At 45.8% G+C, this 576,716-nt stretch overlaps 6 protein-coding genes and 1 pseudogene across 29 annotated transcripts; 3 read left to right on the top strand and 4 right to left on the bottom strand.

Annotated features, from left to right (window-relative positions):
• Nucleotides 1-18,362: 18,362 nt before the first annotated feature.
• On the bottom strand, nucleotides 18,363-20,261 carry CCT8L2 (chaperonin containing TCP1 subunit 8 like 2). Its single transcript, XM_041001943.1, has one exon. The coding sequence runs from the start codon at nucleotides 20,259-20,261 to the stop codon at nucleotides 18,603-18,605; it is 1,659 nt and encodes a 552-aa protein (XP_040857877.1). The 3' UTR covers nucleotides 18,363-18,602.
• Nucleotides 20,262-25,555: 5,294 nt separating this feature from the next.
• On the bottom strand, nucleotides 25,556-26,961 carry LOC121170704 (basic proline-rich protein-like). The gene is made up of 2 exons (XM_041001944.1): nucleotides 26,807-26,961; nucleotides 25,556-26,141 (listed from the first exon to the last, which is right to left on the bottom strand). Exons 1-2 carry the CDS (start codon nucleotides 26,959-26,961, stop codon nucleotides 25,556-25,558), a joined length of 741 nt encoding a protein of 246 aa, XP_040857878.1.
• On the top strand, nucleotides 25,999-229,592 carry KMT2C (lysine methyltransferase 2C). 15 transcript variants are annotated; one of them, XM_041002313.1, is made up of 63 exons: nucleotides 25,999-26,022; nucleotides 26,982-27,143; nucleotides 72,492-72,512; nucleotides 75,468-75,556; nucleotides 81,531-81,669; nucleotides 87,646-87,834; nucleotides 91,084-91,232; nucleotides 93,683-93,792; nucleotides 112,411-112,573; nucleotides 122,361-122,532; nucleotides 124,367-124,481; nucleotides 134,292-134,461; nucleotides 134,832-134,983; nucleotides 135,978-136,091; nucleotides 137,196-137,270; nucleotides 138,435-139,132; nucleotides 144,910-145,029; nucleotides 146,974-147,090; nucleotides 152,368-152,469; nucleotides 152,635-152,739; nucleotides 156,395-156,576; nucleotides 156,807-156,971; nucleotides 157,903-158,012; nucleotides 158,429-158,494; nucleotides 159,336-159,548; nucleotides 162,345-162,473; nucleotides 163,298-163,417; nucleotides 164,838-164,968; nucleotides 168,405-168,585; nucleotides 172,084-172,188; nucleotides 172,470-172,517; nucleotides 173,429-173,557; nucleotides 173,742-173,774; nucleotides 173,876-173,995; nucleotides 176,664-176,796; nucleotides 177,067-177,281; nucleotides 180,222-180,295; nucleotides 180,843-181,022; nucleotides 181,563-183,431; nucleotides 184,070-184,362; nucleotides 187,301-189,105; nucleotides 190,112-190,223; nucleotides 192,951-193,029; nucleotides 194,450-194,513; nucleotides 196,230-196,462; nucleotides 198,542-200,248; nucleotides 203,484-203,696; nucleotides 204,722-204,886; nucleotides 206,172-206,313; nucleotides 206,449-206,593; nucleotides 208,309-208,487; nucleotides 208,605-208,741; nucleotides 210,051-210,300; nucleotides 211,623-211,747; nucleotides 212,903-213,010; nucleotides 214,504-215,623; nucleotides 216,121-216,257; nucleotides 218,461-218,603; nucleotides 218,904-219,072; nucleotides 223,536-223,652; nucleotides 224,063-224,136; nucleotides 224,403-224,511; nucleotides 226,228-229,592. In XM_041002313.1, the coding sequence occupies exons 2-63, from the start codon at nucleotides 26,983-26,985 to the stop codon at nucleotides 226,318-226,320; spliced, it is 14,883 nt and encodes a 4,960-aa protein (XP_040858247.1). In that variant the 5' UTR covers nucleotides 25,999-26,022; nucleotide 26,982; the 3' UTR covers nucleotides 226,321-229,592. The 15 variants fall into 15 exon arrangements, with proteins under 15 accessions (XP_040858247.1, XP_040858255.1, XP_040858262.1 ...); XM_041002319.1 differs by lacking the exon at nucleotides 25,999-26,022 and having other exon boundaries at nucleotides 26,782-27,143; nucleotides 218,461-218,591; XM_041002316.1 differs by lacking the exon at nucleotides 25,999-26,022 and having other exon boundaries at nucleotides 26,782-27,143; nucleotides 206,175-206,313.
• A 5,918-nt stretch (nucleotides 229,593-235,510) lies between these two features.
• On the bottom strand, nucleotides 235,511-286,580 carry GALNT11 (polypeptide N-acetylgalactosaminyltransferase 11). 5 transcript variants are annotated; one of them, XM_041002525.1, is made up of 12 exons: nucleotides 286,454-286,577; nucleotides 266,052-266,384; nucleotides 258,575-258,698; nucleotides 257,168-257,334; nucleotides 254,483-254,677; nucleotides 250,741-250,990; nucleotides 246,045-246,162; nucleotides 244,370-244,522; nucleotides 239,960-240,178; nucleotides 238,584-238,688; nucleotides 236,720-236,857; nucleotides 235,511-236,194 (listed from the first exon to the last, which is right to left on the bottom strand). In XM_041002525.1, exons 2-12 carry the CDS (start codon nucleotides 266,344-266,346, stop codon nucleotides 236,063-236,065), a joined length of 1,896 nt encoding a protein of 631 aa, XP_040858459.1. In that variant the 5' UTR covers nucleotides 266,347-266,384; nucleotides 286,454-286,577; the 3' UTR covers nucleotides 235,511-236,062. The 5 variants fall into 5 exon arrangements, with proteins under 5 accessions (XP_040858459.1, XP_040858462.1, XP_040858461.1 ...); XM_041002528.1 differs by lacking the exon at nucleotides 238,584-238,688 and having other exon boundaries at nucleotides 286,454-286,578; XM_041002527.1 differs by lacking the exon at nucleotides 286,454-286,577 and having other exon boundaries at nucleotides 250,741-250,987; nucleotides 254,552-254,677; nucleotides 266,052-267,173.
• A 2,999-nt stretch (nucleotides 286,581-289,579) lies between these two features.
• On the bottom strand, nucleotides 289,580-311,836 carry GALNTL5 (polypeptide N-acetylgalactosaminyltransferase like 5). Its single transcript, XM_041002152.1, has 9 exons — nucleotides 311,701-311,836; nucleotides 308,327-308,609; nucleotides 307,368-307,488; nucleotides 305,301-305,467; nucleotides 303,617-303,739; nucleotides 298,854-299,103; nucleotides 296,719-296,836; nucleotides 293,610-293,759; nucleotides 289,580-289,767 (listed from the first exon to the last, which is right to left on the bottom strand). Exons 2-9 carry the CDS (start codon nucleotides 308,568-308,570, stop codon nucleotides 289,594-289,596), a joined length of 1,347 nt encoding a protein of 448 aa, XP_040858086.1. The 5' UTR covers nucleotides 308,571-308,609; nucleotides 311,701-311,836; the 3' UTR covers nucleotides 289,580-289,593.
• LOC121170663 lies at nucleotides 300,539-301,016 on the top strand (annotated as a pseudogene).
• Nucleotides 311,837-357,793: 45,957 nt separating the features above from the next.
• On the top strand, nucleotides 357,794-573,656 carry PRKAG2 (protein kinase AMP-activated non-catalytic subunit gamma 2). Of its 6 annotated transcripts, none has more exons than XM_041002353.1 (16): nucleotides 357,794-358,396; nucleotides 416,857-416,928; nucleotides 421,189-421,468; nucleotides 484,053-484,267; nucleotides 521,777-521,846; nucleotides 546,376-546,479; nucleotides 555,322-555,403; nucleotides 556,244-556,302; nucleotides 558,341-558,386; nucleotides 560,417-560,471; nucleotides 561,375-561,501; nucleotides 564,225-564,390; nucleotides 564,703-564,740; nucleotides 565,914-566,060; nucleotides 569,969-570,062; nucleotides 572,934-573,656. In XM_041002353.1, exons 1-16 carry the CDS (start codon nucleotides 358,283-358,285, stop codon nucleotides 572,963-572,965), a joined length of 1,701 nt encoding a protein of 566 aa, XP_040858287.1. In that variant the 5' UTR covers nucleotides 357,794-358,282; the 3' UTR covers nucleotides 572,966-573,656. The 6 variants fall into 6 exon arrangements, with proteins under 6 accessions (XP_040858287.1, XP_040858285.1, XP_040858286.1 ...); XM_041002351.1 differs by having other exon boundaries at nucleotides 357,796-358,396; nucleotides 546,370-546,479; XM_041002352.1 differs by having other exon boundaries at nucleotides 357,799-358,396; nucleotides 546,373-546,479.
• The last annotated feature ends 3,060 nt before the right edge of the window (nucleotides 573,657-576,716 follow it).

Raw genomic sequence — 576,716 nt, forward strand, 5'->3', positions numbered from 1 at the left:
GGAGCAGGATGGGAAGCAGAGCTCCTGGGATCAGCACTGGCGCCAATATGTGATCCCAGCATGAATAAAGCAAGGACTTTAGCTGCTAAGCTATCGTCCCGGCCCAAGAAGAAATAAATCTTTCAAAAAAAAAAAGGAAGAGAAAGAAGTAGAAGAAGTACAGTATCAGAGAAAATGGACTCAATGTCATTTGCTTATACTGATTGGTTTCCTCTGAACTTGTGGCTAGCCGGTATGGATACCAAGCAGGGGTTTGTTTTACTTTTTTTTTTTTAAAGTTTTTTTTTTTTTTAATTTTTATTGGAAAGGCAGATATACAGAGAGGAGAGACAGAGAGGAAGATCTTCCGTCCGATGATTCACTCCCTAAGTGAGCGCGACGGCCGATGCTATGCCGATCCTGAAGCCAGGAACTTCTTCCGGGTATCCCACATGGGTGCAGGGTCCCAAAGCGTTGGGCAGTCCCCGGGCCACAGGCAGGGAGCTGGAAAGGAAGCGGGGCCGCCGGGATTAGAACCGGCGCCCATATGGGATCCCAGGCGTGCAAGGCGAGGACCTTAACCACTGTGCCACCGCACTAGGCCCAGTTTGTTTTGCTTTTAAAGATTTGCTTTAGTCCAAGTAACCAATTTAATATTGAAACAACGAAAATACTGTTGCTTGCACATGTGGTTTTTTTTTTTCTACTGTGGCAAAATATAATGATATTATTTACTCATTATATGTTCTCTCACCTCTTCCAAAGAAACTGGAGCATGCTACAAATGAAATGGGTAATTCCTTAGCTCAAATTCTGAATTCTCTAGCTGCAGAAAGTCAAGGCCAGTTGCAATTTGTTTTGTTGTTGCTATGCTCATCCCCATTTTTTTATTTTGTCTTCTTGAGACTCTACTTCAAATTTCTTTCTTTCTTTCCTTCTTTTTTTTTAACCAGTGCCCTGATATGGGTGGGATGCTGGCATTGTACCTATGATACAAATGTTCTAAAGCTTTCTGAAGTTGATTCATTTTTGTTGAAATGGCAGATTCACAGAGAGAAGGACAGAGAAGGCAAGATCTTCCACTGACTGACTCACTCCCCAAGCGGCCACAATGGCTGGTGCTGAGCCAATCTGAAGCCAAAGAAGCCAGCATCTTCTTTTAGGTCTCCCATGCAGGTACAGGGTCCCAAATCTTTAGTTCATCATTGGCTTCCTTTCCCAGGCCACAAGCAGGGAACTAAATGGGAGAAGCAGCAGCCAAGATACAAACTACTGCCAATATGGAATGCTGGTGCTTGGAGGATCAGCCAGATGAACCATCGCACCAGCCTCTCATATTTTAATGTAGGCAATGCAAGAAATTTCACAGGATTCATAGTTTTAATTTGCATTTAGGCATACAGACATTAGCTCTTCAAACGCAGTTGTTGGCTGGTGGGCTAAATTTATTTTCTAGTAGATCCTCAGCTGGGTATAATCTAATTTATATATATTTTTTCTTGAATAAACTTTATTTCTGATAATTTTTACATGTTTGATTAGGGTGCAAAGAGTCAAGGGCTAGAAGAAAGTGGGTGAGACCACTGTTTTCACAGTCTCTTCTTTCCTTCTTGTATCTGGGGGAAAGGGAGAGATAAGAGAAGCCACGCCCAGCCACCCAATCATCCCAGAGTCCAGGGACTCCAGGGGTCCCGGTCAAATGGTTTTGATAGTTCAGCAGTTCTGTATGGTCGCCAATCTTGCCACTCCAATCAGGATGAAATCTCTCCAGACTCCACTGGCTGACATAGTCCACCTTAGAAACTCTGCTTGACAGGGTATTCACTGGCTGGGGTAGTTGATACCATACCATACCATATTTTGTATATTTTAAATAGGAGAAAATATAAATGCTCATGGAAGATATCAATTGAGCTGCTGTCTTATTTTTCCCAGTTGTAATAATCTTTTCAGTGAATTTTCATATTGTTGGAAAGATCTGTCCAGAAATAAGTCTAAAAAGGGTTTGGGTAGCCAGTGTTATACACAGATCAGCCACTGCTTGAAATACTGCACCTCATATGGAAGTGCCAGTACAAGTCCCAGCTACTCCCCTTCCAGTCCAGCTTCCTGCTCATGGGAAGGCAGTGTGTGAAGGTCTGAGTGCTTGAGTCCCTGCTGTTCATGAAGAAGACCTGGATGGAATTCCTGACCCCTGGCTTCTGCCTAACACAGACCCAAGGTCACAGGCATCATCAATTGGAAAATCTGCCTCTCCCTCCCTTCTGCTGGTCACTGTGACGTCCAAATAAATTTTTGGGCCCATACCATGGCACAGTGGGCTAATCCTCCATGTGCAAGTGCTGGAACTTTATATAGTGCCAGTTCATATCCTGACTGCTCCACTTCCCATTCAGTTCCCTGCTTGTGGCCTGGGAAGGCAACAGAGGATGGCCCAAAGTCTTGGGACCCTAGTCCCTTGTAGCAGATCTTGAGGAAGCTCCTGGCTCCTGGCTTGGGATTGGCTTAGCTCTGGCCATCACAGCCAATTGTGGAGTGAATCATTGTATGGAAGATCTTTCTTTTTGTCTCCTCTCTGTAAATCTGTCTTTACAATAAAAATAATTGAATCTTTAGAAATAAGTATTCACACACTGAAGTCCTCATAGTCAGAACGTGAATGGTTTTGGAGATAAGGCATGTAAAGAGATAACGGAGTTAAATGATGTCATTGTGAGGATGGGAGTACTTGCGCAAAGAGGGCATTATGGTACAGACATGAACAGAGGGAAGATCATGACAGAAAACAGCAAAATTACAACCATCTGCAGGTGAGGAAAAAGGTCTCCGAAGGAAGAAACCCGCAAGTGACACCTCAGTCCTCATCTTCTGGCCTCTGATAGAGAGGAAAGAAATTTCTGCTGTTTAAGCCATCTGGTCCTTAATAACTTGTTATAGCAGCTTTTGCACACTAATACACTTACTTTCTTGGGTGCTCTGAGGCAAAGCTTTACCTTCCCCAGAGGAAGCTGGGACGTCAACAGATATCCTTCTCTGCGCAAAACTGATTACAGGCACATCAGTGTGGCATGTAGTTGTCTTTCTAGCATTGCGAGCAGGTTATTTTCAACTATTTGTTCTCTCTGGCCTAGTCCCCTTGAGATAGTCAGAAAGTATTTCTTTTTTTTTTTTTTTTTAAGATTTATTTATTTATCTTTATTGTAAAGTCAGGTATTCAGAGAGAAGGAGAGACACAAGGAAAGATCTTCCATCTGATGATTCACTCCCTAAGTGGCCGCAATGGCTCGTGCTGTGCCAATCCAAAGCCAGGAGCCAGGAGCTCTTCCAGGTCTCCCACGCAGGTGCAGGGTGCCAAGGCTCTGGATCGTTCTTGACTACTTTCCCAGGCTACAAGCAGGGGGCTGGATGGGAAGCGGGGCCACCGGGATTAGAACCAGCACCCATATGGGTTCCTGGCGTGTTCAAAGTGAGGACTTTAGCCGCTAGGCCACCACACTGGGTCCAGAAAATATTTCTGAAATGAGGAGACAGTAACATCTACAGTTGTGGTATAATGTTTTAGCTTCTTTTATAGAACTAACTTAGTAAGTACATTTTCAATTTGAATTTCCTCTTTTGGTTATAGTTGTATCACAGGATCACTAGAAAAATGTCTGTAAGTCAACACACACTAAGATTTTGCCCTAGTCTATTTTAAAAATAAGACAATCTAACTCTTGAATGTTTTTAAATATGATTTTAGTTTCTTGCTTTACTTCACCACCTGGCATACAGTAATGGGTCATTTTGATTGCAACTTTTTCATATACAATCTGTTATATGAAAGTTCACATTTTACCTGAAGAGTCCCCTGTTCCCTGGAACGTGAAGAAGCAGCATGTTTGAATTAACCCTATGGGAGACCTGAGGGAGGAGCAGCACTCACCCAAACTTTTCTACTCTGCTATAAGCCCTATTACTGGTTCATGTAGGATACCTCATTAACATATGCCTTGACCAATCAGAAGAACTTCCTCCTTTAGAAATGCATAAAAACTCTACATAGACAATCTTGAGCAGCAGTTTCCATAAGTAATCCAACTGAGGTCGATTCCTCCTGGTTACCAGAGAACTTTCTCTGCTTTTCTCCATAAAAGAGAGAGAGAGATTCCCCTATAGATACATCTGGACCCTGACCACATCTGACCTCACAGAGTTCATCTACTTTTTTACATATCTCATTATCATCAAAATGTACACTACACGGCAGGTGTTGGCGAACAGTTAAGTCAGGCACATATGGGAAGCCCGCATCCCTCATGTAAGTGCCAAAGTACAAGTCCCAGCTATGCTCTCAATCCCAGTTTCTGCCGAATGTACATCCCAGGAGGTCCAGTGATCATTTAAGTAGCTTAGTCCCTGCTACTCACGTGAAAAGCATGGATCAAGTTCCTAGCTGCCAACTATAGCCTGGCCCAGTCCTGGCTGTTGCAGGCATTACAAAGTGAACCTACAGATAGCTCTGTTTTTCTCCCAGTTCCCCACCCTACTCCATCCTCTGCCTTTCAAATAAATGAAATATATTTTGGGAAATGCAAAGTCCACCTGGACAATCTTGGATTCTTCTGAGATGCAGCTCTTTGAATTGGATTCTGATGTTTTCTCATGTTGATGGTAGTGGTGGGGGAAAGTATTGGCTGTTTGAGATTTATTTATTTTTATTGGAAAGGCAGATTTATAGAGACAAGGAAGGAGAAAGGTCTTCCATCTGATGCTATGCTCTCAATATGGCTGTAACAGCCAGAGCTGAGCCAATCCGCCAGTCCGAAGTCAAGAGCTAAGAGCTTTGTCTGGCTCTTCCGCACGGGTGTAGGGACCCAAGGCCTTGGCCCACCCGCCTCTGCTTCCCAGGCCACAAGCAGAGTGTTGATGGCAAGTAGAACAGCCTGAACATGAACTATTGCCCATGTAGGATCCCAGCACGTGGAAGCCAAGTATTTAGCCATTGAGCCACCTGGCCGGGCCCAGTGTTGGCTATTTCTAAGTGGTGTCTTAACTCCATTTATTGGCCCTTAGTGCTCTGGTTTCTATCATTTGTCATTTTTCTCCTTTTTGTTGCCTTAGTCTTATTCAAGTCTGATGCCAATAGAAAAAGTCATACCAACCATAACTGGAGAGTCATGGGAGGGTACACCTAGGGAAGGAGAACAAAGGGACAGCCAGCGGAACAGCCTACATCTAGGGAAGGCAGGACAGAAGGCACAGCAGCATTTAATAGAACCACTGCAGGTGAAAAGTGAATGGCATCACTAAGTCATAGCAGTCACAGCACTCATTTGAAGCCTGGATTTAGAAGGGTTCAAGACAAGACTGCAGATAGGAAGTTTACTATAATGGTAACATGAGAAAGTTCTTGTTTTTTGTTTTGTTTTGAACATTAACTTTTTGAAAGGCAGAGTTCCAGAGAGAGAGAGAGAGAAAATCTTCCATCCATTGATTCACTCCCCAAATGACCAAAAAGGCCAACACTCTAGGTCTGCTACATGAGTGCAGGGGCCCAGGCACTTGGGCTATTTTCTGCTGCTTTCCAAAGCCATTGGCAGGAAACTGGATCAGAGGTGAGGCAACCAGGACTTGAACTGTTGCCTATATGAGGTTGTGGCACTGCAGGTGGCAGCTTAAGCCACAGTGGTGGCCCGGACAGAATTTTTTTTTTTTAAACTTATTTATTTTTATTGGAAAGTCAGATTTACAAAGAGGAGACACGGAAAGAGCATCCATCCACTGGTATGCTCCCAAGTGGCCGCAATGGTAGGAGCTGAGCTGATCCAAAGCCAGGAATCAGGAGCTTCTTCCAGGCCTCCCATGCAGGTGCAGGGGCCCAAGGCTTTAGGCCATCTTCAACTGCTTGCCCAGGCCACAAGCAGGGAGCTGAAGGGGAAGTGGAGCAACCAGGCCAGGAACCAGCACCCATATGGGATTCTGGAGAGTATAAGGCAAGAATTTTAGCCACTGAACTATTCTGCCAGCCCCCAAAACAGAATTCTTCTAAAGTATCTAGGGCAATGTCCAGCACATTGCTCAAGAATGTAGAGACATCATTATCATCATCACCATCATTATAATTTCTGCATCCTTTTAGGAAATTCTTAGCTATATAATCCTTCATGTTTAATTCTAGTCATCAATATTTCCAATGATGTTCATTTGAATTGAGAAGGATTTTTGCTGTTGTTGTTTTAAAGATTTATTTGTATTGGAAAGTCAGATTTACAGAGAGAAGGAGACATAAAAAGATCTTCCATCTACTCGTTCACTTCCCAAGGGGCTGCAATGGCCAGAGCGGAGCCCATCTGAAACAAGGAGGCAAGAGCTTCTTCCAGGTCTTCCACACGGGTGCATGATCCCCAGGTTTTGAGCCATCCTTGACTGCCTTCCCAGGCCACAAGCAGGGAACTGGAAGCAGAACTGCTAGGATATGAACCAGCAACCATATGGATCCCAGTGCATGCAAGGTGAGAACTTTAGCCACTAAACTACCAGGCTGGACTTGAGATGGACTTTCTACATGGAAAGTAAAATGCAAAACTATTATTTCCACTTTTTCTTTCTTAAAAATTTCACCTTGTGATGCAACTGGCCTTTTCCCTGAGCATGACTGGTAAAGAAAATGATGGTATACATCCGGTTGCCATATTCAATCCCAATGAGTTACCATTTCTGTTCATTGTAGTTACCTAGAACAAAACCCTGGCATCATCTTTTCTTCTTCAGTTCACTTTTTCTTTGTGACAAAGTCTTTCACAATGTTATATAAACTAAGATGGATACTCCAGTACAGATTTCTACAGTAACCAGGTGGCTTAAATCAATCCCACTCTGCCTGATGTACTTAGAGCACTGTGTATAGCAGGCAGGACAGCAGCCACATCTACAAGGCGAGCCACAACTGTGTACTTTTACCTGAGAACTTCCTCTGCCGGAGTCCAGCTCCAGCTGAGTTCGGAACTCGCGAAGGGTGCGTGGATGAGGCGCAAAGAAAGAAAGAGACGGACCACTAGGAACTCTTGATCATCATAATGGACTAAGCACAAAAGCTGTCTGCTTTATTTATACAAAATCAGTCAAACTCTGGCTCAGGCTTTTTACATCACGCTCAAGTGGGGGTTTCTAAAGATAACTCTGCCATTAGTTTCACCTAAGGCTAGGATGTTAACCACCTGTGCCTGGCACCTGGCTCCTGGCTAGGAAAAAGTTCTCAATAGATGATGCATATCAATCACTAACACATTCCTACCACAATTACTCTACAGCTTGGTCTTGAGACAGTCAAGGAAGGAAGGGGCCTAAAAGATCAAAGAAAGAGGGAAAGAATAGATTCCACTACACCTTAAGACAGAACACCCTTGATTAGCATAGGATCAAAAGGGGAGTTAGCACCCTTGATTAGCATATTGCCACAGGATGCAGCCCTAACAGCAATAACAGCTTTTTGGCTAAAAAATGCAACAGCAACATCAGCTTCTAAGCTCCCATTGATATTTAACAGTAACTCCACAGAGGCAGACAATGCCTAAATAGATTACAGAATTCTCAGCGGGGTTGTCCGGTGTCCTTGAAAAGGGAGGCAGAGCTGCATTCAGGTGTTGTAGAGACATCCGCTGGGCCTTACCACACAGCGGGAAGTTCCTTGTGGCCTTGTCTGCAAAGGAACATACTCTTCACACTTTCCTGTCTTCCACACCCATCACACGGACCCCAGCACTTCCGTTTGTAATCTTAGGAACTAAAAGGCTTTTAAGCATTGTGAGAGACAATAACAACAGCACACACACATTAAAAAACAAAACAAACAAACAAACAGAGATCTGCAGACCCGGGTCTGTACCCTCCACGTACAGACACCCTTCCTGCTGTGTGGTGTCCGAACCCGGTCCAGCATGCACAGCCCTGAGACCATCTTTACCCTGGAGTAAAGTCACACTCTTCCCTTCTCGTGCTGGAAATTCACTACCAAGTGTGAAATGAAACCATGCCAACACATTTTGGTCGGGAATTATAAAAATCCTTCTTACTGAAGGGGATTAGACATGAAGTGTTTAGGCAATACAGTAACTCCATTTAAAAAGGGAATTAATTTCCCAAGTCTATTCCAAAAGAATTTGCTAGCAAGGGATACAAAAGAAATACTTGAGGTAGAATGTCTGTGAGTGGAATGGAAGCACTTGGCTTTCACATTACACTTTCTACCCTCTGATAAAGGCATGAAATTTTTAAAGATTTATTTACTTTTATTGGAAATGCAGATTTACAGAGAAAGGAGAGACAAAGATCTTCCATTTGCTGGTTCACTCCTCAAGTGGCTGCAATGGCCGGAACTGAGCCAATCCAGATCCAGGAGCCAGGAGCCAGGAGCCAGGAGCCAGGAACTTCCTCCAGATCTCCCACGCAGGAGCAGGGTCCCAAGGCTTTGGCCTGTCCTCCACTGCTTTCCCAGGCCACCAGCAGGGAGCTGGATGGGAAGTGGAGCAGCCGGAATTAGAACTAGCACCCATATGGGATCCCGGCATGTGCAAGGCAAGGACTTTAGCTACTGGGCTACAGGGCCAGGACCTGCAATATTCTTAAATGTAGTGACGTGATTGTTTTAGTATTGCATTTTGTTTAAGTTGTAAAATATTTTTACTGTTCCTCCTTATATAGGATATCTAGTGGTTAACTGCAGCATTCAGGTTTTTGAACACTGATTTGCAATTCTCTCTTCTGTCAATACTGATTTTATTTACTGATAATATCCTGGTGGGCTTGTTGAAGAAAAATAGGTTGTTTTATTTCTTAAGCCAATTAACATTAAAAGAGTGACAAAAACCAACAACCATTAGTAGGAATGCACTTAAAAAAAGTCTCAAAACAAGAAAAGATACCTGTTTCTCTTTGTTTCTTCCTAGTTTAATAAGGACTAGGAGTTTTTAAATTGCTAGTTTGCCAATCGGTGAGAATCCAGAGCGAATACTTCACACAGGTCTGAGTGATGAGAAGGTATTACCAATGAAAGGTGTTCTGTGCTTGAATAGACTTCCATTTTATTTAAGACTGGACTTCTACTCCAACCTAATCCTGTTAACATTGTATTACAAAATAATATGTTCTTCAAGTCTAATAATGATAGGACTAGTTAATGAATAATTTCATTTTAGATTGAATTTAAATGTTTCACTTAATGCATAATTTTATTTTTTGAGTCCATGTAAATGTTAATTTACATCTGTACCCTCTGTACTCACACACTATAATATACTGTCTCTTTCCAATGTAACTACAGTGGATTTAAATAAAAGTTGAAATTTAAAACAAAATAACTTGTAATACAATAGCCATTTGGTAAAGTAAAAACGTTTTGAGCACATTGTATATAAACATTCAAGAAATATGTTGGGTACAGAAACGTTTGAAAGAAAACGTCTCATTTCATTGTATTATTGCACAAGAAACAGTTTCTAATAATTACTACGTTAAATACTAAATTTGTAGCGTTTTTCCACATTTGAGCTCCAGTTTTCTACAATTTGGAAGAGGTGAGGTGGTCGTCGTTACTTAAACAATGCATCTGCCACCTTGTTCTTCGGGAAAGGAACTCCGTTTAAATGGCTCGGAGTGAAAAATTAAAGCATCGCATTTACTGTCCACTCAGGGCTAAAGTTCTACGCCAACGTGCTGGGTAACAAAGTACTGCTTGACCAGGGATCCTGCAATAACATCCATGTTGAAGACGTTCAAAAGACCGTAGCGGCTTGATCACGAATCCATATTGAAGAAAAATGGACGTACAGTTTAAGCGGAATCACAAATCCCCACCTCCACTCCCCACCCCCCTACGGTTATGCTATAGAAATGCGAAACCGGGAACTGGGATTCATGCTTTAAACTGTTTTATTCTTTTCGCCTGGGAGCAATTGAAGGAACGACGTGGACGGCCCTGACGAGAGGGATCTACAGTACAGCAGTGCTGGAAGGACGGAGCGCCAGGAAAGACGCGGAAAGCCCACGCGTCAGCCGTCCCTCCCGGCACCACGTCGGGCACAAAGCGCCGCCCCAAGCACCGCCAGGCTCCCGTCACGGCCGGCGGAGAACACAGGTGACGAGCGAGAGGGCGGCCGGAGGGCAGCGGGGCGCACGCCGCCACCCCGGGGTCCCCGGCCGCCCCCTCAGGGCCCTCAGCCGCCCCCGGCCGCCGCGCCGCGGATCCCTCCGCGCCAAGTAGTGCGCCGCTTCCGCGGGGACGGCGCCTAGGCCCCCTGCGCGACCGTGAGCGGCCCGGCCTGAGGGGAGCGAGACCGCCTGGCTCGCCTTCTCCCCGGCGACGCCGCCGGCGGGCCCCTCGGCTCCTCGAGGCCTACACCGGGCACGAGGATGCCAGAGACGCCGGCGCCGCCGCCGCCGGGGCAGGTGTCCCCGCGGCCGCCCCGCCCCCACGGCCGCCGGCAGGAAGAGGAAGGAGCCGCCCGCGGGGCCGCGCGGGGCGGGGGCGCCCCGGCTCCCGCAGGCGCGTGACCTAGTTCGTCCTCCGATGGATTTGACAGGTTGTCGGCTCGGGGCTCCCCGCCCCCACCCGCTTCCGGGTCTCTCCCCCTCCCCCCGCGCAGGGCTGCCCACCGCCCGAGTTTCCCGGCCCGGCCCCTCACTGGCCCTCGCGCCGCCAGGCGTTCCACCCCCTCCGCCTCGCCTTCCCATTGGTCTTCGCGACGCCCGGAGCCCCGCCCCCTAGGCACCGCGCATCGCCATTGGTTTGGCGCCGGCCCGCGCCCCGCCCCCTTGCCCGCGGCCGAAGCGCTGGGTTCCTGCGGGTCACCCGCCGCGTCTCCGGCCGGGCCTGGTGCTCTCTCCGCCGCCCTGCATCTCCGGCCTGCTGCCCCGTCGTCGGGCTGGAGCGCGTAGCCGAGCGGGGCTCTCGGCTGGGTCGCTCGGCACCTGGCCGTCACCCTTCCTCCCCTCCCGCGCTCTGCTCCGCATCCCACCATCCTGTCTTGTCTGCAATAAGAGAATCCCTTCTTCAGGCTATGGCTTCGAGCTGTTTCTCTGTCCCTCTTCGCCGCCTTCCACTCCGGCACCCAAAATTCAGCCTTACCAGGAGAAAGGGCACGGATAAAAGTGATAAATGTCAATACCAATGTTTTTATTGCTTCTGGGTTTTGAAACCGAAACTCAGCTGGAATGCCCTCCGAACCTAGGACAAACATTGGCTTCTTAACCGGATGAGCTGTAACAGCAAAACTGAATAGCGAAGTGGCGGGAGGGGAGGCTGTGCTCGGCGCCGTTGGGGAATATTGAACTCGGGTGTCTTGGAAAGTTTGCCGGAGGTTGTAAATGGCTGTTCTTACGTATAATGGTAAACTGATAGGGCTGAGGATTCAGTCTAATGCCAGTGCAAGTCATAGGCTGTCAGACGCCAAGTCCTTAATTATTTAAATGAGGGAGTGAAGTGGGAGGGTTCCCAGGTGAAGCCTGCTCCCTGCCTGCTGCCTCCCGCCTCTGGAGGCGCTCAGGGCCGGGTGCTGGGCCTGTGGCCGCAGGCTTCCCCCTGAGCTTCCTTCACTCCATGGCCAGCCCATTTTACCACAGGGCCTTTGCACCCGGCGTCTTCTGGCCGTATTTCCTCAGAGTTCTCACGTGGAGAATTCAAGTTCATCCTCTGAGCTGGGCATTTGTGGTGCTGTCTAAATAGGCGATGGTTCTGCCCCTTATTTCCTTTCAAAGCACTTAACAGCAATGTCTGAGATCCCCTCGTCTGCTTTGCATGAGCTGTTCCCCTCCTCCCTCCTGTCAAGGTGTGAACTTCCTGGCCAGTGTGGTATTCCTACAGGGTAAACTCCACTGCTGATGGCGGCGACTGATCCAGGTTCCTGCTTATGCACGGGGAGGAGTAGAGGGAGCAACAGAGGATGGCTCAGGTACCTGGCCCAATGTCACTGACATGAGACACTCAGATGGGATTCCTGGGCTTTGGCCAGGGTAGGCCATTGCTGCTATTTGGGGAGTGAGCCAGCAGGTGCATGATCAGTTCTCTCCTGTCACTGCCTTTGCAGTAGTCTTTAAATACCAGAAAGCAGGCAAAATGGGCTGCTGGAGGCAGGGGGCAAAGCACAAAGCAGGTGCTCAGCGAACCCTCCATGAATAAACAACTAAATTAGCTGGGTTCCAGTGTCCTGATCAAGCTGTAGGAGTCTGCCAAAATCGTATAGACATACCAGAGTCAGGATTGGGAAAACAGCTCTCCTGTTTGTAAATGTTTTGTATTTTTTAAGATTGTGTGCTTTATTTCCTGCTCTTCTTTGACAAGGAGAAGCAAGCCCCAAGGCTACCCTTTTGCCCACTTCCTTTGCAGCTGTGCACAGAATGGGTCATTGACCTTGTCCTCCCAGCTGGCCCCAGGTGGGTTGGTGCCTGGCAGGGAGCGCCTTCCTTCAGTGCAGCCTGGGAGCATTTCTGCTTGGCAAAGGGTCAGAGCAGGGGACAGGCGGGAGTCCTGGTTCTCAGACCATCCCTGGAGCTTAGCAGTTGCACAGGAGTTGCCTAAGTGGCATTCCATCCCTACCACCACCACCACCATTGAGGGCAGGGGAGCAGAGCCAGGAGGAGGGTGCTCCTCCCTCCTCCTCTAGTGCACCGCCCAAGAGGCCAGCCAGACCTGTGTGATCCTGGCCCAGAATGTCTATGGGAAGGTCCTTGTCTTCCTGCTCAGGCAGAGAGCACCTGGTCAGTTGCCGGAGAGTTGGAAGAGGTGGTGTGAGTTTGGCCAAGTCTCCCAAGCGCTCTAAGTCTTAGAGACTTATCCTTCACTGTTTGTCCATAGTTTCAGGGGGTATGCACATATCATGGATTTTAGCTGCTAAAACTGAGTTCCAGGCAAGAATCCTGTGGCCTTCCCCGTGCCCACAGGGCTTTGCCAGGAGCAAGAGAAAGCCAGTGCTAGAGTGAACTTCTCCCTGGCTCAACCCAGTTTGGATCTAACCCAGAAACCAGTGGGTGTGGCCAGGAGAAGGCTGGCTTGAGTGGGTGAAGTGAACTAAAACACACGCTCTGGGTAGAGGTTGAGGTGGAGGGGAGGGGCGGTCACTGAAGTCTCAGTAGTTTCAGGCAGGGAGGTTGCAGAGAAAGCAGCGTGGTGACGGTTCCTCTTTGCTGCTGGCAGCACAAAGAACAAGGTGTGGAAGCTGACTTCAGGGCAGTGAGCTAAGCCCCCTTTTAGGGTGCTCACTTCCCTTATTGGAGTGCCAGCCCACGTCCTGCCTACTCTACTTCCAGTCCCACTTCCTGCTTATGTGTTTGAGGCAGAAGATAACAGCCTACGTTTTAGGTTGCTGCCACCCACGTGGGCAACCCCAGTGGAGTTCCTGGCTTCTCTGTCCACATTCCATTACTGCTAGGCCTCACCTCTCCTGGAACTTTTGAACATACACAAATTAGAAATAAAAAGTCTTTTAGCAATAACATCTTTCCCGTCCCGCCCAAGCAGTGAACAGAGGGTGAGGGATGCAGACATGCAAGGGCCATGCTCAGGGGCTACTCCACATACCCCAGAGTCAGAGTGTTAGAGCGATGGAAGCACAGGACCGAGAGAGAGAAAGCCCCGCCTTATCATGGGCCTTTATGGGGGCTTGCGAGGGGTGTGATGATGCAACAATGCAATCCCACCCTCCTCTGGTTCCAGGTGATGATAGGTGAGCATCATAGGTGGGCAGAAAAGATTCTGTGGATGGGGAAGGCATGTCTTCCAAGCTCAACTAGCTGCCTATCCCACAATAGTCCCTTCCTCTCTGTAACTCAGATACATAAATAATTTGTTTGGTAACTATTTTATTTTGACAATCTTTATATAGTTGATTAGAGCACAAAGGGTCAAGGGCCACAGGAAAGTGGGTAAGACCTTTGTTTCCACGTTATTATTGTGATTTTTCTTTCAAGTATCTGTGGTAAGAGGAAAGAAAAAGGGAGAAGCCCCACCCAGCCTCCCACCCATCCCAGGTCCCCAGTGTGGGTGGGGCATGCTCCAAGGGTCCTGCTCAAGTGGTTTTGATAGTTCAACAGTTCTGAATTGTTGCCAATCTCGCCATTCCAAACATGTTGAAATGTTTCTAGAATCCACTGGCTGACATAGTTCGCTTTAGAGTCTCTGTTAGCCCAGATTTTCACTGCCAACACATGGCTGGGGTAGTTGAATGGTTTGTTCTGTCTTCCATTCTCTGTGGTCCTGGGTATTCTCTGCAGTTTCCTATGGTCTGTCATATCTTCCATGTGCACCTGGATATGCTGTCCACTGCTCCGTCTGAGCCTCTGAGGAGGCTCAGCTAGATATATAAATTTATAAAAGAAAACAAAACAAAACAAAAAGACTAGGTGTCAGCAAGGTTGTCATGCAAGAGATTTATGGGGAGGGGAGAACATGTATAAAGAGCCACCAAGTGTGTGAGCCCTGGGGAAGGGGTGGGGAGGCAGGAAGCTGTCTGGCTGCAGTACAACTTAGAGATGGTCTTAGCTAGGATTACTAACAGTATTTGAATACACGGGAGCCTGGAAGGACCTATCTTAACACTCAGCACTGGCTTGCAGCACCCAGCAGGAAGTTTGCTCTGGTTTTAAGATAGATTCATTCATTGATTTGAAAGGCAGTGCCACAGAGAGACAGAAACTTCCTCTGCTGTTTCACTCCCCAAATGGCTGCAACAAATATCCATTTTAAACTCCCCTGCTAATCTGTCCCTATCACTAGTAAGGTAAGCACAAGAGTGGGTCAGGATGGACAAGGCAGTGGTTGCACCTGCCAGCATACGTGAGAGCCGGGTCTGGGGGCCGATTGGGCCGAGCTAAGCTGCAGCACCCACGGGTGTGAATGAGAGCTAGATGGGATACAGGCTGGGCTGGACTAGGCTGCAGCAAAAATTGGAATGTGCGAAAACTTGGCTGGAAGCAGGCCTAGTAGAAGTTATTGGAGGGTTGCCGCAGCTAGGCTGTGACGCCTTGCCAGTGTGTGTTCTGTGGCAGACTGACTGGCTGGGCTATAACACCTATCACTTCACGTAAGATATGGGCACACTGGGGAAACATGCCCTGACCAGGCCGCTGCGTGCACTGGACTTGGACCCCAGCCACAGGGAAAATCACAGGTTGCGTGGTCTGACCTTGGAGTGCATGTGTAGGGACGGGGCCTCCTGTGCAGCGGATAGAATGCCCAGGTGCGTGCAGGGGACGTGCCAGCCAGCTCATCCAGGCCAGCAGGGGATGTGGAGTCCTAGAGTACTGTCTCAGGGGATGGAAAGCGGAACAGGTTGGACCACTCTGATGGCCAATCTTGACAGCCTGTTCCTGGGGCTGTGGATGTGCTGGGGTGGATTCTGTCAACCTGTAGACTTCAGAAACATTTGCTCAGCCCTGGTGTAACAAAGTTGATGACATCTCAGAACTATCAAAACAACTTGAGTAACGCCCTGGGAATACTCTTCCCCACATCAGGGCCTCCTGCCCTGCAGCACAGGAAAAAAACTGAAATGTGTGTCCCACACACCTCCCTTAATATCTCAGTCCTCCCCACCCTCATCAGAGTCACATGGCATTCATCGCTAACTATGTAAATAATACATATATATATGTATATTTTAATTAAAAAGAAACGAGGCTCATATGGTGGCACAAACAGCTAAACTTCCTGCGGTGCTGGCATCCCATATGGATACTGGTTCAGTTCCTGACTGTTCCACTTCTGATCCAATCCAGCTTCCTACTTATGGCCTGGAAAAAACAGCCGACAATGGCCCAGGTTCCTTGAGCCTCTGTTCCCATGTGGGAGATCCAGAAGAAACTCCTGGCTCCTGGCTCAGGACCAGCCCAACTCCAGCCATTGCAGCCGCTTGGGGAGTGAATCAGCAGATGCTAGATCTCTGTCTCTCCTGCTCTCTGTAAGTCTGACTTTACAATAAAAAATAAATATTTAAGAAAAAATAAGCAAACATAGCTTTATGGGTGCAGATTCCCAAGGCTTTGGGCCATCCTCAACTGCTTTAGCCACTAGGCTACTGCACCAGGCCCTAAAGAGAGATCTTAAATTAAGGCTCACTCCTTAAATGGCTAGGTGCACCTCGGCCAGGCCAGGCCAAAGCAGGAAGGTGGGAGTTGCATCTGGGTCTCCCACATCAGGGAGACATCTAAGCCCTTGGGCCATCTTCTGCTGCTTTCCTGGACTCAATAGTAGGGACCTGGATGGGAAATAGAACAGCCAAGACTCAGCACTTTGGGATGCTAGCCCTGTAGGAGGCAACCTAACTTGCTATGCCACAATGCCAACCCCAACATACCTTTTATGTGATTAAAAAAACACTAATGGTAAAAGTCCAAAGGGCCTCAGCCTTGGTCCTGGTATCCCATATGGGTGCTGGGTCATGTGTAGGATGTTTCACTTCTGACCTGGCTGCTGGCTGATGGCCTAGAAGAACAGCAGAGAACGGCCCAATGGCTTGGACTCACTGCGCCCACGTAGGAGACCTGGAAGAAGTTCCTGGCTCCTGGCTTCAGCATGGCCCAACTCCAGCCATTGTTGCCATTTGGGGCATGAACCAGCAGATGGAAGATCTTTTTGTCTCTTCCTCTCTCTGTAACCTTGCCTTTCAAACAAAAACCCAATAATAATAAAAAAATATTTTTTTAAAAAATTCAAAGGGCAATTTTTAAAAGGATTTATTTATTTTTATTGTGAAGTCAGATATACAGAGAGGAGAGACAAAGAAGAAGATCCTCCATCCGATGTTTCAGTCCCCAAGTGAGCGCAATGGCCGATCTGAAGCCAGGAGCCAGGAACTTCCTCCAGGTCTCCCATGTGGGTGCAGGGTCCCAAAGCTTTGGGCTGTCCTTGACTGCTTTCCCAGGCCACAAGCAGGGAGCTGGATGGGAAGTGGAACAGCTGTGACATGGACTGGTTTGTATATGGGATCCCAGTACATGCAAATCGAAGACTTTAGCTACTATGTTACCACACCAGACTCAGATCCCTGTTTCTTATGGCTTGAGAAAGCAGCAGAGGATGGCCCAAGGCCTTATTGGCCTGCACCCACATGGGAGATGTGGAGGAAGCTTCTGGCTTCAGATCAGCTTAGCTGTGGCTATTGTGGCATTTTGCGGAGTAAACCAGTGGATGGAAGACCTCTGTCTATCTCACCTTCTCTTAGTGTAACTCTGCTTTTCAAATAAAAAGAGTGAATACATTTTAAAGGAAGGAGGGAGGGAAGGAGGAAAAAAAAGAAGGGAGGGAGGGAAGAAAGAAGAAAAAGAAAGAAAAGAAAAAAGAAAGGAAAAAGAAAACCTTTCATTCATTGGTTCAACTCCTCAATTGTCTGAAACAGCTGAGATTGAGCCAGGCTGAAGCTGGAAGCCTGAATCCTACCCACGTCTCCCACATGGGTGGCAGGGCCCAGGTATTTTGACATCTACCTTTGCTTTCCCAGACACTGCAGGGAACTGAATTAAAAGTGAAACATCCAGAACTGGAACTAGCATCCATATGGAATGCCAGCTTGCAGGGAGCAGCTTAACCCACTGTACCAAAACTGTGGCCTCAAAAATACAATTTATAGATGAGTTTGGGGCAGGCATTTGGCTCAGTCGGTTAAGCCACTGCTTGGGACAATAGCATTCCTGCCAGTTCCTGGGAGGCAGTAGATGATGGCCCCCGAATGGAGTTCCAGGTTGCTGCCTCTGGCCTGAGACTGGCTGCTGTGGTCGTTTGAGGAGTGAGCCAGCAGATGGGAAATTGCTCTCTCTGCACTTTAGCTTGCAAATAGCCAAAAAAAAAAAAAAAAAAAAGTAAATCTTCTTAAGGTAAGTTTGTCTTCATACCAAAAAAAAAAAAAAAAAAAAAATTGAAATCCATGGTTAATTTTCCTGATTTTCATTTTCCACGAATTTTTTGAATTTCCACTCATGAGCTAAGCCTACTAAGCCCTGCTCGGATGCCCTGCTCGCTCTGCAGTCCTCCCCTCCCACTCCTCCGTGCTCCCACCCCGCCATGCAGCTCTCCTCTCCAAGGCCCAGAACTGTCATAAAGTGGGAGTTTTTCTGTTACCTATGCCAAGGAAGCCTTTAAAAACTTAGATTGCTTCCAACCAGCAGCTCCTTTATTTATTTATTTAATCTTAAAATGATATTCTCTTTTCTTTTTCAAATAGTCACACCTGAGATGAGTGTAAGCCGGAACTGCTAGTTTTCGGAATGCTAAAGTGACACCTAGACGTAAATTCATATTCTGTTTGAATAGTGTGCAGGAAATGCTCAAAGAGTTGCAAAGCAATTGCTGGAGAGTATGTGTGTGCATCATCAAAGTACAGGTACCCAATTTAAAAATCTTGTTAGAATTGAATCCTGCTCTTATTGTAGGAAAGGAACAAACTCTAATGGAGAGGAACAGGAATTGAAAAAGTCAAAACTTGGAAGGCAGTAAGCCAGTCAAGGAACTGTCCTATTTCTGCATGTGGTTGTATCTGAAGGAACAGACCAACAGTCCTGGAGATGGAGGTTGTATGCAAGGCAAGCATGAACTTCAGAGGAGACTGCCCTGCTTGGTGTGTGCCCCCTTTTATTGAGACTGATGTTCCTTGTACATTTCAAGGATTCTTTTTTTGCATAGAAGATAGGCGTTCCTTTGGCGTCTTCGTGTCAGAATCTGAGCTCCGCTGCTGCGTGGGACTGTGCTTGGCCATTACAATTTGATCTACAGTCACGAGCTGCAGCACCACCTCAGCTACTGCCCGAAGTCCTTGGGCTTTGGCCATGAGGGAGTCCCATATCCCTTCCTGGGCCACATTTATTATCCCCTCAGTTCCCACTCCAATCAGGAAGTTCCCAACTTGGTGAACTCCACTCATTTTAGCCATCACGTCTGAGACAGCCAAGCCGGCGTTCTCAGCCAGGGTTTTGGGAAGAGACCGCAGGGCCTGAGCAAATGCGAGGAATACGGGACCGCTTGGCCCTTCCAAGTGTCTTCCCTTATCTGTGAGCATTTTAGCCAGAGCCATCTCCGTGGCCCCGGCTCCTGGAATCAGTCTGGGATCTTGGCACAGCTGGAAGTAGGCATCAATGCCATGGTAGGCAGCCTGCTGTGCACCTTGGAGCCCCTCTGTTGTGGCCCCCCTGAGGACCAAGGTGAGGGCAGGTGTGCCTGGACTGTCCCATTCAAACACCGCAGCCAAACCTTCTCCCAGCTCCTGTCTGTAAACCTTCTGGCACTTGCCTGGCTTCAAAGGAGGAATCAAACGAGTTTGCAAAGGTGTGTCCAGCACCTCGCTCAGATAAACCATCTCCCTCCGAGACGTGGCTTGAATCACCATGATGCCGTACTTGTCAGCTGTTGTGAGGGTCCTGTCATCAATTTCTCCCCATACCACCACCACGTTAATACCGACAGCGGCCAGCTGAGAAACTTGCTCTTGTATTAGTCGTTCACTTCCGTCACTAAAGTTAACTAGGTCCTCAGAACTGGAAAGCCGGGCAGTTGCTGGGGCATTAGGACTGGCAGGACCAAAGGGGCAAATGAAGAGAGCCACCCTGGCCCCGGTTAACAGCACAGTCATTTGGCCACAGGGTTTCCCAGATATCGCGAGACCCGGGACTAGACAGGAATCCTCCAGTGCCCCTCCATGCAGGACGCATACCCCAACACGCTCGGGCTTGAAGCTGCCGTCCAACTCCTTGCTAGCCCAGCATGCATGGGCCACCAGCTTGGTCAGGAACTCTATGTGGCTCACAGTGTGGGTATTCATTACAGAATAGAGGGCCCAAGAAGGATCTTCCAAGGGCCCCAGAGATCGGATGGCTAGAGAAGGCAGAGAGGCCAAGACCTCTGCTGAGGCTGTGGCGTAGGCCTCCCGGAGCTGGGCGCGAGGCAGGCCAGCCTTGAGCAGGTCTTCAGCCTGCTCCAGCAAGGCTTCTGTCAACAGGACCAGGAAGGCCGTGCCGTCCCCACTGCCCTCTGCCTGGGCCTGGGCTGCATCCCGGAGGAACAGGGCCACCGGGTGTTCCAGCTGTAAAGCCCTGAGGATTGCTGCGGCATAGCCTGTGCACAGTGTCTCTCCGCTGACGGTCACCAGGAACTTCTGCCGGCCACAGGGGCCGTAGCAAGGCCGGATGATCCTGGCCAGGGTCTGGACTGCAGCCGTGCTGCTCAGCTGGTACCGGGCTTCCTCTCGGGCACTTCCTGAGCATTTCTTGGGGCCCAGCTCCAGGCGTTGGGGCAGTTCCAGGGTTGGTGGGGCTCTCTGGTCCATGGCTACCAGAGGGGGAGGGAGTGTGTGGGTTGCCGAGGTGCTCTGGCAGTGGCAACAGGGGGAGTGGTGTCAGCAGAAACAAGGAACCCAGCAGTCTGAAGAAGCCAGTCTGGAGTAGGCACGCTGGCTTAGCTCCAAGGGGCTCCTGAGGAGAGCTCAGGCCCAGAACCAGCCCCCAAGTTGATTCTGCAGAGGAACTGGGCTTCTGGAGCTTCCGAACTTGGTAGCAAGCAAGATCTTTAGCTGATGAAGTCACAAAGTGGCAAATGGAATCCGTGCTGGGGAATGAGGTCACAGAGGATGTTTAGCCATGGGCAGGCCCTGACTGCCAGCAAAAATCAGCTCTGGTTGTCCAGTACGAGGGGGACACTCCTTTAAACTCGGGATGATAAGAAGAAAATTAGGTAGCAATGCCTACGTAGTTAAAGTCGCTGACAGGGGCAGTGCAAACGCAGAATAGGTTAACCCTCTACCTGAGGCCCCAGGTTAGAGTCCTGCCCACTGTACTTCTGATCCAGTTTCCTGCTAATAGCCTGGGGAAAGGACTAGAAGATGGCACATCTGCTGGATGCCTGCCACCCATGCAGAGGACTGGATGGAGCTCCCGGCTTTGGACTGGCCCAGCCTCAGCCATTGCAGCCATTTAAGGAGGGAACCAGTCGGTGGAAGATCTTTCTCTTTCTCTCTGTAACTTTCTTTCTTTTTTAAGATTTATTTATTATTATTACAAAGTCAGATATACAGAGAGGAGGAGAGACAGAGAGGAAGATCTTCCATCTGATGATTCACGCCCTAAGTGACCGCAACGGCTGGCACTGCGCCAATTCGAAGCTGGGAACCCAGATAATCTACTTCCGGGTCTCCAACGCGGATGCAGGGTCCCAAGGCTTTGGGCCGTCCTCAACTGCTTTCCCAGGCCACAAGCAGGGAGCTGGGTGGAAAGTGGCACCCATATGGGATTCTGGCGCTTTCAAGGCAACTACTTTAGCTGCTAGGCCATGGCGCCGGGCCCAGTTCTGACTTTCAAATGAAATAAATAAACCTTTAAAAAAATTCCTTATGAAGTCACCAGGTACTTTTTGTTTTAGGGAAAATTAAGAAAGAATGTCTGTGCTTTGTTTTGTCTTCTTCTTTGCAATGTTTAGTTTAAATGTTTATTTATTTAAAAGGCAGTAGGGGGAGGGAGGAGGAATAGGGTAGAGATGTTGTATCCACTGGCTCAAGTCCCAGTTAGCCTCAAAGGCCAAGTCTCAGCCGGGCTAAAGCCAGCAGCTCCGTCCAGGTCTCCCACGTGGTGGCGGGGCCGGTACTGCTGCCTTCCAGGCACATTAGTAGGGAGCTGGATTGGAAGCAGAGCAGCCAAGGCCTACTCCACACTTCGGATGCCACAAGTGGTGGCTTTATCAAATACCCATGATGCCTACTCTTTGCAGTACACCTCAATATGTTTTGCTATCTTTATTTTTGTGACTGTCTTTAAAAATTGATTATTTTCATTTTATATGAAAGGCAGGGAGAAAGAAAGAGAAAGAAACATTTCATCGGTTTCTTCACTCCCTAATTCCTGCTCAGTTTGGGTCTCTCCCAAGTGGGTGGCAGCAACCCAGGTAGTTCAGCCGTCACTCCTGTCTCCCAGGGTGTAGATGGGCAGGAAGCTGGATCAGAACGCAAGGAGCCAGGACTAGACTTGAACCAGGCATTCCTAATATGGCATGTGGGGATCCCAAATGGTGTCTAAACAGCTGCACCATGCGCCCATGTATTCTAATGAATGTCACTTATGGAAGCAAAGACAATTTGCACACTTACAGAAATGTAAAATGTCACAAACTATACAGAAACGTAAAGTATGCATATACATTGTAAGGATACATTTTTTAAAAACAATTATCCCTGTAAAAGAATTCTTTTATTTATTCATTTATTTTTATTAGAAAGGTGAATATACAGAGAGGGGGAGAGACAGAGAGGAAGATCTTCCGTCCCATGATTCACTCCCTAAGCGGCTGCAATGGCTAGAGCTGAGCCAATCCGAAGCCAGGAGCGTCTTCCTGGTCTCCCACGCGGTTCTCCCAAGGCTTTGGGCCATCCTCGACTGCATTCCCAGGCCACATTCATGCCGGGCACAAATTATTATTTTTTTAAACATCTAATATGTTTTCATGCATATTTCACTTATTGTACAACAATTTATTCAGCTACTGTTGAATAATAGGGTGCCTAGGGGGCTGGCACGATGATTCACCTGGAGAATCATCCACTTGTCAGTGCTGGCATCACATATGGGTGCCAGTCTGTGCTTTGGCTGCTCCACTGCCCATCCAGCTCCCTGATTGTGGCCTGGAAAGCAGCAAAGGACAGCCCAAAGCTTTAGGACCTGCACCGGCATGGGAAACCCAGAAGAAGCTGCTGGCTCCTGGCTTCGAATCAGCTCAACTATAGCTGTTGTGGCCATTTGGGGAGTGAACCAGATGATAGAAGATGTTTGTGTCTCTCCTTCTTTCTGTAAATCTGACTTTCCAATGAAAATACATATATCTTGGGCTAGGCACGATAGCGTAGTGGTTAAAGTCCTCACCTTGAATGTGCCAAGATCCCATATGGTTGCAAGTTCTAAACCTGGCAGTCCTGCTTCCCATTCAGCTCCCTGCCTGTGGTCTGGGAAAGTAGTCAAAGACAGCCCAAAGCTTTGGAACCCTGCACCTGGATGGGAGACCTGGAGGAAGCTCCTGGCTCCTGGCTTTGGATTAGCTCAGCAATGGCTGTGGCAGCCCCTTGGGGAGTGAACCATCGGATGGAAGATCTTCCTCTTTGTCTTTCCTCCTCTCTGTATATCCACCTTTCCAATAAAAAAAAAATCTTAAAAACAAAAAACATACATCTTTAAAAAATAATAATAATAGGGTCCAGCACGGTAGCCTAGGACTAAAGTCCTCACCTTGCATGGGCCAGGATCCCACATAGGTGCCTGTGTGTATTCTCTGCCAGTGGTCTGAGAAAGCAGTAGAGGATGGCCCAAAGCCTTGGGACCCTACACCCGTGCGTGAGTCCTGGAGGAAGTTCCTGGCTCCTGGCTTTGGATAGGCTCAGCAATGGCTGTTGTGGCCACTTGGGGAGTAAACCAGTGGTTGGAAGATCTTTGCCTCTCTCTTTTTCTCTGTGACTCTGACTTTCCAATAATAATAATAATAATAATAATAATAATAATAATAATAATAACCACCATTACTTTCTAAGTTGTAGATGCAACCATTGGGACATATGACCCTCCTCCGCCTGATGATTCACTCCCCAAGTGACTGCAATGGCCAGTGCTGTGCCAATCCGAAATCAGTAACCAGGAACTTCTTCCAGGTCTCCCACATGGGTGCAGGGTTCCAAGGCTTTAGGCCATCCTTGACTGCTTTCCCAGGCCTCAAGCAGGGAGCTGGATGGCAAGCAGGGCTGCTGGGATTAGGACCAGCACCCATATGGTATCCTGGTGCATTCAAGGTGAGGACTTTAGGCGCTAGGCCATGGCGTCGGGCCCAAAAATTGTATATATTTTTGATTATTTTTTTTAGTTGAAAAGTCAGATATACAGAGGAGAGGAGAGACAGCGAGGAAGATCCTCTGTCCAATGATTCATTCCCCAAGAGGCCACAATGGCTGGAGCTGTGCTGATCTGAAGCCAGGAGCTTCTTCTTGGTATCTCATGGGCATGCAGGGTCCAAGGCTTTGGGCTGTCCTCTACTGCTTTCCCAGTCCACAAGAAGTGAGCTAGATGGGAAACAGGGCTGCTGGGATTAGAACTGGCACCCATATGAGATCCCGGCATGCAAGGCAAGGACTTTAGCTGCTAGGCTACCACACCAGGCCCTAAAAATTATATTTGGTCCTTTTTCCACATGCTGATGTCTGATTTCATGATTTTGAGGCCTCTCAGCTACCTATCGCCTGGATCTTTGCCACTGTGGTCTCAGAGCTGTGTGATTTTTGTGATGGAAAAACCTCTGGAAGACTTTCAAATGGAAGAAGTATTCCTTACATCTTTTCTCAGCATCATAGGGTATATTTTTTCCGCCTAGGTTAACTTCACACCAACGAGCAATCACACCAATCCTTGCTCATAGTGGCCAGGCTTGCTGGTCTGTGCCATATTTCTTCTTTCCCAAAACCTGCCTGCACACCGCCGCCACGCCTCCTTTCACCCCACCCACTTTTCTCCTCAGAGTCCCCCCTTTTCTTTTAAATTTCCAACCAGCGTGACTTGCAATTTGCATAGACACACGGACAGATTTCTGGAAGCGCTAAGGAAGTGTATTGAAGTAAGCTGCCTTGGTGTATAAGTTTATACTTATTTGAAACCCCTAGTGCAAAGGAATATTCTAATTTCAGCAATCAACACCAATAAACCTTTGGATCAGCCATCCAATCTGAAATTGTATATATTTAAGGTGTAACAGGCAGAATAAAATGAAGAAAGGTGAGTATTCTTGTTTGTACTTAGGAATAAGCTTCAGTTAGACCCATTCCTATGTGTAGTAGGTTCTTTTCAGTTGGAATTTGCATTTACCATTCCAGCTGCCTGCTCCTCAGTCCCAAACTTCCTTCTGGGTGTGAATTTGATAAACTTGAAAAAGCAGGAATTCACCCCGAAGGAATTCGCGTGGCTATCTGAGTCCTCATTGTAGAAAACCGTGTTTTCAGAAGAGCCTGCAGGAAATCAGATTGTGTCTATGTTGCCCAAATAGGAATGGCAGTTCAAAGTTAACATCCCGGTTGTAGGGCGGGTAGGTGAGCCCCACGAAAATGCGCTGGCATCACCAGGCTGCCCCGTGTAAAGGAGGGTTCGCCCTGCCCCTGCCGGAGGTGGTTTAATACAGCCCTCCGCCCCTCAAGTCTCGGCGTTGCTCACTGCCGTAGTAACGGCGGATAGTAAGCGAGGGTGAGCACAGCACAGCCAGGCTTTTCTGTTGGCGTAAGAAAAGCTTCTGGAATCCCATATTTGTAACTGCTCTTCTGAAAAAAAAAAAAAACCCTGTATTTATTTCTGGCTTATTCTAGCCCCATTTTTCTTTCACTTTTTTTTTAAAGTCCTGTAAGAGGTGGCTGAGAAATACTCGGATTTTTTTTTTTTTGTCTCTTCATCACCACAGGCTGAATTAAAATCTAGTTGTTGGGCTGTCGTGAAGCATTTTATTCCTCAAAATGTCAAGGTTCTTTGTCTTACAGCTTTATATGAAGCCGTCCCGGTTTATGATTACTATTTACAATGACGTTATAATAACGAAACTACAACTGGAATTGGACTATCACGAAGTTGAACTCCATTGCTTTTCCTCCACAGCGCGAGCGGCGTCCTCTGCCCGGGTCTCCACACGCTCGCAGGGAGGGCGGATGGGCGACGGCGGCTGTGCCGGGGCGCCCCGAGGCACGCCGGGCTCGCTCTCGGGGGACGTTTTTGGGGTGTGTGTGTGTGTGTGCGTGTGTGTCTCCACAGCTTCCCCGGGGCCTCCGTCGCCCGGATCCCGATTCCGGATCTCTTTGTCCACAGCTTGCCTCTCTCCCGAGCCGGAGCCGGAGCCGGAGCCGGAGCAGCCGCGGGCTCGGCCGGCCGCCGCGTCAGAGCGGGAGGGGCGGGGGAGGGGCGCGGAGGGAGCCCCGGGCGGGGGGAGGGGCGGTGAGGTCAGCGGCGGCGGCGGCGCGTCCGCGGGCGGAGGGGAGCGGCGCGTGCGCGGAGCGGGCCCCGTGAGTGGCAGCGGCGGCGCGCGAGGGGCGGGTGAGGGGCCGGGGAGCGGGGGGAAGGGGCGGGGGCCGGCGGGGCGGCCGTGCGTGTGTGTGCGTGTGCGTGTGTGTGTGTGTGTGGGGGCGGGCGAGACGGCTGCGAGTTGGAGAGGTCTGTGGTGCGGGTCGCCCCGGGGGAGCCCCGGCGAGGGCCTGGCGCGGGCCGCGGTCGTGTGTGTGTGTGTGTGTGTGGTGTGGGGGTGTACACGACACACAAGCAGAAAACTTCCTCCTCCCCTGCCCCGGGAGAGCGAGTGTGAGAGAGAGAGAGAGAGAGAGAGAGAGAGAGAGAGAGAGAGAGAGAGAGAGGGCCAGGCAGGGAGGGGGCGGAGGGGCCGGCGCTCGCGCAACCCCGGAACCCACAACAACAACTGGAGCAGCTGTCAAAACTTCGCCGCCGCCGCCGGGGCCTGCGGGGGAGGGGCGGGACCCCCACGCCGCCCCGCCGGGCCCCCTCCCTCCCCGCGCCGCCCCGCCGGGCCCCCTCCCTCCCCGCGCCGGCCCCCTCCCTTCCCCCCTCCTCCCGCGGCGGGCGCCCTGGGGGAGGGGCGCGGGCGGGGAGCCCCTCGCGGCCGGCTCAGCCTCCCCGCCCCGCAAGCCGCCGGCGCCCCGCCCGGCCCCGCAGCCGCCCCGCCCCGCCCCGCCCGCCCGCCGGGCCCGGCCGGCCCGCCCCGCCCGCCGCCCCCCGCCGGCCCCTGCGCGCCGAGGTGCGCGCGCCCGCGCCGATGTGTGTGTGAGTGCGTGTCCTGCTCGCTCCATGTTGCCGCCTCGCCCGGTACCTGCCGGTGCCGCCGCCGCCGGTGCCGCCGCCGCTGCCGCCTCCGCCGCCGGCGCTGCGGGCGATGCGAGAGGCTGAGCCGGGGAGGAGGAACCCGAGCAGCAGCAGCTGCGGCGGCGGCGGGAGGCGCCCCCCAGGAGGAGGCCCCGGATCCATGTGTCTTTCCTGGTGACTAGGATGTCGTCGGAGGAGGACCGGAGCGTGCAGCAGCCGCAGCCGCCGCCACCGCCCCCCGAGGAGCCCGGAGTCCCGGCCCCGAGCCCCGCAGCCGCAGACAAAAGACCTCGGGGCCGGCCTCGCAAAGATGGCGCTTCCCCTTTCCAGAGAGCCAGAAAGAAGTAAGTTGAGTGCGGAGGGCGCCAGGCCGGGCCCGAGCTGTCACCGGGCGCCCGGCCCGCGGCCCCCCGCGCCCCGCGGCCCCGGGGGTGGGGGCGGGGCGGCCCGGGCGGCGGCCCCGCACTCTCCACTTTTTACTTTGGCCTTCTCGCTGCTGCTGCTGCTTTTTTTTTTTTTTTTTTTTCCCCCTTCGGGCTTCTCTCTCTCTCTCTCTCTCTCTCTCTCTTTTTTTTTTTGCGGGGTGGGTGGGTGGCGTTGATATTGCCTGGGAGATTCGTCTTGGCCTAACAGGATTAATTTAAAAAACAAACAGCGACGCACGCCCAGGTGTTTTCCCCCTCGGACGAATTTCGTGTAAACTACAAAAGCCGTCCGCGCTCTCGGCAAACTCCGGAGCTGTCAAATCGCCGCGGCCGGGTGGGCTCGGGGGGCGCGGAGGGGAGGCGGCGGCCGGCGAGGGGGCTCGGCAGGCAGGAGAGCGCCTTCCCTTTGTCAGCTGGCGTTCCTGGAACTTTTCGGGATCCCAGCCCTGTGTTTTCTTGTTTAATGATAGATTAGGAAGCCATTTGACTTCTTCCTCCACCCCCTCCCCCCACCCCCGGAGCCGCACTGCCCGGAGCACACAAACCCTGCTGTGCGCTCGTCGCCTCGCGCAGGTGGAAGCCGCGCAAGTTTGGGGGTGCCTTCCGTGGGGCCGACCCTGAAGAGCTGCGGGGGAGCCCTGCCTGGCTGACCCCCCGAACTCGCGGCGGAGGACTAGGCATTTTTTCGTTGGTTTCCCAGCGTACCCCAGTGCCTTAGGTGTCTACAATGGTCTTTTTAAAAAAAAATTTTTTTTAATACCATAGCGGATAAAGGACAACTTTTGCCTGTAAATTAAGAAATTCTTGCTAGCGCCAGGGAGTCCCTGGGCTCTCCCGTGGGCCCTTCCTTTGGCTGTCTCTCCAAGTTGTAGGGTGGCGTTTGCTGCTTACTCATTTCATTGTCGGACCTTCTCATGGAGCTGTCGCCAGTGGAGGGGTTTGCTGGGACGTGGAGGAAGCCAGCACGTTTATGGATGCGCTGTTTCTGTGGCTCGGATGTGTTCTTTTAGTAATCGTGTTGTTACGTTTAGGGATTTGGAGTAAAAAATGGTAGTGTTAACTGAGGCACAGCCAGGGGTGTGGGACCCTTCTAAGCTCCTGACTGCGTGGACTTGACCTTGCCTTGCCTTGACTGTGAAAATGAGTCAGGGCTTTCACCCTGCTCCCATATTTTTTTGCTAGCCCTTTCTCAGCTGTGACAAATCAGGAAGGCAACAAGTGCGAAGTGTGCATTACCTGTAATAGGTTAGGTGGGTTTTTTTGGTGGGGGGAACAAAGTTAGAGTTTGTTTATTATGCAACTTATAATGTGGATGTAAAATGCTATTGCTACTTATGTATGAACTGAAATTTAGAGAAGGTAGGTGGAGTTTTAAGACTTCCCTGCCCTTTTTCAATCACTGGAAGCAGGTGAAATTAGCTTTAACTTGATTGCTTTGTATTTTCACTGTTTGAAAGGCCGTTCTTGCTTTTTCCGAAGGTGTTTTCGAATTTTTACCCTAGAGAGTGAAGCCAAGTGTTGTCCCATCCCTAGCTCGCTCCTCTTGTTGTAATGAGCTCATTTGTATGACTGTGGCTCCTGGCTGCACCAGAAGAGAAGTTGATTTATTAGAGTTTTTACCACCTTATTGTTTAAAATTTTCTCTCATATTGTGAATGAAAAAAGGTGGCCTTTTGAGAAGTTTGAAAATTTCCACAGAGTGCGTATTGTTGGTTAAGCCACCACCTGCTATAGTGCTTGTCTCTGCTGCCCCTGTTGTAATTCAGCTCCTTGGTAGTTCATTTGAGAAGGCCCAAGTACTTGGGCCTCTATGCACATGTGGGAAAACTGGAAGAAGCTGCTAGCTCCTGGCTTCACATCGGCTCAGCTGGGGCCTTTGCCACCACTTAGGCTGCAAACCAGCAGATGGAGGATCTTAGGCTGCAAACCAGCGGATGGAGGATCTCTCTGGTCTTTCCTCTGTAAATCTGCCTTTCCAGTAAAAATAAGTAAATCTTTTTTTTTTTTTTTTTAAAGTGGGCTTCTTCTGAAAGGAATAGAATCACTTGTATTGTTAAAAAAAAAAAAGTTTTCATTTACTTAAATGGCAAAGAGAGTGATAGAGTGAGAGGTTGCCTTCCGTGTGCCTGTTTGCTTCTCAGAGGACCATAACTGCCAGGGCCGGGCCAGGCCAAAGCCAGGAGCCAGCAGCTCCCTCGGGGCTGTCTGAGTGACTGGCAGGAGGACAGGTGCTTGGGCCGCCAGCTGCTGCCTCTCGGTGTGCATTTGCAGGAAGCTGACCCTGAAGTGGAGCAGCCTGGCCGCCAGCTGCTGCCTCTCGGTGTGCATTCACAGGAAGCTGACCCTGAAGTGGAGCAGCCAGAACTGTGCTGCAGAGTGGAGGGGTCCTGCATCAGTTTTAGAAACATGGGATTGGGATCAAGATATCAAATGGAAAGCAGAGACGGTTTTTCACTTGTGCGTCTTTCTGGTATTCGAATTCATGGCGAAAAGACCCTGGAGTTACATGGTGAAGACCCTAAAGTAAAACTGATGTGTCACCAATGTAATGTAGGTTGGCTTATGGAATTGGAAAGAATCCACCAAAGAAACGCAAGCTAATATAGCTTGTGCAGTGGAGCAGAGATAAGGGTTTTTCAATTGCTTGTGTAGTGGCTTGTGTTAAGGTAGACATAATGCTTTATGATGTTTTTGCTATTTTTTTCTTTATTTTTTTGTGACTTTTTGATAGAGTGAATTTTGCATGTCTGTCTTTGGATTTCACAAAAAACATGCTTTGTACATTACACTTTGGATTTTGTTGTTGTTGTTAAAGATTGATTTGGAAGGGCTACCGAGGGGGAGATGAAGGTCTTACCTGCTCACTCACTCCCCAGCACTGGGTCGGGCCGAAGCAGGGAGCCAGGAAGCAGGACCTTCCCTCTGGATTTCCTGTATGGGTGCAGGGGCCAAACATCTGGGCCATTCTCCAGTGCTTTACCCAGGTATGTTAGCAAGGAGCTGCATTGGAAGTGCAGGGCCCAGGACAAGAACTGGCACCTGTGTGGGATGTTGGCGTTACAGGTGGTGGCTTTTCATGCTACGTCACACTACTCGGCCCTGAGCTTGGATTTTTACTAACTAACTAAAATTAATATAGCATTTTCTTCTTTTGTAATGGTAGCTAATTTTTCTTGTAATGTCACGTAAGCTGTGTTTAATATTAACCATGATTACTTGAAAATTGCATGCAGTACCTAAAGTCAAGAATTTTGAATTGAAGCTATTAATATATTAGAGACAGAGTTTGTTAATTTTAATTTTTATCAGACAATGGGCAAGAGGATGCCCACTTGTTCACCCTCCAGATGTCCCAGGTGTCCCAGATGGGTGGCAGGAGCTCAGTTACCTGAGCCATCACCACTGACTACCCGTGGATTCAGGACCAGGAGCTGGCTATCAAACCCAGGCATTCTGACACATGAAACAGGCATTGTTTGGTTAAGATGATTTTTTTGGGAAGTCAGAGATACGGAGAGGGAATGAAAGAGACAGAGATCTTGTCTTTCCTGGTTCCATTTCTCTGCAGTGGACAGGGCTGGGCCAGGTGTCTGTCAGGTTGAAGCCAGGGGCCAAGAGCTTCATCGGGGTCACCAACTTGAGTGACAGGGGCCATCTTCTGCTGCTCTTTGCTAGACCACTGAGCAGGGAACTTGATCTGGAGTACCTAGAACTTGAACTGGGGTCCATTTGGGCTGCTGGTGTTGGCAAGCTGTGGCTTTAGTTACTGTACTGCAACACTGGCCCCAGAGGTAGAGTTTGAAAATTTGGGTATAAGTATAAATAGAAGGGCTGGTATGATGTTACAGTAGGCTAGGGAGCTGTCTTGCAACACTGGCATGGTGGATGGAAGTGCTGATTCAAATCCTGGCTTATCTGTTTCTAGTTGAGCTCCCTGCTAATGAGCTTGGGAAAGAGCTTGAGACCCTGACACCGAAGTGGGAGAACCGGGGGAAGCTAAGGTCTCATGACTATAGCCTTGACCAGCCGTTGTGGCCATGTGGGCATGAACCAACAAATGGAAAATATGTAATTCTCTCGTCCTCTCTTTCTTTCTTTTGAAAACATTTATTTGAGGCCCGGAGCAGTAGCTTAGTGGCTGATGTCCTCACCTTGAACATGCCAGGATCCTATATGGACACTGGTTCTAATCCTGGCAGCCCCGCTTCCCATCCAGCTCCCTGCTTGTGGCCTGGGAAAGCAGTCGAGGACGGCCTATGGCCTTGGACCCCTGCACCCGTGTGGGAGACCCAGAAGAAGCTCCTGGTTCCTGGATTGGCTTGTCTCCAGCCATTGTGGCCTTTTGGAGAGTGAATCATCAGAAAGAGGATCTTCCTCTCTGTCTCTCCTCTGTATATCTGATTAAGTAAATCTTAAAAACTATTTGAAAAGCAGAGTCACAGAGAGGCCAGGCCAAACCAGGAGCCAGGAACGTCTTCTGGGTCTTCATGTGGGTGCCAGGGACCCAAGCCCTGGGCCTCTGCTGTTCTCCCAGATGCACTTGCAGGGAGCTGGATTGGAAGTGAAGCAGCCTGAAGCAGTCCGGATTCCAGTTGGCACCCATATGGGATGTGAACCCTGTAGGAGGCCCTGTAACCCATCAACTACTGCACTGGCCCCCTTTCTTTTCCTTATAAATAAGTAAAATCTTAAAGAGTATAAATAGGAACTTCCTATTGTACATATTGCAGTTGTAAAATTTATGCTTGTCTAGTAAGTTTTCCTTAGTTGCAAAGACCACTTAATTATTGGTTATTTGGAATAGTTCATGAGCTTTGTGTGTATACACACACACACACACACATATATATATATATATTTTTTTAACATTTATTTGCTTTTTTTGTAAAGGCAGATCAGATTTACCAAGAGAAGGAGTGACAAAGATCTTCCATCCCAAATTAGCTTCAAACCCAAATTTGGGTTTACTTTCCAAATGGCCACTACAGCCAGAGCTGAACTGATCCAAAGCCAGGAGCTAGGAGCTTCTTTCAAAGCCAGGAGCTTCCTCCAAGTCTCAACTGGGCGCAGTGGCCCAAGGACTGAGCCATTTTTTGCTACTTTCCCAGTGTTAAACAGGGAGTTCGATTGAAAGTGGAGTAGCTGGAATGAAAACTTGCCCATTTAGGATGTTGGCACTGCATCTTGGAGGATTAGGTTGTTTTACCACCCCACCAGCTGCTGAGTCAACTATCTACATCCTGGACCACTTTCTTTTCTTTTCAGAAAACAGTTACTCTTATTAGAAAGCCACCTGAGCATTATTGTCTTAGAAGAGTTGGACATAGTAGTGATATTATGGGGATCTGTAAACGAAGGCCATGCAGCCGGTTGCTGGTGCTTCTCCATATTTGTGAGAGCCTTCCTCTCATGATCATACTTAGATGAAGTAACACAAGGCTCTACTGCATCAGAGTAGATACATTTAATAAAAGATTTGTAGTATTGATATTGTAATTAGTATTCATACTTTCTAATGTAAATTTGTAGTTTTTATGATAGAAGTTCTTTATGTTTTCAAGAAATAAGATATGTGGAAACTGTGGTTTCAAGTCCCTGGCAGTTAATAGGCACTGAAACGTTCTAAATGAGCTGATACCTGATCCATGACTGTCAGTCTCTCTCTCTCTCTCTTTAAAGATTTATTTTTATTGCAAAGTCAGATACACAGAGAGGAGAGACAGAGAGGAAGATCTCATGTCCACTGATTCACTCCCCAAATGGCTGCAATTGTTGGAGCTGAGCTGATCCCCAGCCAGAAGCTCGGGACCTCTACTAGGTTTCCCACATGGGTGCAGGGTTCCAAGGCTTTGGGCCATCCTCAATTGCTTTCCCAGGCCACAAGCAGGGAGCTGGATGGAAAGTGGAGCTGTCGGGACATGAACCAGTGCCCTTATGTATCCTGGCAGATGCAAGGTGAGGATTTAGCCACTAGGCTGTCATGCTGGGTCCTATATTTAGTTTCTTATAGTTCAGAACAAACTGTTATGTAGAATGATAAATTCTATAATAAAAGATTGCACAAGTGCAAAGGAAATTTAAGGGAATCCTGAAGAGTGCAAACACACTTTAGTGATTCTTCTTAGGATGGAGTTGAGGCTGGGGTGGGTCTTCTCCCTTAATATCCCCCTTTAAACATGAAGGAAACAATATGGAAACAATAGTCTTACCCACTTTCCTATAGCCCTTGAACCTTTTTACCCTAATTAACTATGTAAAGATTGTAAAAAATATAACAAAGAAAGGAAAAAAGAAAAAAGGATAGAGTTGAGGAACCAGATATTGCATTTATGTAATAATCACATGTGGGTCCCACTGGCACGGTAACCTAGTGGTTAAAGTCCTCACCTTGCATATGCCAGGATCCCATATTGATGCTGATTCATATCCCAGCTCCATGTCCCATCCAGCTCCCTGCTTGTGTCCTGGGAAAGCAGTCAGGGATGGCCTGAAGCCTTGGGACCCTGCACCCGTGTTGGAGACCCAGAAGAGGCTCTGGGCTCTTGGCTTTGGATTGGCACAGCTCAGGCCATTGCAGCCCCTTGGGGAGTGAAATAAGCAGATAGATTTTTCTCTCTGTCTCTCCTTCTCTCTATATATTTGACTTTATTTATTTATGTACTTTTAAAGAGTTACTCATTTTTATTGGAAAGGCAGATATACAGAGAGGCTGGAGCTGAGATAATCTGAAGCTGGGAGCCAGGAGCCTCTTCCGGGTCTCCCACGTGGGTGCAGGGTTCTAAAGCTTTGGGCTGTCTTCGACTGCTTTCCTCAGGCAACAGGCAGGGAGCTGGATGGGAAGTGGGGCTGCTGGGATTAGAACCTGCACCCATATGGGATCCCATTGTGCGCAAGGCAAGGACTTTAACCACTACGCTTATTGTGCTGGGCCCTTGATTTATTTGTATTTGAAGGTTTATGGTTACAGAGAGGAGAGAGAGCAGTATCCTCCATCCATTGATTTACTCCCCAGGAGCTGCATTGGTTGGGGGTGAGCTGATAGGAAGCTGAGAATCCCTCCCTCTGGTCTCAAGTGGGTGCAGGGGCCCAAGGACTTGAACCATGCCCATAATGAGGGAGCTGAATTGGAACTAAAGCAGCCCAGAGTCAAACTTGCATTCTGCACTATAGACTTAGACTTAGGCTTAACCTGATACACCATGACACAGGTGTCAGAAATGAGTCTTCGACAATAGATCATTTCTTTTTCTTTTCTTTTTCTTTTTTTTTTATTTTTAGATTTATTTATTTATTGGAAAGTCAGATATACAGAGAGGACGAGAGACAGAGAGGAAGATCTTCCGTCCAATGATTCATTCCCCAAGTGAGCGCAATGGCTGATGCTATGCCGATCCGAAGCCAGGAGACTCGGCTCCCACACAGGAGCAGGGTTCCAAAGCTTTGGGCCGTCCTCCTTAACTGCTTTCCCAGGCCACAAGCAGGGAGCTGGATGGGAAGTGGAGCAGCCGGGATTAGAACCGGCGTCCATATGGGATCCTGGTGTGTTCAAGGTGAGGACTGTAGCTGCTAGGCCACGCAGGCGGGCCCGATCATTTCCTTTTCTAAGAGGTTTAAGGAGAAAGACGTAGTAGAGAAGACGAATATAGGAACTGTTTATGCAAGCAAATAGCCATGTTCCTTTTGAGAAGTTTCACAGTTTTCAGCCAGTTGTGTGATCTGCAGATGCCTTCCTTTGTGCTTTGGTTGCCTTATCTGTTAAGTAGAATTAACAGCTATTTCACAGAGTTGGTGAGGAATTAAATGAATGTGTCTACTACATGGTGTCTGACATACAGAAAGCACCTTATCTCTATTCATTTGGTTAGCATTAAGTAGGTAGGCACTGAGTAGGGGAGAGTTAAGAATCTGCCTTACTGGTCTGAGTCAGATCATCAGTGGTAGGTTCAGTTCAGTCTTGAGTGGTCCTTCATTGTGTTGGACTTGCAGGTCTTTTAGGGTACCCTGTCTTTGCCTGGGAGAATGTATATGCTATAATGAATTTCAGTGTTCAAATTTTCTGAAATTTAAGGGGGCTCGTTGATTCTCCAAAGCACATTGAGAAGTTTTGTAGGGGTTTTTAACCCAGCATAAGAAAACTTTGTCCAAGAATGAAGTGCCCCATAAAGGAAATAATCCCAGATACAGAAGGGATGGAGCATTCTTTCTCTTCAAATTAGGAGCTTTGAAGGGAACAGTGTAGGATATAAGGATATAAGGACAGCATAAATACATTTTCGTTCTAGGAAAACAGGTGATGTTCAAGAAAAGGTGTTCTGTTGTGGATATTCGATTTTCAAAGCCTGCAGCTGAGAGCTGTTAGGCGCAGCAACTTGTCACTTGGGGTGCCTGCATGCAGAGTGTCAGAATCCTGTCTACAAGGCTTTGCATGCAGCTTTCCAGCTGATGTGCACCCTGAGAGTGTCACGTGACAGCACAGAGACTTAGCTTCCTGCCAGCTGGGTGAAAAAGCTGCGTTCACTTTGGGGCTCCTGACTTTGCCCTGACCCAGCCTTTGGGAGAGTGAACCAGTGAATAGAAAATCTCTGTGCCCTGCCTTTCAAATTAAATAAAAATAAATAAAAATTGAAATAAAAAGCAGGTCCTAGCAGTCTGTACCTTGGAACTGCCACAGTGCTTAAGAGGAAGGTCAGATTAACCACAGAGAGGTGATGAAGGGAGATCCCAGGAGGTGAGGGCAAGATGGTTGGTTATCTTGTCACTGCAAAGGTGGAAACAAAGCCCAACAGGGCGACCAGAAAAGATAACATGGCAGACAAAAACGTGCAAAAGGAGAGGAACAGCAAAAGGAAAACTAGAAATGAGGCACAGCCAGGCTGTGATAATGCAGAGGAAAAGCCACAGGCTTGATTACTGTCCAGTGCCATGTCTTCTCTCTCGTCCCTGTCTCTCTTCTCTTATTCTCTAGAAGGCTATTTTTAATCAAGTTTTCCATAAGTATACTTTGTGTAGTAGCTTTAGAAATAATTAAGAACGGGGACCCGGCATGATAGCTTTGTGGCTAAAGTCCTTGCTTTGCTCACACTGTGATCCCATGTGGACGCCAGTTCATGTCCTGGCTGCTCCATTTTCCATCCAGCTCCTTGCTTATGACCTGAAAAAGGGACAGCCTTGGGACCCTGCACCTGTGTGGGAGACCTGGAGGAGGGTACTGGCTCCTGGCTCCTGGCTCCTGGCTTTGTATTGGCTCAGCTCTGTTCATTGTGGCCACTTGGGGAGTGAACTGGCAGATGGGGGATCTTTTTGTCTGTCTGCTCCTCCTCTCTGTAGTTCTGACTTTCCAATAAAAATAAATGGCACCAGCATTCTGTATGGGTGCCAGTTTGTGTCTTAGCTGCTCCCCTTTCAATCCAACCCTTTGCTTTTGGTCTAGTAAAGTAACAGAGAATGGCCCTATTCCCACCTGTGTGGGACCCCTGAAAGAAGCTCCTGGTTGCTGGCTTTGGATTAGCTCAGCTCTGGCCATTGCAGCATTGTAGGGAGTGAACCAGTGGATGGAAAGACCTCTCAGTCTTTGTGCTGTCTATACAATCTGCCTTTCAGATGAGAAGAAATAAATCCTAAAAACACGAAAGAAACATTTACCAAGGAAGAAAGCCCCATCTTGTCTCATTTTAAGTGAAAATGATATTTTCAAAGAGGTGAAACCATTTGCTGGCTGTTTGTTTTTACTGCACTTGATCTTAACCGAAAGACCAAGAAGCGGTGGGTGGTTGTTTTTGTATACCAGAAAATGACATGATACTGAATTATGGGAGGCTGGCTGTGTTAGGTGTTCTAACATTCCATGGTAGGGAGAAGTTTTGCATCTTAGGATGTAACGTGTTACTAAATGGATGCTTGAATAAAAAGTTTTGCATTTAATCTGTTTTGAATATTTTTGGTTCTCCCATGTTTTTCAAGTAGAATTGTTTCCTACAGAAAATTACTCCTTGTTGTTTGGTCAGAATAGTATGCACTTTATAACATGTTGTTTTGTGGTAGTCCGGTTTTGCTAAAGTAATGTTAAAGATTGAAATGGCTCAATTAGCTAATCCTCACTGTGGCAAGTGGCAGGATTCCTTATGGGCACCGGTTCAAGTCCTGGCTGCTCCACTTTCCATCCAGCTCCTTGCTTGTGGCCTGGGAAAGCAGTAAAGGATGGCCCAAAGCCTTGGGACCCTCATGGGAGACCCAAAAGAAGCTCCAGACTCATGGCTTCAGATTGGCTCAGCTCTGGCTGTTCTGATCACTTGGGGAGTGAATTAGCGGATGGAAGTTCTTTCTGTCTCTACTTCTCTCTGTAAATCTGACTTTCCAATTAAAATTTGTGAGATTTATGTGGCAGTTTATGATTTGAGTATATTGGTACTTTCTGAAAGGAAGAGTTAGTTGCCTTCAGGTTTGAGGCTGGAAAATCCATGGAATAACTTTTCTTAAAGATTTACTTAATTTTATGGAAAGATTGGATTTACAGAGAGGAAGATCTTCCGTCTGTTGATTCACACCTCTTCTGGGTCTCCCACGTGGGTGCAGGGTCCCAAGGCTTTGGGCCGTCCTCGACTGCTTTCCCAGGCCACAAGCAGGGAGCTGGATGAAAAGCGGGGCCACTGGTACATAAACCAGTGCCTTTATGGGATCCCGGTACATGCAAGGCGAGGACATTAATCATTAGGCTATTGTACCAGAGCCTGAATATTCTCTGTGTTTATTTGAAAGTCAAAGTTAACAGAGACGACAGTAGACACACACATGCAGAGGTCTTCCATCCAGTGGTTCACTCCCCAAATGGCTGCAGTGGCCATGGGTGGGCCAGGCTGAAGTCAGTGGCCAGGAGCTTCTTCCAGGTCTCCTGTGTAAATGCACGGGCTTCACTCTTCACAGGTGCATTAACAGGAACCTGGATTGGGAAGTGGGGTAGCTGAGCCTTGGATTGGTTGCCATATGGGATGCCATACTGCTAACCCTGTAATCATTTTTTCTTTATTTATTTTTAAGATGTATTTATTTTTACTTGAAAGTTTGTGAGAGTGAGAGAGAGAGATTCATCTTTTTCCATCCACTGGTTCTCTCCCAACATTACTGCAATAGCTTCAGCTGACCTAAGCTGAAGCCAGGGGACAGGTGTTCCTTCTTGGTACCTACATGGGAGACCCAGGCCTTGGGCAATGCTCGCTGCGTTTCCAGTCTCTAACCAGGGAGCTGGATTAGAAGGGGAGCAGCCAGGGCTAATACTGGCACTGATAAGGGCTGCTGGTACGTCAGGTGGAGGATTAGCTTGTGGTACTACCATGCTGTCCCCTGTGATAACTTCTAGAAAGAATGACATTTTATGGCTTTAAAAAAATATATTTATTTCTATTGAAGAGCAGATGTAAGAGAAAAGTAGATACAGAGAGAAAGACCATTTGCTGGTTTGCTCCCCAGGTGGCCTCAGTGGCTGGAGTGAGCTGATCCAAAGCCAGGAGCCAGAGCTCTTCTGGGTCCCCTATGCGGGTGCAGGGTCCCAAGGCTTTGGGCTGTCCTCAGCAGCTTTCCCAGGCTACAAGCAGGGAGCTGGATGGGAAGCAAATCAGCCAGAACATTAACTGGCACCTATATGGGACCCCAGCACATGCAAGGTTAGGATTTAGCCAATAGGCTATCACGCTGGACCTCATTTCGTGGCTTTTTAGGTTTTCAGTTATATATTAAGAATTTTGTACAGATTGAAATGTACAATCTGTACATTGTCAGCTTCAGTAAAATCAAAAATCTCAGTTATAGATAACGAAAGATATAGGTGATGTGCATTTGTAAGAATGTGTTATGATCCACAAAAGCATGGTGTAGTGCAAGTGTGTAGAAGTGAGGTTATTATGGGGATAATGTTCAAGTATTTGTTTTCAAGTAAATTTGCACAAGCTTCAGTACTTTAAATATGATTCATAAGGAAGTGCTTGGTACTTGTGGCAGTCTCTGTGAGACTGGAAACTTGCTCTGCTGGAGGTTTATAAGTCGGGACACAGCTGAGGGAGATTTTGAATTAAAAGCTCCTTGGACATGGTAGCTACAGTGCAATTGTTCTCTGCCTTTCAGATTTTTATTTGAAAGGCAAAGAGAGAGGGAAATGAAGATACAGAAATACAAAGAGAGGGAGAGGGAGAGAAAGAAATCTTTCATGAACTGGCTTACTATTCAACTTGCTTACCTCAGTTAGCTGGGAGGTGACGCCTCAGGCTCAATTTCCTGTGTGTGGTGTGGGTGGCAGGGACCCAGTGCTTGAGCCACCAACCAACGTCCCTCCAGAGAGCAGAGGTGTTGCTGGAACCCAGGCGCTCCAGCATGGGGTCTAGGCATCCCCAAATGGCAGTCTTAACCACAGTTAGAATGCCTGCCCTAATGTGCATTTGTAAAAGAAGATGATATATAAGTGATAGTTTACATCCTGGTCTCCCACTGAGATAATAAGGACCCAAGTTCACGGACTGTGATCTGCTGCTTTCTCAGGTATATTAGCAGGAAGCTGGATTGGAAGCCAAGTAGCTTAGGTTGAACTGGTACTTCTAGAGAGACACACGCTGTGGTTTTGCCTGCTGTGTCACAACACTGGAGTGAGTGTAATGTTTTTATATCTTTATATCTTTAGATTCAAATGTGACTCTTTTTAAGTTGAGGAAAGTATAAGTGAGCCAAATGTGGCTTTCCTCCTCAAAAATGACTGATATTCCTCAGGAGTTAGACTTCCCGGAGATGGTTTATCTCAACAGGTTAGGCCACCACTTGTGACATCAGCATCCTTTATGGGCACCAGTCCAACTCTGGCTGCTCTGTTTCTTATCCAGCTCTTTATTGATGTGCCTGGGAACACTGTGAGGGTGGCATCTTTGTGCTCTAGTGGAAAAAGAAAAATACCAAGAGTGATTAAGTGAGGTAGATTATTAATTGATAATAGAGATTATTTTCTCAAATACAGTATTAAGTCTTAATTGCATCAACCGTGAGTCTTAGTTCTTCAACAAAAATTTTTAAAAAGATTTATTTTTATTGGAATAAATCAGATATACAGAGAGAAGGAGAGACATAGAGGAAGATCTTTTTTCCACTAATACTCTCCAAGCGACTGCAGTGACTGGAGCTATGCTGATCTGAACCCAGGAGCAGTGAGTTTCTTCCAGGTCTCCCACATTGGTGCAGGGTCCCAAGGCTGTGGGCTGTCCTCTACTGCTTTCCCAGGCCACAAGCAGGGAGCTGGATGGGAAGCAGAGCATCTGGGATTAGAACCGGCGCCCATATGGGATCCTGGTGCCTTCAAAGCGAGGACTTTACCTGCGAGGTTACCACGCTGGGCCCAGTTCTTCAACAAATTTAAGCAAAATAAAAAATTTTGAAATCCAAGTTCATATAGAATTTTAATCATGTTTGAACATGTTATGTGCCAATAGATTATAAATTTGCTTTGTCTTCTAAACATTTGTCTTAATTTTAACCTAATTTTAATATTGTTTATATAATTGAGAGGAATGTATGCCCATGTGGGTCTCCAGTTTGAGTGGAGAGTGGGAATGGCTGATGTAGGGAGGAAGTTGGAGGGACAAGCTCTGTTCATTTTTTTCCTTCTGTATCTATCTGCTGGTAAGGAAGGAGAGGGGCCACTGCTTGCTGTTGTACTATAGCAGCCCCCTGAGTTGGGGGACAGGGTGATGACACCTTAGAGATGCTGACGTGGGAACAGTGTTCTGAGGGTGCTGCTGAGACATGGTTGGCTTTGTTGCACTGGTGTTGAGAAGGCTTTCCAGGGTCTGTTGGTTTAGTGCATCCACAGATCCCGACACTGCTGCAAAGCTTGGCCAGGAGTATTGTGTGTGTAGGCATGCTGTCCACTGCACAGGCATCAACAACTGAGGAGGCCTCGTCGTGATACATAGATTCCCAAGGTTGACTTCTGTGCCAGGGTTTGAGTCCCAAGGATGTAATTGAGTAGTCCCCCATACTTGTCTAGGGGACCTCAGGCTTGATTGCGCCAGCCAGTGCAAGGTACAGGGTTGGGTTTGGTCCATCACCTGCACAGCCAACACACATACTGGTACATGTAGTTGCTTAGTCAGTTCTGTCTCTAGCCCCATATGTCATGCAGACCAGTAGGTGCTACAGCCTAGCCCAGCCCAGACTGTCACAGGCCCAGTCCTCATGCACAATAGTGGGTGCTATTGCCTAATTGGGATGACCCCCAGTAACCCCAGCTAGGTCTGTACAACCCTAGTTTTTGTGAGTGCTGTACTGTGCTGTGGCCTTGCTTCGCCTAGCCCACATCCCATCTGGTTCTTTCTGCACACATGGCAGGCAGTCTGCCTTGCACCCAGATTCATCCCACACATATATCAATGCGTGCTGCCATCTTTTCCAGTCTGGTCCACTCCCAGCCGTGGTTCTTGTACTCATCACCAGTGGGAGCTGCAGCCTAGCAGGGAGTGTCCTATAGTTTTCCTGCCAGGCATGCTGCCAGCCCCAGATATTGTGTTTGCCAGGGGATACTGTAGTCTAGCCTGAAATGTTTCATACCCTGTTCTGGTACTTACTGGCTACGGTCTATCATGGTGGCCCACACTCATTGTGATTCTCACGTACCCCAGCAGGTGCAACTGCCTTGCCCCGGCCCATGCTCCTATACACAGGCTACATATTGGCCCCATGGGTGCTACAGCCGGTAGCCTACAGCCTGCCAACAGTCTGAGCTCTCACACTCACCAGTGGAAACAATGGCTGGCAGAGGAGTCCCTGAAGTTCCCTATCCAGACCCATATCTAACCCTGAGTCTTGCTAATGCCTGTGGGTACTGCAGTGCAGTCAGAAATGGCCCACTTCCAGTCTCAGCATTTTGGTAGATGCTGCAGCCCAGCTTAGCCCAGCTTGCCCCCAGTCCCAGGTCTGAATGACAGGTGCTTTATTGTAGTCCATCCTGGTCCTTGCTTGGCACGAGCCCTGGTGAATTGCTGGGTGCTGTGGCCCAGTCTGGCCTGGACTGCACCCCATCCTCGCTCTGGCTAATGCCAGTGTTTGCTGTAGACTGGCCCAGCCCAGCCTGTCCATCTGTATGCAGACAAGTGCTGCAGCCCTGCCTCTAACCCTGGCTGTCGTGCTCACCACTGGGAGCTGCACCCTAGCAGGGGAGTTCTCCAAGTTCTCCTTCCAGGGTTCCTAACCCTGAATCTCATACGTGCTGGTGGGTACTCTGACTCAGCCTGGCATGGCCTGGTCCCACTCCTGGAACTCACCAGTGGATACTGCAGGCTAGCCCATATGGCCCACACCCATTCCTGCTCTTGCTGGCAGGTGCCACAGCCTACTCCAGCCTGGCCCACCCCTATACTCAGCTGTCATATGAACCTTGGGTACTGTAGCCTTGCCCAATACATCATGCACACATTCTAGGTCTTGCAAGTGCCAGCGCATTCTGGGGTCTAGTCCCGTCTGGCTTGCTCCCTGACCCAGCCCATACACATGCCAATGGGTGCTGCAGCCTTGGCCATCCTGGTTCACTCCCAGTCTTGCTCTTACCATAGGGTGCTACAGCCTAGTAAGGGAGTCCCTAAAGTTCCCCTACCAGGCCTGTTTCCAGCACTGGATCTTGCTTGTGCCAACGGGTGCTTTGACTTAGCGTAATGTCAATTCTAGCTGGTAGGTGTTGCAACCTAGACCAGCCTGGTGTGGTCCACATCCTTTTTTGGCTCTCAGACATGTCAGTGGGTGCTGTGCCCTGCTTGGCAAGGTTTGTCTTCAGTCTTGGTGTTTCATGTGTTGGTGGACGCTATAGCCTTCCCCTGACCAGCTATCTCCCAGCCCCACGTTCCTGTGAGTGTTGGTAAGTTCTGTGGTCTAGCCTGGCTTGGCCTGTCACCACCCCTAGCTCTGTTGTAAACTGACAGGTGCTACAGCCCCACAGAAGGAAGCCCACAGATCCCCTACAGAATCTGCCCTGTATCTGATCCTCTCACGTTCTGGCGGGTGCTGTGGCCCAGCCTGACTTGGCTCGTCCCCCTGCCTTGGCACTTACATGTGCAGGTACTGCAGCCTAGCCCAACCCGGCATGTCCCCCAGCTAAGCTTTCGCATGCACCAACAGGCAGTGAGTGATGTTACTTAGCCCAGCCCAGGTCTCTTGTGTGGGCGGGGGCCTTGGCCTGACTCACACATGCCCTCTGGTTTCCCCTCTCTAAACCACCCTGTTTCAGCTCCCTCACCATGAGTACAGTAGTTCAGTCTGTGGAAGCCCTCAGATGTCACTGCTCCCCTGTCAAAAAATAACTTTTGGTGGTTTCCAATCCAGCTCATTCCCAGACCTCCTCCAAGCAATCTGTAACTGCTCCCCTCCTCCCCGGGTCCTGAGGCAGTGTGCCTAGGGCCAGGCTTGCGGGTCCCAGCTGTGTTCCCCATCTTTCATTGTGCTGCACTTCACAGTGGCCATCAGAACTCCCTGTGTATCTTTAAAGAAAAAATAGAATAAGCAACTATGTGGGCACACTGATACAGTTAACACATATTTGACATTAACCAGGCCCAGAATGTCCACTAGCTATTGGCTGCTTTTCTTCCAGTATTGTAACACTTACCTATGTACAAGGCAACCTAGACAGTTGCCTAAAAAACCCCTAAAGCTGGGGTTCTAAACATTTTTTTAAAAAAAAATATTTATTTTGACTTGGAAGAATTTACAGAGATCATCCTCTCGTTCATTCCCCAAATGGCCACAGTGGCCAACCCTGAGCTGACCCAAATTAGGAACCAGGAGCCTCTTCTGGGACCCCCATATGGGTGCAGTGTCTCAAGTTCTTGTGCCATCCCCCACTTATTTCCCAGGCATTAGTGGGTGGAGGGATCTGGAGCTGAGTAACCAGGTCCTGAACCAGCCCTGGTAGATGCCACTCCTGCAGGCTGTGGCAGCAGCAGCTTTACTGTCTGTGCCATGGCACCATATTCTCTAAATATTTTTATTTAAAATAGCTTCATAATTTACTACGGGTGATTCTTTGAAATTATAATGTAGTTTTAAAATAGGAGAGTAGTTTTTGAGTCTTAGTTTGAGCTGGTGACCAAAAAGCCTAGATTTATACTTAGCCTCTGCGATAAAAGCCCTTGCTAGAAGGCCTGCATTCTTGGGTATGTCCTAAATCTTAACTCCTTTTAGTTTTATTATGGATTTTAGAAGAATTATTGCTAGCTGAGCTTTGGAGACCATTGTGTGAAAGGTGATAATCTATAATCAGGATTCTGAGCTGATAAGATTTTATAGAATAGTAGATTTGAAAAAATATTTTCTTGTCTTGGCTTATTTGGAAAGACAATCAGAAGTTGACCCTTAGTTACCTTGCTGTGTCCACCCTACATTAAAAGTCAATACATTTATTTAAAAGACCAAGACCACTGTTAAGTCATTATTTAGGATAGTTTATTAGAATAACTGAAGTAGACTAGTTATATTTCTTTTTCTTTTTGCCTGATTTAGAATATATTTGGTTTAGAAAGTTGAAGTAGGGTTGCTTATTGGGCAGGAAGGTAAATTGTCCATAATTGTAGGTTCTTGTTTTGTGGAAGAGGTGATTTGAAAAAACCTTTTGATTGGGGCTGGGGGTTGGAGTCTGATGTTGGCATTCTGTACTGGCGCCGATTTGAGACCTGGCTCCGCCTTCTGATCCATCGCTCTGCTCATGTTCTGGGCAAGCAGTGGAGGATGGGCCAAGCGCTTGGGCTCCTGTGCTCACGGGGCAGATCCCCAACAAGTTCCAGACTTGTGATTTTGGCCTGGCCCAACTCCGATTGTGTCCATCTGGGAAATGACCTAATAAATGGAAGATTTCTTTCTCTCTCTCTCTTCCTCTTTGTGTAACTCTTTCAAATAAATATATCTTAAAATTTTTTTTTTAAATCATGAGAAAAAATGGATATAAGTTGATTGAAGCATGCTAATTAGACTTATTTAATAAAAAATTTCATTAATTGAAAGAAAAGAGGCTCTGTTTTGGCAGAACGAAGCACAGTTAGGACTTTTTGGGTAAACACTGAATAGTGTTATGATTTTGATCTTATACCAGAGATAGTATATTAGAAAAGATTTTGAGATAACTAACAGGGTGTATGTACTTTTTTTTTTAATGTAATGTTGCTGAATGTATTTCATTTGTGTCATAGACTTAGCTTCTAACCAGACTGTCTTGAGTGTCCCTTAGTTCTACAACCTTGCCTGACCCTGCCCACCACCAGCTGCAGCTCTTGTACATACTGGCAGGTGCTGCAGTTTGACAGGGATGAGCCCACAAACCCTCTGTCCAGTCTGCATCGAGCCCTGGTTCTTCTGCATGCTGGAGGGATGGTGTGACCTAACCGTGCTCTGATTTCATGTGCGCTGACTGGTGATGCTGCCTGGCTTAGCCTGGTCTCCCACATGGGCAGGTGCCTTGAACTGACCCACACATGCCTTCTGAATTTCCTTTTCTAAACCACCCCATCTCAACTTCCTCAGTTACCTGTGAGTGTGGTCTGTGGAAGCTGCCAAAAGTCATTCCACATCGGTCCAACACACCCTTGGGGACCCCAACTGCAATGTGTCTCCACACCCCTTTCTCTGGGTAATCTGCAGCAGCCCTGATACAGTGTGGGCCAGCAGTTTTCAGGGCTGAGGCAATGTGGTCCTCCTCCCTGTCCAATGGGTACCCAATATATTTGTTTAATTGCAGAGGCAGATAGGGAGAGAGAGAGAGACAGAGAGATTGATTGATTGATTGATTTAGATATTTTCTATTCTCTGTTTCACTCCCCAAATGACCATAATGGCTGGAGAGGGGGCTGATACTAAGCCAGGAGGCGGGAGCTACCTCAGGTCTCCCAGATGGGTGCAGGGTTCAAGCACTTGAACCATCCTTTTACTGCTCTTCTGCCAGGACAGCAGCAGAGAGCTGGATTGGAAATGGAACAACCAGAGCTGAACTGGTGCCCACATGGATGCTGGCACTGCGGATGGAGGCCCGGCCTGCCATGCCTCTCCAACCCCACTTAATTCTTCTTCTTCTTCTTTTTAAAAATTTATTTGGTTCTATTTGAAAAGCATATATGTCAGAAAAGGACTTCCAGGTCTGCCTCGTTGGAGTAGTTGTGGCACAAGGATTGGACCATCTTCTGCGGTTTTCTCAGGCACATTAGCAGGGAGCTGGATTGGAAATGGGGCAGTCATATAAGATGCCAGCACTGCAGTTGTTGCCTTAATCACCTGCACCACAGTTTTGACCCTAAACTCATATTTGTACTGTTACTATTCTGAGATATTTATTGCTGGTGTTAATGATGTTAGTTAATTAGTGCATATTTTTTTTTCTTCGTAGTACTGAACATAATAAAATATCTCTAAATACTTTTGACCATAAGTTGAAGCAGCAGGGTTAGTTTATAAGTAGATATTGTATAGAAATGTATATGTCTCTCCCCGTCTCTCTGTGTGTGTGTATATGCTTGTCTGTTTTTCTATGAATAAATTTAAATGTGCTGAAATATATGTTCTGTGCTCTGTAAGGAAGCAATGTATTTGAATGGAAACTTCAGTGTAGTACTTTCCATTCGATAATGTAAGTTTGATAGCTGCAAAGTCGTTATTACTCTAGGTATGTGAATGCTTTGAGCATGTACATTCATTTTTTAGACATAGGCAAAATGTAACCTTTTTAAAGAACACTGAAGGACTTTTTTTGCTTTGACTCAATGTGATGACAGTAAAGATGTAAGGGTATTGGGTAAATTATCTTTAAAATTTCTTAGCTTTTTGTTGTATTTCATGGATCCTGGGAAAGTGAGTCTGTGAGTCGATGTTCTATGATGTGCTTGCTTGTGTAGCTACAATAGACCCTTGGCTCCGTGGCGAGATGGAATTGTGTTCCCTGTGCACTGTCTGCTGAGATCTTTTATTCTTTCTTGAGTTGCTCTGTTCTTTTTTTGTTTGCTTGTTTTGTTTTCAATTGGAAAAGCAGATTAGCAGAAAGAAGGAGACAGAAAGATCTTCCGTCTGTGGGTTCTGTCTCCAAGTGGCCGCCATGGCCAGAGCTGTGCCCATCTGAAGCCAGGAGCTAGGAGTCTCTTCTGGGTCTCCCACGTGGTGTGGGGTTCTTGACTGCTTTCCTAATGCCACAAGCAGGGAGCTGGATGGGAAGTGGAACAGCTGGGACACGAACCAGTGCTCATATGGGGTCCTGCTGTATGCAAGATGGGGATTTTAGCCAGGAGGCTACTGTGCTGGAGCCGTCTTCTTTTCATTTTTAAAAATTAATTAATTAATTTTCCTTTAAAAATTTTTTCCATGTGTTTATTTTTATTTAAAAGTTAGAATTTATGGGGAGGGAGGGAGGAAAGGAGAGAGGAAAAAAGAAAGAGCAAGAGTTCTTCCATCTACTGGTTCACTCCCCAAATGGCCGCAGTTGCCAGGCTGAAGTGATTTGAAGCTGGGAGCCAGGAGCTTCTTCAGGTCCTCCTTCATGGGTCCAGGATTTCAAGGACTGGGTTATTCCCTTCTGTTTTCCCAGACTGTAAGCTGAGTTGGATCTATGAAGTGGAGCAGCTGGGACAGGAATCATGCACCAACATGGACACTGGTGTCAGAGGGCAGAGGATTAATGTACTGTGCCACCATTTTGGGCCCCTGAAATGCCAGCTCTACACTGAGTGCACTAGTTTTCTTTCCTGAGCTTGGAATTTCTTATTTTGTTTTAGAAGTAGTTTCTCTTAAAGCATTAAAAAAATAATTTAAATGACCTATTATTGAAGGAAAATAAGTGTGTGTTTTGACCTATTTGAGCCAGCTTAGAGTTTTCTTTCTATTCTTAAACTGGATTGGGTCAAATCTAGTAATTCAGATATTTACTGTTTTAGATAAGTTACTGTTTATAGTAATTTAAAACAGTGTTTTGAAATTGGAGTTTAAATTATGGATGAAGTGTTTTTTGGTGTTTAGAAGAGTGTTATGCCTTTTATTATCTTATATTAGGAAAGGTGTCACAGGAAAGTTATGAATGTAATACACATTGAGAAAATTTTAAAGAACACAGGAGGCATAAGTTTTTAAAAGTGTAAGGTCTTAAGCTTCAGACCCTCCTCGTCCTGTAGATAATTACTATTTGTGTCCTTGATTTTTGCTATTCATGTACCTTTTGCATTTGTGTGTGTGTATACACACACACACACACACACACATATACACACCAACAACAGTAAGTCCTTTTAGTCTATATTGCTTTGGTCACTTTGCAGTTTTTTTTAGTCTTTCCTCCATTTTTAGCTTACACATACATCTATCTCATGTGTTTCAAAACTCAAGTGACTGCTTATTGCAATCCTTAAACCTTTTTAAGGTTTATTGATTTATTCGTTTTTATTGCTGCTTTCCCAGGCACATTAGCAGGGAGCTGAAGCAGAAATCATATGGCTGGGATGGAGTTGGTGCTCATGTGGGCTGCTAATGTGGTGCCATGAAGCTACCCCCAAATTTATCTCATGATTTTGGCTTCAGTGGCTGCGTGGACTGTGGATCGGACGGTCTGTTTTTTGCGGCATTTGGGGAATGAACCAGTTAATGGAAAGGCTTTGTGTCTCTTTCTGTTTTTCACATCAGACTGTGGCTAGAGAAATTAATCTTTAAACTAGGATGGTGTACTCTAAATAGGTTAGCCATTCTTCTGTCGATAACAATTCGGTTTATTTATAATTTTGTTATGTTTATTGTAAACACCATTTGTATGTGTATACTGTGAGCATATTCTAGAGGATGAATTTGCTGTATGCAGAGTTCTCTCATGAGAGAATACCTTGAAAAATCAGGAGCAGTACCCCTCCCCCCCCGGAGCAGTACCCCTCCCACCAGAGCAGTACCCCCTTCCGCCGGAGCAGGACCCCCTCTCACCCCCGCCGGAGCAGTACCCACCCCAGCCTCCTGAGCTTACCTTCCCCTACAAATGAGGCGATGGCTTGGACTCCTGCGCCAGAGTATGTTCTTTCTTGGAGTCCTTAGCAACAACATGCACTGCTTGGCTTAAATTTCAGAATTCTAGTAGATTTTTATGTATTAAGTCACTTGACTAAGTCCAGAATGCAAGTTCTCTCTCTCTTTGTTCAGAGTTCCTGAAGTCACGGCCTGTCTGTGGCTGTAGTTTTCTTCTGGTTAGCAGTCATACAGCTGCTGGTCAGTCCTTCTGAGTTTCAGTGATATGCAGTTTGTTGTAATAATTATGACAATCATGTTGAAATTATAAGCCAGTGATTTTTAAATGCATGTTTAATTGTAAAGCACTACCTTAAATGCTTTGCATTGACTGATTTAGTTTGTTTGATCCTTCATCTACAAAATGTACACTATTTTATTTTTAGTTGACTGAACTGAGAAAAAGTGCTTCTAGCTTTTAGTTGTCTTTTGTTTTTATTTTTGTGTCAGTGTTTCTGATAAGTTTGTCGTTTGAATACCCTTAGTCATTTGTGATTGGTCAAAATACAAACAATAAATGGCAGAAAAAGATAAGTGGATGAAACAATGTACTGCAGAATACATTCAGTTTGGAAGAGTGATCATTTTGGCTGACAGTGTTTGTAGTGTTTTGGATTCTGGGGGTCAGAACTTGAGCTGGCAGAAGGACTGGCATTTTGCGCAGCAGATGAGGTGCGACTTGGGCTGCCTGCCTCCCTTGTTGCAGAATGTGCAGCTTGACTTTAGTTTCTTACGCGTGGGTACCATGGGAGGCAGCAGTGATGGGGTAAGTGGTTGGGTTGCTGTCATCCATCCACGTGGGACACCTGGATTCCAGAAGGAGCTCCTGTTTCCTAGTGTTGACCTGCCCCAGCCCTAGTAGTGCAGGCATTTGGGAAATGAACCAGCTAGTGGAAGAGCTTGCTTTGTGTTTCGTTTTTTTTTTTTAATAAAATTTAAAAGCTGAGGAGTTTGAATCTTGGCCTTACTACACGGTAGCTATTTGATTTCTAGGTGTCCATCGGAATTTTTTTTTCAAGATTTATTTATTTATTTTTATTGGAAAGGCAGATATACAGAAAGGAGGAGAGACAGAAAAATCTTCCGTCCAATGATTCACTCCCCAAGTGAGCACAATGGCTGGTACTGTACTGGTCTGAAGCCAGGAGCCAGGAGCTCTTCCGGGTCTCCCACGTGGGTGCAGGGGTCCCAAGGCTTTGGGCTGTCCTCTGCTGCTTTCCCAGGCCACAGGCAGGGAGCTGGATGGGAAGCAGGGCCACCGGGATTAGAACCGGCGCCCATATGGGATCCTAGCGTGTGCAAGGTGAAAACTTTAACCATTACGTTATCGCGCGGGCCCCATTGTTACTTTTTTATAGCTCAGTTTTCTCAGCTTAAAAATGGGGTAACAGTAGTACCTATTTGTGTAGTTGTGGACAGTAACTAACATATATAAAAGTCACGGGCTCATGGCTAGGAGGAAGGGAAGCAAGTCAGTCAACTACTTTGATTAAAGCTTTATTTATTAATTTGAAAGCTAAGTGGTGAGAGGGAAAATGGGAGAGGGAAGGAGGGTAGGAAATACACAGATCTTCCATTTGGGTGGTTCACTCTTCAAGTGGCTGCTATGGCCAGAGTTGAGCTGAGCCGAACTCAGGAGCTTCTCCCGGGTCTCCCACACGGGTGCAGGGTCCCAAGGCTTTGGGCCTTCCTCAGCTGCTTTCCCAGGCCACAAGCAGGGAGCTGGGTGGAAAGCGGAACTGCCAGAACATGAACTGGCACCCATATGGGATCCTGGTGGATGCAAGGTGAGGATTTAGCCACTAGGCTACTGGACTGGTAGGTCTATTTTCTAGTAATCTGTAAATAATTGTTACATGTTAAGAAAAAAGAAAATAAGTACTTGTTACAATGGAATCTTCAAACATATATGAGGTACTTTTTGAAAAATAAGGTTTATTTTCATCTACTTCAAAGGCAGAGTGGTGGGACAGGGGAGGAGCTTCCATTTGTCTTCAGCTGCTGATCTGGACCTCCATGAGTCTCCTGTGTGGGTGACAGACTCATACTTACTGGAATAATCATCTGCTGGTTCCTGGGTTCATTAGTAGGAAGCCGGGTTAGAAGCAGAGATGCCCATCCTAGGCACTGCTGGCATCCTAAGCACTGCTTGAGCAGCTGGGTCACAATGCCTCCGGACACGTGTTTTGATGATTTGCTTTACTTTCATTTGAAAGGCAGAGTAATAGAAAAGGAGAGACCGGGAGAAGTGGCTGCATAGACTGCAGCTAGGCCGATTGGGAGCTGGAGCTAGAAGCTTGTTTTGAGTCTTCATGTGGGTTCAGGGAGGGGCTCAAGGGCTTGAGCCATCCTTCTTTGTGTTCCCAGGCTGTAGCCAGGGAGCTGGAATGAAGTGAGTCAACCGGGACATCGGCTGTTGCTAGTATGGTATGCCAGTCCTGCAGTCTCCTCTTAGCCTACTGTACCATGGTGCTGGCTTCCACACTTGCTTTTCAATCTAGGCTTTTAAGTTTTAATTGTATCAAGGTTATTTATTAAGTAATTCTTAAATTTTACTTTTAATGTTGTTTACATAATTGAGAGGGAGGTACATCCATGGATGGTTTCTGATTAGAGTGGGGAAGGTTGAGGGGTGGAGGGTGGAGGTGGAGGTGGGTGGGACAGATGCTTCAGTTTTCTTGTTCTCCTGTGCCTGAAATGAGGATGTAGTTTTGCTCTTTGCTGTCAAACTACATCAGCACCTGTGGATGGGGGATGGTCCTCTGATGAGATCCTGATGTGGGGAAGAGTTTTCCAAGGGTGTTACTTGAATGGTTTTGATAGTTTTGAGATTGTGTTGGCTTCATTACACCAGGGTTGAGAAAATCTTTCCAAGGTTTAGTGGTTGACCAAGTCCACTTTAGTGCGTGGCCAGGCCCAGAAATGTATTGCAAAGCTTGGCGAGCAGAGTGGTCCAACATGTTCTGCTTTCTGACGAGTTGCTGTCTCCTGCTGGCCTAGATGAGCTCATGTCCCCCATGTGTATCTGGGCATGCTGTACCTTGAACAAGCATCAGCAACTGGGGAGGTCTAGTCTCTATACTTGTACTCCAAGGTTGGACCACACATGCAGTGATTTTCCCTTGTGGCTGGGAGTTGAGCCGAGCCATCTTAACTGGTGAGTCTTCCAAGAAACCTTGCCTAGGATGACCTCAGGCTTGACCCTTGTGTACATCAGCTAGTGCAGTGTCAGGTTTGGTCTATCCCCTGCACCTGCCAATGCACATACTGGTGAATGCAGCTTTCTGGTCAGTTCTACCCCTAGCCCCATATCTCATGCACACCAATGGGTGCAGAAGCCTAGCTCAGCCCAGCTCACCACAGGAACAATCTTCATGTACACCAGTGCATGCCATGGCCTAGTTGGGGTGCCCCCAGTAACCCCCACTTGGCTCACCCCCACCGTTGTTTTTACATATGCTGGCCTGTGCTCAGGTCTAGCCTAGTCTGCTTCACATCCCACCTGGCTCTTGTGCACACCCGTGGATGTTGCTCAGCCTGCCTGCCCCCAGACCTGGCCTCACATGTATATGGTGAATGCTGATGCTTTGACCAGCCTGACCCACCTCTGGCCCCAGCTCTCCTGATCACCAGCAGGAGTTGCAGTCCCACAGGGGAGTGTCCAGTTTCCCCACCAGTCTCACTCCCAGCTCCAAATCTTGTGCTTTCCACATAACTCACCCAGTCCTGGTACTTGCCAGCAGGTGCTGTGACTTCACTCACTCTGCCTCTCTTGCACACCCGGTCCAGCCAGACCCCAGGCTGGCCTGCCTCCACTCCCAGGCTTCATGCTCACCAGTGGAATCAGTGGACCAGCAGAGGAGCACTCATAGTTCCCCTACCAGGCCCCTCCCAATCTTGGGTCTTGCACATGCTAGTGGGACCTGTGATCCGGTCTGAGACGGCTTACCTCTGGTTTCAGCATTCTCCAACAGGTGCTATAACCTGACTCAGCATGGCCTGTGCCCAGTTCAACTCTGGCTGGTGGGTACAGCAGAGTAGCCCAACCTGGCCTACCACACAGCCCTTTATGTGAACTGATGGATGTTACAGTCCAATTCAGGCAGCCAATCCAGGCAGGTCTGCACCAGATCCTGGCTCTCTCTTATTAAGCTAGTATGTTCTGTGGACAGGCCCAGCCCTCCCCCACACCTGGCTCACATGTGTGCTGACAGGTGCTACAGCCTAGCAGTAGAGTTCCCTAAGTTACTCTACTAGGCCTGTTCCCAGTCCTGGATCTTGTGTGTGCCTGTAGGCGCTGGCATGGTGCCTGTGGTCAGCCTGGCTTAGCTGGCCACATTTTGGTGTTCATTGGCATATACTGTGGCCCAGTGTGATTGGCCCACACCCATTCCAGCTCTCGCTGGTGGGTGCTACAGCCTAGCCCAGCCTGGCCCACTCCCAGACCCAATTATCATGTGAAACAGTGGGAATCATGCATGCATGTGGGCTAGCTTTAGTGGCAGACCAGACTAGACTAGACTCCAGCACCTGCTGGTGCTTGCAAGAGCCACAATGGCTAGCCCTGACTCTTAGCAGTGGGGGTTGCCACCTACCTTGGGAATCTTCAGAGTTACCCTACCAGGTCTGTTCGCAGCCTCAGACTTGGGTGTGCTGGTGAGTGCATTGATTCAGCCTGGCATGGCCCATCTGCAATCTCAGCTTTTTTGATGGGTTTTGCAACCTAGCCCAGTTGGGCATGGCTCACACCCTGTCCTGGCTTGTATGCATGGCAGTGGGTATTGTGGCCTGGCCCTCGATCCCGAACTGTCCCTAGTCCTGGCCCATACAGGAACTGAGGAGTGCTGCAGCTGGCCTGGCCTGGCCTACTGCAGCTCTGGCTATTATGCTCCCTAGTGGGAGATGTGCCCTAGCAGGGGCATTCCTCAAGCTCCCCTACCAGGTGTGCTCACAGTCCTGGATCCTGTACGTACCAGTGGGTGCTGTGCCTCTCTTGGCGGCATGGTTTGCCCTTAGTCTTAGCCTTGGCATGTGGTGGCGGGTGGTGTAATCTGGTCTGGTCCTGCCCTTCCTCCAGCCCCAGCTCCCACACGTGTCAGATGAGTTCCGTGGTCCAGCCTGACTCGGCCTGTCACCACCCTGAGTTTTCCACACAAACTGGCAGGAGCTGTATTTACATAGAGGCAAGTCCACAGATCCCCTACAGAATCTGTCCCCAGATCTGGTTTTCTCGCACTCTGGTGATTGCCATGGCCTAGCCTGATATGGCCCAAACACTGCTCCTACATAAGCAAGTGGGGACTGCCTCCTAGCACAGTTAGGCATGCTTCTCAGCCCCAGTTGTTGTGTGTGCTAGCAGAGGCAGATGATTCTGTTTGGCCCGGCCCAGGCCTCCCAGGGTGGGTGCCTTGGCTTGATCCAGACAGCGCCCTCTGGTTCCTCCCCTCTAGATTCTCCATCTGGGCTCCCTTGTGCACCTGGGAGTGCAATGGCCCAGTTCGTGGAAGGCCACAGAAGTCATTCCTCCCCGTACATTTCCTCAGCTGTTCGCACTTCAATGTGTCCCCAGGCCCCACCTCCCCAGGCAGTCTGCAGCCCCTGTCGCCTGGGGGCTGGGATGGTTTGTCCTGGCTTGTCTCCCCCACTTTCCCCATATATCTGAAAAAATGGGTTAAGTTGTGGCTTAACTTATAGTTTTGTGGAAAGGAAAACTTCTGAGAATGGGGTAGGAGAAGGAAGATTAAACTTAGAGGACTGGACCCGGCGTGGTGGCACAAGTGGTTAAGGTCCTCGCCTTGCACTTCCGGGATCCCATATAGGCGCCGGTTCTATCCCTGCAGCCCCTCTTCCCTTCCAGCTCCCTGCCTGTGGTCCCAGGAAAGCAGTCGAGGACGGCCCAAAGCTTTGGGACCCTGCACCCACGTGGGAGACCCGGAAGAGGCTCCTGGCTTCAGATTGGCATAGTATCGGCTGTTGCGCTCACTTGGGGAGTGAATCATTGGACGGAAGATCTTCCTCTCTGTCTCTCCTCTCTGTATATATCCGCATTTCCAATAAAAACATAATAAAAAAAATAAATCTTAAAAAAAAAAAACTTAGAGGACTGAGCAGCTGGCATAGCAGTGAGGCTATTTCCTGGGTTATACCCCTCCTAGCAGAATGCCTGGGCTAGTTCCAGTTTGTGCATACTCAGGGTGGGGGTGCTTGAGTCCCTTCCTCCTGTGACAGATTTGGGTTGAGATTTGGATTCCTGGTTTCCATTTGCCCAGTTGTGGGCCATTTGGTGAGTGAACCTTTCAAAATAAATGAATGAATGAATATTTTTAGAAGAAAAAAAATCGAAGGCATTTTGTGCTGAGAGATTGAGGCAGTGTCTGAAGTGCAGGTGGAACGGTAATTCAGGGAGCATAGTTGCCGAGTATGTAAGCATGTGTGAAAATGGGCACCATCATATGATAGTTCTTTGATTAAAATCATTGTGGTGTAGTGAATGTTCTGTTGAATATTATTTCTTTACATTTCTTCTACCAAATGATGCTTTAATTTTGAAAAATTTGTATTAATCTGGCTATCTGTCTATAAATCAGAGAGAATGGGTGAACTATCCACCGGATCACTCCTCAAATTTCATTCCTTGGAGCTGGCCCAGGCTGAAACCAGCAGCTTCTTCCAAGTCTTCTGTGTGGATCCAGGCGCCCAAGGAGTTGAGCCATCTTTCACTACTTTCCCAGGCACATCAGCAGGGAGCTGCATTGGAAGTGGAGCAGCCAGGACTTGAACTGGCACCTATATGGGATGCTGGTGTTGCAGATGGTGGCTCAACCTCGTGTGGCCCCTACCAAATCATTCTCTGTAGTTTTTGAGTGTGAGTAGGAAAGTGTGACAAGAACTACATTAAAAAAAAAAATCTGTTTACACTTACATAGGAAAGGGGTGAATCAACGGAGCTGCTCAACATTGATTCATTTTTCTGGTTACATGAAAAAGTATCTAGCATTCTGAGTCCACCTGTTAAACCCAGAAAATGATGGTTATACACGCTTCCTAGGGCACTGTAACAAAGAACTACAAACAGGGATGCTTAATATAAAAGTAATGTATCTTTTATTAGTTTTGGATACTTAGAAATCTGAAATGAAGGTTGGCAAGGTTGGTTCCTGCTGGAGGTTCTGTGGGGAAATCTGTTCCATGCCACCTTCTGCTGTCCCTGGCTGTGCCTGTGGTTCTGTCTATACCTGCTGTCCCTGGCTGTGCCTGTGGTTCTGGGTCTACACCTGCTGTCCATGGCTGTGCCTGTGGTTCTGGGTCTACATTTCAGTCTTGATAGGATGACTTCCTCTGAAGTTGATACCTAGCTAAAGATCTTTTTCCATATAAGACTGGTTCACACCTGACTCTGGATGCATGTGAGCTTTTGAGGCAAGACACAAGTCATTGCAGCACAGTAGTTTCAGATTGTGAGTGAATTTCAAATATTCAAAGTTGTACAGAAGTTTTAATAATGAAATTACTGAAAGAGACTCAAAAATGCTTTAACCTTCAGGATTTAAGGTTTTGTGATTAAATGTTCTTAATAACTTTTAAAATGATAAATTAAGTCTGATTAAATTAAAATTGTATATTAGGTGAACAGAGATGAAGTACCGTCTATATTCATAAATTTAAATCCTAAATTAAAACGCCTTTTCACCATTTTTAAGCACTATAATGTCGTTGTTACCAAGGAAACATTATTGAAAATAGTCTTCTGAGCAGATGACAAATGTCATTATTGCATTTAGAAAAATGTTTGTTTATTTGAGTGATGGGACAGAGGGACGAGGTCTTCCGCTGCTGGTTGGCTCCCCCAAGGGTCTGTCTGTAACAGGCAGGGCTGGTTCAGTCAGAACCCAGGAGCCTGGAATTCCACTGTGGTTCCTCGTGTGGTTGTCCAGCACCCACGTGATTGAGCTTCACAAGGGGTGTGTTGCAGGAAGCTGGGTGGGAAGAGGAGCACACCCGTATTGGATGCAGGTGTCATGAGCAGGGACCACGGCTGCTGTGCCAAACAGCTGCCCTAATCACTCCAAATGTAAATTTGCAACTTGCAATATTCACATTGACGTTATTTTGAACATTTCTGTGAATCAGTACAACTTATTTCTTGACACGCTTAGTGTTTAGATGGTTTTCTTCCTCCCTCCCTCCCTCCCTAAAACTTGGATCGAAGCAAGATCTTTTCAGTGTAACTGAGTGGAGTGAGCACAGCCAATTCTAATCACAGAGCTTTTCCTTGTGACTTATTTTAAAACCTTAAGCTATCATAGCTGCTGCTTGAGATTAACCATGCGTTGTTTGGGGTGGAAAGTTTCGACAGAGGCAGAAAGGAGCAGATACATTTTCAGATGATTACTGAAAGAAAGGAACACTGAACCAGCCTTTTTTGAAGGAAAAAAATGATCAAATATTGGTTATTTCATGGTATTTAAAGTAGCACTCCTTCCATCACTCAGCTCCATTCACATGAAGCTGTAACTTTAAAACAGGTCAAGTAATAAACAAATTTCATGTAGGGGAACTCAGTCCAGGAGCAGTTATAACAAATGTGATATTGGAGGCAGTCCCATGGCGTAGTGGGCTGAACTTCTGCCAGTGGCACTGACATCTAATATTTTGTGTGCTGGGTTCTCTGCTTTCCTTCCAGCTTCCTGCTTTTGGTCTGGGAGAGCAGCAGAGAAGGACTCAAGTCCTTGAGCACCTGCATGCCTATGGTAGACTTGAAAGAAACTCCTGGCTGTCATCTGGAAAACGGCGCAGTTCTGTCCATGGAGCTATTTGGGGAGTGAATCAGCACATGAAAGATTGTCTTTCCTTCTCTCTGTAACTTGGTCTTTCACATAAAAATCTTTAAAAATGGAATTTTTTTCTAAAGCACTCATTTTTTCATAGTGTGGCTTTATCTATCGACATGCTTGAATTTTCAGATAATCAGTTTCTCGTGTTTAAATTGCATTTTAAAGCCAAACACATACTTGTACCCCTGGGGTACTTATAATACTGACTGAGAATATAAAATGCCATGTGGGTTAGAGCTGGCATGTGGTGCAGTGCCAGCATCCTATATGGTTTCCAGTTTGACTTGCAGCTCTGTTCGATCCAGCTGTGTGCTAATATAAGGAAACAGTGGAAGACAGCCTAAATACAGGGGCCGCTGCCAACTGTGGGGGCCTAGACCTAGGTGGACCCTGCTGACCCTGAGCCCGTGGCCGTGTGCTTGGGATGTCTTTCTGTCTGTCTTTGCTTTTGTGCCTCTCGATAAATCAATAAATGAGTTTGGAGGTCAAAAAGAGACGCACATAAATGTTACACTGTATCATTGAGGGAGAAATAAAGTAAAACTGTACAGGTACAGCCAGTGTAGATCCAGTTAATAGTAATAGTATTCTCTGTCTGTGGTTGGTTGAGACCTACAGATAAGAGGACCAAAGATGTATTTTCTATGTAAGTGGTTCTGCATTATCTTCAGTCTAGTCCTGCTTCTTTTAATATGTGCAATAAGAGTTTTGTTTTATTAAAATTTTTGTTGTTATTATGTTTTGATTTAGTATGAAATTTGATTGTGTTTTGTACCTCTTAAGAAGTACAAAACATTGGCATTGTAGGTGGCTGCTTATTTTTTTTGTGCATGTATGTGTATTTAAATAGATTTATTTATAGTTGTATAAGTAAGTATGCATAGACTCAAGAAATTGATCAAATGATATGTTCATAATAAAGTGTTAAAATGTTTTCTTAACCTAGAGGATTTACTGATTAATATTATATTTTGGGACTTTGATACTTTATATTACTATAATTCATAAATACTTGTATCTCTTTTTCCAGCATTTATTTTTATGTACATGAGAAGCATATCTAGAGAGAGAGAGAGAGAGAAAGAAGAGACAGAGAGATGGACATTTTCCGTCTACTGGTTCTTTGCTCACATGCCCGTAATAGGGGCCAGGCCAGGCTGCAGTGAGGAAACCACGCAGGAGATTCCTGTGTGGATCATACAGACCCCAAGTGTTTGAGTGTTGACCTGCTGCCTCCAGGCCTGTGCAGTAGCAGCATGCTGGATGGTGGGGAGAGCTCAGCTGGGAAGCTGTGCACTCAGATGGAGATGCAGGTGTCCTTCAGTGACACCGTAACTGCTGAGCCAAACCCAGGCCCACAGATACCTTTATTTCAAAGTATTTTTGTTGTTGTTGTTCTAAAGGCATATGTGATTGTTATAAATTCAGACGCTAGCAAAAAAATCACAAATTCAGTGGATGGAAGACCTGACTTTCCAATGAAAATAAATAAGTCTTTAAAAAAAAAAAAAAAGGAGGGTACTTTTGTTTATTTGAAAGCTAAAGCTAGAGAGGCACACAGAAAGACCTTTCATTCACTGGTTCACCCTAAATGGGTGTAATGAGTTGGCCTAAAGCCGAGGGTTTGGAGCTTGTCCCTGGTGTCAGGGCCCCAAGGTTTTGGGCCATTGTCTGCTGCTTTCCCTTACACATTAGCAGGGAGCTGGGTGGGAAGTGGAACAGCTGGGATTTTTACCAGTGTCCATATGAGATGCCAGCTCTGTAGACATAACATGCTCACTTGTGGTACTGATCTCTTCCATTTTCTACCCTGAAATCTTGTTGAATTTTCTTCATAGTCCTTGAAAAATGAATAGATTTGTAATTTTTCATTATAGGGTCTCTCTTTCTCTCTTGCTGTCTGAATGTACACACACACACACACACACACACACACACACACACACACACACACACACACACACACGGGAACGGGTGGAATGGTAACTGATTTTGCATGTTTTGGTTCATTGCCTAACAGCCAAGTCCGGGCTGGGCTGAAACCAAGCTCCAGGATTCTGGTTTTCAAGCAGTGGTTTAAATACAACCCTGTGCCACTCGCCCTTCCCTACCTGAAGCGGTCCTTATAATTTATAAGAAGATGTTTATATGAATTTTGAAGTTGACAGTCATGTCTATTTTGGTGATAAAACATGACGTTTAAAATATGTATACATTGTAACTGTACCAAGCTAATTAATACATCATCTCCATTTTTGGAAGTGAGAATGTTTACAGTGTTTTCTTGAAGCCATTTAAAAATTTGTGATTTGTGCTGGTGCTGTAGTGCAGCAGATTAGGCCATGGTGGGGCTCCAACTGGCCTCGTCCAGTCCTGCTGCTGTGACCATTGGGGAGTACACTATCAGGGGGGAGAGTTTCTAACTCTGCAACTCTGCTATTTTTTTTTTTTTAATTGTAAAGTTGGATTTACAGAGAGGATTTTTTCCTGTCTGTTAGTTCACTCCCCAAGTGGCGGCCATGGCTGGAGCTGAGCCAATCTGAAGCCAGGAGCCAGGAGCTCTTCCAGGTCTCTCATGTGCATGTAGGGTCCCAAGGCTAACTCTGCTCTTCAAATAAAATTTAAAATGACATGTAGTATTAATTATAATCACTGCTGTGCAATAGCTCTGAAAAAACATTTCTGTTGTATAATTGAAATGTGTGCATCTCATAACAATTCTGCTTTGCTAGTGTAAATTTTGCTTCCTTAAAATTTCTGATGAGTAAAATCATGTGTTACTTACCTTTCTCTTCTATCTGATTTAACTTAGCATAGTAGTCTTCATGTTCATTCTCTTTTTAAAGGTTGAGTAGCGTTCCATTGTATAGAAATACCAAATTCAGTTATTTTGCTTATATACCTGCCCAGTTATGGGATAACTGGATCCTATGGTGCTGCTATTTTAAATTTTTATGCAGAGCTCCCAAACTGTTGTTATATTATTTTATATTTTCTGTTCTTCACATCCTGACAATACTTACTGTCTTTCACTTTTTTGGTGAACAGCTACTTTAACAGGTCTGAGTCAGTATCCTTGTGGACTTCTTTTTTGGGGGGGGTGCGCATTTTTCAGGTTGTAATGTTGAACCCTTCTCTAAAACTTTGGACATTTGTACATCTTGTCTTGAAAAATATTTATTTAGATTGTTTTCTTGAGTTGGATGCTTTATATATTTTGGGTGCTAGCCTTTTATTATTTGAATAACTAGCCAGTAATTTCTCCCATTCTGTGGGTTGTCTCTTCACTAAGGTTTTTCTTTGTTATGCAGAGCCTTTTTAACTCAACTTCAGCCCAGTTGGCTTGTTCTGCTCTTGTCTTGTAAAGTGTCTACGAATCATGAATTTGATCTCTTTTCAGTAAACTTATCTAATAACTTGTACTTTTTTTCTTTGTATCTAAAGGATTATTTTGTTTCTTGTGTACATATTGCTTTAAATGACTCTTTTCATGCTTGTATTTTCGTGTATAGATTATTATTGTATACTGTCAGATTTACAGGAGAAATTCATTCATTGATAACAAGTTGAATGAATACGAAGATTTTTTTTTATTATTTCTAAGATCTATGTAATATTTGAAATGCAGAGTTACAGAGAAGGAGAGAGAGCTTTCATTTCCCAGTTTGCTCCCTCAGTGGCCATCTGGTGCTGAGCTTGGCCAGGCTGCCGCCAGGAGCTTCCTTAGGGTCTCCAGTGTGGGTGGCAAGAGATCTGCTTTTCCTAGTCTTTAACAGGGAGCTGGATCCAAAGTGGAACAGCTGAGGCTCTAACCAGTGCCCATGTGGAATGCTTTGCCTACTGCGCCACAACACCAGTTCCCTCAAATTTATTTTTAAAGACATATTCTTCCATTTACAGATTTATTAAAAATATTTATTAGTTTTTTTAAGAGTTTCAGAGAAATAAGAGAGAGAACAAGAGATACTGTGTGAAAGTGCAGTTGTTGTCGGAAGGTTGGGAGCTGGATAGAATAGGCCAAAATCAGGAGCCAGGAGTTCAGTGCAATCTCCCCACCTGGCAGGGACCAGCTGCTTAGAACCATTGCTCACCTCCCCGGATCTGCATTGATAGTAAAGTGGAATTGAGCAGTGTAGCTGGGAGTCAAATCTGGATGCTCATTTGTGGAATTTGGCCATCACACACCATAAACACTTTTTTGTTAAGTAGTTGATTTATTTGATAGGCGAAGTTGAGAGGGGATTGGGCACCAACACTCAAAGCTGGGTCAGGCCATGAATCTGAAATTTCATCCAGGTCTTCAATGTGGGCGACAAAGGCCGAAGTCCCTGGATTATCTTTGTTTTTGCTTTTTTGAGTGCATTAGCAGAGCATTGGAAGCAGAGCAGCCTGGACTCAAACCAGTGCTCCTGTGAAGTGCGGATGTTGCTGGCCATGGCTTAATCCACTCTACTGCACTACAAACCCTAAGGAATGCATTTTAAAAAAAGATTTATTATTATTATTATTATTTTTCATTGGAAAGCTGAATATAGAGAGGAGGAGAGACAGAGAGGAAGATCCTCCATCTGTTGACTCACTCCCTGAATAGTAGCAACGGCCAGAGCTGTGCTGATATGAAGCTAGGAGCCTGGAGCTTCTCCTGGGTCTCCCATGTGGTTGCAGGGTTCCAAAGATTTGGGTTGTCCTTGACTGTTTTCCCAGGCCACAGGCAGGGAGCTGGATGGGAAGTGGAGCTGCCCGGATTAGAGCTGGTGCCCATATAGGATCCTGGTGCAGTTAAGGCAAGGACTTTAGCCGCTAGGCCACTGGGCTCTTTAATTTTGTATTTAATGTTGTTTATTACATAGTTGAGAAGGATGTATGTCCATGTGGGCCGCTGATTAGGGTAGGGGTATGGAGACGGGAGGGTGGGACACATGTTTGCATTTTTTTCTGTTTGTCTTGCATCTGCAGAGGAGGGTGTTTAGGAGGGGTTGCTCTGTGCTGCCAAATGGTCACTCTGCTTTTGACCTTGAATATTTTTAGATAACTAGTAGCAAATTCTAAGTTTCAACTAACGGGTATTTCAGTATGTAAATTGACGTTTTTACATGGTTTCTACAAAATGTTTTCAGAGAACTATGTAACGGAAAGAATAGGAAGCTAAGAAAATGCTTTGAAAAGCATTTCAGTAGTGTTGGGAGTGCCTTGGGTGAGGAATCAGTACAAGATAGGAAAGTGGAGGAAGTCATTGTGTGGCCTGGGGTGAGGAAGGGAGCAGGACCTGCAGGAAGAGGGGAACAGTCCACGGAGGTGCTGCACGTGGGAGCTTTGTGTGCACGTGTGCCTGTGCAAGTATCTAATTTGATTCCATGTAAATAGAGAGAGAAGGGCTTTCATAGTCATTTCAGTGAACCTGAATGTAGAGCACAGGGAAATTCAGATGTGAAACTGCACAGGCCCAGAACTTCTGACAAACAAAAATGTGAGAGAATGTCTGACCTTAGCTGATCTCATAAGCTGAATCAAGCCTGGGTCATACTTGGATGGGGGATATTTCTTTTAGAATAAACATTGGAACTTTGGATTAGTAAGCAGACTGCATATTTTTGACCATTATTAGATGCTAGCTAAAGAAATGGAGACTTGGATGTTAAATAACCAGGTACATGCAGGTATAAATTTGGAACTGGTAGCAAAATCAACTTCTGAGTATTTGTTTTGTGTAAGGAAAGATTCTGACAAGTTTAGGCTGGAAGCTTTAGGGAGTTCACAATTTAGATAGTAAACAAAAAAGAAAATAACAGCTAATTAATAAGTCGTAGTTTATTGAAAGACATCCATAGAGTTATGTACTGGCAGGGGTGGGGTGGGGTGTGATTGGAGCAGTGACATAGTATGTTAATCCTCTCCCCGTGACACTGGCGTGCCATATGGGCATCAGTTTGTGTTGCAGCTGCTTTAATACAGCTCTCTGCTTGTGACCTGGGAAGTCACTGGAGGATGGCCTTGGGCCCTGCACCCATGTGGGAGACCCAGGAAGAGATTCTGGCTCCTGGCTTCAGATCAGTTCAGTTCTCACTGCTGCAGCCATGCGGATGGAAAAGCAGAGTTACAGAGAGTAGAGACAAAGATCTTCCATGTGCTGGTTCAAAGGGCTGCAACTGCCGTTGCTGAGCCTAGTTTAAGCCAGGAGTGAGGAGTTTCTTTGGGTCTCTCACATCAGTGCAGTGGCCCAAATTCTTAGCCCTTTCTCTGCTGCCTTCTCAAGCCATCAGCAGGGAGCTGGATGGGAAGTAGAGCAGTAGAACACACACCGGCATCCGTATGGCAAGATGGTGCGGCAGGCAGAGGAGTAAGCTGCTCTAGGAATTAACAGTCTACATTCAGATCAACTTAATTTGGGGAGATTTTATTTTTTTATTCTAAAGCAGAGTAGGAAGGAGAGTAGGAGCCTCCTATTAGCTGGCTTGCTTTCCCAATGGCTAGAGCTGGGCTAGGCCAGAGGCAGGAGGTAGGAACTTCATCTAGGTGCTTCACATGGTTAGTAGGGGCCTAAACACTTGGGCCTTCTTCCATGGCTTTCCCCAGATCCTTAGCAGGAAGTGGAATTGAGCATCTTGGATACAGAGTAGAGCCCATAGGGGATGATGGTATTATAAATTGTATTTTTACCTGTGAGTACCAACAAGTGCTGGAGTCTAGCCCAGTGGCACACATCAGACCTAGTCCACACCCATGCCAAGGGGTACTTATGCAACCTGCAGTGACATCTCCTTTTCTTGTTTCTAATACTTTTAATTTGTTGTATCCTCATTATTTGTTCACTGTTTCTATAGATCTATTCTATTGATCATTCCAAAGAGTGAGTTTATCTTGTTGACTTTAGAAAAAAATAGTGTAGTAGAAAATGGAACATGTAAAACCTTTACATTCATTGTAAAGTTAAAATACATTAATACATTTAAAATATGTGTTACTGTGACACCACCCATCTCACTAATAATAATAACTTTTCACTTCATACCCCTTTAAACAATCACTTCCTGATACCCCCTCTTACCCCACAACAACCAGATACTGTCATCTTTAATAGTGAATACTGAAGTACCTCAAATCAGTGAAGACCATATACATACCTACCTACATACATATACAGTCACACACATGCTGTCTATATTTTAATGCTTGTCTGTATCATTTTACTTAGAAATTCATCTGTTTTACAATGTAGCATATTTTAGATTATACTGTTTTTGAGGCTGTGTTATTCCATTACTTGCAAAAACCAGTCTGTTTATCTGTTAGTTGATGGTCTCTTGCTTTGTTGCTGCATTTGTAGCTGTTAGGAGTAATGGTACTGTGAGTGTGGGTGTACAGATGTCTGTTAAAGGCGCTGGTGCTGTAGGGTGGTGGTTTAAGCCGCCTCCTGGAGTGGTGCTATCCTTATGAGCACTGAATTGTTTGAGTCTTGGCTGCTGCAGTTCTGACTGAGCACCTTGCTCCCGTTCCTGGGAATGCCGCGGGCGATGGCCAGGATGCTTGGACACCTGCCATGCAGTGGGAGTCATGGAGGAAGCTCCTGGCTTTGGCCTGGCTGTTGCAAGTATTCAGGGGGTTAACCAGCAGATGGACGATCTCTCCCTTTCCCCTGTCTGTTTCTTTCTGCAGTTCTGCCTTTCACAGAAATTCAGTAAACACTTAAAAAAAAAAAAAAAAGAAAGGATATGTGCTTTAAAAAAAACTGTGCTTACGACCTTACTTTTGATTCTTTTGGTATATAAAGCTGTTTCCTTCCTTTTTTTTTTCTTGAGTGATTACCATATTGCTTTCCACATCAGATGCATGATTTTACATTTATTTATTTATTTTTCCAGTGCATAAGGCTTCTAATTTCTCATCATCTTTGCCAGCATTTGTTGTTCTGTTTTTTAATGCTGGTCATCTTAAATGGTGTAAATTTTTCTGCTTTTTTTTTTTGAAGCTTTATTTACTTGAAAAGCAGAAAGACAAAAAGAAAGAGACCTCTGCCTACCAATGTACTTCACAAATGGCCAGAACAGCCAGGGCTGGGCCAGATGAAAGCCAGGGGCTGGAACTCCATCTGAATCTGAATCTCCATGTCAGTGGCAGGGACTCATTCAGTTGAGTCATAACCTACTGGTTTGAAAGCAGAATAGTTGGAACTTGAGCTAGGCATTCCACTATGGGATGTGGTTGTCCCAATGGTGGCTTATCTCACTGCCCACCCATCTTTGTTCCTTTTTTTAAAAACAATATTTGTGGGAGAGAGGACATAGTTTCTATCTTCTGATTGCCTTCTCAAAGGAAGCCAAATACGGACCACAGGAACCAAGAACTGCAGTCACGTCTCCCATGTGGGTGCAGGGTCCCAAGGCTTTGGGCCGTCTTCGACTGCTTTCTGAGGCCACAAATAGGGAGCTGGGTAGGAAACTGGGCAGCTGGGACGCTAACCAGTACCCATTTGTGATCTTGACACGTACAAGGCAAGGACTTTCAGCTACTAGGCCCTTGACCTCAGTTCTTAAAGTGTATACTCAGACCATTGATTTCTTTCTTTTCTGACATGAGTAATTCATTCTGAAACTGCTTTCCAAAACTCTGTTTTAGCTGCATCCAAGAATTTTTTGAATACTGCATTTTAATTTTTGTTTATTCATTATATTTTCTTATTTCCCTGAGAATTTCTTTAAAAGAATATTGCTTTTCCAATTATTTGAATAATTTTTATACCACTTTTATTTATAACCTATCCGTTCAACTGCATTATCATCTGAGTACATGATAATTAACTTTAAAAAAATAATATATTTGAGAGAGAGAGAGAGAGAGAGACAAACAGAGAAGGGGAATGGCAGGAAAAAGAGGGAGATCTACCATTGGTTCGCACTCCAGCTGGCCGCAATATTTGGGGCTGGACCAGGCTGAAGACAGGAGTTAAGAGCTTCTTTAGCATTCCCCTGGGAGTGGCAACGACCCAAGCACTTAGGGCATCTTCTGCTGTTTTTCCCTGGAAGCTGGATCAGAAGTGTAGGCTTAAACTGGTGCCCAGATAGGATGCCAGTGTCACGTGGTGGATTTACCTGTTGTGCTGTAATGCAAGCCTCAGTGATTTCAACTTTGCAACTTTTTTTGCTGCAGATGTGTATTCTGTTGAATGGAGTATTGTGCAAATGTTAATTATGTCCAGTTTGTTGACATTGTTGGTTGATGTTTATTATTATTCTATAGTTGGAGGGAGGAGCAGAATCTTCATGTACTGGTTCAGTCCTACTTCAGAATGCTGGCAGTAGCTAGGATTATGCTAAGTTTGAAGCCTTGTGCCTGGAACTTCATCCAGGTCTCTCTCATAAGGTGGCAGAGACCTATGTACTGGGGCCGTCACCTTCTGTCTGCCAGGATGTGCTTTAGCAAGAAGCTGGGCTTGTAAGGGAAGACCAGGGTTCAGATGCACACAGTTGCGTGTGAGATGTGGGCATTCCACATGACATCTACACTTGTGTACCAAACGCTAGCCCTCCCCTGCTGACACTTGGTCTGTTACTGAGAAAGGAGCAATTTCTACTTTGAACTGTAAAATGTCTTGCTTCATGTGTGTTGAATTTCAGTTGTTTATTGCATACACCTTTCGATTATGTAACTGAGATTTTATCCACAGGCATTGTTTCTCTATACTTAGTAATATTTTTGTATTTGTCTGCTTTGTATATTAACATTAACTCAAGCTGTATCTGTATTTCTTTGAACATGTCATTATATTGGAGACAGCAACCAGTTGGGTCTTTCTATAAGTTTGTTTTGTGCACCTGTGTTTGGGGTTGTGTGTTGAACCCCCTGCTGTGATGCTAGCATCCCATGTGAGCACTGGTTTTGAGTTTGCTCCACTTCTGGGCCAGCTCCCTGCAGGATCCTGTTTCTGGGAAAGTGGCAGAATGGGGCCAAAACTTTGGGCACATGCCGCCCATTTCGAAATCTGTAGAACTGGCTTTGGCTTGGCCCAGTCCTAGCCGTTGTCATCTGGGGTGAATGCAAGACCTCTTTCTCCCTCACTCCCCCTCTCTAATTCTGCATTTTGAATAAGCAAATCTTATAGTAACATACATTCTGACAGTATCTTTTAATTGATTTGCTTGCTTAACATGGTTATTTTTGTTTTTCGTTAAATATGCCATTTATTACTAATTTCACAATTTTGTTAAACTTCACCTGGTTATTTATTTATTTTATATATTGGCGTGCTCTGTTTTAAATTTTATTTTTAAGATGGTTGTGATTGTTTATTTGAATATTTCAGGTTCTGCCTTTTTTTGTTTGTTTGTCATTGATCTTTTCTTCTCTGCTTGAATCTCCCATATGCACTGGCAGGGAACCCAAGCATTTGGTTCCACATCTGCTGACTGCTAGGTTAATTATTGGTATCTGGATTGGAAGTGGAGTTCGGTGCTTTGATATTGGTTGTGGGTGTTCCAAGTGATATTTTAACTGACTTTGCCACATGCCTACTTTGTTCAGATTTTTATTTGTGTAAATCTTTTTTGTTGACTGATTTTATTAACTTGAGACAGAGCTATAGAGAGAGAGACAGAGGGAGTTTTCATGTATTGGTTGACTCCTCAAATGTCCACAATAGCCAGGGTAGGCCTGGACCGTTGCCAGGAGCCTGTAGGTCACTCCAGTTCTCCCTTGGGGGTGGCAGGGACCACAGTACTTGGGCCATCACCTGCTGCCTCCCAAGATGCGCACGCACAGAAAGCTGAAGGGAGAGGTGCAGTCAGGACTTGAATGCAGACACTCCAGTGTTGGAGGTCTGTATCCAAATGGTGTTTAAGTAAACTCTACCACATGTGTAGTGTGAATGTGAAAATGGGCTATTATCTTACTATTATTTTTTGCTTTGTTATGAGAATGACATTATCTTCAGAAATGAAATGGTCCCATTGTTCACATTAATCCTTGGAGCAGGTGTATATTCATGGTAGACACTGTTCTTATTCAATATCCTGGGTTGAATTTACTGTTAGTATATAGCTGATGTCATAGGGATTGGGGAATATTTCTTTTATGTCCTGATAGGTTAATATTTTTTTCTGATTGGCTTAGTATTTTTCTCTTGTGTTTGACACAGTTTTTTTTTTAAATAAAGCCATCTAGGATGGCGCTGTAGGAAGTTTTATGACTATAAATTCTGTGTTTTCTAATGGACACTGAAGACAGTACTTGGGATGCCCAGATTGGAGTCCTGGCTGGTGGGAATTCTGGAGCATTCCCCCCCCCCCCCCTTTTTTTTTAAAGGTTCTAGGGCTATAGGGAAGGGGTAAGATTATTTTTCCATGTTGTTTCCTTCATGTATCTGAGGTAAAGGGGGATATTGAGGGAGAAGCTCCACCCAGTTTCCCACCCACCCAGAGTCCCAGATGTGGGACATGCTCTGACATACTTGCTCAAGTGGTTTTGATAGTTGTGAATCACTGCCAATCTCGCCACTCCAAGCACGATGAGGTCTTTGAAGAATCCACTGATTGACACAGTCCATCATAGTCTCCATTTGCCCAGTATTTCTCTGCCAACATATAGCTGAGGTGGTTGATTGACTTGTTCTGTCTTCTGTCTTTTCTTGGTCAGGGTTCTGAGTCTGGCATTTCGACTGGGGAGATCCCCAAAGAAACTTTGTCTGAGGTGTTCCCAGACCAGATTCTTGTATGTACTAGCAAGTACAGGGCTCAGCACAGTCCATCGCCACAATCAGCTGGTGGTTGCAATCTCTGGGTTGGTTCTGTTTTCAGACCCAACTTCCACTGGAACCAATGGGTGTTGCAGTCCAGCCTGGTTCTGCCCAGCATGTACTCAGCCCTCATATAAACCAGTGGGAGCTGCAGCCTGGTGAGAGCAACCCACAATAACCCTCACCAGGCCTGCCCCCTACCCCGGTTTGCCAGTATGTGCAGCAGACTGGTGCAGTCTGTCCCACATCCCATTTGGCTCTCGTACGTGTCAATGGGCATTGAATCTTAGTTCCATCTAACCAGTTCAACTATCCAGCCCTCATGGATGTTGTTGAGTGCCTCTCTGTCTAGCCACCCCAGCCCCTGTCCTAGTTTTTGTGCCCTCCCGTGGGAGTGGTAACCCAAGAGGGAGGAGCCCACTATTTCCCTCTCCTGGAGTATTCCTGTTGCTGCTCATTTGGAGACCAGCTCTTGACTTCTGCCTGACTCCATCCCAGTTTCTGGAGGGATTTTGGGAAGTGAATCATGAGATGTCATCAGATGAGAAATTTATCTGTCTCTGCCTTTCTAAGAAGTAAAAATTTTTTAAGTTGAAAAGTTTTCTTAGGTCAGTTTTTTAAGATTTATTTTTATTTCAAAGGCAGTTTTACAGAGAGTAGGAAAAAAAGACAGAAGTCCTCCATCTGCTAGTTCACCCCCAATGGCCACAGCAGCCATAGCTGAGCTGATCTGAAGCCAGGAGCTTTCTGAGTTTCCTGTGTGGGCTCAGGGACCCCTGGATTTGAGCCATCCTTCGCTGCTTCTCAAAGCTGTGAACAGAGAGCTGGATTGGAAGTTGAGCAACCAGGATAGGAATTGGTGCCCATATGGGATCCTGATGCCACAAGCCCAGGATGAGCTCACTGTACCATTGTGTTGTTTACCTTAAGCAAATATTTGTATTTTGTGATACTCAAAAAATGTTGCTGTTTCATCTATGTGTGGGTTTTTTTTTAAATTTTTTTATTGGGAAGGCAGATTTATAGAGAGAAATTACAGAGAGAAAGATTTGGTTCACTCTTCAAATGACCAGAACAGGGGAGCCAGGAGCTTCCTCGTTCTGCCATGTGGGTGTAGTGTCCCAAGGCTTTGGGTCATCCACTGCACAAGCAAGGAGCTGTGCCGCAGCTGGGACAGAGTGGTGCCCATATGGATGCCGGAGTCACAGACTGAGGCTTGGCACACTACACCATTATGTTGGTCACCTTAAGTGAATTTTTGTGATTTGTGGTAGTCAAGCTGCAGTGTCAGTGTCCCATATGGGAGCCTGTTCGACTTTTTGTGTTTGTTTTTCCAAAAGTATGTGAAGTAATTATACAATTACATTATATGTTTTAACTCATCAGAGTGCACTGTGAGATAATGTTTTCATTACTTGAAATCAGTAAAATAATTTGTGTACTAATCCATATTAGTATACTTTTCTTCTGAGCTATAAAATATTTTTGCTATACACATATTAACTCCATAATAGTTTTTGCTTTTGAATAGTCATTTCTAAGTAATAATTACCTTTTAACAAACTGCAAAGAGACAAAAATATATGTTTACACATTTCTCCTTGTATCACTTTATCCAGATTTTTAAAAAAAGATTTCCTTATTTACTTGAAAAGCAGTGTTACAGGGAGAGAGAAAGAGAGCTTGCGTCTACTGGTTTACACCCCAAATATCCGTCATGGCTGGAGCCTGGCCAGTACACAGCCAGGAGCCAGGAGGCCAGGAATTTCTTTTTGGGTCTCCCATGTGGGTGCAGGGGCTGAAGCTCTTGGGCTGTCTTCCCCTGTCTTCCAGCTACATTGGCGTGGAGCTGCATGGGAAGTGGAGCAGTCAGGGTTAGCGCTGTGCCCCTGTGGGGTGCTCGTGTCACAGGAGTGTGCTTCACCTGCTGTGCCTCAGTGCCGAGCCCAGATTGCTTGACTTTGAAGAATTCCCTCAACATATCACGTGCTGAAGAATTTCTTCAGTATTTGTTTGAAAGAGTTTTCAGTTTACTTTCTGAAAGTTTTTAAAAAAAATCTTATTAGAGATCCCTCTTGCTGTCCTTTTGTTCAGTTTACAGGGCTGTTTCTTAACTTTTTCTTACATTTTGTTCTCTTCTCTTTTTAAGGTTTATTTGTTTTTATTAGAAAGTCAGATTTACAGAGAGAAGGCGAGACAGAAAGATCCTCCATCCGTTGTTTTACTCCCCAAGTGGCCATGATGGCCAGAGCTGAGTTAATCTGAAGCCAGCAGCCAGGAGCTTCCTCCAGGTCTCCCACGTGGGTGCAGGTCCCAAGGCTTTGGGCCGTCCTCAACTGCCTTCCCAGGCCGCAAGCAGGGAGCTGGATGGGAAGTGGGGCAGCTGGGACTTGAATTGGCTCTCATGGAATACTGGTACCACAGCAGTCTGATGTTGCTACACCATGGTGCAATTTCCTGCTTTTAGGATTTTAAGAAATTCTTTTGCAGCATTTTGGGAAATTGACTATACATTGATATGCTACATTTTGGGGAACTTGCAGCTCAGTTTTGATGAGGTGTATTTTTCTGTCCTTGCCCAACTCACACTTCACACACTTAGTAGATAACTTGCTACAATTGTGTAAGGCATGGGTGCTTTATGTGTATGTCATTTTTCACTCTGTCCTTTCTTTTTAACAGGTTTTCAAAAATGTCTTTAAGGTCAGTGATTTTTTTTTTCCTGTAATTTTCACAGATGTCTTTCATTGTGAAAATTAGTTTGTTTTTGATGCTATTTTTGTAAGTTCAATTGTTTGATTTTGTATTTCTCCAAATATTTGTGTTTCGTTTACATTGTTGATTGTATGAAGCACACTGTAACAGCTCTGTCCTTTCAGTCATCTGGTCCTCAGTCATTTGTTTCTATGAATTTTTTCTTTCGATTGTGGCTTACATAGTCCTCTTTCTGTTTCTTCCTACATATTACACATTTTTTTTTTTGCCTTTAGAAAACTATGTATAACAAAGATAAGGTTTATAAAAGGTAGTTTACAAACCAACAGCAAAGTACATTATGTATAGGCATTCCTAAAACCTCCAAGTGTTTGGGCCCAGTATAATGACTCATGGCTAAATCCTTTCCTTGAAGCGCCGGGATCCCATATTCTGGCTGCTCCACTTCCCATCCAGCTCCCTGCTTATTGTCTGGGAAAGTGATAGAGGATGGCCCAACGCTGTGGGACCCTACACCTGTGTGGGAAACCTGAAAGAGGCTCTTGGCTGCAGATTGGCTGAACTTCAACCGTTGTGGCCACTTGGGGAATGAGCCACCTGTGGATGATCTTTCTGTCGGTATCTCTGTAAAATCTGATCTACTTTTTCAATAAATATAAATACATTAAAAAAAAAAAAAAGCCAAGTGTTCAAATGCAGGCCCAAAGGCTAACAGCCACTGTCCCTAGGCATAGGAAACTAAAGATTCTCTACACATCATAATTCACCCAATCTTCATGATATAGTATTTAGATGCACAAAAATCATACAAAGTGAGTCATACTCAGTGAAAATGATCCAAGAACTTAAAACATGAAGGTAATGAAGGAAAGGCATTCCTGTTGGGTAGTGTGTCTGTGGTGATATGGTGAATTGATAGAACAAGAGGCCGTGTAGTCAATCTCATGTGCTTTGGTTTCCTTTCTCAAGAATGATGTGTATTTGTTTAAGTAATTAATTTTATGTAAGTAATTGTCTTCACTTGATACCCCAACCTTGTTATAGATTCCTCTAGCCATGTCATCTTGCACCTTTTTATTGGACATTGCGCAAGGTGTGTGTTTTTTTAAAATGAGTATTAGACTTCCTGTACAGCAGCTAAGTAGGTTTTGAATCATATTTATCACTTTGAAGTGTGGTCTAGAAACCTTTACTCTAGGATCCATTTAGCTTTACTACCCAGGCACATCAGTAGTGAGCTGGATGAGAACTGAAGCAGCTGGGACTCCAGCTAGCGCCCTCCTGGAGTGTGGGTGCTCAGGTGGCATCCTCACCGGCCACACCATAGTGCTACCTCCTGCTTTATATCCTTGACATATGTGCTCTACTTGTTTCTTGCTGTGTTTCTTCTTACTGAAATGGAGTTTTGTTAAAAGAGTGATTTTGCTTTATTTGTTCAAGCTTTTTATAGTCTTAACGGTTTATGTAATGTGTTTCTGTTGCATTTCATTATTTTGTAAATCAGTCTTTATTGTTAAGCAGTGACAGCAAGAGTATTACTTTTAAAATATGTTTGTATTTAAAATTTTCCATGTTTTTTCTTTTTATCATGTATTTTCTTTTTCTGCTTGCTGTTGACTGTTAATTTGACTACATTTTCCCCTTCCCCTATTTTCCCCCTTCGAATGTTTTCTTTAAATTTATTTGCTTAGAATATCTGTTCTTTTTTAATTTTTGAAAAATTGGGAAAGTTGGAGAAGGGATGAAAAAGGGAGGCTGAGACAGAGGGAGCTGTCATTGATTTACTGCCCGAATATGGCAGCAGCAATGGCTAGGTCAGCTGAAACCAGCAGCCTGGGTATCCCACATGGGTGGCAGGACTAGTGCTGGAGCTGTCATGTGCTGCCTCTCGGGTGCATGTTAGCAGGACGTCCAGATGGGGAGGTGATCCAGAACTCTGAAGGCAGAGATTCCAATATGGGATGCAGGTGTCCTGGGAACACCTTAGTTACTGTGCAAATACCTGTTCTGTACAACTTAAAGCTATTGTACTTAATACATTCTAAAGATAATGATTCCTTCCTCCGTTTTGTAGTTGTTAATTTTTTAAAAGAATATTTATTTTATTTTGGAAGGCAGAGTTAGGTAGAGGGACAGGGAGGAGAGATGGAGGGAGGGAGAGGGAGAAAGAGAGAGAGTGGGAGAAAGAGAGTGAGAGAGAGGGAGATGATCTACTTGGTCCACTTTGTGCGGTTCTTTGCCTTGGCACAGAGCTGGATCGGAAATGAAGGAGCCGGGCCTTGAGCTGGCTCCTGTGTGGGTCACGGTGTTGCAGGCCGTGGCATTGATGTGCCACAGCATGGGTCTTCTGTTTTATTTTTCTTACGTTTTTATTTTTGGTTCACTTTTTTCTACTCTTGAAGATACTTAAAATCTAGTTATTTTAATTTTTAATTCTGTTAATGAATTTCTTGTTACAATTGAGGTAGCTTTGTTTTACTTTCTTCAAGTTTTTACAAGTTTCACTACATCTTTGAGAGCCAGACATGATTAGCTTATGCTTACCTTTTTTTTTTTTTTTTAAGCTTCTTCCCTCTCCCCTGTTTTGTGTCATGTGTACCACAGTGACCAATGTGAGCTTTGGGTGTCACTAGTCAGTGTCACTTAGTGTACAGGTGTAAAGAGCCAGCATAAGGGCCATTGGAAAGTCAGCCACTAGCCCAGTTGGAGAAGTACTTATTAACCGAGTTGTTTGGGCAAAGCTGTATTGATCTGGAGCTGTCCTCGACATTTACATTTACAGGAGCAAATGATGACATAAGACCTTAATGTTTGATATATTTTGAAATATTGGGAAACTACTCAACTTACTTTGTGTGCATTCACATTGTGCTTTATTTTGAGTTTAAACTGAAGCCTTAAAATTTATCATTTAATTATACATACTTATTTCTTTGTCTTAAGGCCCCGGAGTAGAGGAAAAACTGCTGTGGAAGATGAGGACAGCATGGATGGGCTGGAGACAACAGAAACAGAAACTATTGTGGAAACAGGTATTAAAATTTGTGAAGAATTTTTAAAAGCATGTAATAAACTCACTCGTTCCTGTCCTTTGTACATTTTTATGGCTCTGTATTCTGTTAACACTTTCCTATATACTGACCTTTTTTTATTTTTGAGGTTTATTATGTATTTGAAAGGGTGGGGCTGGATGGTGGGCATGGGAGAAGGCTGGGGGAAGCACCAAGTAATCTGTTAGATCACTTCTCAGATAGCCACAAAGGGCAGAGGTGGATCGGACTAAAGCCTGTAGGTGGCAGGGCTCCAAGCCCTTGGACCGCCAGTGGTTGCCTTTCCAACAGAGCTGGATCTGAAGTGGAGCAGAGTGTCAGCATCCCTGTGCCACAGTGCTAGCTCCTGTGTGCTGAACTCTTAATTTACATCTGCAAAACAGAACCAAAAACTCTAGTTCTTCTGTTGTGCATCAATGTTTTATTAAAGCAAAATTAAAATGGGAAGAAACTGTCATTCCTGGCCATTAATAGGATAAGTCAGTATATTTCTGGTTTATGAAGCATTTAGTTTAGAGTAGAAAAAGTGTGTGCCATTACCCTCTCCCCTCTCTCTCCTCTCTCCTCTCTCCTCTCGCTCCCATCTCTCCTCTCTCCCCTCCCCTCTTCCTTCCCCTCTCCCCTCCTCTCCTCTTTTCTTTTCTTTCCTTTCCTTTCCTTTCCTTTCCTTTCCTTTCCTTTCCTTTCCTTTCCTTTCCTTTCCTTTCCTTTTCTTTTCTTTTCTTTTCTTTTCTTTTCTTTTCTTTTCTTTTCTTTTCTTTTCTTTTCTTTTCTTTTTTCTTTTCTTCATATTTACTTTTATTGGAAAGGCAAATATACATGGAGAAGGAGAACAGAGAGAAAGATTTTTTTGGTGCCCAATGGGATCTTGACACTTGAAGGGGGAGGATTTTTAATTGAGCCACTGTGCCGGGCCCTGTTTGTTGAGAGAGAGAGAGACAGACAGACAGACAGAGATGTCTTCCATTGACTCGCTCACTCCACAATAGTTGCAAGGATCATGCCTGAGCCAGGTGTTTCCAGGTCTCTCACATGGTTGCAGGGACCTAAGCAGCTTGGGACTAGAACTGCTGTCCTTACTGGATGTTGATCTTGAAGTGATGGCTGAATTCACCATTCTGAAACATAGGTTCGCACTCATGCTTTTTTTCTAATTTGCTTAGAGAATTTTTTCTGGAATTCAGGCAACTTATCCCTTATCGCATTTGTCTCTGCTCAGTGAATATCTTTTTAGAGACTTTTTTCCTAACCAACTTTTAAAAAATATCTTGTTAGTATCTTTTTCTTTATAGTTTTCTTTCTGTTGTTTAACAGGTGTATGTTATAATCTGTATTTGTTTATGGTGTATTCTCCAAGCTAGAATGCAAGCTTGTTTTGCAAATGATAACTTAATGCATTACACATACTTCTGGTTTAATTCTGTTTTATTGGAAAGGTAGATGTACAGAGAGAAGGAAAGACAGAGAAAGGTCTTCTGTCTGCTGGTTCATTCCCCAAGTGGTTGCAGTGGCTGGAGTTGAGCCTATCTGATCTAATGCCAGGAGCCAGGAGCTTTTTCCATGTGGGTTGCAGGGTTCCAAGTGTTTGGGCAGTCCTCTACTGCTTTTCTAGGCCACAAGCAGGGAGCTGGATGGGAAGTGGAGCAGCTAGGACACACCTGGAGCCCATATGGGATCCTGATGCAGGCAAGGTGCGGACCTTGGCCATTAGGCTAGCACCCCGGGCCCATTTTCTGGTTTTTAGCTTAACTTTTTGCTACTGACTTTTTGAAAATACTTTGATTTATTTGAAAGGCTGAGAGAGAATGAGATATATTCATATATGCATGCATGCACAGAGAGAGACCTGTTTGCTTGTTCACCCTCCAAGTGTCTGCAAAAGCTGCATGTTAGCCAGATCAATTCTGGGAGCCAGGAACTGGTCCCACCTGAGTGCTGCTTTCACACACGTTAGCAGTAATGGGGATGTGAACAACACTCCAATATGGTAAGCTTGTTTTGCAAATGATTGCACAGACTTCTGGTTTAATTTTGTTGTTGCCTGAGCAAATATTGTGTGATTCTTATTCTTTTAAAATTGTTAATAGGTGTTTTATGGCTGGTAATGTGGGTTTGAAAAGAATATGTATACTTTTTCAAGACCCATTTATTTATTTCAAGGGCAGGAGTGACTGAAAGCTGTATGTTTTCACACACGTGGTGGTGGTTAGAACCGGAGCACATGGGCGTGTCTGCTTTAGTGTAACAATGAGAGCATACTTATATTTGCTGGCATGCTGTATGGGCGCAGGTTCCTGTCCCACTGCTGCACATCTGCTCCAGTTCTCTGGTTGTGGCTTGGGAAAGCAGCAGAGGCTGACTCAAGTCCTTGAGCCCCTGCACCAACCTGGGAGACCTGGAAGAAGCTCCTGGCTTTGGACCTGCCCAGTTTCAACTCTTACAGCAATTAAGGAAGTGAACCAGCAAATGGAAGATGTGTCTCTCTGTATCTCTTCCAAATAAAAATAAAACAGACCTTTAAAACTACCAGATTGTATTTTAACATCAAAAAAAGAAATAATCAGAACTGGAACCATATACCTATATTCACTTAAGGTATTAATTATGTGGTCTTACAATGCTTTTTGATCATAGGCAGCTTTATAGTTGATAATACTGTATGTTAAATGGTGAGCAGACTGAAATTGAGGTTAAGTAATTTTGCAAGATCACGTTTAGCTAAATGTCTGAGCTGCGGATGCAAATTTTAACACAGAAAACGGTTTCCGCTATTAATTTTAAGCTTACATCATAGAACCATGTTTTTAGGATTTAATAATATGAGGTGGAAAATTACAGGTTTTGACTAGGATATGTGATGCAATTTTGTAAGGATAGAGGTCAGTATAATTTATCTTTCTATCCCCAAGGATAATGTCTCAAATACATGTGATGTGATTTAATGAACTGTACAGATAATTTCTTTAGTTTTTCCTAGGCAGTAACTTTCTTACTTGTGATCAGGTGCTTCAGTAGTGTAGTTCACACTGCACATGTGCCACCTAGTGGCTAGCAGTCAGCCAAAGTGAGTGACTAAGGCTAAAAATCTGCCCTTCCCTCTTATCCCCGGATTGACGTGGTTTCCACCTTTCCAATTTTAGAGCATTTTATGACCCAGCGCTGTTGCCTTTTTTTTTTTTTTTAAAAAAAAAAGCGGGAACTAGACCGGGATATATCATTCTGGAATTTTTTAAAATGTAAAAATTACCAGCTCCAGTTTCCACAGCTTTGGTCTGTAGGCAATTTGAATGAAATAGAACCCCATGAAAGATAGACCCTCTGCAAAGTGGCCATGTTGCAGATCCTAGACTATTCTTTTGGCCAATGGCTGACTTCTTCCTTTGAGAAAGCATAGACTGGTGTTTGTGCATTTTTGATATCAGGACTGTTCCAGTCAGTTATCACTGGGGTCATTCATTTCATTCTGAGCATATCTTTGACAGATAAGGCACTATCTCGTTTGCTTGTTTTACCAAATGAAGAGTAACAGTTAAAGATAGATTCTGTTCTTATCTGTAGTTACCCATGCATAAAGATACCCATTTTTGTTTCTGTTTTGTGGCTGAAACTGGTGGTCCAAAGAAAGCAGTAATAAAGATGAAATTTGGAGGGGAGAGGTTGAAGGCGAAAAAATCAGAACAGTAAACTCTTAACAAACCAACTGAAAGTCTTGATCACTAATATTTATTAGATTTAGGCTAGAATCATAGGCAAACCCAGTAGAGGTAGTGGCTGAAGGAGAAAATAGAGGAAGTCTTAACCTATCCTGTTTTTATTCTCTTTGTGGATTGGGGCTGCACCTGATCCTGTATCTCAGTTCTGACAGCGGCCAGCATTTTGTAGTGCGGAGGAGCTTGGAGAAACAGGGAATTTTCTCTAAGAACAACATAAAAGGACATGCTGAAGGCTTGTCTTTCTAGAATAAACAAGAGCTCTGATTTAGCAGGTATTAGACTGTTGAATCATCAATAAGATATGGTTTTTTTCATTTCGTAGGTGAGTGAAAGGTAAGCTTTACATGATGTTGAGTAGTTAGTAGGTGGGAGAACGGATTTACAAATAAGATCTTTATGATTCCGAATTTATCCATTGTGACTGCTCAAACTGTATCTGTGTTTCCTTACGTATCAAAAAAAGAACAACATTTCACTAAAAGAAGGTAGTTGGAGCTGGCACTGTGGCTTAGGAGGCTAGGCCTCTCCCTGTCTGTGGTGCCAGCATCCTTTGTGGGCACTGTTCATGTCCCAGCTTATGGCCCAAGTCCTTGGGCTCCTGAACTCACCTTATGACAGGGATGGAACCACCTGAACCGTGACCTGTTGCTCCCCAGGTGTGCATGAAGGGAACCTGGATTTGGGAGCTGGGACTGAATCCAAATGCCTGCTCCCAGGCTCCAACTTAACTCATCTCTTCTTAAAATGAGTTACCCATTTGTAAACTGCTGATTTCTTTAAGGTATTATTCTCTCAACTTTCTGTAAAGTATCAGTATTCTTTACCGTTTTTCCACCAAAACTTTACCATAAAGTTGATGTTTGATCTTAATGTCAATGTTAGCAGAATTCATATTGTTCTAACTTTGGAATTTTTCTTTTTTCTTTTTCTTTTTTTTTTAAGACTTATTTGTTTTTATTACAAAGTCAGATATACAGAGAGGAAGAGAGACAGAGGATCTTCCGTCCGTTGATTCACTCCCCAAGTGACCACAATGGCCGGTGCTGCACCGATCCGAAGCCAGGAACCAGGAATTTCCGGGTCTCCTACGTGGGTGCAGGGCCCCAAAGCTTTGGGCCGTCCTCGACTGCTTTCCCAAGCCACAAGCAGGGAGCTGGATGGGAAGTGGCGCTGCCGGGATTAGAACCAGTGCCCATATGGGATCCCGGCGTGTTCAAGGCGAGGACTTTAGCCGCTAGGCCATGCCACCAGGCCCATAACTTTGGAATTTTTCAAACTGGTATCTTATCCTTGTTAATGCTGCCATGAGATGGTTTGTAGACATGTTATAATAAATTGAAGCTTATGCTTAATTTTTCATAACACACATACTTTGGATGTTTAAGATTCCCCTGTGTTGGTCCTGTAGATCAATTCCTATATATCTGAAAAGTAAGATTAAAAAAAAACATTTATTTGGACCCGGTGCGATGGCTCAGTAGCTAAATCCTCACCATCCAGCTCCCTGCTTGTGGCCTAGGAAAGCAGTACAAAATGGCCCAAAGCCTTGGGACCCTGCACCTGCGTGGGAGACCCAGAAGAAGCTCCTGGTTTTAGATTAGCTCAGCTCCGGCTATGGCGGCCATTTAGGGAGTGAACCAGTTGGAAAATCTTTGTTTCTGTCTCTCCTCTCTGTAATTCTGCTTTTCTAATGAGCAGATTTACAAGAGAAGGAGAGAGACAAAGAGAGAGGTCTTCTATTAGTTGGTCCACTCAAATGGCTTTCCCTGGAGCAGGTTGGGGCTTGGAACTTCTCCAGTTCTGCTACATGGATATAGGGACCCAAGCATTTAGGCTATTCCCACTGATTTCTGAGGCACAATACTGGGAACCTGCGTCACAGGTGGAGCTATTGGGTTTTGAAATGGTACCCATTTGGGATATCAGCATTGCAGGCAGCCGCTTAACTCACAGCACAGTCCCTGAAAATAAGATTCTTAACAGTCATCACCAGGATTAAATTTCAGTTCTAATTTTGACACAAGGAAAAGTCAGTATGTTTTATATTATTTCATTGATCATTTTACAGTAGAGAATAAACATAGTGGAGACTGGACCCACAATGTCTGGTGTAGCTCTATTAATAATACAACCTTTTTCTTTACAGGGAAGTATTGGCATTGGTTGTTTGTATTTTCCCTCTATTATATATGTTATAGGTGATAAATGTAAACACAAAAATAACAGTTTTGTTTTCTGTTCAGCAGAAAACAAAGATCAGTCTGCAGAGGAGGATGCCGAAGAAGTAGATAACAACAAACAGCTGGTTCCAGTTCTTCAGCGATCTGTTTCCGAGGACTCTGCAAACTCCCTGGTCTCTGTTGGTGTGGAAGCCAAAATCAGGTTAGAGAACACACACGGTTCTGCACCAACTAGACAGGAACCAGGACACTGAATTGGGTGTAGAGAAAGCTCAAGGGTATGATTTAAGATGTAAATCTGAGTCTAATTTTACAGTTTGGTGTTTTAAATTTGAAATTGATACAGTTGATGTACTGCTGTGGTACAGTATAACTTGTGGGTTTTGACTAATTTTCCCAGACCAATATAGAATGTACCAGTATGCCGTTGCTAGCTGGAGAAATAACTGTTCACATTTAGCATAAGGACTGTATTTCTGCTTATAGACCCATGTTCTATACCTTCTGCACGTTGTTTAACAAATATTTGAGGTCTTCAGGAGAACAAGAGAAAATATGTGTTATGAAAAACTATGTATGCATTTACATGATTTTTGCAACAAAATTTTTTTGTATTTATTTGTAAAGAACACTGAGAAAGACGACTCCTCAGCTGTTCATATCCACAGTGTCTGGCCCGGGGTGAGGCAGAAGGATGTGGAACCGCTCACTCTGAACCAGGGATGTGAGTGTCTCGGGAAGCATCTGAACTGCTGCCCTCACACCTCCTAACGCCTCATTCTGCTAGCAGGGACATTTTTTGTGGGGGTAGGGATGAGATTAGAAAGTGGGCATCTTTGGTAGGGTCCACAAAGCCTGGGGCTAGATTCAGTCCTAAGCCAGGAGCTGGGAAAAACAGCTCCAGTTTCCCAAGTGGTAGCAAGAACTAGTTATTTGAGTCATCATTGCTGACTGCCAGGGCCTGCATTAACAGCAAGTTGGAGTCAGGAGTTGGAATTGGGAATTGGAGTCTGTTGTGGAGGGGCCAGGAATCTGGCCTACATCCCAAATCAGCTGCTCTGGTGCAGCTGTGGATGTGAGACTGGATACATGCCTCCTTGCTCCACAAAGTTTTGCCCTCATATAGAATAATGTTTCAGTGCATAAACCAGCTTTGACGTCTTTACGTTCTTAGTTTTTTTAAAAAAGATTTATTTATTTTTATTATAAAGTCAGATATACAGAGAGGAAGAGAGACAGAGAGGAAGATCTGTCCGATGATTCACCCCCCAAGTGACCACAATGGCTGGTGCTGCGCCGATCCGAAGCCAGGAACCAGGAACTTCTTCCTGGTCTCCTACACGGGTGCAGGGTCCCAAAGTTCTGGGCCGTCCTTGACTGCTTTCCCAAGCCATAAGCAGGGAGCTGGATGGGAAGTGGCGCTGCCGGGATTAGAACCAGTGCCCATATGGGATCCCGGCGTGTTCAAGGCAAGGACTTTAGCCACTAGGCCACACCACTGGGTCCAGTTCTTAGTTTTTATTTGACAGATAAGGATAAAGTGACGACAATTTTAGTAAGTTGAGTATTTCCATCTTCTTGGCCTTTCTTTGGCTTTGGCACACCTCATCCTCCATTGGTCCTGGACTGGTCCTTCATCGGAGGCTTTCCATCTTTGTAACATTGTGTTCATCCAGCCCAAGTCCTCATTTGTTTGTCTTTCACCTTTGTGCGCTCTCTGCTCTCTGGCACGGCTCATCCAACCTGTGTGCTGTAAATCCGGTGTGCATCGTGACGAGTTCAGCGCTCCTTTCTCTCTTCACTCCAGACTCTAGATCATTTAGTCATTAGGGGCATTTTCACATTAATCTTTCCAATAAATAGACATGACATGTTCTGCCACTTATGTTATTTTCAGTTTCATCGGTATTTTATAGTGTTTGTTTATATAAATTGGCACCTAATGATTTTGTTTTTGTCAATGGGGTTATTCCCTCATTGCCTTTGCAGAGCATTTGTATTCATACATAGAGATAGTGCTGGTTTTGGATGTTGCTTTTTTGTCTTTCTACTTTGTTGAATTTGTTTAACAAAGTCTTAATTGAGGTTTTCTGTGTAAGACCTAGTTATCAGAAAATAGCCACAATTCTATTCCTTTTTGTCTTGCCTCCTGGCAGTGGCCAGGCACTCTAGTTTTATGTGGAAAAGAAATCATGAGAATGGGTGTTATTTTTCTTTGTTCCATGTATAGTTAGTTATTTCCTTCATTTGATTTTTCTTTTTATAGTCGCTTTTACTGATTTCCATTTTTTTCCTTATTCCTTTCTCAGACACTTCTCTCCCAAGTGGTTTAGTTGAATAGCTAGTCATTTATATATAAACTTTTAAGTTTACTGGTTTGTATAAAATTGTGTTGTCACACTAGCTACATCTTTGCATTTAATACTGTCATTATCATTTTGTCCCAAGTACAGAGATTTCTGTTTCAACCAGGGTTTCTTTCGAAATAGTTATTCTAGTTTACAAATACTTTGGAAATCTTGTGTTATTCACTCTGCATTTCTAGTTTTTCTGCCTTATTTTCAGAGAATATTATTTGTATGTTACTGATCATCTGAGGTGATGTATTTTTTCTTTTATGGCTGAATAGGTAGCTTATTTTTGGAATAATTTAAAATGCTTGAAAAATATAAACTTTTGGTTATAGATAGAATTGAATGCAGTGTGTTTTTTATTGAAGAGTTATTTATTTTCATTGGAAAGGCAGATTTACAGAGAAGGAGAGACAGAAAGATCTTCCATCTCTTTGTTTACTTTCCAAATGGCGGCAGCTAGAGCTGAGCCGATCCAAAGCCAGGAGCCAGGAGCTTCTTCGGGGTCTCCTGAGCGGGTTCAGGTCCCAAGGCTTTGGGCCATTCTCTGTTGCTTTCCAGGCTACAAGCAGGGAGCTGTATGGGAAGAATAACTAGTGCCCATATGGAATGTGATGTTTAATAGGAGTGGAGGATTAGCCAGTCAAGCCAATGTGCTGGCACTGAATGTAGTGTATTATACAATTATGAAATACAGGATAATAAAAACACTTAAAATGATTATTTTCGTCTAACTGTCTTTCTGTGAGAAATCATTAAGATATATTATTGGTCAATGAGTAATTTTAAAAAGATAGTTAAAATTTACGTTATTACTTGAAAGGCAGAATTGGAGCAAGAAGGAGAGAGAGGAAGGGAGTAAGACTGGGAAGGGGGAAGAATGAAAGAGAGAGAGTGAGAGAGAGGAGATTGAAATCTTCCATCCTTTGATTTATTTTTTGAGTGACCACGATAGCCATGGGCTGGGCTAGGCCAAAACCAAGAACTGGGAACTTCACCTGGCTTTCCACATGGGTGACCGGAGTCCAGGTCCTTACAGCATCTTCACCCCCTTTTCAAGGTGCATTGTTAGTAGGGAGCTGTATCTGAAAGTAGAGTGGTTGGGGCTTGAACCCATGCTCATGGAGGAGGCCAGTGTTGTAGTTGTCAGCTTAGCGACTGGGTGCTGGTTACACTGACTGTAGGATTTGCTTTCTAGTTTTTCAAGTAGTTATTTGTTTTAATTTGAAGGTTATTGGGAGTTTTGTTTCTTGTACGGTTACTGATAATGTTCTGTAATATATTGTTTCAAGTGTAATTTTTTAAACTTGCATTAGTCAAGCAAACTTTGTTTGGCTTCATATTTGGTTGGTGTCTAACTTCTCGCCCATCAATATTACTTGTTCTTGTGTTATGTGTCTTGTCTTTGTTTTCAATTTTTTTTGTGTGTACCTAATTTTATTGTTGAGTTTAAATATGTGTGGTATTGCTTTTAAGATTTATTTATTGATTTGAAAGGCCGAGTTCCAGAGGGACGAAGAGAGTCAGAATCCACTGGTTTGTTTCCCAGAGGGCTCCATGTGGAGATGTGGAGATGTGGGCCACGATGGGTCTCCTGGATGAGTGAGGAGGTCCTCGTACCTGGGTCCTTAACAGGGTGTTGGGTGCTTGCTTTGGCAGTACATATACTTAATGGGGTGTTGGAAAGAAAGTAAGCAGTCAGGACCTAACCAAGAGCCTAGATAGTATACTGGCTTTGAAAGTCACAGCTTAATCAAGTATGCTATAATGCCTTTTCCTAGAAATTATTTTTTAATTTGTGAATTTTAAGTGTTTGCATTTATTATAATGGCAGTTTTACTGGTATCTAGCTTGCCATCTAAGATCATGTTTTTCACTCGATGCGTGGGTGAACACTTGGAGAAGGGCTCCTGAGTAGGGTAGCACGCTGCAGTCGCAGATGATCCGTGTTCATGTGTTAGTCACACTTCCCATTGAAAAACTTTTAACCTTTTTCATTGAATTCTTCGTATCCTCCTTTTTTGACTTATTGCCACTTTTTCTTCAGAAGATTTTGTGTTTCATTGTTTTGGAAGCATCTTTAATTGACAATTGGTTACCCTCTGATTTCTACCTTCCAGTGAATCCAGTAAAATGAAATGTGATGATTCTCTGATTTTTTTGTATTAGAGATTCATTCTTAATTTTTTCATTTGAAGGGCAGAGGGAAGATGTTGATAAATCTTTCAGGCACTGCTTTCTTCCACAAATGCCTGCAGCAGTCAGTACTGGCCAGACCAGAGCCAGGGACACGTCATGTCATCTGGGATTCTTATAAGTGATGACATTTCTGAGGGCTTGCAAATGTGAGAAAAATTTTGTTATATATTTTTTTTTAAAAAAAGATTTATTTCCTTTGATTTGGAAGGCAGATTTATGAAGAGGAGAGGCAGAGAGGGGAAGATCTTCCACTCATTGGTTCACTTCCAGATGGCTCCAGTAGCCGGATCTGAGCTGATCTGAAGCCAATTGCCAGGAATTTCCTCCAGGACTCCCACATGGGTATAGGATCCCAAGGCTTTGGGCCATTCTCCACTGCTTTTCCAGGCCACAAACAGGAGCTGTGTGGGAAGTGGAGCAGCTGGGACATAAACTGGCACCCATATGCGATCCTGGCACTTGGAGATGGAGGTTAGCCTGTTGAGCCCTCGCAGTGGCTCCTTATTACACTTTGAGTTAGAGGGATGGACATTTGTTTATTTGTTTGAAAGTGACGAGAGGGGAGAAGAGAGAAACTGAGATCTTCTGTCTGCTAGCCATTCCTCCAATTTTGCAGCTGCTGGGGCTGAGCAGCGAAAGCCATGAAGGTCGGGCGGTGCTGAACTAAATGCAGGTCTCCTTGCCCTGTGTGCCTGGCAAGAGTCGGCTACCTGCCAGGGTGCGTGTTGGCAAGAAGCTGAGGTGTAGTTGTGCATTTGATAGCAGTGTAGATATCCTAGCCTCAGCTCTTGTCCTTGAATAAAACATTAAAAAAATTAAAGTCTTTTGGATGGTGTTTCAAAATGTTCAAAATTTCAATTTATTTTATAGGCAGAGAGGCAAAGGGAGGAGACTGAGAACTCTGACTTGATTCAGTCCCCAAGTGCCTGCAGCAGTCATAATTGAGTTGAGTTCAGAAGCAGGAGCTGCGGCCACAGTTAGGGTTCCCTCCTGGCTGGCAGGAAGCGTACTGTCCCTGCCTGTCCCAGGCGGCAGTGTCACGCAGCTGGATCAAGAAGCCGGACTGGGAATCAATCCCACACACTCAAATGTGGAATGCCTAAAATGTCCATAATTCAACATATGTGTGTGATAGATACGAAGAAACATGAACAAAATTCACTGAGTATTAAAAATTAGTTTATTTTGGTGAAATCCTTATAAATCTACTCAATTATTATGGATGACATGTGTTATGGGAAAATTATGCACAGTTAGAAAATGCATAACTTTTCATTTTCTAATGTTAAAGTCCTTATCACAAAGCAGCAGGTATTTAAATACAGTTTTATGACAACATATTAATACCTTGAGTTTTTTTAGATTTTTCAGAAAACTTTCTCTTTAACACAAAAGTGTTTGTTTTGGTATATTTAGTGTTTAAAGATAATGGTGTGGAAAGGTTAAGTTGGAATTGTATCGCTGTTACTAAACACGTATAATCATTGACTAGGGAATAGAAGATACACATTAAAAACTTTGATTTTTTTGGTAGACACATAATCTTAACTTACAAGTATGCGTTGTTTTCACCTAAACAGATGGATAAAGCTACTTCTTTTTGTCTTCCCCACATTTTATTTTACTAGTGAACAGCTCTGTGCTTTTTGTTACTGTGGGGAAAAAAGTTCCTTAGGACAAGGAGATTTAAAGCAGTTTAGAGTCACACCTGGATTGCTCTTGCCATGGAAAAGCCAGCCTTCTAAGCAGAAGGACCTTGATGACAGCAGCAATGGCGCCTGCGAGAGACTGCCGCGAAAACAGAGAGGACAGCGAAAGTAAGCAAGCCTTCCGAATTTACTTTGTTGAAGTCTATATAGTTTCTTTTTATTGTGATATGTACAAGTTTGCAAGTTGGGGCTGTTAATGTAGAGCAACTGTTGGTGCTTTCCGTATTCATAGGATTAAAAAAAATGATTCACTATCAACCCAACAACCGGCCCTTTTCTCAGAAATTTGTACTTTGAAATGTTTGTAATCTTATTTTTTTGTGTGTGACCACAGAAGTAAATTTCTGGAAGTAAATATTTTATAAACTTATAAGAAGTGCAAAGAATTTGCGAAAAGAAAGAAGTTAATGGAACCCTTCTTTCCTGCCTCAGTAATTGTTTCTGTGAACGTAACACTTAGCAAACCAGTGTGTTTTGTTTTGTTTGTGCTTTATGTCATTCATATCCCAATGCATTTAATTTACTGTGTGTGTGTATATATATATATGTTTCAGAGCATGTTGAGCAATCCCTAAATGTGGCATATTCTTGTAACGTAGTGCTTGTTTCTCTCCCTCTGCCTCTCTCCCTGTCTTCCTCTTCCCCTGTCTCCTTTTGTCTCTTTCTCTCTGCCCTCAACACCCTAAGAGACTTTAATAGCTATGTATACCTGTCCATATGGTACACCCTGCCTCAATGTTTTGAAAATTGTTCAGTTGTGTTTAAAAGTCTTCTTAACATGTGAATTAGGCTTCGCTGGTTAAGGAAGTAGAAGTTTTTGCAGTTGATGAGAGAGCCTAAAGATTAATTTAGCTTGGAAAGCTAACCATTTCCGGCCCTTGGGGGTAATATCCGGGTGCTTCTCTGGCTTATGCCCAGGTCTGGGGACCAGTGCATTATTGTGTTGTGCTTTTTTGATTGGCTCCTTTTTGAAATGCTGCCAATGTCTTGATGACCTGAATAAGAAATGAAACAGCAGAATGAAAGAGAATCTTGTAAAAGAATTTAAGGTAGAATAGTTGAGAAGCTTTGATATTTTGAAGGCTGCAGCTGGATCACATGTGAGACTCTTATCTGTTGGCAGTTGAATGATCGATCACGTTGAAAAATATATTTAGAGATATGCACACTTGTAATGTCAGTTGAAAATTAGAAACTTAATAAACTGAACCAGGCTGTATGTTAAAATTTCGTTTTTGCTTTGAATATAAAATACTGCCCTGGAAAATAAAGCTGGGATTAATTTACTTATTTTATAAATGATGTTAGATGTTAGTGAAGAGCTTCATATGTTCATATTAAATACTAAAACTGTGTTGGTTTAATGAAAGTCTGTATGGGTACCTCATATTTATTTAACATGTATGTTCAGTAGTGGCAGCAAGCTCATTAATGAAGCATAGTTTTAAAATTTGCAAATCATTTAGGAGCAGATAATTTAGCTTAGTAATAATTTTTAATATCTATAAAATGTTAATAGTGAAGTGCAAGCTGTTAAATCCTTTTAATTTGACAAAAAAGTTTTAAAAATGATTTTCCCCTCTTTTTTTATAGCAAATATAATAGGATGTGATTTGGAATTCTTGTCCTGTGTCTTTTTTTTTTAATGGCTTAACATTTTGTAGGTACATATTTTGGTTGATTTCTTCATTCCCTTTGTAACACTGAGCTGCTGTCATCTTAGCAATGACATTGGTGATATATGATGTATTCACACAAATTCATCTTCAGACTTGAAGTTTGGATCTGGTGACGGTGTTCACTAGAAGCTGATTAGTAATACACTGGATAGTTGTTCCTTTGGTTTATATTCTTCTTCCCTGTCAAGTCCTAGTGTCCCCCAAATGCTATAGACTGTTAGCTGTTTTTTCATGGTAAAATAATGATGACTAGTAATAGATAAAATAATTAAGGAATGGAGATTGAATTTCTAGAAAATAATTTGTTCTCATTTTACTGTGGGTATTTGTAAAAGTGAGAATTTAAAGTTAGCATAGCATGTTGAATGTTTGAAAAAGCGCATTTCTAATGCTGAACATAAACAAATTGCTGGTTGTATTTGTATAGTTTGATATTTAGTTGTACTTACTGAAATATGTTAATACTTGTTTTCTTTCAATGATTCCAGGTATAAAAATGTTTAGTCCCCTGGTCATTGTGCTGATTTTCTCTTAATAAGAATCTTGCTAAATATCCAGCTTACAGAAGTGCAGTGAGTTGTGATCTATATTCAATAGTGATTATTGCAGAATTATCAGGTTAAATACTACGATATTAGGAGGAGATTTAAGCTTTAGTGATAGTTATCTGATTTCCCATTTTAATGTTAAACACATGATTGCTTTTGTTTATAGGTTATATACCTGACTTAATTTTCAAAAAAACATGTAATACAGCTTTTTGTATCCTTCCTTCCTTAGTCTCCCAGATTCAGTGCTGTTTTGTTTTTGTCTGTGCCTCTTATATCCGAGGTACTTCATTGCGAGTACGTGCAACAACATGCCACAGATCAACTTTTCGGATTTGAAACTTACAGTTACCGTGCTCTACCAACTTCCTTAAAAAAAAAAAAAGATTTATTTACTTATTTATTCGTTTATTTTTTATAAAAATTAGAAACAGGCAGATCTTCCATCCGCTGGTTCACTCCCCAAGTGGCCGCAATGGGCTGGAGAGGAGCCATGAGCTTTTTCCAGGTCTCCCACACAGGTGCAGGGTACCATGCTTTGGGCCGTCCTCTGCTGCTTCCCAGGCCACAAGCAGGGAGCTGGATAGGAAGTGGAGCAGCTGGAACATAAACTGGTGCCCATATAGGACCCTAGTGTGTTCAGGGCAAGGATTTAACTACTAGGCTATTGTGCCGGGCCCCCAACTTTCTCCTTTGCTACATTTTTAAGTTGGTTTTTATTTTCACAGGGAAGTAATCTTTTTTTCTGCCACATAAAATTGCTCCTTGTGGTGTGGCAGTGCTCAATTTAGTTAAAGCAAATGTTAATGTCATAATATGATTTAGTTACATTTTATAAAGGTTTAAAGGGAGGCAATAGGGAATATTCACTTATTTGTTAAATTGTGATTTTTGACATAGAATACAAAGAGAGTGAATTCTTTAAAAATCTTATTTAGAGAGTGGAAAAATACATTTATAAATTAATTTAATGCTTGTGGATTTTTTTAGTTGCTTACATGATGTAGGGTTGAAGTTTAGATTTCTGACTATGAATAATAATGTTGATTTGGCATTGCACTGTGCTTAAATATTTATGATGCAATTTCCTGCTTGTTATCACTTTCACAGATTTTAATTTTTATTTTCAGAGAAAGATCTCCTCTGCCGAATATAGTGTCTTGTGTAAGTGTAAGCACCCAGACATCTTCAGATGACCAGGCTGGTAAATTGTGGGATGAACTCAGTCTGGTTGGCCTTCCAGATGCCATTGATATACAAGCCTTATTTGACCCTACAGGTATGATTTCTCATGTATAACAATTTATTCTTGATTGTGTAAGCTTATACATCTCAGCTCTTCATCAAATTTTTCAATAGGAAGTACATTTTCTAGAATCGATTAGGATATGTTCTTGAAAATTTCATTAAGTATGCCCGATTAGAGAAAGGAAATTATCTAAATTAGAAGTTTCCTAATTTATTCAAGGTCCGCATGGTGCCAGCACTTAACAGGTTAATTTTATAAATATTTGCATTTACTCTTGTGTAGATATTAATGCCAGGGAAATCTAACAGTTGTGGAAAGAAAAGGAAAAAAATTATTTTTTTTTTTTAATTTGAAAAGCAGTGACAGAAGGAGAGACAGAGAGATCTCCATCTACTGGTTCACTCCCCAAAAAACTGCAGTGGTCAGAGATGGCTGGAGAGGGGCTGGGACCTAGGAGCTTCTCTGGGTCTCCTAAATTTGTGTAGGAGCTCAAGGCCTTGGACCATCCTCTGCTGCCTTCCCAAGCAGGGGGCTGGATTGGAAGTGGATCAGTTAGGACAGGAACTAGTGCCCATATGTGAAGCTGGCTCTGCAGGCAGGGAATTAGTGTGCTCTTTCACTGGTCTGGGCCAAGAATTGTAGGTTCTCTAGTTCTCTCTTTTGTAACATTTATTTTAATTTAATTTGAAAGGCAGTTATAGAGAGGAGAGACAGGTACCTTGTATTGATTCATTCCCCTAATCTCAGTGGCCAGAGCTGTGCTGGTCTGAAGCTGGGAACCAGAAGCTTTTTCAGGTCTGCCATGTGGGTACAGGGACCCAGTGCTTTGGGCAATCTTCCATTGCTTTCCTGGGCCATTGACAGAGTGCTGAATTAGGAAATAGAGAAGCCAGGAATAGGACCAGTGCCTGTATCAGATGCCATCATCACTGCAGGTGAAGGATTGCCCTTCCTATAGAAGGTCCTCCATGTAACTCTCATTGTAAATCTCACTCTACAGTTGAGCTACACACTGATAACGGTTCAGTTGTTGTGTGATGGCAAACTTGTTTAAGGCCTGGGCTGATACTGATGAGTGATGTACGCTACTGTCAAATGGCTTAGCAAGAGCAGTAAGTTTTTTCCACACTGTTTAATGAAAAGACTAAATATTATATAAACAAAACAGTAAAATAGAAAAAGGTCTTTTAAAAAAAGATTTATGTATTTGAAATGCAGAACTAGAGATAGTGAGAGAGAGAAAGAAAGAATCAATCTTCTGTCTGCTGGTTCCTCCCCAAATAGATTTAAGCGCTGGAGCTGGGCTGGGTCAGTGTCCTGTGCCAGGAGCTCTTTGGGATCTCCTTCCTGAGTGTTGTAGTGGCCCAAGCACTTGGGTCATCTACCGTAGCTTTTCCAGGCACATTCTCAGGGAGCTGACTCTGAAGTGGAGCAGCCACACCACAGCTTTACCCTGTTGCACCACCATGCTCGCCCGGGTAACAGCAAATTTCTAGGGATGACATAATTACTAATTCAATGATGTATGAAATTTCTTGCACATCTGCATAGTCTGGAAGGCTTGTTCAAATGGATTTCTTGTTCCACTTGTAGTTCTTGCAGGAGGTTTGTTTTAATAATCTGAGCTGCGATCTGAGTTTTGGTATCTTTAATGCCAGATTGACAGTGATACCAGGACTGGACTATAATTTGAGAAGAGTTGCTTTAATGGTGTTTGAAATACAGAATTTCATTGTATATTTTTCAAGTATGAATTGAGATAGAAGTTTTCTGTCTGTTTGGTTAGTATATTTAGAAAGATTTTTTTTTTTTAATTTGAAAGGCAGATTGATTGAGAAAAACACACGGAGAAATTGTCTACATGCTGGTTCACTCCGTGAATATCCAAAACAGCCTTGACTGGGTCAGACAGAAGCTAAGCGCTAGAAAGTCATCCTGCTTCCCACATCCATTGCAAGAAAAACAAGCCTTTTGCCCATCATCAGCTGCCTGCCAGGCACATTAGCTGGAAACTGGACTGAATGTACTTGGAGGCCTAGACTTGAGCTGGTGCTGTAATATGGGATACAGGTGTCTCAAGTGTTGGCTTAAGCTGCTGTACCAAAAAATCTGCTCAGATTGGGTCATTTTAAAAATGTGTATTTGTGTATTTGAAAGACATAGGAATGAATAGGTTGAGGGAAATCTTCCATTATTTGTTCCCTCTCCAACTGCCTCTATCAGCCAGGGCTATGCCAAGCTAAAGCCAAGAACCTGGAATTCAGTTTGGGTCTACCATTTGACTGACAGGGACCCAAGTACTTGAGATATTACCTGCTATCTCCCAGAGTACACACGACCAGGAAATTGGAATCGAAAATGGTGCCAGGTATTGAACCCAGTTACCCTGATATGGAATGCAGGTGCCTCAAGCAGTGTTTTAGTAGCTATACCAAGTTTCTACCTCATGGTTAATGTTTTTAATACTTTTTCCATTTTAGGCACCTGTTGGGCTCATCACCGTTGTGTGGAGTGGTCACTGGGTGTGTGCCAGGTGGAGGAAGCATTGTTAGTGAACGTGGACAAAGCTGTTGTCTCAGGGAGCACAGAAGTAAGTAGTATAAACATATTTAAACAATAGTTTTATAGCTATCAAAGATTTACTTGCAGGAAATTAAGTAAGTAGTAAAAAATCCTCAAAATAGGAGATTATTATTTTATATCGAGTAGTATAAACCAGAAATATATAAATATGTTGCTACTTAATAAACTTTTAATTTTTCATTAAAGATTTGTTATTTTTTAAGATTTTACTTATTTTTATTGGAATGTAAAATTTACAAAGAGAAGGACAGAAAGATCTCTGTCCACTAATTCACTCACCAAATGGCTGCACTGGCTGGAGCTGAGCTGATAGGAAGCCAGGAGCCCAAAGCCTCTTCCAGGTCTCCCACATGGGTAGAGTGTCCCAAGGCTTTGGGCTGTCCTTTGCTGCTTGATGGGAAATTCCTGTAAGAAACGTTGCCCCCAGATGCAGTTCTTTCACTTTCTGGTGGGTGCTTTATCATTCACTAACTCCAGTTGGTACTGGAGTTAGCCTATGCTGGAGAAGGGTGCATGGATGAAGCATAAAGAGGAAAGAAATGGATAATGCAGGAAAGCTGTCCGCGTTATTTATACAGAAACAGTCAAACTGGTCAAGTGGGTGTTTCTAAGGATAACCCTGCCATTTGTTTCACCTAAAAACAGTAGAAGTTCCTACTACAATTCTTATTCTACAAATTAATCTTATATCACAAAGAAAAGGAGAACTTAAAGATCAAGGAAAGAATGAAAGCCTAAATATAGGTCCCTTGATTAGCTTAAGGTCAATGGGAACAGCCAAGACAGTAGAAACAATAGAAGGCCCTTTTGCAAGACATTATTGACATTAACCTCCAAGCTCACATTGAGTAAAAAAGCCAACTCCACAGTAGCAAACAATGCCTGAATGGATTAGAGTTCTTCTGCAGGGTGGTCCAGTGTCCATGCAAAGGAAGGTGGAGCTGCATTCAGGTGGTTGTAGAGACATCTGCTGGACCCTGCCGTGCAGCGGGAAATTCCTTGCAGCCTTGCCTGCAATGGAACAATGCTCTTCGTGACCTTCTCTTTCCCCCACATCCACTGCACGGACCGCAACAAGCCCATCCATGCATGTTCCATCACCCTCCTCATCTCTAGCTTTTGTGTAGGTGGCGCGTGTGATGCTAGTTATCCTAGCCCAGGCCTCCCATGTGGGCCGGTGCCTTGGCCTGACCCAGGTATGCCCTCCCAGTTTTCCCCTAAACCACTCAGTCTCAGCTGCCTCGTCTACCCGTGAGTATAGTGCCCAGTCTGTTGAAGATCCCAGAAGTCATTCCTCTGTTGACACACATTCCTTCAGTTGCTGCCAGACCTTCTTCCCCGGCCATTCTGCAGCCTCGGCCAGCCCTTCCTAGGTTCCAGGGTGGTGTGTCCTGGCCCATCGTTCCTCAGGTTCCCCACTTAGCTTTATAACAACACAGTTTTTTTTTTTTTTTTTTTAAACTGGTATAGTTAACACAGATTTGGCATTAAATAGGCCCAGAATGCCTGCCAGCTATTGGCTCTTTTTCTTTCAACAGTGTAACACTTGCCTAGGTGCACAGCATCCTACATGATTGCCTACAACTGGGGTAAATGTTGATTTAAATACTGCTTCTAAATCCTGTTTGCAGTTGAATTCCTCTTTTGGCATCAGGTAATATTCATACAGCTTGCCATTTTTCAGGATTTTCACTTAATTCTGAAGCAGTTACAAAAAGGCAAGGAAGAAAACTGATGAATTTATGTTTGTTTTTTATAATTTTTTTTTAAAGATTTATTTTTATTATTTTTTCATTGGAAAGGCGGATATACAGAGAGGAGAGACAGAGAGGAAGATCTTCCGTCCGATGATTCACTCCCCAAGTGAGCGCAACGGGCCGATACTATGCCAATCCGAAGCCAGGAGCCTCTTCTGGGTCTCCCACGTGGGTGCAGGTTCCCAAAGCTTTGGGCTGTCCTCGACTGCTTTCCCAGGCCACAGGCAGGGAGCTGGAAGGGAAGTGGGGCTGCCGGGATTAGAACCGGCGCCCATATGGGATCCCGGGCGTGCAAGGCGAGGACCTTTAACCACTTGCGCCACCGCGCCGGGCCCTATAATTTTTTTAAAAAGGATTTATTTATATTGGAAAGTCAGATGTGCAGAGAGGAGGAAGATCTCCTGTCCGTTGGTTCACTTCCCAAGTGGCTGCAATGGCTAGAGCTGCGCTGATCCAAGCTGGGAGCCTGGAGCATCCTCTACTGCTTTCCCAGGCCCCAAGCAGGGAGCTGGATGGGAAGTGGAGCTGCAGGAATTAGAACTGACGCTCATATGGGATCTCAGAGTGTTGAAGGCGAGGGTCTAGCGTTAGGCTACCGCGTCAGGCTCTAATTTTCTTTGTTTTTGACAAGCAATTTGGGAAAAGTGAGACAGCATATTCTTTCAACATATTCTTTGAATATAGGAACTAAATGGCTTTTTTGTAAGATAATGTCTTCAAAAATATATTTAAGAATTTAGAGCCCAGTGATTATTCAATTATTAAAATATTTTTATCTTAGATTATTTAAAATCATAATACTTTGTAAGAATAATCAAGTCACAGCGCTTGCATGTTGTCAAAGTTTGAGTGATCTAGCACATCATAATTTGCCTGTGCTTCTTTGGCCAGACTAAGGCTGTGGTATGTATCCGAGAGCACCAGCTCGTCCATGGAGTACTCCATATGGCTTACTCTGCTAGAATGGACAGTAGCTGAGGGAAGACAGTGATCTGTGGCTTAGGACTCTGTTATGTGGGATTCCTCTGTTACAGAGGAATCTGTGTGAATGCATGATAATTTCATTTATAAAGACAAATGCAGGAATATAGATAGATGATTTGTACAAGTTTTAAAAATTACAGATATTTTCTATTGGCAACAAACAAACAAACAAACAAACAAACAAAAAACAAACAGACTTGAGTGACCTTCATTTCTTCTGGCTTTGTCCAGACATCAGTATTGAGTGACCTGAAGCATGCTGGATGCGCTAGGATATTTGCTTATAGGTACATGGAGAGGAGTTTAGAGCCAGTGGCAGTTTTGTCATGCGTTTATCTCTCTTGAGTAGCTTTAGTCACTCAAAATTTATATTGATGCAAATATTTTCTTATATTTTTTGGGGTTGTTGTTTTCTTCTGTCATTAGATAGGCATAGCTAGTTACAACTTTTACCCCTAAGAATTGAAGACTTGTCTCAATGCTTGAAATTTTACACATGTAACAGCACAATGTTGACAAGACCAGAGAGAAACCTCTGTTCTCTTATTTTGGTGCTGGGGGTGCAGATTGTCCAAATATTGGGAGCATATTTAGTGATATGTAATAAATTGTATTTCCATTATGGTTTTTCTAGGATATCTGTTCTGAATATGTCTCCAGCTATTCATACAAATATTAATTGTTATTGTTTTTTTTTCCTGCAAAACATTGAAAGCAATCTAACTGCCCACATATTTAGATTATTTAAACAATTGAATAAACTATGCTACAGCACCTGAAGGAGTACTGTGCAGTTGCAGACAACCAGTGAGGTAGTGTTGGTTTGGGGATTTAGGGAATTAGTTAGGGTGCTTACTGCCCATGTCAGAGTGCATGACTCCAGTTTTCTGCCCATGTGGACCCTAGGAGACTGGCAGCATTATGGATTGACACAGAGAGAAGGGACTTGCATCCCCAAAGGGCTACATGAGTGGGGCTTGGCCAGACTGTATTCTGGAGATTTTTTTTCAGGTTTTCCATGTTGTTGGAGGTGCCATAACCTTTGGATCATTCTCCTGTCTTCCACCTAGGCGCATTAACAGGCAGTTGGATTATAAGTAGAGCATCTGGGACTCGAACTGGCACCCATAAGCCACAAAGCCAGTCCCTGATGCTATTTTTTGCAGTGAGCATACAATTAAATAAATATTTTGTAGGTACTGACTGTTCAATTGCTCAGTGTTGGAGAATAAAAAGGTTTGTATTAATGGAATGGAATCAGAAATACAAATATAAAACCAATACAAAACTACTTCAAACGTTTGTGGAGATTGGAATGAAAAAATATTTTGGAGAGCAACTCTGTTGATGTAAATAAATATAAGCAATGTGTTGTATCACTCATCTGCTTTGTACTGATAAGTGACCTCCATATTTTATTCAGAAGAAAAGGCCATAGCTCTTAGTGTCCTTCTATGCTGTGTTTTTTTTTGTTTGTCTGTTTTGTTTAAAAATTTATTTATTTATTGAAAAGTCAGATATACAGAGAGGACGAGAGACAGAGAGGAAGATCTTCCGTCCGATGATTCACTCCCCAAGTGAGTGCAATGGCCGATGCTATGCCGATCTGAAGCCAGGATCCAGGAACTTCTTCCGGGTCTCCCGCATGGGTGTGTGATCCCAAGGCTTTGGGCCGTCCTCGACTGCTTTCCCAGGCCACAGGCAGGGAGCTGAATGGGAAGTGGAGCTGCCGGGATTAGAACCGGTGCCCATATGGGATCCTGGTGCTTCCAGGGTGAGGACTTCAGCCGCTAGGCCACGCCGCCAGGCCCGAAGCTATGTTTTATGAATCCCTCCCTGAATGCCCTCAGCAACGAGAACTGTCCCCGGAGAAAGCAGGTCAATGATGCAGTAAATGAGTCCTAGGAACTTTTGCTCTTGCCATTCGTCATGGAGAACTGCATGAAGTTCCTGGCTTCTGGCTCAGGCCTGACATTTGTGACTGTTTAAGGAATGAATTAGCAGATGGAAGATGTATTTCTTTGTGAAATCTCTGTCCCTCCACCCTTCCTGTGTAGGTCATTCCTTTTTTCAGATAAATACTAGATAAAATAAAAGTTTTAAGATTTATTTATTTACGGGAAAGGCAGAGAACAGAGGAAACCAGGTCAAATCCAGGGGCCAGGTAATCCTTTTAGGTCTCCCATGTGCTCTCCCAAGCACATCAGCAGGGAGCTGGATCAGATGTATATCAGTACGAACTGGCTTCCATCCGGATGCCAGCCTTACGGACTTCAGCTTAAGCAGCTGCTCCACAATGTCAGCCCAATAAATAATTCTAACAGACAGCACACTGTAAAAGTCTTCATATTCCCTCACTAGCCAACTATGAGTAGCTTTATGTGAAATCATTTAGCACAGTAGTTTGGTCTTTATGTCTGCTGTTTACATGTGCTTTTATGAGTAGCGTTAAATAATCCTGTTAAAAAAACATTCCTTGTGGGGCTGGTGTGGTGACTCGATCAGCAAATCCTCCAACGTGTAGCAATGCAGACCCTTATGGCTGTAATTCCTTCTGCCCTGCATCTAATCCCGTTGACTTGTTATGGGCCGGGAGGGCAGCAGAGGATGGATTACATCCTTGGGTTCCTGCACCCTCGTGGGACACCTGGAGAAGGCTCTTTGCTCCTGGCTTCAGATAGGCTCAGCTCTGGCTTATATGGCCAATTGGGGAATGAACCAGTGGTTGGAAGATTCTGTTTCTGTTTTCAAATAAATAAATAAATTCAAATAAATTTTCTAAAATATGCATATGTATATTCCTAATGTTTAATAGTAAAAACTAAAATATTATTAAAATATGCCTTCCTCATTGTGGATCTTTTTAAGAGGATAGGTAGGTAAATCTCAATATGGCTGTATTTGTGTCAGGTGTACACAAGGCTCTTTCCAATTGGGGATTTGTTAGAAGGGCTTATGGTACTCAGCTTTGGATCTCTGATGTTGTAGTTCTTTTTTACGGTTAGGAAAATTATGGGGCTGGTGCTGTGGTGTAGCATGTGAGACCACTGCCTGCAGCACTGGCATACCATAAGGATTTGTGTTCTGGCTGCTCTACTTCTGATCCATCTTCTTGCTAATGCCCTGGGAAAGCAATGGAAGATGACTCAAGTGATGGGGCTCCTATGCTCACCCAGGAAACCTGGAGCTAACTCCTCCCTCCTGGCTCCAGACTGGGCCAGCTCCAGCCATTGTGGCTGTTGCAGAGCGAGCCAGCAGGTGGAAGTTCTGCCTCTGTGTTTGTGTGGTTCTACCTTTCAAATGAGTAAGTAAATCTTTTAGAATGCCTAATTTTAATATTTCTTACAAAGGTGATTGGATTACAGACCCATATGGACCTCTGATCAGGACAGAGAAGGTCAGGGAGGTGTGAAGGGAAGAGGGTGAGATAAAAATTTTAGTTTTCTCTCCTGTGTCTTTGTGGGGAGGTGGTGCCGAGAGGAAGGGAAGAAAATGTGCATCCGTCCTTGGTGTCACATTCTGCGAGTGGAGACGGCCCTTTGATGTCAGTTTTGAAATCATAATAGGGGGAACAATGCTCCAAATGTTTTACTTTCTGGGGAAGAATGTTCTGAATGTTTTCCTTGAGTGTCTTGACTGTTTTGAGATCTTGTCTGCTTCATTACACCAGAGGTGAGCAATTCTTTCTAAGCCTGTTGGTTATCCGTGTCTGCCTCAGTGTGCCCGCAGACCTAGTTGCTTGTTGTGGAGCCTGGCATGGAGTGTTGTTCAGCTTGTCCTTCTTTCCATCTTTTGATGAGGTATTCAAAGCCTTGTGTTGGCTGTGTTGTTTCTCTTGTTCATCTGGGTATGCTCTCCATTTTGGCATGAGGATCATCTGCTGAGCTAGCCCAAACCTGTGCCATGTGCTCCAGGGTGCAGCAGTCTGGAATGATCTGTTCCTTGCCCCAGATCACGTGTGTATCAGCAGATGTAGGGACCTAGTTAGACCCCAAGTACCCATACTATTCTGTTCGTCAGAGCCGATCCTCACACGTACTGGTGGTTGCTGCAGCCTAGTCCTGGAGACCCCAAGAACTGCAGCCAGGCTGGGCTCTCATAAACACTGTTCCCAAGAATACCTGTTAGGCTCAACCTAGACCTGGCTCTGCGCTGAGTGCTCCAGCTTGGTCTGGCCTGGCCCACCCTAGACCCAACAATACTGGTTTTTTCTGTTTCTCAAACATTGTTAATAAGCCAAGTGTCATTTTTCTCAAGTCACATTGCTTGTTTATCTGCTGAAGTTTCTTAACCGTCAGAAATTATTTTGCCTTTTTTTTTTTAACTGTAAAATGCAAGGTTACAAGGAACATGGAAAAAATCAATTATGGGTTATTTCATCACAGCGCTAAGTGCTAAGTCTGGTTGTTTGACCTTGGAATGAAGCACTGTACCTTCCAATTTCACCCTGAATTTTTATGTTAAAAAAATTAGAGAAAGCAAAGAAGAAACTAGAAACTTCTGCTTTAGAACATTTAGAATCTTAGGTGCCTGTTTAAAAAAACAGTTTAATTGGTAAATGAAGATGTCCTTGGTCTTAAAATTTTTGAGAAAAAGTCATAACTTATTATCTTTCAGCTTTAATTGATTTAAACAGAGAAGCTTATTTTTATGATAGAGGTGATTAATGTTCTTTGATATTGAAAAGGATCCTTTGTGCAGCATGGGAGGGTATCAGACTCATGGTGTTATATATGAGGTTATTCAAGAAATTCTTGGGAAAATGGAATTAAGATACGTTCATTTTGTTGCAAACAATGTAAAATTCACACATAAAGCCTATTCACTTATGGAAATGAATACTATATAAGATGTGCATTGATTCAATTTTAATTTTTTTTTTGCTCCAGAATAAATGTAAGCTTTTCTTTTTTTTTTAAGATTTATTAATTTTATTGTTTTTATTGTAAAGTTAGAAATACAGAGAGGAGGAGGAGAGACAAAGAGGAAGATCTTTTGTCTGTTGATTCACTCCTTAAATGGCCACAACGGCTAGAGCTGCTCCCATCCAAAGCCAGGATCCTCTTCCTGGTCTCCCACGCGGTGCAGGGTCCCAAGGCTTTAGTCTGTCCTTGACTGCTTTCCCAGGCCACAGGCAGGGAGCTGGATCGGAAGTGGAGCTGCTGGGATTAGAACTGACGCCCATATGAGATCCTGGCAAGTTCAAAGAGAGGACCTTAACCATTACGCTGTAGCACTAGGCCCAGTGAAGTACAGTCTGAAGGAATCAAAATACTGAATTGCTCTTTTTCAAAGTAGCTTGATGATTTTGGTTATTTAAGAGTGGTAAAAGTTTTATTGTAATTTTTTAACTTGAAAATGGATGATGAAATCTAGGTGAGGAGATTAACTTCAGCTATTAAATATGTAATAGCTTTGGAAGTTAGATTTTGCTGCAGAGTTGTTAATATTTATTAACAAATTCAACCGAAAATTAAAATATAAAGCAATTTACATGTGAAACTTACTCTCTGGTGGTGTTTAGCGGTATTTGGATCATGAGTATGGCACACTAGTGTGTAAGGTCAAAAAAACTCATTTCCATTCCCACAAAAATTTACTGCAGAAATGTTTTCTAGCTCAAATCAGAGTTATTTTAGCAGTAATAATTTTTATTGTTTCATCAGTGGTGTTCTTGCAGAATTCTCAGTTGAGAATGTGTTCTGTCAGTGTCTTGTTTCTTGCATAGTAGCACCATCGGTTTTACCCACTGTAGCTGTTGGAATTTGTACAAGTGTGGATGTATTGTAAATGGCAAATAACAAAATTTCAAAATAATTTTAGCTTCATAGCTACTCTCAGAGTGCTTTGTGGCCTGCTTTTCTCAGACACTATGGCTCACTCCTTGAAAACTCCTCAGTATCAAAATGTTTATGTGTGTGATGTATATGCTGTACATGAATATTTAGCATAACAGGTTTTTCTTTTAAGTACAGTTGCAAAGTGGAACCAGTGTGAAGTTTATGGATAATTTGTGAAATAGTTTTTTTTAAAAGATTTATTTTTATTGCAAAGGTAGATTTACAGAGTGAAGGAGAGACAGAAAATCTTTCATTCGCTGGTTTATTCCCCAAGTGGTGCAAGCAGCCAGAGCTCAGCGGATCTGAAACCAGGAACCAGGAGCTGCTTCTTCCAGGTCTCCCACATAGAAGCAGGGTCCCAAGACCCTGGCTGTACTTGACTGCTTTCCCAGGCACAAGCAGGGAGCTGGATGAGAAGTGGAGCATCCATATGGGTTCCCAAGCCTTGCAAGGTGAGGATTTAATCACTGAGCCATCATGTCAGGCCGAAAATATTTTTGAAAGCTGGCTGTATAGCAATTAAAATGAATGACCTAGAGACATTTAAACCAACTGGTTAAAATGAAAAGCATAGTTGTAGGAGCGAAAGAATGTAGATACCATGCTTCAGTTGAAATTCAATTAAAACAGGCAAGACTAAAATAGTTTGGAAATACCTATGTAGCTTGTAAAGAAAAATTATGGTACGTAAACAGTTTTGTGAAAAATAGAATGACATGATACCATTTTATGAACACTTTTCAAAATTCATGTGTAAGTGTGGGATGATGTACATTTTTTTGTGAGCTTTTAAAAGTACTCTTGCACAAGGAAAAGCAAGAGATTAATTGCCACTAAACTGACTGTAGCGATTGCACGTGGGAAGCAGGGAACATGATGACAGTAATCATTTGAAAAGATTTCAAAGCACCATCACCATTTTGTTTTAAGGAATTATTTATCTGTTGAAAGAACTACACAAGCTCAAAGAAGTATCTTCCATCTGCTGTTTCACTCCTGAAGTGGTAGCAATGGTCAGGGCCGGGCTGGGGTCAGCTAGGGTCATCTTTTGGTGCGTAACCAGGCTTATTAGCAGAGAGCTGGTTCATAAATGGAGTAGGTGGGACTTGAACAGTTACCCCAGCGTGTTTTTTTTTTAAAACCTATCCAGATGTTTTCTTGCTAGTTCTTTAAATTGTAAAAATACACTCTTCTGTGTATGTGATATTTCTTAATAAAAGTGTTACAATTATAAAACAGTAATTATTGGTAGAAGATAGAAATGTTTTTGAATTTTATTAGCAAAAAGAAAGTTAATGTGTCTACAAAAATTGTTAAGGAAAATTGAAGGGAACGAGGCTCTTTCACTTGTGAAGGTTGTAACTGTGGCACCGGTTCCTCCGTAAATACAAGACCGCATGGCGACTTCAAAAGATTTGTTGAAAAACACAGCCAGAGCTGGCAATTGGCAGACCAGTTCAGGCACTTGCCATATAGCAGCGTACCGATGTTGGGTTCCTAGCCAGGGCCATTGTAGACCCTGAAAGGCATCTATCTGGTCCTTAGCTCAGCATTTGTTTCAGTCTCCCTTAGTTATGATTTATTGAACATCGCTTAGCTTTCTGCTCCTCTTTGCCTTTGGTTATTCATAAGTGACTTCAAGTAGTTTATATTCATGTTTTATTTTTAAAATTTTATTTATGGACTTTGTTATAAATTTCATAGCAAAATATTTCATATTTTTAATAAATAATTTTAATAAATTTATTTATAGAGTATTTAAATATAAGTATCTTATAAATTCTGTTTTTGGAAATGCTGATGTTACCCATACTGTTGTCATTCAATACATATTTATTTCTGGATAGAATTGTTTTACATACAGTATAATTCACATGTTCTTAGGTGTAGGTTCAATGTATTTTGACAGATGTTTCTATGTACTTTTTGTAACTCTTAACCACAATAAGAATTGAAATGCTTCCATTACTCTGTAGGTTCTCTCGTGATTCGTGTAAGTTCTTTCATGTCAGTTCCCACAACCTTACTCATCTCCTGGTGTGGTTATCAAGCTGCTGTTCTCCATGTTTTAGCTTTTATAGACTGAGAGATGAATGTAGTCATACAGTATATAGTATTTTTTTTAATCTGGCTTTTTAACTTAGCTGATAAATGAACAGATCTCAGAGCTAATGCATTATCAGGGTTTTTTTTTTTAACGTTTGTCTAGTATTTGTATGGATGCTATGAACAACTTTACAACAGTCTTTGGTGTATCTGTTCATGTTGCTTGGATAAATACAGGTTATTGCTAACTACAAATAGATACCTTTTTAAAGTTTTTTTTTTTAATTAGAAAGATTTACAGAGAGGAAAGACAGAAAGATCTTCTGTCTACTGATTGACTCTTCAAGTGACTGTAACAGCCAGAGCTGAGCTGATTTGGTGCCAGGAGCCATGAGCTTTTTACTGGGTCTCCCACACAGGTGCAGGTCCCAAGGCTTTGGGCCATCCTTGACTGCTTTCCCAGGCCACAAGCAGGAAGCTGGATTGGAAGTGGAACAGCCGGGATACAAACTGGTGCCCATATAGGATCCTAGAGCATGCAAAGCAAGGATTTAGCTGCTAGGCTGCCATGCCACACCCTCGAAAATAGATATTTTTGAGTGATGTTTTTCATATTTTTTAAAAAAATATTTACTTATTTTGAAAGAGTTCTGGGGTGTTTAGGGAGAGGGAGGGAGAGAGGAAAGAATGGAAGGAGAGAGAAAGAAAGATAAAGAGAGAGACAGAATAGCCTAGTGGATGGAGCTGCGCTGTTGCAAAGCCAGGAGCCAAGAGCTTTTTTGGGGTTTCCCACATTAGTTTTGGGGGCCCAGTTGGGTCATCTTCGGCTGTCTTCCCAGGCACATTAACAGGGAGCTATATTGGAAGTTTGAACAGTCTGGACTCAAACTGGCACTCATTTGGAATGCCAAGCTTGTGGTGTTACTGGTGAAGCCAGTTCTGCAGTTGGTGGCTTTACCTGCTCACATTCTTTCAGGGTGTCTTTATAAGTACCTGTGTACCTTTCCACTTCCCGTAGCTGGAGCTGAGCATTCCAGTTACTGTACATTTTTGCCAGTAGTGAGTATCCTCAGTATTTCTCTTATTTAGCCATCTGATTGCTTTTGGGTGATTATCTCTGTATGTGTCCCCTTTGCATTTCCTCCGTGATGATAATGATTTTATTTCGCCCTCCTCTTTCATTGTATTATTTTGCGTTGTTATTGAGTTGACAAAAGTATTTCATTGGAGGTGGGGTTGTGATGAAGCAGTTGAAGCTGTCTCCGGCAGCACCGGCATGCCATTGTATGTGCTAGTTTGAGTTCCTGCAGCTCCACTTCTGTTCCAGCTTCTTGCTAACGTGCCAGCAACAGGGGTGTTCCAGATGCATAGGCCCCTGCACTGCATGGGAGTTCCGGAAGAATCGCCTCGCTCCTGCCTCTTGCTTTCCTGCTCCTCGCTTTCTGCCTCATGGCTCTGGAGTGGCCCAGTCCTGGCCGTCGTGGCATTTTGAGGCATGAGCCAGTAGATGAAAGCTCTCTTTCTGATTCTTCTCTAATTCTGCTTTTCAAGTTAAATAAATCTTTAAAAAAAAACACTCCATAGTATATCTAGAAATACTCTGATTCGGGAGATCAGTAATGGAGTTTGATGCTGATCGTTGTTTGCTCTTTTGCATCTACTTTGATGTAATGGGTAAGTGAGTTCGTTGCTGTCTTGTTACTTCATGGTATTTATGGTGTTACTGTTTTTTGTTCATCTTAGTGGCAGGAACAGTAGGAACCTAATGGAAGTCTATAGGATCTCTTCTCTCTGTAAGATGGGCTGAAAGCACAAGGAATTTGGTGGTTAAAATTATATGGAGATGCTTCAGCAAGTTCATTAACATGTACATTTTCTTTTAATTTTTCCAAGAACATTTTGAAGCATCCGTACATATGCTAGATTTTCACATAACTTTTGTTTAAATGGGTTTTTTGTGTGTAGTCTCTAAGAATAGAATTGTTGAATGTTGTCAGAGTAATCTATGATGATGGGGTGCTTTTCCTTCAGTTTTAAGCTTGGGCTAAAGCATCAAGTTTTAGACTACAAATAACAGTATCCAATAACTTAGTGTTTTTATTTCTGCCTCTTTGACCCTTATGTGGTATTTTAAACTTTTTTCCTCTTCAGTTTAGTTGTTCTTTTAATAACTGAAGATTCGTTTATTTGAAAGGCATAATATTAGAGAGGGAGAGGAAATGGGAGAGATTGTGTTTGCTGTTTCACTCTCTCTGCCTGCACGAGCTGGCAGTGTGGGATCCCAGATGAATGCAGGAACCCAAGTTCTTGGACCGTCATCTGCTGATGTCTCCCAAGATGGTCATTAACAAGAAGTTTTAGTAGTAGTGTGTAGTAACTACTAGTTTTAACCATGAGCTCTAATAGTAAATGTGTATTCCCTGGAGCTATTTAACTCACTATGCCACTGTGCCAGAACCTCAAACTGTGGTGTCTTCTATGATATGTGGTGTTGTATGAAAAATCATATGAAATACATCTTCCTTAAAATAACAGTAAATTTTATTGTACATATTTTTCATTGTAAGATTCATTTTGCACTTTTACTGATAATCACTCTAATCAAACTCACAAAAAGATGATTTATATAATAATTGTGTCCCTTAATTCTTTCCTTTCTTCCTTTTTTCTCCATTTTTTCCCCTTTTTTCTCTCATCTCTTTTATTTAGTTTGGCTAAGTATAACTATCTCCATTTTATATTGCTTTTATCTGTTTGAATCACTGAGTTAGCATCATCTTAATAAGTGCAAATTACCTTAGGCACTAGTGTTGAAAATGTATTTATTATGAAATAAAATCCTTACACAGTAAAGAAAAGTTAAAAAAAATATACCTCTTCCAAACCTGCCCTACAAATGATAATTCAAGATGTTCTCTTGACAGAGAAGAGGAATAATGCCCACCAAAACCAAAGGCAAATGGGAACAACATCCCAGTAAAATGACAAAAGAAGACTAAATCAATGAACTATCCATTCCTAAAATTACAGGACCAAAGTACCACCCATACATATTAACTCTGAACGTAAATGGCTTAAACTCAATCAAACGTCATAGATTAGTAGACTGGATTACATATTAACTCTGAACGTAAATGGCTTAAACTCAATCAAACGTCATAGATTAGTAGACTGGATTAAGTAACAAAACCCACCTATTTGTTGCCTACAGGAGACATATCTCACCAACAAAAATCAGCGGAAACTGTATCGTGGATTTTGATGTTTAAAGCCACCTTGTGAGATGGCTTCATACCCTAACATTACATGCTTTTCCTTTGATTAGAAGATCTGCTTACTGTTACAATATTAAATTTTTCTGGTATACAGATTGGGGAATTCATCATTATAATAAAATTTGTAATTCTTAATGTGTTGGACTTGGGAAATGCTTGCTTCTGTTAATTGCTTGATTATCTGTGCCTGTTCGCATGCTGGTGTTCTGCTTTCTTTCATTATGCCGAGCACCTATTCTCTGGTGAAATATTTCAAAATTCTTGTGTGTGTATATATGAATAGAAGTATGAAATATAACTGGGTTACTCTGAGCTAGATTTGATCATTGTGTTGAAGTTTTAAAGTACTTTTTGGTTTGGAATTTATGTTAGTGTAATCCATGCTGTGTTCCTGGAAGACATTTATTAGGTGCATACATGTTAATGACAGTGTGTTCTATCGAGTTCATACTATAATTAAGATCTATGTAGGGCCTGGTGTGATAGTGCAGTTGTTAAAGTCCTCGCCTTGAACACACTGGGATCCCATATGGGCGCCGGTTCTAATCCTGGCAGCCCTGCCTCCCTCCCATCTAGCTCCCTGCTTGTGGCCTGTGAAAGCAGTTGAGGATGGTCCAAAGCTTTTGGACCCTGCACCAGTGTGGAAAACCTGGAAGAGGCTCCTGGTTCCTGGCTTTGGATCAGCTCAGCTCCAGCCATTGCGGCTGTTTGGGGAGTGAGCCATTGGACGGAAGCTCTTCTCTGTCTCTCCTCCTCTCTGTGTTGCTTTTCCAATAAAAATAAACCTTTAAAAAAAAAAAAAAGACCTGTGTAAACTAACTTTATTTGTACTTCATGACTTGTTTGTTGAGATTTAGTTATTACTGTTGTTCTTACACATTTCAGACTTCTGTTGCTGTGCATGGATAGCAGTTGTCTTAATTTTTTTTCTTCTTTAGCCCTTTGCTTTGGAGTTGCAAGTGTTACTGTGTCTAAGTAAGAACATGCTTGTGTATTTACGTGTAAATTATATATATTAAGTATATTACACATGTTTTCAAACATTTTTAAATGTTAATTATTTAAAAGATTGCGGGGAGGGAGAGAGAGAAATAAAGAGATCTTTTATCTACTGGTTTACTGCCCAATTGATTGCAGTGTCTAGAGCCCGGAGCTTAGAGCTCAGAGCCTCCTCAGCGACTCCCAGGTGGATGCGAGGGCCCACGCACTTGGTCATCCTCAGGGTCTCCCAGGTGGATACCAGGGCCCACGTACTTAGACATCCTCGGGGTCTCCCAGGTGGATGCGAGGGCCCACATACTCGGACATCCTCAGGGTCTCCCAGGTGGATACGAGGGCCAATGTACTTGGGTGTCTTCAGTTGCTGCAGCAGAGCTAGATGAGAAGAGTAGCTAGGACTTGAGCAAATGCTGGCATTGTAGGTGATGGCTTTAGTTGCTGTGCCATTGCGCTGGCCTCAGTGGTTTTTGTTTTTAAGTAGAACACCCTATTTATGCTTACCCAGGAGGTTGAAACTTGGCTATTGAAGTATTAACATTTTATAGCTTCCAATTTTTTCATAAGCCTCGAAAGCTTGCTTTCTTTTTTTTTTTTTTTAGTATTCAGTTTTGCTATAGAGAAGTGATTATTGATTTTCCTTTTTTTAGTGAAATATTTTCTTTAGGCCTGCACAATTTTCCCTGTGTCCTTACTATATTAAATTTTTTTCAGTGCCTTTAATTGGGTATTTTGATCAGTATTGTATTTTAAGGAATTTAGGCAAGAATTGTATAAAGGTTAGTACTTTTTTTTAGGTCAGTAGAACAGGGATAGGCTTTGTTTTATTCCCCTCCTCAGTAAATGGAGGTGGTTTAATGAATATTAGTTTTTAATAATGCAGGTTTTGATAAATCTGCTAGCATATTCTTTTGGAATACCCTCTAATTTTTTCTGTGTTCAACTTTTAACTTGTGACTATGAATGACTATTTTTCTTTCTTTCCTTTTTTTTTTTTTTTTTTAAAAACACCTTCTAGTACTCTTACTACTAAATAGATATTGCACCTTCTGGGTCAATTGTTTTTAAATTTCTTTATTTTTGACAATCTGTACATGGTTAATTAGGGCACAAAGGTCAAGGGCTACAGGAAAGTGGGTAACTATTTCCACATTCTCTGTTTTTTCTATATCTGGAGTAAAAGGGGAAGTAGAGAAGCCCCACTCAGTGGGTCAGTTTTGAATGCCATTTTACCTTTCTTTATGTCTGTTGTCTGTCTCGTTTATCGCTCTATTTTAGGAGAATTCTTGCTGTGTAATTATGGAAGAGGGTTGGTGGCTATTTGAAATCACTTAAGAGTGTGAAAATCCAAATATTTGACATCTCCTATAGCTAACCATTACTGTAGTTGATGTATAATAAAGTCGATAATTGAATGAGCTTTGCCACATTAACCTTGATTATTATTTTATAATTCTGAGATTTTGTTGATTTTTGTTTAGTAATATAGTTTATTTTGTGAGACCTTCCTCACTGCAGAATCATTAGATAAGAGTTTTGTTGTTTCTTCTGATTCTTTCTTCTATTTGGTAATATGAGTTCTCTCTGAATTGTTTTACTTTTAGATTTCATTATGTGTCCTTTGGTTAATGTTTAAAGATGAAAAACACATTTTCCTCTTTTCTTCATATTTTCCTACATATGCTTTAATGACTAAAAGTAGAAAATAAAAAATGTTGTGTATAATAGTTTGTGATATTTATTGAGGTAAAGCATTGATAAACTATTGTAAGTATTGTTTAACATATGTACCCTCTCCAATTGCTAATCAGTTTTCAATTTCTCAGTAGTGTTTATGACTTGGGATTTCTGGTGTATAGTAGATAAATATGCTAATGTTACACATGTTCCCCATGGAAATAATTTTGATTTGATTTGGGAAGATGAATTCCAGACTATGAGTGTAGCCTGTATTTCCCTTCAGTGCGAAATGTCTTTTGTTATCTGTTTGAATTTAACTGATGATTTTGATGGCTTAACTTAAATGCATTTAGTTTTTTACTTTCCTTGCTTTATTCCTGAGAGCTTTATATGGCATTTAAAAATTAGTATGTTGAATTATTCCCAGTACTTTCCATAGTAAGTTAGCTAATGTTATAGTGTGTGTGTGTATGTGTGTGTGTGTATAGTAGACACGATTAATAGAACATAGTAGTGTTCTAGGTAGATATGAATATTGAGGAGTAAATCAATTTGATTTTTCCCTTATGACATATAAAATTCATTAGCCAAATATTTATTTTTAAAGGTTGATTTATTTTTATTGGAAAGGCAGATTTACACAGAGAAGGAGAGTTAGGAATATCTCCGCCCCCAGATGTCCACAGTAGCTAGAGCTGAGCTAATCTGGAGGGAAAGCCAGGGGTCTTTGATGAAGGTGCAGGGTCCCAAAGATTTGGGTCATTCTCCATTTGCCTTCCAAGGTCACAGGTAGGGAGCTGATGGGAAGTGGAACAGATGGGATGTGAGCTGGCGTCCATATGTAATACTGGCACTTTGATGTAGAGGATCAGCCAGTTTAGCCATCGTGCTGGGGCCAAAACCAAAAAATTTTTGTGTACAAGGATTCTGCACAGTTTGACTTATAGTATCATGGAGCAGAGTCTGACTGCATGTGAAGTGAAACTTCAGTTGTTTGAACTTGGTTATTTGTAAGCCATACTTAAGATTAGTAATAATGATGTTTGTTTAGTGGATATAGATCTGAACACTTTCTAGGGTAAGCACCATTCTTGTGCTGTGGAGCAAGATAGTTTAATCTTAGGCCTTTTCAAAGATCTTGCACTGGAACATAAAAAGTGAAAGTAGGGGTTTTTGCTGGTGGTCAGTGTGTTAAACTGCTGCCTGTGAGAGAGTAGACTGCAGTTCCTGGCTTCAGCTTAACGCATTCCAGAAGATGGGAGTATTCTTGCTCTCCTTCAGGCTCCTTCTCCCTCCCCTTCTCTGTTACTCTGTTTCAAATGAGAGAATGAATGAACATATCAAAAGGTGCACTACGCAGAAAAGACTGATAACGTAGCACCCCAGAGCAAAGGTTTTGCTGACAGTTGTTGGGAAGAATGAGAAACAGTTCACTAACCATTCTAAGGAAATGGTGAAAAGTAAATATGGACATTATTTTCATTGGAAGATCAGATTTACAGCTATTTAATATTTACATTAAATTTTTGCCACAGTTTCCCTCCACCTATATAGCGCTTATTTCTTTGTTTTCCTTTCCTGAGAGAGAGGAGGCAGTGTGAAGTGGGGTGAAGTGGTACCCAGATGACTTAAGTTGTCTTCACAGTCCCAGCTTTGATAGGTAAATTTGAAACTGGTTGCTACAGCTATGTATTTAGATTTTTCATGTGTACATTGAACCACTAGGCATTGCTCATTTACTTACTTGAATGTTTTGATGAGGTTTAAGTGTTAAAATAGTCCTAAACTAAGATCTTGCCTTAAAATCATAATTATATATTTTTAACTAAGCACATAAAAAATTAAATTCTGACTTTTTAATTTGAATGGAAGCACCAAATACAGAAGTGAGTACCTTAGATTTTATTATGTTTAACCGATACTTTTTATTTGCTATTTTGCAGGCTGAAACTTTTCCTAATAATGTGCCATGATTTTGTTGTCCTTTAGTGGCTTAATATTTGAGTGTTGCTTTATAAAGAGATTCCTCTACCTTGACCTTTTACAGCGATGTGCATTTTGCAAGCATCTTGGAGCCACTATCAAATGCTGTGAAGAGAACTGTACCCAGATGTACCATTACCCATGTGCTGCGGGAGCCGGCACCTTCCAGGATTTCAGGCAGTTCTTCCTTCTCTGTCCAGAACATATAGACCAAGCTCCTCAGAGATGTAAGTTCCTAAAGTAAATGTTAAAAATCACTGAACGTATTATTCTATTTGTAATAAAAGATAGCATAATGAAATCTTAATAATCAGAGGTCTTTGACAGAGATTTGTGTTATGGTTAGGTGTTTATTTATAGGTAGCTTTATTGAAGTTAATTCAGAAAAGTCTGTTTCTTAGAAATTCAAAGCCAGTTGGTGTTTTCTGTTCTGTTAAAGACAGACAACCTCTGTAAGGGGGAGAATATTATACGGTATTCCTGCTGTATAAATGGGCATATAGTATTTCTGATATAAACTCTTAGGAAATTCATTAAAGCCTTAAAAGATATTCAGTATCTTCTTCATTTAAAGCCACCAAGGATGTATATTAATAGTAACATCCACAGCTTCTGAAATTTGTAGTGGTAGAGTCCAGTTAATATTGATAGAAATCTCTGCTACTGCTTCTTTTTTTTTTTTTTTTATTAAGATTTATTTTTATTACAAAGTCAGATATACAGAGGAGGAGAGATAGAGAGGAAGTGGAGTCCCTGGGATTAGAACCACATGGGATCCCGGCACATTCAAGGCCTTAGCCACTATGCCACTCCGCCGGGCCCTGCTACTGCTTCTTAATGATTTAATCTATCTTAATACATTAAATCAGCAGTTATAGTTTTCCTTTATTTGGCATATGATTTTTTTATAATGTGAAAATTTCTAGATGCTTGAATTTCATGTTACATAAAAATTATATTTTATTATATTATTAAATTTATACAAGTATTTTTAGTATACCAATTTCCAGTGGACATGTATGTTTTAGAATCTTTTTTCCTCTGATAAAATTGATTTTTCATTCTCATTACAAAAATCTCAGTTTATTTAGTCATTTTGTATGATCTTTTAATTATATATGATTTTTAACCTTTTCCTGTTTTTTTATGGTATTGGTCAAAACTTTTCCCAAAACAAATATGGCTTACACAGACTTCATTGAAAGTTATTTTAAATACAGTGAGAGTACATGATTGTCGCCTTTTAGCTTTTTTCATTATCGTGATTCATCTTCTTTCATATCCAAACATCTAACCATGTTGTCCTTGTTCTCTATGTATGTAATATCTCTATATATTTATAAAACATTCAGATGGGTGAAACTGAAATTTCAGATTTTACTCAGTTTACTAAAGGCTAGAAATAATCATGAAGGTTATAAATGAAGTTAATGTCTTCATTAATTTCCATATATCCATCAGAGGCATGGTATCATAGATGCTGCCAGCTGACTAAAACACATGTATGAGTGTATGCATCTGAGTTTTGTTTTGCTTTATGTATTCAGTCATGCTTTATTTATTTATTTGAAAGAAAGAGAAAGAAAATCTCTCCCATCCACTGTTCATTTTTCTGATGACTGGGGCCCAGAAGTCAGGAGCTTCCCCCAGGCCTGACAGCTGGGTTGAAACACGTGGGCCATCTTTGGCTTTTCCCATGCAATTGGTATGCAGCTGGATCAGAAGCAGAGCAGCATGGCATTAGCCAGTACTCATAGGGGATGTTGGCATCACAGGCAGTGGCTTTTCTTGCTGTGCCACAATGCCAGCCCTCGGTCATGCTTTAGACCTCATCAAAGAGCATACAAACTTTGATGGGAATGACATTTTGATTTTAGAAATTTTATTGCTCAGTGTGTTACTTCCTACTGACTCTAATCTGGTATGTACCTCCATGTTTATGTCTGCTGTTTTATATCAGTTTGTAAAGTAATGCACTGTGAAAAGTGAGGTAAGGTGATTTATCGTCATTTATTATGCATGCGGTGAAAAATTTATGCTGGGATCCTAAAACTAAAGTATACACTGATAGTTTCGGTATCATGACTTTTAAACTGAATTCATGAAGACTCATAAAAATACATGAACAATAGGATAAAATAAAACTGGAATCGGGCCTGGCAGTATCCTAATGGCTAAAGTCATTGCCTTGCTTGCTCTGGGGTCCCAAGTGGGCGCAGGTTTGTATCCTGGTGGCCCTGTTTCCCATCCAGCTCCTTGCTTGTGGCCTGGGAAAGCAGTAGAGGACGGCCCAAAGCCTTGGGACCCTGCACCGCATGGGAGACCCTGAAGAAGCTCCTGGCTCCTGGCTTTGGATTGGCTCAGCTCTGGCCGTTGCGGCCACTTGGGGAGTGAATCAGCAAACAGAAGATCTTCCTCTCTGTATATCTGCCTTTCCAGTAAAAGTAAATAAAAATTTAAAAGCAAAACTTATAATAAGTAATGAAATATAGCTAAATGAAATATATGTAGGGTAAATTCAAAGTTGTGGTGAAATTGATCCCTAAAGTTCAATGTATCCTTGGCATCAGACCTTTCAGTGCATGGAAGGAAACAGGAATACCTATTGGATTCTTGGGATTTATAAAGAATCTTCGGAGACTTCACAAAAAATGCATATTGTGAGAAGTCCAAACCCTGGTGGAAAACTTTGTTTTGTACTGGGGAAGCACTTAGCCTAGCTGTGAAAATACCATTTAAACTGTCTTCTGCTTCTGATTTCAGCTAGAAATCTTGTTAATGTAGACTTTAGGAATTAGAAGGAATATATTCATGTGTTTTTTAATACCTTCCATGTTAAAGACTTTAAATTGAGTTTCTGGTTGGCTGTTATGGGCATATGTGTTCCTGGGCTGAAGGTGGAATTGGACCATCACTTCCAACTTCCAGAAACTGCATTTCTGGAAAGCTGGCTTCAGGAGCTAGTCCAGGAATTGTACTCAGGCACTCGGATATGGGACTCAGGCACCCTTAACTTCTTGTCTAAATGCCTGATCTGCCATAAACATTTTAAACTGTGCTCAAATAGCAAGAATCCACTTGATGCTGAGACTACAGGATAAGTTGATACTACGTATTAAAGTGAAAAATGATCTTGGGGATGGTGTTGCGGTGTTAAGCTGTCCACCTGTAATGCCGGCCTCCCATGTGGGTGCCAGATGAAGTTCCTGCTGCTCCACTTGTGATCCAGCTCCTGGCTGATGCTCCTGGGAAAATAGCCGCAAGTGACTCGAGTGCTTTGACCCCAAGAAGACTCATATTGCTGGCTTTGGCCTGACCTAGTCATGGCTGTTGTGGCCATTTGAGCAGTGAATCAGCGGATGGAAGAACACTGTTCTCTCAGTCTGCTTTCAAATAAAGAAACCTGTGTAACCAAGAAAAAAGTATTTGCCTTGTAGTATAAAAGGAAATCTTATAAATGCAACCAGCAAATACCCAATGCAGTAGATTCTGTTACAAGGGAATTTTAAATACTGCAATTTAACTACAGAATGTTCTGTCCATCTGTCTTATTCTAAGGACAATTTTGCGTATTGTTACATTGCTACCTTAATAAATCCTTTTGTATATATTTCTGGTTATTGTGACAATGTGTTGTAACAGAAGATACTTAACATTTCTTTTTAAATGAAAACATCTTCAATAAATGTTATGAGAATTAAATAAGAATAGCAGCACTTGTATAACATTGTGCTGTTTGTATTTTGTTTTATCAAAATAATTATTTTAGCTGTTATTAAAGTCCACATTTGTGAGAGTAGCATTAATTTGACTATGCGTCAAGTTACTGAATAATACGTTGTGATAGTTGGTTAAATAAGATCTTTTTGCGAAAAAAAAAAAATCAACCAAAACATGGGTCTTGTTTAAAGAAATGTTAAAAAAGAAATTATGTGTAGACGATGTCAAGATTTCTGTCAGAAAGTAGCTTTAGTGTTCTCTGCCCTTGGTAAGGAGTCATGATTCCAGCATTATTCTCACGATCATGTTGAGAATATGCTAGCCTTATCTGAAACTTGACATTAAATACCCTTCTAGGATATCTAATTATTCATACTTCCTGTCTAGGAAAACTGAGAAGCAAGGAGTTTGCTATGTGAGATTAGAGAACAGAATATTCAAGGCAGAGAGAACAGTTACTATACAGTTGTTGAGATGATTCATGAATGTGTCATTTTAATCCACTGAGTGGATAGAAACATCAGGATGTACAAAGGCTAAATCAGGTAGACCTTGTAAGTAACAGAAGAAGTTTGGTTTTTATTCTGTCTGTAATGCGAAATGTTTGTAGGAACTAAGCATAGCAATTACGTACTTCTGAATATGCCTCCAACACATTTTCATTAGTTGGCTTTAGCTCCAGTCTTTTTTATGGGTTGATTTTGTATCTCCTGACAATAAACCCTGCTGTCTTTCTGTTACACTAACTTCTGTCTGCCTCCTGACTTTTCAGTCTTGTTTTTGTGTCTGTCGCATGGGCTGCCCTTGTGGGTGACACCCATGCTTTTCCTCTTGAGAGATTGCATTTGATCAGCAAGTCACTTAGCTTGGTGTCCTCCCAATAGTGCCCCCTGGGGGCAGGGGGGCAGGTGTTGCTGCGTTGGTGGAAGTTAGAAAGCTGTGCTGACTCAGTCCTTCAAAAATCGATGCTGTGTGGCAGCACTTTGCGTTTGGTTGCTGTTCACTTGTGAATCTATTCTTACATGCTGTCTGAACTTTGTTAAGCAGTTTGAGCAAGGATACCTTGTTCTGCTTTAAGCTCAGTGCTTTTTTCTTTTTCTTTACTCATTCCTTCTTTTTTCACAGCTGTCATTTAGGAAATGACCTCCAAAGATGATGATTCTTTTCTCCTTCCACAAAACCCTTGTTTTTTCATATTCTATTTCATTTATTCATTACTTCATCTGGTACCTTATTTTCTATGTTTCTATGTACATAGACATTCTTAATTTTGTTTGACCGTTAGTGAAGTTTGCTTAGAAATTAATAATATGGTCTATAATAAAACGTATCATCTTTAGGTTCAGATTTACCTAGATTTTACAAATAATTTTTAGTTAACCTTACTTGGTCTCTTCTGCCTTTTTCAAGTACTTTAATAATGTTTTCACTTATTTTATTTTTTCAATTTTAATGTTCTGTGACTTGTAGACATAGATATGTGTGTCTGTATCATGTAGATATATTGTATCTATATATAGCTTTGTATGCTTTGATAAAAGTTAATCATTTACTTATTAGAACAAGGTTATGTCTCCAAATGCTCGAAACATTTGGGGTCTAAGCCTTATCAAAAGCAGGAATTAGAAACTCAGGTCCTGTTCTCTCAGCTTGATTGGCTGGACCCCATTAGTGCTCCCTCCTTGGATGCACATTAGCAAGGAAGCTGGGATTGGGAGCGGAGCTGTGGCTTGACCCTAAGCACTGTAGTGGGATGTAGGCATCGCAGTGGCATCTTAACCTCCACAACAGGCCTGTCCCTGCACACAAGACAGAATTACAGAGAGAGAGTGAGCAAGAGAGATTGATTGATTGATTTCATCCTCTGGTTCACTACCTGCACTGCTGCAGTGGCTGAAGCTTGGACACTAGAGCTTCTTCTGGGTCTCCCTCATGAGTGCGTGGGCCTAAGAATTGGGCCTAAGAATTTAGACCATCCTCCACTGCTTTCCTAGGTCACTAACAAGGAGCTAATGTAGGATGCTGACACTGCAAAGGGCAGATTAAGCTGCTGTGCCACAGCACGGGTCCCAGAATACTTATTTTTAATATGGGATCAAAGCTGCCTAGCATAGCATCTTTCTATACATAACTTCCAAAAAGTGTTTCAGTATTTGAATACTTAATCTGTGATCGGCCAGACAGTTTAATCAAGCTCATTTCCTTGTGTAGTACTTAGTAACAACACTAAAGTATTTTATATAACATCAGTTGTTTTTGGAGTGGATATATCATTCGAGCATTTTTGTTTGGCTTATTTATGATTAGTGATCCACAGAACTAAAACAGTGTGACAAGATCAGCATTAAGGACTTGCTCGATGTTATCACAGAAAAAGGTGATCACTGTAGCAATTGTAGAGACTTGTCTTGTTGCATTTAAAGCGGGCATTGCTTTATAGAAAACGGATGTGAAGTAAGAGCGTAGAATTTTATTTTTTCAGGTAGTCATGGTAAAAGGAGAGAAAACACTAAACTTTTAGTTTTATTTAATTGGCATATGTACAATATTGTTTCAAAGTGTAATCATTATAAAATTTTGGAGATAGTTGTATTTTGCTCGCAGTGACTCTTAGGAATCCAGACTGTACATTTATATTTCTGTGCAATTTAATTTAGCCCAACCTTCCAGTTCCTTGATGGCCAACCAATAAGTAGTAGCTATCTTAGCAAGTTGAAATATCAGAGTAGCAAATTCCAGCATGTTTCACAGAAACATTTTAGATATTGTTCCTGGAAAATTGTATCTGACAACCAGTTGAGTATTTCCCCCAATTTATTAGTTTTCAGGGTGGCTGAAAGCCAATATAGTTTTTTATTTTGAGTTGTAGAAGATCTGATTTTTGAGACTGCCATTGGTTCTCCACCTGCAAGCACCGGCATCTCATACAGGCACTGATTCATTTTCTGGCTGCTCCACTTCCCATCCAGATCCCTGCTTATGGCCTGGGAAGGCAAAAGAGGATGGCCCAAAACCTTGGGACCCTGTACTCACGTGGAAGACCCAGAAGTTCCTGTCTGCTGGGTTTGGATCATCTCCTTGATGATTGTGGCCATTTGAGGAGTGAACCAGAGGGCAGAAGATCTTTCTCCTCGTTTTTCTCCTTCTCTGTGTTAAAATCTAGGTTTCAAATAAAAATTAACATTTTTGTTTGTTTGCTTTAAGAATCTGTTTCTTTGAAAGGCAGAGTGATGGAGAAATGTGGAGCTCGGGATAGGGGGCAGTGGAAGATCGTTTGCCTACTGTTTCACTTCCCAAATACCTGTAACAGCCGTTCTGAACCCAGTCAAAGCCAGTAGCCTGGAACTTAAGCCAGTTCCTCCATATGGTGGCAGGGAAGTCAAGGCCCTTGGTCTGTGATCTGCTGCCTTCCAGGTATTAGCAGGAATTTGTATTGGAAGCAGGGCGTTGCTAGGACACAAATCAGGTTCTTTGTGGACAGCCAGTTTCCCAAGCAAGCAGTTACTTTTGGCTCTGAATTCTCTAACCCACCCCCATTTTAATAGTCTTTTAAAATGTTTATAGCTTTGAGGGAGTAATTATGGCATTCTTAGTATTAGCAAGAAACAACTTAGCGTATTGCGTTCTTACTGTCAAAAAGGAACAATTTGTGACATTTCATTTTTTAAGGTAATGATTTAATTGCTTATCAATTAAAAAGGTATTTAAAAGTAATTTTAGAAGGAAGTCCTTGATTTTTAAATTATGCAACAGGAGTTGATTCACTCTAGGAAGTTTTAGATAATAAGTGGTAAGATTTTAATTCAAGCTTTTCATGGTGTCATAATTGAGTACGTAAGAGAAATTTGTTGGAGGCACGAAGATATTTGGTAACTCACTGAGGTTTTGGTTGTTTTAATGAGTATTCAAGGAATATGTTTGGACATTTTTTTTTAAGATATACTTTTTATTTATTTAAAAGGCAGAGTTACAGAGAAACGAAAAGTGACCCAGAAAGAGGTTTTCTGTCTGCTGTTGGACTCCCCAGCTGGAGCTGAGCTGGGCTGAAGCCAGCTGCTTCCAGGTCTATCTTGTGGCCTCCGGGGCATGTGGGCCATCCTTTGCTGCTTTCCCCTATACTTTAGCAGGGAGCCAGACCTCAAACTGGTGCTGACATCGTGCCTTGCTGATTCCCTGAAGCAGTGTTGTGAAGACCTGTCTGTGTTGGGCACATAATACAACCTGAGGGAACCGAGTTAGATAAAACACCCACCATTGAAGAGCTTGGGCTGTGACACAACCACAGGGAACAGGATGCAACACCCATGCCTTGGGCTGCTGTGACACATAGCAGTTGATTTGCAATGATGAGGAAATAGTGAATATGTTCTAGAATTTACATGGAAAGGAATATATGGTGGCTTTTTGTGTTTTTTAAAAATTTTTTTGCCTCATCCTAGAGATTACCATTTTTAAAAAGACAAAAAAGTGATGTATAATGGAATTTAAAGTAAGCAGAACATAGTAGCTAGATTTACATATTTGAGTTTGCTTTAGATATATAGGTGATTGAAAGGAGATCAAATCATAGATGTCATTTGTAATATGTTAAGATTATCAAGACAAAAATTATTGGAATATACTATAAAAATAGGAGTGATGTATAGAAAATATAAGAAAGAATTATTGTCTGGTCCATTGTTTTGTGTCAGGGAGGAGTTAAAATTTCAACTGTAATATTGAGGTATTTTTTATTACCCATTCTGTTAGGAAAGAGTTTTAGATTTTTAACCAAATTGTATTGGAGAGATGTTGAATTTGAGTGTTTTTTAAACATTTGGCTATTCACTTTTACTAAGACTTGAAAATAAGGTTTTAGGATTGGGCTGTTAAAGCACATTTGGGAATCCTGGAAGCATTTTATGACATGGAAATCAACTTGGTCACAAAAGGGAAATTATTACGATAATTTAAAAAAAAAAAAGGACCAAGGTGAAACATTTAGAGGGATTATGGGAGTTCGACAGCCAAAACAGGACTATCATGAAGGTGTGGGGAAAATAGAGAAGAATCAGAAGAGTTGCGCGGATAGGGAAACTAAATGTGAAAGGGCCCAGGAAGGGTTGTGGTGTGCACATAAAGCAAGTAGAGAAAGAAACCATTGGATTTCCCATGCTCATTGGAACCTGGGACATTGAAGTAGAGTCTAAACTGCTGTCCACATTCCAGAGTCCGTTTTTCTACTGCTTTGTGTTTTTGAAAGATTGTGAATAAAAGACAAAAAGTCTGTATTACAAAGACTGTTGTGACTCACAGGGTTGAAAATATTTACTATCAAGTTCTGTGCAGAAAAATGTTTGCCAGCTGCTAGTTTAAACAAAGGAATAGAGTGTTGCTTTAGTTTTAGGATGCTTGTCTGGGGAAAAGTGAAGGTAAGAAGTACTTTGAGCTAAAGGAGTAGACAGGAGGGTGCAGCCTTAACAAAGCAAAAAAATCAGAAGATTCAGGTATTCCAGAATTTTGTGAGAATAGGTATCTTTGTATTCATTATTAAAGGGGGTATGGTTTTAGAGTATGTTCTTTTCCTTGTGTATTTGGCAAAGCAGATTATTTTCATATAATTTTTTAAGCTCCAAAATCCTCATTTAGGGTTAGAGATAGCATCCCTAACTATATATAAATTTTAAGTTTTTACAACTAGAAATTAATATAAATGAAGTATGAAATTATTATATGAAGTATTGTATTTGTATATGAATATGTAATTTTCACCTTTAGCATTTTCTCATTTAAGACTTTTTTCCTGAGTTACAAAACCCTTTGTTTCATTTGCATAGTGTCTGTATTGATTGCTAGTATTTCTTGGTTTTATCTCTTGATGTAGCTCATTAAATATTTCAGAATATTTAGCTTCAAAATAAGATGTTTATTTTTATATGGCAAAGCACCTTTTCAGTCCATCTTTCCCTTATTTGTTTGTTTTTCAACAAGCATATATTGAGCACTAACTTAATGCCCAGCCTTATTATTGGTATTAAGGATATAGAGATCAGAACTACTTGTCATCTCAAGTAGATACTGCTACAAAAGGTTGTAGAAATAAACAATTTAATTTTGTGAATTTATTCTACATTGAACACAATATAAATGTTTCTATAGAGATCTAATTCTTATTGGATGTCAGTTTAATATGGATAACTTAGGATGTCTGAAACATTTACCATGCAAATTCCCTTCAGGTGATTTTTAAGCTGTAAAGACAGAAAAATATCAGATTCTTACCCAACAATTTCGTTGTTTCACTGTTAATTATAGCAAAGGAAGATGCAAACTGTGCAGTGTGCGACAGCCCTGGAGACCTCTTAGATCAGTTCTTTTGTACTACTTGTGGGCAGCACTATCATGGAATGTGCCTGGATATAGCGGTCACTCCATTAAAACGTGCAGGTTGGCAATGTCCTGAGTGCAAAGTGTGCCAGAACTGCAAGTAAGTTTTAATTTTAAGTCAACGGTGTGTATTGAGAGACCCTATTAATAAGTGCTAAAAGGTTTGTATAATATGATAAAAGTTGTTCATGTTGCAGCTACATTCATCCAAACTGATTTCGTTGTGGCTTAAACAAATCAGTAGATATTTATTTTAAAATATTTTTATTGTTTTTGGGACAAATCCAAATCAAATTTTAATAATTTAAATTCTTCTGATAGTAAAATGCTGCTGATTTCAGTTATTTTGCTAGCTATTTTAAAATGAATTATGTTAACAATTGGACATTAGTATTAGAGAAATAAAGCAGCTTTTTAACAAGTGCTCTGGGGAGGAGATTATTAATAGAAAAAGAAACATTTAACTTTAAAAGCTATACATTTAAATTGAACCCCCCAAGTCAATGATGTGTTTGAATTTCCATTCTGGGTAGGATGCTATCTATTATGACCAGTATTTTAATGAATTTTGTGTACTCATTTGACAGACAGTTCCCTTTGATATATCCTAGTTTCTATAATTCCAATACAAAATATTGAAGTGACATTTAAACAACTCTAATGGAATTATGTTTTACTATTTGTTTTTATCTATTTGGTCATTTCAAGTTGGATCAATATCTTTCTATCAGTGATTTAATTAGCATGATAACTACAGAGAATCACCTTTATTTTTCAGAAGTCTTTAGGATATTTACAAGCTGAGAATTTTTGTAACTTGGTGGAATTATGCTCAGCACTGCTTTGATCAATCTTGGGAGTTAACATGGAATCAATAGGATAATCTACCTTCATATTTTGTTGTAAATTAGATAAAAATATCAGTAAACATTTATTTGATGCTGTATATCTGCACTCTATTTCTTGGGAAGGAATAACAAAACTCAAAGAATGCTTCCCTCCGTGATTTTTTCATGTAGCAGAAGAAATAAAATATTTAACTTTATGTGTGGAACTTGAATAGCTCAAAGCCAATTTGCCCCTTTACCTGTATACTTTTTATTTTCTCCAAGCTTTAATCAGAGAATCCTCTCAACTCTGCTTATATTCTGTTTTTTCCCCCCCTTTCCCTGTCTTTAAAGTCTTAGTATGTTAGAATTATCAGTGTTCTAGAACTGAGAGAGAGAGATCATGTAGGGAGCCGGGCTTTGGAGCAGAAAAGTGTCTAGAGAAACACTTTAGATTTTCTGCTGTAATCATGACAAGATTTCTTAATTTATGTTACTGAACATTAACTACTTCATGGGCAATATCAGCTCTTGAACTAGGATTAGATTTAATTTCACAAGAATCTTTGATTGTTATTTCCTTGTATAACTAAAGTTAAGAGTTTAATTCTACCTTTTTTTTTTTTCCTTTTTTTCTGATTCTGCATCTTTAACAGTCACACAGCTAGGGGACAGTAGTGTGCATAGAAATGCATATCTGGTGCCAGATTTTATCCAGTTTTCAAAGAAGTTTCCAATTCACTGTGCCAATATTTGTTCCTTTCTGCACCATATTACATAGCAGGTAAAAATGCTTCCTCCCAAAAGGATGAGTATCAGATCTTTAAGAAGTAAGGATTAGAGGTTATTCATCTTGCCTTAACTCTTCCTTCTTTACAGGAATCCTAAACTTACTAAAGAAGTTTACTTTAGATGAGCATTAAATAAGGATTGTTCAGGGACTCAGTAGTTAGGGGGAAACCTGTATGATAATCTGTTGAGAAATAAAAAAGATACTGAGGTATTTATAAAGTGTGCATTTTCCAGGACTCATTCTTTTCATGGTTACTTATGTTACAAAACATAAGTTTAAGCATAAGGCATCATTAATGCTATCTTATTTTTTAGACAATCGGGAGAAGATAGCAAGATGCTAGTGTGTGATACGTGTGACAAAGGGTATCATACTTTTTGTCTTCAACCAGTTATGAAATCAGTACCAACCAATGGCTGGAAATGCAAAGTAAGTTGTTTAATTTTTTAAGAAAAATATCCTCTGTATGTTTTATATAGTGAGCAGACATTCAAATCTATACCATCAGCTTTTTAAAAATAGCTTTGTTGACATATAATTGACAAATATTACACTTTATATATTTAAAGACTTTCATTTCATACACACACACATACATATACTTGTGAAACTACACTTATCCCAAGATAATGGATGCCATCCTTCCATCCCCAGATTTCCTGATGTTCTTTGGATCTCTCCCTCATGGCTCTGCCTCCTCCCTTGTTCTGCCAGGCACTGTAGACCATGCTCATGTATTGTATGGGGTCAACATAGATTTTTTTTTTTTTTTTTTGCATCTGGAGCTCTGTGTGGTTGTATAGTTGTACATATCAGTAGTAATCCTTTTGTTACAGGATAGTGACCTGTTAGTGACAATTTGGATTATTTACACTTTGAGACTATTATAAACTATGCTGTCAACTTTTAATAAATAGTTAAATGGTGTTTTGTGACTTAGGAATTGTTTTTGAATTATTTACCAGTCTTCCTAATAACGTTCTTCATTGGATGATATTTTCATAAGAGGAAACTGAAATTTAGACATGTATTTTAAAAATCTGTTAATTTGTAATTCTTGCCTAAAGGCCTTATAAATTGTTTAAATTTGTTTGTAGGAAACGTTATGCTTTGGTCAAATAGTTGTTAGGTGATTTTTTTTTTTTTCCTTCTATGTGCGCCTATATCTATGGACCCCCCCCGCCAAACACACATACACACCCCCCGCCCCACCACACACATACTATGGGTTATGTGTGTTCTTACATTAAGTATTTGGAATAATGTTGTGTATGCAGCTTTCAGGTTTTTCTCCCTTGTTTAAAATCAGCGATTATGGGAAATTATATCTAAATTTCTCTTGGTTTTAGAAGTCAGAACAGGATATATTTTTTACTTTTTTCATTGTTTAAAATCAGACTTTCTACTTGGGTGGGTCATTTTTAACGTCTCTTTTCAGTTACTTTTAATGTTTTCTGGTTATTCTTTTAGGCAGCAATTCTCTTGTTTTCTTCTCTGCTTCTGTTCATTATGACCCTGGATTGTTATATGATGGTAACTTTTACATTTCTTGAGGAATTTACTAAGGCTCTTTGGTGTTACTGGTAAATCCTACATTATCTGTGGACCCCACAGCGGCTGTAGAATGCCTGTAGTGCTAGCTACAACTACAAAGTTTGGAATATTTGTACAAACACTATCTATTTAAAACTATTAAAGTAGAAATGGAAGGCAAGAATGACTCAAGTTTACTTTGAATTCTAAGCTGATTCACTAAAACTAAATTTTCTCTGATTCTTAAAAACAACTTTTACCTATGGTCTTTGTAGACTGAAAGCTTGTAGCTAAAGAAATAGTCAGACATTTGAAAGGCAGAGAGCTAGAGCCAGAGACTTAACATACCCATAGGTTCATTCCCCAGATGTTTGCAACAACTGTGGGATTTGCTGAATCCAGGAGCCTGCAGCACAACCTTAGTCTTCTACCAAATGGCAGGACTCAACTCAGCATTATCAGGAAGCTGGGATTGGTATCAGAGTTGTGACTTGAACCCTGGAACTCCAGTATGAGATGCATATGTCCCCAGTGATATTTCAACTACTTTGCCATCTGTCTACCCAAAGAAATATACCTGGTTTTCCTTTTTTCCCCCTCAGTAATGTGTGGGTTGTAAGAAACCTTGAAACTCTAGATCAGTATGCCATCGTTCCTTTCCCCATGTTAGTTTTTAGATTCTTTTAAATAAGAGTCTAAACAAGTAAGTTTTATTTAAAATAGAGCTGAAAAATAATTATCAGTGCAATGAAGGAAAAAATGTTAGCTTATTGTAACAAATGAATTTGCTTTAAAACTAAAATGCTTGGGCTGGCGCCTCTGTGTGGTAGGTGGCATCCCATATGAGTGCTAGTTTGAGTCCTGCTACTCTACTTCCTATCCCGTTTCTTGATACTGTGCCTTTGAAAGCAGTGGAAAATGGCTTGGGCACCTGTGCTGATGTGGGAGATTAAAGACAGATGGAGAAGCTGCAGGCTCCTGACTCAGGACAACGCAGCCCTGGTCATTGTGGTCATGTTGGGGAATATACCAACAATCTCCTCCTCCTTTTTCTTCTAACTCTTCCTCTCTGTAAATTTTCTTTCAAAGAAAAATAAATGCATCTTTTAAAAAGGCTAAAATACTAATATTTATTTAAAGGAAAGATGCTTTCTGTGCTTTATTCCATTCCAGTTCAGTGCTTAGGACTTTTCTTCAAAGATATTTGGGGTCCAGTTTGAGTCACGGCTGATCTACTTCCACTTAAGTGCATGCTAATGCTCCTTCAGGGCAGCAGGAGACCAACTGAGGAGTGGCCCAGGCGATTGGAGATCTGTCTCTTTGAAACAGTGAAATAGATCTATCTTGTCTCATGCAGAAGAATTTCCAAGGGAACAATGAGAATGGACAAAGCAGAAGTTTTGTTGAAAACAAGGAGCCAGCTGTTGCAGCCGACAAGAGGGAGGGAACGACAAGGGAAGAATTATCAAAGTCTCTTGCAGAACTTTGCTCTTTTGTTGAAGTGGTGTCATAAAAGTGTCTTTAATTGGCTGGTTTAAGGGATTGGAACTGTCCGTTTGACAAGGTACAAGGGCTCTTCGTTCCAGCATTAGTTTATGTGCTGCTGAAGCGAGCACCCAAGGGCTGTTCGAAGTTTACATCCTGAATTGGTCTATGAAGTTAGGGAAAACAAACTGCAGGGAGGCTGGAAGACATCATTACTCAGGCAGAAAGTGGTGACTGTCACTGTTTATCGTTGGTTCTTCGTTATGAAGCCAAGTGCTGTTATCGGAATAAGCTTGCAGGAACTTGACCAAACTATGTAACTCCTCATAGTGTTAAACACTGTTGTGACTTTGTTCACTTGCTCAGGTTAATCAGAACTCAAAGTTTCCAATAAGGGGTCATTGAACAGTAGATTTATTGAAATTACACTTTACTCTAAATTTTTTTTCTTACAGGTTGGCCATTTGTAGCCTACTGAAATCTGTAAGAAATGGGATATTAAATCAGGTGTTTCTAAAACATAAAACAGAAGTTCATTTTAATTTCTAGTATGCTGTGTGCAATTTAATTGAGTTGATCTGTACAAACATAGAGTCCTGTACTTGTAGAATGATTCTGCTGTTGTGCATATTTCTGCCATTAAGTCCTTTTACCATTACTTTAGTATATAAAAATCTTGCTTTAAGATCAGGCAATTTCTGCATTAATTTTTTAGGTTAGCATTTCTAGGAATGATTTCAGGGTCTTAGAAAGCACGAGCGTCTGAGTCTGCAGTGTCTCTTTAACCTGTTCTTGAGTGATTAGCATGGAAACGTGCTCTGTGTAGACCTCCTGCCTGACTAGGGTATTGCATTCAGAAGAGTGTGTGATGTGGGGAGGTTAGAGTCGTGTCTGGAGGCAGAACCCAGGTGACTGATGGGCTACGACATTTAGCACAATCTCATTCATTTATTTGATTATTATTTTTGCTTAGTGTAGTGTCAGAGGGCATGGTGGCATGCAGGGAGAGCGGAGTGCTGAGAAAGACCTTCTATTTTCTCCTTGGAATTGCTTTTTCAAAGGAGGAGGCCAGGGTTCTGGAAAGACGGTGAGCTGGCTGCTGGCCATAGGTGTTGCAAAGTAGAGTGTGGGGCGCGCAGGAGCTGGTAAGGAGTGACACCTGGAGCGGAGGGCCCAGGCCTGCTTGTTAATACGGCACTCAGTGGGTTCTCCTAGGAAGGGTGTGGGGCGCACAGGAGCTGGTAAGGAGTGACACCTGGAGCGGAGGGCCCAGTCCTGCTTGTTAATACGGCACTCAGTGGGTTCTCGCTGTGGATTCTGCTGAGTAGCCTCCAAAGTGGTGGTGGTGTGAGGGGAGGAACTTTCTCACCTGCAGCCAGAAGCTGTGGTAACCTCACTCAGGTGTGTGCAACTGAGAAGGTGGGGCCTGAGGGCTAAGAAAGCTTCCTTTTCCAGGTTGTTCCATTTCCTTCTCCTGCTGAATGATGGGGGTATTCCTTTTCTGTTGGTTATCTGGCTAAGAAAAAGCATTTCTACTGTTTGATGAATTGGTATGTTTATACTTTCTTCTTCATTCGTTTTTACTTTAATAAAACGTGAAGTTTTTATTTCTAATTTTCTTTCTTTAGGAAAAATGAGTATATAGTATTTGGCCTTTATTATGACTTTGCATGCGAGTTTACTGGAGTTGTATCTTTTACATATGTATGCTTCTGATTTTTTTCTAGATTGGTTCAAACATGTCATTCTGTTTTGATTGCATTTAAGAAAATTTGATACTTTATATAACTAAATTGTGTAGATGTGTTTTTATGAATTTCATTGTTAGATGAAATACTTTTACCTTTGATAAGTTGACTCAACAAAATTGGTAATATAGAAAATATAGATGCTACTGTTGATTTCTGCTTGTATTTTGAAACAGTTATTTGAGTAGTTTAGGCCTGTGTTAATGTGGTGTACTTGTTATTGCTATAAAATTTTGTTGTCTTCTTGGTTGTGTGGCCCCTCCACCACCCCTACCCATTTTTGGGTTTGATTATTTACTTTGCTTGTTATTTTTCTTTGCTCCTGTGTATTTTACATGTGTTTGAAAAGTTTGAGTTAACTGTTTGGATATATGGTTGCAACTGGAATGCTTGGCTATTTTAAGAGCAAATATTTTTATTTTCTTGTTGCTTTTTCTGTAATGATTTTGATTTTCAGTTAAGAGTTTTACTTTGCTGATGTTAATGGTGACAAATGCTGAAAATACAAATTTTTCTCTTCCTGACTCCCTGCTGAAAATAGATTTTTCCTTCTGTTCTTCCTTTTGTCTGGATTGTATTAACCTAGATAATAACCCGCTTCACTTTTTTATTACCGCCTGTCTATTTCTTTTGTTAACTCTAATTCCACTTTACCCTCATTTCTTTGGTTATGCTTCTACAATAAAATGTTGCCAGTTTTTCTGAAAGTGCTCACTTCAGATAAACACAAGGATGTGATTGGATAAAATGTTTTGTATTATTATACCTTTTTCTTTTTTATATATTTTAGAAACACTTTTTCAGCTTTTCTAATTTGTGCCAGTACAGGAGAAACATTTTACTTCATTATAGTACTCTTTTTTGTATGAAAATTTTTGTGGTCTTATAATTGTTAGTTCTTGTTATTTGCTTCCAGGATATATCCGTTAGTGGTTCTGTAGTCATTAGTTTTGCTAACAATATGTTGACCACCTTCAGTCTCCAGTCAGGCTGATTTAAAAGTCTGGAGAAGAAGTGTATTGCTTTGCTATTTTCTTTACCTTAACAAGAGTATGCTTTTTATTTTATGGCTTTTAAAAAATGTTTGTTTATTTGAAAGTGACAGTTACAGAATGGAAGCAGAAGAGGGGAAGGGAGAATATGAGAATCTTCAATCTGCTGTTCCATTCTCCAAATGACCACATTAGCCAGGGCCTGGACCCCCAAATTCAGGATCCAGAAGTTACACCCTTAGTCTCCCACATGAGTGCAGGGTCAAAAGGGCCTGGGCTATTGTTTGCTGCTTTCCCTGGCATATTGGCAGGGAGTTGGATCGAAAGAGGAGCAGCTGGGAGTGGAACCAGTGCCATAAGGGATGCTGGCACTGCAGGCGGCAGCTTTTCATGCTTTGCTACAGTGCTGGCCTGTTTTATGCTCTTAATGAAAACATAACAAAGATAATGAATTATTTAGGAACATTTCTGCAGAATTTAAGTGTCTTACTGATGTACTTTTGGTCTCTTTTTACCAATCTGCTTTCTATGATAGTCTCTAGTATTCTCTTTCAGAGTGACATATATTTCTGAGAATAGTAATGGATATTATTCTGTTCCATCAGAACTCTATTACATAATAGCTAAAAACTTAGGCTTAGGGGTCAAAGTCTGGCTATCTTAGTAAATATGTTATTTTTGGTAAGTTATGTGACTTCTTAAATCATTGAAAACAGTTCATGCTTATCTCACAGGAACTTTCATTTATTGAAACTATCTATGAAATGCTTAAAGCAAGGACCTAAATAATCATTGTGCTCTTGTTAAAAAATTATTATTTGTAGGCTTGAGAGAGCGATATGTTCTCTCTGTAGGGTCAGTCCCTAAATGTCTGCCAGTAGGACAGGGCTGTCCATGGCAAAAGGGCGAACTCAGACGAGATCAGGCGCGTTCAGGGTGGTATGACTGCAGACAAAACCGGGAACTCAGAACCAACCCAGGGCCCTGGCATGGGATGCAGAGACCCCAGTACTTACAGTAACAGCTGGTACCCTCCAGATTGTGCATCTCAGGAAGTTGGAGGCATGTGCCAAAGAAGGATTCCAGCATGGCAAAAGTGCTGTACTGCAGCTACGCCCCTGGAAGGCATTCTCTATCTGTTCAAAGAGATCTTTCTCATATTTTAAATTAATTTTTAGTGTTTATATAATATATCACTGTGTATCGAACTATAATTTAACTGAAGTTCTGTGCTTGTATATTTAGGTGGTTTCTGATATTTTGCACAATGAATCACTATATGATCTAAGTATATGTGTTTCTGAGTTACTGGGAATGCAAATACAGGATAGATTCCTGGGAGTGAGATCACCACTATTGTGGATAGGGGTTGTGTATTAGATGCATAGTTAGTTTAAATAAAGATTTGGTTGAACTGTTATCTGTCATTTTTGTTGTTGTATGTTTGTTTGAAAGGAAGAGTTAGAGCGAGCTTTTCCATCTGTTGGTTCAGTCCATAGAGGCTACTATGACCCACACGGTGGAAGGCCAAAGCTATGAGGCAGGCTCTTCATCCACGTCTTCCGAGTGGGTAGCTGGAACCCCAGTCTTATTTTTGACCATGTTTGTGACTTAGAATGATTGCAATCTAGTTTTGTGTCTTTTAGGGCTTGCTAGCTTTATTCTTAAATGTATCATTGGTGCAGTGTGCTAAGTAGAAGTTTCTCATTCATTCTAGTGACTTTAACATGCTACATTTATATATTATTATTTTGTTTAATGCTTATTTGAGTTTGAGTCTTTAAGATCTGTTAGTGTGTTTCTCATCATTTTAAATAGAATTATTTCTTCTTTTCCTGGTCTCATTTGTCACTTGTTTCAGTGTGTGCACTGATTCCAGAAGCAGGTCACAGGGGTATCACTGTGTGTGTTACACTGAGCAGGTCACAGGGATATCACTGTATGTGTTACACTGAGCAGCTCACTGGGGTATCACTGTGTGTGTTACACTGAGCAGCTCACTGGGGTATCACTGTGTGTGTTACACTGAGCAGCTCACTGGGGTATCACTGTGTGTTACACTGAGCAGGTCACAGGGATATCACTGTGTGTGTTACACTGAGCAGCTCACTGGGGTATCACTGTGTGTGTTACACTGAGCAGGTCACAGGAGCATCACTGTGTGTGTTACACTGAGCAGCTCACTGGGGTATCACTGTGTGTGTTACACTGAGCAGCTCACTGGGGTATCACCGTGTGTGTTACACTGAGCAGGTCACAGGGGTATCACTGTGTGTTACACTGAGCAGCTCACTGGGGTATCACTGTGTGTGTTACACTGAGCAGCTCACTGGGGTATCACTGTGTGTGTTACACTGAGCAGCTCACAGGGGTATCACTGTGTGTGTTACACTGAGCAGCTCACTGGGGTATCACCGTGTGTGTTACACTGAGCAGCTCACTGGGGTATCACCGTGTGTGTTACACTGAGCAGCTCACTGGGGTATCACTGTGTGTTACACTGAGCAGCTCACTGGGGTATCACTGTGTGTGTTACACTGAGCAGCTCACTGGGGTATCACTGTGTGTGTTACACTGAGCAGCTCACTGGGGTATCACTGTGTGTGTTACACTGAGCAGCTCACTGGGGTATCACTGTGTGTTACACTGAGCAGCTCACTGGGGTATCACTGTGTGTGTTACACTGAGCAGCTCACAGGGGTATCACTGTGTTTGTTACACTGAGCAGCTCACTGGGGTATCACTGTGTGTGTTACACTGAGCAGCTCACAGGGGTATCACCGTGTGTGTTACACTGAGCAGCTCACTGGGGTATCACCGTGTGTGTTACACTGAGCAGCTCACTGGGGTATCACCGTGTGTGTTACACTGAGCAGCTCACTGGGGTATCACTGTGTGTGTTACACTGAGCAGCTCACAGGGGTATCACTGTGTGTGTTACACTGAGCAGCTCACAGGGGTATCACTGTGTGTGTTACACTGAGCAGCTCACTGGGGTATCACTGTGTGTGTTACACTGAGCAGCTCACTGGGGTATCACTGTGTGTGTTACACTGAGCAGGTCACAGGGGTATCACTGTGTGTGTTACACTGAGCAGGTCACAGGGGTATCACTGTGTGTGTTACACTGAGCAGTCACACTTGGTTCCTGACCTTAGTGGCAAAGCTCTAGGATTTCTGCAGCAAAGATGTGCTTTTGGAATTGAAGTTTCCATCCATTTTTATGGTTTCTCAAAGAGATTTGTTAGGGATGTGTGTTGACTTTTCCTAACACCATTTTTTTTTCTTTTGCATCTGTCAGTATTTTTTCTCAGACTTATTAATTCTTTGGTAGGTTTAAGAAATGTTTACTTGAAAGGCAGAACAATATACAAACAGAGAAAGAAATACCATTCTTTCTTCCACTAATTCAGTCTCTGAATGGCTGCAACAGTTTGGGCACGGCCAAGCCAAAACCTGAAACTTCCTATAGGTTTGTGATGTGGATGAGCACGGGACTCAGTTTATGAGCCATTGTCTGCCACCTGCCAGATACATCAGCAGGAAGCTGTATTGAAAACGTTAATGGAGGCTGGACACAATCTCAGGCATTTTGATAGGGGAGTTTCAAATATCTGCCTGATGGGCTGCATACTACCATGCCTACCCTCATCCTTGCGATTCTTATATTTATTATTATATTAATTTTCATCTACTTGCATGCTGGGAATTGGGGGTGTGTGTGAGGAGAGAGACACGTTCCAACCATTGACTTTCCAAGTACTGGGGCCATCCGGGTTAGAAACATGTTGGAACCAGGAACCTAGAACTCATTCCCTAAAGGCCCTGTCATTGCTGCCTGTCAGGGTGCGTTAGCAGGAAGCTGGACTGGAAGTAGATATTGAGCTGGCACTCTGACATGGGGTGCAGACAACCCAAGTAATGGCTTATCTACTACCCCACACATGCCCACCCCTGGTTAACTGTTAATGATGCTCTGGAGTCTGAGAATGTATTTATGACTTTCATGTTACCTTTTTAAAAAATGCATTTCTTAAAAAAAAAAAGATTGATTTATTTGAAAGACAAACAGAAGGAAAGATAGATCTTCTGTCTACTAGTTTGCTCTGCAAATGACTGCAGCACCCGGGTTGATCTAGTAGCCTGGAGCCCCCTGTGGGTGTTCAACATGGGTGCTGGAGCCTATAACTTTGGACCATCTTCTTTTCTTAAAACATTAACAGGAATCTGGATTGTTAGTGGAGCAGCTGTTCTATGAACAGGTCCCCATATGTGATGCAAGAGGTGGTTTTACCCCCTAAGGTGAAGGTTTTAGTCTAAATATTCTAGTATCACATCAAAATGCTCCTAGGAAATTGCTTTTTCAAAAGTGTATACCTTAAGTTGTTCTAATCTGTAATCCACAAATGAGTCATTTACTTAAAAGAAGGTTTACATCTGGGTATATAATGCCATTGGTTTTTATTTTTCCTGGTGTTTAGAATTGCAGAATATGTGTAGAGTGCGGCACACGCTCTAGCTCTCAGTGGCACCACAACTGCCTGATCTGTGACAGTTGTTACCAACAACAGGAGAACTTGTGTCCTCTCTGTGGGAAGTGGTACCATCCAGAACTGCAGAAAGACATGCTCCACTGTCATCTGTGTGGAAGGTAAGGAGAAGGCTATTCATTCTCTGTCCGCTCTTTAATCCTGTGAGCATCTCTGCTGCCCAATAATCACTCCAGAAATCCCACCAGGACCTAGTGTTGGTTTGGACGGGTTAAGTTATGTTTTTATGAGTTTGAAAGGCATGAAGAAATAAATGGGTAAAAGACCATAACAGAAATGAGTACCAAGAGGAAATGTCAGTTGTTTTTGAAAAACCTGTTCTAGTGTTCCAATCCCTGTAAGCAGTAAGGGTCAGCCTTAACCCTTCTACGCATCCTCAACTGATGTTTCAGGATTTGGTTATCATTTTTTCCTAGATGTTAGCTTGACTGTAAATTAGACATTTTTATTTAAATATACTTATCACTACAGATGGGTTCACTTAGAATGTGACAAACCTACAGATAATGAACTGGATTCTCAGCTCAAAGAAGAATATGTGTGCATGTATTGTAAACACTTAGAAGCTGAAATGGAGCCGTTACATCCAGGGGATGAAGTGGAGATGGCTGAACTTAACACAGGTAGAGGCGAACTGTTTCGTTTTTTTTTTTTTTTTTTTACAAATAAAGCTATAGCAGCCCATCTCAAGCCTATTATGTTAGTCATATTCACAGTGTCCTGTGTATCAGACCCACGTTTTTAGTTTCTCAGTCTTTCAATATATTATATATTGGTAATTTCTGAATTCGGTGGCCAAAATTTAACTTCTTTCAATTCTCTTAGTATTTGGATTTTGGGTCTGGTGTGCTTCCCTTCAGTTGTGTTCTTAATGCCAATGGTTGAGCATCTACCCTACTATGTTTTTCCCAGTTGAATTTCCTTTTTGTAAAAAACAGTTAATTTTGTAATTATTTACTTAAATTTTTTAAAAAATATTTTTATTAGGAAGTCGCATAAGCAGAGAGGAAGATCTTCCATCTGTTGACTCACTCGCTGAGTGACTGCAATGGCCAAAGCTGAGCTGATCTGAAGCCTGGAGCCTCTTTTGGGTCTCCTGCATAGATGGCAGGGTCCCAAGGCTTTGGGACATCATTGACTGCTTTCCCAGGCCACAAGCAGGGAGCTGGATGTTAAGCGGGTCTGCCGGGATTAGAACTAGTGCCCATATGGGATCCTGGCATGTGCAAGGCAAGGAATTTAGCTGCTTGGGTACTGCGCCGGGCCTTCTTTATTTAAATATTATCCATCCCCTCTCGAGGCCAACGTGTTGTTCAGATATAGATTATTTTTTGTTAATATCCTATTGTTGCAAACCTTAATAAAAATGTTCATAGAAGGGATGAATAATCTTACTTTGCTGTTTGCATGGACTTTAAGTAGAAACATCTTAACTAGTAATGTTAGTGTCAGTGCAGGAATAGCCTTCTAATGTATTACACTTAATATACTTATTTAACATAGGAAAATCTGAAAAAAAGGTAGGGCATTTTGTTGATGATTTACAAAAACAGTGATAGTTGTTGCCTAGTTGACAAATTCAGAAAAACTCATCTCTCAAAAATCTTTTTTGTTAAGATTATAGCAATGAAATGGAAGTTGAAGGACCTGAAGATCAAATGGTATTCCTCAAGCAGACAGAGAATAAAGGTGTTGATGGAGATGAATCTACACCTGGAATTGTTCCAGATGGTAAGAACTGTCTGTAATACTCTATTTTTAAGAAGTGAGTATCTACTTAAACTTAAGTATCCTAAATAAAAAGTATCCAGGATACTGATGTTAAGAAAATTGTTTAGAAGAAAGCAGAATTATAGAAGGAAAGCGTGAGAGAGAGACAGAGACAGGCACAGAGACACTGACTTTGTACGTTTTCTGCATACTGGTTTATTCCCCCAGGGTCTCCATTCTGTTTTCAACATTGGTGGTAGGGGCCTGAGGGCATGAACCATCTTCAGCTGCGTACCGGGTTCATTATCAGAGAGTGAGTTGGATTGTAAGTGGAGCAGCTTGGCTTTGAACAGGCGTCCAAATGGAGTGCGTAGAATGCTAGCTGTGGCTTCACCGTCTGTACCACAGCAGCAGCTCCAGAAGACAGCAGTGTAATAAAACAATAGAAATTAGTAGGCGAGAGGGCTTGTATAATTTCTCAGTTATGTTATCAATACAGTTCAGCCATACTGCCTATTTTATTTAGTGATCAAGTGATTTCTTTATTAAAATCAAGTGATTTCTTTATTTATTTATTAAAATTTCTTTATTTGTTATTTTTGTAATTGCAAACTCTTAGCTCTTGCTGATGAGGAGATGCTTCAGCCTGCAATAATGAAAATTTTATTGTATCTGATCATCTCAGCAGCCCGACTGACTGTTAGTTCAGTGATATTCAGTTAAGCTTTTTGCTGTATTGATAACAATAGCATTGTTGTATTTGAGGATCTGGCATTAGTGAAAGACTATTTGAGGAACAGTGCTTAGTAGTTAATCATTAAGTTCACATTTAACAGCTGTAATTAAGAGCTGTAATTCATAAAAATTGAGGGAAATTCATGTGTATAATATATAATATATATGTAAAATATATTGTACATGAACAGATTCCTAGTTCTAAATTTTTTTTACTGTACTGAGAAATAAATAATATATTGCATAAATAGATTCCTAATTTCATTTTCATACTTTACTTACTGACAAATAATAACTATGCTTTATGTTTATATTGGAAATTGGTATTTGGTAGGAGGACAGAAGTTATAGGTCTACTCAGATTGCTAGACTCTGTAAATGTTGTTTTAGCAGTTCAAATCCACACTGAAGAGCAGCAGAATCATGTACCCGAAATTCTTGACAGTAATGGTCATCTTTTTTCTGGTAAGCAGTATTTTCATATTGTTTATCTTGGAGTTACTAGATAATACTTCCCTTTGGCTCCCTGTGGATTTGAGACATTAGTCATTTAATTATCTTCTGAAATTGTCCCTCAAAACATACTTGCAGTTGATGTGTACCCAAATAGTAACTATGTTTAAGCTCTTTTGATTTCTTTTCTTGGAAATAATTGACAGTGTATTTAAAGGAGGTTAATTTCTCTATAATGGCCTTTAAAAAAAAAAGATTTATTTATTTTATTGGAAAGGCAGATGTACAGACAGGAGGAGAGACAGAGAGGAAGATCTTCTGTCCAATGATTCACTCCACAAGTGAGCACTACAGCCGGTGCTGCACCGATCCTAAGCCAGGAGCCAGGAACTTCTTTCTGGGTCTCCCACACGGGTGCAGTGTTTCAAGGCTTTGGGCCGTCCTCAACTGCTTTCCCAGGCCACAGGCAGGGAGCTGGATGGGAAGTGGAGCTGCCGGGATTAGAACCAGCACCCATATGGGATCCCTGTGCGTTCCAGGCTAGGTCCTTAACCATTATGCTATCACAGCAGGCCCTATAGTAGCTTTTTGTTGTTGAAACTATGTGCATCAGACCTGTTATTTGGTGTTTTTTCTTTATCCCCAACTGTAGTAATGCAAGAATGAGATTTGAAATACCATTTTGATACCAGAGTACAGAAAAATTTTAGTTTTTCAATGGTAAATAATAAATGAAAATGTTAGTAACTTTAGTAATGTAATTTAAGAATTACCTTAAAGGTGTTCAAAATAAATGCCACTTATTTTTATCAGTCCCAGTACAGAGAATAACTTAGGTCTGATACCAATTGGACCACTAAATTTTCTTGGTAAAGATTACATTAAATGTTTAATATAGTAGTAGTCTTAGGTGATGTTTACTGGCCAGTGGCCGTGTGTTTCTAATATCTGCATTTACAGACTGTTAGTTTACAGTCAATGAAGAAGTGTAGGGAACAGATTAGAACTGATATGATAACTTGTTGCTACAGCTTAGTCGAAGCTAGTTCAGTGACTCTTTTCTGTTTGTGCTCATTATTTGAATCTATAAAAGGTTTACCGTAACTGAAAATACTGTTACATTTTGTTTTAATTTTTAATTGCACATTAATGTAACAAATATCCTGAATTTTGTAGAATCACCCCAGAATAAAGAGAACACTGAATTGGAAAACCAGATTTCTCATGAAGTTGATAAGGCAAAATTGGAAATGCCTTCTAAAGTGATTAATGCTTGTGATGAAGATCAAAGTAGCAAAATGGAAGTGGCAGAGAATGTTGAAGTCCCTACACACCAGATGGTGGTGCAGCAAGAAGAACTGCAAGTGCTAGAGGAACCTAAAACAGAGGTGTCCAAGGAGGAACCCGGATTTCCGAAATCAATTGTTGAGTCTATCACTGTAGCTTTAGTGTCTCCCAGTGAAGAAAGTACTTTGCTGTCTTGTAAGGAACACTTGGTAACAGAAAGGGTACAGGAAGGAAAGGAACAGAAGGAGTCTGAACTTTCCTGTAGGTCTACAAACTTTGAAATGACGCCTGCCGTTCATAGTTGCGTGAAAGATGGTTCATGTCAAGGAGATAAATCTGTATCATCTGAAGCACTGTCATCATTTTCATCATCGGGAGACCTAAACAAGGCAGTTGTGTCTTCCTCTCCAGCACTTTGCTCAGACTTGCCTCCACAAGATATCCTGCACAGTTTCCCATCAACTCTCAGTTCTGCTGTTGGAAACATCATGCCAACAACTTACATCTCAGTCACTCCCAAAATTGGCATGGGTAAACCAGCTATTTCCAAAAGAAAATTTTCTCCTGGTAGACCTCGGTCTAAACAGGTAGGGTGACGACAGTGACATTGTCGGAAAAATATTTTGGAGCAATTATATATGAAGGTGTATGTATAGTCTTGCTTTGTAGGGCAACCTTTTCCATTCTCGGAGAATTTAAATATCATGTTGATTCATTATTCATTATTCGTTTTTGCCATTATTTTAACAATACTGTTTATGACACATGTTAACTTGGTATTATTTGGTTTTTTTTTTTTTTTTTTAATTGAAAAAGTAGAGAGATAGATGAATGTTCCGTTTGTTGGCTCATTCCCCAGATGCCGGCAAGAACCAGGCTGGACCATCCAAAGCCTAGAGTCAGGATACTCATCCAGGGCTCCTTTATGGGTGTCAGGAACCCTGAGGTGAAACCGAAACCCCTACACTCAGATTTGTAGGATGTGGGCATTGCAAGTAATGTCTTTATACCCAATCCAGGTTCTATTAAGATTTAAGTGAAATTGTTGTGAAATTAACATACTATACATAAGAGTGAATTGATCTGTATAAAGGCACTTCTTTCTAAAGTTGCTTTAAATATGGCAAGGTATCATACAGTAAAGAAGTGTTTGGTCTTAATATTAATTTGTAGTTCTCAGTCTCATGAATCAAATTGCTTGCAGTAATTAAAGTTTTACTTTTTAAGTAAGCATAATATGTTAATCTTATTTTGTGGTTTTACTTTTTTCTCATTTTTTAGCCAATATTTATTATAAGGGTGGGGTGGTTATAGATCCATGTGGCCTCCAGTTGAGATTAGGATTGTGTGGGGGAAGGTGAGTAAGATAAATATTTCCATTTTTCCCTCCTGTGTCCATGGGGAGGAGGGAATGACAGAAAGTGTGCTACTTTTTACTGTCACACTTCATTATGCAAGGGTGATTTTCTTATTCCCTGATGTGGAGAAAAATCTTCCAAGTTTGTTACTCAAGTGGTCTTGGTTATTCTGAGAGGTTGTCAGCTTTGTTACACCAGAAGTGTGACATTCTTTGTAAGACCTGTTGCCTGTCCTTGTCTACATCAGTGTTCCCATAGATCTAGGTGCTTGTTGTAGAACCTCGCCTGAGGTGTTGTTCAAACTGTCCCTCTTTCCAGCTTTTGTTGAAGTCTTTTATTGGTTTAGATGAGCTGGCTGCAGCTGGGCATGCTCTCCATTCTTTTTTTTTTTTTTAAGAGTGAGGTTTGACCTAGCATCTGATATGCGCCTTTTGTATTCGAGTGCCTGGATTTGATGCCTATGAGTTCCGCCTGTAGCTCTCAGTTGTTATTGTTGCTGTTTATTTGAAAGGTGGACTTACAGAAAGTGGGAGAGACCAAGATCTTCCTTTCACTGGCTTATTCCCCTTGTGGCTGCTATAGCTGGGGTTGGGCCAGAGGCAAGTTAGGAGCCAGGAACTTCTCCAGGTCTCCCGCATTTGTGCAGGGGCCCAACATTCTGGCCATCTTCTCTTCCTTTCCCAGTCATGTTAGCAGGGAGTTGGATTAGAAATGGAGCCACCCCGAATGGAACTGTGATGTCCATATGGGATGTAGCATCACAGGAGGGGCAGTTTAACCACATATCTGAAACCACAATGCTATTTTTCTTTTTTAAAGTTTTCTTTTACTTAAAAGAGTTATAAAAAGAGAAGGGGAGAGACAGGGAGATTATCCATCCTCTGGTTCCTTCCCCAAATGGCTGCAGTGGCTGGAGCTGGGCCATTCTGAAGCCAGGAGCCAAGAGCTTCTTCAGGGTCTCCCACATGTATGCATGGACCCAAAGACTTGGGACATCTTTTGCTGCATTCCCAGGCCATTAGCAGGGATCCAAATTACAAATAGAATAGCCAGGACTCAAACTGGCACCCATATTAAATGCTGGCAATGTAAGCTGAAAATTAGTATGTTGTGCCACCCCACCAGCCCCAATATTGCTATTTTTCTGATAACAGTGTTAACAATTAGGGTTTTGTGCTGACAGAGAAAATACTCCAATTTACTGGTTTACTTCCTGGGTACCTGCAACCACCAGGACTAGGCTGAGCTGAAGCCCTAAGCTGGGAACTCAGTCTATTTATCCCCTGCGTGGGGCAGCATGCCAGCTTGGGGGCAAGCTGTCCAACGCAGGGATGTCTTTACCAGTGTGTTAAAGCTAAACGTTTATGCAATTTTAAACTCAAATCTTAATAAGCTGTTTCAGTGCACATTTTGATTGTTTCATATCTAGCTTTTGAGATAAATATGAATTCTGAAACGTTGCTTTTTATTGTGTATTTAAGAAGATTTTATTAAAGCAAAAAAAAAAAACACACAACACTCTGGGTAGTTGTTGTAGTTGCCCTTTCTTGGATCCTTAAAAGGTAGAATCTATGTATTAGAAAATGTATCTTGGGATCTACTAATTATTTTTTTTTTGGCTAATTTCATTTATTTTCCTGTAAGCATTTTGAAGAACTCATGTAAATATCCTGTTCTTTAAGGAAGATTTTCAATTTCAACATAGAATCAACAGTGATTTCTGTATATATTATAGTTTAAATACCATTTCTGCCTTTTAAAAAACAACTTAGAAGTGCTCTGTATTGTTTATAGTGTAATTGCTAAGGTTGAAATTCTTATTGTCTCCCTGTTGGCCTTTAATTATGAATTGTGCCTTACTCTCTAAAACTACTCCTTATGGTTATTATAATTAAATGATAATGTACCTAGTGTAATGATCATGTAGCAAATGCCACCACATTTTTTTTTTAATTTGAAATGTCAGAGAGTTATCAGTCTTCCTCTGTCCGTTGTTTCACTCCCCAGCTGGCCACAATGGCTGGAGCTGAGCTTCTCCTGGGTTGTTTTGGGTGCAGGCTGCCAAGGGTTTGGGCTATCATCTGTTTTGTTGTTGCTGTTGTTTTGTTTTTGTTTTTTAAAGTTATCCTCTGTTGTTTTCCCAGGACATTAGAAGGACATTACACATACAGCAGCCTGGACTTGAACTGGCACCCACATTAGATGCTAGCATAAGTTTAACTTGTTATGCTGCCATGCCAGTCCATGATGAGAATAATGGACATGTTATTTAGAATGGAGAGTTAAGAAGCTGTAATAATCAGGCATTAAATGTTGTACTGTCATAATGGATCTGAAAGCAAATAACTTGCCTTGTAACTTCTGTTCATGAAATATCTCTCCAAAGTAACTGTAGTACTGGACTCTGGAACACTGGTCACAGAAAATGCACTGTGTAGTAGTTCCAAATTCAAAGTCATGTAATTGTTTTAAAGATACTTAGGACTTATGGAAGGAGACCTTTGAACAGGATATGTGGCGATCAGCATCGTGGAATAGGTTGAACGTTTTGTATGTAGGACTTAGGATTCTGTAAATCATAAACATGAGGTGTGTGTTCATCTGATGAATAGACAAGTTTGAAACTTCAGCTATCTATGTTTTTCTTATTTCACGGATTCTCTTTCTGTCTGGTGAGGTGTTTTCACCTTCCCTAACTTAGATTCTTTAATAGCCACATGGCCTTGGGGCCTTACTGGGCAGCTAACCTTTTCTGAATGGTATATGTAAGTTTTTTAAATTAAATCGTAGCTGGGATCTGACCAATGATTTATAATTAGACATTGATAAGTATAGCTGTGTTTTAGTTTTGGTCTAAAGAATATATAAGGTAATTTTTTTTGTCACAACATTTATACATAATCATAATTTTTCTTCAGTGTCTATAAAATTGTACCTCATCTCTTTTCCAGTGTATTATAATATACTTAGTAAGATTCATAATGTAATTATCTAAGCTTTTGTTATATAGATTCTTAATAGCAGTTGAGTGGTTTCCTAATTATCCCTGAAATGACATCCAAATATTTGTTATTTTTTAAATCCCTTCATTGAGTGTGTTCATGTTATATGAAATGTAAATGCTTTTTGAAATGAGGTAACATTCTGACATCACAGCCAACTTATGATGAATAACACATAATCACCAGAAAGTTCATATTTCTGAGTTATTGTTTCATGTAATTTCTGTGTTACAGTATGACTTTTTATGATATGTTTTGAGAACTGTCTCCTGACAGATAACACTGAAAGGAATTTAAGATGTGCACTAACCACATGTGCTCATTGAAAATCAGTGGTAATAGAGAACTGTGTTTGTCTCTCTTGCTCCCACTTCTACCACTGAATAGCAGAACACCACAAATGCTGATTCACAGTGACATGTGAAATGATACCCATAAACTTAAAAAATCAGGAAGGTGATTGATCTGGAGTGCCGAGAAAGGGTTCTCTGATGCGGAAATATTTAAGGCCATCTCTTCAGGAAGCCAGGCAGGTTGTGATCAGAGAAGCAGGGAAGCCAGGCTGGGCCTGGGGCATGCTTACACAGGGTGAGATAGTAGAGGGACTTTGGGAAAAAGTTTCTTTTTTTTTTAAGTGCTCTGAGAAGCAATGAAAGGGATCATAGTGGGATGGTAATTTGCTTGTCCAGCATTTCTAAAACATTCCTCTGGCTACTTTATGGAGAAGGACTTGGCCCTGTGGTAGCAGCATGCTGGGCGAGAGTCGGGGCCACCATTGGACTGCTGGTCCTGAGAATTCAGGATAGAAACTTCTAGAGATTTGATGGTCTGCTTGAAAACCTGCATAATTCTGGAGAAGTTTTAAAAAGAAATGCTAGAGAGAATGAGAGTTGCTTTTGCTGGATTTGCATGTGTGTCGATTGAGTTTATAAATCGAAAGTGAAACTGACCTCTCCTTTCTATAATTACCTTGAAACTGCCCTTCTTGATGGAGTAGTCAGTATCTGGTGTCTGCCCCAACCCCCTCCTTGACAGAGTAGTCAGTGTGTGGTGGTGTCTGTTTGTTTTAATTTTGAGTGGTAGGTTTTTGTACTTACTGGGATATTACTTGCTAGTTTTGTTATATGCTTGAACTGGTAAGTACAGTGTACTTCAAGTTTGGGTTGTTGGTGAAATTGTAGTATGTATTGTTGAATTATATAATTTGATATATTTTATTGTTTGGCATTTGTTTTGTGTTTTTATTTGAAATGTTACTTTGTGGAAATAATTTTTTTAATGCTGTTTAGCATCTTCATCAGGTTAGATTATTGCTAAATGTTGTTATTTGGAAGTAAAAAGCTTTAGTTTTATTTTAATTACTTTAATATACTATTTCCTGTATAATTTATCGGATTTAATTTGTAAATTTGGGACAATTTGCTTTAAAATTTTTCTGCTTTCCAAATTGGGCCCTTGGAGGTAATCTCTTAAAATAAAAAAACACTCATTTCCCTAAATAAAAAAAAAATGAATACTCAAACCTGCAAGTGGCTTTTGCATTTAGATGTTATAAACTAACTCTCAACCATTGAATGTGTATGTGAATTGATTGTGCATGTTTTGGATTAACATTTTTATATTGGTGATTTGATTGTAATCAAGAAAATGTAGGATTCTTTAAGGTTAGCTGTTTATTCCTTTTCAGTGGAATGATACTTCTAGAACAAATTGTCAGATAGTTTCTTCTTCTAATGTTAATTTTTAGGTAGAATGTGATTGATTTTAATTTTGGTGGTAAAATTGCAGTTCATGAAGTCAAGCCTGTGATGGTAGTGCTGTTTCCACAGTGAGAAACCTCTAAGTCCCAGAACAGAAGATTTTTTTCCCTTTCATGAAGCAATTTGTCCTAAATTTCCATACGTTTGCATTTGTTTTTGCTGTTCTAAAATTCCTTAGTTGCTGGCTTTGATCTTTTATGTTGCTGAGTTTTCTACATCTATTTTCTCACCTACCATATCCTAGGGGGCTTGGAGTACCCATAATACAGTGAGCCCACCCTCCTGGTCCCCAGACATTTCAGAAGGTCGGGAAACTTTTAAACCCAGGCAGCTTCCTGGCAGTGCCATTTGGAGCCTCAAAGTGGTAAATAAAATTGCATTTACATTCATGTATCATTTATTGCTGGTCCGCTTTATCCCATTAAATGTTAAGAATTAAGCTTTTCTCTTCTAGATTCAACTTCGAGTCACTTTAGTAAGCTAAAAACGTGAAAAACAACTTGCTTACCTTTGACAGTCTGGATTAGGGTGAAGTTACATTGCAGTTATAATAGTGTATTTGTAATACTTTTTGTGGTTGATTTATTTTGTTGTAATTAGAAGCTTTCTATGAGTGGCAAAATAGGCCAAAAAATAATTAAAGGATTGCTTCTTGATAAATTCATAAAATGCTGTTACTTAGAGTGCATTAATCTCTTTAAGTGCTAGTGGAGAGAAAGTACCACAGTCGCAACATATTTCATTGGGTTAATAACCTCCAAGTTGCTTTAGCTTTTCCCCATGTCTTTGGGGAATGACTGTCCTAGTTCTTGAGGTAGTTTAATGTATCTTGAATGAGAAAAAAGTTTGAGGACGCACTGAATATCTATCAATGAAAATGCTTAATTGAGTAGAGAAAAAATTTCTCTTGATCTCCTTTATTTAATGTAATTCAGGAATAAATCTGATATGGACTAATCAGGATTTTATAGGCAGTTCTAGATTGTATTTATTTTCTGTCATGATTAGACGAACTCTGATCATCTAGACATAAATGTTATAGGAGTATAAAAATGACCACCAATTTTCACCTATTTTTATCTGTATTGCTTGGTATTGGATAGAGAAATAGCTCTAGTCTTCATAATAGTTTCATTCACATTTACATCTGTCGTTCAGAGATGCTGGTGGCCTCTGAAAGTGAAAGAGGAGCATGTGGTGAGGGATGTCCAGGAGAGACAATTGCTGTGTTTATGAAAGTTGATAAAGGAGAAAGATTTGACCCTTTCTTTTGTTCGCATTGTTTTATGCATATAATACTGATAGCCATATATATTTTTTAGCATGGAAAGCATTTTAATTAGGGAATGAATGGATGAACATTTTTAAAACTATGATAAATGATAGTAGTTGAAACTGTAATGTGATACTTAATTGGGCAGGGTGGGTTGGAGGGGGAACCTGAGAGGATTTTTCTGAGTATTTTATTTACTGTAGGTATACACAGTGTAGGGAATAATACTTGAGAATACATGTGTACAAGAGAGCAGTTTCACAAGCCCTGGTGCTTAGGGTTTAAAACGTCAGGGAGTGTAGTATGCTTTCCTGTAGGATTTTCTTCTTGTATTGGGTAAGATTGGATAAATTATTTTTATATCAGGCATTTACTGTCCAAATGGCTTACATCAATATTTTCATCCTTTTGTCAGCCTTACTATAATTTAAATGCTGTGGTGAAATGAGATAGTTCTGTTCTATTCATAGATAGTTATTGATTAGTAATGGAAATGTACTTGATTTTACTGACAAGATTGTTGTACACTAGCAGAATAAATTTTCATACAGTGTGACCTGGAACCATTTTATCCTTTAGTTACACAGGTTTCTAAAGTAGAATAACTGGGGAGGGGCGGGGGGTTGGAAACCTTGAAATAAAGAGATCTTAGATCAGAATGTTACCTGTTACCATCATTGGCGAAAGATCTGTTAGCAAGAGTTCTTCCTTAATTTTCTCAATATTGATTGTGCTTCATTGTGCATTGAAATATCTGAATTATTTTTTAACTTTTTTAAATTATTTTTTTAAAGCTACCTAGAATGTAGGACTAGGAAATGGGAATGGAACAGATTTGATTGTAAGATTATAATAATTTTGTATTTGTATTTTAATTGTGGAATATTTGTACTTATTTAATGATACAAGTAATCTTGTCTCTTACTAGTTACCACCTAAGTCAAAACAAAAGGAACTGTTTGAATAACATTTTATAAAATGTTTTGTCTTACCGCCACGGGATGTTTATGCAATGTCGATGTTCCCGTTCCCTAGGGCCGTGGCTCTGGATTTCCAGGGAAGCGCAGACCTCGTGGGGCAGGGCTGTCGGGACGCGGCGGCAGGGGCAGGTCCAAACTGAAGAGTGGGATCGGAGCTGTTGTATTACCCGGGGTAAGGAGCGCTTTAGTTACTTCTGCTATATTCTGTAAATGTCAATTGACAATAGATTCATTTATAATAAATTAATTAGACCCTGGAAGTCCCATAAGTAGAGTAAAATTTTTATTTTACTTTCTCTTCTAATTTCTGACCAGGTTTTCTGTCATACTTTTTATTTCCTCAACTTTTATCTCTTAATTTTTAAGCATTAGCTTTGACATTGTTTCAGACTTTTAGGAAAAGCCATCAAGTAACACATTTGTTCTTCTATTTGAAAAAAGGAAACAAACCTTTGTTATATTAGTGAATATGTTTGGAAAGTTTAATTAGGTTGGTGTTTTCAGTTTTTGGTTGGAGTTGATGTCAGTGGTTAGAGGACTTGGTGGCACAGTGCATTAAGCTACCGCTTACATGCTGTGTCCTGTGTGGCTTGGATTTTGACTACCCCACTTCCAGTCCAGCTCCCTTCTAAGCCATTTTGAAAACAACAAGATCAAATTGTTGCTGAGTGCTCCCCACAAATGGAAGTCCCAGATGAAGTTCTGGGCTCTTCTCTTCAGCCTGGACCAGTCTAAGGTGGTGTGATCATTTGGGACAACAACCAGCAAAGTATCTCTGTCTTTCAAATAAATACATTTTGGTGAAACAATGAAAATGTCTTAGGTGACAGTGGACTCCAGAAATGTGTAAGATTTTATGGCTAGCTTTGATGATTTATTTTAATATTAATAAATATTTTCTCACTAACATTTCTTATAAAAGATTTATCTACTTTTATTGAAAAGGCAGATTTATAGATTTATACATATTTAGTGTATAAATATTTAATTTATAGATTTATAAATATATTGAAAGCAATATACTATATATTTTATGTATGTATAAATAAGGTATATACATTATATATGTAATATAAATTGTATAGGCACAATATATATTGTATATATTTTATGTAGAAATTGAAAATCCTGTTTCAAATTCTAAATATTTTTCTGTAGGATTTTTCGTGTGCATGTTGAGTAAAAGTGATAAATGATTTATAAGCCAGTTTATTTAAAACAAAACTTTTATCCTTGTGTTCCAGCGTTTCTCTAAAGTTGTAACATCATTTGATATGACTTTTGCACCACAGGCAAATAATACTGGATTCTGTTACTTTGTTTTTGTTTTGTTTAAGGCAGTAACTGCCCCCCTCAAAAAAACCAATTAATTCTTGTATAGTTTAATAGTGGGTAAGCAATGCAGTTTCATGTGTACTTTTTTTTTTTTTAAATATTTATTTGAAAGAGTCACAGAGAAAGAGAAAACATGAACAAGGTTTCAGTCACTGCACTCCCCAAGTGGTCCCACCGCCAGGGCTTTGCCAGGCTGAAGCCAGAAAGGAACTCCATTTAGGTCTCCCAGGTGTATACAAGGGCCAAGCATTTGGGCCATTATTGCTTCTCATGGCTGATTTTCAGGAAGCTGGAAAAAAGTGGAGAGAGAGAGAGAGAGAGTGTTTAATGATTGATTTTGTTTTAAAGGCATAGTTACACAGGAGGAAGAAAGGAAAAGAGATGTCTTTTTGTTTGCTACTTCTCAAATGGCCACAACACCTGGGGCTGGACCAGCTGAAGCCAGGAGCCCAGGGCCTCTTTCTGGTTTCTTATGTCGGTGGAGGCCCAACATTTGAGCCACCTGCCAGTTCCTTTCCCTGGATGCATTAGTAAGGAACGAGCTGGCACAAACGTGGTGGTTTGTAGCTGGAAGCTTTATGTGCTATTCCTTGAAATATCCGCTTGCTTTTTTGTGTAGTTCCCTAAGTTGTCCTGCATCTGTGCATGCCTTCAAGTCATTTCACAGTGAACAGTGAATAGTTCAACCTCAAAATTTCTTCATGCTGACCTGGTGCTATAGCCTAGTGGCGAAAGTCCTCGGCTTCTATGTGCCAGGATCCCATATGGGCACTGGTTCTAATCCTGGCAGCCCTGCTTCCCATCCAGCTCCCTGCTTGTGGCCTGGGAAAGCAATCAAGCAATCAAGGACTACCCAAAGCCTTGGAACTCTGCACGCATGTGGGAGACACAGAAGAGGCTCCAGGCTCCTGGCTTCGAATCAGCTCGGCTCTGGGCATTGCGGCTGCTTGGGGAGTAATCAACGAATGGAAGATTTTTCTCTGTATACCTGACTTTCCAATAAAAATAAATCTTAAACATTTTTTTTTCTTTATGCCTCCTGTGATCCTTCCACTCTTCAGCTGCCACTGGTCTAAGTAGTGTCTGTTCCACTTATTCACTGGCCTTATGTTGGTTTCATTTTTCTAAAACTTGTTAAAAGTGGAATCACATGGAGTATGCTCCTTCGGTATCATTGTTACATTTACTATAATTCAAATTTCATTCATGCTGTTGCATGTATTTATAGTTTGTTGGTGTTAGATGCTAAATGAATAAACTAAAATATAAGAATATTTTTTTTTAATTCATGAGAATTAAGCTTGTTTCTTTTATCAGGACAAAATTTTGGACAAAAATTTGACTATCCATCATTAGTTACTTTTCGAATCTTCAGCCTGTTTGAAATTTGAGTGATGGTACCAAAGTTAGCTTGGAATATTCTAAATATCTTGGACACAAGTCCTTCCCCGTGTGTAAATATTGTCATACATTTTGTGATATCTTTCTACTTTCTTGCACCTGTTATTGTAAGAATAAATGTTTATAATTCATGAAGTTTGGCATCTTAATTTTCTATAATTGTGCTTCTGATGTCTGGAATATATTTGCATAGTTCCTGCTTGGAGACATTGGTTGCTTTAGTTTGCGTCTGTAGGTCCGTGATCCCGGTTGACATAGGTCTGCAGAACAAAGTTCATAACACAGCTTCTCTGAACTGCCTGTGCATTATTCTTGGAAATTGTGTGTGGACCCATTTTTGTAATTTCTGTGTTTTACTTATTGCCTTGTTTCTGTCTATAGGTCAGTACTATATTAACCTAATTATTTCTATTTTACATTAAGTCTTGAAATCAAAGCATTGCTAGTTTTTCTAATTTTCAGTGTTTTGAGATTAGTTGGAATGTATTTGTATCCCTTTGTTTTTCTGTGTGGATGTTAGATTAGCTTGTTCATTTCTATAGTTTCTAGTATCTTGCTTAGATTTATTAAGACTATGTTCATAGCAAACATTATAGAAAAACAGTACATAACGTTAGAATTTTTTTTTTGCAACAATGCACATGTATATCTTACAGTTCTACTCTTGCTTCAACTTTCTGATGTATGCATATATGTTCAAACTGAAGTTCAATTTGGAGAAAAGTATTATTTCTTTAAATTGCATATGTATTTTCTTCTGCATTTCAGTAGGGCTTAGTTACCTCAGTGGTGTGCTGTGACTTTGACCATACATAAGTTTGACCTGTCTTGATTCTATTCTTAGGTGTTCCATTTTATGCTACGTTAATGCACATGCTGTCTTGGGTGCCTTTTATTTTATTTATTTCTTTTTGTGAGGCAAACAGATTTAACTCCTATACAAAGATTCATTTCCCAAATACCTGCCCACTGCCTCCCAACAAAATGTTGGGAGTTGGGAATCCCACCCAGGAACTCCCAATGGAGCTCTGACTTGCCTCTTGGGGTCTATGTGAGGAGGCAGGCTGAGACGTGACTCAAGCGAGTCTGGTGTGGCCCCAGGCCTCCTGACCCGTGTCTTCAGACTAGACCCAATGAGTGCTCCTTCATTTCAGATGCTGAGAATTAGTTTCTTACATATTTAATTGAACTCATTTTTATGTTGATCTTGTGTTCTAGAAGCTTAATACTCAACAGTTACTATTTCTGCTTATGTTTTTAATTAATGTAGAAGACATTGTAAGTTGTGTCAAATACAACTTTATGACTTTGTAGATGTTTATTGTTTCTGTTCATTCTTTGTGGCATTCACCATAACCTTTCAGACAGCGTTAAGTAGAAGTGATTGGATCAGAATAACAATGATACTGTTTTGATGCATCTTTCCCATTCTTGTGTTAGCCCTTGTTTCTGTTGTTGATTTTAATAGACCTGCTGAATTACTCTGACTTTAAGTCCTTCAAAATTTTTTGCTTCAGACTATTGAGATAATTAACAAATTATATGTGTTGAAGGGGTGCAAAATGTTTTGATATAAAAATGATTAGATATTATTAAATGATTACCACTAGTAAGCTAAATAGTGTATTATCATCTTTTTTGGGAATAGTTAGAAAATTTTTGTTATGCAATCCTTTGTTAATATGGTGATTTTCATTTGATATTTTCTATGTTGATTAAGTCTTGAATTTCTGGGTTCAAACTCAACTTGGCTACGGAAGTTTATATTATTTATATGTTGCTGCATTCAGATAGCTGTGTTCATTAGAGATATTTGTTAGTAGTGTGATTTTTTTGGCAATCTCACTGATTTTGGTAATATGCTGGCTTTGTAAACCAAATATAAAAACATTGTTTTTCTTAAAAGTGCAATGTTTGAAATATTTACTAAATTCTCAGAATTAAATTTTGAGTCTATCCTGATGTTGAGTTTTCTTTGAAACAGTTTTGACATGCAGATTCATTGGTTTGGTTAAATATAATGAAGTCAAGAAACAAATTTTGGTTTAGATAATTTTTTGGTTAATTTTGAAAGTTTGATATATTTTTCTAAATAATGATATTGTAAGGAAGTTACATTCATTAGAAACGTAATTTGAGCCACATATGCAGTTTAAAACTTCCTAGTAACTGCATTAGAAAGTTTTTGATGAAAAATGGAATTAACTTTAATGTGTATCGTTTGACTTATATGCATGTTAATATGCCATTTCTACTTATATATGTAGGCATTGAGTCATTTTTACATTTTTTTTTAACTGGTACTATGTCTTTGAAAACCACTGCATGCTTACCTTATGCTTACAGCATGTCTCCTTGTGGATCAACAGTGCAGTTCTTTATTTACACTATGTAGTGCACATTATATCTATACAAAAGTACTACATACTTTTGTAGTTTAGTGTTTGTAGGCATTCAGTGGTTAATGATGGCAGGTCTTGTTTTTCACATTTCTCTGATCTTTAGAAATTATAGAGAGACAATTCGGTGAATTACAGTTGTGACCCATAGTCATTACATGATTCTATGGTAGTATTTTGTCATTAATCTTAGAAGTTGGGATTGCTATTCTAGACCTTGTAAAAAATTATATATTACAAACTTAAATTTGATGGAACTTTCCAGTATAATATAAAGGGAAAATATAATTTCATATTTTGTATACTTTTCATAGGTGTCTACTGCAGATATTTCATCAAATAAGGATGAAGAGGAAAATTCTATGCACAATACTGTTGTGTTGTTTTCAAGTGGTGACAAGTTCACTTTGCATCAGGTTTGAACTTCGTGCTTGTCTTTGTACACTTGCATTGTCCCGTAGACACAGGAATCATCTGATGTTTACCTACAGAGCTGTGTTAGTGAGGATGGTTTTATGAAATGAAAATTTATATAGTCTAGTTTACTTTGAAGTTTGTAATTGATGTGCTCTCTGTTTCAGGATATGTGTGTAGTCTGTGGCAGCTTTGGCCAAGGAGCAGAAGGAAGATTACTTGCCTGTTCTCAGTGTGGTCAGTGTTACCATCCATACTGTGTCAGTATTAAGGTAAACATGCGTCCATGGGTTGGCAGGCATGCCCCTGCTCTGACTTCATCTTCTGAGTACCATAGTGCACCCACAGACAGGAGGGAAGGGTGGAGGAGGGACAGAGAAAAGAAATCGTGAGATCAGAATCAAGGACTTGGACCATCTTCCACTACTTTTCTCAGGCTTATTGGCCAGAAGTTGGATCAGAAGTGAAGCAATCAGGGCATAAAGCCAGTCCTGTATGAGATGCTGGAATTACAGGCACTTTAAGCTCTGACATTACATTACTAAACCTCCAATTTATATAATTATTTTGTTTTGAGTGCTGTGTGCATGTAATAAGTTTTGCTTTTGAAGTGCTTTCTTGCTCAAGAAAGTAACTTTTTTAAACCTAAAGTTTAAAACTGTAGTTGTTAACACTACCATTTTTTGCAAAATGTATGTCAAAAGTGCCTGCATTTAATTTGTAATTATTTTAAAATAATTTATAATGTGTTTGTTAAGGGATTGTGTTTAGTTGGTTTATTTTGACTGTTAAGGACAGAAGTTGAGAACAACTGGCTTAGTTACCACAGATTCATTAACCCTTTCTAATCTTTCTTTCAATCATTCTCCTTACCACCAACCCATATGCAAAACAGAGCTTTGTCCTGAAAGTTGAAAAACGGAAGACAGTTGTCACATTGATGTGTAGTGTGGTTTAGTAATAATCCAGGGTCTGTATTCCTCACTTTGCAATGTTTTATTTTATTCCAGGAGCTGCCAGTCTGGTATCAGTTTACCCTGTCCTTAAGCCCCAGCACTTAGGGGTGTCTGTGGAATTCCATCCTTACTCACCAATGTCGTTATAGTGTTGGCTAATAGGGCTTTACTTGTCTTCCAGGCTCATGGGAGCTGTGATAATTTTTCAGTTTAGAAATTCCCAGGAGTTACTCTTTTGTTTTGATTTGGGTTCTGATTTGGCCTTTTGGACTTGTAACCTGCCATTTACCAGTAGTTTCTGGAGATCTGATTCCTTATTGCTTTTTCCTTGCTAGAAGTACAGTCCTGTACTTTATGATGTCCTATATCTACATTTATCCTGTCTTTTCAGTTTCTTATGAGGCACAAAAAACTTGTGTGCATTATCTCTTCATAGTGGTAGCTGTTAGTCAATATAGAGTATAAAATATGTCTGTTCAAACTTTGAACATGATAACTGTGGGTGGACCCTATACAGAGTGCTATTTGAGCTTTTAAAAGTAGAGCCCTACTAATTAGGCTAAGAGAGAAACTCAAAGGATGAAAAATTATTCAAGTATTGAACTACTGCAGAGAGGGCAAATTACACAAATACTAACATGTTAGATTTGGGTCTCAGATGTTCTTGACTAATTTGAGTAGTTTCATTGGTTATGGATATGTGATATGTTGAAGAATGAATATAAATTGAGTGAACTTGAGAGCTTGAATCTTTAGGACCCCAAACTATGTGTCTGATAAAAGAGAACATAGTAAGAATGAAGGTAAATAGTTTAAAATTGCTAGTGTGGGAACTTTAATTAGGTCTCCCACAGTGCTATTTGGCTTTGTCTGTTGCTGCTTTTTTGCAGGAGTTCTGAATTTGTGACAGACCATGCAGTGTGCTTGTATGAGTTCTCGTCCTCTTTTGGCTCTTGCTCTCTCACTGTTTCTTCTGTAGCTCTGCTCTTGAGATAATAATATCCTATTTGTTTCATAATGAGTTCAGCTGCCACCTTCATCCTGAAATGGAGCACTGGTTCGAGTTCCAGATATGGTGTCTAGGAAATTAGTCAAAGATGGCTCAAGTTCTTGGACCCCTGCCACTTGTGTGAGAGAACTCACAAGTAGCTCAGGTCTTCTGCCTGCTCCATTCAGCAGTTTGGAGAGCGCTCTCTTTCTCTTTGTATCTTCTCTTTTTCTCTGTAATTCTGCCTTTCAAATAAAACTTTTTTTTTGTTGTTAGAGTATTATATTTAAGTATATGCATCAGATCCAAGAAGTGAAGTATGGCTTTCAATGTTTTTCTCTTTTTTAATTTGGAAAAACAGAGAAAGTAGGGGAGGCGGGACATCATTCCCACCCACTGGTAGATTGTCCAGGTGCCCACAGCAGCTAGGGCTGGGGCTAGACCCATGATCCAGAAGGCAATCCGTGATCTCATGGGAACAGCCATCTGCAGCGTTACCCTGCCTATCCGGTTTTGCTTGCTGGGAAGCTGGAGTTATTAACCACAACTGCAAGTCACACCCAGGCACTTCCATGGTGGGATACTGTGTGTCTTACCCGCTACCCTGTGTGTAGAGTGTTGACTTTTGTTTTTAACAACCAGAAGAAAATAATTACTTGTCACCTTTCATTAATTTGTAATTATTCATTTTTACCTAGTATAAAAGAACTGCTATACATATTACAAGGGTGTTTTATAAAGGTAGTGATAAATAGTATTAAAGAGAAGCTTATTTTGCAGCAGTATATATTTTATAATGCACTGTTAGACACTGTACTTGTATCTTACAAGTATGTCCCTGGACTGATGTCCTTTGTTGTGCATCTTGCTTTCTTGATCTAGCATCTACTTTTTGTTCTTCTACAATTTCATTCTGCATTTTATTTCTGTGAGTGACTTAATTAGAGTTGAGTCTGAAAGCTGTTCTTCCCTTGTATGCAATAGTTTGGAATATAGAGATTGTAGTTTGGAAAGTATTGTTACTTGATTGCAATGTTCAGAGCTGTGAAGTTTGATGACGTCCTAGTGGGTGTTCCTTTGAGTTTTTTCCTTTATTTTTCCCTCTGGTAGCCTTTAAATTTTTCTTACTCCTCCTGATCTCAAGTTTTATTTTGTTCTTTGATAGTATGATACCTGTTGGCTTGTAAATTTTTCACTAAAATTTGTTCTGTGACAGGAAAATAGAGAAGTGAGGTGAAACTCAAGAATCCTTAGCTTCATAGCATAAAAATTCCCCAAGACATTAGATGTGTTTTTTTCTCTTTCAATTTTAGTATTTTTATAATATACACAAATGTCAAAAGCAGATGAATTCATTAAAATCAGCTCATGTAGTTGTATATCGATGGAATTTTCATCTGAACCATCACTTGGTTGTACGGAGTAACAAGAGATGTTAGTGTATATTTTCATTGGTGCTATTTTGAAGAACTATTGAAAGTGTTTAAACATACCCAGCCTTGAACAGGGCCACAATAGTTGTTCAGTAAAAGTTATTTTTGGGTCCAGCGCAGTAGTCTAGTTGCTAAAGTACTTGCCTTGCATGATCAGGATCCCATATGGGTTCATGTCCTGGCTGCTCCACTTCCCATCCAGCTCACTGCTTGTGGCCTGGGAAAACAGTAGAGAGGATGGCCCAAGTCCTTGGGACTCTGCACCTGTCTGGGAGACCCTGAAGAGGCTCCTGACTCCTGGCTTTGGATTGGCTCAGTTCCAGCTGTTGGCGGCCACTTGAGGAGTGAACCAGCGGATGGAAGATCTTTCAGTTTCTCCTCTCTGTATATCTACCTTTCCAATAAAAGTAAATCTTTTTTTTTAAAGTTAGTTTTTTCCTTTTTCCTTCTAGCTATATAATCATGATATTAATATATAGTTCCTTATTATATACTCTGATACATGAGTTCTTAGTTATAAATTAATGTGGATTGATTGTTTCTCTTACAGATTTCTAAAGTGGTTCTTAGCAAAGGTTGGAGGTGTCTTGAGTGCACCGTGTGTGAGGCCTGTGGGAAGGCGACTGACCCAGGAAGACTCCTGCTGTGTGATGACTGTGACATAAGTTACCACACCTATTGCCTAGACCCTCCATTGCAGACAGTACCCAAAGGAGGCTGGAAGTGCAAATGGTATTCTGGGATTTGTGTTTTCCTTGGTAGACTTTTGAGTTCAGAACTTTATGATACCACATATATTTTAATCATATTATAAACAATTAGCATGAGAGAGATACTTATCAAAAAAAAATCCTCATTTGTGTAGTTAATCATTTCACCCTATTCTGCTTATATGTAGCTTCCTGAATTACAATAGCCGTATGTCAATAAAATTGAGACTGTTGGGGCAATTTGGATTTCAGGTGTGTTTGGTGCAGACACTGTGGTGCAACATCTGCAGGTCTGAGGTGTGAGTGGCAGAACAACTACACGCAGTGTGCGCCCTGTGCCAGCCTGTCCTCCTGCCCCGTCTGCTGCCGGAACTACCGCGAGGAGGACCTGATTCTGCAGTGCCGACAGTGTGACAGGTATGAAGCTGCTCCTTGTCTTGGCAAGCTTCCCTCTCTGATTTGCTTAAGGAAATTGGAAAGTATTTCCTTAATCATAACTTTAAGGAATAAGATCTTTAGCTTTCCAGATTTTTAGCCAACTAGAAAATTACAGACTTTGTGCTTTGAATTCCAGACTCAAGATTTTTGCCTTTGGGATATTGAGTGTTTGTGAATCTCTTGAAATTTGGTGTAGAATTATTGCCTGCATATATGCATTTTCTTCTTATAGGTTTTTGATTTGTTTTATTAAGCATTAAAAATGACCTCATCCATTGTATTTTCCTTCAGCCTTTTTTCTTAAAGCTGTAGATTCTAGCTATCTAGTCATTTAGATCAAGGTCCTAACCTCTCCAAGTTTAATGTGTACAGCTTCAAAGTCAAGAATGTTTGCTTGGTCTTATGTGTACATTGTTGAGCTCTAATTATCATTACATCAGTCGGTATGCTTAGCAGTTCTCTTTCTGAAGTGTGATAGGTCTGTAACTGTTTCCCAGTCAGTGTTCAACATCACTTTATGTGAGATTAAGCTATTTCAAATTAGATGCATGAATAGAACACTTGCATCTTGGGCTGTTGGCAGTCTTCTAAATCCCTTTACCTGACCTAAGTAACCTACTTGGTTTTTTTTGATATGTTCAATGTATGATTGCATAATAATTAACCCGTATTAATTTAATGTACTTTTGCTTTTTTTCCTTAAGTTTGTTCCTTTTTCTTCTGTGTTCCTGTGAAAATTGTGGCTAGTCATTAGAAATAATTGGAAGAAAAACTTAAAATGTGCTATGTAGTAGGAACAGTGAGGTGCAGGGCTTTTAAGTCTAGAAATCAAACTTCTGTTGTAGATTTAAAAGGAAACAATTGCATGCATAGTCATTTCTTTTCAAATGTACAAATATGGTCTTTTCAGATGGATGCATGCAGTTTGTCAAAACCTGAATACTGAGGAGGAAGTGGAGAATGTAGCAGATATTGGTTTTGATTGTAGCATGTGCCGACCTTATATGCCTGTATCAAATGGTAAGAGATAAAAGTAATAAATCTGTTCTTCAGTAACTAACTTGTACTTTTTTTTCTATAAATAATACATGTATTTATTGTTCTTTTGTCTTTGAAGCTGGTGTTGTAGCCTACTAGCTTGTGAAAATGAGTTTTTAAAAATTGGTAATTTTTGTTATCCTAATTTTCTATACTGAAACAGTTTGCCTAAAGGGAGAAGATGAAACACTTTATTTTTACAGTATAATTTTACTTTCAAGGAAGAGAATCTCTGATAGTTATTAGCAATACATAGAAATGGCTGTGTTTCTTCCCTGAGTGTAATATTTGTTTATCTAGTTCCCTTTATGTTTATTAACTGTTTAGTGAATTGATGCATTTCGATCATGCATATGTTTAAACTTTTTCTGAAAGATCCCCTGCTTTTGTTATTTCAGTGCCTTCCTCAGACTGCTGTGAGTCTTCACTTGTAGCACAAATTGTCACAAAAGTGAAAGAGCTAGGTAAAATTGCAAATGCTATTTTTTGTTTGTTTTGTTTTTCAAAGCATATGCATCCTTAATTTGTGTTTAACTCTCTTGTTCCACGTTATTTAAAACTTGCTTTAATCATGGATACTCTGTCTAATGTTGGTCATGATTTCTGTAATCCATACATACAGTATTCTGCAATTTGAGTGGGAGAGTATCCCTTTAAATTTAAATGGGTAGCAAACATGCCGAAGTTTTAGAAAGAACTATTAATGTCATTATGTATGGTTTATACATTTAGTTAATTGCAGAAAAGAAAATCTAGTTAATAAACAGATTCCTTTATAACCAATTCAGTATGTTACTATTTTTTATATAATAGAGCAGCCTGCTTTGTTGATGAATATGGTATCTTTTATCAATATGATAAGTGTTTGATGTCATCAGATATAAAACTATCTGTCTAGTACAGATTTTGTGCTAATGAATAGTTTTGTTAACCTGTAAATCTACAGCATTTTTACTGCCTGCTTCTGTAAGTGCTTATATTGATGCTTTTATATAAATTGCTCCTACTTTTTGGAAAGTGCTTTGGGAAAAAGAGTCATAATTGAATAGATGATAAATAACATGAAAGGAGATATGCCGGAAGAACTGTTTTCTGAAAGACTGAAGCATTTCTGCCTATAATCCAGTAAGCTTAGACAACTATCCCTAGTTTATGACAATATTATGTACTTGACTTACTTTTGTAGATACTGCCAATTTGAGCTGTAGTCACATTTCCTTGTTCTGGATATTTTGGAAGAATAAGTTTGTGAGACATGTTTAAGATGATGCCTTAAGTTTGTGTTTTTGGGGTTTATAATTGTAGATCCACCTAAAACATACACCCAGGATGGTGTGTGTCTGACTGAGTCAGGGATGACTCAACTACAGAGCCTCACCGTGACAGTCCCAAGAAGAAAACGGTCAAAGCCAAAGTTGAAACTGAAAATTATAAATCAGAATAGTGTGGCTGTCCTGCAGACCCCTCCAGAGATCCAGTCAGAGCACTCAAGGGACGGCGAGATGGACGACAGTCGAGGTGATATTCCTCATTCGTTTTTCATTGAGTACAAATGTAACAATGGCAATGCTAAGATAACTTTTGAAATATGTATGAGTTTTTAAAGGTAAATCACATTAATATAGATGTATCCTTATGTGTCATTTGCCTTAATTGATTTTACTAGATTTTTTTTTTTTTTTTGCCTTCATATATGTATCATCTTAATTGTAGAAATCGTGGGAAGCTCCATGTCATGGAAGATCAAAAGTGCATGAATTTGTTTTTTTAGACTATTAAATAAACTTTCTCAGAGAATGTGTCTGGTTTCAGTTAAAGTATAAGTTGATGTATGTAATTTTGAAATGGCATGTAAATTTATATCCACAGGTGTTCATCACAGGGCACTATTTGTAGATGTTTTTCTTTATTCTTTTCCTATTTTTCAAATATTGAAAATTACTTGTTAGTTCTTCTTCCAGTAGCTTTACTTCAATAGTCAAAGATTGGTTAGGCCAAAGCCCTAAACCTGGGACTGAATTTAAGCACTCCTCATGGGTGTTATTAGGTTGCATCGTCTCCTCAGTGTGTGTGTTGATAGGAAGCTGAAATCAGAAGTGTCAACATTTTTTCTTACAAGTGAATGTCCTAAGAATTTTTAATCTTAATTTTTTAACCTAACAGTAATTTTAGTAGTAATACTAAATTCAGTGTTGGTCGTGTGTGTGTGTGTGTGTGTGTGTGTGTGTGTGTGTGTGTGTGTGTGTGTGTGTGTGTGCGTGCGCGCGCGCACAAATTTTCTTATATGAAAAAAATTTTTAAAGACCTATTTCAAAGTCCATGAAAGAAAGAGTTCTTTTATTCAGTGGTTCACTCCTTAGATAGCCAGATCAGCCAGGACTGAGACAGACAGGAACCAGGAACTTCATCCAGATTTCACAAGGGGTCCATTTTCCAGGGTGCTTTTCCCAGGCCTCTGGCAAGAAGCCGGATTGGAAGTAGGGCCGTGGGGACATGAATCAGCACCATTGCAGATGTAGGCATCCCAGGTGATGGCTTTACTTTCTGTGCCACAACTCTGATGCTGTCTTTGTTCTTTCTGCTGTATTTATTGAATGGCTACTATTGCCAGGGTTTGCAATTTATGTCTTCCATTCATGGAGCTTCCTTTTATTTTCTTCCTCTTATTTTCATTTTAAAGCAGACTTAGAGAGTGAAAGAGATTTTTTGTCAGTTCACTCCTCAGTGGCTGTTAGAGCAGGAAGTGGGTCAGGCCGAAGCCAGGAGCCCAAAGCTCATTTGTTGTCTAGTGTGAGCACAGGTGCCCAAGCACTTGTTCATCTTCTGCTACCCTTGCAGTGTACATCAGCAGAACGTCGGATCAGGAGCACAGAAGCGGGGTATGAACTGTCGCCATCATTGCTGGTGGCAGGCTTACCCATTATGCCACAGCACAAGGCACTCATGGAGTTTGCTTTTAATGTTAGGGCATTGATTAATAAGAAAAAAATGCTAGTTATAAGGTTTTCATTGTAGCAGAATTTTTTTAGTACGTAAACAAGTTTTAGGTTAGTAAGAATTCGGCGTGCAGGAGTCATCTGGTGCACAGGCTTTGCAAAATGGTGTGTAAGCCGTAGGATTACCTCCGTAAGAAGCGTCTGTGATGGCAGGGAAGCCAGTGCGGAGGTTCTGTGAGAGACTGCAGAGTGTGAGTAGGGGATGCTGCTGGGACCACCCTCTCCAGTAGAGTAACAGGACGAGTAGCTGAGTCATCTAGATTAGAAGAAATTTATATTTGTTAGAAGTTGAATAGTAGAGGAAATTGAAGGTTTCTGAAAAGAGTGTCTTGATCCTCTATTTTGAAAGGCGGAATACTGTTCTGGCCAGTAGATCAATCAGAATATTGCAGTAGTCACACTGATACTGGTAGCTTCATTCCCAGAAGTGATCTTCCAAAATGTATCCAAAATGTTTATTGTGAACAAACAAATTATAGGTTTCCATTTCTTAAAAAGATTTCTTTATTTGAGAGAGAGAATGAGAATCCAGTGGCTCTCTCCCCAAATGGTCACAGTGACTGCAGCTGGCTCTATCCAAAGCCAAGAGCCAGATGATTCTTCCTGATCTTCCACATGGGTACAGGTGACCAAGGACTTGGGCCCTCCTCCACTGCCTTCCCACACTATTAGCAGGACGATGGATAGAAGCGAAGTTAACGGGGACTTTAACTGGCACTGTATGGCATCTTGGTGCCACAGGTGGCAGCTTTACCTTCTGTCCCATAGTTACACAGTACTCATGGGTGCGTGGAGTTTTTCCCGATATGTGGCCTCATTAGTGTTATTAATATGATACCCATTAGCAAAAGAGCTTGCTTGCTTGCTTTTTTTTTTAATCCTTGTGCACTCTTACAGTAGGCCCCAAATTTTATGTCATTACTTTTGGGGTTCCCATTGACCTTCATCCTGGGTATCATCTATACTCTGCTGTGCTCATGCATTTTCTATGCTATTATAAATTTGCCTTCCCTGTTTCTACACGTGTTCCCATAGTTTCCTGAGAGATAGTGTATGGAACACAAATGTTGATGATAGTTTTCTCCTGAGAAATGCCTTGTATTATTATTTTTCTCCAGTTTAAAAATATGCCAGCGACTGAGCAGCATTTTCCAAAAACATTTAGACCTGTTTTTATGTCTTTTTTTAAGACTTGGTCTACTCAGATGCCTCATTAGAAAGGATTAGTGATGATTCTGTGTTTGTCATTATGTAGGGATTGTGCATTTGTTGGCTTTTCCTGTTTCATCTGTACACTTGTGTGTGTGTGTCTGTTTAGAAGGAGATCTCATGGACTGTGATGGGAAATCAGAATCTAGTCCTGAACGGGAACCTGTGGATGATGAAGCCAAGGGAGTAGATGGACCGGATGCTATCAAAAAGAGGAAAAGGAAACCATACAGGCCGGGTATAGACCTAAACTACACATTTTAATAGAAAAAAACTCCAGAGTATAATATTCAGGATCTCAAATGTAATTGAATAGCTATCATCAATATGATTCAGCCCAATAAACACAGCATTTTATTAAGCATGCTAAATGTGTGTGTATAAGTTAAATTATTAAACTTAATGTGTTTTCTAGCTGAAATTCTTTGAGCTTAATATCTCAAAATAATGTTTACCTTATTATCCTAAGTTTTAGCTATGTAGCTAAATGTTTTATTAGGTTAGTTTTTGTTCATAATTAAGTTTCTAAGGCAATTATAAAGTAACCTTTTGTGTGTATTTCCATGATTATTTTAATTTTCAAAACTGAATTCCTAGTATCTTTGTTTTGAACATCTTTTTTTTTTTATACTGTATATGCAGTATTCAGTGTGAAGGTGAGAAAGTATGTAACTTCTGTCTAAAAACCTTTATGATGAATAACGTGAGCGGTAATAGTCACAGTCCTCTTGAAGTTATGTTGATCAAAGAATATTTGTCTTTTAGTTTTATTATCATCTAACCTGCTCATGAAAATTATTAGCCAGTTAATTTATCAGTTACTAATATTTGATGAATAAGCTTAATTTAGTATTTTCTCTGGCATTGTCTAAAAGAGGAAGCCCGTGCAAGTCTTTAGCCAATTTTGTGATTTATTTTTTGACAGTGGTGATATTTGATATTTTTCCTTCTGACTTTGGTTTTTATTAAGTAATATGGGATTGTTGGTTCCGATGATCCCAGTTTGAACTTTGAAAAATGTCTTATTTAACATAAGAATTTCTGCCTACTCTCTTTGCATAGGTATTGGTGGGTTTATGGTACGGCAACGAAGCCGAACTGGGCAAGGAAAAGCCAAAAGATCTGTATTCAGAAAAGATTCATCAGGCTCTGTTTGTGAACAGTTGTCTAGTAGAGATGATGGTATGGTACTAATTTATCTTGATTTAACATTTTCATATTCATGTCTCTTCTGTTAAGATGACCTGCATGATTTTGAATTCAGGAGCATTAATAAAGATCAGAAATGATCACACATTTGAACAATGAAGCCCCATGGCTGGATGTTAGGTCTGCTGACTGAAGTAGCTGCATCCTGTCCTAGACTGCCTGTCTCTGGCTCCCGGTGGTGGCTCGCTGGGACGGGACTGAGACGGAGTTCCTGCTGCAGCTTGTGGAAGAGTGGGGTTTGTGTCCTGTACCCTCCCACTCACAACCACTCCTGCCTTTTCCCCCTGCTCTCTTCTTCCCCCTGCTCTGCTCTTCCTCGCTCTCCTCCTCCTCGCTCTCCTCCTCCTCCCCTCTTCCCCTCCTCCTCTCTTCCCCTCCTCCCTTCTCCTTTGACCTCCTCCCCTTCTTTCTCTTCCCTTCTGCTCCCCTTCTCTTCCATCCCCTTTCTTTCACTTCCCTCACTTCCCTCCCCTTCCTGACCCACACACACACTCTTCCACCATCCTTATTTAGGTTCTCAGATATTTTAAATTACTTTATGTTAAAAAGGCTAGTTCAGTTGTAGTCTGACAACAAAAGTACTCATTTTAATTTTCAGTAGAATTGTACACATGGGTACTGTTAGCTTACTTGTCTTTTTCAATAGTATACTTGCTTCTTTGCTAATTTCAGACTCTTAAGATTGTTTTGTTTACATCTTCCTATTTTATGAATGAATGTTTCATAAATGTGCTTATATTACTAATGAATGCTCATGAGCAATTCATAGAAATATGAATGTTTATAGTGCATACACAGGATGTCATAGGTGATAGAATTAGAAAGTAAGTTTATTTTTGTACAAAAAGTTTTACATCTTTTTATAATTTTTCCATAACACTCATTTTCCTTGAATTGTTTCACGACTTTATATAGAGAATTTTAATTTTTTGTGCTAACATAATTTTAATGACATTTTCCGTGAGCTTTTTAAATTATTTTCATATATGCTTCTAACTGCCTCATTTCAGTAAAGTGATGCACTTGAGATTTTAGATTGAAGGATGCATATTAATTTGAAATTTCTTTCGTTGAGTGTTGCCAATACAATCTTCAAAAAACTTTGGTTTAGTAGATTTCTGTTAATTGTATGTGAAAAACTTATGAGCATTTTCATGTTTAAATAGCTTTAACTGGTTATTGTATTTAAAAACAGAAATTTCTTCTTTACGGTGACTGTCAAAGATTAGGCCACAAAATGGAATTTTTAATTACTTAAAACTTAGTAATATGCTTATGATAAAACAGTTTGTTCATTTGAAATTATCTACATTGGTCAACTATAACATTACCTGGAGAAATTTGTCTGAAATTGTCAAATGTCCTGTATTTATAAATGTGATTGTTGTTCTAGGTTGGAGTGAACAATTACCAGATACTCTAGTTGATGAATCTGTTTCTGTTAGTGAAAGCAGTGATAAAATAAAGAAGAGATACCGAAAAAGGAAAAATAAACTTGAAGAAACGTTCCCTGTCTATTTACAAGTAATATTTTTTAACATTATGTTTACTTTGTTAATATAGGAAGTGTAATGTATTTTTGCTTTACAAAAAGATTTGTTGCATTTATTGTTTTCATTTAATTGTAAATGCAGGTATTTAATTTTCAAAAAAAACATCCTGGGGCCCTAATATGTATATAATTTACCCCTAATTGTGGATTGATAAATTAAGTTCTTTTATCCCAGTTGTTTATTTCTAATTATTTTAAAAGCCAAAGCAAGATTGCTCTGGGTAGAGAGTTTTATCCAGGTCTCCCATGTGGATAGAAAGGATTCTATCGTGTGTGGCCTCGTAGACAGCTGGATGGGAAATAGAGTAGCCAGGCCTTGACCCTTCACTCCCATATGGGATGCAGACATTCTAAGCAGCAGGCAGTATGCCACTCCCAAATTACTGCTGCCTCCAAACTAGTTGCACCGCAATCCCAATTGCCAGTGAAATGGCCTTTGTGTAGTAGATGTATTTAGCCCAGTGGTGATGATGATAGTGTTGTATGTTCAAATACCTGAGTTTGATTCCCAGCTCCAGTTCCTAGCTCCAGCTCCTGCTGATGCCGACCCTAGGAAGCAGTGGTAATGATTCATGGGATTCCTGCCACCCAAATACTGATTTTTTTGGTTCCCTTCCCAGCCTGACCATAGCAATTGCAAATATATGAGGAATGAGCCAGGAGATGGAAGTTGTCCTTGTTTTTCTACATCTTATATAAATAAAAATTTTTAAAATTATCTGTTAATAGTGAATATGTGTTTTTAGCAGGCATTTTTAACTTTAATGATAAATTACCACTGTTAGAGGCTGTTTAAGCCAAATAGGAGCACTCCAAGATAAATTATGTGTGATGAGCATCGATTGCAAAACAGAATTCTGTTTCTCCTTTGTAATCCTTTAGTCTCAAAATCGCTATATATTATTTATTGAAGCACTTTTTTATATTAAAGCTGAAGAAGTGATTTTGTCATTTGCTAATTTTCATGTCTGGACATGTTCCATCATTCCTGGGCCTCTTCAAATGAGTTCATTGTAGTGGATCGACAATACTCAGTGTCTGTCCTCACTTCAATGTCTCTATTGATCTAATATGTCTTCCACAGAGCTTGAAATTAAATATTTCTTGATTGCTTAAATTGGAGTTTTTATCTTAATTACAAACTGCTTTTTTTTAAAGATTTATTTTTATTGCTAAGTCAGATAAACAGAGAGGAAGATCTTCCGTCCCATGATTCACTCCCCAAGTGATCTCAATGGCCAGTGCTGCACCTATCTGAAGCCAGGAGCCCGGAACCTCTTCAGGGTCTCCCATGCAAGTGCAGGGTCCCAAGGCTTTGGGCCATCCTTTATTGCTTTCCCAGGCCCCAAGCAGGGAGCTGGATGGGAAGCAGGGCTGCCAGGATTAGAGCTAGCACCCACGTGGGATCCCGGAGCATTCAAGTCAAGGACTTTAGCCACTAGGCCACTGTGCCGACCTTACCAACTGATTTTCACCTTACACAATTTCCTTACTTTCCATTTTTGTAGCTATTTCCCTCTCACCTCCCCACCCCCACATTAATGGCCATGTTACTGCTTTAAAAGTTCAACTATTATCATCATCATCACCATCATCATTATTATTACCTAGACCTTTCTTTTTAAAGATTACAGAGCATTAAGGAGAGACAGAACTCTTCCATCCACTGGTGTATCCTCCAAATGGCTGCAACTGCCGCTGGTAATCAGGAGTACTTTCATGTTTCCTATGAGGGTTCAGAGGCTCTAGGACCTGACTCAGCCTCTTGTTTCTGTGGGCTAGCACTGCAAGCTGAGGCTTAGCTAACTGTACCACCATGCTGCCCCATAAAAAGTTCAGCCTTTAAAATCTGGTGATATTGGTTGCCTTTATTTTTTAAAAGATGTATGTATGTATTTATTTATTTATTTATTTGAAAGAACTTGTGTCAAAGCTTGTATCCACTGGTTCAGTCCCCAAATTGTCACAGTATTCTGGCAGAGCCAGCCCAAAGCCAGGAAGCTTCACCTTGGTCTCATGGGAATGGCAGCAGCCCAGTGCCTTTTCCTGTCATTAGCAGGGAGCTGGAACAGAAGAACAGCTGACACCTTGATGGGATTCTGGTGTTACAAGCAGTGACTTTATACAACGGTGTATCAATGTCCCTTTTTCTCCTCTTGTTGCCCTCAAATTCATTTTCATACTTTTTACATGTTTTCTTGAACATATTCAGCTTGTTTTATTTTAAGGATATATCTAAAGCATTTCACATGGCATGTGCTCTCACTCTACACATACACACACACAGACACACACACTTTAATTAATTTATTTATTTGAAAGACAGAATTGGAGATCTCTCATCCTCTGGTTCACTCTCAGTAGCCCAGGGATGGCTGAGCCTGAGGTTAGGAGCCTGGAGACCCACCCAGTTCTCCCTTGTAGGTTCAGAGGACAAGCATTGTGGTGGCAGGTTCACCAGCGGCAGCTGGGTTCCAAGTAGCCAGAACTCAAACCTGGCACTTCTGTAGGAAGCTGGCATTGCAGTAGGGGCTTAAACCACTACATCACAGTGTTGACTTTCCAAATATTCACTAACAGTTGCTTTATTTCAGAACATTGTGTGTAAATTCGAATGTGCACTAAACATTAATAGTTGTTGAAACATTGTACTTTGCAAAGTCCCTTTTACAGGCAAATCACATTGTGGGACTATCCAGAAGATGTCTTAGATTGAAAATAAAAGGGATATTGAGTGTTTCCTTTTTTTTCTTTAATATTTTGATAAGTTTGGGAGAGATCTTTGCTTTCAACATCAGCCCGCAGAGGAGAGCATTTATTTCGAAATTGAGAAGTGTTAATACAAGTAAAAAAGAGCTCTTAACAACTTAAGTAGCCTCTCTGGCTGCCCTCCTGCCATAGTTAGAGTTGTTGAAAGAGCCCAGTTTCGTAGTTGCAGTCTAAGTTCCTGTATGGCTAGGTGCGTCAGTACGAGATTACTGAATCAACCTTGAAGTATACACGTTAAAGCTGTACATCCAAGTCTTTGTGATATTCTCTGGAAGTAATTTATAAATATGATTCGTGATGCCTTGTTTTTCTGTAGTATCAATTAAAGTGCCAATAATATTTCTGTCAACTTTTAACTTGTAGTTTAATGTGGAAATAAATTGTTGTACTGTAATTTCTGGAAACACATGTGGTGGAAGTTTTATTTGAATACCTTTTTTCTTTGAGGGAAAACTACAAAAATGATGATTTGTATATTGGAATAAAACAATCTATGTGATTATTTTTCTATATTCAATTTTTCTATTGTTGAAGTCTAAGATTTTCTTATTTCTGCTGCATTGTCAGAATGATGTCAGTCTGATCTGTTGTTTGGAATTTGTGGACTTACACTTTTTATATGTGCTTATTTTTATCTAGGAAGCTTTCTTTGGAAAAGATCTTCTAGATACAAGTAGACAAAGCAAGTTGAGTTTGGACAGTCTAGCAGAAGATGCAGTTCAGCTTTCATATAAAACAAACGTGAACACGAGCCTTCTGGAAGCTTCATTAGATCCCGTGCTTAGCTCATCCTCAGTTCCCGCTAAACTTGGATCTCAAGGTAGGGGAACTTTTCTCATGCTTATATTGTCTATATTGTATAACATTGATTTTTAAAATTGTGCATGATGAATTTGATTTTTATTCTTTGAAATGTACCTTTTAATTTTAAACCTTTGAAATGCTTTTGTTAGACTTCCTATGCATTCTTGTAATCATCTTCATTGAGTGGTGTAGTGTGCATTCAGTAATTATAGCTATTTTAGTGAGAAAGTCTGTAACTTACCTTTGTTAGTGCAGCCAAAATTATGAGTTATAAAGGAAAACAGTTAACATCCTGTTCAGTTTGACCATCATTAGTGAGTTACAGGTATAATAATCTTCAAAAAAGGCATACAAATATGTTTGTTTATAATGCAATCTAGAGAAATGCAAAGCAATCCAAAAGGAATGTCACAGCACACGAAGCTGTGTTAGTTATATACCTTGTCCCCAAACATTGTCTGTCATTATTGACAGCTAAATGTTTGCTTTGAGAGGGAGGCTTTCCACTGCCTTCTGGGATGTTCACCAGCATTTTATGCCTCATAATAATCAGAACCTCTAGATGCTGTCTGAGTCTCCTTGCTGTTCAATGTTCCTGGTTGATAACTATTATTCTAGTTGTTAGGAATCAGGAAAGGGTAAGAATTTGTGCTTCTCAAGGAGTAGGAACAAGCTGTCAGAGTTCTGGTTGCATCTGGAAACCTAGTGACTGCAATTGCTTCGATGATATCATACTCTGACAAGCCTTCAGTTTTCCATTGATTCTATTTGTTAATGTATTAAATTTTTTGCACATATTTTGGAAAACAACTGGAGGGATCTTTTCACACAAGAAGGTTTTGTGTGATTTGTTTGAAAGGCAGAGTTACAGAGAGGGTTCAAGTCAGAGAGCAAGCTGCTATCTGTTGCACTCTCCGCATGGCTGTATCAGCCACGTCTGTGCCAGACTCAAGCCTTCGGCCAAGTCTCCACATAGGTGTCAGGTGCCCAAGCACTCAAGCCGTGTTCTATTGCCCTCCAAGGCACATTATTATTTAACTGGCTTAGAAGGAGAGCAGCCATTGCTCCTTAGGGTTGCTGGCATTGCAGGTGGAAGCTTAAGCTGCCTTACCACAGGGTCAGCCCTGAAAAATCAGTTTTTTATCAAGTAGTTAGGTTGTGTTAATTTTGTATTACCTGGGTTGAAATTAATGCACTGTCCACATTAACAGTTCTGTGTCCTTGGATTCCATTGGCTGTTGTTCAAACTGGGGGAGCTTCCCGAGGGGACTTGAATATCGTGGGTTTTGGTGTCTGCGGCTTTCTTGGAATTAACCCCTGTTTTTGCATGTTTTTTTTTTTTTTTTAAAGAGATCTATTGATTTGAATGTGGGAGAGAGATCTTCCATCAGCTGATTCACTCCCCAGTTGGCCACTGTCCCACAGTGCCTGCTCTCTAAGATACATTGTTGTCTACAGAATTCTGTTAATATTTTTAAATTTAAGTTTTAAAATTTAATTTCAAAAAATTCATCTATGTGGGTGACTGAGTTAAGAGATGGGGAGAGGCAGAGAGCTTCCATCTGCTGATTTACTTCCCAAGTGACCCCAGCAGCTGGGATGTCATGCTGAAGTCAGGAGCCAAAATGTTCATTGGAGCCTTTAATGATGAGGGCTAATCATTTGGATGATATTCTGCTGTTTTTCCTGTGAATTGGATTGGAAGCAGAGCAAACAGCACTTGAACCACTGCCCAAATGGGTTGCCTTCCCTGTAGTTGGTGGCTTAACTCTCCCATGCCATAGTTTTGGCCCCTGTTGTGATAATTTGCAGGATATTTGGTATACAAAATTTTCATTAACTTTCTAGTATGAAAATTATGTTGTTGGGCCCGGCATAGTGGCCTAGCAGCTAAAGTCCTTGCCTTGAATGCGCTGGAAACCCATATGGGCGCTGGTTCTAATCCCAGTGGCCCTGCTTCCCATCTAGCTCCCTGCTTGTGTCCTGGAAAAGCAGTCAGGACAGCCCAAAGCTTTGGGACTCTGCATCCAGGTGGGAGACCTGGAAGAGCTCCTGGCTCCTGGATCCGGATAGGCGCAGCACCAGCTGTTGCGGTCACTTGGGGAACGAATCATCGGATGGAAATTATTTCTCTCTCTCTCCCCTCCTCTCCAAATATCCTACTTGGCAATAAAAATAAATTTAAAAAAAAAGAAAATTACGTTGTGTTGGGTGAGTCCTATGTTAGAAAAATATTTAACTACTCCTAGACTGTTTCACAAAGATATTTGATCTGGAGTATTATGTTTAGGCTTATATTATTTTTATGTTATTAAATAAAAATAATGCAATTTTTGGGTATTCTTTGTTTGAGTGACTAAACATAAGTACTGGCCTAGTAAGAGTTCCAATATTTTCGTTTTTTTTATTAGGTCTAAACTCCTCAGAATCCTTTGCACTCAGATTGCTTGTATTATCTATCTACAAATTTGCTTTCACTTTTTAGATTTGTTCCAATCTGACCATTTCTTGTCTTGGCTTTCCCTATCATGAGGTTACACACTGTTGTTACCCCTAAGTACTCTGCAGTGCCCTGTTTGCCTTTGAAGTGGCCAGCAGTCCTTCCCCCACCCCAGTACTCTGAGATTCTATACAAAGCAGCCACTTCCAATCATGTCATCCCCCCATCTTTTTTTACTCTTTGAGCAAGTTCCCATTACACTTGAGAATTAATTCTGTCTTCATGCTTGCTCTCCCTTTGCCTCAGCTGTTCATCTTGGGTGTACTAATTTTACTCCCTCGTTTCCTCTACTTACACTCAGTCATCTTTCACAGGACATCCCTAACAACCTTCTACAGCGTGACTTATGTTTTGGACTTTTTCCTTGTTTGCTTTTATAGCAGTTACAGTTAGTGTTTATTTGCTGTCCAGCTCCATTTAAGAATGCCTCATCTGTGAGGGCGAACACTGTTTTTAGACACTGTTATATTCCAGTGGGTGGATTAGTGCATGGTAGGTTATCTTGAAATACAGCTTTGTAGACACTGAAATTATTTTTTTTACTGAGTGAGTGAATAAGTAACAAGTGTGAGTAGCAAAGTTGGAAGTAGTGTAGTTCCTAAATTTCTAAATAATGGGTTAGATTTGCACATTTTATTTACTTCTGTATGTTTTACTTTCTTGATGTCATTTTAGAGATACTGAATTTTTTGGTTTTCTTTGCGCATTCTTTTTCACTTTTGTTACTTATAGTCCTTCAGTCCAAATTTTACTTTGTTATATTGGTCACAAAGGTCTGAGTTTTTAAATAATAATTTGTTGGAAATTTTAGAGTGCCTTAACCATGAAAAATTCTTTATTTGGAAATTACATATTCATCATTGTAGCACTTGCTTCAGCATCTGTCCAACTCTCAATACTTAGTAAATTTTTGAATGAGTGAGAGTATCTTAGAATTAACATCTTGGAAAATACTGCATAAATATATATATATATATTTTTTTTTTTTACAAAAAATATACTTACTGTATTTAGGTACTGCTGATGACCCATTAGCTGATATTTCTGAAGTCTTAAACACAGATGATGACATTCTTGGAATAATTTCAGATGACCTAGCAAAATCAGTTGATCATTCAGGTACATATAAATACTATTTGCCCAATTTCTGTTTTGTGATGTGAGAGATATATGTGTGGAAGAAGTGTAGTCTTTTGCCTGATTCCTAGTAACTGAAGTGTTTTTTTCCTTGTTGCTTTGTCAAAGAACTCAACATTTTATTTGGCCTACTTCAGCTTTCCTGCTTTAGGACTTACTTAGTTTCTAATTGCATCACATTCAAGGCCTGTTGCCTTAAAGTCTTGCTGTATCTTGTTTCTTCTTATGGTAATCATCCATTTTATTTGGTTTGGGTCTTGTAGGTCTTGATTTATGCACTTTCCAGGTTGAGCGTTCACCTTTTCCATTTGGTAAGAAATTGAGCAGTGGATGACCGCTGACTAGAATTAGTCTTCTTTTTCATAGTGATTTGAGCTGAAACACCCCTAGGTGCATGCATATTTTTTAGTAGTGCTAATGTGTCACTAATCCATACTGTACTTTACTCTTTTTTTGTGTGTGTACAGCTAAAGATTAGTGTGGCCATATTGTCCTTTGGATGACATCCTGTGTGTGTGTGTGTGTGTGTGTGTGTGTGTGTGTGTGGTTTTATATTCATTAACGCATAATTCACATTATCCAAGTATTTAACTCCTATTAAAAGATCACAAAAAATCAGACAATAATCTTTACTTTTAATAGTAATGATATTGAAAAAGAATGAAAGACATCAGTAACAGACTACTTTTATGTTTGTTTCGTAAAATACCAATTGTGAATGAGGTGAAACATGTTATAATGTTATCTATATCTTCAAGCTGTGACAACCAACTATTTAAAAATATTTATGATATTTTAAAAGATAATGTTCATTAAACATTAGTAGAGAGTTTTATAGCTCTTTTAACTTACATGAAACTTTTCCTCTTGTAAAGGGTGCTTAAGATATTTGAACTATGCATTTACTGCCATTGTTTTATAAGTTAATGCAATTATTTATAGATCAACTCCTCACAAATTTATGTCTTAATATGGATTTGGCTTTTTGGAGAAATTGCCAAGTTAAACATTAAGTACGTCCTTTTGTTCCTCGGGAAATGTGTTTACCTTGCTTAAATGGTAACATAAAGAGGCACCTAAGCTTATTAATACATTGTGTGTTGTTTTTACTGATCCCATTTATTACTATCCAAGATAGCCATCCTCATTGATTCCCATGTGGCGTATTACTGTCAGGGGTTGTGCTCGGCTCACTTGTACTCTCTCTGCCTTGCTCCTGTAGATGTTGGTCCTGTTGCTGATGATCCCTCAGCTTTGTCTCATCCAAGTGTTAGTCAGAATTCACGGCCTTTGAGTGAGGAGCAGCTTGACGGCATTCTCAGCCCTGAACTAGACAAAATGGTTACAGATGGTAAAATATTTGCCCTACATCTAGGCTTTCTATAAGACATGAGTAAATATGATTTTTAAAGATTTCTGCATGCCTATTTAGAACTTAATTTCTAATTATTTTGTTATCAGTGATAATTGCTATTTTGTATCAATGTAACAGCTTGGTAGTAGCTAATATTTCCACTTTTTAAATTTTATCCTAGGAGCGATTCTTGGAAAGTTATATAAAATTCCAGGTATTCGTGTTCTGCTCTTTTAGTTGATTGAATTGCCATTCTTGATGTTCCGACCTGTTATTGTCTTTTAAAGTTAATACTGTTACTATTTTATTGCACAGAGCTTGGAGGAAAGGATGTAGAAGACTTGTTTACTGCTGTCCTGAGTCCAGCAACCACTCAGCCAACTCCATTGCCACAGCCTCCTCCTCCATCCCAGCTCTTGCCAATGCATAATCAAGGTATGTTGTTACCTTCATATAACTGGGTCTGTATATATACTTGTGTGTGTATGAGGGTCTTTTCAAAAGCTCTTGGAAAAATGGATTTCAACAGCATCCTGTGTCAGAGTGCCGATTGTGGTTCTTGTTGCTCACTTTGCAATCCAGCTCCCTCCGGTGGCTCCTGGGAAGCCAGTGCATGGTGGCCCAGTACTCGGGAGACATATGTGTAGTTCCTGGTTCTTGGCTTTGGCTGGGTCATGTCATTTCTGCGTGTGCCAGAGGATGGAATCTCTGTCTCACCCTCTCTTGTCATTCTGCCTTTCGAACAAAGAAAAAAAATTTTTTCATTACGAAAACATTTGGGTACCCACATTGTCGCATAGCAGGTTAAGGTGTGTGGTGTTACCAGCAAAAGGAAACTCATCTTCCATCTCCATCTCTTCCCTCCCAGCCCTTTAACTCAGCTTTTTACATAAAAATGTAATTTTTAAAATTATATTTACTTTCTTACATTGTAGTTTTTTTTAAAAGATTTTATTTATTTTTATTGCAAAGTCAGATATACAGAGAGGAGGAGAAAGGAAGATCCTCCATCTGATGATTCACTCCCCAAGCTGCTGCAACAGCTGCAGCTGAGCCAATCTGAAGCCAAGAGCCTCCTCCGGGTTTCCCACGTGGGTGCAGGGTCCCAAGGCCTAAGGCTGTCCTCGACTTCTTTCCCAGGCCAAAAACAGGCAGCTGAGTGGGAGGTTTGGCTGCCTGGATTAGAACTGGCACCCACATGGGATCTTGCAGCATGTGCAATGCGATGACCCCCAGCCGCAGGCCACGGCACTGGGCCCTGTATTGTAGTTTTTATATGTATTTTCCTTGAAGCTTTTGAAGATTTCGTGTGTGTGTGCACATGTGTGTGTATACGTACATATGTACATGTGTATTTTGCCTTGTTCCTTAAGTTGCGGAATATATAACTGATAAGAGAAAGCTTATCCTTATGATAATGGAAAAATAGCAACTTCAGTTACAAACCTGCCTGCCTAAAATTCACTGGAAATCTTTGTCTAGAAATAGGTTTTCTTTTCTTTCCTTTTTAAAAAAAATTTTCTTAGTGAGATGTTTACATAGTTGATCCATGTGGGAAGGGTTGAGGGTCAAGGTAGGTGAGACCATTGTTTACACATTTTCCTTTCTTCTTCCTGTATGTGGGGGAGAGTGGGATGTGAGAGGAGAAACCGCACTCAGCCTCCTAACTACCACATTATCTGGGCATGGCGACCCACCACCAGATGTCATCCCAGGTTCCCATTTATGGGGCATTTTCTGAGGTTTATGTCAATGGTTTTTTTGTTTTGTTTTGTGTGTGTGTGTTTTTTTAATAGTTCTGAGATGCTGCTAATATTGCCACTCCACAGATGAGGAAATCCTTTTAAGGTTGATTGGCTGTCATAGTCCACCTCTGAGTCTCCGTGGCTCAGAAATTTACTGTCGAGCTTCACTGGGATAGTTGATCAGTTTGTTCTGCCCTTCATCCTCAGCAAACCAATGGGTGCTGTGGCCCATTGTTGCTGATTGGCCCTCATATACCACAGTGGGAGCTGCAGCCCAATCAAAGTGACCCCCAGTACCCCACTGGACCAGCCCCCAGCTCTGGCTCCTGTGCCCGCCAGCATGTGCAGTGGACCTGTCCGGTCTGCCCCACATTCTATTGAGATCTTGTATACATCATTGGGCAGTGAAGTCTAACTCAACCGAGCCAGCTCCACCCTCCAGCCCACAGTCATGCTAGTGGGTGGCACTGTCTGTCTAGCCAGGCCCACCCCCCAGTCCTGGTTCTTGTGATCATTAGTGGGAGTTGCAGCCCATCAGTGGAGCCCACAGCCTCCCCACTTGACCTGTTGCCCGTCCCAGATCTCACACTCTCCAGCTGGTTCTGCGGTGTAATTTGACAGGACTTGCCCTCAGTGCCAGCACTTATCAGCTGATGCTGCAGCAAAACCCAACCCGCCTGTCCTTGTTCTGGCTTATGCCTGTACCTGTGAATACAGTCAGCTACCCCAGCCTGGCTCTTTCCCCATCCCAGTTCACATGCAGGCCAATGAAAATTAAGCTAAAAATAGAATATGTAAGTTTTAAAAATCATTGATAATGATCAGTGAAGTGTTGAGTGGAAAACTAAAGAAAGTGCTGATCTTTAAGAATCATAGATGTTGATTATTTTAACAGGAATAGGAATAAAATATAAGGAGTACTTTTTCCATCTTTTAGTGAAGAAAAAAAAAATATTTGTTGAAACCACATTTGCAGTGACCCATTTGTTTTTTAGAGTTAATGTGTATTGAATAACTTACCCAGACACCATACTGTGTATATACATTATCTCAATGAATCCACTCTGTTTTATAATATATAGAAATCTACTTTGCTTCTGTCAAGTATCAAGATTTAAGAATCACATCTCGCATTGTCATAGGGCCTTGAAAACCATGCTCTTTGTAGTATACTGCAACTAAGTCAATACAGTTATAGAGGTCATATTTCCAATTTTGGAACCAGAACACTGAGCAGTAGTGTACTATATGGTATTTTTTTTAAAGTCCTACTTTTAATTCACATTTAAAAATAAATTTGGTGTTTTAGCTGCTTGTTATTTTTTAATAAGACGTCGTCTGTATTTTCTTTTCTGAAGATATGTTTTCACGGATGCCACTAATGAATGGCCTCATTGGACCCAATCCTCATCTCCCACATAACGCTTTACCTCCTGGCAGTGGAATGGGAACTTTCTCTTCTGTAGCACAAGCCCCTTATACTGATATCAGGTACTTAAAAAGTTTACTTTCTATTAAAATTTAAATTTCACCAATTCTTATTGAATCATCTGTAGAAATTAGTCTTTAAGTTACATGAGTACTTGCAGAAGTTTGTTACAAAATGTAAGTAAAGTTTTAGTGCAAAATGTTTTTTTAAATCCATGCGTTTTTATCAAGCATATTGCTGTTTTTTGTTTTTTTTTTTTTTTTTTGTAGTACATATTATTGAATTTTCAGCTCAAGTGTATTGTTAGTCATTTTATGATATTTATTTTGCAGGGATAAAAACCCAGCATTTAATTCACTACCAAGTGATCCTAATAGCCCTTGGACATCATCAGCTCCCACTATGGAAGCAGAAAATGACACAATGTCAAATGCTCAAAGAAGTACTCTAAAATGGGAGAAAGAAGAGGCTCTGGGTGAGATGGCAACAGTAGCACCGGTTCTCTACACAAATATTAATTTCCCAAATTTAAAGGAAGAATTCCCTGGTAAGTAGTGCGTATACTATTGCTATCCGTGTTAACCAGTTTCTTTTATTTGTTAAGATATCTCTTTTCTTTTTTTTTTTTTTAATTACAATAGAGAATTCTTGTTTCTTAACTAATTTTCATCTAGTATGGCTATCTTGCATTTTCTTCTAGACCCTGCATCAATTTGCATTTTTCCTAAAAGATAGCTTTTGTTTAATTAAATGATGATTTCTTTTCCAGCATAGCAGTGCTTGCAAATATATGGAATTCAGTCTTGTATAATTCTAAAAGAATCTTCCTGAAATTGAAACTAGCATTTAATCAAAGCCACTAAGCTTGGCTAAATCAGGTGCAGCGCTTGTTTTGAATTGAACTCACTGTGCCTCCCCTGCTTTTCCTGTGCTGGTGGTGTATGTGAATAAAGCACATGCTGCACCAGCACTGTCTGGGAAAGTTCTGTCTTCTCTGATGATGAAACATTCTGCAGTGGATTTCACTTCAATAATGAAATTGTCCAGCAGTGCTGGTTTTTGAATTATTTCATTTTATTTTTGAACATTTTTCAATTTACAAAACAAAAAATTATGAGGTAGTATTCCAGAAGGTTTCCATATATTCATCGCCCAATTTCCTTTAAAAATGTGTGTTTATTGAAGAGATAGGTAGCTTGCCTCTATTGATTTACTCATCTGATGCCTCCAATGGCTGCTGCTGGGTCCAGCCTAAATCTGGAAGTCAGGAACTCAGTGCAGCTCTCCCACATGGGTGGCAAGGTTCTTACTACTTGAGCTACCACAGTTCCTTCAAGGTTTGGCTTCAGTAGAAAGGCAGGCTAATTAGCCATAGTTACATATGAAATCCAGGGACTGCAGTATGAGATAAAGGCATCCTGGCTGGTATCTTGAATTCTGGGATATACTCTTCTCCCTGTTTGGTTCATGTAAGTTCATGTTGTCAGGCACATGAGGATTAAAAAGTTATTAGAATTCTTTGTTGCAATAGCTGTCACATAAACTTTTCTGATTGAATTCAGGTTGTCTGGGCCACCTTTCGTGTGGATGACTCTTGTTTGGGTTTTTAGTGCCTTTTTGTTTGCTTTCCATGTGGAACTTTTTTCCTTATGCATAGATAAACCAAATGCTGTCTGATGTAGCAGGAGAAACCCAGTGAAGTCTCTCAAAGTAAAATATTTCACCATTGTTTATAGAGTACTGTTTTTACACACAAGCATGCACATGCAAGCCCAATTTCTCTGTGGTCAGGTTAGGCATTTGACTGAGTGGTTAAAATGCTGTTTGAATGTCTGCATCCTGTAGCTCACTGCATTCTGCTTGGGATTGCTGCTAATGTATTCCCTGGATGGCAGTATAAATGCTCAGAGAGTTGCGTTTCGGCCACCCAAGGGCTGTATCTGTTTCAATTCTAGTTTCTTGACTATACTGGCCCAACTTTGCCATTTTGAGCATTTAGGACATGAATCAGCAGATTGTTGATCTTGGTCAGCCTTGCAGTAACTTTTTTGGTGTGGCATAGCATAGGCTGCTGTGTAGATACTAGTGTGAGTCCTACCTGCTTTGCTTTCAATTCAGCTCTCTAGTAATGTTTAGTGGAAGGTGTCCTAAATGCTTGGGTTCCTGCCACCTTCTGGAGGTCCTGGATCCTGACTTTGCTTTAATACAGCCTTGTAACATAGTACTTACTATAGGTTGAACATCCGTGTTCTCAGAAACTTAACATGAGATAGGAATGATTCCAGGTTTTCCATTTTCTTCACAGTTTTTAATATTTGGATATGCATACTGATATAGATTTTGTAAATAGCACTCAAGTGTAAACATGGTTTATTTGTGTTTTATGTTTATTTTTACACACAGATTGAAGTTAATTATTTTGTATATCTATATATATATTTTTTAAAGATTAATTTTTATTATTTTTTTATTGGAAAGGCGGATATACAGAGAGGAGAGAGAGAGAGGAAGATCTTCCGTCCGATGATTCACTCCCCAAGTGAGCCAGGAGCCTCTTCCGGGTCTCCCACACAGGTGCAGGGTCCCAAAGCTTTGGGACGTCCTCGACTGCCTTCCCGGGCCACAGGCAGGGAGCCGGAAGGGAAGTGGGGCTGCCGGGATAGAACCGGCACCTATATGGGATCCCAGGTGTGCAAGGCGAGGACCTTAACCACTGTGCCACCGCGCTGGACCCATATCTATATGTTTTAAAGATTTATTTCACAGAGACAGATGGGGCAGGTTTTATAGTATAGCTAGTATGGGCTTTAGGGCAATGGTTCAAATCCCGCGAACTCCAAATCCCATCCAGTTTTCTGCTGGCTTAGGCAAAGCAATGGGAGCTGGCTCAGACTTTTTGGAGCCCAGCCATCCACATGGGAAACCTGTTCTAAGTTCTTTACTTCACATTTATCTGGGATGTGAATCATGGATAGAAGATCTACTTCTCTCTGTCTCTAACCCTTGACCTTCAAAATAAAAATGTGTTTTTAAAAAGTGAGAAATAGAGCTGTGATCCACTAGTTCACTTTCCTGAAAACCCACAAAGGCTTGGGCTGGAACAGGCTGGAGCCTGGACCATGACCCATGACCCATAACCCAACTTGAGCCATCAACTTCATCTTCCCAGGGAACATCTGAATGGGAATGTGAACTGGGGAGAAAAGCCTGGACTTGAACTCAGGCACTCCAATATGGGATAAAGGCATCTTCCTGGGAGTGCTGACTGCTGGGCCGTACGTCTGCCTGTCACATGAGATCTGCCACTTGGTAGAGTCAGCCCCCAACAAGGTCTCGATTTTGCAGCAGTTTAAGTTAGCAGACTACCACATCATGAATGTAGTATGAAATACAGCCTAAGATTAACTAACTGCCTCTCATAATACTTACTTTTACAATAACTCATTATCATGGTTCTTAAAAGATATGTTGTGTTTTTTGGTTGTAGACTGGACTACAAGAGTGAAGCAAATTGCTAAATTGTGGAGAAAAGCAAGCTCACAGGAAAGAGCACCATATGTGGTATTTCAAAAGTTTCATTGGTTACATCTTTAAGCAGATACATCTTTATTTTCTTGGATTAATAGATTTTCCAATGTGGACAATGCTTAATACTAATATTATTTATTAGTATTGATAATATATAATATACATGGTTAAATATATTAAACATAAATATTAATTGGCTTTTTTATTATTTCTTAATGATTTTTTGAGATTGAGCTGTCCAGAATTTTTAATTTTAGGATTAATTCAGTATTTTCATTTTCTCTAGATTGAGGAGCATGTTAATTCTTCTGTTTTGTAAGGACATGCTTAGAATGTTAAGCTCAAAAATGTGTGCGTCTTGGGTTCCCTTAGCTTAACTCCAGTTGCTAGAAACATGTCGTCAAGTAATGTGTAACATGCATTGCTCCTGGGTCTCTAAGTTCTCAACAGTAGTATTTCAATGATACTCACCTGTTATTTTTTTTTCCCATTTAATTACCTTCATTATTGTCTTGGTTTAGTTTCTTAAAACATATTAAGATATCCAGAGAATTCAAGGTTTTTTTCTTCTCTGTCAAAGCAAAAGGCCAGAGATAACAGAGCTGCTTTACGTATTAACAAAGTCCAGATGTCAAATGACTCCATGAAAAGGCAGCAGCCAGATAGCATTGATCCCAGCGCCCGCATCGATTCAGAGCTTTTCAAGGATCCATTAAAGCAAAGAGAATCAGAACATGAACAAGAATGGAAATTCAGACAGGTATATGCTTTTCTAATAGTTTGTTTCTTTAAAAGTTATGCTTTGGCTTTTTGGAGGTATTTATTACGTTGTTTCTGGATATAGGCCTCTTTATTACATGATAATCTAATTTTGGATAAACTTACTTTTCTTCTAAATAAAAATACATTTAGATTGGCTTGGAAGTTCTTATTTAAATATTGCAAGTAGTAGTATTTTCTTAGGTATGACTAGGGTGTACAAAGATGAATGATGACCTCTGCTCTAAGGGAATTTGCAATCTAATATGGGAGCAGTCAAATATTTGCTGAGAAGAAGCAAATTAGCTTTTATTTTTTTCCAGATTCAAAAGCAGCAGTGCTCTATTAAGAAGGATAGAGTAAACAGATCAAAGGAACACCCCAAGGTCTAGAATAAATAATCAATTAGTCCTAACAAGGGCAGACAGCAGCCAACAAATAAGAAATAACCAAATTATTCTTTTGCCTTTTCTATCCATGGTGGATATTTTCTTTGTAAATTGTATGATTGCTTTTTGCTTTTTGTTTTCTATTTTAACAGCAAATGCGTCAGAAAAGTAAGCAGCAGGCAAAGATTGAAGCAACACAGAAGCTTGAACAAGTGAAAAATGAGCAGCAGCAGCAGCAGCAGCAGCAGCAACAGCAGCAACAGCAGCAGCAGCAGCATTTTGGTCCGCAGCATCCTCTGGTGCCGTCCGGCTCTGATACACCGAGTAGTGGGGTGCAGAGCCCCTTGACGCCTCAGCCTAGCAACGGGAACATGTCTCCTGCGCAGTCATTCCATAAAGAACTGTTTACAAAACAACTGCCCAGTACTCCAACCTCTACATCTTCAGATGATGTGTTTGTAAAACCACAAGCTCCGCCACCTCCTCCAACTCCTTCCCGAATTCCTATTCAGGAAAATCTTTCTCAGCCTCAGGCTTCTCAGCCGCCCTCACCACAGGTGTTTTCACCTGGAACCTCTAACTCCCGGCCACCATCCCCAATGGATCCTTATGCGAAAATGGTTGGCACCCCTAGACCACCTCCAGTGGGTCATAGTTTTCCACGAAGAAATTCTGTTCCACCAGTGGAAAATTGTGCACCTCTATCATCAGTATCTAGGCCCATGCAAATGAATGAAACAACAACAAACAGGCCATCCCCAGTGAGAGATTTATCGTCTTCTTCCACAACTAACAGTGACCCCTATGCAAAACCTCCTGACACACCAAGGCCTGTGATTGATCAATTCCCCAAACCCTTGGGCCTGCCCCGGTCTCCCGTAGTTTCAGACCAAACTACAAAAGGTCCTCCAGCAATTGGGACTAACGATCACTTTACTAAGCCATCTCCCAGGTCGGATGTGTTCCAAAGACAACGAGTACCTGACCCATATGCTCGGGCCCTGTTGGCCCCTGCACCTCTGGATGGTAGTCCTGGACCTTTTAAAACTCCAGTGCAGCCTCCCCCATCCTCTCACGACCCTTACGGATCGGCGTCACAGGCCTCGAGGCGGTTGTCTGCTGACCCTTATGATAGACCAGCTTTGACACCAAGACCTGGAGATCATTTTTCACATAGTCATTCAAATGATCCTTATAGCCAGTCTCCCTTAACCCCACACCCTGCACTGAATGAATCTTTTGCCCATTCTTCAAGAGCTTTTCCTCAGCCTGGAACCATATCGAGGCCAGCATCTCAGGACCCATATTCCCAACCACCAGGAACTCCAAGACCTGTTGTAGATTCTTATTCCCAACCCTCAGGAACATCTCGGTCCAATCCAGACCCTTACTCTCAACCTCCTGGAACTCCCCGACCTACCACTATTGATCCATATTGTCAACAACCATCCACTCCAAGGCCGTCAGCACAACCAGACTTGTTTGCTACAACTACAACTAATCAAAGGCATTCTGATCCATACACTCATCCTCCTGCAACCCCAAGACCTGGAATCTCTGTTCCCTACTCTCAGCCACCAGCAGTACCAAGACCAAGGATTTCAGAGGGCTTTCCCAGATCTTCAATGACAAGACCAGTCCTCTTGCCAAACCAGGATCCTTTCTTACAAGCTTCCCAAAACCGTGGACCAACTCTCCCCAGGACCCCTGGACCTGGTCTTACAGACACATTTAACCACGTCTCCCCATCTGCTGCTCGGGATCCCTATGAACAGCCTCCGATGACTCCCAGAGCGCAGTCTGACTCCTTTGCAACAGCTCAGATGGCTCCTGATGTTGCTGACCAGTTACGGCCTGGGTCAGAGGGAAACTTCAGTGCATCTTCAGATTCTCCAATGAATTCTCAAGGTCAACAGTTTTCTAATGTCGCTCAACATCCTGGACCTGTACCATCTTCAGGTGTCACTGATACACAGAATACCGTAAATATGTCTCAGGCAGACACAGAGAAATTGAGACAGGTAACCATTTTATGTTTCAAAGTGTTTCAAATATATATGAAGAAACTTCAAATTAATTTCTTAAAAAAAAAAAGAAAAAAACTTATTTACCTGAATGACAGATTCAATGTTCCACACATTCTTCACTTCCCAAATTGCTGCAACACCTAGGATTGGGCCAGAGCAAAGCCAGGAATTAGAAGCCCCATCTAGGTCTTGCACTTGGGCCATCTTCTGCTTTCCCTGGCACAATGGCAGGATGCTGCATTGGAAGTGGAGCAGCTGAGATGCTGGCTTCCTGTGCCCTTTTACAGCACTGAGCCCCAGCCATGTCACTGCTTCACAGATGTTAAAGCTTTGTCATGCTGCAAGGAAGGCAAATGAAATTGATTAAATTAACACAGATTAACTTGGATTTATTATGTATCTCATTCTGGTTTTCACAGATAGATAATATGAGCATTTTATCTTAAATATGAATGGTTTTGGTTTCATGATATTTGTCAGAATGACCCAAATTGTTTTTGTATATTTTGTAGTCTACTGCATATTTTATCAAAGTGTGAAGTAATTAGGCACATTTAACAAAGTAACTTGATGAATGCTTAGGAGTTCTGAAAGCTGTTAGAATCCACAGTGATTTGGTTGTTTCCACTTAGCGACAGAAGTTACGGGAAATGATTCTCCAGCAGCAGCAGCAGAAGAAGATTGCTAGTCGGCAAGAGAAGGGGCCGCAGGATTCAGCAGCAGTTGCTCCTTCAGGTCCGCTGCAGCACTGGCAGCCAGAGAATATCACTCAGGCGTTCAGCAGACCTCCACCTCCCTATCCCGGGAATATGAGAGCTCCTGGTGTCCCTTCTCTGGGACCTAGGTATTCTGTTTTCCCAAAAGACCAACGGGGATCCTTCCCTCCTGATATTGCTGGTATGCGGATGAGACCACATGGATTTAGGTAATGCTTTTAACTTGCTACCTGGTGTAAATTGGTTTTCTTTTATTTTTTTTTCCTCTTTATTTTTGACAATCTTTATATAGTTAATTAGGACAAAAAGGTTCAAGGGCTACAGGAAAGTGGGTATGACTATTATTTCCACATTGTTTTTTTCTGTACCTGGGATAAAGGGGGAGATAAAAGGAGAAGCCCCACCCAGTCTCCCACCCATCCCAGGTCCCCGATTTGGGCCATGCTGTGAGGGTCTTGCTCAAGTGATTTTGATAGTTCAACAGTTCCAAATTGCTGCCAGTCTCACCATTCCAAGCACGATGAGGTCGCTGCAGAATCTACTGATTGACATAGTCCATCTTAGAGTCTCTGCCCATTCTTTTCACTGGCAGCATATGGCTAGGGTAGTTGATTGATTTGTTCTGTCCTCTGTTGTGGTACCAGGTATCCTCTGCAGGTTCCAATGGACTGTCATATCCTCCATGTGTACCTGGTTGTACTCTGCACTGCTCCATTCAAGCCTCTTAGGAGACTCTGCTCTGGCATTTGAACTTCATGGCAGACCATGGAACCTGCACTTCTCTTCATGGTTGGGGTTCTGAGCCCGGCAGTTCATTGGGGAGATCCCCAAAGAAACTTTGTCTGAGGTGATCCCAGACCAGATTCTTGTGCGTACTTGCAAATTCAGGGCCTGGCACGGTCCATCACCCCGATCAGCTGGTGATTGCAATGCTGGGTCAGTTCTGTTTTCAGCCCAGTCTTCCACTGGAACCAATGGGTGTTGTAGTCCAGTCTGATTCTGCCCAGCACACATTCGGCCCCCACATAAACCAGTGGGATCTGCAACCTAGTCGGAGCTGCCCACGATAACCCCCACCAGACCCGCCCTTATCCTTTTTCCCATGCTTGTCATTATGTGCAGCAGACTAGTACAGTCTTTCCCACATCTCATTTAGCTCTCATACATGTCAATGGACATTGCAGCCTAGTTCAACCCAACCAGCTCCACTATGCAGCCCACACACATGCTGGTGTGTGCCTTTCTGTCTAGCCACCTCTGCCTCTGTCCTGGTTTTCATGCTTTCCAGTGGGAGTAGTAACCCAAGAGGAAGGAACCCACTATTTCCCTTCTAGGCTACTCCCACTCCTGGATTATGCACACTCCAGGTGGTTCTGTCTCCAGTGCCAGCCTCTGCCAGCTGATGCTGCGGCAAAGCCCAGCCAACGCTCACCCACTCTGACTTATGTATGCACCAATGGGAACAGTCAGCCCAACCTGGCTTTTCTCTAGTCTAGCTCACATGAGACCCACAGATGTTGTAGCCCTGCCTGGGCTGGTCTGTCCCCATCCCGACTCACGCTCTGCAGTGGGAGTGGTTGTCCAGCAGGGGAGCCCACATCCCCCCTGCCAAAATTGGTTTTCAGAGAAGCTAGACACAGTTTGTTCATTGAGAAGTTCGTAATACTTTCTCTCCTTCTCTGCTTTGCAATAGAATCCATGTTATCTTCTAATGAGAAATCTAAAACAATTTCTTTTGTTATTAATCAGGTTAGGATACCTTATATGTATAAACGATGTAGTTTATTGTTAATTGAATCCTGCCCTCCAAATTGTAGCTGCCACATAGAAGCAGAATCTGCTGTGATATAATAAATCACGAATTTGGGCTCTTCCCAAACTTTGCTTTTTAAATTACATTGTGCAATGTCTGTAGAGATTTCCTAATGAAAAAGATTTTACATTATGGACTTTCATGATGAGGTTGGGTTAAGTTGATGATCTTAACTATACTGTTTATTTTCTCAGGGTTTTTAGTTATTTGAAAAGCTAAATGAGGGGTAGTATTTTTCATCTGCTACCAGACGCTCTAAATAGCTTTTGGACATGACTGGCAGGGACTCACATTGGAGCCATCATCTGTTGCTTCCTGGGTGCCTCAAAAGGGTGTTGGATCAGAAGCAGAGTAAGACATGCTGCTATGAAATGTGAACATCCCAAGTAGCAGCTGAACTTGCTCTGCCACAACTCAGGCCTCAGCTTTTCTTCTTTTGAAGTTGACAGCAGAAAGGAAAATGCCAAATTTGTGCTATAGTTGCAACAGTGAGATGCTTTGAGCTGCAAGAGTGTATAGTTGGCTTATTGGTTAAACTGCCATTTGGTTCAAGTCCTGCATTTTGTTCTGCATTACAGCTTTCTGCTAATGCACTTCATGGGTAGCAACAACTGCTGCTCAAGGACCACTCAGATAATGTTCTGAATTTCAGCCTGGACCAGCCCTGGCTGTTGCAGACATTTAGGCGAGTGAACCAGAAGATGAAAGATCTTTTGAACAGAAGTTTTAAGAAAATATACCTAGTAGTGATATTATTATTATTATCATTATTTTAGAATTTATTTAGTTTTATTGGAAGGCAGATGTTCAGGGAGGAGAGACAGAGGCATCTTCTTCCCACTGCTCCACTCCCCAAGTAGCTGCAATGAATAGAGCTGAGCCGATCGGAAGCCAGGAACCAGGAGTCTACTCCAGGTCTCCCACATGAGTGCAGGGTCATAAGGCTTTGAGCCATCCTGGACTGCTTTCCCAGGCCACAAGCAGGGAGCAGAATGGGAAGTGGAGCAGCCAGGCCACAACCTGGCACCCGTATGGGATCCTGGCACATGCAAGGCTGGACCCACTTGGGTGGGTGCGACAGTGTTAATTTTTGATCAGTTCATTCCACTTTCTTGGTGCCTCTTCTTTATTTTACCTGAAGCCTTTGGGACTAGAGCAACTTGGTTGTTGTAGAGTCCTTAAGCCAAACTTACTTGTATTTGCTTATTGAATGCTTCTAAGTACTTTCTGAGTGTTAGAGTTATTTTTAGTAATTTTATCTAGAATGGCTTTTCCTTTTCATAGCTAAATTTAAATTCCACCTATTATTTAACTATATACTTTTTGTTTTCTAGATTTGGATTTCCAGGAGGTAGCCATGGTACCATGTCAAGTCAGGAACGCTTTCTGGTGCCTCCTCAGCAGTTACAAGGACCTGGAGTTCTTCCACAGCTAAGAAGATCAGTATCTGTAGATATGCCTAGGGCTCTAAATAACTCTCCAATGAATAATCCCATTGGGCTTCCACAGCATTTCCCACCACAGAGTTTGCCAGTTCAGCAACATAACATACTGGGTCAAGCCTTTATTGAATTGAGACATAGAGCACCTGATGGAAGACCACGCGTGCCCTTCAGTGCTTCTGGCAGTGTTATAGAGCCACCTTCTCATCTGAGACCTGGGAACTTCATTCCTCGCCCAGACTTTCCAGGTCCTAGACACACAGACTCCATTCGTCAACCTCTTCAAGGTCTACCCAATCCATTACCTGTGCATCCAAATTTGGAACCTGTGCCACCCTCTCAACAAGAGCAAGGCCAGCCTGTTCACCCACCATCTCTGGCTGTGAGGCCTCCGGGTCATCCCTTGGTTGGTGAATTTTCAGAGACTCCTTTGTCAACATCTGCACCAGTTGAAACAGCATCTGATGGTTTACAGATAACCACTCAACCAGCTGATGGTCTGGAAGAAAAACTTGATTCTGATGACCCTTCTGTAAAAGAACTGGATGTTAAAGACCTGGAAGGGGTTGAAGTCAAAGATTTAGATGATGAAGATCTTGAAAATCTCAATTTAGACACAGAGGATGGCAAGGGAGACGAATTGGATACTCTGGATAATTTGGAAACCAATGATCCCAACCTGGATGATCTCTTAAGGTCAGGAGAGTTTGATATCATTGCATACACAGATCCAGAGCTTGACCTAGGAGATAAGAAAAGCATGTTTAATGAGGAACTTGATCTCAATGTTCCAATTGATGATAAATTAGATAATCAGTGTGTTTCTGTTGACCCAAAAAACAAGGAGCAAGAGGACAAAACAGCGTTCGTCTCTGATAAACATTCACCACAGAAAAAATCAGGTGCTAGCAGTGAGATAAAAGCAGAAGTATTGTCTCCACGTTCTCAAGAGGACTCCAGAGGTGAGGCTGGCCAAGGTGACGAGGGTAGAGAGAACATTGACACTCCCTGCTCACAGACTTCTGCTCACACAGATACACATGATGCAGAAAAGTCTTCCTTGCAACCTTGTGATGCAGATCTGCTTGAGAAAAGAACTAATCAAGAAATGGCTGGCTCTACCCTGCGTGTTATTCAAGGATCCACTTCACTGCCTGCTCAAGATATAATAAATTCTTGTGGCCTAACTGGATCAACTCCAGTTCTCTCTAGTTTACTGGCTACTGAAAAATCTGATAATTCAGACATTAGACCTTTGGGGTCTCCACCAGCAACTATGCCAGCCTCACCATCCAATCATGTGTCAAATTTGCCTCCCAATTTAATGGCACCACCTGGCCATGTTCTGGATAATACCATTACTTCTAATGTAACAATGGTTTCTAGGGTAAACCATGCTTTTTCTCAGGGTGTGCAGGTAAATCCAGGATTCATTCAGGGGCAGTCAGCTGTTAACCACAGTTTGGGGACAGGAAAACCTGCAAGTCAAGCGATGCCTCTGACAAGCCAGTCTGGACCCCAGCAGCTAATGATCCCTCAAACATTAGCCCAGCAAAATAGAGAAAGGCCCCTCCTTCTTGAAGAGCAGCCTCTGCTTCTGCAGGATCTTCTGGATCAAGAGCGGCAAGAACAGCAGCAGCAAAGACAGATGCAAGCCATGATTCGCCAGCGCTCAGAGCCGTTCTTCCCAAATATCGGTAGGAATCCTCTTACTTATCAGCATATGTGAATTTGGGCATTAGATTATCACATAATTCACTACGATCTCATTATTAAGTTTGTATTTGGATTAGAATACTAACAACTTTTCCCTTTTTTCTGGAGCTTTAAATACAAGAGTTGCAGATTCCCTTCTTCTGATTCAAGAGATTCAAAACTATGAGTGTAGACTGTTCTCAGTCCATTATTTATGGTATTGTTTAAAAGATACTCTTTGGGTCCTGTCTTTCAACTGTTACTTCTGTGTATTTTCAGAATTATGAAAAAAATTTAAGGACGCTATTAAAAATATAGCTTCTTAGTTACTTTGTATACACAAATGATTGGCTTTAAAAAAAACCAACCACCGAAAGTCTTAAACTTGGTCTGGCTTACTTATTTTAAAAGCAAGAAGAGCATGAAAACAATGCGGTGGAAATGCTTCAATCCTTGTAAAGAGAAGAATTAACTCTGGGCCCGTATCTGAGGAATCCTGTGTTCCAAGCAGTAGATTCAAATTTTATTTAAAGACTACGATCATAGTTGCTCTTTTTTTCCCTCAGTTTTACCTGTAAAAGAGATCTTTGCTCAGTAGACTCTCCTTATTTTGAGGATATTTTTTCAATGAACCTATATGTTTCTTCTAAAGCAGTATAACTAATTCAATGGAATCTCTTACTTTTAGAAGTAATTATAAATTCTCATTCATGATATAACATTACTAAAGAAGCCATTGTGATTAGAATTGTATAGATTCGGATGAAATGGAATTCATTTCAGTAGATTGTTTCTGCTATAATTTCCGTTACGTTTTATAGTTTTTTTTAATTGCTACAAGACTAAGATGTTAAAGTATTCTTCAATTATGAATTAATGATTACATTTATAATGCATCGTTATTATTTCATAGATTCTTGCCTAGGAGAGAAACTTATAATGATTTGAATACTTTATAAAAATGTTGTTTGACACATAGAATATGTAACTTTAGATATTTTTCTTTAGATTTTGATGCAATTACAGATCCTATAATGAAAGCCAAAATGGTTGCACTTAAAGGCATAAATAAAGTGATGGCACAAAACAATCTTGGCATGCCACCAATGGTGATGAGCAGGTAGGTGGAGGTGCTTCTCATACTGACTGAACATCTGGATGGGTTGGGGTCCTATTAACTCATGGGAAGAACATACGGACACTCAAAACATCTTTATTCTAAAAATGACCTGCTGAAAATAATCAGATACAAAATGTTGTACAAGTCTAAAGAATTTATCAGTTTTCTTACACCTTTTTTTTTCCCAAGTTTTGTTTATTTATTTATTTGAAAGGCATAGTAAAAAGGAGGTGGATGAGAGAGATCTCATTTTCCTGGCGCAGTAGCTGGAGCTGGGTTAGGATAGAGCTAAGCCATGCAGGTCTCCTCTGCTTTTCTAGGTGCATTAGCAAGAGGTGAATCTGAGGTCTGTAAGCACAACTCCTCCAGGATGATGGTGCCTTATGTTGCAACTACAGTACAATGTTGGGTTCTATCGGGGTTTTTTAGCCTATATTGTTATTCCACTGAGACATTTGGAATTGTTTTTAAAATTTTTCATATAGCACTGTAAAGGAAATCAATTAATCAATTATATTTGACACATTTTGTTAAATATGCGTATGTGGTTCTTAGTTTATTTTATACCAATAACTACAATAATTTGAAAGTGAATATAGTGACAGTTTTTAGGAAAGTAATCTATCTACAATTTGTGATGATAATCCTGATAATTATGTAATTTGGGGCTGGCATATCAGCTCAATTGGCTAATCCTCCACATCTAAGTGCTGGCATCCCATATGGCCAGTGACTCATGTTCTCCTACCCCACTTCTAGTCCAGCTTCCTGCCTGTGGCCTACGAAGGCAGTAGAGAATGGCCCAAAGCCTTGCAACCCTGCATCCATTTTGGAAATCTGGGGGAGGCTCTTGGTTTCTTGATTCTGGGAAACTCTGGCTGTTGGGACCCTTTGGGGGAGTGAAGCAGTGGATGGAAGGTCTTTCTCTCTGTCCATCCTTTCCAAAAGATACAGATAAAATCTATTGGAAAAGCCGATTTACAAATAGAAGGACAAAGATCTTCATTCCACTGATTCACTCCCTAAGTGACCACAATGGCTGGAGCTGAGTCAATTCGAAGCCAGGATCCAGGAGTTTCCTTTCAGTCTCCCAGGCGAGTGCAGGGTCCCAAGGCTACGGGCCATCTTGGACTGCTTTCCCAGGCCATAAACAGGGAGTTAGATGGGAAATGGAGCAGCTGGGACACAAACTGGCAACCATATGGGATCCTGGCAGTTACAAGGCAATGAGTTAGCCACTGCGCTCTCTGAGGAACCCCACACATTTTTAAAAGCAGAAATCAGAATTAGATTTTTTTAAGCATCTTCTACCCTTTCAGGATCATATGTGTGCCATCATGTTGTTTATCCTAAACTAATAAGGACTGTTTTCCAGAAAAGATTTATTTTATTTGGGCCTGGCATGGTAGCCTAGCAGCTGAAGTCCTCGCCCTTGCACACACCGGGATTCCATATGGGTGCCGGTTCTAATCCTGGCAACCCTCCTTCCCATCCAGTTCCTTGCTTGTGGCCTGGAAAAGCAGTCAAGGATGGTTCAAAGCCTTGGAACCCTGCACCCGTGTTTGAGACCCGGAAGAGGCTCCTGGCTCTGGATTGTCTCAGCTCCAGCTGTTGCGTCCACTTGGGAAATGAATCATCAGACAGATCCTCCTCTCTGTGTATCTAACTTTGCAATTAAAAAAATTTTTAAATTTCATTTGAATAGCAGAGTTCAGAGATTGGAGGAAGAGATAGATCTTCCAACTGGTCTGTTCTGCTAGTGAACACATTGGCAGCATTGGACATGTCTGAAGCCAGGCATTAACAGGAACCTGTATAGGAAATTGGGCAAGCAGGACCTAAACTGGCTAACATGAAATGCCAGTACCAAAGGCAGGTTCTTAGCCTACTGCGGTGCACCGTTGGTGTCAATAATTGCTTCTTAGAGAAGTGTAATATATTGAATGAGACAGTGATTAAAAATTGGACTAGTGCATTATCCCAGACCACAGTGGTAGCAAAGGGGAGAAAATTACATATGGATTAAAACCATGAGTAAAATATTTAGATTATTATAAGCTAATACTATTTATACATGAATATGGAATATTTGGAATGCATTTTGAAAATTTTATCTTGATATTTTAAAGCATTTGATGTAGAGGAAATGAGTTCATAAAAGCAGAATTGACTCTTTTTTATATAGCTTTATGTATAAGTAGCAGCATTTTACTAAATATTTTTAACCATATAGACTTTCCATGGTCGTTGTCTGATTTTTGCCTTATTCTTTCAAGTAATCGAGGTGCTTTTTGTGTTTTAAAACATAAAATAGATAGCTATCAATTTTTAAAAGATTATAACTCACATATTTGATCTTTAAAAAGGAAACTAAATCTTCAATGTCTTTTTTTTTTGAGGGTTTGCATTCATGTTAAGATCCATTGAGGCCATGTTGCACAGGCTAAGCTCTTCACTTGCCTGGGGTGACTGAACACACCTGTTTTCCCTGTGGGAAGTTATACTTAATGTCTCTGAGTCTTGCTTTCGTTAGAGATAGCGTAAGAGCGAAGGATGCACTCCGCAGAGCTGCAGTAAGCGTTAGTTTTTCTTGGTGTGTAGGAAGTGTGGGGCTTCAGTATCTGCTGTGGTGAAGACCTTTGCCATAGCCCCTCTTTTCCCTAGGGCACCGAATTGGTCAGCACGTGAAGTTTCCTTCTTTGACACTTACTGCTTTGTTTTTTCCAGGTTCCCCTTTATGGGCCCCTCTGTGGCTGGAACACAGAACAGTGAAGGCCAGAGTCTTGTTCCACAGAGTATTACTCAGGTAAAAATGCTTTGGATAGTCAGTTGAGAAGGCATATTTTCCTGTTTCTCACAAACCAGTTCTTGAAGTAAGGCCTCTCCTGGGAATAAGTTATTAACTTTAGTCTTCTGCCTGAATATGTTCAATGGTGCAGCAAAAATTAGAATGTTTTCATTATTTCTTAACAGACAAATTGTTTAAATAAGTATTTTCTGGTTTTACATTTCTTGATTGATTCAATACTCCAAAAAAGCATTTAATGTCTTACATTTTGGAATTAATGTATTATATTTAAAATGTAAAACTGTGAACAATAATTCTCCTTAGATGGTTATTTGTTTATTCTTTGGAATAATTTGCTCATTTGATAATCGGCATTTATAATACTCAGCTTTAAATGTAGGTATTCTTAGTTCTTACTGTCATGTAGTATCTGGGGTAGTTAGGCTGTACATCTAGTCTCCTATGTTCTTTTTAAGTGTCTTTAATTAACAGTAATTTTAAAGGTTTATAGGGTATGATTTGATCTTGCACATTGTGTAATGATCAGATCGGAAGTGGTTGTTAGTTTTTTTCTTCTTGGCAAATTAAAAAAATAATCTATGCATGTCTTTATTAGGTTTTCTTTTTTGTTGTGCCACTTGGGCTTTAAAAGATAGTGCTGACAGAAATATCCTTTTCACTGTATAAAGAAGAGAGAGTGAATTTATGCAGTACAAAAATCATAAGTGTTAATAAGAAGCCAAGTTCTGTTAAGAACTCGCGGTGTGTTTTTTGGGCAAGTTCATGAAACCCCTGCTTCCTGACTTGTCCATGTCACGCTGCCTACTTGCGGTGTTGTGATGGTTACTCATAGCACATTCTGGCCACACGTGTCATTCATAGCTATTTCTTTTATATAGCCTGTATCTAATAGAATTCGATACAACTGAATAAAAGATTTTTTAAGTTGATTTTATTAGATTGCCAGAGAATTATTAGATTAACAACTATTTAATCGCCCTGAGTGAACATTTCTTTGAGAGAGAGCAGGCTAGCATTTCTCATTTTTAACTTATGATTTGTGCTATGTTAAAGATTACATTTTCTTCTTGTAAATAATTTTCCTCGAGGTGGACTTGAGTAGACAGCATGAAGTGAGTTTTTATGCGGATCTCTAGGTTAGCATTAGCAGGTTTTGCTTTGCCCTCTGTTATGTTTCTGATAAATAGTGCTTTCCCTTAAGCGTGGTTTCATTAACTAAAAGTTAGAAATGTTACTCTTGTTAATAGTTGTCACCACATTAAATTCATGCAAGTTTTTATAGAAATCGAAATTTTTATGATGTCTTAGGAAATTGAAGATATTTTTCTTCTAATTCATATTTTCTTCTTTTAAAAGTATTTTCCCCCCTTTAATTCAAGTGTGGAATAAACATATTTGTAAATTTTACTCATTTTAGGATGGCAGTATAACACATCAGATTTCTAGGCCTAATCCTCCAAATTTTGGTCCAGGCTTTGTCAGTAAGTATAAATCTAATTGAAGCTACATATTTTCTGGGGATTTATTGTGTTCACACATTTGTGTTGTAAATACCTGGAGTTAGTGTAGGTAAAGTCTGAGTGCCCTCATCGTTTATCAAACATCACTGTACCATTAGGCATTTTTTCCCTCAAGGCATGCATTATCCTTGGTTCCTTTTCTGCTTGCATGAAGAATTATGTTAGAAATAAGTATTTTAATACCAAGAATCATCTTGCATATTTAATATTTTTTTGTTTCTAGATTGGGCGCTTTACAGTTCATAGAATTAAACCAATTTTTGCTCTCACTACTGTCTGCCTAAGTGAAAAGGACACTGAATGGGAAAACTCAGGGAGTTTGCGTAGGAATAAGATGGGTTAGCAGCATGGTGTAAAGGTCAAGTGTGCTGGATGCCACTCTACAGGGGTCCCAAGGTGATTCAGGATAGGATTTAAAGTTCTCCCCAGACTGAACCTTTCTGAAATCTTCAGACTGTTTAGCTAACTTTTTTCACCATTATCTTTCATTTTGCTCACCTCTGCTCTCCTGGTTCCAGAAACCAGAAAGGCTTTCCTTGCGGTAGGTCTCATTCTACCAGAAGCAGAACTTCTGAAATCTTGTGAAAAAGCCTGTTCTTGAAAAATGCCCTTCAAATTTAGTAGTCTAGATTTCAAGTTCAATCATGTACTGGAACTGCTGGGTTTAGGAACAAACCCAAAGTCTGACCTTTTAAACTCCCCCCTGTATTAATTACGATTATGATTTGACTACATATTTGCATTACAAATAAGTAAACTGCTGTAACCAACTGGCTTTTTCTGGCTTTATTGTGCCCATTGGCTTTGGTTGGATTCTTAATGTTGACTAATTTCTGTTATCATTGATGTTATTTTCAGCTAATGTCCTTCTAAGAATTGTATTTACTCGTTTATTTGTCTTATAGTGACTCAAAAAGGTATATTCAGAATTTTTTACTATATAAAATGACTCTCCCCTTCCTCCCTGTTTTTGTCTTTTTTGGGACTTGTCATTAGGGAAAATAAAGTCCCTTACACCTACCAAAGGCAGTAGTAGGTAAGAGGACAAGGGTAGTCAGATGTGGAAAGGATTTACCTTGGTAAATATTCCCTTTTTGGTTATTTGTAGAAGTTTAAGTTACAAAATTAGAAATTATCAATGTTTTTAGAATATAGGCTTCAATTTGGTTCTTTCTAAAACATTTTGTGTTCTCGCAGTTGAGTGCATTTCTTTACTATAATGGGATAGGGAAAAACCAAACTAATAAAAATTAGCATGGGAAATATGATTACCTCATCCATGCTGCAGATTAATGGGTTTTTACTTTGTCTCTTCAGAGTTTGTAAAAAATTAATATAATACATTTATAAGTAAATATTTTCCTCGTGGATGGAAGAATTTGATAGCTCAGGTGATAAAAATATTTCATTAGACATAAGCCTTCTGTTTCTCAAACTGAAGTTGTAGTATTTACAATATCCTAAGATTTTACATTCCCTGAATTTCTCAAGTAAATATTTTTTTAAATCTGTTACTTTATGGTAACAATAATGGCCTAATATTTAGTATTATATTTTCCAATCTTCTGTTGACTAGTCGTGGCAAAATTTTATTTCTTTGTAAAATGAATTTGAGCAACTTTTCGAGTATTATAATCCAGAAGATTAACACAAATGAATTTTTATTTTTTTCCTCAGATGACTCGCAGCGAAAGCAGTATGAAGAATGGCTTCAGGAGACCCAGCAGCTTCTCCAGATGCAGCAGAAATATCTTGAAGAACAAATTGGTGCACATAGAAAATCTAAGAAGGCCCTGTCAGCCAAACAGCGTACTGCCAAAAAAGCAGGGCGTGAATTTCCGGAAGAGGATGCAGAGCAACTTAAGCATGTTACTGAACAGCAAAGCATGGTTCAGAAGCAGCTTGAGCAGGTAACCAGAATTGGTTTTTTTTTTTTTGCAAAATAGAAAGCACCAAGCAGAATGTTGGCTGTGCCGCGCATAAGTGATGCAGGATTCTGGCTGATGTTAGAAGGGCATCAGAAGAGCACTACCAAAAAGAAACAGCTCTCGAGGACTGAGGAGCCCCAGCCCCTCTCTCTGTTTTTTAAAGGTTTATTTGTTTTTCTTGGAGAGTCAGATATGCAGGGAGGAGAGACAGAGAGGAAGAGTTTCTGTTACTGTCTCACTCCCCAAGCACCCACAAAGGCTGGAGCTGAGCCGATCTAAAGCCAGGAGCTCTTCCAGGTCTCCCACACAGGTGCAGGGTCCCAAGGCTTTAGGCAGTCCTCAACTGCTTTCCCAGGCCACAGGCAGGGAGCTGGGTGGGAACTGGAGCTGCCGGGATTAGAACTAGCACCCATATGGGATCCTAGCGTGTCCAAGGCAAGGACTTTAGGGAATAGGCCACCGCTCTGTGCTGCTCAGTTCTCATTATGACTTCATAAATACCACTACTACAGTCAGGTTTTCTGCTTTTAGGAAGTCACAAGGTAGATGATGTATCTCTGTTGTCCTTTGGATTAGTCATGGAGCAAGATCTGAGTTGAATTGGAAATAAGAATCAGGGATTCATGATGTTTTTGGATTTGTTTGTTTACTTTGAGTTGACCTATCTCTTTTTGGTTCCCTGATTTCTAATGGAATTCAATTTACAACATGAATTATTTTTGTTTTTTGGGTTTTTAGATGTATAGTTTTATTGTTGCTATTGTAGCCTTAAAATTTATTTGTATCTTATACAGTGTCCTCACACCTGAAAAATTAAATCATTATCTTCTTTTGTATACAAGATGTCTCAAAATGTTCAAACACAGTAACTGTCATGAAAAAATTTTTAAATATACTTACAATAAAACATTGAAGAATTCAAGTTAGTTTCAAGGCCAGCCATAGGTGTTCATCTACACAATTTTAGACACCAACAGTGTATTGTGTGGGTTAAACTATCATGTGAAAGCATCTCTTTTTGGTATCCCTGTTTGAGTTGTAGCTGTTCTACTTCTTGTTTCATCTCCTGCCGAGGCAGCACAGGATGGCCCAAAAGTTTAGGTCCCGGGCACTCATGTACCCATGTACTGGTTGGCATTCCTAACTCTTCCCTTTGACCTAGCCCTGGTTCACTGTTGTGGTCATATATGGATTATATCAGCAAATGGAAGATCTCTCTGCCTCCTCTCTCTGCCACTCTGCTTTTCATGTCTTTTTTCTTTTTTTAAATCATTAGATTCATGCAAAAACGTATTAATCTTAATAGTAGCTCTATTCAGTCACCAAAAACTAGAAGAATTAATGGTTAGAGAATGTTCCATCCACACAATGGAATGTTACATAGCAGTTAAAAAAGAACAAATTCTTGATGTATGCAGCAGCCTGGATCTCACGAGCATAATGCTGAGAAAAGAAGCTCATCTCACTCAGACGGTTCGTTCGCTGATTCTGTTTGTGTAGTGGTCTTTGTTTTAAGATTTATATATATTTGGGAGGCAGAGAAAGTGGTTCATTCTCCAGATGCCTCAGTTGGCACCGCAGCCTGGAACCCTCCCTGTGTCTGCAACGTGGGTGACAGGAGTCAGGTACTTTGAGCATCTTCTGCTGGATCCGAGGCAGAGCTGCTGGGACCTGCCAGGCATCCAGGGATGGGCTGTTGGCCTCAGAGACAGCAGCCTAACCTTCTGCATTGCAGCTTTGGCCTGGTTTATTTTTCTGATTTGTATTTTAAATGGTATGTGACTTTCATTGTAAAACTTTGCTAACACTTATTTTAGAAGAACTATTTTTGGAATTTCATATGTGAAGAACTTTCATGAAAACACCTAGAAAAACCCTGTTGTGGAAAAGATAGTCTTTAGTTAAAACTTATTGATCTTATGGTTTTTTATTTTTTTCCCCCATTGCATAAAGAGAATAATTTTGCTCTTACAAATCTTGCTACCTTCTGTGTATCTCCCACCAAAATCTTCAGTGCTTTGTGATACATAAATGAGTAATTTGTCAATTGTATTTTTCCAGATTCGTAAGCAACAAAAAGAACATGCTGAGTTAATCGAAGATTATCGAATCAAACAGCAGCAACAGCAGCAGCAGTGTGCAATGGCCCCACCTGCCATAATGCCTGGCGTCCAGCCACAGACACCTCTGGTGCCAGGTGCCACTCCACCTACCATGAGCCAACCCAGCTTTCCCCTGCTACCACAGCAACTTCAGCACCAGCAACATGCCGCAGTCATCTCAGGCCACAATAGTCCCGCCAGAATGCCCAGTTTACCTGGATGGCAGCCCACCAATTCTCCTGCTCACCTCCCCCTCAATCCTCCTAGAATTCAGCCCCCAATTGCCCAGATTCCAATAAAAACTTGTGCACCAGCACCAGGGACAGTGGCAAATGCAAATGCACAGAGTGGAGCACCACCACGGGTAGAATTTGATGACAACAACCCCTTTAGTGAAAGTTTTCAAGAAAGGGAACGGAAGGAACGGTTACGAGAACAGCAGGAAAGACAAAGAATCCAGCTCATGCAAGAAGTTGATAGACAAAGAGCTTTACAGCAGAGAATGGAAATGGAGCAGCATGGCATGATGGGTTCAGATTTGAGCTGTAGGACATCTGTTTCCCAGATCCCATTCTACAGTTCTGATCTCCCTTGTGATTTTAGGCAACCTCCCAGACCCCTTCAGCAGTCTCCCCAACACCAACAGCAGATGGGACAGGTTTTACAGCGGCAGAACATGCAACAAGGGTCTATTAATTCACCGCCTACCCCAACATTCTTGCAAACCAGTGAGAGAAGGCAAGGAGCGCCTCCCTCATTTGTTCCTGACTCACCACCTGTTCCTGGTGGAAGCCCGAATTTCCATTCTGTCAAGCAGGGACATGGAAGTCTTACTGGGACCAATTTCCAGCAGTCTCAAGTGAGACCTCCCTTTACGCCTTCAATGGTAGCAGCTCCACCTCCCATAGCCAACAGCAATCTCCCATGTAGCCAAGACCCAGCTGTAAACCACGGACAGAATTTTCCAGGAACAGCCCAGTCTCTCATTCAGTTATATTCTGATATAATTCCAGAAGAGAAAGGAAAAAAGAAAAGAGCAAGAAAAAAGAAAAAAGATGATGATGCAGAATCCAGCAAGGCACCATCAACTCCCCATTCGGATATAACTGCTCCTTCTACCCCAGGCATCTCAGAAACTACCTCCACTCCTCCGGGGAGCACACCCAGGGAGCTTCCGGAGTCGGGGGAGCCAGTGGGCCCATCAGCTCCCGGCGTGGTGGCAAGCCAGCCGGATTCAGAGCTAGAAAGCGGGCTACTTCCTAGTGATTTCTCACAGGGGCCTCCAGACCAGCAGACTTACGCAAACTCCGAGGTCGATAAGCTGCCCATGGAAACCCCTGCCAAAACTGAAGACGTAAAACTGGAAAAAGCTGAGGTAGAGCTGTGCCCAGGCCAAGAGGAACTTAAATTGGAAGAACAAACTGGTATTCAGGTAGAAGAAAAAGCTGTAGCTCCTCCTCCCGTCTCCTCAGCACAGAGTCCTCCCCCTGCTCTTGGTGCCCCTTCTGCTAAAGGAGATGCTGGCAATGAGCTTCTGAAACACTTGTTGAAAAACAAAAAGGCGGCTTCCCTTTTAAATCAGAAACCTGAAGGCAGATTTTGTTCAGAAGACAACTGTACAAAGGATACTAACATGATTGAGAAGCAGAATGTAACTGAAGGATTGGTAAGTGCAAATCACAAAAAACTACATATTTTCTTTAGTTTTAACTTTAAGCAGATCAATCCTGACAATAGTAAGGACTTTTTTCCTTCAGTTTTATTTTTAATGTTGTGATGCAATTCTGTAGGCTCTGGGTTTTCTCTGACCCCCCTCCTCCCTGCTGGTCTCCCCTGTATGATTAGAGTAGCGTAGTCCTTCAGGAGCAGTCCTGCTTCCGTCGTCCTGCTGCTGGAGTGTAGCCTGACAGGCACAGCCACTGCCAGAGTTCTTTCTCCTCTGGGGAAAACATGGCCTTTATTTATATGCATAAAAGTAATACTAAGTAGTTTATTTACCTCTTTTCTTAAACAAATACTTGTACAGTGATATTTCAGGCTTGCATTTGTCACCTGATTCTCACTCTGAAAAAAGCTGATAAAAGAAAATAAATGTATACTATCACTGTAAATATGTTCATAATTTGCTACCCTCTGGAAAAGAAGTATGTCCTGTTTAATATCCCTGGGACTCAGTGATAACCCAGACTGAAATGTTTAAGAGCTTAACGTAGAAATGTGCTGTTCGGGTGGATAGTATTTCAAAGTTTTCTATTTTTAATCGAAAATATTGTATTTGCTTTTTTATGAAGAGATTGGTTGTAAATGTATCTTTAAAGACTGTCTTCCTTTTCAATTAACCACATTAAGATTTTTCTAAAGTTTAGGTTTAGGGGTCGTGCACATTAGGGTGCTTGCTTCCACTTGTCGGGTAGTGTTACTGAGGCCATTGTAAAGGCCTCAGTGCTTCTCAGTTGGATTTTTATTATTTTTTATATTTTTATTAAATAGGAGAGGAGTGCTATATTTAGTTTCCCAAATTTCAATCGTTAATGAAGCTCATCTGTTTTGCTAGTGTAACTTAACTCTTTTTCTCTTGCTTTTCTCTAGTTAGTAGGGTTTGAATGTTGACCTAATGGATTCATGTAGTTTCTGTGTATTTCGCTGGCTATGCTTTTCTAGTCATAGTTGTCCCCAGTAAATATTCCAGTTGTCCAACCCCCTTTCTTCAGAGTAACTTAGACCTGTGGGTATGCTGAATTACCTGCAAATATACTGAGTGCTTCTGTTTGCACCCTTCCATGTGTTGCCAATAAGTGCTGTTTCTGCTCTGCTTTCTTTCCTTTCCTGTGTCTTTTTAACCTAAAATTCAGTTCTGGGCTCATCTTCAGATGCCTTTTTGAACTCAATCTCAAGTGTGTCAAGTTGGCATCTCTGCACTCACACGGCAGTTTCTGTAGTATTTAGCTTTTTGAAGATCATATACTATGTCTTGAACACTTAACAGAATGGAAAGCAATCATTTGCTGACTTTTAAAAACATCCACTCCAAGGACACCAACTGACCTGTTATTTATTTATTTATTTAAGTATAAATACATAGACAAAAGATTGAGAACAGATACTGTGGATATTATCTTGGGCTAACTTTTAATTTTTTTTTGTAGCTTTGTGTAATCAGATATTTATTGCGATGCAGTTATATCTGCTTTTCAGGATATGAGAGTTAGAGGTGTCTGTATGGCACTTTCCATACTAGATCTGTAGGAGTAACACGTGATTGCATCATCAGTGTTTTATAAGCCAGTCAAGAAATTGTTAGATTCTTGGGATTCAGAGACATCCACATCTCCTGAATGTTAAGACATGAAGAATTTCCTGGCGCTCTAGCCACCTAGTATGTTATAGCCAATCCCCAGCCTCTCTTTTATGCATATGAATTAATTGGAAGTTTACTGTAGTTCTGAGAACCTTATGATAATTCCCTGGCGGCCGTATTAAATAGGACCCCAAATTAAGATTTGTATACTTAAATAGTTATTGGATGGATTAGATAAATGGCATGTACCTTTACATCACCACCAGAAACATTGGCATCTCAAATCAAGTGTTAATTCAAGTCTTGGTAGTTCCAGTTTTTCTTAGTATTTTAAATATATATTTATTTATTTGAAAGAGTTAGGATAGAGAGGGGCTCAGGGAGAGACGGGAGAGAGGTGTTTTCTGTGTGCTGATTCACTCCCCAAATGTTTGCAAAAGCTGGGCAAAGAGCAGGAGTGTGGAGCGTCTGAATCTCCCATGAGTGCAGGGTCCCAAACACTTGGGCCATCCACTGCTTATCCATGCTGTTAGCAGGGAGCCAGGACACGAACCAGTGCCCATATGGGATACCAGTGCTTCCAAGTGGAGGATTAGCTGGTTGAGCCATTGCGCTGCCCCAGTAGCACTACTCATAAAGACCTCCAGTCCTGGCTTCTTATTACTTCTTCTAAGACAAAATAGTGAAAAGGTTGTCTGCTTTTATCTATGTTCTCTCCCATTCATTTTTCTTAAAGAGATGTATTATTTTTATTGAAAAGGCAGATTTACAAAGAGAAGGAGAGATAGAAAGATCTTTGGTCCGCTGGCTCACTCCCCAAGTGGCCACAGTGGCTGGAGCTGAGCCAATCTGAAGCCAGGAGCCAGGAGCAGCCTCTGCATCTCCCACGAGGGTGCAGGGTCTCACGGCCTTGGGCCGTCCTTGGCTGCTTTCCCGGAGCACAGGCAGGGAGCTGGGTGGGAAGTGGAGCAGCCGGGACATGAACCAGCACCTGTATGAGACCTCTGTACATGCAACACGAGGATTTAGCCACTAGGCTACTGTGCCAGGCCCGAAGCCAGGGACTTTTAAAGTAATTAGACATTGTTTTTCAGTCATTTCTGTGATTGTGATCTAATGTGAAGGACCAACATTGTTTCTTTTTATTACTCACTGTTGCTAGCTGTTCTTGGACCGAAGACAGTTGGCTGTGAAGCTGTTCCAGAACTTTGTAATGGTTTCAGCAGACCTCATGTTTCATTAGTTCTTAGTTCCCGAGGAAAACCCAAAATGCAGCTGAGCACGTGACTGGTAGGGTCTGTGAGGCGTGCAGCCCCCACCTGCGGGGCAGTGCTGTGCATGGTCACGTTTCCCCTCACACTGCAGGGTTCTGTGCTTTGCTCAAGTTGTGTGGCTTACTGATTGTCCACATCAGTAAGTGTTGGGAAAAGGTATTTTCAGCAAAGAATTGGAACATTTGACATTCTTGTATATTTCTTCCTTAACTTAGTATTGTGTTGAGAATATGTCATGAGATGGAACTGGAGTAATAGCATGAGCTAAAAATCAAGCGTACTTGTATGTGTGTAGTTTACTTACTTCTCAACCTTTTTAATTACATTAGCAAACTTTGGGGGCTCAAATGCAAAGTGGTTTTGGCTGTGGCAACAACCAGTTGCCAAAAACAGATGGAGGGAATGAAAGCAAGAAACAGCGTAGCAAACGGACTCAGCGAGCAGGGGAGAAAGCGGCACCTCGCTCCAAGAAAAGGAAGAGGGAGGGCGAGGAGAAGCCAGCTGTGTATGCCAGCAGTGACTCCTTCACCCACCTGAAACAGGTGAGTCATGCAGAGCAGCCCTTTACACCTTTCAGCAAGGAGACCTTCCAGCGCTTTCTGCAGTCCCATTGAGCTAACAATTTATTGTGGTAATTTCTTAATTGAAGTCCAGAGTTCCAGAAGTAAAACACATCTAGAACAGGAAGATTAGTAAAATAAGCTTCCTGTTTCCAAGCAAATGTGTACTTGATTCTGTTAGTCCTTGAAATGTATAGGAGCATAGCTGGATTGACAGCTGATGGTCAGGATTTACTTATAAGCACGTACAACACTAAAAAGCTCTGTGCCTATTCCTTTTTTTTTTTTTTTAAGGTTTATTTATTTTTACTGGAAAGGCAGATTTATAGAGAGAAGGAGAGACAGAGAGAAAGATCTTCAGGCCACTGGTTCACTCTCCAAGTGGCTGCAATGGCTGGAGCTGAGCCAATCCCAAGCCAGGAGCCAGGAGCTTCTTCTAGGCCTCCCACACGAGTGCAGGGTTGCAAGGCTTTGGGCCATCCTCTGTTGCCTTCCCAGACCACGAGCTGGAAGCTGGACGGGAAGTGGAGCAGCCGGGACAAGAAGTGGTGCCCATATGGGATCCTCGTGCTCGAAGGGAGAGTATTAGCCAGTTGAAATTTCATGCCAGGCCCACAAAGCTCTGTGCCTGTTATCTGGAGTTACTGTGCTCTCTGCTTTAGTAAACTTATTCTTACATCCTGCATTGGTAACAGAGTATGAATCAGCCACCAGTACTGCCACTGGTGGTGCATAACCTCGTGTCAGTTGTTGATTCTTTCTGAGCAAAGACAGGACGTGTCTGTTTCTCTTGAGATCCTGTACAACGACCTTCCTTTGGGACTGATGGGAAAAAAATTTAAAGTGTGTCTCAAAGACTCAATTATATGTCACCCTAGCAATTTGGTATTTGAAATGTTTAAGTTTTATTTTTTCCAAGCTTTATTTCACTGAGTTGTTTTGAGTCTTAGAAGTTGAGAAATGGTTTGTTTATTATGTACATTATTCTTAAATGTGTTTTTTAATAGCAGCTTTCTCTGCTTCCGCTAATGGAACCAATCATTGGAGTGAACTTTGCACACTTTCTTCCTTATGGCAGTGGCCAATTTAATAGTGGGAATCGACTTGTAGGACCTTTTGGCAGTGCGGCCCTGGAAGGGGTTTCAGACCACTACTCCCACTTGGTCTGCAAGGTATGTTGCTTTGCTGTGGTGTGTCACCTTCATCTGGTGTACCATGTCAGAACAAGGTCTGTCTGCGTTTTGCATCTAGTTTTACATGTAAGCTTCTAGGTTACTATAAGTTCAGCCAGAAGGTGAAAATGTTACTTGGTAGGTTATTTCTAACATTCATGTTTCTGTAGGTAAGAACAAAAATTGTGAGAAACAGCCTTTTTTTTTTCTTTCATGATAGGAGAAATACTTCATTATAACATTTACTAATTGTTAACTTGAATCAAAATTTTACAGTGGGAGTTCCAAAACATGATTAGGATTATTCTTTGAAAAATAAAACTTCAAGATTTTAAAAGGTTTTTTAAGATAATCATTTTGGGACTAATTGCAACTATATGCTAATTCCTAGATTACTGAAATAATATCAGCTAAACAGATTTTTATGATAGGATCATTGGACTGCTTCAGTTCTCATCTGATTTATGTGCAAAGATACTCTTTACAACAATTGAGAGCTTTGTTGGTTTTCATAAGGAATCCTCTTCTAGCTTTAGGATGAGAATGGTTCTCTTCTGGCACGCCCTTTGCTGCCCTCGGTGACTTTTCCCTCAAACCTGTCTTAACTTCTGGATTGCCTTTTCTTTTGCTGAAAGCTATATACTGCCTTCTCCATAAGCTTTGTAATTTCACTGTATACTTGACCTGCACACTATTCTTGGTAGATTCTAATGATCTTTCAGATTCTAACAATAAATGACAGAGGTTAAGTTTGCAAAGATGTTTGAAAGGAATGACAGTTTTGGAACTTACTCATCTTAATATTGCTGCTACTAATTTTGCTTCTTTTGCAAAACCCTTTTTCTGGGATTTGTGTAAGAATTACAGGCTTGGTACCACAAATCCTTAAGTTTTCCAGGGAACGTGGGTATGCCTTAATGATGATCACAGTATCTGAATTTTTAAAATCTTTGTAAGATTTGATTGATTTTAAGGGCATCGTTTAATGTCTGTAAGCATGATATGTTAAAGGAGTTTTATGAAATGATAGTATCAGCTATAGATAATTGAGATTTGCTTCTTAGTTTCAAAGATAAATGCTCCTGTCCATAAAGGCTCGAGTAGCTTGCAGGCCTTTACTGCGTATGTTTTCCTTCTTGGCATGCATTTAGGAGTGAAGCTCCATCTTAGCTGAATTTCCTGACCCTTGCTTCCATGTGCTACAGTTTCACATAACTAAATTTTGCCAAGGTCATTACATATTTGCTAAGTAGCATATAATTTAACATTTTTTGGTCTCCTGCAGCAGAATAATTTAAGTAATCCTCCAACACCCCCTGCCTCTCTTCCTCCTACACCACCTCCTATGGCTTGTCAGAAGATGGCAAACGGTTTTGCGACCACTGAGGAACTTGCTGGAAAAGCTGGGATGCTAGTGAGCCATGAAGGTATGAGTTTGTGGCTTTAAGGAACATACCAGTATCAGTTGTATAAAGTGAAGTGATGATAGAGTTATCACATTCTATCAGTTTTGACTAAATGTATTTATGGGTTTGTGGTTTTTTTTTTTTTTGCTTTTCCAGTTACCAAGACTCTAGGACCTAAGCCCTTTCAGTTACCATTCAGATCGCAGGAGGACTTAGCCAGAGCTATTGCTCACGGCCCCAAGACAGTTGATGTTCCTGCTTCCCTTCCAACACCACCTCATAATAATCAGGAAGAGTTGAGGTAAAAGTTGCTGTATTCACAAGTAATTTTCAGTTAGTTTATGTTGTAGTATGGTATCTATACGAATAACATGTAATAATATTTAAGTAAATATTTGTAAGCTGTAATCTTCATACTTCATTTTATTCAACATTGTTACTGTTAAAGAGTTTCTTATTAATTTTTTTTAAACACTGAGATTGGTATATGCGGTTAGAAAGTAAAACCTGTGGTGCCCGCATCCCATATGGACACTGATTCAAGTCCCAGCTGCTCCACTTTCAACCCAGCTGCTTGCTAATGTGCCTGGGAAAGCAGTGAAAGATGGTCCTTGTGTGTGGGCCCCTGTCACCCACATGGGAGACATGGAGGAAGATTCTGGCTTAGGACCAGCCCAGCTCCAGCTGTTGTGGTCAACTGGGGAGTGAGCCAGCAAATAGAAGATCTCTGTCTCTGTAATTCTTCTTTATCACTGTAAAACAAGTATAAATCTTAATTTTTTTTTAATCTTGAAGGCAGAGATAGAGTGGATACTCCCACTTTTTGTTCATTCCTCAAATATCTGCAGCAGCCATGCCTGAAGCTGGGAGCTGGGGGTGTAACAATTTGCTCATGTAGATGTTAGAAACTCAGATTCTAACAGTTACATGAAGTGTTACTCCTGACTCCCAGGGTCTGCATTTGTGAGAAGCAAGAAATTGAACCCAAATACTCCAATATGGGAAATAGGCATCTTAATTGCTAGGCTAAATATGTGCTCCCAATTTGTGCATCTGATACACAGAGTTCAGCAGAAGATAACGAATAGACATTGGACAATAGAAAATATCAATGTCATGTATTTTAAAGGTCATTTCCATTATAACCGTCACTGTGATTTATTGACATGGGAGGTATGTACAGTAGCAATCAAATACCTGAGACTGCAGGGACTGTCCTGTCCATGATTTTAGAACTGTTTTGTATCCTTTAGCCTTAGAAATGTGTTTTTAAGAGTTGTTTATTATTTTTTTTTCAAAGACAGAGTGACAGAAAGGGAGACAGAGAGAAAAACCTTGTATCTGCTGGTTCATTCTCCAAATGTGCACAAAAGCCAGGAGCCAGGGCTTCCATCCTGTTCTCCTACATGGGTAGTAGGGGCCCACGTGCTTGGGCACTCTTCCTCTCCTTTTCCTTGTTGATTGGTGGGTAGCGTCTTGGCCCCCTCCACCTCCTCCTGTCCAGTATATAGGATGCCCATGTCACAAGTGACAGCCTAACCCACTGTATCCGATATAAACTCCTAGTCTGAAGTTTCTGGTTGGGAATATCTCTCAGTAGATACATAGTTGTTACTTAGATTATTACATCCAAAGGATTCATACCTATTTCATCAAATTACTATCTCTTCTTTGGAGTCTGCTAGCTGTTTCATGTTTCGCCCTGAACTAACTTGTGTTACTTATGTTGTTGCTGTTGCCCAGGGGGCCCTGCTTGGACCTCTATAGACACAGCGTCTGGGTTGGCGTAGAGGCTTGCAGGGGGCCCAGCTTGCACCTCCATAGATGCAGCGTCTGGATTGGCATAGGGGCTTGCAGGGGGCCCAGCTTGCACCTCCATAGATGCAGCGTCTGGATTGGCATAGGGGCTTGCAGGGGGCCCAGCTTGCACCTCCATAGACGCAGCGTCTGGGTTGGCGCAGGAAGCCCACAGTGGTGGATTTGCACATTCTGAGAGTGGGCTGCTTCTTCCCTCAGGATCCATGATCACTGTGCCGACCGCGACAGTCCTGACAGTTTTGTGCCCTCCTCCTCTCCTGAGAGCGTGGTTGGAGTCGAAGTGAGCAGGTACCCGGATCTGTCACTGGTCAAGGAGGAGCCTCCAGAGCCAGTGCCTTCCCCCATCATCCCAATTCTCCCCAGCACTGTGGGGAAAGGTAAGCACGATGCCTGGCCTGAGTGTCTCTTTACAGCCAATCTGCTAATGTTTTTATTTTGAAAAGCCACTAACATTCCTTTCTTCCTGTCTTTTTTTTTTTTTTTTTCTTCTTAAGGTTCAGAATCAAGAAGGAATGACATCAAAACTGAGCCAGGCACTTTATTTTTTACGTCACCTTTCGCTTCTTCCTCAAATGGTCCCAGATCAGGCCTTATATCTGTTGCAATTACTTTACACCCTTCAGCTGCTGAGGTAAAAAGTGAAATTGGTTTTTAATGCTGTAAACTGTGTCCTCATTTTTACAGACATGTTAGGTAGTTTACAAGGAAAGGTATTAGCAGGATCAGTAAGTTTAAAAGATCAGAGACATCCAGACTATTTTGAATTATCAAGTACTAAGTTAATCTCAGGCTATATCAAGTGCTTATTTAAAAATGTCTGCTTTTGAAACATTTTTATAACTGTTCATGTGGTTGAAAATTAAACAATGAAAAGAAAAACTTTATCCAGTGAACATTTGGTAGAAGTAATAGAATAAGCTCTTTAGATAGTATCTGTTTATATCCACCACTAGACTTTACTGAAAATTCTAAATTCATTTTTGTAAAAGATCTATTTTTACTTGAAAGACAGATTAACAGAGAGAAAGATCTACTGTCTGCTGCTTTACTCCCAGTGGCCACAGCAGCCAGAGCTACAGCTATCCAAAGCTAGGAGCCAGGAGCCTCCTCCAGGTCTCCCATGTGGGTGCAAGGTCCCAAGGCTTTGGACCATCCTCCTCTGCTTTCCCAGGCCACAAGAAGGGAGCTGGATGGAAAGTGGAGCAACTGGGGCAAGAACCGCCACCATTTGGGATCCTGGTGCATGCAAGGCGAGGGCTTTAGTCACTAGGCTGCTGTGCCAGGCCTTAGATGATGGTGGTGATGATGATGATGATTTTAAGATTTATTACTTTTATTGGACATTCATATATTCAGAGAGGAAGATCTTCTGTTCTCTGTTTCACCACCCACATAGCAGTAATGGCTAGAGCTGAGCCAATCCGAAGCCAGGAGCTTTTTCTGGGACTCCCATGTGGGTACAGTGTCCCAAAACTTTTGGCCATTCTCAACTGCTTTCCCAGGCCATAAGCAGGGAGCTGAACAGGAAAGCAGTGTCGCCAGGACACAAACCAGTACCATATGGAATCCCAGTGCATGCAAGGTGAGGACTTCATCCACTAGGCAGTTGTGCCAGGCCTTAGATTCATTTTTAAACTTTAAATTCTGTGGTGAGTAACATCTCACTGGAGACCAGATGCAGCCAGAGCATTACATTTCAAGTTTCTTGTGGACTTTATAAATAGAAGTCCCTACCAGCTCTGAAAGGGGACCAGACTCACTGGCTTATCCCTTGTAGTTGTGTGTGTCCCTTTGCTGATCAGATATTAAGGGAACTAAAATAGTTTAGTGTGTTTCTAAGCACCTGATATTAGTTGGTATATCATTCAGAGAATGTTGATTAAAGCTTTGTTGTGTCACTGTTTCTTTTTGGTTGAGTAACACAGTGCTTGCACTTTTAGAACATTAGCAGCGTTGTGGCTGCCTTTTCCGACCTTCTTCACGTCCGGATTCCTAACAGCTATGAGGTTAGTAATGCTCCAGATGTTCCACCCATGGGTTTGGTCAACAGCCACAGAGTGAACCCAGGTGTGGAGTATCGACAACATTTATTACTTCGTGGGCCTCCGCCAGGATCTGCACACCCTCCCAGATTAGCAAGCCCCTACCGGCTGAAGCAGCCTAATGCACCGTTTCCTCCAACAACCAATGGTGAGCTTATGAACTTATTGTTAATCCCAAATGCATTCATGATCCAAAGGTTAAGATGTCTTTTAAATCTTAATTTAAAAGTAGTGGCAGTAGCGTGTTTGTATATAGTCCTTAGTAAATTAATTTTCTGAGTGTTCTGTGACCTGACCTTTAATACTTTAATACTTTAGTATGTATGTTACATATCATTCCAACCACCTGCCACTGTGCAAGTGCCAGCCCCTGCGTAGACAGTGAGAAGAAGCATGTGACTCACTTACCTTGCAGTCCCCATTGAGTCTGTGTATTCCCTTGTCCAATACTTCTGCAGCTTCCCATGGAACCAGTGAGCACAGGCAGGTGTTCTGTTTCCCCATTCTCTGCTTTCCATCATCACCTGCCTGTGGGACCCCTGTCCAGTCTCTGCTAGGCCCCATCTCTGTGAGCAGCACTACACCTGCCTGCTGGTCCTCTGTCCCCTCTCTGCTAGGCCCCGTCTCTGTGAGCAGCACTACACCTGCCTGCTGGTCCTCTGTCCCCTCTCTGCTGGGCCCCGTCTCTGTGAGCAGCACTACACCTGCCTGCTGGTCCTCTGTCCCCTCTCTGCTGGGCCCCATGTCCCTGAGCAGTACTATACTTTTCCGCATCCCACCATGGTAACACTCTCCTTATGTCTCATTGGTGCTGTTACAAGCATGTCCTTAGCATTTCCTTGCTTATTCATTTCATTGTTCTGTTGCATCCTAGTTGTTCTTTAGTTCTCATTGTTGAACCCTTTTCCACATTGTCCATGTTGGGTTTTTTAAATTGGCTTCCAGGTTCTTCCATGACTCCTGTTCTTCCTGGTCCTGTTTGCTTTGATGCTCTCCTTGAGTGAATCTGCCTAAGTGGGCCCCAGCCTTCCGATCCCAGAGTCCTTGTTTGCATTTATACCTTGACCTTGGATCTTTTCCTGTTTTTATTTGACTCTCATTCACACTTATGGTTTTTCTGTCTGTCTGTCTTTACCTTTCATTAGACATTTTAGTGTTGTTTTAACCCTTAAGCAACAGAAATGTCTTTCCCCTGACTTACTTTGCCCGAATATTAGTGTACTTGGTTTTGTTATGTTCTTTCATACTCTGAACATCCTCTCAGCTGCTTGAGAATAGAGACGTTTCTTGTGCCCATGTCAAACAGTAATGCCTAATGCCTTGTAATTATTGTTTGGAAAATAAAAGCTTTTATTAAGGTATGTGGAACTAATGAACCAAGGTATGAAAGCTTAACCTAGTGTAGTTTTGTGCCATGTATCACCTCTGTTGTGATCTATGAATTTTCTAAGCAGAGTTGATTGTCTTTAGGTCTTCCCGGATATAAGGAGTCTGACAGCACAGCACTCCGGCCGCAGTGGTGCTGTTACTGTAAAGTGGTTATTCTTGGAAGCGGTGTGCGGAAATCTCTCAAAGATGTGACTTCAGCAAACAAGGTACTTTCTGTTCTTTTTATGACTCCACCCCCTGCCATGTCCAGTGACTGTGTCTTTGACAGTGTCTGCTGCCATGTCAGGCAGAGGTTGTACTTCCCGGCAGTCTGATAGGATGTTCATTTGTAGTGGTACTCTTAGTCGCATCCACATGCATGTGCTTGGGCTTTGAAGCAGCTATTGTAGACTGTCATGTTAGTTCTTATGGAGACCACACATTTAACCTTTTTTTAGGATTTATTTGTTGAGGTGCCAATACCTTGATATGACAGTCTAAGCTTCTGCCTGCAGTGCCAGCATCCCATATGGGCATCAGTTCACATCCTGGCTGCTCTGTTTGAATCCAGCTCCCTGCTAATGTGCCTATGAAGGTGGCAAAGGATGCTTTGGACTGATGTAGCCATGTGGGAGACCCAGATGAACCTCCTGGCCTTTGGAGGAGTCAACCAGTAGATGGAAGATCTCTGTCTCTCTTCTTCACTGTGCAATTCTGCCTCTCAAATAAAAATAAATAATTTTACAATTTTTATTTATTTAAAATGCAGAATGAGATGAGTCACTCTTGCATTTACTTCCTAAATGTTCTTAGTTTCCGGGGTTGGGTAAGGCTGAAGCCAGAGACAGGAGCTCCAGCTGTATCTCCCGTGTGTCGGGTGGTAGTAGACATCTGATACCTAGGCCATCATGTGCTGCCTTCCTCGGAGCATCAGAGGGAGCAGAAGAACCAGGAGCAGAACCAAACCATCACTGCAGTGTGGGGTTCACAGTCCTAGCACTGCAGGGTGGGGTACACAGTCCTAGCACTGCAGGGTGGGTTCCACAGTCCCAGGCAGCAGTTGAGTCCTCTGTGCTGTAATACTCAACACATTTTTAAATCAAGCAAAATATGGACAATACAGTTTGTTTTTATACATTTAGTTTCTCTGTAGCGCAATTATTGTATGCTAAATTCTAGGGGGACTTTAAAAAGTTGGAAAAATGTTTCACGGTCAGGTTATTTTGATACAAAATGTTTTTGAAATCCATGTGTTTAGTTTTTTCATAATATATTTTCCACGAACTTCTTGAAACTCTTTGAAATTAATGCAGCTATGTTTGCACTTGTAAGATACTTTAAGTTATGATTTACTGAGATGCCCTCACTTCTCTGGCTTTCAGGACACTCACGACAGCTCCAGGAGAGGGGAGAAGGACATTGTTTTCTGTAGTAATAACTGCTTTATTCTCTATTCATCAGCTTCAAAAGGAAAAAACTCAGAAAGCAAGGTAAATAATTAGGACTGTTTCAACTTATCAACAATATGTAATGAGTGGTTTCTTTGTTCTGGGCATATGTTATAAACCAGATGTGTACCGCCCCCCCACCCGCCCCCCGACACATACCTCACAGAGCTGAGAAATTCTAAGCAGACCCTAAAATTTAAGATTATTTAAATAATGTTTAAGCCTGTGCATGTTGAGAGTAAGTATTTTGCTCATATCATGATGGAAAAGGTCTGCTGTACTTGGTTTTATGCAACTTAATTGTAGATAAGTATTTATTTTATACAAGTAGTATATTTCTATACATAAGACTTTAAAGAAAAATTTTCCCTTTGTCGTAATAATGCCATTCATTTCTCCTTATACTTGTGTCTCTCACAGAAGAGTTCTTCACCATTTTTTAAGATTTACTTATTTTTATTTGAAAGGCAGCATTACAGAGAGATGTGTACAGAGAAGGAGCAGGACAGAGAGGGAGGGAGGGAAAGAGAGAGTGACAGAAAGGCACAGAGGTGTCTTCCATCTGCTTATTCACTCCCCATATAGCTACAGTCGCCAGAATTGAACTCATTTGAAGCCAGGAGCTTTTCCCAAGTCTCTTATGTAGATGTAAGGTCAAGCCATCCTTTGCTGCTTTCCTATGCCGTTAGCAGGGAACTGGATTGGAAGGGAAGCAGCCAGGACACAAACCACCCATATTATGAGAAGAGTGGACCCTTGGGGCTTAGCGATTAGTTTATGCTACTCTGTGTTCCAGGTGAAGGAAGCTTCTAGGGCTTCTCCATCAACTCTGTCAGCAGGTGGAGGGATCCAGAGATAAGGTGGTATCATTTGTTTGTTGGCAGGGGTGCCTTCCCGTTTCAGATTTATGTTTATTAAGCTGAGAATAGTAGAAGTTTTAGAGTGGGGGTTAGTTCTTAGGAGGTAATGTTGCCATTCTTAATTTCATTAAACAAGAAATACTATTTCTTTGTATAAATTAGCTCTTTAAAAAAAAAAAAATTACCTATCACCCCAGTGAAGGCAGGGGCCCAAGTTTTTGGGCAGTCTTTTGCTGCCTTCCCGTATACATTAGCAAGTAGCTGAACTGGAAGTGGAGTCGCCAGGGCTTGAACTGGCACTCCAATATGGGATCCTGGTGTAGCTGGCAGTGACTTCACCAGCACCCAGGTTAGCTCTTGTGTCAGTCTTGACTTTTCTGGCTTTATCATGGCTAGAAAGGAAGGCATCCAAGAAGATGTCAGAGCAGAATATCCTGCTTCTGTGTTTCAGCTTTGTAGAAATTGCCCTACGCTTGTGAACTCTGTCAATTCCTAAACACATTATGTTCAGAAATGACTTCTGTTCTGCATGAAGCCTTATCACTTATCGACCCTTTGCTTCACCTTCTAGCTCACATGCCTTTGTCCAACCAATATTGCTTGGTTTGTTTTAATGAGAACAAAATAGGGCTTCTGAGTTGTTACTCTTGTTGATGATTTCTTTTTATTACCCAGGAACCCATTCCTTCATTGCCACAGTCACCAATGAGAGAAACACCTTCCAAGGCCTTTCATCAGTACAGTAACAACATCTCCACTTTAGATGTGCACTGTCTCCCACGGCTGCAAGAAAAAGCTTCTCCCCCCGCGTCACCTCCCATCATGTTCCCTCCTGCCTTCGAAGCAGCCAAAGTAGAGGCCAAGCCAGATGAGCTCAAAGTTACAGTGAAATTAAAGCCTCGCGTAAGAACTGTCCATGGTGGGTTTGAAGATTGTAGACCATTAAATAAAAAATGGAGGGGCATGAAATGGAAAAAATGGAGCATTCACATTGTAATTCCCAAGGGGACATTTAAGCCTCCGTGTGAGGAAGAAATAGATGAATTTCTAAAGAAATTGGGCACATCCCTGAAGCCTGATCCTGTGCCTAAAGACTATCGGAAGTGTTGCTTTTGTCATGAAGAAGGAGATGGATTGACAGATGGACCAGCCAGACTGCTCAACCTTGACTTGGATCTGTGGGTCCACTTGAACTGTGCCTTGTGGTCCACAGAGGTCTACGAGACTCAGGCTGGTGCCCTAATCAATGTGGAGCTGGCACTGAGGAGAGGCCTGCAGATGAAATGTGTCTTCTGTCATAAGACAGGAGCCACCAGTGGGTGCCATAGATTTCGATGCACCAACATTTATCACTTTACTTGCGCCATTAAAGCACAATGCATGTTTTTTAAGGACAAAACTATGCTTTGCCCGATGCACAAACCAAAGGGAATTCATGAGCAAGAATTAAGTTATTTTGCAGTCTTCAGGAGGGTCTATGTTCAGCGTGATGAGGTACGACAAATTGCTAGCATCGTGCAACGAGGAGAACGTGACCACACCTTTCGTGTTGGAAGCCTTATCTTCCACACAATTGGCCAGCTCCTCCCACAGCAGATGCAAGCATTCCACTCTACTAAAGCACTCTTCCCTGTGGGCTATGAAGCTAGCCGCTTGTACTGGAGCACACGCTATGCCAACCGGCGTTGCCGCTATCTGTGTTCCATTGAAGAGAAAGATGGGTGCCCCGTGTTTCTCATCAGGATTGTGGAGCAAGGGCACGAAGACCTAGTCTTAAGTGACACATCACCCAAAGGTATGAACCACTGTTTTTTGTGCCCTACAGAGCTGTTTACTCTGAGTTTATTTATTAGCTTAAAAAATGTTGTATGTCAGTATTTCTGGGTTAGGGTAGTTGTTTGGCATAGTAATTAAGATGTTGCTGGTATACCCAAATCCCATATTAAGGTTTGCGTTCCAGTTCTGTCTTCTTGTTGGTGTGTACTGTGGAAGATAGTGAGTGAGAATTCGAATGCTTGTTTTTTGCCATCCATGTGGGAGAATGTTTTGGGTAGTAAACCAAAAATTGGGAGCTCTCAGTGTCTCCCTATCCCTCAAATAATTTTTAAAAATTACAAATTGCTGTGGTTTATTAAAAAGATTTGTTGGATTATTACACATCAGGTTTTTGGGGGGGGGGCAATTAGTATGTCTTTGTGAGTGGTTACCAATTTTGTTTTTGCTGTTTATCCTGTTTTCCTCTGTTTAGGTTAGTGCAAGTTTATCTTTTTTTTTTTTTTTGTCCTTATGTAGGTGTTTGGGATAAAATTTTGGAACCTGTGGCATGTGTAAGGAAAAAATCTGAAATGCTCCAACTTTTCCCAGCGTATTTAAAAGGAGAAGATCTATTTGGCTTAACTGTCTCAGCAGTAGCACGGATTGCCGAATCGGTGAGTATGTTGGTCAAAATCCAAACTCAGACTTGCTTTTCTAGTTCAGTGTGACCACTTTAATATATGCTTATAATATGATACTTCTCAAAAGATGCCATTGCCTATGAACTAACCCCTATTTCTTTTAATGAAAATAAGGTGTTGATCATTTAAAACAGGACCTCAGGACATGCTAATGTCCCCTCAGTGAGGGAGCTTTAAAAACTTCAGTCTCCTTTCCAAGGCTCAAGGACCCCCAGCACTGTGTCCGTCACCTTTATACTGAAGGGGTGCAGGGACCATAGCCTCTCTACAAGTGTTGGTGTGTCCGCCTCCTGGCACCCAAGGGCTCCTGCCCACGGCTGTGCTCCTCGCAGGACACAGCGGCAGCCCCGTTGACATCTCGGGCTGCCTTTTGCTTAAAAGAGCCTGTCTAACAATTTACATAAGTGAACACAGTACTCCGAATAGCTGTGCCTAAATGATGTGTGACTAGACAAACGACTTCATAGGAAAGAGTCATAACATATAAGTAATTTGATAACTATGCTTTCTGTGACTGCCTGTGCTCCTAGGATATCAAACGTGTTAACCTCATCATGTTATATTCAAAGAGAAAGAAATTAGAAATGAGTAAGGGTATTTTAATTAAGTTTAGATTTCATTTAATTTTTTAAAATAAAGTCAGAATTACTGAGAGAAAGAGGCATAGCGAAAGGAATTTTGCTAGTTCACTCCCCAAATGGCTGCAACAGTCAGAGTTGGGCCTGTTCAAAGCTTACATCCAGGAGCTTCATCCAGGTCCCGTCTCCCATATGGGTGCCGGGTCCCAAGGCCTTGGGCCATCCTCCCATGATCTTCCATGAGCTGCTCCACTCCCCGAATGGCCTCGATGGCCAGCAGGAGCCTAGAACTCTTCCATGTCAGCGACAAGGGTCGTATCCTTGACCCTTCACCTGTTGCTCCCCATGGCATGTAGAAGCAGAAAGCTCAGGTGGGAAGTGGGGCTGGGACTTGAACTCACACTCCCGAATGGGAAGAGGGATGGACACTTGGGATGGTGTCCTAACTGCTATCCCTAACACCTGCCCCTGTTGTTTTGCTTTTCATTGCTTATACTAGACACTTTCCAGCTGCATCTGAAAGAAAGCAGCTGACCTGCTTACTGGCACCCATATTGGATGTTGGCACCATAAGCGAGTTATCAGTGCATCAGCCCAATTTCAATTTTATTTTTATTGGAAATTCAGGTATACAGAGGGGAGGAGAGACAGAGAGGAAGATCATCTGTCCGATGATTCACTCCTCAAGTTGCCACAACGGCCCAAGCTGTCCCAATTCGGAGCCAGGAGACTCCTCTGGGTCTCCCACTTGAGTGCAGGATCCCAAGGCTTTGGGCCATCCTCCACTGCTTTCCCAGGCCACAAGCAGGGAGCTGGATGGGAAGTGGAGCAGCTGGGACATGGACCAGCACCCATATGGGATCCCGGCACTTGCAAGGCAAGGATTTAGCCACTAATCTATTGTGCCAGGCCCCCAATTTCAGATTTTAAGTTAAGTAATTTTCATTTTAAAATTCTTTGCAGAGATGTAAATTGGCTTCGAGGCAGGTGTTCCACTGGGGCACTTGCATGCTGTGTCAGAGTGCCAGCAGCCTGAGTTTTAGGCCTGGCTGCTCTGCTTCTGATCCAGCTTCCTGCTCTTCCATATACTGCGAGGCAGCTAGTGACACCCCCTTGGGTGACCCTGACTGAACTCCACTCTCCCAGCTTCGGCCTGACCTGGCCCTGCAGTTGGCAGCATTTGGGTAGCAAACCGACAGGTGGACACACTCCCTCCGCCCCTGTGGCTCTATCTGTTCTTTCAGAAACAGTGAAAAGGAATAAATATTATTTCTTTTTTTTTTTTTTCAAGTATACCTCAAGAAAACATTTTATTTTAGGAATAAATATTATTTCATTGCCATTAATCCAAGTGGAAAACTAAAGTTGTGAATTACTCTGTCCAATGCTTGTGAGTGTTGGAATAATCAGATCCTGAAGTCATATAAGCATATATATTAGATTCAGCTTTTTCTTCAAGGAGAATTTTGTAGGATTTAGTAAGTATTGTTTAAAGTTGAATGTAGGATGAACATGTTACTTAAAAGACCTTTTTGGAAAGCTCGAGATTATCCTTGGCCCTCAGTGGGTTACCTTCTGCCTCTTTGTGTTTCTTTCAGCTACCTGGGGTTGAGGCATGTGAAAACTACACCTTCCGCTACGGCCGGAACCCTCTCATGGAGCTCCCACTTGCCGTTAACCCTACAGGTTGTGCCCGTTCTGAACCTAAAATGAGTGCCCATGTCAAGAGGTTTGTGTTAAGGTATTTTGTTTTAACTTCACATAGTACAGCCCAGGGTTTCTAGGCATATCAGTGTTTTTTTGTTTTTGTGGTTTTTTTTTTTTTTTGTCATTTTCGTTTTGTTGGTGCTTAAATTGTCTGCTGCTTACAAACCCTGCCATCTCGGCTGTGTACGCACCTGACTACCGCAAGGAGCCACTCTGTCTGCTAGGCAGCTTTCCATGTGTGCTGTGTCTTCAGAACTTGAACTCACCAGGGTGTAAGCTGCCTTCAGAGATATCTCCAGTTCTTCCTTTCTCTGTTGGTGCCCCGTTGCTCCAGGCCTCACACCCTGAACAGCACCAGTGCCTCCAAGTCCTTTCAGAGCACGGTCACGGGGGAGCTGAGCGCGCCCTACAGCAAGCAGTTCGTTCACTCCAAGTCATCGCAGTACCGGAAGATGAAGACTGAATGGAAGTCCAACGTGTATCTGGCCCGGTCTCGCATTCAGGTGAGGAAATACCTTGTTTTTGGGAAGGGAGGGAGTGGAATCTAGGCGTCTAGGAGTCCGAAGGGCTCGTGTCCTGACCACTGCGTGAAACGGCATTCCAAAAGCTGCAGCATGGGATCACGTTTTTTACGTTCTGTCAATCCTGTCAGTTTGTGAAGTTAGTACTTTAAGTTCTACTCTTAGGGTGTGGTGTTCAGTTTCCCCCAAAAGGAAAGCAGACCTTTGGTATCTACATCCTTAAGTCTTGAAGAGAACTCTTGGGAAGCTGCTAGCATAGTATTTTTACTGTTTGTGGAAAGCTCAGCGGGGCTGTTTCAGACACTTGTGAAAAGTATAAATATATTTATTTACATATTTAGGATTTATTTACTTATTTAGAAGGTCAGGTTAGAGAGAGGAGAGATTTTCCACCCACTGATTCACTCACAAAAGTCTGGGCCAGACTGACAGCAGGGGGTCGTCGCTCCGTCTGGGTCTTCCATGTGGGTGGCTCATGCCCGAGCATTTGGCCATCTTTGCTTTCCTCGGCACGCTGGAGAGGGAGCAGCGAGGCCTGGGGTGCTGGTGCTGCAGGCAGTGGCTTAACCTGTGCTACAGCATAGCCCCAAATAGCAATATTTTCAAAAGTACCCCACTTTTTGGAAGCTTCCCTCTATTCGATCAGCTCCCTTTTCAGGAACTGATCACATGTTTGTGATAGACGGTTAGACGAAGGCCATGTGCATTTAAATTCACATCTGCAGTCTATCCTGGCTGAGCCGGAAACCTAGATAGGCAAGTGCCGATGCAGCATCTCACTCGGGACGTCCCAGAACAGAATGATGGTGCTCTCCTGTTATCACACTTCTCCAGCCTGAGCCTGCTTATCCACAAGGCTGACCTTATGAGCGACAGTGCTGCTTATTCTCATTGTGCTCGTATTAAAGTCTCCACATCCAAAGCATCATCCAGTTCTGTTGATTTTTTTTGCCTCCATCTAACAGTTCTCTGAAATCCCTGCTTCCACTCCCACCCCTGCTGTAATCTGTATCATCGCCTGTAGGTGAGTGAAGTCCTCAGCCCGTCTCAGAGGCTGGGACAGTTACTACAGCATACATCATTGAGTTGTTGACATTCAGGTTCTTGAAACCATTTTCTTTTTCACTAGAAGTTTTTAGGATCTTCTATTTTTGATATTTGGGTATTTCACAAAATTAGATCTACGTTTAGGCCTTTTTAGTTACTGGCTTCCTCGCTGGGTGTGTTCTTTTTTGTTTGCACCCAGAGGCAAAATACTAGGTCTTGAGAACTGGACTGTCACAAGTGTACCCTAGGCTAGCAGCAGAATGTCACTGCGGACTTCCTAAGGCTTAAAGGGCTGGGGGCTCACACCTGCCTCCCTGGGCTCTCGAAAGCGCCCTGATGGCTGGGCTGCACACCAAGTGTCCTGTCATGTTTTCCCCATCTATTTTGCTTCCTTGACTATTTACAAATTATATGCTGATCTTTCTTGTGCATTAGGGGAAAAAAAGCAAAAATAAAGCAAAGAACCCTTTCTTTTCTGCCCTTGACCTTTTGCTTGAATTACTTTTCCAATTTAAACATTTTGAAGTAGTGAATTCGCTCTGTGTCCATCTCCGGTGCTGAGTACTGTGATACGGTGGAAGCCTGTCTGTGCTCTGCTTCTCATCTTTAACTTGAAACACTGGAGAGGTGTGGGTTTTTGTCCTTGTCCCTTTTTCCCATCTATTCCATCAGCCTCGCTGTTTTCCACCTGCCAGGTAGTCATAGTAATGATTTCATATTTCTTGTCATTCCATGTTAACCATTTTAAAATGTATAAATGTATATGCGTGAAAATGGAATGAATCATGACCCACACATGTTGTGCAGCTGGTTCGGTGAAGGAGCTCGGCTGTGTTATATGTAACTGCTGTGTTACGATGCCTTCCACTGCTGATTTCTTTTGTTGATGTATTTTCTTTTTCTTCATACCAAACAGCGTTGCCATCAGTAACCTTGTATTATCCTTATGAGTTGGTAGTTTGAGTCTTTTGGATTGTAAACTCAAAAGTAAAATTCCTCTATAAAAGTATATATTCCCCTTATTTTACCTCAATTTGCCTAAGAAGGCAGTAATTGAATCTGGCATTGTGGCATAACGGGCTAAACCACTGCTTGTGACACTGGCATCCCATATGGTACCCTTCTTGGGCATCCAGCTCGCTGCCAATGTGCCTGGGTAGATAACTCAAGTACGCCCAGTGCGCCCAGGAGGGAGACCTGGGTAAAGCTTTGACTGCTGGCTTCAGCCTGGCCAGCCCCAGCCAGAGGGACCGTTTGGGAAGTGAACCAATGGATGCAAGAACTCTCTCTCTCTCTCTCTCTCTTTCTCTCTCTCCTCTCTCTCTCTCTCTCTCTCTCTCTCTAACTCTGCCTTTCATATAAGTAACTAAGTAAATAAAAAGGCAGTAACTGCACATTTCTTCAGTGTATGAAACTGGTTCTCTTTTTCCCATTTAGAGTATATTTTTGCCAGACTGAAGTATGGACTAAAATTGCAATTCCTAACTGGTGATGAAGGTGTGGGTTTTCATGTCTGCAGTTAAGATTTACTTTTGTACAAGCTTCACCATGTGATATTTTCCCTGCTGCTCTGCTCTCCAGGAAATACAGTGCCCTTAGCACGTTCCCTTCGCCAGTCCCGATTTCCCATAGGTTCCAGTCCCAGGGAAGAACATGGACTGTAGGAGCACTCTTCAGAAAGTTCATGGAAAATATGTATTATGAAAAAATTATGACTCTCCGTCTTTTACACAGAATTAACTTTTTTAGGACTTTTATATTTGAAAGAGTGACACAGGGAAAAATGGAGCGATCTTGTCCCTTGTAGAGCACTCCCTGCATGACTGCAGAGCCAGTAGGCAGGCACTCCATCTGGCTGGCCCGTAGAAGCACAGAGACACGAATCCTTGGGCCATCTGCTGCTCTCCCAGGTGCATTAGCTGGGAGCTGGAGTAAGAATGGAGCAACTGGAATGCAAACTGGCTCTCTCATGTGGGACAGTTTTCTCCTCTTGAATAACCAGATGTTATTCAGTAAAAAAAAAAAAAAAACCCATTGACATTAAACTCTATTTATTTGTTTAAAGATTTATTTATTTTTATTGGAAAGGCAGATATACAGAGAGAAGGAGAGACAAAGATCTTCCATCTGCTAATTCACTCCCCAAGCGGTTCCAACGACCGGAGCTGAGCTGATCCAAAGCCAGGAGCCAGAAACCTGTTCCAGGTCTCCCACACGGGTGCAGGGTCCCAAGGCTTTGGGCCGTCCTCGACTGCTTTCCCGGGCCACAGGCAGGGAGCTGGATGGGAAGCAGGACTGCCAAGACATGAACCGGCGCCCATATGGGATCCCAGCATGTGCAAGGCGAGGACTCTAACCACCAGGCCACTGTGTCAGGCCCTAAATTGAATTTTAATACCACAATTACTACTGTTGGAAATTTCAGCCATATAGGAATCTGTTTGGACTGCTTGCATTGATGTGATTGTGCTTAAATTATACTGACCTTCCTGTTCTGGTTCGTTTGCTTCTGAATCACATCTGAAGTTAAACGGGTAAACTGCATAGATAGTTTTTCAAGTCCTAAGTCAATTCACATACTAGAGTCTGTTGAAATTGGTTTTCCCTCTTCTTGTGTCTCAAGATGGGGCTTGATGAGGAAGGGGGAATTCTGCAGGCAGCGCCTGTAATCTTCCTTCCTGCACTCCCACCTCTTGCTTTCAACGCCAGAATGCAGCCTGAAACAGGACCAGACGTGTGGTTCAGTATGTTGTTCCTGAGTGTGCAGTGCTGGAAACTGACTGGTGTGGTGTGCCAGGCACCAGCGTACGCAGTGTGACCTTCTGGATGAAAACGATGTTTCAGCGTTGTATTGACTTATTTCAAGATTTACTTTAGAGCATTTGACAAGGAAAGGCAATAGAGAGAGATCTTCCGTCTGCTGATTCACTCTCCAAAGTGCCTCAGTGGTCAGGGCTGAGCCGGGCTGAAGCCAAGTTCTTCATCTAGGTCTCCGACGAGGGCGCAGGAGCCCCATCGACTTGGGCCGTCTTGCTCTGGATCAGAAATGGAGAGGCCAAGAATCTGATAGCCATGTGGGATGCCAGCATCCTAGGCAGTGGCTGAACTCACTGCACCAACAGTCCCTGTTCCATATGTAGTGAGAGAGAAAGAGAGAGCATGTGAACTTTGAGAACATCTTCAAGCCGTGACCTAAACAGTCCCCGAGAATTCAGTGACAGACACAGGGAAGGTAGTGATGGCGTAATGGGGAGTGGTAAGATACCTACATTTCAGAAAAGAATGTGTTTCACATTTAAGTTTATATGAAACTGTGAAGTCTGACTTTTGTGACGACCCAGTGGTGGCATCTGTGAATGACGTGAGCTGAAGTGTGTGTGTCCGCTTTGTTGCCGCAGGGCCTGGGCCTGTACGCTGCTAGAGACATCGAGAAGCACACGATGGTCATTGAGTATATCGGGACGATCATTCGGAATGAAGTGGCAAACAGAAAGGAGAAGCTCTATGAGTCTCAGGTCAGTGTCTGCGCCGTCACGGCCACCCCATGCCGCCCCCGTGCCGCCCTGGTGTGCCCCCGTGCCGTCACGGCCGCCCCTGTGCTGCCCCTGTGTGCCCCCGTGCCGCCCCCATGCCGCCCATGCAGCCCCCGTGCCGCCCGGCCACCCTGCAGGGCTGTGGTCACTGTTGAACAGTAGTCATCTTTGTCATGTTTTCCATTTTTCTCCTGTCCCTCTCATCTGTTTAATCTTAAGTTGATGATGATATTTGCACAGTGAGTTGGTGGCCCTGGCGTTGGGTAGCTTCCTGACTCAGTGCTCCCCGTGCCCAGTAGGTGGCATCATCAGAACAGTAGAGTTCTCTGCCGCCTTAGGGTGCTCTTCCTGTGGACCTGCACCTCACTGACGGCTCCTTGCCTTCTTTGTAGAATCGTGGCGTGTACATGTTCCGCATGGATAATGACCACGTGATTGATGCAACGCTCACAGGAGGGCCTGCAAGGTAAGACTGAGAGGAATCCGGTCGAAACAGTTTTTGTGTCCCAGGCTCATCTAGAGCCGTGAAGCTGAGGAACGGTCCTCTTCCTTACAGCCTTGCAGTGAGTAAAACTCACAGCAAACCAGTTTCAACAAGAATTTTTGTTAAAAATTTGTGTTCATACATGTTCTGTTTGTAATGGACAAATAGAAATGGAATTAACAGAAAAGACTTCGTCGGGCATGCCAGCGTGCCAGCTGTTTACAGTGGTTTCTTAACATGGCTTGCAGATACATCAACCACTCTTGTGCACCAAACTGTGTGGCTGAAGTGGTAACCTTCGAGAGAGGACACAAGATCATCATCAGCTCCAACCGCAGAATCCAGAAAGGGGAGGAGGTAAGAGCGAGCCCGGGCTGTGCCTCGCTGTGCAGCCGTTCACGCCTTGACACTGGGGCCTTGTTCGACTTTCTTAAACAACATCAAAAAAGTCTTCTTGGGAGGCCAGATTTTCCCACTCCATCATCCTTCTGGCATCCAAATACCTTCACCTTCTGCCATGTGGCAGCTTCGACAATGTTGAATATCAACTTCCTTGTTGATTTTGTTCCTCACAACCAGCATTTCCATGTCACCGTCTGTGAATGCGTTAGAGCCTCTTCAGTCCCTTAACCCAACCACGGTTCCCAGCATGCTTCTCTTCCGAGGTTATGGTCATGTTTGAGGAGCATCGTGGAGTCATTGCCTGCTTTTGCTGTCATTGGAATGGCAGTGGGCAGCACATTCGGGGGGGCCCTATGCCCCCAGATTTCTCATTCACATTAGTGGTCAGTATAAGCTTAGAAGAGTTTCACACCAGTAGATGTTCAGTTTGTTGCTGTTGTTGTTACTGTTTTTGCTTTTGTTTTGTCTTCAGAATGCTGAATACTGAATTTGAAATTTGTCTCTTTGCTCTCATACGATGACTTTGGTTTAGCATTTCACCTTTAGGTAATTGTTGGTGTGGATCACCTCACCTTTCCTGAGTGTTGCCTTGCATAAACGACCCTGGCCTAGGCACCTCCGTCTGTGGAGAAGCACCTGCTAAGTCGTGTTGCTCTCTACAGGGATACTTGGCCCATTCAGGGATGAGGAACCGGAACCTTTTTACTATGTTGGGCCCCCGGCCCTTCGTGAGTGTAGCTCGTGGGGTTATACTGCAGTTTGGGTCACTTATCGGGGAATCTCCTCTTTCAACCCGGAAAGACTCAAGGGTAACCACGCAGACACAGTGTATGAGAGCCCCAGGGAGGCACCAGGAGCCAGAAGAGGGCACCATGGCCATCAAGGCAGATCCCAGGTGCCTCTGCCTCCTTACCGGAGTGTCCGAAGCAGCCATTTAATCACCTTTGACCTCAACCTTGTATAGAAGGAAAGGTCGTTCCTCACAGAACCAGGCAGATAGCCAATGAAAGGTACCAGCAGAATCACGCAGGGCAGCTATTCTAAGTAAATGCTTCCTGCCCATGCTCTGTGGCCAGTCTTTCCAAGTAGTGTCCTGAATACCAGAATTAGAGAAGATTCCAGAAAGTGCTGGTCCTCCACCTGATTATACAGTGCAGATTTTTCAGGGGTCTCCCAGTTGCAGGGGGACAGCTTGAGATAAGAGGGGTGAAGCTCCCCATGGAAATCACACAGGTTCCCACCCACCTTGAGAGAAGGGTTAGTCTGAGATAACAGTTTTTTAATTCCTAAACAGTGAAAGTCTTTCGATACCAACTTAAGAAAAGTGATAGAGGAAAAACAGTGTTTCTGTCTGCCCGAACTGAGCATCGGTCGCTCTGGGCAAGCCAGGGAGCTTTGTCCCCGTGCTGTGCCAGTGCGCCCGTTGGGGGCAGCCTCTCAGATCTGATGCAAAGCTTAAAACACTTCTCCATTTCTTCTGTGAAAGTACAATCCTGTCAGTTTCTTTGCCTTTATTTCAAGGTTGCCCCCAGGGTCCTGTGGGACTGCCACAGGTCAAGTCTTCCAATGACAGCATTTTGCTGAGTTTGAAATATGCGGGGACAGGTGGCAGAAGCTCGGTCCTTCCCTACCCCTCCTCCCTTTCTTACACTCTGTCTTTGCCATGGGCAGCTCTGCTATGACTATAAGTTTGACTTTGAAGATGACCAGCACAAGATTCCGTGTCACTGTGGAGCAGTGAACTGCCGGAAGTGGATGAACTGAACGCATTCCTTGCTGCTCAGCAGGCGGCTTGTCCCTAGGAAGAGGCAATTCAACACACCATTGGGATTTTGCAGACAGAAAAATGTTTTTGTTTTCTGTTGTGTGACTTTTTGAAAACTCGTTTCTGGGAGCTGTGCTTGCCTCAGCGCTGCGGGTGAGAGGCTTTCCTGAAGCAGCTGAGGTGGAACAGAACTGCAGAATGGTCCAGCACTTTTGCTTTTTTTTCTATTTCTTTTTCTTTTTGTTTATTTTTTTTCCTTGTGGGTGGGTTTGGTTTTGTTTTGTTAATCTCACTAAGAAGAAACTTTGACTGGGGAAAAGAGCCGATGGCTGCCCTGCGGCAAGGCAGGGGCCTTCCTATGAATGTAAGACTGATTTCACCAGCGACAGGGGATGTCCAGTGTGCTGGCCACGGCCTTAGTGAAAGGGGCAGGCCCTCTAACTTAAAGATGTTTTTAAATAAAGTAGACACCACTGAACAAGGAATGTACTGAAATGACTTCCTTAGGGATAGAGCTAAGGGACAATAACTTGCACTAAAATACATTTAAATACTTGATTCCATGAGTCAGTTTATTGTAGTTTTTGATTTCTGTAAAATAAGAGAAACTTTTTGTATTTATTATTGAATAAGTGAATGAAGCTATTTTTAAATAAAAGTTAGAAGAAAGCCAAGCTGCTGCTGTTACCTGCAGAACTAACAAATCCTGTTACTTTGTACAAATGTGTAAATATTTTGAGAAAAAATACAGTATAAAAATAGTTATTGACCAAATGCTACCAGGCTCCGCAGCAGCTCGGGTGCTTATAAAATGTCCTTAGGGATGTCACAATATAATTTTTGTTATTAAATATGCCATTATCATTATGTAATAACCAAAATTTCAACCTAGAGTGTTTGGGGTTTTTTGGAAACTACCGTCTATTAGTACTTAATTGTTTTATACACCTTACTTCTGACAAAAGAGTGTATGCTATGATTACAATTTTTATAGCTGTTTTGGTAATTTAAACTAATTTTTTCATATTATATTGTTGCATCCCTACTTCTTGAGTCAGGTTTTTTTGTGCTTACAATTTGTGATAACTGTGAATAACTGCTTACAGAGACACCCAAATGGAGCTGAATTTTTTCTTCAGCAAATGTAGTTTTGATTAGAACTTTGTTTCAGGCCACAAAGAATCATGTAAACATAATAGAATCATGTAGCAGGAACCTAAACCTAACTCCTTAGCCTTCTATTTAACACAAAAATTTGAAAAAGGTTTTAAAAACGAGAGAGAGATGTGATTATGCTTGCAGCTGCAGGACTCCGCAATAGGGTTTTTGGAAGATGTAATTTTAAAATGTGTTTGTAGGAACTGTTTGTTTACATTTCTTTAATAAAAAGAAAACACACACTGTTTTGTGTTTGCTTGTAGAAACTTAATCAGCATTTTGAACCTGGTTAGCTTTTTATTTTGTACTTAAAATTCTGGTACTGACACTTCACGGGCTAAGTATAAAATGAAGTTTTGTGTGCACAATTCAAGTGGACTGTAAGCTGTTGGTATATCCAGTGACGCAGTTCTGAACTCGTAATGTATATGGCATGATGTATTTTTATCTTACAGAATAAATCAATTGTATATATTTTTCTCTTGATAAATAGCTGTATGAAATTTGTTTCTTGAATATTTTTCTTCTCTTGTACAATATTCTGACATCCTACCAGTATTGGTCCTACCGGGTTTTTGTTGTTTTCTGTTCTGTATAATAGTATCTAATGTTGACAAAAATTGAATTTTTTGAAGTATACAGAGTGTTATGGGTTTTGGAATTTGTGGACACAGATTTAGAAGATCACCATTTACAAATAAAATATTTTACATCTATAAAAGCTGCCTCCAAGTCTCTTGTTGGCCCCACTCGGTGTCGTGGCTGGAGCGCCTCAGCCGACACCTTCCAGAACTGTGCGGCGTGGGCACCCCGGTTCCTTTCCAGAGCCGGTCCCTGTGGGTCACCTCAACACCTGCCTCTCCCTTTCAGCTGAGTAAAGAGGGGGCCTTGGTTCTTTGTCTACCAAGGTGAAATTAAGTTATTCTTGGTTTGTTGTTCCTTTGTTCAGAACCTGTTTTTGTTTTATAGTGGTGAATCTGTTCTCTTGGTTGGCTTTTTTCAAGACTGTTTTCTAGACTTTGTGTAAGAAAAAATTTCCATTGTACCAACTCTCTTGAACATATTTATTTTAAAGGAGTTGCTTAGAAACTTCCCAGAGGGCCAGAAGTTCCTGCAGCTCCTAAAACAGATTAACCTTGGCTTCATGAACACCTTATAACAAGCTTTTAACTTGCATTGAGAAATTCTCAAAGTACCCATCCTCTTGAGGGAACGGAGCAGGACTTTAAATGCGCTTGTGCACCACCCCCAGCTTGTGACCGCGTCGGGATGGCATGGCTCAGGGCTGGGGGATGTTGGCACCACCCCGAGTTTGTGACCGCGTCGGGACAGCTCAGGGCTCGGGGATGTTGGCACGTGTTGATGCGTTCTGCCGCTGCCTGGCTTGGTGCCATCTCGACACGTGAGAAGAGACTTCCTTGGAACAGAGGCCAGCTCCTCACTGCTCTGCTAACGATAGAAAAGGCTGGTCCTAGCTACCTCTGCTCTCACCTGCAGTCGACTGTGGAGTGGGGTGTCACCACCTGCTGACTGCCACCTTCCAAGGATCCCGAGAGAATGGGCGCCGCCCCCACCACCAGGCCGGACGTCACGTATCCGTCAGCTGTATGGGTTATGAGTTGTATTGGTTGCGGGTAGCTTGGCTGAACGCCCCCACCCCCCTGAAGGCGTTAAAGACACAGCGAGAGGCCCAGGATCCCTGGCGTCGTGGAATGAACTTAGAAATGGACAAAACTGGGAGAAGTTTTAAACGGAAATTTAATGAGATGTCAAGAGAAGGTTCTCCAAGGAGACAACACTTAAGACCTGAGGAACACAGAGGGTCTGCTCAAAGGAGGGACGTGGGCCAAGGTTTTTGCATTTTGTGTGTGTCAGAGGAACAGTGGTCTGAAAGGGGGCCGAAGCTGCAGGAAACCCAAAGGCAAGAGAGAAGAGCAATCCAGGAGACAAGTGTGCCTCCCCAGAGACATTCAGCCTGTGCTGGTGCAGTGGGGCGCTGTGCACAGCCTGGGCTGCCCAGGAAGAGGCACCGAGCTAAGCAAGTAGCAATGCAAGATGTTCTGTAGGTTGACTTTTTAACTCCTGTGTTTCAAAATAAAATTCTTTTGTCACAGTCCCTCTGAGCTTCCTGCCGTCAGCCCCTTTGCTGGTAAGACGTGGCTTGTGTCCCTTGCAATAGCTAACAGCTGTGCCTTGCGGCTATGGTGAAATTTCTGTGACAGCAGACAACGATGTCTCCTTCAGCACTGTGCCCTACCCTCTTAATCTTTTTCTTCTAAGGATTCTATTTCATTTTTTAAAATTTAAAAGGTATCTTAGGGCAAAAAGGTTACATTGGAGAAGACATTCGGGGCAGGGGAGAGCCCAGCTCGGCTTCTGATCTGGTTTCCTGCTGACGTGCACTTCTGGCGACAGGCGATGGCTGGAGTTGTTCAGTCCCTGCAGCCCATCTGGAAGTCAGGGCCTCACTGCCTGCCTAACTGGAGGTCAGTCACTTGGAGCGATGGGAGATTGTAAATTAGCCAACACTTTCCAAAGTATTCTCTTGAAAAGGCAGCTCCTCAGAAATGAATTCCTCCGGGACACCACAGCCATGTAGTCACTCCAGCGTGACGTGGAGGCATCTGACGCTTAAACACACAGACACTCAGAACCAACGTGTGGGTGACTTCTGAAGAAAGTGCTCTCATAAGGTAAGTTAAATATCATTAGCCGTAAACAGAACTGTCTTTCTACACATTAGAAGAGGAAGGAGAAAAGCGTGTTTGACTTGTCATTTCGGAGTCATCGCCGAGGTGTGGGCAGTTCAGCTGCGGAGCCTGCCGGACCACCTGCCGTCGAGTGGGGTCCTCTGCCCCACTGTCTCAGAGTTTACAAGGCACTTGCTTGGTCTGGAAAGCCAGAGGAGGCAGGGTGGGTGGTGACCTGTAGAAGCGAGAGGCACCCCTGGCCTGGCAGGGACCCTGTCCCTGAGCTGGCCTCTGCAGTCTGCTCAGGCACACCCTCCGATGATTCACTCCCAGCCGGCCGCGGCCGCCGGAGCCAAGCCAACCTGAAGCCAGGAGTTCAGAACCTCTTCTGGGTCTCCCATGTGGGTGCAGGGTGCCAAGGTTTGGGGCCGTACTCGACTGCCACAAACAGGAAGCTGGACGGGAAGCAGGGCTACCAGGATATGAATCAATGCCCATATGGGACCCTGGCATGTACAAGGTGAGGACCTTAGCTGCTAGGCTACCACGCCAGGCCCTTTGGTCCATTGTTGATTGATTTTTATAGTAATGTTCTAGTTTTCATTCTTTATTCTTTGTCAACTCCATTTATTGGAAAGACAATACTTTCTCCAATGTATGTTCTTGGCAGCTTTTGAACAATTTGTTGGCCACAGAACTGCTGTCGTTAAGCCAGCATGTACAATGCTGGCATCCCATATGGGTGTCAGTTCAAGGTCTTGGCTGCTCCCCTTCTAATCCAGCTTCTTGCTCAGGTCCTTGGGAAAGCAACAGGAAATGGCACAAGTGCTTGAGCCTCTGCCACCACAAGGACGATCTGAATGAAGTTCATGCTGTTGGCTTGGCCTGGTCTAGCCCAGCTGTAACTGCCTTTCCAATAAAATCTTTCCAAAAAAAAAGTTGTGTGTGGCTTGGGCTTTCTTATTCTGTCCCATTAATCCATCCTGTGTTTTTATTACTATAGTTGTGTAGTATGCTTTGAAATCAGATATTGTATTGCCTCAGCTTCACCGCTGTGCGCCGCCTGCCCCCGGACTACTCCACATTAGTTTGGGGATTGTTCTGTAATTCTGTGAAGAATGTTTTGATATTTTGTTAGAGATTGACTGAATTTGTAGAATGCTTAGGTAGTATGAACATTTTAAGTGTATGAACATAATTTTTAACTTCTTTGATGATTTCTTTCCCCAGCATTTTAAAATTTTCATTGGTGGATGTTTCATTTCTTTGGTTAAATTTATTCCTAAATATGTAAAATTGTTGTACCTATTGTGAGTAGCATTCCTTACTCTTTTTTAATTTTCACTTTTCACGACACAGCAGCACAGGCTCCGGGATTTGCTGGCTGGGATCGCAGTGGATCTGTATGTTACTCTTGGTGATATGGACATTTTTTTTTTAAAGATTTATTTTTATTATTTCTTCATTGGAAAGGCGGATATACAGAGAGAAGAGACAGAGAGGAAGATCTTCCGTCCAATGATTCACTCCCCAAGTGAGCGCAACGGGCCGATACTATGCCGATCCGAAGCCAGGAGCCTCTTCCGGGTCTCCCACGCGGGTGCAGGTTCCCAAAGCTTTGGGCCATCCTCGACTGCTTTCCCAGGCCACAGGCAGGGAGCTAGAAGGGAAGCGGGGCTGCCAGGGTTAGAACCGGCGCCCATATGGGATCCCGGGCGTGCAAGGCGAGGACCTTTAACCACCTGCGCCACCACGCCGGGCCCGATATGGACATTTTTGATGTTGATTCTGCCAACCCAGGAATGCGGTCACTTTCTCCATGTTTTAATGCCACCTCCTATTTCTTTAATCACAGAGGTCTTCCCACATTTTTGGTTAAGTTTATTGTAAGTTATTTAAGATTCTTCTCTGCTGTTTTAAAGAGGACTGTTTCTTTCTCGGCCACGGAGAATTTGTTCATACTAGGGCCATCAGTTTATGTTCATTAATTTTGTATCCTGCTGCCCTGCCAAATTCTTATGAGTTCCAATAGTCGATAATTTTAAATCCTTGTTTCTGATTGGAATCCTTTCATTTCTTTTCCCTGCCTAATAGCTCTAGCGAGGATCTGCAATGCTGTGGTTGGCCAGCAGTGATGAGAGTGGACGTCCTGTCAAGTTACACATCTTAGTGGGAAAGTTTCCAGTCTCCCCATTTAGCAGCGTGCCGGCACTGGCTCTTTGTGAATTGTTTTGATTGTGCTGTAGAATGTTCCTTCTGTGCCTATTTGTTTTTTCTTTAACATGAAGTGGTATTGGATTTTACCAAATGCCTTCTGTGCTTTTACTGATCTGCGTATGTTAAACCATCCCAGCATGCCAGGGACAAACCTCACCTGGGCCAGGTGAAGGATCTGTGATGTGGTGTTGTGCTCTGTTGGTGAGTATTTTGTTAAGGATTTTTATCTTTGTTCGTCAGGGATATCGGTGTGCAGTTCTCTTTTTCTGTTGTTTCTCTTCCTGGTTTTGGTGTTAAGGTGATACTGGCTTCACAGAGTTCGGAAGGACTGCCTCCCTTTCTGTTTCATTTCTAACAGTTTGTGGAGGATTGGGGAAGTTCTTGAAATGTTTGGCAGATTTCAGCAGTGAAGTCATCTGGGATTTAATTACTGATTCAATCTCCAGTTTTATTATAGGTCAATTTAGATTAATAATTACCTCCTGATTTGGTTTTGGTTGATTGGATGTACCAAAATCTCTCGTTCTTCTAGGCCTTCGGATTGTTGACACAGTCGCTGATTATCCTGTGTGTCTGAGGTTTCCGCTGGATTTCCTTGTCGTCTCTGATTCTGTTGATTCATAGCTTCTCCATTTCTGGTTAGTTGGACTAGTGGGGAATCTATTTTGTTAATTTTCTCAAAGAACCAACTCTTTGATTTGTTGCTTTATTTCCTCCATTATGTTAATTATTTCTGTTTTCCTGCTCATCTTGGGGTGGTTTTGCTGTTGTGTATCTTTTTTCTTTTGTAGTAAAATTTAAATGTTTAATTCCTCCCCCCAAATTTAACTATACTAGTGAAAACAAATTGTATTTAGAACAATTTCGTTAATTGTACATTTTTATACAACTCTAGCCTCTAACAGTGCATTCAAAGCACGCTTTTGTAAAGCACAATTTCACACAGCATTTCAAAATCTGGGGGGCATGAAGGAATTTTAGTCTAATATCTCAGCTCACATTGCTGACAAGAATACCATTCTTTACCCAAATTAACTGGACTTGTATTCAGAGTAACACAGGCTTTAATTAAGGGCAACTTTTTTCTTGTCTGTTTTGGTGATTTCTTGAAAACAAAATCTGCAAATGTGTTTTTTGGAAAACATCATTGGTTGCGTGTTCTTTCTGCTTTCTCAGCCCCGTGCGCTTGGCTGGGAGCCTGCACCTCCTGTACCACTGTCCCTAGCAAGTTCCTTTCACACATTTCAATGTGGTGTCTTCCTTCATCTCTTTTGGTATGTAATTAATTTTTTTATTGGAAAGCTGGATATACAGAGACAAGGAGAGACAGAGAGGAAGATCTTCCGTCCGATGATTCACTCCCCAAGCGGCCACAACGACTGGAGCTGAGCCAGTCCGAGGCCAGGAGCCTCCTTCCGGGTATCCCACATGGATGCAGGGTCCCAAGGCTTTGGGCCGTCCTCAACTGCATTCCCAGGCCACAGGCAGGGAGCTGGATGGGAAGTGGGGCTGCCGGGATTAGAACCAGCACCCATATGAGATCCTGGGGCGTTCAAGGTGAGGACCCTAACCATTACACTATTGTGCTGGGCCCTCTTTTCGTAATCTTCCTATCTAAGAATGGCCACACCAGCTCGCCTTTCCTTTCCATTAACCTGGAACATCCTTTTCCACCCTTTCACTGTCTCCTTGCCACAAGGCCACCAGTGGAGCTCTGCTCTCTGCTGTCTCTCCTGCTTCACCTCGGCTAGTCATCTGTTCAAACGTGTCCTCACCCTATTCCACCATCCTGAAACTCTTCCTGACGGGTTCACTTCTTGATTTATTGTTATTGGTATATAGAAAAAATGCTTGATTATGTCCTGTGACTTTGCTGAATAGGTTTATCAGTTATCAGCGTTTTGGCAGAGTGTAGGTTTTTTCATGGACACCGTAACTTCCTTTCCAATGGTGATGTCCATTACTTCTGTGTCCTTCCTATTTCTTCTGGCTAGTACTAAACTGAGCAAGACTGGTGAAAGCAGAGAGCTTAGTCCAGATCTGAGAGGAAATACTTTTCAGCTTTTTCCCCCTCAGTCTGGTACTGGCTGCTGGTTTATAAGTTATATCCCCCGTTTTAATGTGTGTTCCCTTCCAGAAGCAGTTTGCTCAGACCTTCTTTAAATCATAAAAGGATATTGAATCTTATAAAATGCTTTTCTCTTGCCTTTTTCTTCAGGCATTCTTGCTTGTGTCCATTTCTTCTCAGCATCTGGAATCTTCTATTTGCTTTTATATATTTTCATTTTGTTTGAATGAGATCTTCCATCTGTTAGGTCACTCCCCAAACGCCTACAATAGTCAGGGTTGGGCCAGGCCAAAACCGGAAGCTCCAAGATCCTTCAGATCCCTGTCGGGAGAGGCAGACCCCCCAAGAACTTGCTCTAGTTCCTGCTCTCTCCCCAGGGTTGGGAAGAGCCAGGTTTCAAACTAGGCACTCCGATAACCATCCCAAGGGGCCACTGACCCTTCTGTCACACACACCCCAGTGGCACGGGTTCTGAAGTTCTCATTTCTAGACCGTTTCGTCTTGATGAATAATCTGTTGTCATGAAGAAATTACTTTATCATTCATAATACTCTTTGTTCTGAAATCAACCCCAGATGCCAGTGTACTCACTCAGAGTTAGGTCTCTGTATACCTTCCCATCATTCTATTAAACTACTTGGGCCTTCATATGTGAAATGAGTTTCTGCTGGGAAGCATAGTTTGATCTGATTCTAACAATTTCTGCCTTTTTAACTGGAATCATGCAGTTTCGCATCCAATCACATTTAATGTGATTATCAATATTATTGGCTTTACAGTTATAATTCTGCCGTTTTCTGCTCTCCATGTATATTATTTTTGCATTTTGGCATCTACAGATCTGGAATTCCACAGCCAACCATCTGCTTAAGGATGCAGCCTGCATGTTGAGAAGCATCTTTGACAGAGTCACACAGTGAGTCACACACCTCCAGCTAAAGCCCAGGACTCTTCCCTCAATTTAGCAACTGCTAATTAGTTTACCTGTCCATAAGCTGAATCCAGGAGTATTTCTTATGTATCCCTGTAAGACAGCATACACACACACGATCCTACTTAAATAATCAAAAGGATCCTTTATTTTAAGTGTAGACAGGACCATAATTCATCAAAAATAATTTATAAGTTAACTGCCTCTTAAATATGGTCTTATAAATGGTTTGCCCCCTGAAAAGTAACAGATTCAGTCTTTAAATTATCTATTAAGAACATTCTAGAATTAAGTATGCCCTAAGTTTTCTAAGAAAGGAAATTATGATAAGCTCCTAATCAGATACAAACTAATTTCATCATTACACAGATTAAAAAACATCAATAAATTTCAACAGAAATGTACATTTCCTGGGTTTTGTCCTATATCAATTCCTTACAGAATTATGTCTATATTCCGGGTCACTAAATGGAATTCTTTAAAAGCAGCTCAGAAATGACCTCTGCACCTACAGAGGGTCCCACGCAGCTCCCGTCTCTGTCACCCCTGCCGTCACCTGGCTCCGAGAGGACAGTCCCCCTCCAGAGCAGCTGGCCTGCATCTGCGCAGCAGTGAGGTGCTCCCTTGCCGGAGCAGGCAACGCCCAGCGGATCACCCTTCTGGCCCAAACATGGACCTTAACCTTCCAAATGCCACTGTTGTGAGGGGGAGCCATCACAGATCGCCATGGCAACGGAGCCTTTCTGTCCCAGTGGATCCATCGCTCGCAGGCACTGTCCAACAGACACCTGATACAGCCGGTTATTTTTCTGGCGGGGGAAACAAAGAAGTAAGTAGCAAGGAAAGAAGTACCATCATTTATTTAAATAGTTCTGTGTTTCACCCTCTCTCTTTCACTGGGTTCCAAATAAGTAAATAACCCTTTAAAAAGGGGAAGGGGGCATCTCTGTGGTGCACAAGGAAAGCTGCCAGCATCCCATATGGGCGCTGGTTCAAGTCCCAGTCGCTCCACTTCCAACCGCACTCCCTGTTAATTATCTGGGAAAGCAGCAAAAGATGGCCTGGGTGCTTTGGCCCCTGCCACACAGAGGGGAGACCAGGATGAGGCTTCTGGTTCCTGGTTTTGGTCTAGCCCAGTTGTGGCCGTTGGGGAGTAAACCACTAGATGGAAGATCTGTCACTCTTTCAAAATAAAACAGACACACGCATGTGCGTGCAGTTTACTGGAAGAACATGGTACAGAGGGAATTCAGAAGAGAGATGGCCATTCAACTGACTAGGGGGCTGCTGGCTGCTCAGGGGACAGCCTCCATGGTGTGACCCCATCTCCTTACCCCAAAGGTCCACTGCTGGGACCCCCCAGAGCCATGGCACTTCATGAGCCGTGGTGGGTCTGATGAGCGAGTCTCTGACATGTCTAGACACAAAAGGTTATTTAAAACCAATTCATGTTCTTCATTATAAATCCAGACCTAGAAGAGAAGAAAAACAAGTTTTGCTTTAAGTACTGGAGCACACAAACGCACAGCACTTTGCATCCTGCAAAACAAAAACGGATTTGTTCGGGTTGGTTTTAAAGCAGACACAGCAAGGAAGCAGAAATCAGCTGTCTGAAGTGGAATGACTCCACAGAGGAGAGGGGATTTCTGGGAAGAAATCGAAGCAGTAGTTCAGCCTGGTTCCATTCAGCTAACCAGTGGCATCAATCACGACACAGACCTCCTTCCGTGGCCGTCACTGCCACGCAGTCCGCCTGTGTGTGGCTGGTGCACATCTCACAGGAGGCGACGGAGCGCTCCCCCTAGTCCTCAGTGCAGCTACGAGCCGGCGCACTTCACCTTGACTGTCCAGAAGCAGCTCTCCTCGGGCACAGGCGCTTTCAGACTTGTCTTCATCTTTAAGATGATTTTTAGAAACACAGGCCCAAAATACAACAACCTATTCTCCAACAGGCATCATCACTAAATTCAAAACAAATGCATTTTCTTCTGTTCTCACCTGTCACCCTAAAACAGATGTGAGGATTTCCACTAACAGGAAGGGAGAACTCTTCATCAAAGTCACAGGCTAACAGACTACAGTGCTAGTGCCTGATAGTCCAGGCGCCAGCAGGCCCATGCAGCTGCTGAACACCTTCAGTGTGCGGAGCATGGCGGGGCAAGCACACTGCTGGTCTGACTGCCCTTACGGAAGCAGCCACACCCACATACACTTGGCCATGGAACAGTTCCAGCACCACAGGTAGCTGGGTAATTCAGCCATCTCATCCCACCGTGACCTGTTGCGCCACTGAAATGTCACCAGTTCTAATCAGGGTGCACACACTGCCCACTTCCCTTCCAGAAATGCAAACTTCCTTTTGTCAGCCATGTTTTCAACATCTGTATCACTCCTAACAATTACATGTTCTGAGAAATATCAAAATAAATATCCATTAATTTTGGAACATTTCACTTACTATGCCTACAAAGCCTGTTTTTTTTACTTGAGTGACGGACTCCACCCGCCTCCAGGACACACCCTAGGCTCCACACTCGGGACGCCGCGGCCAGGGGCTTAGCTCACCGCAAGGCCAGTGCTGCCTCATCAGACAGTTTGAAATTACAGTGCCGAATCGAGAAGTTTTTTCTTAGCTATTTTAGCGTAACTTAAGGTATACATACATAAATGGAAGCTAATTTATACCAATAAAATGAAGTTGCTTTCAGATTCCTGCTAAACAATTCCTGCTAAAAATCAGAAAAATGTGATATGAAAACTTGTACCTGATATGTTTGCACTAGAGCAAGAACAAGAAAATCTCATTTATCTTTGTTTAGCCTTTGCAGTTTCATTTTTGTGGTTGAGATATGATGTATTTGAGGGGAAAATGTGTCTTGGGGTATACCTAGAGACAGATGACTGTATGGAGAAAGACGGCCTGCCTGCTAGTGGGGGACTCGCCTTGAATAAATCATAACGACAAAAAGATGAGAGTCTGCAAGCTGCTTTGTCTTGGTTAAGGTTTAGGTTTGCCTCTTCCAGCAACTCGCAGTTTTTCAGTCATAATTCTTCCCATATAACATCTGAAAGCACGACTGGGACAATGAACAAAGGACAAGTCTACCAGGAGGAGAGCGCCGCGGTCTGTGCTGCTTTTAGGGTCAGCCCTGGGATGAGAGGTCACAGATGCCTGCCTGTGTGCCCAGCATCACTCACCTGATTGGGGTCTCCATAGTCACAGGCCTTGAGCACAACCAGGCCGCCCTTCTGACTTGGACGGCCCTGAGCCACCAGACACTTGTTGGTCTGCAAATGGTAGAGCTGTAAGAGCAGAGAACAGCGCTGAGAGCACAGCAAACACACGCAGCCTGAGGTGAGGAGTTCCTGCAGGAAGCACGGAGACACTGCTGCCGAGGGCGAGTCCACGGGCCACAAGCAGGTAGTGGGCATTCTTTATTCCCAACTCCCAGTCCCTGGTCATGGGAACATCAGGATACATATTACAAGGACCAAGCAACTTTTACAGCCAGGTGCAGGCAGTGTCAAGTGTAACACGAGCCAAATAAACAAGCCCACTGATCTGCTACAGCCTATGGGGCTGAAGAAAATGAAAACACAGAATTTTTTCCCTGTCCTCTAGAACGTGGGGGGAATGGGTACAGGGGAGGCTCCAGGCTGTCCTGGCACAGCTCAGGCTCTCGTGGCCCTTGAGGAGTGAACCCATGGTGAGAGGCCTGGCTCTCACTCTGCCTTTCTAATAAATAAATAAAGAAAACGAAACCAACAAAATAGAACAAAAAAACACACACAGCACATAAACATGACATGCTAAGTTGGGGACTGCAAAGCTGAGATACGTAGGCCACACCACGAACAGCACAGTCAGTCAGCACATGGTTATACACGAGGAACTCTTTCTACTTAACGAGAAAACCAAAATAACCAGCTTGGCAGGTGTTTGTTTTGTTTTTCACCTTGCAGAGCACAGAGGACAAGAGGGATAAAGTTCTACACTTATTTCTGACCACTAAAGGACAGCTGGCATTGTGGAAGAGGCTATCAGAGGGCCCAAAAAGTAGGGGAGACTAAAATGGCAGGTCCAGTCCTCAGCTTACAGAACACTAGTTCAAAGGAATGATTCAAGGGGAAAGACTGACATCATGGCAAGACCCCTGCATTTCAGGTGTAATAATACAACTATGAAGCTTCCCTCAAAAAAAGGGGTGGTGGACACAGGGAGAAAAACAGGTCAGCGCTGTCTCTCAGACTGCCACTCTGCACCTGCGAGCTGTGTGTGTGATCCCAGAGCTGGGAGCTGTCGCCTAACCTGCAGCAGAAGTCACCTTCTCTAATGCCAGCAGATAAAGGATGTTGATATTAAAAGCAAATTTTTTAAAAATATTTGAGATGGCATTATAGACAAAGTTACAAGGAGATCTTCCTAAAGTCTTCAATAAAGGAACAAAATGGAAAGCAAGCTAAAATCTTACCGTTAAATCTAGAGTTTAAGTTTACAAAGTCAGTTATAGCTTTTACATTTCCAACTTTTCCGCTAAATTTTCATGAAACGCATTGACAGAACGGCTTCCTACCCTGCCACGCTGCAGCACTCTGGGGCGCTTTGGCTCTCTGTTGAAGAAGACAGGCTGCTGGGGTTTGGCATTGGGCCCTGGAATCTGCATCTCTGGGTAAACATTGTCCAAATACCATTTAAATGAGTGACAGGCCAACTTCTTCCTCAGCTCAACACGTTCACTGATATTTCCATAACTTTTGGTCTTCAAATCAGGTCTTAAAGAAAAATACTGCTCCTGGTTTAGCAGGGGAAAAAAAAAAAAACTTTTGTTAAAAATTGAGTAGGTTTAAAGAACAACTGAAAATGAGAAGCTACTTTTCATGTATTTTCTTAATGGTATCAGAAAATGTCAATGGAAATTTTTAATGCAGGTTCACAGTCTGTACGTCACACCCCGAGTCTGCTGCTGTGGAACAGCACTGCAAGCTTCTGCCTCGCAGTGCCAGCATCCCACAGGTGAGCTGGGTCAGTCCCAGCTGCTCCACTTCCAATCCAGCTCCTTGCCAACGTGCCTGGGAAAAGCAGCAGAGGCTGGCACAAGTCCTTGGGTCCCTGCTATCCACTGGGTGACCCAAGGGAAGTTCCAAGATCCTGGTTTTAGCTTGGCTCAGCCCCAGCTCTGCAGCCATCTGAGCAGTGAACCAGTGGCTGGAAGATCTCTGTCTCTCCCCTCTTTCTGTAACTCTGCCTTTGGAATAAATAAACCCTTAAGAAGGAAAGACATATTCCAAATTCAGAAATGGAAAAATGTATAAAACTGAACTGCCATGCCAAGAGCAAAGATTGTAGAAACATGGAATCCCCTGTGAGTGCTGGTGATTCCCAGCTCTACCTCCAGGTCAGCTCCCTGCTAAGATGCCTGGAGACACAGCAGAAGATGGCACAGCGCCTGGGTTTCTGTTACCCACACGGGAGGTCTAGAAGGAGCTCCCGGCTCCGATCAGGTCCAGCAGAGGCCACTGTGGCCACCTGGAGAGTGAACTAGCAGACTGAAGATCTCTCTATCTCTCTCCCTCCCTCTCCTTTTGTGCGCCCCTCTCCCACCATCCTGTAACTCTACCCTTCAAATAAATCTTTAAATTAATGATTATACAAAACTTTCATAGACTGTTGAAGGCCTATCATATGTCATATCTGAGAATGGTGATTCTCAAACTTGAGCCTCATGAGTCCACATTCTTAATGACTTGTCCAAAGAGGTCCTGCTTGGTTTTATCTAGTGATATTTATTATTATAAATTGAAACTGCTTATTAACCCATTAAAATACTATAATGAAAAACAAAAACATCAGAATAGCTGGCATTTGCTATTTCTGCAAATTTGTTGTTTGCTTAAAAGAAGTCATTCTCTTGCCTACATGTAATGTATTGGTACACACTGTCTTAGCTGACAATATTTCCTAAAGTATGGTCCAATAAAAATATGTAACTGGAAACAGCTGTTACAGTATTTAAAAAATATGGTAAGCATCACTCTCTCAAACAAAACTCAGTAACTTTACAAGCATAATTCAATACATGAAATAAGCCCCATCCGGACTGTTCCGGCTGCTGCGTGTAATCTGCCTACCCTGCCATCTGAATGCAAGATTGTTGTAACAGCATGGGTTAGTTATCTTGAAACCACTGGCCCTCCTAGTTCTTGCAAATACTGACAAATCTCACTGTCTGTTATCTAAAAGCTACATCCATACGCGTCACTGACTGTATCAGAAATGAGCTGATCTACAGTCAAGCTTGGGGTCAAGCTTTCCAAAATTCCAGTGTTTACAACCAGCATCATGGAGCACGGGCTCAGACCCAGTGTTGACGCCAGCAGCCCACATCACAGGGTCAGTTTGAGTCTCAACTGCTTCGCTTCAAATCCAGCTCTCTGCGCATGCACTGGGAAGGGAGCAGTAGATGCCCCAAGCGCCAGGGCCCTGCCATTCATCTGGGAAACCCAGGTGGAGTTCCTGGCTCCTGGCCTGAGTCTGGCCACCACAGCCACTGGGGGAGGAAGAGCAGAAGAAGACCTCTGTCCCTCTTGTCATTCTGCCTTTGAAAGAACAGTGTTTTAAAAAAAGATACCCTAGGGCCCGGCGGCGTGGCCTACCGGCTAAAGTCCTCACCTTAAATGCGCCGGGATCCCATATGGGCGCTGGTTCTAATCCCAGCTGCTCCACTTCCCATCCAGCTCCCTGCTTGTGGCCTGGGAAAGCAGTGGAGGATGGCCCAAAGCCTTGGGACCCTCCACCCATGTGGGATACCCGGAAGAAGTTCCTGGATCCTGGCTTTGGATCAGCATAGATTGTGCTCACTTGGGGAGTGAATCATCGGCCGGAAGATCTTCCTCTCTGTCTCTCCTCCTCTCTGTATATCTGACTTTCCAATAAAAATAAGTAAATCTTTTTTTAAAAAAAGATACCCTGTTAAAAAATTGTATTTTTCACCTGAGAGGTTGAATTTTATCAGTTATAATAAATGCTTACTTGGTATTTTCATCACTTGGCCCTTTTCTGAGAAAAGTACCCTAGTATGCATGACCACACCTTATGAATTCAGGCATTCTTTTTACATAAACAGAACATTCTAGAAAATAGCACACTCAACACACAAACAACTGCATGACCTTTTCCTTAGACCAGCTGTTACATTTCAACAAGCAGTCAAGTGCCCTCTGTGTGAGCACATACACACATAATACCAGAAAGACACTGACATTTAGTAAAAGTTATTTTTGCTACTTTATCACTTTTTAAAAACTTATTTGTAACAGTTACAGAGAGAGAGAAATCTTCCATTCATTGGTTCACACTCCCAAATGGCCGCAACAGCCAGAGCTGAGCTGATCTGAAGCTGGAGCCTAGAACTTTTCTGGGTGTCCCACGTGGATGCAGGGCAACCTCCACTGCTTCCCCCGGTCATAAGGACAGAGCTGGATCAGCAGTGGAACAGCCAGGACTAGAACTGGTGCCCACATGGGATTCTGGCACTTGCAACCAGAGGATTAGCCTGCCCGCCATAGTGCGAGCCCCTTATCAGTCAATCTTAATTAGCTTTTTCTTCTTTTCCTTGTTCACAGATTGTCTGAAAAGCAGAGTTGCAGTAAGAGAGGGAGAGTAAGAGATCTTCCACACTTGTTGACGTCCCAAAACATGGCAGTGGCCAGGGCCTGGCCAGGCCGGAGCCAGGAGCTCCATCTGTGTCTCATGTGGCTGCAGGTGCCCCAACACTTGGGTCATCTCCCACTGCTCATCTGGAACCCTAGCACTGCAGACACATTCAACTCATAAAGTCCCAAGCACCTGGCTTTTCCCTTACCGTCTGTGTGGGCAGCTGAACAGAAGTACCGTGGGTAGTACTGAGTAACGCAATGACCAGGAGAACACGCTGCTCGTAGCTTGATTATGCTAAGACAGCAACTGTGTCCACTAAGCGCCCCGCACCAGCAGTGGAATGTCAGCATGGTTAATCTGTCAAGGTGGGTGTGACCTGCAGGTCTCCTGAATGGGCGGCCAGGAAGGCAGGAGCCTGGGGACCATATTTTGGGAACTACATTACAAATGATTCAAAGGTCGCATGATGCCGGACCTGAGGGAGCCCTGCCTGGAGGAGGGGTGGGGGGAGCTGGGCACCACTCCACCAGCACCACAGAGGCCCCACCTTCCTTCCCCATTGGTCGCTTCGCTCTCCTCATTCCTGCGGCACGCACTGGCTACCCCGTGTAGATTTGTCTCACAGAGAGGTAAATTATTATGCATCTGTACTCCTCTTTCATCTCCAAAACGCAGAGCCCAGCACACACCATGTGCTCCACAACTGTTTCACTTTGAACTGACTCAAATACAGCGGCATCCTCCATTAACAGCCAGAAGTGGGAACAAGCCACTTGGCCAGCAGGTGAGGAATGGCTCCACTGTGAGTGTGCGTGCATGGGGCAGGAGGGACGAACTGGCCAACTCCTACTCAGTGCAAGCAGCCGGACAGAAAAGGCCACCTATTCCAGGATCCCATTTGTCTGCTATGTCCAGAAATGGCAACTTAGCTGCACAGTCAGCAGGCACATTCCAAGACTGATTTGTGAAGCTCACCTCAAAGCTATTACAAAGGACAGCCCGCGCGCTGCCCAAGGCAGAAAGGAACAAGGACATCCTCTTGTGGCTGTGCAGTGGGGCTTGCACACAGTGCAGTCAAGGGCAGCAGGAGGAAGAAGGAAAGCAAAGCAGAGCTCTGCCTGGCTGCACGGCCTCCTAGAGAAGCCGCTGGAAAGCTAAAAGGAGTGAAACACTGCTTGACAGGGAGAAACAAACCGAGGGAGAGCTGATGTGCAAGTGGAGCACAAGCCGGCCAAGGCCCAAGAGCGCAGAGGCTTCAGGTTGCATGAGCAAAACCACCACCAAAGCAGTCCACGGCCTGCAGGCCCTGCTCCACTCGAGACCTCACCTTGTACTCGTCCAGCCAGACGTGGGCCAGCCTCAGAGAGTTGTGGGTCATGGTGTCTTGGCCTTCAGGAGATCCATAGGGTCGCCTTTTCCGGAAAATGTGTCCTACTCTAGAGCAAGGGATGATGAAGAGTCTACCTCCACACATCCAGATCTGGCCAGAAAAAAAACACGTATTAACAGACATCTCACACTGTTAACAGACGCCAAGTCAGTGTATGAACCTCAGAAAACCACTCTTTATGAAACTTTGCAAGATATTTTATCTTAGTATAAATAAACATTCAGATAGAAGCCAGATATATTTTTAGTAAAAAAAAATTGGTTAATTGGTTTTATAATTATAAAGGAATCAAATTCTAAACAAATGCACTATTTACTACCTCATATCTAACCTGTACCTCCCATGCTTTTTCACTTGAACAGATCACAGGATCTGATCCTAGGGACTGTTCTCGGTGTCGCAGGCATTTCTAACCACGTGTGCACTCTTTATCAAATATGCACAAGCACCTGGCTGAGACCTTACAGACTCGTTCTCATCTAAATTTTCCCCTTGACTACACAGTTATAGTTTTTTTTGGTTTGTTTTAAGCATAAGGACAGAAGATATAAGGATTATCTATTATGCTTTTAAAAACTTTTTAAGTTGTTATTTATTAGAGCATGGGGTGTGGGGGGCAGAGCGCTCCTCCACCACTCCCCAAACATCCCCAGTGCACAGGGCTGGGCTGGGGCCAGAGCCTGGAACTCAGTCCACATGGGCGGCAGGGATCCAACCACTTCAACTCCACCTGCTGCTTCCCAGGGAATACATCAGCAGAGCCAGGACTCAAGCTGGGCACCATAACTACCAGGCCACATGCCGACCCCAGCCAGCTTATTATTGTGGGACACAATTACCTTATCTAAAGGAAAGACTTAACCACTGTCATCTACTATGCCTTTCAACACACTTGGCAAATATACGTAATGGCACATGTACAAACATTATGGAGACACTGAGGATTCCGTTAGCAGGGCAAGGAAGTGATGGGGGCAGAAATGGGGCATCGGCTTGCAAAGGAGATGCCAGCTCTCCTGTGTCCCCCCTCTGCCTTGTCCCCACTGACCCCACCCATCCTGCCATCTCCTCAACCTCAGACACTGGAGAAGAGACTGAAGAAAGGGGAATTTATAAAAGGTGAATTCTTTTCCTCAGACTGAAAAGTGCCCGAATGTGCAGCCACAATAGGGTGACGGCGTAGCTCAGCATCAAGCTGAGCACGCTCCTGACAGGGAGGCGATCCGACTCTGCCAGGACAGACGGGCACCGATGGTCGCAGGCAAACAGGCAAACGTGTTCATCCTACCTACCTACATCTAGTGGTTCCATTAAAGTTAACAGACTGACAGAACAAAGAAAGAGATTAAACATATATGTAAAACTTCCTGAGTTAATTATCAATCATTCTTTACAACCAAACTTTAAAAATTATAAAACAAACATATGTCTTACATACTTTTGCATTTTTAGTAGCTATTATCCATCACAGATTACGGTAAAGTATCATTCATTAAGCACAATTTGTCAACAAAGATAATCACTTTATAGAAAATATGTAAGCACAGAAAATATATAAGGAATATATACTCCATTACATAAAAATAACTGGTATGCCAAAAAATAAAATTACCCGAAATGATATTTCCAAGTTTTCTCCTCCCCAGATGTCCATGCCGCTGTCGTACTGTCCAAGCTCGTTGAAGTAGAGTCTGTCCATGGCGAATAACCCTCCAGCCATCGTGGGCGACCTGGGAAAGGACGCAGTTACTGCACTGCCCTACACTGCCACCTTACCCAGTATTTTTGCTTAAAGACAATTCAGGATAGTCTCGGACCTTAAAAAAACAAGATTACCTGTTACATATTTTATCTATGATGGAATGAGCTGGGCCACACAGCTGAAATCGACATGCTCACTGTGACATATGAAGGTTACTTTTCTTACTGTAACTGTTTGTTAGAAACCTGAAATGAATTATGTAATTCCCTCGGAATTCTAACAGAGTCACGGGGATAAAAAGGATTCTGGGGACACGCACTGGGTACAGTGGATCCAGCTGCCATTTAGAAAGCCATGTTCTGTGTGAGTCTCATCAGCTCTGCTTCAGATCCAGAAAGCTGTCAAGAGATGGCCTGGGTGCTTGGGCTCCCGCCGCCCACACGGGAGACTCAGGTGGGGTTCTGGGCTACTGGCTTCGGCATGGCTAGTTACGGCCACTGCAGCCATCTGAGGAGTGAAGCAGTGCATCAAAGATTCTGTGTCTTTGTAATTTCCCAGGAAGGAAAAATGGGAGGAAGGGAGGAAAAAGGGGGGGAAAGAGAGGAGAGGAAGAAAGAAAGAAGGAGGGATGAAAAGAAAGAAATTCAAGCAGCTAATGAAAATCCAAGTTTATGGGCCCAGTGTGGTAGCCTAGCAGCTAAGGTCCTTGCCTTGCATACACCAGGATCCCATATGGGTGCTGGTTCTAATCCCGGCAGCCCACTTTCCATCCAGCTCCCTGCTTGAGGCCTGGGAAGGCAGTCGAGGGCGGCCCAAACCTTGGGACCCTACACCCGCGTGGCAGACCCGTAAAAGGCTTTGGGCTTCTGGCTTTGGCTCAGCGCAGCTCCGGCCATTGCGCTCACTTGGGGAGTGAATCAGCAGAACGGATAGAAGATCTTCCTCTCTGTCTCTCCTCCTCTCTGTGTATCTGACTTTCAAATAAAATAAATCTCAAAAAAAAAAGAAAGAAAATCCAAATTTATCTTGCAAGAAAGAAAAGAGTGATGCTGTCTTCTTCACTGACAGAAGCTAGACAGTTCCTGACTGAGGCGTGGATGCTGAAGCACCCGCAGCTCCTGCTGCAGACTGAGTAAAGTAATCCTCAGCAGCGTGGTGCCCTGCGAGCACTGCCAGGGCAACAGAGGAGCACTCAGCAGCGTGGTGCCCTGCGAGCGCTGCCAGGGCAACAGAGGAGCACTCAGCAGTGTGGTGCCCTGCGAGCGCTGCCAGGGCAACAGAGGAGCACTCACTAGAAGGCCCAGCTAAAGAAAACCCCCAGCAGTGTTCAGCAGTCAGAATGAGAGCAAGCTCGCCAGGACAGCTGGAATAGAGTGACCCTAAAGGAAGATCCTAGAGGGCGGGGCAGCCCTCCAGGGAGCGGCTCCTTCAGAGACACCAACTCAACAGCAGGTCAGGTGCCAAGCCCCCTTCCTGAGGGCTGAGGAAGCTGGGCAGAGACCAGAGCACCTGGTTCTAGAAGCATAAGAAAACAATGAATAAACAGGAAGGAGTGAACCGCACTGTCCCTCCTGGGCTCCGAGCCGTGCAGCCAGACTTTGTCTGCTTGTGGGATAGGGATGAGGTCCAGACCTCAGGCTTGAACCCTAGTGCCACACTTACTTCATGAAGCCCAGTGTCGGGTCCCCATGCACCTGTGCAAACACCCACAGCCTGCAAGAGCTCAAGTGACTGCCTCCAGCAATCCCGCCACCTTGGGCTGCTGGTGAGCAGGAAGGGAGTCGGAAAGCAAAGCACTCAGAGCTCTGCCTGGAGCCTGGGCCCTGTCCTGCCTCGGCACCCAGGCCCTGTCCTGCCCCGGCACCCAGGCCCCACCTTGCCCCGGTACCCAGGCCCCATCCTGCCATGGTACCCAGGCCCCGTCCTGCCCCGGCACCCAGGCCCCGTCCTGCCATGGTACCCAGCACCAGAGACTACATGCCCCTTTCCCCAAGCCAGCCCCCTAGTAGAAAGAGCATGTAGATCATCGCTGCTACCAGCACAAGCCTGCTCATGAGTAGAATGAACCGGGATTTCAGCCTGCATCACTGCCTGTCTCAGATGGGCCTGCCATGCACCAGGAACAACTCAGGGCCCTATAGTTCCAAGAGTCAGTGTGACCCAGTCTAGTGTCAGCTTGCAGAGCCAGGGCATTGCCTTTATGGCTCCTCCCATAAGCCGGAGCAGACAGCCAAGTGTAAGACTCGGCCTCAGGGCGGAAGGACTGGAGGAGAGCCCAGGCGGCCTTGAACCTCAGCAGCAGGCCAAGATGGAACACCAGGCAGGTAGTACAGCCCCGTCACTAGCTTGATGCTTGCAGAGGGAGCCTCTGCGCCTGCTCCAAGGCCACGCAGAGGGCAGAGGACCCAGGGAGCTGGCCTTCTCCCCTAGCCAGGCATCAGCTGTGGTGACCTGCAGTGGCCACAGGCCATGAGTCCACCTCAGCAGAGGCACCCAGGGAGAGTGTGAGCTGTGGGCTTTGGCTGAGCCTCAGCAGCAGAGCAGAGGTGTTCACGAGACTGCCCTGCTCAGCCTTCCCCAAGCCCCACCAGCACAACCCCAACAGGAATGATCGGCTTGGGAAAGTACAAGGTACTTGGGGGCTAAGACCTTGCACAGAAACCCGGGGCTGAGGTCCCAGGGCCCCACGCCCCCTGCCAGACTTCAGGCTGATACCACCAGGACACGATGCCCCTTTGCCAACACAGAGGGCCTGCTTCTGTTTCTGCTAGACTTGAAGTTGGCACTGCTTCCATCTTAGCTACTCCATTTCAACCACGGGAACCCCTGCAACTCCTTCAAAACTTTAGACAGAATCCCTCCGCCCAGGCTGCCAGCTGCTATGTGCCCTCACTGGTGCTCAGAAGAGGGTTCCATGCCCCAGCCACGGCTGACTGCAGAACTTGGGAAACTTCCTTACCAGGCTGCAGCTCCCACTGGGGATCACAAGAGCCAGGACAGGGTGTGGGTCATGCCGAGTTGGGCTAGGCTGGAACACCCGCCAGTGACAGCTGGGACAGCAGGCAGGCTATGCCAGGCTGGGTCATAGCACCTGTGTTAAGCTGCCACCTATGAGCATCAATCTGAGCTGTGCTTGCTCCAGTTCCAATCCAAGATCTTGCTAAAGCGCATGGGAGAAGAGCAGAACATGACCTGACCTTTTTGGGCCCTGTGATCCACATGGGAGACCAGGACCGGAGTTCCTAGCTTCTAGCTTCGGTTTGGCCAACCTGGTCCTTATAGCCATTTGGGGAGTGAACCAGTAGATGAAGATTCTCTCTCTTCCAATCTCTAATTCAGCCTTTCAAAGAAAATAAATAAGTCTTTTTAAAAGAATTGTCTCTGGAGAGAAAGAAGAGGTAGGGGATCATATTATATTATACTCTAAATTTTCTAAGATTAGTTTTATTTTTATTGGAAAAGCAGATTTACAGAAGAGACCAAAAGATCCTCCATCCACTGGTTCACTCCCCAAATGCCTGCCATGGTCAGAGCTGAGCCAATCCAAAGACAGGAGCCAGAAGCTTCTTCTGGATCTCCCACATGGGTTCAGAGGCACACAGAATCTTTAAAATCAGTAGCACAAAATGCTGAGTTTACAGACTCAGGCGCAGCAGGCGCCAGAGCCATCCAGAGGAGTGAGGACAATGTCAGGGCTGGGCCAGGAACAGAAGCTCACGGGGTTTCTGTGACAAGGGCAGAACTTACACTGGTGCTCACACTGTAAATCCTTTATCACATTGTGTGTGCTTGCACATAATGTATACCTTGTACATATACTTAATGCTTGCTCACACACACACTCTTGATGCATGTTCTTTAGGTTTTTAAAAAGTAGATTCAAGAACTTTAAAAAATAAAACAGAAACAAACTACGTCTTGGTAAGAATGGAATCCATTCCTCTAACCCCAGTTGAAGAAGAGTCTTGTATTAGCATCCCTCACAGCACTGTTCACACTACAAGCTGGGCATCTCTAATCTGAAAATCCAAGAGAATCAATATAATGCTCTCCGTGAAAAATGCCACACATGATGGCATGTGATGAGTTACAGTCAAAAGGCACGCACACTAAAGATATTACATAAAGTCACTGCTAAGTCGTGTGTACAATATGCACAGGAAGCAAAAATGGATTTAGTGTTTTGTCTTGAGTTTCTATTTCAAAAATCTGAGAAACAGAAATCCCAAGTTCAAAACACTCTGGCCCCTAGCGTTTCAGATACGGGATGGTCAAGTGAGAGTGCACAGGTGCCCGCTGCCACAGACGGTGGCACACAGACACAGCACACAAGGTGCTCCCGCAGACTGCCAGTCTGCAGCTACCTCAGCGCATGGATGAGCTCACTTGTCTTTATGACAAGACTGTAAGTCCTTGAGGGCACAAACTCATATCCACACACTTCCTTAGGATTCGGCAGACACACAAAAATCCAGTAAAGACTCAAACTTTCTGATGGACAGATGAAGTTAACACTCGTGCTCCTTAGGAGGGAAAGGCTCTTCCACGTAGTTCTTTTTAAGGAAGCACAGGTGGGAGCTTTTCAAACATTAAAGAGAAATCTTACTTAATAGGTGCAGTGGCGCCCTCTGCTCCTCCCTGCTCGGAAAGCGGAACGAGATCCCACTTGAAGTGCAGGCCCCAGTTGAACCCTCCACGCACGACAGGGGACGAGCTGTAGGCCAGTGTGTCGGCACTGATGATGTCGATGACGGGGCACACCACGGTGTGCCGGTCCTCACGGATAACCGCCAGCAAGGGCTGCAGCCACATCACATTGACTTCGCAGTGGCTGTCCAGGAACACAAGGACTTCTCCTGAGGAGGCAAGCATTGGCGGCTCAGTAGAGCGACTCAGCACGCACCCTGGGCAGCACACCTGACATGGCAGGAGACAGACCGCCAGCCTTCCAGCCCTGATCCACAAACCATTCCTTCAGGGCCAACCCTACACACAGTAAGTCTGACAGTCAGCCTGCAGCAGCTATAATGAAGCAGCACACATAATACGCAGAACACTTGAGATACTCTTTAGTAGAAACATCCAAAGCCTTGCAACACTCATCTGCTTTTCAGAGGACTGGCTGTTGAATGATTTCAAGCTGTTTTGGCACAGCTGTGTATAGATACTGTTATTAGTTATTTAGAAATCCAGTGTATCTTTAGAATATACTTCCCCAACCCCCTAGGAAACAGAATCAGAGCATCATTGTGGCTATTTGGGAAGTGAAGCAGCAGATGGAAGATCTTTCTCTCTGTAAATCTGCATTTCCAATCAAAATAAAATCTTTAAAAGAACTTTTTTTCCAAATATATATCTGCATCCACTAGTCTTAGGAACAGGACAATCACTGACATCAGGGCGGTGAGGTGAGGTTGGTGCTTACTGCAACATATAAAGTAAGGAGCTGGGCATAAATGCTGGGCTGCCTGAGAAGTTAGGGATAACGATTCTTAGACTGAAGACAGAATTGACAGGTATATTTTCAGCTCCTGGGCACAACTCTGGTTGGCCCCCAAGACTCATGGCCCTCATTTGATTGGTCAGTGACGCATTGTTGGGTTAAATTTGACAATGGAAAACTGGGCTTCATTCAGCCAGTGATAGTTAACTCAGGGCCTGGGGCTCCTGAAAACAAACAAGACAAACAAAAAAAGAAACCATGAAGATGAGATCAAAAATCCAGATGTTACTTCCACGGCAGTTACGTTATGGCACGATGGGTTAAACCACTGCTTCCAAAACCTGGCATCCCATATCAGAAAACTGGCTGGAATCCCAGCTGCTCTGCTTCTTGCTCATGTACCTGGTAAGGCAGCAGCAGATGACTCAAGTACTTGAACCCCTGCCACTCAGGCAGGAGAGAGGTGGAATTCGGGGCTCCTGGCCTTCACCTAGTCTAGCCCTGGCTGTCGCAGCCACTGCCGAGTGAACCGGCAGATGGAAGACTTCCCCTTAACTCTGCCTTTCGAATAAACTTCTTTACAGAGGAGATCAATGAACACATGAGATGACAAGGTTAGGTTAACTCACTAACCAGCTGATGTGTGAAGAAACTTTAAGATAAAAGGAGGAGACCGGAGACTGGGGCCTGACAGTGTCCAGGATTTATATCAACGTCAATACAGGTCATCAGAAAATGAGCAAACACGTGTTACACCGAGAACAACTTCAACGACCAGATGTACCCAGTTTCAACTCCTAATACAAGAAACACCTCAGACAAGCAGACTTTCCGTGTCAGCAGTGGATGGGTCACTAGCAGCCCAGGGCTCACAAGCAGGGGGCCATAAAGGACTGCCACGTAATGCAGCAGGCACACTCCTGAGGTCCATTAAGGCCACCTTACAAAAAAGCCTTCATGGCTTTCTCAATTCAAGAAGTCTTGATTTCTTTAATTAAAAAGAGGTTAACTAAAATCAAGATTGTCACAATGACCCAGTCACAATGACTTGCCTGAATCAATGGCTTCTCCAAACTGTTAGCTCCTGAGGCCCTAAACCATTTCTGAAGAATCTGAACATTTCATTAAAAAACACTATGTTATTTGAAGAAGAAAACAGGTAAGCATACATTTGTAACACTCCAATGCTTCAAATAGTAATACTTGTAAAATGCCCAACGGTTTTTTTTTTTCATCTTGCCTTCAATAACTCAACTGGCCGATTCACTCTCTTTACTTGACTACAAATCTAGAAAAAATAACATAATTGAAGTCTTAGAATCAATTTGTACATGACTACCAACTGCGCATGAGGAGCTAACTCATTTATTTTTGTCAACTGCTCGGGATCACTTTGGGTTTAAGACAAAGGATTCTACAAGTGAAGTTCTCGCTGAACTCAGAGGGGCAGTAGACAGCACTACAGAGCACCTTGCAACAGGAGTCAGTCACCCCCACGTGAGATCACTGCCAAGGTCAGTAATTCTCAAATGACATCCGTGGGGTTTTGCTTATTTATTTGTCATATTCACACACGACCTATTAAACCATATGCCCAACATTTTTATCACATTAATTTTAGCTTTATTAAACTTCTTTGAAAAGGATTTTTTTTAGTTTTATTTATTTTTATTGGAAAGGAAAAGGACAGAGAGAAGATCTTCCATCTGCTGGTTCACTTCCTAAATGTAGTAATGGCAGAGCTGAGCCGACCCGACCCAAAGCCAAGAAGTATGAGCCTTCGCAGACTCTCCCACGAGGCTGCAGGGTCCCAAGGCTTTGGCCCCTCAAATTTTTAAAATTATAAATGAAAATGGGAATATAAATCTGAGAGGTAATAATAGGATCAATGAGACTATCCTTTCCGTAGATGCATTTCTGATTTGTTGTGGCGAAGCATATAAAGCTGCTTCCTGTGACATGACCATTCCATACAGTGCCTGCTCCTGCTCCGTTCGCTTTAGTTCCAACCCAGCTCCCTACCAACAGTCTGGGAAAAGCAGAAGACGGCCCCAGGTTTTTGGGTCCCTGCCATCCTGGCTTCAGCCTGGCCCAGTGCTGGCCCTTCCCTGGCTACTGTGGACTTCTGAGGTGTGACCCAGTGAACAAAAGATCTCTAGATCCTTCTCTCCCTGTCTCTCCATTTTTTCTGTAATTCTGCCTTTCAAATTAGATAAAATGGAAAAAGTATCTTTCACAGTTAGGTAAGTCAACCCTATGTCCATTTATCAACCAAAATCATGACACATACCTCCAGCCGTATACATGCCACGCTAAAAATGAACACAATTTAAATCAAACACTTCATGTACATATATTTTAACTTTTGTATTAAACATATAAACATTCACTTAGCTTTTTGAGAATTTGTTTTCAAACACCTACAACAGCAAGGGCCAGGCCAGGCCAGAGGCAGGAGGCTGGAACCCACACCGGTGCTGACTCAAGTCCCTGAGCCATGGCCTGCTGCCTCCACACTGTGGCTGAGCAGGAGAGAGTTCTGCGGAGGATTCCCCCCGGATGGCGACCTCACAGCCACACAAACACTCATCCCATGTTCAGATACATTTTCAGCTTATGTAAGTGAACAGGATATAAAACCTATTTGAGCAGTAGTAATTAACATCAAGTACCACTATGAACATTGATCACTAGGGGGAACAGAATTCACCTCCTTGTTGTCTAAGCTCTAAGTGCGGGCAGTGGAGCTAGAGCTATGAATAAGTCTTTCCTGACCTGGACAAGCCCTTTCTCTCCTGGCAATGCTGGTTGGAAGAACTACTTTTCACAAACTGCTATAGGATCAGGAAAGTGCCTGGGTCCTTGGCATCCCACACCCACAGAACAGAGCCTGCGGGAGGCGTACCTGTGGCATGGGCTGCTCCTGGGCCCCTGGTATCCCACACCCACAGAACAGAGCCTGCGGGAGGCATACCTGTGGCATGGGCTGCTCCGATCATTCTTCCCCGGATCAACCCCTCACGCTTTGTATTTCTTATTACTTTAATTTTTCCAGGGAGATGTTTTTGGACATATTCATCTAGTTCTCCTTTCAAATCATCTGAAAATAAAGATGCTTTCAATCATTCATTCTGAAACATACGTAAAGACATCTGATAGCTGTTCTGAACTTCTATCTGCTATTTGCTAAAATGCACAACAAATTATCAAGCACATATTATAGAGTCTTCTGCTCTAATTTAAAAGAATACTGTAGCTTGTCCTATCGGAAGAAAAAGGGAAATATTAAGAGCAAGATTTGGAATATCAGACCAAAGAAGTATTTATCATATTTACAAACCTGTTCTGCAATTTCATACAATTTCCATCAAAATATTTTACATAACGATGTCTGAAACACAAATGTTCAGCTGACAGCATAGAACTCACTTGTGAAACAAAAAAAGATGCAGCTTTTGTTTCCAAATAATTATGTCTTAGACCTTTACAGAGGAGTTAATAAGAGACAACTTTTGTTTCCCCTACCAAGAATTACATAACAGCAGTAGTAAATATCACCTTACATCAATTTACACCTTTTCCCAAAGGCACTGTACTTCATAACTTCTAAGATTCAGATAAGATACGATTACTTCTTTCCATAATCAGTATAGAAACCACCATAAATCATTGTGAATTTCTCCTTTTTAATAAAATCATCACCCTATGAAAATCAGAATATAGCCTGATTAATAACAAAACAAACAAACAAACAAAAAACAAAACAGTGCAGGCCCTTGGCCTGGCGATGCAGACAGCAAGTGCAGCAGCTCCCACATCACGCGTCAGCGCGCTGGGTTCAACCCCAGCTGCTGCTGCAGACGACAGCTTGCTGCCACTGTGACTGGAGGTGACCACGAAGGAGCCCTCGGACAGCATGCAGCCAGTGCCCGCCTCCAGCTCTCTGGCCACTTTAGCAATCTGAGGAATGAGTCAGACACTGTGAGCACTCTCTCCGTTCACTCTATCTCTGCCTAAGAAAAATCAATAAATTCTGGATATTATTTGAGTCTAATATAAATCTTCATTACTTTTACCAATCTTCTACTTTAGATTTATTTTTTAAGTCACTCATTATTGAAAGGAAGTTCTACCTTCTATTTAATCTTTTCAAATTTTCTCCCATAAAGTTTTGATATTTACTCGGGTTTAAGGATTTTGCTTCCACCAGTGCTAGTGTGCATTTCCTTACCTTGTATGTGTAATCATAATAATACACCAATCCTATTACTGATATAAGAGGCACCTGAGTGCATGAAGAAATGTCATTGACCTATAAGGTTCCTCGTGGCACTTCTGCAATCTGCCATAATAATACAGCAAAGGCAAGTAGAGCAGAGGTATAATCTCAACTCTACTAGCTAATAACTACGGGATCTTAAGCAAATTAGTTAATTTTTGTATTTCATCCTTAATAAAATAGGGTTCCTACCTATCTTGCAAGGGTGCTAGAAGCTGAATTCACACAGTACATAAAAAGCCTTCTTATGTCATGAAAGCCATTCACGGCAAGTCTGTTGAATTAAAGAAAGGTGCATGAATATGTAATGAGTCATAATATACAGGCATTCAGAGATGAAGAAGAGTTCCCAGCATGCATCTGCTTCTGTCTAGACAGTTGGTAGAACACACTGACCAGATAAACCGAGTCCAAGGCACACACTGAGAGGAAACACCCTATCTCAAAATGACTGATTCCATTCATGTAACATTCTTAAGAAAAACTCACAGAGATGGAAACAAAAGCCCAGAGACGAACGGCTGTGCAGATGGGTGAGGGTGCAGCAGGGACACAAAGGCAGCACGAGGAGAAGCCCCGGGGTGGAGTGTTCTAAACTCTGTTTGCAATGGTGGCTCCAGGGATCCACATGAGATAAAATCACACAGCGTTATGCACAGACATGGATTTCATTCCTGGTTCTCTACTGTACTATAATTTGTAGGCTACAACCAATGAAGGTCTGGACGAAAGGTACAAAGCCAATCTCTTTGCAGTTTTCTCTGAATCTATCATTACTTCAAAAAAAAAAAAACGACTTTAAAAAAAATACACCAGGGCTTGGCACAGTAGCCTAGCGGCTAAAGTCCTTGTCTTGCATGCACCGTATCTCATACGGGCCCCTGTTCATATCCTGGCTGCTCCATTTCCCTTCCAACTCCCTGCTTATGGCCTGGAAAAGCAGTGGAGGACAGCCAAAAGCCTTGGGACCCTGCATCTGTGTGGAGGACCCAGAAGAAACTTCTGGCTCCTGACTTCAGGCCACAAGCAGAGAACTAAATCAGAAGTGGAGCAGCCAGGACATAAACCAGCGCCCATATGAGATGCCGGCACTTGCAGGCAGAGGATTAGCTTGTTGAGCCACCACACCAGCCCTAAACAAGTAAATCTTTAATACTCTGCGATAATAAATGGGCAGGCATTTATCTGAAGCCGGCTCAGTTGCAATTACACAGGTAGGATGCAGGCTCACTATGCCTCTGAGTGGTCAGTTGTGCTGGTGTTTGACAATGACACCGTGCATGCAGTGCTATCAGGAACAGTGCTCCTCACCAAAGTCGCTGTCATCATCAACAAGGATGACCTCGTGGAGAAGGTGAGCTGGTGTGCGGTCCAGGACGCTGTGCACAGTGCGGAGCAAGGCAGAGAATGCTTCATTGTAAAAACAAATAACGACACTGGCGACAGGCAGGTCGGCTGGGTAGGACTTTTCTCTGCATCTGTAATGATGAGAAAATGCTTGAACCTCAAAAAGCTTAAAACCCAAGGTGGTTTTTCAATAGCATATGCTGTCCCTTCGTCCAGCTGCTTCCTTACATCACAGCAACAAGTGTTCAAAATTATTTTTAAAACAGTGTGGTTTGTTCTTCGGATGTTTTCTGGTTTGCTAACGATTTTTCCCTCCTGATTGTAACTTGCTTATTTTTAAGACAATTAAAATATGGTTCTTTTAAATTTTTGATAGAGATGTTGCAAAGTAGTATGTTATTTTCGCTGAAACTGCAGCAAGTATTAAATGCAACCCTCATAAACTCATGTCCAGCAATGAGCTTCCAAAGGAAACAGAAACATAAAATTTCCTATTTGAAAATTCAATTTTTCCCTTGTAATACAAAATATTTGAGTAAATTATAATACATACATGTACACAGATTTCACAGAAGCAACTAGTTGATTTTAAAAAAAGTTAGGTAGCTATAGCAACAACAACAGATTCTTTCACATGGCACACAAAGCCTGGCCCATCTCCAGCCTCTTGCTAGTCTTACTGTAGCCAAGGTGAACTACCGTTCAGTCTCAAACCACAGGGCTCCATGTGTCAGAACTTCCCGTGTGCTATTCCCTGCACAGGGAAAGGCCGCCTTCGCATCACGCGTCCTCACCTCTTGTGGTGTCCTCCTGGCACTCGTGTCGGCTCTCACTCGGCTTCTTCACGCTCCAACACTACCATCTGTTTGCCTATCTGCCCCTCTTGCTGCACTGTTTTGTTCTGTTCATGTTCTGGGCTTCACACCATCTACACCAAACAGAAGATGCTCAGCCAGCATCTGTCTATGGGAGGGCTGACAGACCCCACTAACGAAAAGCCTTCGAAGGAGTAAAAGACCAAACTGACTTTATGAGCAATGCCCTGCGCTGACTATAATGCCTTTTTTCCATTTGTCCTATAAAAGATTTAAAGTAAATTTACCGACTCTTACTTAATTAGTATTTCTCTTCTCTTTCCTATATCAACATAGAATTTCAACAGACATAGTAGCACATGCTATAATTTTGCTGGTACAATCTCAGACCACAAGGCTTCAAGTACGATACATGTGGAAATCAGTCTCAGATTTTCTAGTAAGCTGAGTAATGATGTTAATGACAAAATATACATACCACCCTCAGAGCTCCTTAAGCTGGCATTAAAAGCACTGTGCTATTTTAAAAACATATTAGCAGAAACTAGTAACATACGCTGCATTCCTTGTATCCGGCACGTCTCTATGGTAGCCCAAGCGGTTACTAATCAGCATGTTAAAGGCATGTTTTTGGTAGCCCAAGTCTCTCAACTCCTGATCACGTTCATTAAAAATCATACCTGTAAAAGAATGAAACTGCAGTCAGTGTTTTCGATCTGAACAGGATTCCTATGGTCACTCTGAAGATTTTAAGACAATGTTAACTTTAGCCCACAGTCATGTCTCTCAAAGCTAAGTTATATCCAATTTGAAAAGAAGTACCCTGTTCAGAAGTTGCGGTAAAAGCAACTGCACTAAACAAGAAATGGCAGCTGCTCACAAGCCATCATCTTAAGACTGTTTTTCAATATTCAACAGCAAAAGCTACCTGTAACCATGAAAAAAACAAGTATGATAACTTTACAAAAAATAAAACTAGTATTCCCTTTGAGAACCCAATGGACCTCAGCCCACAAGCTTAGCCATGTCTTCAAACGACCTTCTCCCCTTCCGAAAGGCTGGTGACAGCCCTCCAACTGAAAAGCTCCCCCCGCGAGAGTTTTATCAGCTGCAAGGACAAGCAGCTCCTGCACAGATTTATGCAAAATTTCAATTCTTCTTCTAACATTCTGTCAGAATCGTGTCTTCATATAAAATAACTTCTCTTTTGATATTTCTCTTCCCTTTAGCCTCTTCTCACAGAGTAACACTTATACCAGCATTTCTCAAAGTCTGCTGATGCAAAACTAAACCCAAAAACCAGATAAAGATCTTAAAAATAAAGGATTGCATGGTCAAACAAATAAGGGGAAGTAACTGAATTTTATTTTTACTATTTTTAATTTTTATTTTCTTTTTAATATTTTTTACAGTTGAGAGAGATGCATGCCCATGTGGACCTCTGATTAAGGTGGGGAGGGTCAGGCATGGAGGAAGGTGGGCGGAACACATGTTTCAGTTCTTTTTATTCTTCTTGTCTGCCTGGGGGAAGTGAAGGGGACCACCCCTTGCTGTCAAACTACAACAGCACCGGGAATGGGAAAGTCACTTGATGACACCTTAGAAACTCCAATATGGGGAAAGAATGTTCCAAGGGTGCTACCCAAGTGGTCTTGTTAGTTCTGAGACGACATGTCGGATTCACTGCATCAGGGTTGAAAAAAATTCCTTGAAGGTTCTGCTGGTTGAACAAGTCCAGCGCGCATCTACAGACCCAGGCACATACTGCAAAGCTTGGCCAGAAGAGTTGTCCATCCTGTTCTGCTTTCCATCCTCCAACGAGGCAGTTGGCATCCTCTGCTGGCCTAGACAAGCAGGCTGTCATGTCCCCGTGTGCTTCTGGGCATGCTGTTCACTGCATAGGCATCAGCAACTGAGGACCAGTTTCAACTCTAGGCACTCCAAGGCTGGACCAGGTATGCTGTGATTTTCCCCATGGCCGAGATTTGAATCCAGTGGTCTCCTTGGGGTGACCTCAGGCTTGACTCCTGTGTGCACCAGCCAGTGCAGTGACAGGTTCAGTCTGCTACCTGTACCAGCTAATGCACACACTAGGGACACAGCTGTCTGGTCAGTTCTGTCCCCAGTCCCATCTCTCATACACAGGCCTGGTCCTCAAGCATATCAACAACCCTTGATAACCTCCACCAGGCCTTCCCCCAGCCCTGGTTTGTGCCTGTGCTGGCTTATGTCACTACGTAGCCAAGTCCATCCTACATCCCATCTGGCTCTCGTGCACATCCATAGATGCTGCAGTAAAGCTTAACCCAATCCACCCCAGACCTGCCCCACATATACGTCAATGGGTGCTACCACTTTGTCCAGCTTGGCCTGACCCCAGCCCTGGCTCTCATGCTCACCAGTGAGAGCTGCAGCTCAGCAAGGGAATGTCCACAGTTTCACTCCCAGTCCCATATCTCACGGCTGTCAGTGAAGCTGCAGCTCTGCTTTGCATGGTCTGCTGTCAGCCCCAGCCTTTGTATATGCCAGTGAGTGCCCCAGTATGGCTTCACCTGGCCTCCTCCCAGCTCCAGTTCCCACCAAGTATCAGCAAAGTTCCTGTTAGATGAATTCTGCAGTCCAGCCTGGTTCAGCTTGTCACCAACCCCAGCTCTCTGTGCAAACCAGCGAGTGCTACAGTCCCAGAGAGGTGAGCCCACAAGTCCCCTACAGAATCTGTCCCCATATCTGGTTCTTTCACATTCTGGTGGGTGCTGCAGCCCAGCATGACACAGCCAAGTCTCTGCCCTGACACTCGTGGACAGGCACTATGACCTAGCCGAACCAAGCATGCTCCCTGACTTTTGCATGTGCTGACAGGGTAGCTTTGGCTGACCCAGACACACCCTCCAGTTTCCTTCCTGCAAATCACTATCTCAGCCCCCTCAACCTCCTGTGAGTACAGAAGCCCCCCAGAAGCCATTCTTTCCCTGTCAAGCTTGTCCTCAGCCACTCTCACTCTTACACATTCAAAAGCTTCCTTGCCCGGGAAATCTGGGAGCTGGGGTGGCATGTCTTGGCCTGTAATTCCCTGTCTCCCCCTCATATCTTAAAAATAAGAGAGAGAATAGGCAACTATGCTGGCACAAATTTGGCATTACCTATAGGTCCAGAATGCCTGCCAGCCACTGGCTGCTATTTTCTCAGTGGGATAACACCTCCTAGGTGAAAGGCAACCTATAACTGGGAGTAACTGAGTCTTAAAACTCTTTGTTTTTTGACAGTACATCTCTGTTCCTTTAATATGTTGGCTGTTTTATGGACACATAGGTGTAAGAGGGATGAAATATTGTGGCGTAGCAGATCGCTCCAAATGGGTACTGGCTCATGTCCCACTGCTCCACTTCCAATCCAGCTCCTGCTGATGCCCTGGGGAAAGCAGCAGAGGGTGATCTAAGTGGCTGGACCCGTCGCTCATATGGAACACCCGGATGGAGTTCCAGATTCAGAGCTTCCGCCTGGCCCAGTGCTGGCCATCATGCTCACTGGCCACTGAACTAGCAGACGGACAGCATCTTTTTCTCCCTTTCTATCATTCTGCCTTTCAAACAAAGTCCTTTAAAAAATCATTTTAGCTTAATTTTCTCTACCCTCTGCTGAAATAAAATTATAGCCAATGTCAATTAGTATGCCAGGGGAACTGTTTTAATTACTTTTATAATTAACTGCAGATTAAATGAAAAAAGTCTTCAATTTTAAATTAACTTTAAAAATCTATTTTATTTATTTGAAACGCAGAGTCAGTATGAGAGAGAGAAATCTTCCATCCACTGGTTCACTCTCCAGATGGCTGCCAGGGCTCGAGCCGGGTCTCTGATGTAAGGGCAGGGCCCAAGGACCCTGGCCATCTGCTGCTGCTTTCTTGGGTGCTTCAGCAGGGAACTGGATCAGAAGCAGAGTGGAAAGAACTTGAATCCATTCATTCGAGTGCCTACATCCCAGGTGACCACTCACTCTATTGCAGCACAATTCCAACCCCAGAAAATCATGAGGTCTTAAAAACGTATTCCTTTGAAACTATGACCAAATACAAAGTCAGTTTTAACATTTTCTTTAGAGTCTATGGTTTCTTTAATCTCAAAACCTCTAACCATGTTTTTTTTCTAAATTACCTATTTGATGTTGCTGTAAAAAAAATCAGTTCTTTCTAAGATGTGAACATAACCAAAATTATTACTTATCCCTTAAAAATATCATATAGATGCAAGAGTGTAAAACTGGGAGTCTGGAGTAATATCCTAGTGGCTAATGTTCTCGCCTTGCATGCACTAGGATCCCATATTGGTACCAGTTCCTACCCTGGCTGCTCCACTTCCCACCAAGCTCCCTGCTTGTGGCCTGGGAAAGCAGTTGAGGACAGCCCAAAGTCTTGGGACCCTGCACCTGTGTGGGAGACCCAGAAGAGGCTCCTGGCATCCTGCCTTCAGATTGGCTCAGCTCCAGCCACTGCGGCCACTTCGGGAATGAACCAGAGGATGGAAGATATTTATATTTCCTTCTCTGTAAATCTTCCTTTCCAATAAAAAATTAATAAATCTTTAAAAATAAAAGCCACTGATGATAGATTCTTGCTTATAAACTAAACAAATTTTGCTTTCTGTTTCATCTCAACATTGTATAAACTAGACTTAATACATATTTAAATACCTTAGTAATTTCTTACATGGAAATCTTATCCAACTGATTATAAACTTAATGCTTTACATTTTTTTTTCTTTTTTTTGGTGAGAAAATGAAAATCAAAAGTAAGTTTATTCTGTGCAAAAAAATTTCTGAAATCTTTGCATACAGGTTTTTCACTATATATTTTATATGAAATTTTTTTTTAATTTATTTTATTCTTAGTTGAAAGAGTTACAGAGAAATGGATAGACACAGAGAAATCTTCCTCTTCTGGTTCACTCAACAAATTGCTGTAACAGAAGAAACTGAGCTGGTCGAAAACAGGAGCCAGGAGTTTCTTCCAGGTCCCAAGGGTTAGGGCTATCCTCTGCTGCTTTCCCAGGATACAAACAGGATGCTGGATGGAGCAGCCAGGACATGAAACTATGCCCAAATGGGATGCTGGTGCTACAGGTCAAGGCTTGGCATGCTATGCCACAGCACTAGCCCCACAAACTTTAGGAAGATCCTTCATATTATGTGGACACTGAAAGAGTCACTGTGAAGACAATGTATAAATAAAGGAAGTATGTAGGCTATTACACTAGCTGAAAAAAAGCACAAGACTAAAAGGGTTACAAGCTTGCCATAATGCTAAAATAAATGTGCAATTTTTGTGACAAAGATTAGAAAATAGAGCCCGCCACAGTAGCCTAGTGGCTAAAGTCCTCACCTTGTACTTGCTGAGATTCCATATCGGTGCTGGCTCTATTGTTTTGTGTTTTTTTTTTTACTATATTGAATATTTCATTTTATGAGTTGTTTTTTTTAACCCAGCCCCTGTCCTAGTTTTCATGCCCTCCCATGGAAGTGGTAACCCAAGAGGGAGGAGCCCACTATTTCCTTCCCAGGTCTCTCTCATTCCAGGATTATGCACTCTTCAGGTGGTTCTGTGGTTTGACTTGACAGAACTAGCCCCCAGTGCCAGCTTCTGCCAGCTGATGCTGCGGCTAAGCCCAAACAACCCTCACCCACTTTAATTTTGTTTGCACCAGTAGGAATAATCAACCCAGCCTGGCTTTTTCCTGATCTAGTCCACATGAGGCCCACAGGTGTTGTAGCCCTGCTTAGTCTGGTTTGCCCCCATCCCAGCCCATGCTCTCCAGTGGGAGTAGCTGTCCAGCAAGGGAACCCTCCCTTATTCACCCTGCCAGCTCTGCCCCCTCCATTCCTGGTTCTCATGCGTGCTGGTTGGGCACTATGGTCACATTCGGTACAGGCACCCTCACCTTGGCAATCTGTATTGTACACTGGTTTTTGTCACGACCGGAACCCAGCTTGACACACACTGTTCTGGCGCTCAGATTTGCCAGTGGATGACATGAACTGATTCAGCCTGGTCTGCCCCCAACCCATGCCAAATGTATGCCAGTTTCCTATTCTAGGCTGTTTCCTATCATGCTTCTTGCGCTTACCTGCAGGTCTGTGTCCTGCCAAAGGAGTTGCCCAGGCTCCTCCATCAGAACTTCTCCCAATGCCAGATCTTGTGCATACCAGGGGGTCCATAAGCCAGCCCTACTCAGTTCACCTCCTGTCCTAGCAGGAGCAGTGGCTTTTCCTGACTGGCCTTCAACCCATTCTGGTTCTTGCTGTTGGATGTTTCAGCCCAGCCATGGCTCATCCATACCCACATACAGCTCACACATGGCTCAGTAGAGGCTGAGACCTAGCCTAGTCCATCCCACATCTACCCTGGTCCTCCAGGACACGAGAGGGTATTAGAGTCTGGCCTGGCTCAGTGTGTCCAGTCCCAGTCCACACTTGTGCCAAGGGAGACTACAACCGTTTCCTGATTAGAACGCAGCCCCTATTCTAGCCCATGAACCCCTTGGTGGGAACCTCAAACCAGTTAGGGTGTCCCCTTAGCTCCCCAAGCGGGCCTGTTCCTAGCCATAGATCACGCGCATGCTAGTGGTTGCTCTGACTCAGCTTGGCTCAGCCCCTCCCCTGCCCCGACCTCTGCCTTAGACACTGTGGCTTAGCGTTCCTGGCTCACGCAGACCCAATAGGTGCAAGAGCTTAGCTCGGCATGACCTGTGCTCCATCCTGGTCTATAGTTCCGCTTGTGGGCTAAGGATTGCTCAGTCCTGCCCGGTACAATCTGTTCCATTACCAATTCACACATAAGCCAGCTGTTGGAGCTACTCTGCCCAGCTTGTCCAACCCCCACGTCTGGACCACATGTTCACCAGCAGGAGCTATGACTTGCCAGGGGAGTTTCCCAAGTTCCTCCACTTGATCCACCCCCACACCCAGTTCTCATACATGCCACTGTGTTTTAGGCCAGGTTCTGGTGAAGCCTGGCCTTTCATTTGGCCTTGTATGAGCTGGTGAACATCGCAGCCCGGCCCACCCCACACCCTATTCAGGATGCACATTTGGGTGCTGCTGCCTTGACCAGTCCAGACTGTTGTCGGTTCCTTTACCTGTGATTGATGGCAGGCTCCTTGGTCACACCTAGCTTAGTCTATCACAACCCCAACTCTTGAGCTAACCAGTGGGGCTAGAATTTCCACAGGGTTTGGCCCATCTCCTCCCCCTGCCCCCAGAATCTACCCCTGGATATGGTTCTCGAGTGCTAGCTAATGTCATGGCCCTGCCTAATGTGACCCTTCTCCTGATCCATCATCATGTCAGGTAACAGGATATGATCCTGCTGGACAAGCCCCAAGCCTTAGCTTTTGCATGGACTGATGTTTGGTGGTAAGCATTGTTCAGTGATTACAAGTTCTTCAAAGGAGAGTTACTGTCATTGGGAACCTTTAGGATTGATTCACGTCCCAGAAGTACAGTGTGTTCAACCTGGAGCTACCTAAGCAGCGATTCAAAGAACCAAAACCCCAGAGGGTCCGGCCAGGTGGCCAGCAGGCGGAGCCTGGCGCCAGGGATCTGGGCATGAGACGCCCCATCCTGAAATGCTACATTCTGTTTTAAACAAATATGCATTTCAAAATAAACTAGTCATATTTTCACCATCTTTCCCCTCTATTAAATAATCCTAAACAATTAAAATCTTCTCTAATGGGCATAATTTTTCTTGCTAGCTCTTCAATTATTAACTCCCCACTCCCCTTTTCTAAATCTTATTATTTTCAACAAAGTTCTCACAAAATATTGAAGTCAAAACTGGACAGAACACAATAACAACTCCCCCTGGGTCTGCAAAAATCCCAGACTCTCAGCTAGGTCACACACCAAATAAATTAGTGTGCAAAAAAACCGACACATTTCTAATTCCTTCAGCAACACTTGCTTTTTTAAGGAATAATCAAGTTATAGCTTCAAAGGATTAACTATTTTATATTACTTCAGTAAAAATCAAATGTACTTACCCAACTCAGAAGAGAATTTCAAGTGGTCTTTTTCTGGATCTTCAACGTCATTATCTATCACATCATCAATTTTGTTCACTTTGAACTGTGTGTCTAATGCTCGACTTGGACCTCGAGTGAAGCGTGGATAAAATTTTTTTGGAAAAGGTCCATGGGGTCCAGACCCCTTGATGGGCACATTCTTGAGTGGCTGTGTCACTTCACTGAAGTTGAAATAAACAAAAAGCAAAACTGTCCAGGTTGCAGAAGTGAAAAGGCACCCGTAACAGAAGTACCGAACTGTGACACTTCCCATCGTAGACCTAGCATAACTCGACAGCCATCTTCAATTTCCTAAAAAAACAAAGCAGGTACCTTAGGGACTTCAGAACACTTTCCAATCAACCACCAAATACAAGTTCAGTGTTTTCCACACCACCAACTGGAACGTCTCTCTACACCACTGACAAAGACTCCAACACAAGACATACAGAGAGAACTGAAATTATTAAAAAAAAAAAAAAAAAAAAAAAGACTCAATAATTACAAGACAGAAGCCAGTAGGTTCAGCCTCAGGGAAGCAATAGAAGCCAAATAGCTGACTTATTCCCTTGCGCACGTGATATGGCTTCACCTTTGATCAGGTCTGCTTTGCTTCGGGTCATTTTTTCAGGTTTTAACTTTTCAGTAGGAGAATAAGTACTACTTATGTCAAGACCACACGTTCCATGGCCACCCAACTGTAGCATTGCAAGTTTTTTAAATGTTGGCAATCTTAAATTAAAAATAAGAAACTTGAAAAAATCAGCAGTTCTGTTTCCAGAATAAATCACCCCTTGTGCCTACTTTTTGTATAATATTTTCAAATGATTGTTTTTTCTTTTTATGATGTCCTACAAAACAAGATTAGAAAAGTAATGCCATTTTCTGTAAGCTTTCTGATAACATCTTGTTTTTATGGAGGTTCACACAGCTTCCTGGGGAATTCTTTATAAAGAGCCCAGTGCACATGTAATATAGCCTCACTGAACAGACTTAGGACAGAGAAACTCCATATAACTAACATAAACCCATAACAAATCTACACAGAAATACTACTTATAATTTGCTAATGCTTCAGCATAATTTTTAAAAATGTATTTATTTTTACTGGAAAGTCAGATTTTATAGAGAAGGAGAGACAAAAAGATCCTCCATCCACTGGTTCATTCCCCAAGTGGCCGCACTGGCTGGAGCCAGGAGCTTCTTCCAGGTCTCCCCTGTGGAAGAGGAGCAGACAGGATATCAACCAGCAGCCACATGAGATCCTGGCTCATGCAAGGTGAGGACTTTAGTCATTAGGCTACTGCACTGGGCCCCACAAAATAATTTTTATATATATATATATATATATATATATATATAATCCTGACACTGCAGGTATAGGTAATGATAGAAATTCAAGCATTGGGCCCTTCACAGTAGCCTAGTGGCTAAATTCTTGACTTATAGAATCCCATATGGGCACCAGTTTGTGTCCCAGCTGCTCCACTTCCCATCCAGCTCCCTGCCTGTAGCCTAGGAAAGCAGTAGAGGATGGTCCAAGCCTTGGGACCCTGCACCCACACGGAAAACCTGGAAGAAGCTCCTGGCTTTAGATTGGATTGAATCGGCTCAACTCCTGCTGCTGCAGCCACTTGGGGAGTGAATCAGAGGATGGAAGATCTTTCTCTTTGTCTCTCTGCTCTGTAAATCTGACTTTCCAATAAAAGGAAACAAATCTAGAAAGAAAGAGACAGAAAGAAGGAGAGGGGAGGGGAGGGGAGGAAGAAGAGAGTCCAGCATCTTATTTTCAAAATACAATTAACAAAATAGACTTCATTGGGAGTCTTCCTTTTACGGAGCAGCAGAGATGCTTACTGCAATGTATCTCCACTTCCCAAGATGTTCGTTTCCATTATACAGTTCATCTTTAAGAATGTATGTATATATTTGTTCACCTATGCATCTATTTGTATATTTTAAAAATATAATCCCCAAGAAATCAGAATCAAGCAAATTAGCACTAGAAAGCCTTGCTTTAAAAGTTAAGCTGTGTTTTACAGCAGGTAAAGCCGCCACCTGCAATGCCACCCTCCCATGTGGGTGATGGTTTGAGACTCGGCTGCTCCACTTCTTGGGCTCCTGCGCCAACCTAAGAGATTGAACAGACGTTCCAGTCGTTTGAGAACTGCACAAACAGAATTTTCCAATCTCTCCTTCTCTCTGTCACTTCTCCCTGTGTAACCCTTCAAGTAAATAAATAAATAAAATAAGCTGTCTCAGCAGAGGCAGAACAAGATGAGAACTGAGTAAGATCAACAATCATCTCTTCAGAGATACCAGTTCATCCACCAATCTACCTTTGTAAGAGCTGTACCAGAGGAGATGGCAGTGCCTGGCTGTGGTATGACAGGCCACTGTCAGCAAGGCAGGAAGTAAGAGCTGCCCACCTCATCCAACTCCAAGCACTGCAGAGAGAGTCATTCCACACTTGAAAGAGGGAGAGGGCGTTAAGCCCAGGCTTTGGTACTAGACTTGCCAAGGGGAAACCAAGTGCCAGGTGGAACCCCACAACTCCTGTCCACAGCCATGGGTCCAAGGCCCTGCTGCTAGCGCTCTCTCCCAAGTACTTGATGGGGAGCAGGCAGAGGAAGGAGATACCCAATGGCCTTACAAAAGAAACAGAGCCCGTTGGGCAGTCCATCTCACGAGATCAACCTTAAACCAACAGGGACTTTGCTCAGCTCAGAAACAATTACCCAGAAGCCCCCAGCTATCGTCCCAGACGTACAAGGTTGAGGCAGGAACTGCTGGAGAGCCCAGCAGCCCTCATCTGGGAAACTTACCAACAGTCACATGGTTCTTCCACCTCCCAGGCTATCTGCACAGAGCTTCCAGAAATGGTACCCCTGTGGTTGTTCTAAGAAGCAACTGCTCCCAGCAGCTCCCCAGACACAGCCTGGGGGTCAGAGAGGAGGTCTGCTTGCCCTCCCACAAACCTGAGAAAAACACCCTGAGTGACGCAGCCTGCAGAGGCTCCCTCTTGCCACCCTAAAAGCGACCAACTGGTCCTACCCCCAAGTCCTCACAACAGGAAGCAGCTGGACAGCTAGCCCTGGGTGACAGGAACAGGAGCCTTCCCAGAGGCTTGGCCACACATGGCCCCTAGGAGGAAGCTGGGCAGGCTGTCCTCCAGTGGACTAAAGAAGCAGATGAACCGCCTGTTCTTAGACACACTGAAGCCCTAAGCAGATGTTCAACCCAGGAAGCAGCTGGCCACCTCCCTGAGCAGTCAGCTTAGAGGCTCCCTAAGTAGTCCTCAAACACTGTCACACCATTGCAGCTCAGAAACAGAATGGCAACCCTCAGAAACAGAATGGCATCTTATCCCTCCACTAGGCAGGCAGCAACAGACCAGCTGGGCCCACAGGGTTGCCTACGGAAGCCGCACAACCCACAAAAACTGATGAGGGCCCGATACCCTGTCAGGTGTACTGTGAACAGAGCTGACAAGGAACATGTCCCACCAAGGGATCTGTATCCCAACTGGCAGTACAATCCCACAATCCTTACAGCCCAGGGTCCTGAGGCATTCATAGACATCACCAATGTTGATTATATCTACGTAGGCATTACGCTAGAGCATCCACCTAGACCCAAAGCCAACACAGTATATCCAATCAACATCCCAGGCCCTATTACCAGCAGAAGGGCTTTTACTGTGAAAGCAGAAAAGCCATCCCATAAAAATGTCAGAAGCAAATAATCATTAGATGCGCGCGGGCGTGCACACACACACACACACACACACACCACACACACACAGAGGAGCAAAAGCAGCATGAAAAAAATAAGATAACATTAAGTCTCAAAAAGAACGCAACAGTGCTCTAGTCAACAGACCACAAAGAAACGGAAAGTAATGGATCACTTGAGTAAAAGTGTCCTTTTGAAAAATCATTTTAAGGAAATTTAGTAATATAGACAATACAACAATATTAAGAACACAATTCATAAGAGAAGTGCAAAGTTAAGCAAAGATAGAGATCCTGAAAAAAGCCAACCAGAAGGGGCAGGGATGTAGCCTGGCAGTCCACACCACAGTGTGCCAGCTGGGGCCCAGTCCCAGCTTCCTGCATACGTGGACCCAGGGACAGAGCAGCAGGACAGGAGCAACTGCTTTGCTGCGCCCACCTGGGCCAAGTACCCAGTTCGTAGCTTTGGTCCTGGCCTGCTCCAGTAACTGCAAACATTTAGGGAAAACACCAATAGGTAAGAATCCCATCTACCTGCCTACCTGTCTCTTCTGTTTTTCAAATGTTTTTTAAAAGTTTTAAAGGAGGGTCCTGACCCAATGGAACAATGGCTAAATCCTCGCCTTGCAAGCACTGGAATCCCGTATTGGCACCAGTTCTAATCCTGGCAGCCCTGCTTCCCATCCAGCTCCCTGCTTGTGGCCTGGGAAAGCAGTCGAGGACAGCCCAAAGCCTTGGGATCCTGCACCCGTACAGAAGACCCAGAAGTTCCTGGTTCCTGGCATTAGATCAGAAAGGCTCAACTCCTGCTGTTGCAGCCACTTGAGAAGTGAACCAGCAGACAGAAGACCTTTCTCCGTCTCTCCTTCTCTCCGTAGATCTGACTTTCCGATAAAAATAAATAAATCTTTAAAAATCAAATTTCTTAAAAGGAAGCAACTTCATTGCATAACTGATTAAGCCAACACTCGTAACACCAGCATACCATACCAGGGTGCTAGTTCACATCTCAGCTGCTCCATTTTCAACTCAGATACCTGCTAACGCGTCTAGGAAGATGGCTCAATTACTTGGGCCCTTGCCATCATTCATGTGGTAGACCTGGATGGAGTTCAGGCTCCTAGCTTAAGCCTGGCCCAGTCCAGCCAATGTATCCGTTTATGAAGTAAACTAGCATTAGGAATATCTCACATCTTTATAAAAAATAATATGCTAAAAAGAGCCAATCTAATCTTGGCACTAAAGAAGCCAACATACTGAATTTAAAAGATGGCTGACACTGCCAGAAAAACTGAGCAAACAAAATGAACTTCTAATTCTGAAAAGAAGCCTTTTGAAATAACCTAGTCAGAAGAAAAAATAAAATCAAAAAGCTTTTGAGGCTTATGGGAACAAACATTTGTATTGTGAGTAGTCTATTCGAGAAAGAAAAGACACAGAAAGCCTATTGAATGAAATCATCGATGAACTCCTTCCCAACCTTACTGAGTGATACAGACATCCAGACGCAGGAAATTCAATGTCTATGAAATTCAACCGCACCAAGATGTACTATTTCTTTTTTAGATTTATTTTATTTTCATTGCAATGTCATATATACAGAGAGGAGAGACAAAGAGAAAGTCTTCTTTCCAATGATTCATGCCCCCAAGTGGTTGCAATGGCCAGAGCTGAGCCAGCTCTTCCAGGTCTCCCACACAGACGCAGGGCCCCAAGGCTTTGGGAAGTTCTCTGCTGCTTTCCCAGGCCACAAGCAGGGACCTGGATGGGAAGTGGGGCCTCTAGAATTAGAACTGGTGCCCATGAGATCCCGGTGCAAGCTATAGCTGCTAGGCTATAGGGCACCAGGACCAAAAAAATATTTCTTAAGAAACTGAAGAAATATTCTAGGGTGCAGCCATCACAACACTGGGTATATATCTAAAGGAACCAAAGTGAATATTCCAACACATGTGTGTTCTAAGTTTACTGTAGAACTATTCACAATACCCAAAATACAGAATCAACTCAAGTGTCCATCAACAAATGAATGGACAGAGAAAATGTGGGACATATATGTAACTGAATACTACTCAGTCGTACAATGGATGGAATCCTGCCATTTGAAACGCTGATGAACCTGCAAGACCCTACATTATCTAAAATACCCGGGCTCTCACTCATACCTGGACCCTCTAGAGCCTGGGGGCGGAAGTCACGGACATGCTGACTGCTCTTGTGTAATCATTACAAATGTCTACATGCACCTAAATAATGCATGTGACCAAGAAAATATATATGATTATGCACAAAATATTAAAATGTAAATTTTTTAGGATAAAAAGTAAGCTCTCTGTACAAGGCTACACCACAAGCTTAGAAGATGGTAACTAGCCAATTAACTTGTATTATCTGCCTACTAGAAATTTCAGTACCAGTCAGTTTCACTGCAGGTAGATATTTTACAACAAATCAAAAAAAAAAAAAAAAAAAGACAAGCAATATTAACCTCCTTTCTACTTAACAGCAACTGTCACTAGTACCAACAGTGGTGGCTGGAAATGACTACAGGTACCAATGACAGTGAGAACATATCAGCTGTAAGCACTATTAGAAAAAGGAAGATTTAGCTTTTTGAAAGGCAGTGTTACAAAGAGACAAAAAAGACAGATCTTCCTTCTGCAGTTCACTCCTCAAATGGGTCCAATAGCCAGGGCAGGGCCAGTTAAAGTAGGGGCCTGGAACTTCTTACAGGTGCCACACGTGGGTGGTAGGGGCCCAAAACTCAGGCATCTTGTAACGTACCTTCCTGGGAGCATTAGCAGGGAGCTGGACAGGAAATAAAGCACCAGGGACTAGAACTCGTGCTCACTTGGGGTATGACCACCAGCCCCAGCAAGCACTTTTAAGATTACATGGAAACACAGTAAACCCAAACATGTTTGAAATATTCAAAGAACATTGGAAATCGATTAACACAATCTTCTAAAAAACACATGACTTGATAAGCTGAAAGACTTTAATTATGAAATTCAATACTAAATTCTCAGCAAATAAATAGCAAAGTCTATCTGATGAAGAATTTCTGAAAATCTTTTCGTAAACCTGACACTAAACAGTAAAATAAGTTTCTTTAAAATAAGAACAAAACATGGGGCCAGCGCAATGGCTCAACTAGTTAATCCTCTATCTGGCAAGCTCCAGCATCCAACATGGACATCGGCTTGTTCCAGCGGCTCCACTTCCCATCAGCTTGTGACGCAGGAAAGCAGGAGAGGATGGTCCAAAGCGTTGGGACCCTGCCCCCACGTGGGAGACCCAGAAGAAGCTCCTGGCTCCTGGCTTGCGACTGGCTCAGCTCCCACCATTAAAGCCATTTGGGGAGTAGATGGAAGTGATGTATACGTTAAATTAGACAAAGGTAGCCCAGAGCTAACCTAACATAAAGGGCAGTCCAAGGTCCAGCTGGCACAACAAGACCTTTTAATCCTGTAAGATTAGGGACTATTTAAGGGGCACAACGGCTGCTACATCCACAAAGGCTACAATCCCGTCAATCTTAATACCTGCATTACACAAGGAGGCATCTTACCCACAATAGCATGAAAACTAATCAGAACAATAGGTAAACTTATTGAAAAAAACCCACAAGAAATAACTCAGAAACTTACTGTCCAATTTTAAAAATGAAAGGTCTCTAAGTTAAAAACAGGACACTATTTCCCACTTTTTCTACTCCTAATCTCACGTTCCCTCAGGACAGCCCACGGGATCAAAGTTTTCTGTTCAAAGTCCCCACCCATGAGATGACCCTCAGAACGGCCCTCTGGCTCACCCTTCCCAATTGGTCAAATTTGTCAAATGTACTCTAACACGTCTGTCAGGTGCATAATCATAATGATGATTTTCCCCAAGTCATATTAAATTTCATTTTAGGTCATTTCTTAACGTAGTGAATCATCACTAAAAAACATATAAAACAAGAAATTTATATAACCAGGCTATTTCTGTTATACAATTAATTGTAAAAGTAATAAAAGTGTCCAAAAAAGAGACAAGAAGTCAACATCCAACTATGAACAAAGTGCAAAGCAGATGTATAATATTCAATAATAGCTTCTTAACCGCTTAAAAATGAAAATATTCAAATAAAAATCAAAAGCTGAATTTTTAATTTTTAACCTACTCTATACAAATGAGTAACCAATCCAGCATCACGCTGTTTATCTGTTTCATCAGCTACAGATTACTTCAATCCAAGATTAAAGGCCTTTAAACTTAAAAGGAGAATCAAGGAAAACAATGTAAGACTAGTTGATGCAAAACAACTAGTTCAATAATAAACCTGAAGAGTTAGGAAAGCCAAACTTCAGCAGTTAAACATCAACATCGTGTAGTTTTCAAGGTGAAATGAGTAAGGTCCTTGTCAGATACCCAGATGAATGTAAAAGCGAGACTCAGCAGTGTAGTTTTGCATTTTCCACAGTCAGGGTCTGCCGCTCAGGCATAGGGACCTTGCCAGCTGACAGCTGCATTTGTGTAGAATAACCAGGGCAAGTTCATGGGAGGATTACAGTGGGAGACGTCAGCTGGAGCCAGGCAAAGACGTTACCAAATGAAAGAACTAGTCAGAATGAAGGCGTGGGCTGATCCTGTGCGTCTGAATAACTGCTCGTTGTTCCTAGAGCGAGAAAGCCGGAAAGGCAAGACAGGACACCATGGCTGGGAAATGAGATGCCCAACACAGATTTTAGACAGGCACAGTTGTAGACATGTGAGCCAGAAACATTCCAATAAACAATATGCCTGTGGTGTAAGCACATGTACCCCTCGAGGAGAGAAAGCCTGTCCCTTTTTCTCACACCAACATGTGTACAGTGCCTATTATTAAGTTTATTAGGGCCCGGTGGCGTGGCCTAGCAGCCTCGCCTTGAACACGCCGGGGTCCCATATGGGAGTCGGTTCTAATCCCAGCTGCTCCACTTCCCATCCAGCTCCCTGCTTGTGGCCTGGGAAAGCAGTCGAGGACAGCCCAAAGCTTTGGGACCCTGCACCCGCATGGGAGACCTGAAGGAGGTTCCTGGATCCTGGCTTCGGATCAGCACCGCATCAGCCATTGCGCTCACTTGAGGAGTGAATCATCCGACTGAATATCTTCCTCTCTCTCTCCTCCTTTCTGTATATCTGACTTTCCAATAAATAAATAAATCTTTTAAAAAAAGATTATTAAATATTTGGTTTGTGTAATTTTACATATTTTTTTAAAGAGTCACATGATTTTTTAAAAGATTTACATCATTACTCGACAAGCTACTCCATTTCAGGTCTGTGTGGGTGGCAGGCACTCAAGCACTTGAGCTACAAGCATGAAGAAGCCAGGATTCAAACAGCATCTTAACCAGTTGTGACACACTGCCTCCCTCATCCATGCTCACACAATTTTTAAACTGTATATTTCTGTTTGGGAAGGTTAAGAGACATTGTGAATATACAGTGTGATATGAAATCTCAGACATATTCCAAGACCATTGTACAGCCTGGTGTGCCATTCAAACATACTAACAACCAATGGGGAAGGAAGAGGAAAAAGATCAATTACATAACGGTAATTTAACAATCTAGTATAAAGTTAATATAAACAAAGAACACCACAAACCAAAGAAAATGAATAACTTTTTATGAAAATCCTACTGAGACAACCGCTTAGCCATATGAAAAAGACAGTCCATCCCCCACACCATTCACCAGCATGCATTCAATATAAAATGAATACTTCTATACAGAAGAATAAATACACCAGTACAAGAAAAAAACCACCAAATCCTTCCAGCAAATGGGAGCAGGAAAGGTAATTCTAGGTATGACTGAAAAATTCAGAAACAGAAAAAAACACACTGGCTTACACAAAAACAAAAAACCTGCACCAGCAAGACATTAAAAGAAAAATAAAAGAAAAATATTTGCAACTGACATCACAAAAGATAGCATATCTCAGTATAAGTTATTAGATTGGCCTGTCTCCCTTTGCCCAAGGTGTCTTTAAAAAAAAAATAATAATAATTACATGGTTGGTCAGGGTGGGAATGATTAAGAGTTAGGGAAAAGTGGATGAAAACATTGTTTCCAAATTTGCTATTTTTTCTTCTTGTTTCTGGGGGAAGATGAGAAATAAAGAGGGAAGCCACACCCTGCCTCCCAAATATCCCAGCACCCAGGAACTGAGAACTGCCACACAATATCAACCCAGGGTCCCAATGTGCGCATGTTCTGAGGGTTCTGCCCAGGTACTTTGGATAGTTCTAAAATGCTGTCGATTTCGCCCACCCAGAAATGACACAGTCCTCTCAATGTCCACTAGCTGACCGAATCAACTGCAAGTCTCCATTCACCCAGATTTTTGCTGTCATCATTTGGCTGGGGTAGTTGTCCAATTTGCTCTGCTCTCCTTCTTCTGCTCTGGTACCAAACGGGCTGCCACATTCCACATGAGCATCAGGGTCTGCATCCTCTGCTCCGCCTTTCACGGAGGAGGACATACTCTTGTAGGCAGACCCAAGGACCTGAACCGGGCTACTCAAGCCCCACGAGATCCCCTACCCCTGGGCCTCATGAACCTGGCACCCAACTCACAGGAGGGCACAGGGACCTGGGCCAGGTGACTCGAGCCCTGTGGATCCCCTGCCCCAGGGGCTCATAAACCCAGCACCCACTGACCCCAGGCTGGCACAGCTCATCTCACCTCAGCATCCACTATCACTCTGCACAGCCTGGCTCAGGCCAGCCTGCCCCCAGTTCCAGCTCCTACTGGTGGGAAGGAATTCACTGAAGTAGGGGACTGGTAAAGCTGGACCTACAAGTTTCTAATCACTGGATTCAAAGTCATTCACTTCTCCAACAAATAAAAGTCAGTATTCTCAGAAAAGGATTTCCTTTAGGGAAGATCCAGAAAATTCCACCACCACCACCATAAAAGTTGCCTAAACAGCACAGCTGCACTAACCAAAGGAAGGTCATGAAAACTCAGACTAGGAGCAGCAGATGCACCTCTAAGCCCCAGCTTCAATCACTAAGATCCTCCATCCTAACCCCTCAAGCAGCCGGGAACCCAACAGGAACTACCCAGCTCCTTGCTCTGTGTATTACAAACGCATCTCCCACGCTTCACCCTTGCACTGGTTCAATGGTTAAATCCTCCCCCCACAAGCACTGGGATCCCATATGGGCACCAGTTCATATCCCAGCTGCTCCACTTCCCATCCAGCTCCCTGTCAGTGGCCTGGGAAACCAGTAGAGGATGATCCAAAGCCTTGGGACCTTACACCCACACGGGAGACCAGGAAGACACTCCTGGCACCTGGCTTCAAATCAACTCAACTCTGACTGTTGTTGCCATTTTGTGGCTGAATCAATGGATATGAAATCTCTCCCTTTCCATCTCTCCTTCTCTCCATAAATCTGATGTTCCTTTCCAATAAAAATAAATCTTTTAAATACGTACTTCTTTCTCCCCCCATCCATTCAGTGACAAACCTTCTGCACCTAATGCACCCAGATTTGAATGTTCTTTCACTGCAACTCCAACTAGTTCTAAGGGTTGTTCTGCAACAGTTAGCTACTGCTTTCTAACAAGTCATCACAAATGCTGTGGCCTAAAACATTAGACATCTATTATCACAGACTCTCTGGGTCAGGTGAACACAGCTTAATTGGGTCCTCAAGGCTACCAATAGTTTCAGTCAAGCTATATTCTCACCTAGAGACAAGAATGGAGAAGAATTTGCTCTAAAATCACCAAAAGTCTGCAGAATCCATTTCCCAGGGAATGCAGAACTGAAGGACCTTGGCTTTCTGTTAGCTGACCACTGGAGGGCACTCTCAACTACTCAAGGTTGCCGGCAATGTCTCCCCAGGTGAGTTTTTACCAACATCTAACTGCATCAAGTCAACAAAGAATCTCCTACCGCAGTGTGCCCGGAGACCTCTGTTTTCAAGGCAGGTGTTGTGACACAATAAGTTACGCCATTTGCATGCCAATACGACAGTGCGGCACCCCTTTCAAGTCCTGACTGTTCCACTTCAGATCCAGCTCCCTGCTAATATGCCTGAGATGGGATGGGTCACCTGCTTGGGTCCCTGTACCCATCTGGGAAACCCTAAAGAAGCTCCAGCCTCCTGTCTGTGACCCGGCCATGCCCCAGCCCTCGTAGCCATTTGGATGGTAGACCAGTAGGTGGAAAATCAATCTCTAAATAAATAAACAAATATTTTTAAAAAGAAATTAAAAACAAAAGCTTGAAAATCAGAATACTAAGATCAGATTATAGCAAAAACTCCTGTTATAGCTTCCATGAAATATACTTTGACACAATCTAATAAAACATGCATTTATCCTGACCCCCACAATATTATTCTTAATATCATCTCTCACAGAGTGTAAAAATAGGAAACAATGTATGAATACCTATTTACTACAGGACTCTATGTAATAGCAAGAGGCTGAAATCAATCCAATTATCCAATAATAAAGGGCTGGTTGAGAAAACTGAAAAACATCCATGAAGAGCAGTATAAAGCCATAGAAGTTGTTTGCTGTTACTTACAGATAAGTCTCTAAATCAGGTTCAGAAGGCAGAGAGGAGTGTATACAACATACCACATGCAAACAGACAACGCCCTGAAACACACAGAGCTGTTGTAAAACAGCAGCAGGATAACAGTGCTGACATTGACCGGGAGAGGCAGGAAGTTAGATGGGTCCGTTAGACATCACCTGTCGGTCAAAAGCAGCCTTGCATACGAGGCAAGCCCCACAACTAGAAAAACGTGTACCTGTACAAACACAGGCAATGGCAACTCAAGCAATCAGCAAGTCACCTGTCCCCAATCAAACATTTTATTGCTACTATAAGCCAGCACTGCTTTGACACCTAAAATGCTTTGTGGCGAGCCATCTGAAGATCATTTAGTCTCAACTCATTCCACTTAAATCCTATTGGATTTCACTGGTTGTATTTCTCATACCACAATACAAGGCTTTGAATTCAGACACCCCATCTGAAATGCTTTACTACATCATGCTGTATTTACACAGGGCACAGTCCACACCAGCCTCTAAACTGTGTCCAACAACACACTCAAATTCTACAAAATTCATCAACACAAAGCCTTTATGCAATGTCATTCTACAACTGGCAATTTAAGCAATTCTAACTAACCCTCCGGACAGAGCTTATTACAGGTACTAACTCATTCTACATTTTTCTGAAAATTATTCGATTACCCTAAAGAAAAAGCTAATGTTGAGTGCTCAGTGAGATATGTCAGGCAGCATTCAGGAGGTGATTAATATCTTAAACTCCTGCTATTGTGTTAAAAACTCAAAAAATACAATTAAGCAGAAAATATTTATAAATCATCTGAAACTTTATTACTGCTAATGTCTTGGCTATAGAATCTGTTCTTATTTTTCATCTCATTATAATATCTATAAAATGCCATGCTGCTTTTGGCAGTTAAAAAGGACATTTAACAGACCCAATTTAGCAGCATATTGGCTAACTTTCGTTGTACTTCTAAACATTTCCTACGAAGAAAATACAGCTGTTTAACAAATGAGGTAAAAACCAATTTGCATGCCCCTTACAGGTCAACAAGAGAATTCTATTTTAACTAGCAGGATAGCTTCCATTTTCTGTCACTACAAAATAGTTTTTCGTAATGTTTAATACAATTTAGATTCTATCTTTAAATGATAAGTACTTACCTTCTGGTAGTTTCCAACTATTTATGTGTACACATACTCAGTAGCCCAAACAGCCAAGACAGCAAACACCTTTTGCTTTTTCCACAAGAAACACATTCACTTTGACCTCAGCCACAATCATATGAGTGCGAACACCGACTGATACAATCCCTGTGAAATTGCTGGGCGATGAAAACCCAGAGCACTCATTACTCCTTCTCATTTTTAATCTACCCTGGAAAATTAGAAGAAAACTCTGCCACCAAAGGCATTTTAGAATTATACATAAGGAGATTAGTGAATTAAAGAGTGTTTCAAAGTAAATTTGATACAACATATGCTCTCTGGGAATGGAATGCTGCTTTAATGTCCTCCTGATATCTGTGAATCTGTTCTCTACAACATCCACAAGAACATAAACACACGCAGTGTCTAATATCTCAAACGTGAAGAAAATCCCAAGACAAAGCTTTTGCAAGAAATAAATTGAAATCAACCCCCAATACAAGAAAGCTAAAGGACAGACGGCAGGACCAAGCTCCTGCATTAGCTGATGGATCAGTGACCTCAGCCAGCAGAGGCAGACCTTCGTTCTTGAACACACTCTGAACAAACGACCCATGAAGGTAGCAGTGCCAACACTGCAGAGCTGTAGATGACAAGCAGAAAGGGACCACAAGCCCACTGGGCAAATCCTAGGTCAGGAAGTCAACAGGCAAGCCTGTGCACCGCTCCTCTCACAGAAATCCTTCTAACACATAAGCCTGCCCTGGACTCAAAGCTTTTCCTCCCTTCACTATGGCTTGCTGGATTTTAATTACAGCAGTCCCCAGATATGCAATTTTGTCTCCTGTTATTTCAGGGACCAGTGGGTCAACTACAGCTCCAAAAACATAAATGTAAAATGTCATTAATAAACAATCCTAATCCTATGCTACTTAATATAGATTTCCATTAACCACAGGAGGATAAGAGATGTAGGATTATAGATTTTAAGAGACTGATCATTAATTTTAAATCCCTTTTTAATGCCCGAACTTTTCGTTGTTAATTTTTTTCTTTTTAATCTGAATCAGCAAATTAACATTTGTTCTTGTAAACCTAACACTTACATTGGATTGTCAGCTTCCTTACGCACAGTGGTTTCTAGGCACGATCCTGAGCCTGCACTGCGTTGCCCTGACTCCCGCCCACAGAGCTGGAGGACAAGCCCTCAGTCCATCCTCAAACATGCTATGTGTCCCTTTTCTCCTCACTTACGCTTCTTCCTTATTATTAACACCAGTCTCACTGTACCTTACCCTTAAACAGTGCCGAGGGGGGTGTACAGATGCTCACAGGACGAAGGTACAGCAGACTGGTCCAGTCCATCCTACATCCCCATTCAGCTTTCATACATATTAATGGGCACTGAAACTTAGTTCACCTTAACCAGCCCTACTATCCAGCCCACACACATGCTGGCAGGAGCCACCATCTGTCTAGCCATGCCTGCCCAGTCCTGGTTCTCAATGCACACCAGTCAGAGTGGCAATCCAAGAGGGAGGTACCCACTGTTTCCCTATTGGGCTCACTTCTTTCCCAGATCTTGTACTCTCCAACTGGTTCTGCAGTTTGACTTGACAAGAATTTGTCACCTATGCCAGCATCTGCCAGCTGATGCTGTGGCAAATCCAACCTACCCACACCTACTCTGGCTTATGCATGCACCAGTAGGAACAGTAAACCCAGCCTGACTTTCCCCAGATCCAGCTCACATGAGGCCAACAGGTGTTGTAGCCCTGCCCAGTCTGGTCTACCCTCATCCCAGCTCTCACACTCACCACTGGGAGTGGTGGTAGAGCAAGGTATCCCCTCACAGCCCCGCTACTGGTTATGACCACTCCCCGCCCTCGTCTCACGTGTGCTGGTTGGGCACTGCAGCCCAGTATGGCAAGGATGGCCTCACCTTGGCATTTGCCAGTGGGTGCTGCAGACTGGCCAAGCCCAGCCCACCCCCAATTCCTACTCACACTGGTGGGGACTACAGTCTAGCCAAGCCCAGCCGGCCCCCATGTGAACTGGCTTGTGTTGCGATCTGATCCAGCCTGACCCACACACCATTCTGGCTCTCAGATTTGCCAATAAATGATATGAACTGGCCCAGCCTGGTTCACCCCCAACCTGAGCCAAAAGCTATGCCAGTAGGTACCGTATTCTGGCCTGGCCTGGGCTGCTCCCTGTCTTGGTTCTTGCACTCAGCCTGCAGGGACTGTGTCCTGCCAGAGGAGTTTCCCAAGCTCCTCCATCAGAACTTCTCCCAGTGCCAGATCTCACACCCACTGGTGGGTCCATAGGCCAGCTCTACTTAGTCCATTTCCTGTCCTAGCAGGAACAGTGGCCTTTCCTGACTAGTCTTCACCATTCCGAGTTTTACTGTAGCTTTTACAGCCCAGCCAAGCCTAGTCCATACCCAAACACAGCTCACACATGGCTCAGCAGGGGAAGAGACCTAGCCCAGCCTGCCCTATACCTACCCTGGTTCTCATGAGCACCAGTGGGTGCTGGAATCTAGCCCAGTCTAACACACTCCAGATCCAGTCCACACTTGTGCCGAGAGACCCTGCAGCCATGTCCAGACCAGATAGCACTCATAAGTGGGAACCACAAACCAGCCAGGGTGTCCCCTTTACTCCCTAACTAGGTATGTTCCCAGCCACAGATCTCATGCATCCCAGTGGTTGCTCTGATCCAGCCCAGCATAGTCCCTCATCCGTCTTGGCCTTTGCCTTTGGATGCTATAGCCTGGCCTTCCCCCAGTCCCAACTCTAGCTGCTGGATGCTGAAACCTGGTCCTGCTCAGTCTGTTCTCATCCTTGGCTCATGCAAACCGGTAGGTGTGACAGCCTAGCCTGGCATGACCTACATTCCAGCTTGGTTTCTGCATTTGCCAGTGAAGCTAAGGTTTGCTCAACCCTGTCCAGTCTGCCCCCTTCCAAAACCAACCCAAACACTTGCCAACAGATGGAGCTAGCTTGTCCATCCTGCCTAACACCCAGGCCTGGACCATGTACTAACCAGTGGGAGCTACGACCCACTAGGGGAGTTGCCCAAATTCCCCCACTCAGCCTACTCCTAGACCCTGATCTCACACATGCCAGTGGGAGTTATTAGGCCCTTGTCCAGCATAGCCAGCCCCCTCTTTCTTGGCCTTTGTATGAACTGGTGAATGTTGTGTCCCGGGCCACCCCATACCCTATTTCAGGATGCACATGCAGGTGCTGTAGCCTGGACCTGCCCAGCCTATTCCCAGTCCCAGTAACCATGAGTGTTGCCAAGTTCCACGGTTCAACTATCTCAGCCTAACACCACCCCAACACTTAAGCTAACCAGCAGGACTTGTATGTCCACAGGGTTTGCCCACATATCCCCCACAGAATCTATCCCCGGACCTTATTCTCTCACATCCTGGCCCTGCCTAATGTGACCCAGCCCGTTCTAACCCTCAGTCAGGGACTGGGATCTAGCCCTGCTAGACAAGTTCCCATCCCTAACTTTCCTGTGGGTTGGCGTGTGGTGGTCAGCAATGTTCCACACTAATAAACCCATCTCAGGACTCCCATGTAGGCTGATGCATCAGTCTGATCCATACAGATCTTCCAGTCTCTTCCCTCCAATACACCAGGTGTCAGTCCCTTGCTTACCTGCAAGTAGAGTGGCTCTGTCATTTTCAGTCCCTCAACTACATGTATGGTGGCCTTATCCATTAATGTCACTAGGCAATAATTCCACTTTAGCAGGTCCTCAGAGCTCATAACTGGGCAGCCAGCAGGCAAAACCCGACACCATTGGCACCCTGACCGCCCAGGCCAACATGGCTCTGGCTGCCTTTAAGCAGCCAGGCTGGGCTGTGCCCCTCACCCTACAAGCCAAAAGCAGCCAGTGGGGTTGAGGGTCTGGAGGTCTTTCTGTGTCCCTCCGGTCTGAAAATCTGTTTTCCGATTAAAAACAAGTAAATACATTTTTAAAATAAATGAATAGAGGGATGCCAGCTCTGTGGCACAGTGGGAAAGACTGCTGCCTGTAATGCTGGAATCCTATGCGATAATATTTAATCACAAAAAGGAATGAACAAGGGGTTGCTGTTGTGGTGCACCAAGTTAAACAACCACCTCAATGCTGGCATTTCACCTGGATACTGGTTCATGTCTCAGCTGCTCCATGCCTGATGCAGCTGCCGATGACATGCCTCGGAAAACAGCCAAAGATGGTCCACATGGGAGACCTAGAAGGAGTTTCAGGCTCTTGGCTTCAGTCTGGCCCACTCTAGCCCTTTACAGCCATTTGGGAAGTGAACCAGCAGCTGAAGACCTCTCTCTAACTTCGGGTTTCAAATCTATAACAAATTTTAAAAGGTGATGTGTAACCCCATGCTACAATATGATCTTTGAAAATATGTGAACTAGCTTGTTGTGGGGCTAAAGAGTTTATTAGCATTAGTTAAACTGAGCACCTGCAGGAAATGGGCTTGGAGCTAGTAGCACCTGGTCTAATCAGACTCATTAGCATCCTACTGTTCTGTTAAAGGGCTTGGAGGAAAAGTATATATGGCGTAATAAAGGGAGGCTTGAGAGACTACTACCAAATTACTGGTCTCCTGTAGCAGTTTCATCCCCAGACCCTAGCGTGTCCACGTTACTGGCTCTGCTGGCTGGTACACTAGCTGACTACAAATATTCTAAGAGTCCACTCAGATTAAGTATCCAAACTATACAGAACAAACATTGTTTTTATGAGCATGCCAGAAAGGGGGGGGGGGGGTGGAGAAAATAAAAAGTTACCACTTAACAGAGTTCCTACTTGATGAAAAAATTATGCCACTTTGTGGTTATACTCAATGCTGTAAAGTCATATTCTTTATAATATGTTTAAAATAATAAATGAACAGAAGCAGGGAGGAAAATGAAGTATAAATGTTGCAAGAACATCACTGAAACTGTCACCAGTGACAAGCGTCGGGGGAAGACGGTGGACCCACATCCTCTAACAGCTCCACTTCCAATTCCACTTCCTGCCAAATGCACCCTGGGAAGCAGGTGACGCTTTAGGTAGCTTAGCTCCCTAGCAGCCACATGGAAGAGCTGGAATGAGTTCCCGACTCCCACCTCAAGTCTGGCCCAGTCCTGGTAGGAGTAGGTGTTTGGGAAGCAAATCAGCACATAGAAGATTTGTCTACACTTTTCAAAAAAAAGATGTTTTATTTTAAAGTGGAAAGTATACGCCTGTGTGTCCTAATGTTGAACCTGAAAACTCCACCTGGTATTAAAGTACTAAGGGTAGAAAGAGGCTCTCATGGTTCCTCTTTTCTTGGGGCAAAGATTACAAAATACATTTCTGGGCAAAAGCAGAGAAAACGTCAAATTGTTTAAAATCCCGATATGGGTCTAACCCTGTGATTTGAGGCAGGAGAGAAGATCAGAATTTGGGGGGTGGCGGGGACGGATATACACAGCACTGAGCATTCTAACACAAAACAAAATGCCCAACCTTTAAAAAAATATTTACTTTTATTGGAAAGATTTAAGGAGAGAAGAGGAGACAGAGGTGGATTCTCCATCTGCTGGTTCACTCCCCCAAATGGCCCCAGCAGAGCCAGGTGCTTCCTCTGAGTCTCCCATGTGAGGACAGGGGCCCAAGGGCTTAGGCCCTCCTCTGCTGCTTCCCCAGGCCATAAGCAGAGAGCTGGACGGGAAGTGCAGTATCCAGGACACAAACCTGTGTCCATATGGGATCCCAGCACTTGGAGGGGGAGGACTAGCTAAGAGAGCCACCATTGTATAGGGCCCTTTCAGCATTCTTCAAAAGCTACATCACACATTCATCCATTTTGTCCACATATTTCTCTTAAGCCTCTGGAACAGAACTTGCAGGGGCCCAAGGACTCAAGCCAAAAGCAGTGAGCCAGCTGGGAAGTAGAGCAGCCGGGACAGGAACCGGGGCCCACATGGGATGCGGGCACTTGAAGGTGGAGGCCCATGCCCTGTCTTCTGAAAGTAAGAATAAACCTTGGTTCGCCCCCCCCCCCCCCCCCCGCCCCACAGCAGCTGTTACTCCTCAAACGGTGAAGGTTATCAGAACGGAAAGGTGCAGCCAATTACAAAAAAAAAAAAAAAAAAAAGGAAGAAAAAAAGAAATTTCAGTGCCCATCACCCAAATGCTGTGAGTGCATCCGCCTAAATTTTGAGCAACACAATCCCTAAAAAAGAGAGGAGGAGGAGGGAGAGACTGGCGGATTTTAAGATTACCCACACGACCTGAATTTTGGGGACACTAAGCGCTGAGCGCTCCCCACGGAGGAGTGCGCTGGAAATTTTTTTTCTCACTGTTTCTGACCACTATAAAACTATAAACTGCGGTGGGCTTCATTTCAGGTCTTTACCTCGCTAGCCCGCCTCGCAGGCACCCCGCACCCGCACCCGCACGAAGGCCCGAAAGACAGCGCTGGGGGCGAGCACCGCGGCGAGGGGCAGCGTCCGCCCAGGGAAGCTGGCGGCCTCGCGGTGCACGGCCTGGTGTCCAGGAGCCGGCTCTCCGGCGGAGCCGCACGCCCCGGCGTCCAGCGGCCGGCCGTGCCGAGGGGCCGCACGCCCCGGCGTCCAGCTGCCACACACCCCGGCGTCCAGGGACCGGCCGTGCCGAGGGGCCGCACGCCCCGGCGTCCAGCTACCACACACCCCGGCGTCCAGGGACCGGCCGTGCCGAGGGGCCGCACGCCCCGGCGTCCAGGTACCACACACCCCGGCGTCCGGGGACCTGCCGTGCCGAGGGACCGCACGCCCCGGCGTCCAGTGGAGCCGCACGCCCCGACCAGGCCGCACGCCGCGCCGCGGCCCACAGCCCGTCCCCCGGAAGCCGCACGAGCTCAGGCGTCCCCACCGGCCACTCACCGCGACACCGGCAGCCCAGGAGCGCGGCCTCCCGGAGCTGGGGCTGTGGCATCGTCCCTCCCGCCGCAGCCGGGCAGGAGCCGCGAGGGCGGCGCTGCCCGGCGGGGAAAGGTGGCCGCCGCCGCCGCAGGCTCGCCCCGACTCGGGCCTCTCCTCCGCGGTGCGGAAGCTCCACCTCAGCGCGCCGCACCACGTGACCCCGCCCCGCGCCGCGCGCCGCCTGACGTCACCGGGGGCGCGCGAGCTCCGGCCTGAGGGACTGCTCTGAAGGAATCTCCGGAATTGGGTTTTGGGGTTCTGCTTTCACTTGACAGTTTGTTAGGGCCATGCTGGTGACGCCAGTACCCCATCTGGACGCTGGTTGGAGTCCTGGCTGCTCCGCCTCCAGTCCAGCCCCCTGCCTCCGTGTGCCCGGGCACAGCAGGTGCTGGCGACCCCAGTGCTTGCGTCTCTACGCTTGTAACCAACCCCGGAATAAACCAACCTATGGAAGGGCTCCGACTCTCTTTCTGTAACTCTGCCGTTATAAAAAAAAAAAATACTGAAAAAAAGAGGAGATACATGGCTTTATACACCTTTAGGAGGTGTTCATAATACGTGTATGTAAAGAAGTGTAGCGTAAACTAAGTGAATAAATGAACTTCAAAGCAGGTGACACTAAGCTGGACCTGAGGTTTAATGAAGAGAATGTGGAGTGGAACCTAGCCCTGCCTTCCTAGTGGAGTTTTTCTAGACATGGTCATCGCCTGCCATTTCTCCAACCCCGTGCCTTTTCTGGCTTATTGGCGGGTGGAGGGCTTCCCAAGGTGTGGAATTTGTCAGCTTTTCCCTGCGCCTTTATCAACACAGTGTGGTTAGTCAACTAAGACGTTACCACCTCTACCATCCACACCACCACGGACAGCAGGGTCGCCGTCCCCCCCCCCCACACACACACACAGGAGCAGAGGTTTCTCTAAACTGCCGCCCAGAGAGAGCCAGGGCCGCAGGTGAAGTGCCCCATAAGGGCTAATGTTGCGTGTGCATGTGGCAGCCAGCTTCCAAGGCATGCTTCCACTTTCCTCCTTCACTTGCATGAAATTCCTGCTTTACTTCCTGCCTAACAGCCCCTCGGTGTTGAGTGTGAAAGTCTGCAACTCACAGAGGAGGCTATGGACATTCCTGACAAGCTGATGCATTCATCTTAGGCCCAGGAATCCCACATTACATGCATAGTCATGAATATCTTTACATATATTATCATATAGTAATATATATTATAAAATAAATAATTATAAATATATAATATAGAAGAAATCTTAAATATATAACTAAATATATAAAATATATAATTATAAATTTGTAATATTGAAATAATATAATATATGAATAAATGACTCTTAAAATATATGTATATTTTTTATTGGAAAGTCAGATATACAGAGAGGAGGAGACACAGAGAGGAAGATTTTTCGTCTGATGATTCATTCCCCAAGTGGCTGCAACAGCCAGAGCTGAGCCAATCCGAAGCCAGGAGCCAGAAGCCTCTTCCGGGTCTCCTACAAGGGTGCAGGGTCCCAAAGCTTTGGGCCGTCCTCAACTGCTTTTCCAGGCCACAAGCAGAGAGCTGGATGAGAAACAGGGCTGCCAAGATTAGAACCAGCACCAAAATGGGATCTCGGTGCATGCAAGACGAGGACTTTAACTGATAGGCTACTGTGCTGGACCCAATGAATATCTTTTTTTTTTTTAAAGATTTATTTTTACTACAAAGTCGGATATACAGAGAGGAGGAAAGACAGAAAGATCTTCCACCTGCTAGTTCACTCCCCAAGTGAGGGCAACAGCCAGTGCTGTGCTGATCCGAAACCAGGATCCAGGAACTTCCTCCAGGTTTCCCACCCAGGTGCAGAGTCCCAATGCTTTGGGCCATCCTCGACTGCTTTCCCAGGCCACAAGCAGGAAGCTGGACTGGAAGTGGAGCTGCCGGAATTAGAACCAGCGTCCATATGGGCTCCTGGCGCATTCAAGGCGAGGACTTTAGCCACTAGACAGACCACCGCGCCGGGTCCCCAATGAATCTCTCAATAATTGATGTTTACATCTCAAAAAAATCAGTTTTAAAAACGTAAGGCCTTATTATTTCATGATGGAAATCTTATTTGGGAATTGTGCATTGTAAGGCGGGAGGATATCCACTAATCTTTATAAAGGACACATCGCAGCCACAGGAGCAGACTCTGGCAGACAGAACACATGATGACGCCTGCTTGAGGTGCCTGCACCCTGTGTCAAAGGGATCCCATCTCAGGTGCCCAGGTGGCTGTTGCGTGTATTTGAGATTGAGCCAGTAGGACTGAAGTATTCTCTCTCAACATATTCCTTCCCATGTTCTCTTTCTCTCTCTGTGAATTAAATCTCTCAGCTTCCTAGCCACTCTCAACAGATTGAATCCAACAGCAAATGGATCCATAACTATTTTTATTGTGATCCTAGCTAAACAGTTTTTAAGATTCGGATCGTAGATGAGCAATAAGATGTGCAACACTAAAAGCATCCTGGGAGCTGTTGGCCAGAGGCATGGGAGGAAACAGGTATGAAAAAGACAAACCACAAGTAGGGAGGAAAGAGTGTTTCCAAGCAAGCGAATGGTCAACAGGACCTAGAGATCAGAGCCAGGACAGCCAGGCCAGCACATCAGACATCAAAAATTCTAGAATCCAAGCAAGCAAGGCCTCAATATCAGAATTACCAGACTCTACATTGGTAGCAAGACAGGAGCTTGATATAAAGGCTCATTGAGATGGCCTACTAAGAAGACAACTGCACCACGTTGTAAGAGGTCAAGTTAGCAAAGGCTCCGAGAACAAAGCAGTCCCTGTGGTCAGCAGGCTAAGTGAGTCTTGGCCAAACATCGTGAGGCATGCACTGTACCCCCAGCCAACTATGTGACAGAATCATCGTGTAACGGCTTACATTTCTGACAAGCAAGGACCCGTCAGCCCAGAAATGCAATGACAGAAGAGCACCAAAGTACTGTGAATTGTGGTCAGAGGCATCATGTGGCTCTCTCTCTGGCATTTCACTTGATTCCATGGTGTTCTGACCTCCGTTCTCAGACGTCCCTATGTAGAAACACTAGGAGAATTTTTAAACCTTTATTAGTGAAAAGATTTTTCTTTCATTTTGCCTACAGATGCCTCCAATTCTGGGAAGACCGTATCCAGATACCACTGAAATGACTTGCAGCCCAGTCGCTTCTTTAATTCAATGCGCTCGCTAATGTTTCCAAAGGACATTGTTCGTAATCCAGGTCTGCGAAGAAAAACCTCCTCCTAAATGAAAACAACAAGTTTATTTCATTAATATTTGGTCATCAAACATGTATCTAATGCAGAAGTGATTCTTTTCTCATCATCTGAACTAAAAAATATATATATATTTCCTCTGTGTAAGAAACAAGCTGGAGACAGTAGGGCCCGTCTCCAGCGCACGTTCACTTTATGCGTATGGCTCTGCAACAGATGGGGAGCTGCGTGCGGGCAAGGCTGGGTCCTGTTTCTTGGGTTCTTCCCAAGAATCACTGTCCCCTACTACCGTCCCTCCCCCAACCCTTCCCACAGTATTCAAGGTCCCCTCCCTCCTGGGCACCCATGGGATGGCAGTGTCATGGGCAGAAGCTTTACACATCTGTGCCACAATATCATCTGAGACCAAACTCTTTTACACAAGCAAAGCCCTGAGCGAGGAGGCTGGTGTCGGTACATGTTATATCAATCATTGTGAATACAAAGGGTAGTTTTATACGTTCTCTGACCTAGGAAGCACTAAGAGTCAATGTCTGATTCTACCTGGTTCTCTCATGTGAGTGGCAGAAATCCAAGAACTTAAACCACCATCCACTGCCTCTCAGTTTGTGAATTAAGAAGAGGTTGGATTAGAAACACGGATGAGACTTGGCCTCAGGCTCTCCAGTATGTGATGTGGCATCACAAGCAATGGCTTAATGCACTGCATCACCACACCTGTCCCACTGCACTCCCAGTCCCCAGGGAAGCCTGGTGCAGGAGAGGGTCTGAGGGCGGGCGGCTGTCATCGCTTTGGAGGGCCTCAGGAAGCATCTCTTGATCGACGCCCTTTCTTGCGCCTGTCACTCAATGTGCCAACGTGCTGTGTGTCACACAAGCTATTGATATCATTCATACCTAAAATTACTATTTTAACTTTTGCATTCTATATTCTTTATGATTTTAATAACCCACTCAGAAATTGCTGTGCTCATTTTAACTGTCTAGATCCATGACCAGAATTCACATACACAAATCAGTAAATAAGAAATAAGCTTAAGATCTCTTGGAATAAAATACATGCATTATTAAAACAAGATCTATCATTTTAATCTATAGTTTCATTCCTTAATTATGGGGAAGGCAGGCATGTTGTGTCTGACAGTGGAGGACAATTCAAATAATAACTGTTAGGATTTAAGATGTACCAATGCATACTCCAGACCTCCACGTCTTGTGTAAAGGATGCTCACTTGAGCTTTGGGGTGTACTTGTCCAAAGCCCATCATCTCACAGCGCTGTACTGATTCCACTCCCTAGCACTCTACTTCCAACTAGCTCCTTGCTAATTTTTTGAAAAGGTAATAACCAAGTGGTCTCACATTTTCTAGTGTTGGTAATAACCAAGTGGTCTCACATGCCTGTGTTAGCAACACTTAAGCAATTCAGTGATTACTTCTGCGGGGTAGAAGTGTGGGTTTAAGAAACGTGCTTTTTATTTTATAATCTCCAGCACTTTTTAAAATGAGCGTGTTTTATTTTTTTTAAGTAACCCTTAAAATCAATAACAATAACATACAAAATCGCATAAAATGTAAATGGCATATCTTAGTGAACTACTGAAAAATCAGCCACAGTCATCTTGCCTAGGTTGAGAAGTGGAATATGGCCAGCATCCCAGAAGCCTCAATCTTCCCTTTCCAATTAGACTGACTATACAGGAGACCCAGATGGAGTTCCAGGCTCCTGGTTGCAGTCTGGCCCAGCCGCAGCCATTTGCAGACCTTTGGGGAGTGAACTAACAAATGGGAATGTCTGTCTCTCTCTCATCATTCCTCTCTCATCATAACTCTGTCTCAAATAAGTAAATGGATATCTTTTCTAAAAAAAATTACAGTGACAAAATGGATACTATTTATCTGTTGCACTCTTTTTTTTTCCCCTCTAAGATTTGCTTATTTTTATTTGAAAGACAGAGTTACAAAGAGGAGAAGGGACAGAGAGAGAAAGGTCTTACTACTGTTGCTTCACTCCACAAATGGCCACAAGGGCTGATGCAGAGCTAGTCCAAAGCCAGGAACCAGGAATCTCTTCTGGGTCTTCCACACAGGTGCAGAGGTGCAAGCATTTGGACCATCCTCTGTTGCTTTACCAGGTACAACAGCAGGGAGCTGGATTGAAAGTGGAGCATCCAAGACTTGAACTGGTGCCCATTTGGGATACCAGCACTACAGGTAGAGGCTTTACCTACTGCACCATTGCATTGGCCTCCCTTGTACTTCTTGATGAATACTCATCAAGATTTCGATTTTGGCTAACACAAGCAATGCTGTTTATTAACACCCATGTTTCCTGGCACACAAAAGCAGGTACACTGAATGAAATCGGCTGAGTGTAGGGTATTCATTAGTTTTGGTAGGTGTTGCCAAACTGTTTCCAAACATGAACTTGTAGAGGTCAGCACTGTGGCACAGAAAATTAAGAGGTTACCCATGATCCATGTTGAGGTCTATTTTAACCTTGTAGGTTGGGGCTTCCCTGAGGCTGATCATTGGCCCTGCATTTCTCTGCCTTTGGGGAATTGCCCAGTGAAGCCATAGTAGACTCTCGAAAGCAAATTGGGGAAGCAGACAAAAGGAATGCCTGCAACAAAGGGTGGTTATTACGGAAATTCTTGATATGGTGGTTGCAGGTTAATAACATGGGAACTAGTTCCTGACATGGAAACTAGATGCCTGGCACCTGCAACTTTGGATGAACGCACAGGGTCTAAAACACAAACCATTCATATGCACGACAACAACCAGGGCCCAGCATGGGTGGTTCAGTGCCTAAATCCTCGTCTTGCATGTACATGCCTGGATCCCATGTAGGCACCGGTTCATGTCCCGGCTGCTCCACTTCCTAGCTGCTCCACTTCTGTTTTAGCTTCCTGCTTGTGGCACTGGGAAAGCAGTCGAGGATGGCCCAAAGCCTTGGGACCCTGCACCCGTGTGGGAGACCTGGAAGAAGTTCCTGGCTCCTGGCTTTGGATTGGCTAAGCTCCGGCCATTGTGGCCGTTTGAGGAGTGAACCCAGTGGTTAGAATATCTTTCTCTCTGTAAATTTGCATTTCCAAGAAAAATAAGTATTTTTAAGTGAGCTTATGAAAATTAACATTTTTCAGCAGAAGTGTATGAGAAACCTTATTGTTCTCACCAGTATCAAACTTTAACATTTTTTGACAACCCAGTTGATATCTCATTGAGTTTTTAATTCACGTTCCTCTGAGTAAAAAAAAAAAAAAGAGTGCTCTACATTTCATAATTTTAATAATAATAATCTTAGCAATAAAACCCATGAAGATCAAGACATACCGTATCATATACCGTTTCAACGTATTTCTCTCCATCTGTCTTATTGGCCACCCTTTCTAGGTCCTGGCAAGGTGCTTAACCCTCGGGCAAATGCCCAAATGGAGGGCAGAGCTCTGGTTCCGCAGTTTTGAAATCTTTGACTATTCGTAGGAAAGAGGTAATGAAGGGTCCCAGACCAGTGGTGTCTGCAGCACTCAGGAACTTGCTAATGAAGGAACACAGGCTAAGGACTTGCGGGACTGGAGGACTGGGCCAGAGAGATTGTTTGCACAGTGAGAAGGTGCTGTATTTTAAAAGAAAAAGTACATGGAAGAGGGGGGGAAAAGCGAGTTCTCATGTGGGCTCATTTCCTTCCAGGAGATTCAAGTTTCCCTAAAAATAAAAAATCTTGAATATTAGATGCCCGTGTAGCACCTTAATTGGGAAAGGGATTGAGCTGGGGGAGGGTGGGTAGAGGGGCGAGTGGGGGGCTGTGGCTCTGGAAGGCCCCTGGAGCCCTCCCATGGCTTGCCAGGTCCCAGACGCGGGCCTGACCTTGTACTCATCCAGCCAGGTGTGCACCAGCCTCAGGTAGTTTCGCGAGATGGCTTGAATGAGGGTCATGTTGTTTTTAATAGTCTTCCTGTTGATGTGTCCTACTCGAGAGCAGGGGAGTATAAGCAGCTGGCCTCCACACATCCAGATCTAGACATAGGGAAAGGAAAAAAGTGTAAATGACTTTTGAAAAAAATTAAATTTTTAAAAGGTTTAAGAGAGGGAGAGGGAGGATGAGAATCTTTCATTTGCTGGTTTGACTTCCCAGATGACGGCAATGCCCGGTGCTGGACCAGACCGAATCCAGGAGCCAGGAGCTCCATCCAGGTCTCCTACATAGGTTGTCTTCCACTGCTTTTCCCGGGAACCTTAGCAGGGAGCTGGACTGCAAGCAGAGCAGCTGAGATTCGCCTGTGCCTCCGGTATGTCATGTCTCACCCTCACATCAGTCCGTTAAGACTCAGGTTTGTGTGTAGACACACATAGGCACATTCCGTTAGCATAGCTTGAGTCTCTTTCTACTGGATCTTACGTGAAACAATTTTTAAGTCTCACATTGGCTTGACCTGTTTTCAGTTTCCAATGATTCGCATTGTTGTTGTAAATAATGCCACGAAGAATGTGCTTTAGAATACAAATCTTGTGGGGCTGATGTGGTGGCATAGCTAGCTAATCCTCTGTCTGCAGTGCTGCCATCCCATAGAGGCACCGGTTTGCGTCTCTACTGCTCCACTTGCCATACAGCTCCCTGAAGATATGCCTGGGAAGGCAGCAGAGGGTGACTCAAGTCCTTGGGCCCCTGCACCCATGTGGGAGACCTGGCATAAGCTCCAGGCTCCTGGCTTCAGATCAGCTCAGCACCAGCTATTTGTGGCCATTTAGGGAATGAGCTAGTGTCTATAAAATCTACCTTTGAAATATAAATAAATAAATAAATATGTTTTTCTTAAAGGAGAATGGTTTTGCACGTCTAATGTTAGCATATTTGCCATGACACTTTAGTGGGCTCCCATCCAGCAGCAGCATCCCCTGGAAACAAAAATGCTGAACCAGCCAACCAAGGGATGGCGCCTGGCAATCTGTATCCTAACCAGCATTTTAGGTGATTCTGATTCACCACCAAGCCTTAGACTCACTAGTCTAATTGATCAAGACCACACATCCCACATTTAAAATTTTTTTCCTTAGAAAATCCACTGTTGTCTAATAATTTGGACAGTCGTGATAAGCAATTAAGACACTGATCCTAAAGATTTTGCTGAGATGTGTCACTCAGCCAGAAAATCAAAAAGTCAGTCCCAAGGGATTGCGTTAAAGAACATAGGAAGTAGTACTTCTGAAACAACATGGAGTCTAATGACCCGCTACTAGAAACCTGTGGCTTCCGTAGACAGAACCAGGGGACCCCCGTGGTCCAGCAAACTCTCCATCCAATTCCTGCTCCATCTTGTGTGGGATAGGAGGGCAGGGTGAGGCCGAAAGGCCCAAGAATTGCCTTCTTTCATCATCCCTGTTTATGTCAGATGGCCTGCCTCCTCCCTGGCTCTCCTCTCCTTCAGGAATGGGAACTAAATATTGAGTTAAGCTATCATTCTGGGGCCCTTCATTATGCAGCAAAGGCTGACAGATCCCAATAGTCTATAATGCTTTATTCTTTTTTGTAAGTGAAAATGGAAGAATATTTGACAAATGACTGATATCCATTCTAATCACTCGGATGGGCAGTAACCATAGTGTCCAGCTCACAGGCTGAAAAATCCAATGTGGATAGAAAGCTCATGAGTATCACATTTAAGAGGTGAGAAGCGCAGAAATTCCTGTGAAAGAAATGGAAACGACTGGGCAGCAGAAGGGGGGAAACTGGGATGTTGTTTTACACCCTGAGGAGACGCCTGCAAATGTCATGTGCCACACTGCCGTCCTGCAGATGAGAGACAGAAAGCGCTCCATGAAGACCACTCATATGAACCGGTGGCAGTTCCTGGAATGATATCTCAAGATGACAAGGGTCTTATAGGATGCTAATTGAAATAGAGAGTAAATGGGGTATAGGGAGCGGGGAGGAGGCACAATGGCATAGTGTGTTAAGTCTCTGTTTACAATCCTGGCATCCCTTATTGGAGTGCCAGTTCCAGTCCTGGTTGCTCCCTGCTGATGTGCCAAGGGAAGCAGCAGAGGATGGTCCAGGTGCTTGGTTCCCTGCCATGGCTTAGACTGCAGCTGGGGCACCACTTGCATGCCGTATCAGAGGGCTAGAGAGTCAAGTGCTGCTGCTGATCCAGCTTCCTGCAAGGCAGCAGGTATGGCCCAGGTATCTGGGTTCTTCCCACTAATATGGGAGACTTGGATGGAGTATGGTTCCTGGCTTTAGCCTGGCCTCGTCCCAGCTATTATTGGTGTTTGGGGAGTGAACCAGAAAGAATTATCTCTCTCTTCATCTCTATCTTCTCTCTTTGTCACATTGTCGTTTAAATAAAGTAATAAAAATTTTAAAACAGTAAATGAGATGTGAAAATATATGTGTATAGCTTATGCCTTTTTTGGGAAAGACACAGTTACTTGTCATGCTTAGAGACAGCTGCCAGGGTCAAGGGAGTGCTTTAGCTTTCATCAATTTCCCTATTTATGAAAAGAGGAGGCATACCTGGCAAGATGAAGGGGACTTGAAGAAAGGGACAGTTGCGAATATTGGAGTAAAATTAATTAATATGTTCTGGAAAGCAAGTTAGTTGTCACGTAGGGTCAGAAAAAGGAACACCCACACTTTTCAAAATTGTGTACATCAATCACAAAATTTAGCCTGTTCTGAGAGATCGGTTATGCTTATTATGCTATTAAGTCTTTTAATAAGGAAACTCCTTATACAATATACTTAGAGAGCAATTGGACTAGCCAACAAGATAGAATAAAAAGTGCCAAAGTAAAAAAAAAGTGCCAAAGTCTTGGATATTGTGAAATATTGTCTGGTTGCTGGCACTTAGTGGGTAAAGCTGCCACCTGTGGCACCAGCCTTTAATGGGTGCATCAGCTCAAATACTGGCGTCCACATCTTAGGGTGAGGCTTAGCACCCCCTGGAGGTACCTGCTTCAAAAACAAAGTCCGTATTACCCTTAATGAAATTTCCAAATTTTCTCCTCCCCAAAGATTCATGTCCTTGTCGTATTGTCCAATTTTTTTAAAATAGCGTCTATCTATAGCAAAAATTCCTCCAGCCATGGCAGGTGATCTGGAAAGGAGACAGAAATATTAAACCAATTCCACAGATAGTCATTACGGAGTATTCTAAAAAATCGCAAATATTAATGACAATTTATAGTCAATGGCAACCATATGAATAGTAGGCTTACCTTCATACACATTTCAGAATATAAAAATCCTAAATTAAAACAACAAGTAATTGTAGGCAAAAACTTTTCCCTAGCTGTCATAAAATTATGCAAGTAATATATTCAGATGTTGTCTTGATGGGCAGGAAAATTATTTAGAATATGAGTTTCCTATAAGAACAACTGAATTAGGCGATAGGGTTTAGAATTCTCCCTTTCTAAGGTCATTAAATGGATTGTAATATTTGCCTCTGGGGCACCTACTTTTAGTCCACCAATAATTACAGGATCCAAAGCTACCAAACCAAATACTTAAAGTACAAATCAATAAAATTTACATTTTTGTTTACAAACATATTTACTGCGTACCTATAATGTGTTATGGATAAATTAGTGAATGAACAGGGAAAGACAGACCCCAGCTGTGCAGGGGCGACAATCAAAGTGAACAGATTAGTTAGACTTTGTTGCAATGATCCCAGAGAATAATGGAATTCAGGCAGGCAGTGGCATGTGGCTAAACTATTGATGTAGTTGGAAGATAGATTTAACCTCTTGGCTTATGGTCTGGGATGTGAAGTGTTGGAGCGAGGGAAAAATCAAAGTTGACTACAGCTTTTTGTCCTGAACATTTGGTTGATGCAGTTGCTCTCCACCGAGAAAGAAAATCCCCTGGGTGGAGGAGGCTGTGGCAGGAGGATGCAATTTTGGATTTCCTGGAGATGTCTGTTTATCAGGCACCTGGAGATGCCAAGTGGGTGGCTGGTTGCAGGAAGGTCCTGGCTGTGGTCACACACTGAGCTATCCAGCTGTTTACAGATGAGAGATGCAAGAGTTAGGGGAGGGAATTAAAAGAGCTAACACCTGTATAGTCATTTAATTTCAAAACAGCACAGTGAAGTGTTACTGTTCTCCAGACTTGAAAGGCAGAAAAGTACAGAGAAGAAATTGTACAGAACCATACAGCTCTGGCTAAATCAGGAGAGAAGTAAAGACGAAGGACCAAGTTATGTTGTTGGGAAATGAATTTATATAGTTTGCAAAGCAAAGAGGCTAACTGTGAGGGAAAAAAAAATGAACCTGGAAGTGGTGATATCACAGCATAGTGTTAAGCTGCTGTGTACCATACCCACAGGGGTTGATTGAACCGTATTAGAATCAGGCACTCCTAGTCCCAGCTACCCCACTTTTTATCCAGCTTCCTGCTAATGCGCTCGGGAAGGCAGCAAATGATGACTCAAGCCCTTGAGTCCTTGCCACTCACTGGATGGCTTCAACTTATCCTCGTCCTGGATTTGGGGAATGATTCATCAGAAAGAAGAGCTCTTTCTGTCTCCCCAGCCTTGATCTTACCACTGTGGTTTTTTTTTTTAAATAGTAAATAAATAAGTACATCTTTTAGAAAATGTATCAATACATGTGAGGAGTTGTCTGGAGGACACTTCTTTGCAAACAGCCTTGTAAATGTAGTAAAAGTCACAGCTTCGAACAATGAACTGACTTAAAAGCAAATTCAACGGTTCTTGTACCTAGAAATATAGTTTTCTAGGCTATTTATCTAGGAAACACTTGAGTAAATACATCCTATGTATGAATTTCACACACATATCTGTTTCTCCAAGGCTATCCAGGTTGCTGGCATTATTTCTCATTGATCAACGAAAGATTTGCTTTCAAGAAGGAGGTCCATATTCTAAATATATACACCTGACATTACAGGAGTCCTTCTTAAACGCTGTGGCTTTCAGAATAGGAAATACACATTTCAATGGTACATATTTAACATCTACCAAATTCTATTATTGAAGACTTTGAGAAGCAAATACAAAAATAAGCTATGTCTCTTCATTAAACCCAAGAAATTGAAAACTTTTTTTTTTTAGTGTCCTATTATATCCCCATAATCAGAACACTCACCGGATTGGGCTAGTAGGTCCTTCTGGGCCATCCATCTCATAAGAGAAAACTTTGTCCCACTTAAATTTCAGCGCCCAGTCAAAAGCCCCCCTCACAATGGGAGAGGGCTTATATTCCATGGTGAATTCATCAATAACGTCTATTACAGGGCACACCACCGTGCTTGAGTCCTTGGCAATGACAGACAGCAGGGGCTCCAGCCAGCCTCTGTTCACCTCACAGTGGCTGTCCAGGAACACTAGAACATCCCCTGCAGAGGGTAAGCAAGCCAACATTAGTCCACATAAGCAAAATACATGACAATCCAAGTTTATTGCAATATGTATTTGTTGTACATTTCATGTTTTTGGATGTTAAAGTGCTTTAGTTTTCTTGCATAGGAACTTGTAAAAGACTTTTTTTTAATGTACAAAAATTGTCAGTGCACCATCTATGTTCAGAAGGCACTGGTGAATTAATTGTCAGTATTTTGGGACAAATTCTAAACAAACAGGTGGAGGTGCTGTTCAACAGAGTAATACTCCATCTTAAAGTGCCGGTATCTCATAGAGTTGTTGGCTCACGTCCTGGCTGCTCCACTTCCCATTCAGTTCCCTACTTATGCCCTAGGAAAGCAATGGACGATGGCCTTTGGAACCCTGCACTTATGTGGGGGACTCAGAAGAAACTCCTGGCTCCTGATTTCGAATCAGCTCAGCTCTGCTTCAGCCATTTGGGGAGTGACCTAGCAGATGGAAGGACCTTTTCTTCTCTATCTCTCCTTCTCTCTGTAAATCTAACTTTAAAATAAAAATAAATCTTAAAAAAAAAAAAGAAAAACCAGAAAACAAAACAGGTGTAACTAGTCTGGGATTTAGTTTTTAAAAGTCATTCTAGTTTGGCCCTGACCAAACGCATTTTAACCTTTTTTACATTGGAGACCATCTTCTTGGGGATTGAATTTGGTGCTTGGAATACAGAGATGCATAGTTTTGCATCTTAAGTCTACCTTTAGAGACCATGGGAGGAAAAGGATGTGGCAAAATACAGAATACATGTTGTCAAAGGGCAGATGAACTCAAACTGGTAGGAACCTCAAAGTACAGGCAGTAAGGTTTACTTTTTCTGGTAGCCAACTCAAAATCATTAGGAAAAAGGCCAACACTGTGGCATAGTGGGTTGTCTGCAATGCCAACATCTGGTTTGGGCACCAATGCAAGTCCTGGCTATCCTACCTCTAACCCAATTTCCTATTAATGGCCTGGGAAAAACAGCAGAAGATGGCCCAAGTGCTTGAGCCCCTGGGAGATCAGGATGAAACTCTTGGCTCCTGGCTTCAGCCCAGTCCAGCCATGGCTTTCGTGGTCCTCCGGAGAGCCAACTAGCAGATATGGGAGATTTCTATTTTTCCTACTCTCCCTCTCTTTAGAACTCTGATTTTCAAATAAATAAATAGATAGATAGATAGATAAATTAATAGATAAATAAATCTTTTAAAACTTATTAGGAAAGTGTGAAAAGCATTCCTTGGTTAGAAATACATTTTCTGGTTGAGGTATTAGCAAGAAAAGCTAACAGGATCTCATCATATTAATACGTCAGTGATCTGAGTGGCCTTGTCTCTGCCTTTCTCCTTGTGCTGATGTCACTCCCCTCCAGCCTGCCGTGTCCATCTGCCCAGATGACCACACCTTCCATTAACTTCCGGTGGGGAGGTTTTTGAAGTTACTGTGGAATTTGCCAACCAATGTGACTTTCAAGACCATGTTGGAAGATTGTGGAATGGATGATGAAGTAGGTGACGCCCCAGTTCCTCTACCGAATGTTAATCCAGCAATATTTAAAAAGGTTGTTCAGTGGTGACTCACTGAAGAATGACCGCTTCTCCCCGAGGATGATGAGAACAAAGAAAAGTGAACAGATGATATCCCTGTTTGGGACCAAGAATTCCTGAGAGTTGACCAAGGAACACTCTTTGAGCTTATTCTGGCTGCAAACTACTTAGACAGCAAAGGTTTGCTTGATGCTACGTGCAAGACCGTTGCCAACATGATCAAGGGAGAGACTCCTGAGTTGATCTGCAAGAGCTTCAATATAAATAATGACTTGACTGAAGCAGCAGCCCAGGTATGCGAAGAGAACCAGTGGTGTGAAGAGAAGAAAATGTTGTGCCTGACACTGTAACACTGTAAGGATTGTTCTAGATACCCGTTGCACTGCTCTCTTTATAATTGTTCATATCAGGCAAACAGCAGACAAATGCAGTAGCAACCCATTTGTTCTAGCAGAACATTGTCCTCGTAGCATGTATAATTTGAGCACAGATTACAAACCCAAGTTTCTTCTAGTATGATCAAAAGTTCCTGCTTGCTTTCCTCTGAGGAAAAAGGATCTGTGGGTTCTCCATAGAAAGTGACATTTTGGGCTTTCTCTCTTTTTGCAAAGCCATTTCTGCCTAATTTCCTTTTTTTTTTAAAAAATTTATTTATTTTTATTGGAAAGACAGATATGCAGAGAGGAAAGACAGAGGGGAAGACCTTCTGTCCAATGATTCACTTCCCAAGTGATCACAACGGCCGGTGCTATGCCAATCCGAAGCCAGGATCCAGGAATCTCCTCCAGGTCTCCCATGTGGGTTCAGGGTCCCAAGGCTTTGGGCCGTCCTCGACTGCTTTTCCAGGCCACAAGCATGGAGCTGGATGGGAAGCGAGGCTGCTGGGATTAAAATTGGCGCCCATATGAGATCCTGGTATGTTCGAGGCGAGGACTTTAGCTGTTAGGCCACCGTGCCAGGCCCTCTGTCTAGTTTCTTAACCAGGTAACTTGAGGGTACCTTTAAAAGTTGGCATTGTATTATTCAACTTTCAAGAAGTATCCTGAAAAAGAATGAAGATCTTTACTGATGAAGTGGAAACTTGAAAGAGGCTACTTGAAGTCAGTGTCCAGAGTAGGGCTGGCAGAACGCCTGCCTTCCAGTGATCAGTCAGTGCCTGTAATACTGACCCAGCTGTGTGGGACAGGCAGGATGCCTTCCAGTGGTCAGTCAGTGCCCCTGAGGCCGACCCAGCTGTTTGGAGCTGGGCTCCCTCAGTTGCATCTGAGGACTTGCTCTTATTTTCAGTCCTCTCAGCTTTGAACATGTTGCCTAGCAGTCAGTTACTACCCAGTATATGTGGGAATTTTGGGGGGTGGAGTGGAGATGTAACTAGTTTATTAGCTTTGCAAGTTAAAAAGAAAGATATTTAATTCAGGTGATATAGCATTTTCTTACAATCTGTTCCCATGTGGAGAACACTCTTCAATCTACTTGCATGTCGAAAAGAGCCTTTATCGTGAAAATACCTAGCAGAATCCAGACATCCATCATGAATGTGAAATAACTTTCAGTAAAAGTTATGATAGTGAAAAAAAAGCCAATGATCTTCAACTTGATCTACAGATTCCCATCCAAAAATAATTCCCACCAAATTCCAGGCTGGCTTTTTCTTTACTTTTGTAGAAATTTATCCTGATCTTCATATAGAAAGATAGGAGACCTAGGTTAGCTACAACAATGTTGTAAGAGAACAGCGAAACTATAGGACATCTTAGTTTCAAGACTTACTATAAAACTACAGTAATCAACGGATGTGAGAGTGGCAAAGGATAGATGTATAGACAAAAGGCATAAAACCTGAGTGTCCAGAATAACTCACCTCCATACTCCATTGATTTTTTTTTTCCTCAAAAATGCTCAGATAATTCATGGAAGAAGTATTCTTTTCAGTACTAGTTCATTGAAAAAAACAACTGAATATTCTCATGCAAAAGAATGAAACTGGACCCTGGCTTCATTTCATATTCAAAAATCAAGTTAAATAGCTCATGGTCCTAAAGGGGAAACCTGAGCTTTAGCTCAGAAGAAAACAGGTGTAAATTTCAGGCAACAGCTTCATACATATGACACCAACAGTAAGTGACAGAAGAAAAAGAGATAAATTGGGCTAATGAACTTTACCAAAACCAGAAAAAAAAAAAAAGTCTGTATTGAGAAGACCCCATCAATAGGGTAAAAAGAAATCTATAAAATGGGAGAAAATATTTATAAATCATGTATCTGATAAATAACTTGAATGCAGAACCCTCACAATTCAATAATAAAGACAATTTAACTTTAAATGGGGCAAAGGATTTGCACAGACATTGAAGAAAAACAAATGGCTAATGAGTATATGAACACTACTCAACATCACTAGAAAATGGGAAGTACTAATCAATCAGTTCAATACCACTTCACACCCACGAGGGTGGCTACAGTCAAGGATCAGCATATGCCGGCAGGAGAACACAGGACCCCAAGGTGCTAAGGAGAACAACTGGACCACCAGGGTGGAACCCATCTGCCTGATCTATGGGAGCGGCAGATAAGAGACCACCGCATGGGGGCCTGGCACAATGAGTCAGTGGCTAAATCCTCGCCTTGCAAGCACGGGAATCCCATATGGATGTCAGTGCATGTCAAAGCTGCTCCACCTGCTCCATCTGTTCAGAGTTCAGCTGGCAACTGGGGCTGACATTATAGCACCTTCATGTCCTCACCAACCAAAACAAAAACAAAAACAAAAAAGGAGTATCTTCCATTTGAAATACCAAACTGACATTTGAGGTGGAATGCTTTCAGAGGCAAAAGGAACTTAGGAAACAGTGTTACAGTTGGAAGAGATGTGGGGAATCTGTGAGGGTGACACCTGTATGCGAAGGAGGATCAGACACAGTCACGGCTCATGCCCCGTGCATGTGTTTACCGGAAGCGTGAGCTGCTCCAAGCAACCTTGCTCGAATGAGTCCCTCTCTTCTTTTGCTTCTTATTAACTTTAGCACTCCCCGAAAATCTTCCAGCCTACGGTCTAGCTCTTCTTTTAAATCATCTGAAAAATACCCAACAATGACTTACACTTCTAAACTGTAGCAATCAAAATTTAAATAACTCATCATCATTATAATTGATCCCCAACCTGACAAGAAAATTATATCCCATTATAAGGGAGAGAAAGAAAAATGATCTATCACTGAAATAAAATAGAAACATTTTTTTCCTATGGTTCTAGTGAAACACTTTTATGTGACAAGGCATTATTCAAATTTGAATATAAAAAGCCTAAGTTATAAGGCTTGGGTACATGCTTACTTTACTGATAACTGTGCTATAATTATACTATTATCAACTATAATCGAGACTCTTGTCAAGTCATTAACTATTCAATAATTAATTATATTTAATTAAACATTAATTTCAATATTAAATAACATTTCAAAAATAAATTAATTGCTAGTTTAAAACAGCAAATAACAATTAAATAATACTTAGATAAGTTATTACATTTTAGCCACATTACTAAATGTTCAATTCTGTTCATCAGTGAGAAAAGATGTTCCATCATGTTCTTAGCAACTCTAGGAAAAAAGAGGTGTATCATCCAAGTGCTGGGGGCTGACATGCTGAGAAAGGAAATGTGGGATCAGATAAGACTGATCCAGGTGCCTCGGAGGCCTAAATTCCTACATTCCGGGAATCTGCATGCAGGAACTGGGCATTCATGGAAGCTAGAACATGACAAGCGCAGCAGAAGATCAGCTCTGCTTCCTGGTCTCCAGGAAGAGTGCCAGTCCCTGGTGCGAGGTGGGCCACAGGTTTTGATGGTTTCAGTTCAGCCTAGATCCTGACAACATCTCTAGACTACAGGGTAGATGGGGGCACTACCAGCCGGGCTTTGGAGCTCATTAAGGCATTCTAGCAGCAGTTGCCACTGGCATGAAGTAGAGGGCTTGGGTTTTCCCAAAGATGGTCATTACGTCATCATGCAGTGAAGAGGGCAGGAGTGTAGGGACAGTGGGGGTGGCAGGTCAAGGCCATGCCACCTGTACAACTCCATGGGGACAAGGCTCCAGTCCCTGACTCCCATGCTCCCATGCAGAGGGAGTCCATCACAGGTTCCATTTCTGCCGCACTGCCTGTTAAGGATTTGTTGTGAAATAAAACATGGATGAATTGACCTTGAACGCCATCAGAACACAAAGTCTTTCTCTGTTTGAGACTCTGTCAAGGAGGAGAAAGGGAGGTGTTTGATCCAGCAACAGCACATTTTTGTCTTGGCCATGAGCTGTGACCCCCCCCCCTAGTATATTATGGAGGACCACCATGACACAGAACACATTATGAGCTGTTTACCCGATGGTATGGGCTGAATGTGTGTGTCCTCTTAAAATTCTTTTGTCCAAACCTGATTGCCAGCATGTTGACATTTAGAGGTACAGAACTCTCCACTCATGCACAGTAAACCACATAAAACAATTTCAAACTCACTATGTATCAATAGCTCATAGTGTGACACCTGCTTCTAGCTGCATTCAGTACTCATCTCAAATATGCATTGAATAAAACATTCAAACACCATCATGGAGAGTACCTTCAAGGCAGATTAATCTTACCAAATTCACTCATGTCATCCACCAAAATGATTTCTTCAAGGAGATGAGATGGAGAGAGATTGATAACACTGTACAATGTCCGAAACAAGGCGTTAATTTCTTCATTGTGGAAACAAATAATAATGCTTGCAGAAGGTAGATTGGCTGGATACACTTTTCGACGACACCTATGACCATAAATGAGATGATTCACTTAAAAGCCATAGGGGGGGTTGTTGGGCAGGGCGGTTAAGACAACATTTAGGATACCCAGATCCTGCATCAGACTATATAGGTTCCGCAAGTCCTAGCTCTACCCCAATTCCAAATTCCTGCTCATGTATGTCCTATAAGCATCAGGACAGGGCTTTAGTAATTGAGTCCTTGGCACCAGATGGGCACTCTGGACTGAGTTTTTGGCTCTCAGCTCCACCCTGCCCTGGCACTGGCTGCTGTGGCCATTTGTGGAATGAAGCAGCAGGTGGGAAATCTCCCTTTCAGTCTGTCTGTCAAATCAATCACGTAAGTAAATAAATAAGTAGCGGCCTGGGTTGTCTGGGGGACTCTTTCAAATACCCTATTTTTATTTTTCCTCTTTATTCCTTCAACTGAGGACTTTGTAAATAACAGTACACCCAAAAATACAAAAATGAAGATACATTTATTTAACTTATGTTGTTGTTATAATGTTTTCAAAAACACCTGTAAGTGTCCAGCACAATATTCCTGCATATTTCTGCAAAACCATATTTTCACGCTTCATGTATCAGGCTTGTGTATAGGATGGTGCACTGGCCATTCTCATCTGTCCCCATCTTTTCTTGGTTCTGTGAGCATCTGTAGTAGCCTCTGCTCCTTGGAGGGTGGTGTCTGCCTCCACTCAGCTCTCCTACCTTCCAGACAGAAACGCTGAGCAGGAAACAGCTCTGTTCTTTGCTGGCGGCTCATGGACTGCATTAATGGCAGGATAACACCCAGAATAAAAGGGATGGTGGGCCAACGTGAACAGTGCTACCTAAGTCACATCTGTAGCAATATATTCAGTCCTGCGTCTTCATCATTTTAAGAACATCAGAGGCACACTGGTCCCTTCAGTTGGATGACAGCGAAGGATACTGATACCATGTCATAGGAGGACTTTTTAGACCCCCTTCTCCTCCAAAGAACCTGGTTAGTAAGGAACTCTCTAAAATTAACTGGTAGGTATTGCTGTGGTATTTGTAAACAGGAAAAGCTTTTGGATCCAAATAAACAGTTTTGTTTTTCTTTTTTTAAAGATTTATTTTTATTATTTTTTTGTTGTAAAGGCGGATATACAGAGAGGAGAGACAGAGAGGAAGATCTTCTGTCCGATGATTCACTCCCCAAGTGAGCGCAACGGGCCGATACTATGCCGATCCGAAGCCAGGAGCCTCTTCCGGGTCTCCCACGCGGGTGCAGGTTCCCAAAGCTTTGGGCCGTCCTTGACTGCTCGACTGCTTTCCCAGGCCACAGGCAGGGAGCTGGAAGGGAAGCGGGGCTGCCGGGATTAGAACCGGCACCCATATGGGATCCCAGGCGTGCAAGGTGAGGACCTTAACCAGTTGCGCCACCGCGCTGGGCCCCAAATAAACAGTTTTTAAAGGTGAAATGATGGGTCTAACATGGTGGCCTAGCAGCTAAAGTCCTGGTCTCATATGCTAAAGTCAGGATCTCATATGGGCGCCTGGTCTAATCCCGGCAGCCCTGCTTCCCATCCAGCTCCCTTCTTGTGGCCTGGGAAAGAAGTTGAGGACAGCCCAAAGCCTTGGGACTCTGCACTCGCGTGGGAGACCTGAAAGGAAGTTCCTGGCTCCTGGCTTCAGATCGGCATAGCATCTTTGTGGTGACTTAAAAAAAACAACTGGGGGGTGATTCAGTTCTCAGAGATCCCTAGAACACAAAGTGTGCTGATAGGGAAGATGTTCTCTATGTGGTAACCATTGGACTCGTCAATTCAGATCTTGACAGGGTCTAATTCCAAGTCCTGCAAATAGTACTCTATACTACAAGACTCCTAAGAAGTTGAAATTAAAATCAGGTTAGTAACATCATACAGGAGAAGCATACATTTTATTCCTGGTGTCTGGCACTTCTCTCTTGATGCCCACGTTTCTACTGGTCATGATGTTTAATCCATAATTTGTAAATCCAAGGATGAATTCTGATTCTGAATGCATATGACTGCCATCTGCAAGGTAAAGGAATTAGAGTTGCGTAAGTAAAAACATACATCGTCACCCGGAGAGGGCAAGAGGCACAGCACTGCTGTGGCTATACTTTGTAATGAGACAGCATCATTTTCTTGGAAATGAGAGTACCCACTACTGGCAAGATTAAAGGTGAAAGCCAAAGTGTTTCGGCAAATCAAAGCACATTGTTTAGCAAAGCGTGGTCGTCGCTAGGTCTCTCACGGAAGGGTACTATTTGGTTTCCTTGGGGCATTCACGGTGGTAACAAGAAGACTTACAGAAGGTAGAGGAATGAGAGCTCAAAGTCCTCTCTCAGTGGCTGATGAGCGAGAATAAAACAAGACAATCAGGACAGCCCAGACAAATCAGCCACAATGACTGGTTGAAGTTGGGGGTCAACTTCCTGTTAGAAGATAAAAACTCTTGGGTGGAAGTAAAAGAAACTAGATACAGTCATAAAAGATAAAATTAGGAAAAAGACTTAGCAGTGAAATGATCAAAGAATCTAAGAACCAAAATATCAACCTAAGAGGCGGTGGGTGGCTAACTTCACAGTCGAAAGGAAGGGAAGAAAATTGGAAGTAATGTTTTTATTGTAAATTTATTTGTTTGAAAAAAGAAAATTATCTGAGATAGATATAGGTTATATAAACATTGTTAAAGTGATAAACCAAGTATGCCTGTTTTACTAGTCTGTGTAAATATTCACATGTAAATGTATCCTTTTATAATGTTAAAATTAAATTATTCAAAGAATATTGTCTTATACTTCCAATTATTAAATTTATACTCTATGCTTCCCTTAAAATGGCTAAGAGAGAAAATGAAAATACTTACTTGGCATAGGAAACGACCTTGGTTTTCTGATTTCAATTTCTTCCAACATCTCATCATTTTGCCTTAAGTGATACCTAATTTGCTGAGAAACATTTTTTCTAAGAGACCAAACTGATGTTGGTATCTGAATTGTCTTCTGCTTGTTGTTGTTCACATAATGGCAAAAATATATGAATATCAGAGCTCCCACTATCTCAAGTATCAAGGATGAGCGTATTAAGCACTGAGATATAATTTTTCTCATTGTAGCTCTAGCATTTCTGAGGGTCCATTTTTCAACTTTCTAAATCAGAAATAATTTAAGAGATACATCATTAGACATTTAGTGTTTGCAGATCAGCTACATAGCTTCAATCCAACTCTCACTGTTTCAAACAGCATCATTTTTTTGGTCAGTCCTTACCAAACGTAGTATATAAAGTGTATTTTGTATGATTAGAAACTGTTAAAACTGCTAATGATAAGGTTATCTAATATAAAATGTACACCATTCTATAAAGCATATAGCATGGTTTAAAGCCATTGGCCCATACTTCTGAGCACACAGTTCCAGGTCATGTGAAAGAAGGCAATCCATCTTGCAGAAATACTATATAGTCTCCAAAAATGCTAATTGGACACCAGACTGTTAAAAATGCAAAACCATGTGAAATTACACATTGGAGAAAAAGTGGGCAAGGAGATCCAGGTCTCCTGTTGATGGGACTGTAAATTGTTCAAGCCATTTTGAAAATATCTGGTGCAACTGAAGCTATATGAGAGTTACTCCAAAAGCTCATAGATGTTTTCGTCAAGATGGCATGGAAAGCAAAGAAGAAGCCTTTTGCTCCTCTCAAAGGAAAAGCAAAGGCCTTGCAGGCTGAAAGGGATTACACACACACACACACACACACACACACACACACACACACACCTCTCTATGTTACCCAACTTCTGGAGGCCCAACACATGTATGTGTACAGCTCTGCAGGCAGCTCAGATCTCTTAAGAGCACCTGCAGGAGAAATAAACTTGGCCACTAAGCAATCGAGCTCCCCTGACTGCAGAGTCTGCTAGAAAAACATGGAAGACAACATGCTCACGTTTGCTGTGGATGTCAAGGCCAATAGGTACCACTTCTAACAGGCCGTGAGGGAACTGACAAGGCCAACGGACTGATCAACTTGGCTGGATAGAAGGCATCTGTTTGGTTCCTGGTTATGATGTTTTAGATTCTGCCAACAAAATTGGGAATCAGCCAAACTTCGTCCAGCTGGCTAATTCCAAATAAATGTTTTATCACCATAAACAACTTCATAGGAAAGTGGAGTAAAAAGATGTTTATTTCTCTGCTTAGGTGAATAGAAAAGGACAGCTTAAGTCCTCAGGCCTCTGTACCCATGTGGAGACCCGGAAGAAGCTCCCGGCTCCTGGACCATTAGATACCATTTGGAAGAGAAAATAGGTTAGGAGACTTAAGCACATTTAACAGACACATGCATTTATGTAATAGGATTCTTACTAAAAAAGAATCCATATTCTCCAGAAAGATTCTATAATAGTAAACTTGAAGGGAATGTTTTTTAGATGTGAATATTTATGAAATACACCCTTTCCAGAGCTTACATGTTTTCCTGATGTAAGTTCTAATATTGCAGGGTTTTTTTTTTCCCTATATTACAACGTTTTAAAGCACAGTTCGCCCTAGGCCCCCGGCTCACCTTGCCTCACTTCCATCTCCACACACACACACACCATCTCTCCCACCAAGAGTTAGATTTGAGAGTCTGCAATCAGCTTTTGGATCTGTATCCTCAGCAAAAAATTCATGTTCAGTCATTTTTCTTGACTAAAGCATGATGACTTCACACAGAAAAAATAGACTTTATTTGCAAAACACAGCTCAAAGACAATTTGTATGTACAACGAATAAATGTTAAGTGCATTCCAGAAACCTGGGAGTTAACTAAAAGAATCCTGTGACAAAGAAAAGAACATAGCTGATTAACACAACGTACATATCCACACACACACACACACACACACACACACACACACACACACATCGCAACATAAAGGTGTGCTTCCACTCTTTGGGTTGTTTTAAAATATGAGTCTTTGGAGTGAGGAACACGTGACTGAGTCTTAGATGATGTCACAGATAATTTTTCTGTGACTAGTCATGGTTTTTAAGTCCTAACCTTTATCAGAACAGTCTTTACATGGATCTTTATTTAAGATCTATGAATTCCTGATAATACTAGGGGCCTTCTTTTCTTTCCATTGAACTTTTTTAAAAATAAAAAATACATTTATTTTGCAGAAATTCTGAAACTCACAAGGCAGGATATAATGACAGTTGGCCTGTTTTTTAGGAGCTCAGACCACTGTAGGGCTCCATCCACTTTCAGGGTGTGTAACCAACCGCTTCCTGAAAAGGAATCATCTTGGGACCCACAGTGTGGTGTAGTTAAGCTTCCTCCTGCAATGCCAACATCCCATATGGACAACAGTTTGAGTCCAACTGCTACACTTCTAATCAGGCTCCTTGTTAATAGCCTGGGAGAACAGTGAAAGACGGTGCAAGTCCGTGGACCCCTGTACTTCTGTGGGAGACCCAGACGCAGTCCCTGCCTCCTAGCTTCTGCCTGGTGCAGCCCTAACCATTGCATTTGTGGAGTGTCTCTCTGTATCTCTGTCATTCTATCATTCAAACAAATAAATAAATCCTTAAAAAGAATAAATTAAATCACACTGAAAAAAATATTCACTGTGTGATTTCATTGATAAAGCTCTACTTCTAAGGTTACAGTATTTTAGCTGCAATAATTTCCTAGTTTCCTGCCATCATTCTTATTCACTCAGCTTTAATTATGTAAGCGCTGCCTGAATACCTGCCAAAAGAATGTTACTCGGGACCAGCACCATGGCATAGCAAGGCAAACCTCTGCCTGTGGCACCAGCATCCCTTATTGGAGCTCGCTTGAGTCTTGGCTGCTCTACTTCAGATCCAGCTCCTTGCTAATGTGCTTGGGAAAGCAGGGAGAGATAGCCCAAGTGCTTGAACCCCTTATCCCATGTGGGAGACCTGGAAGAAGCTTCTGGCTCTTGGCTTTGGATCACCCAGCTCCAGCACTTGCAGCCTTTTGGGGGAGTGAACCAGTATTTGGAAAACTATCTTCCACCTCTGTGTAATTTGACTTCCAATTAAACAAAATGCATTATTTAAAAATTTAAAAAATATTAAAAACCACTTCTCAATCCCTCCCCACAGAACTAGCATCCAACCATGCCTCAGTGATTGGATGTGCTGTGTTCACTGCTGTAGGCTGTTGGGACTCTCCTTTCATGCTCCCGTTCCAGCTTTGTAAAGCACAAGGAGCCCTTCCACTTACCACTGGCTGCTGTGTAACTGATGAATTTCCTGAGCAAAGGGGTAGGCCAAGGAGGCTGACAGATGTTATGTCTGGTTGCTTTTGTTGGTGTCTGGATGGTGCCCGGCTATGCTGCACTGCTCTGCTTACCTCACAAAGCCTCATGACGTCACACAGGCTGTAGCCAGCACCAGAGGCCCCTGCATTCCAGAGCTGCCCAAATTCCAGGGCTCCTTCCAGAAAGTTCACAGCTGGGCATTAACACCTGGTTGAAGGCCAGGGCTGAGTCCCTTCTCTAAGCTAGTAATGCTTTTGAAATAGACTTAGGAAAATCAGGTCTTCATATTGCTTCAAGAAACTTTAATATGAGCCAAAGAGTTATTTATTCGTTTATCTCCTCTTTATTACTCAACATTTAGAGGCTAGTACATGAGTTGAGCCAAAAGTTCGTAAAATTTCTTCTTCTTCTTCTTCTTTTTTAACTAGAAGTCAAATATACAGAGAGGACTGAGTGAAAAACCTCCTGCCTGCTTATTCACTCCCCAAGTGGCTACAACGGCAGGAGCTGAGCTAATCTGAAGCCAGGACCCAAGAGCTTCTTCTAGATCTCTCAAGTGGGTTCAGGGTCCCAAGGTTTTGGGTCATCCTCAATTGCTTTCCCAGGCCACAAGCAGGGAGCTGGATGGGAAGCGGGGCTGTCTGGATTAGAACCAGTGCCCATATGAGATCCCAGTGCATGCTAGGTGAGCACTTTAGCTACTAGGCTATCACACCAGGCTGAAAAATTTCTTCTTTCTTAACGTGTCTGAGAAGATCTGATCTTTTTGTTTTTCAGGCGGCTCTCTGAGTGTTTTGCCTGAAATCAGACATATGTTTCAAAGGCTGTGAGAGCAAGTGGATGGCCTGGGGCATTTATAGAAGGGCCTATTCACTCCTGGAACAGATAATGATATCCAAGCGTAGCTCGGAACCTCTTCCAGGAAGGCCTGATGGGCAGGTCATTCTTTGATCTTTGATAAGAATGGTAATATTAAAAATTAGTATTTATACAAGTTAATATATTTTGGTAGATTGATTTGTATGTTTTTAAATTTTTAATATTTTTTAAAGATTCATTTTTATTGGAAAGGCAGATCAGACTTGTGGAGAAAAGGAGAGAAGAAAGATCTTCCATCTGCTAGTCCACTCCCCAAGTGGCTACAGTGGCTGGAGCTGAGCCAATCTGACCCGATCTAGAGCCAAGAGCTTCTTCTGGGTCTTCCGTGTAGGTTCAGGGTACCACAGCTTTGGGCAATCCTATATTGCTTTCCCAGGTTTCAGGCAGGGAGCTGGATAGGAAGTGGAGTACCTGGGACTCCAACCAGTGCCCATATGGGATTCTGGTACTCTGGGCAAGAGGTTGAAACCTCTGTGTCACAGAGCCAGTCTGAAAAGTAGTATCTGGTTTAGTGTCTCACATCTGCTTCCAATCCCAGCTTCTTGCCAGTACACACCCTGAGAGGCTACGAGTGATGTCTCAAGTGAGTGGATCTCTGCCACCCGCCTGGATGAAGTCCTTGGGTATCGGATTTGGTCCATCCACGTTATGGCTGTGGCTAGCATTTGGGGAGATCTCTCTGCCTCACTGCTTTTCAAATCCACCCATCCATCCATGAATAAATATATAAAAATCTGACGGAAAGAGTGGGGAGCAAATGGCGTCCTGCGAGGGAAAACGCAGACACAAAGGCTGAAAGGAATGAGCTTGGCAGGGCGGGGTCACACACAGCCTGGGCCTCATTTTTGATGAAGCTAAAGTTATTGCAGGACCTCGACCTCAATACCATCAACTCCTTCCTCTCTCCACACTTTAATAAAGCCAGGATCAAGGTGTCAATGGTGTGCTCAGCACATGAAATTATATTTTCATTGCATAAAAATGGACAAAGTGACCTAGGCCCTTAGGTTCATGTTAAGAAAATGACTCTTTTCATCAACTGTTCTTGATGTGCTTTTTCTAAAGCAGTTTCACTTCCACCTTAACACTTCCTGCTTTCTCTTGACTTCCTGTAGCACTGGCTTTCACTTTAGTTTTCTATGACTACCCTTTTTGGGGAGTCATTTCATTTTCAAGTGAAATACACACAACCAACTCTAAGATATAGCACATACCAGGGAACATAGCTGTATATGCCTCCTTTAATTCAACTAGATGTCTAATATTGGATGACATGTCAGTCTCTGCTGATTTTTTGGGTCACTCTTTTTTTTTTTTTTTTACTTTAATATAAAAGGAAAGTTTCATTAGAACCTGCGTGGGGGAAGAAATGAATGAAGACAGAATCACAAGGAGACCCTTCTAAAGTAAAACACTAAGAAAGTAGATTGCAAAAGAATGCAGTGTGATAATATGCCTTTATAAGATTTCAAGCATGCCAAATGAAGCTTACATATTATTGACAAACATGTACTTGGAAAAGTATCAAAATTCATGTGTGTATTGGGAAGGAGTAGGTGCCATGTCCATCCAGGAAGGTGGCAAGAAGCCCCTGAAACAGCCCAGGAGGCAGTCCAAGGAGGTGGATGAGAAACACAGTCCTTAAAAGCAGACACACAAAGAGTAGGAAGAACTTGAGGGGCTAAGCGAAGGCCACGGGGAAGGGTCAGTTGGCCATAGTAGAATTAGGAAATCTGGCAGGGTGCTGTTGTACGTTAAGCCACTGTGTGCAGTGCCAACGTCCCATACTTGAGTCCCAGCTGCTCCATTTCCGGTTCAACTCCCCACTGATGTGCCTGCCAAGGCCGTGGAAGTTGGCCCAAGTGTTAGGACTTCTGCATCCATGTGGAAGATTGGGTTGAAGTTCTGGCTCCTGGCTTCAGCCTAGCACAGCCCCCGCTGGCTGTGGCCATGGGGGGATGAAAGGGCTCTCCTTGTGTCTTTCCTACTCATTCTGTAACTGTGCTTTCTTCGTTGTTGTTGTTGGTGGTGGCAAAACTGGGAGCTTTCCAGGCTTTTCCCATTTTAGCAAGTGTCCTAGGTTCTTAAACATTCCTTGATGCCTCCTGGTGTGAGTGGGAACCTGTGGGGAAGATGTTCACACTGGTGGTCTCTCAATCAGTTAGGACATGGCTAAGCAGTTCCTGGTGGCATGCACTTGAAAGCGTGGCTTCAGGCCCAGTGCAATAGCCTAGAGGCTAGAGTCCTCACCTTGAATGTGCCAGGATCCCATATGGGCCCCGGTTCTAATCCTGACAGTCCCACTCCCCATCCATCTCACCTATTTCATTTCTAATGATCAGTAGTAGGCAAGAGGCAAAAAATGTTAAGACTGGCTTCTGCATGGCCTGACATTTTTATAGTTTTCTCTGGATAATTGGGGGTATGTAAACAAACAAACAAAACAATTAAAGGTCCTCTACAACTGGTAGGATTCACAGAAATGGCTTTCCTCCAACCTTTCATCCAGTCATCCTGTCTATTAAAGGTGAGTGGTGTGTTTTATTTCACAGACGGCCCACTAGAGGGGGAACTAGAACAGTTCAGCAAGCACCTGTGTACTCCGAACAGCACCACTGTGGGACGCAGTGTGGGGACAGGATCCCGCAGCCCTGCGCCTAGGCCCCTGGCCACGCCCTTCCCACCCTGTCACAGACCCGACGCCCCTGGCACACACGTTACAGGTGCGGCAATAACAGTGTTTTTCTTTAAAGAGAGTAACAGGGTGTTTGTTCGTTTGTTTTTTCAGGTTTTAAAATTCCCGAGTAAATAATACAGTAGCAAGAAGAAAGGGAGTTTAAAAAAATAATAAGCATGCGAGAGACTCGCAAGAGTCCTTGGCACCGGTGGCAGGTGATCCCATCGGCTCCTCCGGGGCGGGCGCGGAGAGGCAGGAACGGCTGCTCTCACCCCTTGGGACACCGTGAGCCGCCAAGGCGCGCTGTCGCTGGAGCCAGAGCGGCTTAGGTCTGTAATTTAAATTTACTGTCACAACCTGCACACAGTGGGTTTCACGCTTTCCCAGCAGTCTTTCTGGGAAAAGTTTCAGTGAAGAATAATTTATTCGGCAGTGTGTTCCTGAAACAGGAAGCACTTGCCCTTCCTTTCTGCCATCGCCATTTGGTGGCTTTAAAGCGGCTCGCTCCACCTTCGCAATCACAATATTGTCATCAGCAGCAAGCCGTGCTTGCTACGTGGGTGACCCTTAAAAAGTGTTAGGGGCCTGCTCCTGCGCATGCTCAATTAAGCTTCTGCCTGCAGCCGCCAAGATCCCATATGGGCTCTGGTTCTAGTCCTGGCTGCTCCATTCCCCATCCAGCTCCCTGCTTGTGGCCTGGGAAAGCAGTCAAGGACGGCCCAAAGCCTTAGGCCCGTGCACCTGTGTGGGAGACCCGGAAGAAGCTCTTGGCTTCAGATTGGCTCAGCTCTGGCCATTGTGGCAATTTGGAGAGCGAACTGCTGAGCTTGACTCCAGACCCATTACACCTCAACCACCCTACAGCAGGGACCCTTAAGCGTCATCGGTGGTGCTGACAGCTGAGAGAAACCAACTGCACCGGCAGAAATGAGGTAGAAGAAATTCGTGAGCCATCTTGCTGGCTGAAGGGTCTGGAAAGAGGGTCATGGGACTTGTGTTAGTCAGCCAGTGGCCTTCGGGGCAGAGGGGAGGACACGAAGCTCTCTGTGCTAAGGCTTCCCTCACACCACTCAAAGCCACCCAGACATGGCTTAGCTGGTGACCAGAGTCGTGGGTCCTCCTGCCCTGAGGGAGGAGGGGTAGAAGGGCAGAGAGGAGTAGAGAGGGGAGGGAAAGAGAGAAGAACTGCCTGATGGGTACAAATCACTCAGACTTGAACTTTCCAACCCAGAAGGACATAACTCTGTACCCACAGCTGTTTGACTTGGGGTCGACCCCGGGTCTACTCTGAGTTCCAGGATGTGGAACAAAGGGCCTCCTCACTTCAACTTTTATCATAGTTAGAAATCATGGCGCCCTGGAGTTCTCGGAAAAGGCCTACCTAGTGCCCCAGGCGCTGGCAGAGAACTTCCAGGACCCAAGAACTGACTTATCCCTTAATCCACCTAGTGCCCAGGCATTAGGAGGGACAGTGTCTAGCTACCTTGAATGTCCAACTTCCTGCTGCCGCTGGGGGTGGGGGTAGGTGGGATGGGGAATGAGGGTCTTTGCCCAAGATTTAATCAACCGGGGACCAGGAATAGGTCCTTAAAAGCAGCAAGTTTCCCAGATTTTTTTGTCATCCTTCAAAGGACAAGGACATTCTAGAATCAATCAGTCTCTCCACCACCCTCCCCGTCTGTGATATCATACACAAGAAGGCTCAGACTGCCAGCTCAGACTGCCAGCTCAGCCAGAACTGGGTGTGGGTTCTGGTTCCATGACCTACTGGTTACACGGCCTTGGGCAAGCTCGTGACTGTGATGAAGCCTCATGTCTCATCCTTTGCAAAACTGGGATACTCTTTGATCCTATGCCAGTGCTCTGCAAATAAATAATTACTACTTGAACATCTCTTTTTGTGGATTAATTTTTTTAAGATTTTTTTTTTTAATTGGGAAGTAAGATTAACAGAGAGAAGGAGACACAGAAAGATCTTCCATCCACTGGTTCACTCCCCAGGTGGCCGCAACGACAGAGCTGAGCCAATTTGAAGTCAGGAGCTTGGAGCTTCTTCCAGGTCTCCCACATGGGTGCAGGGTCCCAGGGCTTTGGGCTGTCCTCGACTGCTTTCCCAGGCCACAAGCAGGGCACTGGAAGGGAAGTGGAACAGCCAGGATATGAACTGGTACTCATTTGGGATTAAGGTGAATGCAAGGCGAGAGCTTTAGCCACTAGCTACCATGCCCGGCCCTTATGGAATCACTTTTAAGAACTCATAGGATACTAGTTCGATAATTTGCTTCATAAATGTCAGTTTCATTCCTTCCCCTAAAATGAGGGAAAAGGGATGATTTCATGATCACTATTTTGTAGGAGGGGTGACAAAGTCCTTTGCATTTATACTGTTACCCAGACTATTACATTTACGTGTGTGTCTGTGTATACATATATAGAGTTAACAAATATATGCCTAGGTCCATGTATATTTATACTATATGTTATTTTAGTCTACATATTGTATGATATGTTGGTTTCCACAAAGGCTTTGCAATAATTTAAGAGGAAAACATCAGGATGCTTAAACATGTGCAATAATTTAAATACTTTTACTTAACTGTTTTGGAAGTGCCAATTAACATAAAGTCTCTTTTTCTTTTTTAAAGACTGATTTATCTATTTGAAAGTCAAATCTATTTGGGAAGTGAAGCAGCTGGGACATGAAACAGCCCATATGGGATTCTGGCACTTGGATGTAGAGGATTAATCAGTTGAGACGTTGTGCTGGCCCCACCAGATGATGAGGGTGAGTTTCTGGCACAGTGGTTAAGAGGCTTCTTGATGCTTACATATGCATAGTGGGATGCTTGGGTTTGAGTTCTGGCTACACTTCCAATCCCAGCTTCCTGCTAATGCACACCCCGGAAAGCAGCAGGTGCTGTCTCGGTTGTGTCTCTGCCACTTGTGTGGGAGGCTAGCATTGAGTCCAGAGCTCTTGGGTTTGTCTGGCCTACTGGGGGCATTTGGGAAGTGAACCAATAGATGGAAGATTTCCATCTTTGCCTTTCTAAACCAAATGATTTGGATCTTGCAGGGCACAGCCGCAGGTCTAGCAAGAAACATGATAGGAAAAAGCCCAGAAAAAAGCCATGGAAAGTATTAATGGCTTACATTGGAGAGTGGTGAAGGAAGGCTATGAATTGTCACGTCAGATGGCAAATCAGGACCAGTTTGGGTCCACCGAGTTCGGTGGCACAATGTCTAGTGCACTATATGGAATGCGAGGTGGGTGAGGTTGCCTGTACGGAGGGGACGCTGGTAAACGTAGGGACAGATTGGAGTAGGCAGAGCCAGCAGGGGATAAGGGGGGTTCTGTTGAGGGATAGTACTTGTGGAGAGATGGGTGGGATTGGGGGTGGGGGGGGGTGAGAAGACAGAATAGGAGAGCTAACCAACTGTGGCCTAATGTGGATAGTTAGCGGAAAAGCGGGTCGGGGGGATTTTATTTATGGTGCAACAAATATTAAAGTGGGGAGGTTTGTTTGGGCAGATCAACTGGAAATTCGGGGAGTGGGAGAGTCTGGGAGGGATAGTGGGCTATACTCTTGGGTTAACCTTAGGAGGAATATATATAAACTGTGGTGGGTTGGAATGGGGTGTGGGAAGGATGTTTACTGCTACACTTATGGCAAAAAGGGTGGGGCGGGCCTGGTGGGGGTTATGGTGGGTCGTCAATAGTGGCAGTCATGGTTATGTGAGGGAAAATATGTGGGGGGAGAACAGGTGGAGAACACCATGGTATTCCAGTGGAAGTGGGAGTGAAATCAGATCAACAGCAATTAAACCACAGATGATTGGAGTGATGACGGTGCTGTGGCTGTATTGTTAGGAATCAAGATTTTCTTTGGAATTTCCCAATTAATGTGGATCAGAACCTAACGAGACAAGAGAGAAGGAAGAAGGTAAAACCTCTTGCTATGATGACTATGTCAATCAGTGGATTTTTCAAAGGACTATTAGTGCTTGGAAGTGGCTAGATTGACAGGATTATAACTGTGGAATTCAAACACTCGAGAAGAACCTCAGAGCTGCCACACCGGGATGGGGAGGGTGGGAAATTGGGTGGGTTTCTTATACCCTTTTAAACATGTAGGTAACAATATGAAAATTAAAGGTATTATCCACTTTCTGTTGCCCTTGAACTTTTTTATTAACTAAGTATGTAAGATATCAAATAAATTTTATTAATAAAAAAAAACATTATAAAGTAAAAAAAAAATAAATAAAACCAATGCATTGATTAATTGATAGATAATAGTAGTATCATAAGACTTATTTGATTATAATAAGAGTCATAAAGAGTTTAAATATTTTCATCATTACTAGTAATCTATCCTAAGTAAATATTAAATCCTATATGAATATGCTGGCCTAAAAGGGTTTAGTATAGTCATTATTTAAATAGCAAAATTTGGAAACGGTCCAGATGTTTAAGAATAAAGAGAAGAAAAAAAAAGAATAAAGAGAGGAAGCAAATAAATAATAATTAGAAATGAAACAGTATTAAGTGAAGAATCAAGGCACAACTTGTGGATATAATATGATTGCAACTTTGTAATAATATATAGTTATGGAAGAATTGAAAGAGAAAATAAAATTCCCAAACTAGTAGCAGTGACATTACAGGCTGCTATTATTCTCTTCATGGTATTCAGTATTGTCCAAGTTTGAATACTCAATTTTTAAAATAGATTTGTAATTTGTTATTTATTTGAAGTCAGAGTTACAGAGAGACAGGGAGAGAAACAGAGATCTCCCATCTGCTGGTTTACTCCTTGTGTGGCTGAGATGGCTAGAGCTGGGCCGGGACCAAGTCAGGCGTTTCTTCTGGATCTCCCATGCAGGTACAGAAGCCAAAACTCTTTAGGAGGAAGAATGCTGTGATTGATTAGCAATGCCTACTGCAGGCACAGAGCAGGTTGGTGGTGTGTGTGTGTAGGACACATCTGCTGTCTTTGTTTAGCAACTTTCCCCTTGATAATCCTCCTATTCCCTTGGCATTTGTTATTTGAATATGGTTTGTCCCTTACAGAGCTAATCTTGGAGGTTAATCCCCATTGTGAGATAGGAGGACAGTAGGAACTTAGTCCAGCTACAAGGCTTAGAGCAGGGTCCCCTGGGAGGGCCTGAGGGTTAACCCAAGGCATGGGCTACAGCCTCCGTTACTGTCAGCTGGTGACAGTCTAAGGAGAAAGAGAGGGAGAGAGAGATCTCACAGGACACACACAGACATGCACACACTCCTGTCTCTTAGTGTGTGATATCATCTTGGAACTCTGCCAGCAAGAAAGCCATCATCTCCGGCCCCGACCTTGGACTAGAAGAGAGAACCCAAACAAACCTCAGTTCGTCATAAAGTTACCCAGCCCCAGGACGTCATGACATGACACATATGACTTACCATTTCGATGCTAGGAACTCAAGCCCACAAGCCCCGTGTGCTTCATTGCCTCACATTCCACCTGACACTTTCCTGAGTTTAGCAGATACAAACTGAACCTATTTTCTCGTCCTTTTACCTTTCCATGAAGAACTTTTTCGCCTTTATATTGCCCTATCATGTCTATATCCACCTGATTTTGAAAGGTAAAGACTTTGGCATTGGTCTGTTTCTGCTCTTCCCTACCACTGATGAAGTGTGAGCTCCTGTAAGTACCACCTCCAAAATGGCCCTCGAACACAGCCTCTCTGTTCAGGGCTGTCTCACCCTTCCAACAAACTATTTAACCGGCCTCCCGATGGGCTCCTCCCCTGTTTCTTTGATCTTCTACTTTGCTGCCTGATTTACCTTCCCATAAACAAAGCAGGCACTGCCCTTCACCCACCTGAAACTCCTCTCTCTGTCCTTCCCCTGTAGGGCTTTCGGTGGGCACAGGAAGCCCTGCCCTGCCCCTGCCCTGCCCCTGCCCCTGCCCTGCCACTCCCTCCCAGAGTTGTCCGCCTTTATCCAGCTGTTGGAGCCAGCACCGTAGGTCCCTGGCACGCCAGCGTTTGCACAACACGGCACGTTTCTGCCTGCTGTGCCCCTTCCCTGCTGTCTGGCCCAGTCAGTGTCAACTCCTGTAAAATCTAAGTCAGGTCCTGCTTCTGGGGACACCCACCTGTCCATGTGTCTTCTTTCCTTGGCTGCACTGGCAGTTGTCCTCCTGTGGCCTGCTCGTGTCTCCCTGATGGCCCATGGCTTCTACGGAAGGCACCTGTGTCCCCTCCACCTCATGGGGCTTAGAACCTGCTCCTAGATGCATTTTTATGATTTCAGGAGTGAGTGAGGAGGTAGAGGATTGGACGGTCTGACTGGGAACATGGGCAAAGAGCAGTTTTGGTTTGTGAGTGTTACCTTTATACGATGTTCCTACCAGCTGTCAACATAGGAAACAGACTGGGCTAGACAGTCCTCATGGTCTGCCCTGCATGAGCTCTGTAGGAGAAACAGCCAGGGTCTGATGGCCCTCTCAGCACCTGGCCTGTCTGAGGAAGGCATTCCACTTACACTCCCCCAGAAAATCCCAGAACCTCAACATGAAAACACCTTGCTTTCCTTCCACACTGGGGTAGCCCAGCCCCTCTCCTCTCAGTCCTTGGAGAGTCCCTGCTGTTGCCCGGGGTTGCTCTGGGACAGGACAGCAGCACTGCCCCACTCCCACCCCCCAGCTCACTCCTTTTTGTGGGTAAGAAAGAATTATAGCTCAGAAAAGCTTGCCAGAGTGGAAGAACTCTCGTCTGTTTGTCTGTCTGTCTGTCTCTCTCTCTCTCCCTCTCTGCTTTTCCTGTCATGCTGCCTCCTGCATAAATAAATCTAAAAAAATATTGCAGTATTTTTATTCTAACAGTACTTTCAGTACACGAATACAAGTACTTTAAGTGCATGACAATTTGAACTCTTTGTCCCTACTCAACGAGGAAAACAAGTTTACAAATCAAATGTCAGAACACAATCCGGCCTTGATAATTTACTGCAGCGATGGTGCTCTTTTCAAGGAATGAGATTTCTGTTTTAACAGAAAGAAGAAGAAGGCAGTCATAGCCCTGGTTTAATATTTAATCTGCTTTAGTATTTTTTGGCTTGCATAGCAACACAGAGAACGTGTTTTCCTATCAGTACAGCCTACCAAATGTCATCGTTAATGTAAAGGCTTTTTGTTAGCCAGTTTAGATTTGTCATACCTCATATTTAATTCAATTTTGCCAGCAAGTAATCTGAAACACCCATCTTGATGAGATGTTATTATAGTTGCTAAAACTGTAGCTCATGTACAGTCAGCACAAGGGTAACACTGGGAGGCAGTTGAGAGATATTTAACTTAGTAGTGTCAGACTCAGGGACAGGCCTTCAGTACTAAGATTGGCTATTGACATCGGCTGGCAGGGAGAAAAAAAATAGGGTAGGAAATCAGCAAACACTGGAAAAGTATTCGCATCATTGCAAGAATGATCTGACCTTAAAAAAGCTTGCTTCTTGTTGCTTTCATTTCATCTGCACAATAAAACACCCCAATGATTGACACTTCTGTTTGCTGAGTGACGTCATTCTTGACAGTAGCCTACGCTTGCTGCAAACCTGTACTGACACACCAGGACTGTTGCTGCTCCTTTCTCATGGCCTTGTGAAACAGAAAACCATCTGTCACTCCGCCACGCTGCGTCATGCTCTCTGCGAAAGAGACACCTTGCATAGGAAAAGAGCTGTTCAATTGCAAGTTGACATTGCAAAACAAGAGCCTTATCTTTACCAAATAATTTCACCCAGCTACAGGATGATTTGTTCTGGCTCCTGCATATCAGGAGCCAGTTCAGGGCTATGATAACAGGTACAAAATCATATCCAGTGTCCCCAGATGCAATGCCCTGATTTGGGTGACTCTCTGTACCTGCCAGTCCTCCAGGGCTGGCCCAGTCTAGCTCTACCTTCTCCCATACTCTACAGCTCAGAGGAAAGGATAACTGACTTCACTGAAGGAGGTGGAAATGCTTTGTGAGGCAAAGGTGCTCACTTAATTGTGTCATCCCTCTGCCCCACATACTCCGCATGAGCTCTCACGTGCACTTCCCTGGCTCTCCAAATTGTAAGGCTTTTTGTTAGCCAGTTTGCATTCGCCACATCTCATACGTAACTCAATTTTGCCAGCAAGAAATCTGAAATGCCCATCTTGATGACATGTTATTATAGTTGCAAAAACTGTAGCCCACAAACAGTTAACACTAGGATGATGCTGAAAAGGGCAGCTGAGAGGTATTTAACTCAGGAACTGCTGCCCAGTGGCTCAGAGTCAACAAGAGGATCCTGGCTGTGGGACACCCAGTCATGCAAGCCCCAGCCCCGATGTGGTAGACAGCAGAGCTGTGAGACAGGCTACTGTCTAAGCAGGGCTCTGTTCCGGTCTGCCCTGGGCTTCTCTGTGGCCAATTTAACATCTTTGAGTGGAGAAAGGATGCTGGTTAACTCCTTTCTGGTCATGGTAGCAGTGTGAGGGAGAGTGATTTTGATGACTTAATATTTGTCTGACCAAAGCAGGCATTCAGGAGGTTAGTCGGAAAGGAGCACTTGGCATAGTGATAGTATTGACAAGTAGTTTTCACGTAATAAACTCATCCTGTACCGGACACTGTGCTAGATGCAGAAACACCAGCTCTGCCACCCCACTTAGCAATGCCTTGAGGTTCTATGGCTATGTAAAAACCAGGTCAAATCCCAACATCTTTTTTTTTTTCTCCCAGAAGATTTAATTATTTGTTTATTTGAAAGGTAGAGCTACAAAGAGAGAGAGAGAGAGACCTTCCATCTGTTGTTTCATACTCCAAATGGCTGCAACAGCAAGGGCTGGGCCAGGTTGAAGCCAGGAGCTAGAAGCTCCATCTGGGTCTCCCATGTGGATGCAGAGACCCAAGCACTTGGGTCATCTGCTTTCTCAGCTTCATTAGTAAGGAACTGGATCAGAGGCGGAGTAGCCGATACTCAAACCTATACCCAATTGAGATGCTGGTGTTACATGTGGCAGCTTAACCTACTGCACCACAGTGTCACTCTAAATCTGAGCAGCTTAAAGCAGCAGGCATTCAGTTAATTCCACGATTTTATGAAGTGATGTGACTCAATCAGATATTCTTCATCCCACATGATTCCTGAGACTGTGGCCCTTGGAGGCAGGCCTAGACTAGAGTTAACTGGCATGGCTTGCTTAGGCTTGGGGCCCTTGCTGGGGCAGGAGTAGGACTAAGCTGAACTGGGCCTCTCTGTCGTCTACCCATCTGTCACTGCATGTTGCTATCAGTGTAGCCAAAGCTTGTTCCTGGCTGGGAAGCACAGAGCTATAGCCTGCCGGATGGTCTTGTGGCCTAGATGGGGACTCGAGCTTAGCATCACTTCTGTTGCTCCAGCGTCAGCCTAGACACAGAGTGGGAGGGACCACAAAGGGGCATGGAAAAGGGAGGAGGAGTGTTCAACTAGGAAAACTGGGGCACGAAGATATGGGGTCATACAGCTGATAAGCAGCTGGTATATTGCCAAGGTTCAAAGTCAGGTCAGCCAAACTCCAAATGTGTGTTCTCCAGCGTTGCTGGGCTGATCAGAACCAGGACACACGTGAGAGAGGGGTAGTACTGAAGTCTACATGAGGAAAGGTGAGCACCATCCTAAGCAAAGGCCAGCAAAACGCACTAGGTCAACTTTTTAGTAGATTGCAGCCATGCCCAGAGAAAGAGGAACACCAAAGAGGCTCCCTGCTTGAAGGAGATGGTGGACTGGAGTGAATGAGAAGACACAACTGCTCAACTCTGAAATGGCTTCTGGTCTACCAGCTGTGATGGGCGAACACACATCGACAAGAGGTGGGCTGTGCTCTGAGGTGGCCTATGCTCTGTGTTGGGCTCACCTCAGAAGACATGGCATGGCCCAGCTCTACCTGCCATCTGTTTAATGCCAAGAAAGCGTGGTCACCCTTGGTGATTGTGTCCTGCCTAAGGGGAGGCAATGAGAACCAACTAAGTAGCTGATTCTGAAAGTTAGATGAGGTAGAGATAAGAAGGAACTGGAACACAGCTAGGCCAAATCTGTGTTAATTTTTACTGAGAGGACACCACCTGATTTGAACAAATTATACTCCAGGGGCTTGAGAGAACCATGTGGATGACACTGATGAGTGTGTTGTGTGCCTTTGAGTAGCTCAACAGGCTAATCCTCCCCTTTAAGTGCCAATGTCCCATATGGGTGCTGGTTCATGTCCCAGCTGCTCCACATCTCATCCAGCTCTCTGCTTTTGCCTGGGAAATTTTGCCTAGGAGAGGGTCCAAAGCCTTGAGACCCTACACTCAGTCGGGATATACAGAGGAGGCTCCTGGCTTCAGATCAGCTCAGCTATGAACATTGTAGCCAGTTGGAGAATGAACCAACAGAAGGAAGATCTTTCTCTGACTCTCCTTCTCTCTGCAAATCTACTATTCCAATAAAAATAAAATAAATTTTTTAAAGATTTATTTTATTTTTAAATTGAAAAGCCAGATATACAGAGAAGAGGAAAGACAGAGGAAGATCTTCCCTTCATGATTCACTCCCCAGATGGCCTCATTGTCTGGAGCTGTGCCGATCCAAAGACAGGAGCCAGGAGCCTCTTCCTGGTCTCCCACATGGATGCAGGGTCCCAAGGCTTTGGGCCATCCTCAACTGCTTTTCCCAGGCTATAAGCAGGGAGCTGGATGGCAAACAAGGCTGCCAGGACACAAACCGGCATCCACATGGGATCAAGGCTAGGACTTTAGCCACTAGGCTACTATGTCAGGCTCAAAATAACTTTTTAAAAAAGAAGAAGAAAGTGTTGGAAACAGACAAAGGTGCAAAGTGATGACAAAGAGTGTGTGCACAGAGACAATACAGCTGTTCAGTAGAGCTGATCCCCGGTCAGTCAGCATGGTCTCAGACTCAGGCACTGCCTCACAGCCCGCCTTGGTCAGTGAGCTTTGTATTGGGACTATTCCTTCATGCCTCTAGAAGCATTCCATTTCCAGCTTCTCCTCCTGACATCCCCCAGCTCGGAGTTAGCTGCAGGACGGCGCTTCCTCTGTGATTTGCTCCTGGGTGTTTGCTGCTGGCCAGCTCCTTGTCTGTCTGACTCCTGGTCCCTTCATTTCTGAAGCCCAAGATTCCTGCATAGTGTCTGGGACTCAGTAAATATTTATTGGTGAAAAGGAATGGAGGAAGGAAGGAAGAGAGCCTGGATACTAGCCCAGGCTGTGAATTCCTCTCATTGCTGGTGTTGACAACTGTGCCAGAATGTGTCACTCACAAACTGGTGGGGGGGCAGTGCGCTGGGTGGGAAGGGCTTTTGTGCTTTGAGGATTAATAGACTTGAGTTTGGCTCTTAGCTTCCATGCTTCCCAGGTTTGTATGGGTGTATTATTTATGTATTGTTTTGGAAGGCAGAGAGGCAGAGAAAAAGAGATTGACACAGAGAGACAGCGTGAAAACTTCCATCCGCTGTTTCACTCCACGAATGATTGTATGAGCTGGTGCTGAGTTAGGCTGAAACTGTCTGTGACTTGTGAACGTCATCTGGATCTCCCACACAGGTGAAGGGACCCTAGTACTTGAACCATCATCTGCTGCCATCCCAGGGACAAGAGCAGGGAGATGGATTGGAAGCAGAGCAGCCAGGACCCAAACCAGAAGTCTTGTGTGGGACACCAGTATCAACCTTCTGTGGCACACACTGGCTCCGGTTTACCAGATGGTCATAGCAAATTACGTGGTGTTTATATTAGTTTCTTCTTTGTACAGTGAGGACATAGGTTCTTGTAGTTACTGTTGGAAAGATTTAGTTACTCATTTGAAAGAGCTGTAATAGGAGAGGGGAGAGAGAGACAGACAGACAGAAAGAATCTTCCAACCGTATCTTATTTCTTTTCCTAGGCCCTCATCAGGGAGCTGGATTGGAGGTTGAGCACGTGGGAGTTAAACCAGCACCAGTTTGGGATGCCAGCACTGCAGGCTTCAGTTTTACCTGCTACTTTACATTGCCAGCCCTTGTTCTTGTAGAGTTTATCCAGGGTTTCTAGTCCTCGCCACTCTGTGGGATCCTCTCCCTGTCAGTAGATACTGCCCAAGAATGTGTTGGCCGATTCCACAGAAGCTCAGTTCTCCATCAAGGAAAGTCTAGGGTTACAATGGAAGGAACCCCCAGGGACAGAGTCCCCAGAAGGAGACAAGAAAGCTGAAGTGTGACCTAAGACTCCCCTTTGCCAAGACAAACACACTTGTCACCTTCACCTCTCATTTCAACAAACACTTTATTGTTCAATATTTAACAAACCCACCCTCAGAAAATCCTTGGTTCACCTGAGGGAAACTTATCCACAGATATGCTTTTATATTTCAGTTCAATATTCACTATAAAAACAAGTGAACATATGCTCCCAGTGTAAAATGAAGAGGCGTCAGGACCTCAGAGCTTTTAAGCTGGAAGCACCATGGTCGCTGGTTTTATGATAATCAGCAGACTGTTAGAAGTCTTGCTTCTGTTAGCAATTTCCTTCTGTTAATTCCTGCCCTCTTTTCTATCTCAACTGTAATCCCCAACTCTGGGAGGCATGGTCTGCTGTTGGTGGGAATGTGAGAGTAAGGTACTTACTGGGTCTGTTCTTGCATGGCAGGTTCACAGCTCTGTCCCATTGCCCTCTCAGCCTGTGAGGCTGTACCTGCTCTCTGCTTGGTCTTGGTGCCTCTTATTCTGTGCAGTTATTCCTTGCAGCCTGCTGTAAGGCATGACAGAATGTCAGGGTCGCTCTCTACCCCACTCCACAGTTCCCTTGCCTCTGGGATCGTGGCATCTCAAAACTCAGGAAGGAATGCTGCTTTTTCTGCCCTTGCCTGTTGCTTACCCATTGTAGGGAGGGCAGAATTGAGCAATCCATGTTCTTTTCTTGTACTAGTACGAGTTCCCATTGGGTTCTTATGCCTTTTCCTCAACTTTCCTTCACTTCATCAACATTCCTTCATTCCATCACGTCACTTCCATGACTGAACATTAGGTTTTGTTAGAACACTGTCCCACCTCCGAAGTCCCCATTTCCAACATGTACCAGTTATCACCTTTTTCCTTACAAGTCGCATAATCTAATCCCATACCAGTGCCCCCTCCAGAGAACCAAGGAACGCCAATAATGTCATTGGAGACCGAAGAGATGATGCAAACTCCAACGCAAATGTCAGAAGCTGAAGAGGCCAAGGAAGACTGTCCTAGAGCCTCCCGAGGAAACATGGGCCTGCTGACACCTTAATCTTGAATTTGCAGCGTCCAGAACTGTGAGAGAATAAACACCTGTTATTTTACACTACCCAGTTTGTGTACTTTGCTGTGGCAGCTACAGGAAAGCGATTCAGTAAATCCATTCTCAACTCCAATCCAAAGCTTGTATTTGAGAACCAGACAGAGTACTACTCTATCGGTCAAGTTAAATCCAAGGTGGGATGCCACACAGATGTTTTGGTATTCCTGTCCCTACATCGGTTCCCAACAAGCCTTCTCCTCATTCAGTAAATGAAGTCCCACAGTATTTTTCATCCCAAACTCATCAAGTTCTCTCATACCTCAGTTCCACCATCTTTAATGCTAGGCCCTTAGTGCAGGCCATCATGACCCTTGGCCTGGACCATCATCCCTCCCCATATCGCTTCCTGTGCCCCATCATCTGTGCTTACCTCTGCACACACGGAGCATCCCACAAGCACCTACTGGGTTGACTGCTCTACAAGGAAGTCAGATGCAGTTTCTGGATATCCTACAGTAAAAGACCAAGTCTTCATATAAAGAATGACAAGCCCTGTGCCACTACCTCCTGACATCCCCTTCATCATCCTAGCCTTCTCTCTCTTGTCCAGGCTGAGCTGATTCTGGCCTGAGGATCTGCCAAGGTAGTTTTTCTTCTGCCTCCATCAGCGCTGACCCCCACACGGTCTTCCTGTATCTTCAGCTGATCACTATAACTGACCATGGCAGGTCAAGGCAGCCCTCTGGTCCATGTTGCCATTCAACTTCCTCGCAGCCAATCTCCATGACCTTTTGGATTACTGATGTCAGTCTCTCGTCTGATGGAAGATTCTCAATGATCCACTTATTCACTAATGGATAAAGTTTGGAGCTCATTATAAACAGATGCAACAGGACCAGGCTCACCCCGGAACATCCTGCCCCCTTTGAGGAACGAGAAGGAAACAACAATTTACAGAGGTTTTCCCCAGACGTTGCCTTCAAGCGGGAACACTTCCTCAGAGAGATTCTGCCACCGCTGAGATCAACCCAAGGGGCCATGCGCACTCCAGGGCATCACTGCCATGCTTCGTGACCATCTCTGCCCACAGCAGGCCGGCCCATACCTTTCCCCCCAGCCCTTGGCAGGGGAACATAAATCAACAAGGAGAATTATTTCTCTCTAAATGAACCATCTCTCCTGGGCTGAGCGGAGACGCAGAGCACTACCTGAACTTGACAAGGTGCTTACTGTTGACACAGTACCCTGTTCTGCTTTGCGGAAGGTAGCAAGGTCTAGAGCAAACATACGCATGTAAGGCAACCTTGGATTTGCTCCCAGGTCTGCTGCTGATCTGTGTGATTTTTATAAAGGTCATTTGACTTCTGAATGCACGGAGAGTAGAACTTGCCCTTGTTGTACACAAGGGTGTTCCGAAACCGAGGGGGGTATGTGGGCAATGCATAGGGTGTTTCTAATAGCAGGCTGTCCGCTTACTCCTCTGACAGCATTTCAAAAGCTGTCGGTATCATCACACCACCTTAGGGGAAGGGGCACTGCAGCCACCGTAATGTGATCTCAGCGTAGTGTGTCTCAGTAGCTACAGGGATGGTTTTGTAGTTTTTAAGCCAGCGCATGGCAGGAAACATGGTCTCAGGACTGCCAGAAGGGCCGTGAGTTCCTCTCTTGGGGCAATGCATCTGCCGTGGTCCAGGCTCAAACGAGGTGCTCCTCTCCCAGAACAAGCTGCACCTCTGTTCTTTCTGCCCATGTCCCCTGCTTTCTTTCTAACTCACAATCCTACTCTTCCTGTTACTGTATACCTGGGCTTCTGATAAATTTTTTTCAAGATTTATGTATTTATTTGAAAGAGTTAGAAAGAGAGAGAGAGGAGAGACAGATGTCCAGCCACTGCTTCACTTCCCAAGTGACCACAACAGCTAGAGCTGGGCCAGCACAAGATGAAGAGTTTACTGGGATCTCCTACTTCTAGGTGCATTTAAAGGGCACTGGATCAGCCGTGAGGCGGCTAGGACTTGAATCAACACCCACAGGGGATGCCGGCATTGCAGACAGAGGCTTTGCCGGCTGAGACACAGTTCACAGTCCCTGTACTGTAGAGTTTACACGCTTTTAAAAACTGTGCTTTACAATTCGCAGGATATTTTCACATGTATGGCTTCCTTTTGGCCCTTAAACCAACTTTCTTTGATAAGATTTTTTTTGTGGAAAAATTTCCATTTGACAGGTTAGAACCTGAGGTGTCGAGCGGGGTGGAGGAGGAAGCCCCACCCCTGACACCACGTTGGGCACATCACAGCCCACGGTCTCCATGTTCTCATGGCAACACTGATGGTGTGCACGTTCTGTGGTCTGGGGGAGGCTGTGAGGCCCCTGTTTATTTGCTTGCCGTGCACTCTCTCTCTGGCCTACAACACACAGACTTGTCCCAGAAACATAGGAGCCACAGCAGTAACGTGTAAGGGCTTCTCTCTGGCTGCTGGCCCTGCAGGCATGTGGCTTGGGGCGGCTTACTGGTTCACTTGGGGCAAGGGAGGCAGACCAGCTCCCTTGACCCTAAGGCCGCATGGGTGCCCCTTCTCGGGGATTTGGTAGCCTCCTCGCCATACTGCTCAGGGAAATCTATTTTCTAAGCTCAAGGAGAAAACCTCTGTGTGCGTCTGGCATCTGGCCAAGGTACCATGCTCACATCTCCATTGTCTTTTTTTTTTTTTTTTGAAAACACTAAGTTAGAGGACTATCTGGTTCCCTTCTGTTTCCACTGAAGCAAAAAGATAAAGTGACGTTGAGCCAAGCAGCCACTTGTAATGCTGACATACTGTGGGCACAGATTAGAGATGAGGTAGCTCCCTGCTACTGAGCCTGGAGAAGCAGCAAAAGATGGTCTGTGTGCTTGGGTCCTTACACCCGCATGAAAGACCCAGGCAAAGTTTCAGGCTCCTAGTTTCAACCAGGGCAGCCATTGTGACCATTTGGGGAATGATCCAGTGGAGGGAGAGATTCTCTTCATCTCCCTCTCTATCTCTCTTCCCCACATCCACCAAATAAATAAAAACAAATTCTAAAAAAAGACAAAAGCACAGGTCAATGCCTCCAAATAGTCCTCCTCTCCCAGTGTTGTAACATAAGCGCATCTGCAATGCCATCATTCCATATGCATGCTGGTTCAAGTCCTGGCTGCTCCACTTCAGATCCAGTTCCCCGCTAATGTACCTGGAAAATGACAGAAGGCTACCTGAGCATTTGTGCTCCTTTACCCAAATTGGGAGACCTAGAAAGAGGTATAGACTCTTGGCTTCAGTCTGGCCTGCCCCCGGCTAGCCATCTGGAGGCTGAATCAGAGGACAGACGGTCTCGTCTCTCTCTGTGACTCGGCCTTTCAAACAAATAAATAAGATCCGCTAGAGTTTCTAGTAATTGGTTAACTGGAAAGATCGGACCCAGACTTTGCAGAAGAGAAGAAGGATCAGACTGTAAAGGAAGACAGCTTTAGGGGCCAAGAGAATAGATGTGTCTGAGGTTGGGCAGCCAATGGGACCCTGAACACCGATGGACGGGCAGTGAAACATTGATGGATGGACAGCAGAACTTTGATGGATGGACCTTGATGGATGGGCAGTGGGACCTTGAATGCTGAATGTCTTACATGGCTTTGGTTTTAGACAATGAGAAACTATTTGAAGTTTTAAAGCTAGACTTTCCACAGTCAAAGCAGTTATTCCACACAGCACAATGGAAAATAAATCACAGCCCTGAAATTGGAGGAGGTTCGCACGTTGGTTTTCCTAACCCTTAGTTTTGTGACTTAAAGTAAATTAGTGACTGAGAGTGTAGCTTTTTGAGCCATGAGAATTTGAGGGGACATTCAGTGCTGGGAGCAACATAGTCTTCTGAGCTTTCCAAATCTCCAAGTATAAACAGATTGAATAACTAGGTACAGAAAACAAAGCCCTTGCACAATGTTTACAAGGTCACAAGATATTTAGGTGCCTCCATAACTCCCCAAATATAAGCAGAGCTGGACAAACCAATAAAACCCACAATCTGTGAAGAATTAACACCTGTGGTGGAAATGCAGGGCTGTGACAGGGCATTTAAGAAAACAACAGCCGAATGCAGAAAACCAGTCTCCAGATGCTGACTGAGCCCGAGGGACTTTGTCCAGGCCAGAAAAGAAAGACCCCGGGCTGGACCCATCTTCTGGATTTCTGCAATGGATGTCCCAGGCCCCGTCCTGGATAGGCCTCTGCAGTAAAGAGAAATTGTTTAGAGTAAAATCAAGCTGCAGCAGAGCAGTGATAACAAAAATAAAGAACGCGTCCGGATCTAAGTAGGGAAAGAGCCAGTCAATCTCAGCAAGCAATCTGCTGCTCACAAAGAACAGAGGATCTCTGTTATATTTTTGAAAAGGAAGCAGCTCTGAGAAGCAAACCTTCTAACACACAGAGGCGAGTAATGCCAGGCAAAACCTGACAGCAGACTGTGAAGGTCGAATCTCACACAAAGCTACTGTTCGGAAAAGGAAGAAGGAATGAGGCAGGATATAGCCTTACAAATGATGCCAACACAGTGGAACGACATGCCCACTAAATAGATCCAAGTGCAGGTGCCTCATTCACTTGCTATTGATACATAACAAAGAGTCACCAACTCAGCCCTTTAACATGGATCTTCATGATCTGGAAGTTTCTGTGGGTCAGGAGTCTAGGCACAGGTGAATATGAAGACATTGGCTGGGGTTGTGATCACACCTGAGCCCAGGGTGCCTTTCTAAATCCACTATTTGTTGGAAGAATTCTTCTTGTGATTATAGAACTAAGACCTTTAGCTCCTGCTGCCTGCTGCACAGTTTCCCCATGCCATAAGTTTGCTTCTTCAAGGTGTGTCTCTGCTGTCTTGAACTCTGACCTCTCATTGAAAGGAGTTATTGATTGGGTCAGGCCCACCCAGACCCTCTTGGTTACCTTTACCCTCACTGTTGGCATATAGTATAATCCAATTATATAAATAGTTATGTAAAATAAAACCACTTCATATTCATAGGTCCTGCCCATACTCAAGGAAAAGGGAGCTATACTTAGCACGTACACCTGGGAAAAAAACTATATTATCATGCATCTCCCAACGAGGCTGAATGGGAGTTAGAAGAAGAAACAAGATACAGAACACCAACATAAATCAAAGTTAGAAAGTCATAGAAATGAGTTGACAGGACTAAAAAATAACCAGAATGAAATAGCTTAGAAAAGAAAATCAGACTATCCAAAACTAGAACAAAAACAAGTGCAATAGATAATGACAAGAAAAAATAGAAAATAAGGGAAATTAAAAAATTACCTCCCATCAGACTTACAACCAACTTCTCTGTAAGCTATGAGAGAAGACACAGAGTCTGGGTCCTAACAGAAATTGACAACCCAGAATACTATTTCCAGAAAAGCTTTCATCGACATGAGAAGGCAAAGTAAAAACCTTCCAAAACAAATAGAAATTTGAAAGAATTTGCTGCCTCTGACTCAGCTCTGCAAGTGACGCTTAAGGATTTCTTATATACACAACAGACATCACAGACATACAAAGAATCTCCAGGAGCTACAGCAAAGAGCTATATTCTAACAAACTGGAAAATCTAGAACAAATGGAGGGCTTGATGACATACACAATCAACCAAAATTGAGTCATGATGACACAGGAAAACTAAATATACCAATAACTAAGAGACTGAATCTGTGATGAGCTCTGCTCAACAAAGAAAAGCCCGAGACCAATGTCTTCACTGCAGATTTCTGTCTTTTTTAAAAATTCCAGTTTTGAGTATGTTTACATAGTTGAGACGGATGTGTATCCATGTGGACCACTGATTAGGGTGGGGAGGGTCAAGGATTAGGGGAAAGTGGGTGGGACCGTTGTTTCCAATTCTCTTTTTCTTCTTCCTATATCTGGGGAAAGGAGAGAGAGAAGAGAGGCTAAACCTAGTGTCCTAACTGCACCAATACCTGGGAATGGGGGCCAGCCACCAAATGTCATCCCAGGGTCCCTGATGTAGAGCATGCTCCGAGGGTATTGTTCAAGTGGTTTTTGATAGTTCTGAAATGCTGTTGATTTCATTGCTCCAACACTGAGGAAATCCTCCCAAGTTCCATTGGCTGACATAGTCTATCTTAGAATCTTCATTCATCCGCCCAGATACTTGCTGTCAAAGCTTGTTTGGGGGAGTTGTCCAGTTTTTTCTGCCCTCCATGGTACTAGACATCCTCTGCAGGCCTCAATGAACTGATTTTATGTCCCCCATGTACATCTTGGCATGCTGCCCACCGCACCCTCTTCAGTAACTGAGGAGATCCATTCTGATACAGGCACTTCATGGTCAGGCACAAGATTCTGTGATTCTCCCCATGGTTGAAGTTCTGAGTTCAGTGGTTCTGGGGTTTGTGTAGTGGGGGAGTGTATGTGTTCCCAATTCACCTTATCTGAGGCGACTCCAGACCCGACACCTGTGTGTGCCAGCTGCTGCAGGGTCTGGCTCAACCTACACACACAGTTGGTTGCAGTTGTTAGGTCAATTCTGTCTGCAGTCACATCTTCTACACAAACCAATGGATGCTGCGGCCCAGCCCAACCTTGCTCACCACACACTTGGCCTTCATGTATGCCCATGGGAACTGCAGCACAGTTGGAGCGACCCCCGATAACCCTGACCAGATCCGCCCCTAGCCCTGGTTCCTGCTCACAATATGTGCAAGTGGACTAGTCTGGTATGCCCCGCATACCATTCAGCTTTTGTACACACCAGTGCATGCTGCTGCCTAAATCAGCCCAACTCACCCCGCTATGCAGCCCACATTGATGCTGATGGGTGCTATTGCCTATCCAGCCAGGTCCATCCCAGCCCTGGTTCTCATGCACGTGGGGGGTGGGGAGTGATAACTGCAGCCCATCAGAGGGGTGCTCACAGTTTCCCTAATAGGCCCATGCACAGCCCCAGATCTCACACTTTCTAAGTGGTTTTGCAATCTAGCTTGACAGAACTCGCCCACTGTCTCAGCACTTATCAAATGTTGCTACAGCAAAGCTCAATAAGCCTGCACTTATCCTGGCTCCTGCGTGTACCAGTGGATGCCGTCACTTAGCTCAGTCTGGTTCTTCCCCTAACCCAGCTCACATGTAAACCAGTGGGTATTATAACCTTACTTAGCCTGGTATTCCCCAAGTCCCAGTTTTCACACTCACCAGTAGGAGTAATGGCCCTGCAGGAGAACCCCTGAAGTCCCCCTTCCAGGCTCACCACCCACGCCAGGTCTTATGGGTGTTGCAGTCCAGTCTGGCATGGCCCTTCTCACATTTGACATTTGCCGGCAGGTGCTATAACTTGGCCTGACTTGGCCTATGCTCATGCTGGTAGGTACTAGAGTCTAGCCCATCTTGGACTGCCTCCAGTCTCAGCCACTTCTGGGAAATACTGTAATCTGGCCTGGTCTGGGCTACTCCCAGCATTGGCTCTTGCACTCATCTGCAGGGAGTGCATCCTATCACAGGAGTACCCCAAATTCTTCTATCAGGCCACCTACCAATGGCAGGTCTTGCACACACTGGTGGGTTCTTGGTCCAGCCTGACTTGGCCTACCTCCTGTCCTGGCAGGTACAGTGGTCTTGCCCGACTGGCCCATATCCATTCTGATTCTTACTGTTGGGTGCTATGGCCCAGCCACACCTGGTCCACCCCCAAATCCAGCTTTCGCAAGGCTCAGCTGGTGCCGAGACATAGCCCAGCCCATCCTACACCCACCCTGTCCTACAACCATATTGGCTTTCATGAGCATCAGATGGTTCTGGAGTCAAGCCGAGCCTGGTGGTCCCAGACCCAGTCCACACCCATGCCAAGGGACACTGCAGTCATGTCCAGCCAGTTCATGTCCCCATTTTGGCTCTCACGCTGATCGGTAGAAACCATAACCCAGAGGGGCATTCCCTAACCTCCCCAACCAGGGCAGATCTCAGCCACAGATATTTCGTGTGCCGGTGGTTGCTCTTACGCAGCATAGTCCATTCCCCTTTACCATCAGCTGCTGTAGCCTGGCCTGTCCCAGCATGACTGTCTGTTGGTGACCATGACCACAAGGCACCCAGCCACTGGTGGGTGGAAGGCCAGAGGTGAGAAAATGAGGTACTGTGGACTTTATGTTTTCTTTTTTGTTGTAATTACCCACAAATATAGTTCTAAGAGTCAAAGAGCTAGAGGAGTTAACAATTGACTGGAGCTTTCATGTGAAAACCAACACTGTCTGCTTCCAACTCACTCTAAGATCAACTACTTTAAAAATATTTTTGAACTGATTTTTAAAAATATTTGCTTCCATGTAATAATCCTCTTAATGTTCTGAGGCTAAGAGCCCCTGCATTTTGTAACTGCCCCATGTTCCAAACCTTATATGCCATGGCTGTTGAAAGAAAGGAGAGACTGGTGTTACAGTATTGGAGCTTGAGTTGCAAGCCACTCAACAGCTACTTATTGAAAGTTTTCATAACAAGTTTGCCTGTAGTAGAACTGAAAAATTAAATTTATGAGAGGTGCATATTTTTCAAAGATTTATTTACTTTTATTGGAAAGTCAGATATATACAGAGAGGAGTGACAGAGAAAGATCTTATTGCTGCTTCACTCCCTAAGTGACTGCAACAGCCAGAGATGAGCCAATCGGAAGCTGGAAGCCAGGAGCCAGGAGCTTCTTCCAGGTCGCCCATGCGGGTGCAGAGTCCCAAGGCTTTGGGCTGTCCTTGACTGCTTTCCCAGGCCACAAGTAGGGAGCTGGATCGAAAGTGGAGCCCCTGGGATATGAACTGACGCCCATATGGAATCCCGGCACACACAAGGTGAGGACTTTAGCCACTAGACTACAGTGCCAAGTCCAGGAAATGCATATTTAAAATTCTTTCAGAAAACATCAGCTTTTCTAGACTTAAACTGCTACCTGTTGTTATGAGAATGCTGCAATAGAATCTTTGGAAAACTGCTGGTGAGCAAGCAGCCTACCCCAAACATACTTTGGTGTTCCCAGTGACAGTTAAGATGTATTAAAAGTGTTCGAAGGTGGTGTAGGTATTTGGCATGGTGATAAGGGTGTCACTTGGTGATGGCTCTAGTAACACCTATGTGGGAGCCTCAGGCTGAACTCTGAGCTCTCGGTTGGCATCAGTCAGTGGATGGAGCATTCCTGTCTCCCTGCCTTTCAGATACAATAACAACTCTAAAATACAAGCCTCCTAGGAAAGAGGCAGGCTGCAGACAGAGTTGATCACGATTTCACAGCGGTCCTTTCTGCAGATGAGCTAATGGAAGAGAAGGGCGTGTGCTCCTGCCAGGATGTCCATTTCTTTTTCTCGGGTCCCTGGAGTGCTATCTTCTTTCTTTCCTTCCCAGTCCCAGTTCGGAGTGGATTAGAGATGCAGCATTCTCCTGTGATAGCAGCGTGTACCACATTATTATGATAATCTGTGACTCATAAAAACACCATCACTGACCACACGAGTAACTGCAATTTGTGGACCAGTGCATTCCCCACCACCTGCGGCTATCCCACACCGTCTAACACAGAATCTGCCCAAGAGAGTCAGTCGCCATCACACTCTTCCAAAACCATTAGTAGCTTTTTACTTGCCTGAGTTACAAAGAGGTGGTGGAGGGACGAGCAACCAAGATCTGCCATGCTGCTTCACTCTAGATAGATTCCAAAGTCAGCAGCCAAGAGTGCCTTCCAGGCCTCTCACAGGGGTAACAGAAGCCCAAATACTTGGGCCATCTTCCACTGCCTTTCCTAGGCCATTAGCAGGGAGCTGGATTGGTGTGGAGCAGATGGGACTCAAACCAGCCTCCGTGTAGGATACTGGTGACACAGATGGAAGCTTTACCTACTATACCACAATAGCACCCCCCCAACGATTCTTTTTAAAGAATATGAAAAATGTACATTTGAAGTGTTAAAAATCCTGCTCACTGTACACAGTACTTTGGAAAGCTTGGTGGTTTTTGAGGTTTAAATTTCCTTCCCTGAGAATGTGAAATCTCTATTCATTGCAGTCTCACAAGTCTCACACTGAGGCTTTGTCAGTTTTGTTTGTTAAAAGTGGAATACCTTTAAAAAATACTAAAATGGTTTATTAACAATTATCATGCCTGTTTGTGGTATACAGTGTGACATGTCTTTTTTTTTTCTTTGTGCTAAAATCTATGTCATTTTCTTTATGTAGGGTTGCATATTCTCCCTTATTCCTTGTTTTAGTGGATCACATCTTTCTTCCCTTTGATCTTGTGACTCCTTCGTGTTACATAAAAAGCCTCAGCCATGCTAATTTATTTTCCAATCACTGTATAAAATGACCTTCCAGTGACTAAGAGCTTTTCAGTCAATTCTAATTGGTTCATCAGGCAGATGATTATATTATCAAATTAAAGTCGCTTTCTAAAGATGGCTAAGTCTCATTCTATCCGGAATTTGATGAGGCTGTTTTTCTTGTTTCGCTGACTTTATGTGAAGGCAATTATAGCAGATTCTTGTTCTCCTGTTTTTTGGTGGCTCAGGCAGGGTGCTGAGTTAGTTCAGATGGAGGCTCTGCAGTCAGGTGCCAGGGAGTACTTGGGCCATGCATCACCAGTAGGAGGATAAAACTGGTATCAGTGTGTTAGGGGCCTGCAGGCTGAGATTAGAAATGGAGACACCAGCTAGATGGATCCTGCAAGGACAGTCAATACATGGCTCTACAATAGGAAATCCAGGAAAACAGAACAGAGAAGGAAGAGAAGCTAGATGAAAGAATAAATAGAAGGAATTGTTCTTAAATTCAAAGTGACCCCTGAGAGCCGATGACCAATAGCCAAAGAGAATTTGAGCAAGATTGTAGAAGTTTTTCGTCTGAAGGATAAAGCAGGAAGGAAACTCATATCCCGATAGGAAAAAAACTGTCTCCAGAGAGAAGAATTCAGGTATCAATTAGACTTCTCTCCAGCACAAAACACAAACTTGATTATCATCTGCAGCATATGAGGTCAACAGACTGACTTCCACATCTCTGTCCGACCGTGTTATTTATTTGTCGGGGTGATTAAATGATCCTTGATGATGGCAAGACCCACAGGTATGCTCGTCATCCTCCATTCCTGAGAAATCTCTCAGCCAAGAACTCCAGGGATCAACGCGCTTGATACTCTATATTTGTGCAGTTTAAATGGATTTGATGTGCATATAGTCGTATAGATCTTAATTAAAAGTAAAAAAAAAAAAAAGCCAAACTTTTCTCCATGTACTGATTTTATAGTCTTTCTCCAAGGCTTAGCCATTTTAACATTTTGTTTTGACTTCTTCAAACTATAAATTGACTAAATACATTAACCCTGTTTTCCCACAGATTCCCCTTAGAAAATGTTATTATTAGAATGGGGCATTCACTATTTTCCTTTCCATCTTCTTCTAAGTTTTCTGTTATACTTTTTCTTTAAAAGATTTATTTTTATTGGAAAGTCAGACATACAGAGAGGAGGAGAGACAGAGAGGAAAATCCTTTGTCCAATGATTCACCCCCCAATTGTGACCACAACAGCTGGAGCTGTTCTAATCTGGAGCCAGGAGACCAGAGCCCCCTCCAGGTCTCCCACAAAGGTGCAGGGTCCCAAGGTTTTGGGCTGTCCTCAACTGCTTTCCCAGACCACAAGCAGGGAGCTGGATGGGAAGCAGGGCCACCGGGACTAGAACAGGCGCCCATATAGGATCCCAGCACATTCAAGGTGAGGACTTTCGCCGCTAGGCTACCGCACCAGACTTGGTTTTCTGTTATATTTTATTTTAATTTCAGTTAAAAACATAAAATGAACCCAAACACCTATTTTTGCTCTGTGAAATACATGGCTAGGGAAGTTAATAGCCTTTAACTTCTCTTTATCTCTGCCTACCTTATATCTGTTAGCCCAACTAATTCATTTTTTAAAAGTTTTTTTTTTTTATTTGAAAGTTATGGAAAGGAAGAGAGAGAAAAAGCAGGGACCATCTTCCACTGCTTCCTCAGACACTTTAGAATGGAGTTGGATTAGAAGCAGAGCAGCCATCACTTGAGAACCAGCCTCCTCCAATGGGATGCTGGTGTGGCAAGTAACAGCTTACCCAACTGTAGTAAAATACTATCCATTTCCCTATTAATTTTTATACTTTAACATATATAGTATTTATGTTTAGTCTGCAATGCTAAAATGCTTACTTGAAGGTTAATTTTAAATATAGAAGACGAATTTTGTCAATTACAGTTGAATTGTGGATAATAGGAAAGGGATTTACTACAAGGAGCTAGAAGCTTCTGCATATATTCAATGTGATGGCAAAAAGAAATCATTCCACCTTCTTCTTCTTTTATAGATTCTATTCTATTTTATTTGATATTTATTTATTTGAAAGAGTTACAGATAGGAGGCACACCCTCCCCCCCCCACACACACACACAGAAAAAGAGATAGAGAGAGCTTCCATCTACTGGTTCACTCCCCAAATGGTCACAACAACCAGCTCAAAGCCTCGCCTGATCCAGGAGCCAGGAACCAGGAGCCAGGAGCCAGGAGCCAGAAACTTCCTCTAGATCTCCCTGGCAGGGGCCCAAATAGTTGGGCCATCTTTTGCTGCTTTGCTCAGGCCATTCATCAGGAACAGATTTGGAAATAGAACAGCCAGGAAACAAACAGTGCCCAAATGGGATGCCAGCATTGCAGGAAGTGGCTTTACCTGTTACACCGCAATGCCTTTACACACACAGATAGAGACCAGCCCCTGCTCAAGTTTGACTTTCACAAATGATTTCAAGACATTTCTACCTCTGCACCATCTGGAAGGCAGAGCACACGAGGCTGTGCACTCCAGGAAGTTGGACTGCATGTGATACAGGAACCAGGAAACTGCCCCTGATGCTTTTGCTGGCTCCCACGCCGTGCACCAGGTCAACCAGCAGAAAAACCTGCAGATTTACGTCCTGCCTCTTGGCAAAGTGATGCCATTAACATGGCTTCCGGAAAGTCAGAGGTAAAAGAAACAACAGAATGCCATGTGAGCATGCTCATCTGCCAAAAGCAGAAGCCTCTTCCGGCCCCATGTCCACGGCCTCGAAGCGTATCCATTGGCCGAAGAGGAGTCCAGCTGTAAGGGAATGTGGAAGTGTGAGTTTTGCTTTTCAACCTCTGCAGAATAGCGAGGCCCACTGGAAAGAAAGCAACAACATGCTGAGGGACAGCCCACCAGGCGAGCCACTCTGAGCATCTACAACAGAACCACTAGTGATGCTAGGACCTGCCAGGGAAGGCTGGACTCATCCAGTGCTGTTACTCCCAGAGCCAAGGTCAACTGTATTCTCTCTCTCTCATAGCCTGCACTGCACAGAGGTATGCCACGCCAAAGTTTGTTTCATTTTCAACAAAGAGTTTCTTGTGTGATGTTGCTTTTTGTTTTCCTGGAGTGACCCGTGGGCTTTCTCATTGAATGACAAAATGCGATCAGGCCTCACCCTGTCACTGAACCGGATAGCCAATGTCCACATCTGTCTCCAGCATGATCGTCTTGAGCCTCAGAGTCTCCATTCTAAGTTGAACCATTTGAGCAATAATATATTAAAGACCGATGCCTCTCTGATGACTCTTTTCTATCACAACCTGCCCCCTATCGTGACCCTCAGAGAAGCCAGTGGCTCAGCACCCAACACCCAGGCGCATGAGACTTCCATTTAGAGCGAAGCCAAGCAGGAAGGCATACCTACAACCGTGGAAGAAACCCAGGCCGACTGTTGACGTTAATCGCTTTAGTGTTTATTCAGAAATGTAAACAAGCAACAGGGTTACCCAATATTTACAAAAACCAACAGCTGGGAGAAGCATGGATCAAGATGGGCCAATAAAGCAGGAGAAAACCGAGATTATTAGGAAATGGGAGAGAAGTTTAAGAATTCTAACCTGTGTGCTGTGGCATAACAGGTTAGATTACTGCCTGGGACACTGGCATCCCATATGGGTGCCAGTTTGTGTCCTGGCTGCTCTACTTCTGATCCAGGTGGAGCTCTTGGCTCCTGACATTGGCCTGGTCAAGCCCTGGCTTTTGTGGCCATTTGGTGAAGCAGTAGACAGAAGATTTCTGTCTGCCAGTCTACTTGGCTGTCTCTCTGTAATTCTTCCTTTCAGGTAAATAAATATTTTTTAAAATTTCACCTGGTACAGACTCAAGGTGGTAGTGCATAGAGCAGAAAGAGATATTATTACCCAAATGAATCCAACTTGGAACAGAAACTCGGAGACTCAAGATGATTGTATTGGGGACAGATGTGAAAATTTGTCCCCATGCTAGTTCTCACTAAAATTTCACTGACAGTCGCTCTCATGCCTGTGCCTTGTGCCACAGTCTCCTTTCTCAGTGCTGTATCTGAAATCTGGGACAAGAACTTCTGCAAGTTGGAAAGTGTGGATGTTAAAGAATGACTCTTTCTGTCTTAATTTAGGCATGATATTTCCTTATGGCTGACATCTGAAGTAGGGAGGGGGAAGCAGACTGGTGGGATTGAAACTTTAGCCTGTACAATCAGACTCTCTCTCTCTCTCTAGGTAGATAGTGCCAGAATTGAACTGCACCTGCCAGTGTTTAGTGATGAAAACTTTCAAGCTCCAGGAGATGGGTGTCTGTCACAGCAGTTGAGCCATCAACCCTGTCGTCCCATTTCAGAGCGTGTGCATGTGAGTCCTGCCTCCACTTTCCTTTCTGATTTCCTACTAATGCACACACGGGGTCAGCTGGTGACAGCTCAAGGAAGTGAGTCCCTGCTACCCACAGGGGGTGCCTAGACTGAGTTTCTAGTTCCTGATCCCACTTTGGGCTAACCGTGACTCTAGCAGACATTTGGAGAGTGAACCAATGGGTGGAAGCTCTCTCTCTTTTTCACCGCTTTTGAAATAAATAAAATGCATTAATTAAAAAAAAAAAAACAATGCTGGGACCAGCATTGTGGTATAGTGGGTAAAGTTTCTGCCTATAAGGCTGGCATCCCAAATGAGGGCCAGTTCCAACCCAGGCTGCTCCATTTCCAGTCCAGCTCCCTGGTACGGCCTGGAAGAAAGCATCAGCAGATGACCCAAGTGCTTGAGTCCCTTCACCCTTTTACCGTTAGGAGGCCCTGATGAAACTCCTGGCTCCTGGCTTTGGCCTCATCCAGCCTTGGCTGTTGGGGCCGTTTGGCAAATGAACCAAAAGACAGAAGATCTATCTCTGTCTCTCTGTCGTTCCCTTCCTCTGTAATCCGGCCTTTCAAATAAAAAATAAATCTTAAAAAAAAATAATAAACAGAGAGCAAAGCTGGAAGAACTTTACAGTAAACACTGCCTGGTATGAACCATTTTGATTCTGTTATTGCTGCTTCACAGTCCTCACTTTATCGCAAATGCATCCATCAGTGCAGCCATTAACTCTTCTTACTTTTCTCACATATTTCAAAGTAAATTACAGACACTAACACGTTCTCTCACCAGTACATCAGCAAGCATATCTCTTTACTAAGAGCTACAATGTTTATTTTCTTTTGATGTAAAATTTACACACAATGAGATGTACAAATCTTTTTTTTTTTTTTAAGTCAGATATACAGAGAGAAGGAGAGACAGAGAGGAAGATCTTCCGTCCGATGAATCACTCCCCAAGTGACCACAACAGCTGGAACTGAGCCGATCCGAAGCCAGGAGTCAGGAGCTTCCTCCGGGTCTCCCACGCATGTACAGGGTCCCAAGGCTTTGGACTGCCCTCGATTGCTTTCCCAGACCACAAGCAGGGAACTTGATGGGAAGCAGGGCCTCTGGGATTAGAACCAGTGCCTATATAGGATCCCGGCATGTGCAAGGCGAGGACTTTAACCACTAGGCTACTGTACTGGGCATAAGATGTACAAATATTAAGTGTACATTTTACGAAGTGTACACGCCGGTCTATAGACCATGGCTATCATCCTAAAAGTTCCATCATGCTCCTTCCCAGTCAACCCCTTCTCTACCCCTCCTCTGGAATTGTTTTCTGTCTTCGTTGTGCTACTCCGGAACTCCATACACGCAGGACAACATGCAGGCCTCCTCCGGGTCTCCTGCGTGGATGCAGGGTCCCAAAGCCCTGGGCTGTCCTCGACTGCTTTCCCAGGCCACAGGCAGGGAGCTGGATGGGAAGCAGGGCTGCCGGGATTAGAACCGGTGCCCATATAAGATTCCAGGCATGCAAGGCGAGGACCTTAACCACTGCGCCATCACGCCGGGCCTGTCACAAGTATTTTTTAAAAACATATTTATTGATTGTTATTGGAAAGTCAGATATACAGAAGGAGAGAGAGAGAGAAAGATCTTCCATCCGATGACTCACTTGCACTGTGCCTTGTGCAAGTAGGTGGCATTGGAGATCTGCCGTCAGCCCTGCACAGGGTCCGGGGGGTCAGTCCTGTTGAGGAACATGCAAATCACCTCAGTTCTTCGGTTCTCAGCAGCGCAATCGCCAAGGCCAAGTCGAGGCTTCCCGTTGGAAGTCAGTCATTTCTTCTGTGATCCCTGACATTTTCTTGGTGTTCAAAGCCTTCCTCTTTGCTCAGTTGGAGAGAGAACAACCACTACGGAGGTGAGGGGAGGGAGCTTGCCTCCTCTCTGCTGCCTAATCACTGTGTGGTCTCCAGCAACTTTTTCCCACCTCTCTGTGACTTAGCTGTCCTCTACCACCAACTACCGTTCCACAGTTTTAAATTGTCCAGACTTACCACCACCAGACCAAAACCCAAACTCCACAGGTGGTGTAGAAACACCTCCTTCCCGCCTCTTCACTGCTGCCAGGTTAGGAACACCTACCGCCTGCTTTTGTGTTAAGCCACCTTCATTTTGCTCACATGCTGGGTGTGTAAAATGGTAATATTTTCTCAGTTGAGGTTGGTGACTGCTGACCTTGTTCAAAACACTGCTGGCGTTTGGGAGAGCTGGAGCCCACGCAGTGTCTGCATGGCCCTAAAGTCCTTCCTCCAGCCTACCCCGATGTCTCCGTGTGTTCCAGTGCAAACCACGCTTGTTAGAATTTCCGGAACATTCCAAACTGCTCATTCCTGAGTTTATCTGCACACTAATCTTTCCTCTAGTGTATTTACAAAATCATGGTAAAAGTAAGGTGAGTGTGGGTGCGAGGGAATGGAAGGAAGGGAGGAGAGGAGCCATGAGCGCCAGTGAGATTTTCCAGGATCAAATGGCGCTCAGGGGTGAATGTGCCCTGAGTTCTCCCTTTCTTGGAGGGGGAGCTATGGTTTTTTGCTCACCATCCTGGGAGATGGTCCCGCAGTCTCACCATTTTAGGCTGTGGTTGAAGAGTGCAGCTTGCATTGCTGGCTGACAGACTGAACCATCTCCTTGGAACGGAAAGGGAATGGTTGTTATGGTGATGACTGACTATCAGGGCTTCGCTGGAAATACCAGCCCAATCACCGACTAACGAGCTGCACATCTTGTTTTTGACCCTGAAAGCCAGGGAAAGGCAGGAGAAAGCTCACAGGGGAGCAGACCAGAGACACTGCAAGTGGCTGACACGCGAGATAACCGTGTTATCCCCTCTTCTTCACTGGGGCAGAGGAAAGACACAGGGATGGGGGTTAGCGATCAAAGGTGGCTTATAACAAGATCTAACAATTTAGGGCCCAGATCTCCCAGGAGATCTCCCAGCTTACAGGCTGTGCTACATGGCAAGCCCCAGGGCACTAACTGTTGCCTTTCACATCCCAATTTCTATTGTCAGCAATTTGTAGGGAAGCCCCAGGGAAGAAGGGAGGAACTCACTGCCAAGAGGGCTTTGTGTGGGGAACTAGAAGAAAAGGGAAAGTAATTCACCAAGTACTTGGATAAAGCACAGGCCAGTGTGAAGGCCCTAGGGCTGAGCTGATTCTGGGATCAAGAAAGATAAGGAAGAGAATGAGTGGTGGAAGACAGGGTCAGGCAGGAGTGGAGGGCAGATCCTCATGGCCTGGGAGGTGGCTGTGAGGATGCTGGCTTCTGCTTGAGTGAGATGAGGCGTCTCTGGAGGGCTATGGTAGTACCCTGTTACCCTGAGAGTCAATCATGGGGCTGTGCGTGATGGAAACAGACTGGTTGCCAGGTGACAGGGGATGCAGCATGGATGCTGTTGGCACAGGGGAGGGGCAAACCGTGCTGTTCTGACTGTGTTAGCAAGACTGCCTGGGCTCCCTGATGGAAATCAGGCAGGAGGAAGTTGAGCATCTGGGCACCGCTCAGTGTGGGCTTGAGTCTCAGAAGAGCTGGAGAGGCCCCAGTGAGAGAGGCAGAGCAGGGAAAAGGCTGGGGTGAGGAGGAAGGCCAACACTGCAGTCTGGGATGTCCACAAGTCACCCAAGTGAAGATGCCAAGCAGGTGCTTGGATCTGTGGGAGTCTGGGAGAACCCCAGTCCAGAGGATAACATCAGCAGTTCCAGGGACATCAGGAAGCCAACGTGAGGAAGTGCTCCAAGGAGGGAGAGCTCAGTGAGCCAGGGCTGCTGGGAGACAGCAGCACAGGACGGAGGGTGGACCGAGCCACCATGTGGGTGGCCAGATTCTCCAGTTGGCAGACAAGTCCTGCTGGGGGAGGGGTTGGTGAGAAAAAGCAGGCTTAAGTGAGAGGAAGGAGGGCCAGAGAGAGCTTTGCAGTTTGTTGTAAAGGGTGTGGGCTCAAGAGGAGCTTTAGGGGTGCGTGCGTGTGGCTCTCCAGGGCGTGTGAGATAGCTTTGCTGTGCGAAGGAACAGTGGGTTGCTCTCAGTCTCCTAAGCCTGCTGGGATGTCAGCACTTAGGGAGAGGGTCCCATGTGTATCCTTAAAAACCCTCCAGGTATTTCCAATGGATAGCCACACTGAACAAAAAGAAAAAAGGAAGGAACCATTTCAGGAAAGGAAGGGAAGAGTGGTGAAGGGTGGCATGTGGCAGGGAAGAAGATGACCCTGTGACCGACATGGATGGCTACTATCAGGCAAGGTGACACAGCCAATGGGACTGGGGCCAAGTGAGAGCTCCCTTGGGTCTGGGAAATAGAGCTTGAGGTTGTCAGCTGGGAATGGGAGAGGCCAGCATGTACTTGTAACCTGCTGGGATCCCCAGCCCTGTAGGGGCCACTTGGGCTTGAGGTCGGTGGTCTAACATGAGACGCCTCAGCTGGAGACCCTCCCTGCAGCTGCAGAGCTCCACCAGGCCTGTGGGAGTCTGGCTTGGCCATTAGGGCTACTCATGTGATCCCGATCCTGGTGTTTAATTCCCATGCGTTTCAATCTCCTCCTCCCCATTGCTGACAGGACAGCTGAAGGACACGGTCAAGGCCAGAAGTGGATTGAGAGCACCTGCCCAGCAGACCGCATGGGGGAGGCAGTGGGGTGTCGGCTCCTGCTGGGAGGTTAGGGGTCACTGTGTTCCATGGGAAGACCCCTGGCCTTTCCTGTTTGTAGTAAGTTGTCTTTCCCCCTCACCCCCCTTTGGGGCCTCCAGAAAACACGCCTAGCTCCAGCCACAGGGAAATTGCATGCCTTTGGGGCTGAATAATTAACTCCTTAATGAGTGTTTGTCTTGGTTTAGTTCATGAGATCACGGAAACTAACAATAGGGCCAATAGGGCTAGTGCAAGGGGAAGATACCTGCCTGTTCGGCCAACAGTGTTCTTCCTCTCTATGATTACACTGGGTTTGATTCTTCTTCTTCTTTTTTAAGATTTATTTACTTTATTAGAAAGGCAGATTTACAGAGAGAAGGAGAGGCAGAGAGAAAGATCTTTTTGTCCGCTGGTTTACTCCCCAAGTGGCCACAATGGCTGGAGCTGAACCGATCCAAAAGCAGGAGCCAGGAATTTCTTCTGGGTCTCCCACGCAGGTACAGGGTCCCAAGGCTTTGGGCCGTCCTCTACTGCCTTTCCAGGCCACAAGCAGGGAGCTGGATGGAAGCGGGACCACCAGGACATGAACTGGCACCCACATGTTATCGTGGTGCTTGAAGGGGGAGGATTAGCCGTGGAGCCATTGTGCCCGGTGGGGTTCTGATCTTAAGGGTGGAATTACACATACACAGACTGATTTCCACAAGAAGGAATTGCCAGAGCACAGAAGAGCACTGCTACAGGGAGGAGGCAAGAGATGGCAGAACCAGCCTAGCACTGCAGGGCCAGGCTGCACCTCACTGCCCACCATGCTGCCTCTGAGGGGCAGCACTCTAGTCCTCCCAATGAGTCGTGCAAGCTGCTTAGAACAGCGTTGCTGGGGTGGGAAACTGCCCCCACGCTGGGGAGGCAGCAGGGAGCTCCTTAAAGGTGAATGCAGACAGGTGTGAAGGGAACCTTCCCTTTGGACTGGGAACGGGCACCCAGGTACCTGTTGCTAACACAGAAGGATGACAGCGGGCCTGCTGATGGTTCTTCCAGGACTGGGGCCTGGTCCTCAGCAAGGAAACCCCACAACCTCTTTCCTGCATGGAGGGTGCTGGACCTGCACGGGGCGGGGCCAGTCAGGCCTCATGTGATGCGTCCACCACGGCAGATTTTGGACCCAGAAGGATCATATGGGCCCTGATCTGTCCCCGCACCCTGGCCTCCCTCTGCTCCAGCCTGCTGCTTGTGGCCTGCCGCAGCAACTCCGCACCTTGGTTTGTCCAGGCTTCTCTGGTTGTAAGACACTCTTGTGATAGCTGACACACTCCTGCCCCACATGCTGTGTCCTCCGGGGATTCAACCATAAAATAAAAGGGTCCAATCGTGGTGGACGCTTACCACATGGACCAGGAAGATGGGGCGGGCAGAGATCACAGGATCCAGGAGGCCCTGATGGCTCTGGTGGAGATACACAACGGGGCGGGTTTGTTCGGCAGCATCTCTCCAAGGCTTTGCCATCTTGAACTAGTCACCCTCCCACTCTGGACTCAGTATCTCCCTCAATAAGTAGAGGGGAGGAAAGTGCAGGGCCTTGGAGCTAACGCCTGGTAATGAGAGTTGAGCATGCCTGCTGCCCCCTGGCACTGCCCCTGGCAATATACCCTCCCAGAAGCCACAGACTGGCTGAAGGAGGCCCAGCCTGAGCCCAGTGGGGCCCCAGGCAGCCCCATGCTCCTAGCAGCTTCCCTAAGAGGCAGCTCTGCCAAATGACCCAAGTGACTTCTGTGTGGTGAGAGCTCCAGGCCACGCTGGCCTGAAGGCGACTTAAGCTATTCTGCCTTTAAGGAAAACGGAAGCTTGAAGCTTCAGGGGTTTTATTTTTTGATTTTGGTTTGTTTTTAAGATTATTTGTTTATTTGAAAGGCAAATTTTACAGAGAAAGTCTTGCATCCACTGGTTCACTCTCCAAATGACCCCAACGGCCAGAGCTGAGCTGACCCAGAGCCAGAAGCTTCTTCCGAGTCTCCCACGTGGGTGCAAGATCGCAAGGACTGGGACCATCCTCCACTGTTTTCCCAAGCCATACGCAGAGAGCTGGGGTGGAAATGGAGCAGCCGGTTCATCAACTGGTGCCTGTATGAGATTAGCTTACTGGGCCACTGAAATGCTGAACGCCAGTAACCTGTAATTTACAAATGAAATGAGTCCTCCTGGTCCCTTTCTATGGCTTTCCAGTGGCAAGCTCTAGCGTTCACTTTTTTTTTTTCTGCTGAGCCATTGCAGCAGCTGGAGAGTTCGGAGCTTGGCAGGTTGACATATGGGGCTCTTCTCAAGCACCTCCGCCCATTCCGGGTTTTGCCTTAGTTCAGAGGGATGTGGCTGTTTGAGTGACAAGTCCATCCTTGATGAGCAGACATTTTCAGGATTCAAGAAAGAGCCTTGCTTGGGTACTGGCTGCCTGGAGCCCACAGATGAAGGTGGGCTGGTCCCAGGGAAGCTGGTGTTATGTGATGTGTACCGTGGTGTCCTGGAAACCTCATGCTAAGGCCTGTTGGTGCTCAGAGGCCTGAGGTCTGAGACTGTGTAGCTCCCAAAATAAACAGTCGAGTCAGTCTTGAAAAATTAGGACAGCAAGAAACTTCTCGACAGCCAACGGGAGCAACCAGTGCCTAAAATTCTTGTAGGGAGTAAGATGAGCTATAAAAAAGAAGTCAGGCAAAGAAGGTACTGGCCAGAGAGCATAGTGTGGGGGGCAAGGGGCAGCTCGGCTCCTGGGAGTGGGCTGAATGTGGCCTTGACGGCAACAGGGGTGAGCAGAGTGTCCCAGACAGGAGAGAGCCCGGCACTCAGGACCAGAGCAATGGCTGAGAAACACGGGGTGGCTGTCACAAAGCAGTACAAGCCACAAGGCCTAATACTGCAGAACTTCATCTTCTCAGAGCTCTTGGGACCAGAAGTCTAAATATGCTGGGTCAGCAGGACCACCTTCCCCCCAAAGACTACAGGGAGGCTGCCCGACTTCCCCTGTGTCCAGTTGCCAGCCGTCGTTGGCTTGTGGATGTGTCACTCCAGGCCCAGCCTCCATCCACACAGGGACTTCTTCCTGTGTATTTGTGTCTTTTTTATGTATAAAATATTTATTTATTTTATTTGAAATTAAATGTACAGAGAGAGGGAGAGACAGAAAGATCTTCCATCCACTGGTTCATTCTCCAAGTGGCTGCAGCAGTTGCGGCGGAACTGATCCGAAGCCTGCAGCCAGGAGTTTCTTCTGGGTCTCCCGCATGGGTGCAGGGTCCCAAAGACTGAGTCATCGTCCTCTGCTTTCCCAGGCTACAAGTGGGGAGCTGAATTGGGAAGTGGAGCAGTGTGGATTAGAACCAATGCCCATATACCCCTCAACTGCTGACATACCAACACTGCAACAGGTTCTTTGAGCAAAGACCTGAGCCACCACCTCTGTTGCCAGGACCACCTTACCCTGCTCTAAGACCTGCCAGAGCTCCCCTGCCTCACAGCTGTCCCCCAGCCTTCTCAGTAGTGTCTCTCCCCAAAGTCAGGTAGGCTGGCCTCTCACATTCTGTGGAGTTAAACTGTGTCCCCCAACAACTCATGGAAGTGCTACTCTGACAGCAGCTATGAGTGTGACCTTAGCTGGAAAGAACTTGGCAGATGTTGTGATGGGAAGATGCAGTCACACCTCAAGGTGATCTCCCGTTTCTCTTCTCACTAAGCTTTAGCACTTCACATGCACCTCTCGTAGAATCCTTTCCTCCAGACTAACTACACGGTCCACTTCTACTCCAGCATGCAGTGATTTCCACAGCCAAGATCAGAGCCACCTGAAGTAAGACAAGAGCTGCGGAAACCCCTTCACTCCTCATCCCACGCAACTGTGCCTCCCAGAGTCTCCCATTGGCCAAATCTAACCAGACACCAGTTTCAGAAATGAGTAAGCTCCTCAAAGCCAACATCGTTCCTTGTTATTTCGAGTATTATTTATGTGCATCAATTTGGAGCATTGTTTATATTTTTTTCCTGGGAGTATAGTTCCTGCAAAAACTAAAAGAAGCCAAGCCAGGGAGTAGCTCTGAGAGCAGAGGTATAGGGACACACAAAAATAGACCCCTGCACGATTGAACAACATCCCTGTGCTGGCCAACCCATTCTCTTATGAGAGCGAGGGTAGACCATTCGATTCTCTGGCAACGTATGGGTGAACATCTCAGTGAAAAGTTGCATCCATTTCTTAAATCTGCATAGATAAAGGATGCCCCTGGAACCCATGAGCCTGTGGAAGGCACATTCTCCTGGAAGCTCCATGAAAAGACTACGCTCCTTCCATCCTGCCCGCTGGAGTCCCAGTGCTGGCTGTGGGTCACTGCAATCCTGACCCCACGCCATGGATGGGCAGTCACGCCCTCACCCAGCCTGCTCAGGAACCACAGTTGCTCACTGAAACTTCTGCATCCAGTCCCTCAAATGTTCAGAAACCCTTGGGCCACAGGTGAATACATTCTCAATGACAGGAAAATGTTCTCTTATGCAGGTCAAAAGACAGTGAACTCTGCAACTATGCTTTACTTTTGACCCAAGGGGTTAAAATGCTACAATGAGTGGGGTCAGTGAACAAGTAAGGCATGGCTTTTTGCGCAGTGGTACCATTGGGAGTGTGTTACAATAATCAGAAAGGACCTTGTGCAAGCCCACAGCTCAGATCTTACTTCATGCCATTTTTAAGAATTACATTTAGGAACATTTTGCTGAATACTTTTGACTCACTTGGCATAAGGAGAGATGTCAAAAATTATTATGCCCTTGAGGCTCACCCTGTGTGCTCAGAGTCCTTGAACTAAAACAACTCCATGGGCTTTATCTCTGCACCAAATGGGCACATATTGACTGTGAGCTAAAGTGCTAAGTTGCAGGGACAGAGATGGAGTCGGGAAAGGTTGTGCCTGGCTTTGGCTGGGTCTGAGGGAGAGCCACAGCTTCCTGTGAGAATCAGGGTGCTCACAGGGTCTCCCCAGTGGGATCCAGGCCTGGGTGCACCTGGAAATCCAGCTGGTGCCCCAGCTCTATCTTCTTCAAATACTGCCAACCCAGATGGACGAAAATCTATCTATCTATCTATCTATCTATCTATCTATCTATCTATCTATCTATCTATCTATCTATCTATCTATCTTTGGAGTCTTGTTGAGAACACTAGCTGGCATTTGTTCCAGAGGCCAGATCTAATTACCAGTTACAAGTCACATGACAATAATCCTGGTGTTAGTTAGCCAGACCTTCCCTTCAGGTATATTCTTCCATGCAAGTTGGTACAATACAGGAACAGGGAGACCAGTATAATTGCCAAAGCCATTTAATTTACTAAGAGATTATTTAAAAAGCATTATTAATTGTGGTGCAGTGAATGGGTGGGTGATTGGGAGGTTGGGAGTCAGTCTTGAGCCCTGTTCAGGTAATACTGATTTCTCCATACATGTATTCCATGCTCAAAGCTCAGCACAAAGTTAAGAACCAGTACCCAAAGACCTGCAGCCCAGTGCTGCAACCTACGGAGTCCGAGCTTGGCACCCCAGTGCATGACCAGAACAAAAAGCCCATGGTTCACACTGGGGGACAGTTATGAAGGCCACTGGTGCCGGAAGCCAAGGTTTCACTCCAAGCTGATGTTGCTTAAAAAGCAGCAGGGTCACTGAGATTACGGCAGCTTTTATTAAGCAGGTACCTCTTCACGGTCACACATGCCCTGCTTGCTGAATCTGCCATTCTGCAGAAGTGCTGAGCATGCGTAAGCACAGAACTGGTCAAATACGGGCAGCTCCCTAGAGGAGGGGACACACCACAGGGCTGTCACTTGGGAGAATGTGGCCCCACAGTTCACTTTCACCCAAATCCTGGGCACTTCTTAGATTTCATGATTGGGCCTGCTTTAGGATCGCTTGGCATGATGGATGAAGGGCAGGTGGCGGTCACAGGGACCGCAGAAAATCCCAAAGGACTGGTAAAGGGCATCCAAGACCTGTGCTACCTCAAGACTGCATTTCCTATAGCCCTGGGCTCTGGCTCCTCCTCCTCTGTGGATCAATGTTAATAGCTCAGTGTCCATCAGAGGGCAAAGTTACACAATCAGTGTCCATGCTTACAGGAAAATAAAACCTGCAATGTGGCTCTTTGCTCCCATTTTGTAATGCCCTCTTTCGCTTGGTATCCAACGATACCAAAGCATTCACAGAGGAGAGCTGAGTCTGGACCTTGTTGCAAAGAGGTGACTTTTGCCTGAGATTGAATCTCTGCCTTCCGGAATGTGGGACCAATGTGCTCAGCGACTCCGTGTATCACGGGAAAGGAACCCAGGCAGCTGGGGTGTTCCACAGTTGGCTCAAGGGCCTTCCCCGCAAAGGCAATCCTGAAGGCTTGAGCAACACTTATGAAAGAAGAAAGGAATCAGCTTTTCAAGTGTTGCCATTCAGGTCAGATCAGCGTAAGTGGATATCAAAACCTTTGCAGCAAGTAGTTTTCTTGTTCTTTATGCGAAGGGGCTAGGTGGTTCTCCTAGAGCGTTTTAATAGAAATTAGCTCATCACTATGGAACACCCAATATTGTGCCTGGGATGTCACAGGTGGTTTCCCCAGTGCAGAGGATTTCACAATTGGGCATGGGGACACGGCAGTCACAGATCCCTGTCCACAGGCTACCAAGGTTCCCCCTAACTGGAATAATCCATGTGCAGAGGGTAAGGGTGGACCCCACACCCATGACCTGTCAGAAAGTGTTGGAGATCCAATATGCTGGACTAATAGACAAAATGGGAGTTGGAGGGACATAGGGGAACAAGTATGCTTGAAAAATTAGGCTAAGTGAAATGAAAGCACCAGGATCCTTCCATAGGCTCTGTTCAGAATTTCCTTGACATAAACCCTTGCCTTTCTTGTATGTTGCTTCTCACTTGGGCTGTGGACCTTGACCTTGGGCCCAGCACTTAAATTACCTTATCTGAATGAAACATTCTCTGGGCTGGGAAGCCTCATAGTCTCATCTTTACAGCAGTTGCAGGAAGGACAGGAGACCAGGGGGCTGGATGTACAATCTAAGAAGATGTCCCCAAACTCAGCCCGCAAGATAAGCAACAATCAATGCAATATTTCCTCAGATTTCAGAATTTTACATTGAGTCAGGAGGACTGGTAACAGTGACGAGTGGAACAGTATAAGAGCCCTAGGCAAAAGGCAAAGTCAGTTGCACTGTCTTTTTGTAGAGTTGTCACTGTTTTGCTTTGTTCAGCAGATGTTAATTTGGAGGCAGAAACAGAATATTCAGGAGCAACGGCTGCCCGGGGTCATTGTATAGGAGTGTTGCCGGGGAAATTCACATTTGGCTACTGCTTAAAATAACTGTGTGTGCAGCCAATGTGGTGGTGCTGCACATTAATCCTCAGCTCTTGGTGCATGCATCCCACATGGGCACAAGTTCTAGTCCCTGCTGCTCCACTTCCGATCCAGCTCTCTGTTTATGGCCTGGGAAAACAGTGGAGGATGGCCCAAGTCCTTGGGACCCTGTACCTCCTCTCTCTGTTTCTTTGTAAAATCTGTCTGCAGCTCAGGGTGGAGGGGAAGAAAGAGATTTTTGTAGATTGTCCCAAGATAAAGTTTCTGCCTTCTCTCCATTCTAAGATTCCACCAATTATCATTACTTTTTTTTTTTTTTCAGAAGAAAAACCAAACATCTCTGGTAAATATCTTATGACATCATCTCTAAGAAAGGGCTCATGCTGCGGCACAGCAGGTAAAGCATCTAGCTGTGAAACTCACAGCCCATAGGGGTGAGCCACTTCCTGTCCTGGGTGCTTCACTTCTGATCCAGCTTCTTGCCAAGGGCCTGGGAGAGCAGTGGAAGTCGGCTCAGTGCTTGGGGTTCCCGTCTGGTCCAGCCCCAGTGTTTGGGAAGCAAACAGCAGATGGAAGCTCTGTCTTCTGTTACACACACACACACACACACACACACACACACACACACACACACTAAAAGAAGCAACAGTTCTTAAAATGAGGCAATGTAGCAAAATGCTTTAATTTGGGATCCTAACACAGTAAAATTTGTACTCTCCAAAAAAATGAACCCAAAAAATGTACTCTCCAAATTGCTTTATTGATGGGTGACTGTACATGTTTCAAAGAATCAGTGATAACAATGCACGCATGGTAACACTCCCTGAAAATAGCCCATAAAGAAAATCTAGCATCTGCAAAACCAGTGGCCCTTCCTCCTCAGAAATCCTTCCCAGCGCTCTCCCTTCCGATGGCCCCATCACCGGTTGGAATCCCATGCTTACTGGATGCTGTGATCTGTTGCAGACAGTGCGCGAGCATGGGTGCCCTTGGTCCTTAAAGTCACATCCTGCAGGTTAAGCGCCTGCCTTTGGATGTGCACTTGGTGGCACTGAGCAGAATAACACGGACTTGATGAGCCTCTGGAAATCCTCTAGCTGGCCAGGCAGCTTCCCCTGCCATGAAACCTGGCTGGTTCCTGTTGGCCTTCAGGCATCTATGCTCCTCCCCTCCCCCATCCCTAGCCGCTCTGGCCGTGGGAGCACCTTTCAGCCTGGCTTCTTCTTGGATTGGGGGGTGGAGGGCAGAGAGAATATAAAGTCCTCGTACATCTACTCCCTCGATCCAGGGATCAACCCTCACTGCAGGCAGTGCACACAAGCTGCCAAATCACGCAGAGGAAAAGGAAATGGGAAAGCCGGCTGCAGCGTGGGTCGCTTCTTGCTGGGTGGGGCCATGCCCCTTTCCTGAAGGATGTCCCCAGAGGCGAACCCTGGCAGTATGTGCCGCCAGCCCCCAAGCGACCGCGGTCGCATCCCCTGGCTGGGTGACCTCCCTGCATTACTGATGACGCGAGGCAGCTGAGTTGACGTCAGCATTCTGAGAGCTCGAATCGTTAATATTAGAGCAGGGAACAGCCATCCTCACTTCGTCTACATAGGTGCAAAGGTCGTACCCTGGGACGCACCCGAGAGATGTCACCCCGCGAATCCCCAGCCCCCAAACAGCGAGCGGTGCCAGAACAGCAACCTGGCAGTTCAAAACGGAAGGTGGCTTCCCGCATAGCGTTCTCCCCGCTTTTCCGGCCCCTTGCCTTGCCTTTTCCTTTTTTCAGCAATCTCTGGAACGCCGCATTTTCCCGCAGTGCCAAGATGCGCACTCAGAGCGGACCCACTGCGCGACTTTGGATATGCCTGCAAGGGCCGGGTGATGGGAGCGGGGCACACCCTGAGCCGTCCCGCGGCACACGAACTGCTCTCGGTGCGGGGTGAAACACGTGCTAGTTAGTGCGGGGACCCGTGGGCCAGGGCTTCCCGGCGCTGCGGGGACACGGCGCGAGTGCGTAATTCCGGGAGACCAGGCGCCAACAGACCCTGGAACAAGAAATGGAGCAAAAGCCAGCCGGCAGCGAGGGGCTGGAGCGCCGCGACCCGGACAGTGGCGCTTCGCCCCGCGCACTTCCTGTTCACCGCGCGCCCCAGCCAGCGTCCGAGCCAGGCCCGGCCCCTCGCGGTCCCCTCTCAGTCCCCGGGAATGGCGGCGTGGCGCGGGGTGAGGGGCCCGCGGGGCTCCGGGCGCGCGGCCCGGGGCTGGCAGGACCCCGCGGGCTGCCGCCAGCACGCGTGCTGGCCGTCCCGCGATAGCCCAATTGCGAAGAGTATTCGCCTTTGCACCTCCTCTTCCCCTCCTGCCCTCCCTCTCGCTCCGAAAAGAGGACGGCCCTAGTTCCAGGCTCCGGGCGGCTTTATTCTGCGGCCCAGCATGGCATTTCTGCACCCACCGTCTCGCTCGCACCAGAGTCTCCACTTCCACGCACTAGCAGAGGAGGGTTGTTTTGCAGATTGGTGTTTTTAATTGCACCTGCCTTTCGGTTTACCTCTGGGAATACGGGGGAGGAGCCGAGAGGGTGGAAAATGTTGCTTGGCTTTGCAAAAGGAAGAAAACTTTGTCACTCAGCAGGAGACCTCCACGGCTGGTGACCCTGCGAGAGCTCAGCCCAGGACGGGCTTCCACTTTGATCTGGCATCGGACGACTCCGTAGAAGGAGGACGTTTGCGCTCCGCGCTGCCCGCCGACCGCGGGTTACCTGCCCCACCCTCCTGCCGCGCGGAAGTCCCCACGAGGCGTCTCGGAGTGCAAGGGCTGCGATAAGACGCGCACGGCTGCGGGGCCGGCGGCAGCGGGCCGGATCCCAGGGACGGCTCGCAGCGATTAAACTTGTACTTAAAGTTATGGGAAGTGCGGCCATGGACACCAAAAAGAAGAAAGATGTTTGCTGCCCGGGCGGGAGCGGCGGCAAGAAAAATGCCCAGCAGAAGAGGCGTTCGCTGCGCGTGCACATTCCGGTGAGTGCCGGGGCCGCCCGACGCGCGTGCCCCGTGTGTGGCCGTAGGTCCCCCCGGGGCCAGGCGCCTGCTCTCTTGCCCCACGCGCTGGACGGCGGGGGGCCCGCTGGGCGGTGCCCGGGATGGGGCGGGGGAGGGGGCGGCGGCGCGTCTTGTTGTTTTGCAGAGAAAGGCGCTCCGGGGGTGGAGCCCGCGTGCGGCTGCCCGGGACGCCGGGGAGGGGCGCGAGTGGGGACGGCGCTGGGGCCTGAGGGCTGAGTATGCCTGCTCCCCTCCACTCCCCACAGTGGTTCGGGGCTCGGGCTGGGCAGGGGGCCTCTGTCTCTCTGCAGTCTTTTCGCTTGTTCTGTTTCCTGGGGTCATAGTTAGGGCCTCTGTGCTGTTTGGGGGTTCGGGGCTCCTGACCCATGCGAGGTTGCGGCGGCGAACTTCAGCCCGGGCCACGCGGCAGCCAGGGCTGAACTTTGGGCGACATCGATCGGTCTATGGGTTGACCTTGTCCTGCTTGAGGGGCTGGTGGGACCCTGCAGATGGCCAGCTCGTGTGTGTTCTCCCAGGAGGGGCCCAGTGGGTTAGAGGTGGAATACACACACACACACACACACACACACACACACACACACACGCCTCCACCAACCGTGTAAATGTCCACACGCCTCCTAGGAACTGGCGATACAGAGACACACGGCACAGACCACACACCCACAAGCGCACGTGCAGGCAGAGGCAAGAATAGGACGTTCGGAGAAGTTTTGTTCCCACTCCTGGGGCCGGGCCCACTCTCCTCCTCTGAAGGCTGCTGGACCTCTCCTCGCTAATACTTCCGGCCACATCCCTGACTGACTCCATTTCCACCACGACCCCCCACTCCTGTGTTGGCTGACTGCGGCATTTCTTTTTGGCTCCTCCCTTCTCTCCCCCCACCCCAGCATTCTTGGGGGCTATGCACACCTGTTTAACTCTTGGATGAGGGGGCTAAGATTTAGTGGCTGGAAATCCAGAGGTTTCACTGGGCTCTTGGAGGAAGCTGCTTAAAGTGGGGTGCCTGGGGCCAGCGCAGGCAATAGCACACGGTGGGAGGCCTGGGCAGTCATTGACTGACCATGGCCGGTGTGTGACCTCCAAGAAGAGGACCTGAATGTGTCAGAAGTAGGGATCTGTCCCCCAAAAAACGTAGTATTTCCATCTGCCTTGGAAATTCAAGGCGTTTTAAAACCACATGTGTCAACCGAAGGATGCTGCTACAAATCTCTTTTTAACAATGACCCCTGAAGTGACCCGTTTCACCACCCACTTTGTCTCATTTGTCAAATGAAGGAAAAGAGCGCACGTTTTGCCTGCCTTCCAAGGATGCCGAGATGAAACACTTCACTGGGAAGCTCTTTACGGTTTAAAGTGTCACGAATGTGTGCGGCCGTCACATGTATGCCAGAGCACTGAAGGAAGGGAACATGACCGTGCAGGGGCCACAGGGAGCGAGATCCCAGATGCACTGAGTGGAGGGCGGGGCATGGCTGGTGCTCTTGCCAGGAGCTGGTAGGACTGTAGCAGAAGAACCCAAGTCAGGAGCAGTGTGGAGTGACCCGGCTGTGCAAGCTAGGAAAGAGGATACTGGCTGGGACGCTCTGCCATCCTCCTTGCTGCTTGTCACCCAGGTGGCTGTTCGCAGTGTCAGCAGGCTAACGCCTCTATCTTTATTCTGTTTTTCAGTGGTCTTACACTGAGTGTGCCCCTGTGCCCCATGCTTTAGTTACGAGGAGAGCTGAGCTGAAGGAGAGAGGGTGTGGTCCCGACCTCAGAATGCTTTCGGTGGTTGGTGGTCCCGTCGTGTACCCCCAGTAGTCATCCATCGGTGGTTATGCCAGGCTTGGTGAGAATTGACAATCCAGCCCGGAAGATAAGGCTGCCAGATACGTGCCAGCCAATGATCCAGGGTCATAAGATGAGTAATGCAGACAGCAACTGCTCGTGGAGGAGAATGAAGGACAGGCAACTGTGGGCGGATGTGTTCAGAGCGACTGCAGACTTAGAGATGGAGGGGTGGTGGCAGAAGGGAGGCATGGGAGCAAGCTTGTGGGGTACTTGAACACCCCAGGGGGCTAGGGCAGTTGGTCTGGGGATGTGGAAACCCATTTCCTGCAGAAGAAAGCGTTGGGGAAGGCACTATTGCCCAGCACATTAGCCTGGTGGCTAAAGTCCTCACTTTGCACGTGCCAGAATCCCACATGGGTGCCGGTTCTAATCCTGGCAGGTCTTGCTTCCCATCCAGCTCCCTGCTTGTGGCCTGGGAAAGCAGTCAAGAACAGCCAAAAGCCTTGGGACCCTGCACCCGCATGGGCGACCTGGAAGAAGCTCCTGGCTTCGGATCAACTCAGCTCCGGCTATTGTGGCCACTTGGGGAGTGAACCAGCAGAGGAAAGATCTTCCTTTCTGGGTCTCAGGGTAGTCTCGCAGTGATGGCTTCAAATAGGAAATCTGGGATGGATGTTTAGTGCAATGCTCAAGACGTTGCTTCATCAACTTGATCTCAGCTCTGCTTGCGACCAGCCCCCCACTAACTTGCACGTTGGGTGGCAGCCGGCAATGGCTCCTGTACTGCAATCCTTGCCACCCACGTGGATGGCAGTCTGGCTGCAATTTGGTCCAACCCTGGCTGTTGAGGGCATTAGGAAGAGCCAGCCAGCAAATAGAACGCATGCGTTCTCTCTCTCATTCGGTGTCTGTTCTTTTCCTGCTTTTCAAGCGAAGATGTATAAATAATTATTATATGTGTATGTATATCTAGATCTCAGCCCAGCTGAGTTGAATTGCAGTCTCTAAGGAAAGGACATGCATTGTTTCCCAGGTAGTTCATAGGCCTGCTTGGCTGAAAAGCTATCCATTCCAGGCCTGCCCGATCCGTTTCTTATGTCCCCATGGGTTATTCCTTCTGTCTGTTACCTGTCAGCCTGTCTCTGCTGCCTGTCTAACATCTGTCAATCATTTCCACTTTTTCCAGCCATCATGGAGATAGGATATCTCAATGAGTGATTATTCAACCAAGGCAGGCAGATCTGGCTTACAAAGATGCACACCCCAGTCAACCTCCAGCAGGGTCAACAATGTGGACCAACCTGCTGGGCCACACAGGAGGACTCTGGACTCAACCCTTCGTTCTTAGATACCTTTAGCATAGACTGTTACTGGCTCCCAGGAATGGAGCATCCTCAGAGCTGTCTTGGAGCTGCTGGGTTAAATCCCAGGGTGTTATATTCCCTGCAGGGCAGGTGTGCAAGCTCCCTGGGTGTGGGCACAGCATGCCAGCTGGCTACTCATTAATGCAGTGTTGTGCTGGACTCCTGAGGTTCCGGGCAGTTGGGGAGTGGCTCTCTGGTCCCACTTCTTCTGAGACACTTCTGAGGTTGTCACCAACCTCCCTTGGGCAACTCGGCTGGTGGCAGAACTGGGCATTTTCAGGACCATACATTCAGTGGTTTGAGGTACAATCCTGGCACTGAGTTCCCTGGCTTCAGTCTCATTCCCGCATGAGGAACACCCTCACTGTGGCCACATTCCCGTTACCTGGCGGACGATACAGGCCATCATGGTGCGTGTGAGATCTGGGCCTCTGTTCTGCCGAGCTGCCCCTGCTCTGCTTCCAGTTTTGTTGGGGACCTAGTTAACGAAGAATTTCAAGATCCTCATGATTCCAAGTCTCTGAACACTGCAGAGCAGCCTAAGGATGCATGCACCTGTAGATCCTGGGTCATCCTCTCCCTTAGAGGAGCAACAAACTGAGGTATTGTGTGTTCAGCACATCATCCTTCCACATATCCCAGACTTTTAGGGTTCTCTGTGTACTCCTGCTATTACTCTTTCTGTTTTCTTTGAGCTTCTCTCCTTCAATAAATCCCAACAAAACTAGCGCATTCTTGCTGGTCGCCACTCAGGGCTTGCAACTTGGTCTGCACTGAAACTCTGCGTGGGCTACAGACATTACTGGGAAGCACTGTCCACTGCCCAGGGCCTCCTCACCTGCTCAGCCTGCATCTGCAGAACTTGAGAATCCTCTAGAACTTCCATTTGAGTGCATTCATTTTGCTGCAAGGGCTTTGCTGTTCCTAGATACTTTTTCATTCTGTGAATGTCACTGGATCTCCTGCATGGAGCTCCAGGTACCTTGAAGATCCTGAATTTCCTGTTCCCCTGTACCCACCTCTCTTACCCCAGATGTGAGCAGCTAGCACCATCCTACCTGTGGAACACTCAGAGTTGTCTCCCATTTCTCTAAAGTTGGTGGGCCCATTGGCTGGATAACCCCCAAATGTTGTCAGTGTCTTGAGTGTGCTGAGCAGCCATGGTGGAACAGAATCCTTCATTTGCTTAGGCCATTAACAATGACCTTGCTTGTAAGATGAATAGAGGAGACACTCAAGAGAGAAGCTGTGTGCCTTGGGGTCAATCACAGTGAATTCTTCAAGGACCCCCTGGGGGTCAGCTGGGCAGCTTAAGCAGAGGAAATAATGGAATGTAAACTGGCCGTGCCCACTGTCTATGGAAAGAAACTACACATGGACCCACATGTTTTCACCTGCCTTGGAATGGCTCATCAGACTCTCGCTCATCTTTGTCCTCCACTAGGAAAATAATTTAATCTCCATTCTTTATACTTCCTGTTGACAGAAAGCCCTCCCTGCCAGCTCATGGTTTGTTACAGACCCCACTGGCCAGCATTTGGGGTGCCTGCCAGGTATACTGTGACCTGGCAACAAAGTTACTGATGATTTCCTAAGAGTAACCAATTTACCCTTGGTAATCCCAGGATCCCAGCCTCTTCTCTATGAGGCAGAGGCCCCATCCTGTCTGTGGGCAACCCAGGAGGCGGGCAGATAGTGCCAAGGCGATCTCCATTCCTGCTGGGGAAAGGAAGAAGAAGGACACAACAGGGCAGTGACAGAAGTTTAGAACATGGGGTCCAAACGTCTCCATTTGTAAAGAACCAGAGAGCTGGAGAACTGCTCAGAGCTCCGTGAGGTAAGGTTAGGGCCAGGACAGGAAGCAGTAGATGTGTTGTGTTAGTATCCCAGGCACTGCACCAGGTGTGAAGGACATAGAGAGAAGCATAGTGAGCCTCCAGGAAGAGATGCTGAGGACCTCAGCCACCATCTTGGAGAGTATGCACTTTGCAAACTGCAGCCCAGTAAGGATGAGGCCACTAGGATGGGCCCTCCACAGGGTGACTGGGGTCTCTGTAAGAAGAGGGACATCTGCACACAGATACTCAGAGAAAGAAGATGAAGACCAAAACGGAGACCAGAGGGATGGTTCCACAAGCCAGGGGCCATGGGGCTTCCAGAACCTAACCCAACAGTGACCCTGCTGTGAAAGCTTAGTGACAGCAGCTGTCAGAAGATTCCCATCACAGCCCTGGGAGAACCATGTGCACCAGTACTGGGGGAACTGGTGCCTGAAAGGGTGGGCCAATGCTCAGAGAGTCTTCACTCCCCACTTCTCACAGCTCTTTGCATTTCCCACCAGATTTGGGTCTTCCCTTGTTTTCCCCTCTGCTCCTTGCTAATGGCGTTGGCATCATGCCCGCGGCCCAGTAGCTGTTTGCATGGCTGATGTGAATAGGGTGGAGTTGGATGGAAGGTTTTCACATTAGCTCAGCTGGCACAGGGTTGCTTGGGACCTGCCAGCCTATCTTCTGGAAGCTGAGCAGGAAGTGGAACTACCCTGCTCCTTGCCACCCCTCTGTATCGCAGGCTCCAGAGCTGGCTGGTTTCAGATACCATGGGGGAGGGTGGAGGGGAAGGCATGATTGTCATCAGATTAGAGGGTTAAATGATAACCTTGCTATAGGCCAGACATGTGCTTTTAAATATACCATCTCTCTAAGATGTCAATGGAATATTAGTTACTGTTGTAACTGTTGCATCTATGACTCAGCCATTCTAGGCTAAACTTTCTGGAGAAACCTTGGTTGTGTCCTAGTTGCATAGTTGTTTCTTTTGGCTATGGCCCTCATGGGATGTCAAGAGTCAAGGCTGCCTCAAGGTCAGAGATGCCACAACAGATCCCTCCAATTGGTGGCCATGCAGAGGACAAAAGCTCTGTGGTGGTAACTGTGTTTTTCATCTGGCTCCTTGCACATTTAAAAAGCAATTTATTCAAAAAAGAAAGATTTTTCCTACCTACTAGTTCATTCCCCAAGTGTCTGCAACAGTTAGGGCTGGGATCATCCTAATCTAGGAGCCTGGAAGAGGTCTCTCTTGTGAATTTCACAGCTGTCTTCCAGGGCGCACATTGGCAGGAAGCTGGCTTTGGACATAGAGTCAGGGCTCACACCCAGGTGCTCTGATAGGAGACTCCAGGTGTCCCAACAGTGTCTTAACTGCTATGCCAAATGCTCACCCTGATCTCGTTTACAATGAAGTACATTCATTAAAGGTTGTTCTTCATCCCTCCCCTGTTTCCATAGGTCTCACTCTCTAGTTCTTTCTCATTCTTTACTTTTGTGTCTTAAATAATGGTTTTTGGGTCCAGTGCGATAACCTAACGGCTAAATCCTCACCTTGCATTCGCTGGAATCCCATATGGGTGCCGGTTCATGTCCCAGCTGTTCTACTTCTGTTCCAGTTCCCTGCTTGTGGCCTGGGAAAGCAGTAGAAGATGACCCAAGTCAGTGGGACCCTGTACCTGCATGGGAGACCTGGAAGAAGTTCCTGGCTCTGGCTTCAGATCAGCTCAACTCTGGACATTGCAGTCACTTGGTGAACCAGCAGACGGAAGATCTTTCTCTTCTTCTCTCTGTAAATTTGCCTTTCCAATAAAAATATATAAATCTTAAATATAAAATAAAACAAAATAGTTGGGTTTTGGAATAAGCACTAGCTAGGAAGTTGGGAGGTCCTGGTAATGGATCTGTCGCCTTGGGCCCAGGTAATAGAATCTTCTTGGCTGCTCTGTCATAGTAACCAGGGGCCTGCGACTCACGAGGTAAACAGGCGTTCTCCCTGGCTCTGTGGTGTATGGGGCCAAGTGCAAGGCCCAAGGGCATCACTGGCCACAATGGCGACTCCCTCCCCACATGGCTAAACTTGGGGCGCACATCATCCAGTCTGTTCACTGTGGCTTCAGATTAAAACAAGATTTATTCTTTTTCCCAATTCTCTATAACAGCTTGAACATTCTTGTAGCGTAGCCTTGAGCCCGATATCTGGGCTAGTTGGCAGCTGGCCTGTGGGCCCCCAGGTGTCCTTGTTCACACATCTCTCCATTGCCCAGTTGGCTGCATGACAGCTGGGTCATGGGGATACTTTGGCCATGGGCCCTATAGGCAACCCAGGAGGACTCAGGAAGCCAGGCTCAAGCATAGAACATGTAGTACAGACTCAGGAAATGGAAGGGCAAGGTCATGAGCACTGTGTGGGGAAGGATTGATGTGAGATGGACTAATCATTGAACCTCTCACAGACATACACTAGGAGCTTGTATAATTAATATCATAAATAACCCCTATAGCAACTATAACATATGTTGTTTAAACTAGTTAATTCTATAACATTTTATGTGTAGATGTGTATTCTTTGTATACATGGTGGTTAAGATGCTCACATCCCACGAAGTGCCTGGTTTGATGCCCCTTTGAGTACTGACTCCCATTTCCTGCTGATGGCCCCAGGAGTTTGGGCTCTTCCACCTGCCCAGAAGTCCTAGATTGGAGTTCTAGCTCCAGCTTCAATCTGGTCCAGCCCAGCTGTTGCAGGTGCGTGGGACATGAACCAGTGCATAGGAACTCTCACTATCTCTCAAATGCATTTAAAAATAACAGTACCATTAAAAATAAGACGTATAGGGGCCATGGATCTCCATTGGATTCCATTGGAGTCCAATGACTGTATGGGAATGGCACTTTGTCACAGGGGCAGGAACAGGGATAGGTGGCCTCTAGAGTGGCTGTCCATGAGGCAGGAGGATACATGGGCCACAGGGTGGAGGAGCTGAGTCCTTCCACAGCGGGCCATTTGGTTGCCTTGAGTCTGTCATCCAAGGTTAGTGGACAAGCAGCTGTTGGAGGAACAGAGGTCACTTGGCTCCTTACCCCCCACTTTGCTTGTTAAGTGTATTTAGAGATTTCTGAAATGGTCTTGAGTCCAGATAAGAAGATAACTTTTACTGAATGTCAGGGGGCAATGCCAGGCAGAATGAGCTCCAAGAGGAACTTGGCGAGGAGGCTTCCTGTTGGTTGTTGGCCAGGGGCAGAAGTGTCCCAGAGGACATATGATAGCCCCTGGGGGCCAGAGGGGGTGGAAGCCCCTCCTTGGAAACCTGAGAGGTCCTGTAAGTGGCCAACCACAAGGAAGGCAGGGGTTAAACCCTGGGTTTTCTACAAGAGGACTGTCAGGGAAAGAGGAGAGCCTTTCTGGTAGGTGGTGTCTATGGCCATGGGGTGAGGGGAGGTCTGCTGAGGAGGCAGCATCCTCAGACTCTGGGAGGGATGCCTGCTCTTTACATTACAGAGCAGAAAGCAATTTCAAAGCAGTTCAAAACAAAACAAACAACAAAACAAAACAAGAGTTGTGGGCTTTGAAGTGCACATACCACAGCTCTAACCTTATTGGGGCATCTGTCTGTCCACCCCTTTCCTCCCAACCTCCACCAGTGCCTTGGTTCACTCTCCTGTAGTCGCAGCAACCTCAGTGTTTAGGGGGTGATTTCAAGCCAAGATCTGTAGGCATGCTGTGCAGACACAGAACTAACTCACATACTATGGTCCTGTGTGGCATCCCAGGAAGTGACCACCTGCTCCTCTGGTGACGCCAGCTGACCTTGCCTGAAGGTTCTTCTTAGTGACTCTGTGCCTCCAGCCCTGGGCCTGAGTGGTAAGGAAGGAAGGCACGCCTGAGTGGCAGGGGGAGAAGCTGGGCTGGGAAGCAGTCACAGTGGAAGCACTGGCCAAGCTCCTGGAACATTCTGGACCTGGTATAGCCCTTAGGAGTTGTCCCAGATTGAGGTGAGAGGGGCCAGGTTTCTGTACATACACAGCACTCCTAGGAAGAAGATGTGAGCTTGGATGAGGCAGATGCCTCCTGTAGAGGGACCCACTTGAGTGCTAGTGGCGACCCATGCCCTCTGCACATGGGGGAAACCCAAGGGCCACTCCACAGCAGCCACCAGGCCACCTCTCTTTCCACATTGAGTCTTTTTTCTTCCTGTAGGTGTTTGGCCCAACCCTTTATGAGACCTAGGCTTGTTTAAGCATGGTGTGTGCTGGCACCTTGTCAATCAGTGCCAGTTACCTCCCATAGCTGACACAAGGCTGATGGTGATGATGATCGTGAGAAATGCGGAAACCATGCTGAAATAGTAGGAAAGGGGGAAAAAGAGCCAATATGTCAATTTGGAACAATCTTCGTGAATGGATTATTTACCAATCCCATGGGAGCTGCATATTGCCAAGACAAAGTTTCTAGGCAGATCATTTTTGTTGGTTCAATACAAGAGCCAGTTTAGGAACTGTGTTAGCTTATCTATTTAGGTAGGTATTTACTTTCCTTCAGCTCCTACTTGGGAAAGTTATTTTGGCATTTTGCACCACCTAAGTGGTTAGTAATTGCACCATAATCTGCCAGCAGGTGTCCAAGAAGGCTCAGTAATCCTCTGGTTGGAAACAATTGCACCTGGACAGCCCCAGCCTCTCTGCTCTCTCTCCACTTCTGGGAACCTGGACAGGTCCTGGGGTCGTGGTGGGCAGAGCGCCTGCGCATTGAGGTGACAGGTGTAGACCTGGGTTGCCCACTGAGTGGGCAGGCATAGACCTGGTGATGCTCCTGAGGTGACAGGTGTAGACCTGGGCATCATTCCCTTTTGTCTTGGAGTGAGCAGGGCAGTGGATGGTTCGTGTACTGTACAGAAGGGATGAATCTTAAGGGTCCAAAACCAAAGCTGCAGTCCTGGTACATCTGCTCCTCCACAGACTAAGCTCCCTGATAGACACAGATGCCAAAACTCTTGACAAAACCTCAGCAAGCCCAGTCTCACCGATGAGGACCCCACACACAACCTCCTTAGTGGGGAAAAGCTCAGAACATTTATTTTTACCATCAAGAACAAGCCAGATGACTGCTTGTACCACTCTTACTCAGTGTAGTGTGGAGAGTCTTACGCAGAGCCATAAAACATGAGAAGGAAAGAAAGGGGACCCAACCAGGAGAGGAGGAACTAAAAAGCCCTTGAAGATGTCACCAAAACTTGTTTGTACTGATAAACAAATGCAGGGAAGTGAGAGCAAGAGGCTGAATGGTGCTGGATGCAAGGTGCAAAGTGCTGGGGCTCCAGATATTTGGATTTTATTTCTCCCGGCAAAAGTGGCAGGCCACTCTAGGCACATGGTGAAGCTACTAGCCAGCCCAGATTTTCTGAGGATTTTTTACCATGGCGATGTACATGATTCAGTTTTATTCCTTATAGAACTTGGGCTAAACACATTTACAGATTGCATCACAGGTCTCCACGTTTACAGGGAGACAGGCCAAGGCCAAGGAGTAAACGCCAACATAAACTCCTAGGACAGAAGCTGTTAATGGGAAGTGGTTAGAAACAGCCTTGGCCTTGGGCTTATAGGTCAGGAACTTGAAAGCCAGGTCTCTAGTGAGAACTAAGGTGGAAGGCATGAGGGGTGAAAGCTTGCAGCCCCACCTAGAAGCAGAATCTTGGGAGTTGGGGACCCCTGGAGTCTCAGTGGCTTCCATGTCTTCTCCCACAGGCCTGCAGGGCCCTGTAGGGTCACCATGAGTGGAGGGCAGGCAGGCTGGCTCTGGAAAACATGTGCTAATGTGGGTTGGCCTGCTATAGCCTGAAGGCCTTGGGCAGCTGGCATTCCCTGGAACCGAGTTGCCAGGTAATAGGCTTTATGATCTCTTGCCTCTGGGGCATTGGCCAGCTAAAAGAAATACCTTGGCGATTCCACATCTTGACTTCTGAGAAGGAATATCATGGGCCTTTGGGGCAGGCCCCAGTGTGCAGGTGGCTTGGGGTAAGGCAAGAGGTTATACTCCCCCTCCCGTATCTTCTGGTCCATTCCCAAGGTGCAGTGAACCAATGCCACCTTCCATGGTTTAGCATTCAGTGCCCGATGACTCAGGGCAGCATCTGTTTCTCGTGGCCCACTAGCCTGGAGGGTTCTAGAACACCCTACAGAAAGTGGCAAGTAGGGGCGGCAAGTGACAGGACAGGTAGGGCAAGGAGGGCCATGGGAGAGGAGGGAGAACGTGTCTCCGAGCCAGTTCTCTAGAGCAGAGAGCCAATGCAGAGCCCTGTCAGAGGGTGCCGCTGGCCTCTGCTCCCCTTAGCCTCACAGGTATCGGCTACACCCTGTTGGCCACGCCCCTGTTGGCCCCACTCACTGTGAGGGCAAGCAGCAGGTTGAAGGATGCCTTGTAGTTGCTTCATTAAGGGCAGATGAAGGCCACAGAGGGTTGACAGCGCCTTCTTAGGGCCTGGAAGGGCTCTGATTCTGTGATAGCCTGCCAGTGCTCCAAGTGTTTAACTCCTCTGGCTCTCCCGGCCCCACAATCCCCCCTTAGGAGGCAGGCAAGGACTTAGAAGAAGGGCTGGAGCAGGTGTCATGGTACAGTGAGTTAAACCACTGCTTGGGACCCCTGGGTGTCATTTTGGAGTCCTGGCTACTCGGTTTTCCAGTCCAACTACTTGCTAATGTGCCTAGGATGCTCCTGAGCATGGGCCCCTGCTGCTCGCATGGGAGACCTGGGTGGGGTTCCTGGCTTGTTTCATCCTGGCTCAGCTCAAGCTGTTGTGCCTGTTTGGGAAGTGAGCTAGCAGGTGGGAGGTTCCAGCAAGTCCCTTAAAAAAAAAATACTTATTTTTAAAGACTTTTTAATTTGGAAGAGTTACAGAGAAGGAAGAGAGAAAAAGGGAATGAATGTGCTGGGCACAGCCCTGAGCCCAGGATGATTGTCAAGGTCAGACGTGAAACGGAAGGGAGGGGTGACAGGAGCTCCACAAACTTGCACTCATCAAGCCTGTTTTCCCTCAGCAGGGCCCATTTCCACCATCCTCTCAGTTTGTGCTATGATGGACCCCATTCTACAGATGGGAAAAGCTGTGCAGCAGAGGCCACCTGGCCGGGGTTGGTGAGGTCATGTGTCCAGCTGAAGCTGTCTGGTACCTGGGCCCATGTGCTGTACCACTGTGCTGAATGGGCAGATAGTCCTCCCCATCACCCACTGCCAGAAGACATGTGGCAGGAGGTGCTGCTCCATGTTGTTATAGGCTGATTTTGCAGGGGGGTACCTCCAGTTGCTGCGGGGTCTATAGTGGGTAATGGAGTGAACATCCCACTGCTTATATGCCCCGAGGACCACAGCAGCTCCCGGTGGTCTCAGCAGGACGCTGGCATGGAGGAGGGGCCCTGGATGCCACCGCCCTAGCAGTGGTGGTTCTTCTATCGGTTCTGTATCAGCACGTCCTTCCTGCTGCTTGTGTTTGTAGATGCCCGGTGCTGGCTACATCTTAGCTTCTCAGCAGCAAACTTTTTCTTTTTTAAGAGCAATTGTCTGCCCTTTGACTAATTACAAGTTTATGAAATTCATAAGCTTTAGGATGTTTATCCTAACATTGCTGGCAATGAACACACTGGCTAGAGCCTGAACAAGCAGCGCCTTTAATAGGCAGGCATTGCAGACTTGGGTCCCCAGAACCGAGTTTTTCCTCCACTCGCATCCTGTCTTGTTCTCCTCCTTCGTTCCAGTTCTACTGCTCCTTTCTCTTTGCCTTTGTCTCCCTGTTCTGTGTCCGTCCTCCTGGGTTTTACCCAGCTTGAAAAACCTGCCTCCTGACCCACTTTCCTCTTGTGCGGCAGCAGCAGCTGCCGGCCAGGCAGTGAGCCCAGTCGAGTGCCTGCTGGGACTGTGTCTATGGCATGGCTGCTCTGCCCGGCTCAGGCCACAGGGTCACCTTCGAATGCACCTGCTGTGACATGGACTTTTGCCCAGCATGCTTGGTGCCTGGATTTGGCCCACCTCGCTCATGTGTGTTGACGTCAGACCTGTCACCAACTTGGTCTGGTGCCCGTGAGCTCCCGGTCTTGTCCTCGGGGAAATCAGAGCTCCAATGAAGTGAGTTGTTCATCCAAAGGGCACGGCTACTGGAGGCTTGACCCAGAAAACTGTCTCCAAAGCCTGTGCTCCTGTCCTGCAAGGTGTCTTTCCACTCCCTCCACGTGTAATTATGAGTAGGGAGAAGGCAAAACACGCCCCTCCACCTCCCCTCCCCTCCAGAGCTGTGCATCACCCAACAAGGGTAGCTGTGTCTTCTCACACGTGTAACTCGTTTCCTTAGCCGAGCAGCCTCTGACAAGTCAGGAGGAAGAATGGGGGCTTGGGGCCTTGGTCTCCCTCCTGCTCCATCTCTCGCTAGCTGTGTGAGCTTGGGACACACTTCTGATGTCTCTGAACCCATGTTGCTTCATTTGTAAAATAGCAGAAAGAATGCCTACCAGGGCTCAGCACTGTAGTACAGGAGAATAAGCCACCATCTGCAGCACTGGCATCCCATATGGGCACCGGTTTGAGTCCCTGCTGCTCCACTTCCAATCCAGTTCCCTGCTAAGGTGCCTGGGAAAGCAGCAGAGAATAGTACAAGTCCTTGAACACCTGCATCCTCTTGGGAGACCTAAAAGAAGCTTCTGGCTCCTGGCTTGGCTTGGCCCAACCTTAGCCATTGAGGCCATTTGGTGGAGTGAACAAGCAGAAGATTCTCTCTCTTTCTCTCTCTGTCACTCTGCCCTTCAAATAAATAAACAATATACGTATGTATGTATTTTTTTTTTCAAGAATTACCTACCTGAGGGTTTTGGTGAGAACTGAATGACATCATCTAAAAAGCTTGACATGTGTCAACTCTGTGAGAATTATAATATTAAAAAAAAAAATCCTTCTGTTGTCAGAGAAACCTCAAGGACAGCAGGAGTGACTCAGGCTGGCCAGGGGGCAGGCCGCTGGGTTTTCTGTGCAGTTGCCTCCCTCCTGGACCCACCTTGCTTTCTTTTCCTCTCATTACTGTTTTTCCTTCTTTTGACATATTTCCTCTTGCTGCCTGCAAGTGTCTTTTTGGTCAGGAAGCAGTGTGGGTGTAAGAACCGTAGAACTCGGCGATTGCTACCTCCCAGCGCACAGAGCGTCTCTAGGGACCCATATGGTAGAGGAGGCCGGGTGGCTCTGGGCCCCTTCCCATCCCCCTGGGCCCGACACCCACTCTACCCATCCTTACCCACTCTCTCCTTACGGAACAGCCGCACACCTACATCCATCTGTCTGTGCTGCCGCTCTGTGCCAGGGCGACCACTGCAGCCATCTGTCTAGACTGCAGGCCGTGTGTGTGGTTGTGGGTATGGATCATGCAGTGTGCATGTGGATGGAATGATCTCTGTGTGTGGACAGTGGTGTGTGTATGATGGGCGATAGGTGGGGGAATGGCAGTCTAGGGGTGGACAAGTGTGTGCGTGTAGAGTGTGGTGTGAGCATCGTGTGGACTCTGTGTGGTCAGTGACTTTGTGACGTGAACAGAGGTGTGTGTGTGAATGACTTACATGTGCTAACTGTGTGTGTATATGGATGGTGGTCTGTGTAAATGGACTGCGTGGATGGGTGTAAATGGTGTGTGTGGACTATGGTATATTGGAGGGGTGTGTGCGTGTAGTCAGTGGTGCCTTGTGTGTGGACACACTAGGCATGGACAACAGGTGTGTGGACAGTGCTGAGTGTGTATGGTAGCAGAGTGTGTGTAAATGGGCAGGGTTGTGTTTATACAGTGATGTGTGTGGACCATGGTGTGTGATGTTCATGGAAGGGTGTGTGTCTGGCTCTGTGTATAAATGGACAAGAGTGTGTTTAGACAGTAGTGAGCTGGCTGTCTGCAGCTCAGCATGGACAGAAATGGTGGTGCTCGTGGCTTTCAGGGAACCCAAGCCATCCTGGTCCAGCAGGTGCCTGCCTCCCTTCACTGAACCTTGGACGAGCTCCCAGGCTCTTTGCTCTCCCTTGACACCATGCTGTCAGAATTCCAGGAGCTATGCCCCGAGGACTAGGCACCTGCTTCTTGACTGTCCTTGTGCCTGGAGCTCTAGGCTTTGGGCCAGGAGAGCTGGGCTGCAGAATGAGGCACCACCAGGTGACTACGTGGCCACCCTGGAGATGGCCATCCCTTCTAAGATCTCTGTGGGTTCTCTCAGAGGCTGAAGCCTGCTATTGGACAGGGGCATCACACAGTTCTGCCTGCCCCCACCGAGACCCTGGATCTGACCGTGTGTGCCCATGCCATGCCAGAGGGGGATACCCAGGAATGCTGCCGTTATGGGCCTCACACAGAGCCCTGCTGAGGATCCCTGTGTCCCCTCAAGCATCATTGCTGGGACGCACACTTCTGAAGTGGTGAAGGCATGCCTATGTGTATGTGTGTGTGTTTGGGTGTGCACATGTATGGACAGAAATCACCTTGTCCAAATAAGGCTCCCTTTTGGGAGATTTTGGGGAAAATGCAGGCAGGCATTGGGGGACAGATTGGGCACAGTCTGGTGGGGTCTCACAGGAAGGGAGCAGGGAGTTTTCTCCTTGGGCTCTTTCTCCAGGGGTCGGCAGACTTGCTGCTGCGCTGGCTTGCAGGTCCCTCATCTGTGGAACGAAACAAAGGCCTGGCTTCCCTCCTGGTTTGTGGGCAGGAAGCAATGTGGTCCAGGAGGGAGAACCTGGCCATGAGGTCAGGAGGCCCTGCTTGAGTCTTCCTCGTGCCTGCTCAGACCTGTTTCCTGAGCCCTGAAAGGCAGCTGGTGATGGCAGCTGAAGCCAGGTGGAGCCCTCGGCCTCTGCAGCGCCGTCAGTTTGAGGGGTGTCATCAGCCTTTGACCTTGTTTTAATCCCTCAAGGATGACCATCAGAGAGTTCGACCTCATTTCTGACCCATCTGCCATGCACAGTTGTACATGACTTCTTTCAATCCATTTCAGAAGTACAGATGGTTTTCTTGGCAATGTTGTCATTTTGGCTGAAGTTGGTGGTTTCTCTTCCGTATTTGCTGGACGGATTCAGCCACAGCCTCTCTTCCTTGTTCTCTGCCTTTGAGGGGTAGGACAACGGACTGCATGCATCAGGTCCTTAGTGGCCTCGGCACATCGCCACCTGTCTTAAAACAGTTGGAGAGAAATGAATTGTTGGAGTTCCACATCACCTGGGTGCTGAGCTCTGTGAGGGTGGTGGGGCAGAGTGACGATGGAGGGCTTTACACAGGGGACTCCTGCGACCCAGTCCAGGGAGCCGGCTCTGGCGCCAGTTCTGTTCAGAGCTGGGACAGATGGTCGTGGGGTGTGTGTCGGGGAAGGAGACAGAGCTGTGGCATCCCTTCCTCCCTCCCACTGCTGCTGAGTAGGCTGTTTGCAGATGGGAGAGGGGGAATGGGGCTCAAGATCTGAGCAGTTCTTATGGAGTGCAGGGCCCAGGGCAGGTGGCTGCGGGCAAGGGACCTCCCATGACCCCCACCTCCACCCACTGCCTTGTGTGTTCCCAAGGTGATTATACACCTCTGTGGCCATCAGGGCTGTCTCTGCATCCCTAGGGCACTTCTTAATGGCTCCTGCTGGCTTCCCAGCCTCTGCCATAGCTTCCTGTCTCCCCCTAATCTCTCCTAAGCCTACCCTGATTCACAATGGAGTACACCTTTGTGTCTGTGACCAGATTCTGGCTCAGGGCCAGGGAACACAGCAGAGGGAGCCAGCTGTGGTCCAGCTCCATCCTCTTCGTCCCCTACCCCCTGGGGGCCTCTGCACCTCAGCCAACGTTTCCACCTGACACAGCTGCTCACATGTTCAAACGCCAATCACCCGTGCGTCTGCCTGTCCATCCACTCTCCATCAAGCACTTGACAGCTCACTTCAAGACAGGCTTGCCTGTAGATGCAGGGGGTGGAGGAGGTCCAGGGGTAGTTTTGGCTGGCTGCTGCTCTCCTGTGTGCTCCCGCCAACTTACCCAGGGCAGCCGGGGCTTTCAGAGGAGTTACTAGGAAGCTGCCGCATGTCTCAGCAGAGTGATGCTGTGTAGAGCCCCCATGGAGTGGTCTGTGCAGCGGAAGACATCCACTGCCATGTTCCTGGCTCACCACAGCCATGGGCCTCTCAGCCCTGAAATGTGCACCCCAGGGTACCAAGGGTTAATGGTTTGGCTGATAGTGAGAGCAGAAACTTGTGATTTTTTTTCTTTTCTTTTTTTTTTTTTTTTTTTTTGGCTGAGTCGAGGCAGATGGGGTGGGGGTGGATATGGAAACTTCTGCAATGGACTCTGAGGACTGGCATGACAGCAGCACCAACCCGCAGCTCTGCCCACCGGAGGCAAGACACCTCTTAGACCCTGGTCCTAAGTGCATGCTGCCCCCGCTGTGACTGTCCTGCAAAGGGACACCAGGAGTTTCCAGAAAAGAGGAAGCTACTTTGCAAAAGCAGAAGTGAGCTGTGGGCCTGAGGCCCCGAGCTCACCAGCCTCAAAAACGTGGGGCTGAGTGCCCACGTGCAGGGTGACGGAGGTGGTTGGGGCTGTCGCGGGGAGCGGCACAGCGCTGTGTCACAGGCGGGCTGGACTCCGCAGCGTGGGCTGCTTCTGTTTTCTAGACCTCAAGTGTGTTTGCTTTATGGTATTTTCCCATGGGGCCGTTCTTCAAAAGGCAAAAGTCATTTGTCTCAGGGGAGAGGGTGTGAGTGACTGATTAGAAAGTCTAGGTTCAGAGAAAGCAAAGGCTTTGGCAGGTCTCTTGGAGGGAGAGAAGAGCTGACCTGGCCTCATTCACAGATCGACAGTGCGCAGGTGCTTCTCTAGGGGCTGTGGCCTTGGAGGCCAAAGTCACATGGCAGCCTGAGGCCTGCCCAGTCTGCCTCCTCCCCTCTCCCGTTGGCATGAGACGCTGAGTTTAAGCTCTCCGACTTGGTTTGTCCGACTGCAAGCCAGCGCTCAGGGCCTGGGTCCCTGGCAGGAACCGGGTGAGATGAAGGGGTGAAGTTATGACATGATGGAGATGGGGTGTGAGTGAGAAGGACTTGTGACCCATCTGAGCTCACACCCAGGCTCGTTTCCTCTCTAGAGTGTGAGCTTGGGCTACTGTTCCCAACAGCTCCTCCAGGCCCTGGTTACTCCAACTTTCAAAGGTAGGACACTCCCCTAGGTTAGGATATTCTGAGACAGTCTAGATAAGTTCCAGCCTGTGGTCTAATGTTTTCTTCCCTTTCTAAGATGAAGGGACGCCCTGTGAGCTGACCAGCCATGCCAACGTGAATGGGCAGACAGATTTGATCTCTTCTTCTAGAGAGATGGCTTTCAGTGGAAGCACTCACATCCCTTGGATAAGGGTGGGTGCGATGGTGCTGTACCCCCCCCAGCCCCCCACAGACCACCTGCCTTGACTCGTTCTGGGTGGTTATCAGATATGCCTTTCTGAATGTAAACAACCAATGGTGTGCTCCTGGAGTGTCTCCTCCTGCTGCAGTGTTGCCTTGGGTTCTTGGCCTCACAGGGACTCTGTGCTGGGTCTGTGCCCTGCCCTCCAGGCCCTGGGGTCTCTGTGTCTGGACACTGTGCTGCCTCTCTGGATACAGCTCTATACTACACACATTGGATAATAACGGACTTCTGGGGCTAAACCTGGGGCTGCTTTGCCAGTGTGAAACCCACCCAGCCACAGCAGGTATGATAAGTTGAACTGTGTGTGCCAAAAAGATAATGTGGAAATCCTAACTCTTATCCCTCAGAATGAGATCTTATTTGAAAATGAACATCTTGGGGCTGGTATTAGCAGTATAGCCAGTTCGAATCCCAGTTGCTCCACTTCCAATCCAACTTCCTGCTAATGCCCCTGGGAGGGCAGCAGGAGGTGATTCAAATACTTTGGCCACTGCCAGCCATGAGGCAGGTGTACATGGAGTTCCTGGGTCCTGGCTGTCATGGCTGTTTGTGGAGGGAAACTGTGGATGGCAGACCTCTCTTCTCTGACACTGCCCTTCCCGTAAATAAAAAATAGATCTTTAAAACATGAAGCTTTTTTTTTAGATGTCCTTGGTTCGATGAGGTCATCTCGGAGTATGATTAATGTCCTCGTGGAGAGAGGGAAAGTGACTGTGTGAGGGTGCACACCATGGCTGTCGGATGACACCCAGCCAGTAAGGGTTCTCCCCTCCGAGGAAGCACCGCTCTGCTCCCAGACCCCAGTGCTGAGTCCCTGAGTTTCAGCGGCCCCATTTGCGGTGCCTGTGACGGGAGCCTCGGCAAGCTCCCACGGAAAGCCTTCGTGTCTCCTTCCACCCTTCCATGCCTGTCCCTCTGCACAGAGCCTAAGAGCAGCCTGGAGAGGGGAGCTGTGCATCCTGGTTGGTCTGTGCCACTCTCACAAGATTTCAAGACAAGATGATTGAGAAATCAGCCAGATTCCTCTCAGATGCTTCTGCAGACGGGGAATCCAGAAGCCAAGGTTCTGATGCGCCGGTCAGGCCCTGGACTCTGCTTCTCTGTGCCCTGGCATCGTAGGAGGCTAGCAGACACGAGGAGGAGCAGCTGGGTCCTTGAAGCCTTTGTAAGAACACTGAGCTACTCATGGGGTAGTACCCTCATGACCCAGTTTCCTCCAGAGTCCCCACCACTCAGTACTGTGACACGCTGCAGAGTCGCCTTCAACGTGAAGTGTGGAGGAGACACGAACCATGGTTCATGCCATGGTTTCACCTGCTCTGTGCATGCTTCGTCTTTTCCATTTGATGTTGCACTCGGGGAGGGTGACTCAGGGTACCGTGGTGCAAGGTAACGGGCAGTGACGTGCTGTTGGCCATTCAACGAGCAGCTCCGGAGAGCAGCACTGCTGAAGCGTGGGTACCGTGGCACTGCCACCGTGCCCAATTCTAGTGTCACCGTCAGTTCATGGAGCTGGGAAAAAAGCATCCCATTTGGGCTCCACAGAGTGTCCGTGAGCTGCCAACCTCACCTGCCCAGACATGTCCTATGCAGGGGCTAGCCTCAGCGGGGTCCCTTGACCTGAAACCTAGGAGGAAAGAAGCATGGCATGTAGGAGAAAGAGTCTTGTGGGGAAAATCCATGTGCTCCGGTGAGGAGGAAGGAACCTGGAGGGGACAGTAAGTGCAGCCCCTCGCCCAAAGCACATGGCTGCTTTTCCAACTTCATTGCCTTGGGAGCGATAGGGGGTGCAAGTGTTTGGAAAGTCCCAGAGAAGGGGAAGAGCTGGATATGTCGGGGGGGGGGGCACTGCCCTCCTGGGGTGCTTGGAGGCCTTGATGCCAGGACAGGTTCATTGCTTGGCAGAGTGGAAAACAAGAGCTCCGAGGCTACCAGCTTGCAAGGATGCAGGCTGAGAAAAGGAATCGAGAGGCCCGTGAGAAGGAGTCAGCTCAGGGCAGCTCGGCTCAACATTCTCCATCTGGGCGGCTCCCTCACCCTGGCGAGCACCTCACATCTCTCCTTTGGCTAGAGGGAAAGTCACCAGCAGACCAGGGGCCCCCTCTGGGTGCTTGGCCAAGGAGGATTGGCTCTGCCAGCACGCGTGCTTGCTGTCGAGCTGATGTGTAGTGTGTAAGATGCCCCAGTCCTAGCCTATAGCCGCTCTGGGTCCCAGGCCATGAGCCTCTCCCATTCCCAGACCACAGCCGCTCTGGTTCCCATGCCACAGCTGTTCCCGGTCCCAGGCCACAGTCACAGCCTCCTCGCAAGGTCCCGGCGGTGTCACCAGGAGATTCCAGAGCCTTTGCTTCTTTGCCAGACACTTACACACGGGCACGGGCTTTGCACAGCAGCATGCTTGTGGCTGAAGGCTTTCATCCGGCAACCCCCGGCCCAGTGATTTTCCTCCACCCCACTTTTATCATCAGCAGCCTCAGTGATTTTACTGATAATTTAATAAATGAGTAAGGGATGCACATTGATGTCACTAAAACACAGCTCCCTTTGCAGAACAATGGGGCGCATTCCCACCTGTGGACGATCCCACTTGTGCCCACAGTCACAGAAGTGACCTGGCAGCAAGCTATGGAAAGTGTTTTAGAACACGCTGTATGTTGAAAAATCCCAGGGTAATGTTAGACATAGGAGTAGAAGAAAGCTTGCCTGCACGCTGCCTGTCTGTGCTCTCTGGGACCATCTCTCTGGTGTGTGGGAAGCATCCAGACCAGGAGCAAGGGAGCACTTCTCCTGGTGTCTGCTCCAGGGGAGCTGGTGCGGACCAGCCCTGATGGGCCTAGGTAACAGCAGGCCTTGGTGGTCACCTCAAGGGTGTTTGCAGAGGACTCCTTTCCAAGGCGCCCTGGCTGCTGACCTTCCTCCATCCTCAAACGGGTCAATGCTAGCTGTTCTGCAGACTTGGCTTTTTGGCGGCCCGTGGCGTTATCTGGTGCCTGCTTCTCTCCTAGATCCCTCTCACTGCACCTGCTTCTCTGAAAACCCTAGCCCATGACAAGGTCTCTGAGTCTCAATGTTGTAGTTTACAAAAAAGGATTTTCTTTACTTTAAAATATAATCACAGAGAGAGGGGAGAGAGAGACAAAAGAGAGAACCATTCACTGGTTCACTCCCCAAATAGCCACAATGACCAAGCCAAAGCCAGAAGCCTGACACTCCATCCGGGTCTCCCACTTGCATGGCAGGGGCCCAAGCATTAGGACCATTTTCTGCTGCTTTCCCAGGTGCATTAGCAGGGAGCTGCATTGGCAGTGGAGCAGCTGGAACTTGTACCTGCACTTGTATGGGATGCTGGTGCTGTAGGTGGTGGCCTAACTCACTATGCCACGATGCTGGCCCTGGCTTGTGGATTCTTTACCGATCCACAGCTCTGCATAGGAACGTGGCCACAGAGAGAAACGAGATTGTGCGGTGTGCTGCCACCCCCTGCTGTGGCCCCTGGCTCTCTGAGGAGCTGAGCTTGGCGCCTGCTCCTCACGCCCCGACCCAGCTCTGAGAGCCATGGAGCCTTGCACTGTGGCTCAGACGGGATGCCAGGAGCCTGGATGAATTCTACCTGCACAGGGTCCTGTCCAGATGTGAGAACGGGCACCAAGTCAGCCAGGCTTGAGTCGGCCAGTTCTGAGTGAACTGACACGAGCAATCTCAGTTCATCCTTAACTTCCCTGGGTGACCTGATATCAACAGACTGCAGCCTGTTGGCTCCTGGGTCTTTTGGGCTTGGAGTCCAAGTCGATTCATTCATCCTCCTAAGAGCACACCACAAGATACCATTCCAATTTTGGTTCACAAATCAGCATGCTTTAAAAAAAATTTTTTTTTTTTAGTTGGTGACAGAATGTTTTTAACTTGTGGGAAAATAACAACAAAGGAGCAAATACAAAAACCTAGCAACAGCCGTGGCCACGTGACAGCTGAACCTGACCCCGAGAACTTTCCAACACTGCGTTCCTTTAACACCAGCTGGCCAGTCAGCCAACCACCAACAAAACCCACAAAAGTAGAAGGAGGTGTCTGGTGGATTTCAGCCTCAGAAACCCACATGCCTGGGTCCCTTCTGCCATCCACACACCCACATGATGACAGGCAGGTTCCATGCGCATGGGCCTTGGGTCTTGTCTGTGTGCACTGCATTTGTGCATACACATCCATGACAACTTGCAGGCACACTGGAGAACACATGTATACATGCGTCTGTGTGGACAGAGACACCTGTGGCTGCGGAGGTGTTAGTGGTGTGTGTGTGTGTGTGTGTTTGAAAGGTTGGGCTGGCTCGTCAACCCACACAGGTGCACCTAGACCCACTGATGATCTGGCAGTGTCCTTGAGGGCCAGGGCATAACTGGGCTGTGGAAGGGATGCCAGAACCTCCCTGTGCTCTGTCCTGAACAGCTTTCACTTTGGCGGGCCGCATGCACCTGAGTACCTTGTGAGCCTTTTTTTCACTCTGCGTGCACCGGGTGACCTTGGGCTACCTTTCCTCCCACGCCGTCACTGCCGTGCCCTTCAGCATCCTGTACCGCACAGCAACAAGCCCCCTGGACTTCATGCACACTTCTCCCATCCTGCCCAGGCCAGCAGCACCATGCACCCACTCCTCTAGTTCACAGGCCAGGCTGATCACTCTGGCCTACCCAGCACAGCACTTCATGTTTATTAGACATTGTATGCACTTTATGTAACAGGTGCATTTCAAGGGTGAGGAAATGAAAGCCTCATGAGGGGAAGCATCTGGCCCAGGTCCACACCGTTGGACCCTAACCAGAGAGCTTGGGGTCAGAGCCCCAGTCCACACCATTGTACCCTAACCAGTGACCTTGGGGTCAGAGCCCCTGTCCATACCGCTGCATCCTAACCAGTGAGCTTAGGGTCAGAACCCCGTGTGTCTGCTGGCCCACACCAGTGACGCCTCACTCTCGGTACAGTAGGCCAGCAGGGTCTCGCAGACACAGTGTGGTCCTGGGAACTGCAGGAGCACATGAAAACATGAACACAGGTACAGTGGGGGAAGGTGCTGGGGTCCAGCTGCTATACATGCAGCTTAGGGAGCCCTTGCTGGGGGCGGGCAGTGGCAGAGTTCTGGGGCACTCACAACTTGTGCTGGTCAGCTGTCTCATCGAAGGAGTGCCCGTGGTCACTGGCAGAGCTGGGAGGGGATGCATCTGCTACCTTCAGTGAATGACCTCTGTGACATCTTGGTTTAGTAAGACATGTATGTGTGTGTATGTCTGCATGCATGCAATTGAAAGGCGGAGTGATGAGAGGCATGCGGGAGAGAGGGGTCTTCCATCCACTCATTTACCTTGCAAGGGGGCCTTAACAGACAGAGCTAGACCAGGCTGAATCAAAGGGTCAGGAGCCCCAGTCAGATCTCCCACATGGGTATCAGGGATCGAGGTAAGCAAACCATTTGCTTACCATGTGTTTCAAAACACATTAGCAGGCAGTTGGATCAGAAGCAGAGTGACTAGGACTCAAGCCAGATACTCTGATTAAGGATGCAGGTGTGCCAAGTGGTGGCTCAAGCCCTGACACCTTCCCCACCTCTTCTTTCTACAGTCTATCCGGTTACAAGAGTCATGTTCAATGGTGTGCTCACAAGAAGTGGCACATAAACCAGAGTAGATGGACAGTCACTCAGGCCCCACCTGCCCACTTAGGACAAAGCAATGTCTTCCCCCTTGAGCCCTGCCTTCAGGTGTTCAGTCTCTGCAATGCAGGTGCACACTGCCAGAGAGCCACCCTGCTCAGGCTGTTCTGAGGTGGCCTCGTGGGCATTGGGGTGGCCAGGACAGTCAGGTCCCTGCTGTGTTGAGTTTACTGGGCAGGACCTTCAGAAGGGTTCTGCCTGCATGATGGGCACTTCCCCTTGCGCAGGGACACTGCATGTGGCCTCAGCACCCTCAGCTCACAGAGCATCATCAGCCTAGGTGGGGCTGGATCCCAAATCAGGACTGATCAGCCTTCACCTTTCTTCCCTAGAGATTTCAAAGGCCCAAGGCAGTTTCTTTGATGCTCTCAAGTTCTCTGTGGAGGCGTCTTGTCACCCAGCAAGCAGGGTCGAAATGAAAGCCTGGAGGAAGGTGCAGCCAAAGCGTTGGAGTTGCAAGCGCTGCTGTTACATGTCATAGGCCCTGATGGCGGAGGATTGGGAGATACGCCCCCAGAGCTGCTTGGATAGGGGTGGGGAGGGGAGGAAGCCCCGCCCGTCTGTCCTGATTCTGCTTGTGGATGGCCGCCAACCCAGGGCACAGTCAGGCTCAGCTAGCTACTGGGGTCGGGTGTGAAGGGGGAGCTGACCCAGCCCTTGCTCCCCATGGCTTCCCATGCTCACACACGCAGTGTCAAAGAGAACTCACGGCATGGGGGAAAACTGATCAAAAGACACCCTGACCATGGCTGGCGAGCTGCAAAGCGGTCACTGGTGCTCATTTTAACCAGATCTCATTGGTTGTTTCAAAGTGAAAATCGTCGTTTCTGTCCGAGTTAGACAGCCTCGTGCGTCCCGGGTCTGCTGTGGCTCCGAAATTAGAAGTGTTTGCCTGTAGTTCGGAGGGGATCCCTGGGGCAATGTTTGTTCACTCTTGCAGCCCTCCCCTCAACCTCCCACCCCTAACCCCCCCATCATCTTAGCCTGCCCCGGGGGTGTCTTGACCTCTGACAAGCAAAGCCGGGTGGGGTGTGGTTGGTGGGGGTGGGCACCCTGTCTTGGGGCAGCGGGGAGTTTTCTAGCCAGCAGTGATGTTTCGCAAACTGTGAGGACAGGGGCATGGGCAGCGCGTGGGCCAGGACTGCAGCTGCAGCTGGCACATTTATTTTTAGAAATACCTGGAGCTCCCAGACAGGGAGTGCTGCTTGGTTACAAGGTGCTGTGACCGCCACCACTGTGGTCTGAAGGACTGGAGGGAAGCTCATTTTGGCTTCCATTATTGGCGTGAGGAAGGCGTGGTCCTCACATGTGCACCCACTGCTCAGGTGGTATTCACCTGCTCCCCGCCTGGGTCTGGCCTGCTTTGAACAGGGTTGCAGGCTTAGAATCCGAAAGGCCTAGAGGATGGCCTGAAGGGCCTCAGATGGGATAATGAGGCTGAAAAGGGAAGAACAACGTGTTTTTTCTTTTTTTAAAAACTTTCCAAGGGCACTTAGTCATGAGTTGAATTGTGGTCACAAAGGGTATGTCCCCATTGTTTATGATTATTAAAGGTATTATGAACCAAAAAAGGAACATATCAGTCTGCTAACCAAGTGCTGTGGTCTGAAGCTCCCAGAACCTAGCCCCATGTTTCTTTAGGCGCAATAGCTGCTAATTCAGTGTCTGCAAGACCTTTATAGAAAATGATGGTCTTGAATAATGAGTATTAATGTGGGTGTGGCTTTTTGCAAAGGTGGTTGCAGATGATCTTGGGGGTACTTTCTCATTCCTCTGAAAGTGGGGGCAGCTTAAAACAGCTCTCAGTGGTGTCTTCACCCAGATTCAACCATGTGAACTGACACCTTACAAACGGACCTTTGTCTTTCAAGTCAGTTATTTTGTGTACTGGTTGGCATATTCCTTATTCTTCCCAAATTACATTTAACTGGTGTGGCCATTTTTCTTCCTTAAGGCATAATTCTTTTAAGACATTATTTTATTTATTTGAAAGACCCAGAGAGAAGGACTTTCCTTTGTTGGCAACAGTCAGGACTGGGCCGAGCTGAAGCCAGGAACCTGGAACCCAATCTGACTCCCCAGGTGGCTGGCAGGTACTCAGCTCTCTGCCATTTCTGCCGGGAAGTGGAGTCAAAATGCAGAGCAGGGATTTGAAGCCAGACACTGTGAGATGGCTTATAGCTACCATCTCTAGAGTACCTTGTATGCTCATCTTCCATGTCCTTTTAAAAAATGATTTAACATGATAAACATGTTGTTATTAAAATATTAGAGATCAAAATCTATCCCATATCCCTCCCAAGTTCTGATACACCTATTTGTTTTATATCTCTCAAAAAGCAGAGGTTAACTTTTCATATTATCGAGTCTCCAATGACTTCTAACATTTATTCAGCACTTGCTCCCTAACGTGCAGCTAGCTGTTTTGGAAAGGAAGTAGGTGTATTAGGAGAAGCCCCCAACTAGTGTGCTGTGAGATCTCATCTGACCACCATCCTAACAGCTCTCTGGGCCAGGAGTCCACTGTCAGGGGAAGTGGCCATTTCACTGTGTGTCACTGTGGTCTCAGAGTGTACCTGCCAAGCAAGGGAAGCCCTTGGGAACGTGCCTGGAGCCCTCTGGAGCAGCTGCCTTGCTTCTCTGCGCCCTCTGTCTCAGCACTTGCCTCAGGTGCAGCCGTGGCCACGCACCTGCACTGCACCTGCCCAGCAGTCCCTGGGCCTCACCCACAACTGTGGAAACAGAGCAGGTACTCACAGAGGGAGTCCCCCCACCCCTGCCACATCCGTTAGGCGGTGGCATCTGTTCTCCCTGCTGTCCCCATGCTGGAGCACACTTGACACTAATCATTGGATCGGGGTCTGCAGGCCATGACCGTTAATTCACATTTTTGCATGCCTGATCAGGAATCCCTTTAATGAAACATGATCATCAATTATTTTGTTGCCCAACTTAGTCCAACTGTGGCTACTAGCAGCTCCTGCAAGCTCATTTTGACAAAGTCCAGTTTATGCTTTGTTTTATTGCCTGTGATTTTGGTATTCTACCTACGAATCCTCCTAACACATTAAGAATATGTCAAATATGCACCAGTACAGACAGTTTTATATTGGAATGGTAATGGCGGTTTATTTATCTCAAGAAGCTCTTTTTGGAAAATGGGTTTGAACAATGATTCCTAATGAGATAAATGAGCTTCGTGAATATTCTAAAGGGATCCTTCTAGATATCTCCAGTGTATATGGGGCTATATCAACCCTGATATTTATGTTTAATTTTACTTAAAAATTTTTAATCTCACTCATACTAATTGCTTTTTCTTGATAAGCACAAATACCTAGCTCCCTTCTTGTTCAATGACGAAGGTTAAATTCTCACTTCATAAATGAAACAAAGAGAGAGGAAGGGAAAGGTGGGAGGGCATTTCCTCCTTACCAAAGAGCTGGAAAATGGAAAGAGGAAATGGGGAAAATTAGTGGGACTGGAAATTGGGAGCAGCAGAGGGAGGACCTGGATGGGTGGAGCGGGCAGGACAGGGTAGTGGGCTCTGCAGCTGTATATGCTATCCAGGGAGGTTGGATGCAGCCTGGGCCGTATCCTCCATAGTCATTGGCAAACAAAACTGGGTGCTCCCCCTGACTATTGCTGGAGAGGTTGGAAGTAGTCGAGGGAAGGAGAAAGAGCCAAGGAGGTCTTCGGATTGGCTAGTGATCTCGAAATCACCAAAGTCACTCTTAGTGCCATGGACTAGCGTCAACTGTCACTGTGAGTGCCACAGCATGCAGCTCAAGGGGCTACAATGCTGCGTGTTCCTTCTGATGTCCTTGTCCTAAACAAAGGGTTATGCTGCCCAAGCACCTTGTTGGAGGATGGCGGAGTGGGAGAAGCGATGGGACACAGCGCGGAAGGGAGGAACAGGGGCAGGGCTTCCTGTGTGAGTCAAGGTGCTGTTGCTCTCCGTGTCCTCCCCACCCCAGCAGGGATTCTCCAAAGGTCAGGGACCATGTCCTGTCCCTGCACACAGTGGTGTTCCGGGCATGTTTGCTAAGTGGTGTGCAGCCAAGAGGAAGCATGTGCTGGCTCGCTGGCTGTAAGGGCTGAGGCAGGGAGTCTATCACGTGGAGATCTATCACTGTTGAGGATTCAAAACATACATGCAAGATAGTGATCATCAGAGCATGGACTGAAATGAACTGACTGAAGGACAAAGTGTCGCGCTGCATTTGGGTTCAGGGCTTGTTCTCAAAGTTTCTATCAAGTCAAACTTGATTCAAACAGTAATGCCAGGGCGAGCAAGCCACATTGATGACTTTGTCTGCCTCTGTGAGCTGCCCTGTGTTTACATAGGATTAGGGAATGGGTTCAGGAGAAGAAACAAAGGGAAGAGGGGGGCAGAACAGAAAGGGAGTGTCAGCTGAGTGATGCTGCCTAACTGGGACCCCAAGTTCTCAGCCCTGAGCCTTGACTGTTTCTGGGTCATACTGTGTCCATCCTGGACAGCTGTCACTGCTCTGCAGCGTCTTTATTTTGCGGATCCCCCGGATCCCAGGTACTCTGTGAAATCTTGCTGACAGCTTCCTGGGCAAGGGTACCCATGTCTACTCATGAAGCGACCTGCAGAGCAGCACCCAGATGATGGACAGTGTGCGGGGTGGCACCCATGTCATAACCTGTGTTTGGGGCAACCTCCACGTCATGGCCCATGTGCGGGGCAGCACCCACATTATGGCCTATGTGTAGGGCGACACCCAAGTGATGGTTCCTGTGTGGGGTGACACCCACATCATGGCTCGTGAGAGGGGCAGCACCCAGGTGATGGCCCATGTACATCCAGGTAATGGCACATGTGCACCCGGGTGATGGCCCATGGACACCCATGTTATGGCCTATGTGCAGGGCAGCACCCAGGGGATGGCCCGTGTGGTCCCTTGAGCTCGCATTCACAGCCTTGGGGGTAAGCGGCAGCCTGGTCAATTTCTCTTGTGTCCTGAGTCTGGTGTCAGCTGACTGGCAGAAAGGCTGTGGGAGAGGGGCTCACAGTGGAGGGACCTTTAATGGAGAGGGCTGCTAACTCACATATTACAGAAATTCAGGGCCAACGGCAACTGACCGCATACCCGCCAACAACGACATCCAAATGACGGCTTTACAAGTTCCCTGAAGTCCAAAGCTGATCCGCTTTAGAAGGGAAAGCTGTACTTTCTCCCTGGAGATCTCACTTCTCCAAGACACCTTGCGTTTTCACTCTGGATGTGGAACCAAACCCCTACAAGGAAGAAGCAAGGCCAGAGCCATGCCCTTCCTCAGCCCCGGGTGTCCTGATCTGTCTCCCTTAGCACAACGTGTCCTCGACTTTCTGGAGGATGTCCACAGGCGGCTGTGCCCTGTGTCCTGGCACTGCCCATTGGTTCCTGAGGTCAGGGAGTGAGTTCTGTTGCCCCTGAGATAGTGTTTCCTCTGGCTGTGAGCATGGGGACCCAGGAGAGGGTGCAGGGAGGAACCCCATGTTCACCACGGGGACTCCACTGGGCCTGGCCAAAGCACAGCTTCCCCAGGCTGAGTACTTTCTGGAGGGCGGTTGTGTGTTGGTTTTATCTTTAAATCAGGTCTTCTACGATATAACCCTTACAGCCATTCTGAGAAGGCAGGGGAGGAGGGACATCTGGCCTGGGGAGGGGACAGCGTGGGTCACCTGACCAAAAGTGCAGGTGGATCCTAGGAGGCCAGCTCCTGCAGTCAACTACCGCACTGAGCTGCCCTTGACTCACCAGCCCAGGGGGAGGATTTGCTCACCGTTCCTTCAGCTTAACCTTCCCCAGGACTCATTTATTCTCTCTGTCTCTCTCCCATTCCACCTTTTTCACTCTCTCACTCATACATTCTTTTTGCTTTTTTAAAAGATTTATTTATTTTTATTGGAAAGTCATATATACAGAGAAGAGGAGAGACAGAGAGAAGGATCACCTGTCCTCTACTTCACTCCCCATGTGGCCACAACAGCCGGAGTGGAGCCAATCCAAAGCCAGGAGCCCAGAGCTTCTTCTGGGTCTCCCACGCAGGTTCAGGGACCCAAATCTTTGAGCCATCCTCGACTGCTTTCCCAGGCCACAAGCAGGGAGCTGGATGGGAAGTGGGGACACTGGGACATGAACTGGTGCACATATGGGATCCCTGCACATGCAAGGCAAGAACTTGAGCCACTAAGCTACTGCGTCAGGCCCTCATTCACCCATTCATCCTCTCTCTGTCTCACTCACCCATTTCTCTCTCTCTCTCACTCTCTCTCTCTCTCGCATTCCTCCCACCTGGTTTGAGCTCTCTGCTGGTAACACGAGAGCACTCTGCCATGTTCCCGGTGCCAGTGCCTGGAGCCTGCTCAGAGATTTGCTGAGTCACTGCTCACTTAGCCCTGGCCACTCAGTTAGGGAAGGGAGGCCCATCCTCCTCCATCACCCACTGGAGTCTTCCCCGGGCGTCAATGGGTTCACCCTGGCCCCAGCACTACTCGGACAGCCTCTCAGCCACAGAGGACTGTGTGTGTGTGTGTGTGTGTGTGTGTGTGTGTGTGTTTCTGCTGGGTTCTTTCTGCCATGTCTTCTGTTGCCTAAGGTTGAGGTCTCTGTGATGGAACAGTGGCAGTGGTCAGGAGTGAGACCCACTTGGGACGTCTCTAATGCCTGAGTCACCTGTGTCTTCTTCCAGGTGTTTCCGTCACCTCCCAAGTTCTGCCTCCACAGAACCCAGAAAAGAGCAACTCTGCATGCATGGGGCTGTGTATGCACGCACACACACACACACACACTGATTTGAACCTTACAATAGCCCAGAGGAGCTGGTATAATGATTATGAATCCCAGTTTATAGACGAAGAAATGGAGGCATAGGGAAGTTAAATGACTTACTGGCAAAGCTACAGAACCTAAAGAAAAGCAGCACACAGGGTGGGCCTTTGGTGCAGCAAACCTCTGCTTGGGTGGCCAAACCCCATTTTGGAGCGCCTGGGTTTGAATGCTGGCACCACTTCCCGCTTCCTGCTAGCATGCATCCCAGGAGGCAGCAGGTGGTAGCTCTGATGCTTGGGTCCCTGCTACCCACAAGGAGACCCAGCTTGAGTTCCAGGGGTCTGGCTTTGACCTACCCGAGTCCTGACTGATATAGACATTTGGGGAGGGAATCAGCAGATGGGAGCTATGTCTGTCCGACTGTCAAATAAGTTTAGACAAAAAGCAGGGCAGGAGGGCAGGGGAAGGCGGAACCAATGAGACTGGTCCCCAGCAGTGCACTGGGGGTGGTGGTTCAGTCTGTCTGAGTCTGTGCTTACGGCCATGGTACAGTCTGCAAGAAAAATTACTCTGCTACCCGTTGTGGCCTTTGTTGATTTCAATTAAACCAGGAGCCTTGCGCCTGGCAAGGGACAGCCTGGCCTTCGAGCATCCAGGTAGCCAGAGCCAGTGAGGCTGTTTTAGGTCACAGATGTCCAGAACTCAAGCACCTGCCAAAGATGAGCCAGGCTTGTGCGGTAGCCTGATAGCCTTCGGCTATAGATGAGCCAAGTCTGGGCCAATTCTGGCTTCCTTCTTAAAAGGAAAACCTTGTTGCTGGGCGTTCTAGAGTCTTCCAGAGCTTTCCAGAACCTTGATAGCAAGTCTGGGACCAAAAAGAAAGAAGATACGTAAGGCCTTACAAAATGTGAACTATAATGCCTGCAGGTTTTTTTTTTAAGATTTATTTATGATTCATTTGAAAAACAGAGTTAGAAATAAAGAGGGAGAGATAGAGAGAGGGATCTTCCGTCCATGAGTCACTACCCAGATGGCCAGGAGCCCTGGGCACCCCTGCTCCTGTATTGTTTTTTTGATCAGGAGGGAGTGGGGAGAGAGGTAGGACCAAGAGCTGAGAAAAATTACTTTGCAGAAAACGCAGCCAACATGTGTGTCCCTAGGAGCCACAGGGGGAAGGGGACGGGGCAGAAGGTGGGGATGGAGTGAGGGTGAGGTCTGGAGATCCTGGAGAGGCAGTGAGGCTTGGCTGTGGCTTAAGTGTGTGTCAGGTTTACCCTGAACCCATCAGTGCCCTTTGGTGGGAGGGCAGCAGATTATGGCTTATCCCATCAGGCTGCCGGGGAGGAAGTCATGGTGGAGGCTGGTGGACAGCTTCAGGCTGCTTTTCTGGGAGCAGCCCAATGTCTTCCTCACCAGATGCAGGGGCTGATGGTCATGAAGTCTCGGTTCCTCATCTGGTCAGCTCCCAGCAGCGCAGTCATGGGCAGCTCATGGACCGGTGGTCCCATGAAATTGAAGTTTGCAACACAGTAGTTTATTGATTAGAGGTGAAACCATGATGTGTCAGGTGACTTGCTGCAAGTGCAGGCCTGCTCAGGACAACTTAGAATTCAGGGCTGTGTGCTCCTGCCCAGGTGGAGGAACCCATGGAGCCACCACCTGGCCAGCTATTCTTATCTCAGCTGGTTCTGCAAACATCCGGTCACTTTGGTAAATATTGGCCAGCTCTAGAGCTGTGGGTTCACTGAGGTTGTATAAACCTCCGACAGCCTCAGAACCAGCTGGTCTGTCACAGGTAGGTGAAATCTTAAATCAGAGCCTGCTGAATTCCTGGAGATGGCTTTAGGTGGCAGATCTACCTGGTCCTGTGGTCGTCACCACTGTCCATTGGCAGAAGGGCTCTTGAGCTGGTCCTAAAGGTGACCTTAGGATGGGATCTGTCAGCCTATTAGCAGAAGTGGGCACAGGACCCTCTGAGGTGGAGGAGGCAAGTCTGATCGTGGTTAGGTCCTAAGGCCCACTGCCCCAGTAGGCTGCTGTGCTGGCCCAATCCTCTGTCTGGCTTGCTTCAGCGGGCTGCAGCTTGCACCACCTCCTGATGCCACACTTATTTTGAGCACTGCTCATTTCACTACTGAAAATGTATTTCCTTTAAAAAGTATTTATTTGTTTTTATTTGGAAGGCTGAGATGGACAGGAAGGGGGGAGACACACAAGCGGAGAGTGGCCACCTGAAGTGGGCAGGTGTGCTTGGCACGCCGCATACAACCTTTAAGTTCATGGCTACTGTGGCATGGAGTTGGCAAGGATTTGCCCTGGATTCCCGGGATGCTGAAAAATCAAACCCAGGTCTGTTGTTCAGAGGCAGGGTGTGGGAGGCCCACTTTTTTACATATTTGCACTCATGCCTGCCTAGTCCGTATGTACTTAGCTGGCTCAGACAATGCTATACACAGTTTGGGTTTTTTCATAATCGCCATGTCACTCGAAATCTTTGCAGGCTGGTATTTCAATTCTTGGCATCATTTCGTAATAGCACAACATGTGACTGCATCAGAACATCCTTGGTGATGCTCTGGCTTGCACATTCATCAGGGTTCAATCCTTCCATGCGATAGCAGGGACTCTACTCATGTCAGACGTTCTTTAGGATGGGAGGGACAATGACTAATACAGACAGCATGCGTGAACTCCTTTTCCTGTTAGCACACAGGCAATAAGTGAGTCTGATCCACGGGAAAACCCCAAGTTACAAATGGGCAAAAGAGGGAAGAGCAGCACAGTGTCGTAGTGGGCCAATCCTCTCCCTGAAGTGCCAGCATCCCATGTAAACAGTTAGTCCTGGTCCAGCCTGTTCCAGTTCCAATCCAGCTTCCTGCTGATGGCCTGGGAGGACAGTCAAGATAGCTTAAGGTAGACCCCTGGCCCCCACTTTGACCAGCCCAGCTCTGGCTGTTTTGTACCCATTCGGGGAGTGAACCAGTAGATGGAAGATCTCCCTGTCTCTCCCCCTCTTGGGGGGTCTTTTGTCCTGCAGGCCCTGAGATCACCTAAGGGTAAAGCAACAATGTTCTTCTGCAGCAGAAACTCTGGAGACAAACTGATGGTGAAGGATGTCCGTTTATTTGCGAGAAATCACATGCTTATATAGGATAGGGAAAGTGGGCAGGCAGAAGGCGGTCCCAACAGTACTCCACCCAACAACAACACTGTCTGTGATTGACTAACAGATATGCTTATCTCTCTGGACCCTCCAATGAAGTTAAAGATCAGGAAGTACAGGAAGCTGTGTCTCAGGGCAGACTGCTTACCTGCTCAAAGCAGGATGAATGTAACATTTGACTTCCTGGAGCTGTTTGCCAAGGAAATTCCTAGCACAATCCATTAAGGAGGCAGAGAAGAGAGACTGGGGCACAGCCCATCACTCTTGCTGCATGTCCAGTGAACAGGCCATGTTGGGGTCTGCGTTAGCCGAGACTTGTCAGAGGTTTCCCAGGAGATATGGTGTGCCGTGTCCTATGTGCCTGTGTGGGGTGCCGAGGGGCCCTTGAGGACTGTTTGACAGGTTGGGCAAGGCTGTAAGGTGGGAGGTGCCTGTAGCCTGGTATCTCGCACTGAAGGACTGGGGTTTGTTCCATAGACAGCATGGAGCAAGGCAGCGTTTTCTGGTTGGCTTCTGTGATTATTTTGCCTTGTCTGGTGAGGGACGGTCATCGGAGAGGGAGGTGCCTCTGGAAGGGCTGCTCTTCACCCCAGTGGTGGTCTGCAGACTTTCCTAAGTGATCCTCTGGGCTGAGTCCTTCAAGATAGCTGAGCTTGGAGGTGCAGGGGGAACCACGGAGGTGAACCCGCAGGCTCAGGAACACTGCAGGCAGGTGGAGACAGGGCCTGTGGTAGGGTCGGCAGCTTGAGCTGAACCAGAGCTGTCTGCGGCGTTCCAGCCTTGTGGATTCATGTGAGACCCCGTGGGAACTGCAGGAAGTCACCCACCCCGTGCTTATCTCCAAGTGCAGCCGAGCCTTCCATCTTTTCCATCATGGCATCCACCTCCCTGGCATTTCCACTTTTTCCAAGCCAAATGCACTTGGCTTTGTTTTCCCCCTCACAGGTCTGTTTTGTATGCTTTGGAATAAGGCACAAAGAAAATCAAACAAGTCCAACTCAGCCAGCAAGGCTAGTTCCAGAACCCGCAGGGGCCAGTGTTGAGATTGGCCAGCTCTCTGGCTGGCCACTTTTGCATCACCATCACAGAGCTGGCCACAGGATGCCGACCCTTCGCTCGTTGCTAAGCCTCGCGTTTTTGCCAGCACTGTCTTTTGGTTCCAGAATGATCCCGCACAGCCCAAGTTGGTGCTTATTTCTGTCCAGAATGCCTGTTTATCCATTATCCCAACAGCAGCCCTGGGAGATACACTGAGCTTGTTTCTGCAGAGAGGGAACATAAACTCAGGAAAATGCCTGAGCCACGACTTGCTCACAAAAGGTTTGTGTGTAGGTTTGCAAAGGACCTTGAGGTGCACTGTGTAACACTGTGCTCCATCAGCAGATGAGAAAACAGAGTTCCAGCCCTAACAGACTGTCTCAGTCTGCTTGGATGGCCACATGAGAGGCCAGGTCTCTGGACTCGAGGTCCCTGGAGAGATCTTGTCTCCACTCCTCATGCTGGTCACCTGTGCTGTTTCAGGATGAGCCAACAGGTAGGCGGTGACTGCACGTTACCTTTCTGGGCTGCAGGTGCTCTGAAGAGAGAGAGAGAGACTTCCCAACCCAGGAGAGATCTCCCAAAGCTGCGCTCGCTTTCCTGGGTCTCTTGTTGCGCCCCCAGCCTTAGAAGGCAACCACGTGACATTCTTTTTTTTTTTTTAAGATTTATTTTCATTTTTTTTTTTTGGAAAGGAGGGGGTGATAGAGAGAAAGATCTTCCATCTGTTGATTCACTCCCCAAGCAGCTGGAACGTCCAGAGCTGTGCCAATCCAAAGCCAGGAGCCCAGAACCTCTTCCAGGTCTCCCAAGTTGGTGCAGGGTCTCAAAGCTTTGGGTCGTCCTCAACTGCTTTCCCAGGCCACAGACAGGGAGCGGGATGGGAAGCAGAGCTGCTGGCATTAGAACCGGCTCCCATATGGGATCTTGGCGCCTGCAAGGCGAGGACTTCAGCTGCTGAGCCCCATGTAATGTTCTGCTGTTGTCCTCTGTCAGGTCTTCCTGTATGAACCATCCACATCTGTGCGTTTCCATCTTTCAGTGCCACCTGTCCCGCCAAGCTCATTGCAGCCTTTGCGCTATTCATTGCCTGTGAAAGAATCCTTCTCCACTTGAATGCTGTCTTTCAAAGCCCTGCCTCCGTGGCTGAAAAGTTCAAGCCATTAGCAAGTTGTAGATAACACTATTGCAGAGTTCTCCAATGGGAGCCCTAGTTTCTTCCTTCTTTCCAATCAGGTGCATACTCCTAAGGCCACTGGAAATTTGTCTTCCGCTGGTGTGGTAGGCCCTGATACAGGAATAACTGTCTTGAAGGAAGAACTTCCTTCCACATCTCTGGGAGCTGGAGGTACAGGACCTCCATGTGGGAGGAGCGGAGCACCAGCCTCAGTCAGGAGGCAGAGGGGAGCAAGGGACAAATGGGCCCAGAAACCTTGCTTGTGGTTTCACAGATGGGTGAGGCTGGGTCACTGGGCTTGGGATCGGTTGTACTGTATGGGCTCTGAGGGAAGTTGAAGTCTCTGGCTGTCTGGTACTTGCCTTAGGGTGGTTAAAGCAGAGGCACAGTGACCCAGGGCTTGTGAACGCCCCCCCAACCCTGCCATATGGAGGTGGGAGTAGGGAGGCTCTGGATGGGTGGGTTTGCACAGCAAACAGGTGAGTCCTTTTAGCCTCTAGTCATGGGCTACTCCTGGGAGGAACAGCCTCTGCAGGTGCAGCCAAACCCCAGATCCAAACATAGAACTTAACCATTTAGTTAGGGGCTGTTTTGCCTTCCGGAGGTTTTTGGGTTGTCTGATAGGAATTGGGGACCTGGTGTCCATAAAGGTGTCCCTAGCAGAGCTTGGGGCATGAGTGTCCTGTTTCTTGCTAGGGATAAGCTGCGTTCTCTTTACTCCACGATAGGGAGTCTGACTTCTGAAACCTCTCCCAGTGCTCAGCCTTTGCAGGAAGTGGGAGTGCGGGTGAAGGCCGTGCAGAAGACCCCAGCCCACGCCTCCATTGCTGCATCATCAGCGTGGGTCCTGCCTGCATTCCGCTGCAGCCTGTCTTTTTAAAAGCTCTGCTCAGCCCTCCCTCCTGCCGGCTTGCCTGTGTGCGCTCCCCTGGCAGCCCCAACCCAGGTGCTAATGACAGCCTGCTGCAGCGCCCGTCAATGAGGGTATCTGCCCGAGTTCTGCCCGCCTCTCAACAGCAAACCAGCTCTAGCCGGCGAGACGGTCGCCCGCGCTGTCTCAGGCCGGCTCATGCTGTCTGCCAGCCGCTTGTTGCGCTGCTGGGAGGACTGGGAACACGCCCAGCCCGGGCCCCATCTGTTGCAGACGCACAGTGGCGACAGCCCAGAGAGCAAGCTGAACCCTAGAAATGGCCTGTGCGGAAGGCGCTGGGAAAGCCCTTCTCTGATGGGCGCTTGAAGGGAGGCAGCAAGATTTGTCCGAGCCGGGAGCTGTTCCTCTCCCATCGCCTGCATCCTGCCATCAGGGGCGGCGCAGCCTCCAGAAGAGGAGACCCCCCAGGACCCTCGGAGCTGAGTAAGCAGCCCTTCCACGCCTGGATTCCTAAGTGCGCAGGGGGTTGTAGGGTGCCTGGTGGGAGGTTTTCTACCGTGTCATGCTTTGTGTCCTCTGCACGCAAGACTGATGCTGAATTGTCGCTTTGTTCTTCAGGAGCCTCTTATTAAATTAAATACCCCAGGGCTGCACGGAATGTTCCCTCTCCCCTTCGGAGCTGTGTGGCTTCCCCTTACATAACTTTTTTCTTAGCGCTGTAAGGACCGTGACTAGTGAAGGTGGTCTGTGTGGGCGTCCACATCCCGGGTTCCTCCAGGCTGTGTCTCCTCCTCACCAGGCTGCTGGGGGTGGGGTGACGGGGAACAGAGGTGCCCAAAGTGACAGCTCGAGTGTGGCATCCTCTGCTCATGTCATCCTCCACCCCTACTCGAAGCTGCTGGGAGAAGCACAAATATTAGCCAAGTTGACATCCTCAGCCTTTCCCGAGTTATCATTCATTCGATCAGACCCAAAAGGTAAAGACAGGTGGGAGGGGAGGTGCTGGGGGATGGTCCGCATTGTCCCTTGGGGCTGTTGACCACGGATGACTGGGCACTGGACTGTTCTGCGAGAGGGTGGAGCTCTTAGATGCTTACTTGTTGCTTGTTGCATTTGGCGAGAAGAGGTTAAGGAAGTAAAAAATAAGAGGCGAAGGGAAGGAGGAGGAGAGGGAGATGAGTGTCTGGTGGGAGTAGGAGGGCAGAGGCTGAGAACCAAGGGCCTTTATGGTGGGTGGCTCGGCAGTGCAACAAGTGGAGCCCCAGGTTGCCGAGGGCTGGACTGGGAGGCGCGTGGTTCCCTCGCTTCGCCCTCCACTGACATCAGTGAGGTTTGGCTAGAATCTGGGAGTCCCAGTCCCTGAGGGCCAAGTGTTGGGGAGTGACCAACTGTGTTCTGTGCTTCTGGATTTGTCATCCAGGTTGGGATGGGGAACAGGGAGGTGATCCCAACTATGCAAAACCCGAGTGGAGAACCAAGCCCTGAGTTGCAATGCAGATGGAAGGAGTTGCATAGGCTGTGACAGCTGGGAGGGGGCTTTATGGAGGGGCCAGGCTCAATGGGTACTGCCTGTGGGCCCAGGGGTACAACCAGGACACAGGCAGGAGGCTCATGGTTGAAAGCAGAGGAGACTCTGAAATGACACAGAGAATTTCCGACCTTAGCCGCTATGACCAGGTCCAAGTAATGCAGGGGTGCAGGGCCACTCTGGTGCAGCTCATACCCACCCTTCCCCTCCCCAGCCAGGTTGCCTCTTACGGCTCAGGGGTTCCCATCTTTCTATCTGCTTTCCTGGTCTGCATGGAGAATTCCAAGGCCTAGAGACAGCCACAGTGGGAGCCTCTAGGTTGATTTTTTGTTTAACTCTAACATTGGGCCTCGAGGCAGGTGCAAGCTCCTTTTTGTAGAAGAAAGAACCAGTTTAAAAAGGTTACGTTCACTGAGGGAAATAACAGAAAGATCTGAGATGTTTAAGATACTCCATATTCTTGCCTAAAAGGGGACCCTGGCTTCCTGGATGAAGGTGTGTGCTAACAGCCAGGGCTCCTGGCTTCCCAGGTGAAAGCGCTGTGTTACCAGGGCTCCTGGCTTCCCAGGTCAAGGTGTTGTGTTAATAACCAGGGCTCCTGGAGGTGCTCGGTCCTAGTTGCTCATTTCAGCTGCCCTGTTGACTTCCAGAAGCTTTGTTGGATTTTTTCCAACTGTATCACCACCCCCTTTCAAAACTCCAGACCCTTTCTTTTCTTCACAAGTGAAATACCACGTAGACCATCTTGCCAAGCGCCTTCCAATGAACTCCACAGACCTCGTATTTAGCCTCTGGGCTAATCTGGTTTAATGCCTATACGCTTTGTTTTATATACGGTTTTGTATTAACTTGCATTCGGTTGGTAATTCCTTATGCTGTCAGCTGGGGTCTTAATTTCTTAAAGGGATTTGTCTTCACACTACTTCTTAAATTACTGTGAGCTGTTTGTGTTTCCTATTCAGTAAATATTTGCTGACTGGGTCTTGGGCACCAGGTATTACCCCTTGGCATCAGCATGGATGGGAATTCCTTTAATGCTCGTGTGATCCTGGAGGGTTTTTCTGGTTTTACACAAGGAAATCCAAGCTCATGACTTGAATCACTTACTGAGTTTGCAGAGCCAGGCACCAGCAGCCTGGAGTTCACACTCAGTCCCTCTGACCACTCCACAGCTGTCCCTCCAAGGGCATTGTCCCCAGCTACGTGGTGAATGTCTGGCATCCCAGCCAGTGCTCTCCTTCGTGGGTGTGGTGACTCAGCAAGAAACCCCAGGCAGGCCCTTCAACCAAGCCGTTCATTTAAGGCTTTGTACTCCCCCTGGGCCAGCTCCTCTGGGCTCCACCCCAGGTCTCAGCAGTTGCCCTGTCCTCAGAGATAGGGAACCAGCACATCCTGCGAGCTTTCTGCGACCAGCCACTTTTTGCTTTCTCCCAATGAGTGTGACCTAGGGGGATTGCTGTGAAATCACAGATTTCTGACCTCTATTACCAACATCCATTCCCTTTTTTGACGTTGGCACAGAGTTGTTCTATCACTGACCAGCTAGGGGCCCTGGGCAAATGTTTTGGTGGGCAGGGGCTGATTTTCTTCTAGAAATGGAGACAACACAGGATGTGCCCCCCCTCCAGGTTGGGTGTGTAGGTCAGTTAACCAAGGCCCAGCTGCCAACACATAATAGAAGCAGAATCAACAGTAGTCTCCCCTTGTCAGGTGAGTGCCCCTTTGCTGCTGTGTGCCCAGGCAGAGCCTGGCAGAATGAACATCTTCCTCAGCAGTGCCTAAGGCCAACTGCTTTCCAACAGAATTCTCCAATCTTAGCACTTGGATCGGTCACCTGGGCTTTGGCTTCTTTGGGGCTCTGTAGCTTCTTGGATGCTCCTGCACCACCTGTTCCCCGCCTGTCCTTGGCGATGGTCAAGTCCTGTCCGTCCTCCCGCCCAGCCTGTCATGCCCAGACAAGGCTGGTGTGGCTGGCCGTCCAGGGCTCCTCTGGGCATATGCCGCGTGGTCAGACAAGCTTCCCCAAAGCACCATGCGTGTCTGGGTTTGTTTTGGCGCCTCTCCCCATGAGCTGTGGCAGAGGGGTGGTAGGGAGCAAGGAGAAGAAAAATGAGACCAGACTTAGCTTTCTGTTTTGGTTGTACTTTGTGGGACAAGGTATGCGGTAGCATTTGATTGTTCAATGTCTGTTTTTAAGGGAGTCTACCATCTGCCTGGAATTCACGACTGCAGTTCATTAGTCATCGATGAGTGGGAGCCTCACCGCGCAGGCGTTAGTAAATGACATGACAGGCACTCGGCAGGGCTGTAGGACCAGAGCCAGCTCCGGGCTCTGCAGGTGCTGCCCACAGCGTATGGCAATAGCTCTGTGTTTAGGGGGATCAACAGCCCAGGGTGGCTCCTCTGGGCATAGCTGGAGAACCATGGAGTCACGGCCCGCCTTCTCGCCCAGCCTGTCTCTTCTTTTATTCTGTTCAGTCAGGGCTCTTGTGGCTCTGGCCGCTGCTTGGAGTTAGCACCAGATAGAAAATGGAGAGCTGAAGCAAGGTTAGCAACAGCACTGAGCCTTGCAGAAACTGTGGGTGGCCCTTTCCTCGTCCCATGACCCAAACAGCTGATGTCTTTGACCTTAAATGCAGATGTTCTCTTTGATCTACCAGCAGCACTGGTCAAGTCACGTGCAGAAAGGTGTAGGAGTCATCCAAGTGGAAGGTGGGCAGGACGGCTTGTGTTTAGGAAAAGGTTGCAAGGAAACAGACGGTGCTGCCCTCGCTTCACATGCTAATGAACCATGGACCAATGAGAAGACCCTGCTGGGATCCCTGGGAGATACAGGACTTGTTTGGTTTTTGTTGTTGTTTTCCTTTGCATGGAGGAAAGTAACTAGTGGAGTGAGCGTGAATTCGACCCAGGACACACTACCTTGATGCCTTGCCTCCCTGGAAGCTCTGGCACCTCACAAAGTCTATAGCCATGCGGCAGTCCTGCCCTTCCGATGTTACCAAGGCAGAAAGATGTGCAAAGAAACTCTTTGCAGTATTCTTCCCATAAGCCTCAGAGGAGTGATGTTGACTTGTCCCAGGAAGTGAGTTATCTCTAGCCCTGAACTGCCATGACCTTCTTTCTCCAGCTGTGGCCGCCAAGAGGGGATGCTTCTGCATAGCAGAGCTTCCCCTGCTACTCACACTTTGATTTAGGCTCAGTCCCCGTTCAGTAGGCTGTTTTCAGAGTGGAGATGGATCTAACAGAGAATCTGTATGTGCCCTTGGCGGCGGGTTGGTGGGGAAGGTGGGGAGACTGTGGGGGGTGGCGGGATAACTGTAAAGGGCAGGGCAGCTGTCCAGCCTGGTAACAGACCTCACATCCCACGTGGGAGCACCTGGCCTCTGGGAGGCAGTGGGAATGGCTTAAGTGATTGGGTTCCTGCCGGCATACAGGAGATCTGGGTTGAGCTCCTGGCTTTTGACGCTGGTCCAGCCCAGTCCTGGCTGTTGTAAGCATCAGGGGAGTAGAGTGGAGTGTGCTCTCGTTTCCATTTGTTTCTGTCTCTCTGCCTTTGAAGAAAAAAAAAATCTACATCAACAATAGGAATGGTGTGCTTTTCAGCCCCCAAAGGCCAACCTGAGAGGCAGACTTCCTGATGGACCCAGCTGGCACAGGAGCCCCTCAGCATGGTACAGGCCCTGTTCCTGTCCTTGCTGCCGGCCTTGCGGGGCTGCTGTGTGTTCCACACCCACTGCAGGTGGGGATGACAGGATAAGAAGTGCCTGGACTGCAGGGGAGACCTACCTGCTCGAAACAGCCACTGGGCCCCGGCGGGACTTGCTCTGAATGTCAGACCGAGTCTCCAGCCTGTCATCCAGCCAAGCCTGGCTCCGGGCTGGCTGCAGGCATCTGTCACCACCCACTCGCTTAGAGTCATGCAGCACTTATCTGTTTAGATCACGCAGTAGCTCCCCAGTTGGCTTCCAGCACAAACCCCGGAGAGCCTGGGCAAGGATGGGCCTGCAGGGGGTGGGGGCCGGAGGGTACGGGAGAGAGTGGCGCCCACCACCCAGCTCTGCCCCAGAGTTCTCAGGATGTGTTCCCCGTCCTGCCAGAGCCCCTAGGTGGTCTGCTGCCTGCAGCCCCAGCCAAGGCACTGGGCCACAGTGCCATCTGGCACTGCTACAGGCCGAGGCTCACCCCCGGGAAGAGAAGGCTTTGGAGGGAGGCTCAGAGAGACTGCTCAGCCTTTTCAAAGCCTCCATTGGTCTTTGGTCCCTGGGAAGCACGTTCCTGATAGATTGGCATCAGCCTTGGGTACCTCGCCAAGTGAATAGCCTGCACCACTCCATCACGTGCTCTGGGCCCTTTCTGTTGCAATGGATGCATCTGTGTCCCTCCCTGGGGACTGAGCACACGTCCCTCAGGCCCAGCCACACCTACTGCACACACAGAGTTCTGATTTTGCTGGACAGCAGCTCTCCTTTTCCTTCCTGCTCAATCCTCTAAAGAGAAGGCGAGCACGTTCTTGCTCAGGGTCCAGCTGGTCACTGAGTCCAGCAATTTCTTGGAAACTCATTGTGGCACTGCACACACACAACACCCCTGACAAGAACCTGAGCACCATCCCCCCAGGTGGATGCCCGATGATGCATCCCCCCAGGTCCTGTCATGCAGATGGATGCCTGATGACCTGGTCACTGCCACCTAGGCAAAGTCGGGGGCCCCAGATAGTACGGATGTGGGGCGTGATGTCTGTCAGCTGAGTCAGCTGTGGCTGGCATTCTTCGTCATCCACTGTTAGGACAGGCGTGCACACAGGGCTTCAGGCACCCCAGGGCTGTCTGGGTCCCTAGCAGTGTGCCTGGGTCTGAGTCATGGCTCTGCTTCTAATTCCAATGCCCTGCTAAAGAACACCCTGGCAGGCAGCGGGCAATGGTGCCAGGACTTGGCTTCCTGCCACCATGTGAGAGAGCCAGGCTGAATTCTTGGCTCCTGTGTTCCAGCCTGGCTGTTGTAGGTTTTTGCCTTTCAAACAAACAACTAAATAAATAATTGAAAAATGAATAAGCCTTTTCTGTGTGAGCTGGTAGGGACTCCTGGTTTTGGTGCCATCCCACTGCTGGGACTTCCCAGCGCCTGTGATCCCCAGGACAGGCCTTCCCAGGATCTTCTCCAAGCACTGGGCGCTCTCTGTCCATCCCTCCTTTTTCCAGATTTTTCTTAGCCCTGTATCTGGTAATCACCCAGCTCACAGAAGGAATCAGTTTCATGAGTTCCTGGTTCCCTTTACATTCTGCGTTGATCCAAATAACAAAGGCTCCGGGAAAGGGCAATGCCAGCATGCATGGAGTTGGGACAGCTCACACTGTGGGGATTTGCCTTCAGGAGAAATCCGGCTGTCGCTGTATGACAATCCATTCTGCCTCGCTCGGCAGCCACGGCACCTGCAGCCTGGGTTTTGGCGTCTGCGGCACTTGCCATTTCAGGGCCTTGGTATGGGGGATGGAACAGCTACCTTCCTGATGGTAAAGACAGCCCATAATGCTTTGGCACCAAGAAACCAATAAAAACTGGAGAATTTTGCCAGAGGACCAGGTAGAGCCATTCCTCCCAGCATAGCCGCTCCTGCTGCATGGTGAAGCACACAGCCTCGCCTGAATAGCTATGGGATCCCAGCACTTGACAGGGGAGGACTAGCCTATTGCGCTATCAAATATATTGGCTGGCTTGTAGCAGCAATAGGCCGTTACTGTTAAGAGGACAGGCCCTGGAACCCTGTCTCTTAGAGCTTTGACCAGAGGAAAGAGGCAGATTGAACGAAACCCCTCTGCCAGTGTTCAGCCAAGATGTCCTAGGAAAGATACATCACGTCCTCCGGAAGGAGCGTAGGGACACAGGAAAGCCAGAGGATCCCGTGGAAGCCGTGGGGAGCTCCACGTGGAGCTGCTAGGTCGCTAGGCGCCCACTTCCTCGTTATAACATTTATGACGTTCCACTCAGCAAAGAAGCAGGGCATGCAGGTCGTTGATTTCCAGCCTGAGTAACCTTGAACCCGCTGTGGTTTTCTCAGTAGTTCAAGGGAACTGCGCATTTAGCTGTGATTTGCATAGGCAAACAAGAACAGCATGTCTTTAACTTTTAGCTGGCGTCTTATCAGCTTCAGGCACATTGATGATCTGGTTCAGATCTGGAGGACCCAGAGGGGGATATCATCAGGCTTGGTCTAGTTGAGAAGCGATAAATGAGGAAATCATTAACAAATGCCTGTTGGATAAGCTTTCAAAACAGGACGAATGGAAAACAACAGGAAGAGATTTGGGAGTATTTTTAAAATATATTTGATAGCGCAATAGGCTAGTCCTCCCCTGTCAAGTGCTGGGATCCCATATGGGCGCAGGTTCACATCCCGGCCACTCCACTTCCCATCCAGCTCTCTGCTTCAAATTCTTAGGATGGGGAAGGGACAGACTGCCAAAGAACTCAGCACCTCTAGGGGAATGGAAATGTTCCACACCAGTGGAGGTCATTTCTGTCCTGACCCATCTAACAGGACACTGAAAATTGGTAGGTTTTATTATATGCAAACTTTAGCCTCAATAAAACCTGCCAAAAAGTAACTAACAGCCACCCTCCCTGTGGAGTTTGAGGGAAGCGAAAAGGAGCAGTCCAGGGGTGACAGTCACACTATTCAGGCAGAGGCTGTGTGCTTCATGAGCAGCAGCAGCAGCCATCTGGTTTGAACCTTGGGATGCTGCAGTGTGAGAAACAAATTCCATGTATTACCACTTTGTGTGCTTGCTCAGTGATGGGATACCAGAAACTTAAGTGAAACAGATGCAAACTTAAGTCATCCATGTGCTATTATTATTCACTGACCCGGCAGAAATTCCAGGGTTTTGACAACACCATCCATGGAGGAGCTATCGGGAGCAGACTGCCTCCACCCTCACGGTTAGCTGAACAAGGCGGTCTGGTCCTGAGGAGGGCAGAAAGCATCGCTCATTTCTGTGGGAGCAGCAGCCACACTTCTAGGAGCACATCCCAGAAATCCACCCTTGCTGCATTCATTATCAGCCGTGTCCACAGATTGAGAACAGCTGGTTTCAGCTGCAGGGGCCTCACTGAACTCAGGTGTTTGGAATTCAAGGATAAGTTAATTTTGACACTGATTTTTTTTTTTTTGATGTATGGTTCAAATACTTCATAGAAATGCATATTATTTCTTAAAATATGTATAGATTTCAAAACTTTTTCTGTACTCAGATAATTCCATTTTCCATGAATGTTTTGAAGTAGCCTTAAATGAACAATGCTTGTGTATTTATGTAAAGCCACCCTCTCAGGGCACCCAGCTGGTTTCCATGGGGACAAGACGTGGCTGGGCCAAGAATGAGAGAAGCTTCTGAGTTAACACATCATCTTGACTTCCGAGTCTTATAGACTTACTTCTAATTTTAAAAGGAGTGGCTGAATAGAGTGGCTGTTTCCCCTCAGGATTTGTGCTGAGATGAAATTTGTATAGAGAGAACCAGCGGGCAACATGTGAGTCGCTTAAATTCATAGATATTAAACTGCAGTAGTGTGAAAGATCATTTCACCTGAACTTGTCAGAAAAAGCAACGTAAATGGGTGGGATGGGAAAGGAGTAGTTCTTGGAGAAGGAGGAGGGAGTCGATGAGCCAGAGGAAAGGATCCATTCCACGCAGAAGGGCGAGGGCTGTGTGCGCTGGCTGCTCTCAAGCCAGGCCGTGTGGAAGGGGACTTGACACAGAGAGCACCTGCTGACCCCAGTGTGTGTCCTGGAATGCTACCCCACATCCCCACATTCCTATCCACTCACAGGGGGTTCTAACAGTTTATTTATTTCCATTTCTGTTGAAGAGGAGAGAGAGAAAGAGAGAGAAAGAGAGAGAGATCTATGACTCACTCCCCCAAATGCCTGCATGAGCCAGGTTCCAGGTTTCCCAAGAATAGGGCAGGGACCAAATCACTCGAGCCTCCCAGATTGCTCAGTAGCAGCAAGATGGAACTGGACACAACGCCGCAGTCAAGCGCTAGCACTCCAGATGGCATGTGGGTGTCCCAGTGGTACCCGCCTCCTGCCACAAACATGTTTAATTGCAAATTATCACTAGAAAGAATGCTGGCTTCCTAACTGTTGCCTTTACATAAAGTCACCTGACGCACGGGAGAATCCAACGCTTCAGATGTGAGGAAGGCTGGTCTAAGCAACTGCCTGGGAGAACAGAAGGAGAGCAGGTGTCTGAGAGCGTGTATAGTTCCATCAGCAGCAGGAAGGGGTAGGAGGACAGAGCCGTGAAGGCCAGGGCATGTCCTGGGGTGCATGCCCTGCTGGGCAAGCAGCAAAGCCACCTGAAGCTTTCTGCCAGTGAGATCCCCTGCTCAGTGTCCCTTCTGTCACCAGGCACACACAGGCCAGGGAGGGCTGTCCCACGCACTGGTTTCCTTCTGTCCTTGAAACCGTAAGTGTATACTGAGAGGGGACTCCGGAGGCAGCTTGCGATCTTCTAGGACAGACCCAGAACCCCTCTTGCCTTTGGGTTTGCTTTTGTTCCTCACAGGTCTCCAAGGAGGTGGTGGCCTCCCAGGTCAGCCTGGAAGTGGATCGCTGAGAAATGCCAGTTCCCTAAGTCTGTCCTAGAGGGTCAGCATCCCCTCCCCTGGAATGAGGACCCGGACAAGGGATAAGAAGCCCTCTTCTGCCCACCCCTCCCTCCTGCCCTGCACAATGTACAAGAAGGAGGAGGTGTCCCCAGAACCCTGCAGGACCAAAGGGCAGAGCTGTGTGGTCCAGAAATTTCCAGAACAACCAAGAATGAAAACAGCAGCTGATGAAGCCACTGTGGTTTTCAATCATGGGGCCCCACCCTAGCAAAAACCTAGCAACCTAACCTGGTCCAATCACTTCTCCAAATGCTAGAATTGGGCTAAGTTTTCATCCTCCTCCACCTTCTTCTTCTCAATAACACGAGACTTTGGTGACCTTGTCTTTGGGGACACCAACATGGACAGCCAAGCCTTACAAAGTGCCATCGTGCCTCTTGCTCAATCAGTGTGCTCTAATTGCCCCAGGGCTCAGCAGCCCATTGAGTCCCACTGGGGCCTCAGGCTCCTGCTCTGAGGGCGCCACCTGGCGCTGTGCTGTCGCCAAGCCTACACAGCTCAGCAGCAGGGGCTTCTTGGCATTAGCCAGGAGCAGCTTTGTTCAGGGGCCAGACAGCCTCTTCTAGCATCCTACTGCGCATCGATGAGGCCCAAGAGACTCACAGATGAAGATGTTGTCCTCAGCATCTGCCATGTGGTATGAGGGGTGAGAAAAGCACTTGGCTGTGACTCAGTGTGATGAGAGCGTGGCTGTGCCTGTTGCATGGACTGAGCTTAGGCACAAAGAACTAGGATTGCTGTGGGTCATCGGCTGATTCGTTTGTACTCCAGATTCTTGACTCCTGGCCAGCCTGGAATTGTGTGCAAGTCAGATGAGCTTACTCAGCAGTGAGCAATTCAGTGTCCACTCACACCTGAGCATGGGCCTCCTTACAAACAACATGAGTGGGCCGAAGGTTTGCCCGTGAACTTGAGAGCAAAGAAAAACAAACAAACAAACAAAATCCCTGTGATTGGCAAGCTCTGCCCAAGGATAGGAGGGTGGGATGGTGGAAAGTTTCCCCCGAGGGCTGAGAAGACAAGAACCTAATCCTAAGCAAGATGAGAGGGCAGACAGAGCTCTGTCTCGTTTGCCCTCCTTTTAGCTCCTGGGCTCCCAGGTGCATCCAGGGGAGGCAGGGGTTTTGATGGATACGAACGCAAAGGGTGGAGAGGGAGGGGGTGGTGGCTGTGACTTCAGGCTTCTCAGACCTAACTAGCTGCCTGCCCATCCCATATCAGGCCATGGCTGTGGTACTCTTCTCAACCTGCCATTCTTCTTACACGTTGTAAATGTTCTTCTAGGCCAGTGGCCATGGACCTGTTTGGCTGCTCCCAGTTTTTACTGAAACACTCAGGACACACAGCCTTTCTTATGCGCGCGCTCTCTCTCTCTCAGATTTATTTGTTTTTATTGGAAAGGCAGATATACAGAGAGGAGGAGAGCCAGAAAAAAATATCTTCCATCCATTGATTCACTCCCAAGTGGCCACAACAACCAGAGTTCAGCCAAACTAAAGCCAGGAGCCAAGAGCTTCTTCCGGGTCTCCCATGCAGGTGCAGGATCCCAAGGCTTTGGGCCGTCCTTGACTGCTTTCCCAGGCCACAAGCAGGGAGCTGGATGGGAGGTGGAGCAGCCAGGACATGAATCGGCGCTCATATGGAATCCCGGTGTGTGCAAGGTGAGGCTTTAGCCACTAAGCCACCGTGCTGCACCTGCATCTTGTCCTCTCCAGATGTTGCCTTTGGCTGTTTGATTGGACCCTTGGCAGAGGGAGAGCCCAGCTGCCAACTGAGTGGAGCCCAGACACTCTAGGGAATGTCAGGAGCCTTTCCATAGCTGTCTTCCACATTCTTCTCCATGCTTCCCCCAGTCCATGGTATGGGAAGGGAGGAGGCATTGGGAGCTACGGAACTGAGACCACACATGGAATGTTCCCACATGGGTTATCCACTTGGGTTAACCTCTGCTGCCTTCCCAGGTGTATTGTGAGAGAGCAGCCGGGACTTGAACCAGTGCTTTAGTAAAGGATGCCAGCACAGCAGGTAGAGGCTTAACCCACTGCACCATGACACCAGCCTTATGAAAGTATGCTTAGCGTTTAATTCCATTTTCCACAAACTTCTTGAAGTATCCTCATGTATATCTCATGTCTTTCTACACGAATATATGTAATTTCAGGAACTACACTCATCTATTAACATGATGATATATAAAATGCATAATAGGTAATTAATTAGGCATGTCAGTATGTAATACAGAGATTTGTTCTAAGGACACGGCTCCTACATGGGTTGGACTGTGACATCCTCGCAGTCTTGGGGATAAACAGCATGTGGCCAGGAGCTCAGGCAGTTGAGGATGCAGTCTTGAAGCACAAATTCTTCTTCCAGAAGCTTCCTTGTTTGCCCCTCAGGCCTTCAGCCAGTTGGAGGAACCCCGCATACATTCTGGAGGGAGCCCTGCTTTCATGGCAGTCCGCTGCCTGTAATGCAACCACATCCACACAACCCCCTCACAGCAACACCTGGCTAGGTGTGTGCCAAGATCTGTCCAGACATGTGACATTAGCCACCACTGTTGCCCTAAGGACCTGGCCCCAGCATCTCCTTTCTCCCATCACTGCCTGTGCAGGTTTGAGTCACTCAGACCTAACACAGCAGTCCACACCTGCTGACAGCTGATGGGAGACTCAATGGTGGTGCCCGAGAGACAGCTCCCCAATTCTGCTGTCAAACCTGTGTGTCCCGGGGCCTCTGAGGCTTGCCTGGCTCCACACTGACCCTGTGGGCTTCACCAAACCTACCCCTGCACCCTGACTTGCCCTTCATCCCAGAGGACCTCGAACAGGCTGGAAGAAGACAAGAACCGATGTTGACCCAGCAGCTAATCCCCAGAGGCTAGCAGCAGCTGGACCTTACCTGTCCTGCCAACAAGAATCAGGCATCCCCTGGCAAAGTGCACCCGGGGCTGGAGGAGAGAAGGGTGCTGTTTTCCCCTGCACGGCACTCATCCCTGGATGTGAAGAGGCAAGGAAGGAGCTGACAGGGCTGCCAGGCAGGCCGGAAGGCAAGAAGCAGAGAGCCAGAGACTGTGGGAACAGCTGCTGCACTTTGTGGCCAGCCTTTGCGTTCACCATGGAAAAGCTGGTCAGCTTCCTGTCTCTGGGTTGGGAAAGGGGTTCAGCCGGGATGAGGAGTGTCTGTATCATTGCAGATGTCTTTCCAGCCAATGCCAGGCCCGGGTCGAGTCTGACAACCCACCCTGGCCTCTCAGGTGGACGGGCTTGGGGCCTGATGGCCCAGGGCAAAGGTCACTAGCCTGGAGTCTGTCCTTGGCTGCGGCCCTTACTAGCCCAGAGCAGTAGGGATTCCCTCTGAGGGAAGGGCCCCTGCCCTGGCATGGAGAGGGCATCATGGTCTCATTGTGCATGAGGGGAGACTAAGAGAAGGACCCATGCCCTGGCATGGTGAGGGCTGATGGGCTCATTGTGCAAGGGGGAGATTGAGGCCCTGGAGGCACCATTTGTTTGCTGCATGTGAGACTTTTTTTTATATATAAGAATGTCGTTGATTCGTTTGCAAGGTAGAGTCACAGAGATGGGGAGGGACATCTGCCATCTGTCAGTTCACTCCCCAGATGGCCGCCATGGCCATGGCTGGGCCAGGCCAAAGCCAGGAGACAAGAGCTTCTTCCAGATCTCCCACATGGGTGCATCCATCCAGCACTTGGGCTGTCTTCTGCTGCTTTCCAAGGAGCATTCACAGAGAGCTGGATCACAAGTGGAGCAACCAGGACTCGAACCAGTGCCTATATGCAATGCACATTGGAGGTAGCGGATTAATCCATTCCACCACAGCGCCGACCCATACATGTAAAATGTTCGTGGAGACCTGAGAGGAGAATTTAGGTTCTTCTAGCCTGGGGATTTTGTGGTTACTTGACTTTGAGGGAAAAAGAGTCTGGAGCTTTCATGGAGCACAAGAGGCCATGTTGGCACTGGGCTGGGAGAGGAACTGCGGTGTCCGTGGCCACAGGGTCCTTCCTTAAAGCCAGGACAGCAGCGACTGCCAGGCAAGGCTCAGAGGCGGCAGAAGGCAGGACGGGGCCCAGGAGCCCTGTGAATCGCCACCAGCAGCGGGGGAGCCCCAGGAGTGAACAACATGTTCCACGGCCCTCTCTTCGTTCTTGCATCAGGAAGTCCCTCAGACTTCAGTCAGATCCTCCGTGGAAAACAAATCCTTCTGGAAGTTCTCTGAGTTAAGTTTCAGCTTCCCGCTCTTTGGCCACCATCCCTTCCCTGGTGCCTGGTCCCAGTGATTCAGTGTTTGTTCCGTATTTTTCTGAGAGTGGTTATATAACATGGATGTTTTTCAAAGGTTCCAGTTGACCGCGGCCCTGGCCACCTCCTGCTCCCCATCAGTACCAAAAATTGCCGGCATGGTTGTTTTTTTGGTTTTTTTTTTTTTTTTTTTTAGGGATTGCACAAGCCTGGCCCATCTGGAGACACCTCCCTTGTGCTTTTCACTGGGAGGGACTTGCCAAGACTGTCACCAGGAGAGACAAATGAAAGTCCTATTGGCAACTTAGGTTCTGGTGTGGGGAGAGCCGTCTTGGTTGCCCACTCTACCTGTGACGGATGGGAGAGGCAGGTGGCTGGACCAAAGAGATTCAGGTGGAAGCTGAGTGCAAGGTGGGAGCCTTGAGATGGCAAGGAGACTCTGTGCAGCTTTTTTTTTTAATCCTCTGGCCCAATGCTTGAACTCGAAGGACTTTAGGAATCAGTTGAGAAATTAAGATTTTTAAAAGTACACTGGGACACACGGCCATCCCATGACATCAGCATCCTATGTGAGTGCCATTTCTTTTCTTTTTTTTTTTTTTTAAGATTTATTATTATTATTTTTTTTACTGGAAAGTCAGATATACAGAGAGGAGGAGAGACAGAGAGGAAGATCTTCTGTCCAATGATTCACTCCCCAAGTGGCTGCAATGGCCAGAGTTGTGCCGATCCGAAGCCAGGAACTCAGAGCCTTTTCCAGGTCTCCCACATGGGTGCAGGGTCCCAAGGCTTTGGGCCGTCCTCAGCTGCTTTCCCAGGCCACAATCAGGGAGCTGGATGGGAAATGGAGCTGCCGGGATTAGAACTGACATCCAAATGGTATTCTGGTGCGTGCAAAGCAAGGACTTTAGCTGCTAGGCTACTGCACGTTGTCCTGGCTGCTGCACTTCCATTCCAGCTCCCTGGATAAGTGCCTGGGATAAGCAGTAGAAAATGGCTCCAAGTCTTTGGGCCCCTGTACCCATGTAGGAGACCCAGAAGAAGCCCCTGGCTTCTGGCTTCTGCCTGGCTCACCCCGGCTATTGCAGCCATCTAGGGAGTGGACCAGAAAGGGATAGTCTGTCTCTTCTCTCCTTGTAACTGCCTTTCCAATAAGTAACTAAATCTTACAGAACGAATTTTAAAATATTAAAAAATAAAATAACATATTACCTTTTAAAAAAAAAAAGTGATTAAGGGACACACAGATGGAAATCGTGAAATGCATCCAACTCCAACCCCATATCTGTGAAGCATGATGAAGGACCAGAATGAAGCTCCTTCCTGCTTCCATCTGGGCAGCCATTGTTCCCTGAGGCTCTGCCCGGAGGCCCTGTGCTGTGAGAGCCATGAGATAATTCTCCAGTTTGAGCAGCGGAAGAATAATTTTAATGGTGAACACAAGTGATAAGAAGATCCACTGTATTCTTTATCTAGCAGTTTTCCTGCAAAAGGGCCCCTGGTGCCACTTGTTGTTCGGTTCAGCAGGTAAAAATGGTGACTGTGTTTTTAAAAGGCATCCTCACAAATTATAGAGTGCAACCCTATCATTGACAGATAAAACACCAAGTTCAGGCATGCCCCCAGACCCCTGCACATCCCTCTCCATTCCAACCACCAGGCAGTAAATAACAGGGCTGGCACTTGTTTTCAACCGTCCGGCTGTACCGCAGCAAACAGGCTGTGTCCTCATGCCAGTGGGGCAGGGGATGTGGGGACCGCCTGGGCCTGGAGGGGACCCCCCACTCTGCCAAGCATGGCCCCAGGAAGCTGCAGATGGTGCTGTGTGTACTGAGGACTACACAGCAGGGACAGGGAATGGAAATCAGCCTGAATGTGTTCCCTGCTCGGTGGGAGGCAGGCAGGAATGTTCTGCTGCGTGTTCTGCTGTGACCCCTGCTATTTCAAAGCTCAGGCTTGCCCTGAGGTGGGAATCCTGGGTCCCTAACACTGGCAGGGTTTCTGTTTGTCCTGTATTTGCCCTTTGGTCAGCCCTCTTTCTGGGGCATCCCAGCTGCATCAACAAAGGAGATTTTTTTTTTTTTCTCTAAGAGCTAACATCAGAAACACAAAAAGCTAGTCAAACCTGTATCTGATCGGTACACACGCTTTGCACCCGTGACCAGGAAGAGCCTCCCCATCCTTCACAAATCCACAGGCAAGTTGTCGGTAAACGTTAGAAAGTTCCATGTCTTATGAGGAAATATTGGGGAGACCCAAGGGTCAGGGCTCTTGGTGGAACTCCAAACTAGGTACAGTGCAGGCCATGCTGGGATGTGAAGTGACCACCTTTGTGGGGGAAGAGTTTGCCCTTTTCCTTGCTCATTCAGACAAGAGTGTGAAGAGAGAGCATCATAAGCTGTTTTGGACAGGAACAGTACAGGGCTTCGTCTTTCCTTCTTCCCCTGGGGTGGCACTGCCAAAGGGGCTCAGCTTGAGTGCAGGTGCATCAGATGGCAAGCTGCTTTTCTGCTGATGGAGCTGAGCCCCTCTGAGGGCTGGTTCATTCAGCAGAGTTGTGTTCTGGGGCTCGGCAGACCTGGGTGCTGCTCGCTGGGTGTTGGTTGCTGGGCAAGTGCACCTTCCCCGTTGTGTGTAGACTGAGATGAAATCATTTGCCTTTCCTACCTGCGATGGTTGCTGTAATGACCAAATGAAGCAACAACCAGGAGAAGTAAGAAAGACACTAAATGTTGGGTTAATGGTGGCCAATGCTTGACTTTCGCCTGGATTTCTGAAGAGAGAGGCAGCTAAATGGGCTGCTCTTAAAAATATATATATTGTTATTTGAAAGGCAGAGTTGCAGAGAGAAAAGGAGAAATAGAGAAAGATCTTCTATTTACTTGCTTCACTCCCCAAAGTTGCTGTGACTGCTGGAGCTGGGCGGGTCCCAAGCCAAGAGCCAGGAGCTTCTTCTGGGTCTCCCACGTGGGTACAGGGGAGTCATCTTCCACTGTTTTTCAGGCCAAAAGCAGGGAACTGGATGGGAAGTGGAGCAGCCAGGACTCAAGCTGATGCCGCAGGCCAAGGCTTAATCCATTGTGCCATGGCACCAGCCCCAGAACGGCTTTTAGGGTTAGCTTACACAATGACTTTTTCCTTTTCTGACTGGTGACTTGACCAATCCAAAGACTGGAACCACATTCTCCAAAGACCTCGCTAAGCATCTGCAGAGTTTGCAGCTAAGTCCGCACTGCACCATGTGCAGCTGGTGAGAGCTGGGTTTTCTGGGCGGGAGATCGCATCTTCACATCTGTTAGAAGCCTGACACTACCTACTGAAATACCCGCTTGATGTCCACGAGGGCCTGGCAACCTGGCTGACAGGATGAGCAGCAAAGAGGTTGTGGCTAGGGTAGACAACAGCAGTGAGAGGAGCCATGGCCAGTCCCAGCAGCCTGGTCTGCTGGAAGTTCCCGGGGAGGGAGGCCGGGTCTTGAGGTTCCCACACCCCACTGACCTTGAGTCAGAGTTGCAGTGAGAGGTTTTCCCACCTAGGCCTCCCAGGTGCATGATGTGCCTTGGTGGGCACCAGGAGCCCAGGTGAATAGTCGTAGGGCAGAACCCACCATTTGTGCCTAGGGACTTCCCTGTGGGATTGGTTGGCCTGGGTGTTGGTGCCAAGGAGCGGGCACACAGCAGAGGTCACTGGATTTGACCTTTTCACAGTTTGACCCTGGATGGCAGTGGCCGTGTGAGACCTGCAGCTCCTCCCAGGCGGCTTGCTGGGGCTCGTGGGCAGCCAGAGACAGGAGCAAGACTGTGCCGTGGTCTCAGCTCTCCCTGACTGTCTTTCTTGCATGTTAATTTAATCTCCTTGGCCTGACTGCTAGAGCTGCTGCCTGGGGCTATGATGGGAGGGCCTTCCCTTGAAGGAAGGTTTTTGATGTGAATTACTAATGTACTTGGAAGTGGACAAGGATTATAATGAGTGCTAAGAGACCTTCCTGGTTTCCTGATGGAGGCAGCCATGTGGGGTTTGCTTCATGGCTATTCTGGTAGCCCAAACTTTGTGGTTCGTGCCACCCTGGCTGCTGGGGTGAGGGGATAGTGGCCATGGGGTTCATGCAATCATGTTTAGGACCTGGTGCCTGCTGGACACAGTGCATGGCAGAGATAGCCTGATGGGTAGCTTTTCCACTGCCCGGGGCCAGTGAACAATCTGGATAGAGAGAGTGACAGGGAGAGGTTTACAACACAGCACTGCTTGTGCTGTGTGAAAAACAAGTCTGGAGGTCTGGGGGCTGCCGGGGAGAGAAGGGCAAACCCTGCATGAGGGTGGTGCCAACTGGAAATACTGTACTCACTGGAGCTTCGCAGCACACACTGAAGTTCAGTCTGTGAACCAGGACCTGGGAGAAGGGGCAGGAGAGCAAGAATGATCAAGGTCAGAAGAAGTATTCGGAGAGTGACAGCCATGCCAGTGGGTGGGCATGAGAGCTTGCTGGAGTGAACTGGGCTCCCAGGCTTGGCCCTGAGCTCCTGAGATGACATTCCAGGCAGAATGTGCATGGACACACAGCCATGAACAAAGGCTGCCTGCAAGGAAGACAAGCACAGAGTACATCAGAATTGAAGCTGCCAACTCAAGGGGCCTGGGCTGGAGCCTCGAGGTCTGGCAGAGAGCGCCTGACTGGCAGATCCTGAATGCCCCCCTCCCTGTCCTGCCCACAGAGGGAGGTTGGCAGCTCTTTACTGTGGCTGAAGCAGTGCCTTTGCCAATCAACTCTACCTCTGCTCTGAGTCCCAAGTTCCCTAGGTCATCCCAACGTGCAGCAGCTGAAATCAATGGCATTCCAGATATTGAGCCAGGGATCTGCATGCGTAACAGCTCCTCTGTGTGTTCTGTTGGCCAGGTCTAGAAGGCCATTGTCAGAAGTGCCCGGGGCCAAGAGGCAGGGGCTGACATGGCAAGGCTCACTTTGTTGGGCATGGCTGTTCAAGCAGAGACTTGGAGGGTGGGTTGAAAAAAGGAAGGCTGAAAAGTTTGGAGAACATGTGGGGAGAGCTTGCAGGCCTGGATCCCAGGGACAGAGGACAGGAATAGGGGAGAAGATAAAAGCAGGAATTAACAAAACTCCAGCACACTGCTGCTGAGGAGAGGAAGGAAGACATGGGAAAATGGAAATATCCCATGATCATGGATTGGAATACAATATTGCTGAAATGCCTATACCACCTAAAGCATCTGCAGATTCCACACAATTCAAGTAGAAAATAGTGGCATTTTTCTGCAGAAATAGAAAAAAATTCCTAAAGTCCATATGGAATCTTACAGGATACCAAATAACAAAAATAACCCTGAAACTAAAGAACAAAGTTGGAGATCTCACACTTCCTGGTTCAGATTTATTTCAATGCCATAGCAATAAAACAATAGTGTGGTACTGGTATAAAAACAGACACGTAGTCCAATGGAACAGAACAGAGGTGTATATATATACGTACTTCACATATATACATCTGGAATCCTCACATGACCTTGACAAGGATGCAAGTGGGAGAAAGCCAGTTAGGAACGACAATCTTTTTCAGCACTTGGTGCTAGGAAAACTGTGCATCCACCTGCAAAAGAAACAAATTGGACCCTCAACCAACACCATTCACAAAAACAAATTCAAAATGGGTCAAAGACCAAAATGTAAGAGCTATTCGGGTCCACCTTAGTGACTCATTGTAACTCAGAGGTTGTCTGCTTTAGGCCATGTCTGCGAACACGAACATACTCTGAGCTCGTGGAGATTAGGGTGGCAATGCAAATGGGGCACAGGATGCCCGCAATGCCCTTACCACCTAGCAGCACTGCTCACAATAGCAGAAACATAGAAGCCCAAGTGTGTCACGGTGCATGGCAGGCTCAGCAGGATGTGGGCACTCCATAGGGTGAAGTAGTCCTCAGCCTCAGAGAGGTAGGAGATCCCGACTGGGTCCCCCAGAGGTCCCGCCAAAGCGAACCCCGTGTAAGCCCACTCCCATGAAGTACCCTCGTAGAACCAAATGGAGAGATGGGAGTTAGTGTTAAGGACGACAGAGAGGAAAGCCGGGGTAGTTTGGGCTTTTAAAGGTATAGAATTTCATTTGGAGAAAAAGGAGAGGTTCTGGAAACAGGAGCAGTGAGGAGACTGCTGGGGGAACCAGCTCCCCCTCTGCCCACACCTCCACTGCCCGTGCCTGGACAATCTACTTGAAGGGATTCCGACAGTGAATGGTATTCCATGCGGATTTTACAACAATCCAAAATCTGAAAATAAAATCCAAGGATGTAAGCTCTCCTGGACCCGAGGCTGGCCAGGTGGAGCTTCTGTGTGGTGCGCACTAGTTTGCTCAGGCAGGAGGCAGGACCCGGTGGGGACCAGGGCTGGGGTCCAGCAGTGTCCCTCTTGAGACTCCGGGAGTGTGTGTGGTGAGCGGCTCCTCACACTCTACTTCCCCTCGGCCTCCAGTTAGGGTTTTGCTTACTGTCTTATCCACCTGCCATCCCTGGAGATCTCTGACTTACTTCCTTCCCAAGATTCCTTGGATCCCTTTGCGAAGCCCCCGAGATAAAGTTCCATCCATCTCTATTCCCCAAAACATCCCAAAGCAGGGAACTGGTATCCTCACCTCTTTTTGCTCTCCTCCTGGGACCCCTTCAGTGCCCAACAGGGAGAGTGACAAGGAGAGGGTGCTCCAGGGAACTGGGCTTCCACCCATGTCCTGCCAGCGTGGCTGATTTTTCAGGAGTGGGCGGGCGATAAACAATGCACCCAGGGCTGTTGACACTGACTATGCATTTTTTGCACCCTAGGACCTGAGTTCCTTTGCCATGCCGCTCCTGGATGGAGACCTGGAGAGCTCAGAAAAGCATTCTTCTCGAAAGGTGAGGCTTCCTTGCTCCTAGCTCATGGAGGCAGAGGTGCCTGGGACCCACTGCCACCTGTGCCTCTCCCTGTACTCCCAGCTGCACACCAGGGCCAGCTCACTGTCCACGGCCGAGGCCCTCATCCCTGCTGCATTGTCCAATCTTAGAGCCCCTCTGGCCTCACTTCTGTCTCTTCTCACTTTGGGGCTGGCCGTGGCTACTGAGCTCCCCACGGGTGCTCAAGGAGAAGTATTAGCACTAAGTTAAATATCCTAAGCTGCTAAGTAGCAAAGAGATGATAGAAAGCTTCAGTAAAGTTAGGAGAGACACAGAAAGAAAGGTCCTCCATCTGCTGGTTCACTCCCCAAATGACCACCACAGCTGGATTTGAACCAGGCTGAAACCAGGAGCCAGGAACACCAACCTCATCTCTCTCCCATGGGTGGCAAGGGCCTAAATACTTGAGCCAACCTTGGCCGCCTTCCTGGGTACATTAGCAGGAAGCTGGATTGAAAGCAGAGCAGCCGGGACAATGAAATTGCACTGTGATATAGGATGCTGGCTTTGCAAGGGAGGGCTTAACCTGGTGCATTACATGCAGGGCCTGGATCCCCAGGCATTGATCTCTCTCCCTTGGCCCTGTCCCCCAGTTCCAGATCCCTTTCCCTTCCCTTTGCTTCCTTTCCACTTTCCCTTTCTCATTAGCCTGTGCTGCTTCTCCACCATGAACAATCCAGGCTCTTGACACCTGGGTAGGGTCAGGTAGACAAGGAGTGTGAGTGTGGAGAGACCAAGGTGCCAGGTAAGAGGCTGGGTGACCACAGCAGGGGAAATGTGGCCACAGCAGGGGAGGGGAGGGCACAGCAGGAGAGGGGTGGGCTCAGCACAGGAAAGGTTGCCACAGAAGGGAGGGGAGGGGAGGGCAAGGTCCCCTACCCAGTTTCCTTTGCCATCAGGATGAGAAGGTAGAGATCTGGGGTGGGGCAGTGCCCCCAGACCTCCTCTCACCCACAGAGCCCTGGGCAGGTAGATGCAGGAAGGAGCCAGCAATGGATGCTGCCAGCGTTTGCTCAACAGCCTGGGACTCAGTCAGAAATTCTGACACTGGAAAAAGCGTGTGTGTTCTCCGAGCATGTTAAAAGTACACACTTTACGGCTCCATGGGCTATGGCTCCCTGCCCAGCTCTGCTCTTAATCAGCAACCTTATTAGCTAAGAAAGACAGGCAGAGAATAGCCTCATGCCTGGGCCCAGAGCTTCCTGGTTTGTCAGGGACTGAGCTGGACTGGCAAGAAGGAACCATTAAGCTGCCAGCCTCATGGGGAACAGGGACCCCTGTATGCTGGGGCCTGCCAGAGCCTTTCCTGCCAGCCAAGGATGGGTAGGAGCTGAGACCACCGCAGGAATCCCCAGAGAGAGCTGGGGTCCTGCACAGGCCCATGCCTTTGGTGGCTCCAGAGGGGTCCAGATGAAAGTGGAAAAGGACCACAGGGGTGTTCTGGCCACCTCTTCAGGTTTACTCATCTGTACCCAGGGAATCATCCAATTACACAGATCAAGTATCATTTTCTTGCAGCTTGCACACTGGCCGTGACTGGAGCTGTGTCCTTAGTAGCTCAGCAGCATCCACTGTCCACCTGGCTCCCAGCCTGCCCGGGGAGGCAGCCGGGGCCTGCCCTCCATCTCTTTGCTCTGCGATCTCTTGGAGATCCTATGCATCTTGGTTCCTTTTCTGTAAGGGACCCCAACATCATCTCCACCATGCCCCTCCTCACCAGAAAGAGTTCTCTGGGCAATGTGGGGGCTGAGTTGGGGAGTCCTGAGCTGGCCCCCCTCCCCAGGCAGAGTTCTCTGGGCAATGTGGGGGCTGAGTTGGAGGAGAGCCCTGAGCTGGCCTTCCAGGAGTTTCAAGTGTGACTCCCCCCCTGGACCTTGGCCCTCCTCATTTTCTTCCTTTTTCCCCCTTTTAAAGATTTGTACATTTTTATTTGAAAGACAGATTTTACAGCGAAAGCAGGAGAGAAAGCGAGATCTTCCATCTGCTGGTTCACACTCCAAATGGTCATGACAGCCAGAGCTGAACTGACTCTAAGCCAGGAGCCAGGAGTTTTGGGGGTTCTCCCATGCAGGGCAGGGCCCCAAGCCTCTGCTGCTTTCCCAGGCCACGAACAAAGTTGGATCAGAAGTGAAGCAGCTGGACATGAACTGGTGTCCACATGGGATGCTGGCACTGCGGGCCAAGGATTAGCTTGCAGTGCCCCTACCCCGCTCCACCATCTGCACTTGGTGCTATGAGGGTGGAGAGGCCTGATGAGGCCAGCCTTCCAGAACCTTCTGGCTTTGGGCTCCTGGATGCTCACTGAGTGCTAGAGAGAGGGGAGTGATCGAGGGCATCAGAGTGGCCGACCCTAAATCAAATCTGGCTGGGCCTTTCCCTTTGATGAGCCCTTGCGGGTACCCCTCATGGCAGGAGGAGGCCTCACATCACACACTTTCCATAACCCAGCCCCACTTCCTCCTGCAGGCCTCTCTGCTTCCCGACAGCCTGCGGGCATCAGGGACCCATTAGTACCAACCTCACAGTGCTACAAGGTGATCGGTGTAAATACTCCACAATGTGTCAGGGACTACGCTAAAGACCTTGCTTGTGTTGTATCCCATTGTCTTCATAGTTATCTGCAAGTAGCTCTGACATCAATTCACAGGTGAGGAACTAGAGGCTTAAAAAGCACAGGTCGGGGCTGGCACAGTAGCATAGCAGGCTGATCCTCTGCCTGCTGGTGCCAGCATCCCATACAGGTGACGGTTTGTGTCCCAGTTGCTCCACTTCCCATTCAGCTCTGTACTTATGGTCTGGGAAAGCAGCAGAGGGTGGCCCCTGCACCCATGTGGGGGGCCTGGCAGAAGCTCCTGCCTCCCAGACTTGCTGTCCTGTGTGGGGGAATGAGCCAGTGGATAGAAGACCTCTCTCTTTCTGTAAAAGCTGTCCTGTGTCACTTTTTCATTCTGCTACAAACAGCCAGGATTGGGGTGCAGGTTTCTGCCCAGAGCCCTTGCTGTAAGGTCAGCCTCTACCCGATGTGTGCTGTCCCTACAGAGAATAAGGCTTGTCTCTTCCCTTTACCTCCATTCCCCACCCCATGCCTGTACATAGGGACCTGATACTTAAAGAAACTCTGGCTTGAAAATTTATTTCCAGGCCCTACTCTGAGTCCCACAGGTGGGATGTCAGCTACACTGGGTAAGTCCCTACAGGCAGGAATGCAAATGCTTTTCATGGCAGGTGCTCAAAAGAGGGGGGAAAAGCTGAACTTTGGAACCAGGTGAGCGGCTCGCCTTAAAGCCCCACGACTCAGATTTGGGGGCGCCCTCTTGTGGTGGGAGGACTCCCCTTCCCCTCGGTCCTGCACTGGAAGTGTGGGGACCCCAGGAGGACCCGAAAGAGCGCACAGAGTTGGCTCTGGGTACCACCGAACATCCCTGGTAGCCATTACAGAGTCTCTGCTGTTACTATCGCTTCTCCATCTTTTGGGTAAGATCAAGCGTAAATGAGTTACTCTTCTCTTGAGCTACTCAGCCGTGAGTTCCTGAGATTCTTACAGTTCCAGTGTTACAAGTTTCCCAGGAGATAGGGCAGTGGGCGATTAGCACACATCGTGTGCTTACTGTGGATTCGGGCAGAACCGAAGTCCACTTGGGGCCTGGCGTTGGACATTTAGCACTACCAGAAGCAGGTAGGACTAGGATCCTTAGAGGATGAGTGGTCCCAGTAGGAGCCGCAACTGGAGTCAACGGGCAGGTTGGGAGCTCCCATGGCAGGAAGGGCGTCTGGCCAGCTTTGTTCTGGGCCGCAGACTCTGGGGCCTTCTCATTTTGAGGGGCAGAGAACCGCAGCCCTGAGCAGGCAGACCTAACAAGTTCACACAGGAGGTCCCAAGAGGCAGGCCTGTGAATGGGCTCTGGGAAGAAGGTGCATCACCCCAAGCCTTCCGCACCTTCCGCACCTCTATCTTCCCTGCCAGCAGCTGCGCCTCTGCCTCTTGGAAGACCCTTCCAGGAAACTGGACAACGTGGCCTGTGGGCCTCTGGGATGATGCTTGACCAGCTTGTGGAGGGGCCACCCTCGGGTCAGGTGCTCATCTTCTGCCCGTGTCTGGGCCTCTCCGTGGAGCATCTCAAGGCCACTTCTCCGGCAGCTTGGTGAGAGTGAATGACGCTGATACGGTTCAGACTGGCCAGTGCTCTCAAGTGACCGCAGCGTGTGTCTGTCTCCCTGTAGGTGGACAGCCCCTTCAGCTCGGGCAGCCCGTCCAAAGGGCTCTTCTCCAGAGGCCCCCAGCCCCGGCCCTCCAGCCCCGTGTCTGCTCCCGTGAGGCCCAAGACCAGCCCCGGCTCTCCCAAAACCGTGTTCCCGTTCTCCTACCAGGAGTCGCCTCCGCGCTCGCCACGCCGCATGAGCTTCAGTGGAATCTTCCGCTCCTCGTCCAAAGAGTCTTCGCCCAACTCCAACCCGTCTACCTCACCCGGGGGCATCCGTTTTTTCTCGCGCTCCAGAAAAAGTAAGACAATGATGCTAGGGTTGCAGGTGGGTGCTGGGCTGCCGGTGGCTGTCGTGACCGTGCTGAGTGCGCAGGTCTGCGTCGGCCTCCCCTGTGGCTCTCCCTCTAAAACAACATCACTTTACACCTGTCACTTTTCCTGCACTGACCTCTCAGAGCCTAAACCTTCCTGAGTTCACAGTACGATTGGCAAGGACAGCAGCCTCTGCCGCGCAGCATGGGCGGAGCAGAGGGCTGTCCCATGCCCAGGGTCAGAGGGCAGGCTCAGTTTTGGCTCTTTGTCTTCCCCAGCTCCTGGCGTGCGGTATTTGGGGGCTTGGGAGTCCCTGTTTCTGGGGAAGGGAGGCAGGATGGAGCTGCTGGGGAAACAGGGAGGAGATAACACGCGTGTGAGAGAAGGGTCCCTTAGGCTCCTGTGCATTTGTGAGCTGAAGAGCGACTGTGCTCACTTGAGCACTGTGGATCACACTAACGATCTGTGAGGGTGCTTCAACGTGCTCGTGGAGGGTGCAATGAAGACAGATACGGGCGTGAGGGGGACTTGGGCTGAACAGCTGAGATGGCTGGGAGGACTCCCGTGTCTGACAGCAGAGGGTCTGGGGTCAGTGCCCAGCCTGGGTTCCGTTCCCAGCTTCCTGCAGAGGCGGCCCCTGAGAGGCAGCGGGCTGGCTCTAGGAGCTGGCTTCTGGCCCTGGGGGGACCTGGGTTGAATTCCAGTTCCTGCCTTTGGTCTCCCCAGGCCTCAGGCTGTTGTGGACATTTGGGAAAGTGAAGCATAGATGCGAACTGTCTGCTTCTTTCTTTCTATGTATTGGACACTCACATTCACATATTATATACTAAATATATATTATATATTATATATTTTAGTACAAAAAATTTTGAAATCCATGCATCGGTAGTTCATAATAAGCATTTTCTGTAAACTTTTGGAAACTCCTAGTATGTGTGGATTTCAGACTTTTTCATACCAAAATAAACGATTAATTCCATTTTCCATGAAGTTTCCGTGAAGTCCCCTCCCATCAGGGAAGGTGGAAGTCTGGGAGATTGTTTCTTTATCCCCGAAAGAGCTGCCTGTTGGAGCGATGCTGGTCCTGCTCGGTAGGACCGCAGCATACTGGGGTTTTAAGAGCCTCTCAGAAGAGGAGGAAGGCAAGGGGGTCTCCTCTTTACTTACGGACATGGGTGGTGTGGGGTTCTGTTTCTAGTCCCCCTAAATGATCTCTTTTAAAAAACAAAGATTTATTTATTTATTTGAAAGAGTTACTGAGAGACAGAGAGGAAGAACTCATCCACCCACAAGTTCAATCCCAAATGGCTACAACAGATGTACATGCCCCAGGCTGAAGCCAGGAGCTTCATCTGGTCTCCCACCTGGGTGGCAAGGCTCCAAGCACTTATACCACCTTCTGCTGCTTTCCCAAGCAATTAGCACGGAGCTGAACTGGAAGCAGGGCATCCAAGACAGACGCCAGCACCCATGTTGGGTGCCAGAATTGCAGGCAGTGGCTTTATTCACTGCACCCCAATACCGGGCACTGAAATGATCAGATTGAAAGCTCTTCCGCCTGCCTGTGACCCTTACTGCAGATACTCATATCCCAGGATTGAACCATTACAGGGGCGACAAAGCCATGATTCTCCCTGGAAAGATGTTGGAAATTGCACCGACAAAACCCCCTCGGGAGCAGAATATCCCAGTGCTAAGGTTTTAAAGTCCTAGAGGACACCCCATTTTCTCGGCAGCATCCTGCCGTTATGAAATTACTCACCAGGCACACATGTCACCCCCACATCAGGCCACCTGCTCCTTGACAAGTAGCGTCAAGCCTATGTTGGAGATGGCAGATGGCATTAGCAGACCTGGAGGGGCTTAGGACAGCAGAAACTTGTCTCTCACAGTTCCAGAGGCCAGAAGTCCCAGGGGAAGGTGCACCTGAGGGTGTTGGGAGAAGATCTGTCTGCTCCATGCCTCTCTGCCGGCTTCTGCTGTTGCTAGCAGCCTGCGTGGTGTTCCAGGCTTGTGAGATGTGTTACTCACATCTCTACTGCCATTGCCACACCTGTTCCCACGGGCCTCTCTGCTCTTCTTATAAGGACATTGCGTTGGATCGAAGATCCCTCCTACTCCAGGATGACCTCATCTTAATTACATCTGCACCAACACTATTTCCAGAAGAAAAAAAAAAAGAGCATGTTCAAAGGTTCTGGAAATGACATACATGTTGATGGAGATCTTACACAGCCCAGGACACAGTTTCTATGAAAAATGCCAACATGCACAGTTCACTTCACAGGCTGTGGAAATGGGTGGCCAGCCTGCTACGGTCAGAGATGACGCTGAGGGCAGAAGACACAGACCAGACCGGGTCTGGCTGGTGTGGGCAAGCGCACAGGTGGGTGCCAGGGGGCAGGGAGAACCAGACCGACTGCCCCCAAGCTCTGCCTGCCGGTGTTCCCGGACAGATGGGCTGCTTCATTAACGCTAACATATCCAGGGGGCAGTGCTCGGGGGAGCCCCCCAGGTGGCCCACAGATACTGCCAGAAGTCAGGCAGAGAGCAGACAACGCCCGCCGGGATCTCCTGCAGGAAGTGGGAGTAGAAAGGATACGAGACTGGAGAAATTAAAGGGCTTGCTGCTGACTGCCCACCCCCCACACCCCAGCCAGCCAGGCAGGGCCAGTGCACGGGGAGCGGGGTCCACAGCACCGTCAGCAGCATGGTGATGGTTGGGGTGTGTGCGGCAGGTCCTCAGTGAGGGGAGAAGGTGCATCGCCACTCAGACACATACTGTGCTTCATCTTTCCACAAAAACCAGAGAATCCACACTTGCCTGTGCGACAGGGGCCTCCTCCTACACCCTACACCGCTGTGCGGTCCTCGCCTGTTGCTTTAAGTTCGTATGACTTGTCTTTTTGCAAAAAAAAAAAAAAAAATTACTTATTTTTATTGCAAAGTCATATATACAGAGAGAAAGAACCAGAGAGGAGGGTCTTCTGTCCGTTGATTCACTCCCCAAGCAGCCGCAACAGCCGGAGCTGAGCTGATCCAAAGCCAGGAGCCTGGAGCCTCTTCTGGGTCTCACACATGGGTGCAGGGTCCCAAGGTTTTGGGCCATCCTCGACTGCTTTCCCAAGCTGCAAGCAGGAAGCTGGATGGGAAAGGGGGCTGCCGGGATTAGAATTGGCACCCATATGGGATCCCAGCGCCTGCAAGGCGAGGACTTTAGCCACTAGGCTATCATGCTGGGCCCTCATGATCTTCTTCTAGCTCTATACCTACAAGCAGTTCATGGATGGGATGGACAGCAGCTGGATGGAACATTGGGGTTTTGTTTATTTTATTGAGTTGAAAGGCAGAGTTACAGAGGAGTAGTGAGAGAGATATTTCATCTGTTGATATTCTGCACATGGTCACAACAGCCAGGCCTGAGCCATGCTGACACCAGGAGCCAGGAGCCTCAGCTAGGTCTCTCACATAGATACAGGACTCCAAGGGTCTGGACCATCTTCCGCAGCTTTCCCAGGCACATTAGCAGGGAACTGGATAGAAACAGTGACAGCTGGGACTCAAAGTGGCACCCGTAAGGGATGCCAGTATAATAGGTGGTAGCTTAACATTAGTTAGATGACTCTTTCAAGGTGGGAACCAGATGAGGATTGGATAAAAATCACGGCATAACAGACCAGAGTGGTGGAAAAGGAAGGCCAGGGATTCAGGGTCCTCAGGGTACTGGCTGTCCAGCGCATGCTCCCTAGGTCCTCAGGGTACTGGCTCTCCAGTGTGTGCTCTCTCAGGAGGTCCCTGTTGTGAGTGGGCAGGCTGTTCTCGGGTAGTTTCTGTAGATGCAGGCATCATTTGTATGGTGTGGCGTGGTTTTGCTTCTGAGCACCCAGGTGGATGGTGTGGCTTCCGGCTGTGTGCATGTGGATCTGACCCTCTTTTATGCTGCTGGACAAGTGCTTCTCCATGAGGCAGAGGACAGAGCTGGGACTCATGTCTGTCTTTGGGTCTGGTCGGTTCTCCATTATACTGCTGGCTTTGGGCTTTGGGGATGTCCTTCCATGAGTCCCCGTGGTCCTGATGAGGTCACCTGTCCTCCTGAGTCAGCTGCCCACACTCTGTGGGTTTTCAGGAAGTGGGTCCGCTCCATACTCACGTGAAGGTGACCCATGTGCTCTGGAAAGGAAAGTCCTCAGAGCAGCGTTGGGGGGAGGGTGCGGATGGGGGCTTCCTTGCTTCCCACCAGGGTTTGTGTTCGTTTTATGCTGCACCCTCACCATAATTTTCCTTTAGAAATCACGTGTGGTTTGGATGAATTCCCACATCGTCACAGAGGCACTGTGAGGGTCTGTGGGCTAGCTTCTTGCTCCCTACACCGCAGTAAGCATCTTGGGGCACTGGGTTGACTTGGAACCACAAAGAGAGGGAAGAAAGGAGGTACTGAATCTCCTCACATTCAAGACATGGTGGCCTTAAGTCTGGCCTACTTCAATCTTGATCTTTTGCGCTGGATTTCACCCACAGGAAGGTATTCAGACCGACCACAAGGGGGCGGCATCCCCCCACATGCCGAGCCCTAGGCTGGGGCAATGGAAGCTCGTGTCCAAGGAGGCCTGAACTCAACAGCACGGGAGCCGGACGGCCTTTGGGATGATGCTATCTCGTAGATGGTCAGACCAGTGGGGTGTGCATGGGATGCCTGGCAACAGCTCAGATTGGGGAAGCTCAGGCAGCTGGAGGGATGCTCTGGGAAGCCACCAGGGATCAGCCAGGCGGCAGACAGAGCGGCTCATGGCTGGGATCAGGCAGGAATACTTGGAACACCCACAAGGAATTGAACTTGCTCCAGTAGTTCAGTTAGAATACTCAGGTTCCTGCATCTCCTTTGATCCTACTCATTGCAGAGGGTCCCCTAAGAGCCCCCTTGAAATTCCAATGAGCTTTATGGAGTTTATTTCGCTTGCAAACCCTGGGGTCCTTTCACGCCACTGCTTCAGCGTTGGATTGCAAACAGGGCTTCCTTTCTAGCCCAGAAACTTGAGTTTATTTTTCCAGTGAAAGCCTGCTTTCCCGTAAAACGCCAAAGGTTTTTGTACTGTGTGTGGAGGAATGAACTTGGGCTCTGAAGACTTTAATTTAGAGTCTTCAAGTCTTCAATTTACATGCCAAGGGCTTCCCGGGGTTCAGAAGTGCCCGTTCCAACTTGCCCCACAGAACAAACACCAGGCGTTGTGACCGCGTGGGACAGTCAATAGAGCCTATTGTGCCGAAAAAGAGAGCAGGTCTGGGAACCCTGGGGTCAGGCGCCAGCAGTTTTCCTTCTCCAGCCTGGAGGTCTCAGCCCCCCGCTGGTGATTGCAGAGCCATGGGCAGAGGGGTGGACCCACCTAAGCCAGTAAGCCAGGCACGAGGGAGGAGACAGTTAGCATCTCATGCCACCCGGGGTCCTGCCTGCATGAACACAGATGGAGTTGCATAGGTTCATACGGCCACGGCTGTATGGGGCGTGGGGAGAAGCCTGGCCGGTCACAGCCTCTGCTTCTCTGTTACAAGAGGGTAGGCCAAGATGATGGTGGGGGGGGGGACTGGAGGCTCAACCGGCGGCTGTAGGAGCAGGAGCCAAAGGGGCCAAGGTCCCAGCCAGGATGCTGTTGCGCTGCAGAGAAGATAGCTGAGCACTGAGCATCCTGCTTGTAGGGGTCAGCCTGTGTATACAGACAGAGCAGGGGAAGGGCCAGGAGTAGACCAGACCCCCGGGACTCTGCCACATGGGTCTGGGTGCTGAGCTCTGGGCCTGGGACAGATCCCCCCTGGGGTGCACCCCCAGGGCTGCAGCCCAGGGTTGGGCTCCACAGGCCGCCTGCCTCTGCTCAGGCTGGGCCCCGGCCTCATACTCCACATACCCTCTTTTCTAAGCATCAACCAGCTTCTGGATTTGTGGTTCAGGCAAGAATGTTGAACAAAAGTCGAGCAGGCAGAAGCACACTCAGGGCAGCAGGAAGTCGGGGAGGCACCAGAAAGGCCTCATGTAAGCCTGGAGGCGACGCCCGGGACCTTCCCGAGCACCCTGTGGGAACTGGCCTGGCTGCCCGGGAGACCACCCTGCTCTGCCAAGCAGGGTTTCTCCTGAAGCAGGCCCCACAGCCTTTCTGCAAAGGTGAATGTCTAAGACATGTGGGGACCACATGGTCCTCCTTGCAGCTGCTCAGCCAGAGACAAAACCAGTGGGCACAGCTGGGGTCCCATGCATCATTACAGAAGCAGGTGGCCGGCAGGACTTGGCCACTGGGCACTGCCTGCTCCTGCTTTTAAAACTTGAACTTGATGACGTCAGTCCCCTATTCAACCCCCACCCCCATAGGTAAGGTGTCGTCTTTTTTTTTTAAGATTTAATTATTTTTATTGGAAAGGCAGGTTTACGGAGAGAAGGAAAAACAGATCTTCCATCTGTTGGTTCACTCCCTAAGTGGCTGCAATGGCTGGAGCTGTACTGATCCAAAGCCAGAAGCCAGGAACTTCTTCCAGGTCTCTCCACACAGATGCAGGGTCCCAAGCCTTTGGGCTGTCCCGTACTGCTTTCCCAGGCCAGAAGCAGGGAGCTGGATAGGAAGTGGAGCAGCTGGGACATGAACAAGCACCCATATGGGATCCTGGTGCGTACAAGGCGAGGGTAAATTCACTAAGCCATCATACCAGGTCCAAGGTGAGGTTAAAATCCCAACTTGCCAAGCCTGCACGGCCCCCGCATCTGCCCTTGGCTGCCTCAGACTGTATCCCAGCCAGCGCCTGGCCTCCTGGCCTTTCTGCTGTCCAAGATGTGGAATGTGCCTCTCGCTAAGAGTCCCTGGACCAGATGCTGTGCTGTGTCTTCCAGGTGGAGGGACCCCCGGTACCCCCCAGGCCAGGCCAGGACACCTCTGGGAGATGTCCTCCACATCTCTCCGTGGGGCCCTTACTGGCTTGCCAGGTGCCCCTGGAAGGCGGGGTAGAAGTCAGGGAGGGGAAAGGATGGTGGGACAGAGCCAAGGCAGGACAGGTAGGGATGGGGCTGAACGCTCAGGAGTGCAAGAAGGGAGGTGGGAGCCTGGAAACTAGGGAGACAGTAGCCCAGCCCAACTGCAGTGGGTCCTGTGCTGAGCCCTGGATGTTTGCAGAAATCAGCAGTGCCCTGAAGTACATAGCATGACCGGCACAGCTAGACTTGCCCTGGGTTGCCAAAGGCCGGCGCCAGCTGTATTCCACAGCTCAGTGCCTCCCAAGGCTGAAGGGCTGCCCCCTCTCGGCCGTCACCCCAGCCCTCTCCTTCCTCCAGCCAAGGCCAGCGCCCCAGGGGCCTGCGGTTTCTCGCTACAGCTGGAGCTCTCTGGATCAGGGCAGCCGATGAGAGCTGAACCCCAGGGTTGAGCGGACTCCAGAAAAAACGTGACTCATCTTGCCTGGCCACACAAAAAGGAAAAGTATGTGTGGCATCCCAGTTTCCTGAAAAGTTCAGCCAGAGGTGGCGCCTGGTGGAGTTCTGCGGGCCGGGGAGGGCGCCCTCTGGTGGCTGCCATGCGCGCAGCAGGAGCCGGGCTGGCCGCGACCTGGGCGGGGCTGCCGGAGGAGACATCTCTGCCAGGGGAGACACCTCCTCGGCCCCTGGAGTGACAGACTCGTCCTGTCCTCGGGCCAGGAGCGGGGGTGGTCCTTCCTCAGGAGACTGCCCAGGCCGCCTGTTACTTCCGAACTGCTTTTCACAAGTAACATTTTATTCGGCCCGTTTCAAACTGAGAGAGAGAAGTCACAGAACAGTCTCCTCACGCAGGTGCTCCAGACCCTGGCCTGCCTCTCTCTCTCTCTCTCTCTCCCCCTATCCTACACCCCCCGACCCCTGAAGAAGCGGCAGACGTCACATCCTCCATCCCCGAATTCCTCAGGGTCCTTCCTGGAAGCGGGCTCACGCTGCCCGGCCGCCGTGTGTCCGGCAGGAGGCCCGGAAGTGGCCGTGCGCGGCGTGACCTTCGCGAAGCCGCGGCTCTCGGAGACCTGTCCCTGCGCAGGCGTCCTGCGGGCGGCTCTGGGGGCACGGCTGGTGATGGGCAGCAGGTGGCAGCGCCCCACAGCAGCCCCAGCTGGGAGCCCAGGACGCCGAGGCCCCTCCGTGGGGACGCGAACTCGCTCCCTCGGCTGAGGGAGCTGGCTGCTGTGACAGAACTTGTTGTAACCCATCAGTGCGTTGATGTAAGTATCTCCGTTTCTCGTCAGCTTTTGCTTTGCCAGTTATAAGCTTCAGTCGGTGATTTCTGAATAAATGACTACCACGGTGAGCACCAAAAGGCTAAATTTATCATGAATCCTGCACTGACACTCTACCTTTTAAAAGATTTATTAAATTTTTATTGCAAAGGCAGAGTTACACAGAGAGAGAAGTCTTCCATCCGCTGGTTTACGGCCCAAGCGGCTGTAACAGCCAGAGCTGAGCCAATCCGAAGCCAGGAGCCAGGAGCTTCTTTCGGGGTCTCCCACGCGGTTGCAGGGTCCCAAAGCTTTGGGCTTTCCTTGACTGCTTTCCCAGGCCACAAGCAGGGAGCTGGGTGGGAAGTGGAGCAGCTAGAACATGAACCGGCACCCATGTGGGATGCCAGCGCTGTGGACAGAAGCTTAGCATCTGGTGCCCAAGTAGGGATTCTATTTTAAGAGTGTGTGTGGCCTCATGGATTTGTTGTGACCATGTTACGGAGCTCAGATTACCCTGGCCTTGAGCAGCAGGAAGCTCTGCAGGCGGTGTCTGTGTCCTTGCTCTGCCCCGTCATCTTTAGTGCTGGAGTCAGCCATCATTCCAAGACCACACGTGACTTTTAGTAGCAGATCATGCTTAGAAATAGGATCTCAGGGCCCGGTGCAATAGTCTAGTGACTAAAGTCCTCACTTTGCACACACCAGGATTGCAGATGGGCTCCGGTTCGTATCCCAGCTGCTCCACTTCCCATCCAGCTCCCTGCTTCTGACCTGGGAAAGCAGCAGGGGACAGCCCAAAGCCTTGGGACCCTGCACCTGTGCGGGGGAGACCCAGAAAAAGCTGCTGGCTTCGGATTGGCTCAGCTCCAGCCATTGCAGCCACTTGGGGAGTGAACCAGTGGACAGATCTTTCTGTCTCTCTTTCTCTATATGAATCTGCCTTTCCCATAAAAATTAAAATAAATCTTTCAAAAGAAAATAACAAGACCCAAGCTCCAGCTTCCCTGGAGATAAGAGTGGTTCTTACCAAGCCATCATTAGAAAGCCAGTTTGTCGAAGAATTTACCCCTGTTGGCCTTTCAAATTTGTAGACTCCATGTAACTTCTTCCATTAGAAGAAAACACACAGCGCGTGTCGTTTCTCACCCTGACCGTTTGACGTGAAGTTCGTTCGCCTTGTCAGAACTACTTCCTCAGCTGGGCGAGCCCAGCCCCCCTGGTGTCAGCCCTCATCACGCCTCCCCGCAGCTCCTCGGCTGTTGATTTGCTTTCTCTCTCTGCGGATTGGCCTCTCCTGGAGAGCTTGCCGACAGGAGTCATAGGATGCGAAGCCTTTGGTGGCTGCTTTTTGGCCCTTAGCTTGCCGTTTTATAGTTCCGCCCATGTTGTTGCGTGTGTCAGTATTTTGCGTTCCCGTATACAGCTAAGTACTATTCTGTTATCTGAATAGGTTGCATTGTGTTTATTCCGTTGTTGGACATCTGGGTTGTTTACGCTGTGACTTTCGGGAATGCTACCACAGTGAGCATTTGTGTACAAGTTGTTTAAACGCCTGTTTTCAGTTCTCTTGGGTAGGCACGTCTAGGAATGGTGTTCTTGCGCCATGTGGGAATTCTATGTTTAATTTGCTGTTGTCACATTGTTGTTCGCAGTGGCTGCACTGTTGGCATTCTCACCAGCAATGTATACTGTTTCCGATTTCTTTATGTCCTTGCCAGTTGTTACTGTCTGGTCAAAAAGCAAAACCGTGGCCATGATGTGGTTGTGCCTTGAAGTTCTCTAGAATAGAAGCACCAAGTATCTTCTTTCTTACGTCATCCACTGATTGGTGGGAGCCCTCTAATTCCAGATGCCAGACACACTGTGTGTGTGTGTGTGTGTGAGAGAGAGAGAGAGAGAGATCTGCAAATGTCTTCTCCTGTTCTCTGTGTTATCATTCTCCCTCTCTTTTAAACTTATTTCCTTGTATCATAAAGGCAGATTTACGGAGAGAAGGAAAGACAGGAGGTACAGAGAGGAAGATCTTCCATTTGCCTGGCTCACTCTCCAAGTGGCAGCAACAGCCAGGGCTGAGCCTACCCAAAGCCAGGAACCAGGAGCTTCTTCTGGGTCTCCCCCACAGGTGCAGGGTCCCAAGACTTTGGACCATCCTCCACTGCTTTCCCAGGCTACAGACAGGGAGCTGGATAGAAAGTGGAGCAGCTGGGACATGAACTAGTGCCCATATAGGATCCTAGTGCATCCAAGACGAGAATTTAGCCATTGAGCCATCACACCAGACCCAAGCTGTCATTCTCCTAATAATAATCTTGGTGCACAGAGTAGTTTAGCTTTGATGGCAATAAGGTTTTAATGATGAAAACCTCAACATGGGATTTGTTCCTTAGCTCCCGGTGGCTTGCCTGCCATGGTGTCAGAGGCTGATTTGATCTTGCGTTCCCTCTCATGCTGCAAAGAACTGGGACCAGCCCCAGGCTGCCCAGAAGCCTGAAGACTGAGCTGGAGCACTCTGGAGAATCAGTGGCAAATCCTCTTCAGGTTGCCATTGTGAAAGGTCAACCTCCTGTCTCTGCCCCTGGACAGAAATGAGGGTGAGAGCTAGGTGGCCAGGCATGGACGCCCTTCTTCTGGTTCCCAGGCTCAATGTGCTTCTCGACCTGCTTTGTTGGCACTGAGATGGCACCGTGCTGGCTTTCTCTGCCATGTCCAGTCACTGCCATGGACTATATTCTGTTTGCTTGTCTGCCTTTTCCCTCCTCTCTGCATTTTACTTGTGGGTGAAGTGGTCCATTCACATTGTTCAGGCATCAGACAGTGCAAAATGCTTTCTCCTGCTGGAGTGGGTGATGAGACAGCTCGCTTCCGCACCCCATGCCTTCACCAGTGTCCCCTCCTTTCTCTTTTTTCCTCTAAATGAACCCATCATTGCTTCTTATTGCCTAGTGAGAGCTTTTTTGTCTAAGAATCCCTATGAAGTTTTAATAGAACAGTGCACTGTTCCCCGCTCTGTGCCTTGTGAGTGTATCTGTGCTGTCTAGGAAACGTGGGAGTTTGACCTTTTCCCAAGAGCTGGTTTTCTCCTGACGCTGTCACCCCTACTGAAAGTGGCACCTTCAACAGGAAGGAGTTGGAGGTGGTGCTTCACGGAGTAACGTCGTGTCTGACACACCTGCAGTGCTGCCAGTTAACGTTGATGAGCAATCCGAGTTACAGAATCCTTTTTTATATTGTCAACCTGAGGGAATGAACCGGCCACACAATCTAGATATCTAAGACTTGAAGCCATCAGGTACCAAAACATTTATGATTTTTAAGATGCGTAAGATGCACCTTGCAGTTTTCCTACTCAAACAAGACTAAATAAAACATTGCTCGTGGCAGAGGGTGTTGGGTCCTTATTTTGGTTACACCATCATCCATGGACTCTGCAGCCACCACAGGATATAAAGACGATACCCTGCAGCACAGGACCCTGAGCTCCTCACACACTTCCTGTCCCTCACCTCAGGCCACCTCACGGCCAAGGGCGATCGGTACCAGTGCCTCGAGTAGCACCCATCCCCTCTCCCATCACCATTTCCTGCTGATAAATCCATTTCTGTGTATGTGGTCACCAGGAGCAAATCACAAATAGGAAAGTCCATTCGTTCCCTCAAGAAGCAAAGTGATGGGCTTCCAAGTGGTTGTCTGAGGAGCAGAGTTCTGCACCGCTGTTCCTGATTTCTCTGTGGAAGCCCACGGTTGCCCACGTGTGGGGCTCCAACTGCAAGTTCCAGGGCTTTACAGGCGAGGCTGACCCTGGGGATCGCAACCTCTGCCTTCTCAGCACCATGCCCAGGCGGCCAGCCATCGAGTATTTTGTGACCTCAGCTCTCCGGCAGCGCTGCCTGCGAGGAGTGTTGAGACACATAGCATTCACTGAGCCTACTTCCTAGGCTGCTTTTTGGAACCACAGGGTTTGGGATATGTCTACTGTTTGACCTCATTTCATCCCTGCTTTCCCAAGCCATGAGCAGCGAGCTGGATGGGAAGTGGAGCAGCAAGGACACAAACTGGCACCCACATGGGATCCCAGAGCATGCAAGGTGAGGATTTAGCCATTAGGTCATCAGGCCCTCTTAGGATTTTTTTTTTTTTGAAGATTTATTTATTTTTATTGGAAAGGCAGATTTACAAAATGAAGGAGAGACAGAAAGAAAGATCTTCCATTCGTTGGTCACTCCTCAAGTGGCTGTTGTGACCGGAGCTAAACTGAGTCAATCCAAAGCCAGGAGCCAAGAGCTTCTTTCTGGTTTTCCATAAGGGTGCAGGGTCCTAAGGCATTGGGTCATGATTCACTGCTTTCCTAGGCCACAAATAGGGAGCTAGATGGGAAGTGGAGCAGCGGGGACACAAACCAGTGCCCACATGGGATGCCAGCACTTGGAGGTGATGATTAGCTAGTTGAGCTATCTTGCTGTCCCACCCCCTCAAAATTGTAAATGTCTTTAGGGATTTACTACTCTGGGAACACTGCACTTTGGCAAGCTGGAAGCAGTGATTGACATTGTTTCTTACTTTTCCATCATTTTCCTGTGGTTTTAAATTGCAATTCTGCTGTGGTTACTGACAATCAGTGATCTGCCCTGAGGTAGTTCTGTGCCTAAATGGTTGCCTTCTGGTCACCCGGAGTCTCTGAATCCTGTTCCCATGGGTGCCACGAGGCCCTGCATGACTCTGAGTATGCTGGGTGACACTCAGGAGCCAGCATGGGTGCCTGACTCATATAGGGGGTGGGGTGCTGCTCAGAGTTCAAGCCCCACACAACACAGTCACCATCCTGGGGAGGTTCCAAGGAGGTGGCCTGGCAATCAGAGTCAAGTGCGGAGACCTGACCTTTAGAACTTTCCATGAAATATGACCTAGTATTTTGCAACCCGTGGGAGAGCTCTAGCAGGTGTAAGCTGGCACTTGTTGGCTCCTGAGGGGAGCTGCCCCCTCTTGCGTAAGGAGATGGTGTTGGAGCGCAGTGCAGCAGGGGCACAGTGCTTTCCAGGTACTGCCTCGTGACCTTCACAGGGCTAAGAGCCAACTTCGTCTTTATCTACTTCTCCGGCATTCCAACAATGTGAAAGAGGGAGCCACAGCGAAGCTGGCATCTCTACACCTGGCTCCCCCTCCCTGACCTTGGCATCTTGGAATGCCTCTGATCGCCTGGTCCTTTGTATTTCTTGGAGAGCAGAGACTAGCCACCCCATGTCACCGCCTGTTGAAAAGAGTTTTGGAAAATGTTTTGGAGAAGTCTCTTCACTCTGTGCAGATGGGCTGTCCTTGCCCCATATGGTCCTGGCATTCGGTCAGCCAGGCTGGTTCTGCTGTGTGGAGCTCACAGGCCTCAGCGGTCTTGTGCCTAGGCATGCCGCATCCTGTGGTGGAGGGGTGCAGGTGCATGCAAGAATGATCTGCTCTCATTCTTGGCTGGTTTGCTCCCAGGCAGGCCTACCGTGGCAACCTTAATGAGAAAGTTCATGGCCACACATCACTCAGCACCCACAGTGGCTTCGCTGAAGAGGAAGGTTGGGATGTTTGTTAAAATGTGACCTGAGTATGTTTGACAGTCCAGAGGTAGGCTTCCAGGGAGTTGACGTGTGGATGTTCCATGTGCTGCCCTGTCCTGTGCCTCGCCCAGCCAGATGGACAAGGGCTCAGCTCTCAGAGTCACTTGCTGCCACCACTGTGGGGATAGAGGACAAGTAGACTCTCAGTATCACTCTGGTATCTGCCTGAGACCAAGTGTCACACTCACAAGGTGACAACCTGGGCAGGCCTCCCACCTGGAGCCTAAACTAGGACTGGCTACTGGGATAAGAGGGGGTTTTGTGTTTAGCCTGCTACTGTGGGCCCATGGCCCACCAGGAACCAGTGGAGACCCTCTGTGACTCAGTGCCTTACTCACACTTGGGTGGACACCAGTCTCCGGGGAGTGCCGTGTCAGTACAGCTCACAGCAAGTAGGCACAGCAAAAGCCCTGTTCTCATGCACACAGAAGTTGAGGGGAACTGCCTGGGCTGCCCTCCAGCCTACCAGCCCTTTGACCTCTCCTTTGCCCCTGTTGGACAGTCTGCCTGTGGCACACTTTGCAGCATCCAGATGCAAACAGGCCAGCGTATCTGATTGAATCCCAACACTCCTGACCCCACTTCCTGTTGGAGTCCTTGGCCCTGCTGCTGTGGCTGCCCCTTACAGTGGGTACAGAGCTGTGACTAATCAAGGTGGGAGCCCAGACAAGAGCAGGAGCCCCACTGCAGTGCCCTCCCTTCGCTCCAGGACAGTGGGTTAATATAACCCTAGGACAAACCACTCTGCCCCCGAGGGACCTGGGGAGCAGAAAGCACCCACCAGCGTGCTGTGCCCTGACCCATCTTGCAGCTCCTGGGAATTCCTGCCATCGACACTGTCCCTACTAGCAGGGAGCTTTCAGTCTAGTTGGAGAGAAAATGAACCCCAAAGAGTAATAATAAAGTCAAGTAATGGGAGGTCTCAAGATGGTACCCTCCAACACCATTTCATTTTTCCAGCCATGGAACACTGGCTTATAGGTAAAAAATTAAAAGAACAATAACAATGGCAAAAACCACCGTCCCATAAGGAGCACGTTTGGAGTTGCCTGTGACTCCACGTCACGGGCACGTGTGGATGGACAGCACTAGACAAGGAGCGTGTCATCCTAGCCGCTTGATCCTGTTCCAGGCTTTTCTCTCAACACCAGCCAGGAACTTGGCTCTCAAAGTGTGATCCAGAAAGGGTCCGGCCCTTTTGAGACACACTTCAAAATACTGTTCCATCTTAGGAGCCATTCATTGCTTTTTTGCAGCATTTCCTCATCCTAAAAATATGTGAGGATGGAAGGTGCCCCGCCGGTGACAATCTGTTGTGTGGCCAAGGCTTCGCCACGCCTCACTTGGGACCTACAGTCAGGGACACTGGAGAAAGGGCTGTCCGAGGGCCAGTCCTCTCAGGGAGGGGATGAGCCCCTCCAACAGCCCAGAAATCAGACATGCTCTGCCAGCACCACGTCTCCCAGTGCATCAGTGTTGATAAACAAACAACAACAACAAACTTGGTCACCCATTTAAGAAACACCCAATTATGTGTGAGTCAAATGGAAAGATCCCAGGGATGGTGAGAAAGCCACCTGTGCACACCACCTGCTGGGGGGTGGCTTAAGCAGGGCCCTGATTGGAGAATGTGCTACCCTGAAAAGGCTCACCACGCCTGCCAGCACCCTACCCCCGGAGCTCTGAAATCCAGTGTCCCCGCTGGGTTTCCCTGTGCCCTTGGGGAAAACTGGCCCTAGAAGAGGCTTTTGAGCAGGGTACAGTTAGGTGTCTGGAAAGATCCACGCCCACTGTGAAGGCTGTGGTGTTTGGACTCCTCCAGGTTTTCTTAAAGCCACACTTACCCTGCTCACCAGCTCTGCCCACTCAAACCTTCCAGAAACAGGGATGAAATATTAGGGGTTTTGCTGACTTGGCCCAACTCTGCCATGAGGTTCTGCTCAGTAACAGTGGCTTTCCAGGAGCCGGGCAGGTCTTGTCTTCACTTTGTGGAGCTGTTGCTTTCTCACTTCCTGCTGCAGAGATGCTAAACTCTGACCTAGAGAGCAGAGCTGAGCAGAAGTTCAGTGGCGTTCCCAAGTGTGTGCACAGCAGCTCAGAAGCGTGCCGGCAGGGGTGGGGCGGGGGCGGTGAGCCAGTCAGCCGGGTGTTCCCAATGCAAGGTGCACCCCCTTCTCCAGTCACCACACCTTCTCGCTCCTGTCATGGCCCCATGACTTGGGATGCAAATCAAGACTTTCAGCTCTCCACTTCCCAGCCTAAAGATCAAAAATTGAAAGTGAGAAGGTATTAAACAATTTCCCTTCCAAATCCCCTCCATGCTCAGCGACCCTCAGGTAGGGGTATGGGTCAGCCGAGTGCTTTCTGACTCTTGACTTACTTTTGAAGTTTCCAATGCAGGTGAGAAGGTATAGTACAATGCAAAGATGTAAACTTGGAAGGCAAACAGATCATGTTTAGATTGTCTCAATCTGTGTTCTTACCCGTTGTGTGATCCTAGACAAACTCCTTCTCTGGCTCTCATTATTTACCCTAAAATGAAGTAGTGTTGCCGAAGTGTGCATTGCAGTCTTGCGGGAACAGTGAAATAAAGTAATCCCTTAAGGTGATCAGCATTTGGTAGGTACTCAGTAAGTCGGAGTTATTACTTTACTGATGAATATGTGGTTCTTTGGAGAGACTGGAGTATCTTTGAATTCTTCATAGCACCTAATCCTCTCAGGCAGCCACTGCACAGTGCGTCTGCTAACAGGGGAATCATGAGGTGTTGACGGAAGGACCACAGAACCCGAGTACACATCGTTAGGCTTGCCTGTACTTCTGTTGATTTACCACAGGAGCTTAAACTCAGTCGCTTTTAGGCGCTACACTTTGAAATACTCTTTCTTTCTACATACTATATTCTATAACACGAGAGCCTTACATTGGCTTAGATGAAACATTTTTTTTTATTTATGGTTCAACACTTTAAAAAAATGTATTTACTTGAGGGCAGGGCACGGTAGCCTAGCAGCGAAAGTCCTTACCTTGAACACGCTGGGGTCCCATACGGGTGCCAGTTCTAATCCTGGCACCTCTACTTCCCATCCAGCTCCCTGCTTGTGGCCTGGGAAAGCAGTCGAGGACGGCTCAAAGCCTTGGGACCCTGCACCTGCATGGGAGACTCGGAGGAGGTTCCAGGCTTCTGGCTTCGGATCAGCACATTACCAGCTGTTGTGGTCACTTGGGGAGTGAATCATCGGACGGGAAGATCTTCCCGTCTCTCTTCTCCTCTCTGTATATCTGACTTTGCAATAAAAATAAAATAAATCCTTTTAAAAAATTTATTTACTTGAAAGAGAGAATCTTCTGCTGGTTCACTCCCCAGATGCCCACAGCAGCCAGAGCCACCGTACCCAGAGACAGGGCGCCAGCATCTGAGCCATCACCGCTGTCTCTCCGAGTGTGCATCCGCAGGAAGCTGCCACCGGAAGTGGCGCCAGGCCTTCAACCCAGGGCCTCTGATCCGAACTGTGGGCGTTTCCCACCAAACGCCCTTGCTGTCATAAAGCCCTTTTCATTTTCCTTTTTATTAGGTATTTCTCTTCCTCACTGGTGTATTTATTCAGCAGTCCTCGTTTAAAGGTCTTTTGCTTTGTGTCTTCATGTATTTTTTAAATTGGGAGAATAGTTTCATTTTTTTAAAGATAAATTGATTTTTCTAAAGTTTCAACATGAAACTTCAAAACCTATTTGTTGCATCTTTTTCAGAGTTTAATCATAATTCAGAGGTTACTTATAAATGTTTAGGAGTAAGGGTAATCCCTTCATGTACTGGGGGACCCAGCAAGCAGTGGGAATCCCTGACTTGTCCCTCCTCGGCCATTGGACTGGGCAGGGCTGGTGGCTCCCTACATTGCCACACCCTGCAACCCTCCAACACCAATCAAGGTCCCCTTTACTGGAGCTAGCTGAACAGATCTTGTCCCGCTGTGTACAGATGACACATAGTGTCCGATCTGTCCACTTGCCAAGGATCACACCACCTGATCCAGCAGCTGGCATCTGGAGCTGTTGCTTGGTGCTTTCCCACCCATGTGGCAATTCACTGGGCACATGACCTGCTTGGTGTCCTGGTTCATGGTTTTTACTCATCAGTCCCACTAAGAAAGAGGACTGCATTGAACTTAGGAGAGTTGAATACAGGCTTATTTCCTCAACCAGGGGACATGATGAGCTCCAGGGCCACACCCAACAGGTGAGGGAGCAACGGCCTTCCTGGGGAGGCAGTGCAGCCTTGCCAGAGTGACCTGAAGGTGGGGTGTAAAATGTAAAACTCAGCCTCAGCTCATCTCCCCCACCCCTGCTGGTCCCTCATAGGAAGCAGGGGGAGGAGCCTTTGACTGCTGCTCATTCAGTCAGCAAGGGCAGGCTGGAGGGTGGGCAGAGGGACCAGGGAGCTCCTCCTGCATGCAGGCACCTTACTGGGTGCTTGGGCCTCCTCCCCTTTTGGGGTCCCCAGTTTCCTCCATGGTATGGGACATTTTAACACAGATACTAGGAGAAAAGTCCCCTTTTCCAGAAGTAATGAGGGTTCCCCTGAGGAGAGGGCAGTGTCCTCCGAGTTGGGCCATGAAAACTGCTCCGGACTTGAGCAGGCAAGGGTGGAAATCGAGGGCAAGAAGGAGGCAGGCCAGTGGACAAGTGGCTGGAGCCAAGGGCTCCCCAAGGAACAATGCGGGAGTCCAGGGTGGGAGAGTAGGGTTGGCTCAAACAGGTTTCTAAGGATGGGGTCAGATCCTAAAGCATTTCTTGACCTTGCAACAATCCAATCCGGCACCAAGCACATAGTTGGCGCTCAGAATAAAGCAAAACTGTGGAGAGAAGTCAAGAGCATGGATTCTTGACCCACTCGGCCAGGATGTGGCCATACAGCTCTTCCAGTCCCGTGGGGCTGGGGCTGGTGGGTAGGGCAGGCTGCTCCCGGTGTCCCCCAGCTCTGCAGGGTCAGAACAGCCACACCTGCGCTGGCCAAAGCCTGCTGTGGATTCTGACCAGAGGGAGGCCCTCTGGCGGTGACAAATGTGGGGCAGGAGCTTAGGGTCCAGGGTTTCCTTCCTCTGAAGTTCAATTGTAGAACTTCATTGTTGGGGCCTCAGCCTGCTTGGGCAGATTCCACCAGAAGTAGATTTCCCTTAAAGCAAAAGGTCTCCCTGACACCACCACCACCCCTACCATTTGCTCTAGCTTGGAGGCCCCACCTTTAGCTCTGCAAGGATTCAGTGACTGCAAAGACACTGGGGTGGAAGGAGGGGTAAGGGGATGAGGAAAGGAGAGCAGGGCCCGAAGGCAGAGAGGAGGGTCCCTGAGCTGGGTGGCATCTGTGTGTGACTCCAGGCTGAGTCGTATAGGGCTGGCATTGACCCCTCATTGCCTCTCTCTAGGCCCTCCTCCCCAGGGGGAACCGTGGACAGTAGCGCTCAAGAAAGTGACAGCACTGTGGGCTTGAGAGGCTGTTCCACCCTCGTGGGCAGCCAGGACCAAAAAGGCTCTGAGCTTTAATTGGGAGTTATTATATAGCTGATCTGACAGAGCTTCATTCTCTTGTGGTCATTCAGGCAGGATCTGCACAGTTGTGTTACTCTCAGAAGCTCAGGCTGTTGGGACTGGACCAAACCCTGAAACAACCTGGTCTTGTCTTGGCTCCCAGAGTGGGAAACTGATGCTTGCAGGTCACAAAGCTGGTCAGTAGCAGAGGAGCTAACCTCCATGTAGTCTAGAGGCACTGCCGCACAAAAAAAAAAAAAAAAAAAAGCATTTTTTTCTGTCTAGTGTTTTTTTTTTCTGTCTAGTGTTTTTATGGTTTTAGGTTGCAGAGCACGTACGAACTGAAAGCTTTATGTTTTGTTTGATCAGATCAGATATTTGGCCGAAGAGTCACAGAGATTAGGATCCCAGCCCTGCTGGTGGCAGTTGCCAGCCACAGTGCCATTCTGAGCCTGTTTCCCATGCGCAGGGGAAGAGGGGGGCCTGGAGCCTCTAAGCTCTGAGCCCAGAGCTCAGGAGACGCACTTGCAGAGTGCCTGGCAGCTCCACAGGCGCACTGCTCCCCTACTTAAAAGATGATCTTACAGCATTCCCCGAGGGGCGCAGAGCAGGAGCCAAAGTCGACTCAGCGATTTCCAAGCCCATGGTCTTGTGGCTTCTCCAAGCAGCAGCGGGAGGCTTCTGACCGCGCGGAGCCCTTGGAACACATGAATCAAAATAGTGGTGTGATGTCATGTCCTAATGGGAATGCGCTGCGGCCAATGGGCGGCTGTGCCGGGTGGTTTCCTTTTACAGTCTTTTTAAAGAGACATCATGCAAAGCTGCACATGACGAACAGCTTGTGCCGCCTTTGCCTGTTTAGTCGTCCCTCCTCTTTTAATTGCAAGGGGGGGGGGGGGAAACTGAAGTGTATCTGAGTGGCTGACCTTAGCTACATAAACAAATGCCCTGCAAAGAAGTTGAAGTTGCGTTTTTGCCTCAGGGCAGCCTCCTGCCTACTTAAGGACAGCTTGGGGCCCCGGCACTCCAGTTGCAACTGCCCGGCCACGAGTGGGGAAAGCAGTGGTGGAATCACCCTGTGTGGACCGTGGCTGCTACCTTCTCCCACGTTTGTCCGAAGGCACCCCCAGGGAGAGCACGCTGACTGGCAGCTGAGCACGGGCTGCCCCTGGAGTTCTCGTGGCTGTGGGGTGCTGCACCCCTCCCAGCTCCCTGCCACCCCGAGGGGACACCAGTCCTGGAAGTCCTGACATGCTCGCCTGTCACCACTCCTGTGGCCACCGTGACCCATGAAGCGCTTTGGAAGTCTCAGGGGCAGCAGGAAACACAAGCAGCAGAACCGGAGCGCAGAGAGGCGCCAGTCGGAGCCCCACGGCCTTTTTGGTAGGATCTCGCCCCCTTGTCACTCCACCCGTGGGCAGAGCCTTTGCAGGGACCCCACAGCATGGTGTGTGTCACGGACACCCTCCCACGCAGTGGCTCTTGCTAGTGGCTGCTCCCTTCTACTTCTAGGTAGATCCTGTAGTAGCGACCAGTTAGAATGAACAACCGAGAATGTGCCTTGCTTGGTGGGAAAGCAGCTACCGGGGCTGTGCAGCCTTGCTTTCCAAAGCCGTTTTCTCTCCTTCTGTCTCTGACCCACTGGTATTAGTGAAGCTCAGCAGCCTCAGGAGCCACCTGCCTCGGTGCTGTGCTCCCTGGGGAGAAGTTTCCCCGAGATGGGCTGGTTTCAAGGGTCTTCTGCAACACCTGCAGGTGTGGGAGGGGGCCGGGGCCAGTGGAACCCTGGGCAAAGGGGAGTCTGGGAAGGGAACTGTTGTTGGTGGGGGTGGGTCTGCATCCGCACAGGTGGGTCCTAGGGCTAGCTTGGCAGACTGCATTGAGGAAGGCTGTTTGCCAGCTGCAGCTGTGCTGGTGTCTTAGGGGCAGTCCTGACCTACTCCTTGTGAGCATAACAGCAGGGTCTTAGCTAGCAGGGGCTCACTAGTTGGCTAGGTCATGCCGCTGCAGGGAGACATGGCAAAGCCGAGGAACAAAGCTGAGGGCCCATGCCCGGCGTCCCTCCACATGCAGTGTGGCGTGTGGAGTGGCAGAGGACCGACTTTGGTAAAGTACCTGAGCAAGTCAGTGCGAAGTGGGATAGACATAAGATCTACCTGTAACATGCACTGCCTTCTTCCTGCCATGGCTCTGGGTAGATTGGGGTAGACCAGTGTCCAACTGAGGGCCAGAAAAGGATCCCTGGGCTCTGGGTTCAGGGACCTCTCAGCCTCCAAAAGGAGAAAATCTGTTCAAAAAAGTCGGAGAGCAGGGGTCTTAGTGAGGTGAATTTGCATGGGAACAGGGAGCCTGCCTTGATCAGGGAGAGACCCACCTGGGTTTAAGGTACGTTGATATGACTTAAAAAGAAGACACTGCTGCTAAGTAATAAAGTAGTAAGTGCTCGCTCACTCTAGCATTGGAGCAGAAGCTATTATTGAACTAAAACTCAACGTATGCTAATGGGAACGGGCAGGCCCGTTATTAAAGCCCTAGGATGTGCCAGGCAGTGGCTTCTGGCCTGGTGTTTAAAAGCTGGCAGGCATCCTGTCTCCTATACTTCTGACATCAAAACAACACACCCCCTTGACTGAGATTTCTCTAAGTGTGCCCACAGAGCTGCCCCAGTGTGGACCACTGGGGCCTCAGGGTTTGGCTCACCCCCACTGAGCCTTCGTCTGGGATTTGGGGAGCAAATGGCAACTGCACAGTCCCTCCCCAGGCTGTGACCACTTAGTGGTGACCCCCAGGCTCTAGGTTTGTCATGCTTCTGACTTTGGGGGTTGCAGTGAGAGAGGTCAAGAGGGAGGCAGAGCAGAGGTAGAACCCCTGTGTAAAGCCCAATGTGGGGTCCATTGACCAAAGGAAGTTGGCAGAACCTTCCTGCCACCTCTCTGCCTCTGGAAATCAGGCCCAGCGGCAGGGTCAGTCCCTGCAGAACAGCCCAGGGATGGGCTGACCCTGCAGGGTGGGGCTGTGGTCCTCGAGGGCTTGTTCTGACCATGGCTCTAACGCTGAGCCCTGGCAGTGTGGCCCATACAGAGTCAGCGCTGGCCTGTGGTGGCTTGCAAGCCTGCCACTCCAGCTCCTGCTTCAGCATTGCATTTTGTAATGTGTGTCCCAGCAGCTCTCTCTCCTTCATATTCCTTTAGCTACCGGAGTTCTAGACAATGCCTCTTCTCCCTATGAGGAAGCTTCCAGCAGGGGGACCCTGCAAATGCTTATCTGTTCTCCTTCTTCTGCTTCTCTCCCCCTCCGCATAAGTTTTGCTCAGGCACCCAGAATGCTCCCTGTGCCTCGCTAGTTTTCTCCTGGGGGGGAGGGGAGGAGCTTCTCCCAATCTTGTCCAGGAACCACTGCACCCCTCTGAGCCCAAACAAGGTGCACTTGACTTGGTTTCATCCCGTAGCCTCCCTGACGTTACTCAGGTCTGAAGACACATCTGTTACACACGCAGGCATGCACACACACACCCCTGACCCCACAGCCTCCCGACCATCCAGAACAAGCAGAAGAGCAAACACAATGAGTGCACTTGCGGTGTCCCAGAAGGAAGTTGGGGAAACCCCTAGGAAATGTGAACCCTCTGGCACTGTGATAAAATCCCACCTGAAGTTCTATGTGCCAGAGTGCCTCCCCTACCCATCCCCCCAACTCCATACCTGCCTGGCTCCTGCTCAACAGGCTCTGTGGTAAGCAGAGACCCATGTTGTGTGGACAAGGAGTTTGCAGTGTTGATGATAACAAAATGAAAGAAGGCTGGGGGCAGGGTAGGCTAACCAGGTGCAGGAAGATCAAGTGCAGAGAGAGTGGATCATTGAGTACCCAGTATGTGCGGTCTGCTTCCAAGCGCAAGTCCTTGGTGAGGGCCCATGGCAGCAATGGTGGCCAGAACCAGGTGTCCCATGCTGTGAGGGTCTGGGCAAGAGGAAGACAACAGCCTTGGCAGCCCTTTGCTTTCACAGCCGGCCTTCCCAGCCCGTGAGCTCAGCTCAGGGTGACTGCAGTAGCCTCCGGAGCTAAATGAATCAGCTACATTCAGGTTGCCATGGCACAGTGTCCTTGCCCTGACAGTGCAGATGGAGCCCTTGGAGAAGGAGCTTGCAGCCCCGGGAACCATCGTGAGCTCTTCCCCTGAAACTAAGGGTGAGACTGAAAGGTGAGGTCTCTTTTCTGACCTGCCCCCTCCAGCCTAGTCCCCTTTCTCACTCCCCAGGCCCCCACACTGACTCTGCATATGCCCTGGCCTGGCTACTCTTTCTCCCAGCTGGCTTTGCCTTTTAGTTGTCTGTAACAGAAACAGTCAATCACTTGTGGAAGTTGGGAGGGCCAAGACAACCTGGACCATTGTGTATCTTTGGCTCTGGGTCTCGGCCCAGGCCACTGCTGCCTCCCAGCAGAATCTCCTGATAACAGTAGTGTGGAGTGTGGGGGACAAGGGGTAAGCCACTGCTTCTAAGAGGTAGGCGTCTCTCCTCCCTGTTAGACTCCTGGTCAGGCTCTGTGCTTGGCTTGGAGGAACCCCAAGTGAAGGGTGCTGGGGCTGTGGAGCCCAGGGCAGGGCTGATAGGAGGCCCCGGGCTGGACTGGTGGAGTGGACCGGTGTCTAGTATCAAGGTCTCAGGAAGAAAGCAGAGGGTCCTGGCTGGGTACAGAAGGATGCTTGGGTGAGTCAGATAAGTAAACACTTGGCTTTGGCCCCTCTTTTGGAAAGAAGAGATAATGCAAATCAGCCAATACCAGTGATTTCGTAAATGGACAGCAAGTGAGTGATGGCTCTGCTGGGGCCCCAATGGACAAGTGTGTGGTCTCCCTATCAGTAATCCAAGCCCTCTCTAATTCCTATTTCCAGGAAGTAGGACAAGCCCTAAGCTACCAGGCAACCAAACCCCTGACAGTACGTTCTGAGCACCCAGATTCTCGGTGGCCTCGTGTGGATGGATGCCCAGGAGGCTTTGGAAGAGCATCCCAGAAGGGCACATTCCATTCTGAGGAATTGCGTGCTGATCTGAAGTAAATGCGTATTTCTGCTGAAGCACTTCTTTCAACACACATACTAATGAGCACGTACGTTGGAAAGCCAAGCCCAGAGCAAAGCAGAAGGGAAATATGTGCTGTAGGCCGGAGGAGGTTGTATTTCCAGGAACTATAGGTCTCACTGTTATCCAGCAGGGTGAGGCCAAGGGTTTGGAAGGAGGCCGCCTGTCACTGAGAGCTTAGTTAGTTCCCAAGAGGAGGAGGAGTCCTTCCATGCTGGGCTACTGGAGAGGTGGCGGGAACAAGGAGAGTAGGGGCTGGAGCCCTGCTTGTGCTTACTGAGAGACCAGCCTGGCAGCCTCGGGGGGTGTGTGGTGAGCGGCTGGCTTGAATGATCTCAGCAGTCTGCCTGCCTGTGGACGCAGGTGATCGGGGCTGGGGAATTTTGCCTCCCCGGCACATGTGAGAACCAGATAAGGAAGGTGGTTTGGAGCATGGGCCCTGGGTTAGCAACTAGCAGAGCATTGCTAAGGTCTGGCTAACTCTGAATGGGGCAGTTAGCCTGGCCCCAGATACAGACATCAATATAGAAAATAAAGAATGATGCTTCAGACAGGATGCTGTTCCTGTCATCCACCTGTTCTCTTTAGCTTGCCTTCTGAGTGGTCTTAGCTCTGTTGGGTGCAGAATCACCAGGCAAGGTGGTTGCCAAGAAAAACCCAGCTGCCCTACTCTCTCCCAAGACTCACTGATCTCAGAAGTGGGCTTCTCCATCCAGGCTGGGGCCACTTCTCATTCTTCAAAGGACACCATCTATCCAGGCCCTGAGCACAACCCTAACTCCAGGATAGCAAGGCAGAGGGCTTCAGGGTTGGCCTCCGGTCCTCCACCTGCCTCCAGCCGTGGAGAAAGCCAGTGTAGAGTCAGCAATTACCCCGTGGCCTCCCTTGACTTCCATTCATCAGGTGTGCCAGTCCATCGGGCAAGCTCATAGCCGATCTTAGTGTGTGTGAGGCACGGTCAGTGAGGAGGATGGGATGGGAGCGTTCTGAAAACACTGCTGCCCTGGATTCCTTCTGGCCCAGAGTCTCGGGCATGCCCTCAGGTCTGGGTGAGAGTGATAGGAAGGTGGGGCCAGGCTGAGCCCCAGCCAGTGGGAAGTGGAGGGTCAGAGGAGACGTGGCAGCTCAGAGCTGCCTATGAACAGTGCTTTGTTTACACCCTGACTTGGACGTGACTTTGACCCCCTTGACTTTGCCTGTAGTTTCAGCACTGGATTTTCTTTTTCTTTTTTTTTTTTTTTTTTAAGAGTTTGAAGTTAAAGGAGCTAGGTTTTGATCAGGACCCAATGCTTATTAAAGAACATTTATTTATTTGAAAGGCAGTTCAGGAGAGAGAGGCATATCTTTCATCCAAGGATTTGCTCTCCAAATGCCCACAAGAGCCAGAGTTGGGTTGGACTGAAGTCAGGAACCAGGAACTCCAGCTGCTCTTTCCCCCTGGGTGGCAGGGGCACACATCTATGGGCCCTCTTCTGCTGCATTTCACAGTGTGCTAGCAGAACTCACACTGACTCAGTCGTGAGATGCAGGTGCCACAAGCGGCAGTTCAGGGTCCTGTGATGGACACAGAAACTGAAAAAATCTGCATAAATTTAAACAGCCTTCAAAAACTTCATGGGAAGGGCTGCTGCCATGGTGCAGTGGATAAAGCCGCTACCTATGGGTGCCAATTTGAATCCCAGCTGATCTACTTCCCATCTAGCTCCCTGCTTATAGCCTGGGAAACCAGTGGAGGATGGGCCAAGTGCTTGGGCTCCTGCAACCACATGGGAGACCCAGAAGAAGCTCCTGACTTCTGGCTTCAGGTCGGCTCAGCTCTGGCCATTGCAGCCATTTGAGGAGTAAACCAGTGGATGCAAGAGCTCTCTTTGTAATCCTGACTTTTAAATAAATCTGTTTTTAAAAGTCCACAGGAAATGCAGATTATGAAAAACCCATGCATGGATTTCAAAATGATTTTTTGCAATACACTTACTTTTAATTGATTTTTCACAAAGTTGTTGACGTAACTGTGTTTGTCATTGCAATATATGAAAAGTGCAGGCGTTTTGGCCTAGTGGGTAAGATGCTGGTTAGGATGGGGCGAGCCCCTACTCTGCTCCTGGCTCCAGCTTCCTGTTGAGATGCTCCCTGGGAGGCAGTGGGTGTTTGCTGTGGGCATTGGGAGGAGTGGAGCCTTTAGGGGGTCCTTTACTACAGCTCTCAGGGCAATGGTTGGGTTTTCATGGTCACGGGGCTGGCTGAAGTGCTGGGAGCCTCTCACTGCACCCCGGGCTTTGCTTCTGCTGCTCTTGCCCAAACTCGCTGCCACCTTCTGCAGTGTCGAGAAACAGCATGAGGCCCCCGCCAGATGTGGCTGCCTGATCCAGGACTTCTTGGCCTTGAGAACCACACCCCCACCTTTGTTACTTGGTCTGGGGATTCTGCCACAGCAGCAGACTTGGGCCACTGAAGGTAGGACAGCAGGTTTTCTCCCAAGCAGCCTACAGCTGGGCCCTCACAATGGCCCTTCTGGAAGTTTCTGCAGCCTAGCATTTGCCAGTCTGGTGGGTGCTGAGGCCTCTGGGGGAGTCCCGGGATCCTCTGCCGAGGAACATCTCAGGGCTGCCTGACTGGAAAGGGCACCTTCCAATTCCAAGGGGTGCTGCTTTCCCACTTGGTGTCAGGGCCCTCCCTGCTGTCCTCCTCCCCTGGGCCCACTGCTCCGACAGGCGTCTCCTACAGACTCCCTCTGGGCACCTGCCACTCAATGTCCCACACGTTCTGCAGAAAGACAGCAGCTCCAGTCAGCATCTGGTTGGTCAAGTTGGGGAGTCTCGACTCCCTGGGTGCTGGGGCTGTGTGTCTCCTTCCCCACTGCCTGGGGCAGGTCATAGTCTTCAGCTTCCTCACTAGGGAGATGGCAGCTTTCATTGTGTGACATCAGGTGAGGGCTGCCAGAGCTGGGCTGGGGCCAGCCTGGAGGTCACCCCAGAGACCCGTGGCCAGCCCCGCGTTCCTGGAGCTGTGGGCCTGCTGTGCCGCAGGTCACTCACTTTCCGACATCCTGAGTTTGCTGCTGCCGTGTACAACAGGTCTTCTAGCTGAAATGACTGTGTCTGAGTCTGTGGATTTTCACATGGGGCCCATCAGGCGGACTTTAGGCTCGCCTCTGGCAGCCAGTTTGGAAGGCAGCTGTGAAACCTGAACTCTGTATCAGCCTGATCTCCGCATATTTCTTTGATGAAGCACACCAGGTCGTGCCTCATTGGATAATCTGAACATGCCCAGGTTGGTCAGCGTGATAACTTAGGTGTTAGGATGGCCTGCAGAAGAGGTGAAGACCTACCAGACATGGCTCATTGCAGCTGGTGATGTAGTTGGGGAGGTCAGGACCACCTGGAAGCACCAAACTCTGGGCGCTCGTGCCGAATACTCCAGGGCTCAGGTACAGTTTGGCCTGGCCTCTGCTCCGAACATCAGCAATGAAATGGAATTGGTGGAAATCAGGAGTGGGTAGAGAGCAACGAAGCAAAGCTCAGACAGAGAAGATGGTGCCAGATTTTAAGAAAGGTAGAGTGCCAGGCTGGAGAAGGCTAATCTGAGAAAGAGGGACTCCCCAAAGGGCCTGTGCAGGGGAGGAACTGGCTGAGGGTGTGATAGAGGGAGGAGGGCCCAAGCTCTGCAGCTTCCACCAGCACAGGCCAAGAGGAGCTTGTCTGGCGTGAGCTGATTGTCTCCAGGGCTCCACTGTCCTAGAGTAGCTGCACATTCCAAGTGCAACATCAGCCCTGGCTCACACCTGCTGGCACTCGGCTGGGGCAGCCTTGTCCCTCTGGCATCATGACTGCCAGCATAGGCCCTCTGTACCCAGCAGCATGTCACAGCCCCTCAGAGATCAACATGAAAGGTGGGGTACCCTGCAGCCACTGGGTCATCCAAGGGGGTCTAGGGAGGTGAGTGTGGAGGGGGCTAGAGCACTAGACATCAACGACACCTGTCAGGATGATGTCACAAGGAAACAGGATAGCAAACAGATATTTCTGTTTGATAACTATTAGTAATAGAGATCCGGCACCTCTATTACTAATGAGCAGGCTGAGGCCAGAAGACATGTCAGTCCCCCACCTCAGCTGCAGGCAGCGTGGAGCCCGCAAGCAAGATGGTGACTCCTGTCTGTAGCACTCCCTCTAGGGAGTGTGGGGAGTGATCCACTGTCCCCTGTGCTCTGTCTTGCACTAACAGCCTGTGTGCACGTCTCTGGCACATCCCTCATACACAGTGCTGCTGCTCCTGCAGGCTGGCCACTGAGTCACAGGGCGTAGCAGAGCAGAGGTCCTTTCTGCCCTACCCTGCTTCTCGCTCCTGGGCGGCTCAGCCTGGCCGGCCCTGGTTGTGGTCAAGGAATAGCACAGGAAAGGCACCCTAGGAGCGGCTACATCCAAGCAGTGACCTCTGAACAGCTGTTGCCACGTGCCTGGGACACAGTGTCCCAGTGAGAACCATGTGCCTGGGACACGTTGTCCCGGTGAGAAACCAGGCACCTGGGACAGTGTCCCAGTGAGAAACCAGGAGCCTGGGGAATGGTGTCCCAGTGAGGAACCAGGCACCCCCCAGGTATCATGAGCCTCACCCTCCTGGCTTCCCAGTGGTAGCACCTTGGCTCAGGTCTTCTTCTCCACCTGTCTGCCTTTGCCAGGGTCTTCCTCCACTGCCAGTTCCTTGGCTGTTGGTAGATGGCTCAGAGTCCACCCCAGCTGGGCAGTCTTCCTGTGGACTCCCTGCAGACTCCCTGCAGCTCCAGGGGTTTGGTCCTCTTCCTCTCCTGGAGGGCCTCCCCCAACCCCAAGCAGCAGGTGTGCCTTCAAACTATGCCTCCACTGAATGCCTTTTGGTCCCACCTTTGTGATATTTGACTGCCAAGGCCGTGCTAACTGTCGAGAGCTCTTTAAGGCACGGGATACTGAGTTATCAGCATGCATGTGAGGAAAATGCATTTTTCCTTGCTGGTAACTCTGCGTTATCTGAACACCCTGGCATAACCCAGTATATGTGGATCAGAAACAACACCTCCTGAGCCCCCCGGAAGTCCCTGCACGCTGAGCATCATTTAGTTGGCAGCTTCGTGTCTCTCTGTATTTGGAGTCTTTCACTTGCACCTTGTGAGCTGTCAACGCATGGACTGAAAGATCTTCTGTTTGCACTGCTGTTGGAGGGGCAGCTTTGTCTGCCTGGTGAGAAATCCTGCATCCATTCAGTGTCCTGGGGGCTATGCACATTGTTCTATGTCTGTGGTCTCTCTGTTGGACTTCCTCCAGGATTTTGTGGGGGATGTGGCATCACTGTGTGCACTTCCTGACTCCCTGCATGCCCCAGAAGTGAGCACCACGTTTTTCCAACCCTGTACCCTGTGCTGCTCGCCAGCCCCCTGTCCTCCCCTGCACAAATGCAGGTGTTTCTCCTTACCTGGGGACATGTCTAGCATCTACCCCAACGAGGCCCCCGTTTATGCTGGGGTACAATGCCCACGTCCCTCCCATGTGCCGCTCTGCTCCCCCAGCATTAAGATTCAACCTGTTGGTGATACCCTGAGAAAACAGCAGGTGGGGATCCCAGTGGGTGGGGATACTCAGTTCTCCCACACTGCATTCTCCCGCGGCTCAGCATCTCCGTTTATTTATGACCGGGAGCTGTAGCAGGACTTGATGTGTAACCAGCCGCCGTCACTATAGCAACTCCTTACTTACCCCAGCCTCTGCACTAAAAATAGATCACCTTCATCCCTAGGATAGAAAACTCAAAGAAAATCAAAAGCAAGGGGGTGACCCAGTGTGCTTAGCAGCTGGCCGGGGAGGAATTCCCAGGCGCCTGTCACCCCCACCTATGTAGGAGACGGGCGGCAAGGGCGACGCCTTGGTTGCCATGAGGGACCAGCTTCCCCCAGCCGACACCTCCTCTTTCTCTCCATTTTCTTTTCTAAACCACAATGTTTAACACTGAACTATGGAATCTTTCATCATTTCTTTTGGGCTTTACTCCGTTTCTTAATCTTCATTCTTCTCTGGTATTATAAATATTTTTCAAGGGCAGGGGACTTAATTAAGGCAAGAGATAAGAGGACTGGGATTCATGGCATATGAAGAGGAGCTGAAAGGCCAGCAGCTGAGCCAGCGTGGGGAGGGAGTGGGAGTGGCCTCCGGTACCTGAGGATGTGTCCTGCAACACACAGGGTAATTGCTGCCTTGTGCTCAGCGTCATGGGAGAAGAAATGGCTTCTCCACGAGACCATGTAAGCCTATTTTTAGTGCTTTCAACTGCATTTCTAAATCCTAACAGTGAAAAATCATCTCTGAGTGTTGGAGAGCTAGAAGAATGTTGTGCAAGCAGCTGCTTCAGGAAACTAGGGAGGAGTCCTGGCTCTGGACCACATCTCGCCTTCACCTGGTCTGTGAGTGAAGGATGGCTGTGGCTCCCCAGAGGGCTGCCAAGATTCGGTGAGACAGGCAGGTAACATCCTATCCTGCTCACGCAGCCTGCCTGGTTGGGTGGCTTTTAACACTGAACAAGTGATTTACTAAGGTGCCCTGTGCCTTCCTGGCTATGAAATGGTGCCACAATAGAACATGGGTGTGGTGAGCATGAGAGCTAGGCTTGAAATATGGAGAGGTCAGGGCCAAATGCTGCCGGAAGCTGCCCTCTGTACCCAGACCAAGGACAGCCAGAAGGCCCCCGGCTCCTGTACTTCCGACTCTCCTAGGGAGTTCTCTCTGCCATGGGGGATCCCTGAGTAAGGTGTCCACTTGGGGCTCTTGTTTACATATTTGAGACAAAGTTAGCTCTAGTGTACTAGTTCGTTCCCAAATGCCTGAAATTGGTGGGACTGGGTTAGGCTGGGAAGTCAATCCAGATCTCCCATGTGGGTGGCCATTGCTTGAGCCACTGACAGCTGCTTTCCAGAGCCTGTAAGAGCAGGAGGCGGTGGTCAGGAGCCAGGGCCATGCACTGAACCTGGGCACACTAATGTGGACATGGGCCTCTCGGCCGGCTTGTTAACTACAAGGCTGGATGGTCACTTCCTTGGCTTTGTTCCAAGAAGGGCTTGCAGGCCAGCATTGCGGCACAGCATATTAAGTTGCTGCCTGCCATGCCAGCATTCCATAGGAGCATTGGTTTTAGTCCCAGCTGCTCTATTTCCAACCCAGATCCCTCGTCAAGTGTGTGAAAAAGCAGTGGAAGATGGCCCAAGCATCCGAGTCCCTGCATAGGGTTTCCATTCTCCTGACTTTGGCCGTTGCAGCCATCTGGGGAGTAAACCAGGAAACGGAAGATCTCTCACACGTGCACACTGTCTCTACCTTTCTGTAATTCTGCCTTTCAACTAAATAAATAAATCTTAAAATTAAAAGTGAAAAAGAAGGGACTTGAAGGACTAGGGAGGGCTCTTACGGTTTACTTGATGCGTTGGCTGTGGTGTACTCTGGAGGTAGCCCACACATACCACACAGGAGGAACTGAAATGCCTGGCTTGCCTGGGCCAACCACAGAGGACAGCATCCAGCGAGTAAGATGGGATATGAGAGGGCTTGCCATTCATGACCTGTGTGGCCACCCTGGGAGGGCCCCAGGAACTCACCTTGCACCAAGCCAGGCACACCTCACTTGCGCCCCAGGGCCCTTGAAAAGTCCTGCAGTTGAGGCTGCAGGGGGAGCCTGTTGCCACAATATGGGGCTCCTAAGTGCAGGGTGAGTGTTGGATCCAGGGTGACAGCGCCCAGGCAGGCATGACTGCTGGAAGGAACATCAGAGGCAGAGCAGCCCCCAACAGCATGGCGTGGAGTCACAGTTCTGCCCCCACCGATTCCAAGCAGGAGTCAGCTTTCAGAGCCAGAGCGCCTTGCGGAAGAACCCCAATGCAGAAGTTAAAATAGAACCCGCCGGTGTTTTTCTCCATCTCCCGCAGCACACCGAGGCCCTTAGCAAGGCAGCTGTGTCTCAGGGAAGGGATGCCAGGTAGATTCTTTGGAGTCTGGCTGTCATGGCTGCTTCTCCCATGGGCTTACAGCAGGCAGTCACAGAGAGAGAGACTGGCACAGGCTTCCTGCCACTCTCCCCAGGCGCCTTTGCTGGCCTCAGCTCCGGGCTGCAGAGACATGTGGGGAAGTGCGGATGCCGTGTGTAATCAGAGCCTCTGCCTGGTGTCTATCTAATCAGCCAAGGTATGTGTTAGCGACACATCCATAATAAGAAAGTGCTGGTTGACAGCCCAGGAACCCAGTTGGTGTTGAGTTGAGCTGTCGCTGTCGCCTGCTGGTGGCAAGGCTGCAGCACTCTCTCCTGCACTCCCTCCTGACCCAGAGCCTCGCCCAGCAGCAGGGCTGCCCTCTCAATTGGTCCCCACCCACCACAGGCTTGCTGGTATTTCAGGGGCACAGATAGGACCCTGCCTTCCCCTCCTCGCCTGTTTCTTAATCAAAGCAAGGTTTTTCTTTGCACAAGGAGCGATAAGCACTCCCTCCACCCACCCTGCCGCCAGGAGATCCTTGACAAGGGAGAAGGAATAAATGATGGAGAGTAGAGCCTTGTTGTAGAACAGGTTTTGAAGCAGTGAGAAGGAAAGGAAGCCAAGTGTATTATGTCCTTGTGTCTGGGGAGGAAAACCTTGGCAAACTGTGGGGTAGAAAGTGGTGGAAGAAGGAGGAATTTCTCCAGCAGCCCTACGACCCCTACAGCTTTGCCCGGCATTGGGGTTGCAGCCCCATGAGCTGCAGGTGGGGAGGGGCCGTTTAGCTGTGCTTGGAGGAACTCAGACAAGGAGGGTCCTGGGGTCCTTTCATGCCGACGCCCCATCTGCAGTGGTGCTGGACCACATGAGGTTCTTAATTCTGAGGTGGAAAAAGTCTCAAAGACTCTCAGGCTGACCTGCTGCTTCCTGGTAGGTGAATTGTTTGTATAGAAGATGCATCTGGGGTACAGACTGAGTGATTTGCACAATATCAGCTAGCTGAAAATACTGGAAGTTCATAGATCAACTTCAGTCCCTAGAGTAATGTTTTGTTTAAATACACCAGTAATAGGCAATACATGCACATGTGGAAACATTCAGAAAAACACCAGAGGTGGCGTAGAAAACAAATAAAACATTCTTCTATTCTGGATGCCTGGTCCCAGATCCCAGCCCAGAGGCAATTTATTTCACATCCTTTCAAAGTAGTCTCTGCTAGTAAAAGCTGCTCGTGCTTTTCCATACAAATGGTTAACATATCCAGTGCACTGTTGTGCGGCCTGCTGCTCAACCCCTTAACAATGTCAGCTAGACAACAGATTGTCCAAAGAGCCGTGAATTTATTAAGAAACATCAGTGCACGGCAGTGGGAGCGCATGTGCCTTACTCAAAGAGGTTGAGATGAAGGGGCAAATAGAGGAGGCTCACATGGGATATTTTGAAACAGTCACCTTGGCCACAATCCAATAGCAAAAGAGGCACTCAGCGACCCCAGGTCAAGGAGGCAGCTGCAGGGCTGACGTCTGTGTCCAGTGTGCTGGCTTCTGCAGAGTTTGGTGCTGTCAGAGTCCCTTGTGATCATTCCTGGTTGTAGGCATCGATGTCAGAGTCTTGCTTTCATGGCCTTTCAGCTCTGTTGATTCTTTATCTTTGTTAGAGCTTGACACGAGTGCTTCCATTTTGATTCTGACCATGTTCCCAACAGTTTACATAGGAGTCCACAGGAGATGCCCCCTTGCTGTTCATGCTTGTGTTGTGTTCCACTGTCTAAAATAATCCATAGATTAATCAGCCCCCGGTTGGTGAAGCTGCTCTCAGTTCCTTCACTCACAGACACAAGAGGGTATTTCAGACAGTTTACAGAAATGGCTCAGGTGCCAGGGTTCCTGTCACCCATCTGAGGGACTCCTGGCTCAGTCAGACCAGCTCACCCTAGCTAGACAGCTGGAGAACAAGTCAGGGGATGGAAGATGTCTGTATGTTTCTTTCTCTGTCTGCTTTCAAAGAAAAACACTTCCTTAGGAAATGGAATTAAAAATAAGGTGAATTTCCCATAAACTTTCAGTAATCCCCTCATCAATGGCATGTACATACATATAATCTTGCCACAAGTATTGTCACACACGTCTGTTGTACATGTGTGCACATAAACCTCAAAAACAAATTCCTGGAAGCGAAACCACTCAGTCTCAGAGTGAGAGTGGTTCTGTTTAGATTGTCAAGTAACCCTCATCAGCACCAGACAAGTACCCTCATCAATATGCTACATTGTTGCAGCTTTCTGATTTCTGTTGATGGTGACAATTGCTGTGATGTTAGGATAGTGGTGGAAATATCTGGAGGTTTTCACACGTCACCCCTCACCCCATAGATCTGCCCAGCAGCCCCATGAAGGATTTTATGTCTTGGTCGCTATATGAAGCACACCAGATATGGGAGCACCACAAGCTAAGTGCCCAACCCTCAACAGCACCATTAGACCACCTGAGGGACAGGAGGCTGCCCATCTGCCTACCCTTCAACCCTACTGCTTACCCACAAAACCCATGCATCTGTGGCTGCCTTGACCCTTTCCAATAGGCACTAGGAAGCTATGGATTGCTCTAGGATTTCAAGTTCCACAGCCCACCCGGTACAGAATCAGTTGGTTCAACTCTCCCTAGCTGTCCTCTGCACAGCCTGAGTCCCCGGCTCCAAGCTGCCTCAGCCACCTTGCCCTTCTCTGAACGGGTTCTGCATTTTAGGCCTCCACTCTGCAGGTACTATTCCCTCCCTTCCCTTGCCCCTCTTGTCCCTCCAGGAAACTGGCACTCCAGGTCATGTGTTGCTGCTTCTGCGTATGTGCCCCTGGCAAGGTGGCTTTGTCCTCAGTCGGCCCTATGTGTCTCCCTACCAGCCTACATAATGCCCTGCACTCTGTTTTTTCAGCCCTGAGAGGCCCTAGCACCCAGCTGGTGCCCGAGTATTTGGGAAGGAGCAAGAACGCGGGACTCCCTCCACCCCAGGACGTGTACTCTCCATGCATTCCAGATCATGTGTCCTCCCACTTGGGGTTCAAGGAACTTGAGCAGCTTGAGAAATTTTGGTCTTTCTAATCTGCTGCTTAGAATGCAGCCCTAAGCCAAGATCCTATCTCCCTGCAGTTATGATAGCTCTCATGTAAGTGTACCTAGGTAAGCCCACAGGCAAGCACCTGCCCCCAGCCGTTCCTCCAAATGTCCCCATTGGCCCCAGTGAAGTGAATTTCTGTTTTTTTTTTCACATTTAAAAAATGCCTAAGTCGAGTTATAGAGACATATTTCACATACCTCGGCATCTACCCCTTTTAGATGTGCATTTGTTGGTGTTTGTTCATAGCCTTCACAGTGAAGTTTGGGAAGAAGTCCTGCACCCTTTTGCCAGTTTCATCCCACCCCAGCTTTCCCAGCCCTTGACAATCACTGGTCCATTTATGTTCCTATGGATTTGCCCATTCTGGACATTTCATATGAAGAGGACCATTGAACATGTGGCCTTTGGTGACCAACTTCCTTCCCTCAAGCTTTCAGACTCTCTCAGTCTTCATGTTAGGCAGAGCTGGCAAGCAATGCTTCTTCAAGGTTTGGGAATGAGAGGTCATATTCCCCTCAACAGCTCCTGAGGAGGAAACGGCCTAGAGGAAGCAGACTGCAACTCCACCAAACCCCTTTTGTGGGCTAGCAAAGTCTCAATCAGATCTCAGTCCGCACCCTATCATGAAGGGGGCTGCACGGGAGAGCCAGCCAGTGAAAAGCACAGGTGAGGGGGCTCTGGGAAGCTCCTGCCCAACACGCACTCGGAAAAAGCTGACATGCAAATTGCAAAAAAAGTTTGTCCCAAAACAGGCATATCTTTTTTTTTTTTTTTTTTGGCACAATTTTTGAAGTGTCCTTCTGTTAAAGGCTCACTTTCAAGTACTACAGGCAGGCTGTGCAGGTTAGGTGGCAGTGGTGTACAGGAAACAAGAGCCAGCTCACAGACAAGGCAAAATACTACCACTATCAAGGAATGCTGCAAGTGAGGAGTTGGCTGGAGCGGGGCTGATGGGGCCTGCGCTGGTAGAAGCAGAAGAGGGGGCAGAATCTAGGGCAGGGTGTATGTAGAGTCGTCATGGGTACATGCGTCCACAAGGAATGGCAGCACCAGATAACATCCATGAGAGCAATCAGCCTCCACACATTGGAGCCATAGAGCAGAAATGTGGACGTGAGTACTTGAAGCTGAACCATCTGCCCACGGCCAAAAAGCTAAGTGTGCCCTCGGCTGCTTGCCATGCCCATCTACCAGCTGCTTCCTAGGGTAGGATGTCCTAGGCTGCTGATATGTGGTCCTAGCATAGGCCCCTGGCTGTCACAGGTGCAAGCACCAGGAGGATTCTGAGTGGATGCAGGATGTGGGCGTGACACCTGTCCTGTCGATGTTGGCTGGGGAGAAGCTGAGTGGAGATGGGATGTAGGCATGGCATCTGTCTTGTGGGTGTTGGCTGCCCACCCTGATGTGCCACCTGAAAAATCTTTGAGGAAGGAAGTGCCTTTGGGGAATGACCAAGGTCACTCTCAGCCTTGTTGCCGGCTCCTGGCCTGTCTGCACTCTGGGCTTGCTGCTCTTTAAGCTGCAGCCCAAAGTGAGATGATGGAGATGGAGGAGGCAGTAAAGGCATTTCTGAGCTGGGGATGGGGTGGCGATCAGTGAAATATGCTGTCTGGGGAGAGTGGCTCGTCAGATGTGACTCAGGAAAGACTGCAGGGCACTGGTCCTGGCGCCCAGGCAGGTAGCAATGCTGACAGCAGAGAGAGGAGGGAACCCCCAGAGGTACCAGCCTGGCAGAGGTAGTGAGTGTGTCCTGGGCCCCAGAGGCCATTCCTGGAATGGCAGGGCCACCAGTGCCACAGACAGCAGGCTCTCTCCAGCCTCTCTGCTTAGGATGATAAAGAGCCAGCAGGTGCTATTTCTTGGCATCTGGAAAACAGAGTGATCTCAGCAATCAGGGAGGAGTGGGCAAGAGGGTAGGCAGCTGGGTGGTTTCCATGGTTATTAGGGAACCTTGGGGCAAGATCACCCCCAACCAACACACACATATATACACACACTAAATCATCTCAAGGCTGTCTTTCCCATTGGCTAAAGACCACCCTGGGGCCATAAACTCTTAATTCGGGGCCAACAGACAACTGTAGCCACAGGCAAGCCTGAAGTAATAAGGTCTTGGGTCCTGCCAGCAGTCAGCTGTCCACCACAGGTAGCTGCAGAAGCTCCCACCTCACCACCTCATAGCAGCATTCACAAAGGCAGGTCACAGAGCCCACCTATCCCTATTCCCCTTCCCTGTGCCCTCCATCCCCCTCCATTGCCCTCCTACAGAGGATTCCTGGGCTCAACAGGCTTCTTCTGGTTCTGGATGTTTTTTTGCCTTGTTTTCCGGTTCTGGAAGTGCTTGACTTCAGGGGCTTGGAGTCTGTGCCAAGTTGTTTTATTTTAAGAAAATTGTTTTCCAAAAATAACCAGAAGAGTCTGTATCAGTCTCATACACACTTGAATTGCATACTGACCAGTGTCTTGAATGGCCAGCAGCTGGCCCACTTCTGCAAAGGGCTGTGGACTGGCTACAAGGGCCTGTCCTGCTGAGAAGGTGTAGGGAGGTAGGAACAATGGAAACTGGCTCCAACAGCAACGAGTCTCAGAGCAGGAAGTGCAGAGGTGCCAGGCTCTTTTCTCCAAGGTCACTTGAGCTTCGATCATCCATCCTCTTGGTGTTGAAAGGCTAGGGGCAGCTGGGGCAGTTTGTGGGATGAGGGGAAGGAAAGAGGATGCTTCCTGCCCAGAAACATGATTGAACATGATGGTACCACCTCACAAGTGCTTGCCTTGGGTTCATGTTCAAAAAGAGCCAGGACTCCTCTTCATTCCCATTTTGGCAGTGAAGCCCATCACTGCAGAACAAAGGCTTCAGGAGCTGAGAAGGGATGGGAGCTGCCAGCTTCGAGAAAGAGCAGGCACAGCCTCCTGCAGTGACCCAGCTTGGGCACCCCAGTGGAGTAATGGAACTATCTGCTTGGCATAGGGGCTAGGTAAAAGGACAACCTAGAGTCAGGCAAATTAGGGGGTCAAGTAGGCTCTAGTTCCCAGTAGGGATAAGACAGAGCCCCAGCCCCAAGCTAACCAAATAGGAGAGACAGCGCAGGGTCCCTGGACAAGACAGGACAAGAGCCAAAGAACAAAGCAGAGCTTCCCCTGCCAAATGAAGGTCCTTCAGAAGGCAGACGCCAAGACGGGACTCAACATGCAGGGGATTTAGAGGGTGACCTTACCTGGCAAAAGGCAGGGAGGGCCTTCCGTTCAGTTCTCACACAGGTGTGTGGAGGTGAGCAGGGGAGTGAGTGTGGCCTCTTTGTGAAGGGCAGGGCAGGGCAGAAAACACATAGCCATCCAGGCTTGCCCTAGCAGGAGGGTTGAGCTGTGCCAGTTCCTGACCACCACAGACCCCTTACACCCCACCTGCCCAAGCTCATAACTCACAGAAGACATTGAGTCAGGGCTGAGTACAGGTGGGCAGGGAAGGGAGTCGCCCTTTGTTGGTCTTGCTTTCTAAACTCCAGCCGCTTCCACGTCAAGCTGAGTATGGTCTCCAGGAAGCCTATGGGCACGAGTAGGAGATGTGTGAACTCGGCCCCTCCCCTGCCGCCTCTCTGCACCTGTGCAAGGAGCACCCTAACAGGCACTGCATTCATCTTTGTGGATGAAGGGATAAGTTTGATGAGGCAGACTGGTGCATGAGGAAGACAGCGTGAGATAGACAGTCCTTTCCATCTCAGAAGGCCGACTCAGAGAAGAAAGGCAATTAAGTGCTTAAGTGGAGGGGTCAGGCAGGTAGAGGCCAGTCCGCTTCCAGATGATGAAAGAGAACTGAGAGGATCCCATTAGAAAATCCAGAGACGTCTGTTCATTGCAGACTATGAGAGGGATCTCATCCAGCCCAATATCTGTTTGCCACAGGCCCAGAAATTTGTTCTTGCTAATTTTACTGGACCAAAGAAGCAAGTCTGTTACATGACACTGAGGGCAAAGGACCAGGCAGGGTGTCCTTGCAGTGTCCACAGTGACTTTGCAGGGTGTGGATGGTTCTTAGCCAACACAGCACTTGCAGGTAACAGGTGCCATGTCTGTTTGCAGAGCCCTGGGCACAGCCAGAGGACTCCTGCCATGCCATAAACAGAATCATGTCCCCTCAGACTCATGGGCTGACCTCCTGGCCCTCAATGTGACTGTATGTGGACTTTAGGAGGCTGAGGGTCAATGTGGTCCTAAAAGTGGGGCCTTGCGTGGATGAGACTATAGCCTTCCCAGTAGAGAGGTAAAGAGCCCACTGTGCCATCTGCATGCTGGGAAGGAAGCCCCACCAGAACTCAGCCACGTTGGTGTCTCCAACTAGAGCCTCCAGAACCGTGAGGAAACGGACACCAATTGCCTCAGCCCTGCCCACCCGCCCCCCATCCACGCATTTTGCTAACAGCCTGTGCTGGCCGTGACGTCACCCATCTCTGGAAACCAGATCTAGGTCCCAAGGCAAAGACAGGTCTGGGAATTGAGAGAAACCTTCCCCATCCCCCACCAACACACACGTTGAAGCCCTTCTTACTCCAGAAACCAAGTGTAGGAACAACACAAAAAGATGTTGGATGGGCCAAAAGAACAACAAACCCCACATAGGGACAGGGACCCTGAGGTCCCCAGCTAAGCTGAGACCAGCTCATTTCCCACATGCTGACACTTCCTGGGTGTGGGCCATTGTCTTTGTCGGTTTCCTGTTGCTGTGGCAAAATGCCTGCAACTGAGTGAGTGTTCAGAAAAGGAGTTAATTTTGGCTCCTCGTTCTGCTGCAAAGTCTAGGAGCATGGCACCAGCGAGGGTCCCTGGCTGCTTCAGCTCACAGCAGAAAGCGCCAGGGCCGGTGGGCACGTGTGAGAGAGACAGAACCCATGGGCAGCCTGGCTCAGGAGCAGCCCACGTTCATGAGACAAGGAAGATGCCAATCCTTAATTGTGATGAAGGCCCGGCCTCCCAGCACTACCACAATACCAGTCATTCTTCTGCTTACGTATGGAGGGAACATCCATATTCAAACCCTGGCAGTCATCTCAGGATGTAGACTACGAAACGCCCTGCCGTTTCAGCATACCAATAGCCAATTCATCTTACGGTTCGCAGACACTTAGCCAGATCTAGAGCTTGCACATTCCAGTTGGCACACATAATGGTGACATTGTGGGCTGCGTTGGGTACACCAGTGTGCCAAAACACTTCATCCTCATCAGGGCTACGTGGGGATGGGGTGCCAGAGCAAAGGCTGCTGGGTGGTCTTTGTAGCATTCAGGGTAGAGTTATAGCAGGGAGAGCCCTTTGCTTGACGGGCACTGGAACATCCTGTTAGCTGTTCCTGGATGGCCATCCTACTGTTCACCTGGAGTTTCTCCAAAAAGTTTCTGGTTATTAAAATATTACTCTTGTCCCCTCTTCCTGTAGGTTACCCAGGTCACTTTGAGGGGGAGTCATGGGTGTTCTCAAATCCTTCAGCCGAATAATTACAATCTCTTGGGTACCTCTCATCAATGGCTAATTACATCAGCTCTTTATGTGTTTTTAAAACTTAACTTTATAAGGGCAACCTCCTTCCTGCTTTTGTTTTCCTAAATTCCTGCTCTCCCTTGCTGCCAACGTTCATTTCCCTAGAAGTTCAAGAGGCTCAAGCTGTGAGATTGATTTGTACTGCTCCTGTGCCACACACATTGGCCCAGGACCGCATGTTTGCTGCAGTGTTGTCGAAACTGTCTATGGGAGTGCAATGAAAAAAACATTGGCTGATAGTGTTGTATTGATCCTTAGGCTTTGCAAGAACGTATGTATAAGCAACCATATTATTATTTAATTGTGTCTAAGCCTCAGTTTTCAGTTCTGTATAAGGGGGAAGCCACATCCCGCGTCTTCCTGTATCAGTGATTATTATGCACCTGTTATATGTGCCACACAGGGGAACATGTTTGTGACTGATCAGCTGTCTTTTCAGCCTTGTGCTGGTGAGCTCAGGACTCACAGATTTCATCTATCTGGACCATGTGGGCCCACCCAGGTGGTAGCCCACATGCCAACCCCTGCCCAGCACCCTGCGTCTTTAATGGATGCCAAAGATCACAGAGGGAGACAAATGAAGCCTTATTCGCTGATGGCAGTCTCTCTCCATTCATTTGGCTAACACTGACTTGACCTCTGAGGCTAAACACCTCAGAGACGTGTCTGGATTTCCATGACGCAGGACCAGGGATCCTCGGCTTAGTCCCGCATCTCACCCATTGGGACCCACACCACATTGTGAACTGCCTGCAGTGCATGCAGTGGTCAGCTTAATGCTCTTCAGCTGGGATGATGGGAAGAGTAAGACATGCAATGGGGCCCTCATGTCCCCACTGGTCAGCTCAGTGACCACCAGCTCAGGGCCAAGTTCACATCGTGTCCACTCATACCCATCTCCCCGACGTTTTGATTATCTGGAAGTAAATTCCAGACATCTCTTTCTATCTATAAAGACAAAATTTCCTTTAAACAAAGATCCTTCCTGGAATCCTAGGAACCACTAAGCCAGGACAGTTCCTGACCAGCAGAGTGAGCGCATGCGACCTCTGCATTTCTTGCTTCCCTCCCTCCATCCATCCTTGCTCCTTTTGGCTTTGGATCTGCACCTTTCATGTTATCTTCTTGCTCTTCTTGTACCTCCCAGCACACACCTTCATACCTCCCTCTTGTTCCTCTTCCACTCTGTCTTTCTTTCTTTCTTGGTTCCACTTGGAATTTAAGATCTGCTTTTAATTGAGCAGAGTTTCACATTGCTTATATACCCAATTTAAGAAGTAACCATTGGCAATTTCTTCACTTTCCCTAACTGTGAAAGTAAACCTCAAACTTGTGTCTTATTCATATGATTGCTAGAATACACTTTTTCTCAGTTGGTCAACAGTACAAACAGAAAGCGCTATCTAATCCCTGAGAAATGGCTGAACTCACACTTCTTGGCTGAGGCTGTTCCTTTTGGAAACCTCTGCCAAAGTACCCTATTGGTGGGTGTCTTCCTCAGAGTTTGGAAACCTAGCACAGGTAAAGAAAGTGAAGCCAAGCATCATTAACCTGATGCTGAGCCCAGAAACTCCTTGGTTGCTCACTGCAGCCCTGAAGCTACCAGCTGAAATGGCTTGGATACACATTCAGCTGGTAACCCACCTGGCTGGACACCTGCCCGCCCAGCATTCTCTGACATTCCTCCGTGACTCCCTCTGTCCCTGGGAGAGTGGCCGGGAATGCCCACGGTCATGGACTTGAGCTGGGATGGTGACGCAGCTGCTCTGGGTGGGGTCCAGAGCTTTGCATTGGGAGTAAGACTTGCAAATGTTTCTCATGCAGATGCTACAGTAGTCACATTTTAATGCTGTCTTCATGAGTTGGTGGTGGCAGACTAGGTGATAGAAAAGTGGGGGCTCATCATTCTGTTCTAAGTATTTAAGGGTTTTTTATTCCTCACACTGAAAAACATACAGAAGGCATTCTGGTATCACACACATGTTAGAGACAAGGCATTGTGTCCTGTCAGAAAGTACTGAGTCACTTGCTTGGCTTAAGTGCTAATAGCCTGACTCCAACCCCAGAGCTGAGGAGGTGTGTGTGCTTCTTGGAGGAGAGCTGGGAGGCAGAGCAAAGATAACAAAGTCCGTGACTCCTGCCATTCCCAGCATACAGTTCAAGGAATTTCAATGTACAAACTAGCAAATGCCTGAAAGATACCAGGCTTGGAACCCTTTCCTTCCCGGACCCTCCCCGCCCTCCTGGGACTTTGTCACCTCCTATCCTCCTTCTACGTGTTCCACTTACTCTGTAACTCTGCCTGAACTTGACATTGATAGCAGAAATTGGAAATTGCTTCAACTCCAAAGACAGGGCATCCTCCTGGGCAAAGAGCATTTGTAACAGGGAGCAGAGACAACACCCCAAAATCAGCTCATGCCACCCTGCCTCTGTGCCCGAGCATGTGGGGGCACTCTGAGAGCAGCATTTTTTTCTGGGTGCTGGGGAAGAACCTGTTCTGAATGCCAAAAGGGAAATGCCAGCACCCAAGGGCAGATTTGAGTGGTCTAAATGGCATGACGTTCTCTCAGAGCCTCACGCTGTGTGCAGACCTCGGACCTCCCCGGGAGAGACCAGAGCACAGGAAGGAGAGGACCCTCCTGTGTGCCTTCCCCTCCAGCAGCTGCCCAAGCCCCCAAAGAGCCCGGGAGTATATGCGGCTCACTCCAGCTTGTATTCCATCTGCTGGTTGGTAGCAGGAGCCTTCTTTGACCTGGGTACAGCCCACATCCCGGGCCAGACCAGTTCACCCCAAAACAAAGGCTCTTGCAAGGCTATCTGTGTGGTGGCCATGGGCAGCGTCAGAACGGGTCCTTCCCAAAGAGTGAAGGAGGGTGCCAGGATGTCTGTGTGGTGGCCGTGGTGACCTTCTGAAAGGGTCCCTTCTAGGGAGTGGAGGGGGGTGATTGCACAGGGTACCTCCTTCAGTGGAAGTTAGACCAGGCAGCAGAGGCAGGCTTCAAACCCAGGCACTCCGGTACGGAACAGGGGCATCTGCAGCAACGTGCTAACTGCTGCCCCAAACACCTATCATGTCCTGAATGAGTGCTGGACAAGCCGCTACAATGGAAGCAGGTGATAGCCACAGTGAATGCTGTACCCTGCAGGATGCCCACACAGCACCATCCATTGTGGCACCGAGTGGAAAATGTTCATTTGCCCATCAGCATAAGAAAAGATGGGAAGTACCCTGTGGTAAACTCGTAGGATGGACTATTCCATGGTAATGGAAAAGAATAGCTTCCAATGACAAACAGCAGCGGGGGCATCTCACAAAGACAAACGTTAGAATCCTGATGATGCTCATTGCGGCAGTGGGTGGTGCCTGGCAGGCAGCTAGCTGACTAAAGGAAGAGAGTGGGTCCTGGGGAAGGGTGTGGAGCCCAGGATTTGGGAGCTGTGCTTGGAGCAGCATTGTGCTATTTGGCAGCTCAGCACTCACTTCATTCTTGCCCCATGGATGTGCCTTGTGGTTTCTGGTATTTGGGCTCTGTGGTCCTAATCTCGGGCCTGCCCAAGGGACCTGTCCACCCCTTCATCCCAGCTCACCATCCTAGGAGCTGCACCCCCCAAGCTTTGGCTCTGATTGTGAATTATTCATGCTCGCATCTTCTCCAGTTGTTTGGCACAGCGCTTCCTCTCCAGGGTATTTTAACTTGGGATTCCTGAGATGAGGAATGCTCCAACTAAAGGAATAAATTATTAATGAGTGAAGTGTTCAACTTCAAAGTTGTATCTCCCCACACACAGAGCGGATGTGGCAATGGCCTGACAGGCTTCCTAATACACAGGGAGGAAAAAGAAAAGCTGGGAGAGATGAGCAAATGGGAACAAGCTGGCAGGACTGCTGGAGAGGACTGTGTGGCTGGAACTCCCAGGCTCAATGGGACCTGCCCCCCACTCGGCCACGAATGTGGATGAACGCTAGTGTGGCTACCAGAGTCCACTTCTGTCTGGGAGAAAGGACTTTAAGTGCCTTTTGGTTTCCCTTTGCCAAAGAAGGTGCCCTCTCTCTCTCTTTAAGATTTATTTATATTCATTGGAAACTCAGACCTACAGAGAGAAGGAAAGACAGAAAGGTCATCCGTCCCCTGGATCATTCCCCCAAGTAGCCACTTTGGCTGGAACTGAGCCAATCTGAAGCCAGGAACCTGGAGCATCTTCCGGTCTCCTATGTGGGCACAGGGTCCCAAGGCTTTGGGCCATCCTCGACTGCTTTCTCAAGCAATAAGCCGAGAGCTGGGTGGGAAGTGGAACAGCCAGAACACAAACTGGTGCCCATATGGGATTCTGGCTCTTGAAAGGTGAGGACTTAACTATTGAACCATCGCCCCAGGACCAAAGGTTCCCTCTCTTTTAAGGACTATAGGATTAGAACAATGCTGCCCAAACAAGCTTCCAGACAGATAAATAAATGTCTTCCTTTTGTGCTGTCCAGTTCTGACCACTGAGCAGCAGGTGTGCGGAGGGCACAGCTGAGTTAACACCTAGAGCTTCTGCTGTCACACCTCAGCCAAGTGACTTAATATAACAAGCGTGCAGTCAGTCCCTCACAGCTCTGGAGGCCCGAGGTCCTGAGACCCAGGACTCAGTGGCCTCTGGGCTCCTGGAGCTTCTCAACAATGCTTGACCTCCCTGGGCTTGCAGGTGTATCACTCCAGTTTCTGCCTCTGAGTTTATGTGGCTTTCCCTGTGAATCTGTGTTCAAAATCCCGTTTAAAAATGATTTACTAATTTATTTGGGAAGCAGAGTGACACAGAGAGAAACAAAGATCTTCCACTCACTGTATCACTTTTCCTAAATGGCTGCCACAGCCAGGGCTGGGCCAGGCTGAAGCCAGGACCCAGCAACTCTATCCCGGTCGCCCACTTGGGTGGCAGGGGCTGTCAGACCAGCCACCTCCAGCTCACCTGCAAAGTTGCTGGAAAAGCAACCACCAAGTCTGACCGCCTGGAGGTGGGGCCAAAGACCTGCAGCTTACTAAGCAGCCAGGGAGGGCTGGAGCCCACACTGACTTTTGGGGGGTTGCTAGCTAAAACCTGAAGCTACACCAGGGCTGCAGGAACTTCTTCCATTACAAGGCCAGCCCGACTCCTTCCCCTGCAAGCCTGACCCCCCAACTCTTTCCCCTGCAAGATGGATCTGTGTACACACTTCTTCCCCTGCAAAATGGATCCCCCCCCAACACTCCTTCCCCTGCAGCCCTGTGCCGTTTTCCTGCTGTGAACCTGGATGCTGATCCTACTTCACTTTCTTTTATTGATGAGTGAACAGCTGTCCTTTTGCCAGAAGGATTTATGGCCTCCTTCATCATCTGCTCGCTGCACTGTGTCCCAATGGGCTCCTGCATTTCCTTCCATTCCCTTGACTCAGCTCTGATATCCCAAGCACAAAAACCCTGACATTTGCTTTTTTTGCATCTTCCCTCCATACACTTAACTGTACAGTAAGGTCCAGTAAATACATATCATCTCACTGGATGATGGATTGATTTCAAAGCCAAAATGATCCAAAAAGCCATTTTGTAACTAAGAAATGAACAGGTCCAAGAGGAAGAAGGAATCCCTGTGCTGACATCACAGCCAAGGTTGCCAGGGCATTGGGGAAGACACTCGTCCAGTGTCCCAACCCCACTCTGCGATCTCCCCATGGCATCGTGAGCGCCTCTCTCAGCAGGGGGCTGAGACTGTCAGTTGAGCAGAACCAGCTGGGCACTGGGCCAGTGGCCAGTGTCTCCACAAGGTCTGGGCCAGCAGGCAGCCAGGGTTGCCAGTAGTTCTCCAAGGGAACGCCTGCCCGAAGCCTAACTATAGCCTTGCCCTTCTAACCCACAGCCAGCAGCCTGGGTATCCAGGAGACACAAGTTGGCAGGAGCAGAAGATGAAAGTCAGAGGAGAGAGAAGGCCACAGCCACCATCAGGGCACTGGAGGCACTGTTATTCAGTTTTCTGGACAGATGCTATGACTGCCTGGGATTTTGTCAAGGACTCCGGTCCTCCCCACAAGTCCCTCCTGCAGAGGCGGGGTCTCCAAGTGCACACACACAGTACATCTCTGGTGTCTTGGAGGGGGCCAGCCAATCTGTGCCCAGTATCTGGGCAGATCTGCAAGGGGCTGAGTTGGGTGTTCATTACACCCGTCCCCCCTTCCCAGCCCTCAAGACTACCCTACAGACCAGGGCTGGGGATAGGCTGTGTGGGAACAAAAGAAAGGAGAGGGAAAATGGAACAGGGCTGCAAGGCAAGGCAATGAAAGACTGTTGCTAAGAGTGGCTGTTTGGCACAGTGGCTAAGGACGCCACTTGGGACCCCCACCAACCATGGGGGGGGTGCCTAGTTCAAGTCCTGGTCCTGCTCCAGGTTCCAGCTTCCTGTTAATGCATACAAATGATGACTCAAGTACTTGGGAGACCTGGATTGAGTTCCTAGACCCTGTGTAAGCCTGGCCCAGCTCCAGCTGTTATGGGCATTTAAGCAGTGAACCTACAGGTAGAAAATCAATCTCCCTATATCTTTCTCTCTCTCTTTGCCTTTTAAATACAGTAAAAATAAATAGAAAGTAAAAGTAAATAAGAGATGGGGATTCTGAAGCTAGAAGGCTGTGACTATGGGTGACTACCGGAGCAGGACCCTGGAGAAGTGTCAGCAGGCTGGGCCTGGGGCTCAGGGCTCAGAGCCAGGAATAGCTGCTCTGCTCTGGGGACGGGAGACCTCAGGCAGCCATCCCTTCAACCCCCAAGCAGCAGGCATTCCTGCACCTGCCTGAGGGAGCTCCTGGGGCCCTGCAAGGAACGGAACAGCCCACCCTGCAGTATTCAGGGGCCAAAGGCCAGAGTGTCTGAATCGTTGGGGTGGAGGGGGAAAGAAAGTGCTACAAATAGGCATGACCCCCACTGCCTGTGTGATGCAGGTGCCATCCCCACCTCCAGGCCTGCAGAACTACACTCTACAGGTACACCCCTCAACATTGGGGTTCATCTTGACTTCGGCCCCTGTGCTTGTCCATCCTGGTGTCTTGGAGCCATGGTGCCAATGAGGGGAAGGCAGCTGCTTTCTTGGCTATCCTCTGAGCTCTGGACTATAGTTCTCACCCTTCCCCTCAGTCCTGCCTTCCCACCCCCCTTAATATCTGTTCCCAACATTCCCATTCTGTGTCACCCTCTTCCTCAACCAGCCAGCTCTTGCACACTAAAGTTAGGGGGCATTTGAGGAGCCTATAAATTTTGGGTATCACACCTGAGGCTCCTGTGGGCTCTGTACTTCATCACTCCTCACATCCACCTGCCGCCCTCGGCCTCAGGGGGCCCCTGGCACAGCCCAGGCTCCTGCTGCTTCCTCCAGGTGCTTGCATAACTTGCCCACCTCCGATGCTCTATGTCAAGTCAGTTGGGACTGAAATTTGCTTCCTCTCTTGCCGGCAAGGTCCCCGTAAGCAGTTGGCGCCTGCTGTGTTCTGGCCACTGCAGGCTATGCAGTTCAGTTTTGCCCAGGCTACATCGCTACTGCTTCTCATGCCCAGCCTTACTGCCCTGAGGACTACAGGCTGCCCACGGCTGCCCCTTCCTGACCCTGTGAGCTCCATGAGGGTGGCCACCAGTTTTCTATCTCTCACAAAGAATCAGTGGCAAGTGAGAAAACAAGGAGTGGGGAGTGGATCCTGCAGGTGACAGCTGTGGGCAGGGGACTCCAGGCTGCCCTGGCACTGCAGTGCCAGGTCACTGGATGGTGACTCTTACATTTTCCAGCCTGCTGAGCCTCCCAGCTAGCTGGAGTCAGGTGCCAGGCTGGCTCCTCCTGCCTTCCCAGTGCCTTCTCAGCCCTTTGCTTCCAGGTGTGTGACAGGATCCCACATTCCCTTGCCGCCAAGGATCTTGGAATCTGCAGCCCATATTCCTGACAGCTGGGTGTGATGAGTATGGTTGAGAGGACTTCTGGAAACCTCTTGCAACAGGGGGCTGGGTCGCTCTTAGCCTTGGCTCTTTAGGCAACAGAGGAAGCCCTGTGTTAATGGAGAGAGACCGCCAGCTATGGCTGGAACTTATCAGAGTCGTGCTCTGAGCATTGAAGACCAAGGAGAGGAAAGCAGGAGGAAGGGGAGGCATTGTGGGAGGGGAGTGAAGAGCTGCACAGTCTGGGCTGGGAAGGGAGCCCCAGGATGCAGCTGACCCATGGGCTGTGGTGGGCAGGCACCTCTGATAAGCGATGGCAATCACCCCTGCCTGAGCCTCTGAAGAGCCCGTGTCATGTTTACACAGGGAAGCTGCTGCTTGCTTGGCCCATTGATGCCTGCTTTGTTCTTCCTGTGCTGATTCCCGGGAAGAGGTTGGGCCTGCAGTGCCACCTGTCTGCAGGAAAGGAAGGGCCACAGTGGGAGCAAGACCAGTGCCAGGCCTGACAGCTTCCCCTAGACCTTAGGGAAGACAGTTGGTTGTAAGCACCCTTTGGGAGCAGAGTTGCACTGCAGCCAAGGGGAGGTGACCATTTCACTGATGGGTACACTGAGGCTCAAATGATGATGAGCAAGCAGCGTTAATGAGCGACAGAGTGAGAGTTTGTCTTATTCCTAAAGTTCTTGCAAAGTGAGGTGCATAAGGACAGGGACTTGGTTTCCTATGTGTGTACTCTTGGCTCCTGGCACAGTACCAGCACAAGGCTGGTGCTTGGGAGCTAGTGAACGAGCACCTCCAGGAGCAGCCACATGGGCTGGCTTGGGGCCGCTGCCTGCTGTGAGCCAGGGCTGGGCCTCTCTGAGGGCCTCCCAGCAACTCCCAGCGGGGCAGTGTGCCTTACTCTGCCAAGGAAGTTGGCAGTGTCTTATCACAAGGCCTGCTCTGGCACAGAACTGGCAAAGAAGGCTAAAGAGTAGACACAGTGGAAGTGACAGACGTGGTGGCTTTGGGAACACCTTGCAGGCAGCAGCTTCGGGCTGTGACTTGAGAGCAGGTGACCAGTGCTCTCATTTACACAACACTGAGTCGTCCATGGAGCTGTGGGCGTTGTGCCCATGGACACACCTCCACGGTCACCTGTCACCATGGCAGCCCCACCAGGTGTCACGTCAATGTCACATTACCCTTGGCAGTGCTTCTCAGATAGCACATCGGAAACTTGGCCACGAGAGGGTAAGAATGTCTGCTGTTTCCCTGGACTCCCGCTTTGCCTCACACCTGCTGGCTCCTCTGACCACGATCCAGCTCACCCAGAAGGATGTCTGGTCTCAGGCAGGACAATGGGGTCCAGGCAGCAGGGAGCGGGGCCTCCAGGGGATGTGTCAGGAGCAGCATGTGGATCCAACATCCTTGTTGACTGGCCCTGGGTCCTCTACATCTTGCAGGCAATGCCACAGGCAATGACAAGTAGCTGCCACCGTGGGAAAAACAAGTTGTAGATGTAGGACTTGCTGTCTCCTGGGAGAAGCAAAGCAATAGCAAAACACTAGCAAAGCTATTTGGGAATTTTTAAAAGAGAGAACTGTGTGTGGTGGATCCAGTAGGCCCCCTGATCCACAGGAAATACAGTGCAAGACCTCGGTTGGGACCCATGTCTATTGCATCTTTTCTTATCCATCCACACCTAAGGTAGAGTTTACCTTACTGATTACAAAATGATGAGCAAGTAATAGTGAAATGGAATAATCATGATAGTATGCCTGGGGGCTTACAGTGTTTATGGAATGGTAGATTATGAGGAAAACCAGGCATGGATTGCAAAGAGTTTTGCACCAATAGGAGCACCTTGTAATTCCATCCGTCCACTAGCCTTGTGGAGTATCCTGGTGTTGTAATGTGGTCTTTCCGAAACTGCCTGGGTGTCGTGTTCTCACCTTCTTGTCCCTGCCATGATGCACAGTGTCTCCAGGCCTACATGATGAGGTAAAGCCAAGTGGATGACACAGGCACAACAGCGTCGTGTTAGGCTGCTGTGAACTGAGTCACTTGACCCAACTGCAGCAGCCTCTGAGTGACTAACGGGCAGTGGAGTCTGCAGGGTGGCACGTGGGACAAAGGGACAGTTTATGTCCTGGGAGGACAGAGAGGGATGGCAGGAGATTTCATCGTGCTACTCAGCAGGACACACAGCTGAAAACATGAGCACATGAATGATTTATTTCTGGACTTTTCCATTTCATATTTTCAGACTGACTACAGTTGACTACAGGTCACTGGGACTGAGGAGAGCCAAACTGCGGATGAGAGGTGGGCGGCTCTCCTGTGTGTGCGCTTGTAGGCCATGTGCTAGAGTGTGTGAATAGTACAAATACACCTGGGTGTGCTTACCTGGTATGCAGACCTGAGTATGTGTATGTTATATACGCATGTGTGTGTACACATAGTGTATAAACTGGTTCACACACATGTAGTTGTATGCCTGTGTGTATAGTATAAAGCATATATAAACTTGTTTGTATATTGAGTGTACATACATGTGCATGTGTTATGTATACTTGTGTGTACGTATATAGGCCTGTACTTGAGTGTGTGTAGAGTGTATATTTGCTCGTATGCACATACAAGCTATATACTTGAGTATACATATAGTATGTGTGTCTGTGTGTATCATGTGCCTCTGTAAGCTATATCCTCCAGTGCATATAGTTTATATAAACATGACTATGTATATATAATTTATGTATCTGTTCACAAGTATAGTATATATATCTGTGTTTGTAGTATATTTAGTATATAAACCTATTTGTATAGTGTACATACCTGTGTGTATGATATATGTGAGTGTGCATACATAGTATATAAACCTGGGTGTATATAACCTGCACATGTGTGTGCATATATAGTATATATCTGTGTGTGTGTGAGAGAGAGAGAGCCATACAATGGAGTATTATTCAATCATTTAAAAAGGAATTTCTGATACTTGGTACAACATAAGTGAATCTTCAAGTCATTATGTTGAGTAAAACAGCACATTCACCAAAAAGTAAATACTGCACGACTCCACTCCTCTTAGTCACTTGGTTGGTCACCATCATGGAGACAGAAAGCAAAAGGGTGGATGCCAGGGGCTAGGAAGAGGAGCAAATGAAAAGCGAATTCCTAATAAGCCAGAGCTCCATGCTGGAAAGATGTAAGCCTTGTACCTGTGGGAGGTGGTGACTGCTGGCTGCACGACACTGTGGACAGACTTCATTGCACGGAAGCATGTGCTTACATGTGCTCAAGGTGGCAGATGCTGTGTGTTGTGTGTTTTAGTGCAATTCCACGGAAGTGTTTAAAAGTTGAATAGTTTTGATCTGTTAATGTGTTGGGTTGTTCAGGTACAGTTATAAGATATCATCAATAGGATGATTTATAAAATGCCAAAATGGACATTTCTCATGGTTCACTGAAGTCCAAAGTGACACTTTGGACAAAGTGTCAGGTGAGAGTGTTGGTTCATGGATAACATCGTGTCACTATGACCTCACAGGTGGAAGGAGAGAAGCATTCAGCAGAACTAACCAGCTGTTGTGTGGCACCTGCTGTCCATTGCCGAGGCATGGTGCAGGGAGCCTGTGCAAGGGGGTACAGGAAGAGTTCTTATGCCAGAGAGCAAGCAGGAGCTTGGAACTCAGAAAAGAGACTTGACTGTTGCAAGGAAAGACTGTGAGAAAGAGTGCTGAGGCCATGAAGCCACATGGCCACAAAGCATGGAAATTAGACATTACTTTTGAAGTTTGCTATCTGTAAAATGAGAGAGTTGGAGTAAATGAAGGGTTTCAAAACTTGTATAACCATGCAGATTGCCTGGGGAGCTTTGAAAAATTGGATCCCCAGACTCTAGCCCAGCCTCCACTCCCTCATTGGGACCTGGGAATATGGACTCTCCAAGCTCCCAGCTAGTCTTCATGCCCAGCCAAGCTTGGAACCCACAGGCAGAGAGCGGCTCTACTGGGCCTGTACTCAGCCACTCTCTGTGCGGCTGCCTAAATCATGGGTTTAGTATAAAACCCCTGGGGAGCAGAGGCAGAAAGTTAGCCAAGGTTCAATGGGGAAAACATGGGGAGTCTCCAGGGAGCTGCAAGCTGGAGCTGCAGAACAGGTCATTATTGACCTGGGACAGACATAGACCACACAGGCAGAGCTGGGCTGGGCAAACCTCCCTGAAGTAGAATAGGTGACTGTTTCTATTTCCATTGAAACCCACACCTCCCAGGCCAGGAAGTCCAATTCCCCACTCCAAGGCAAGTGCAAGCCTGGGAGAGCCCCCTTCCCCCACCCCAACATAGGCCATGGTTAAATTCTTAAAACCAGGAAGGATCTAGAAACCCATCATCAAAGCTCAGACCTCAAGGTTGGGCTTGGATTCTCCAGGGCCCCAGATTTTGATTGGAATTGCCTGATGCTGCAGCTTCCTACTTCTTAAACCTCTGAGGTAACACTGCCCTTGATTTTTTCCAGGCTCCTTTGACTGTTTCCAGAAGGAAACACTAGTCAAAGAATCTTCCTCCAAGATTCCCACCTCAGGTGACTCCACAGGCCAGGGCTCCCCTTTCTTAATATCCCACCCTGCTGAATTTGTTGACAGCTCTGGACCAACCTTCCCGCCTGCCAGGCGATTTGGTGCACTGGGTAGACCAGTGGTGTGATCTTCCTGGAATAAACCAACAAGGCATGGCCACTGTTTAGGCGGCCTCTGCACCTGAGAGCTGTGCCACACACAAGGCTGTGCCCTGGAGCACTTCACCTAGAGCAGACAAAGCCTGGCTCAGGTCCAGCCACCTCTCTACAAACCTGTGCCTGAGCCACACCCTCGATTCTAGCCCCAACCTTTCCCTGCTGGAGTGAGTAGGTCCATAGGCTAATGCTGGTGGGGCTCAAGGTGCGTTTGGTAGCGCCAGAACCAGAGCTGCTGCCTGAGCCCACTGAATGTAACCTCTAAGGCTCTATCTTTGACCTTGGTACTCCCCACGCCCCACAACCCCAAGATGCATTGGCATCTGATTGAAAGTCAGGAAGGAACAGTTCTGCAAGACCCCCACTGGGGAGGAAAGAGCCCGCAGTCTCCATCAGACGTAACCAGTGAGTGTCCTGGTGGACCTGCTTCCACGACGTTGTTAATCGGACTTTGGGAGGAGATGGAGAATTACATGTACTATTCTTTTATTGTTAAAATGATATGACACATCAGTATAAAGTAAACAGGACAAACTAATGAATATTCTAGGTCCTGCTGTCACCCTCCCACTTTTTCGAATAACCCGTCTGCTACTGCAGTTTGCACAGTTGGTGCCCACTTAAAGTTCCAAAAGATAGAACACAAAGTTGGCCAATTTTGAGACAATATTTATTCAGCAAATACATAGTTAGTGTCTGCCAGGCACTGACTGTCCAAGCCCACCAACTGAACCCCACATTCCACTAATCACTGCTCTGAAGACATCAGAGAAGGGTGGCAAACGTTCAATCCAAACAACATATTTTGAGGCTCAATGGCCAAACATACTTCTCTTGTGTCATAGAACTGTAAGTGTTGCTTAGATACTAAAAAAAAATGGGGGGGAAATACACTTTTTGAGGATAATCAGGAGCTAAGTTTCCTTCCTCCATTTCTGGCTTCCCTGCTCTTTCAGTTTTGGTCTCCACAGCTTCCGTGAATAGGTTTCCTAAAAATCAAGGCAGCTTTTACATTGGCAGTAAAAGGGTGCCATAAAAACTGCTGCAATAGCTCCCTGCCCAGGATTCTTCACCAGGCCATTGTAAACAAAGTCTGTGAAATAAATCATGAGACCTGAGTTCTGGCACTATGAATGGCGGTGGTGATCACCATAAAAGTAGCTTAGGGGTGGACCATATTGACCTAGCACTTAGGGCGTGCTTTGCCCACATTGGGGTGGCCTAGACTGATTCCCTGCTGTGGCCCCTGCTGCCTGCTTCCTTTGAGTGCACACCTCAGCAGGTAAGGTCCTGGCACCCAAGTGGGAAACCTGGCTTGAACTCCCATTCCCTGTCCTGAGCTGGCCCCATCCTGGCCCCATCCTGGCCCCATCCTGGCTACTGTGGGTATCTTGGAAATACACCAGTAGATTGGAGCTCTCTCTGTGTATGTACAGATATTTGCACCTGTTTGGCTATGAATCAGAGTGAGGTTTTCTCTGGGCATTTCCCATAGAAGCAATGGCACAGGGCCACACAGTTGCAGCCTACTTCTTGGATTACCTGTAGTTGTCCTTGTGAGTTGCTGTACGTGGCAGACCCCTGAGAGTTGTTTCGATCAGGCTGGTCTAGGCCATGGACATCACAGTGGGCTGTGAACTGGCTGTGCCAGAACTGCTGAGGCTGTCCTCAACACAGGTGCCACACCAAGATGGAGCAGATGCACACACCAGCTGAGGCTGAATACATGCACTCTTGCTGCTCGGCATCCATGAGGCACTGGCGGTCCTGGGACCCCTGAGGGTGGAGCCCTGAGAAGTTCTGAGCAGAGCTTGCCCAGCCCATCGGCTCTGATGGCAGGGCTCCACTGTAGGGGGAAACCCTACTTTACAAGGATTCGATCATGGCCTGCTCACTAGAAGTCAGGCTCATTTGGGGTATTTGATTTTCCAGTTCAGGGAAGAAGGGATCTTCTGCATCCACAGAACACAGTGTGATTGGCAGGCTGTGAAAGCCCTTCCAGAAGTGTCTCTTTCTTGGAACTGTGCCTGTGTTGCGTCATCTTTGATTCTGTCAAGTCATCTTTGGTTGTGCCTATGTCCATTGGGAAGTCACCCTCTCTCAGGAGAATAATCCAGCTACAAAGGGTGAATGCTCTTAGAGCTGTACCTGGTGTCATGAGAGACCCCAGCACCAACCAGGGCCGTACCCTGACAGATATCTGGGTAGAATTATGTGGAGGGGAGCAAGACAACGCAGAGAATAAGCACCAAAGGCTGGTCTGGGGTCGGTCACGTGGCACCAGCTCAGGGTGTTAATGCCTTCCAGGACAGAAGGAGGCTGGGAGGATTGCTGAAGGAGGAACAGCTAGAAAGAAGTGGGCTTGGTCTGGCATGCTGGCAACACAAGTTACGCCCTGCTGGAGAGACCCACGTCCGAGAACTAGTTCAAGTCCCAGTTCCTCTGCTTTAATCCAGCTCTCCGATGATAAGAGTTCTTTCCCTTTCAAGTAGATGAAAATAGACATTTTAAAAGTCATTGAATGAAGTAACCTCTACCCAAAATAGTGTGTGTGTGTGTGTATTTAAAGAGGCAGGTAGCATCTGTGGTCTACATGCTCAGGTTGGGCCAATGGTTCTGAAAGTAAGTTCCAAGGACCTGTCTGGGCTCCAAGTCCCATTCAGAATATCTTGTGGTTTCTCTTTGCCAGCTATGTGAGACTAATTTTTTAACCATGTTAAACAGATAGAATGCAAAAGAATTTAGCATTTTTAGTTTTAGTTTTTATTTATATATATATATATATTCAGATTTTATTTTATGTTATTTTATTTTCTGTTATGTTATTCTATGTTATGTTATTTTATTTTATTGGAAAGTCAGATATCAAGAGAGGAGGAGAGACAGAGAGGAAGATCTTCCGTCTGATGATTCACTCCCCAAGTGGCCAAAACGGCCAGAGCTGAACCAATCCTAAGCCAGGAGCCTGGAGCCTCTTTCGGGTCTCCCACGTGGATGCAGGGTCCCAAGGTTTTGGGCCGTCCTCTACTGCTTTCCCAGACCACAAGCAGGGAGTTGGATGGGAAGTGGGACCACCAGGATTAGAACCAGTGCCCATATGGATTCCCAGTGCATGCAAGACAAGGACTTTAGCCACTAGGCTATCGTGCCAGACCTAGAATTTAGCATCTTAATAGAAGTCAGATAGCATGGCTATCTCCTAGAGTCTATGGGCTTGGCAGCAGGGGGGGTGGGGGTTGTGGACGGGGCGGAAGGAACAGGGTAGCAGGTGAGATGGGACAAGCAGCATGAGTCATTGGCCATTCTGGAATGCATCCCACCAGAGCAGGTAATTTAGAAATGGTCGTAAAGAATGACCTTGGGACTCAGATGGTGGGCTGAAGGGAAGGAGAATATGGTGTTTGATTGGGCCTGGTGTCAGGATGTCTCTTGTCACAGGGTGGGGGACCAGGTATCAGAATGTCCTTTGTCACAGGAGTAGGAGGTCGGGGGAGGAGGGGAAGGTGTGGACTTGCTCTGTAGTCTTCCCGCCATGAGGCCAGCTAGACAGCAGCCCTTCTCTGGGTCCTAAAGGTGACTCCCTTGGCCTAAGTGTTTGTGTCCACCCTGGTACAGACACCACCTAAGGGACTAATGTGTGTCACTGGGGATTGGCTCTGCAGGCTCCAGGTTTTTCAGTCATTGAACTCTATCCATTTCAGAGTGAGGGAAACCTAAAATGGCCCTTGAGGTCTCCAAGGACTTCCCTTTGGCAGACTGAGTTGATTGTGTGATAGCTATGGCCAGGCCTTCCCAGAGGAGACCCACAACTCACCAACAGGGACAGAAGCTGGTTTGGAGCTGGTTAGAGGCAACCTCCGATGGCAGCCTCAGGTGCACCCAACTCCTGCTTCTGAAGCAGGAAAGGCCGCCAGCCAGAGACAGAGCCAAGTTTGTGCTCAAAGGGATCTGTCTCCTTTAGTCTTGTCTACTGCTGATGGCAGCTCCTGATAGTTGAGTATGTCAGGCCTGGTGCTTGCAGCTGCCCCCGAGCTGCCTTGCCGTGGCTTGGGAGTGGAGGCTGGAAGCTCTATCACTCGGAGTGGAAAGCAGGGGTACACTTGCAGTGGAAGGGCTCCCAAACGGCTTCACAGAGCTCTGGCAGGATTTTGGGAGCCAGTAGGAAAAGAATGGTACGGCTTAACCCCATGCACAGGCCACACAGGAGCCCATCTCTGCCCAGACTGGAAGGGCCCCAGAGGAAGGAGATGTTGTTAGAAGCCAAAGGCTGGGGGGGCAAAGTGGGGGCAGAGGTGGGTGGGCAAGGCCTCTCTTCTCCAGACTCCCAGTTCTTACCAGTGACCTCCATTGCCCAAGGCCATGCCAACAGGCAAGGGACGCACCCCCCAAGGGCTAGTTTCTGGGACCCTGAGTTAGCAAAGACAGAAACAGAAGGAATGAGAAGGTAGTGCATGGCACGAGAGCCCAGGGGCTGGGAGATTAAAGCAGTGCGTGTTGTGCTTGAGAAAGACCTTGGCAGACATACAGTCTGCGCTGGCTCTGCCATTGCCTCTCTCACAAGATGCCCACTTTACTCGGCACCATTTGTGCCTGGTTCATATTCCTCCCTGGGTCCAGTTCCTCAGTTGTGGAAAGCACTGCTGTGACACTTAAATGTGGCACCTTCTCCGTGCCACTGTCTCCCTTGGGATCCTCGCTGACACCTCTCCAAAGTCGGGAACACCACCAACCCCTCATCTCTGGGATGAGTGGTTAGCAGTTTGAAAATCGCACATAAACAAATCCACCATCCAGACTAAATCCACTGCCAGCCTTTTGGGAACAAATCATCAAAATAAAATTATTCCTTCTTCCTCGTCATTCCCAAGTCAGTGCTTGGAAAAGGCCAATGCTGCCCAGTGATTGTGGTTCACTCCGAGTAGGTGTCTCAAGGGGAGGCAGCTACTGTGCAGTCACCTGGTCTACCCAGTTTCTTTTCACCAAGGCTGGGACTTTCTGCAGGCTCATGCCCACTTCCTGCCAGCGGCATCTCTGTTCTCCTCTCCCAACCCCCACCCCCACCGCCCCTCCTTCTCTCCAGCCATAGCTCCCGCCTGTCCAGCCTGCCAGGCCCTGTGAAGTCACCAGCTCCTGGCTCCCTGGTGTCTGGAACCACTTGCGTGGTATTCTGTGCAGCTGCCAGGAGCGGTTTGTGTTCACTCACTGGGCCTGTTCACTAGGCCTGGCTTCGGCCCCAGGAGAATCAAAGGCATTGTTCCCCACAGAGGCTGACAGCACCCTCAACAAAGTCCTTAAGAAGCAGGGGAAGGGAAGGGAGGGAGGCCTTCCCAGGAGAGACGGATGTGAGAACCTGTCTGTCCCTTGGCCAGCCGGCCAGCCGGAGCCTTCTTGGGTTACTGTTCCAACACCCCAGTCTCTTCTGGGCCGTTAAGAAATTTGCTTGATTGGGGGCAGATCCCCATTTTTTTTTCCCCAGGTTTGTGGATTTTTCCCAGGTTTGGGGTGTTTCCAGGATGCTGACCCAGCCCTGTAGCCTCAGGCTCTCTCCTCTTGGAGACTCTTGCCTTTGGCGTGGTGCACACTGAATGACAGTCAAGGCTTATGGCATGGGATTGTTGGATGTGCTTTTTGGTTTTTGTTTTATAAATAATTCTGAAATTATAAAAATGTGTCTTCATTGATTTGGAAGGGAGTGAGACAGACATAAAGATCTATTCCCATCTGTAGGCTCACTCCCCCAGATGCCCACAACAGCTGGGCTGGGCCAGGCCAAGTCCACGAACCAGGTTTCCCTGTGGTGGTGAGGACCCAGTGACTTGAGACATCACCCGCTGCTTGCTAAGGTGCACTTCTGCAGTTAAGGTGGGCCCAGAACAGGAGGCAGCGCTCAAGCCCACACAATTCAGTCCAGGAGAGGCAGCATGTCACCCACTGCACCGCACACCACCCAGGTTGCTGTTCTTGTCCCATCTTCCCCAGCCGACTGAAAGTGGAGACCTCATGTGCTTGATCTGCACCTTTAAGTACCTTGAAGCACCTGCACCGCTCGACCCCAGCGGCTGCGTAAGTGCTGCTGATTGGCGAAATGGACAGGTGGTGCCCTGGGCACAGCAATTTAACCTGAGACTAAGAAATCCAGTGGTGTAGTCAGAAGTCGTGGGGCAGTGTGTCAGTGTCACCTCTTTCCGTCTGTAAAACATGGAGAGGTTCAGCAATAGCGTTTCCACTGTCCCTCCTTTGTCTTCCTGAGGCAGGTTCGAGTCCCCTGCTCAGTGGACCATTGTCTAATCTCTCTGGCTAACTCAGAAGAGACGTGCCTTTGGAGAAGGTCCCAGGGTATCCACCAGGGGCAGCAGTCAGGGTGGCAATTCCACAGTCCCCTTTCTGCTCCTCTTACTTCACCTCCTGGGTGTCTGGTGCCCTAAACACACTCCCTCCAGTCAGCTTGTGAAACCCTGATTTCTGGAAGAGTAATCCACCTAGCTGAAAATGGGGTTTTAAACATTGTATTTTCTCTCTTGAGGATAATCCTATTTAATCATCACCAAAAGACTAGGAGTCCGAGTCCGAGGCGCTCAGGTGTGACTGTGTGTAAGTTCTGTAGCTTCCTCTGCTCTTCGGATTCTTCACTTGGGCGATAAGGCCACATCGGGGTGGCTGTGAGGGCACAGTAAGGCTCCGTGTGAAAATGGGGGTGTACTACTCCTGCTAAAGCTAGCTCTGGTTCCCAGGAACAGAGGCACATTTGGGGCTTCCAGGTAGGCTGTTTTCCTATTCTCCCAAATTGCACATCAGTTCCTCAGGCACACCTGGGAGAACCTGTCCCCGCCTCCTTCCTTCTCTGAGTGTCATCCTGACCCTCACCCTCTCACCCCTGCCCCAAGAGTCACCAACCTGAGAAAGAAGCAGGGTATGGGGCAGAGAGACCAGGAAGTAAGATTGAAACATTCAAAACATAATAGATTTATATGTGTATTTTAAGTCATAGTAACAGAGAGAGATAAAGTGAGATCTTGTATCCACTGGTTCACTGCCCAAATGGCCTCAATGGCTGGGGCTGGGCTAGGGCAAAGGCAGGAGCCAGGAGCTTCGTCTGGGTGTCCCGCGTGGGTGCAGGGGCCCAGGTACTTGAGGGCCCAAATTGTGCTGCTTTTCCCAGGTCATTAGCAGTAGGGAGCTGGATTAGAGCAGTGGGAACTCAAATGAGTGTTCATATGGGATACCTCTGTCACAGGCAGCTGCTTGACCCGCCACACCACAACTCCAGCCCCAGCTTTTGAACTTCAATGAGAGTGTTGTGGAATTAGTCCCACCAGAAACATGCTTCCCCCTACCAGGTGAAAATTCCACTTTACCTATTCCCTGTCCAAGGTACCTGTGCCAGGTTCTACCTATGGCAGCACAGCTTCTGCACCCAGCCTTCTCTCTGGCCCTCCAAGGGCTTTAGGTTAGCAACATGTCAGCTCATTCAAGAGTAAGGGCCGTGGGAGAGTCGGGCACTGAGGTCTGTGCTTCAAAGAGACCTCTCAGGAGCAAGCTGCTTAGTCATGTCTCTTTAAATTACAGACACTTGAAAGACAAACGTTCTGCACCCAGAAAACAAGCAAGACGTTTATGCTGACTGCGAAGGCCCTTACACAACAGCCAGCTCTACCTGTGCCAAGTGGGGTAGCTTCTCGCAGAGTGAGGCCACAATCTAGAAACAGGGAGCGCTGGGCAGACAGCAGTGAGCTCACACACACCCCAAAAACACAGAGTGGGGCTTAGGGTGTGACCAGGGCTTAAATCCAGCACTTGCAAGCCTCCCAAGTCTGGAGCACCTGATGGGTGAATACATTATGGTGTGTGAAATAAAACAACAGAGCAGCCTTGCCTGCCAGCGGTTCCGGGCCCTGCAAAAGCTCTGAGCGTATGCAGGCTGACTTGAGTGGAGACACACCATGAAAAATCTCTCTCTCCTTTTTCAAAGCCACAAAGGGCCTCAGCCGACACAGATGGCTCCGCAGTTTGCTTTTATCATGCAGCACTTCGTGTTGGAGATGAACAGAATGAGGCTTGTGGCGTATCCTGCTGACTGTGCGGGTGTGCCAAGCTGATTTATTTAGCCTCTGCCTCCTGGTGGGTGTCTGTGCCTCCGGGCTCTGCCTTTTAAAGGGAACACGGTAACAAATAACGCCGTGTACTCGGCAATGGCATACATAAATCTATGGGAGGAATTCCCAGAGAAACAGTGGGCTCAGGGACACACGCATTTGCACTTCCGCTGGGTATCTGTCAAAAACACCTTTGCAGAGGTGCGTGCACCTCTAGGATTTTGAAGGTGTCTGCCTGGGTATGGTTGGAGACTGAATGGCGAAGCTGGGCCTGGGATGGAAAAGATTGATGGATGGGAATCTGTGTGCTCCATCGTCGCAACTGAGGATGCGTTGGAGCTTGTCCTTCCTGCTGCACGGGAAGACCCCAGTGACGCAGAAGTAGAGTCACCCAAAGTGCTCCCATGGGTCGTTAGGATGTGGGGGAGGGTGGCACGGGCTGTTTTTCAAAGTTATGGGTGTATTAGAAGGATAGAGTGACAGAGCCTGGCAGTCCACTTTGCAGATGGCCACAGCAACAAGGGCTAGACCAGGAGCCAGGGGCACCCCCGTCAGGACCTCCTCAAGGGTGGCAGGGACCCAAGCACTGTGGCTGTCATTGGCTGTATCCCAGTGCATTAGCCAAAAGTGACCCACAAGCAGAGGTCAAATTGGTTCCCAGGCCCTCTAGTGTGGGATGCAGCTTCACCCACGGTGCCACAACATCCATTTGAGGTGTTTTAGGATTTGTTGATTTCCTCCTCTCCCCGAGGCTGGACTTTCAACAGCACTGTGTGTTGTCTCTCCCTGCAGCCTCCAGCCTCTCCTCCTCTCCGTCAACACCTACCCAAGTGACCAAGCAGCTCACGTTTCCCCTCGAGTCCTACAAGCAAGAGCCTGAGCGATTGGAGAACCGTATCTACGCCTCATCCCCACCTCCAGACACTGGCCAGAGGTTCTGCCTGTCCTTCCAGAGTCAGGCCAGGCCTCCCCTGGCCTCACCCACACACTATGCTCCCACCAAAACTGTAAGTCTGGGTCCTTCTCCCCTGGATAGGGTGCCTAGGTGTTAGAGGGAGGGCAGAGCCTGTCCTATTGTTTACAGCTGACAACTCTTGGCATCTGAGGTGGCTCATATCCTAAGTCACAATTCAAGAGGAGACCATGAGGGCACAGTAGGCACATGGAATCATGTCGAGAATGGTAACACCTGATATGTGCAGAAGACCACACCTCAACTTCTTAAAAATCATTTAATGGAAACTTGACTTGGGTTAACTTGGCACGGGATATTGAAGTAAAAAGATAGAAAAATAGTGGTCGTGTCCTAGAGTGTTAAGATGTAAAGTTTGACGTTGACACTTTGCTGGGAAACAGCGTGGCAGGTGTCTTTGTGGCCTTCAGCGCGGACTGAGAAGGGCCCATGCTTGTGGTGGAAGGGCCTGGCTCCCCCACAGCACATGAGCACCCTGCACTCCAACTCAGCAGGCCCAGAAGTGGAGGCCTGTTCACCATGGCCTGTTCATTCACCTTGGGGAACTGTGAACATCCAGTATCTTTCTTGGGTCCAGCAAGGGCATAAGAACCACATTACTAAGATTTACCCATGTGCTTGGAAACAATGGAGCCTGCTCTAAGTCCCATGCTCTGGGCAGCTGAAAACCACAGCAATATACAGTCTCTTAGTTCTAGAGCAGGAGTGGGGAACAGCTGACTTACAGGCCACATAAGACCTGTGGAATCATTTGTTCTGCCCCTAACAAGGCAACAGCAAGCAGGACTCAAAGTTAAAAAAAAAAAAAAAAAAAAAAAAAAACCTCTAAACAGAGGACCAGTGCTATGAACCAGTGGGCTAAGCCACCAAATTCAATGCTAGTATTCCGTACGGATGCCAGTTTGAGTCCTGCTGCTCCACTTCCGAGCCAGCCCCCTACTAATGTGCCTGGGAGAGAAGCACGCTTGGTCCCCTACTCGCATGTGGGAGACACAGATGAAGCTCCTATCCTCAGGCTGGCCCAGTCCTGGCCTTTGCAATCATTAAGGAGTGCCCAAGGCATGGAAACCTTTCTGTCTCTGCCACTCCCTCTCTGTTACTTTGCCTTTCAATAAGTAAATAAGTAAATCTTTAAAAACAAAATCTCAGCAGGGCAAGTTGATAATTTCATATGGCCGATGAATGATGTTATAAATATCCAAATTACCCTTGGCAGAAATGAAAGTTCCCTGCTCCTCTTCTAGACACTGAAAGTCTTAACCCAAGGTCTCTGCAGGGTCATTTCCCCTGTTCAGTCTCTAGGGAGGGTTTTTCCCTGCCTCTCGCAGCTCCTAAGAGCCTGAGTGTTTCTTGATTTGCAACAGCATCACTCCAGTCCCAACTGCGTCTCTTATGGTCTCCTTTCCTGTGTCTGCTTCCCAATTTTCCTCTTCTTATAAGGGCACCATCACCTTGACTGCCTCTAAACCTGGGCATGTATCTACAGATACCCCATTTCCATTCATAGATGCTGGGGAGGGGGCGTTCAGACTTCATTGTGTCTTTTAGAGGACATAATTGATGCTATAATAACTACCGTCTTTGCAGAGATGTGTTTGCCATGTAGAGAACATCCTGTTACCATTCGTGTTCGTTCGGTGACTATTTTTACTTAATGTGTGCTTGGCGGGTGTTATTTAAACTGCAAACTATTGTCTCTGCCTTCCTGCATTCGTGCTCTTACTGGGCAGAGTACACTCAGGTATGACAGCTGAGTGAAGGGGCGGGCAGCGTGGGAGGGGTGATGAGTGGAATGAGCAGCTGGCACTGCAGCAGTGGGACGACAGAGGTTACTGCTGCTCTCAGAAGCATCATGGCGGCTCCCAAGCAGCGGCTCCCCCACCTGAGCTGAGCCTGGAGTCAGTGGTAAGCCTGAGAGAAGGTGGACAGCCAATGGATAACCTTCTCAAAGAGAAAAACGGAGTGTGGCTTAGGCGGAAGAGTGAAGTTTGGCATAAAGAAGAGAAGTTAGGACCCAACACAATGGCTCAATTGGCTAAATCCTCACCTTGCAAGCACCAGGATCCCATATGGGTGCCAGTTGTGTCCTGGCTGCTCCATTTTCCATCCAGCTCCCTGGCTGTGGCCTGGGAAAGCAGCAGAGGATGGCCCAAAGCCTTGGGGCCCTGCACCCGCATAGGAGACCCAGAAGAAGCTCCTGGCTCCTGATTTCAGATCTGCTCAGCTCTGGCCATTGTGGCCACTTGGGGAGTGAACCAGCAGATGGAAAATCTTTCTTCCTGTCTCTCCTTCTAGCTGCAAATCTAATCTGTATTTCCAATAAAAATAAATAGATCTACGCGCGAGAGAGAGAAGCTGCATGGCTTTGCAGATGGGGCATAGGCCATGTCTGAGGAGGGGACTCTGGGGCCCATTGGAGGACACCCCTGTAGACTGTGCCTACTGCAGTGTGGGAGGAAGAGGCTGGGAAAGCACACGGTGGCTGCGTGTAGTGCACAGCTACACTGGAGCGTGGAGCTCGTTCTGGAGCACGCGTGAAGAAACAGCTGCAGACAATTTTGATTTCCTGGTTTTATCTTTAATTTGCATTTATTTATTTATTTATTTGAATGATGAAATGACAGAAAGAGATCTTCCACCCACTGGTCCACCCCCAAGTGGCCAGGCAAAAACCAGAAGCCAAGAACTCCCATGTGGTCTCCCACAGGAGTGTCAGGGACCCATGCAGTTGGAGCATCCTTCTCCTGCTTTCCCAGGCAGGTTAGCAGAGAGTTAGATTGGAAACACAGCAGATAGCTATAGATTATAGAAAAAATGAATCCAAAAAAGTCATTTAGACGGGAATGATGAAGGAGCTCAAAGTATCAGAAGCAGGAAGCCACTGTTTCCCTAGGACACAGACATCATGCAAGGAAATGACGCTTCCCAGCCAGAGCCAGAACCTTGAGGCCATGCAGTCATTGGCTTAGTGCCTGTTGAAACCAGGACATGGGGTACTGTGTCTGTGTGCATGTGTGTGTGTGTGCATGCGGGAATGTGGTTCTGCCTTTCAAACAAATGGGAAATTAACACAAAAAGGGAAAATCAAAGTGCTCACCCAGACTCTCCTGATATATTGCAGTATTATTTTGAGAATTGGAAGAGGCCAAGATTGTAGCACAGTGAATTAACCCATAGCTTAGGATGCCAGCATTCCATGCCAGTGTGCCAGTTAAGAGTCCTGACTGCTCTGCTTATACTCCCTGTGAATGTGCCTAGGAATGTAGCAGATGATGTCCCAAGATGATGTCCATCCCAAGATGATGTCCTCTTGGTCCCGTGTGTAGTTGGCATCATCTAAGGCACCCAGAACCCTCTGCAGCTGGCAGCATTCACAGCCTCTACAATCGCAGTCTGACCCACGTCACTGCCCCCCGCAGACTGGCGGCAGGGCAGTTGGTAGTTTCAGGTTGCCTTAAAATCTTTGGGTTCTCACTGGATTTCATGGAGAGTTTTGAATTTATGTACTAAGTTCCTCAAGAGCTAGACTGATTTAATTCGGGTGGCTCCCGGTATGATCATCATACTGCTTAAAGATTTCTGAAGGTCCAAAAATACTGAGATATCATGGATCTCTGCCTGAAGGACTAAGAAAACTCTTTCTCTACTTTCTCTCTTTTTTAAAAATTTGTTTATTTTTATTGGAAAGGCAGATTTACAGAGAGAAGAAGAGACAGGAAGAAAGGTTTTCCATCTGCTGGTTCACTCCCCAAGTGGCCACAAAGGCCAGAGCTGAGTTGGTCTGAAGCCGGGAGCCAGGAGCTTCTTCTGGGTCTCCTATGCGGGTGCAGGGCCCCAAGGCTTTGGGCCATCCTCTACTGCTTTCCCAGGCCACAGCCAGGGAGCTGGATGGAAAATGGAGCAGCCAGGACACAACTGGCACCCATATGGGATCCTGGTGCTTGCAAGGTGAGGAATCAGCTACACTGGGTACAAGATACTTTCTACAAATGTTAACCAGAACAATCATTTTTATAAGACCTGTTCCCATGAATCTCATTCTAAAGTTGGAGAGAAGATGGGGTGCTTAATCTTTAGTAAATAATTCTCATTTTATGACTTATTTATTCAGCAAATACTTGTAACTGCTGCATGCCAGAAACTGCTCACACCTGGGTGATAACCCAACAAATATGCAAGTTGTACTCATGGGACAAGGATGTGGGTTTCAGAAGTCATTTACTCAATAGCACTATGCATTTTGAGTGGCAGGTTTTGTTTTGTTTTGTTTGTTTGTTTGTTAGTCGCTTTTTGTCTGTTTAGGGGTATGGAGAGGTCAAGCATTGCAACAGGGTATAACGGAACCTGCTTAGGTATTCCTGGAGGGGAACTCGCAGGCCGTTTTGGTGAGCTGAAGAGCTATTCCCAGAATGAGTGGACGTAGTCTTCACTGGGGAAGAGCAATCCTCAGCTTGCCTTTGAAGGTGATCCCTCCAGCTGGTGTGAAAATTAGATCAGATGCAGCTAGAACAGGGGCCTGGGTGAGATGGGTGTGAAAGACTCCAGGACCCATGGCAGCTGAAGGTGGGAAGAAATGGAATCAGGTTAAGAAGTGAAGAACTCTTCAGGAGGTGAAACGGAAGGGGAAACATGGTGATTATGGTGAAGAACAAAGAGAAGATTCCAGAGGTTTCGCTTCCAGCAAGTGGGTGGAAGGCCAGTGCATTTGCTGGGAGAGGGAACAGAGGATGAAGAGGTGTGATGTGCTGAGAGCCCCAAGAAGGGCAGTTCTGTGCAGGTATGCATACATTGCTATGCTCTGGCAGTTGTGGGACAGTAAGGTGCCTGGGGGACATTCAGGCAGACGAGCTCAAAGGGCCATCAGATATGTGGAATCTAGAGCTGGCAGTTAGGGTGGGAGGATCATTCAGATGTCAACGGATGACATGATGGCAGGTGAAATAAACCAGAGAAATGTATGCCACGCACAAAGAGAACTTGAACAACATGTACATCTTGGGGCACAAAGGAAGAAGATTCCCAATTGCCTGGAAAGTAGACAACAAAGCAAGCACACATCATATTGCAGAAGCAAAAGGAATGTATGTCCTTGTGTTTCACGCATTTGGAGGGAGTGGTTGATGACGTCAATGCAGAAGATTAGCTGTGGCTCAACAGGACTGAGGTCACTGTGACCTTAGCAAGAGTGTTTTCTTGACCACTGTATGGTCCAGGGCAGAAGCCGTATAATATAGGCTGGGTCATTTAAAGGGCAACAACATGATGGCTGGTAGTATAGATTGTTCCAAGAGATCCAATGTGAAGAGAGTACTGGCTGATGTTGGAAGAATGGAGGTGGTGGCACCCTCCCATAAGTGAGAGTACATCCAAACACTACTGGGAAAGAGTAAGAGTGGGAATGACAGAGACATTCTGGTCTTGGGAAGGAATGAGTTTTCTTGGGAGGTGGCACAGGCATCCTCCGCTGGGAGGAGGACTCCCAGTACAGAGCTCTTAAAAGGGTCAACCCTCTTCCAGTTCACTATTCACAGCAGTCACTCCCAACTCTACTTTTTACTTCTTGGAATTTTACCCTTGGTCTGTATCTTGGGTCAAAATCTCTGGAAGCAGAACTTGAGATAAGGTTGCGGGTTATTTGTTTATAAGGGGAGCGCCCTCAGCAGGAACCCCAAAGGTCAGAAGGTGCCTCAGAGATGTGGCCCCCAGGTGGTGACGGGAGATTTGCCATGTCATTTGCCCTAGAGGCTCAGCAGCTGGGCTTTTGTCGTTGCACACCCAGATGAACCATGACCAGCAGCCCCTGCAGTAGCTGGGTTTGGCAGTTCCTATTAGAAAGAACCCAGAACATCTCCTGTAAACTGAGCCCTATATCACCTTCTCTGATCTGACTCTTGCATCCAAAAAGAGAGGATTGGGTACTGTATTTCCTATTACTGCACAGAACAACTTCCCCAGACTTAAAACAATAGCTGTTTATTAACTCAATTCTGTGGGTCAGCAACTTTGGATGGGCCTTGATGTCGTTACCTGTCAGGTCACTTGGGGACTGGCTATATCAGGGTGGTTTCAGACAGAATGGTTTGTCTCTGCTGTGTGTGGTCTCTCCCCCAGCAGGCTGGCCCTGAATTATTCACCCAGAAATGACAGGTTCAAGACAGAAGTAGATACAAAGTCCCTTGAGATTTCATCCCAGAAGTGGCACAACTATAACTGCTGTTTGGATAGAATCTGTTACTCTCACCTTGAATCTGGATCAGCCTTAGTACTTGCTGTGGCTTGGGCCTAGCACAGTGACATAGGAGGCTAATCCTCCACCCTGTGGAGATCCCACATGGGTGCTGGTTCATGTTTTAGCTAATCCATTTTCAATCCAGTTCCCTGCTTATGGCCTGGGAAGGCATCAGAAAATGGCCCAAATCCTTGGACCCCTGCACCCATGTAGAAGACCTAGAAGCTCCTGGTTCCTGGCTTCAGATCTGCTCAGGTCTGGCCATTGCGGCCATTTGGGGAATGACCAGATGATTGAAGACCTTCTCTCTCTGTCTCTCCTTCTCTCTCTCTCTCTGTGCTCTGTAAGATCTGCCTTTCAAATAAAAATAAATCAATCTTAAAAAAAAAGGAAGAAGAAAGAATCTTCTGTGGCCAACCAAATGAGGCCATTGTGACAAAGTCATGTTATACAGGGAGTGGAGCCAAGAGGAGGCGACAACCCAGGTTGGTTCTACCATCTGCCATGTTCCTTGTCCCTTGATTTCAGCAGGTGGGTCTGCAGTGGAGCCAGTATACTACAGTGGGGCTTCCTGTAACAGTTAGGGAACATAACTAAAGATTGAGAGTAATCTTTCTGGAGAGTACACACTATCAGTTCACATTGCCTTAGAAACAGTCTCTCAGAAGGGCTAGTGCATATAAAGTTTCTTACGACCCACACCCATGGTCTTAGAAGGAAGGGAAGGGAAATCCCTGGTGAGGGATTCATAACCTCTTATAGGCTTCATAACCTCTTATATGTGGAATTATTCACTGCTTCATTTGAAAATTTATATCTACCTCCTAATTGGGGAAAACAAAAGTATTATAGTAGCAGATGGACTCCCTCTCTCTCTCTCTCTCCCTCTCTCTCTCTCTCTCTCTCCCTTCCTTCCTCCACCCCCTACCCCATTTCAGCTTCCCTCCCCCATCCCACCTTTTAAGTAGATAGGAATAAATAGACATGTGCACACCCTTGGTGGCCCTTTCTTTCCTTATGAAGATGCCAGTCCTCTTGGATTATAGCCCACTCCGTGATTACATTTAACCCTTGCTACCTCTTTGAAGTCCCTATCTCCAAAATACAGTCACCTGGGGATGAGAGCGTATGAGTGGAGGAAAACAGGATTCAGTTCATAATGATTATAAATGATTGTTGTCCTAGGGTGGTTTGTCACGTATCGACAGAAAACTAATAACTTTTTACATCATGTGTGGGGAGTCAACATGACTCAATGAATTGAGTAATAGACAATAAACTCAGGAATGTTCTATTCTTTCAAAAAACAGACTGAATCATTCGCAGGTTCCTAGTTTTCCTAGTGCAAATATTTGGAATGAAACCACTGACTAGTTCTTCAAAGTTTTTTATTTGGAAAAAAAAATTTTTTTGTAAGAAAGGCACTTTAAAAGTCAACAGATTTCAATGCCACTTGACATCAAGGACCACTTGAAGATTTTAATATAAAGCACTACTTTGTTTTTCCATTCCTTCCTACCATCTTAAATATCAAGTTATAACCTAATAAAGTCTGGATATTCCAGCTGTCTGCCCAGAAATGGCAAACCAACACTGCATCGTCCATTACTCATAGCAGATTAGATATTTTAAAAATAGTTTGGAAAAATGTCCACATTGGGTCAAAGAGTAGGCGAGAACTGAATCATGATGGATTGGTTATCAGAAGAGCTGAAACTTAGACAAGTGTTGCCTGTCTGCTGGAGAGATGGGCTGTCAAAAACAATTTTTTTTATAATTGGCATCCTTCCTGTATTGCTGCACTGTTGGCTTCATGACTCAGTGAACAGGAAAAGGCAGGGCCCTCAGAAGAGCCACCCATGGCTGAGAGCTGGGCCCATTTTTCTGGGCGGTGGCCAGGGTCTTTGAGATGCTCGTGCACGTTGTTCCCCAGCGTAACTGAACTCCGCAGAAAAGACGCCTGCCTCTGTCGCCTCCCTAGGCACTCGGGAGAGAAATTGGGTTTTCAGTTGTGGTTTCCTAAGACCCAATTCTTTGCCTGCCACTCTCCTGGGCACTGAGTACTCAGAGACAGTTGAAGTAATCCCTGCCTTGTTCCCACAAGAAAAAAGAAGTCAGTACTATGGAGACAGAACTCTACTGCAGCAGCGAAGGAGGCATGCCTCCTCTTCACGCACAGAGTGACAAAGCTCAACAGAAGCACCATCTGCTTCTGAAGATTCAAGGGCTCATGGCCCTGCACTTGGTGTTGATCATGGAGATTCAAGGAGCTGTGAAAAAATTGTAAACTTCCAAGAGGCTATCCATTTGCTCTCTTGGTTGATAGAGCCAACCCTTCTCATGATTTAATCTACATGCTTCAATCAAAGCCATGGCCGCTTTAGGATTCATCCTGAATGTTTTCACCCTTAGAGGTATGTCCCTGACTTCATCTGGAAGAGAAAGTGGTGGGAATATTAATATCAGGGTTGGAGTCGTGCCTTAGAAAGTTAAGCTGCCACCTATGATGTTAGCACACCATGTGGGCACTGGTTCATGTGCCAACTGCTCCCCTTTTAATCCATCTCCCTACTAATGCACCAGAGAAAAGCAGTGGAACATGCCCAAGCCCTTGGGCCCCTGGACCCATGTGGGAGACCTAGAAGCAAATCCTGGCTCCTGGCTGTGGCCTGCCCAGCCCTGGGTGATGGAGCTATCTGGGGTGTGAACCAGAGAATGAAAGACTCTCTTTTCTTTCTCTCTCCCTGCCTCCCTCTGTCTTTGAAAAAAGATACCAATGTCCTACAGAGCTGGGGTTCACTACAGCCTTCATCATGGAGAGTTCACAGATAGTGCTTCTGTGAGGAGGCACAGTGCATCCTGAACATCTTTCTTCCTCACTTGGGCTGGCAGTTTCAAGGACATCACCCAGGTGTGCCACACACCTCTTACTCTGTATTTCTTGTTTAGGAACTCATCATGTTCACACTGCCAGCAATTTCTCTAGGCCAAGGGTAGAAGCCAGACTCCTGAGAACGGCCTTTTGAGTTTGATGTGACAACGCGTGGACAGAGAATGTAGGCAGCTTTATCACTGAGTTTAGTGCAAAGAGGATTTGTGCATGAGGGCTGTAGCTGAAAGTGGGTGGGACCAAGAAAGACTTAGCAACTGGGGCATGTCAGTGTGTTGACTGACAAGATTCCTCCCACCCCCTGCCTGTTTGAAACAGGAATATAGTATCTAGTTTGCAGGATTGTTGCAAAGACCAAATGGGCTGATTGTGTGAAGTTACTCACTCGGAGGCTCAGGAGTTAGCAGACACTGAAACCAAGATTGGAACCAAGGCAAAGGGGCCCCAAAACCCACGTTCTTAGCATGTCTCTTACTACTGCTAGAGAAGACCAAGATTCTCAACTGATTCTCAACTGACCGTGCCACATGGTCGCTGCATCTTAGCTGCTATGCCTAATTCAAGGGTGGGTATACCATGCCTCTTAGGTCAAATCTGGCCCCTCACCTGATTTATTGGCATATAGCCACACTCACGTATGTGGGTATAGTCTGTGACCGCCTTCAGGGCTCCAATAGAAATCCAAGTGGCTGCAGCAACAATGTAAGTCATGCCAGGCCCGAGATATTTCTATCTGGCCTTTGTTCCAGGAAAAAAACAAAAGTTCCTGACCAATTCATGCCAGAGCATTCCTTTATGTTGGTGTCCAATTGATAGAAATTTCTGTGTGAGAGGCCAGAATGAAACTGGTCTCCAGAAAGGTGAGAGACCAGCAAGCAGTAAAGCTTTACTCCACGGGAGCGCTCAGGAGTTGGTGAGCTCTGCTCCCAGGGAAGGCTGGAAACCAGAGCAGATACACAGGAAGTTCCAAAGAGTTGGCACATGAAGGCTTTTCTCCTCACACTCAGAGCATTGCAAAATTCTACAGTCCACTTTCGAATTGGCCTGAGGAAACTGGGAGTAACACAAGATTAAGGCAAGTGGAAGGGCTTCTGTTCTTTCGCTTCATCTCCTTGAGTAGGACTGCACATTTGAAGAAGATAGCACATAAGCTTGTCACTGCCTACTCTGCCAGAATTTCCAGAGGAGTGGAAAGTATTTGATAGAAGGATTCCTCTAGAAACAGAGAGGCAGTGTTAAAAAAAAAAAAAAAAGTATGCTGGCAGCCCAGCTATGGATGGCAAGGGTCTTGATTGGGCCACAATAGGAAAGATGTAAAGCAAGTGATGAATTCTGAGATAGGACATCAGACAGGCTGGTCTTGATGCTGCCGGGTAAATGGTGTGTTTGAGGAGGACTCCTCAGACGTGCCTCCAGGTGATGGCAGGAAAGGATGCACCGCTGTGTTGTTCAATTAAATGGGAAAACACAGGGAAAGGAAATGGATCTGGAATAGGAAGGTGGCATCCATTTAAGGCATACTTTATTATCTTTGGGACTTCAAATATAGGTATTAGGGACTTAGCCATTGTTACGTCTCAAGTGGAGAACTAGAGTTAGGAAAGTGATTCTCTTTGTCCATCTTATTTAATATCGAGATTCTAAACACCTTCTGCCTATCTCACTGCTAGCGTTAGGAAGAAAACAAGCATGGTTTAACTCTAGTAAGGGGTTCCTCAGTACCAGTTTTTGTGTGAAAAGACCTTCTGGGGGGAACTGCACATTAAATAGTGGGAAATGACTGCTTACCCATGCCTCCTAGACTGGCTTGTCTTGATTTGCATTTAGATGAGAATTCCTCAGCTCAGAACCAGAACTGTCCCCAAACTCACAGCACTTAAAAAAGCATTAACCAGAGCTCGGAAGAAATCACTGGTACAATGGTGACACAAACCATAACACCAGTATTGAGTGTTCCTTAGTGACTCAATAGGAATTAGCTGTTGAGACGATGGAAAGCTTTGGCAGCAGCCTCCTGTGCAGTCTAGAACGGAGTGCATGCTCAGTTAATGAATGACTGCTCAACCCCTCTCTGAAGGTTGAGCAAAATGTTTCAAGGGGTTGCACGTCCGCACACATTTTCACCACGCTTTTTAGGGCTGAGTGCAGAACCCTGTGATTCAGAGTCCTGAGTGACAGCTGTTCATCTTGGGCATGATTACAGAAAAAGGTATGCTTTTATTGCAGCAGGTGTTTTGAGAAAAAGCTCTCAGAGAAACCACATGGAGAAAATTCTAGTACAACTTGTGTAGCTTGACCGTGATTTCCTCTTTGCACAGGGCATTGAAAGCCCATTGAAGGTTCACTGCTTGTATCAGTTCATTCACAAAGTGGTAAGGCCATTCAGCCATCATGGTTTAGTCTGATTAAACAATTTCATTTGCTTTGTTTGCTTTTTTTTAATTAGAAGCATCTGGGAAACTATTGTGTTTTTGTCTTTAACAATAATCTTCCTTTCAAGTGAAGAAGTTTAGAGATTGCTTATACAGCAATGCAAACACAATGCTGCTGACTGTGCCCTCACAAGGAGTTAACATGGTAATGTTATGTTACATGTATTTTACTACAATTTTTAAAAATTTAATGACATGCTTCTGTTTATCAAAAGGAAAACATAAAGAAGAAAATTAAAACTTCCAGCAATCCCCGTACTTCAAGACATAGACAGTTAAATTGTGCTGTGGTGTTTTTGCCCAGCATATAGATACAGAAGCCTTTGTAGGCCCTGGGAGAGACTGTTTTGCAACTTAGCTTTTCACTAACACTTTTATGAAGTCTTTGTCTTCAATTGCATGGTTTGATTATGGGAAGAATATTCTGGGTTTGTTTTTTGTTTTGTTTTGTTTTGTTTTGTTGGGGTTTTTTTTTGTTTTTTTGACATGCAGAAAGAGAAACAGAAATAGGAACTAAAAGCCTCTGACCTAGTGGTGCACTCTGTCAAAGGCTGCCAGGTCAGAGGCAGAGCCAGGATCCAGAAACTCAGTGAGTCTCCCATGTGCATGGCAGGAACCCAGTTAAAGGCTTCTAATCTCTGCATCAGGGGGAAGCTGGAGCCTCAAGCCAGCACCGAGAACCCAACTCTGCCCCTCTGATGGGAGTGAAGGTGTCAAGCGCTGAACACCTGCTCCCTGACTACCACCATATTCTCCAAATATATATGAGCAAACTGCTACATCTAAACAGTGAACAACAGATGTTACTTATGGCTTGTAACTGCATTTGTATCATGAAAGCCATCAATTCAGTTCATATCGATACTTGGATACAAATAGCACAGTTCCTTTAGATTCACTCAACAGTAATCAGATTCTTTTAAGAAACTAAATAAATAATAATACAGTCATTGGGGAGCAATAGAAGGTTTTGAGCCACTTTCCTTCCCAAGATTCAGCTACTAGTTCAAGGTACTAGAAGAAAGGACAATGGTGAAGTTTCTTCCTTAAGATACCTTCATATTCCTGGACCTCTATCTGGCCTTTCATTTGTATTATGTCTATCATAAGCCAGTACACCATTTAAAGATTGGCTTGAGGGTCTATGAATAGCAACTTACGCATCATCTCCTGTATTGTTCTGTTTTCTGTTACTAATAAAACTCAAAAAAAATGTTTATTTTGGCTGAGGGTTCTATAAGTCCAAGGTTGGCTGGATGCATCTAAGGATGGCCTTCCTGCTGACAATGTCTCAACGTCGTGCAGGGCGTCCCCCAGGAGGAGAGAGAGGGTGTGAGCATGTGTCTCCTCTGGTCCTCCCTTCTCTTCTTCAGCCTCAGGGGCTCTACCCTGATGATCTTATTTAATCCCAATCACCTGCCAACAGTCCTGCCTCTCAACACATTCAGGGTTTGCTTTCTTTGGAAAAAATACTTTAAAATAAAGACTTACTTATTGTTATTGGAAAGGCAGATTTACAGAGAGAAGAAGAAATAGAAAGATTTTCCATCAGCTGGTTCACTCCCCAAATGGTTTCAATGGCCAGAGTGGAGCCAATCCAAAGCCAAAGCTGGGAGCTTTTATCAGATCACTCACGTGGGTGCAGGGTCCCAAGGTTTTCATCCATCCTTTATTGTTTTCCCAGGCCACAAGCAGGGAGCCGGATGGGAAGTGGGGTTGCTGGGACACAAACCAGCGCCCATATGGGATCCCAGCGCTTGGAGGTAGAGGATTAGCCAGTCAAGCTAGCACACCGGGTCCAGGTTTGGCATTTTTATTACCTTACAATGGGATTAAATTGCAAAATGACTGTGAGAAGGGACAAACATGTCTAAGCCATACATAGCACTACTCATATTTAATATTGGTGGAATTGGAGTATAATATCCGAGTGGTTTTTCTTTTCCATAAAGTAGGAGTGAGTTATAGAAATTCTTTTCTATGAACTGTTTTCTGTGTTCAAGCATAAGTCTGTGGAAAATGCAGACTTAATTCATTCAGAATTTCTTTCTAGCATACACTCCTAAGGCTGCATAGAGCAAAGCATGCTGCGGTGATCAAGGACATATGTACGGGATGGATTCAGTCTCAGCGGCTCCTGTCTGTTCTCAGGGCCCATATCATCTGTGGATGGGTTGTGTTTTCCCTCTACCTGCCCACATATGCAGTCTTACAAAGGCAATTAAAGAGCAATTCTGTTTTCCCCCAGGCATGAATTGTGGACTGCATTTAATCTATGCATTATTTCCCATGCATCTGCTCAGTGACCATGCTGGAACCCTTATGGGAAGATACCTGTATGATGGAGAAGAAAACCGTGAACTCGCCATACTTGCCCATTGCCTTTTTGTAGGATGGCAAAAGCAAAGTTGAAAGATTCCTAAGAAGCAGTGGCCCTAGAAATGCCAAGCACAGTAAGCCCCTGGCTTGTTTGTCTGACTCATGTGGAAGGGATGCCCAAGCCATTGACATCTCTGAACAACGCAAAGTTGATTTGCAATTTTTCTGAGAAGGCAGAAGCAGCAACACAGGAGTATATTGCCTGGGGGCAAAAAGCAGACATAAATAGCAAAAGGCCTATACAAAATAAGATGGTAGACTACTTAGCCAGATGTCCAAAGATCATGTTGCATTTGCAAATATATTTTGTTGAATGGTGTACCACACAAAAGATCAAATTATATTTCCATTAAACAGCACTGTAACAGGTTAGTTTCAGTTATGATTCAGTTATGATATGACACATATATATGTGTGTGTGTATCTCTCACCGTCCCTCCCTCTCTGTTGCTGTGCCTTTCAAATAAATCCATACAAATGGGACCTGTGGAGTGGTGTAGCTACCTGTGATGCCAGCATCCTGTATGAGCATCCATACCAGCCTCCACTGTTCCACTTCCAATCCAGCTCCCTGCTATTGTACTTGGGAGAAAGCAATGGATACAAGCCCAAGTGCTCAGACCCCTTCGGGAAACCAGGATGAACTTCTAAGCTCCTGGCTTTGACCTGACCCAACCCCAGCCATTGCAGCGATATGGAGAGTCAATCAGCAGATGAAAGATTTCTCTCTATATAACTTGCCTTTCATATAAATAAACACATTTTAAAACTGAAGAAAAATTGAAATTCTGAATTGACTATGCTCGTCATCAGTTGATTAAGAGAAGATTCTGTACCTCATTGCCAGCTCCCTCTTTTAACGCAGTTGCACAAGAGTCAGATAACATAAAGCGGCCCCTATTCCTGGGACAGACAACCAGTATCTCCACAGGAATCAGAACATGCTATTCTAGATGTGTAGAGATAGTAGCAAAGGTAGTTTAAAATTACTTTGTAATGTGTTCCTCATGAATGTGTTTGAGATAATCCTATTTTGTACAGCTTTCACTTTCATTCTCAGCCTGATACTGAATCAGATAAGGTGCATTTGGTAGCAAAGAATTGATGGAAATGTCACTTTAAGCCTTAAAGTAATCTTCCCTGCATGTGGACAGTGCATAGAACAGTTCTTGAGAAGGGCTCTGGGATGTGTGGAAGAAATGTTTCCGCCATTGTCTGGATGTGAAGTTATTTATCCTTCCTTCTTTACAAATCAAAATCAAACAGTGCAGGTCCATTGGCATCCCGCCCGCACAGTCCAGCACAGGTGGTGTCTTCTATGTAATTGCTCAGTAATATAGGAACATTGATTCCAGTTCCCTTGTCCACACCCTTTGCAAAGCAGGCTTGTACTGTTTCCATGAATTCTCATACCTTTCCTACTGAAACAAGGCTTAGAAAAATAAAATTCACTTGAGATGTGACTAGGCAATGGGGAAGACACTCTTCATCTTGAACTCTACTTTTGAAATATGTGTTCTTTTCACCTTGCTCCATGGCACTGCTCAAACCACAGGAGCATTTATAGGCATGTAGCCTAAGCCAGGAGCTGCTGCAGGCACACAGCACCTGGCAGGAGGCTCGGGGGTGGGCAGGGGGATTATTCCACAGACTGTTGTGTTTGCCACTGTGAGTGTCCAGCGTGAGGGAGGCCTGAGCATTGCCATCAGACTGCATTCACTTTATCACCACTAGCACTATTTGTTCTCTTCATTTTACATATGATTTGGTAGCAAGTTTGACCTGCCTACTATTCTTTGAGATCTTAATTAGAATCAGTAACAGCTGAATGGCTACCCTTGCTTGGGTCTGGAATTTCCTGATAGTACTTGAATCAAACTACTGAACCAGCACAACCAAACCATCTTTCACTCATAAATCAGGAAACAATATCAGAAGACAGACTTTGACTTCATTTATAAGAGGTCTGCAAAATATTCATGGGAAAAATGCATTGTGAAAAGCTATGTGTGGATTTCATTGTTATTCTAGGTTCTGACTGATGGATCCAACCCTTCGGAGATTTACCCTTGGCTAAATACATGAGCCAATTTCAAAAATTCAGGGATGGGACACGCATCAGATACAGTAGTTTAGTGGTTAATTGGAATACCTGATCCCCATTTTGGAGTGCCGGGTTCAATTTCCAGCTATTCTACTTCCAAGTAATGGCTCACAGTTTGGGTCTTTGCCACTCACACAGCAGACCCCCATGGAGTTCCAGCTACTGGCTATGGTCTGACCCAGCTCTGGCTGTTAGAGGTATTTAGAGAATGAACCTGACAATGAAAGATATTCTCCATCCCTCCCTCCCTTTCAAATAAGATAAAAACAATAAAGTCTTGAAGAAACATCACTGTTGTCATGTTTGCATACCATATCCAAGAGCTTGGATTTAGGTCAGGATGTCAGAACACCTGGGTTCAATTGTCAGCTTTCTGTTGATCCCAGCTTCCTGCTAATTCATGCTCTGAGTAACAGTAGGTGATGGCTTAAGTCCTTGGGTCTTCACCACCCACATGGGAGCCCTGGACTAAGTCCTGACTCCTGATATTTGGGTAATGAACCCATCAGAGGAGGGTGCTAGCTCTCCCTTTCTCTGCTACTCAGTAAATAAAAATTCAAAAACTTGTTTTAAATATTCATGGAAGATTTCGTTAAAAGATAAGTTTATTTTAGGGTGAAAAAATTTACTGCAGTTTTTTTCATCATGTGCATTTCCCATGAACATTTTGGAGATACATCATATTGCTGAACTAAAATACTTGCTTACAATTTTTTTCATTGTCATGAGGCACATCCTGTACTGTCATCCTTTTTATATTTTTTTTAGTTATTTCTGGTTTTTCTTGATCGATATGATAACACATGACCTATAGCCATGATAGGTAGCAAAGGATGCCCCAAGTACTTGGGTCCCTGCACCCACATCAGAAACCTACAAGAAGCCTGTCTGGGAGTGAATACAGAGGCCCAGGACTCCCTGGAACTATGTATGCTCTCCACAGTCTTGCAAAAGAGATGGAATCTGAAAACAACAAGCAGGCAAAAGCCCACATACAGGCTAGTGAGTGCCCTCTCCAAGCCCTGGACCCTCCACTTGGCACCCAAAATGTGGGCAGCAGGAGAGGTCATTTCTTTAGAGAAATGACCAGCAATTACTGAAAATCCTGGCTGACCACTTAGGTGGCGTTAAAGTGAAGTCCACCTGTCAGCAACTTCCATCCATCTCATGCTAGGTTTTTAGGGTGTTTCTGTTAAATATGGAGCCAGATAAAATGGAGCATTTGTGAAAAAAAAATCTCTGATGTAAAACATGAACGCAGGGACTGGCACTGTGGCATTAAGCCAACGCCCACAATGCCAACATCCCATATGGGTTCCAGTTCAAGTCCCAGCTGTTCCATTTGCGATCCAGCTTTCTGTGTATGTGTCTGGGAAAGCAGCAGAGAATGGTTCAAATGCTTGGGCCCTTGCACCCATGTGGAAGAGCAGAAGAAGCTCCTGGCTTCAGCCTGGCCCAGCCCCAGCTGTTGCAGCCATTTTGGGGATGAGCCAGCAGATAGAAGATCTCTCTTTCTCTCCTCTTCTCTCTCAATAATTTTTCCATCAAAATAAAGATGGAAAAAAAAAAGAAAGATCAAAGCAAAAGCAAGCTGAAAAATGTGAAGAAGCAATAAAGGGAGTAAAAGTAACTGCAGCTATGAAGTAAGAGCAGGATCCTATCAAAAAAGGGTTGTTTTGAAGATAAAAAAAATTCCTGGAAGTTGAAAATATGAAAGTAAATATGGATGTCAGGCACAGTTGTTAAGACACTTGACAGGGGATGGGGCAGCATGATGGTTCAATTGCATAACCGTCCCCTTGCACACGCCGAATCTCATGTGGGCACTGGTTCATATGCCAGCTGCTCCACTTCCCACTCAGTCCCCTGCCTGTGACCTGGAAAATCAGTAGAGGACAACCAAATCCTTGGGACTCTGCACCCTCATGGGAGACCCAAAAGAGGCTCCTTGCTTCAGGACAGCTCAGCTTCCATTTGGGGAATGAGTCAACTAATGGAAGATCTTTCTCTCTGCATCTCCTCCTCTCTGTAAATCTGCCTTTCCAATAAAAATAAATGTTAGAATTTCAAAAAACCACTTGAAACACCCTCAGCCCATGTCTGAGTGCCCGGGAGACCCAGCTGTGCCTTTGGCTCCAGTTTCCTGTGATTCTCACCTTGGGGGTAGCAGGTGATGGCTCAAGGATTCGGGTCCCTGCCACCCACGGCCAGATTAAGTTCTGTGTTCCTGGCTTCAACCTGAGCCAGCCTAGCTTATGGAAAATTCTCCACAGCTTCTTCCAAATACAAATGCACATACACTTTTTTTCATTGAAAAAAAAAATGTGACCACAGGAACACATGTGTACATCGGGAGATGAAGCTGAACACCTTTCCCAGAAAGGGGACCCTAAAAAGAACAGTCCAGAAAAGTCAACTTCTAACGACCAGGCACCCAGAGAGGAAGAGCAAGGAGACCTGGAATCAGAGGAGAACAAGAGCATGACCCTTTAAGGCCAGCACAAAAGGAAATGAAACAAAAGGAAGGGGAAAGAAGAGAATGACAGCAAGACCTAGGATTACGGTGTTTCAAACACCAGGGAACAAAAGAAAGTGACTCCCCAAAGCTTCCAGCAAAGAGTTAAAACAAGAAACTTGCTTTTTAAAAAAGGGATTGTGGATTGGGGTCCGAAGAGCAGACAACAGGAAGGCAGTGAGGCCTTGCTTTCAAAATGAAAGGGAGGTGGTTTCCACATTGTCAATTTGGCAAGCCATCCAGCTGACAATCATTCTCAGACATGGAAATTGTCATAGCATGCCCCTCCCCTCATACCTTTCCTCAGGAAGTTCCCGGAACATTCCAGTCCCTTACCATAAACAAGGAAAGAGCCAGGGATTGGGAGAGCTGCAGAGGGCCCCAGCACACAGGTAGGAAGAGAAGCAGCAGTGTGGCTGCCAGTCAGGGGCCTGCAACAGCTGGATTCTCGAGAGCCTGGTCATAAACAACCAACCCACACAAGGTGTGCCTGCTGACACTGAGAGGAGCTTGACAGCCTTGGTAGAGCTTGGGGATGGTTCCATGATGACCTTGCAGAAAAACTAAGCTCCTACAGGGCCAGCACCTCAGTGTATCAGGCTGTGGCACAGGCGTCCCCTGTGGTCTCTGGTTAGAGTCTCAGCTGCTCCACTTCCAATCCGGCTCCCTGCTAACAGCCTGGGTAATTAGCAGAAAATGGCCCAATGCCTTGGGTTCCTGAGCCCACATGAGAGACCTGGAAGGCGCTCCTGGGTTCCAGCTGTAGCTGTTGTGGTCACTGGGAGAGTGAACCAGCAGCTGGAAGAACTCTCTGTTTCTCCCTCTCTATAACTCTTTCAATTAAGCTCCCAGAAAACACCACATTACGCAAAAGGGGAAATTAATTATAGGACAACGCTATGTGGCCTGGCTCAGACATGGTCATAATAATGTCAGGTCTCAGGTACTGACAGAAGCAAAAGCCCTAACTCTTAATGGATGGTGGAGAAGTGTGCATTCGAGAGCGGTAAGCTTGGCCTTCTGCAGAGGAAGGAACTAGGAGGGACTGCAGCTGAGAACTAACAGATAAGTGTAGGTGGCAGTGTGACTCACTCAAGTGTGACTTAGGCAGGGGGAAACTCATCATCATGAGTGATTGCCTCTATTGGACAGGAAGACTGTAGCATGCAAGGCACAATGGGACAGTCTTGCTGCTTTTAATATATCCCATTTAACATCTTAGAGACATCTATCTTTTTTTTTCCCTAAGATTTATCTTATTTAATTGAAAGGCAGAGTTGCAGAGCAAGAGAGGGAGAAACAGAGATCTTCCATCCACTGGCTTAATCCCCCAATGAGTGCAACAGCCAATGTTGAGCCAGGCTGAAGCCAAGAGCTCCATCTGGGTCAGCCTTCCAAGAGGGTCCAGGGGTCCAGGCACTTGGGCTATCTTCTGCTGCTTTCCCAGGTGTGTTAACAGGGAACTGGATGGGAAGAGGAATAGCTGGGACTCAAGCTACTGATGCCCCTGTGGAATGGAAGCATTCCAGGTGGCAGCTTAACCTATGTCAGTGAAATGCCACACCCCTGGAGACTTGTTCTTTGAAAAGAGTCAAATGGGGGCAGAGGCACTCCCACTGGTTGACGTTAACAGACTTTGTATGACTTTCAAAATGACTTGTTTGTCCCCAAACAGATAAAGAAAACCCTATTGTCTATGTAAAATACAAAGAAATTCTTGTTTTTAAAACAGTATAGTTTAAAATAGCTCAAGTAATAATGATACATTTTAAGCAGGTAAAATTATATCACTTTTGAGGGCATTTATCAATTTAAGTAGAATTCCATTATTTTAGGAGAAGATAATGTGACAAATTTCTGTCCTTCAGCATATGGCAGTATCAAAGCGGCTGACTCACCCTGTAGCAGGAAGTGTGCCAAGCTGTAATATGCAAAAAAGGCTTTCCAACTGCTCCCATCAGCCCCTGTCCTGCGTTTTTCTAACTACAGTTAGGATCTGGGAGCCTCAAGTTGTGCAGCGTTGTCATATGGGCAGGTGGGAGTAACTCAATTTATGCATGTTCTGTTCATGATCCAGAACTCACTTGGCAAGAACAGTTTCTGTCCTGTTTCTGAACTGATTCAAGCTGCGTTAGTCAGCAGTAGAATTGTTTCAAATGCCATGCATTTTAAAATATGTGTGTTGAAAATCATTTAGGTAAAAAGGGTTTGTTTTTTTTTTTAAGATTCATTTATTTGGCATCAAAGTAACAAGGAGAACTCTTCCGTCTACTGATTCATTCCCCAAATTGCTGCAACAGCCAGAGCTGGGCCACTCCAAACTCAAAAGCCAAGAGTTTCCTCTGGGATCTCCATGTGGGTATGGGGGCCTGACCACTTGGGCTGTCCTCCACCACTTTCCCAGGTACCAGCATGGTGCTGGATCAGAAATGGAGTAGCGAGGACTTGAACCAGTGCCCATCTAAGATGCTGGTGTAACAGGCTGCAGCAGGTTTACCCACTAACTACATCACAACACCATTTAGGCAAAATAGTTATTTTTTTTTTTACAAGAAAATTTCCCTAGTATTTTTCCACTTTGCACAATTACTAAATGATTTAACTGACCAAAAAAAAAACAGCAGTTCTTGGTTAACATAAACAAATGAAAACTAACTTGGTTGATTATAGTTTTCTTTATATTAAAAAACCGTTTGGGGAGGCTGGGTGTTGTAGTATAGCAGGTTGGGCTGCTGCATCCTTAGTAGAGGGCCCAAATACTGTATGTACTTCTGCTTCAGTTTCCTACTACTGCTCATCTAGATAGCAGAGGATGAATGTTCATGTACTTGGGTCTCTGCTACCACATGAGATAGATGTCCTGGCTCTTTGCCTGGCCCAGCCATAACTGTTGTAGGCATTTGGGGAATGAACCAGCAGACAGAAAATATCTGTTACTATCTCTTTCTCTCTCCCTTTCTTATGCTCTACCTTTTGAGTTATTAAAAATAAACTTCTAAGAAACATTTTTTTATGGGACTGACGCTGTGGGATAGCTAATGAAGCCACTGTCTGTGGGATTTGCACCCCATAGGGTGAGTCCTTGTTGTTTAACTTCCAATCCAGCTCCCTGCTAATGCACTTGGGAAAGCAGCAGAAGACAGCCCAGGTGCTTGGGTCCCTGCATCCAAGAAGCTTCAGATTCCTGGCTTCAGCCTGGCCCAGCCCCAGCCATGTGGCCATTTGGGGAGTGAACCAGAGGAAGGATGATCTCTCTTTCTCTTCTTTCTGTGTAACTCTGACTTTCAAATAAGTACTAAGTCTTTTTCCAAAAAATTGAGTAATTGAGACTATCACATGCAAATGTAAAGCTACAATACAACATGCATATACACTTCCAGATCAAAGATGGACTCTCAATGGAATTGTTCAATGTGTCTTGACAATAGGATGTCTATACCTACAATGTCAGGCTACATTTAAACAACAGAATGATGGACTTATGGACTATACTATTGTAAAAATATGGTGGAAATCAGGGGAGGGGAGGTTATTTGGGGAAGGGACAAGGGAAATCCCAGAGCCTATGGAATTGTATCATAAGATAATTTTTAATATATATATAAAATAACTGAACCATTTTTTCAAAGTTTTTTTTTAAAGGTGAATTTTTCAATGAAAATTTAAAAACTCAAATATCTGAGAGCATAAACTCCATCAAGAAAGGAGAAAGGGGTATTTCCTCTAACTTTTATTACTGCATGCTTGTTTCTGAGCTGAATTTAGGTTATGTTATTGTGCAACTCAACCATTCCCAAGTTGACTGGGTTCAGAATCCCTTTCTGTTCATAAATTGTTGAGACTAAAGGGGCATTTATTGATGTGGGTTTCATCTATTGATATTTACTGGATTGGAAATTAAAACAGGAAAAACTTAAGTATTTGCTAACTTACCTAAAAAGACCAGTTATACATCCATTATACCTATATTACTATAAGTATGCTTTATGGAAGATAACTCCATTCTAAAATAGTGAGAACAGAAGAAATTGTTTTACATGATTGCAAATCTTTGTAATGTCTGGGTTGGAGGAGCGTGCTAAGCTTCTGCTGTCTGCATTCAAACTCCTGCCACATGTTTTGGTCTACATGCACAGGGAAATGCAGCCTCACAGAGATAGGTAATTGGAAAAAAACAGAAGTATTTTAATAATGTCTTCAGGGCCTGGCGCAATAGCCTAGTGGCTAAATCCTCACCTTGCCTGTGCTGGCATCCCACATGGGTGCTCATTCCTGTCCCAGCCGCTCCACTTCCCATCCAGCTCCCTGCTTCTGGCCTGGGAAAGTAGTCGAGGATGGCCCAAAGCCTTGGGACACTGCACCTACGTGGGAGACCCAAAAGAGACTCTGGGCTCCTGGCTTCAGATCGGCTCAGCTCTGGCCATTGCAACCACTGGGGAATTAACCAATGAACAGAAGAGCTTTCTGTATAACTTCCTTTCCAATAAAAATAAATAAATCTTTAAAAAAATGTAAAAAAAATGTCTTCAGCAGCATTAATGGATAATCTTTCTGACAAGTGGTAGAATTTTTAAAACTTTTTATTAACAAATAATTGCATTTATTTATGGGGTACAGAGTGATGTTATAATAAATATATGCGTTATGGAAAAGTTTACTATTGAATTTTCTTAATTTGAGAGACCAAGAGAGCCCCATCTGCTGGCTCACTACTCCACATGCCTGCAACAGCAGGCACTGGGCCAGGTGGAAATGGGGGCTGGAGACTCAACCCAGCCATCACTGCTGCTTCCTGGATGCGCCTCAGCTGTGAGCTGGATTCAGGAGCAGAGCCAGGACTCCAGCCCACGCTCCGCAGTGCATGACTGGGATGCAGGTGTCTCCCGGCGGACGCGTTAACCCCAGGGCAGAGTGCCCTGCCTTGTGGAATGTCAAAATGCAGTTAGTGAACATGTTCATTGCTTCACATTCCCACTAGTCCTTTGTGGTTTTATTTTGTGTTTTTGCTTTTTAAAAATTTTTTTAAAAATATTTTTATTTTGAATTGTGAGGTACAGTTTTGTGTAGACTGGGATCCCCCCCAAACTCCCACCCACATCAGATTTTTCCCATTTTGTTACAATAGTGTAGTCCTTCATAAGGAATCATAATTCTATCAGTCTCTTATTTAAGTGTACCCCAACATTGTTGGTACAGACAATGTCAGACAGTCCAGCATCCCAATTGTCTACACATGTCCAACAATTCCATTGGGATTCCATCTTTCGTCTGGATGCAGGGATGCATGTTCCATTATACCCCCACGTCTGCATATGATAGACCCCGGTACTCCATCACTCTTCATTAGCATAAGTGAGAAGCCATGAAACGAGGTAAACAACTGGTATGAGTTAAAACAGCCACAACAACAACATCAAAAACAAATTACAGTACCATGAAAAAAAAAATGAAATTCAGTAACCAACACATGAGTGACAAAAAGGGAACACGGAAGTCTCTTGGGAAAAATGATGCCATTGTATAATTCATGAGCACGTGATGAATTTGACTCCCACTAGTCCTTTGTACTGAGAGTATTTAAAATCAACTTTTCACGATGTTGCAACACATGATGTCACCATGTGGTGCTTTAGATCACTCAGTAGAATTCCTTCTGTGTAACTGAAATATCACCTTTGGAATCACCATCTTTCTTTCCCCAGTTGTCCCTGCCCCAGCCTCTGGGAACCAGCATTCCACTCTCTGTGCCCAGGGGCCTGACTTTGATGATTAGATGTGTACGTGAGATTGTGAGGTGTTTGTCTCTTTGTACCTGGTTTGTCTCACCATAATATCATTTGTGACAATATAAGTGGACCTGAATGACAAAGGGGGTGGTTTCCAAGGTTGGTTATAGTGTGGAATATGAAACCATGTAAATGAACTTTTCATGATCTATTTCACAGTCTACCATGTTGAAACCCATCAATCTCTCTTGCAATTTGAATGGATCTGACTTTGTAATATCAAACATTGGGCATTTAGATGGATCACTGCCTTATACCAAGCTTCCAAACATTAACACGTTTCACTACATAATACCTCAAAACACTTACTAATAACACCCCTGATCTCCCTAGAGAAGTCTCTGGGTATTGGGAAATTGTCAAGTTCACCAGGTAAATACAAGTTTTCCAAAATTCTATTTTTACTGGAAAACACATTTTATCATAGACAACAAATAACCCAGTTGTTTTCCTTGCACAATGGACTCAGTTTGTTTATTATGGGGCAAATAAGTCTGCCAAATACCTAACTCCGGATAATCCTAGTGTTTCCAAGTTTCATTTTAAAAGCAGCTGAGTCGCATGGGTGTGTGTGTGTGCAAGAATCCCATCAGATTTGGTTTACTGCAGAGCTGTTTTGTATACTTCTTGTTTCATGACACAGAATGTTAAAGAGATGTATATTCAAGGATTGAAACCTCATAAAAATGAATGAATTCTGACATTCTTAAGTGAGAACCTCTCAGGCAGCTCCTAGGCAGTCCTCCATGCTGAACAGCCCTGCCCCCAGATCTTCAGGCGCACCAAATGACGGGGACTGCCAGGAGGCAGAGGATATGGGACCGTCTCCCTTCCCCTGCCCAGTCCCAATCTTAACACACCAAGCACCCACCAGAGTCAGGTTATCTTAGCTACCCACTTCTGAGCAGTACAATAACAAACCATGACCATGACCATTTCTCCTGGAATGTTTGCAACATGACTGAAAAAAAAGAAAAGACCAAGCAATCTTTGACAAGAAAGAGGGTGCAGATTCACTTTCCCTGTATTTTTTGCCACTTAAAATACAATGCATTTTAGTCATTCTTCTCTCAGACCTGGAGTAATCCTTGCAGATCTTAGCTGCTTTCCCTTCTTGTGCGAGGACACAAAAGCGCCTTTGGTGACAAGCTGACGGTGAGCTGTCATTCAGGTCCCATACACATGATGAAACCTCGCAAGTAAGAGCTATCAAAAGTTCACATTCTGTTTCCTCATTATCTGGTCTATGGTCATAGAAAGAAAAATTCATATATATATATACATATATATAATATATATATTTTTAAACAAACTTTTTAAAACAATCTTCTCTCTTATCAACCTGCAATGCAAATTACTCTTTCCATTCTATTTTATTTGAAAACAAATAAACTATTATTTTAGAGTAGTCAGCTCATTAAATTGTTTTCATGGTTCATGAATGAGTCACAGTTTACAGCTTCAAAACCACTGGTTTAGACTTTCGTTTAACAGCCCAGTTTCTCATATTCCAGTTAAGGTCACCATGCTTGGGTTGCAGTTACTGGGAAACACTTGTTGTTAAACCCAAAGTCTCTGCTTTCATCCTGACTTCTCTTGCTGATTCAACAACAGAACACCATCTCTTTATTGAACAAGGCTCTCTGGCACAAGCCAGGAGTGGGGGAAAGGTGTGTGTTTCTGGACCCTCCCGTTGCCTCTTCTTGTTCTCCCACACCAGTTTTCCCAGAGCTGTGGGTGGGAGGCAATAGAGTGTGTAGACAATTTCAGGCCCCAAGAGGATGAACATCTCAATAACTGTGTTTGTGTGTCAGGAATATATATATATATATATTCCTCAAAACCTATCATCTGTGAGCTTATTGCCTAAATAAGACTAATTTGGTGTTTTAAAGTCAGTTGAAATGCTGTCCAGGGATATGATGAAGGTAGCACCTACCTGGAGATAGAGAAGCAGAGCTGATGTGCCGAGGACTCTGTCACTCGTGGGCAGCAGGACCCATGCCATCTGCTCTTCTTCTCCCCCTAACACTCTCAGAACCCCTAATTACAGACCCAAAGGCCTTTCTTTGGACAGCCAGCTAGTGCCTGCATTCCTCTTATTCTTACCTCCAACAAGCCCATTGGATCGTTTCCCCAATATTTTCAGTCTTGTTCACTAAATCCCAAACATGAGCTTGGCCATAACTCTTGAATTTCCTGGCCAGATTTTTTTTTTTTTTTAACCTTCATTGTAAAGCTGCCTTCAGTGGCCTTGTTGTTTCCAGGCCCCGACATCCAGCTCCCTCCACCTTGCACAGCAAGCACACGGAAATCTTTTAAGTTAAGTAATTTGAGGATATTTACGCTCACTTCTAATTCCATCCCTTTAGCTCCCAGTGATCTCCACTAATCCCTCTACAAAAGCACTGGCTCTCAGACAGAGGCCATCTGCCCAAACGGCCAGCAGCGTCCTTAGCTCCAGGGCTTTCGATCTGCTTCGGCCACCACCTGAGAGCCTCTTGTCCTTGCTTCCTCCGTAACTGGCCTCAATGTGCCTCCTTCCAAAACCTTTCACTCCAAGTATCCCTTAGCATTTGTGTACACAGTTGCTGCAGGATTTTCTAGCAATTTAAACATTTGGTGGTTTGGGAGTTATTTTGGTTCGTTTTCTGCAGTGTAACATGTAGAAGTCTGGTTACTGTGATTCAATTACAACACTCACCTAACTAGAATTGAACCCCCTCAGGTCAGGGCTGTAGCTGATCAAGCACTCAGATACCACTTATGATGGCTGCAAAGCAACTCCGGAGTTGACCAATACACACTGTGTGCCTGTACCAAAACTTCACCTTGTGCCATGTAAAAACACAACTACCAGCAACCAACAGAAACGAAAACAAAGAAAAATTCAGCTGGAGCTGACTGGAAGGGTAAGAATCTGTTGTTTCATGGATACTGAGGCCCAAGAGACGCTGCTCAAGGTGAGACGCAGGCCTGTTCAGTGGGTCACCTTATCCAGGTTCCTTGTCGCTCCGCGGTGGCTTCATGTGACAGCTAGTCCTCAGTAGCAGGCAGGGCTATGGGTTTGCCTGTGGCAAGAATAGGAGCCGGAGGGGGCGCGTATGAGCTGGGCCTCTCCTGCTGTCAGTCTTCGCCCTTAGTTCTAGCTAGCCTGGGTGACATTATTGCCATCATGACACATGTAAGGAGAAAGTGTATGTCATGGGGCAGAACGGTGAAGAGACTTCCTGGTGATGTTTTATGGTTCTGTGTCTTGCTTTATAATATAAATACAATGTGTTTCGAAAGCTATGACTCAGATGTATTAACAACAGAAAATTTAGTTAAACTGGATTAATACTTAATGTTTTAATTGCAAAGTGTTAGGAGATGATCGTTAAAGCTGTCACCCTAATAGAATGCATATCTTTAGTTCCCAATAATTCATATTATACTCAAAATGGTGAAATGCTTTTCTTAACAAAAACTATTTGACAAGGGATGATCTGCACATTTCAGACCTTGGCTAATGAACTCAGAGCTGGCCTTGGAGGGCAAGCAGCTGTGCAGGCTGAGTCTGACTGTGCATTGAAGTCCAGCTTCCTATCATCTTCCCAAGTCTTTCCAGGCTATGTTCAATCATCAGATACTTTACTAATCAACTCCCATAGTCCCTGGCACTGAGTAGATATTAAATATTTGCTAAATGAATAATTCTCTTCAAAAAGTAGGTATCTTCTACTTTCTGGAATTTAGAAGATAATTTAACAAACAATCCAGACCCTAACTTTTACAGATTAGTCTGATTTGGTTTGCCTTTTACTTACTAGTGCATCCTTGGAAACAGGCTTCCAGTTGACTCGAATATGTATACAACAGCCTCCACTCTTTGATTTACAGATTTATTGGTTTATTTGAGAGGCAGAGTGTCAAAGACAGGGAGAGACAGAGAGAAAGCAGAGAGAGAAGAAAGAGATCGTCCACTCCCCAAGTGGCTGCAACAGTTGGGGCTGGGCCAGCCAGAGCTTCTTCCGGATCTCCTATGTGGTTACAGCAGCCCAAGGACTCGGACCATCCTATGCTGCCTTCCCAGGCACTAACAAGTAGCTGGATTGGAAGTGGAGCAGCCAGGACTAGGAACGGCACCCAAACAGGATGCTGGGGTACAGAGGGAGTGTAACTTTCTAAGCCACAGTGCCAGCCCCTGGCTACCACACTTTCCCAAAAAGATACTATAGAATAAATGCTTATTAACAGAAATAAGTAAAATTTATCGAGGAACAAAATTTATTTTACAGCATCTGAAATGTTATTTGGAGAAGCATCAAAATGAATAAAACCTTTTCCTCAAACATGTTGTTTAAAATGCTCGAACATTGTTATTTAAAACCAATGAAAAGAATTAATAATTACGGGGTTGAAATATCCTATTTTTGAATTGTCATCAAACATTCTACACCACTTTTAAAAATCAATGATTTTCACTTAACAGAAACCAAAAATAATGTAATGGTGGCAAAGGCTGGCCAGGTTTCAGCCACCAGCCAAGTCAGGATGTGCAATGAGGTTACAGTCCTCAGACAGAGTAAACTGAACAGCAAATGCTGGATGCTGCCACTTGTCAGCACGAGCACTTCTTTTCTTCCAGAATGTCAATTCCTAACACTCCGGGGAAAATGACTGTAATTGTTTCTAAACAGATCAAGGAAAGCTGGAGCAAATGGAGATAATTGCCAAGTCCATTTCTACCATTAAAATCAATTGTTGGTTCACCAAGTCCTAATCTGTTTACCAATCATGAGCAACTCATCTCACACAAATGATCTTTTTCCCATCACATAGCTCACAGCATTTTGTTTTTAAAGACTTGTGTGATTTACTTGAAAGGCAGAGTGACAGAGAGAGAAGGAGGGAGAGGAGGAGAGAAAGAGACCCTCCATTCATTGATTCATTGAGCCAAATAGCCTCAACAACTGCGGACAGACCAGGCCAAAGCCAAGGCCCAGAACTCCGCGTAGATCTCATCTGCTGCCTTTCCAAGCAGGAAGCTGGATCAGAAATAGAGTAGTTAGAGCCTGAGCCAGCACTCCAATATGGGCTGCTGGTATCACAGGTAATGGCTTAACCCTCTGGGCCACAACACCCTTGGGAGTGCAGCAGCATTTAGAGGAGAAAGGAAAGTAGTAAATCCCAAATCATCATGTTTCATGCTAGAAAGTATGGAGGTTTTCAAAGAATCAACTGAAGCCCAGCACAATGGCCCAATTGGCTAATCCTCCACCTCAAAGTACCCTGATCCCATATGGGCACCGGTTCATGTCCCATCTGCTCTACTGCCCATCCAGCTCCCTGCTTGTGGCCTGAGAAAGCAGCAGAGGATGGCCCAAAGCCTTGGGACCCCATACCTGCATGGGAGACCCAGAATAAGCTCCTGACCCCTGGCTTTGGATTGGCTCATCTTCAGCCGTTGAGGCCACTTGGGGAGTAAATCAGCAGATGGAAGAACTTTCTCTCTGTCTCCCCTTCTCTCTGTAAATCTGCCTTTCCAATAAAAATAAATCAATCTTTTTTTTTTTTAAAGTACAAGAAACAATTGACTAGGGTGCTGTCCATCCCTAGTGCCCAGTCAGTGTGGTCCATCTCCAGCACCTGAACAGTGCAGTCAGTCCTGAGAGCTTGGACAGTGTGGTCAGTCCCTAGCGCCTGGGGTGTGAGCCTGCAGAAGCAATCTCTCTCTACCTCTCAGAGAGATGAATCAAGGAAGGGCAGGAGGAAAGGGAAGAAAAAAGAATCAGAAAGGGGATTCCTGGTGAAGACAGAGCTGACCATCCAAGAAACTGAACCAAATGCTGCGGGGTGTGGGGGAAGTACAGGGAGCAGGCAGAAAGTTCAAAACCCTTCCAGTAGTGCATGTGCACTGTGTTCCAGGAAGATGGTATTAAAGTTTAAGTGTAGTATACACAAAGAAAATTGACAAGAGAAGTGAGGCAGTGAAAGTGATCAGGCCCGGACTCCAGGCTAAGGAGCTGGCACAGAAACCCTAATGGGTCCTTACTCCCAGGAGACACAAGATGGTTCTAAGTAAGGCAGTAAGAATAAGCCTGTGTTTGTAAAAGGTCCCTCTGGCTGGAGGGCAGCGCACTGGCCAGAAAAGGACAAGGCTATGGGAATGAACACTGTTCCAGTCGCCAAGCCCCAAATGATGGAAGCCCAAACTTTGGGAGCTGCAATAAGTTGCAACTCGGTAGGAAACTCCAAGGGGGAAAAGGGCTGCTGCCGGGGCATAGTGAACTAAGTTTCTGCTTATGGCACTGGCATCCTGTGTGGGTACCAATTCAGGTCCTGACTACTCCACTTCCCATCCAGCTCCCTGCTTGTGACCTGAGAAAGCAGTAGAGGATGGCCCAAAGTCTTGGGACCCTGCAACCATGTGGAAGATCTGGAGAAGGCTCCTGGTTTCTGGCTTAAGATCGGATCAGTTCTAGCTGGTACGGCCATCTGGGGGGGTGGACCAGCAGATGGAAGATCTTTCTGTCTGTCTCTCCTTCTCTCTATAAATCTGCCTCTCAGATAAAAATAAATAAATATTAAAAAAAAAAAGAGGAGCAGGAGGCATTGTGGCACACCACACTGAGGGGAGGTGTTGTGGTACTCGGGAGCACACCACACTTGGGGGAAGCATTGTGGCACTCAGGAACATACCACACTGAGGGGAGGCGCTGTGGCACTCACAGCACACCTACCTGGAGGTCAGAACTGTTTGGAGAGCAGGTGAGAAGCAGCTCCCATCCAGACAGTTGGGGGGGGGGGGTGTGCGGCGCTTCCTGTGGAACTTGACTCCGCACAGGATGCCCTTGCCGAGAAAGGAGCTGCTTGGAAGCAGCTCTAAATTATTCAGGAGCTTCTTATCCAATATTGAAGGCTGACTTATTTCCTACAGTTGCTACTTAAGATATATTTTTTTAAGACAGAGAAAACTCATGTCCAACTTCAGTTCATAAAGGAGTACTTTTGGCAGTCATTTTACGATTCAGTGTGCAGGATGAAGTTTTTCCTTCCAGTAGCCATTCAAAAGAATACCTTTGCTGTATCTGTGTTTAATCATGGCAGACAAACCTTAACAATTTAACAGTTTTTGAACAACCATAGACTCACTTTTTAATGGCTTCCTGATTTTCAGAAATTCTCATTAAAGCCAAGCTCAGGGCCTTCTCTTCCCTCCCACCAGATGAGCATGCAGGAACCGAGGTGGTAAACAGGTGGAAAGGTGTTCTCGCTGGGGTAGCCTGGTACCCGTCTGCCACAGCAGGCATAGTCACTTCTTCCTGGGCAGATGGGTCTGGGTTACCAGGAGGCTGGCATTACTGTCTGGCTTTGCTGTATCAAGTGCAGCTGATGGTGACAGTTTGGGAGATGAAGTGGTCTTGGGAGAGCCCTTCCTTTTACATGCGGAACATTCCCTGAGTCCCTCTCTGCCTCCATCCTGGCTTGCCCCCCACCTGTCTGAAATAGCTAAAAATCACAACCAGCATAAATCTGTTGAAACGAACACAGCATTACCATGAAAGAACAATGGGGGCTACCAATATGGCATGAGAGCTTAAAAGCCACCTGCAATTCCATCTGGGTGTCAGTTGGAAGGTTTGAATCCCAGCTGCTCCACTTTTGATTCAGCTCCGTGCTACTGCACCTGGGAGAGCAGTGAAAGACGGCCCAAGTGCCTGGGCCCTGCAACCTCATAGGACACCTGGCAGCTTGCTCAGTGTGATCCATTTCCAGTCATTGCTGCCATTTGGGGAATGAAAAATTGGATGAGAAAAGTGGATGGAAAAGTCTTTATGTCTCTTTCCTTCTGGAACTCTGCCTTTCAAATAAAATTTTTAAAAATCTTTCTTAAAAAAGGACAAAGCTGATTTTTTAAGGACTCCTGGTGATCACCCTTTTCAAATTATTTGTACTAAGGAAACCATCTCTTAGGACTCTGTGAACATTTATCCAAATGCCACCAAAAGCTTTGAAACCTTCAAATTGTTGCAATTGACTTAGGATGATGCTTTAGAAAACAGCTCTGTTTTACTAGGATTCTATGACTATCTGACAAAGAAGACACAAGATATTACACAGTACAAATGATTAACCTCTCCAGCATGGTGTGTGTGTGTGTTTACTACTGCCTACTCCTGTAACATCCATCATTGGATAAAGTAGTACATAGCTCGGCCATTGCAGTTGCTTAGGGAGTCAACCAACAGATGGAAGATCTTCCTGTCTGTCTCTCCTCCTCTCTGTATATCTGACTTTCTAATAAAAATAAAATAAATCTGAATAGATTTCATTGTGATTGGAATAGCGAGATTGGCGGCAATTCAGAACTGATGAACTATCAAATTTGCTTGAGCAGGACCCTCGGAGCGTGCCTCACATCGGGGACCTGGGATGGGTGGGAGGCTGGGTGAGGCTTTTCCCTTTGTTTCTTCCCTGACCCCAGATACAGGGGGAAAATGATGATATCGGTGTGGAAACAATGGTATTATCCACTTTCCTATAGCTCTTGACCCTTTGTACCCTAATCAACTAAGTAAGATTATTTAGAAAAAAAAAAAAAAGTAGCACATGGCACAGATTTGCTCGCATTTTCATTCTCTGTAATCCTCCGTAGTGATGATTGTACGTTTACTGTGTCTGTGGACCACATTCACCCTGCTGCCCAGTTCTGCCTTCCCAAAACAAAACCATTAGGATTAGAGATGACACGGATGGTTCCTCATAACTACACTCCAACTAGGGACTTTTAAAAATTATACTCACACTACCACAGGAGATAAATGCACACTTCTAAAACTCATGATTAACACTTCCTTTATGTAACACCAAATCTTTGAATTTTTTTTATTTTGAGATAAGTGTATATTTTAAAAACAGTTATAATAGGGCCTAGCCACTAAAGTCCTCACCCTGAACGTGCTGGGATCCCATATGGGGGCTGGTTCTAATCCCGTCCCAACTGCTCCACTTCCCATCCAGCTCCCTGGTTGTGGCCTGGGAAAGCACTCAAGGACAGCCCAAAGTGTTGGGACCCTGCATCTGCGTGGGAGACCTGGAGGAGGTTCCTGGCTTCTGGCTTCGGATCGGTGTGGCACTGGCCGTTGTGGTCACTTGGGGAGTGAATCATCGGATGGAAGATCATCCTGTCTCTTCTCCTCTCTCTGTATCTGACTTTGTAATAAAAATAAATACATCTTTAAAAAAAAAACCAGTGATAATAAATAAGAGATACTGGTATACTCTTTTTGTTTTTAAATTTGGAGTTTTTCTTTGGGATGATGGAAATGCTATAAACTTAGATCATTTACAAAACTCTGACCACACTGAAAATCATTGAACTGAGTATTTTCAGTGGGTAACTTACAAGCATATGAGTTATAATCAAAGACTTTTAAACAATATTTCATTACTTATTTTTACTTGAAAAAGTTACAGATACAGAGAAAAAGAGAGAGGGGCAAACTGAGAAAGAGAGGTATTCCAACCACTGGTCACCCTCCCAAACAGCCATAATTTCCAGAACTGGGCATCCAAAGCTGGGAGCTAGGAGCACCTTTTGGGTCTCCTGTATGGGTGCATGGGCCCAACGACTTGAGCCATCCTCCGCTGCTTTCCCAGGCCATCAATAGGGAGCTGGATCAGCAGTGGAGAAGCTGGACTGGAACCAGCATCCACATGATATGCTAGCACGCTGGCAGAGGAGTAACGTGCTACCTCACTGTGCCAGTCCCAATCAAAGATTTTTAAATATTTAAATTTTCATTTTCTCTACATGATTAATTCAGTATGGCGTGGCTCCTTGGCAGAAAATATACTATGACATCACAGTGAGATATTGACATTGACACAGCCCTAGTGAGCTCTATCATTCCTCTAGCTGCCCTGGTGCACCCACAGGCACCTCTGCCCCTCTATGCCACCCTGACTCCTGGCACCCACTAATCTGTTCTCCGCCTTGATCATTTCATCACGGCAGAGTATAGTATACTATGTGACTTTTGGGAATTGGCGTTTTGTTATTCAGCATACTTTCCTGGAGATCTACTATGTTCTATGAGTAACTGATTCTTTTTTGAAATTTTGCAACTTATTTATTTATTTGACAGGCAAATAGATTGGGCTCCTGTCCTCTGGTTCACTCGTCAAGTCCCCATAATTGCCAGGGCTGGGCTTGTAACCAGTGCTGGGAGCTAAGACTTGGATTTGAGTCTCCCCTGTGGATGGCAGGGCCCCAGGAACTTGAGCATTCACTGCTGCCTCCCAGAGTGTGCATTAGCAGGAAGCTGGAATGGGAAGCTGGGAGCTGAAACCAGGCACTCCAGTGTGGGCACCACAAAGTCAAATGCCCACTTGTTTTTAGAAATGACGATTCTAGGATATAGAGTGATGGCTTGCCTTTGCCAGGATCCCATTTGGGCTCCAGTTCATGTCCCAGCTGCTCCACTCCCCATCCAGTTCCCTGCTTATGGCCTAGGAAAGCAGTGAGTGGAGAATGGCCCAAAGCCTTGGGACCCTGCACCCACACGGGAAACCCAGAAGAAGCTCCTGGCTTCTGGCTTCTGGCTTTGGATCGACTCAACTTGCCATTGTGACTGTCTGGGGAGTGAACCAGCAGATGGACAATCTTTCCCTGTCTCTCCTTCTGTCTGTAAATATGATCTGCCATTCCAATAAAAACAAACCTGTAAAAAATTATTATTCCATTTTTTCACGTCCACCAGTAGTTAAGTGATTCTATTTCTCTGTGTCAATAGTATTTGTACTATTATTTACTATTTCCACATTAGCCCTTCAAATAGATGTGCACTGATATCTCACTGTGGTTTTCACTTACATTTCCCTAATAGTTAATGATGTTGAACAGCTTTTCATATGCTTATCCGCCATTATCTTTTTTATGGAAATGTCTCTTCTTGTCTTTTGTTCACGTTCTAATTAAATTGTTTTCCTTTCTGTTGAGATTAAGGGTTTTTTTTTTTTTTGTATTCAAAACACTAGCAGTTTTTGGCTGTGTGGTTTGCAAATATTATCTTCTGCTCTTAAAACCTAGGTTTTCATTCTCTTAGCAGGGCATTTCACAGAGGAAAAAGTTCCTAATTTTAATAAAGCCCAATTCACACATTGTTTTTGAAACTTTCATGGCATCAGGTTTCATTTTTTTTTTTTGGCCTGGCTGTAGGCTGTAGGTTTCTCATATTGTTTTCCTAAAAAACTTCAAAGAACCCCCTGATGTTTTTGAGCCAAGTTTTGCATGAAGTGTGAGGCTTCCATTGGTGTGGTTTTTGTTGCGTGTCTTGAGGTCCAGTTAGTTAGTTGTTCCAGCACCAAAGCTTTGATCACCACTATGAAAGCGCTTTCCTCCAAGAAGCAGTGTTGCCTGTGTGTGGCATGCTTCCCTGGTCCACTCCTGGGCTGCCTCTGTGTGCCCGCTGATCAAAGTGTCTGTTCCTCTGCCAATACCGCTCCTGATTACTGCCGCCCCATGCCTACAGTAGACTGTAATACTGTCCACAGTGATGTCTCCCATTCCATTCTTCTTTCTCAAGAGAGCTTGTGTTTTGCCACAGGAATTTAACATAAACTTACTTGTCTCTAAAACTCTTGGGGGGTGGAGGTGGGTTTGGTAGGAACTGCATTAAGCCAGATCAGTTTGGCAGAGAGAGGAAGTCTTGTCAAAGCCAGGGCGGGCAGCTCATGAACGAGGGAGGCCTCTGTGTAGTTAGCTCTTCTTTCACGGTCTGTCGTTTTCAGCATACGGATTTCTTCAGTTTACTTCTGAGTATTAATCTTAAGTGACTGGAAATGATAAGTGTCTTCATATCCGCTTCCAGTTGTTCATTCTAGCAGATAAAAAAAACGCGATTGATTCTCGTGCTGACATTATATCCTACGATCTTGCCAAAGTCCTGAAGGTTTTTTGCGGGCTGTGTTCCTTCCCCATCTGCATGCCTCTGATTTGCTCTCTGTGCCTTAACCGCAGCGACTGGAATGCAAGCACAGACACCCTTGTTATAGCAGGAAGCCCTTCGGCCTCTTCCTCTTCAGCCCACACATCAACCGGAGACTTTTTTTTTTTTAACCAAGAAACATCTTAGAGTATTAATGTTGCCTTCTTTTTTCTTACCCAAGCCTTCTGCACGGACAAAAGAAAAAGACAGAACAAAGCAGACTCCTGTATTCAAACGAGGCGACAGGGCCGGGTTCCCTTCAAGAACGGGGCCAGGGGCTCCCTGCAGTGTAACCAAGAGCTCGTGTCACCACGCGGCCTTCTGCAGCCTGCCAGAGGCACCTGTAGGTGCAGCCGCAGGGCGTGGGTGCTCTCTTCCAGGCAGCTGGCGACTGCCAGCCCTGCCGTCTGCCAACCTGAGCTGGCGGGAGGACAGCCTCAGATACCCAGACCCAGGGTGAGAGGCCAGATTTTAGACTGTGTGAGCTTTTGGCAGCTGCTCCCCTCAAAGAGAACAGAGCTGGCCGGTGAAGAGAGAAAACGGTCGGGAGTTTCAAAGATGGAAAAATGTGATAGCAGCAAAGCCGATCTAGAATGCGTGTTACCCATAGAACCAGCTTGTGTGTGTGTGTGTGTTTCCCCCTTCTTTTCTTTTTTAAGGGAAGGGGAGTAGGCAATCCAATCTTTAAACACGAAAAGGGAACGCTGGGCAGGAGCGCCTGCCTGGCCGTCTCCTCTCCCTCGGGGTCCTGCAGCCCCACCCCCGTGCTGGCCGAGCCCACACCTGCGCGCAGGTGGAGCCTACCCGGACGCGCTAAGCGGGTGCGGGGGTTAGGTGAGCGGGGTGTGCGGGGCTGAGGAGGCGAAGGCGGCCTCTCCTCAGGGTAGCTCGGCAGCGGCCGGCGGGGGGCGCCCCGGGCCGCTCTCCCGGGCTCCCCTTCCCACGCTTCCTCCTCGGCGGGCCGTACCACAGGCGCCGGCGCGCGGGGGAGAGAGGGCCGCGGGAAGCGGAGCGTTCCACTGGCGGAGGGCCGGCGCCTTCCACCTGCGGCGACGGCGGCGACGACGGCGGCCTCGGGCGGTGGGCCGCGCCGCCTGCGTCCGGCCGCCAGGCCCCTCCTCCCGGCGGCGCGGCGGCGCGAGGCCCGGAGCGCTCGGCCGGCCGCGAGCCCGCCGGCCGGGGACGAGCGCCGCGCCTCATGCTGATCGCTGTCCTCCTCCTCCTCCCCCTCAGGCGGCGCTGGCGGCGGCCCCGGGACCCGCGGAAGCCGGCATGCTGGAGAAATTGGAGTTCGAGGAAGAAGGTGAGTGCGCCCTCTTGGCGGCGAGGGTACCCCGCGTGGAGGAGAGACCCCGGGAGCCCGAGCGGCCACTCCCGGCGTCCTGAGGGAACACCCGCGGCCGGCGGTGGGCGCGTGGGCGCCGGCGAGACCCGGGCTTGCACGGCACGCTGTTGCCTTGCGGATGCGAGCACACCAGCCGTGCCTCCAGAGGGGCCCCCGGGCTGCCGGCTCGGCACCGAGGGGCCGCCCTTTTGTCCTTACACCCGATTCGAATTAGAGCAAGGTGTCAGTGCAGTCCTGATTGCTCCCGCATGTCACCAGAACCCCCTCGCGGGAGCCCCCCAAATCCTGATTTACAGCCCGTGCCTTGAAGGAGCGAACTGGTGCCCTTCGTTAAAATACCAGCAGTAGGGTGTGTCTTCTGTTCTAATGGGGAAAGTTCAATAGGGAAAGCCCGGGGCGGCTGCCTGAATTGGCTGGTGAGTTCTGGCGACCCTCCCCATGGCTCTGGTCGCCTCGCCTCCTTCCTCGGGTTTTCTTATCCCTGCCCTATTTCCATCTTGTACCTTCTTACAGGCAAATAGCCTGGGTCTTACTTAGAGGCTGTTAAAATCTGAAGGGAGACGAGTTTGTTCCTGGCAGAATTAATATTTTAAGATGGCATGATGAGCTTTCACCCCCCGGGGGGGGTGTCTTATGTTGAAGCTACAAACATTTGGAGGGGGTGAGCCTGTTCCTTCGCCAAATGAATATTTTAAAATGGAATATGATGAGCTCGAAGTCGAGCAAGAACTTTATACCAGAGGCTTCCCCATCTGAAAAATGTAAAACGGCCTTCTCGCTCTGGATTTCCATGATTTGTGCGGTGACATTTTGGGTCCCCATATAAAGCTACTGAAACAAAGAGGGTGCCATGGGGGTGCTGTTCCCTGCACCAACTTGACTTGACTCGCAGTGTTCACAGTTACTTAAGGAGGCATGCGCCGCCAGCGTGAGCATGCTAACCGGGAGGCAGTAGGCCTTTGCCTGCTACCTTAGGCTCGCTGCAGCATCTCACAGACACACTAGCCAGGAGAGAAATGTGTCCATAGAAATTGTCATCGAAGTCTTCATCCATATTTATAACATGACACATTTCAGAGTTTGGACCGCATTCGCAGTTCCTTCTGCCTAAAAATAAGCCAGCGTCTTCGTTTGAATGCACCTGACTGTTGCTCGGTGTCTTGGTCCCACAGGCCAAGCTTTGGCCACCGTCCACTGGGAGTTTTCTGGGAAGACTTTGAATCTGCAGAGTCTAGATCGTAGGCATGTTTTTCACTGTGCTTGGTTTTGTCCCTGACAAAGTAACGGTGAGAATCTATGACATTTCAGGTGCTATTAAGATAGGAAGGCAAGAGGAGACCAGAGAGAAACAAGGGTATGGTTAAAGATGCAGGCCTGGGTACATACCTCATCTCCCATGATTTAGCTGTTAGCTGTGTGACCGCAGACGAATTACTTAACCTCTCTGTGCCTTTGTTTCCTCCGTTATAAAATCAGTGCTCCTATCAGGACACTTGCCTTTAGTACATGGCAAGTCCGTAGGAGTACTTTATAAATGTTATCCTTACACTGCTAAGTGCCATTAGCTATTGTGCCAAACTCATGGACTTTTAAAAACTTTTATTAACACATCAGAGATTGTTCCCAGCACAGGTTTGGGTAGCTTTTCGTCTTTTTTTTCCCTTGAGATTTGTTCACTGAATTCTGTTGGCAGTTTTCGGAGCACACCTTTGTTGCGCTCACATTGTTTCAGCCAGCGTAAAGAACGCAACGTGTTAAGCCTGAGCATGGGAGAGAGGGCGTTCCCCTTCTCCCAGGTTTTGAACCCATTGCTGTCATTGCTTGAATCCCCCAGGTAACCCTGTCAAACTTCTCTGGGTTCTGAAAGAGGCAGAATGTTGAACAATTACACGGAAGCTGTTAGGTGAAGGAAGGAACAGTGTTGGCGTGCCACTCCAGCATGCTGCGCTGTAGCTTGTGAACTTGAAATGGCTTGTTCTCCTCAAATACCGAAAAAGCTGAATATCACGTGTGATCTTCCATCTGTTTGAGGGGAGAGGGAGAACCCCACCAGGAAGACACTGCATGTTTGGCTATCCTGTGAACTGATGAAGCTATAACCTGTGTTATGGACAGCTGTGCAGTAGATCCTTGCTGCCTCTCCAGACTTCCATCTTGCCCAGTGAACGTCTTAATTCGTGCATTGATGTCTGGAGGCATAACTTACACCGAGACGCTCTTGTTATATGTAGGAACACAGAATTAGTGCATTTTTCATTACCCAGTACTTTACTACTTCCCAATAAATTATAATGGATATGTAGTCGTTCAGAACAATGTGGAGGTGCTGGTAAAGAGGGTGGAAGGAAAGGACTGGGCCATCGGTGCTGGGGTCTGACATGAGCTTTCAGTCACCTATGCTTGGGGCCTGACACGAGCTCTCACCCATTTCTGCTGACCCATCTTCCAACCAGCACGCTTGTAATGGGAGCCTGGGTGTCTTGGCCTCGTCTTCATCGCCTGCCCAACTGTATACAGAGCATGTGCAGGCTTCTCTCAGTCAGCCTCCCTTTCGTGTGCAAGAATTGCCAGAACTCTTTTTTTTTTTTTAATATTTGCTCATTTTTATTGTAAAGTCAGATATACAGAGAGAAGGAGAGACAGAAAGGAAGATCTTCCGTCTAATGATTCATTCTCCAAATAGCCGCAACAACCAGATCTGATCTGAAGCCAAGAGCCTGGAGCCTCTTCCGGGTCTCCCTATGCGGGTGCACAATCCCAAGGCTTCAGGCTGTCCTCAACTGCTTTCCAAGGCCACAAGCAGGGAACTGGATGAAAAGCAGAGCTGCTGGGATTAGAACTGGCGCCCATATGGGATCCCAGCACATACCAGGTGAGGACTTTAGCCGGTAGGCTACTGCGCCAGACCTACCAGAACTCTTTTTATAACTACACCAGCACCGTGGTGTAGTAAATTAAGCTTCCTTCTGCGTCCATTATCTGCAACCCATATGGGTGCGGGTTTGTGTCCTAGCTGTTATACTTGCTTTCCAGCTCCCTGCTGTGGCCTAGGAAAGCAGTTGAGGACGGCCCAAAGTATTGGGATCCTGAGTCCACCTGGGGAACCCAGAAGAGGCTCCTAGTTCCTAGATTTGGATCAGTTCAACTCTGGCCATTGTATCCGCGTGGGGAGTGAACCAGCAGATGGAAGATCTCTCCGTGTCTCTCTGTTTCTAACTCTGCCTTTCAAATAAAAATAAAATAAATCTTGGAAGGCAGACCTCAATCCTCTAGGCCTGGGATAGATCCTGAGGTTTTGCCTTGTCTTCTGAGCCCTAGGGGGTGTCTGTGCTATGGGCCCACAAACCCTCTGTAAGGCACAAGCTGGTTTGCCAAGGGTCGGATTGTAAGCGTCTAGCCTCGGCGTGTGGTGGAGGCTTGTTCTGTGGACTAACTGCTTGATGTACCCTGTGGAAGGAAGGAAGCCATGCACAATCTGGGGAGCTAGAGAAACGTCATTTCCCAAACGGCTGGCTTGCCAGGCCCTGCTCCGTGCACCCTCACAGCGTCTGTCCTCGTGGGCTGCGGCCTCTGCAACAGCCCCTCTCCCTGCGCTTCCAGACACAACCCAAGTCTCACCTCCCCTTTGAGGCCTTGCCCTGAAGGCCTCCTCTCCACCTTGCGATTCAGGCAGTGTTCCCAGCACCTGCTGTCAGGGCCGACACACAGTAGGTGTCAAACAGAGCTTCAGGATCCACCGTCACTTGCCCTCAGTTGTTACTTAGTGGGGACTCTGGGAAGAGGAAACAATTCAGTAGACAAAGATGGACGAGAATGGCACCGAGACTGGGCCACTGGCTTGGCGTGTTTGCTGTTTATCTTTTTTATTTGCTATGTTGGTCACGACTTTTCTCTGTGTTTATCAGAATCATCTGTCTTGAACTCACTGGCTGAGACTAGTCAGGAAGTGCCGTGCAGGAACCGCAGTACAATCCGTGAATAATAGCCGATGGTGCTATGCGTGATCAGTCCCCCTCAGACTCAGGTGCTGGCGCGTGAACGCCACAGCCCCACTGAGCCCCCTCTGTTCTCTCCCGGCTCCCCTCCTGCTGTCGCAGCGGCCATAGGCTTCTTCCATGAAGTCCTGTGTCTGGAGCTGGCTGTGCTGGTTTCACCCGCCTCCCAGCCAAGGCTGGCTCAGCTGTCCTCCCCTCTCCACGTTATCTGCCACTGACTTGACCCCACCCCATTCACCCTATAGGAGCCCTTTCTCCTGACTGCAGGTGTCTGCAGGCTGGCTTCCAGAGGAGAGTCCTTCTCCAGGACTCAACTTCCAAGCTCAGTTGGCCCAGCGAGACTGGTCGGTCCAGTCTACAGTGATCCAAATAGCTAAGAAATAGGGAGGGGGAGGCTGGTGTTGTGGCACATCAGGTCAAGCCACCACCAGCATCCCATGTGAGGGCTGGTTCAAGTCCCAGATATCCCAGTTGCAGAATGCCCCTGGGAAGGCAGCAGATGATATCCCAAGGGGTTGGGCCCCTGCCACCCTTATAGGAGACCGAGATGCAGTTCCTGGCTCCTGGCTTTGGTCTGTCCCAATCTAGCCATTATAGCCGTTTGGGGAATGAACCAGCAGTGGAAGATCTCTCTTTGTCTTTCCCTCTATGTAATTTTACCTTTCAAATAAATAAAATAATTTCGTTCTCAGTGATGACTCTCGGCGTTGAGGCCCAGCTTGGTGATGAAGACACCGTTTCCCTGGCTAACTAACCGCTCTCACTTGGGGCTGTGTTTGTTATTCTTGTAATGGTTTTTCTCCCCAGAGCAGGAGACTAGCACTTAGCTATCTTCTAATTTGACTGCTAGCTTGAAAACAGGACTCCCAAAAGTAATCTAGACCCACTCTGTGCAAAAACAGGGGACAAAAACGGATGTTCAAATGCAGCTCGTTCAGGTTCCACTGGTGGAGATGAGCTAAGCAGTAATATGGCTTCCCGCGGAGGGGCAAAAACCAAAAAACTTAGCAGTGGCCGTGATTTGTGTCCCTGCACAGGGCCACAGTACATGAATAAATACATAATTTATCTGCAGCATTACAGTTTCGTAGGGGAAGGACAGTTGGGGTGCTGTGTGATGAATAAACCGTCTGCAGACGCTGGAGAGGGAGATGAGGAACACAGGCCAGAGAAAGCGCTCCCACTTCAGGAGAAGCACCTGCTCGGTGCCCGTGCCAGCCTAGAGCCTTGGCCCTTGCCGCTGAGCCCTAGGAGCATCATCTCCCGAGGCTTAATAACTGTGGAACACACGGGGTGCTGACCTCTGGTGGCAAAGAGACTGAAGTGACGGGCTTGGGATCACAGCATGGTTGCGTGTCGATCATTACTTACGGGCCCAGAAGGCCGTGAGAATCATCTTTTATCAGCAAACTCTACATTTTCCAACGGAGTTAATGTGGCGCTATTAGAAAAGATCCGTTCATTGATTGTGGGAGCAGCTGTCATTTTGTATCAGTGGTACCCCTCTCTCGAGTGGGCATATGATAACAGCAGTTAAGACGCTGCTCAGAACGCCTGTCTGCCTTGAGTCCCAGCTCAGCTCATAGTCCCAGCTTCCCGCTGATGTGCCCTTGGGAAGGAGGGCAGGCAGCCAGGGTTCCTTGTCACTCCTGCAGGCGCTGCTGACTTCCGCCTAGCCCAGCCTAGCCTACCCCTGCCCTATTGTTGGCCCTCATTTGAGGAATGGAGTAGTGGAAGGAAGCTGTCCACCCATCCCCACCTCTCAAATAAAACAGAAAAACATTTCTCTCTAGGTAGCCCTATATTTAACATATTGCCCTCTTTCATAAATTCCTGGATGTCTGTTCTAGCATTCCTGAAGTCAGAGAAAAAAGATCTGATGGTGTCCTTGACTTGAGAAGATGGAGTAGATGTCTTAGAGACTGGTGGGTGGGACTTCTTCCCAGTCGCCACAAGTAGAGCCAAGTGGAGCCGCTGGGGCCGTGATGGTGCCTGTAGTCATCTCTAGGACTTACCCCCTCAAAGACTCCTGGTGCTTCAGCAAATGTGTTGGGAGGTAGTCTGAGCCCCCTGCACAACTGCCTGGCAGCTGACCGCAGCTGTAGACTGGTGGTCCAGCCACTGCCACTTGAAGTTTTACCTGTGACTGTAAAGGAAAAAGAAAGCTGTTGGTATCCTAAAGTGTCTGGAGTTCACCCAACTTTAACATAGCTTACTTGCATCAAGAGTACTGAGGCTCTGTCGTAATTCTTACATTTGCCTAATCCACAAGACAACCCTGAAAGGTAAGTATCTTTATCATCCCTACTTAGTAGAAGAGGAAATTAAGAAAGTTGGGGGCTAATTAACTCGGGATATGCCTTGGAAGGGGAGCCAGGCCTCCTGCCCAGTGTGGTCTCTCTCAGGCAGGGCCTTGAACCAATATGCATAACCAAGTGAAATCCTCTTCCATTCAGAAAAGCCTCTTTCCATCCTTCATCTTTTGTCTATCCGTTGTCCATCCGTTGTCCATAACCACAGCCCCTTAGCTCCTGGAGGGTTCCTAGTGGCTCCCTTTCACAGAGACCAGTCGATATCCGCCAGGGCCTCTCTTCCTGTGGCGCTGGTCAGTAGTGACACCCTCTCTTCCCTTTCCAAAGCCAGTTTTATTTCTGTGTCACAGCACGGCTGGTATCCTCAGATGCGTCTATCTGTTGATTTCCTAGTGGTGCTCGTCTTCTTCCTTTTCCTTTAGTTTTATTTTAAACAGGTCTGGTGTAAGTCACACACAACACAAATACCCTTCCCTCTGGAGCGGGAAATGCTGGGCTCCCTCCAGGCTCTGTCCCAGGGAGTTCTCTCCCCTGGATAACCTCATTCACTTCCACGGCTTCAACTCCCGGATGCATGCTGCCTGCCATGTCCATTCCATGACGTCATTACCATTCGCGGTAGTGCCAGTGCTACAGCCAGGCCTCTCCTAGACTGCTGAGGTGCTGGCTGATATCTCAGAGTCATTTCATGATTTCTCTGTTCTAATCTTCTCCCCCCACAACCACCGTCTGGCCTTTCTCACCGACCTGAACCTGTGAGCCACCTCTGTGTACTCCACCCCCACTTCAGCATCCCTGAGCCTGTGAGCAGCACCACCGCTGTGTAGTTAACAAGCCTCATGTCTCATTCTCTGACTTGCCCACATCCTCTTGAGGTCAGTTCCTGTGTCTGCTGGTCACGGTCACTCATGGCCAAGCTGTCACATCTCTGTCTTAAACTACTCCAGGAGCCTCATCTCTCCCAGCACCTGCTGTACCGCCCCTCCCCCTCCCCAGGCATTTTTTAAACATCTCATCGTGTCACTGCATGCTTGTGAGCCCTCAGGGACTTCTGGCTGCCCACATCCTCTCTAGCCTTGGTGTCTCTTGTTCTTCAGCATTGTCTTGTACCCGTTTTCTCCTATCGCCTTTCCTCCAGCGAATCTTTCCCTTTATAGATTTATGTATCTGAAAGGTAGAGTTACCAGAGAGAAAAGAGAGAAAGGGGGTGGTAGAGGGAGATCGTCTGCCTGCTGATTCACTTCCCAAGTGGCCACATCAGCCAGGGTTGGACCAGGATTAAGTCAGGAGGCAAGAACTCCATCCTGGTTTCCCACATGAGTGGTAAGCCCGGATCATCTGCTGCCTTCCCAAGCACATTAACAGGAAGCTGGATGAGAAGCAGAGCAGTCAGAGCTCCAGCCGTCCCTTCCAGGGATGCTGGCATGTGGCAGCTTACCCTTGCTGTGCCACAGTCCCCTCCCCTCCTCCCAATCTGAGCTTCTTGAGTTCCTCAAGCAGCCTTGCTGCCACAGTTCTCCTGGACTTCACACAGGCTGCTCCTCGTGAGCACCTGCTGATTCTCTTCAAGCTTCAGGTTAAATGTCACTCCCTGGGGAGGAGAACCCCAGACAGGCCTTGACAAGGCCCTCAGAATCCCTCACAGTTGCCTGTGCTGTTAGAAGGGTGTTTACTTGTCTGCCTTTGATATTAACTTACATACTGTAGGTGTGGAGAATAGAGATGGCAAAATTAACGCGCTCCCTGTATTCAGGATATGAGGAGGAATAAGGCGCTGTTGGAGGCAGTATGTGTTACACAGCGAGCGTGTGCATTTGGGAGCTCTAACTTGGGTTCTGGCACATAGGCTTGGCACACTTCTGGTGGTTAAGCTTAGTTCTTGTAAGGAAACCAGGCGTTTATATTGAAGCCATTATCACAATGAGCAGAAATCCACCTGGCATGCTAATGGTTACCAACCAAAGAGAAAGAGCGAGCAGAAAAGCATGGCGTGAAGATGCCTGCAGTGTACCTAGCGGAGGCGTGAAAGCCTTCTCCACTCAATCATGAAGTCAGATTGCATTACATCCGGTAACGGCTCCAGGGCGACAGCAAGCAGTTGAATGGGATATCAGGCTGACAGTGATCCAGTGTCTGACGGAAAGTTCATCTGCCTTCTGTGGCAGTGGGTACATTTGCCCTAATGTTAGGGAAAACCTTGGCTTATCTCTAAGGGCAGAGGAATAATACGGGAGCATTCTGACTAAATTTTACTCTGTTTTGCGTGCTACCTCACTGAAGCTCGTTGAAGCGTCTGTTATATTAGCTGATTCACTCTACTTTATGCTATACTTGGTAATTTGCTTTAAAAAAAAAATATATATATATATATGTATGTATATAAAGCAGCAAACTGCCAATAGTAAACATGGTTTTACAGGTCAGGTAGCATGTTTTCTTTCAAATGGAATGTTTAATTGCTCCATCAGGCCCTCAAGAGTGCACACGTGCACATCCCAGCGCATTTATCTACATTCCCTGCTTCTCTCACACCTTTCATATTGCGTTCTCTAGCTTGGAAGCAGGTGCACATGGAGCCCCCCGCTTTTTTAAAATCACCTGTGCGTTGTGTCATGCTAACTATGAGAGTCCCATTGGGATCCTATTTCTTCTACTTAATGGCTGTGAGACCTCCGACAAGCTGTCTTCCTGTGTGAGTTGGCTGTGTGCAGGTTAGATAACTATTTTCTGAGATGGCAGCCGTGGTGCTGAACCTTGTAAGGACACATAGGCACCAAGCAGAAAGCTGAAAGTTGAAGTGAATTCTTCTAGAAATCTCCATTATGGCTATCTGTGTCTGTCTTTCCCACAGGCATGGATGCGTCTGCTGTGTCTTTAGCCAGATGTTTAAGCTTGTTTGTCCCCAATGCCCAGAAACACCCTGTAAGAAATGTGATGTTAAGAAATCTAGGCCTGGGCCCGGCATGGTAGCCTTGACTTACACGTACCAGGAATCAATATGGGCACCAGTTTGTGTCCCAGCTGCTCCATTTCCCATCCATCTCCCTGCTTGTGGTCTGGGAAAGTAGTAGAGGATGGCCTTGGAACCCTTTACCCGTGTGGGAGACCCAGAAAAAGCTCCTGGTTTCTGGCTTAATATCAGTACTCAGCTCTAGCCGTTGTGGCTAGTTGGGGAGTGAACCAGCAGGTGGAGGAGCTTTCTCTTGTCTATCCTTCTCCCTGTAAATCATGCCTTTCCAATAAAAATAATAAATGAATCTTTGAAAAAAAAAAGGAAATTCAGGCCCAAGGGGGTTAATATGATGAAGTGTCTTCATCCTTTGTCCCCCATTTCCAGCCATACAGCTGCTGAAATCCATAGAATTTTCAGAGTGGTAGGCCAGTTGATGTTTCCTTCAGCAAGGGAACAGGGCGCCAGAACTACCATGGCAAGATTACAGGATTGGCGCTGTGGCCCTGTCTGTCACAGCTGCCAGGGAGGCTGAGGAGTGCAGGTCCCCCTGATTCCTAAAGCCTCCATGCAAACCCACAACAGTGGGTTCAGAGCGGAAGGTCCCTGAAAGGGGACACCCCAAGGGGGCGGAAACTGCACCCCTGCTCACATGCAGATCCACCTGGAGAGTGCAAGATCCTGGAGTGGAGTGGGCCCAGTAGGGAGACAGTGGGCACCTCCCTCTTGGGTTGCCACTCCCACCGGTGAGTATGAGAACCAAGTCTGGGGCAGGCATGACTAGACAGAGAGTGGCACCCACCAGCATGCGTGTGGGCTGGATAGTGGAGCTAGTTGGGTTGAACTAGCCATCAATGCCCATTGACATGTATGAGAGCTGAATAGAATGTGGGACAGACTGGACTAGGCTCCGGCTAGGCTGCAGTTCCCACTGTGTACGTGAAGGCCGAGTGTGTGGTGGACAGGATCAGGCTGAGCTGCAACGCCCATTGGTTTGTGTAAAAGAAAGGGCTAGAGACAGAGCTGACGCAGCAACCGCAACCACCAGTTTGTGCATAAGCTGATTTGGCTGACGGACTGTGCCAGACCCTGTATTGGCAAGCACACATAAGAATCAGGTCAGGATCACCTTAGATGAAGCTTCTATGAGAATCCCCCCAACTGAATTGCTGGACTCAGAACCCAACCAAGAAGAAAAGTACAGGTTCCATGGTCTGATTGCGGAGTGCATGTGTCAGAGCTGGGCCTCCTCAGTGGCTTAGACAGAGCAGTGGACAGCATATCCAGGTGCACATGGAGGATATGGCAGTCCATTGGAACCTGCAGAGGACACCTGGTACTACAATAGAGGATGGAGGACAGAACAAATCGATAACTATCCCAGCCTAGTGTGGGCAGTGAATAACAGAGCAAACGGAGATTCTAGGGTGGACTATGTCAGCCAGTGGATTCTGAAAAGATTTCATTGTGCTTGGAGTGGCGAGATCAGCAGTAATTCAAAATTGTTGAACCTCTAGTAGGACCCCCGGAGCATGCCCCACAGTCAGGTGGCTGTCCTCCATCCCAAGGTGCAGAGGCATTTGGGAGGCTGGGTGTGGCTTATCTCCTTGTCTCTCCCTTCCCCCAGATGTAGGAAGGAAAAAAGAGAATGTGGAAATGGTGATCTCACCCACCTTCCTGTAGCCCTTTACCTTAATCATCCTAATCAACTATGTAAAAATCATTCAAAATAAAAATAATTAATATTTTTTTTAAAAAAAGATTCCAAACAATTTATAGGAGTGAAAAAAAAAATACAGGGGAAATCAGTGTGTGTGGTGGGGGGAAGGGATTTGAGGAGGGGGTAAGGGAAATCCCAGACCCTATGTAATGTAAAATAATAATAAATAACAAAGAAAAAAGAAAAAAAAGGAACGATGATGTAGCTGGCTGTGTCAGAGTCATCCACAGAACCCACAGCAGAAACATACATCACTAAGCCTTGAAGTCAAGCACAGTCACAGGTACACTTAGACTCTGGCAAAATCAGTGTCTCCGTTGGGATTAGGGAAGCCTTTCAGCAGGGCACTTAGGGTGCCTGGGCTGGGGGTGGCTGTCTTAAATTCCCCCTGAGTGACGGGACCAAATTGTGCTGCCACTCTTTGAGGGTTTGTTGAATATGTTCGTTTATACCTCTTGCCTCCTAAAATCGACTCGACTGACAAACCATTGAAATCGAACACGAAGGCATTCTCAGGCTTGCCTAACAATAATAGAATCTTGGCCCTTAGAGAAGGCGGTGAACCTTTGCCGGGTCTATTTTGGGGAAAAAAAATGAATGAAAATGCAAAGCATTAGAAACAAGAACAACTTCTTAGCTGAACACAGATTATAGAAAATAATACAAATAAAAGAAAGCAAGATAGCCGGCTAGATCAATAAGCTTTAAAACTTTTTCCATCATTTCTTGGATAAGTTTTGTCAGTTTTTGTATTCCTAATTAATTATGCCTTTCATCAATTGCTGTAGAGGATATTTAAGATAATTAATTGAAGCATAGACTTTGAACTATGTCAATATGAATTACATGTCAAAGACCTTGCTATTCCTCTTTCTCCACAAGAAAGGTGTACTCAGCCTGTTACTGTGTGAATTCCGTAAAACTCGGCAGGAACAGTTAATTCCTTGTTTACGTAAGTTATTTTAGAGCACAGGAGAGATGGAAACTTCACAGTTCGTTTTGTGAGATTCTCTTAATCCTCAAATCAGTGGTCATCAGAAAAGGATAGTTCAGAGAGAAGAAACCAGTTAACCAATCTTATATGTGAAGTATGAGCAGAAATCCGAAGCACATGATGAGCAAATTGAGCCCAGAGCTCTTATCGAAAGCCTCATAGATGGTGGCCAAGCAAAAATCAACTAGAAATGCAAAAATCCCTGAATATATTTAGAAATCCACTAGGGAATCAATAGCAACAGGTAAAGGAGACATATCTATGAACGTCATAGTTGATATTGAAATAGTGATTGATAAACTTCAACGTAAGTTCCTTTGGAAAGATCCCCAGGCAGAAAGGAGGGAGGTGTGTGTGTCTGAAGGCATGGCTGACTAGCTGGTGGGGGCTCTGGCTGGGTAGCGCCTGATATTGCGACTGTCAAGGTGTTTCCTGCTCTGCTCACCGATTTGACGCTCCAGGCCTTGCCCTGTGAGCTGCCCCTCCCTGATCCTTGGTCTTGCTTCAGCTTAGTAAGTGAATCTTGGTCCCTGTGGAAACAAACACTGGCTGTGCTAGGTGCTTTCACTGTGTAGTTCCTAGAATTATGCGTGACACGATTTTAAAATTCTGGTAGGAAGCACATGTAACTTCTGGAGCCTGGCTTGGGCTATGCCGTTTCCCCTTGATCTTGCCTAGACTTCTCTGCCGGTAGCTCTTCAGCTGCCTCCTTATTTGTAGGGTGTTCCCCTTCTCTTAGCACTGCGTGCATTTACGGCCCACCCCTCCTCTCTGGAAAGCAAATGAAGAGGCAGAAAGGGAAAGCCACAAATGGACTTCATTTATGCTTCTTCTAAGTCCTACACAAGTAGATTTAAGATCTGCCTTTGACACTGTTCATCCCACAAGGCACATTAAGAAAAACTTGTCTAAAGCATTTAATCTTTTCCATACACTTTAACTTCTCTGTTCCCCCTTTGTGCATTTTTTTGCTAAACTATTTAAGTGGTTTTCTAGAAGGAAATAATTCTGTATGAATATAATACATTTATGTTTCTAAATGTGGAATAAATTATGAAAGATACATTTGAAAATACTAAATACTGGTAATATTTTTCTTTGTGGAATTACAGTGAAATTTCAGTATAAGAAATTAGGGGTGGGCATTTCGTTTAGCCTATCAGTTAAAGGTGCCTGTATCCCATATTGGAGTACCCAGGTTTAGCTCCTGGCTCTTGCTCCCAGTCCCTGCTGCTGCAGAATCAGAATGGCTCAAGTGGTTGGACTTTTGCCACTCACATGGGAGCCCTGGATTGAGTTCCTGGCTCCTTCCTTGGGCCCATCCCCAGCCGCTGTGAGGTTTAGGGAGTGAACTTGCAGTAGAGAATATGTATTCTCTCTCTGCTTTTGAAATACTTTTTATATATATATATATATATTTATTTATTTTTACTACATAAGGCAGATTTACAAAGAGAAGAAGAAAGATCTTCCATCCGCTGGTTCACTCCCCAGATGACCACTAACAGCCAGAACTGAGCCAATCTGAAGTCAGGAACCAGGAGCCTTGGGCCATCCTCTAGAAGCCACAGGCAGGGAGCTGCATGACAGGTGGAACAGCCAGGACATGAACCAGCACCTATATGGGATCCCAGCGTTTATTGGGAAAGATTAGCCAATTGCGCTGGGTCTAAGAAATACATTTTTTAATGTAAATGAAGGGGTTGTGCATAAGGTATTTTTTTTTAATTTGAGGAAAAGCTTAGTGAAGTCTGGGAAATCTGGAGTTTATTTCTTTTCTCTCTTTTTGAATTTATTCAAGAAGCAGAAAAAGACAACTACTGAGGTCTGTGCAGTTAATGTGGGGGACACAAAGGTGTGAAGAGTACTGTTCCATTGCAGACAAGGGCTGCAAGAAATTTCCCGCTGCATGGCAGGGTCTGGTAGATGTCTCTACAGCCACCTGAATGCAGCTCTACCTTCCTTTGCATGGACACCCACCATCCTGCAGAAGAATTCCTGTAATCCATTCAGGCATTGTTTGCTGCTGTGGAGTTAGCTTTTTACTATCAATGTGAGCCTGAAGGTTAATGTCGCAAAAGGGCCTTTTATTATTCATGCTGCCTTGGCTGTCCACATTGACCTTTTGCTAATTAAAGGATCTGTGTTTAGAGTTTCATTCTTTCCTTGATCTTTAGATTCTCCTTTTCTTTGTGATACATTTCGTCCCTGAACTGATTCAAGATTGAGTTGAGGGTAAGAATTATAGGAACAAACAGCGGAAGTATTCTTGGATACAGCCACTTGACCATGCCAGAGCTTATGAGGATTTCTGTATAAATAAAGAGGACAGCTTTCTTGCATTTGTCCATTATGATTATGAAATTGTAGTGGTCCATTTATTTCCTCCATGCCTATTCCACGCACCCTTCTGGAGTTCCGAACTCGGTTGGAGCTATACTCTGGCACACAGCAGGTAGACAGAGCTTTTATGCAAGGTTCACTCCCCAAATTTATGCAGTCCCCAGGACTAGGCTGGATCAGAGCCAAGAACTGGCCCTCATTCCCAGTCCCCCTCCTGGACAGTACATGACCAACTGTTTGAGCTATTACCACCAGCTCCCAGGACCTACCTTACAAGCAAGCTGAAGTATGGAAACAAAGGCAGCCCTGAAACCCAGTCCTCACAGCATGGGCTGCAGGTCTCACTCCTCAGGGTAGAGCAGTAGAGACAGCCCTCAGACCCAGTCCCGGCAGGATGAGCTGCAGGTGTGTCACCTCTCAGGGCAGTAGTTTGGACAGTCAGCCCCATTCTTCCACAGTTCCATTCTCCAGATGCCTGCAGCAGCCAGGGCTGGCCTGAGGCCAGAGACTGTGAAAAGCTTAATCCCAGTTACTTGAGCCAACCTCTCTGCCTCACAGGGCTTCTGTGGTCAGTAGCCAGGGATCAAACCCTGTCACCCTGCTACAGGATGCGGCCCTTTGCGCTCCCAGGCCACCTGCCTGCTCCTGACCAGTGTTTTTTGTTTCAGTACCTTCCATCCTTGCATAACTTTTTAAGATATAGTGTGGTTCTCTTTTTGTGACCTGTGACGAATGAGTATATGACATAAAATTCCATGTTCTGTCAGTATAAATAAGAATATATGAGGATTTGGCTTGGTTGTCAGTTCTGTGTATGAGTGTGTGCATGTGTCTATTTCTTTCTTCCCACTCAAATTGCTTGCGTTACCCAAGCAGTACCTCCTGCAGGTATAGCTGGATTATGACTAAACAGCCATTCCCTGGGAAGAAGTCACTTCCGCCTTTGCAGCTTCAGCCCACTCTGTCCGTGGTTTGTCCCTGGCCCCTGCAGCTCTGTTAAATTAAACTGACCGGCTGCGACTTCCCGTTTGCCAAGGAGGCTGCCTGTGGTTGATCTAAGTGTGACAGCAGGAGCTGGGGGAGAGTGAGTGGTAACCAACCCAGCACCCCGAAGCTTGGGCAGCTCCTTCCTCTGTCCTCCTGTTGCCTGGGGTAGAGTGGTGGCCAGCACAGTGGGCTCTATTGTTGAAGGTGCAGCAGAAGCAATAGGAAATCCAAGGAAGTCAGCTAAAACTGGCTTATGTTGGTTTTCTTTCGTTTTCCCACGAACAAGTTGTCTGCCTCTGCAGCTCTGAAACAGTGGCAGTGAGCACCTGCTCCCTGAGCTCTCTGCTCAAGCTCTCCTTTCTTTAGACTTCATCCTTCTTGGAGCCATCTTGAGCCCAAACCTCTGAGCCCATCCTGCCTGCTCTGCAGGGATTTCCTGGCCCTCCAGGACCCTCTCCCAGAGGCAAGATCTGAGCACCATTAGCCCTTTGTCCCTGGCTCCTTGCTCTCCTGAGAGAGGCACAGTGGCCATTCCTGTCCTGTTGGCACCCCAAGCACACCAGTCCTCACCCTTTTGCTTTTGCCCATCTATGCCTTGCTTACAGCAATACCTGTGCAGGAGAGTGGTGAGAGCAGGATCTCAGAGAGCAAAAGTGCTTGTGAACTGGAAAGGACACTCACTACAAGACCCAGGGCGCAAGGCAATTGGCAAGCCAAGAGCTCAGCGGAGCCAGCAAGGGCTTGCAGCAAGACCTCTCGGCCCCAGCACTGTTGCCAGAGTGGGCCGTCCTGGGCCCTACAGGGCACTTGGGAGCACACTGGCCTCTATTCACACAATGCCATGAGAGCCCACCCCTGCCTGCAGCCCCCAGCCCATAGTATCTAAGATGTCTCCAGGTGTCACTGAACACCCCCATGGGAGCAGAATCCTCTGTCAGGAGCCACTGGTGGGGAGGAAGCAGCTATCTGGGGATCTCTTCTGTGCCATGGACTTTCCCAAAATGATCTCTCTGTCTATCTTTCTTTCCTCTCTCTCTCTTTATCTTTCTTTCTCCTTTTCTCTTTCTCTTTCATTTTTCTTTGTTAATCCTCCAGAAACCACCCTTTTGGCCATTGCTCTTGTTCTGCTATCACAGTGAGGACACTGAGGTTGAGAAACCAGCATAAAACGGTCGTGGTTATGAAGGTCAGTGGGAAAGCTATTAGAGTTAGTGCTAAGAGGCTGTGGACAGCAGAGGGGGTCAGGGGGTACTTGTGAGATGAGGCTTGGGACCACAGACCTTGGCTCTGAGATGTTTGCTTTTCATATTGATGCAGGAGGGGTTGCTGAGAACCTCAGCCAAGGCACGAGGAGAACCACCTCCGCCGTGTACATGGGAGTCCAGTTACACCAAGCCACCTGCTGGTCCCTGAGCCTACTACCAGCACTCCTGGGCTCCAGGAGACTGTATGTCCACCCAGAGTTCCTTGCCCTGTCAGAGCTGGGGCACTTGGTGTGAGCCGAAGAGCACTAGTTGCCTGTGGGACAGGTGTGCTCCACAGGTGGCCCCAGTGCAGCCAGAGTTGATTAGTGGATGGGAAGATCATTGATAGCCAAAGATGGGAAGGGTATGTGGACAAGAGGCCTCCTGTAACATCGGTCGAGTCCTCTGTGAGTGCCTAGGCTGGAAAGTGTGCCTGTAGGGGACTCTGAGTATCCAGGCTGATAGAGAAGGTGTGCCCGTAGGGGCCCTTGGAAAGTTTATCATGTGTAGGAAGAGCCACACCTGTGACACGGCTGAGGCACATGATGACACAAAAGCACTAATGCACTTGTCCAGCTGAAGCGTCTCCAAAGGAGTAGGTGAGGGGAGGAAGTAGTCTTTGGCTTGAACTTTGAAGGCATATTAGCTTTCTGAGGCTGCTCCCAGATACAGTGACTTGGAACAGCAGCAGCGGGCTCTCCCCAGCCTGCAGCCCCAAAGTCTGACACCAGGGCACAGCCTCTGCCTCTGTCTTCACATGCCTCACAGATTCCTCTCCCCATAGCGTGTGGGGCCCACCCTCATTCACCGAGAGGGCTTTACCTTACCTAAGCTACAGAGTCGCTTCCTGCCATGTGTCTCAGGCCGACCTAACTTGGTTAGTAGGATAGCTATAGACTGTCATAGGAAAGCATCCTGAAAGAAAGAATACTGTTTGCAGATGCAGAGAACAAAACATAAAGAGCACATTCTCCAAATATACTAATGTCCTGGAATGTAGGATTTCTGGTGAGCATCAACAGGGAAGGGGCCAGAGAGGTAGTTAGAATTGGATGGTTAGGAACTTTGGATGAGATATGGGGTCTGTTGCGTAGGCAGGGAAGGCTCCAGCTGGTGAGCCAAGGGTGGTTATATAATCACACCTGCCTTTAGAAAGAAGTGCTTCCCTCCACATGTTTCTGTTTGGTATATATAATGGTTTATGTTTGAAGTTGGGTGTTGGATTTAAAATATTTAGCTCCTAACCTTTTTAAGTTAGACACTTCAGTATTATACTTGCTACCTCTCCAGTATTAACTCTTTGACAACTGGCTTGAGTAATGTTGGATTGGTTATACTACTTAAAGAATGCTAAGATATAACATCTTCTACAGATTCCTTCTTTGGTAGACCAGTAACCCAAGTGCCAAGGTGCTAGTCTGTAGTTAGACTTCTATCCAGCGATACATAGAATAACAAGAGCCAGAGTGGAGCGTTGTGATGATTCCAAATCCCAGTTACCTCCTGAATAGTCACACTTTGAACTTGTTGCCTCCTCAGGAATGTTAGTAATGTGTTCCAAACAACTTCTTATTGAGTGTTTTTGGTGGTAAGTTAAGATTTTGGTTTTGCGGGGTTTTGTTTTGTTTGTTTTGCTTAATCCCAAATTACTGTTTCTTTGTGGAACAACATAATGTAACTAATTCAGATGGTGCTGTGATCAGAAAATGCTTACTAAGTGCGGAGAAACAGCATATAAAAAGAGAAATATTTTATTCTTACTATATCTTTCTAACTTTCTTACTATATCTTTCTAACTTCTGTTGTTATTTGATAATATTTTATTACATCAGTAATAATCTAACCCTTATTCCAAAACAAAAGAAGTTTTATTAAACTTTGTTTTACATATTTAGATTTTGCTTTGATCAAGCTTTTTGTAATAATAATTTTTTTTTTAAATATTGTGGATCCTCCCCAGAACTCATAGCCCCAGTCTAAACAGGAGAAAAAGAGCAGACATGTTCGAGGTGAGGTATCCTCCAAAGCACCTCACCAGCCCTTTTCAAAACTATCAAAATGGGGTGGGCTCTGGGTAGTATCAGGCACTGGTTAGCAAGCGTGAGATGATCCTGTGGAAGACCTGGCGGAAAGTCAGAGCTGGAGCAGATTGGAACAGTCTATGAATCACAGGTGCTCCGTGCCCGTGCCCAGGTCCATCAGCAGGCACTGACTGCCTGGCTGCCTGGATCACAGCCTCTGAACTCACATGTGCTCCATGCCTATGCACAGGCCGAGTCCATCAGCAGGCACTGACTGCCTGGCTGCCTGGAGCAGTCTCTGTCGACTCCGTGCTGATGTGGCTTGGATCATAAATGAGTTTAAATGGATGCCCAGGAGTCTATATGGAGAGAAATGAGTTATCCAGTAAACAGGCAATTCTCCTGACCAGAATGATTCCCCAGCATGTTATAAAAGATCATCCCTGAAGTAGGGCATAAATTCCTCACCAGAAAATACCAATTCACATAGTGACTTCCTTTAAGGGACAGTATTAGAGAAAGCAGGGCCAGAATTGGGACCTCAACAGGCTGATCATAGTTAGGAATCATGCTGACACTGTGGGGCCCGTTGGGAAGAATGTACCTTCCATGTGATGTGAGAATGGAGACCGTTAATAGAGCCTTGATACTGGTGATAGAGTGTGTTCTCTGTGAGATGAGGAGAATGGCATATGATGTGAGGAGAATGCCACTTAACCCTGTCCTCATCTCCCCTAACCCTCGGATGGATCATGAGCAAACCCTCGTCGTGCAAACCTGAACTGAGGAGCACCCTAGAGATTACCTAACTCACCCTCCTCAAATTTTAAAATGTTTTCACAGACAAGGCGTGAATAGCTGTCCTTTCTAGAGCAGCATGCTAAGGCTTGATGGCTATGCCAGCTGCCATGCCTACGATCCTGGGCAAAGGCCAACTGGTTGGTAGGCACTTCAGTTCGTGACGCATCCAAATTGGCTATTCGCTTCTGACAAGTGTGCCCTAGTAACTTAGCTGTTACATTTAGAGGAAGCCTGGTGTTGGATATCTAGACATTGTAAATTCTCTGTAAATTGAAAATACAATCTCAAAATACAGTGTTTGTTTAAACATCTCAAAAGTCAACAGAGAAATGAAGGTGGTTCACTAAAAACTGTGTCCAACTCCAAACTTCCATATTTCCAGATTCTAAAAAGTTGAACATTCCTGTTTTGTAAAGTATTCCAAAATTTAATTTCCCAAATTATCAACAATATTAGTATGAATAATGTATACTTCTCTTATAAAAAGTCTTGATTTATATATGAGCCAAGTTAAGGTTTTCTTTTAGAGAGATGGATTGTTGCATTTTATTTTTCCAGTTCCCATCTTGATTTCATCCCTTATCCCTTTAAATTTTAGCAATATAGATTTAGCAACAGTTTGCAATTGAAATATTGATTAAAATATACTTGATTGCCCAGTCTTGGCATGTCTGTACAGTCCTTCACTGCACAGACTGTAAGGATTCCACAGTAATTTCAACAGATGCAAACGTTCTCCTTAGCAGTGATGGCAGACATGAATCAGAGCCTTCGATAATGCTGTTGTAGGAGCTGTCTGCATTCATGTCTTTCTACACATGGACTCCCATTTTGTTATAAAAAAGGTTCTGAGAAATGCAAGTACACTCATGTTTCATCCATCCATTTCTCCATCCCTGACTGCCACTCTTCTCCATCAGCCACACACTTGTCCCTTGGAAGCACTCATGACTGACAACAGCCCTGTGTCTTCTTCACTGGGATAGAGTAGCTGTGAAGACAGGAGCAGCCCCTGTGTCTTCACTGGTGAAGAGTCGTTGTGCAGACAGGAGCCGCTTTGGCTGTGTCCGCCTTAGCATGGCAGCCCTGCCCAATGGATCCTGCTTGGAGCAGGTGCTCTTGCTGACTCCCCCACATCCTCTTGGTCTAAACCAAGTTCTCACATTGTAGCATCTTTACCTTAGGGTGTTCTTTGGCAGCTGGGCTTGTGGGCGGAGATGCTGGGACTTTTGCACTGGGAATCACCCTCCATTCAAGAGAGGCAGTGGGATCTACAGCTCTGAGGTCTGTGTCAGTCTCAGAGGGCTCTCCCTCCTGGCTGCTGCTCATGGTGCAGAAGTTGGAGCCTGCTAACAGATACTGATCCTTTTGTTTCCTTTCCTGTCTTACTTTTCTTTGTCTCAAGGTCAATTGTGGAGGAACTCAAACTAGGAAAGTATTTAATAAATACTTACAGACAAAATTAATTCCTCAACTAGACAAGATTGTAATTATTCAAAGAAGTTATTCAACAAGGGAAAGCATATTAGATATACGCAATCGGGCCTGGCACAATAGTGTAATAGTTAAGGTCCTCACCTTGAACGCACCAGGATCCTATATGGGTGTCGGTTCTAATCCCAGCAGCTCCACTTCCCATCCAGCTCCCTGCTTGTGGCCTGGGAAAGCAGTCGAGGACGGCCCAAAGCCTTGGGACCCTTCACCCGCATGGGAGACCTGGAAAGAAGTTCCTGGCTCCTGGCTTTAGATGGGCCCAGTACTGGCCATTGCGCTCACTTGGGGAGTGAATCATCGGACGGAAGATCTTCCTCTCTATCTCTCCTCCTCTCTGTATAACTGCCTTTCCAATAAAATAAATAAATCTTTTTTTTTTAAAGAAACACGCAATCACTGTTAACAAAATATATAGTGATAATTCATGAGAAATAAAAGCTGTGAGCATTCTAAAGAAATTAACTCCCGAGCCCTCTGGCTCCTGGCTTTGGATCTGCTCAGCTCTGGTCATTGCGGCCACTTGGGGAGTGATTCAATGGATGGAAGATCTTCCTCTCTCTTTCTTCCTCTCCGTATATCTGACTTTCCAACAAAAAAATAAAAATAAAATAAAATAAGGCCCATCATGGTGGCCTAGTGGCTAGAGTCCTCGCCTTGAATGTACTGGGATCCCATATGGGTGCCAGTTCTAATCCTAGCAGCCCTGCTTCCCATCCAGCTCCCTGCTTGTGGCCTGGGAAAGCAGTCGAGGATGGCCCAAAGCCTTGGGACCCTGCACCCATATGGGAGACCTGGAAGAGCTCCTGGCTCCTGGCTTCAGATTGGCTCAGCTCCAGCCATTGCAGTCACTTGGGAAGTGAATCATTGGACAGAGATCTTCCTCTCTGTCTCTCCTCCTTTCTATATATATATATATATATCTGACTTTCCAATAAAAATAAATAAATCTTTAAAAACAAACAAATAAATAAATCTTTTAAAGAAGAAATTAACACTTGATTCCTTCCTCACCTTTGTTAGGTAGGATTGCTCTCCAGCCCATGTGACCCCGTGTGTGACCCTGTGATTGGCTAACATCAGAGCTTTGCAGGCAGAGGCCAAGGCGTCATGCTCACGCTGAGATCGCTGCCCCCAGCATGGGGCAGAGTGCCCGCATGGCCTCCGTGTTTGTCGGATGAGTGCGTTATTGGCCAGTGGAGCAGCAGAGTTTAACAAGAAGAGTTACAGGAGTGTGGGATGCAGCTTTAAATTCCGCTTCATTCCTTTTCTTGCCGTCTGACTCTGGGCAAATACCGTGACTTCTCCTGGTCTGTTGCCTCATATGTAGCATGAAGAAACCAGAGGTATTTCCGAGGGAGTTACAGAAAGGTGGTCATTAGTTGGAAGACTTAGTCCACGGGGAGCTCCTCAGGTGTCCACCTTTGTGGGGAAAGATCACAGTTGAGGTTGAGTGGATGTTGAACGAGAGGGATTGGGCGTCGGGTGCAGTGGCTAGAGTTAAAGTTTGGGGCACCCACACCACATTTCCGGGTGCCTGGGTATGAGTCACAGCTCTACCTCAGCTTCCTGCTGATGCACGCACAGGAGCAGCAGTGAGGACTGCAGGGGCTGGGCGGAATTCCATGCTGCTGGCCAGCATCAAATGTAAGCGCACTGGGATTCAGTATGGCTCGGAAACACATCGACTGGCATGCTTCCACTGATGCCCCTGGCCCCATTCCCTTGGGGCCCCTCAGCCTTATCTCCCACTGCACAAAGATGCGTGGCTTCCTCGCCCTTACCCATGATGAGTGTAGGGACGGCGCATCCAGGGACTGCCCTCACACACTCACCTCTGCCTGCATTCATGCTGCTACCCTGTCTTTCCTACATCTTCCTCTCTCTGTACCTGAATCTTCTGCCAGAAGCAACAATGGGTTAAACCTGCACTGAGGCTATTTGGGGTGCTGCTGCTCACTTAAGCCACTGCCACTCCTCCCTCGACTTCTGCTGTCCATAGCAAGGAGCAGGGAGGACATCCCCAACCCCCAGCCTGCAGGTCTGTGCTGTTTAGATTTTAAATGACTGGTTGGGATAGAATCCTAAAGAAATAAAGCTTCCAGGGGCTGTGGGGAAGTATGATCTCTCTCTCTCTTCCCCTCTCTTTGCCTCTCTCACTCCCTCTCCCACCCTCCCATGTCAGCATTGCTTGACCTTTTGAAGAAAAATGTGTATGTGTGTGTACACAGATCAATGTCAGCTTAACTGAACTATCAGAAGTCTCCTGGAACTAGTGTCATTGGAAGTACACCACCACAAGGGGTTAGGATTTAATAGACAAATAGAAGGCATTGCAACAAGGAGATGGGAGGCGAGTAGTGTCCTGGCCTAGATCCTAGCTTTGGAATCAGGAAGCATCAGGTTCAAATTCTGTTTCCACACCCTACTTTCTATGTCTTTGAATTGAGACCCAGTGAAGGAAGTTTCTGGGCCCAGAAGAGAGACAGGAATGTAGCTTCAGGCCCCCTGGAAGAGCCTGTGGCCTTTGTGAGAGAGCAGCAGGTAGCGCAGCAGGTCTGGGAGGTGACTTCAGGGTTTTGTCTTTCTTGCTAAAGCAGTTGGACGCCATCAGAGTGTATCTGGCAGACACAGACTAGCATCCGGCAGTTGTTTCTGGCTGTGGTGAAAGAGCTGTATGGGAAGCAGAGATCAATAAGGAAGTGAGGGTATTTATTGGATCTAGGGAGTAGCCCTAGAGGTGGGGAGAACTGGGTGGATTTATGAGACTTGACATAATGTGTCGGCTGGACAAGGACGACTGCTAGATTTCTGTGTAATTAGGTGGTTACTCACAGATGTGCAATAAATCCATAGTGCATCATAATTTTTTTAAATTGTCAACTTTGACAGAGATTCAAATAATACAAAAGACTTGTTTGCCTAGTTATTTTACATTTTCTATAGTATGTATTCCCCATCAAGGTCCCAATTTCCATAGAGCATTTATTTTATTTTCCAGTTTTATATTCTTAGTATATAGGCACACAGTAGCTTTACTTTTGCTTTGTAAACCCTATATTTGACTTTACTAAACCTGCTTATTTACTGTATAAATGTTTGGGTTTTTTCGCTTTAAAAAAAATTATTTATTTACTTGAAAAGCAGAGTTACAGAGAGAAGAGAGCTCTTCATCCTCTGGCTCATCCCCCAGCTGGTCACAATGGCCTAGGCCAGGCCAGGCCGAAGCCAGGAACTCTCCATAGGGGGCCGGGGGTCCCAGCACTTGGACCATCTTCCACTGCTTTCCCAGGCACATTAACAGGGAGTGGGAAATGGGGACTCGAACCAGTGCTCATGTAGGATACTGGTGTCATAGGCAGCAGTTTAACCCGCTGCTCCACAGTGCTGGTCCCTGTTTCTCCCTTTTCAACCTGAAAACCCTCCATTTCTTCATTGCCATGTTGCACCATTGTAGGGTTGAATAGAATTAAGGAGAGTGGATATCCCTGTCTTTGCTCTTATGAGGAAACACTTCGTATTTTCTCCCAAATCCAATGGCAAGAGATTTCTTGTGCATGCTCTTCATCTGGTCCAAGGAGTTCTTTATAATACAGATACGTGTATTTTTCTTCTTCTTTCAGCAGTAGAAGACTCAGAAAGTGGTGTTTACATGCGATTCATGAGGTCCCACAAGTGTTACGACATCGTCCCCACCAGTTCAAAGCTTGTTGTCTTTGATACCACCCTGCAGGTAAGCACGCCCCTCGGCCGGGCCCTTTGCTGCGTGTGTCTGCACGCCTGCATTACACAGACAGTCCTTTAACTCCAGCAGTACCAGCAGCCGCAAGCGAGCCCTTGCCAGGACCAGGCACCGGGCTGAGCTTCTGTCTGGAGTCTCAGTCTCCATTGCAGGTTTCCACAGAGGGTGTGCCTGTTACTGGCTTCTTTCTACGAATAATGAAGTTAGAATTCTCGAGTTTAAAAACTTAACACAAACCTTCATATGCAAGGTCTAGAATTTAGGGGCTCAATCCGCAGAGCCTGTGTGTGAGGGGCCTGGAGTTTGAACACCAGCCCGGCGAGCGGATGTCGGAGTCTGTGAAAGTGTGCTGCTCCCTCAGTATATCCTGGTGATCTTCTTGATTATTTTAGTAGAATGTCTACTAAAGAATTTGGAATAATACAGTTAAAAGAAGAAAATGCTATGATAAATAATTCTCAAGAGAGCACTTTATTGATTCTTTTAGGATAATTTGAACCTGGAAATTTTGGTATGAAAATTATACTTATTGCAGTTCACTTTTTATTATTGTGACTTCTAATCACATATCAGACTTCCCAAATAATACGTTCATTGTAATGTTCAAACTTTATTCAATGAAATGAAATACGCGTGTCTAGATACATACACACATCTGTACAATACCTGCGAAGAGTGAACATTCCTTCTGAATGATCACATGCCAAGTAAAGGTGTCTTCACTGGAGTTCTCCGGAAGTAGATGCCGAGCCAAGAGCTTGTGGATCAGTGGTTTATAAAGGATGCATTTCAGAGAGAAACTGGAGGCATCTGAGGTCACATCAGGGAACAAAGCCCCGAGAAGACCTCAGGGACCTTGGCTGTTTGCTTACCCCATCCTCTTCCACACCACTGCACTGGCTAAGCCGGAGGGGCCAGGCCCTCGAGTCCACCCAGGGCCCTTGCAGCCAGGTTCTGCCTTTGCTCCCACACCTGTGCAAGCAGCCCTTCTTCCAAGTAAACCTGGGGGGTCTATGGCCAAACCACCCTGAACACACCCAATCTCATCCAGGTACACCTGGGCTCTTGCGTATCCCACGCCCGGGTTCTGTACCTGGATTGTTATGTCTTACGACTTTAGCAGGTAACCAGATTCCCTTTTAAAACCCCAAGATTTTCTGCTTATTTGACACCAAAGGGACAGGAAAGCATCCAAATACAGGATGACATAAGGGAAAATGTGGAATCATTTTGAAGAAATATGGTCTCTATACCTGTAACTGAATTTTAGTGGGACAATAACCAGAAATTCTCCCCCACTGAAGGCCTGTTGCTTCCTAAAGTGCCTGCTCTGCTGACTTGGTGTCACTGTTAACAGAAAAATAAGTGGCAACTGATTTGACTTGTACCTAATTGTACCTAATTTGACTTCCCTAATTGTGTACTTGACCTTCTTTATAATTTAGAATTTAGCCCAAATGAGTAATGCATGAAAAATGTGACATTTTTGGGGTGTCAGAGGTCACCAATTTAAGAAGTATCAATTTGGAAATAAGAAGAGCTGTATACATATGACCTCCTGAAAGGCTCTGAGATTAAAAGGAGCTAAAATGTATTACCGTGGGAATGGGAGGAATGAGTTGTTTGGTTTTGATCAAGGCAAAAAAAGTTGTCTTTGAAAAGGGAAGATGTGAGTACCTGCCAGGTACAAACTGTAGTCATCGTCAGTGAGCTCCCCTTGAAAGCTGAGAGATCCAGGAGGGAAACAGAGGCAGCAGGGGACCAGCCTGGTATACGTCACTGAGAGCCTGGGTAACTGAACCCCATTGTCGGCTGAATCTTGTGCCGTGGGGCTAGAGTTGTGGCATAGCAAGTAAAGCCGGCCGCCTGCGGGGCCAGCATCCCACATGGGCACCAGTTCTTGTCCTGGCTGTTCTGCTTCTGGTCCAGCTCCCTACTTAAGTGCCTGGGAAGGCAGTGGAGGATGGCTCAAGGGCTTATACTCCTGAACCCACGTGAGAGACCCAGAAACAGCTCCTGGCTCCTGGCTTCAGACCAGCCCTGCTCCAGCCAGCAGATGGACAACCTCACTGTTTCTTCTGTCTCCTGCCTTTCAAATAAGTAAATCTTTTAAAAAGAAGAACATATTTAGCTTTTTAGGGGGGGGAGGGGAAGACAGGGGGCAGTCTTCAGATCACTACATACTATGGCAGGTTACCCAGTGGGAATGCCATGTCAGAGCCCACAGAGCGGGGAAGTGAAGTCAGCCATTGCTGGGGATGCAGGGAAAGCAGAGCCACAGGCGGCAACAGGAAAACAGCAGGCATGCTGCAAGAGCTGGAAGAAGGGTGCTGCTCTCCAAACTGGGGAGAAATCCCCCCAAGCTTGATGCTGGAATTAACCGAAGGATCTGTCCCAGGAGAGTGAAAATCCACTGGCCAACTCGAGTTCTGCAGCTGGGGGTTGCCCCCACTTTAGTCCTCTAGAGTCGCCTTGGCTGTAGACCCAGCCCCGTGCTCCCCATTAGTCAGTGGTTCACAAGGAGCTCCTCTGGGCTGGGTATGGGGCACTGGCCTGAGGCTGCCTCCTCCCACTGCAGGGCCTGGCAGCAGAGTGCTGCCGCGACCCCGGCATCCCAGCCTATGGACCAGCTCCACGGGGCAGATGGCAAGCCAGGATGCTCAGTCTCTATCAGGGCCCAGCACTTAGCCAGGAGCTGCGCTGAGCTTGGAGTGGGAGGACAGCTCTAGGCCGCCCCCTCCTGCTGCCATCAACCCTGGCATCCAGGCCTGCGGACTGGCTCACAGGGCAGATGGCAGGCTCAGGTTGCTCAGTCTCTGTCAGGGCCTGGCAGTTGGCCAGGAGCTCTTTCCTCAGGAGAGGAGCCCGGAGTTTGGGCTTTTCTCCCAGGTCCTCCGTCAGTGACCCTGCAATTCTCGATTCTTCCGTTGCTGGGATTCCCCCACACTGTGCCCTTCAGGTGGACCTTCCTGGCTCCCAAGGTCCAAGTGGAAAAGCAGCCAGAATCACTGCACAGCCTAGAGGCAGCTTTTACAGTCCCTCAGTCTATATGTCACTGTCACGCATACAAATGTTGGCTCCAAAAGATTTTCCTTGCATTGCATGGTGCAGACGGTATGTGGGCCCAGCATGTGAATTTGGCTCTCACAGGGCCCTGTGTGGATACCTCTTGTGGGCCGTTTTTTAAAATCCATTCCTTCCCTCATATTCCAGCTACTTCTCACCTCACCTCAGGCCTTTACTGTGTCCCCATGGCTTCCTTAGCCAGGGCAGGACAGGAGCCAGCAGACAGCTGCTACTCCCTGTGCCCAGGCTGGGCAGTCCTCAGAAGGTTCCAGGGGAGCCAAGCCTAGGGCTGCCCACACAAGGGCTGACTCAGAGGTACATCCTTATGCTGGCTCACCTTGCCAGCTGTGCTGGCCTTCCCCGGGCACTCCTGCTCCTTGCCAGCTCTGCTGACCTTCCCCGGGCACTCCTGCTCCTTGCCGGCTCTGCTGGCCTTCCCTGGGCACTGCTACTCCTTGCCGGCTCTGCTGGCCTTCCCCGGGCACTCCAGCTCCCTGCCGGCTCTGCTGGCCTTCCCCGGGCACTCCAGCTCCCTGCCAGCTCTGCTGACCTTCCCTGGGCACTCCAGCTCCCTGGCATCACATCCCCAGAGGAGCTGCATTAAGGCAAGCTCTGCCTTCATGAGAATGTAAGTTGAGAAACTGGTGGTGACCAGATGACTTTGGGGCACTGACAAACACTGATTTTGTCAGTGGCATCATCTCATTTATAGATGACTTGAAGCCAGGAGAGAGTAGTTAATGATAATTAATATCCAGACAGGTTCCTGCAATGAGCTAAATTGTTCTTAGGACTAATGAGTGGGCATATGGTATCCGTAACAGGAAGTGGTAGCGTACCAGCATTCCATGGGAATATGCTGTAACTGGAACAGAAGGCAGACTGTTGGCTAATTTAGAAATTTACAGATTTCTTATAAATAATTTCAAATGTCGAGTGTTACCAAAAAAAGCTTACAATTTTAAAAAAGCAGTCTCTCATGCCTGTTCCTTACTTCCTTGTCGTGTTCTCCAGAAGCAACCCATAGGCTGTTAAAGCAAACACAAACATGTATGTAGTCCACAGCACTTCCCAGAAAAAGATACATGGGAGTTCACTACCTGGGATCCTAGAGATCCTAACTTACACTTGGTTTATGGGTTGCCGTATACAGCTGCGGAGTGGAGAGCATTTCTCCTGAAGCGTTTGGAAGGCGGCATCCTGTCCCCCTGACTGCCAGTATTGCTGAAGGGCACCTCACCATTTGTTTTCTTTTCCATCTTTCATACATGATTCGTATTCTGTATTGTCCTCTCTAAGTGGTGAGCCAGGAGCTGGGGCCACAGAGACCATGGTGGAACTCTAGCATAAGAACCCAGACCTGGAGCTCCCTGGAGGGAGTGGCACAAGTGACTACAAAGAGCCATGTACCAATCACAGTCAGTAAAATTGAATTGTAGACCTGTGGGTAACACAGCTTAGAAACCTGCCCCAGGGAGAAGAATCTGATTAACAGAAGTACAATGAGTAAGAGCTAAAGAAGATACAAAGGCACAATGAATATTACTGAAAACTCCCCTGCAAAGGAGCAAAAAAAAGCCTTTGCCAACCTCAGAGTTAAGTGAGGAACACATCGAGAAAATGGAGGATACAGAATTCAAAACACTTGTTATAAAGCTTATCAACACCAAGAAGCATGTAATATGGGGGTTCAAGAAATTTAAGGAACGTGTCACACAGGAACTGAATCAAATGAAAGCTGATATATCATAAATGAAGAATACAGTGGAGCAAAGTAAACGTACAGTGGAGAGTTTCCAAAATAGAATGAATGAAGCAGAAGAAAGAATCTCAGAATTGGAAGATATTTACTGTAACCAGGGGAAACAAACAAAAAGTGGAAACAGAGGTGGATCAAGATAAAAAGAGTATTCTATTCAAGAACTGAACACTATTAAAAGACCAAATATAAGAATTATGGGAGTCCCAGAAGGCTCAGAAAGAGAAGCTGGGTTTACAAATGTATTTAATGAAATAATAAGGGAAAATTTCTCTGATTTGGAGAAAGAATTGGGAAACAACATCCAGGAGGGCACGGAACTCCCAACAGGGTTGACCAAAAGTGACCTTCGCCATGACACATGATAATCGAGCTCTCTTCAATCAAACATAAGGAAAAGATCCTTAAATGTACACGTGAAAAAAAATCAGTTGACCTATAGAGGAATGTCAGTCAGACTCACAAGAGACCTCACAGGAAACTCTACAGGCCAGAAGAGAATGGAGTGACATTCCAGATTCTAAAAGCAAAAAAATTTTCGGCCCAGGATAACATATGCGGTAAAGCTTTCCTTTGTCTTTTAAAAATGAAATAAAATTCTTCCACAGTAAAGATAGTTAGAAGAATATGCCTCTTCCATACCTGCCCTGCAAAGAATACTAAAGATGTTCTCTTGATGGAGAAAAGGAATAGAGCCCAGCAAAACCAAAGGCAAATGTGAAGAAGAAGAACATCCCAGAAAAACAACAACAGAAAACTAAATCAATGAACCACCCATTGCTAAAATGACAGGACCAAATTAGCACCCATTCGTATCAACCCTGAATGAATAGCTGACTCATCAATCAAATGTCGTAGATTAGTAGACTGGATTAAAAAGAACAAAACCCATCTATTTGTTGCCTACAGAAGACATATTTCACCAACAAAGATCAGTGGAAACTATATCATGGATTTTGATGTTTTGGGGGGTTTGTTTGTTTGTTTTTGTTTTTGTTTTTTTAGTTTTATGTCTTCAAAACACTTTCATTAAATTCTTCACTATTCATAGATCATATAGTAGCATAATTTCCTTCAAGATTCTTGATTTTCTTTTTCTTTTTTTTTTAAAACGTTTATTTTTATTGGAAAGGCAGACACACAGAGAGGAAGAGAGACAGAGGAAGATCTTTTGTCTGATGGTTCACTCCCCAAGCAACCGCAACAGCTGGAGCTGAGCCGATCCGAAGCCAGGAGCTTCTTCCAGGTCTCCCACATGGGTGCAGGGTCCCTAGGGTTTGATCTGTCCTTGGCTGCTTTCCAAACCACAAGCAGGGAGCTGGATGGGAAGTGGGGCTGCCAGGATTAGAATGCGCGCCCATATGGGATGCCAGCATGTTCAAGGCAAGGACTTAAACCACTAGGCTATCGTGCTGGGCCCGATTTTCTTTTTCATTTCTTCAGCAACACATTAGCCATTCAGTAGCATGTTATTTAACTTAATGGCATTTTTTATTTCTTTTTTTCTTCCTGTTGTTGATTTTGTTTTGTGACTTTTCATTTAAGGGGATATACAGTAATTGTAATGGAGACTATCATATCCAGTAGCATGTTATTTAACTTCAAGGCATTGTAAATTTCTGTTTTTCTTCCTATTGTTGATTTTGTATTGTGGCTTTTCATTTAAGGGGATGAACAGTAACTGTGTAATGGAGACTGTCATATCCAAATATGAGAACACAAATGCAGTTTACATCTCTACTTCCAGATCAAAGATGGACTTACAATGAAACTGTTAAATATATCTTGACAATAGGATGCTGGACTCTCTGCCATTGTCCATGCCTACAATGATGGACATATGACTATGAAGAACTATACTATAGTGATAATATAGGGGAATTCAGTGTGGGAAGGGGATTTGGGGAAGGAGTAAGGGAAATCCCAGGGCCTATAGAACTGTATCATAAATGATAATAATTTTAAAAAGTAAAAAAAAAAATGTATTTGTTTTTATTGGAAATCAGATTTACAGAGAAAAGGAGAGACAAAAATATCTTCCATTCACTTGTTCATTCCCCAAGTGGCCAAAGCAGCCAGAACTTAGCCAATTTGAAGCCAGAAGCCCAGAGCCTCCTTTGGGTCTCCCACGCAGGAGCAGGGTCCCTTCCCAGGCTGTGAGCAGGGAGCTGGATGGGAAGTAGAACAGCCAGGACACGAATCAGCGCCCATATGGGATCCTAGTGCATGCAAGGCAAGAACTTAGCCACTTGATTACTGCACCGGCCCCAGTAAATACAGCTTTTAAGAGAGAGTAATAAGGTATCAGAATATTGGCTAACTGAGGTAATAGCAGTACTTTGAGGGAATTGGAAGGGTTAGCTGCCATTGCTTTAAAAATATTTATTCGAAAGACTAGTCAGACAGATCTTCCATCTGCTGATTCATTCCCCAAATGGCCAGATAGACAATACTGGGCAAGGCAGAAGCCAGGAGCCAGGAACTCTACAGGCCTTCCCCATGTGCAGGAGACCCAGCCAACTCGGGCCCTATGCTGCTGCTTTTCTAGGTTCATTAACAGGGAGTAGCAAGGATGTGAATCACAGGCAGAAGCTTACGGCACCGTGCCACACCACCAGCCCCTCACTCAGTCTCTGCCAGAATTTAGATCCGTCCCGCGCAGCCCGTACAGAGAAAGCTGTCCTGCATGTCATTCTCTTAGTTTGATCTGCTGAGACAGTTATGGTCAAGTCACACAGGGAACGCCTAGTATGGCATCATTATTGTTTATCATTACTGTATATTTATTTTTCCCATTTGTTATTCTTTTATTCCTTCTTCATTTGATTTAATGAAATACTTTTATTCCATTTTTTTTCCCAATTAACTTTTTGGTTGTACATCCCTCTACTAATCTTTTAGAAACTACCATATGGATTATAATATTCTTCGCATCTCCTGAAAGCATTTTTACCACCTGCTAAGCAATGCAAAATTATCCCACAATTTTGACCTCATTAACCCTCTCCCCTGTGCGTTGTGGTTGGTATGTATTTTGCTCGATTATTGCCCTGGTTTCATCTCCGCTCACCCATGGGCTCCCGTCCTGGTGCTCCTCAGTGCCTCCTCCAGCCTGCACAGCTCTGGGACCCTTCAGCAGAAGGAAATCCCTTGTGTTACTTAGCGCAGTTTGCTTGGCAACAAATTTCTCAGCTTCTCTCTGACTTTTAATGGGGACTTTTCAATGCAAACTGTGAAAGTCAGAAGATTAAAAAAAAAAAAAAAAAAAAAAAAGCTGTAAGAAGCTAAGAGAAAAAGACCTGACTGGCCTACAGTGGATATCCAGCAAAATCATCCTTCAGAAAGGACTGAAAGGGGCTGGCATAGTGGGTTAAGCCACTGCCTGTGACACCAGCATCCTATGTGGGCACTGGTTCAAGTCCTGACTGCTCCACTTCTGATCCAGCTCCCTGCTGATGTAACCTGAGAAAGCAGCAGCAGATGTCCCCGCTGCTTGAGGCCCTGAACCCGCATGAGACCTGATGAAGCTCCTGTCTCCTGGCTTCAGCCTGGTCCAGTCCAGCCCTGGCCATTGTGGTCACTGGTGAAGACAGCTATCTTTATTTAGCTCTGTCTTTGCAATAAATAATAATAATAAAGGATTGGCAAAGGTAAATTTAAAAAAAAAATACATGTAGGAGAAATAAGACAGCTTAATAACTTTGTATGGTTTCACATATATAAAGTGTCTATGTGATCTTTAAATACAATGGGAAAAAAAGTTTAAGTTAATTGCATTGTTTCCGGCTCAAAAAATAATCTCCAATCCCTATATTCCTCAGTTAGGTATAACACAAGAGGATTTTTGCTAATTAACAAATGGTGTTCAGTTCTTTTTAGCTGATCAGACTTACCTAACCTACCCTTGCAGGGCACACTGGTGGGTTTGATTGAGTTGTTCCATTGAAAGTGTGTGTATTCCTCCTGTGCGGCCTTTCAAAGCTGCTGTTGCCTTCTGGTTTCCTTTAGGTTAAGAAGGCCTTCTTTGCGTTGGTAGCCAACGGTGTCCGAGCAGCACCGCTGTGGGAGAGTAAGAAGCAGAGTTTTGTAGGTAAGCAGCCTGGGCCTGGGCAACAGTGAAATGGGGAATCTGCCACGCAGAGCCTCCGGCGTCCTTGTGGATGCCCTAGGAAAGGCTTAGGTGCCTTCAGGAATGTTCTTTTCTGCACTAGGTCAAGGGTTGCCACTAGTAAGACCCCTGACATGTAAGACCCCGCTGGACTTTGAGCTCCTTTTATTGAGGTCCCACAGCTGTTGGGTACCTGTGTGCTTTAAGCCAGAGTCCACACAGGCTGTCCTGGTGAGACTTAAGCTAGCCACCATGTCCTCAGGCAGCCAGGGTGTGGGTGCCTTCCTGGCTGCCCTACTCATCTCCCAGGGCAAGCCTTTTGACAGGACAGATGAGGTGTGATGACTCACTGCGAGGCCACTGAAAATGAGAGTCAGTCGGGACTGCTACAGTGCCATCCTGTCTGTGCCTACACATCCTGGGAGGCGGGGCTGCTGCTGCCTCCGTCATTACCCATCATCTCATGTGGGAATTGTCTGTTTATGGCTGACTCCCCTTCCAGGTTAAGTTCTTCACGGAAAGGGTTCTCATATGTTGGTTTTTATTGCCTTTTAAATGATCTACATGTAGTTAGTTATTTTTGAAATTTTATTATAATTAGTAACTTTTCTTTTTTGATTTGCGAAATTTTCTGGTTAATTCCTGTATGTACCAGCTGTTAGATAGTTAGCACAGTAATGATAGTTTTAAGTAATAATTGTGTATTAAGCTATGCTTGATATCTTCAAATAGATTTTAAAAGCTTATAGAGTAAACATGTCATTTGAAATTTTCCTTTCATGTGTTCTTGTTTTATTTTTAACACATAATTGTTTGTTTCAGGAATGCTAACCATTACAGATTTCATAAATATACTACATAGATACTATAAATCACCTATGGTAAGTTAATAGCATCCTTACTGTTAGTATTTTGGTAATTGGAGCTGTCTGCCTGTTTTATGTGTAAGGATGTGTGTGTGTGTGGGGGGGTGTATGTGTGTAAGGGTGTGTGCAGAGGGGTGTGTGTGTGTGTGTTTTAAGATTTCCTTTGTTTTTTTTTTTTTTGGTAGTAGTGGTGGTTGTCTTTCCAAATGCATGTAAAGTATGTAAGACTGCCAAATCTAGCAAACAGCTTTATCATAAATCATATAGTTGTGCTTGAAGAAGATATTTTTAAGAAAAACAACATAACAGATTCTTTATTCATGTTTCAAAATTCTGTAGGTTAGCAGGTTTGTATGTACTTATGTGCTATGTAGCTGTTCTGTAAGTTTCACTGACTTCACTCTGCTTGAAATGAGCAGCATAATGGGTATGTTGCAGGTTGATAAGCTGCATAGGACTTTGAACAAAGCAAGTCCTACCCTCCACCAACTCTTACCAAGAGAGTTGACCTAGCAGTGTGTCCCCCCCCTTCCACCTCCCGCCCCATAGAGATAAAATTTATCTTTGCAGGCCTGAGAATGTCCTCTGTAGAGCTTGGTGTGGTTACCCAGCAGTTTCAGCACAAGAATGCACACAGGCTGGCATTGTGGCCACAGTGGGCTAAGCTGGTGACTGTGACACCAGATCCCAGATCATGGTGCTGGTTCCAGTCCCGGCTGCTACACTTGCAGACCCGCTTCCTGCTAATGCTCCTGGAAAGGCATTGGAAGATAACCCTAGTGCTTATGCCCCTGCCAACTGGGTCAGACCAGGAGGAAGCTGGTGGCTCCTGACTTCAGGCTGGCCCAGATCTGGCTGTTGTGGCCGTTGGGGGAATGAACAGTAAATGGAAGGAAGATCTCTGTCTCTCTCCCTTAGAAGTCTACTTCGTAATTTCAAATATGTGAATTTTTAAATTGCAGAGATTCAGTTTTGACATCTTTCTGCCAATTAGGAGAAGATTGTTCCTGACTGATGGTGGTAGTGGAGCACCCTGGCACACAGTCCAACTGTTCCCTAACAGAGATGGAAAACCATCTCTGCCCTTCACCAGCCACTGCCATGCTTGGCATTCTTCCCCCTTGGTTGTAGTTTTTGTTGGTTTATAAGGCTGGGAAAGAACAGAATTAAATACTTTAATTATTTAATAGTATTACTTCAGGAATCTAAAAGGTATAATTAAATAAATCCATTTAATACTGTGTTATGTGTCGTGGTCAGTATTCTCCAATAACTAAGTTCCTACATAAAATACAAAAATGAGTTTCTTCATAAGGTTTTGTAAGCTCAAGAAGGAGGTTTCAACAAACACTGTAAGGACGTGGCATTTCTTTCAGAGGCCTGATTTCTTACATACAACAACTTTTCTGTTTCATGATTACATCTCTTTTACAATAACAAAAAGTGTGATTTAAAAATTTTGGGGGGGGAAAAAAGCCCAATCTCCCCACAACAGATCTCAGCTATAGTTTATTATATCAAACTTTCTGAAAAACAGCATACAGCGGTTTTTTCTTTTTAAGATTTATTTATTTTTATTGGAAAGTCAGATATACATAGAGGAGGAGAAACAGAGAAAAAGATCTTCCGTCCAATGATTCATCCCCAACTGACTGCAATGGCTGGAGCTGAGCCAATCTGAAATCAGGAGCCAGTAGCTCTTCCAGGTCCCCCACATAGGTGCAAGAAACCAAGGCTTTGGGCTGTCTTTGACTGCTTTTCCAAGCCACGAGCAGAGAGCTAGATAGGTAGCGGGCCACTGGGATTAGAACCAGCACCCATATGGGATCCCAGTGTATTCAAGACAAGGACTTTAGCCACTCAGCCACTGCACCAGGCCCACAGCAGTTTTTCTTAAAACTTTAGGATATATTGTTCCTCTGTGTTTCTCTTCATTTTCTAATTATGAACAGAAAATGCCATTAGAAAGCTATGTTTTATTGCATTTTTCCTAGTATTATTTATGCCTATGTTGTGTATTTTAATGTTTGTAAATAAGAATTTTTATTTTCAGGTACAGATATATGAATTAGAGGAGCATAAGATTGAAACTTGGAGGGGTAAGCACTGTGGGTACTAAAAGCCCTTTTAATATGAAGGGAAGATGTTGTACTTACTGTGCAGAGCGTGTCTTCATGTCAGAAATCCATTCTGTGTACTGAGTTAATAAAATGGAACTTAGAGCACTCTAGTTGGAAGTGTACTGCTCTACTGTAAATGCCGTTCACATGGGGGGTCCTGGCAGCATTGAAGGGCAGGTGTAAGGGCTGGGGCTAGCGAGATGGACAAGCGAAGCAAGCCTACGACACTGCCCCAGGAAGTGTCACCTCCAGAACGCACCAAGGCAATCCTAAGTTTAACGAAAGCCAGCATCTGTTCTTGCCTGAACTGAATTATTTATGAATTATGGAGAAACCTGAGAGCAGGTGACCTTTCAACTAGATGATTTGAGCCAAAGAACATGGAAATAACTTCAAGACTGCTCTCTTATTTGTCACGTTACTGTTCACCCTTCATTGTCCTAACACTTTTTTTGCAGTGGAACCATTTTTTTTTTTAAGAATTCTCATTCCATGATTGTGAGATTAGATTGTTGATCTAAATGAGACACTTCAAGGGAATTTGAGAGGGCAGAGCCTCTCTAGGGACCCAGGCAGTGTGACGTGGAGAAGCCTTTGAAGAGGACCCACTAAGGTAGAGCTTGGAGTTCGAAACCCAGAAGTTTGGCTCTATAAACCATGGTATGCAGGACAGGATACACAACCTTTATCCCTGGGTGTGCCACCTGAGCAACCTTTCCAGGCTTCTAAAGTTCCATGGGCCTTTTAAACTCCATGTGATGTGAAAGTTTCCAGGAAACATATTTGATTTATTACATGGCTATATCAAAGCAAGCTGAACAAATTGGTTTAATACAGAAACCATAAAGCCTATTATGAAACAGTTGTGTAAGTTATGCATGTAATTTATGAAGCTCTCCTATGCAAGTACTGTTAGACCAAGGATTAAGTTGATATGCACTGTGACCTTGTATGCATGGTGTTCTTGAATACCTTCTATTTAGAAATCTAGTAAATAGATTTACAAAGAAAATGTCTGTATGCCAAAATAGGGTTGGAGCATTAAATTGCTAGGATAAAACCTAAGAACATTTAAAGAACAAAGTTTGGGGAGGCGTTGTGATGTAGCAAACCTCCACCTGAGACACTGTTATCCTATGTGAGCAGCTCGAGACCCAGCTCCTCCACTTCCAGTCCAGCTCCCCGTAATGAGCATAGGTGCTCAGTGGAGGATTGTGTGAGTGTTTGGGACCTTGCACCCACATGAGAAACCTGGAAGAAGCCCCAGGCTCCTGGCTTCAGCCTGGCCAGCTCCGGCCATTGTGGCCATTTGGTAAGTAGACTAGTGGATGGAACATCTGTCTCTCTCTCCTTTGCTCCTAACTCTGCCTTTCAAAGTAAAGAAAAAAAAATTTTTTTTTAAGATTTATTTCTTTTTCTTGGAAAGGCAGATACACAGAGAGAAGGAGAGACAGAGAAAGATCTTCCATCTGCTGGCTCACTCCTCAAGTGGCTCCAACAGCCAGAGCTGAGTTGATCCGAAGCCAGGAGCTTCTTCCAGGTCTCCCATACAGGTGCAGGTCCCAAGGCTTTGGGCCATCCTCTACTGCTTTCCCAGGCCACAGGCAGGGAGCTGGGTGGGAAGCAGAGCAGCACCCGTAAGAGAGTCTGGCATTTCTTGAGAGTGATGTTAACTTGGTAGCATTCTAGTGACCTCTGCTGGTATTGCTCTTATTTTATCAGATTTCCTGACGCTTGGGGGTTTTTTGGTGTTTTGTTTTTCCTGATTTTATAAAAATTTGTTGTTAAAATTGTTTTTTATGTAATTTTTCTTCAAGGGTTGCATCCCCAAAAAACAATTTGGAGGTTGTGTAAAACAGCCATAACTATAATTAACATAGTAGTTGTGGATAAATTAAATTGTTTTGATTTTTAATTACTATCTGTAAACTAAAGGATATTTGAATTGATGGAGTAAAGAGAAACAGCAAATGCATTACTAACTACGTGTTTTCTTTCTATAAATACAGAGCTTTATTTACAAGAAACATTTAAGCCTTTAGTGAATATATCTCCAGATGCAAGGTAAACTTGTAGTTTTTTCCTTTGAAAGCTTTCATATTTTATGTTTCATTACCTTGATGAATAAATGGAAACAGACAGATAAACAAACATGTTCTCCAGTCTAAGTGGGACCCCAGATGCCTTCATGTTAAATACTAAATCCAGCCTAGTAAGGACCTTGTTGGTGCAGAGGATCAGTGGCAACCCAACACGTGTCCACCCTGCTCAGGCCACCTGCAGCACAGGCTGGGGAGCGTGTTAAGGTTGCCAGTTCTTGGGCTTTTCCCCATTCTGTCCCATCAGTAGTGCCCAGGAGCACATATGTAAACAGCTCAGCCAGCAATTCTGACCCACACTGAGGTTATAGAATGAATGTCTGTTAGACATGGGTCCCGGTGCTTGGCGAGTAGGCTGCTCCCCCTATAGTCTTCCAGCCTGTCCTTCATAATCAAGGGCATCGGATGGAAGTGACCCACACTAGAAAACAAGTAAAATGCTTATTTTGATCATCTTGTTAACAGCAGCCTTCTGGTGGGCAGTGTCAGCAGGGCAGGGCCTGCTGGGCCAGCACAGAGGCACAGTGGGCATCACTGCTCACACCATCTGGGAGCCCAGAGCTGGACCTTTTCTGTGGTTCAAAAAACCAGGCTGCTGGTTTCCCTAAGGTTTAGGTGTTGTCGTTTTTCAAATAAAATCCTGAATGCATCAAAAAAAGACTCCCGAGAGATTTGCTTATACTTGTCTTTCATATACATTAACAAATTGTAAATAATAGTAATTCAGAAATTTTCCAAAATAACTATTTTCAATTGATGAGCCTTTTGTTGTGCTAGCAAGACAAGGAAATGCCGTAAGGCAGGGATGCTCCAGGGTGTTCCACTTGTCCATAAAGTGTCCTAACACCTTTCCTGGCTCTTCCCGCAGCCTCTTCGATGCTGTATATTCGTTGATCAAAAATAAAATCCACAGATTGCCAGTTATCGACCCCATCAGTGGGAATGCACTTTATATACTAACCCACAAAAGAATCCTCAAGTTCCTCCAGCTTTTTGTAAGTAGTTCTCTGTGTTTCTCCAGACGTAGTTGCACTTACTTGAACAGATCTGCTTCAGGTTAGCTGGCTGCTGTGACTCTCAGTCCAAGACACTGCTAGTTTCGAAGTCTCCATTTCTGCCCTTCAGTCCCTCAGCTTACTGCTGTTTGAATTGTACATTCTCAAAGTTGATTTCGGGTCAAAAGCAATCACCTTTCACTGCAACTATCAGCAATAAAGAAACACTTGGGATTGTCTATTTAAATTAAACTTTTATCATATAATATATGAGGGGGAAATAAAGCAATTCGCAAAGTAGTCTATTTAAAGACTGGTACACAAAAAACTGAGCCAATATTTAGAGCAAAAATTATTTTATGATGTGTTTATTGGTGTCATAGATTTAGAAATGTGTTCTAAAATACTATCCCCAGGATTATCTTGGTGTAAACCAAACAGCAGAAAAGCCCACAGCAAATACCATGTTGGCAACACTCCCGTGTTGGTCCACATCGGCCTGTGTTATCTGCAGGTTTTCTCACCTGTCTCTACGATGAGCTGGCTCACCGCCATCCAAACCTAGAGCCTTTTGGTAGACTGTGTTTAAGACCCCCGAAGAACAGGGTGTTTACAAGGGGGCCTATGTTCCTCTCTCAATGACATGCACTGCATTGAAGGTTCTGAGTCATCTGTCAGATGGACCCAGAAGGAGGCACTGATGGTTCACAAGAGGTAATCTGGAGAAGACTCATTTTTTAAAAAAAGAGTGTGATAGATACTAAATTTCACTAAAATTAGCTTTCCATTTTCTCCTCCACAGCTTCCCTGAAGGAACTAAAATAGCTTTCCAGTCTAACTCCTTTGAGAGTTAGGATTCTGCCCTGAAGTCTAGACTTGAGCCCATAGAACGCCACTTTTGTTGATAGAAGCACATAGGTTTAGTGATTGAAGGAAATATCTCTTTGATCAAACAGTCCTGTATTTTAGTAGTTTACATGTGCAAATAATATTAAGAAGGAAAATAGACAATTTCCAAAAAATATAAAAATAAAACCAAAATATTCAATAAATGCATAATCTAGGAAAAAAGCAACTAGGGATGTATTGTTTACTGATTGCTTATCAGATGTTATGTCTGGAGTGCAGTAGCCTTAATTAACAGTTGAGGTTTAGCTGGAGGGGGCAGAGTGAAGGTATGTATTCATTTCATGAAAACTAATGTGTCCTCATTGGTGATGACCGTGTGTCCAGCATTGTCCCAGGCAGTTTACGTTGATAAATCTTGCCACTACCCTATCAGGTTGTAGAGGGGACACAACTAGACAAGTTGAAGTAATTTTGCCCAGGTTCTATGTCTGGTGAGTGGTGGAGCCAGGATCTGAATCAAGCTTTCTGATTGTGCAGCCACAGTCTTGACCTCATCTGTGTGTTCACACACACACACTCTGGCTGCAGGAAGTGAGCATCTGTATCACCTCCAGCACACAGGCACCTGCCTCAGAAACAGGCCTAAGCCACACAGGGTTCAGACCCAGTGGCTCTCAACTTCCAAGCAAGACCACTTGTGCTAGCACACAGAAGATATCGTTTGAGACTGTCCTTTTACAAAGCTACTTTAGAACTTCCTCTTCTTTAAAAAAGAGAGCGATGGTACCGTCCTGGTACTGCCTTATATTTGGGTCAATATGGTAATTAGAATCCTACTACTAGAATATTCCACCACAGGTTGTCAGACAAAAAATACAGTTGAAGCAATGCATTTCAGAGCCTGATTTTTTGAATTATGATGACTTCTGCGAAAAGGTAGCATTACCTTTCAAGACATTTGAAAGTTTGCCTGCGCCTACAGTATAGAACAGGGAATGATCCTATATTGACATGGACTAGATGACCTCTAATAGGTCTTTCTTTCTTTTTTTTTCTCTAAATTTCTAGGATTCTCATGATTTGAATATTGATGAGCTCTTTGACTTGAACATTTTGTTTCTTCTAATTGTTCATCTTTTCCTGATAATTATAAGGTACACCAGGAGGATGGAATCGACTGTACCCTTTATAAAAGGTGGATTTTGAAACAGTAGACCTTATTTTGTTATAGTCAAACATGACCCTACACTTTTCTCTTCTGACTTACCCCTCCTGCTTGAAAACGGCCCATGAAAAGAAAAGTTACTCGTTAAAGGTTCTGTTCGTTCGGTTTGGTTGGCTTGTACTTTGTTCCGAGCAGACAGAAATAGGAGTCCTCCAAGGAGAATTCAGGGTGTGGAGGTGGGATGGAGTGCAGACTAGCCTAGTGGCGCTCAGCCAGCCCGGTCATGTGCCGTGAGGTTGGAAACATGTGGCTCCTTGATAAATGCTGTGATACACTGCAGGCAGGGGCGGGAGCTTCCCACGGGGAATTAAGGAAGAATTAATTGGCTTCCTGGTGGCCCACAGGTCCTGTGTTCGCAAATAGACCAGGTAGCTCTCTTCTTTCTACTTCAGTGAGTGGAAAGGAGGAGGAAAACGTGTTGCAGTGTTAACGCTTGGCTGTATTTCATCACCAGTAGGCCGCTAGCAGAGGTGCAGCCAGGCCAAAGACGCTCTCTGTCCTTACATATAACATTCTCGTATGAACTCAGGCTTCCCAATAGGCTGTTAGAAAAGACTGATTTGGTGGACATAGTTTCTCTTTGAAATTGGACGTTTGAGCGAAGGGTCTGTCGTTGTTCTACAACATTTGTATGTATCTCCTTGCCTAGATGTCTGATATGCCAAAGCCTGCCTTCATGAAGCAGAACCTGGATGAGCTCGGAATAGGAACGTACCACAACATTGCCTTCATACACCCAGACACTCCGATCATCAAGGCCTTGAACATATTCGTGGAAAGACGAGTGTCAGCCCTGCCTGTGGTGGATGAGTCAGGTTTGTGTGTTGGCCTTCCTGTGGGACAGGAACAGTTGGGTTAAAAGGGCTGTGAGATGCCCGGCCTGCCAGCTAAGAGGGAGGAATGAAGATTTCATGCTGGCAGATACATGGTGCTCCAAGGAGCACTCAGCATCCTAGAGATTTTAAACCACCTTATTTTCAAATTTTCAGTAAGATCTGATTCCCTATTTAAAAACAAATTTATTTGTCAGTGTTTAATCCTCAAGAATCTTCTAGTTAAGACTGATTTAAAATGAGTTCTTTTTCTTGTTCCTAAGATATTTTTCTAACATATATTTTCATTTTTAGGAAAAGTTGTAGATATTTATTCCAAATTTGATGTAATTGTAAGTATTTTTAATTGTTTTTAAACCTGTCATTTAGGATTCATTTTAAAATATGCTCATTTAAATCTGTTCTTATGTTTCTGCTCATTTCTTATTTAATAACTCCTATTTGGAGTGTTGGAATCTTATCAGAGAATTCTGTGACTTCTTTATAGTAATCGTGAGTTACCGTTCCTTGGTTTAGCAAGGAGTTACGCATTAATAGCATCTTAAGACTGTCTTTTCAGTGTGTTGTATCCATCACTACAACATTTCTGTGTGAAAGTTCCTCTATTTTACCTGCATCCTGTTTGGGTCCCTTGTTACATATACCCCTTTGCTTGCTGCCTGGAAACCCCTGTTCTAAAGGGAGCAAATATTTTATTAACATTATATGTTAAGAAGAGTTAAGAGGTGATTCAGTTGAGCCCCTCATTTAGATCTGCTGTGTTGGCTGTTGATGTGGTGCCTTTCCGTTGGGTGCCCTTCCCCCGCCCACCCTTTGTAAATGGGCTTGCTTAGAGTTTGACTCATTCTGAGAATGGAAACAGATGCTTTGATATCCCCGGATGTTCATACCATTGTTTGCTGCAGGATTATCCTCCCACATTAAATGTCTTTTTGCGGTGGTCTCAGCCCTTAGTTTTGTTGTTGTTATATAATAGACACCACAAAGTTTGTGCGGAGTTTTTGATGGAGTCTATCGGAACCCTGAGAAGCTGTTGAGTGCTGTAGCACTTGCCGGTTCTTTTCCTGCACTGTGAATGGGCCATGGGTCTGCTGAATCCCCCACAACCTTCCCAGAAGCAGCTCTGTTCCCCGGGGAGCTCCCTGGGAGAGCCCATCAGCGCAGGTTTCCTAGCCCTGTGGCACATGTCACCCTTCACAGAAGGCTATACTCCCACACAGTATAGAGGCTGAGGGCACGAGCGGAGAAAGGTCTCAGCGGAATGTGACGGCACTGCTTCATGATTAAGGTCTGTCTTATAGGATTAGATTTTTTAACTATGTCAATAATTTGATGAAATAACAGTGCTAATGGCATGCGGATAGGTGTAAGAGAACTTTGATATACATTGGTACCACATTAACATTGAAGTTTTTAAAAATCAGGTTGCTTTTAAACTTGCTAATTTTGATCATTAATGAGAATTGAAATGAAAGAGTACAATTTATTCTGTGACTTTATTACAGAATCTTGCTGCTGAAAAAACATATAATAACCTGGATATCACAGTGACGCAGGCCCTGCAGCACCGATCGCAGTATTTTGAAGGTGTTGTGAAGTGCAATAAGCTGGAAACACTGGAGACCATTGTGGACAGGATAGTAAGAGCTGAGGTAAGGGGGCCTCACCGGCTGCCTGCCTGCCATCCTGCAAAGTCAGGCAGCCCACCTTCTCTTCTGCTCCAGAAGCTAGCACACTTGGGTCATTTATAAAGGTGTGTTCACTTGATTGTGCTTTTAGTCCTGGTATCATAGATGATTCAGATATACTAGTAGGATAGCGTCATAGTTTAAAAACTGTGTACTTAGAAGGGCCAGCATTGGGCCTGGCAGTTAGCACTCCAGCTTCCCCATGAGAAGCTGTGGTGATGGCTCAGTACTTGTATCCCTGCTGCCCACATGGGACATCCAGGGGCCTTGTCCTGGCCCAGCTCTGCCTGCTGCCAGCATTTGTTGCCAACAGACAGGAATGTATGTTTGCACACTCCCGCCCATACTCACACTCTAGCTTGCTCATTCTGCCTCCCAAAAACATTTTAATGTTTAAATGTACTTCAGAAGGTGAAAGTTGCCCGGGAGCTTCAAGTTCCATTACAGAACTTACTAATTCAAAATTTAAATGTGTAATGTGCATGATTATAACAAAATGAACACTTAATCAGTAAAACTAGACTTTCTAAGTCAAAGTAATATTCTCCTCCACCTACCACCCCCCCTCTCGTATATCTTTCCTAATATAGATAATAGTCCAAGGCTTAGTAACCAACCCCAGGCTCCTGAGATGGCTTGACATCCTGATGGATCCTCAAACCTTCCCAGCAAAGGCGTTGGTCCCTGGAGAAGCTCATTCCTTGTGACACTTGCCATTCTTTACAACCATTGGTCCACCTCTCCAGAGATTCTATTCAGAGAGAATTGGAGGGTAAGAGTGGAGTCTGTCAGGATCTGGAGCTAGAGTTTATTGTTATTGCCCTTTACCTTACTCCCGGCATCGCTTTGTATAGCTCTGGAGTGTTAGGTGAGAAAAGTCACCTGTCTTATTCAGTGTGCACACTGCCAGAAGCATTCCTTCCTTGTTAGACTAGAGTCGGAGTGTCCTGCTTGTCACTCAGCGCTGTTCCTTCTGGACCAGCTACTAATTAGATAACACAATTTCGTGAGAAGTTTGTTTTATTACTGTTATAAATACAAGAGTTCAATCCAAGATTCAAAGTACCTGATTATTTGTTAGGCTAATAACAGGTGACCTTAACTGACTTCCTGCAAATCACACGGAAAATGGTATACAACATCAAGGGCCAGCATTCTGGAAGATCCTCCAAGCCTTCCTGTCCAGTATAGTCAGAATCACAACTTTTTGATTGCATAAGGATCTGTTCAACCAACAAAGAAAGTGACTTACGGAGTCACAGTTACGGGTCCAGTGGATTGAGGTGTGGCTTACAACACCACCAAGCCATATTGGAGTGCTATTTGTAAGTCCCAGCTACTGTGCTACCAATCTAGCATTCCTGCTGCCGCCCCTTGCAAGGCAACAAAACAGCTTAAGTGTTTGGGCCCCTGCAACTCATGCAGTAGACCAGGGTGGACTTCCAGGCTCCTGGCTTTGGCCTGGCCCAGACTGCACTATTGTGGTGGTTTGGGGTGTGAACTAGAACGGCCATACCACCCTGAACGCGCCCGATCTCGTCTGAACTAGAACATAGAAAACAAATTAATCAAATTGTCTCTCTTTCTCATGCTCTGTTTTTGAAATAAGTCATAAGTAAATCTTAAAAAAAAATTTCACCTTTCTTGGCCATTGTCTGTATTAACTCCCTGGTGCATGGTAAAAGCTGCATTGTCATACAGAACAGGCTACTGAGGAAAATAAAAATGCCATTAAGCATCGCAGGCCAGATACCTTGATTTTCTTATTAAAATCCTTTTACCAGATGATTCTTCACAAGGACGTGAAAACCAGTTATTAGTTTTGCTGTGGTCAGTGTCTGTCCGTCAGGGAGCATCAGTTCAGCAGCTTCCCTGTGATCAGTGTCCGTCGGGGAGGGTCAGTTCAGCAGCTTCCCTGTGGTCAGTGTCCGTCGGGGAGGGTCAGTTCAGCAGCTTCCCTGTGGTCATTGTCCGTCGGGGAGGGTCAGTTCAGCAGCTTCCCTGTGATCAGTGTCCGTCGGGGAGGGTCAGTTCAGCAGCTTCCCTGTGGTCAGTGTCTGTCGGGGAGGGTCAGTTCACCTCTCTGATGGAAACAGCACCGGCTTGTAGGCTCCCCGGGACACGGAGCATGAGTAGCATCGGACTCAGCAGCAGCTGACGAAGGCAGATCGTGTGCAGTCACTGCACTCCAGCAGGACTTGCTGAAGTCTCAGCATGAGACCATTCCCTTTGACCTTCAGTAGTTCCAGTGGTGATTGAATTATTATTGAATGTTGACTTGCTATTTGAGAGAGAGAGAAATACAGAGTTAGAGTTCCCATCCGTCCACCAGTTCACTCTGCAGATACCAGGAGCTCAGTGCGTGTCTCCCAGGCATGTGAGTAGAAAACCCAAGCAAGGGAGTCTATACCTGCTGCCTTCTGAGGTCTGCATCAGCTGGAGCGATAACCAGAGTGCGAGCCAGGAATTGAACCCGGCACTCTGAGCGTTACAGACATCCCACCGACGTCCTAACCACCAGGGCAGATGGTCACCTGCGTTAAGTTACCAAGCACCATTTAAGATCTAGAATGTGAAGGCTTCTCTGATTCTAAATGTGAGCCATCATTTTAACTCATATTTATAATTAAATTTGGATCATGAGCTATTGAAGAATCTAAAACATTGTATTAGAGAAAACTTTTAAGAGAAACTTATGTAGACGGGATAGTGATCACATTATCGCTTTGTTTGTTTGTTATATCCTAAAGCAAGCTATAAAATGAAAAGTATCACCAAAAACAAAATATCAAAACAGCATTTCCACCTGTGCCTCCTTCTTGCATCCTTGCTCCATTCAGGGCTGTGATGAGGGTGTGAAAATGATCTGTGAAGTTGGCAGCTGACACCTGGCTTGTTCCTGGCCTGCATGGGCAGCAGTTGAGTAAGAGTGGTCAGGCTGTGCTCCCGTTATCCTGCGATGAGCATGCTACCTCCACACAAGGTGCCCTCAGTATACAAGACTTGCTAGCAGCCAGCAGGGAATAGCTTGTGTTTACACCTTATTATGGTGTGTCCTCTGGAATATTATTGGTATATTGCTCAAAGAGAAGACAGCTCCAGAGTGTGCCCCCTGGGCTTTGGGTCACTAATCTCAAATGTAAAAATTCAACATGACACAGCTGGCTCAGAGTTCTCAGAGACCGCCCAGCAGATGGGCACTGCACTGCCAGGAGGACAGTCAGAGACCACCCAGTAAATGGGCACTGCGCTGCCGGGAGCACAGTCAGAGACCACCAGCAGATGGGCACTGCCAGGAGCACAGTTAGATACCACCCAGCAGATGGGCACTGCACTGCCAGGAGCACAGTCAGAGACCACCAGCAGATGGCCACTCCCAGGAGCAAAGTCAGAAACCACATGGTCCATGCAGCGTGTTGTCATTGTCTGAACACACGAATGACTTTTTTTCCGCTTTTTTTTTTTAAGATTGATTTATTTTTGTTGGAAAGGCAGATCCACAGAGAGGAGAAACAGAGAAAAAGTCTTTCCTGCGTTGATTCACTCCAAATGGCTACAATAGCTGGAGCTGAGCCTGCTGAGGCCAGGAGCCTCCTGTGGGTCTCCCATACCAGTGCAGGGTCCAAGGCCTCTCTAGCCATCATCTGTTGCTTTCCCAGGCTACAAGCGGCAACCAGGGAAGTGGAGCAGCTGGGACATGAAGTGGCACCCATATGGGATGCTGGTACTTGCAGGTTGAAGATTAGCTTGTTGAGCCATTGCGCCAGCCCCTCCAGTGTTGTTTTAAAAACCCATTGTTTGCTCTCAAGAGATTAAAACCTCAGGATCTTCTTAACGTAGGCCCTAAGGTGCAGCCTGCTTTTTGCGCCCAGGTTCATCGGCTGGTGGTGGTGAACGAAGCAGACAGCATCGTGGGGATCATCTCCCTGTCGGACATTCTGCAGGCCCTCATCCTCACCCCGGCAGGTAAGAGGCTGCCCTGAGGGCGGGGCCAGCCAGCCAGCCCAGCCACAGCCCGAGTAGCCCTCATCCGGGCTGTGTGTGTGACTCTGGTAACCGTTTCCCCTCTCTTCTGCTCTGAGGTTGAGTGGTCTAACTTGGAAGCCTCCCTGCCCATGCCCAGCAGTACCGCAGTGAACTGGGTAGAACCCGATGCCACATTGCTCAGGCCCGTCTCCACTCCAGTTCAGTTCTGCTGTATTCTGAGAACTACTGGGAATGAGAAAATACAAAGGGAAGTTTTGGGGGTTGTGACAATTGAGAGCTTCATCTTTCCCTTAAAAATAACCTAGAACTGTTTTGAGTCTACAAAACAAAATACTAATGCTCTTCTTCATTACTCCTTGTGGAGGTGACATTAGCTGTCGCATGGAAGGGGGGTGGACTTCCTTCCTGCTGGGATCACATGAGCAGGCTCCCAAGGGCCCCATGAGGCAGTGCAGAGCGGGAGGGAAGGCAGTGCTGGCCCTCGTCTCGGCCGTGTGTTTAATGGTAGGAGGCAAGCTTGTGGGGAGCCAAGCCACCAGCCCTTGCTTCTTTTCCTTTCCTGCTGCTCTGCTGCCCTGCCTTTGGCATGGCCAGCACTTGGAACCCTCTGGAGTTAGACATGAAGTGATACCTGGACTCCAGTATTGATCTTCTCTCCTTGGGAAATGCACCAGGCTCAGTTAAGACCACCATAAGTCTGTAACCCACAAACACCCAACCTGAAGGAGCCCTGTCCCCCACCAGCAAGGACCCACCTTACTACATGAGACTGCCAAGGGAGTGACATGCTTGCACAGCTCTCACAGGTGGCCTCAGACCAACAGCATCGGCATTGTCCACAGCTTGTCGCCCCCGCCATTTATTCCATCAGAACCACCTGCTGAATTAGACTGTACACCTGGGCTCTCGTTTGCTGGTTTTCAAGCTTCAGCTATTAGGGATCCTGAAATTCCCAGTAATTTTCATAATCATAAAATATCCATAACTAAGTGAATGTGAGGTTATTCATCACAAAATTCGACAACTGGAGAAAACCAAGTTCCTTTGGAGGAGGGATGGGTACGTGCGGGGTTCCGTTCCCTCGGGACCTCTGTATGGTGTTGAACATGCGCAGCAGAACTACCTGCAGCCGTGGAGGAGTCCCCCAGGCAGCACTGAGCGGAAGGGGTAGCAGCTGCAGCAGCTGATCACATTCCTGTAAATTCCCAAGCTGGAAGCACCGCCCAGCAGCTCAGTGTAGATGAGAAAAGGGCTCTGCTCTAGGTGAGCCTGGAACATGGGGCTTCAGTGGGAACCCTTTCCGGGTGGCTGGCCCTGCTCCAGGACACACAGCTCAGCCAGCAGGCAAGCCGTGTTTCAGCGCTCACCTGTGCCTGTGCCCAGCTCATTGCAAACAGAGTAAACCAGTCAGGTGACTGATCTCTACACCTTCTCGCCTCAAAGCGAAAGAATGAGCAGAGCAGATTGGATAAGTTGAAGTTTCCCTCCAGATTTGATCTTTAAAATCTTCAGCCAGTAATAACTTGTGCCCCTCCTAGTGCAGGGAAGAAAGCAGTTTCTGAGCTGGAGAGAAAGTAAGTACATATGGCTTGTGCAAATCACGTCTCAAAAATAGGCATTCTGCCTGGAATTCCCTATTGGAACATGGTGTAGTTAGCACTCAGTGTTGGGGGAAATGGTCTGTGCCCTTAACAACAGCAGGGCAGGTGAACGCTGGCAGGAGTCAGGATAGGCCTCCACATAGCAGCTGGAGCCAGCTGGCCGATGCATGCTGGGAGATGGCGCAGAGCGCACAGCGCCATTAGTGCAAATGCTGCTTGCCCTGCACAAGAGCTGCCTCAGTGGGCCGAAGGACTTCAGCTCACTCGGCCTCGCTTTCTTTGGGCATAGAATGGACAGAGTGATACTGGCCCATCTCCCTCCCAAGACATTAGGAGTGAAAACTGTTCCGTTTGTACAGACACTTGACCCAGGATGGCCCTGTCAGGTCGCTGCTTCTGGGCTAAGCAGTAAGAGGTGCTTCTTTCACATGGTAGCGACCATGAGTCCCTGTTGAGGATCTAGATTCAAGGGCATGCATTATAGATTCCAAAAAGGCTAGAAGAAAAGACTGGGAGTGTTTTCATCGCATAGAGATAAGCTCTTGAGAAAATAGATACATTTATTTAACATGCAACTTATCCATGCATAGAAATGTCACCTGGCAGCCCATAAATATGTACAATTGTTGTGGCAACTCTAGTCAGTGAGTAAAATGGCACAATAAAGTAAACCTCAAGACCACATGTAATATTATTTCTGGTGAAAGAGTGGTGACCTTTGAAAGGACACTGAGTGCAGCGTGCGTCTTCATTAGATTGTCAGCAGTCGCTCACGTTCGGACTTGGACTGTCCTAGCGAGCCTGCACGTCCCCGGGCGTCCAGTGGGTAAGCAGTGTCGGCCTCTCCCTGGGACAGGCTGTCCGTTCTCTCAGTAGTCTGGTGTCTGCTGGGAACATCAGGACGCTGCTGTGTGCGCATAGCTGCACCCCCCGCTGACCCAGATAGGAATTTGCCACTTTTTACATCTTGCTAACTAAGTACTCTCAGCTGAGATACTCTGCCTCTCCACTCAGAAATGCACACAAAACTCGAGTTTTGTGAATGGAATACTTTTTTTGTGGTAAATCTGAAATAGTTTGAATCACAAGATAACATGAATGAGACTGATTAAAGCACCGGGGAGGATAGATGGGCGATGGCAGTGGGCCTCTGCCTCCTGCCCAAGGTTGCTGGGCATAGCAACCTCCGGCAGAGAGGGCCCTGCCGCCAGCACAAGCATTCAAACGCTGGTTGTCTGTCTGTTGACAGGTGCCGAACAAAAGGAGACAGAAACAGAATGACCACCGTGGGTGTCGACGCCCTCACAGGAGAACTTGAACAAAGTCTCTGGGTCACGTTTGCCTCATGAACACTGGCTGCGATAGAAGAGCAGAATGGCTAAGAATGTATATCAGGGTTTAGCAATGAGTATTTTTTCCAGTGATGTAAGCATAAAAAAAAAAGAAAGATTTTATGTGCTTGAAGATTCAGGCTTGCATTAAGAGACTGCCCAGATGCTGTCTGAAGGATTTTAAAATGCTGTATGTCATTAAAGTGCACTGTGTCCTGAACTTCGTATTACTTTTCATTTCCAAGAGTTCACTGGTGTGGAACAGCTGACGCAACGCCAGGTGAGTGTCCGGCGTGCTCGGATCACAGTGCCTTCTGTGCGAAAGCAGGAGTATGTCATCGCTGTGCCCGCCGAGGGCCGCCCCCGGGGACACCGAGCTCGAATGTGGAAGGCTTCGAACCTCTTACCAAATCCGTTTGTTTTTCTTAGATTTGTTGGAAAGCTGTAATTTGAATATAAATAATCACTTTAAAACCCTGATGGCACTTGTCCAAGTGTTATGTCGGGAGGGAGGAGCTACCATGTAAACCAGGCTGCTTCGCAACAGCTTTATTTATTTTTACTTTCGTGCAGTTTTTTTTACACATCTTCCGGTGGGTGAATTTCACCATATCCATGAATAAACTCCTGGTTGTTATTTTCAAATGGCAAATCTCTCTTTATTTAAGTTGGGATCTGAGAAGGATGTGACTTCTAAAAGAGCCGCTGCTGGGCTTGAAAGAGCTGAGGTCGCTGTGAGCACAGCCCGTGGTGAGGACGGAGGAAAGTGCCAGAAGATGTCTGTTTTCCCTCATGTGCTCAAGTGTCCGTTTTGTGCCATCCGCGTGCCCTCCAAGGCAGCAGTCCCCCTGCTGTGCCATCCACGTGCCCCCAGAGGCAGCCATCCCCTAGCCGTGTACCCGCCGGGGTGGCTGTGCCCCAGCTGTGCCGTTCGTGTGCCTGTCGGGGCAGTCGTGCCCCAGCCGTGCCGTCTGCATGCCCCCCAAGGGATCCGCTGAGATTTCCAGCCTCATACAACTTGGCTACTAGCACCTGCTCCCAAGAGAGCCGGGAGGGCAGTGCCGCGGGCAACCTCGCTTCGGGAGCTATGCAAGGTCTTGTCACAAGGAGGGCGAGAGGACATAGCCTTGAGTGTTCCTTCCACTGCAGAGTCCTCACTTCCTCTATTTGCTTTTTCAAATAAGAATGGAGGGGTTAGCATTGGACCTAACTTTTAAGTCCCTGGGTTCAAAACCTGGCTCTGACTCCAGCTTCCTGGCAGTGCTGAGGATTCAAGTCCTTGGGTTCCTTCTACGTGTGCGCGTGTGGGACGCGTGGGTTCCACTCCGGATTCTTGGCTTCACCCGGAGCCTGCCCTGACTTACAAAATAACTGTGTTTTAAGTGGCCATGTTAAAATTAAAATGTCTGATAGGAAGTTATGGCTGAGAGTTGAAAACAGGCACTTGAGACTTTTCAAATGGCAATGGATTCATTTTCTGGATTTAATTTCATTAGAAATAGGGCACACTACTATTATTAGCACATTGAAAAAGTCACTCAAAAATAATCATATTCTACATTTCAAACACCTTAACACTTAGTGTTGAATAATTTCAATGTGTTCATTATACTTGCACACCTAAAAGTTCTATTTTTCATGCTATAAATTAGTTGACCCAAATGCTTAAAAAAAATCTTTTCTTAGGAAGTGTGAATTTCTTTTTCTTTCATTCCTTCCTTTCTCTTTTTTTAAAATTTGCTTTTATTTAGAAAGGCAGAGAGACAAAGAGGAAAAGAGAATGCCCGTGTTCTGGCTCACTCTCCATTGCTGCCACAGCAGTGGCCTGGGGCCAGGCTTAATCGAGAGACAGGAGGCCCAGTCCTTGAGCCGTCACTGTGGCTGCCCGGGATGTGCCAATCAGAGGCACAGCTGGCACTGTCCCAGGGCACTGTAATATGGAGCACCGGCTTCCCAACCAATCCAGAACCACCAGACCAACTGCCCACCACTTTTTTCTATTTCTTTTAAAGAGTTGTTCATTCATTCATCTGAAAGGAAGAGCAAGAAAAAAAGAGACAACTACAGGGTGTCTCCAAATAACGTATACCAGCCAGGCCTGGGCCGGGCCACACTCGGGAGCCAGGGACACCACCCACGTCCCCATGAGGTAGGCTAGTCTCCAAGTGTTTGGGCTGCTCTAGTGTGACTTCCCAGGAGCGTTGGCAGGAAACTGGATCAGAAGCAGGGCAGCCGGGACCCGGCCCGGCGCTCCCATTTAGGATGTTGGGGTCGTAGCATTGGTTTAACTCTCAGTGCTGCATCACCAGCTCTTCTCTATCTCCCATTTGGAGTCTCTCTCCTTTCCTTTGCTTTCTTTGAGTTGATTCAAATCTTGTCCTGACTTTGGAAGTAGGTCACTGAAGCCCAGAGTCTGCTCGTCCCCGATGGAAGTGTTCAAGGTGTAACATTTCTTCTTGACAGCCCATAAACTGACTGGTAGTACTTATTGGTAAATATTTTTATCTTCATTCTACTGTAGGTATTTGTAAATTTTCTTCTTTTCGATTCACAGATTACATAAAGCTAAACTATCCTGTCCTGCAGAAGAACGAGGCCCTTTCCTGCTGTCACTCAAATCTAGCTGTTTGTCTTGTGGTCGGAGAAGACAGCTGATGGGCAAACACCCTGTGCATGGCCAGGGCTTGCCATCACATGGGCAGCTTTCTGCGGGCTTGGCAAGAACACACACCCCTCCCCCCCCCGCCACCACTGGCTCTTGGCAGTATTCTCCAGGGCACTGGGAAGCAAGTGCGTGAACTTTATTCTTCAAATATTTCCAGTCCTTCCTGATTTTTAAAAGCTTCGTTTACAACATTTTTTTTTTTCAAATAAAGATTTACTTATTTGAAAGACAGATTTATAGAGAGGAGAAGCAGAGCTTCCATCCACCAGTTTACTCCCTAAATGGCCGCAACATCCAGAGCTGATTTGAAGCCAGGACCCAAGAGCTTCTTCCAGGTCTCTCATGTGGGTGCAGGGTCCCAAGGCTTTGGGCCATCCACCACTGCTTTTCCAGGCCACAGCAGGGAGCTGGATGGGAAGCAGAGCAGCCATTACTAGAACCAGCACCCACAGTCAGAGGACTTGCCTGTAGAGCTACCACACTGGCCCTAAGATTTATAATAAAAACAAATCCAAAATTATTTGTTATTTATTTATTCAAACAGGAGCGTGAGCAGGCATTGGGCCCCCAGAGCATGAGTCAGCGCTGGACCTTTCCTCCTGCGTTCAGTTTGCCCGGTCATCTAGAACAATGCTTGAAACTTGTCTTTTGTATCTGTCATTGGGATCACCTGTTATGTTTGCAAACTGGTGGCATTTTCGCTTCTTCTTGGGAATGATTTTCAGTAAGTGACTTGCTCCTGACAGAGAAGCAGCACTCGGCACGTGTGGGAGAACAGCCTTGTGTGAGTGAGTTTTGTTTTTGTTTTCGCTTTTTTAGGATCTACTTATTTTTGTCGGAAAGACAGATTTAGAGAGAGAAAGATCTTCCGGCCACTAGTTAATTCTCTAAGCAGTCATAATGACTGGAGCTGAGATAGTCTGAAGCCAGGAGCCAGGAGCTTCTGGGTCTCCCACAAGGGTGCAGGGTCCCAAGGCTTTGGACCATCCTCCACTGCTTCCTCAGGCCACAAGCAGGGATTTCGAAGGGAAGTGGA

Source organism: Ochotona curzoniae, unplaced genomic scaffold (genome assembly GCF_017591425.1).
Source record: "Ochotona curzoniae isolate NIBS_2020 unplaced genomic scaffold, NIBS_Ocur_1.0 scaffold_2476, whole genome shotgun sequence".
Classification (NCBI taxonomy): Eukaryota; Metazoa; Chordata; class Mammalia; order Lagomorpha; family Ochotonidae; genus Ochotona; species Ochotona curzoniae.

Coding starts and splice junctions, on each gene's coding strand:
- PRKAG2 (XM_041002351.1), top strand. CDS start 358,283: ATGGGAAGTGCGGCCATGGACACCAAAAAGAAGAAAGATGTTTGCTGC. Junction 358,397..416,856: donor CGCTGCGCGTGCACATTCCG/GTGAGTGCCGGG, acceptor TTTGCACCCTAG/GACCTGAGTTCCTTTGCCAT. Junction 521,847..546,369: donor ATTGGAGTTCGAGGAAGAAG/GTGAGTGCGCCC, acceptor TTCTTCTTTCAG/CAGTAGAAGACTCAGAAAGT.
- GALNT11 (XM_041002525.1), bottom strand. CDS start 266,346: ATGGGAAGTGTCACAGTTCGGTACTTCTGTTACGGGTGCCTTTTCACT. Junction 246,163..250,740: donor GGCGCCACTGCACCTATTAA/GTAAGATTTCTC, acceptor GTCCTTTCCCAG/GTCGCCCACGATGGCTGGAG. Junction 238,689..239,959: donor GAGTGCTGCAGCGTGGCAGG/GTAGGAAGCCGT, acceptor CTGCTCTTACAG/CTCTACCATTTGCAGACCAA.
- CCT8L2 (XM_041001943.1), bottom strand. CDS start 20,261: ATGGACCAGAGAGCCCCACCAACCCTGGAACTGCCCCAACGCCTGGAG.
- LOC121170704 (XM_041001944.1), bottom strand. CDS start 26,961: ATGGATCCGGGGCCTCCTCCTGGGGGGCGCCTCCCGCCGCCGCCGCAG. Junction 26,142..26,806: donor GGCGGCGGCGGCACCGGCAG/GTACCGGGCGAG, acceptor CCCGCACCACAG/ACCTCTCCAACTCGCAGCCG.
- GALNTL5 (XM_041002152.1), bottom strand. CDS start 308,570: ATGAGAAAAATTATATCTCAGTGCTTAATACGCTCATCCTTGATACTT. Junction 305,468..307,367: donor CCAGACACCAGGAATAAAAT/GTATGCTTCTCC, acceptor TTATGGTCATAG/GTGTCGTCGAAAAGTGTATC. Junction 299,104..303,616: donor TGGAGCAGCTCACGCTTCCG/GTAAACACATGC, acceptor TACCCTCTGCAG/GGGATGTTCTAGTGTTCCTG.
- KMT2C (XM_041002313.1), top strand. CDS start 26,983: ATGTCGTCGGAGGAGGACCGGAGCGTGCAGCAGCCGCAGCCGCCGCCA. Junction 180,296..180,842: donor AGGAAAGAGCACCATATGTG/GTATTTCAAAAG, acceptor TCTCTGTCAAAG/CAAAAGGCCAGAGATAACAG. Junction 184,363..187,300: donor ATGAGACCACATGGATTTAG/GTAATGCTTTTA, acceptor TTTGTTTTCTAG/ATTTGGATTTCCAGGAGGTA.